Raw genomic sequence first — 576,716 nt, 5'->3', positions numbered from 1 at the left:
GTCCCACCACCTTGCAAGCACACATCAGAGGGAAGGGAAATAAGCACCAGTCCCATAACCATGGAAAACAGAACCACAATGCCAAAAGGTCGACTGCGAAACATGTCGTCGTCCAAACGCTCTAGTGAGCACTAACTGTTCGTAAGTTCAAGGGGGGTTCACTGAGTTTTTGTATTAATTGCACAAAGGGTTCATGCAGGTAGGGTGGGAGTGTACTCCCCCCACCACAGGCAGCCATTGTTGTACAGCCCATCATCAGCGAGACTTCCCGGTGTCTGGGGCAGTGAATTTGAGTAGGCCAAGAGTCAGGTGACCGGCAATTGTGCTGGGCGGGTCGGGGGCAGGGACCCACCTCTGGGGGGGTACGTCCGCTCCCCCCATAGAAACCCGGAACTCACCAGTAGTGGGACCGTCCATAACAGGGCACCAATGTTAGGTTGGGCGCCCAGACCCACAGCATCCGGGTCCAGACCTCGCTTCAGCACCGGCGAAACACCACCAGCAGCCCCCTTGTCATCTATTAGTGCAGGAGCTCACAGGCCGCAGATGGGTCTTTGTGTCTCTACGGCTGGCCATTGATACTGAAGCAAAGTCAATGAAGCAAATCAGCTGTCTGCGGCGTAACATCCGGGAGATCCGCCGATACCTGGGAATCCGTCAATCCGTAGAGGTACTCATCATCACTCACCAGACCTTCAGGGCTGGCTCCCGGGGCAGGGACTTCTGTCAACGAGCCACTGATCTCCGCCACCCTGCGGAGAGCCTCCTGTTCTTTAGGTCGGTGCTCAGGGGTAGGGCCCACATTCGCCTCTGCACGTGTTGAATTCGCCGTCGAGGGTCTCCTGCACCGGCGCCGTCGAGTTCCCCTGTCGCGGCACGCCCTCGGGGGCATCCCACCAGGCTCCGTGTCAATGCCCGAGTCGAGACAAGCCTCGGCGGCCTCCGGGGTATTGAAAAAGTGTGTCATGTCTTGGGCCACGACTCGAAGGCGAGCAGGGATCTGCAATGAATATTTGAGAGCTAGGCGGCGGAGCTGTTGCTTCACTTCCAAAAATGAGTGTCGCTGACGCTGCACCTGTATCGTGTAGTCCGGAAAGAACATAATTTTTGCATTGTCAACCCTGACTTCCGATAGTTTTCTAACCTCACGCAGAATGGTGTCTCGATCGAGATAGTTCAATACGCGGATGAGCATGGGCCTCGGGTTTGAGCCCTCAGGTGGGGGGGGGGGGGGGATGGGCCGGCACGCGGTGGGTGCGCTCCATGACTAAGTGCTGCGAGAGGGTACCTTCCGGAAGAATGTCTCTGAGCCACCGCTCCATATGTTCCGGTGCTTCTCTGGGCTCCCATCTCTCCGGCAGGCCCACTATGCGGATGTTGTTCCTTCTCGCCCGCCCCTCCGCATCCTCTGCACGATCTTCCAGAAACACCACCCTGTTAAGAAGGTCTTTACCATGTTTGTCCATCTGGGTGATCTTGGGAGACAGTCTGTCACTGCAGTCTCCAGGGTTGTCGTTCGCTCAGAGAGTTTTTTGTGGTCAGCTCGGAGGTGCGTAAGGTCTAAGGCCACACTGTCAATTTTAGTCTCTACGGAGGCGCGGGTCAGCTGCATTGATTCCTCCAGTCTTTCCATTGCCGCCAACATCGTGTCCAGCTTGGAGGCGGTTTGGTCCATTTCAGCCTGCTTCGTCATTTTCCCCTTCACCTGTGCGCTGCCGGTTACAGCTCTCGTTTTAGGTCCCACAGACATGGGAGGCTTCGAAGTGATTAGTCAAGGGTGTGTTCCAGAGAATCTCCCTATGCCGCCCTCAAAGAAAGGCCCGCTGATGGGGCACCGCAGGTCAACTTCAAAGGAGCCCAAATCTACTGTGTTCCGCGGGAACGCCTCAGTTACGCCTACGGTGGGGTCAGCCGTTGCAGGAAGGTGCATCAATCTCAAGTCAATCGCGCCAGTTCCCAGGCTCAAGGAGGGGCCAGCGGTGCAGCCAGTCTGCGAGCAAATGTCTGGTCCAGGGATTTAGCGCAGCGAGGGGTGCAGTCCAGGCAGGGCGAACTTATCCGCAAGATGCACACCTTGGCGCCGCTGTAGGAAGCACTTGTGGCGCACTAGTGAGATTAGCTAGTGAGTTTCACCGACTCTCCTCCCTTGTCTTAGCTCATGTGGTAGCCCCTCTGTGTAGCCCGCAGCTCCGTTCGTATGCGGGTGTGTGTGCACCTCAGTCGTAAGGGGATCACAGCATGCATGGGCTAGCACCACAGCAGCGCCACAGCAACATCAGGGTCCGTCTCTGCCACCACGGGACTACATTGCAGCAGGTGCGGCACTCAGATCGTGTCCACGTCCCACTGATAGGGCGGGTCTCCAATGTGCGTCTGGGCCCAGGGCCGGGTCCGTAGAATGTAGCGCCCCAAAAGTGCGTCAGCAGCAGAGATGGGCAAGCGACAGGGCGAGGCCCAGAGAGAATTCCAACTTCTTCCCCCCAATTGCGTCGCCGTCTATGACACCGGTGCAGGCGGAGGCCCAGGCTCAAATCCACTCGCCCATCTGTCAGAGGGGGGAGCCAGGCGCGACACCCCCTTCGCAGCACCTCTCCCAGCCCAAAACACTGGCGGCTCGGGTCTCTGCCGCGGCAGGGAGGACAGCGCGGGCACTCACCGCTGGGCGCCGGAATTAGCAGGGCTCTGGTCACATCACCGTGGCGGCAGCGATCCCCACCGCGCTCCACCTCCGCAGAGCCCAGCAGCTAGGCCGCGTCCCCGGCCTCAGTTGGTCATCCTCGCTTACCGGAAGTAGCCCCCCCCCCCAGGCGAGGGCGTCACACCCACGGCTCAGCGGAGCCGTCCAGGGCAAGCAGTCGATTACAGCTCCCGCCAGGCAAGAGCGGTGCGCCCCAGATCCTCCGGCCGCAGACGATAGGCAAAATCAAATGGCCAACACGCCATAGTAAGCTGCAGCTGGGGGTCTCCGGTCGCGATCTTTTCCGCGCAGCAGTAAGTGTGGGGGGGGGGGGGTGTCGATGTCACTTCGCCTCTATCGGCTACACCGCCATCCCCCGATGCCCGCACAGGGGGCGGCCTGGGCCCGATGATATCCCTGGGTCACTGTTTGTCGCCGCGGGGCCCTGTAGGCCAGCAGAGTCCCCGACCTCAGGTGCCTCTTCACGCCGGCCGGAAGCGTCCGATGGCGGGTCGCCCGGGACTTCTCACCGCCGGGGCGGTCCGGTTGGAGAAAACAACTGCAGATTTCGGCAGCCGAGAGTCGGGTGCTTCGGACTCTCCCGCTGACGATTCCGAGCTAAAACGGATACGTTTAGCGGAGAAATGGCCTGTGGTAGGGGAGCTTCTTACGGAGCTCTACCCTGGCACGTCCGCCACCATTGCTTGCTCAGCCACGCCTTTTCCATCCTGGTGCGGAGCCTTTTGGTGTGTGGCTGAATCTTCGATCCCCGCATCATTGCATAACTAGAAAGTTTAAAAGATGGCTGCACGCCGCCTTTCCAGAACAAGGTTTTGAAGCGGCTTTATTCACGCCACACTTATTCCGAATCACCTAGATACTATAGGAATGTCCTCTTAAATAAGCCTACGCATCGGTGTGTTATATAAAGGAATTGAAGCAGCTTCCTGCATGCGACACCCTTAATTGAAATCCGGGAAACTATAGGATATCGCTGCATATGTTTTTACCTTCTCAGAATCTGATCTACCAGGACCGAGACCGCTGGTTTTTCCCGCCTTCCCACATTACTGTCCATACATTTGCAGAGATCCTCTGCTTTGTGCCAATTACCTTTTCCACTGTGACCACCTGGCTGGACTCCACTGAGTCCTTCGGTATCGATATGCTGTACTAGGATGCTGTTTGCCCAGAAAGTTTTGAAATTGGGATACTTCTATCCACTCTATAATTCCTTAAGGACCTCGATGGCCACTATATACTAAATGACTGGCGCCCTGATGAAGGAGTTCCCCACTGTGGCATTTCCGAAACGCGCGTCGGCGCTTCTTTCTGCCCGACTGATGAGAGTGTGTGTGTTTTTTGCTTAGTGGTTTGTAATTAGATGCATGTTTTGTTGGATGAGTAGGACTGTGATTGCCTGCTTGGATGAATGAATCTACAGAAATGTTTTAATGTCTTTTTGAGTTCTGGGCCAACTCCACAAAAATTATGTATGCTATGTGATTCTCTGAAATAATGTTGATATGGGGATTATTATTTTTTTTTTTTTTAAATGAAAATGTCAATAAAATAATTTAAAAGATTATCAGCTTCTCTGTGGGCAATTGTTAACATTGGAACCTATTGGTCCGATTGATTGTTGGGAACCTCCCTTTCATGTTACTCATTTTGCTCAGCCACGCCCCCCAGTCTATTTGATTCCATATCCCGAAGAGCGGAAGGGAACATGTCCTAGGACGTAGAGGCCTGCACCACCAAACTTTCTGGGGTGGGGTGTTGGCTGAGGAACTTTGGGTCGCCCAGTGCTGGGCAATGGCGGCGTGCAATCATTCTGTTCACAGAAGCCCCTGTGCTAGGCTTGTCCGTAAATGCCTCATTAAAGGGCAAAAGGGGTTCAGAGGTGGAAGCCCCAGGTTGAAGCACTTCGGTCAGTAGATTAGTCCTGACCTGCACTGAAGGCAGCTCCAAGTTCAAGGACCTCAGCTGCCCTCTTAACCACCATGGCATAGAACGCCTCCTCCTCTGTAGCCACTGTAGGCGGAGAGAGCATGCCAGTGTCTGGGAAAGTATCCAGACCACTGGCTTCCCCAAGGTCCCCATACCCGTCCATTGTCTCCTCAGAGACATCCTGGTTCTCTCGAGGGTCTACAGACTCCTCCCATTCCTCTCCTGAGCCTAGCACCTCCACAAAGTGCTCCAGCGACAACATAGAACCCCTGGGTTCTGTCGGAATTGGCGTCGCTCGACGCTGTTCCGGCTGTGTCGTTGGGGATGAGGATGGGGCTTGCGCCAACGACGGACGCGGGGGACGTTGCAGGCACCGACTTCGGGTTCGACACCGGGGAAAATCGCGTTGGCATGACTGGCATCGAACCGGATCAGGGATCGGATCCCTGAGGCTCCACCGGTGCCGTGGCCGAAGCTGATGGCGCCAAACCTGATGGGGCCCCAACTGACCCCGCGGGGCCAGAGGGCTCACTAACTGAGTCGTACTACTCAAATCCGCAGCGCATGGCCTCGAAAAAATCTTTATTTTGAGCGGGAGTCGCTCCGGCTCCCGGAAATGGAGGGAGGCGCGAAGTCGACACTGGTTCCGGCTCCGCAGAACCGTGCCTAGAGCGTTGGTGTTCCTTACCCCTTTTGACAACTGAAGCCAGTTGAGGTGAAGTCGAAGTCCGCATGGACTTCTTCTTGTGCCTCTTCCCCGAGTGTCTCGATGACCTCGAATGGGAGCAAGAGGACTTAGGGCTCCATAAGCGATCCCACGGCCTCCTCTTCCCCGAATGGAATTGTGACCTTCTCGGAGTCTCGCTAGACGGTGTCGACTGCCGGGCCACTAGCAACTTCATCGCCCGCTCCCTCAAGGTCTTCGGAGCCATCAACCGGCAGTCTGAACACAACTTCGAATCGTGGTCGCGTGCAAGACACCAAAGATATACGCGGTGGGGATCGGTAACCGGCATCATGCGGGTACAAGTCTAGCACGTTTTAAAACCTGTCTTCCTACCAGACATCCCTCGCACATGAAGTCATAAAAAATATTGACAACAGTCGATAAAAAGCCTGCCAAAAAGCGGCAGAGGAGTAGCTCTTCCCGGATCGGCACGTAACTGGCAAGGAAAGAAAAAAACGGACGTCCGCGCGCCTGGGTGGAGCCAATGTGGGCACCGCTATGTCATAACCGACGCCAATCGGAACTGAATGGAGCCACCCAACATCGCATGCAAGGGAATTGCTCAGCAAAAGTTTCCGGATCCAGCATGACGCCTGGGAAATTCAAAGGTAAGGAATCTGCAGCTAGAAGTCTCTATCAGATATGTTCTTTTAGATCTAAGTCGAGGCTAAAGTGGGATGAATGGCATGAATTAAAGAAATGTTATGCCAAATTGGCTGGATGCTCTATAGATATTTAGCAATGGAAAAGACAATAGTCGGAGACGTGCATGCGCTACAAATTCTTAGGGCTATCCTGCATTGGCCAACACTTAAAGAACGCTGCTTGAGTTAACTCGGGCAAAAAATAAAAAACAGCAAAAGATCTGTTTTTTCGCCACCTCTGCATGCTGGATAGGTTTTGCTACCTCCATGACTTGCATCCCATTCCATTTTGCTGTAAAGGTAGCACGAGGAAGTGTGCCCAACCTGAACCCAAGTTACAGGGCTTTTGTAAATTGGAGATCAATGTCATCCAGGTAATTCTAAAAATATGAGATTGGTTTGCACTCTAGAAAACGTTCAGTCATCTGTCCCAGACCTAACTGCTCGGAAACTTTTATCTCCTCAAGCTCCCAGTGTGTAAACTTCAACGTTCTTATTGCAGGTGATGTAATATCTGGGTTTAGCCAATGCTCATATAAATTCATGGAATATAAAGTCTGTTTAACATAACCCAACCATGGTAACAACTCTCCTTCCTGTGATCTATTTAAAACATCTCTTATGCTAAACATGCAACCAATATAAGATGGGTTTTAAGTGAGCTAAAAGGGAGTAGGAACCAAATACCTAGAGCTTGTTTTAAAACTAATGGAGAGTTTTGGGGAAGTTTAAGCGCTGCTCTAAATAATTTATTCTTGGCAACTTCCAGAGCTTTTAGGTCAATGTTGTTCCATACTTCTGCACCATAATGAATATGCTACTTACCAGTATGCATCTGTTCTTGGCATGTAGGGCTGCTAACATTCATATCTAGTGCATAGATCGCCGCCTAGTGTTGGGTCCGGATGATTGCACATTGTTGTCCTGGAAGAGTCTTCGAAGTATCACGAGATAGGTGGCTCCTCCCCTGGACTACAGTGCGCATGGGCATCGACTCCATCCCCAGATTGTTTTTAGCCATTGTGGCAGAGATGGAGTGAATTAGTGTAAAGGATGTCCATGCTAATGATGAATGCAAGAGAGTATCTGCAGCCGCTACGGGCACCGGGGAGGAGGGCGGGCGATATGAATGTTAGCAGCCCTACATGCCAAGAACAGATGCATACTGGTAAGTAGCATATTCAGTTCGAGGCATGTGGGCTGCTAAATTCATATCTAGTGCATAGAATACACAGCAGTCCCTCCATTAAGGACGGTTGCCCGTGCCAGCTGCAGAAGCTTGAAAAAGTGTCTTGAGAACAGCCTGTCCTACAGCTGCTTGCTGTTTGGAATGCACATCTACACAGTAATGTTTGGTAAATGTGTGTGGTGTAGACCATGTGGCTGCTCTACAAATGTCTTCCAAGGGAATGTTCCGCAGGAAAGCCATGGAGGCCCCCAATTTGCGTGTGGAGTGCGCCCTTGGGGGTATTGTTAAAGTACGTTTAGCCTTTTGATAACAGATTTGAATGCACTTAACAATCCATCTGGCTATTCCTGCTTTGGAAATGGGGTTGCCTTTGTGCTGTGCTGAGAAGGCAACAAAAAGTTGTTGTGTCTTTCTAAAGTGGTGTGTTCTGTCAATGTAGTACATTAACGCCCTCCTAACGTCTAATGTATGAAGCATTCTTTCTGCTACTGTTTGTGGGTTTTGGAAGAATGCAGGCAGGTCAATAGTTTGGTTGATATGAAACTGTGACACCACCTTAGGAAGGAATTTGGGGTTAGTGCGGAGCACTACCCTGTTGGAATGTATTTGGATGAACGGCTCTTGGATTGTGAGCGCTTGCAGCTCACTAACACGTCTGAGCGATGTGATAGCAATGAGAAAAGCCCCTTTCCATGTTAGAAACTGAATTTCGCAGGAGTGCAGTGGCTCAAAAGGTGGTCCCATCAGCCTAGTGAGGACCACATTGAGGTTCCACACTGGAGCTGGTGGTATTCTTGGAGGAATGACTCGCTTCAGTCCCTCTAGGAAGGCTTTAATGGCAGGCACCCTGAAAACAGAGAGGTGCTGCCTATTCTGGAGATAAGCCGCTATGGCGGACAAATGTATCCGAATGGAAGCGTACGCTAGATTGCATTTGTAAAGATGTAACAAATAGCAGATGATGTTAGGAATGGATGCATCTAGCGGGGTGATATTGTTGTCTGTACAGTAAATGACAAACCGCTTCCATTTTGCTGCATAGCAAGCTCTGGTCGTGGGCTTCCTTGCCTCCTGGATGATGTCCATGCATTCCGGAGGCAGGTTGAGGTAGCCAAATTCTAAGACTTCAGGAGCCAGATCGCCAGATCGCCAGATGGAGCTGTTGCGGATCTGGATGCTGAATGTCGCCATGGTTCTGCGTTAAGTGCCTGGATGTGAGATGCAGCCTTTGATGCGGTACCACGGAAAGTTCCAGAAACGTGGTGTACCATGGTTGGCGTGCCCATGTTGGAGCAACCAGGATGAGAATCATCGAGTGTTGCTTTAGCTTTCTTGCCACCAGCGGAATGAGAGGCGCTGGGGGAAAAGCGTACGCAAATTTGCCTGACCAGTTCATCCATATCGTATTCCCTTGCGATTCCGGGTGAGGGAACCTGGCGGCAAAGCTTTGGCATTTTGCGTTTTCGCTCGTGGCAAGCAGGTCTATCTCTGGATGACCCCACTGCTGGAAGTACGGGTGGAGTACTGATGGATGTATCTCCCACTCGTGCATTTGATGGCTGTACCTGCTGAGCAGATCCGCCATCTGATTGCCCTTGCCTGGGAGGTGTTCCGCCATGAGGAAAATGTTCCTCTGAATGGCCCACTTCCACATGTCCTGAGCCAGATGAGACAGCTGTGGTGAGTGAGTACCTCCCTGCTTTTGGATGTAGTACATGGCTGTCATGTTGTTCGTCCGGATCAACACGACTTTGTTGCACAAATGTACTTTGAAGGACTTTATCGCCATGAATATTGCCAGCAATTCCAGGTAGTTGATGTGCAACTTCTGCTGCTGGGTGGACCACAGTCCCTGCACAGTGTAGTTGAGCACATGCGCTCCCCCACCCTTGGAGAGATGCGTCCGTTGTTAGGATTATCTGTGGCACTGGCTCTTGGAACGGTCGTCCCTTGCAAAGGTTGTGTGGATTCCACCAATGCAGAGAGTTGTATGCCCGACCGGTCACCAACACTAGGTCTGTCAGTTGTCCCCGAGCCTGTGTCCACTGATTTGCCAAGCATTCTTGGAGCGGACGCATGTGCAACCTCGCGTGCGGGACTATGAAGATGCAGGAGGCCATCATGCCTATCAACTGCATGAACACTCTCGCTGGTAGGGAGTGTTGCGGTCTGAACTTTTGGATCAGCGACTCAATGCTGTTGATTCTGACTGGGTTTGGCTGAGCCATAGCAGTCAGGGTGTTTATTGTCGCACCCAGATACTGCCGCACATGTGCTGGTTGAAGGTGCGACTTTGGGTAGTTTAGCGAGAACCCCAGACTGTGAAGGAGTTGAATAGTGTGGGACATGTCTGCGGCGCACTGTTGTTCCGACTTTGCTTGAACAAGCCAGTCATCTAGGTACGGGTAGACATGTATGTTCTGTCTCCTGAGGTGCTCCGCCACTGTCGCCAGACACTTTGTAAACACTCTGGGGGCAGTAGTCACCCCGAAGGGTAGGACTTTGAACTGATAGTGCCTGTTTTGAATGGTGAACCTGAGGTATTTTCTGTGGGATGGGTGGAGTGGGATGTGGAAATAAGCATCCTTGAGGTCCAAGGTTGCTAGGAAGTCCCCTTGATTGAGCAGGGGAAGAATTTGTTGCAGTGTCAGCATGTGAAAGTGTTCTGACAGTATGTACATGTTGAGGGGGCGTAGATCCAGAATTGGTCTGAGGGATCCGTCCTTCTTTGGGATGAGGAAGTACAGGGAATAGACCCCTGTGCCTTCCTCTTCCACTGGTACGAGCTCGATTGCGCCTTTTTGCAGCATCACCAGGACTTCCTGCTGCAATAAGTGCAAGTGCTCTGCCGACATAGGACGGTGTCTTGGGGGAATGTTGGGAGGAGTGGATGTTAACTCCAAACAGTAACCGTACTGGATAAGTTTTCTCACCCACCTGTCTGTGGTGATGGACGTCCAGACTGGCAGGAACTGCTGGAGTCTCCCCCCGACAGGTGTTGTATGGTCGGGGGGCAGTGACAGAGAGTCACTGTTTGTTGGCGGCAGAGGAACGGGAGTTGTTGTTCCCTCTGCCTCTGCCCTTGGCACTGTTACCTCTGTAACCCCCTCTACCCTGCTTGGGGTACGAGGATTGTGCACCACCCTTGGTGAATTGTGTTTGTTGACGCAAGTGTCCTCTGGTAACACCACGTGCTCCTGAGCGACGAAAAGTGCTTCCCCTGAATTGTTGTGACTGAAGCGCCCCCATGGACTTAGCAGTTTCGTTGTCCTTTTTAATCTTTTCAAGGGTGGTGTCTACATCTGGACCAAACAGTCTGTCAGGATTGACGGGCTGGTTGAGTATTGTAGTTTGAATGTCAGGCTTAAATCCAGATATACGAAGCCAAGCTTGTCGCCTTAACATGACGCTAGTGTTAATTCCCCTAGCCGCTGTATCTGCCACATCAAGTGCACACTTTATTGCAGCGTTTGAGATAAGCTTTCCCTCTTGTATGAGCATTTCGGCTGCTTCCTTAAACTCATCAGGTAGGTGTTGAAGGAGCTGTTCTAGGGTGTCGTAATGCGCCCTATCGTATCGTGCCAATAGTGCCTGTGTGTTTGCTATACGCCAGACATTGGCAGCCTGCGCAGCCACCCTTTTGCCGGATGCCTCAAGCACTTTCGACTCCTTGTCTGGGGGAGGAGCTTCACCCGTTGTTTGGGAGTTTGCCCTCTTGCGGGCATTGGCGACCACCAACGAGTCCAGAGGCAACTGTCCACGAATATATGCAGGATCTCCAGGTGCTGGCCTGTATTTTTTCTCGCTACGTGGGTTCACCACTCTTGCCCTGGTAGGTTCCTTAAAGATCTCTGGGGCATGTTTAAGGACACCTTTGAGCATAGGAAGTATTTTAACCGTTCTTTCTGAGACAGAGAAAGTGTCAAACAAAAAATCTTCCTCCACCGGGTCAGCATGCATGTCCACATCATGATTTGCTGCTGCCCGTTCTATTAAAGCATTAAATGCTGCAGAATCCTCTGTTGGAGATGTACGTTGCCCAAAAGCCTGTGGATCTTGTACCACCTGATGTCCACCTTGGTCCCCAGTGTCGTCATATGAGTCTTGCTGAACATCAGGGTCATTGTCAACTGGGAAATTGTATTGGTCATCTTGTTCATCATCCTCTCCTCCTGATTGGTTGGGTGAAGGAGATGGACTCCTTCTTGGTGGTGGCAGAATAGGTTCAACAAGGGTGTAGGAATGTCCTGTGCCGGCCTCTTCTTCTTTAGTGGAATAACATAGGATTCCAGTGGTTGGGAAGTGATTTTCCTCTTGTAGAGGGTCAATTTCCCTGTGTGGGCATCGATGTAATGCTCAGATTGTTCTTCTGAGGCTTGATGCTGATCCGAGCGGGCCTTTTGCGTCGAAGGATCCGACGTGTTAGCGATTTTTGGCACCGATCTCGGTGCAAATGCTTTCGGCGCCACCTTAGGTGGCAGAGTGTAGAGAAGCTTGGTTGAGGTCTTTGGAGGTGTGTCCACCGATTTTGGAGCCGATGTCGTGGAAGCCGTTGACGACAAAGTCTTCTCCCGAATACGTTTGAGGGAGTCGGTCACCTGCTTTGTGAAGGAGGCAGAGGGTTTGGTAACCGACGGCCGATGTTCGGTGGCGTCGGAGTCCCCCGGTGTGGATGAGATTCGCGTCGATGAATCCTCGGCTGCAACGTGTCGCGGCTGCGTTGGAGTCTTTGGCGCCAACGCCGTTGCTGCAGATCCGGCATCCATGTGCCGATGCGTAGTGCCTGCGGCCTTCGGGTCGTGGCTTTTAGTCGCTTTCGATTCGATTGCGCGTTTACTTGTTGGCGCCGGAGGAGCGTCCGAAGGCGTGTCAACAGTCTTAGATGTCCGTGCCGGAGCAACTGTGCTCGACACTTGATGGACGGCCTTCTTAGAGGATGGCTCCTTGCGCACCTTTTGCGACGCTGTCGACTCGACAGCCTTCTTCGACTTTGGTGGGCCTGAGGGCGACGGAGTCGATGAAGGAGCAGGCTTCGATACTTTTTGTTGGACGTCGGCCATTTTAGGTGTTGTCGAATCCGATGGTTTCGGTTTCGATTTGGGCTGGACGTCGGCCATCCTTGGTGCCGTCGAATCCGAAGGTTTTGGTTTCGGTTTCGATATGTGAAATGGCGGCTCCGCTTGAGTGTCCGTGGCCGGGCCAGAAGGCGGGGCCGGAGATAGCGGTGCAGGGTCGTGGGTAAGGCCGAGTGGCGATCCCGTGACCTGAGCCTGAGTAATGTAGACTTCGGGGCATAGCTCTTCCTCTGAGCTATCTTCCGCGGCCCCATAAACTTCTTCGTCGTCCCCTACCTCCTCGACGTATTCAAGGTCTTGGGCCTGTCCTTCGACGTGTTCTTCGGGATCGGCCTGGACCTCCGTCGACGGTGGTGAAATCTGGAGATGATGGCTACCGCCTTCTTCCGCGGGGTCGTCGAATATATCGTCGGGTGCCGGAGCCGCTCGCTGGGCCTCAAGGCGCACCGCGCGCCGAAGCTTGAGCGTCTTTTTGGACCTGAACTTAGAGCAGGCCATGCAGTTTTCTTCGTTGTGGTCCGGTGATAGGCATTTATTACAGACCGGATGCACATCGATATGTGGATATTTGGATCCACAGACGGGGCAGAACTTGAACGGGCTCCGCTCCATGTTAAGTTCGTCGGGTCTTGCTGCGACGAGAGGGCCTTGATGTCCGAAGAGTTACTTGACTCCGTAGATTTCCGGCTCAGAGAGTCGGACGACGCTCGAGACCGTTCGCAAACAATACCGACGCAGGTAACGAAGGCCTTTTGGCCTTAAGATCAAAGTTTTCGGTTCCGACACGGAGACGTCAAAACCACATCCGAACCCAATGGCGGAAAAAAACAATCTGGGGATGGAGTTGATGCCCATGCGCACTGTAGTCCAGGGGAGGAGCCACCTATCTCGTGATACTTCGAAGACTCTTCCAGGACAACAATGTGCAATCATCCGGACCCAACACTAGGCGGCGATCTATGCACTAGATATGAATTTAGCAGCCCACATGCCTCGAACACTGTGATCCCTACAGCTTTAGCCTTCCAAACCTCAAGAAGGGGAGAGATTGGATGAAGATAAATCTTCTTCGCAAATTTTGGGATAGCGGCCGCCCTGTGCTTTAATATGAGGGTACTCTTTGTTACTTCGCTAATCCTTAAATTAGTGCTAGATAAGCGAATGCCAAGATAATCAAAATCTAGCACTTTCTGAAGCACCTCCCCATTTAGTGTTAGTTACCCCTCTAAAACCTCTATGTGGGTGAATAGCCATTAACTTTGTTTTATTGGGATCTACCGAATAAGAGTCTGAGCCAGGACAGGGACTGGCACCATGGGCCAGGGAAGAAAATAACTTTTGGCTAGGACTATTAAACCTAAGGGCAGTCTCTGGACTATCCAGTAAATCCGCTCGGGCAAGAGGAGACAGAATTAAGGATGACTCCTCTCTCTCTACAGGAGGAATTCTAATTTTTTAATCTGTGACTTTCTGAAGATTAAATATCTCGCCTGTAGGGACTATAAATCATTCACTACTGAATGATGGGAAAGCTCCAACTTAATACAATCCGACATAATTAGGGATATTCGATTGCCCCTTATTGCCAAGTCGGAATGTATCACACTATAACACTTCCTCACATCCCTAATCCAGTGGGTCACCTTATTAATCAAGGCAGCCTCATCTTCCTTGACAGATGGATGTAACTTATTCATGTCAGTCATACAGATCGTCCTAACGCTAGAATAAACACTAAGATTATCATTTTTCGATGGATCAATAGGTGGATATGCCTCAGTAGGAGGAACAGGTTTCTGTGCCATACTGGAGATCATAGAAGGATGTGGGCATAAGTAAGCAGGATTGAGTAAGGGAACACTCGGTTTTCCCTCACAAACATTCTTTCCATGATTAATATGTTTACCTGCACCAAAACAACTAGGTCCTTGCCCCTTACCCACTGATAGCAATGATGGAAATTTCTGAGCAGGTACCTTGGTCATAAGGCAAGGACCATCTTTAGCCACAGTACAGCCTCTAAGGGGCAACGAGTTAGAAGGACGGTCCGAGTATGACGTAGCCCTCCAATTATCAGTATACTAGCAACCTTTGTCCTAACTTAACAGCGAAGGCCCAGAATACTGAACTCTAGGTAAGGCTCGAATCTCACCACTCAGGGCCATTACTTCTGCCCTTAGAGTTTTAATAACTGCCCAGAGTTCTCTAATCTGGGCACTAGAGCCCTCCATTTCTGGAGGCTCACCTTGAGCTTTGGTAGGTGAATCACAAGGGGCCAAAGGGGAAAAGCGATTGGAACATACAACCACTGGTTCTAACGGCATTGGGGGTTTGGGTAAAATGCACAGTTGAGAACTAACTTCAGTATGAACTCTTCTCTCCCCATTACTTTAGAGTTAATAGCTGAGGATATCTAGGACTTCGATTTACCAGCCCTCTTCTTAAATAATGGAGTAACTTGTGGCTTTTTTGGTTGGGCTCCAGAGTCACAGAGTACATCAGGTTGTAAAATATGCTCTACCTTGATGAGATTTTCAAGATCTTGCAGGTTACTGGTATGTGAAGGACAATCTAGAACTCTTTTCCCCATAAGTTCATCAGCTAGTTTACCAGAACACTTCTTTTATCCCATGACGAAGACAGCTAGTATATATCAGATACAACAGCCAGGAATTAGTAGCTCAGCAGGAGATGCCACAACATTTGTTAACTCTCACAGGAAAGGGAATAAGGGAATCAAACCAGCACACATCACTGTAACTAGAGTCAAATAATAGACAGATCATGTCCAAGGAGGTAACCATTCAGGTGGCCACTAATTTAAAAGTTTGTAGTTAGTCAATACAGGTGGGTTGAAGTTTGGCCATAGAGCTAAGGGGGGGGGAGGGGCGGGGGGGTGTCCGGCCCCAGCTCTTTCAGGCACTCCATGTTCTTTTTTTGTTTGTAAAATAGACCTATATGATGTTAAGAACTATTTTAAGGGTTGACCTGTATGCAGGTGGAAAATGTTTGGTATGCTGTTGTCCAGAGGGGGGTTGAATGTTAGTTTTTCCCAATGGATAATGGGAAACGCACTTGCTATTTTCCTGGGTACTAGTGATGTCTTTTAATATGTGTAGATTTGTGAGTGATGTCAGAGGTATTCATAAACATTTTTCGTAATTGTGTTTTTCTTCTGCGTATGGGCATCTGCTATGTTAACTTCTCACACTATGATTTGTATGGGTGTCTACAATGTGTAATGTTAATTGACAATGTTTTATAATTTGATTTGGTTTTGATTTTTTCTTTCATGCTAGTTGTGTTATGTACTTCAAGGCTTGGCTAGAGTAGTGCAAATTTGACTGTTTGGGCTCTAGTACTACTTGATTGGATGCGAGTCTGAATATTGTGAATTACAACCGACGTACCCTTTTGTAGGGGTTTCTGTACTTACATGTCCTTTTGTAGTGTAGTTCCTATTATCCAAATAGGCTCTGCGCATTGGAATAATATCTTCAATAGTATAGACCTAGGGCAGAGGTTAACTAGGTCTTCTACCGACGATATTAGACTTAAAGTTTAGTGTTTGCCAGCTAGCTCAGAGTTCACTAGAAACTTTCTCGAATAGGCAAGGAGGATTTTAACCTCCCTGGATAGACAAGAAGGGATTTAGTTTCTGACAACCATAGAACATGACAACTTTGCTCTCCCCTAATCAAGAGTGTATCTCTAGAGTCGTGTGAAAACAAAAGACAACTTATTTTACTCAGTCAGTACGTGCATTCTTAGTTTCACCAGTTTGTAGAGAAATAAGAGATGGGCGTGGTTCAATAAAAGATGTTATTTATTGATCAGTCTCTTTTCTCATACAAGAGAAATAAATCGCTATTATTGCAATACTTGTAGTTAAGTAAAGTGCATACAGTAGAGACAGAATTATAAAATAATACTGTAAAAGCATTGATATGGTTTCTGAGCCATATGATACTTTAAAATGGATAAAATAGATACATACATATATACATTGGTCTAATCATACTCAACTGGTGCTTCTAATCACGCCTACCCCAATGTACCTGACCTAAGCCTAATACGTGGGCGGGAGTAGATAAGTAGCAGTTTAAGTTAAGTTTGTTTTGCCAAGGGACTGATTCGAGAATTCTCTGCGAGGGGTTATTCAGTTCTGTACCTGAGATCTAGAATGATGGAGGGCTGGTATCTCTTATCCCAGGTCTTGATATTCCAGCTGCCTGCGAGGGCTGCTTGGAAGCGCCGGAGCTGGATTTCTCTGCAGGAGAAAGGCAGCGTCTCGTTCTCAGCGCGTCAGGAAGGCGGGGCAGCGCCTGTGGGCTTCGCTCTCTGCTGGGCTCCTCGGCACGTCTCGCTGCTCCGATCTCGTCACCACCGCATGTGTTTGCTTAAGGCAATGTCGGTAATATTTATACCTGAAAGGTGCCGAGATTGACGTAAGGATGGACATATATACGTCAATAAGGATGTCATATGAACGGGCTCGTTCGCACATTCTTTTGCTGAAGTTCTCGGTGAAATCAAAACAATGGCTATGGGAATTTCCCAGGTCGCTGTAGGTTTGATTTATTTTGAGAACTCCGTATGCCTTATCAGGGGCTGGAGGAATATCGCTTGTCTAATTAGATGGCATGCGTTATGACCTAATCAGATAACGCGCTTCTGTGCCTTGGTGTGGCTTAATCAGATAACGGTTTTTGCACCGTTGGATGGCTGCTAGTTAATTATTAACCAAACCAGGGTCAAGAATAGGGGAATCGATACAGTACCTATAGGAATACATCACACCCACTCCACGTAGACTATGTCCATATTTACAAATCTAGGCATAGTGAATACCAGTAGCGTTTGTGTATACCATACCACCCCAAAATACATTTATATGCATTCCGAAAATTGGATTTTATAAAATATACGAAACACAATCACATGTACTGTCACGTATACTATATGCACAAGCAGTCTAATAATGCTACTCATATGTTAAAAATTCAGCATAATCTAAATGCGAAAACCACACATGAAATGGCTCTTAATACAGAAAAAAAAGTGCGAGACCATTTCATCACAATCATAAATTTATGTATAACAGTGCTAGCATAGCGAATGTTTTGTGACTACCTAAAAATAGAAATTTAGTTCTCTAAGAATAATGTCTACTTTAAGCAGAAGATAAGTGTCCCAAAAATCGTAAATATTTTGGAATTGGGGAAAAAGGTTCTTGCAGTCTGAACAAACTGATGAGAACATTTTTCATATCGTTTTTCTTTAAAAAGTTGAAGGCCAAATTCAGGATGTGGGGAACTCCGAGTGCTAATTTGCTCAAAGTTATTCCTGCTGTTCTGGTGAAAACATCATATCATTTAGACTGTTGAAAAAAACTGTCAACAGCTTCTTGCGTAAGTTCCACTAACTCGGAAAAAGTTGTTACCATGCATTCATGAGCCTGAGCATGATTGCCTCCATTGATGTTTTGATCAACATAGCTGACTGAAGGTCGTACCTGATTGATGCTGCTTTCATCTTGTACTTCACTACCCCTCAATCGTAGTGGTGAAGACTCCACGAATGCCGTCATCAGGATTGGTAGCCGCTGGGGACAGCACAATGCATGAGCCGTTACCGGACCCAACAAGGTATCTGCGTCCATTGGCACATCCGATTGTAGTGCCAGACAGGTGTCCAACACGCATTCTTCGCCGCATAGCAAGCACCTTAATACAGGCATAATACAGCTTTGCCACATTGGTCTAAATGAAAGAAACCAAGTCATATTCAGGTCCCGTGCTAGTCCAAGGACTTTAGATACGCAGTCCCGGTAGCCAATGGCTAGGATCATTTCTTCCCTTGTCGCAGGGGTTTTGTCTGTGACATGGTTTGCCATAGCGAAATAACAGGATCAAAAATAGAATACCCGCTACTAGTCCTAAAAGGAGAGGAAGTCCGCCAAAAATGGAATGGACAAAGTCTGGAAAAATACCCAGGATGGCTTTGAATGGAGTTAAAGCACTCGAAAACACTGCTTTAAATACACTGGAGATACCAGTGGTATCAGAAATATTTAAGATTTCGTTCAGTATTTCTGCGAAATGTATGGGGGAATTAGTTGATAATAATGAATGAATCTCTTCTGTTGTCCTTGCAACTTGGAGATCATACGTTTCTTTTGATGACGTGAGCCTGGTCGGCGTCTGTAGGAGCACAGTCTTCATTCTGCTTAAAGTATCTATTCGAATAGAAGCAATTTTCAAATCGGGCCATAACCTTGCCTCCCTGTCTGGAGAATCGCTGGGGAACAATACATGTTCACAGGACATGACCTTCCTAGTCACAGTTATGAGATAAGGTTTTCCAGGCAGCAAACTACAACATCTGCGATCTACTATTAGAATGTAACTCCCGTTCGAGAGTCTCCTAAAGAATGGTTCTATTCGTGTTGCAGGTGTGCCTAGCTGGTAACATGAAAGGGTATTTGAAGTCCCTTCACAGGCTCCGTGCAAACTAATACCCTGACACAGAAGTGTACCACTTAGTGATCTTGCACAATTATCGCCACTGAGAAACACTTTCTGGCCTTTATTACTTACACATTCGTGTGTATAGGGCAAGTTCCATATTGACTTAATGTACCCTTTACCCAACCTTTCATACTGGCCTACCTGTATATATTTTTGGCAGAATTGAAACTGGAAAGTAGTTATCGGAATAGTTATTATTCCATGTATTATCCATTCAATGACAGGTCGTTCTGACATTGTCAATGGTAATCTCTCAAGTTTTTCAATGCTCAGAATTGTATAGTCAGCACCCTTCTGTGCCAAACTGATTTGTTTATCAGTGAGGTTAAAGATATTAAATAATGACGTTGTGTTGATTAAACGCCAAGGCACATAGCCAGAACGCAGATTTTGTAACGTCCAGCCAAGCTGTACAATAGAACGCAATTGGGACTGACAGTGTTGTAACATCAGTAAGTCTTGCGATATTATATCGATTGCTGAAGACACAATGCTGTCCAGAGAATATATTCTGGAGGACAGAGTCATTAACCCATTGTCCACCACAGAAAGTGATTTTTCCAAATTAATACGGTCAATTTCCCGTATTTTTTCTGCTGTCTCAATTTGAGTTACTTTCCAAACTTCGTTATAAGCTGCATATATAGAGGCCGCTATGAAACGTTTTTGACGCTGTTTGCGTGGTCCCAATATGAAATCATGCAAGTCAGCACCTTCTGTAAGTAAAGTTAGGTGTTGCTTAATTTCAGCCAGTGTGGACGTTTGTAGCCATTGAAGGCAGAGCTTGCCCACGCTGTAGGTGGTTACTATCCCTGGATGTTGTCTTTGGGAATATCTAGGGTCTGGCCTAGTCAATGTGAACCCCTGTATTTTGTTCAGGAATCTGTCTTGACAGTTATTTGTATCTGTGGGCCAGATCAACCATTTTTTGCATTCAGGATGTGTTCTGTTTTGGTTTAATATATGGTTTACGTCTATCTCAACATCTATAGAGCTATTACTGTTCATTGTTGGCTTTGGAATAGACGGTTTGTTCAAATCTTTGATTTTGGCTAAGCCAAGACAGGTAGTTTGTTGAATAGTGTCATTCAAGAATATAATTTGTTCTGGGATCATGCAGGCTCTAAACAATGATTCTATACCTTGTACTTGCCAATCTCTTGTACCCCAAACAGTTTTTGCTTCAATATTATTGTTCCAGAAATCAAACCCAAATGTATTCATTTGTTCAAAGAATGAATCGGAATATATCAATTTTGTGTTTGTAAGCATGGTCTTCATACCTGTCTTATTTGACAATTTGAAATAAAATGTTTCTGCATTACTTGTGTTAAACCCTGAAAAGTATGAATATTTATCATAAAATGTTTTTGAGCTGTCTTTTGGAGGAGTAGCACAATGTTCCCATTGGTTATAATTTAAAACATTTCTAGGTTGAGCAGATTTATGTAGATAATGGTTACCATAATGGTTGTAGCAGAACATCTGATCATAATTAGACGAACCCTGCAAATAATCATGTTCTGTAAATTTAGCAGACATCACAAGATCAGACATCATATCATTAATACTTTCAAAGTCCCAATCATCAGCAAATGTGCTTGGTTTTACAAAGTCACTCAATGAGATCTTGAATTGGTGTGGATACTTCAGGATTTCAACCGGACCATAGATTTCATAATCAGTTTTGTCCCATGCTACACCGCCTGGTATAGGATTGGCTGTGAAGTTTACTGAAGAAAGTTCTCTTTTCTCGATGTGTGAAGATGTGTGTGGTTTAAGGACCAAGTTGATCTTCTGGCTTGCTGTGTCCATTTTAGCATATTTTCCTTCAATGAAATGTCCCAAGCATAGTACTAAGATGAGCCAAAGAATGAGGATAAATGCACCGAAGGCCACCCAAAATTCAATCCATGGAGAGATCAGATGGGTTTCTTTCAGCTGTTGAAAAAGTTCCTTAGCTTTGTCTTTAAAAGTTTTTGTTGATGGTTGTTTCTTTGCTTCACTCAGGTCTTCAGATGAATCATCGAAGTTGATGAAGTAGCCGGATGCTGTTCTGTCAATTGTTCCAATTGCTTTTGGATTTTGCTTTGTTTCATTAGCAAAGTCTGCAGTTACATCATCATAGGTTGTTGTTTTTTGATGAAAAGTTTTAATTTGGGTTTTAAGAGGTTCAAGTTCCATTGCTTTGTTGCATAGTCCTTGTTGATTTACTGTAGATTTTCCAAATGTGATCAGTCTTCCAGTTTGAGCCTCTGTATTTGTAGCAAACATTGGTGTTCTGCTACTTCTCGGGAGTCCACTTGGCCTACTGTTTGTTATCGGCCACATGATTGTGGTTTTACCAGGTCGATGGATATGACTCGGTTCTCCTTTTTACCAGCAAGGGGTGGTAGTACTACTGATCTTGTCCCGTTGATAGACAAGACAGGAACTGCTTTTCTGTAAGAAGGCCCAAATTCCTTCTTTACCGCGATCTTTTCTCTGACTAGATCCCCGACTTTTGGAATCCAGACAGGCCTTGCTGGGACAGGTGGTTTCTCTTCAGTGGTTGTTGGCTGTTGTTTCAACTTTATGTTGCTCAGGTCTTTCCTTGTTTCATTTAAGTCCTGTAAAATAGCCAAACGATCTTTGATATCAAAGCTTTTGTCTTTAACCACTGAAGTCTGACTATCAAGATCTTGGATCATCATTCTAGTCCCGAACAATAGTTCGTACGGACTGAACCCTTTCAGAGAATTCCTTGGCAGGTTATTTAGACTACGTTGGACACTTATTAGATGTTTGACCCACCCAGCTCCCGAACCCAATACCTTTTATGTTATAGATTGCTTTATGTCTTGGTTTTTTCTTTACACCATCCCGTATCCCTCAGGAAGGAAGTGAGAAGAGTCCCGCTATGCAATGCTCATTAGGCCATGCTTCCCCATAAGCTTGAAGGCTAAAAGGAATACATTAGTCAAAACGTAGCATGCTCCTAGCGTATATGCCATTATAGACTCGCAAATCTTTTTATAACAGTCCAGACGTCAGCCGAGCACTGGGGTCTACATTATAAGTGTAAATTAGTCTTTTTATGTTAATACGATGCATTTTCATGATGGGTACTTTCATGTTCTTGTTGTTTATCTGGAGCGAAATGCCATGGCAATAGTCCTCCTCGCTCGCACTGCGATCTCTGTTGCAGTCTGGGCAGTTTTTTACAAAAATGTGATGATGCAGGCTCATGCCTGGCCACCAGTACACTGCTTGTAATTCATCCAGAGAATCTTTTTGCTTAAGGTGTCTGAGACCCTCACCCATATGTGCGTCTGCTATTAACAAGCCTCTCCTGTCCGTGTTTGGAATTACTCTATCCCCCACTCCAGGGATTCGAGCAAAAGGGACTGAGTTTGCATCGATTATGTATGTATAATTGAGTGGGTAATTGATCGGTAGTGCCGAGCAGTCGCCTTTTGATGACGTTTTTACTGCCAGCACTGTTTCACCGTCAATGTGTTTTACTGCACGCTTTTTTGTAGCTACGGAAGCCGATTTAGTTGCTACCGCTGTGGCTGTCTCAGCCAATGAATTCCCTGCAACGTGAACGCCATCACGCTGATGACACAGTGAGTGTATCACGTGAGTTTTTGGTAGTTCTTTCTGTAAAAGAGCTACTTGTTCCCAATGCAATTTTTGCTTGATTGTTGCACCTGTTTCATCTTTGTAACCGTTTTGAATCCATGTCTGCAAATCGTTATTGTATGATTTGACGCAGTAATACGAATCGCACACTATGAGTGTCGGGAATTCGCGATCGGCATTTTCTAGCGCCATCTTTAACGCTATTATTTCAGTTTGTTGTTCTGAATTATTTTCCACTGAGTGTGTTTTTGTGAGTAGAGGTCTTAATTTACCTCCGCGCCACACTTCTTTCACAATTTCGCATGTGGCTTTGTAAGCCAGCTCTCCCCAAACTGAGGGCTGAGCATGACCGTCTGTATATATTACACAGGCGTACTGTCGTAAAGGCAGAATGTCGATTGGCAGAGGGTATTCTCTCTCATATTCTAGATATTTTAATTCTTTCATTTCCGGGTCAAAATAGTATTTTACTTTGTCTGTAGCAACAGAATTTACCCATTGTATACATTCTGGATTCAGTGCAGTTGTTGGTAAATTACATGGTGTTAATGCCTCAAAAGCTGATTCTGCTGTTCTGACTGTAACCTGTCTACCGTCTGCTTGGTATTTTTCTTTTCCTACAGCTGTTTGAACCGCACGAACAATGCTTTCCTTAATGCTAAAAAAAATTTCAGCTTTTGTGTACAAGTGTGATTTGTATGCTATTGGTACCTTCTCTCCCTCATTAGAGGTCAGGTATGTGAATCCGCATCTTCCTGGGCTGACTCGAATCACAAGGTTGCGTGTATTCTCACGTGTTTGTAATTTTGTTTTAACTAACATATCTGTTAGTAAAGATCTCAAAATTTCTGTGTGTTTTTGAGTCCAATTGATTCTTTTAAAATCTGGTTTTATTAGATCATAGAGAGGTTTAATTCTCTCTGCATAATTTATAATGTAAGTTCTTCCGAAATGTAGGAAGCCTAGAATTGATTGTAAGTTTTTTAGTGTTCTTGGTGCTTGGATTACAGCACATTTCTCTAGGAAATTGTCAGCCAGGCTTTTGCCTTCACTTGATAGTTCATATCCTAAAAACAGGACTGTTAGATGGGCAATTCTTGACTTTTTAAAGTTAAATTTGTAACCCTCTGCTGCAAACCCAAGTATTATGGTGTTCACTCTTTTCAAGTGAGTATCCAAGTCATCATCTGTTAGATAGATGTCGTCGACATAAGATAATGCCTCATCATCATATGTTTGTAGTAATTCGGTTACTCTCGCTGAGAATAATCCTGGGCTGTTCTTGAACCCCTGGGGCAAACAACAGAAATTTTTTTTGCGTGCCATTTATTGAGAACGCCGTCAAATATCTGCTCTCTGGTGCTATATATTGACAAAAGAATCCATTAGAAATGTCTAATGTGGTTTTGTATTTTTTGCGCACTATGTTATTCATTAGTGCAGCACTATGCGAGTTTTGTACTGCAAATATTTTGCAACATGAGTTAAGGTGTCTGTAGTCCAAAACAAGACGATATGAATTGTCTGGCTTGGAGACAGGAAACAAAGGGTTGTTCATTTGTGAGGTGCAAGTTTCAATCACCCCCTGGTATTCCAATTGGTCTAGGATCTCTTGTACCTGTTTTTTTAGCTTCTTGCTTAATCGGGTACTGCCTCTGTGCAGTAGGTTGTGTTTTTAACTGGATTTTGTGAGGAGGAGAGTCCTCATCCCATCCCACATGATTTGTATAATAAGGCAGGGGCTTGAGCTACTGCCCACTTTCTTGCAAGTGTATATTTTTTATGAATTGGAATATGGTTTGAGAAGGCAGTCTCGTTCAGCTAGAAGGATGTCATAGCCCTTGGACAGATTATCCCAAAATAGTCCCCTTATTTTTCTAGTCTTATCCCCCTCTATACGCAATGTTATTTCATATATTTTATGAGGTTTGCTAACTCTGGTATCTGCAGTTTCCACCTGAATGTATTCATTCGTGTCCACTGTCTCCAGATGATTCATAAGGACTTTGCGATCTATGCTCACTTCTGCTGCGCTGTCTAGCATTGTCTGAGCCCATTCTCCGTTTTTCAGCTGTGTCCTCAGTATTCTCGGCATTGTTGATTACTTTAATACTGGCTACCTTCTTTTTTGGAAATTGTAATTTTTTATTCAGATGAGCAGGTTCTTTGTCTTTTGACTTGACGTGCTCTTCCCTTTGTTCTGATCGTCCTCTTCTTTCCGATTTCTGCGAGGAAGTCTGAAAAGATTGAGAGGGACGTGTATCAATATCTTGATATCTATCAGTTTTTTTTATATTATCCCTATTTCTAAGGTTGTATTTTTTCACAGAGGGCTCCCTTTGGGGAGACTTGCGTCCTTGGTCAGGAGATCTTTCTCTCCGCCGAGGAGACCTTCCTCTGGACTGGAATCTTTTTTCTTTAGGATTGGATTGCTTATTTCCATCCCAGCTCTTTTTTTGAGTGTTTAAATTATGTTTTATAAATACCTTTTCAGGACTTTCAACTAGTTGGGGTTTCACTGGTATTCCACCCAAACTATCTCTTCCTAGGATTTTTCTATGATTCTGGCAATTTCAGATGGTTGGTCTGCTATATTTGTCTCTTTTAACCTCTGGCGAATCGCCACATTTGCTGCTTCTCCCTTTATGTTGGCTAATAATATTGCAGAGACCTGCTTGAAGTCTTTCAGTAATTTCATACCGAGAGTTAAAGCGGGTTCTGGACCGTATTCATCTTGAATCTGTTTTAGCACATCTGGTATTACTGACATGGATGGTACACCATGTGTTTTTGTGTAAATGGAAGCAAAGACTGTTCCCCAAGTGTCACAGTCCTCCACATGTGGTGCGATTCCCATTGGAAGACAGATAGTCAGAATCCTATGTTTCTCAACAGGGGTGGTATCTGGAAACACCGCCTCTATTTGAGTTATTTTTTGTGCTAGCCAGAAAGGAATTTGTTCCCGTTTTGCGGGTACCTTACCTAGACAGGACTGTATGTTCTGTGGTGTAATTTTATTTGTGTTCCCCTGATGACTGGTCAGCTGTGGAATTTTAATAGCTGGTTGGATTGTTGAAGTCCGCATTACATATTGGACTAATTGTCTATGTATTTTTATTAATTGTTTTAGCTGTGCTAAAAGTTCTGGTGCAGGCATTTCTTCAATGTCTGGATGTGGTGTGTATCCGGCTAGGACCGGCCACGTTGCTCCTGGTCTACCTAGTGGACCGAGCCTGGTGATGTGATTATTATGTTTTAGGGCGCCATTAAACAAGAGCAGGTGCTCTTGGAATTTGAGTGGTATTTCCACCTCCTCGAAAGGAGTGTACTCATTAGGAGGTTCCTCTATTTTGTAATAGTGGAAGTCCTTTGTTACAGCGTTTGCTGCTGGAAAGTTTATCCATGAATAGAATACCTCTGTCTGCCGATATTCATGTGCCTCAATTACGAATATGACTGTACCACCTCTTGGTGTTAGTCCATTTTCTATAAGTTTTAAGGTTATAGATTTTCTTATGTTGACCGGGATGAGTATTATATCCGGGTCATTTTGCTGCAGAGTATTATCTGCTTCTAGGAGTTCAGCTGCTAGTCTAACTGTCTCCCTTTCTTCTTCACTTTCTGTCATTTTACTGACAGAAAGGTTATTCTGTTTGTTTGCAGATCAGGTTTCTATGGAAACAAAGATTAGATGCACAATATTTTGGAACAGTGTATCCTTCAACGTTGAATATACCAAGAACCATACATAGGAGTCTCCTCCTGCGAGGTTTGGCGGATATGACCTTTCACCCACTCCAGACGTCTTTGGAGTATTATGGGAAAAAAGGGGTCTGTGTGAAAAAGCACGACTGAGTTACTCTAATGTCTTGCGTTAGTTTTATCGCCTATCCAAACGGTTGGGCGCCATGTAGTGTAGTTCCTATTATCCCAATAGGCTCTGCGCATTGGAATAATATCTTCAATAGTATAGACCTAGGGCAGAGGTTAACTAGGTCTTCTACCGACGATATTAGACTTAAAGTTTAGTGTTTGCCAGCTAGCTCAGAGTTCACTAGAAACTTTCTCGAATAGGCAAGGAGGATTTTAACCTCCCTGGATAGACAAGAAGGGATTTAGTTTCTGACAACCATAGAACATGACAACTTTGCTCTCCCCTAATCAAGAGTGTATCTCTAGAGTCGTGTGAAAACAAAAGACAACTTATTTTACTCAGTCAGTACGTGCATTCTTAGTTTCACCAGTTTGTAGAGAAATAAGAGATGGGCGTGGTTCAATAAAAGATGTTATTTATTGATCAGTCTCTTTTCTCATACAAGAGAAATGAATCGCTATTATTGCAATACTTGTAGTTAAGTAAAGTGCATACAGTAGAGACAGAATTATAAAATAATACTGTAAAAGCATTGATATGGTTTCTGAGCCATATGATACTTTAAAATGGATAAAATAGATACATACATATATACATTGGTCTAATCATACTCAACTGGTGCTTCTACTCACGCCTACCCCAATGTACCTGACCTAAGCCTAATACATGGGCGGGAGTAGATAAGTAGCAGTTTAAGTTAAGTTTGTTTTGCCAAGAGACTGATTCGAGAATTCTCTGCGAGGGGTTATTCAGTTCTGTACCTGAGATCTAGAATGATGGAGGGCTGGTATCTCTTATCCCAGGTCTTGATATTCCAGCTGCCTGCGAGGGCTGCTTGGAAGCGCCGGAGCTGGATTTCTCTGCAGGAGAAAGGCAGCGTCTCGTTCTCAGTGCGTCAGGAAGGCGGGGCATCGCCTGTGGGCTTCGCTCTCTGCTGGGCTCCTCGGCACGTCTCGCTGCTCCGATCTCGTCACCACCGCATGTGTTTGCTTAAGGCAATGTCGGTAATATTTATACCTGAAAGGTGCCGAGATTGACGTAAGGATGGACATATATACGTCAATAAGGATGTCATATGAACGGGCTCGTTCGCACATTCTTTTGCTGAAGTTCTCGGTGAAATCAAAACAATGGCTATGGGAATTTCCCAGGTCGCTGTAGGTTTGATTTGTTTTGAGAACTCCGTATGCCTTATCAGGGGCTGGAGGAATATCGCTTGTCTAATTAGCTGGCATGCGTTATGACCTAAACGCGCTTCTGTGCCGTGGTGTGGCTTAATCAGATAACGGTTTTTGCACCGTTGGATGGCTGCTAGTTAATTATTAACCAAACCAGGGTCAGGAATAGGGGAATCGATACAGTACCTATAGGAATACATCACACTTTACCCGGCCCATCCGTAATTGTACTTTTCCTCCTACCACTTTTGAGGCTTTTCCCCATTTTGCAGTCACTCCCACACTTACATCCAAAACATAGGATTACAAATACGCAGGTCTACACACCCTATGCAGGGAACTCCCCACACCAGAGACAGCACCAGGATATGGTATAGATCTTTTCCTGTAGCTCTGTGAACTGCAATTTTGAGTATGTAAGAGTATGTGTAGTACTGCTTCTGTAATAGTGCCTCAAATGCCTTTGTGACTCGCCCCACAGTTCATTACAAAAATATACCGGTCATGATGACTGCTCTCGCTTTAAGAATTTACAGTGTTTTACTACTCCTGGCCGGATTGAAAGGAAATGTTGCCTAACGGAAAGTTTAGCAAACAGAAACTTCCAAATGTCAGTGCAGCTACATTGAAGCAGAGCACTATGCGAGTGATACACAAATACCACTGGTAACTGGGTACAGCAGTAGGAAGGTTGCAATTTGTTATGGATGTTGTCTTCACCGGATCCCAGAAGAGAGAAAAGGAGGACCCATGAAATGGTAAGTACTCGAGAACATCAGGGACAGGTTATGGAATACAGCAACGAGGTCAGGTGCTGGATTATCCTATGGGTGCAAAGTGGTGCATCACAGAATTAAAGCACCTTCTGGCAATGTAAACAGGTGCACTATGTGCCCATGGAACTGCAATGAGAACTGTAAATGCCCACTATCATGAGAATGAAACCATATGCAGAGTGCTTGTGAAGCAAGCAACTCCATGTTGGGTAGGCTGGTAAAGAATATCGGGGAATGCATTCTATACAACATTGTGGCTTGTAGTTTTCAGTTTATGGCCTAAAACGAATCTAGAATTTTAGAGTCACCCAATTATGGAGCAGTGACATTCTCAAAGTTTCAGCTGCCTTCTGAACCTTGTAAAATATATAGCATACATTATAGATCTTGTATGTCTTTGAGAACATCATTTCTGTTCTGTACCTAAAGTCTTCCCCACGCCAAGCGCCAGACGAACATGAGGCAGTCCCAGGTGCTGTTTGAGCCGTTCGACAACAACTTTCAGAGAGACAGCATCAACCAGTTTACACAATCGTCCCATCCCAGTGTTCGGCAGCAGTGGCTGTGGGGATAAAGGTATGTGTGAAATGTGTTTCCTCAGAATACAAGCAAGCTCATCCAACCATGAAATGCATGACATAAATCTGGCATTAGTACCAAAAAGCGAAAAAGAAGTCAGAAAACTAAATTTTAAAGACGTTAAAAATGACTGTGAGAAATAGTAATGTTGCAATTAAACTAGAAGGATTACAAACCATTACATCTTGAGGGAAATTGTGGAAACAATCAAACTGATTATTATAACACAAGACGACCTCACTTTTTATGGCCTCCAAAATGTAACAGACAAATATCTACTAAAGTAGCTCAAAAAACAGATAACATTAAGAAAATATTACAACCAAAAATGTTAACTGTTTGAAATAAGGACAAGAGAGTTTTTAAAGCATATCTAAAAAGATCGCAAACGAGTGTGCACAGCAAAGCAGAACCTACAAGAACAGGACTGGAATTTAAGTTGCTCAGCAAGATGTTTTTATACCATGCTCACTTCGGACTGCGCAAGCTTGAACCTCTCTGCTAGGTGTGGAAGTGGATTCTGCTCCGAAGAATGTTGTAATGGGACCAAGCAAAGGGCTTCATATAACAATTTATCAAATTCACTGGACAAAAATTCCTAAAATGTATACATAATTATGCAGAGAAACTCTCGAAATGCTCCAGCATCTCACACAATAACCAGGGTCATGAATTCCCGACTTCTGGATGTTTACATTAATTAAACCCATCAACAAATCGTCTCAAGCCTGTAAAAAATATGGACCACTCTATCTCGACTGGCGTTGCCTCAGGAAGGAAGGAGACCTCATGCCACCATGGCAGGTTAGGTATGCTGATTAAGAGCTCCTGCTGTCTGGCAGGTCCACCAGGGAGCATCAAAGACTTGTTCATGATGCCTACTGCTGCAAGTCTATGACGCGACTGCCTCTCATTGTGTAGGCACACATAAGTGCACCTACAAAATGATGTGGACATTTTATTTTTAATTTACCGATCAGAGTTCGGGGGGGGGAAATGAAAGCAGGTGGGGAGGGGGAGCAGCACGGAGTTTATAGAAGCAACTGATCAAGGATTGGAAGGGCCCCCCCAAAGAGGGCGTGGGTGAGGGGAAGCACCAACGTGGGCATGGGTAGGGGGAAGTAACAAGGAGGGCACGTGTGTGGGGGTATCAAAGAGGGTATCGATGGGGGAAGCACCTAGGAGGATATGGATGGGGAGGGGAAAACAAAAGGGTGAGAGAGAAAACATTTTGGAGAACGGGGGTAGAACACCAGCATGAGAGAGAGTTGTGTTGTGCTGGGAAGAGAAGTACACTGGTGAGAAAGCATCATGGGCAGGGGAGAAGCACAGAAGCGTGGGGGCAACACAGAGGGTGGTGAAGGAGAATCACACTAAGGAGACAGCTGGAAAACAAATGTACTCTTGTTTAGTGCTTAATTTTTTTTTAAGTAGTTCCTAAAAGTGTGCAGTGGAAGCACACAAGTAAATTGGCTATGCTCTATCGGCGGGACATACACAAGATTGACAAGGCAAGCCACTGAATAAGAAGCTGGCAAATGAGAGTGACAGTAAGGTCAACCAGTAGTAAGCAATAAGCAGGATGCAAGCCAGTATGTTTTTGGTAAGCTCACAGCATGTCTTTTACAACCAGACACGTTGCGCTGTCTCGTAGACTTAATCTAAAAAGAAAGCTTTTAAATCCTTCATAAACTTAAGACTAATATTCAAGATAGAGATTGGCATGGCATGAGCATCATTTGCCAAAAGAATACATTTGATTTTTTTTGTTGCTTTAGGGTATTGTGCCGAGTACTGTATCTAAGGCCTTGTATACATAGTTACCCCAGAGCACAATATGCAGAAGCATCAGCAGGCGCACAGACTGTGTGTCACATGGGAGGTGGCACGCAGTGTAGGCCCCTCCTTCCCCCAAGAGCCCAGATTCGAAGGGCGGTCGCACAGATCATCCCAGGGACCATACAGGAATCCAACAGTATATGAGTGCAGTCACACAGTGTATTCGCTTGCGAGGTAATGCCTGGTCGCCACTTACAGGTGGGCCAACGACTTTGAACACCAGGTTTGCCCATCACTAATGTGCTGCTCAAGGTGCTGATGCAAATTTGCATCTTGTAATCAGAATCACTGTCCGGAACTGTATCCAATGCACCCAGTTATGTGTGTGACGTGAAGTAAAGAGGATAACAAAAAAAAGGATGGGTGGAATACATTAATTAATCTCAACTACAGACAATTACTTGGGCGGCACCCAAGCCCATCATTTCTTTTCCCACTATGTAATCTTAGCTAGATACGGTCTATGTGCAAATCAGCCTTGATCCTGCTCCAATAGGAACAATTCAACCCAAACTGGCAGGTCTGGCCTGGCCCCCTTAGAACCGAACAAATGGAACCCCTGACCAGTGGCAGCCTATTAGGGCCTCTTCAGTAGGGGGGAGGACCAAGACGGATTTACATAGGGCTGGTTCCTAGTTGAGGTTACCACCTTTTCTATGAACAAAAATGTCCTTCTGCCATTCTTGAACATCTCAATTACAAGTATCTTATCATGACTCTTCCTCTGTTTGAAACAACATGCGAAAATTACATCCTCCACGTTACGGAGGTTAAGAAAATTGCTGTGCATGCTTTTCAGCATTGAATTTGTTTTCGACATATATATTAGTTATGTTTTCGGCTCAGCTTAGATCCTTTTAGGGAGAGTGAACGGGATAGGTCTAGTGTCCCACAGGACAAGACCATTGCAAAATCAGAACACATCTTGTTGCTGATACCTCACAGTGTTGCGCACTCCCTTCTAGGCACTACAACACTTTTCTACTCCTAATACCTTTATTGCGTCATCAGTGCAATGATTTCCACTCACAGGTTCTGCTTGGTGTAACTCCTTAAAAAACTATTTTACATGAAAATCTAACAATAAATAGGAAAATGTGTCTTGTTAGTCATTCCCAGTTTGAGCTTCTCCTCTTTGAGACGTAATGCTATGTGCTTGCAAGATGAAAGACTAAGAAGGTGAGGATCTTGTTGCCAGTACCTTCTGAAGAGATGAAATCTCAATGTTCTCGTGGAGGCGGCTGTCTTTCGAGAGAAACCCCATAACCGGAAGCAATGCAGTCTGAGAACAGCTTAAAATGATGCGCGTCTGCTCTGTACCTTGACTCCTGGAAAATAAAAAGAAAGCATGTCAAGTGCATAAGGAATCCATGACAATCTCTACAGACTCTAGGACCATGAAACCCTGCAAGCTATACCACCTACGAAAAGATTATCGGAGAACATGACTGCATTAGGACATTGGACCATATTAATACAAAGTATGTGCTGCGCAAGCACAAGAAGCATGAATTTCAGGCACAAGATAAATTAAAAAGCTGTGATCTGTTAGGAAGAGGCAATCCACAAATGAATATTACAAAATGAGATATTGAGAACAAACAGCAACATGTAGACTCATTGTAATGATTATGTGAAATACGTGCAACAAGTGTGGGATGGAACATGACCAATGAACACTGTGTATGTATTGACTAAGTCTTGGAAAACCAATTAGATCTGGTTGGGAAAACAAAACATGTAGACTCATTGACATGTACGAAATCTAGGTCACAGCTCTGTCCTTAATGCGACAGGGAGAAGTATGAAAAACATGTCGCCAAAAGCACAACACAAAGTCGTTGCCTACTCCCCCCGCTTCATGCAGTCAGGAGAATTACATGGTGTATTTCCATAGTACAAACCAAGGATGAGCAAACCGGAGCAGAGGGTCCAGGATCACTCCCCAGAGGTCCATATGGGATAATGAGAGCTTTGTTGAAACTGCAAAATATCTCTATATGCAAATGAATGTCCTTTTAATAATATATGTGTGGGAAACAACAGTACTAAAATTACCTCAATAAATAACATTCATATAATTCGGTTCCATTCGAATAGATATTGTACTCATCAAAAAGCATCGGAGATTAAAAACGAAACCATGAAGTAAAATAAATAAAGCAGGGCCAACCTTTTCACAGAACATCGCGTTCTAATCTAGTCAGTCATCAGAATACACCTCTTCCTCAGTCTAACCTCTTAGAAGGCAACAATATGACACCAGTAAATAACCAGAGTTCCTTAAACCTCTTATTCCATAACTGCTTCATTCCCCAACGCGAACATATATACGACCTTTGCCTGTCCGCAGTAGGACTAGCATGAATCCTAATCGCACCCCCAGGCACGTAGCTTCTCGGGGATGTAATACAAATCATGCAGTGCTTTGAATTCAGCAGTATTTGCGAATCTAGGACCCTGAATTACAGCATCTTGTAGATCTTCTATGCTTGTGGCGCACTAAGGTACACTGGCCAGCTATCTCCAAAACATGCAAAACTTAACTTGATACCAAACAATCATGTAGAGACTTACTATCTTCCTTCCATCAATAACTATCATAAGCACTGGTGTGGTGTCTTGGTAGTGGCCAAAGGTGTTGGGTCTAATGAAGTTGTGTATTTGGAAATATTTATAGAAACCACTCGTCTGGATGCTATATTTGGCTTGTAGTTCATTGAAAGAATATAATTCATCTAAGTTAAATAGCTTGCCCATGACATATCATTGCTCTAGCCCAAAGGTGGCACCCAGAACCATGAAAAAATCTCCCCGGCAGGAAAGGATGATCCAACAAGGGCGAGTAGTGCTTTATATAAAGAGCTGCCAAGTAACGTGCACCAAGATTTTCAAATATACAAGAAGACTCCAGGTGTCACACATTGTAGCAAAAGGGCTTTAAAAACTGGCGCTCTACAAAGTCAAACTTCTTAAGTCAAAAAAGTGGTTCATCAGTACTAGCACCTTTACTAAATCAGTTATTCAAGTGTCTATTGTGGCCGAACAATAACCTTACAAGTCCAATAGTGCCAGCCCCCACAGTCAAATTACTATTTTAACAAAGGCATAGCATGCCTAGGCATTCAGTCCAAAGTGGGAGTCTATACCATCTATGTATTAAACTGGACGTTTTTCTGGCAAGTCGCCCATAATTCAGCCAATTATCTCTTCCACCTTCTGGAATATAACTCCCAAATAGGGCGTGAATCCTACAGTCTTCAAATCAAGCAACTCCTGAGTTCAATTTGTTAGAAGTTTCATGGATTCGATTAAGATTACACACCACACCACAACTCGTAAAGAGTGCTGTGTTTATGCACAGAAAGGTGGTCAGTTGGCACTGACAGAAAGGTAATCAATTGTAGTACTGACAACAGGTAGAAGTTTGCTTAGGGATTTGCTCTGCTTAACATCATGACCGCCAACAAGTAAAAAGAAATTAAAAAAGAAATGATTAAATGCGTGTTAAAATGCTCCTCCTTTATGGTTATTTATAAACAGACTTAAAAAATAAAATGGTAGTCCCTTGCTCTGTGCAAGGAACCCTCCTTGGGTGGCTGTGGAGGCATCTAAAGAATCAAGGAGCCCGTTGGACATAACTACTATTCAATTCAATTTGTCTTTATTCGGTTTCTTTTCTTGTTAAAAATCCATAAAAGCAATTTTCACGATTACAAAACATCATATCAATTAGAAATTCATTAAAAAAAATATACATTTAAAAACAAAATTATATTATCCTCACTAACCGCTACCCTGCACCCCCAGATTAAAAATCTGTACAGTTTGACATAGCTCATAATTTCGGATAACAGGTACATAGTTTCAATAAAATAAACCTTTACAAGCTCCATGCATAATTATATATTCGGTCGGTGTCTGAAAATACATTTAAGAAATTTCACGATATGCCTTGCTATCCCCTCCTGTTCCAAGAGCTGCAAATATAACAGCGCCGGGCGACATCTTATGACGCCCATATAACGCAGTATGGGAATCAACCATAACTTTCTATGTTCTGTATAGAATTTGCAGAATAGAATGGTGTGCATTGTTGTCTGGACCGATATGTCGTCGCAAGGGCACGGGGGTAGGTCTAGTGTCCATTTTTTGTTTTGAGGAAAAGCAACCAATCGATGAAAGATGTTAAACCTAAATCTAACCAGCAAAAATCTTTCAAAAGTGGTAAAGTTGTGGGTCAGGTAAGGCTGAATAGAAAATGTCGATTGGATGGCTATGGAGTGTTGCACTGATGGTTTAATTACCTCCTTAGCCAGCCTTAGTTCATTTAAATGCGCTAGACACATAACCTTCAGTGACTTTCTTGGAATGGAGCGAATGGAGGATGGATTAAGGTAATGTCTTTCCAGACCCAGATCGGTTAAGAAGCGCTTTACATACAGTAACCATCCGATCTTGTGGGAATGGTCAAGGGACATACAATCTAAAATAATCCCCTGCGTAAAATGATTTTTGTCAGTTGACCAGATACGGTGCCACAGAAGGAGTGGTTCTGTTTTTGCGAGGTCCCTCAGATAAGGAATACCTAGCTCAGAATGGCATGCGTAGGTGGATGTAGTCTTAGGGGCAACCAAAAGGAACCTCAAGAATGCATTTTCCACTGTTTGTAAAGTGGGGTTGTTAAGATACCCCCATACACCTGACCCATACAGTGCAACTGATTGGCATTTTGCCTTGTATATTTGGAGGAGTTCTAATGGGGGTCTTTTGCCTAATTTTTTGGAGAAATTTACCAGGGCCATTGTCGCTCTCATTAAGAGAAGCTTTCTGGACTCAAACGCAGGTTTCCAGTTGAGTCTATTATCCATTATGATGCCCAGATATGGATATTGCTCTGTGGTGTTTAGTTTCTCCTTTCCCAGGTATATGTTATTTAGCCTTTTTTCCCTGGACCTACCGTCATAACGAAGGTTTTTTTAATATTTATGCGCAGGTCTAGCTTGCCCATGAATTTTGAATACCTGTTGAGTGCCTTCTGTAGTTCAAGGGGGGTTCTGGCCAGTATCACTGCATCGTCGGCGTAGAGAAGGGCGGGAATTAGATGATGTTTTACTGCCGGAAGGTCCCAGCTCCCATTGATCATATCCCTCTCCAACCCGTTGGTATATAGCGTGAAGAGGAATGGGGCCACGACACATCCTTGTCTCACTCCCCTCTCTATTCCGATCGACGCGGTTAGCTCGCCATGGGTCCCAAACCTCACCCTTGCTGATGCATTCGAGTATAATTCACGAAGGAAGTTCACCAGTGGCAATTCGACACCCATTTCCTCTAAGATGGACCAGAGTTTATTATGGGATACACAGTCAAAGGCTGCTGAGAGGTCTACATACACCAAATAAATCTGGCCTCCCTTAGCATTAACATATTTCCCCAAAAGCAGTGACAAGTTCAGGGCCTGTTCTATCGTTCCTAGACCCTCCCGAAACCCATACTGTAGGTCCAAGAGGATCTCCCCTTCATCCGCCCACTGTTGTAGGCGTTCTAGTATTACTCTACCGGCCATCTTGCCCAGGGAGTCCAACAGTGATATCTTTTCTGAATCATTTTGTCCACCATAAGCGTGGAAGGGTATACTCAGATGTGAGTCCCTTGCTCATTGCACCATCAGGATTCAAGCAAGCCGGGCCGACGACGCCTGAAATGGCAGAAACTGGTCCCCGGAAAGCTTGTTTCCTTCCCAGTACAAGAATTGGCTTGGTAGTTTGGTTTGCCCTGTTCCCATCATGCACTGGGACAGGACCAGACTCATTTGCATATAGCCAAGTTCTGAGCTGGGATGGTGCAGTGAGCTAAAAAATGGTGATGGATCAAGCCCTGATCTTTGGACTGGGTAAGAGTGGTCTGCTTAATTCAGGCACTCTGTTCATCACCACCCCCTTTTCTGAATCATTTTGTCCACCATAAGCGTGGAAGGGTATACTCAGATGTGAGTCCCTTGCTCATTGCACCATCAGGATTCAAGCAAGCCGGGCCGACGACGCCTGAAATGGCAGAAACCGGTCCCCGGAAGCTTGTTTCCTTCCCAGTACAAGAATTGGCTTGGTAGTTTGGTTTGCCCTGTTCCCATCATGCACTGGGACAGGACCAGACTAATTTGCATATAGCCAAGTTCTGAGCTGGGATGGTGCAGTGAGCTAAAAAACGGTGATGGATCAAGCCCTGATCTTTGGACTGGGTAAGAGTGGTCTGCTTAATTCAGGCACTCTGTTCATCACCACCCCCTTTTCTGAATCATTTTGTCCACCATAAGCGTGGAAGGGTATACTCAGATGTGAGTCCCTTACTCATTGCACCATCAGGATTCAAGCAAGCCGGGCCGACGACGCCTGAAATGGCAGAAACCGGTCCCCGGAAGCTTGTTTCCTTCCCAGTACAAGAATTGGCTTGGTAGTTTGGTTTGCCCTGTTCCCATCATGCACTGGGACAGGACCAGACTAATTTGCATATAGCCAAGTTCTGAGCTGGGATGGTGCAGTGAGCTAAAAAACGGTGATGGATCAAGCCCTGATCTTTGGACTGGGTAAGAGTGGTCTGCTTAATTCAGGCACTCTGTTCATCACCACCCCCTTTTCTGAATCATTTTGTCCACCATAAGCGTGGAAGGGTATACTCAGATGTGAGTCCCTTGCTCATTGCACCATCAGGATTCAAGCAAGCCGGGCCGACGACGCCTGAAATGGCAGAAACCGGTCCCCGGAAAGCTTGTTTCCTTCCCAGTACAAGAATTGGCTTGGTAGTTTGGTTTGCCCTGTTCCCATCATGCACTGGGACAGGACCAGACTCATTTGCATATAGCCAAGTTCTGAGCTGGGATGGTGCAGTGAGCTAAAAAACGGTGATGGATCAAGCCCTGATCTTTGGACTGGGTAAGAGTGGTCTGCTTAATTCAGGCACTCTGTTCATCACCACCCCCTTTTCTGAATCATTTTGTCCACCATAAGCGTGGAAGGGTATACTCAGATGTGAGTCCCTTACTCATTGCACCATCAGGATTCAAGCAAGCCGGGCCGACGACGCCTGAAATGGCAGAAACCGGTCCCCGGAAGCTTGTTTCCTTCCCAGTGCAAGAATTGGCTTGGTAGTTTGGTTTGCCCTGTTCCCATCATGCACTGGGACAGGACCAGACTAATTTGCATATAGCCAAGTTCTGAGCTGGGATGGTGCAGTGAGCTAAAAAACGGTGATGGATCAAGCCCTGATCTTTGGACTGGGTAAGAGTGGTCTGCTTAATTCAGGCACTCTGTTCATCACCACCCCCTTTTCTGAATCATTTTGTCCACCATAAGCGTGGAAGGGTATACTCAGATGTGAGTCCCTTGCTCATTGCACCATCAGGATTCAAGCAAGCCGGGCCTACGATGCCTGAAATGGCAGAAACTGGTCCCCGGAAGCTTGTTTCCTTCCCAGTACAAGAATTGGCTTGGTAGTTTGGTTTGCCCTGTTCCTATCATGCACTGGGACAGGACCAGACTAATTTGCATATAGCCAAGTTCTGAGCTGGGATGGTGCAGTGAGCTAAAAAACGGTGATGGATCAAGCCCTGATCTTTGGACTGGGTAAGAGTGGTCTGCTTAATTCAGGCACTCTGTTCATCACCACCCCCTTTTCTGAATCATTTTGTCCACCATAAGCGTGGAAGGGTATACTCAGATGTGAGTCCCTTGCTCATTGCACCATCAGGATTCAAGCAAGCCGGGCCGACGACGCCTGAAATGGCAGAAACCGGTCCCCGGAAGCTTGTTTCCTTCCCAGTACAAGAATTGGCTTGGTAGTTTGGTTTGCCCTGTTCCCATCATGCACTGGGACAGGACCAGACTAATTTGCATATAGCCAAGTTCTGAGCTGGGATGGTGCAGTGAGCTAAAAAACGGTGATGGATCAAGCCCTGATCTTTGGACTGGGTAAGAGTGGTCTGCTTAATTCAGGCACTCTGTTCATCACCACCCCCTTTTCTGAATTCCTCTCTTTTAGGGCAGCACTGGACTCCCTTCTGAGCTTTACAATTTCTTCAGGGTTCTTGTGTGTTCTATTAAGGGCCTTCTTCAGTGTGGAATGGGCCCTAGTACATCTATGGTTAAACCACCCTAGTTTTTTCTGCCCCGATTTTTTAGAATGTACAGACAGCTCAGATTTTATGGTCTCCAATATCACCCTGAAATTAGTTAAAACTTCCTCATCGGGGGTTGTCGAATCTAGGCATTTAAGGACTTCTGCAGACGCAGAACTAATAACTTTCCTCGGGATCTCCTGCGGGTCCATTTTCTCCCATTTTAGCGAAAACCCATTTATTTTATCCAGGGTTAACGAATTCTGCTTCAGAGCACTCATTATACTTTGCGTCCTAAATACCGGAGACAAACGAAAATGGATACTAAGGGCAGCATGGTCGTTCAGTGCCGTTATGTGTACTTTGAACTTAGTTACCCTCTCTTCAAGGACACTAGATATAACAATAAAATCAATCGTAGTTTGCCTACCACCTTCCAGAAACGTTGGATCATAATGAGGGGCGAAGGGCTTCCTTGGGTTTGCAATGACAAGTCCCAGGTCAAATAGTATGGTGTTTAGGAAACTACCGATTCTAGTGTGGGAGAAATGTGCAATCAGCTCTTCCCCTTCATCTGATAGACCACACAAAATGGGGCTATTCGAGTGACATAGGTGGTGATTGAAATCTCCCCCCCCCAAATGATTGTAGCCAGTCTTACAGAACCCCTCGTCAAAGAAGACAATTCCTCATATAGATGTGATAGTGTCATCAGCAATTCTCCCACTGGGAGATTATTATAAAAGTTAACCAGTATGACTGTTTCCACCTTATTGAAACAGAGGGACAGTATCTGAAAGTTTACTTCCAATTTTATAGGAGATACTTCAAGGGCCCCTATTCTATTAGATATATAGACGATTAGCCCCCCTTTGGCTCTATCAGCCGATACTGCAAGTGCTTGGGAGAAGTATGTCTTATAACCCACGAGGTGAATGGGAGTGGTAGACCATGTCTCCTGAAGGCAAATTATGCCCTTATTTTGGACAAAGTCCAACCAGATGTTATTTTCGGTCTTGTTTCTGAGTCCTGCAACATTCCAGGACAGTAACTCTATCACCAAACTATCTATAGATTGGTTACTGCCGATTATTGAGGTTTCATGTTTCCTACAGGTAACCTCTATTGGGGCCATTATCATGTTTTTTCCCTTCCAGATAGGGGGGCTTTCAGTTTCTATTAACCTAGTTTGCCTATGCCCGGAACCTAACTTAACTCCATCGTAATCTATACTTTTTGGTCCCTCCATTAATTCAGGCTCGACCTACAAAATGTAACGTTATACAGAAGAAAAACAAAATCTGAGGTTCTGGGCACTCACATATTCCCTTGGAAAGATATAATGGCATTCAGCTGGTGGCAGAAGGGCAATTTCTATGATGACAATAACTCTCGTTCCCGTATAGGATTAACAATCATAGCAGGTGTTATGCTGGTACCCTTGCCAGTATCTCAGTGGTATTTAGTTAGGCAGCCTTTATTGGAACATTGGTTTACTTAATGAGGGGCAGTTACAGGTCCCAGGGCTATTTTTTATTAGAGTGTATAACAATGCCTGTGTGCAGAATATTCCATTGTCAGCCTGAACTGAAGAGCGCCTTGTGTTATCTTTGGAATGCCCGGAGTAGATACTGAGGTGAAGGGAACTAAACAGATGGTGCAGAAATAGAAGTTAGGAGTGGATCAGAGAAGGTGAGCATAGCTAGAACCAACATTTTTAGGTCGAGCCTAGCGGCAGCGCGCATGCACGGTTTGCTCTGCGAGACTGCCGTAGTAGAATATGGGAGAAGCCGTGCCCACTGTCCTCCGATATTTTTCATTGGCTTGTGTCATTGTCTTTCGTAACTGATGCCTTCGGATTCTTTAATAGACTTGCTAGTCCCTCATTAGTACGTCCTTGTTTTCATTTGCAACCTCCCAAGGATACTGGCTCCTTTACTCCGTTGTTACACAGAACCTGTTATTTAGTAAGTCTGTAAGCACTATTTACTTTATTGAGTTTCTCTTGCTGCAGGCCGGACTTGCTCTGCTTCATCTGAAACCGCATGTGTTTTTTAAGCAGCATGGCTGCCCCTGTAACATGGGCGCCTGTTTTCAATCACTTTAACCTGGCATTATCTTGTGTCGGTTTCAATCCCCCAAGTAAAATGGATTTAGAAATGATTAGCGAATTAAGTCATTCCAGGTAGCACATAATCGTGTGCTAATGGGCTAAAGCTGACAACAGCACATCTGTGTTACATGTCATCTGCACTAAAACCACCTGTTGGGTTGTTTTCAAAAGGCTATTTTATTAACACCAATAGCACCACCACTACCACCCCCACCAACACCACCACCACCACCACCACCACCAACACCACCAATAGCACCACAACCAATACCACCACCACCAGCAAGAACACCACCAATACCACCACCACCAATACCACTACCACCACCAATACAATACCACCACCACAATGCCAAAACCACCCCCCCAATACCACCACCGATACCAATACCACCACCATCACCAATACCATCACCAATACCACCACCACCACCACCAATACCCCCACCACCAATACCACCAGTACACCACCACCAATATCACCACCACCACCACCAAGATCGACCTCTGGATGAAACACCTCACTACTTTCAATTGCTCCCCTCTTATCATCGACTCAGCTAAGTCTCTTGGAATCACCTTAGACTCGCACTTGAACATGAAGAAAAACATTAGTAAGAGGTGTAAGGGCGCTAACTACCAAATGAGGCTTCTTAGAAACCTAAAACCATTCCTCCCTCAAGAGGACTTCAAGCAGGTGGTTCAAGCGCTTGTCCTACCAAGACTAGACTATGGTAGCAAGACGCTTTGTGGCCTCCCCAAACATACCTTGGCCCCGCTCAGGGCTTTGCTGAATGCAGCTGGCAGACTTATCACTGATACAAAAAGAACTGATCACATCTCTCCAGCCCTAAGATCTCTATAGTGGTTACCCTACGAAGCAAGAATACAACTATAGCTATGCCGGGGCCTGGCTCCGTCCTGACATCGTCCACGGAAGTGACATCAATGGAGCCATATAAACCCCCCCCCCCCCCCCCCGGCGTGCTGATGTCAGTTTTCTACAGTGAAACGTTTCCGCGACACAACACTGAGCCACGACAAAAAATGCGAGAGTATAAGAACAGTGAGCCAAAAAAGAGCAAGAACCCTTGAAACAACAATGATAAGAAATCATAGTTATAATAAACACCACCATGTTGAAAGAATACTCAACACTTGAAGGGACTGAAAGGAGCGAACAGAGCACCAGCCCCAGAAAAAGGCCCATTCAAGCAACGAGCCGAGCCCCCCTAAGAGGTAACGTCAGTGGATAAGAATGGCATGACAAACGAAAGACAGTTTGCAACCACAGGATGGGAGAGTATGAAAAACAGTCTGTAACCTCAGGATGTAACTTTAAAGGACCACAAGACTGGAACAACATGACTCATGGCAAGTGACCAGAAGTGAAAAACAGAAACACAGCATGTTCACCCCACCCCCCCACAGTCACCTAAGAACTGTAGCATTGTCAAACAGAACCTCAACCCAATCGACTGCAGCATAGACATGGAGACCCCAAAGAAATAGGGAGAAACAGACAAGGGCGGAGGAAGAGTTGGAAAAACATGAGAATCTCCACGCTGGAAGAACCCAGGTGGAGAAGCATTGAAAAGCACAGAACCTCGCCACCCAAAAACGGAATGGGTGGAGAGCCAATGTGCCCAAAACAGAATTACACACCCTACCCCAGAGGTAGGTGAAGTAGAGTAATCTTCAGGAAGACCAAGGCCACCTGCAAGGAGGCGAGGTAATAGAACGCCATCTTGAAAGGTCCTTGCAGAGCAGGGAGGATGGGTGGGCGTTAAGGAATTGTGGCAAGACTGCGTCCCTACCAGATACCTTGTTACCGAAGGTAAGTAACTCATTCATCTGATAGAGACATCTAGCAGCAGATTCCTTAACTTAGAATAGATACCAAAGCCATACCCATAGAGGAGGCAGGTCTGTGACTGAACCCCACCAAGTCCCAGAGAGAACTTAGCCGTCAACAAGGTGATGAAACACAGTGGGGACAGCAATGCCATCACAGCTAACACCAGACCACGAAGCTCTGAAAAGAGCGGAAAACAATTGGAGGCAAAGGCACCACAAGCCGTCAAAGGACAGCACGAAAACCCATGTGTGTATACCGGGGTGAGAGAAAGAAAGCGCCAGGTAGAGAGTGTGACCCCAAAATGGCCAGTAAGGCCCGAGTATAGGCCTCCATCTGGGTCCTAGTCACCCCAACCCCAGGAAATGGTGGGGGGTCGAGTCCGTAGGGCCCATGCCCGGTGGAGACTGGGAGCAAAGTGAAGTCATGTTTATGTGAGGACGACGACCTCTGTGACATCTTCCTGTGCTTACCGGCACCAGGTGAGTGACATCCGCGGGAACGACTCCGTGACCTGTCCCGACCAGACACCCCAGCATGAGAGGGAGACCTGTGGCGTGAGGACTCCGAACGGGACATCCGGTCAGACAACTTCATACGACGTTCCCGTAGGGACTTTGGCTTCAGCTGCCGGCAGGCGTCACACTCCTCGGAGTCGTGGTGCTCTCCTAAGCACCACATACAGTTTGTGTGTGGATCCGTCACTGACATCTGCAGTGTACAGGTCGCACACGCCTTAAAGCACGAAGGCATCGGACACTGTTACCGAATGCCATAAAGGCATCGAGAAGGCCGGAAAACAAAAACAAGCCAGAGGTAACCGCTTCGCCGGATCAGCGTTGAGACGCGGAAAAGAAGAAAACGGACGTCAGCACGCCAGGGAGGTCTTATATGGCTCCATTGATATCACTTCCGTGGACGACAACAGGATGGAGCCGGGCGACGCCGCCCCATGGCGTGCAGAGGTACTGCTGGGGAAAAGATTATTCCAGATCCAGTCTGACGCCTGGGGATATTTTAAGTTAAGGAATCTGTGGCTAGCTATCTCTATCAGATAATATGATACTACAGGATGCTTTAGATCTATTAAAGAAAAAAAAATCGCCTACCTCATGTCCAATAAACCTAGGTGGGTTGCTTAAGTTTTTCGTTCTGAAAATTGGGTTGTGGTTCTAAAACATTTGGGAAGCATAGCCCTAGATCACACCCTGCTTGAGGAGGAGTGAGATGCTATCTGGGCTAGGCCTGCAAGAATCTCAATTTGTACCCTATAGCGAGAAAAACCATACAAAATCTTAAACCGTTGGTATCTGACCCAGGTCGGGTTGAGGGGAATTTTAAGGGGCTTGGCATTGTGCTGGTAGTGGTGCCAGAAGAAAGGAACGTTGCTCCATGTCTGATGGATAAGCCTGTGAGTAAAACCTTACTGGGCAGGACTAGTTACACCAATAAAGGTTATAAAGAAGGGATCTCTAAATTTTTGTTGGATATTGTAGGCAAGCAACAGGAGGCTATTTATTGACTTTTGGAGTCTGTTCGAGGGCGCAGATGAGTGGCGCGTACTCCCCTGTGCCCCATATAAGCCATCTGTGGCCATAGACTGGATCGTCTTGTTATTTTGCTTCTCTGGCTCAGGGCTCCCCAGGCAAAGCTGTATTCTATCTAACTGGCTATGGAGCACATCATAGCCAGACTCCACCACATACACATTTGGTTTAGTCTGCCCTTTTTTTGTTATTCCTCATTTTCTGTTCTGATCTAAATACTCTTGCTGCCAAACTATGTTATATCACATCAAAACCAATACTGCTTCAGCTGGCCATCAATACAAACATATGGCTAGCAGGGTGGGGATTTAGGTTTACAGCTGTATTACTTGGTAGGAAGGATACACATTAGGTCTCACCTTGAAGGGAGGGTAGAAACAGAAATCCCTGGAATCACTTGCAGAGCAGCTAAGAAAGACTCTACTGCCTGAGAGCTGTCCATGCTGAACTCTACTCGATGAGAATGGCCACTAGGGTAGCTTGGGCTCGTTGACGGTTGTAATGGAGATGTGGCGCAGGCACCTAAAACACAACACATAGGAGGAAAGCAAACCAATAACTACATTACTGTTCATTTACTTTAACAAAAATGGCTCAGTATTTCAACAGAATCTTGCGTGACACCTCATATTACTTGAAAACTCAAACACATGATGATGCTTTTATCCAGGTGGGTATCTGACGCCATTTTTTAATAAACCATTGCCTTGTTCCTTGTGCTCGGATTCTAAACTAGAGCCATAAGAAAAACAGAAAGTTATACCGAAAGAAAAGATAGTACTACATTTTCCTTCCTTACCCACTGAAAACAATCATTCAAGGCACTTGTCCGACAGCCTGAGAAAAGCAATTACACTGCCTCAGATGCCAGGGGGAGTAAATACTTAGACTATCATTTTTAGTTACTCTCAAAGTTTTTTTTATTTAAAATATGTTTTTGTAAAAACTTTTTTTTTAAAAGAAAAACATGTATATTCACAAACTTTATATCACACTTTAAATCATTTAAAAAGGGTGCTCTGTTACACTTATAGCTGCTATCTAACAATTCCGAATTACGGTTTCTAGTTCAGAGTCACACCTGGTTCAAACAATGTTTGTATATTCACATTAAGTAAATCAAAACAATACAATTCATTAACAATTAATAAGTCCTATTTGTCGACGCGTTTCGGTGCGTAGGTTACATTTGTGGCACCTTCCTCAGGACAGACGAAATATTTAAAACCAACGTGATAGCTTCTTTCTAAAAAAAGGAAAAATAAGTATAATCAATATATTTTCCTAAGGAGAGTTTTTATTCTAGTTGTGGACTAATTTACTAGTGGTTACTATTTAATATATTGGGTCCCCTTACTTGAGATTTTAGGGATTTCAGTCCTTGTATTAATCTTTCTGGACTTGTTTATTCCTATTTGGCGTTACGCTTCTCGTCGGTAGCACCAAAGCCTTATTCACTCATTGACTTTCTACAAGGGAAAAGCAAGGAATTATACACCGTGCTGGAGATAATATTGGCTAGTACATCCAAATCTCATGATTTACTTACTTATGGCGATTTTATATATCCCTTTAAAATATGGGTATCTGTCAAAGCTGGTACTGTTTTCCAGTCTGGCCCACAAGCATTTGGTGGTGTTACTTTGCCACATACATTTAATAATGTTGCTGCGCCTGTAGACAACACATTAATTGATTAAGAGTTTTTGGCCTTCTTGTTTAAGTAGGTTAAGCCTATAAGAGTAATTTTGCTGATACCCACCTATCAAATTATTACTCAATGCTGACACTCTGGCTCTTTCTTTCTTGCACCCTCTCCAGTGGTATCTGTCAACCTATATTTGGGGTGACATAGTGATGTGTTTAAGTATCTTCACCTCCATTATTTTCACCGTGTTCTAATAACCCTATCTTCTATGCTTCTGGGGCAGTTGGTATGTCATACATACCTTGTTTAGATGAAGGGTTTAGCATTGGTCCAGAGTGCAGTACTTGTATTTCTTGTACCAGCGCCTTGACTTTTTGATTGGAGCGGTAATCTTACTTTGATCTGTTCTCTACCTGAAAGGTTAATGGGTCATCTTAAGATGTAGACAAGAACAAAGACGTGTTGACATTACGTCTACGCATTACATTTCTTGCTAGTTTCTGCCGCCTTGACATGGGCATCTACTGTTTAATTATCGCCCAATATCTCGCTCTTTTCACATAAAGCCCCGTGATAATTCGTTATTATTACTGGGATCAGGTCCCTCACCCTTCGCCTGCTCTTTCATAACATACAGCCCCATGTGCGTTCATTATTCTCACTGGCGGTAAAGTTCCCCACCATTCGCCTACTCTTTCATTCTTTCGTTGGGGCATGGACTATTACCATCCCCCTACCCGAGTAGCACAGCCCCCGTCAGCTTGTGCATTACCAGAACGCTTACCTTCTCATTGCCGGCACAGAGAAAAATGCTTGCGACCGCTTCCTGCTTTGGCTGCTTCCGATCGAGCTGGTCACATTGCATGCACCTTAAATACCCATGCGCATCCTAAATTGGTTAGCAATTGTCTCGTTAATTGAAGTCAATTGCTTGATTTCGCGGCAAAATTTAGCGCCATTTTTGTAGTTTTATTCTCCCTGTTTGACTACCGGGCCACGAGTTCGAGTCCTCCATATTCCCGAATCTGACATTTGTCATTTAATTAGTTTAATTTTGCAAGAACATCATGTCCTTGCATTTACTTTATGTCTGTGCCACATTCTCGCCACAGTATTGTTTTACCAATAATTTTGTGTCTATAGTGCTCGGCGCCCATCTGTTAGCGCCATTTTAGTAGTTCATGGTGATTGTTGTGAACTACAGGGTCTCAAGTTCGAGACCGCTGTGGACGCCCAAACTTACTCTGTGTCACATACTGGATTCTATATTTTGGGTAATCTGGGGCCTCACCTCTAATCTTGTTTTCTCTACCTAGCCCTTGCACGAGTATATTTTTCCTTTATTTTTTAAAAGAACGAAGTTACACGTTTTTGTCCATGCATCATTTTCTAGACAGAACATTAAAGCTACACGTTCGATGCCAGCGCTTGCCTCGTTTCTCAAATGGATACTACTTCTTGCATTTTGTGTGATTTAACAAATACCACTAGTGATGTTAAAACAATGCACATTCCATATTCACTCAGCAATACACTTAATTTGCAATAGCACAAAAAGAGTACAAGGGACAGACGTGAACCCCTTTTACAAGTGTTAATTGTATGCTTTTTATCACAACCTTGGATGCATCTAATCCTGATTAATACCATTTTTCTTTTTTTCTACTTTCTACCCTCGGGGTGATATTTCACAAATTCCCTGTGCGGGAACTCAAGTGCATGATTCGTTTTGGTCCAATTAGAGTAGATACCTAGTCATATCATAGTATGTGTTTCATTTTATACAGACTTCAGTAAAGATGTACCAGGGTGAAAGGTGTACTGTCCTGTGGGGTGATTACCGAATCATTCTATCCCACTCCTCCCGTCCATTTAATCCATGATAGTATGACTTGAATTTGGACATATAGAATTGTTCCCTCTGTTTGCGTTTTTTGTTTAAATCTCCCCCTCTTACTGATATCTTGATCTTTTCCAGTATAAACCACTTGATATCATCTATACTGTGATTTTGCGCTGTCCAATGATCAACTAGGGGGGCATTCTTTTTGTGATTTCTAACTGCAGAACGATGTTCCGTGAGTCGTAGACGCATTTCGCGCCCCGTCTCACCAATGTAACATTTGTTACAAGGGCACAACACCAGGTACACTACATTAGCAGTGCGACAATTTACGTGTTCGTTCATCCAATGGGTAATGCCCTGCACTTCTAATTTGTCAGTTTTGATAAGATTTTTGCAGTGCGAGCAAGAACCACACGGTAAATTGCCCCTGATGGGGTTGTTACTTACAACATCTCGTTGCCCTCCTCTTTTTGGTTCTTTAAAGGTGTGTACTAAGTGATTTCTTATGGTCTTGTTTCTTCTGTATGCGTATATGGGTTTACTCATGGGTGTTATTCCTACTTTATTTAGTATAGTCCAATTTTTGTTTATCAGATTCTTCACTTTATTACTAAAGCCATTATAGTCATTTACCATAACGATCTGATCATTACAATTTTTAGGTTTGGATGATGCCTCGAATAAACTGTCACGATTGTAATACTTTGCACGCTTATATGCCTGTTTTATTAAGCGATTTGGGTATCCTCTTTGGGCGAGCTTTGTTTTTAGGATGGCTGCATGTTTTTCATAACTCGCTCTATCACTACAATTCCGCCTTATTCTTAGGAATTGACTAAAAGGTATCCCATCTTTTTGGCACCTCGGGTGATAGCTTTTGTGATGAAGGAGCGTGTTTCGGTCAGTTGGCTTAACGAATAAGTCCACATTAAGGACCCCTTCTTTTTCGTGGATCTGAATATCCAAGAAATCTACTGACACTTGGCTTTTGTTAGAGGTAAACTTCAGGTTTGGATCCCCACAGTTTATCCAGTCTAGGAAGGTGTCTAGCTCGTTTTCCTCCCCCTCCCAAATGAAAAAAATGTCATCTATGAAGCGTGACCAGCACTTCACGTTTTCAAAAAAAGGACACATCTCATTGTAAATGTGCTTTGTCTCAAAATTACCGACATACAAGCATGCCAGGCTGGGAGCACATGTGGCTCCCATACTGGTGCCCTTGATCTGACAATGGTAATCCTGTTTAAATAAAAAGATGTTATTTTTTAGGATTATCTCTATACATTCTATAATGAAAGTGTCATGCGTGGTTAAATCGCCATTCTCATTACCTAAAATATCCCTCATCATTTTTACAGTATCTTCTTGTGGGATATTTGTATATAGCGCTTCAATATCGAGGCACACCAACCATTGAGTATCCTTATTAAATTCTCTCCCTTCAATTTTTGAGATCATATGGGTGGTGTCCTTGATATACGAGGGCAATTTCGTAACCAGGGGCTGAATAAAATGATCCACATATTTACTGAGGGGCTCAGTTAAGGAATCGATCCCAGACACTATAGGGCGCATTGGAGGATCCTCCAAACTTTTGTGCACCTTAGGCAGCCCATATAGTGCTGGGACCTTAGGATTCTCATTTATTAAAAACCTATACTCCTCCTCACATATGAGGTTGTCCTCTTTGGCAAAGTTTACAACATCAAGGACCTTTTTCTTTAAGTTGTCCCATTCTCTCACGCTGCTGGGTCTATAGTGTAACTCATTGTTTAAAAGTTTCATCATTCTATTCTCATAGTCTGTGGTGGTTAAAACCACTATACTCCCACCCTTGTCTCCAGGTTTTATCGTGATTTCCTCACAAGATGACAGGGACTTTAATGCCATCCTTTCTTCTTTTGATAGGTTGTTTTCTGTCCAAGCCTGTGTGTCTAATAATTTTTCTAGGCCACTAGTTACTGCTTTTTCAAAAGTATCTACCTCTGATCCGACCATCCCAATATTGGGTGTCCATGTAGATGGTGGTTTTAGGCCAGATTTGTTTGTGACTTCTTCACTGAAGTCTGTATAAAATGAAACACATACTATGATATGACTAGGTATCTAGGTATCTACTCTAATTGGACCAAAACGAATCATGCACTTGAGTTCCCGCACAGGGAATTTGTGAAATATCACCCAGAGGGTAGAAAGTAGAAAAAAAGAAAAATGGTATTAATCAGGATTAGATGCATCCAAGGTTGTGATAAAAAGCATACAATTAACACTTGTAAAAGGGGTTCACGTCTGTCCCTTGTACTCTTTTTGTGCTATTGCAAATTAAGTGTATTGCTGAGTGAATATGGAATGTGCATTGTTTTAACATCACTAGTGGTATTTGTTAAATCACACAAAATGCAAGAAGTAGTATCCATTTGAGAAACGAGGCAAGCGCTGGCATCGAACGTGTAGCTTTAATGTTCTGTCTAGAAAATGATGCATGGACAAAAACGTGTAACTTCGTTCTTTTAAAAAATAAAGGAAAAATATACTCGTGCAAGGGCTAGGTAGAGAAAACAAGATTAGAGGTGAGGCCCCAGATTACCCAAAATATAGAATCCAGTATGTGACACAGAGTAAGTTTGGGCGTCCACAGCGGTCTCGAACTTGAGACCCTGTAGTTCACAACAATCACCATGAACTACTAAAATGGCGCTAACAGATGGGCGCCGAGCACTATAGACACAAAATTATTGGTAAAACAATACTGTGGCGAGAATGTGGCACAGACAAAGTAAATGCAAGGACATGATGTTCTTGCAAAATTAAACTAATTAAATGACAAATGTCAGATTCGGGAATATGGAGGACTCGAACTCGTGGCCCGGTAGTCAAACAGGGAGAATAAAACTACAAAAATGGCGCTAAATTTTGCCGCGAAATCAAGCAATTGACTTCAATTAACGAGACAATTGCTAACCAATTTAGGATGCGCATGGGTATTTAAGGTGCATGCAATGTGACCAGCTCGATCGGAAGCAGCCAAAGCAGGAAGCGGTCGCAAGCATTTTTCTCTGTGCCGGCAATGAGAAGGTAAGCGTTCTGGTAATGCACAAGCTGACGGGGGCTGTGCTACTCGGGTAGGGGGACGGTAATAGTCCATGCCCCAACGAAAGAATGAAAGAGTAGGCGAATGGTGGGGAACTTTACCGCCAGTGAGAATAATGAACGCACATGGGGCTGTATGTTATGAAAGAGCAGGCGAAGGGTGAGGGACCTGATCCCAGTAATAATAACGAATTATCACGGGGCTTTATGTGAAAAGAGCGAGATATTGGGCGATAATTAAACAGTAGATGCCCATGTCAAGGCGGCAGAAACTAGCAAGAAATGTAATGCGTAGACGTAATGTCAACACGTCTTTGTTCTTGTCTACATCTTAAGATGACCCATTAACCTTTCAGGTAGAGAACAGATCAAAGTAAGATTACCGCTCCAATCAAAAAGTCAAGGCGCTGGTACAAGAAATACAAGTACTGCACTCTGGACCAATGCTAAACCCTTCATCTAAACAAGGTATGTATGACATACCAACTGCCCCAGAAGCATAGAAGATAGGGTTATTAGAACACGGTGAAAATAATGGAGGTGAAGATACTTAAACACATCACTATGTCACCCCAAATATAGGTTGACAGATACCACTGGAGAGGGTGCAAGAAAGAAAGAGCCAGAGTGTCAGCATTGAGTAATAATTTGATAGGTGGGTATCAGCAAAATTACTCTTATAGGCTTAACCTACTTAAACAAGAAGGCCAAAAACTCTTAATCAATTAATGTGTTGTCTACAGGCGCAGCAACATTATTAAATGTATGTGGCAAAGTAACACCACCAAATGCTTGTGGGCCAGACTGGAAAACAGTACCAGCTTTGACAGATACCCATATTTTAAAGGGATATATAAAATCGCCATAAGTAAGTAAATCATGAGATTTGGATGTACTAGCCAATATTATCTCCAGCACGGTGTATAATTCCTTGCTTTTCCCTTGTAGAAAGTCAATGAGTGAATAAGGCTTTGGTGCTACCGACGAGAAGCGTAACGCCAAATAGGAATAAACAAGTCCAGAAAGATTAATACAAGGACTGAAATCCCTAAAATCTCAAGTAAGGGGACCCAATATATTAAATAGTAACCACTAGTAAATTAGTCCACAACTAGAATAAAAACTCTCCTTAGGAAAATATATTGATTATACTTATTTTTCCTTTTTTTAGAAAGAAGCTATCACGTTGGTTTTAAATATTTCGTCTGTCCTGAGGAAGGTGCCACAAATGTAACCTACGCACCGAAACGCGTCGACAAATAGGACTTATTAATTGTTAATGAATTGTATTGTTTTGATTTACTTAATGTGAATATACAAACATTGTTTGAACCAGGTGTGACTCTGAACTAGAAACCGTAATTCGGAATTGTTAGATAGCAGCTATAAGTGTAACAGAGCACCCTTTTTAAATGATTTAAAGTGTGATATAAAGTTTGTGAATATACATGTTTTTCTTTTTTAAAAAAAGTTTTTACAAAAAAATATTTTAAATAAAAAAACTTTGAGAGTAACTAAAAATGATATTCTAGTGTGGCGTACTAATGTTGAAAAACTGCTTAAACCAAAAGTAACACCAAATGAGTCATATGTGTAGGCCTGTTGGTCACTTATTGAAAGACTAATACACAGAAAGGATTTCTTTTTTGTTAAAACTGTTGATACCCGGTCCTTTCTGGTCCCTGGGAAACTCTCTACCTTTTGAGATTGTTCTACAGCTTTTTGAGCTGGAGAGTGGGTGCTGAAATAATTTTAAATATATAAAAAAATGGATACCCTACGTACGTTTGGTTTCTCTGAAGACCAATTCAAACAACTGATTGGTGATTCTTCAAAGACCATAAATTCCATGACACTCACGAAAAATGACGATGAGAGGTGGAATAAACTTTGGAATTTAAAGAAAAAGATGATAAGAACAGAATTACATTCCGAGTTTATAATTCAGTATTGTAGGAAGGGAATTATACCGGTTGGTCTTCAAATCAGAAACGAACCAGGTCTATTTGTCAATAATGAGAAGTTCAAGGAAAGTTGGACATTAATCGCGAACAGATGCAGTCGCGACTGGATGTTGCTTATAATAGAGACCGCACAAGCCATTATCATAATAGAGAGGGAAGAAATTGAGACCCTAGAGAAACAGCTGAATGACAGCACAGCGCTGGAAGATGCGAAGAAAAAACTAGATGAGATCAAGGATGATATTAGTGGATACCAGGAGTACATGATAAATAAAAAAACAAATAAATTGCGGAAAGATATAGCCAATTACAAAATAGAAACTGTGTACCCCTATATCCAAAAAGACTATTATGAGCAACCAGCACCAACACAATACAATGGCAAACACTTCAACTACAATCGAAACAGGTATCACAAAAAGAATGTAACATTCTCCGATACCTCTTACAATAGCTCCGAGTCAGAAGGGGATAATCACCAGGATCAGAGAAACAGATCTGATGAGAGACAGGGAGGCCAGACAACTAGAGAATACCAACCAGTTTTTTTAGGACAAACACAGAGGAGACAACAACGAGGCTTCAGAGCTCGGGGGAGGGGACGTCAGGGCAACCAACAGGCAGGGGGAATGACACGGAGACCGTATATGCGGACCCGCAGCCAGAAGGAATGGGATTAATAGGAGGTAATCCCACACCCCCAGAGTGTAGACAGATAGCAGAGGGAATAGCCCTTAAAGCCCCAATAATCAATCTCTCGAACAAAATACTTAACAAACATGAAACCAGTGTCCTCGAAAAGGGTCTCGGTTTTGATCCCAGCACAACAGGCTGCAGATTTAATATTGAAAGGGACGTAAGGGACCTTTTTAGAAAGATTAGAATTAAGAAGTTCTTTATGGGAAAAGATGGTAGAGAAGTCACAAACAAATCTGGCCTAAAACCACCATCTACATGGACACCCAATATTGGGATGGTCGGATCAGAGGTAGATACTTTTGAAAAAGCAGTAACTAGTGGCCTAGAAAAATTATTAGACACACAGGCTTGGACAGAAAACAACCTATCAAAAGAAGAAAGGATGGCATTAAAGTCCCTGTCATCTTGTGAGGAAATCACGATAAAACCTGGAGACAAGGGTGGGAGTATAGTGGTTTTAACCACCACAGACTATGAGAATAGAATGATGAAACTTTTAAACAATGAGTTACACTATAGACCCAGCAGCGTGAGAGAATGGGACAACTTAAAGAAAAAGGTCCTTGATGTTGTAAACTTTGCCAAAGAGGACAACCTCATATGTGAGGAGGAGTATAGGTTTTTAATAAATGAGAATCCTAAGGTCCCAGCACTATATGGGCTGCCTAAGGTGCACAAAAGTTTGGAGGATCCTCCAATGCGCCCTATAGTGTCTGGGATCGATTCCTTAACTGAGCCCCTCAGTAAATATGTGGATCATTTTATTCAGCCCCTGGTTACGAAATTGCCCTCGTATATCAAGGACACCACCCATATGATCTCAAAAATTGAAGGGAGAGAATTTAATAAGGATGCTCAATGGTTGGTGTGCCTCGATATTGAAGCGCTATATACAAATATCCCACAAGAAGATACTGTAAAAATGATGAGGGATATTTTAGGTAATGAGAATGGCGATTTAACCACGCATGACACTTTTATTATAGAATGTATAGAGATAATCCTAAAAAATAACATCTTTTTATTTAAACAGGATTACCATTGTCAGATCAAGGGCACCAGTATGGGAGCCACATGTGCTCCCAGCCTGGCATGCTTGTATGTCGGTAATTTTGAGACAAAGCACATTTACAATGAGATGTGTCCTTTTTTTGAAAACGTGAAGTGCTGGTCACGCTTCATAGATGACATTTTTTTCATTTGGGAGGGGGAGGAAAACGAGCTAGACACCTTCCTAGACTGGATAAACTGTGGGGATCCAAACCTGAAGTTTACCTCTAACAAAAGCCAAGTGTCAGTAGATTTCTTGGATATTCAGATCCACGAAAAAGAAGGGGTCCTTAATGTGGACTTATTCGTTAAGCCAACTGACCGAAACACGCTCCTTCATCACAAAAGCTATCACCCGAGGTGCCAAAAAGATGGGATACCTTTTAGTCAATTCCTAAGAATAAGGCGGAATTGTAGTGATAGAGCGAGTTATGAAAAACATGCAGCCATCCTAAAAACAAAGCTCGCCCAAAGAGGATACCCAAATCGCTTAATAAAACAGGCATATAAGCGTGCAAAGTATTACAATCGTGACAGTTTATTCGAGGCATCATCCAAACCTAAAAATTGTAATGATCAGATCGTTATGGTAAATGACTATAATGGCTTTAGTAATAAAGTGAAGAATCTGATAAACAAAAATTGGACTATACTAAATAAAGTAGGAATAACACCCATGAGTAAACCCATATACGCATACAGAAGAAACAAGACCATAAGAAATCACTTAGTACACACCTTTAAAGAACCAAAAAGAGGAGGGCAACGAGATGTTGCAAGTAACAACCCCATCAGGGGCAATTTACCGTGTGGTTCTTGCTCGCACTGCAAAAATCTTATCAAAACTGACAAATTAGAAGTGCAGGGCATTACCCATTGGATGAACGAACACGTAAATTGTCGCACTGCTAATGTAGTGTACCTGGTGTTGTGCCCTTGTAACAAATGTTACATTGGTGAGACGGGGCGCGAAATGCGTCTACGACTCACGGAACATCGTTCTGCAGTTAGAAATCACAAAAAGAATGCCCCCCTAGTTGATCATTGGACAGCGCAAAATCACAGTATAGATGATATCAAGTGGTTTATACTGGAAAAGATCAAGATATCAGTAAGAGGGGGAGATTTAAACAAAAAACGCAAACAGAGGGAACAATTCTATATGTCCAAATTCAAGTCATACTATCATGGATTAAATGGACGGGAGGAGTGGGATAGAATGATTCGGTAATCACCCCACAGGACAGTACACCTTTCACCCTGGTACATCTTTACTGAAGTCTGTATAAAATGAAACACATACTATGATATGACTAGGTATCTACTCTAATTGGACCAAAACGAATCATGCACTTGAGTTCCCGCACAGGGAATTTGTGAAATATCACCCCGAGGGTAGAAAGTAGAAAAAAAGAAAAATGGTATTAATCAGGATTAGATGCATCCAAGGTTGTGATAAAAAGCATACAATTAACACTTGTAAAAGGTATTCACGTCTGTCCCTTGTACTCTTTTTGTGCTATTGCAAATTAAGTGTATTGCTGAGTGAATATGGAATGTGCATTGTTTTAACATCACTAGTGGTATTTGTTAAATCACACAAAATGCAAGAAGTAGTATCCATTTGAGAAACGAGGCAAGCGCTGGCATCGAACGTGTAGCTTTAATGTTCTGTCTAGAAAATGATGCATGGACAAAAACGTGTAACTTCGTTCTTTTAAAAAATAAAGGAAAAATATACTCGTGCAAGGGCTAGGTAGAGAAAACAAGATTAGAGGTGAGGCCCCAGATTACCCAAAATATAGAATCCAGTATGTGACACAGAGTAAGTTTGGGCGTCCACAGCGGTCTCGAACTTGAGACCCTGTAGTTCACAACAATCACCATGAACTACTAAAATGGCGCTAACAGATGGGCGCCGAGCACTATAGACACAAAATTATTGGTAAAACAATACTGTGGCGAGAATGTGGCACAGACATAAAGTAAATGCAAGGACATGATGTTCTTGCAAAATTAAACTAATTAAATGACAAATGTCAGATTCGGGAATATGGAGGACTCGAACTCGTGGCCCGGTAGTCAAACAGGGAGAATAAAACTACAAAAATGGCGCTAAATTTTGCCGCGAAATCAAGCAATTGACTTCAATTAACGAGACAATTGCTAACCAATTTAGGATGCGCATGGGTATTTAAGGTGCATGCAATGTGACCAGCTCGATCGGAAGCAGCCAAAGCAGGAAGCGGTCGCAAGCATTTTTCTCTGTGCCGGCAATGAGAAGGTAAGCGTTCTGGTAATGCACAAGCTGACGGGGGCTGTGCTACTCGGGTAGGGGGACGGTAATAGTCCATGCCCCAAAAAAGAATGAAAGAGTAGGCGAATGGTGGGGAACTTTACCGCCAGTGAGAATAATGAACGCACATGGGGCTGTATGTTATGAAAGAGCAGGCGAAGGGTGAGGGACCTGATCCCAGTAATAATAACGAATTATCACGGGGCTTTATGTGAAAAGAGCGAGATATTGGGCGATAATTAAACAGTAGATGCCCATGTCAAGGCGGCAGAAACTAGCAAGAAATGTAATGCGTAGACGTAATGTCAACACGTCTTTGTTCTTGTCTACATCTTAAGATGACCCATTAACCTTTCAGGTAGAGAACAGATCAAAGTAAGATTACCGCTCCAATCAAAAAGTCAAGGCGCTGGTAAAAGAAATACAAGTACTGCACTCTGGACCAATGCTAAACCCTTCATCTAAACAAGGTATGTATGACATACCAACTGCCCCAGAAGCATAGAAGATAGGGTTATTAGAACACGGTGAAAATAATGGAGGTGAAGATACTTAAACACATCACTATGTCACCCCAAATATAGGTTGACAGATACCACTGGAGAGGGTGCAAGAAAGAAAGAGCCAGAGTGTCAGCATTGAGTAATAATTTGATAGGTGGGTATCAGCAAAATTACTCTTATAGGCTTAACCTACTTAAACAAGAAGGCCAAAAACTCTTAATCAATTAATGTGTTGTCTACAGGCGCAGCAACATTATTAAATGTATGTGGCAAAGTAACACCACCAAATGCTTGTGGGCCAGACTGGAAAACAGTACCAGCTTTGACAGATACCCATATTTTAAAGGGATATATAAAATCGCCATAAGTAAGTAAATCATGAGATTTGGATGTACTAGCCAATATTATCTCCAGCACGGTGTATAATTCCTTGCTTTTCCCTTGTAGAAAGTCAATGAGTGAATAAGGCTTTGGTGCTACCGACGAGAAGCGTAACGCCAAATAGGAATAAACAAGTCCAGAAAGATTAATACAAGGACTGAAATCCCTAAAATCTCAAGTAAGGGGACCCAATATATTAAATAGTAACCACTAGTAAATTAGTCCACAACTAGAATAAAAACTCTCCTTAGGAAAATATATTGATTATACTTATTTTTCCTTTTTTTAGAAAGAAGCTATCACGTTGGTTTTAAATATTTCGTCTGTCCTGAGGAAGGTGCCACAAATGTAACCTACGCACCGAAACGCGTCGACAAATAGGACTTATTAATTGTTAATGAATTGTATTGTTTTGATTTACTTAATGTGAATATACAAACATTGTTTGAACCAGGTGTGACTCTGAACTAGAAACCGTAATTCGGAATTGTTAGATAGCAGCTATAAGTGTAACAGAGCACCCTTTTTAAATGATTTAAAGTGTGATATAAAGTTTGTGAATATACATGTTTTTCTTTTTAAAAAAAAGTTTTTACAAAAAAATATTTTAAATAAAAAAACTTTGAGAGTAACTAAAAATGATATTCTAGTGTGGCGTACTAATGTTGAAAAACTGCTTAAACCAAAAGTAACACCAAATGAGTCATATGTGTAGGCCTGTTGGTCACTTATTGAAAGACTAATACACAGAAAGGATTTCTTTTTTGTTAAAACTGTCGATACCCAGTCCTTTCTGGTCCCTGGGAAACTCTCTACCTTTTGAGATTGTAAATACTTAGACTACAGCATTATCAAAGCACAAGTACATTTAACAGATTTACAATTGCATTGTACTTCACACGTATTTGCTATTTTAGTCACGGCAAGATCAAGTGATTTACTCATGGCCACGTAATTTTCAAAGACATGCCAGAGCCCGTTTCAGAGCTAGGTTCTTAAGTTGGGACCTTTGCCACTGGACCGCATGTCCTTTATCTGTGTGCAGATCGGCACTGTTAGGAAAACATAATGGACACAGCCCAAAAGAAGGAAAAAGTAATAGGGGAGATGGAGGTTTCCGTCTTTTTGAAAGACTGAAGGTTAAAACAGGTAATGTAAAAAAATAAACAAAAAATTAAATTAATGAAAACCCATTTTAAATGTATTTTGCTTTAGTATAATCAAAACTAATGATAATGCTAAAAAAAACTTTTTGGAACAGTTGCAATGTTATGCAATAAAAAAACAATGAAACCCTTCGTAGACAGCCAAGTAAATAGTGATTGCATATGAAGCTGTAACAAACCCGACCCCTGTACACCTTGTTGCTGGAACGGAGGCCTCCTAAGTCAAGAAGAAGAGTGACTTATCCCTCAGGTGGTAACAAATCATGGTCTGCTCTCCCACCTGCCAACAAACTGCGTTCCTTCAATACTTTCCGGACCTGCAGATTTAGTATAAATGACTCAGAGGGGCAAGAGTGCGATTACGTGCACATGATCACTACTTTACCCTTTGTGTCTGTATCTTTACTGACTGAACACATTTTGGGCTGTGATGGGGGCCTTTCTTACTAGACATTTCACAAGTTGGAGGCTCCTGACTGGCTGACTCCTCCGTGGCCCAGGGTCCAAGTACAAAGTCCTCTGACAGGAGGTCACAGAGGCCTCCATCGTGTTGTCTCTGGATGTCTTGGTGTCTCTCTCAAGCCTTGACCCGGTTTCTCTGCAGACTGACGGACCTCTATTGATTCTGGTTGCTATAGCCCAGGGTCATGAGTGGTGACATCACACACGTGATGACATCACAATGCCTGTCCTCCCAGAGTCCAGCCCACTGTGTACATCTCAAGCATCGCATTCACAAACTGAAGGAAGATCGAGTTAGGTCAGGATGTTGAAGAGTAAAATATTGCTAGTTATTATGTTAACTGATAATGTTATTAGAAATATTATCTTCAGTATAGTGTAGAATATAATCCCTCCATCAAACCTGTGCAGAATTATTATTTGCTTTGGTATTCCAGCTACAGGAATGCAAACAAGCTGTGTCCCGTTTATAAGTTTGCATTTATTTTGATGAAAAAACTACCAATTCCAATTTTATTTTTTACAGTTCTAAAAATTCGACATTATTTCCAAATGTAGAAAAATATAGTATTTTTTTCCAAGCACAACAAGGGAAAGGCTACCTATGACTTATTTAGTTTATTACACCAATAGTGCGTAGACAAAATACAAATTCGAACTTTATTTACATTTAATTCAAGTTAATTGTACTTTTTACCAAAAGCACTAGCATATTTTTGGAGAATTACACGTGTAAAAGTGGCTTCCTACTCTGGTAATCCCTTAAATCCACACGTTCACTGTACTTTGGAGCAAAACCTGACCTGTAACTTCATTAACAAGCATTTGCAATGCTGTAGGTCTCGCATTTGGTTGAGTTTAAACTATTGGCATTGTAAAGCACAATGCCTTTTATTTATCTGGTTAGATAATTAACACATAAATAAACAGCATTGTCGTTTACAATGCCAATAGCTTAAACTCTTGTAAATGCGAGACCGTTTGCATTTCAAAGAAGCAGCCGCCATTGTCCCGGGCTGCTTAGAAAGTGAAAGCCCGCATGGCGCACTGAATGTTGTAGGAAAGCATGCTGTGCCTGCAGTAGGAGAAACGCATTAAAGAAAATAGTGCTTACAGATTAAATAAGACCTAGGTGCTAGCACAGGTGTCATCGGTGATCGATGTCCAGCTGCCACCTGACCCACTCCTTTGCCTTCTAGGGATTACGCAATGCACTAAACGTAACAAACACTACCTAAAGCTCATTGATCTGGCCTTGGTCCTCTTCAAGCGCTTGATTGCAATGGAACTGGAAAGCCGCCCACCCACCCACGATTAGGAACTCGCTACAGGTGACTCATAAATGAGCTCTAGCAGAGGCAGATGCCATGACACATTATCATAGGGCACAGGTGGAGTAGCCACAATGTTGGGCACTTACGTTCGTATTGAATACGCCAACCCTCCCACCCATTCGGGCAGTGGAACCCGCCACTGGGAGCCAGTTGGATACCTGGACTGGCCCACTGGGACACCCACACATACATGGTTTACGGACACTTAACCGCATGCGTGCTAGCGGTTTTCCCGCTGTGCGCTGCATTTTTCTAAAAGCCGCGTTACATGACGAGCTGAGCTCGTCATCAGCGTACGACAGGCGTACCTCATGACGAGCTGAGCTCGTCTTCAGCGTCGAAGGGGTTAAGGCGGCCGAGTGGACCCTTAAGCGGGAATACATCGGGGTTCTTTCTGCTCCCTTGTTTCCCCTGGAGCACCTGTTAGTTTCCACCCCTCTTGTTGTCACATAATCCTGCCACTCATGTCTCCACGTTTCACGTTAGCTGCTTTCGGAGGCGCCAGCCAGGCTGTTTTTGATGTTATGGACTTCCTGCTCTAAGTTACAATTGATATATTGGCTGCTCTTCTACGAGACACAGTGATTATGGTCCTGTCCTTCCCATTTTTCCTTTCAATTGTTACCATGCTGTGACCCCTACTGCATTATGTGATCTGCTTCCAAACTTTAACTCATGTCAATATACTAGGATGTGTTTGTTGACCTATTACAGGACTATGTTTAGTACTGTATCCTGTACTATATGTGAAGATTCTCGATTAAAAATGCAAACAAAGATATTAAAAAAATGAAAGGAATGAAATTGAATAAATGGACCTTCAGCGGGAACTTGTGTGCTTCCACCTGGGAACCTTGATATTTTAGGAGGAATTATTTAAGAGAAACATAACCAAGCTAACTAAGGAAACTTCCCATTACAATAATGGTGGGAATTCTGCACATTAGCAATAGATACCAATAGATTCAAAGTACCTGATTCAAAACGGCATTGTGTACCTAAGCTGAAATTAGGTAGGCAAACATGTCCATTTGCAAATGTTGGCTCATGTTTAGCATTAACAAAACTTTAATTTACATCAAATGGCATTTACTCACACACAATTTTATATAGTACGCAATCATTTTACATACAAGTGGATCTGCTTCTGTGGTGGTCTGTTGGTAACCCAGTATGGGGATGCCTTCCTAAATAGATGAACACCGAAACATTTGTAAGTTTCTGAGTATTGGTAAACATTTTACAGCTACACTTTCACCTTGGATATAGCGGAGATTTACTCCTGTGAAGGAGTAAGTCCCTATTCTTATTGGGAATTGGGAGGAACATCTGTAAATCGATGGGAGTGTACGAGATGGAGAAAAGACAAAAAGTACAAATGCAGCCTTGGTTTACATTTAACCATGAATAAATGTGTATGCTACATTTACACATGCACATACTCCTGGAAAACTATGATAGTCCTAGCATCCTTGGAGTACTTCTGGCATTTTCAGTAAAATCTAAAAAAAAGTACAAAAGAAATGACTACAAGCACAGACATTAGACAACTTAAGTAAATTGTTGTCTGTAGAGTTCACTATTTATTTTGGCTACTCATACTTAGGTAGTCTCATTCCTCAGACCTTGACAGCCATACTCTGTTGTGCCGTTGCTGTGCGAAAACGCCGCCCGCCCATCTATCGTCACCCCCAGCAGTAGCCCTGCCCATACGTCAAGCGTCCGCACCAGTCGAGTGCCGCGCCAACGCGGACGAAGTGGAAGGAGAGAAGCAAAAGTGGAGAGCTGAGCCGGCTGGTAGCGGCTGTAAAGAGCTGTAAGCGCCAAATGTAATAGCCCACCTTGATTTGGAGCAACGGGGGCACGGGCCTGGGCGCAGAAGCGGCTTTCTCGCACGCACAACAGAGGTAAGTGGTGAGGCGGAGAGGGTCTGTGAAAGCCTCAATGAGATTGTGAGATTGACCACCTGGGACCATTAAGTAAATGGTGGCCGATCTCCCTAAATCCTCATAAGTTATAAGCTTAACTCAGCGTTTGTGGAGCCGGCGTCCCCAGAGGGAGCCCCAAAGAGATTGGGTGATTGTCCGCCTGGGCCCATTGTTTTAACAGTAGCAGATCGCCCTAAACCCTTAACAGGGTAACAGTTTAATCCAGCATTTGTGGAGCCGGTAACCCCTGAGTAAAACACCAGAGATGGCCCCCAAGAAAGCCAAAAACACCCCGGAACATAATTTGAGGTCAAAATTAAACCCAGCAAAATCGGGCATAATGGAAGAAAGCAGAGGGAGCCCAGAGCTGACACCTGTGAAAGGAAGGAAGAAAGGGGCAAAACGGAACACAGCTGTAAATAAAAACCAGAGTAGCTCTGCTTCAAATACAATAAAGGAATTTGTGGGGAAACATTTCAAAAAAGTCTTCCCACCTGCAAAAGATCAAGACATTGAGATAATTGAGTCAACACCGCAAAATGTGAGTCTCGGTAGGGAAGAGAACGGGTAAATCTCCCTACCCTTGGAAGTACATACAACTGAATCCCTAATCCTGGCTAATCAGTCTCTGCAGCTGTTACTGGACCATAGCAGACTAGCGTCACCACGGTTCTCATCTTCACCACGAGGTCTTTTCTCCTATGACCCGGAGATAGGACTCCGGGATAGTCCGATCTCAATAGAGGATACAGGGCGAGAAGAGGAAAGTACATCGAGTAGTAAGTTAAACCAGAGAAGAAGTGAAAAGAAAAGTCCGCCTGAAATTTGGAACGCCAGTCTAGAACAAAGCGCGGAACTGAACTTAACCCCTGAGACAAACCGGGAAATCTTGGCAATGTCCACATCATCAACGTTGGATCTAATGTTAATGCTACAAAGAACCCTTCAAGGACTTCTAGAAGTGACATTGTCAAAAAATTATATCTTAAAAACTCAAAAAATGTATCTAGCTAAAATGGAGGGGGAGTTGCAGGGGATTAGATGCCACGTGCCATCTATGGTAAGACAAATCCCAGACCCCGACCCTCAGCCCCGGGTAGAGGTACAGGTGGAAACTGCCGAACCACCCAAAGAAAGCCATGAGGTGTATATCTCAAAGTGGCCAATGAGGGTAATAAGAAGAGGAGAGACAACCAGAAGTGGGCAAACAAATAGAGCGAGGTGTGTAGGAAGGAAATCACAAAAAAAGGGAGTGAAACGATAGAGAAAGGCCCAGGGGTGGAGCCCTATGAATCAAAGTTACCCAACCCCTCTATGAGTACAATAAAGAAGAAAACCTCAAAAAAGTAGGAAAAAAATGCATACTTACATAACATCTCAGGCCCACAGAAGAATCACACTATGAATAAAATAAAATCACAGCCCATGGAGCCTGGGAGACAGCCAGTTTGTGTCTATGGAGGAAGTTTCCAACAATGGATCACCCGGGAGGTGCGAGGTAGCAGACCTAACACTCAGATAAATAAGGCCTATACGACACAACTCCCGACACTAAACGGGGTAACGAAAGAGGGGAGAGAGAATATGTGGCTATACTTTGAACCAATCCCATTAAGGAAAGAGGTTAAGAAGTTAGGAAAGAGATTGCCCCTAAATAGGTCACAACTTCTGCAAGGGTTTGCCAAATGCCATAATCTGAAAGATATAGGATCAAATGACCTAAAACAAGTGGGTTTTAGGCAAAATAAAGAAGGGAAGGATGTGACCAGAGTAATGATGTACTCGAATCTGGTAAAGAGTATGATTGAGAAAGCAGCAAGTGAGCTACAGAAAGAGGGAATACGGCTATTAGCCAAAGAGGATGTACTATTAGAAGTAGAAGGGAAGGAGTGGCAAGGAAAACATTTCCTAAGGTGTCATGCAGGATTAAGAAAGAGACAGGTAAGGATAAGTGACCCAAAAGAAGATGAAGGAGCCCCCCTGGGAAATATTAAAATAGTAGCAAATAATTCAAATGCGGAAAATTGGTGGGGAAACTGGAGCAAGGATATAGGCCACGAAGGTCCCTCAAATAGAGTCTCTGAGGGGCATGGGGAGGAAGGCTGGCTAGATGACGTTGAATAGGTAAAGGGTAGGTCACATAGCATAAGAATAGCCTCCTGGAATATAAATGGCCTTGGAGATATAGCTAAACAAAGAAACATAAGGGAATTAGGAGAAAATACTGAGATTATGTGTATCCAGGAGACTTGGCTATGTGGCAAGACCCCGACATTCGACGGCTTCTGCCAGCTAAACCGATTAGCAAAGAAACATAGATTTGGCCGCCCAGCGGGGGGAATAATGACTCTGGTGTCAACTAAAATAGTGAAGAAGGTGATTGAAATAACTGTAAAGCGTAAATGGCTGCTAGCTTGTAGGATAATGCTATCTGATTTTGAAAAAATGAATATGGTAATGCTTATAAATGTATATATGCAATGGGGTACCACAGAGGAATATGCAGCAGAAATGGGGTATTTTAAAGAAGATATGGATACAATTTGCGAAATGTATGGCATGGATTTGATTATGTTAAAGGGTGATTTTAATCATAAATTACACCCCAAGAAAGTAGACTGCTGGTTTCAAGAAGTATTAGAGGCCTACGATATAACACAAGCAACTTTCCCAGAATGTATAACAACTGTTGAGGACATCCAGTTGGGAAACTTTTTGGGGACTAAAAACTTATTTTGCCTAAATGGATCCTCCTTAGATTGCCCAGCAAAGAAAACGTTTAAGTTAGGTTCCCAAAACTGCCCAATCGATTATGTTTTCACGACCCCCTGGATCTTCCAACTAATTAAAGGGTTTATGATTTCAAATAGAGAAGGGAGTGACCATAACATTCTAGATCTGGAGCTCCCTGATGCACATTTGAACCCCCGTACCCAAGTTATTGAACAACATGCGGAATACATCAGGCGGTGCACAACTAGGTTAACAGAAGAATATGTGACCAGGAAAGTAAAGTTACAACAGAACTTAGAACTGGGCACAGTAAGTGACCAGGGTTTAGATTGGTACGTGGGAAAAATTGAGGAAGTGGTCCAAACCCCTAGTGATGGATTGAGAAAAGGTAAAATAAATGACAAATTGAACCATTCAAAGCCGGAGTTACAAGGACGGTGGTTCACAAAGGAATGTCTGGAAAAGAGAGAAGTGAGGAGAATGGCACGTCGCCAATTCATAAAGGGTGTGCAGGGTAGTGGAAATGCCCTTGTGATTCTAAAAAGAGAATATAATATGTTAATTAGGAGGGCAAAAACAGAATATAAAGAAGGCTGTTGGTTAAAATTACTTGAGACAATTGAGTCAAGGAACCTACGCCAGTTCTGGAAACTAGTTCATTCGGCAGGGGATCGCCAGATGGCCGCAATGAACTGTGTAGTGGAAGAAGCAGCCTGGGAGGAATATTTGCAGGACTTGTATAGTCCCGGGAAAAACCGAGAAGAGAATCAGCATCCAGATTGGACCGGTCTGGTAGAAGATATAAAACACGACTTTTCGGTCTCTGAAGTGAAAAGCACAATAAAGTGCCTGAATTTAACAAGAGCAGCGGGCCCAGATAACCTCCCTGCCCTGATAATTAAAACTCAGACGGACTGGTGGGCTGAATTTTTTGCCAACATCTTCTGAGTTATTTTAGATACTGGGAGGTTCCCTAACAACTGGAAAGGGGCAATAATAAGGCCCATACATAAGAAAGGTGATATGCATACCCCAAAAAACTATAGATGAATCAATTTGTTAGATATCGGGGAGAAATAATTTGCAAAAATAGTGTTAGGCAAACTAAAAAATTGGGTAGAACAGAATTTAATTGTCCCAGTAGAACAGGCGGGATTTAAAGAAGGGCACTCCACTGTAGACCATTGCTATGCCCTCTGGGCACTTGCCCGGAAGTCGATAGAACAAAAGGGGAAAATGTACTGTTGCTTCGTCGACTTCCGGGCGGCCTTTGATTTGGTGGACCGCAGGAGCTTATGGGAGTGCTTGATTAAATATGATATCCCAGTAGGCCTACTGGCCATTCAAAAAGAATTACACAGAGGAAACTGGGCACAAGTAATTAAGGACACTCAAGGGGCACTGACAAAGAGAATAGCCATAGGAAATGGGCTAAGACAAGGGCTGCATCCTGGGCCCCCTCCTCTTTTTAATTTTTTTAGCAGACCTACCAGCAGCACTGGAAGTAGAAAGAAGCGCAAGCCCCAGAATGAGATGTAGGAAAGTAGCAAGCCTGCTATATGCGGACTACCTAGTGATAATTGATCAGACGAAGCTAGGGCTACAGAGAAAATTAAATGCTTTTAGAGACTACTGTGAGGCCAAACTTTTATTGATAAATATGGACAAAACGAAGATTCTATGTTTTGGTAAAAGGTCCAAAAGTTTTAGCTGGTATCTAGGTCAAACAAAATTGGAAATTGTAAAGGAATATAAATACCTAGGCCTATCGTTTGAAAGCTCCTTAAAATGGGGTACACACTTGGAAGCCCAAAAAGCAAAAGCGTCGTCCTCCATCTGTGGACTGAAAAAATTTAATAAAGATTATGGGGACATGTCACATAAACCAATGTTAAATGCTCATGAAGCTATGATCCCGCCCCAAGTATTGTATGGGGTAGAAGTTCTCCATTTAAGTGGCAAAGGAGGGTGGGATCGGGAGGAAGGTAAGGCCCTAAAAATGCTAGTGTCCCTACCTAATTCAGCCATGATACAGGCAATTAGATTAGAGACAGGAACAATAGCATGGAATAGTCAGGCCCAAATGGCCCTGGCAAGATTTTGGAAACGTCAAACCCAAGGGGGCGCGCAGAAGGTTTCACATTGGTGCATTGAGGAAATCCGGCATAGCAGCCTAAAATGGGCAAAGGAAGCGAGAAGGAAAATAAATGCGATAACTGAGAGTCTAAAGTTGAGAGCAAACTAGAATCCCTTAGATGTAGCTTTTACCAAGAGTTTACTTAGGGCCCAATGTATGGAGCAATCAAGGAATCAGGACCTAGAATACTTGAGAAAGCAAAAAAATCGGTCCAATGCATGATAAAAGCGTGGGAAAATGATGCTTGGTACCCGTATCTAGAAACTCTGCCAAACCACAGACTTAGATGCGAAATCTTGAAGATATGAATTGGCACTAACCCATGGCTAATGGAGGGGAAACTAAAGGCAGAAATGCTATATCCCGACGGATTACGCAAATGCGGCTGGGGGCAAAGTCTGAAATATTGCACATATTGTTAGATTGCCTTATGGTTTTAGAGGTGAGAAAACAGTTTTTACAGCCACTATTTGTAAAATACGGAATAAGGTCACGATCTCAAGCCATTGCGTTACTGATAGAAATGAAAAATCTGGATATCTCAATTGCACTAGGAAATTATATGAGAGGTGTAAACTGTTTTGCTAGGGAAAAACTTAAGCAAGGACAGTGATTCATTTATCTCAAACCCACTCATTCAGTAGATAAAGGCTTAAGACCAAAGAGAACTATAGACCAAATGGTTTTAATGTATTGCTGCTAAGGAGAAATGATGTGGGTAAAGTACCTTTTAATCTTAGGATCTATGTTATCATTGTTTATTATGTTTTTATGAGGTTTTAAACTTTTTAACTGAGTCTATAAAATTGGAAATATAGAGGCTGCTAGGGGCGATGGTAGATACGGTTTTATTACAGATGTATTAAGCAAAGCTGTCCGCAAAGTAATTGTGTCATTATAAATATTAATGTGTTTCTTCTTCTTGTTGTCTGGTATTGTATAGTTTTATGTATTTATAAGATCTTTGGAGTTTAAAGACTATGGTCTAAATAAACAGAGTTCTCTCTCTCTCTCTCTCTAGGTAGTCATACTGTACACATGTATTATCCACAAAGGCATTACATACTTGCATATATGCAAAACGCTTGGGTAATTCATCCTTACATTGTAGACGTGATCTGTTACTAGACTTTCTCAGTGTTGCCCAAAGTCAGTAGTGGCAATGAAAATGATATGCAAATTAGATCACCACACATGAAGCAGTAACTTTTTGGGTGTCCATGAACATGCCATCCATGAACTTCCTACATGTATCTCAGCATCCATCTTGAAGCCAGCTGGGATCTGGTGTAAGTAATGAAGAAAGTCTGCAAAAGAATACACGTGAGCCTAGTTTTGCAGAAGGTTTCTAAGGGTATGATTAAAAAAATGTAATAAAGAAACCAATACTGTTCGAAAATATAAATTATACCACCCTATTCATAATCATATGCACATGGAATGAATGCACTGCTTACATTAAACACCTGTAAAACTATATAATAAAATATACTACATAAAATGTAAAATTAGCAAATTAGACAGAAGCTATGGATATGTACATAAAAAATGCCCATTTATGCAAATAAATTATGAAAAATGTAGGCAACGTCACTCTGATTTTTCTAAAGAGAGGCCTGACCATTAAAGCTCATTTTGAAAAACTCATACAGGCCTGCCCTCCAAAGGTGTTTGTCCTCAAAAAAGAAGTTTATATTTAGATGCACAACCCGCTTCTTGTCCAGAATAGTCACTGCATTGCCGAAAGACAAGCAGGTTTCCGGCTCCATGTTAATAATGAGGACTGCATCATCTAGTAGAGTTTCAGTATCCGGAAGCTGTGGTTTGCTAACTCTATGCTCAAATTTCTGACTTGTTGAAATCAATACTTATATTCCAGACTAACACAAGGAAATCAAATCACAGCATTAAATGTGTTAAGATATCTTCTAGCTACATGTAGACTTCACCTAGGAATCTGGCCATTTATTTGCTAGAGCGAACATTTGCTTGTGTCATTTCAAATCACATTACAAATCTGGGATTTCTGTGCTTTAAAACTGTGGCCAAATGGGATTTCCAAGGTATAGCCTTTGATGATGAATAATATCAATACCCCTCCTGGGGTTCACCAGATGTGTAGGTGGCTCCAATATGGCTGCTTCCCTTCAAGACAGTGTCAAGCTTGCATCTGAGTGTCTGCCTTGTCCCTACTCATACCTCCTGCCTCCCTGCACAAACCAGTGTAGCAGAACTTGTTGCACGATTGGTTTGGATCAGCAAATTGCACAATAGAGCAGAGAGAAGCTCTTGTGTTTACCCCACCAGTTTGAGGAAAATCACGCAGGTTAGCCAGAGACCTCCGCGAATTAAAAAGTCTACCAAGGAACAGGCCAAGCTATCGCCTAAAACAAAAGGATGCTCTCTGAGCCTATGCCGCCCCCATAAAGAGTGGGGGGTTGCCCTCATGCAAGTGGACACCCATAAACATGGGGTGTAGAAGCACTCCCAAAACTTCTATCAAATATTTGATAAGAGTGGGATACAGGAACAACCCCTGGAAAGCTCAGCAGTGGATTGGGTATAGACGGGAATTGACTTTGCCCAAATTTCACAAATAGAAATCTACTGGCCACAAGCGATTATATGCAAATTGATATGAAAGTAAACCAACTCACCCAGTCCTTTTGCTAGCCAGTCATTTACTCCATTTGGGGTGGCATCATAAGCAGTGTGTGGAGAGTAAATGGCCACTCTGTTCTCCAGGGCCTGAATCACCAACCGCTCCTTCCAAGACTTCCAGGTGATCCGTTTAAGAGGTCGAAAGATTGGTGGGTGGTAAGACAGGATCAGATTTGCCTTGCAGTGCAGTGCTTCTTCCATCACTTCCTCAGTCAAATCATTGGTTAGAAATAGTGTGCCTACGGAATGGGGAGGACTTGGTTCAACTAAAAGACCCACATTATCCCAGCTCTCGGCCAATGACAGAGAGGCAAAATCATTCAATGAGGAGACCAGGGCCTTCAGATCCATTAAGGCACGTGAAGAGGTACTCAACAGGGACCGGGTGTGCAGGAAAACCTGAGGACCTCTGCTCAAACACAACCGCAGCATGCAGTAAGTACGTAAGGACTCCTAGAAAAAAAGGGGGAAAAACAACTGCATAAGGTAATGCAAAGAAAGCAATGTTGCTTCTTGCTCAAAGGATGAATAGTTCTTTTTTTAAATGTACACTGCATTTAACAAGAAACATCTACTAAAATAGTATGTGAAGATTAACAAGTTTGATTAGGTGTTGAAAGGAAATTTGGACAAAACAAGTATGCTGTAATGTGAAGATTAACAAATAAGATTACACAATAAAAGAAAATTGGCCAAAACACATATGAAGCAAATAAAAGTAAATATGATTTTTATTGGTACAAAGAAAGGTACTGGCTATGAATTACTTTACACTAAAAAATCAACTTAAAAAAACAAGGATAACCATAAACAAACCATAAACAAGCATTAGCAAAACGAATTGGTCTTGCTTTTCCTATGCATGCAATTGCAAAGCTGATAGGCCTAGATTCTTGTAATAGAATGAAAATACCATAAGGAAACAAACTCCTGGGTTGCAGCAGTTGGGAGCAGGAAACCTTTGTTGAATAAAGTGCATTAACAGAGTCATTCTGTATCTGCACAACAGTTTGTGTTGAAAGTAGTACACTTAAAAGGAATAAATGCAAAATATTGCATAGAAGATACTTTTGATAATCTGGCAGCATTTTCGGTGTAAATCTAACAAAAGATTCTTGGTGTACACATCTTTATGAAAAATAAAGTTGAAAGTCAAACAACGTTATCAAGACAGCTAAGTTAAAAGCATTAACCCAAAATGGTGAATAATTAATTAATAGCCTTAGCTTGCCATAAAGACGAACAGGGTGCACTTCCTAAACAAAAAAGCCTTACCTCAGCAATTATTGTCATCATATTAGTAAAATAAATACAACAGAGAGCATGCACTCACTCTGAATTACAAGCTTCAAGTCATGGCGCTTGTGCAGTCTAATAAAAAAGACCTCTTGGGCGCCATCAATAATGGTAGCACAAATGCAACCGAGTAAGAGTCCGCAAAATGCCATGGCCTTGATTTGCAGCACGTCCAAGCATTAACAAACCATGAAAACTCATGAAACCAAAGACTGAAGTTGGCTTGCCCACCGTCCTCCTCTCAGTACTACTGCGTGCTGATATTGGTAGCATGAGATCCCAAAACATAGTGAGATCTAAAAAACAATGATAAACAGAAAGGAAAGAGCACAGACCAAGTGAAGGGCACTTTGTTTTTAGGCATAAGTGCAATAGGGCACCACCAATATTCCCATGAGAACCTGCATATAAACAAGATTGTGAAAACAGTGGTTTAAGATATATGGTAATATATATATATATATATATATACACACACACACATATATACACACATATACATGTTTACATAGGATAGTCCCAAAACAAGTGCTAAAAAAGGCAACCAATGTAATTGAAAATCTTGTTTTTAAAAGATAAATCACAAGGATCAAGCATAGCGCATCACAGTCTGCAAAATGAATTGCTTGTATTCAAGTGTACACACAACATTAATGCGTATGAAAGGGCCAGGCCCATTAGTTATATCCCTGTTCTAGAGACACAAACCGATGGTTCTTTTTCGTGGCATGAAAGTGTAAAGGGGATAAAATCGTTTGTCCACAACCAATTAGCCAGTTACTTTCTTTGATACATAACTCACACACCACTAGGTAAGGTTAGTTTATTACAAAGTCAAAAATAACTGGACATAGGGGTAGGCCTGGTGTTGCCATCAGAAGACTGCCAACATGGCAAGACGTTGCGTCTTGGGACGGGTCTGCGGGAGCTCCGTTCTGACGGCTGTCTAGGAGGAACATGGCGGCGGGCTGACAACGGCTGCGGGAGCTCCGTTCTGACCAGGAGATGCCTCGTTATGTCTGTGCCCCTTAGAAGCTGGATTATATCTCAAGAAGCGGTGAGAGTGCGGAAAATATGCACTTTTTGCAGCTATAGCCCTATTCTTATACATTTTTGCAATTGTTTTTGTTCTTGCCAAGATATCTCAGAGATAACTAAAATAAATCTAACAAGAGTATATAAGGATGTCTCCGGTCTCTTGCAACGATGGTCAGGCCTCCCGTTAAATATATTTGGGAGGGTGAACCTAATAAAAATGATCATCTTACCTAAAATCACCTTCCTCTTCAATTCAATCCCATTAATTTTCAACCCATCTGATATAGCCAAAGTACAGGGGAAAATTGGTTCCTTTATTTGGAACACCAAGACATCAAGAATCTCATGGAAAAAACTAAGGAGAAACCTAAAAACAGGAGGGTTGGCTCTCCCGGACCTACTTATTTATTGTCACTCTTTCCATTTCACAAAATTCAGACTCTTGGCTGACAAGGCGGATGCATCCTCCTTAGGACTCTTGTTTCAGGCACTACTACACTACATGGTATCCCACAAGGGCAAGAATCCTTCCTTTTTAAATATGGCGATCCAAGGTTCTATAAAAAGGTGAGGCTAAAGATCTTGGGTGCGGCCCTAAAAAATTGGCTATTTATTTGGAAAAGGATGGGAATTCCATTCTATGCACCCCAGGCCCCCATATGGGACTCTCCAGGGACGCCAGATTGCCTCAATGATCAGCTGTCACGGCCCCTTAAATCAGCAGGATTAACATGCTGGCGTGATTTGCAAAAGAATTCACAGCTTATGGACTGGGAATCTCTGTCTAGTCTGACTGACGGGACTCTTACCAGGTTCAAGTATTATCAGCTGTCAGGATGGTGGGCAACTATACCTTGGGATTTTGATACATCCAATCCAAAGTTTGACTCAATATCTAGGAAGGGTGGGTGGAAAAAAGAGCTATCCTTTTGGTACTGGGCCATGATTGAGGCAGAGGGAGTGACAGAACCTGAACTCCAAAGATTGTGGGGTAACTTTCGGGGTCTAAATTTTAACAACATAAGGGACCTCTGGGGGTACTCCTTTAGTATGTTGAAGGCAGTTGTTAAACCAGCTCCCCTTAAAAGAAATCATCTATTTACTATGTATAGAGCATATATATCACCAAAAAAACTAGTAAAAATTACGGGCCTAGAACATCACTGCCCAAGGTGTAAACAATTGGCCGCTGATGACTTTCACATGTTTGTAGATTGCCCGATGATAACAAGCTATTGGTCTAAAATACGGGTTTTTCTGGTTGAGGTACTACATATACAACTGGTGGTCACCCTGGGGATGATTCTGTTCGGGGTAGGCACAGATTATCATCCCAATGATATGGTGTCCAAATTAATTTTTTACGTTATCATCCTGGCAAGACGAGAAATATGTAGGGCCTGGAAAGATGCGAATGCCCCCACTTATACAGAGTGCTTGAAACATATCATTTTCACAAGTCAGTCTGATATAGCTTGTGATAGTACAAGCTATGGTAAGGTTTGGGCGGCCCTTGTGGCGTGGCGGAACAGATGAAGGTATTCCAATGATTTCACCTGGGCACTGTTGGTTCTTTGCCTCCAAATCATCACAGGGTCATCAGGATAGTGTGAAATGGAGTGGATTAAGAAAACAGTTGCTGCTAGAGGGGCTCATCCCTTCTCTCTCTCCACTGGTCTCAAACAACGGAGCCGGAACACCCTGAGTAGAGGAGAGGGGTCGGGATTCTCCATCTAGAACGCCCATATTGGTATATGAGGAATACAAAAAAAATACTAATAACTGGACATAGAGACACCTCAGCACAAGGGTGTAGAAATACAAAGTAATTAGCATGAAGCCAAATCTATGCATCTAAGTTAGATGGTGCAGCATGAACAGAACTATTAATTCAAGAAGTAGGATACAGAAAATCAGAAAGCATGATTCAAAGTTCCCCTGCATCGAAGGTTGATGAGTAAAAAGCATTAATTCTATCTCTATGCTAAGAGTACACACCTACATATGCATTTTCAATAGAAGGGAAAAAAGGCGTCAGTGCGTCAAGTTTTTCTAAGAAGTCTCTGCAGCATCCATGGGGCAAGTAGAATAAAGCCACTATCCTTACAAAGAGCTCATCTCTCTGAAGGCAAGAAAGAAGTGGGGGTCTTTCCCTAATTCCAAAAATCAGTTATCCACAGGTGACCTTCCAATGATGCACCTCGCATTACGCCATCCACTCAGGGTCCAGTTCCAGATGTACCTTTCCATGGTGTTGTCCATGTACCTTCTTCGCAACAGTTTGCCTTTGGCTCCCATGCCTTTTCCCGTGTGAAAACGTTTCTGTCTTTATCACCTCTAAACCCATGTAATTGTAACTTTTTCTCTCCTCGCCTAGCTACTAAAACAAAGACATTACTATTCTAAAAGAATGCTTCTCCACATGTAATGGAAACCAGAGAAAGTACAGATTCTGCAGTGCACATGAAATTTAACTATTAATTCTAAAGCAAGAGCTTTCAGGGACTTGTATTACAGGCCTACGGCTTTAGCTAACAAAAGAATGTGTCACTTTCAGCAAAACATGTCTGCATAATCATTATAGCATTTCAATTAATACATTTGCCTACTTATAGGAAATATCAATCGTTAAAAACTATTTAATATGCTTGTAATATCGACAGCACGAGTTTACTTGTTAACATTTTCTGCTAGTTACATCTATCTCCTACGTTAAGTCTCCAAGATACTTATCCATAAACTAAAGCACGTCACAATATTGTGTTAATACGTTTCACACTTCTAACACCTTGTGTTAGTAGAATTTGCAAGGATATATGCGGATACGTTATACACATGGTTAAAAAGAACCCCTACAAGTAAAATACAATTTCCGCTCATTCATGTACAAAGCAGAGTGGCTGCTTCTTCGCGGCACCAGGGCTCCGCCCTTTATATTTTCTGCATTATTGTACCAGGCGTTGTACTGACACCTTTAACACTAATTTTAAAAGTGCCACTTTTAAAATGAGTGGCAAGTTGAAAATACAATGTCGAATTGACATTGCATTGTTGGAAGGGGCCTGTCCAACTAAAATGGCCAATTGGACGCCGTTCTAAGGAGCTCCGGCTCCCCGCAACGACATCCTGTGAGATCTTGTCTTCATACATGAAGAACTGCACCACCGTGGGACACCCTGGTCACTCCGCACCACTCTTGCCTTGGGGGGGGGGGCACCAGACGTGACCCAGAGGTGTTTGCAGAAGCTGCGACGGAGCAGCCTAGCGCACACTGATGCAGGCCGTGCTGCCCAAAGCTGCGTCTTTTGGAGGGCTACGCAGCTTAGCCTGAATGCTAACCCTCCCTGGTGTCCAGGGACTATCTGAGGCCTGCACTTTTTTCCGTGATCCTAGGGGCAACGAGAAGACTGCTGTTCTCATCCCCGGAGCTGGTCCGCGACCCTCACCGGTGAAGGGGCACACATAGGACATCGGCAGTGAGCTTCACGGCAGCATTGGCGCCTCTTTCAGCGCTTCCCCCTGCCCCACAACTGTATGTGTGGGAGCGAGTGGTGGTTGCGGGGACCCGCTGTAGTAAGTAGAAGTGTGGCATGGGTCTCGTTGGTGACCGAACCGAGCGGAAAGCCCCCTCTGCATGGGGTTGGGAGCGAGTTGTGCTCGAAGCTTCCATTTTCTGGTGCCCCCTAGGATTGGCTAGGCTCCCTCCATTAAAGGGCAGGGAGCGTTGGACGCTTGCCCCGAGAGGCACATCTTCGAGGGGTGCAGGTCTGCAGCGGGCTTCCCAAATCTGGGGATTGCAGGTTGGGGGTCCTGCGGGCGGCTACCCTCACGCTACTGGGCATCTGGAGGTCAACACCTGCATTATATCTCCTTGAACTTGGTGCTGATGCCCACGACTTTGGCACATAGTGGGCCTGGTGAGTGTTTCCTTGGGTGTCAGGAGTAGGGGGACCTAGGGGTGTACTACCGGCTGCACTATCAGTGTCTTGACTTGTGGAAAGGGGCCTAAACATCGCTTGGGGCTTGTGTTATTACTTACCGACCCCCCCCCCCCCCCCAGCCCCCCGCAGCACCAACCCCCCCCCCCCCCTGTCGCCTGGATCCTGCCCTGGGCCCTCGCTGTACAGGATTTCACACGTTTTTCCCTTCCTTGGCATGTCTGCCCTTGGGAGAACTGCCTGTGCCACTTGGTCTGTTGGAGGTGGCAGTAGGCACAACTTTATCGTACTACAATCAAGGGGAGATACAGGTCTCAGAGACAGCAGCAGGGGAACCATTACCCAATATCCTACAAATAAACAGGACCACACAAGCCTGCTTCTCAAGGGCCCTCGCACATACCGGAGCGTTCTCCGATGCGGCAGGGGGAGGCTTCATGGGCTGCACTATTGGAGGCAATTCAGGCCTCGTGGATTGCCCTTGACGGACAGATCGCAACGAATATCGATCAAGGTGAACCTCCTGCGGGCAGACCTCTGTATAGTAGCTGACAGGTGGAGATGACGGCGTCTGCTATTTCTACCTACAATCCGAGGTACAACAGCTCATGCAACAGGTCTCTCAGCTGCGAGTCGTATCCAGTACCCTAAAGGATCAGGTTGAGGATGTGGAGAGTAGGTCCCGAGTGTCCAACGTGCGCCTGCTGAGATTTCATGAGGGGCCCGAGGGGCAGTCACTGAAACGCTTCTTGGAGCATTGGGTGCTTCATTCTCTTTCTCCCAGATTTTTCCGACTTCTTTGTCATTGAAAGGGCTCATAGGGCTTTCATGAATGCTCCTCCGCTGGGGGCTCCTCCTTGTGCCCTCATTGCCAGGGTATTGAATTACAGGGACAGAAATGCCATCCTGAGGGCAGCTAGGGAGGTGCCTGTCCCGAAGTTTGACAATTCTTCTACTGTAACATACCCTGACAACACAAGGAGAGTTCAGGAAAGGTGGAAGTCATTTTTAGAGATGAAGAAGAATCTGCACGCCCTGGGTCTCCGATATATGCTTTTGTACCTGGCTGAACTACGTCATCTCAGCAGGTAAATATATTTTTGGGGAACGACCCGAGGATGTTTGGTCCTGGTTAGACATGTTGGATGACCATCCAGTGACCCCACTGAGCGAGGTTGACCCATTTCAAACTTGGTGGAGGGTGAGGTGGATGCAGGTGCCAACGTTTCGGAGGTGGTTACAGATTGACAGAGGGGGCCACTGGTTGCATCGTGGAACAGAATTATGTCACTATGGATACTCTTAACCCCGAAACATAATTGGTTGCCTCAACACTGCAGACTGAAACTGTGCCAGATGAGGGACTGTCCGAGATTCCCTTCCAGCTTTGTGGAGTTATCCTAGACACTACACCCCCATGAGGAACGCTGCACTACCAGCATCCGCAACGCAGGTCACTGGCCTGACTTTAACATATCCAGGGTGGGAGGGGTATTTCAGTTTTTTTTTTTTTCCTGTGTTCTCTTCTTTCCTTCTTAAGATTGTAACTGCCATCATGTTGTGGGGAGAAGATGGGTACTGGCTGTTATGCGCTTTGAGAATTATGATGGATAAACCCAACATTTACAGGGTCCTTACCTGGAATGTGCGGGATTAAGTTTGTATCAAATATGGAATAGGGTCCTTTCCCTTCTAAAACAGCGCAAATTGGATATCGCCTGTTTACAGGAGACCTACCTGCCGAAGGGGGAGCCATGGAACTAGCTAGAAAATAGAGTGGCCAGACTTACACTGCTATTTATTCAACTTATTCTCGCGGCATACTCATTTGGGTAGCCCGGGGTCCATTTTGTCCTCTCGTACTTGGAGGCAGATTTGGAAGGCCGCTACTTCATTGCACATAGGAAACTTGATGGGGTAGAGATTGTTATTGTCAACACATATGGATCTTAACCTAATGAAGAGACAATTTATCTGAAAGTATGTGACTTCATCTCACTGGTTTTGGACTCTGGGGTCATGTGAGTCGGGGACTTCAATTGTATAATGGGGGGCACTTAGGATAGGCACTCTCTTGGCTGAACACCAAACCAAATATGAATGCATCGCTCTGGCAAACCACTGATCAGTTGGGCCTGTATGACATGTTGAGGGCCTTACACCCGATGACAGGGGAATTTATAAGTTATTCTCAGACTCAGGGTAATCCACAGTAGAATGGACCGTATATTCATGACTGCTTCACTAGGGCTAGCATTCGTGCAATCTCCCACTTATCCATCTATTTATCAGATCACGCCCCGGATAACTGTGAGATTGAGTTGGGCGGTGCTCCCTGCTCCTTGTTAACTTGGAGGCTGTCCCCGCAGCCTCTTCAGGATCCTGGAGGCTGGGAGATATTGAACAAAGCTTTAACATATTTGTGCGAAGCTGGCTCTTTACATGATAGATCAAAAATCTGATATACCATGTAAAGAGTCCAGGTGTTCCCTACCAGTGGACAGGGGCTTGCTATGCAATCCCAAAGTGCTCTATTAGGGGGTAGTGTGGTTGAGCAGCCTTAGGCTGAACACAAAGAGTGCACGCCACTTGCAAATACACATAATGATTACTAAATGACACACGACCCAAGCAAGGGTTCCACACCAATTTATAAAATAACAAGTATCTTTATATAGGTTTAGTCATCAGCAAAAAATTGTTCAGGTAAGTAAGTTTCTTTCACTTTATAAAGTGGACACTTAGTGCAGTTTCTGAGTTCTGCAATGTTATCCTATGGAAGGAAGAACAAGTTCTGTAAACAGGTATAGTACAGCGACTTACAAGATCTATCTAAAGGAGTGAAGGTGAGTGGTGGGCATGGTCCAAGGCAGCATCAACAGTACACCACCAGCAGCATAAGGGTGGTCGGGTGCAAGGTGCAAAACAGCGTCAGGAGCCCAATGTATTTCAATGTAGACCGGCCGCTGCGGAAAGAGGCTGCAGGCTCTGGTCAGGAGGCGAGTTGGGCTCGGACCTTGCAATGCCAAAGGGGTGGGGGGTATGGAACCTTTGGTCCTCCTCTCCAAGGCCCAGGGTCAATGGGTGCAGGTGTCCTTAGACGTCGGGTTTTTCCTTACCGGCAGAGTCACGGTTGAGGAAGCCAGCGTGCAGAGACTGCAGGTGACGCCGGGGAGTCCAGGAGGGGTGAAACCGTGAGGGACTCAGGCTCTGGAGGGCTGGGGGACATTGTGAACACTGGTGGCCCACTTAAACTTGGGCCAGAGACGACTGGTGCAGTGGTTTCTTTGGGTCTTGGCAGTTTCGGAGTCCTCAGAGTCTTCTCTTTTGGAATTTTTTCAGAACAGGTCCATTGTTTGTAGGAGGTCTTGAGTCTTTTTCAAAGGCAGGCAGTCCTCCCAAGTTTTCTGGAGTCAACAGCTGCAGGACGAGTTGACTTTGACACAGTTTTTGACGAGGGATGCAGACAGGCCGGCAGGGGTGGCACTGGGTCAGCTTGGGCTTCTCTCTGCTTTTGCGGCTCTTTGTTGCCCTTTCTCTTCTTAGGGCATCAGGATCTGCTTCTCTGGTGCCAGAGGCTCCCCTAAATACGGAATTTAGGGGAATTAGGCAAGTGGAGGGTAGTAGTCAATGGGTTACTAACCATTGGGGTCACTACGCCCCAAAATGACAACTTTATGTAGGAAGTAGGCATAATCCTGCACCAGAATTACGGATTATGCCATCACAAAGATGGCTCCCTCTGAAAAATCGTGGCCACTTCACAGTATCACACCTTAAGGGTGGCACTAGCTTGGAGGTGGTTTGCCTACCTGACTAGCTAATTTTCCTGCCTGTCCAGGTGCCAAGGGGGCTCTGGACAGGGGGGTGGCTTCCTCTCCTGTGAGAGGAGCCAGACTCCCATTCCAAAGGCGGCAGCTTCTTTGAAGCTCACCGGCCCAAGGAGGCTAATCAGCAGGTCATCCTGTGGGAGGGAGTGTTACACCCTCTTCCCGGACAGGCTTTTGTTGTGGGTATCCTGAGAGCAAAGGCTCTCATCCTAGAAGGTCAGGACAGCGTCTCGGTAGCAGGCTGGTAGAAACCAATCAGCAAGTACACCAGAGGCTGGGAGGTTTTGAGGGGGCATCTCTAAGGTGTTCTCTGGGTGCATGTATTGGTAAATCCAACACTGGCATCAGTGTGGGTTTACCAATATGAGATGTTTGATTTGATTTGGGATTTATATAGCCTTCGAATGCCTGAGGGCGTCTTGGCACTGTTTGATACCAAACATCCAGATTTTCAGTGAAGCCATCATGTAGCTGGGGAACTCGTTTTCACCAGTGTTCGGCACATGGTTTAAAATGGCTTCCCTGGTCACTAGTACTGGCAGTAATAGACTGATCTGCACAGGGGCATATCTGCTCACATGTAAAATTCAGCACCCACCCTTAGGGCTGTCAGGCCTGCTGTAGGGGTGACTTACAAATATTACATGCAGTATTAGGGACAATGCACACAGGGATGTGCGACATGTTGTGTTTTCCTAGTCACCCTGGCACTTCCTGGCTTGAGGGAGGAGGAGTCGCAAGACTTAGATGCCAACCTCACCCTGGAAGAGATTTTCATGGTGCTGGGGCAGTTGCCTGGTGTCAAGACACCGGGTGGTGACGGCCTACCGGTAGACATTTTTCAGGCATTTGCCCCTGCCAGTGTTTCTTCCATTCATGCATGAATGTTGCATTTCCGTAATGCTAAAGCCCAGATCTGACCCTTCGGAAACAGTGGCTTAACGACCGCTCACCATGATAACTAGAGAAACAAAGGTCCTATGCAAAACTATTGCTCTCTGCCTGGTGATCACACAGTTCACACATGATGACCAAGAGGTTTTATACCTGGGTCCAGTACCACTCTGAATCTGCGGCGACTCATGCATGAAGTGGAGGACTGGGAGGAGCTGATAGAGGTCTCCATTGATACTGGGAAAGCATCAACACTTAACTGGCACTATCTTATGAGGATGCTGGAGGCCGTGGGACTAGGGTCAATTTCGTGCTTGGGTGTGTCTGCTATACACTAGCCCTACCGCCAGGGCACAGTTGGGTCGGCTTTGCTCTGGATCATGGGAGGTGAACAGGGGTACATGTCAGGGGTGCTTCCCCCTCCTTGTGTTTGACAATGTGCTGGAGCCCCTGGCTGTCCAGATTCAGCAGGTTATGTCGGAGTGGGGTATCTGGGTCGGAGAGTTTACTCATCTGGTGTCCCTTTAAGCTGATGATACGCTATTCACCTCTCAGCGTCGCTGCAGTCTATTCCTCTTTTATTATCCTGTCTTACCACATTTGGTGAACGGTCAGGAATGCGAATCAACAACAGGAAATCCCTATGTTCCCCTTGGGGGCTTTGGCTACATATGAGGTGACTACTTTACCATTGGTTACCCTCCATTGGGAAGCAGATAAATTCCGGTACCTGGGGATGATGGTGGCCCACACCCCGCAGAAGCGTCGGCAATTTAATATCAGACGGTTCATGAAGGGCCTCCATTCATCCGTACGGCTTTGTTATTCCCTTCCTCTCATTTATGGGCTGGGTAGCCAAATTACAAAAATTGTGTTTTTACCAAGATGCTTATACTCTATACAAAATGGTTCCAATATTTTACCTCAGGTGGTCTTTTGACAGTTACACTCCTTTCTTACCAGACTGATTTGGACCAGGGGATGGAGCATAGTAGCCAGGGACTTTCTGTTTCGACAGAGGAGGGGGGCTTGGTGGTTTCTAATTTGGAGCAGTATTACATGGCCACTCAGCTTCAGTATGCGGCTCACTGGTGTGCAACTGAGAGAAATCCCTTTTGATGGATGAGGCAAGAATTGCATTGTTTCCACAACTTTTGATGTCGGGGGCATGAGTGTTGATTCTGTTCCCTACATTATATATCATACTGCATCCATGTGGGAACCTGCAGTCCGGGAAGACTTAGGGAAAGCCCCCTTCACCAGGACTTTGTATTTTGAGACATGCTGGGTGTGAGAAGTTGGCCTGGTATATGATGTCCACTATTCTAGTGGGCACCTTGCACCAGTCCAATCGACCCTTATTGATGGTAGGTAATAAAGTCAACCTTATAGAAAGCTATCCTAGTGGCAGCTGTGGAGAGCAGCCTTCAGGCTAAGACTTGGAGACGAGTTAAGCAAGTTGTTTTACCATTTATATTCTCTTGAGTACCAAATGAAAGCACACCACACAAGGTATATATCAAATATATATGTATTTATTCTAAACACAACTCCTCTGGACTCTTTATGAGGTCAGACGTAAAAGTGCAATACAAGGAACTTAATTAGCATACGATAAGTTGCACAGTATACATGTTGCCCTAGGGGCCTCACAAACCATATACTAAAATAGTGGTATAAGAACCATGTGAGGAATAGAAAGCAGGCCTAGGGCATCGCTGGGGCTCCTAGGAACAACCAAAGGTTTGGATGTAGGAGGCCCACGGGAGACGCGTGCAGTGTCTAAACACAGCTGCGGGTTACCATTGACTTTCTATGGAGAAAGAACAAGTTACAATTTTAAAGATTAAGGGCAGAAGGAGGTGAACTGCGATGGAACCCTTTTAGACTAGGTCACTTTGAGAGTCAATACCCACGGGAGCACCGGAGTATTTGTGTTACCTCACCCAGGGAAGCCGGGTGCATAGGTGTCTTTTCGTGTCGGGTTTCGTCGTCGATTCCAATGGAGAGCTGCGAAGAAGTGCTGCAGGCGACCAGAGGAAAAGTGTCCGGGTGAATCCAAGGGTGGATCGGAGATGTGAAGAACCTGAAAGCCAAGGAGACAGAGTATGGGCCACTAGCCAGTGACCAGTGCGGCGATAGGAAGATGCCACCGGATGTCGGGTGATTATAGGTGAAAAGGTGAAGATTGTCTCTTCAGCCACGAGGGCCAGGAGGCGTTGACGATGACCAGGAGCTGGATTCGAGCTGTCCCACAAAGGATCTAGTTGACTGCGGTGTCGGTATCCGGATTGGACCCAACAAGCCTTGGCAAACGCAATCCATGCAAGATGTCGAGATTGGCTTCAGTGCAGACCAGCAAGGTCTGAGGAACTTCTCCTTTGCAGGGAAGTTGGAGCAAGCCTGTAGCAACCAGTAAAGCAAAGTAAATTCAAGATTGGTCTTCTTGAGGGCTCACTAGCCAACGGACTAGGAACAGCGAAGACGCGTCGAGCAGAAATGCACAAAGCGGGCCCACGGGACACTCGTGGAGTGCGGGCCTCTGAGCTTCAGTTCATAAGGTGCTCGGGGCTGGGGCTTCAAGCACCCCAATGCACAACTTCGGGATTCTAGCACCTCCCTGGACAGGAAACCTGTTGTCCAGGCCTTCCCTGCCGGAGTTTCGTACAGCAGCAGGAGGGCAGACTCGTGTGTGGCAGCAGCATCCCTTTTGTGATGCTGGGGCTCTGTTTAACTTTAACCGGGTTTAACAGTAACTACATGTCTTCTCCCTCTAGAAGGGTGGAATGCGCGGGGGGGGGGGGGAGTTGTATTCCAAAGTGTTTGACACCTTACACGACATGTTTTGATAAAGCCGAACCAAAGTTAGCATCTAACCGCGAGGATTATAATGCACTTAAGAGTATATGGTATGCTATATCATAGAACAGCTATAAGGAGATGGTTCCGAAAGCTGCAGAGGGGCTCAGCTCATGCTAGGGCACCCTCTCACACAAAACCAAGCACTCTGCCTCCAGGATTGTCAAGGCCTGCCATAGGAGTGACTTATAGGTTACTATGTGTCTATACATAGGGTAGATATAGATATACTATATCTAAGTAAGGGGTGATTACACCACCTTACCCAGGCTGTAAGCACAGACCTGTGGTGTCAGTTTGGAAGGCTAGCCAGGGGTGGCACAATACATGCTGCAGCCCCTGGTAGGCCTAGGGTGCACCTGTGCCCTGGGTACCTAGGGTACACTATACAGGGGTGCACAAGGGTGACCCAGTAACCAATCTGGTATGTACCTAAAGTACATGGTATCAATTTTAGAGAGAGAACAGCTAGGCTGTGGGCCTGATTAGCAGGACCACAGCAATACTAAAGTCGAAAAACCAGAGAATCACAGCAAAAAGTGGGGGTAACCATAGGAAGCAGATCCTACTCTCCTTCACTGGGTTTCCGGGTACTAATTGACTAAGTGGGAGTCTCGGGCTGGAGGTTAGGAGGATGTAAAACATTGGGGAACCTTCTCCCCAATAAATAATGTATTATATTTGAGGCTGTGCTGGACAATTTTCAAGTGGGGCCAGGACAGATGCTACATTATGTCAGTATTTTTACCACTGGGTGGGAATTGTGGCATGCATTCCTGGCGGGCCCAGCCTGCAGATCAACGGTCTGCCCCTTTTCTAGCCAAGGAAGCTTGGAATGGTGACCGTGGGGGTATAGCGCGTTGATTTTTAGTGCTCAAGGCTGTGTTCCTTGGTGAAAGTGGTATCTAGTAACTCTAGTTCAAACATATCCACTTAATTTTTTTACACCGCACCTACATTACGCCTGTGATGCTTCATAGAATGGATCTCAGTAGGCTTCTAGACTGCCGCACGTACTCCGCACCTATGGCTACGTTTCTACACTTAGCGCGGGATTGCCCGGAGGTGCGCACATTCTGGTTGGAAGTGACAACACGGGTGAGCAGGGTGATGTGTGCAATCGTGAACATGGACCCTGTTGGGGAAATCCCCGTAAGGTGGCTTATAAATTCCAACACCTTTTGCTGCTTTTGGCCAAGAGGCGGTTTGCAATCAGTTGGATGAGTCTTGGGGGTCAAGTGTGGAGCGCTGGGTGGTGGATGTGGCTGAATAGGCACTGGCTGAGGAAATTCTCTTGAGTGGCTGTAGGTGCGCTGATAAAGCTGAAGAGGATCTGGGGGTATGAGCAGGTCTCCTCACCACATTTGTGGATTCTGGGAGCTCTCACTTGGCCTCCTTTTCTGAAGGGGAGGAACTGGGCGCAGATGGAAATGAATAACTCATTATTACCACTGTTTACACACGCGAAAATGTATCTGGGGCATTTTTATAATGTGTTATTGGTTTCCAATGTATGCACATGCCTCAACAACCTGCAACATTGTTCCGATGGCTGTTTTCTTTTGTTTTCTTTGTCCCTACTGTACATTCATTTTACTGTCACATTGTTGATGTGCTCTTTTATTATAAATATAAAAATAAAGTTCCTAAAAAAGAAAAAAAAGGCAATGTCATATTGGCTGGCTGTCGTTCTCTGACCCCTGCTTTAGAGAGGTTCAGGCAGCCAGGCACTTTTAACAAGAACACGTGCAGGTGCACATGTCTGGCTTTGGGTACTGTATTTAGAGAAGACTAAAGGCTCACCCTTTTCTAGCCCAGGCCTCCTTTTTAGGTCTCGCCTAGGCAGCGCTTGCGCGGTCTTGTTGAGACATGCAGTATATATTTTAGTGAGTAGAAGACCGCCTCTTTTTAAATAGTTGTTTTCATTTGTTATCCAGTGTGCCTTTCAAACCTTCTGTAGTTGGTATTGGTTAATAGTGTTTTATGTCCCTCCTTTTGGGCTCTTAGCCACGCCTATGGCTATTGGCCCTTTTACTTGTATTAGGGGAGGGGTTTTGGTTGTTGGACTTTTTTATTTGGAGCACGTGATGTTGATGGAGTGCCTCCCAGGCACAGACGCATTGCATTCCCGTCTCGCCCCTCCTCCTGCGCTCTCTTGTGCTCTCCCGTGCGCACCTTCTGCTGCTGATGTAAGGCGCCGCCCCCCTCCCGCGCTCTCCCGTTCGCGCCTTCTGCTGCTGATGTAAGGCGCCGCCCCCATCCCGTGCTCTCCCGTTCATGCCTTCTGCTGCTGATGTAAAGTGCCGCCCCCCTCCCGCGCTCTCCAATTCCTGCCTTCCGCTGCTGATGTAAGATGCCGCCCCCTCCCGCGCTCTCCCGTTCATGCATTCTGCTGCTGATGTAAATTGCCGCCTCCTCCTGCGCTCTCCCGTTTGTGCCTTCTGCTGCTGATGTAAGGCACCGCCATCCCCTCCCGCGCTCTCCCGTTCCTGCCTTCTGCTGCTGATGTAAAGCGCCACCCCCCTCGCGTGCTCTCCCTTTCGTGAAGCACTGCAGTGCCCGCTTGGGGTCGAGTTCGCGCTACATAAAACTGAGGGAGCGGGAGAGTGCGCCTTGACAGCTAGGACAGGCAGCAGGTTTCAGAGCCACCGCAGTGTAAAGCGCAGCCCCCCTCACGCGCTCTCCGGTTTGTGAAGCGATGTACTGCCCGCTTGGGTCGAGTTCGCGCTACATAAAACTGAGGGAAGGGCAGCATGTTCAACAGTATGTACCCTATATCATCCTGCTTCCCTCGCTAATATTACAACAGTCTTTGAATTCCTGCACCATGTCGAGGCCCTTGCTGCCTGACTCCATGATGGCGGCCCCCGTGGGGACGGACAAAGGGCTGGCAGGCAGAAGTCCGTCTTCCCTGTCCGCACCTTAGGGTCACGTGATCATTAGAATGGCTCCTGCTCCTACTGCGCGTAGTCTGGACAAGCTGAAGTTGGCCGGCGACAGGTGGGTGCGAGGGAAGTCCCGGGTGGGGAGAGGGCAGTGAGAGCGGGGAGAGCGGGAGGGGTGACGGAGCCAGGCAGGATTCACCGAGTGAGTGAAGGGTCGCGGTGACAGGCATAGAGTGGGACAAGGGCTCACAGTGATGGAAACGCGGGGTGCCAGGTCACCTGTCTATCAGGGTGAGGGACACAGTGGGGCTGTGAGGGGACAGACGGCGTCTCATTTCTCCGAGGGCACTGTGTGAGGGTGTCGGGGTCACCTGTCACCAGTGTTCGCTGTCACCTGTCACGGGCACAGAGGGTTGTGTGGGGTTCTGGGGCATCATGTCATTAACTAGGCGTGGGGTCACCTGGTGATTGTATTACAGACCGCGCTAAGAGACGCACATGGGGTGTTAAGGGGTCACCTGTCACCAGTGCATGGCATGCGGTCTCTGTCACAGAGTGGTGTCAAGGGGTTACCTGTCGCAGGCGGTTGATTGGGGTCATGGAGTGAAGGGTGGCGATAGTGAGAGGGATGGGGCCATTTATCACTAACTGGGCTCCCATGGGGTGTAAGGTAGGCGTTGGGTTACTGGGTCAGACACTGAGTGGTAAGGTAGACCTTGGCTTCTGTACAGACTCTGCTTGTAGGTGTGTCCGCCTGTAACAGGACTTTTAAAGCATGCCTAACCCCCGTGTGTGTATCCATGTGCTGAGAACCTGCGCTTGTTAGTCTGGGGCTGGATAGCTTCAAGCTGGAGCAATATTAAGGTGTAGAACTGCATCACACACTGGGCTGAGGGGCTTATCCACTGGCAGGACTCGGCAGGGTCTCTGCAGTTAGATGTGGGGAGGGGGTCACTGAGGCCCTTTGGCACAGCAGCCAGGGATAGATTAATGTCTTGCTGCGCCGACCGCCGAGGGGTAACGCGGAGAACTGCGGAGCTGTCAGTGTGGACAATGAGGCCACATGCATGCTCCTGACGGTTTGGCCGAGGCATTCGAATCAGCATGGTCTGGGGATGTGTTAAGTTTGGGTAGTAGAGGCTGATGTTGAGCTGAACTGATGGTGCAGTGAGCAAGGGACTCACATCTGAGCATACCCTTCCACACTTGTGGTGGCCAAAACGAGCTGAACTGATGGGCATTGGGTATGACCAGACAGATTTAAATCTGGCCGGATTTTGTGTTTCATTGTGTTTCACTGTTTTATATTCTGAGGGAGTGCATTGGTCTCTCTGAACTTTTTATCACTTGCTACAACGATGCAGGAGTTTACCAACTTAGCAAAAATGTCTTCCTGTGTGGGAAGAAATGATTAATATATACTGAGCATCTGGAATGCAATTTTCCCAGCACCTTAGTTATCGCTTTTCCTTTGCATTGCACATCAGCCAAGACCGGCTTTAGGGCTGTGTCACCAGTGCACTGGGCGCTGAGCTCCTGGGCAGTGTGTTTTGAAATATTTTATGGTTTTAAATTAGACTGCTTGAGTTCCTTGTGTCTTGTGTGTCAGGCAATTTCCAGACAACAATCAGAGTGGGAAAATAATTCTGGTGTTTAATATTTTTGCTGGAGAGTGAGAGTGTTTTTTAGTGATAGTTTTGACTCATCATAAAGTAGCGCAAAGGCTTATTATGCCTTCTGGAAAGAAAGTGTACCATATAAATCCCACTTAGCTAGCTCAGTAAGTAACTGCCCTAGTCACACAGATCCGTCTGTTATTTGCACTTCATTAGTTACATTCCTAATGTACAGCATTGCTATTTATTGTCATCAAAGAGTTGCATGCAAACAACAAGATATAAGTTAGAACATTGTGTTTTCCCCACTCTTTCATTTTCCTAAACTTCCTAAAAAGGGTTCATTTTGTTAAAAATAAATTCTTATTAGAAATGCCACTCCAACCACAGTGTTACATTTTAAATCTTGAGTCTGTGTTTGGAAAAAGAAAGCACTCTTAATATATACTGCGTACCAGTATGGCTGTCTTGGGACTCCTACACTTTGTAGTCCTCCTTGTCTTGCGTTACATTTCACGCACACTCATTTGTGCATGCGTGATACATTGTTTCTATATAATGTGGGTGGGAAGTAAAGTGCTCTAATACACTACACTGCTTTGATTAGTGCTACAAAACAAATTAAATAGGTGTGAGAGAGGTTGCCCTTTCTCTGCCTGGTAAGGGTGCCTTCCTTACCCCCTCCAGATACTGCGAGTGCTTGGGTCCTGCTTCTTCCACTGCAGGTGAATTCAGGGGCAGTGAGTGGCGCTGGGCCCAATTTTATCATCATGTGGGAAGGGTATGCCCGGACGTGGGTCCCGTGCTCACTACGCCACTGGAGTCAAGCTATCCTGGCTGAAGACGTCTGGTAGCCAGAAACCGGTCCTAGGATGCTTGATTCCAGTCCAGGGAAGACATGGCTTGGCAGTTCAGGCTGGACTGTTCCCATGAGGCACAGGGTCAAGAGTGATTTGCATATCGCCATGTCTGAACTGGGGTGGCGTGGTGAGCAAAATAACGATGGATTAAACCCAGATCTGTGACTGGGGGCGAATGTTTTGCCAATGTACAACATTCCGTCCATCATCTTGTGTGTTTTGCTACACACACTCTCATCAGCAGCAGACTTGAGTACGGCAATGCACTCTACACCGGCGTCACACAGAAACTCCTTAGAAAATTAAAAAACGTTCAAGATGCCACAGCCAGACTGGTCCTCAACCTACCCCGCCACAGTCACATCACCGAACACCCTTGAGAACTCCACTGGCTCTCAGTCAACAAAACAATCACTTTCAAGCTCCTTACACACACCTACAAAGCCCTCCAGGACGCAGGACCAGCATATCTGAACCACCGCCTTTCATTTCACGTGCCCACCAGATAACTCCCCTCTGCCCAACTGGCACTTGCCACCGTCCCATGGATCCACTAGACCAGAACAGGAGGAAGATCCTTCTCCTAGCTTGCGGCCAAGACCTGGAACACCCTGCCTCTCCACCTCAGACAATCCCCGCCGCTGACCCAATTCAGGAAGGATCTCAAGACCTGGCTCTTCGACTGAACCCCAGTGCCCAGACGGATCAGCAGCCCACTCTCCCCAGCGCCTTGAGACCATCACAGGTGCGTAGCCACACTTTATAAACCCCTGATTACTTGATTGTATTTATTTTGGCACAGGGAAGCTTGCATTTGAATCCATTCCATATGACCACGGATCTTTTTAGGTCTCCGATCTTATGTTTTACAGAGTGGGGCTTGAACCCGCCCCTCTTCTCCATTGGCTGGCTTCCTAAACGGAGGCCAGCCATTGGAGGAGAGGGGCATCACTCCGTTCAAGACCGGATTCGGGGGGGGGGGGGGGGGGTTAGGTTCTTTCTCTCCTCTTCCCATTGGATGGAATTTTACATTCCAGCCAATGGGAAGAGGAGAGAAAGAAAACATGCCCCCCGAATCCAAAAATGACGCTGCATTTCTCCGAGGCATTTCTGCCTCGCCTCGGAGAAACGTGGTTGTGTGGAGCGCTCCTCTCTCGAATTAATTACTTGTTTTAATATATAGAGCTTCGCACTACATTTCCCCTGGTTCCAAGCTGTGTTAATTATCAAGTATTGTTACTATAACCCAGTTTAATCGACTCGAAGAGAGTGGGCAACCTTTACTCAGTCTGTTGTTGTTCTTCGCGCATAGAACTTCTAAGGCTGCCCTCTGGACAGAGTGGCTGTGAACGGTAGAGAAAGCGAAGGATTGTTTTGTATTGTTATTGTTAATTCGCACCTGCACCGCGCACAATCTGGTGTGAGCAGGCCATCACGGCGCCTTTTTAAGCCGGATTAAGACTTGCCAAAGCATTTCGTGGATTCTGTGGCCAGTTTCGCGATTATTCCAGAATAATTAGTAAATTCTTTCGTGAGTGAAACCTGAAGGCTAGTTTAGATACTTCGGTAGTAAAGAGCGCTTAGTGCCCGACAGTTTACTTAGCTGGGGGGCCAACTCCTTGTTGCTAGGGCCGGAGTTAATTTTTTGGCTCGAAACACAACGACGCTTTCTTTGACTTGACTTCAGTTTAACACGCAGCTGCATGGAAGCTTGCCTTGTCAAAAGACCGTCTCGCACATTGGAGTTCCGCTTGACACGTACCAGGTTGCCTACGCCATAGCACCACGCCGAAGTGCACGCGCAGTGCCCGAATTAGCAGGGTCCACGGTCGCAAGCAGACAGACAGCCTGTTATGTAACAGCCAGGCCGAGAGTTCACAAACCTGAGCAAAGGCTGGGAAGGAGTCAGCCGCTGTACCAGGGCTAATTTTGGTAACCAGACAACTGTATCGTGAACAGGTTTTTTTAAAGTTTAACCTGCTGCTGTATCAATACCCAAATCGATTGTTTTCTTACTGTGCATGGAGCGCTTCGGTAAAGCGGCGTGCTTGCTTTCTCTCATGAAATGCATTCTGAGTGCCCAGATACCACCAACAGGGCACTAGAAAAAATACTTTAGACGTAGTAGCCGCCAAATCCCAATGTGACATGAACAGGCGAGTACAGTGGTGAAGAATCCCCTCCAGGGCAGCCGAGGAAGTGTATGGCCAGCCCCAGGGCACGGCACGGGAGCTGCTGTCCTGGGGGGGACCGACAAGTGGAGAGGCCTCCCCAAGCATCTCTTTTATTTTTAATTCACACTTAACGATGAATGGTCATCTAGATCCAAGAGCCACCTGACACCTTCTGAACGCGTTCAATTGAGTGAGATTGCAGAGGTTGGGGGTCACCGTTTATGACAGAAGGCCTTTGATCCATGGCTGTTATTCCATTGAAGACACTGGGTCCATTCACACTGCTCAGACTGTCCCCCAAGGTGGGATGGGGAGTCCAGATGAGGACAGAATGGGACTCAGTCGAGGCGCGGTGACACCATTGATTTTCAGAGGCCAAGAGATGGCCTGGACAAGAATGATTCATTCTTCTGGACAATCTCGAGTACAATTTCCCACGTATGGTAGATGCCTCTTCTAAGATAAGCAAGTCAAAAATCGGAAAGTGAAGGAGGACGGACATTTCAGCACTCTCTTGAAATGTCGTAGTATGAGGTGTTTGACAGGACAAATGCATAAAATGCATACATACCATTGATGAACAATATTTGATTCTCCTGTCTCCTCCTATTTCTCATCTTACTTTCAAGTTATTTTCAGACCATTGTCTCGTCCAGTTTCCCTCCCGACTTTACCTGTCGTTTGTCACTACCTTATTTGCTGCTTTCCCTCTTACCTCCAAACTCTACTCTGTATTCTCTGGCTGTTGCCTTTAATCCGCTTCGCTCACCCACCTATCTCTTGCCTCCCATTTACCACTGCTTCTTTAGGGCTCGTGGCGTTAGCCGCGCGAAGCGCGGTCTCGCCAGAGACCCTATTGACAGCGAGTCTGGTTTCCAGGAGAGGGGACAGGAGCTGGCCGCGCGCTCGGAATGGAGCGGGCCACGCGCACGTGAACGCGCTCGCTGTGCCCAGCTCCTGTCTCCTCTCCTGGAAAGCTGTGCCACACCTCCCCCTGCACGCATGCGCACACACACACGGGCGCACCTACACACAAGCACACGCACCACCGCATACAGACACCCCCGCCGTCGCACACATACCCACACACACACACCAGCGCACCATACACACACGCACCATACACACACGCGCACCCCCCTCCCCCCAAGCCCCACTCCGGACTAATGCATCCTCCGCGGGGCTCTCCCTCGGGCATGAGAGCCCCGCGTCACCAGCACTGCTTTTCCAGCCACTCCGTGGGCGCAGGCTTCCGAAGACGGAAGTCCCGCCCCACGGCAAGTTTCGTTTTTGGCCACGGTTTCGTTTTTGCTTACGTCTTACGCCGCACTGCTGATATGGCTTGAAATATTTGGTGCATTTATAGGTATTTAATTATTATTTTTAAAAATACAAACTGGCATAGTTTAGCCTTTCTTTTCATTCCCTGCTTCCCAGCAACATAGCTGTCAAGTTTTCAGATTGCCATGTGTGACATTTGTATAACTTCAGTGAAATTATGAGTGAAATTTCAGCGACCATGAGTGACACTTTTTCGCGAGCAAAAATCATGCAATGAGGACAGGAGAAACCTTCTAAATATCTGAAATTACAGCCATTTGAGCAACAAATAACTCCAAGAACTTATTAAAACTGCTGCAGAGCACCAGAAATGGAACTAAGGGCACTAACCCTAGTGCTACCTCCTCATGCATGTGCTCTGTGGCGCTGTGTCTCTGACAAGTTACAACATAAACAACAGAACTGCACTACACAGTACCAGTCACGGCGCTGCAGTGCGTGCAGCGTTGGCCAAAGTACACTTACTTTATATGCATTTCAGACTGCTGTGCTTCTCTGCATCACAGTCGGTCCGGCGGCCGCACATCAGACTGCATGATGCATCCAGTTCTCCAAGATGAGTGATTCGTCCCTTGCCTACTACTAGTTTGCGCCCGTGGCGATTCATCACTACAATGTTGATGGCGATGCCTCTCATGTTGCGCGGCGGCCATGAGTCTGGTGACAGTAGTCATGTCACTCCAGCCAGTCAAACGCGGGTTTTTGTTGCGCAGACAGCAGCGCACCAGGATTTCTCAACTCTTGAGTCCGCTTCTCTGACCTGCCTACCACCTAACCTCACTTACTCTTCCTCCAGGACAAGGCACAAGGTCACATCCGGATAAAATCCCGGGGCCCCCCACGGTGTGCCACAGCCAGTAGCAACCAATTGTATGCACTTCAGTCAATCATGCAGACATCAAAACAAACACATCCCTTATGATGCAGTTTCATTTTCAGCACAAACAGGAGAGAAGAAAGAGAAAATAATGGTCGCCCTGGAGGAAAAATTAAAAGACTGCATAAAAGTCCTGGCAGCTCCTTTTAATAAGCCGAGTCTGAGAGCAAACAGAGTGGGAAGGATGGAAGAGGCTGACAGTCTGTGATGAAAGGAGTGACATGGGGGCCGGGGGACAAGAGAGGGATTTTATACTGTGAATAAAATGACACTGTATGAAAGAGAACGCTGCCTAGGGGGCTGGGGAGAAGAAGGGCAGTGTGTGATAAAAGGAGGGCGGGGTAAGGAGCAGAAGAGGCCAAGTGCTGTGGGTTTCACAACATCTTCTAACCCTATGATGTGCTTCAGGGAGCTAGCTGATTAGAGGAAAGCAGGAGTGGAAAGTAAAAATGCAGGGTATCACAAAAGGCAAGAGCAAGATTGTCAGTTTGCTTTACAAAATCCTCTATCTTTACATTCCGAGAAAGAAAAGTAAACACGACACTCCACGTTAAAACAACAAGTACCAACTTTCCAAAAAAGCCTGACATTTGACCATCTTTTAAAGCGCAGCAAATGTGACAAGATAAAAAAAAATGTAAAAACATTTTATTGCTCATTTATTTTCTGAATTCCAGCATGTTTATTTTGGGGGTACTGCATCACCCTTACTATGTGCACGCTGCACAATGCTTCACTTTTCACCCTCACACCTCCTCACCCTCAAACACCCTCACCCTCAAACCCCCTCACCCCCTCTCAAACTTACACACCCTCACACGCCCTCACCCTCACCCTCACACCCCCTCACCTTCGCACCCCCTCAACCCCCCTACACCCTCACACCCTCACACCCTCACACCCCCTCACTCACCCTCACACACCCTCACACGCATAGCATAACAAAACATAGCATAACAACACACAGCATAGCATAACAAAACACAGCACAGCATAATAAAAAAGCACAGGATAGCAAAAGATAGCATAGCATAATTATTATTGAGCAACATATAACAGTTTGCAAATCATCTTTATACACCAATTCAGAGTTTTCGGAAAATTTATGCAACTCATTGTCATACACAATGCCAATAACTCAAACTTTAATGCTGCGAGCCCTATTGCATTGTAAATGCTTATTTTTTATTCTTTGACTTCTAACAGCACTAGATCAAATTTTGTGTCTCTCAATTTTCCTCTGAACTACACATTTATGTCCAAGTTTCAATTTCTGCTTTGTCCATACCTCTCTTTTTCCCAGCTCCATCATTCCAGGTTTCTCTTCTCACCACAAATTTTTTTTTTGCTCTCCTCTCTTGGTTTCGTTCTGACTTTAACAATTTCTATTTTTCCTCCACCACTCTCATTCTGTTTGCATCTTGCCTATTTTCTCGTTCATCCCCATCTTATTCTTTCACCTCTATCTTCCCCAGTTTCCTCTCACAGTCTTTCACCACTGTCTCCATCCAGTTTCTCTCCTCTATACCTCTCATGTTCTCACCCCTATCTGGATATGTCGCATTCTTATTTATTTTTTGTAGGTCTCCGCCTAGCGAAGCCTGCGCTTGCGCAGTCTCGCTGGGGAGATCTTATGTTTTACAGAGTGGGGCTTGAACCCGCCCCTCTTCTCCATTGGCTGGCTACCAACGGAGGCCAGCCATTGGAGGAGATGGGCATCACTCCGTTCAAGACCGGATTCGGGGGGGGGTTTAGGTACTTTCTCTTTTCTTTCTCTCCTCTTCCCATTGGCTGGAATTTTACATTCCAGCCAATGGGAAGAGGAGAGAAAGAAAACACGCCCCCGAATCCAAAAATGACGCTGTGTTTCTCCGAGGCATTTCTGCCTCGCCTCGAAGAAACGTGGTCGTGTGGAGCGCTCCTCTCTCGTCACAGTTTCTCAGCTGATACGAAAAGCTGCCGCTTGCTCTGCTCTCCTCCAGCTGGTGCCGCCTGCCGAGAAAAATGAACTGTGCCACGCGCTTCCGACTCACAAGCACCTTCTCTATTGTTTGCTAGGGGAGGGGGTTAATGGTCAATGCTGGAATGTGAATCGCCGCTCCCCCTTACACAGGTGAAGGATACAAACTTTGGTGAAAGATACACGAAAGATACACACGTGCAAAGTCTCGGTGACTCGCAGTCGCTCGATCCAACTGCAGGTTGCGTCCTCTTTCTGCCAACAACAGGGGAACTTTTTGGAGGGAACATCAAGCGAGAGGCCAAGTGACGTATGCTATAGGCACCGGGCTTCTATAGGGAAATAAGTAGTGCCTAACAGACCAATGTTAGTGTTGCGAATCCAGAGGTGTGTATCTCAGCAGAAGCAGCAAGCAGGCAGGGCGTGGGAGGAATTTGCATCGGAGACGTGAGAACCCCGAGAGCGCAGTGGTGACGTGTTGAGGAGGGTGAGAGACGAGCAGGGGGAGGGCTGGTCTTAATAGTGCGATCTCGATAGATTTTAAGACAAATTCAGCTACGGTATTCTACTTTGGCTGCAATCTTTGTGTACTTTTTATTTTAATTCACTGCAAAGCGATCCACATATATTTGTAATGGGATTTGTTTTTGTGTTTTTTATCAAACGTCTATACGTTAAGCTGAGATGTCTGTTTACTTTGATGGAAATCCAGCAATGTTACATCGGATACTCCACTTTACTAACTCTTGACTTTGTTGTGTGGGCTTTGTCCGGTGTAACGCTTTGTGGTATTTTAGACGCCAATTGCCTAACAGACAAATGTTAGGGTTGCGAAGCCAGAGGTGTGTATCTCAGCAGAAACAGCAAGCAGGCAGGGCGTGGGAGGAATTTGCATCGGAGACGTGAGAGCCCTGAGAGCGCAGTGGTGACGTGTTGAGGAGGGTGGGAGACAGGCAGGGGGAGGGCTGATCTTAATAGTAACAATGAAAATAGACGGTTTAATTTATTTTCAGGGCATTTCAGACAGTAACCTCTTCAGTGTGCCCTGCATGCAGAAACCACACCTCAAGATAAATAAATAGTGAATGATGTGCTACGGTATGTGAGCAATGTCACTTCATGCCCAACACATCCACATCCACCACCACCTCATCCACCACATCCACCACCAACACCACCACCACATCCTCCACCACCACATCCCACACCCACCACATCCCACACCCACCACATCCACCACCACCACATCCCACACTCACCACATTCACCACCACCACATCCACCACCACCACATTCACCACCACCACCACCACCACATCCACCACATCCACCACACCACATCCACCACACCACATCCACCACCACCACCACATTCACCACCACCACCACATTCACCACCACCACCACATCCACCACATCTACCACCACCACCACCTCCACCACCGCCTCATCCACCACCACCACAACATCCACAACCACCACATCCGCATCCAAAACATCCACATCCACCACATCCTCCACCACCACATCCACAACCACATCCACCTCATCCACCACCACAACCACATCCACCTCATCCACCACCACCACATCCACCACCACCACATCCACCACCACCACCACACCCAACCCAACACCACCACATACACCACCACCACATCCACCACCACCGCATCCACCACCGCATCCACCACCACATCCACCACCACCGCATCCAGCACATCCACCACCACATCCACATCCACCACATCCTCCACCACCACCACATCCACATCCACCACCTCCACCTCATCCACCACCACCACAACCACCACCACCACCACACCCAACACCACATCCAACACCACCACCACCACATCCACCACCACCGCATTCAGCACATCCACCACCACCACATCCACCGCCACATCCACCACCACATCCACCACCACCACCACCACATCCACCACCACATCCACCACCACATCCACCAACTCCACATCCACCACATCCATGTGTGTGTTTGTGGCTCTGTGTGTGTCTCTGTGTGTGTGTGTGTGTGTGTGTGTGTGGGTGCAAATGCAATAGATCTTGCATTTGCGAGAGATTAAGCTATTGGCATTGTAAATGACAATGCCATTTATTTATCTGTTTTCAAAACCAACACATAAATAAAAAAATTGTCATTTACAATGCCAATAGCTCTAACTTTTGCAAAGGCGAGACCGTTGCATTGTAAATGCTTGTTCTTCTTTCCCCACACACCACCTGTCGCTGGCCACTCCACATAATTACACTCCATGCCGCTACACATCATTCAACCGCAATCCATACCACCTTACATTTCACATCATTTCACACAACGCTGCGCATTTCCACATCACACAATTCTACACAACACAATCACACTCCACATAATACCACTTCCCACCACATAATTAAACTCCAGTTATACTCCACACCACACCACATAAATCCACTCCACGCCACATAGCAATACTCCACATAAATACGCTCCACAACATGCCACATAATTCTACGCAGCGCCACATAATACCACATCACAAAATTCAACTTCACACAATTCGACCCCACATAATTCCACACCAAACTACATAATTCAACACATAATTCCACTACATACCACATAGATCCAATCCACACCACAGAATTCGATACCATGCCACATAATTCACATTGCCACATAATTTCACTACACATCACTCCATGTTACACAATACCACTCCATATAAGTCCATCACACATAATACCACATCATTACTATCAACATAATTCCACTGCACACAACTCCATTCAACGCTACATAATTCAACGCTACATAATTCAAAGCCACATAATTCCACACCACATACTTTCACATCAATTCCACTCCAACACATATAATTTCATTTCACATGACATAATTGTAATCCACACAAAATAATTCAACATCATGCCAAAATATTCCACTCCATGTCACTCCACGCCACTCCACATAAATCCACACAAGACAACATAATTCCACTCTGCACCATACCACATATTTATACTCCACACCACATACATCTGCTCCACTCCATAACAAATGGCTAAAAGACAATGACAACACCAATAGCTCTCGGATTGCCGAGACCTATTGGGTTTGCCAGTGCTTGTTTAAATGTGGTGTGCTAGAAATTGCACCATTTCACACCAAGGTTAAAAAAAAAAAACCTCAGGAATAGAATGCTCAAAAAAACCAGTGGAAAAGCCCAGCTCGCTAACTATGCTCGGTCAACACGTTGGATTCCTTGATCTTACTTACGCCTCACCACTTCCAAACTCGACAAACTGCCGATGGTACAAAAGGTAATGTGAACTAAAATAGTGCTGATGGCGCAGGGCACATTGAAAGGAGGTGCTGAGGTCGGGGGGGTGTAGGAAGTGCAGCAAAGTAGATTGCTGGCTGGATGCAGAGTCTGTTAAAGGAGGCAAATGGTTTAGGCTGTTAGGTATTTGGAAACAGTCAGTCCTGCCAGTGGCTGTCAAAGTCAACATTTCGAGCTCAAGTGGCAAAAGTCCATGGGCCTCCACAGAATAGTTACCAAAAAGCCAAACAGTGAAAGTTATAACAGCCAGGTCAGGTTTACGTCCGGTCTCTGGCACCCATCAGTCACCACTCGGAACCGCCCTTCATCATATGGGGCTCCGAGGACAGACAACGCACCTGTTATTTTCTCCAACAGAGAAGGACTAACCCTCCTGTTGGTCAGGGCATGGTTGTTGAAAGTTAAAGAGATATGTACTCACAACGTGGCTGACGGGGTAAAAAAAAAAAAAGGAGAGTGCAGTGCTAGGAAAAAGTAATACCAAGAGTAATAAGGAAAGTGAGTAAAATTGGTTTGAGGAGCAAAAATGTTTTATTAAAGTGTAACTCCCGACACCAAGGTTAAAAAATAGCCAAGACAGAGGAAATTTATAAACTGTCTAGCGGTGGAACGTGGTCGACATGTTTCAGCAATAAGTGGCCCTCTGGCCTTGCTTTCTTCAGGACCCAGAAATGACGCTACTGCAAACAAAAAAAAACCCTATAGTGAGAAGATTTGTGTTCTATAAAAAGAAGAGTACATGGAACGATTTAGTTATTGTTTTAAATGTCACCTGAACCTTCTAGGTGTACTTGTTCCGATACCTCTTACGAATTCAGTATTCAACTGAAAAAGAAATGCATGGCATAAGTACATCACCCACCACCTGTCCAACAGTAAACTACCTTGTCCACCATCGATCATTCTCAACATTGGTGAGGTCTATATCCAGGACATACAACCACTACACACTGTATTCTACTAGTGTCATCCCATTTTATTAGAATTTGAAACTTTTACAAATTTCACAGACTACTTCTTACCTGATTTGTAAGAAGTAAAGACCTCACCCCACCTGGCTGCGGCTCAGGACATAGGTGAAGCACCGCTCTGAAAATTCGTAAGAGGTATCGGAACAAGTACACCTAGAAGGTTCAGGTGACATTTAAAACAATAACTAAATCGTTCCATGTACTCTTCTTTTTATAGAACACAAATCTTCTCACTATAGGGGTTTTTTTTGTTTGCAGTAGCGTCATTTCTGGGTCCTGAAGAAAGCAAGGCCAGAGGGCCACTTATTGCTGAAACATGTCGACCACGTTCCACCGCTAGACAGTTTATAAATTTCCTCTGTCTTGGCTATTTTTTAACCTTGGTGTCGGGAGCTACACTTTAATAAAACATTTTTGCTCCTCAAACCAATTTTACTCACTTTCCTTATTACTCTTGGTATTACTTTTTCCTAGCACTGCACTCTCCTTTTTTTACCCCGTCAGCCACGTTGTGAGTACATCTCTTTAACTTTCAACAACCATGCCCTGAACAACAGGAGGGTTAGTCCTTCTCTGTTGGAGAAAATAACAGGTGCGTTGTCTGTCCTCGGAGCCCCATATGATGAAGGGCGGTTCCGAGTGGTGACTGATGGGTGCCAGAGACCGGACGTAAACCTGACCTGGCTGTTATAACTTTCACTGTTTGGCTTTTTGGTAACCACCCCTGTTCATAGTAATCACCTGTAGGAATCTGACCCTCTGATACTCTTTTGTGATAAATGTAATTAGGGCTTGTATTCAGAGCTGGTCGTTAAATTGCCCTTGGGTCCCCCTTAATTATATGTGTTGTTGATACCTCCACAGAATAGGACACGTCAGACTGTTACAGGTCAGGTACGTGAGTAATCTCCATGCAAAATTCCAAGTCTGTCGCAATAATACGTTCAAGATGTAAATAGTCGAGTAGAACCCACCAGGAAAGGTGGGTAATCTCAAGGAAAACACTGCAGGATATATGACCCTGCAGGTAGCTCTATGTGCCCTGCCGTTTACCAGTACCCCTTGCTGCGGGACGCGGAAGCAACATTTGAATAACAGCTGAAGAGACAAATGGAAGAAGAGATAACTTTTTTATAACTTTTTTTTTATTACCAGAGTTTGGCAAGACAGCTTAAACAGTATCTAGTCCAGACCTTAAAAAATATACCTCAGATGGAAGAACGAAGATAGCAACAAAAAAAGCAAGATTGGTTAAAGTTGTCACAAGACATTGGACGACTTGTCATGATCTTTTACGACAGACTGCAGACCTGGACTGTCTACCACATGTCAGTATTACATCTGGGAGACTAGCAGGAATAAGCACCACTCAGTTACTTGTCAGGATTACCTGTGCAAGGACGGTAGGTCTAGGTCAGAGTCAGTCACATGAAAGATTTGCCTCAAAGCCTGGTACAGGAAGGGTTCAGATGAAGGCATAAGACCTAAGAAAAACAGTGGGGAAATAATTAGCATTTGTAAATTACGATGATGTCACAGGAAGTTACATCAAAACAAATAAACTGCATGCCCTCATAATATTCCTCACCTAAAAAGAGGAACCGGAAATTTTATAAAAACAAGTTAATGAAATCATGCGAAAATGTGAAAAGAACATGTTCTGCTTTACTTTTTATAAATAAATGTATGCTTCCCACATTTCAGTGTGTAATTGAGATCACTACGGGCTGAAAGGGGCCTTATTTTTTAAACAAAACTTAGGGAATAAACAAAATATGTCTAGTGTATTTTTTAAACAGTCAGCCAGGCTTGCAGTTCATGTATGTTTGCATTCTGGTGGTTTTCTTTGTCCAGCTTCAAAGCACTGCACATTAGAAGGTCTTTAGGTAATGAAAGGGTTAATGTTGTGAACTTCCGGGGGCATGGCCAAGCAGCATGGCCGACAGGACGTGAGCTCCGCCGGCCAACGGACCCTGAAATCCTGCTAATTCATCCTGTCTGGGCTCCTATGGTGCGGAATCGTGGGTCACATGAACCCCTTATGCCTGGGGCTAACTTATCTGGCGAATTAAGGCGGGCCGCCGCAAGTGAAGCCGAGGAAACCGCCTGACTGTGGCGCCCCGGACCTCTGACTACGCGAGGCCGGGGTCTGCAGCCTGCTCTCAGAGGGCGGCGGAGCCTGGAGTTCGGGAGCCGGCGGCAGTCCGGAGACACTGCGCCCGCAGCGGCGCCAATCGGACGACGGAGCCTGCTGCCAGCTGGGGCTCCGACGTGTGGAGGACTGTGGGGGTGCCTGCTTGGGCTGGCCGAGGCCCGTGCTGTCGGTGCCGCCGCTGTGGCTGGTGTGGTGGGCGCGGCGGCTGGCCCTTCCTGCCTGTACCTTGCGAGCGGAGCATCGCCGCTGGAGACGCTGCCCGGCTGGGAGGGCACCCGACGGGCCCTGGTGAGGAGGATCGGGAGCGGACTGCGGCCTACGCGACCGAGGAGGCGGCGCCCCAGGCCCTGGAGGGAACGGCCCTCGGGCCGGCGGAGAGTGTCGGTTGGGCCCGGCGGGGGGGCCGCTGTCTCCTGTAAACCTGAAACAGCACACTACTGCCGCCCATAGGCCTCCAGCCAGGGAGGCGATCGGGTGATCGCGCGCGCCGGCCGGCGCTAGTAGGGGGAAACGGCCTGTGCTGGCCAAATTCGACAGGCCCGAGTGGTCCGGGGGCCAGCAACGCCTGGGCCCGGCCGCCCGCAGGGCCGATTATTCGGTGCCGGCCCTGCCAACAGAACTGGTGGCCCACGTCCCTTGTGGTGTGGCCTTCGGTGGTAGAGAGCCGGCTCTCCGCTTCTTAAGAGACAGAAACACTGCAGAGGTCCTGGGGGCCATTGGTTGACACGGCACCCCCGAGGATTTGGCGACGCTGGGGAGCTGGCCTCCTCTCCCATGGTCTCCCTGCAGCACTCGCCCCGAATATTGGACATTGAAGGAAGAGACCCAGGGTGCTGCGCCTGACAGGTACGCTTGCGGCCCTCTTGGTGAGCCAGACACGTCCCCGGGAGTCGGGCCGCCCTTGTGGTGGGCCGGAGGTATGGGGGGGCCTTGCGAACTTTACTGCCAGCCGCAGCGACCTAGTGAACGGAAGCGGACTGTCGGCGCCTAGGGGTGCTGCCCTTGGGGAGCCTAGACTGACAGGGCAGTCCCACTGTGGGGCGGATCCACCATCACTGAGGCACCGAGTGAGACCCGGGAACTTTGTGGCCCACCTGCGTCCCTACGCCGCATCCTCCCCCTGACTTTGAGGTGTTTGGAGTTTCGAGTGACGGCCGCAGTAGGTCTTGATCCTTTGGTGCAGACGCAGATAGCGGAGACAGGCACTACTACGATATTGGGCGCCCCCTGCCGGCTGCAGATACCTGGCGGAGGTGTAGGGATCGGTTGCCGAGTGGAGCTACGGAGTGCATTAAGGGCTTGTGGTCGTGAACTGTACTGAATGAGAGCAGGCGATACAGGGTGGAGTCCCTGCTACCCCTCGGAGAACCGATAAGGACACGTGGAGCGCTGGCAATGCGCAAGGACAGGATGTCTCGCTCCACGCAGCCCAACACGATAACGCAGTACACCACCCAGCGGCTGCCATCCCAGCGGATCACGCGACAGTTGGGCCAGGACGAGGGGGTGGAGGCCCCCGAGGAGCCCTCCCGGGCGGAGTTGCTAAAGGCGATCCAGGGCTCCCACTCTGCACTGGAACGCCAAATAGAAACGGTGTCAATAGATGTTAACCTGTTGAGAACTGACCTGCAGAAGGTCGCAGATAAAGTCTCCGATGCAGAGGGAAATATAGAACAGTTGCAAGGCGAGGTGGCCTCCCTCAAGAAGACGGTCTCACAACTTGCGGCCACGACGGGAGCCCTGGAGCGGAGAAAGCGGAGGGGAGGGCGCGCCGCAGTAACATCAGGGTCCTTGGTGTGCCAGAGCGAGCGGAGGCGGGTAACGCAGAGCACTTCCTCGAGAACTGGATTCGTACACAGCTGTGCCCGAGAGGTCTGTCAGAGGTCTTTGTGATTGAAAGGGCCCACCGAGCACTGGTCCCGCCACCGCGGCGGGGGGCTCCGCCGCGGGCGCTCATTGCCAAAATTCTAAATTATCGTGACAGAGACTGTATTCTGCGGGTGGCAAGGGAGACAGCGAACCTCACCTTTGAAAACAGCAGGATCTCCATTTATCCGGACTATACCCAGCAAGTCCAAGAGCAACGGAAGTCCTTCCTGGGAGTCAAGCAGAAACTTCGGGAGATGCACCTACAATACATGCTGCTATACCTGGCCAAACTCAAGGTGCTGTCTCAGGGGAAGGCTCACTTCTTCGATTCTCCGAGAGAGGTCTGGGAATGGCTGGAGATCAGGGGAGACGACCTCCCGCCAGGCGAACGTGGAGGACCCCGCGAGAAGTGGGGAACTCGACCGCCACGGAGACGCACCAACAGGTGACGACGCCGCGGAGAGTCAGGAGCGCCGCAGAGTCACAGTGGGGGGTCGATGGGGCCCTACATCTGGCATCGTCTGAAGCTGGAGACGGGTTGGGGCCTTTGAAGCCTCATGAGCCCGAAGACATAATGGTCCCAGATACACTGCAGGTCACGGCGGAGGACATGCCACTTACCGCTCCGGTGATCCCAGAGACTGCGGGGATCCTGACACCCGAGGCGGCGGGTCCTTCTTGAAGGGACCTATGGGTTGAGTGTGATGCATGTTTGGCATATGGCGGGTCCTCGGACCATGTTGGGTCCACTCCAGTGTCCGTGTGACATACCATTTATAGGGGGTTTCTTCTTTACGAGTAGTGTACGAATGAAGAGGGGAGAGTGAGTGTGGACAAGGGGATGAGTGAGCATGGACTTGGGCTGCCTAGTCGAGCCTGGTATTCTTGCATTGCTAACGGGTCTGGTGGGGAGTCGGGGGGGGGGGGGGAGTTTTTCATTGTTTCTTGAGTGACTTTGCATCGTTGGGTGAATAGGGTGGCGGTGCACGTCCTGGTACCAGAAGGGTATGGGCATATTGGCATGTATGGTTGTTGCTGATATCTTTCTCGCGGGAGGGGGGTGGGGGGGGACTGTTTGAAGGGGACATTAAGGGGGAATGTTTTAGGCATCATTTGTATTACAAGTCGGGGACTGGAGGGGACCTACTCTGTGAACAGACAGATGCGGCAGGGTGGATTCTATTGGAAATCATGGGGTATAAGTTTCTGAGCTGGAACGTGAGGGGGCTAGGCACATGCACTAAACGATACAGAGTCCTCTCCTTCCTTCGAAGACACAAAGGATCCATCGCTTGCTTACAGGAGACCCACCTGGTGGATGACGGGGCACAGAAGTTGGGGGAAAAATGGCGTGGACAGCTGTTTCATGCGTCCTTCTCTACATATGCCAGGGGGGGTCTGGTTTGGGTGGCACCTGGGGTCCCGTTTGCTATCCAGTATATGGAAGCGGACATTCATGGTCGATACCTGCTCCTTAGGGCCAAGCTCGATGGCAGGGAAATAGTCATCTTAAATTCTTATGCACCCAACACTGATGACCCGACATTCTTCGGGACTTTGCAGAACGCCTTGATTCACGACCTGGGGACCCTGATACTTTGGTTTGGAGACTTTAACTGTATACTTGACCCAATGCTAGATAGATCCCCACCCCGGGCGGGCACAAAACCCCGTATGACTGCACAGCTTAAGGAGGTCATGGAAAACATGGGGGCGGTGGACGTTTGGCGCCTCAGGCACCCGGCACAGAAGGTCTACACCTGCTTCTCACTCACACACAATACATACAGTCACCTAGATAGAGTCTTAGTGGCAAATGCCGAGCTTAGCATGACAGTGGATGTAACGCGCCAGGCCCGTTTTTTATCAGACCATTCTCCAGTAGCTTTCGTGGTTCAGTGGGGGTCCCCGGTTGTCCGCCCCGTACTTGGAGGCTCCCAGTGGATAACCTCCGAGACCAAGTAGGAAAAGCGCACGTGGAGAAAGCCATCGGGGACTATGTAGACCTCAATTGGGGGGAGGGTAGCGTGTCCTTGGCCACCAAGTGGGAGGCCCTGAAGGCGGTAGTCAGAGGCGCTTGCATGGGGCTCACCTATGGCGTCCGGAAACAGCTCCTCCAAGATCTCCAGAAGGCGGAGGATACCCTCCTGCAGGCCCAACATGTAGTGGACTCTAGCAAACTCCAGAGGTTAGAGGAACAGGGCGCCCGGGCGCGGCTACATGACATCCTAGATAGGCTCGACAAGTACACCCTGGGCCAATATAGGCAGCGCCTCCACAGGGAGGGCGATAAGTCAGGGCGGCTACTGGCTTGGATTCTGAGAAGGGAGAAGACCCCCGAGCGTATTGTCTCCCTCTGGAACCGGAACAGGCAGGTGGTCGACTCCGAGCAGGCCCTTCTTGGGGTTCTCCACTCCCATTTACGGCAAGTATACGCGGCAGACTCGGATATTTCCGAGGCCTCTTATCTCCCCTATTTGCAGGGGTTGCCTATGTCGACCCTTTTGGATTCGGACCGGAAGGAGCTGGACGCAGGCCTGACATTGATTGAGGTTCATGGGGCACTGGCCCGCTTGCCGTGTGCAAAATTGCCGGGGAGCGACGGGTTCCCTCCGGAGTTTTACCATGAATTCTGGGATAATTTAGCTCCGCTCCTTTTGTAGGTCTACCTTGAGGCGTTCGAAAGAGGAGATCTCCCACAGAGCATGGCTCAGGGGGAAATCTGCATGATCCTTAAACCTGGGGGGGGACAGGCATGACCCCTCCTCCTATCGGCCGATTAACATGATCAACACGGATGTCAAAATTCTCACTAAACTGTTGGCCACCCGGCTTGCACCCCATATGGAGCGCTTAGTGCACCAAGACCAATGCGGTTTTATCCCCGGGCGAAACACGGCTATGAATCTGACACGGTTGAATCACATTCAACACGAGGTGCATGGCAAGGAAGAGCAGACGGTCTTGGTCTCAATTGATCTCGCCAAGGCGTTCGATACTGTCGACTGGGGCTACCTACAGGAGGTCCTTCGGACAATGGGCATGGGGCCAACTACGCTCGTTGGGTTCGGATCTTATACAGCTCCCCTCGTGCTCCGGTGCGTTTGGGAGGTGCGAGATCGGAGGAGTGGTCGCTGGGTCGGGGCACGAGACAGGGGTGCCCCCTCTCGCCGCTACTCTTTGCCCTAGCTATAGAGCCGTTTGCTGTCAAGATTCGTACTGAGCTGCGGCAATGGGGCATCCAGGTGGGGGACACGTGCAATGTCCTGTCGTTATATGCGGATGGCGCCTTGTTTTATTTGACAACCCCAAGAGAGGCGCTCCCGAGGTTGCTACACCTCCTGGATCGTTTTGGTGAGCTGTCGGGCTTGCGGCTTAATCGTAGTAAGCCCCTAATTTTCCGCTCTCCGGCTTTGACATGGTGCCTCTAGAGTACTTACCAGAGCTTGGGTTACGGTGGGAACCGGCCCGTTTCCGATACCTAGGCATTCATGTGACCTCGACAGAGGAACAGTCCCTCGCCCGTAAACGCGGATAGGGTGCTTACGTCTCTCCGGCAATCCATATCATTCTGGAACACCCTACCACTATCCTTAATGGGGCGACTGGCCTTCGCTAAAATGGTGATGCTGCCAAGGACACTGTATGTCCTTCAGAACTCGTTGTGCCCTCGTCCGTCTAGGATTTTCCGAACCCTTAACTCGCTGCTCACATCCCTGCTTTGGGCGGGGCGACGCAGCAGAGTGCTTTTCTGCTGATTTTGCCTTTTTTCGTGAATCGTAAAATCGCGAAAAGCTGGAGGGTCTGTTTAATGCACAGAAATATGCAGGATACGGTAAATACTGTATGTTTCCCCTTGTTGAATTTCGGCAGGTCAAACCTGCCGAAATTTAATGAAGGTTCAGTTATTTAAAGGCATATGATAAATATGAAGAGGTAAATACCTTCAAACTCGTAAATCCGGCCCATGCATAAACATGGGTTCACGAATGGGGCGTAATATTATGAGCAACTCATAATCAGGCCATCATTGTCCTTGTTCGTCATTGAGTGATGGAACGGAGTCCCCTCACTAATAACTGCGGTGGTGTGAGGGGGCGGGACTCAATACATTTCAGTCCTAAAGAAGGTACAGCGAAGGGTTGTTCAGTCAAGAGGGCAAAAGAACCGATAATTAAAATAAAAATAAAAACAGCAATAGAACCTACCTTTCATTCTCGCAGCTCCCCACTACCCTTCCCCCCCTTCTCCTCTGATGTTTGTGGGCCCCATGCAGGCGCCCAACACCCATTGGACTCAAAGGGCTTCATGCCCCCCCTCCCCCCCGTCGTGTGTGGCAGCCCAGGGCGCCACACACAGACAGAGACAGCGTCCCGGGAACATACACAACCGCACCCGAGCACTTCACAGGTCTTTAAAAGACCATTTGCATGTTAATCAGGCCTTGCTGCTGTTTCACCCCTTCTAAGAGCCCCTGCAGCTCCACTATGCATGTTGCTTAAAAATTCAGCCCCCCCCCCGAAATTTTTTCTTAGCCCCCCCCCCCCCCCCCCCCCGAAATTTGGCTCTAGTTGCACCTCTGTCCATGCCCATGGGAGGCTGTAAGTCCACCGGGACTTGTGACTTAGTTCAGATTTAGTCAAATGTCAGACCAGTGACATGTAGTAGTAGAGCTCCGCACAGTCAGTCACATGTCAGGATCTTGTCTGAAAGGATGGCCAATTTCATTCAGAGTCACTTGCAGGGCTTTAAGTGGGCCGGGTCTCACGGGTGCTGAGCTCCAGCAGTTGTTTAAAGAGGGCCTCGAAACGGGTCTCTATCGGGCTCTGTTTTGTGCCCTTGCACAGGGGGTTTGTTTTTTCCCCGACGGGGGTGACAGCAAGCACATTGATGTGCGCATACTCACACTGCTCACTTCTCAATAGTGGAGAAGTTAGGGCATGACGTCATGCCATGTGAGTGCTGTAGGGGTAGGGAAGTCCTTTAAAAAGAGCATTTTCTCTCTGGATTTCCCTTTTCGTTTTGAAACTCAGGAGCAGCAACATTGGCGTGGTGTCACCAGGGCAGTAAGTGGAAGCTTTTTCAATATTATATACAAGCTATAGCTGCTGCTTATTTATCTTATGCAAATAACAACCATTGACAAAGCCAATAGTCCCGACTTGTAGGTATGATGTTACTTGTTGTATCATATATATGGATGCAATGACAGAAACAGCAAAATACTAGTCGGGCGGCACACTATGCTAAGCACAGATTTTTAGCTTACAGGGTTTAAAGCCAGGCCCTTAATTACAGTGGCTACGCCGGTTTGCAAGACCCACCCCCAGTTTTTTCATCCCACTTTAAGCCCTGGTCACTTGTATAACAGTCTTGCATCTAAAAATGCGCTAGAGTGAAGGCAGTGAGCCATACCCCAAACACCTTCGTACATTTGACTATCTCCACTGCAGCAAGACTGTATTTGCACTAAAAACAAAGAAATTTGGGGGAGGTTAGGGGGTTTGACTTACATGGACAGTTTTGCACCCCAGCTGTCTAGACCTCCCCAAACTCAACAGCTTAACTGTGGCCATGGCCCCTCGAAAGTATGTACTGGTAGCCAAGGGGAGCATTCAGGTGGTCTTCCAATCCCAGAACTGTATAGTCTCCGGACCTAGTTTCTTGCCTCCCCCACTGCACAGGCGCACCCGTACTGCCGCTACCCCTATTGGGAGCACATATGCAGTTTGGATTTTATGTCAGTTGGTTATAGTACTATAGTTTTATGCAGTTGAATTCAAGGTTCCCTTGCAGTAAAACAGCAGTACCCATGTTCTTGCAATCCACTCCTTGAGCTAGATACATACACCAGTGAAAAACAAGTGTTAAAGTTTACACCAAAATATTCTGAGTTAGTTTGTCCAGTGTCAAATCAGAACTATTTATCTTGGTCTCGTCTAAATGTCCATGCAGCACATTCACAGAGTTATAGCATGCCAGCCGGTCAGTGGTAACCACTTTGATTTGAAGCTTTGTAAGCCAGAAAGGATACATCATGATACCTGCAAGCACAGTTTACAAATTCAGGACATCCAAATAAGTGCCTAAACAGCTCTCCACCTATCAATCTGTAACTAAACGTGTTTATACGTTGAAATACTTCTTTAACTGGACCCTTCCATTTAAATTAAAATGTGTGTTACATACCCAACACTGAAATGTAATATCACACAGTTTATCATGTTAGTCAATAGAGTTACATTTATCACTTGTACAGAATACAGCACAATTCCACTACAAGAGCTACCGACGTGACTCTATCCTTGATGCCACCTGCATTAACATTAGGTCACAAATCTAAGTTGAGACATTGTAGGCTGCGTAAACATGCAAAGTCAGCACAAAAGAACAGCTGATGTCTGCACTGTGGGTTTCGTATGTATTTTAAACAATAGTAAAGCCTTAGATAAAGTTTGTTCCGATAAACCTATCTTGTTATGCAGACTCAAGATGCGACAGTTACACAAGGCACCAAGGTGTTGATTCTTACCAATTGTCTCATTGTGTGTTCTTCCCAGAGCCTTATTTACCTCTGGGCATTACTTGTCTGTGGTTTTCACTATATAAACCCATGTAACCATAGTTCAGTGTGTTCTATCCTCGGTATCTTGATCGTACTGGTCGGATGGAGACCCATTCATGAATGATTGAATTAACTACCCATGGTTTGTACTTCGATCCACTGTTGATTTCTCCTTACTTGATAACCTGTGGTGAAGTGGTGATCACTGCACCAGCAGGTTATAGATCAATCTGCTCCGCACTGCATGTAAGAAAAGGGACCTACTTGCCAGGTCAACAAGGATGTCACAACTGCACTCAGACACTGCAGTGAAAGGTCTGAGAACCCTTTGGAGGGCTGCTGGTGTGTGTAGCACAAACAGTGCTGCAGGCCAACTAGCAACATTTGATGAACATGCCCTGGGTTCACACAATACACTTGGTAAATTAAATAGCCAATCATAGAAAGACAAATCCATAACACAATTTACCTTAGAACCATTTGCACTTTAACAATGATCGACAGTGAGAATGTCCGCAGAGAGACTAATCCAACAAAAACAAAGTCTAAACCAAGAGGTAAGAAAGCAAAAAGACAGGGGAAACATGCCAAAAGATGCCAGGTCTAACACCAACATAAAGAGTTTCTGTCAGGCTGAGGACAGGTCAGCCTGACAGACACTCTTCATGTTCAAGTGAGGCAGCCAGGAGCTATTAATGTGCTAAATACATAGGCACCTGGCTGTCTGAGCAGAACTTTGTCAGGCTGAAGATGTCATAGCTTCTGTAGGCATGGCCTTTTCAGCCTGGCAAAGTGCTGGGAGGAACTCTCCCTCATTAAGAGGGGAGCATCAATAATACCTTTTAACCTGGGTGTTAGAAATAGGATTTTCTGGTTGGCTAGGGTATGCACCTAAGCAAGGCAGAACCCACCATTCTATTCAGGGTAAGGGAGTTTAGTTAACAACCCAAAATAACCCCTGCTCACCCCCTTGGTAGCTTGGCAGGGCAGTCAGGCTTATCTCAGAGGCAATGTGTAAAGCGTTTACGCAACACATACACACACACCCCGTAAGCACACCACAAACGAAACTCCACAAAGTAGTATTTAAAAATATCCTTTGTATTGCATACCAAAACACATAGACCACAATACCATAAATGAATACTTGTTTGGTCAATCACTTTCTAAAATACACGCATCTGTCAATTAGGCAAACATAACATCACTTTTAGTAGCCAATAAGCAATTAACAAAAGCGTAACTGTTAGACCATTGCAATACACACTTGAAGGTTGTTTATATCTCTTTTGCACATACAGGCTGCTCCTCTAATGAGGAAACATGGTATACTAGTTTCAGAGGAAGCAAGCAGCAAACATAGATCACAATGGGTTAACACGAATGGCAGTGGAGGAAAATGCCAGGATCATCTGGTTTGTGTTTAGCACCTCTGTGCTAAGGACCCGCACACCGTACCAGTGCGCAGGCGCTGAGAGGGGTGAATGGGACATCAGCCCGCAGTTTACTTTAAATGCGGCTAAAGCAAAATAAACCCCCCTCTCCCCCAGGGATATGTCTGTGTCACAAGGAGAGCTCCTCTCGGCGTCACAGGTGGGAAGCGCAATGCTCTGCTTTGGCCAGGGGTACGCCGGTCCTGGGTGGCTGGCTCGATGAAGGCGGGCCTCCTTTTCTGGTGAGCGGGGAGCGTCCGGCACCGCCTCGCAGGTGCTCCTTTCGGCATTGCCGGCTGCTTTGTTGGGTGGCTGCTGATGGTGCCAGGCCTATGTCGGCTCTCCCTGGTGGTTGCTGGACAACAGCCAGGAGTCCAGCTCCAGGCAGCCGTGTTAGTTGCCTGGCAATGCCGGTGGGCTTCCTTTGCAACGGTGCTGCTGCAAGCAGGCGGGCAGCAAACCCGGAATCTTCTCTGCCCTCAGGCTCCTTTCTCCAGGTGGAGGTGGCTCTGCCCAGCCTTCGGCACACTGTTTCACAAGAGGCAACTATTCTAGTCACTTCCCGGGGGTGATGCGCTGCAGGTTTTCAGCAACAGAAACGCCAGGAAAGCTCTCAAACAAGTAAAGCACAGTTGAGCTTCCACGGAAAGTAAAGCACTGGGGTTATGTTTCAAACAGGTACCCAGATATAGGTTCAGGTAGTGACCAGACCTTTCACCTATATTTCCCCTGCCATTACACTACATAAAGGTTCTTGGTATTGACCGGTTACCTAGCTACGGTACTGCTTCAATGAAGTGGGGCTTTTTCTGAAAACTAGCCTCATTCATTATGCATGAGGGTGCTTGGAATCTCAGCAGGACTACCATCTCCTGCATAATAACTATGTATAAAGGTCATTCCTTCCGTCATCCTAATCCGACATGACACAGGTAGATCCCCTGAGGGTTCCACTTTGGCTATATAAACACCATATCTTTGCTGAGGCCGAGAAAAAAGAGAAAGGACTTCCATGCTGACACACTGACGCGAGACTGAGGTTCCTGCACGTAGACACTTCAGCTCGCAGTCGTCTGACATCCAGGGTCCACAGTCTCCCGCTTCAGGTAATAGGGTTGGCTTTATTCTGGAGGAATTCTTGGCTCTACACCTACATACATGCTAGGTACACTTAGGTACATCTAGTTAGGGTTGCATCGTAGGAGTACGCATTATTACTGTCATGTATTTATATACCTGCATATATTCATTGTTTTAACACTATGGTAGGTATCTACTATCCTTTTAGTCTGTTGATGCTTACAATCATTTATGTTTCTGTCTTATGGTTGTTTCAGCTCCAATTTGAAGTAAAGCACAGGGAGGGCTCCAATTAGAAGTAAAGCACAGGGGAGCTCCACATAAATGCAAAGCCCAAGGAGGGAAGACTTTGATGTGCCTGAGACTTCCAAAAACATCAGCCCAGCACAACCAGACCCTTGGAGATTCTCTTCACAAGCAGGATAACACAGCTGGGCAAAAAGAGTCAGTCAGTCCTTTTTCTTCACCACAGACCGAAGCAGCAACTGCAGGCCAACCCACCCTTCACACAGAAAAGGCAGACCTCCTCACACAGTCCTTCCGCTCTTCTTCTTGGCATGGTCCTCTTGTTTCTTGAAGTGATCTAAAAACTTGAGGTTTTAGGTCCAGTACGTATACCCCATTTTGTCATTGTTCTCTTTGTGGCAAGGGTCCCTTAACCCAATCCAAATAAGTCCTGGCCTCCTTGGTCTAGCATGACCGCAGAGGGTGGAGACAACATTGGGAAAAGGAGTCCCAGCCTATTCAGGTGCAAGTGAAACTCCTCCCACCACTATAAAAGCAGACCAGCTCTATTCAGCCAGGCGATGAGTCACCGAGGCAAGGCAGAGAACACCTCTAGACCCGTCCCCACCCCCCTCCGTGACTGTCTCGATTTAATGCACATCCTCAGCTCCTGTCACACCAAACCCAGACAGGGAATACACAAAATGCAGAGGCACACAGGATAGTTAACCAAGAAAGTGCACACTTTCTGCAAGAGGCACTTTCAAAACACACGGGTTAAAATACACCTTTACTAAAAGGTGCATAATTAAATTCTGAGTTCAGAGAGACTATACTTCCTTTTTCTATCTTGTGCCAATGTAAAGTTATAATTGTAAGATTTTGCAAAGCAACTCCCATGTTAGCCTATGGGACAGATAGTCTTTCAATAGTGAAAAACGAAATTGGCAGTATTTCACTATCAGGACACATAACACACAGCAGCACACATCCTACCTTTCACATACACTGCACACTGACCATGGGGGTATCTTGGGTCTACCTGAGGGGTGCTTTATATGCATGGGAAGGGAAGCTTTAGGCCCAGCAAGTGGGTGCACTTGTCAGGGCAACATGACCGTTTCGAACTGTGCAAACATACACTGCAGTGGCAGGTCTGAGGTATATTTACAGGGCTACTCTTGTGGAGGGCACAATCAGTGCTGCAGCCCCACTAGAAGCATTTCATCTACAGGTCTTGGGCATACACAGCACACTGTACTAGGGACTTATCAGTAAATCAAATATGCTAATCATGGATAACCAATCAGATTCATAATTTATCCAGGAAGCACTTGCACTTTGACACTGGTCAGCAGAGGCAAAATGCCCAAAGCATCTAAACCAGCAAAAGAAAAATCCAGTGCACAGTCAAAAATTACAGGCGGTAGAGGAAAAAAGTCAGAGGAAATCATTCCAAAGATGCTAGGTCTGGGCATTTCAGTTTTCTGTTTTCAGCCCTAAAGTGCTCAGGGCCGAGTGTCTATAACTGACACATTGTTACAGGGTGGGTTGGGGTCAGCAACCCTCACTGACCCCCATCCCACTCTGTGACATATTCCACTCTGTGTGGCCTCCTCAGCCAGTCAATGAGAGAAGTTGGCAGTCTCTACCCTCCTGGAACCTCCGACACTTATGTTTTAATTTCATGATTGGTGCGTGTGTATATATATATATATATATATATGAATGTATACGTGAGTGTGTGATGTGAATTGGTGTGTGTGTGAATGTATGTATGTGAGTGTCCATGTGTCCCCCCCCTTCTAATTACCGGCCGCCACAGATAAATGCACAAGTCTATATTCCCCACTGCACCAACAAGGATTCGGTGACTCTAGTGATACAAACACATATGCAGTGATCATTAACTAACTGAGCTTTCATAAGGTTAGATTGAATTTCCCCATATTCAGTAATATTGTCTTTGTCATTTGAAGTATGCGCAATATTGTATCTGCAGTTACCTTAAGGTAAACGACCAACTAAACAGGTGCTGAATATTTTGTTCTTTTAACCACGCATTGGACCCCGCTCACATGGAACGCAGGACCCGTTACCATACTTTTTATATGCTTCCTCCACTGTTTGAGTGAAGCAAAGCACGCAAAAGAAACTTCTGAAACTGAAACGCCCTAGTTCTGAAAACGAAGAAGTAAACGTTCCCAATGCATTACATCGGGCTGTGTTTCAGGACCTGGGCGGCTCATGCACGATTCTCGACCTTGCTGAACGTGGATCTTTGAACCACGAGCAATGAAACCAAAAGAAGAGACAGCAGGAGAAAGCACTCCACGGAACAATAGAAGAAACACCTGAGACAGACAATCTCACGTAACCGCGAGTGCGGAATACAACGGTCAGCACTCACCGTGCTCTCGCTGGGACCTGCGAGACACTTTCAGAGGCTGGCTCGCAGGTGGTAAGTTAACTGCACTGGAGTAGCGGTGCACAGGAGGCGAGGTTTCATTGGTTCTCGGCCATGCTGCGGGGTGATTGGCACCGTAAGTAACTGCCCACCAACGTCACGTGTGTGTCCCGCCCTTTCCCCCCGCCGACCACTCACAGGAGACGACGCGACGCAAACGCAGCGTACAGACCGAGTGGCTCTCAAGGTACACAGTGCTCCCAGCTTCCCTACGCATGGTGTTCTGCTGCTGCCTGCAAACCGAACGCCGGTACATGGACAGAGCCCCCTGTGAACGTTCTTAACGCACGGAGGTTGCAGGCAAGTTCTGTGTTGGGTGTGAAGTACCTCTGGCAGCAAGGGAGTAAACGCAGTGCAAAGACATTCTACACTGGATGCACCTAATACAGGAGCTTTCTTGGGTAAATATGGTTACTATTAATGCATAACGAAAGAAGATCAAACACCACAAAGTTCACGAGGCTAATACACATTTCATTCTTAATACATAATTTAAAGCCCTTAAGTTTCCCATTTCCAAGCTTAAGTAGATGCTGCAGTCCAGATTTTCGACTTTTCTTTCTGATACCGAATTAGTAATGGGATATATATTGCTAGGTGTTGCATAATGGAAATATTTTTTTTACCTCAACTGGGTGAGCTACTCTGGCATAGAGCTTCTAAACTTGAGAGCTGTGATACCTTCTTTCCCAAAGAAAACTCATAATGTTCGTTTTAGTTTTCTGGCTTACATTTTATTGTTGGTTTGCTAATTACATTCTGAAAGCTTACTTGGTAATGTATTCCATCCATTTCTTACCGATGGCTTTTTGTTTTGTAACTCAAATTTGCTTACTTTCTATTTTCTGGCTTCATTTGTTTAGACTGTCGTGCTAGAGTTCATCCCTTCTGTGAAGTATAGCTCGTTTACTGTATTCTTCCTCAACTGCTCACTTTATGTAAACAGGCCTCTAAATCTTGTTCTTATCCTGTTACATTTGCTGTGCATTCATAGACGGAGAGAGGTCAAATGTCAAGCTTTGTCTTCCGAGGGACCTTGGTGTTTACATTCTTTCCCCTGACTTCAAAATGATAGAATGTATGTGACATGCTTGCATGTGAAAGCATGGGCTTTATTTTCTGCACACAACACAATTTAAATGTCTGTATATGAATTGTGGAGATATTTAAGAATATATGAGAGTTAGGAAGCACAAATAAAGCACATTTTCCTGTAATTCTTAAGTGTGGTGGAACCAAAATATTATATTCCGATCAGGACACTAGGTGATGACATTTCCACACATTATCGTTTGTGCACAGTACACTGTTATCAGTAAAACTGTATGTCTCTGCAAATGTCATTTCAATTGAAAATGTGTTGTCTCTCTAGGTAGTGCTCTACCACACCATACATACTCCACACTATGCCACTCCACTCCACTCTGTGCCCTTCTAGAGTAGTGCCTCTCCACTCTACGCCAGTCTGTTCTGCGACATGCCACTCCATTCTACACCCCTATACTCTAAGCACCTCCACTCTAAGCAACTCTACTAGATGCCACTTCATTTACTCTGTGACACTCCACACCATGCCACTCTGCGCCCCTCCACTCTTCGCACCGCCACTTGCTCTACAGCACTCCACTGGCTCTGCAACACTCCACTTGTTCTACGGCACTTTACTCTATGCCATTCCACTCCCCCCACAACACTCCTTTACATTCCACTCTACACCACTCCATTTTAAGCCACTCCACTCTCCTCTTCTCCACTAACTTTTAGTCATCTTGAACAGCAGCCGCGCTGATTTACAACTTGACTAAAACACATTGGCAAAGCCAGTAGCTCTTGCTTAGGCGAGACCTAGGCTAGTGCTTGTTGTGGCAGAAGTTATGATGTGATTGCCACCGGAATTGATATTCTTTTTATCTTCCTTGTAATCGCTGGTCCATTTCAAACTTTGTTTTGTCCCACAAACTAAAAGTATCTCCATCTCCTTAGTTTAATGTCTTCATCTACAAAAATTGGAGCATAATGATTAAATCCGCTGATGCCAATCAGACTCTATTGGCTCTTTATTTCCCAACTCCTCTCCAGTCCGTAAACGATATGAACACCTCTTCCCCCTATTTCTCCTCCTCTAACATCTCACCAAAATCTCTCTACCCCCAGACCTTCCATTTTCCCCCTAGCAGCCAGTAAACGTGCAGCACCTCTAACTCTCATGGAATATCCTTCAGGATATTTTCCAGATAACTATTTTTTTCCATTACAGTGCACTCTCCTTCCTCCCTCTCTTGGAGAAGTGGATACTGGTCTCAATATTTCATGCCCTCAGTGGGTCACATATTGTGATTCTTAATCCTTTGAAAAAGGCACTGCTATAGGAACGCCTCACAAGGTTCCTGCACTGCATGAACTCGAAATCCATGCTGTGCTGGAACTGTTGTGCATGCAAACAGGGGGGCATATGTTATGCCTCCCTGTGTGCATCCACTAGCGTAGGGGGCACAGGGTGCCCCGTAGGGCCCCTTTTGTTTCCTCTCCTTCACGATGTACATGAAGGAGGAACCTCCATGACACCACTGGCGGACAGGAAACTTGCAATATGCTTGACGGACCGGGGCATCCTGACGCTACCTCCAGGGAACGGCGTTTCCCTAGCGGCATTGGCGGTCCCAGGACGGTCCGACTCTCTCTCCCCCCCCCCCCAACTCGTAATGGGGTGGTCGGACCGTAATTTGGGCCTTAGTGATGTTTGCAGAGTGGTGGAGAAAGGGGACGTGGCCTCTGATCACCTCTCAGGAATCCCCCTGTGTGGGACTTACTGGAGGTAACAGGAGGTCTTGTTGGCCCCTAAGGACCATCAGCAGCCAAGGGGACTTAATCCCTTAACCAGCAGTGCGCCAGGAGGCACAATTGCAGAGTGCTGCAGAAAGGGGACGGGACCCCACACCCCCAAACACAGCTCCCCTTTCAGCAAGTGAGAGCAGAAATAAATGCTCTCTATTGCTGAAAGCGGAGCAGAATTGCTTTTGGATGAAAGGAGCTGCATGTTCAGCAGCTCCCTCTGTCTAAAAGCAATGCTGGTTCTGTGGGAAAAGGCCTCTGTCATTTTACAGCTCGGCATGGATGGCATTGTGCTAATCCTATTCTTAAAACTAAAGATTTAAAAACGTATCCTCTTTAGGAGGCAGACAATAACTGTTGAAGTTTGCATGCTTCTGCTGGGGAACTCTATACGTGCTTTCGCCATACATGATGACACTCTGTAGTGCCCTGTTTTCAGGTCAGCTAAGTAATCTTCCACTTGATGTTTTAGATTTCTCGGAATGTTATAGTGCCATTACTATCTCCACAAATTTGCAAATATGTATTGGGTGTTACATCATGCGTGCTGACTGCGCTTCCACAAAGGAGAGACATATAAAGGGACAATGACGAGAATTGAAACACATGCTAATTTAAAGCTTTTTCTCCACCACAAAGGCCACCTGATGAATCAGCCTAATATAACATCCTTTGAAAATAGTCACAAAATCAATTAGTGGCTGTTAAATTTTCTCAAGTCTAGCTGATGCCTCAGATGCTTTTTAAGCCATCGCTCTTCCCCAGCTGAATGTCTTGAAATGCTTATTGTGACATTACCTGCATGTTGCTTTGTCTGTTTGACCCATCGTACCAGAGTGTGGAAAGAAACTGGGCTCAGAGGTTACCTAATTAAAACCAGAGACCCATTCTAGAGAGGATAGTCTAGCAGGAATGTACCATGCCCCATTAATTGTCCTCTTTGCCATATCCGATGGGAACTTACAACATGCACTTCATAAGTTAAAGTGAGATGCTAATATTGAATTGAAGATGCACTTGTAAAGTGCTTACTACCCCTAATGATGCTTTGAAGTGTTTTTCGGCATGTAGCATGCTACGCTGGAAACCAAAGTTAGTGTAGTTGTTATTGGTGGTTATTGGGATTAGTCTTGCGCTCTCAAGGAAACCATCCCCTGCATTTACTCCAGTTTCTTTTAGTAAATTAATACATTAAGTGTATCATTAGTGGGGGCTATATGAGAAGGACATGATTAGGAAAGATAGATATATTGTAAGGTCACAGGGATAAGGTTTCAAAAAGAGATCAAGGCAGATAGTCGTGCAACTAAGAAGCGATGTACTCTGGAGATGAAGAAGGTGGAAAGAGAGGCTCATTCAAAAGACATAAAGGAGGGAAAAATCAAAGTTAAGTCAGTCAATTTTTCAGGCAGGAGTTCAGGAATATAATGGGTGAGAGTTTTTGGCTTAGCATGCAATATGTGGATGTAAAACTGTAGACAGAAACAACAGACCATCAGCTGTGAGAGATATTACAGTTTCAAATTTTGCTCTGAAGGATTTTGGCTATTAGCAGCCTTTTAAAGAGATGGCAGACACCTGTCTTGCCTCAAAAAAGCGACCCCAGTGCTTGTTGAGACATCTCTTTAATAGCAACCAACAGGGAGTGGGATATTTAAGCCCATCCCAGGACCTGTAATGATCATCCCAGTCATCACCCACCAAATCCATGAAACAAGTCATTCTCTGTTGCAATGAAAATGTTTAGATAACTCTGGCTTAAGTAGCTTGTTCTGGCAATGAAAACCTATTCCTCCCCTCTTGGAGGTGGTGCAGAGTAATCCCATGCCGACATTGCAGGGCTGTTGAAGGCCATAGTGCGCAGAATCTGTGATGATGATAGTGAAATGAATCCTGTCCCATAGGTTACCATTCAGAGTACCCTGCCCGAATAAGACTCTGATTGCTACAGCTGTGATGTGCTCACCACTGGGCTTGCATCGCTCACAGACTGTATTAGGGACCTGCCTGACCCATGAGAAGGAATTGCTCCTGTCGGTTTCATTCCTCTGACAGAAGTCTGATCTCTCATATGATGGGAAGGTTCTGAGTGTCTTCTGGACAGCAGCTACCAACCTGGGTCTTAAGGAGAGAGCAGCAAGGTGGTGGTTAGTCACTAGCGCCCACCTAGTGCAGGTAAAAATGGTCGAGAGGTGCCACACATTACACAGCCTTTAGGAACTGCTAACATTAAGTCTTTCAAATCTGTCCCGGAAGTTTAAATAAACTGCATGTTATTCATACAATATACACATTAACAGGGCAAAGTGCAATTTCCTTAAGTGCATTACTCTATAAAAAGAATTTAAACTCCAAATATAAGAATAAAAAACAAGCATGAAAAATATGCAAGAGGTGTGAGCAGACAGAGCAGCAAAGAGAGGTTGAACGTAAACAGGATGTGGGTATTGAAGCATGGACTTACAAGAACCTGATCAAGAGAGACCAGATGTTTTACTGTTTTCTCCCCAAAGTTCATGGAAGTTTTAAACTTCTGTTAATGTTAATATTTTTGTAGGATTTTGAAGTAAAGAAGAATTCTCCGACTTTTGTTATGTTATGTTATGTTAATGTGAGTTCTCCTGTGCTTCCCGACAAGACAGGGTGTTTTCTGTTGAAAGCTACATCAAGCTTTTAAGTAGTTAGTACAAGAACAGGTTTGCATTTCCAGGTTTTGAGCAGGTTATGACTGCTCCAGATTATTAATGGACATTGACCTAATTTTCAATGGTACAAAAACTACTTTATATGAATTGTTAATGTTAGGAGTGATTACTAAGGTTACATATAACATTTCAGTGCAAATAGCCTTACTCCTATTAATTGTTAGTGTATGTCTTTTGTTGAATAGAAGCTGTTCATTTACAACACCTTTAAAGGCAAAGTGATTACAATCTAAATGTATGTATTTTTCTTGCAGGTAAAAGTGCTGGTGAATGGTGTGCATACAATATGGTACGTTTTTCTGTTTGGTTTGAATGTTGTATCTGTCTGTAGTAAATTTGGAATACTTGTAATTTAGAGAACGACTGAATTCTCCAATATAACTATATTGAGAAATTTGTCCCAGAATTTGGCATTTCTTTTCTGTGGAGAGCAATATTACTGTGCATGTGCTGCCAGAGCACTGTCAATAGGTTTACAGTTGGGGTACAGGGCAGTCAGACCCCCAGGATATTGCGGCATGGTTTAGGAAATTTAGCTTCACAAATATGGAAATTTAGCAGCACAAATATGGATATTTAGCGGCATTTGTGCAGCACTTTATTTTACTCTTAATCCTTCCTGAAATCAATGGCAACTGTTTTAGCAGAGTATTCCACTTTGAAATAGGCATGTTTAAAGTGTCTAGCTCCAGTCCTAACCTCGTATGAGGGAGCTGTATTTCTAAATGTAATTTTTTAAGTAGACCTCTCTGAGTGAAGTCTAGTTTCTGTGAGTTCATCCAAAGCAATCTAGGAAAGTGTTTAAGTAACACTTGGGTGTGGCATATGCTTCACTGAAAAATTAGAAGCGATATCAGACCTATTAAGCGAAGCCTCCATGACATCATGCAGGCTGGAATTTTCTGATAAAACTTAGATGTCGATGCAATTGAAGCCAAAATAGTGCTAACCTTAGGAGTTAGAGGAAAATCTTTGTCAAAATCTCTGACCTATTATCACTTGTTCAAGAATGGCAGATTTATCTGGACCTTTCCACTGTTTATATAAAATTTCCTTTGACATCGTGGGGAATCAGGTCACCCACATCATAACGCATATATTGTGAATAAAACCCCTCTTCTTGTCGGCCTTTGCCTTTAAACCCCAGGGTTTCTCTGATGTGAAACAATAATTCTTGCAATTGAGAGCCTCACATATATTTTCCCTTTTGATCCTTTTCAAAATCATCATCATCGTCTTGATCTTTAGAGCTCTTTGCTCTGGGTTCTGCCATTGCAGAATCAATCGCCTTTTTAGGCCAAGTCTAGAGTCAGCGTGCATGCACTGCTCTGCGAGACCTGGAGTATGTAATAGAAGCCCCGCCCACTCTCCGCTCATATTTGTCATTGGCTTGTGTCATTGTCCTTCGGGAATGATTGCTTCGGATTCGTAAATAGGCTTGTTAGTCCCTCCTTAGTACTGCCTTACGGTTAGCAGAGCAGAAAGGGAACTACATTGAAATATAAGCTTTGCAGAATCTCATGGTAACCACTCTTTGCAGGGAGCTGAGTGTACTGTGACACCTCTAGGTAAGCGTGAGCAGGAACTACTCTGCCTCAGTCTACACATGGAAATTGGGTGACCAAAAGTTGACCTGGAATCTAAAGGTACGATAGTGAGCTTAAGCCTCAGAATTTGACTCAGGCAGGGGACCGAAGAGTGGAAATGGGAATATTGGCAAGTGGCTAGTTTAGGGACCAGTTGATGGTGAGTAAGAACCTCAAGGCCTTAGGATGTGCAGCACCCATGGGTCCTTCTGGGCGAACAGAAGCTTGCATACTAGAAGATGAGTGTGAACCTCTGAGGTCATGTTGGTCAGTGGGAAGTAAGATCCCTAAGGAGGTCCAGGAGTTTTAGGGCCTGACAGAAAATGCAGAGATCTAAGAGAGACCTAGGGCGTGAGGATCCAAGAGTGAGCAACAGATTCACAGACCGGAGTGTGAGAAGATTTATTAACCTAAAATTTACATTTGTGGTGATAAAAGTCGACTTTGTGAGATAAAAAAGAATAAGTTAAACACCATACAACTTAAAAATTCATAGGGATCACTTTGTGTGACTTAATATGCACAGGGATCACTTTGACAGACTACTTGAGTATGGTTAATTCACTGCCTTGTTATGTTGTACAGTTTTATATGTAGTACATTAGTACTGTTTACAAGGTCTCTATGTGCCTTCCACTGTCTCAGCGTATACAGAGCCAACTCCTAGTTTTCGTTTTCCCTTGGAGGTACAATATTGGACTGTAATGGGCCCCTTTCAACCTCAGTTGTGTGCATCTGTATTCCCAGTTGCCACCTTCAAACCCCTGCTGAGTATCTGGACTCCTGGTTGCCACTTTCCAACCCCTGTTGTGTGAACCTGTACTCCCAGTTGCCATCTTCCAGCTCTTGTTGTTTGTATCTGTACTCCCAATATTCACTCTCCAATCCCTCTTGTGTGTGTTTGTGCTCCCAGTTGCTACCTTACAACCCCTGTTGTGTGTGTCTGTCCTACCAGTTACCACTCTTGTGGGTATCTGTACTCCCAGTTGCCACTTTTCAACTCCTGTTGTGTGTATCTGTACTCCTAGGTTCCACCTTCCTACCCGTTGTGTGTATCTGTAATTCTAATTGCCACCTTCCAACCCCTCTTGCTTGTGCATGTTCTCTCGGTTACCACCTTCCAACCACTGTTGTGTGTATCTGACCCCCACCCCCCCAAGTCTACCTGCCTGGGGAAGGAGTAGTGAGTGACTGCATCTTGTTGAGATCCAGGCCCCCCAGGCTATATGTAGTTGGTACTCAGTCCCCACGTGGTGAGTCTGTAGCTCTCTCTCTTCATGAGGGAGTCAGCATCTCCCTCTCCCAGAGTCCCTCTCTCTGTTTGTGTCTGTGTTTCTCGGTCTCCATGTTGGTGTTTTCTGCCCAGCATGCGTCCATGTCTCCCACTTCTGATGTTAGCGTGCTAACCTTCCTGTTTCCGTATTGGCTTGTCTAGAGCTTGTACTACTGAGGTGTCATCAGGTACTACCAGAGAGTTTGGCTCTGTCCCTGTGTCCATGGTTCACTGGCCAGTGCCATTGGACGTGTCCTTCTCTCGTTGTCCCACTCTCCTCCTGTCCCAATTACATTTCCCCATCTCTCTGTTTCTGAGTGCGTGTCTTCCTGCCTCAGTGCCATTCTCCCTGCCCCATGAAAGTGACTTCCCAGTCCTAGATGCTGTGTCTTCCTATCCCAGGTTCGGAGGCTCTGTTTTCCTACCCCAAGGTCTGTCTTCGAGTTCTAGGCCTGAGTGTCGCTCTGCCCTATTCCACCGTGTCTATCTCCTAGTCCTAGTGTCAGCATCCCTGTACACCCTGGATATTGTGGCATGGATCACATTTTCCAAATTTCGCTGGCAGTTTTGTAAAAATCGCAGCATTTTTACAAAACTGCCAATTTCGCGATTATATTTGCAAACCTCGAAATCGTGAAATCCTGGAGGGTCTGGGCAGTGATATATTTATTTACAAAAGAGGGCCAGCGTTTTTTTTGTGTTTTTATTTTTTATATATTTATTATTATTTCTGAGCTCATTCATCGTTATACCAAGTTTCATGTCAAATTAGCATTTATTGGCTGGGCTGGAAGTCAACAAGACCAAGTCAGTTGGGGCAGTTATCTAAATTATGTTGACTGTGGTATGCACCTGATCTGCTATGGGGTGAGCTACAGAGGCGAGGGCCGGTTACCCTGGAAGAGCAGTTTCCAAAAACTGTAATTTTGTGTGTAGAGAGCTATTAACATGGTTATGCTGGCAACTGCAGTGCTCTAAGACAATTACGTACGCTTATAGAAAGAATCTATGATTTTTTGTTTTTGATAATGCCCATAACCTGAAACATTGTAGCAGCACCTTCGCGGTGACATCTTAGCCAGCTTGTATGGACATTGCCAATGTTGGCTATTGGTTGGGAAATAAAGTGACAGCGAGCTGAAAACTATCACTTTCCTCAAAGTGCTATGTGAGCAGTAAACCCCACTTCGTAGGTCGAGGTAAGTAATGATCTATTTATCTTGTCGTCATAGCTGTGGGTAGCATTGCAAGATTTCCTTCTGCTCCTCAGCTTTCTCCTGATTTCCACATTTTCTTTCCCTCTTCAGGCAGTAACTCTACACACTGACCTTGGTGATATTAAAATAGAGGTTTTCTGTGAGCGTGCGCCCAAGGCATGTGAGGTAAGGAATTGACAGAAAGGTAAAAATGACAGAAAACTGTTAATTGCACTGCTATACCCTGGCGACACTTTAGTCACAATTGATTATAGGTTAAATTTCTACATTCGGCTACGTAAAATTTGGAGTCCCATTCATTTTTACATCACAGCTACTAAACTTTTAAGACCCAAAGCTTCATATTTATAAATGCAAACCTTTTACCCTTTTTTACCCCCTCCCCAACCCTTCTCAATCCAAATAAGTGACTAACAGATCCACCACTCAATCTACTTCATATTTCACTATACTAATTTTCAACACTAATCCTTTATGGGTTCCGGAGTAGCTGGCTACTCGCCAGAAAAGTGCTTCAACACCCCATCAGGGGTAACAGGCGCTATATGATAGCAAACCTTTCTTTCCCTTCTATCCCTCCACTATCCTTCTCACTCCGAATAACTGACTAATATCGACCACTCAAATTACTTTCATATTTCGCCATGCTAATTCACCACTAATCCTTTATGGGTTTCCGGAGTAGCGTGCTACTCACCAAAAAAAAAGAAGCGCTTCAACACCCCATCAGGGGTAAGAAGCGTATAAATACAAACCTTTTTTCTCTTCTATCCTTCTGAATCAAAATAACTGCCTAACATATCCTCCACTTAAATTGTACTTGCATGTTTCAGTATACTAATTCAACACTAATCCTCTATGGGTCCCGGAGTAGCGTGCTACTCGCCGAAAAGCGCTTCAATGCCTCGTCTGGGGAAGTAAGCGCTATACAAATGCCATTAAAATACAATACAATATTTACCTTCTTCTTTTACAACTTCTTTTGTCAGTTTACTGCCTTTGCCCTTAAAAGCCCCAGCAAACACATGTTGACATCCAATGCTTCCTCCACCTGGCCCTTCATTGGCAGAAATTCTTGATTTCACATTGTAGAGGCTATTTTAATGACCTCTACCAAAAGTTGACTGAAGTCTGATCTGCTTTCCCACTCTCTGTTACGAGTTGGAAGCTTGTGATAGATTGGCGGCTCTGACATCAATTGAAATGTCAGCCTGACACTAAATTTGTGTTTTCAGGCGACTAACAGTTTTAACAGCATCATATCTGTGCCAGACTGCCATGTAAACAATGGCACATTTGCTTAGATTACACAGAAAATTCTGAAAGAATCCCCAAAGTCCAGAAAGCCAACGTCCAAAATGCAGAATGTTTAAGTTTCCAGGACCCACATTTGTTCCCTAGCAACATCAAGGGGCGGAGTCATAGTGGCTGAAGGGGGGCAGAACTTGCACCGCATTGCCACATAACCAAAAGCTGTTCCTCCTGTGTGCTGTGCTCTACCTTCCAGCAGCTATATTCTGGTTAGTGACAGGTGGTACACTGGCCCTACCTTTGTTCATTTAACATTTGGAGTCCTGTCATTAAAATGTTGTTTTCGTTCAACATATTCCATTTGAGTCATGAAATAATAGCATTTGCAAAGCACTTAACAAAAGTATGGTATGCATCCTTGCAATACCATTCCACTTACATCCCAGGTACCTACACCAAGTGTGTGGGATGCTTGGCATGAATATTTTCATTTCTGTTTTGAAGAAGTCTGTGATAAACAATCACAAATGATACCGATTTTTAGCATTGCTCTGAAATAATGTGATAAGAAATGGTTACTGTATTTGGATAAACAAGATCCAGAACCTTCCGCTGCCAAACCGGCGTGTATTTGGCCATACTGAATTTTTACCAGTATATGTTTGTTCACATTTTGGATTATGGTTTTAAATAGTGCTACCCATTTCACGTACTCACTTGTCCTCAAATATTTTCCTAAATCTTTTTCATCACAGTCCACCAGCCATTTCAACCATGGCTGTGGCACATCCACAGCTCTGTCCTTAAAGGTATGATGGAAAAGGCATTTGGTAAAAATTGCTGTCCTGAAGGCAGCTATCCCTGCTCCCATGGACAATCCTGGAACCTCCCTTGTCACTTAGTCGTTTCCTGCACTACTGCCCAGCCACACCCACCTACTTACTACCATTACGCCCTTAATTAAACTTCTTCAGCTATAAATGTAAAATGTAAATGTAGTGGTACTTGTATAGCGTCTAATCACCCATGAGGCATCTCGGTGCATGTACGAATACCGCTGAGGAACCCTTCCTAGCCTTTCCCTGTGAAGTGCCCACTCCCGGGCACCCCCAAGGTGAAGCCAGGCATCCTAGCGTTGTTGGGGCCGTTGTGGAGATTAAGCAAGCTATTGCCCAGAGTTGCAGAGTGGGACCCATGATTAGAATAGGCAAAGAGGCAAGAATTATCAGGTCTGAGGAAGTTGAGCCCAGGACCCGCCGAGGCGGGAATTGAACCCTGGTCCCGGGCTAGACCTCTGCATCAGGGTCTGCCGCTCTAACCATTGAGCCACACTTCTCCATAATAATAGCCCCAATGAGCTTTCCCCCTCCATTCCCTTGTCCATCGGGTATTAACCTTATCATTGCATGTGGTGTATAATGAAGTGTTGAATAATATTTTGAGAATAGGCAGCTGTCTGTGCTGGTACCTTCCCTTTTATACAGGGCTGTTTCCAATTTAGTTATGAGTATGCCAAGAGCCAGGTTTTCAGTGGTAGTTGGAATTCAAGCTGGTTGAAAGTTACTCTTGTAGAACGTAAGTTCTATATCCAGGCCATCTTAGCTAAAAAGGAGTTCCCTTCAGTCCAAGATGTATTGAAGGAAGGGCCAGTTGGCAGTGGATCAGCCTAGATTGAAGCACTATAGCCTTTTTGCGGGTACAGTGCTTTTATTGGAAGAGAGGGCCTGAACCTTACAGAGCACAGTAAACTATCCACATAGTTTTTAAAGTCAAATGCTTAGACATGTGCAGCCATTCTAGAGGCTGAAGAGCAGATAACATGCGATATCTGATATTATGAAGGATTTCTCTCTCAGCAGGCAGCAGCTGTGTTCTGCATTCTCTTTAAATAGGCCAGAATCCATTCTTCTCAGTCACTACTGGGCTCTGACAAGGTGACCTCTCCGCTGCTCCCTTAAACTGTGCATTCAACTATTTGCTGCTGTGTCGGTCTTGCTTTTCTGGTAATCTCTATAGTTGAGTCAGTATTATCAAGACTGCCTCAAGAAGACCTGGAATGACACATGTTTACAAGCAGGAGAAGGAAAACCTCTCAAGGCCAACTCCATTCTGACAGTTGTTTGCATTTCTCATAGTTGGAGGATCCGCACCCATTCATTGATGATAGTTGGGTTTTCACAGCCACCCCCCACCCCCTTTCTTGTTTGAGTGGCTGTGAGCTGTGTCTTGCCTTATACAGATCATGGTTGGCCGAGTTCTCCTCTTGCTTAAAGTTTCTGGCTACTAGCCTTTTCTATTGCTATTGCTTACTTCCACTTGTTGCATATTAGGGTACTAGATCTAAGTTTTGTAAAGGTTTATATCTATTTACTTGTTAGTATTTTCGAAAAGCTGCCACCCTCTTTATTCTTACTTATGATCTATTATTAGGTCAAATCCTTTTACTGAAACTCATTTGTAAACGCCATCTTTCTCACCATTTATATGGCAAATGTGCTTTGTTACTGCTTATGTAACAATGTCTCAACCGGTAATCATTTCAAAAGACAAATTAAGGGAAGGATTAATCATGAAGAGAAATGCACAAAGGGAGACCACAAGAGATTTTGTAAGAACCAGGAGGTATCTTATTTGCAAGTAGTTATTTTCACTTGTATGGTGGACCTCAATTCCTTGTATTCCTTGCGGCGCTCACACAGTTTTTTTCACTTCATTGTGTCACTGCGCCGATCAGTATCACAAGCACGTACAGTGCACACCCACCTTTTGGGTTACTTCTGCATACATTGTACTGAAGTGCTGATATAACTACTTGCAAATAAGATACCTCCTGTTTCTTACAAAATCTCTTGTGGTCTCCCTTTGTGAATTTCTCTGCATTATTAATTCTTCCGTTTTCTTGTCTTCTGAACGGATTACTGGTTGAGACATTGTTTTTTGGTTACATACTCCACCTGCGTCTTGACTGGGTTAACGGGTAAACTCCTGTTGTTTTGATTCTTTGTAACTGCTTATGACCTATTCCTTCGACGATTCCCTCTTGATATGGCATCTCTTTCTCTGTCCAAGATAAAATGTGGGCTCTGAAAGCGAGTCTCAAACATAAGTTAAAACTTTGGTTCAGCAGCATCAAGAACAACTAAACATGCACACAAACACTGACATCTCTAGACCGGCGCTTTTACTTAAGAGTTCACAAAGAGGGTAGCCTCTTCAACCTAAACAAGAGATGTATGCAATCTTGAGTTTATTTTAATGAAAGTTAATTAAAGGTTTTATGTGCAAATGATCAAGCACAGATTTTACGTGTTCGGTATAATTAATCTTCAGTTGTACACTATTTAACATTCCAGTAAATATAGGTTGTCTAATGTACATATACTATAGGAACAGAAACTCCATGATTAGTTACCTTTCTTTACCAGATATAGGAGCTCTGAGCCATGTAGCAGATCAGAAATTAGTCTGCAAGGAGTTTGTAAATGAGGAGAGTACTTCTGCTGACTACTGGTACTGGTACTTTCATACTTCTCCTTATGAGAGCATTCTATGCACTCTTAAGCACATCTCTCAACAATCCTCTGCTGTTAGGCTGCTCACTTCTAGAGCAATGCGGTCGAACCCTAACTCACCCCACACCCATTTAATATGTTTGTCTGTTTGTCACTAGGCTTCATCAGCTGTCCTCCCTAAACCCAGTATTTTATGAAACCCTGGTTTCCTCTGTTGTAGTAAATTAAGGCATATGAAGCAATCCGGTACATGATTAGCTGTTTTAATTAACATTTTGCAAATTGCTGCTACTGCTTATATAATATTTCCCACCAATGGCATTGAAATGATACATTGGATATAATCCAATCTTTGCTGAGCCAAGAGGGCCATGGTCATGTACATTGGATCAAGTATGGGAAGAGGATATATTTCAAAGGGACCAAGATGAATCATGTCCAGGATGATGACATCAAGGAGCTAGAATGCCTTGATTGTAACCATAAGAGCCATACTATGTCCACTACATGTTAGACTTCTTTGCATTTGAAGATCGCCAAAAGGGTAAGACCTCTTATAGGGTAATGACTTTCGCACAATTAACTACAATGATATTTTTCAGATGGACCTCTCTTCCCAGCCATATGCAAGTTCATCTTTAAGAAACTGGTTGCCATGCCTACACCAGAAGGCCTGTTGCTGGCAGAAAATCATGCCAAAAATAATGCTGTACTTTTTAGTTTGCCTCAAGTTGCAGAAGTAGACCTCTCCTTTGATTTATATGTGAAGGATTCTGCTCTGAACCGCTTGTAGTATATAAACTTTTCACTTAACGTTTATTTTGCCGTGCCAAATCGTATTTCCTCCCAACCTTCATCAGATCTCTAGGAGATTGTAGTATAATTTACAAAACCATTATGACCAGCACCCCTGCTTATCTTGTGGACAAGCACACCATCCCTAGTGATTCCCGGCATACCCATAGCCAGGATACCATCAAACTGTAGACTAAGAAATGTAAGGAATTTAAGCAAGGCAGCAGGCGTTTTCCATCTATGACCCCAAGCACACTGGATCTGGAACAACCTCTCCATTTCAATCAGGGCCACTCCAGTGCCTCCCCAAAATAGAAAGGAGTTGAAGACTCGCCTCTTTAAAAAACACTGTATCACAATACATCAACTGCCTACAACCTAGCTTTTCTCTGCTATCACTCACTGACTTTATGCTTGTCTTTGATCATGTACAGCGCTCCACTGTCTTTTGGCTAGGTTTGCGCTATGGAAATACCATATACATATACATACATACATATATACAGCAGTCTGTGTAATAATTCAACAATATTTTCATCACCGCAAATTACTTTATATCTTCAGTCTTTTATGATTAAGAATACCAGGATGACCTCTCAGACTTCCTTACATGTCTTCCACTCCTGTCAACCCACGTTTCATCGAACATTTCTTCCAATATTTTGTCTTCCTACCTCAGGCTCTCCTCAATCAAATTTTGCCCAAGAGGATTTTCCCTCCATGGCTGTCATTTGACAGGATAATTAACCACTTACAGATTAATCTCTGGTGATTTTTAGAGAGAACAATGTTGAGTTTCTATTTTTCCATAGTTTTTTTCATAAACGCCCATTTATTTTAATAAATCAGATAATCCCGATTTCTCTTTATTTTTGAGTATTTTTTTAACATGGGTTACCACTATTTCCACCGCATTTTGTCTTTCATTTCTTTCTTTCTCACTCTTACTTTCTCTTACTCTTACTTAATTATGTAAAGATTTTTATATCCAGAGGTAATTAAACTGTGATAAACATGCCAACATCCTCCACATTTAAGAAACCATGGACACAAGGGCTCTGAGAAACTGGTGTATTCCGTATATTCACACGGACTTAAGTAAATAGTCACCAAGCTGCTCACTTATTCTTTGTAAATGGGTGAAGCACAAAGTTTCTCTTTGAGAGAAATAAAATATGGAACAACAAGCAGTTATTTTTTTTAAATGTGGAAAAAAGAAATGCTGGTGAAAATATGTTCTACTGCAGGGATGAGAGAAATATGGGCACAAATTGAATGCAGGTAGATGGCTAAAGACCAAAAAATTGTTTAATTCTTGAAGGAACACAATTGCTGATAAATCCAGGTTAGTTGTATTATAGTAAAGAAAACTGTGCACGGAGGCACTGCAATAAGAGTATTGGAGTAAGGAATCCCACTTGAATTGTATATGATTAACTATGGTTCCCTTCGGCAAAAGCTTCAAAAGAGCTAAAAAACACCTTGTAGCAATTTCCACATGTGATTGGTTTCCTGCCAGTGGAATGTGCATACTAAAGTATGCAAAACAAGTATGGATGGAATGCTTGAATTAATCTCAGCCTCTGAAAATTACTCCGGGCCGCATCCCAGTCCATCGTTATTTTGCACACCATGTCAATTTGGACCCAGCCATATGCAACTCAGTCTTGGCCCTACTTCAATGGGAATAGTCCAGCTTGCACTGCCAAGCTAGAGCCTCCCTGAACTGGATTACAAGCAACCCAGGACCGGTTTTGCCCTAGTTAGGGCTCATCAGCTAGGTTTAGCTTCGATCCACTGACAGTGTGCACCAGCCCCACATCTGGGTATACCCGTCCCATTTAAGGCAACACACTAAAGTATACTTCAAGTCAGAGATTCCAATTGCCGACTTTGGAGGATTCCATTACCGTGTGGAGTAGCTGGAGGTCCCCATTTCCTCTGGACCCTGTTGCTTTGTGGAGAGACTGTGCTGAGCGGTTCTGAGAGGAGAGAGAAGCGGAGACCGGGACTGCGAGGACCAGCATTCAGCTGAACACCCACAGCTGGTTCCTCTTCCCGGCCAAGCCGCGCCCCCTATTACGTATAAGATCGGCTGACCATCGCGGGACGTGCGCGGGACTAAGCCCGGGGCTAAGCCCGGGCAAAGGGCGGGCCGTTTGAGGCCGTTAGAGGTCGGTAGAGACCGTACCGGGCCACCTCCCTTTCAACCTTTCCTGGAATTTATTGCTTCTTATTGTGCCCGAGGATGACTACGATGGAAACAAGGAGCAAAAGTACGCAGGCGGCTACTGGAGCCAATAAAGGTACTTTGGACAATTATTTTGTCAAAGCGGGGTCACTATTGATCGACGAAATTACAATACTTGAGGCGCATTTCCCAAGAAATTGACTGGGTGAGAAGGTCTTCTTTGGGCCCCCTTGCACAAGCCATGACCCCAACTAACATACCCCCTTGCACTGAGCAAACTGGCACTACCAATGGGGCGACTGGAAATAGCGAGCATAATATGGCTCTAGACTTGACCATCTCCAGCTCCCACATCAGTTCAAAGGAAGCAAGTGATTTTGATGACCCGAGTCTGTTAAACCTCCCAATAGTCCAACTCCAGCCAGCCCAAACTTCCAACCTCGAACATGACTTAGTCGTGGTAAATACAAATGATAGAGCTACACTGCAGGGGTTAAGGGAAGGAGCAGTACCCAAAGTGATAAATAGGGCTCAGAAAAGTGGTGGGAGGAAGACAAAAACATCAAAGAAAAATCCCAACCCGTAGATAAATAGTCCTGGACCAAGCATAATGGGGATTACACCTACTGAGGGAGCTGAGGCAATCCTATCAGAGACTCAGACCGCTGTGTCTCTAGAACATACCACTATTACTCCCCATGACACCTCGGGCGAAGATATTACTTTGGCCGACATAGGATCACTTTTGAGAACCCTATTGTGTCCTTTAGAAGCACGGCTTATTAAAATGGAAGCCAGGCTAGTGAACATTGAGAAATTTACGGCCCTATTAGCCGATAATCCCAAAAACGACAGTAAAATAGAGGACAAAGGTGGCAGATCAGGGACAGTGACTAAGACTAATACTAAGAGCGGTGCCCCAGCCAACAGTAAGACGGAGAAAAGCACAGGTCCTTTAGTACACCAGGGTAAATCAACTGCCCCCTCAAATAAGATCATGCAACCTAGTACTAGCATAGCAACTCCCAACCACCCCAGGTCCCCCCTCCCAAAACCCCTTCTAATCAGCCTAAGGCTAACATTCCTGCCTCTAGCCTACCCCAAAAAGCAGCTACACTGGCAGACGAGGCTCTAGTGGAAAAAAAAAAAGCCAAGAGTAGTGCACTTGCCGCCAGAGGCCAGCTAGTACACAGTAATCTTAGCGGGGGTGCCAGAGTTAAAAACAGCGCTGATAGAATCCACCGCCTCTCTTAAGAACAAGGCGTTGGACTGGCTATCCAAGTACAGACCTCTACCGCAGGGTATAACTAGTGATGTCCTTATGGTAAGAAGGGTACCATGGGTGGGCACTACTAGAAAAACTATCAAAGGAGATTGTGTCCTGGTCAGCTTCAGAGACCCCATGACCGTTTCTCATATTTGTGGCTGGCATTATGAGGATCAGGGAACCAATATCCAGTCCCTACCTCTATCCTTTTTCTACCCCCGGCTGCCGTATACCTATGAGGGATGGGGGAGTCCCCCTGAGGCAGGCGGAAGAGGAGACTTTTACTATCCTAGTCGCCACCAACAGGTGTATTATCTTCCAAACACCGAAGAAGAGGGATGGGAAATTTGTCAAAGAGGGGGAGGCGGTTGGAAGAGAAGAGAGAGAGTTGATTTTCGCCACCCCAGATTACAACATCATACATATCCCCCCCTGTCTAATAGGTACAGCTACTTGGATATGATAGATTGACAGCCCAGGCAGATTGCCACCGGGGATAGCTCGTATCTCAGGGAGGGTGCGGAGGCAGATCTTATTCTCCCTGGACACACATCTGTCCCAATGTTAGATTTGGGCCAGTCTGTCGAGAAAAGTCGAACTAATGCAGACACCCCCCCTATAAACTCAGAGATAAGGGTTCCTAGGGATTCTCGGTCCCCTAGTGGTGATCGGACTCCCGTGGTAACATTTGTGGCTAACTCAAGTAACCACGTTATGTCCCCAAAACTGGTCCCGACTTCAAAACCACCACTCTTGAAGCTAATTTCATGGAATGTGGCTGGCCTAGGTAACAAGCTAGATCTACAGGAATGGACCGCTTTTGTGGATACCGGGGATGTATGTATGTTCCAGGAGACCTGGGCGAGGGAAGAATATTCCCGACGGGGTTACCTGGCATTTTCCATTCCCGCAAAATGGGCGGGAAGGGGCCGTCCCTCTGGCGGACTTACAACTTGGGTGGCGACCCATTTGGGCTGTCAGGCGGTACGTCTCCCACTGGCATCCGAGGACATACTAGTGGTTTTGTTGGTATGGCCTAGCTCAGCAAGACTTGCCGTAATAAATGTTTATTCAAGGCCGGTCAACATTACACGTGAATCACCTACCATTGAGGAATTATCGGTTTACCTCAGTGAAATTCCAAGGGGCACCCCATTTTTGGTTGGAGGGGACTTGAATTCACAGTTCGAGCCCCTAGCAGGCCTCTTGGAGGGTTTTTCCATGGAAGAGGATGGTAGGTGGGCAGTTCCCCCAGTAGTGGCACCTCCTCCCAGAGCTTGGACACCTCTAGCCTTACAGATTACTGCTCTGACCCTTAACCACGGAGTTAGAGCCTGCAATGGGCGTATCAAATCTGATATACCGAGCAGATACACCTACAACAGAGTGGGAAGGGAGTCCCGCTTGGACTATGTTCTTGTACAACTTTCCGAATGGTCGCATATCATTGACTTTAGGGTAACAGAAAGAGCTGACAGCGATCACAATGCTCTAGAACTAGATTTTGTCCACCCTGGTATGGAGGTCAGTGATCAAAGCATGGCGGTGACCAAACCTGAGCTTCTCCTTGAAAACAACAGAAGGAGAATTAGGTGGGAAAAACTAGTTGCTAGCCGAGAGAAGCTCCCAAAGCTCTATGCTGGAATAATTCCAATCTTGGGAAAAGTGGGCGTCTTAACTGACGAAATTTGTAATGAGGACACGCACAAATTAATATATCTGGCTCATGAGGATCTTATTAGGACCATGGCGGATGATCTCTTTACCAAAGCCCAATGTAAAAGGGGGGACCAAATTGCAAGTCCTCATGGTACAATGCCGCATGCCGTAAGGCAAAGGGAGAACTCCTCTTGTGTATTAAGGAGGGCAAAGGCAGAGGGGAGACTCAGGCTTGCAGACGGGCGTACAAGAAACTGGTCGCCCAGGCAAAGATTGAATGGGAGGAGGGCCAGTGGGAGGAACTCTCTAGCTCCCTAGCTACCAGGGACTATCGCAAGTTTTGGCGAATTGTCAATGGGGGCTCTGGGAACTTACTTTCAGCAATTGAACCAAATATTGCAGCAGGGGTGTGGCAGGCGCACTTTCAGTCGCTTTACACTTTGGATGTTGGGGACACTTGCAATCCACTCCCAAGTACGCCCACCCACTGTAGGGGCGATTTGTTTACACTTAAGGAGGTGCGAGCAGCCATTGTGGGACTGGCATCTGGTAAGGCCCCCGGATTGGATGGTCTCCCAGGTGACCTGTTCAAACAGGAACCTGATGTTTGGGCCCCCTATCTTGTCACAATATTCAATGCTGTCCTGTTGGGCATGGAGATTCCTAGTACTTGGCTGGGGGCAGAGGTGGTTCCTATATTTAAGAAGGGCTCGCCTCTGCTCCCAGCCAACTACAGGCCCATTAGCTTAATAGACTTGTCCCAGAAGCTTTTTGGTAGGATTGTGCTGGATCGCCTTCAGGCCTGGTTGGAAGAAACTGACACTCTTAGTCCCTACCAGGCAGGATTTAGAAAGGGGGTGTCCACAGTAGATCAGATTTTCCGCCTAAACCTCATCTATTGGAGGACGGCGCTATTCGAGGGGGGCAGCTTGTACACGGTTTTCGTGGACTTGCGAGCCGCCTTCGATTTGGTGCCCAGAATGAAACTGTGGAGTGTACTTGCTGAGTTGGGGGTTCCACCTGATATCCTTGAAATTTTACAGAGACTCCATCGGAACAACTTTGCACGTGTCAGGTGTGGAAGAAATGGCGAATTAACAGACAGATTCCCCATTGACAGAGGGGTGAGACAGGGCTGTGTGCTTGCACCGATCCTGTTCTGCCTCTTTGTCAATGGGGTAATCGCCCACCTGAATGGGATTGAACACACCGATGCCCCCAAATTGGATGGCAGCAGGGTGCCCGCAATCATGTTTGCGGACGACACCCTGCTGCTGTCCAAAACCCCAATGGGGATTCAGCGAATTCTTGACTCTTTCTTGGTATTCTGTACGGAGAGGGGCTTAGAGATCAATGCGCTAAAAACTAAATTCATGATCCTAAATCCCACCCCGAGGACACGTCCAAATCCATTGCTTGGCTCATCACGATTAGAGAGGGTTTCCACATTTGAATATCTAGGTGTAACCTTAAATGAGAACATGACATGGGGGGCACATCAGACCAAGGCCAACTTGAAATTGGTGCAGATCGCGGGAGGCATATCAAGGATGATGACTAAATCAACACATTGCCCACTGGGCCCAGTCATCCAGATCTACAAAGCCCAGGCCCGGGGTGCTGTAACCTACGGGGTCACACTTCGGGGTCACACTTCAGCCCTAAATCTGATGACAACCGAAAACAAATTCATCAGACAATTGGTTGCACTTCCATCAAGCACGCCGCTGCTACCTTTGAGGCTAGACCTAGGACTTAGACCAATTATAGAGGAACTGGGTCTTAAACCTTTAACATTTTGGCGAAAGATATGGAGTAGCGAGGAACTTATCAAGTACAGGCCTGAGCTTAAGGAGTTTCTAACCCAACCAAAAGCTATACAGATTCCTTGGCTTAAATACATAAAATCATCGTGTGAGAGTCTAGGGTTCCCAGAACTATGGACTGACCCAGCCAACGCATCTGCCAGGATACCACGCAAAGTTCTGTCGAAGGCTTATTATGACCTAAAACTTACTATTGCTTTAGACAGTAACCGTGAGGGCTCACTGACGTCTCTATTCATCCAGAGCAAAGACTCCTACGGCCTGGAGAAGGTTCTGGATGGGATGACCCCTGTGTTGACTAGGAAGCTATTTCTCCAGTGGAGATATGGCACATTGCCCCTTAGGTCTTTCACCAGCTCCTGGACAACGCCACCAACTACAAAGCAATGCCTCCAACCTCCAACTGTCTTTGCACTGGCGAAATACCTCACAGCCATGTGGTTTATCCGCACCCGCATCTTGAAAGCGGAGCTGGGCCCATAACAATTTCATTACATTTTATTTTATTTCATTCATCTTTCTCAAATATTGCTGATGGACTTTTTTATATTGTCAGGCCTAATTTTTAACCAATGTTTTAATGATTGTGTTTATTTGTATATCTTTGATGGTCTATTTGACCGAAATAAAGATTGAAACTTGAACTTGACTTCAAGTCAGAAACTTCATGCAGTCATTACGACCATCAAAGTGCTAAAAAATACAGTACAATGGATTCACCAACGCATGCAATGCACTATTTCTTTATACGGAAAAATGTAACTGACGGATCAAAGTATATCAATTTCATAAAAACAATTAAAGTTAAAACATAGGATGTGAGTATACCAGATGAAAAAAACTGCCACACATTGGAGCCCTAAAAGAATTACGTAAAAGTGCAAGTGCGTATAGTGCAAAAATACATTGTTGAATGCTTGATATTGTTACAATATGAATACAACATTCATGTTCCATTTAAATAGCTACATCAGTTAAAACAGAAAGCCTAACAAATAAAACAGTGATTTATAAAGACAATGCATTGATTAAAAATCATCGCACCAAGAACAAGCATTTGCAATGCAATAGGTCTCGCATTAGGAAAGTTTGAGCTATTGGTATTGTAAATGACAAATTTTTTATTTGTGTTGGTTTTGAAAATAGCTAAATTAATAGCTTTGTCATTTACAATGCCAATAGTTAAAACTTTTGCAAATGTGACACCTATAGCATTTATAATGCAATATGTGTAGTATTTACGTGACTTACAATTAACAATGGCTTTTCATTTTTTTTAATAATTAATACTTAAATAAAAGTTATTGTAATTTATAATGGCAATAGCTTAAACTTTTGTAAATAACTTTTGTGAAGATTATGTTCTGTGTATTTTTTTGCCACTACTTAACAGTTCAGCACGAAACTTGCCAAGAATAACCCAAAGTGAGGAACTTAAAAAAAAGTTTTAAAAAAACATTTTGGTGGAGTTTTGTTGAATGGCGCCAAACTTATTAAGAAAACTATAAATGACTTTACTAGAGGGTCTGTTGCTATGGGCGTGACAAACACGCCCAAAGGAGGGACATATGGCACCCTTCACCACACCAAAAAAAGCATTTGGAAAGGCATAGGAAGGAACCAATTAATAGTGGTGGGCGTGGCCAAACTTATACTGAATACAGTGTGATTCGCAGCGCATGTGCGACGACTGTATACTCGACCTGAAAGTATAAGAGTGAGAAAAGAATTGTGAAAAGAAACCGACAGTGGCATACCACGAGAGTGTGTCGGAAATAAAGATTTTTGAGGAGTGTGCCGGAAAAAGATTACGCTCGATGGAGACTAGAAGGCAATAATTACACAACCCGGAGTGGTAGAAAGCTCTATGAGACTCCATAATTAAATATATGCCTGAATAAAAAGAAAAAAGGAAGCGCCGTTTTTGTCAGGTGTAGTGGAAGCAGAAAGCCACGTAATGGAAAGAATAGGAAACGCTTGGCAGGGCTCGGATCAGTATTCATGCCAGGAACCTCCATGCGCACTCGAATGAAATGCACCCTACGTGAACTCAACTTGGCTCCTGCACACAGCGCTCGCGCTTCCTGCTAGGAACATGCACCACAGAGCGCTCGCGCCGTCCCAGTCATGAAATGCGTTGTACAAAGGTGCAGCTACGAGTGCTTACATCGGTTAAACGCCTTGGAAATGCTTTATGAATCCACACATGAGCCTACTCGCCCCCAGGGGTGGAATATCATATCTAGAGGGGGGGAGTTCGCAAAGAGAAATTCGCCCTCAACACGGTGCGTGGGACCGGCACCACATATAACAATGAACTCGATATGTGTGTGTATAAAAGGTTTCCGCATGGAGGGAGGGGTGTGACAGCTGGCACGAGCGCGCTGTGCATTCCGTTTCCGCTCCGTGCCGGGTGGAGCCCCCAGTGTAAACAGCGCCGCACGCGCCCCGTGTCATCGCTGCCGGGGCGCCGGTGGGCGGCAGGCCTTTGCGTGGAGCCGCGGCGAGCTGGGCCGGCTGCCATTGGTTAAGAGCCAAGCTCAACCTCTTCCTGGTACGCGCGGGTGCATGTTATTCATGAGGCAGTCCTCGGTGGGAGGGGCCTGCCGCCTCTCCGGGAAGGAGGCTCCGCCGGGCGATGGCCATGTCTGTCAGCGGCGATGACGAGAAGTACGATTAGGAGCAGGTGAGAGGCTGCCTCTTTGTCCCCGAGCTGTGCAGGAGGGTGAGAGACCGCGCTGCCGGCGGGTGTTACTAGAAAGCTCCCGGGACGTGCGCGGGGGGGGGGCGGGTGGTACTAGAAAGCTCCCGGGACGTGTGAGCGCGTGGGGGGGGGGTCGTAGGGACGCACAAGGGACCCTTGCAGGTCTCCATTACCTGTCCGTGCGGGATACTACCAGAGAACCGGCTGCCCGCATGGGCGAGGCGGCGTTCAACCAGCAGCTCTGGTAACCATGTGGGCGGAGCCTCGCTGGGCACGGCGCCGTGCGCGCCCACGAGGTACAATCTCGGCCAGAAAAAGCTCGTGACAGTCTGCTGTCCACATTCCCCCAAAAGTAACTACATAAGTTGTCTCGCATAGACAGCAAAAGCGTCTAGCGAGACCTAAGAAGGAGCCTAGAAAAGAACGTGCTGGGGAGGAGACTCCCACAGGTTAGAGCTCCTGGGGAAATGGGAGGAAGTGCAAGTATGATCGGATGCATGTATACAATGTAGCATAAAATATACAAAAAATTGAGGGATTGAATGCTTGAACTAATCTCAGCCCCTGGTAATTAATTAGGGCCACATCCCAGTCCATCATCATTTTTCAAACCGTGCCCCCTCAGTTTGGACCCAGCTATATGCAAATCAGTCTTGACCCTGCTCCAATGGGAACAGTCTATCCTGCATTGTTAAGCCATTACCAGTGGCTGAGATTAATTCAAGCGTTCCCTCCATCACTTTTGTATACTTGAATTTGCATATGCAGGCTTTTATAATAGCAATTGTGTGGTTTAAAGAATAAGAAAAATCAGAAAGATGGTGCCTCCTCACTACACAGACAAGACAGGAAACCTACAGTGCAAACCTGCAAGATTGCCGGTTGATGCCCTTTTCAAATAGTACCTACTTTTATGGTTCTAGTCATGGCACAGAACTGAGGACGGGTATCATAGCTCAACCAAGGTGGGTCCTCCTCTAGTCTACACCATGTTGGTTGGGTGAAGCACAGAATCTGACCGAGAAGAACAGTCTTCGATTGCAGCAGTGGCATTTGGTGCTTCGGTGACAACAAGAAGCCTCTGGTGCCATTCTCCGAAGCCTCTAGATGCAACAACATTGGTAACTCAAATGATTTGAGGCCCTGTGACCTATTGTTTCATGCCTTTAGAAATCGCTTGAAAACGACCCTATTCCACTGTAGCAAATCTGAACCTTGTTCCTCTACAGCCACCCTAAAACCCGTATAATGGATCATTGGCTGGGAGTTTGTGTGTCCTTCCATGGTGAATCATGCCCCATGATAACTCCATCAGAAGGAAATTCCAGAGAACTTCATGCACTTGCATCACTACCTGCCTTCGTTGACACACTGATAAAGTATCTGCATTTCCTCTAGATCAGGCATTTGCCCTCTATTTATTAGAGCTCTTGCTATAACCTGTTTGCATCTTTATTGCAAATATGTCCATGCCTAGCCTTTAAGGCAGTTAGGCTATCTGGTGTGCTTGTTGTTACATAGTTCTGGGCTGACCTGAATTTCAATACTGCTTGATTCTGGGATATCAGAAAAAGTGTGCTTTAACAACAGGGTGCCTGGTACAGTGTGGTTCAGTTGTTACTTTAATGGTATCGATATGTATAAAGTATGGGCTTAACATGTGCAGGCGTGTATAATGGGTTTGTCAGCACTATATAGTTAATATGCTATGTAGAAAGCATTGTTGGCATTGAGGATTGCATATATGTGGAGTATAGTGCCATAAGATATTGCTTGGTTGTTAATGCTATCTATGGCTGTTGATTGTTTTCATGCTACTGACTTAAGTGCATGCATTGGGGTTTTCTGTAGATTTGCCTAATGGTACATAGACATGTAGGATGGAATAAGCTCGGTGGAGGGGAGAAAGGTGAGCGTTGTGTGGAGAGTAAGCATGGGCGGATTTTGCGGATTGGCAATCCGCGAACTTGCGTATTTACGGATTCGCAATCCGCGAAGATCCGCGAACTCTAGCGGACTTGCGGATTTTTCCGTTTTTTGTGTTGGCGCGTGTTCGCGCCGATTTTGGGACAAGTTCGCAATTGCGAACTTACTTTTCGGCTTGCAACGGCCGCGACTATGTTGTTTCTACGTCTGGTTTATCATCACAGGTTCACAGCACCCTCTGTTTCACCACTGCCACCCTCTGGGACACCCATGCCACCCTCTAGTACATCCTCACAGGCACCTATTAGGTTTATTTATTACTGTAGATTATGGTGGTTGAAAAAAGCTAGCACACCTGCCCTTCTTCAACTGCCATCAATTAATTTGTGTTTCATTAATGTGTCAGTAATTTTGAAAGTTCCAGTCTGGCTGGCACCTGCTTCCTTCCTTATCTGTAATTTGCTTTTTGTTGCAGTGAAATTTTTTTTTTACAGGACCTTTATGGTGCTATTCTATGAGCCTGCTGTTTGGGTCATAGCAGGGTCATAGAATTGTTGCAAACTCTGGAGGGGCCCATCAGGAAGCACTACCTTGAATGTTACTAATGTTAAGTTTGAACTTTTGCACCTGCTCATTGCTTTCATTTTAGCTAAAATTGTTTTTTTTGCAATTTCGCGCGTTATTTGGGGCGCGAATCCGTGCGAGATCGATTTCGGAAGCCGCGAATACGTGCGAATACAAAATTGTTTTTGTTGCGACGTGTATATTCGCGTGATCTTGCGCGTGTTCGCGAGGCGCTTCTAGCTATTCGTTTGCCAAGTTACCCTATCGGTCGTACACGGGCGCGGCCATCTTGTTGGCGTGACGTAATTCCGTTTCCGCCCGCTATGTGTAATCTCGCAAAGTGTGCTGCTCGCGAGTACAAGTTCGCGCGTACTCGCAAGGAAAATCTCGCGCGAACTTACCCACGCGGTCGTGAACGGGCGCGGCCATCTTGTTTCTCATTCATTGCTATGGTTCTGGGCATGCTTTCTCTATCCTCTCTCAATCTCTGCCATCCTTTGCTTGTTTGAAGTTTTTTTGATCTAATTTTACTTATTATCTAACCCTCTATTTTTCTAGCTCTATATTTTTGTGTTTTCTGCAGCTTTTAGTTACTTTTAAACTACTTTTTTAAACTCTTTTATTTTCTTCTTCACTATTCTATTTCTTCTTTATCATTTAAGTTTATTTCTGCCCAGACCATGGTAAAGGGAGCTGGGAAGCACCCTGAGAAGGGGAAGGGTCCCGCACCCCGTGCCCGGCTCCCGTGCGGGCGTTTAAGGGGGGAGCAAGTGGTCCCGAGGGAGATCTTTAGCGCGGAGGAAGTGGCGGCACTGATCTTCCATGTCCAGCGCCGCCTCCCCAAGACGATCCTGGGAGGCGGCAAGATCGCGACCGGCTATGGCATCCGGGAGCGCCGCCAGCGGTGGGAGAAGGTGTGCCGGGCCATGTACAAGATCTCTGGGGTCCGGCGCACATATAACCAGGCCACCCACCGCTGGACCGATGTCATGGACCGGGAGCGGGACTTGCTGGACGCGCTCGGCGTAGAGGTCCCCGGGCTTGGTGAGTAGTAGTAGTAGTACATTTACTACTCTGTTTTATCCTGCTCTGTTATTTGCAAATCTTTGTTCTTTACCAAGAGCAATAATGCTGCCGATTACATTGAGGTAAATTATATTTCAAAATCTTCTATGCATTTCATTTTCAGGTGCACTGCTCTCCTTCTCAGTAGCCTTGCTTGCTACTATGCTTCTTTGTTTTGTATGTTGTGTTCAGAAGCATTTCATTGGCCTGAGAAATTATGTATCAGTGTACTGTAAAGAAAAGAACTGCGTAATGCTAGACAGTAAGGGTCATATTTTCAATTACCGGCGCATCCCTGCAAAGTAGCAGGGATGCGGCAGTAATTGTGTGCCATGCCACCACCACCCATTGGCCCAAAACGTCACAGAAGCCTTACGCATCTGTGCCGTAAAGGCAGCGCATTGCTGGAGTTGCGTGCCAACGATGGCGCAGCTCCAGCAATGCTCTGGGGTACCCTATCTCCCCAATGCTGCATCAAGCCGTACGCCGGCTTCAAGCGCGCAGGGTTTGAGTCATGCATCATTGTCATAAAAATGACTGATTGACATCTTGTAGATTTCCCTCAGCCACTTTTAGGATTCGTTCCTGCGCAGGTACGCCCTCCCTTGCGCCGGAACGCCCCCTGATGGCGCAGGGCTTTACAACGTGATGCATCGCCCATATGCCCATATGTGTTTTTTTTTTTAATATATACGCCGCACCAACACCATGGCGAGTCTTTTGTTCTGCCGCTGCGTCAGAAAAGGCACGCAACAATGGAGGAAAATCAGCCGCAACTTCCGCAAGGGACTTATAAATCAGCCCCAACAGACTGAAGTCCAGTGTCCTTCCTTTAGACAGTCACATGGCTATCAGAAGAAATAGTGGCGGTGGTGGCGGGTGGATTGATAGTTTGAGTATTCACTGATCTGCAAGCAGGATGGACTTTGTCTGTCACGTGTTGTGCACTACTGCCTGCAGTGCCAGGCCTAGGCAAACCTCTTTAGTAGTCTGTTTATTGAGTTACATAGGAACTTTCTAAGTCAACGTTCCGCAAATCAGGCAATACGAATAACGTAGTATACCACATGAGATAGATCCCGTGGAATAGTTGTCTATCTATTTGCTATTTTTCCAAAATATGTTGTTATTGTTCTTTTGAAATGTTTGATTTGGTTGAAAAATCTCATCCATGTTTTATGGTTTTTCTTTCTTTCATGTTGTACATCAGCTCCCCCCAAGGGCAAGAGGACACAGGAGGAGGGTGCTGAGGATGCAGGCCAGGATCGGGCAGGCGAGGGCTCCTTTGCTGGCCCCAGTAAGTTTACATTTTACTAAACAGTACCTATTTTTTCCTAGCGTTCCTCATTCGATTTTTTCTAAATCGTCTTTGATCTTCTTGTAGACTGGATATAAATTCTTATCCTGCCTCGAATATGACTCCCTGTGGTATTACTAGACTATTCTTATTAGTCTGTCTGTGTAGCTAACTAAGATTGGACATTTGGCAATTCCATTGGACTCCCATTATATTCAGCAATACCTCTATGCACTGTCTCCTTACTGACTAGATAGTGTGGCAGAGTCATTCAGCTCCCGAAGTCACCGATTATAGATCCCCAATGATCTCTAGATTATCGTACGCAGGACAAGAGAGTAGTACGGAGTCACAGCACAGTCAAGAAGTGTCAGAGGCACTCATGCTTGCAAAAATTCCAAAACCTTTAGCTCATCCACTCTAGTCTAGAGGAACAAAAACCACAGAGTCTATTTAAGTGTAAAAGCTTTATTAAAAGTAAACACATTTATTGAAATCTACTTTGTCATAAAACTATTTAACTGTAAACGGAAAAGTGGTTAGTGCTGACGATTAATTGGACACATTTCTTGTGGTCGAGCCGAACTCTCACCTACTTTGAACTTGATCCTGGTCGTGTTCTTAGGACTCAGGAGTCAAGCTTCTGTCTGTTAGGAGAAAAAGTGGTGCGTGTTAAAAATCAAAAGCAAGCATTCATCAGTTGTGCATAAAAGTGCAGCAAGACAACAGCCTTCCCTGGAAAATGGGACATTTTTACTATGGAGTAGACAGTCACAAATTATTACATTGTATTCTGTTTTTTTAACATTTCTCCTAGACCAAATATTATATAGTAGTGAGTGGTGTATTCTAACTTTCTTAAATGTACTTTGTAGGTGTAACATCTGGTGACGGGGCCAGCGCGGAGGTGGCTGATGTGTTGGACTTGGACTCGGAGGCCTCTGGGGAGGATGCGGCGGTAGAAGAGCTGGTGGCCGTTCCTGTGGGGGATCAAACGGTGGTGGCGGAAACAGGTAAGCTATATATTCCTTACTTATTGAGATTGAAGACTGCATAGTGTGCTTTCTGCACGGGTGTATTACAATTACAAATCAACCAGGTAGTAGCCTCCTCGAAATGTACTTCGACTTAGCTGTGAAGTTTTTGGTGAGAAGAATCCCAATAAGTTCTTAGACGAACGTGATGGATGGGATGAACGAAAAGCGAAAGAAGGGTGTAAGTAAGTGGGACGCGAACTTGTATGATGGCTGGCAAAGAAGAACGATATGTGTTTGCTTGGACCCAGAGGTGGCTGGGAAGGAAAGAATATGGTATGGTGCATGGCTGGGTCAATGATGAAGCAAGGATGGGTGGAAGGACAGCAGCCTGGGTGGGTGAAACAGAAACTGTATGTGTGCGTATACTTTGAATGAATGGATGCCTGGAGCATGGTATTCTCTGACTCTTACATAGCAAATGTGTATCTAGAGAGAGTAGATGGTCGCCAGGTGAAGTAAGTGTTACCTTGAAGAGCATGTACCACCGCACCCGCACGTCCGTCCCAGTGCAGGGAAGGCAAGGAAAAGAAATTGTAAATGTGTCCAATACTACCATGAATAGTAGCAGTACTTTGTATTGCGTTTGCATTCACAGCATATATCTGGTTATTACGGTGGACACTCCGTACCTCTCTTAATAACTTTAGTTTACTTGTAGTACGTCATTCATGTGTGGGTGTATCACTGTGTTCACTCAATATTAAGCAAAGCACCTAAAGTCATCTCATCTGTCATTAAATACGTCCCATGTGAAGTGATAGATAATCAAATTAGTTAGCTTCTTCAGTTTCCTTTTCTAGTACTCATTTGCACTGTAGGGTGAAAGGTAAATTAATTAAGCAGTAGCCCTTGTAACAGAGTATTCTCAGTGCCACCCGTAATAGAAAAGTAATAGCTTCACCACCTGCATGTACTGGACCGGTACAGTAACGCAAGTCTGTCTCCATCATCATGGTGTGCAACTTTTTTTCTCGGGTGCAACTTCACTGTGCTGTGTCCATGTCATTCTGCCGGCTTGCATAAGATAACGTACCCATTTCCCTAAACAAGAGAGAAGAAGAAGAATAAGACTGGTGTACTGTCATAGTCGACTGTAATGGAAGTCCATAGTGGTCGTAGAATTAGTTCATTAAACTACCACTACTGTTAGAGCAAGGATGCAGAAGTGGGAGGGTTACATAGATACTGTCCTCAATAGTTATGTACTGTGCTTTCAATTTGCTACTTGTACTCTGTGACCCAACTTTCGGCTCAATCACTTTGTGTTATTAATAAGGAGCATTGGTTACAGACTATGTCTTTCTTTCTTCATATAGTTGCTCCTTCCAAATCAACAACAAGGAGGGAGCAGGCTAGATTGGCCCGGCAACGGAGGCTGGAGGCCACAGTCGCCGAGTATCGGCGGCTGGTGGCCCTGGAGGAGGAGGAGGACACGCAGTCGAGCGGGGCAACATCTTCGACTGTGACCACTGCATCCTCCTCCGTGACTAAACCAGCGGGACCGAGCCGGGCTAAGAAAGCCGACCGCCACCGCCAAGCACCCGAAACACCAGCTGCCCCCCACAGGAGCTGCAAGGAACGCCAACACCGCCTACGAGTCCGCATGTCCAACCTGGAGCAGGAGGTCCTGAGGTATAAGACCTTGGTTAAGGGCCTCCGCTCCGAGCTTGCCACCCTCCGCAAGGAGTATGATGCCCATGCCGCATCATGCACCAGCACCAGCACCCTCCAGTAGTGGAGTGTCCCTTGCCCTTTTTTTATAGACTTTTGGGGGGTGGGATTTGGGAGTTGGGATCGTTTTGGGACGTTTCAGAGACAATCGTTGGGGTTAGGGTGGGTGAGGGAGATTATTTTGTTAGGGATAAATAAATATATTTTTCAACTACTTTATCTGACCATACCTGTTTTTTACTGCTTTTCAGTCTGGTGGGTGGGGGGCGGGGGTGTAACAGTAACTTTGTTTTCCTGAACAGTCGTAGGACTTTAGTAGTACAACCGTCAAACTCTTGTCTACTCCGAAATAATACTCCATTATACTACCTCCCACCAAACGCTTATCTTACCTGTAATTTGTGTTAGAAATTAGGGCTAGGCCCAGGGCTGGCTCCAGGTGAAATGGGGATTAACGTTGTCATTCCTGGGCGGGTGACATTTCCTCATTGCGGTGTTACTAGTGGTGTGACACAGTGGCAGTTGCATGCCTATGGAAAAAAAGAAAACGAAACCTTGTTTGTACTCCTTACTGTAGCATTACAACGGTTACGGTACGATCGAGAAAATAGCAGGTGACAGTACACTAGAACAGTGCCATAATGTAGCCTAACAAATGGTAAAGTATTGCAAGTATAACTAGTACTTGCGTTGAATTTATTTGACATTGGCTACTACTACTAGAAGATATAGTACTGAAGCTGAGTAAGTCTAGAAGATATCCTCGTATTCCTTCACCAGCCTGTTGCTGCTATCACCTTATCCTCCCCAGCAAGTGTGTGGAATTATTGATGTCATTTTAGTCAGACATCAAGCAAAACAACACAGCCCGGGGGAAGAGGGTTAGGGTTTGTAAAATGGATGGGAATGGGGGTTTCTTTTTGGGTAGGTTTTGTTGAGAGAAGAAAAAAAAAGCAGAGCATGGACAAACAATAATTGAAGATACAGAGTTTACAGACAATCTTTGGTTACAAAGTAAAGGTAAGCACATGCAGTCACACTCATAGAATAAAAGACAACAATGGATACTGTATCTGTATTGCGTATGTTGTTGGAGTTGTCCTGTTGAAATTGGTAAGTAAGTTGCATGCAGCAAACAATTCCTCTTATTGGCGGCACTCCTCCATTCCAGCTGACGCTTCGTCCATCAATGTGGTGGTGACCACTGACAGAAGAGACACCCTGTCCACTGCCTGCCTGGCGGATGTTGACTGAAACCCGGCCTGTAATTATTGAACGGAAAACAGGAAGTGCTATTACAATACCACTGATAAATAAATAAAAGGTATGTACGCTGTGTGGTTCAAAAAGTCACACTTTGATTTCCCTAATAGACAGTACAATATTTTTGAAATTGCGTGCTCTGTCTGAGTCACCTTTTTAAGGATCAATAAGTATGGCCAAAATATTATAGCGGATCTTTCCCCTCAAGGTGGGTGTACTACTGTGTTTTAGAACAAAATTTGACCTTCCCAGCAATGCTCCCACCAAGACCCTTACTAAAGCCAGTCGCAAAAATGTAGAAGAACCCAATCATATCTCCAAAAACGATGCCTAGCAGAAAAATGGTTACAAAACGTACTTTGAAAGTAACAGTACACCCAAATACAGACCGTGGATTGTATTCAAACCACTTGCCTGCAAGCAAAAGTATCCATAGCCAGCATCGCTCCAACAGTGCTCTACAACAACAGAACCGCGTTGCAATAGAACCCCCCTAAACACATGCAATCCTGCTGCTAGGGCTAACCCTAACGAACCCTAACTTACAAAAAGTGCCAAAACTGGTGTTTCCTTATGGATTTTGTCCAACTAACTTCTAGCCGGTATTAGACCTTCCCAGGAATGCCCCAGGCAAGACCCGCCAACCCACCCGCAAAAAAACACCCGACACAACACCACCAAACAGCGAAAAAGCTAAATCTCATACTTACAATGTCTCTCGGCCTTCGGTCCAAACGCGGCGCTGTGCAGCTAGGTCGTCATCATCATCATCAATCATCATAACTCCTGTTTTCCACCACGGATTTCCTGAAAAGCAAATGCAATCAAGATTAGACTGTCGCAGCAGTGCTTCGACAGAGACCCCGGCCGCAACCCACCCACGAACAGCAGGAAGCCCCCCAAAACGCTACATTGAGCAAGATGTCTGAAGAAATGGCAAAAAAAAGGCTGTTCCTTATGGATTTTGTCCAAAACACTTGTATCCGGTATTAGACCTTCCCAGGAATGCCCCAGGCAAGACCCGCCGGCGCCAACCCACCCGCAAAAAAACACGCGACACAACACCACCAAACAGCGAAAAAGCTAAATCTCATACTTACAATGTCTCTCGGCCTTCGGTCCAAACGCGGCGCTGTGCAGCTAGGTCGTCATCATCATCAATCATCATAACTCCTGTTTTCCACCACGGATTTCCTGAAAAGCAAATGCAATCAAGATTAGACTGTCGCAGCAGTGCTTCGACAGAGACCCCGGCCGCAACCCACCCACGAACAGCAGGAAGCCCCCCAAAAGGCTACATTGAGCAAGATGTCTGAAGAAATGGCAAAAAAAAGGCTGTTCCTTATGGATTTTGTCCAAAACACTTGTATCCGGTATTAGACCTTCCCAGGAATGCCCCAGGCAAGACCCGCCGGCGCCAACCCACCCGCAAAAAAACACCCGACAACACCCCCAAACAGCGAAAAAGCTAAATCTCATACTTACAATATCTCTCGGCCTTCGGTCCAAAGTAACGCGCTGTGCAGCTAGGTCATCATCAATCATCATAACTCCTGTTTTCCACCACGGATTTCCTGAAAAGCAAATGCAATCAAGATTAGACTGTCGCAGCAGTGCTTCGACAGACACCAAAAATTACACACAAACCCCCGGAACCCCGCCAAAGAGCACCTCAAAGGCAAGCAAGTCAGCAAAAACGGCAAGAAATTTCCACCTCATATTTGGTCCAAAACACTTTTGTCCATTATTAGAGCTTCACAGCAATGGGCCCAAAACCGTCAACTCACCCGCAAAGAAGTACAACACCCCCACAAGTGCTGAGTCTTTCTTCATTGTGCGTAATCCAGCACTCTGCTTGGAGGGAAATCGCAGTCTGGAGGAGGAGGATAGAGGAGCATGTTCTTCAGAACTTGTGAACCTGAGGAATGTAGACTGCGGCACCTTCAAATCAATAAGCAAACAAGTGAAGACAGTTCTGATGATGGTCTTGTTTTTGGGATTAGGTGATTAAAGTTTGAATTAAATTAACTGTGCAAAACAAAGAAAGAGAGACACAAAGCACACAGGAATAAAAGTGAATAAGGACGAAAAAGAAAGTTCTTGATTGATTGTCTCATTTTCAGGGCTCGGTGTCAGGGAATAAGAACAAGATTTCGTCATCATACTCTGCGAATTCAGGCTGGATGAGGTCAGTGGCACCGAACAGAGAAAAAATCCCCTCATCTACGTTGCTGTCCTCATCGTCTTCATGTGGCGTGCTTTCTCGCACTTTGTAATCTGGTGGTATGAGGTGCTGATTCATCTTGATCATTGTCAGCCGCTCCACATTTTTGGGCGATAGGCGGCTCCGTTTGGCAGTTACAATGCCACCAGCAGCACTGAAAACACGTTCAGAAGACACACTTGCGAGTGGGCAAGACAAATAGTTTATAGCCAGGTTGTAGAGCTGTGGCCACAATTGTTTTTTGCCATGCCAATACTGCAATGGCTCCTCATTAAGAAAGACCACTGTTGAGTCATTCAGATAGTCCTGCACCATCGACTCAAGGTCATCAACTGTTCCTCCACTTTGCTTACTTTTTGCTGTGCCTGTGACATTTTTTAGAGAACCATACCCCATCAAACTTAGCCAATCCTCCTCCCCAGCCACTGTTAGTGTTGTCATTGTGTGTGGTGCAGATGATCCAGTTGCCGGTGTCTTTAACGGCTGAGAGGTCACTTGTGCCCCAGCCACAGGTGCAGAAGTGGATTCTTGTGACTGCGGATGGCCTGCTGATGCTGATGCTGATGTACTGGCTTCTCCTTCAATAACCTGCCGTTCTTTTTCAAACCTCTTGGCTGACCAGGCTAACCAATGTTTGTACTTTTGAACATCTGCATCAGCGAAAGGAAAGAATGCGTTGTCTGCCAGCGCCTTTTTGTAGCGTGGATCCAGAATAGTAGCACAAATGTAATGCTGATCTGAGTTGATGTTTTTAAGACGTTCATCACCACGTAGGCGATGTAATAATTTCTCAGACAAAATGAAATGGTTTTTTTTTTTTTCATCTTTTTCAAACTCAGAAGAAACCGCCATCAGTTGGTGCTCCAGTATGCACAACAATGGGATAGCTTTTCCCAAATTACAGTCCTCCTGGCTGACTGCACGCGTGAAGAACTCAAAAGGACGAAGCATGTCTGTCAGGCTTTTAACTATGGCCCATTGCGCCTTACTCATCCGCAGGTCCTCCTTCTGAGATGTAGCCTCTGTCAAGAAATAGTGATCGAGTACCGTATACTGCTCATGCAGACGCTCAAGCATGTAGAAGGTTGAGTTCCAACGTGTTGCCACCTCCTGGATGAGTGCTTTCACTGGCATTCCACGTTGAAGTAGCAGTCTCCGCAGATGCTTCCGGGCCTTAAAAGAATGGCTGAAATGGTTGCACATTTTGCGGCAGGTGGCCATTACCTCGAACGCTGGACTCTCTTTATCACTCAAGAATTTTTGAACTACCAGGTTGATACAGTGCGCCAAACACGGCACTCTAACATGGTGACCCTGTGACATGGCCTTAACTACATTGGCGCCATTATCCGTGGAAACATAACCAATCTTGCGTTTTAGGGGGGATAGCATTGACAACACCTTTTTGTCAAACTCTTCCAAAAGGTTTTCTGCTGTGTGACTTTTCTCCAAGGCAAACATGGCTAGTGTTGCATGTTTCCGAGCAGCTTTGAAAACTTGGTCCGGGTCAACACCTGCGTTTAGCTTTGCTATAACACCTGAAAAAGAGACCCAGTGTGCAGTGATGCACATGTAATCATCGCCTGGGCCACTGGTCCACATGTCTGTTGTCAGATGTATTGTGTGAACAGCACTCTTCTGCAAAGCTGCCCCAATCGCCTGCAGCACATCTTCATGTAGTGCTGGAACCGCAACTCTGGCAAAATAGAACCGGCTCGGAACCTTCCATTTAGGGCAGAGCGTTGCAACTAATTCAAGAAAACCTACCGCTTCTACAAAAGAAAAAGGTAGAAGGTCCACAGCTAGCATTTTAGCCAGCTTAGTGTTATACAGACGCGTCAGTGGGTGGTTGCGTTCATATGGCACGTCTGAAGTAAGCATTGTTCTAATGTTGGCCTGGACCAAGCATTTACGGGCTGATAATGACTTCGTTGACCCAATTTTGCTCGCTGGTGAACTTTTGTGCGTTGGTGTCTCACTCGCTCCAACACTCTTAGTGTGCCTCACATTGGGTGTGCTGCTGAGAGGGGTACTGGGTGTAAGGGAAGTGTTTGACACGTCTTCTTCCTGCTCGTCAACATCAGATGAAACATCAACGTTTCCTTGATTTTGGCCTTTCTTGATCGCAGCTAGGTGCGCAAACCATTGGACACCGTGCTTTCTGTCAAGATGACCACTCTGGCCGCCGGTACCATAGTTGCTACCTGGCTTACCACGACTAACTGCAAGCTTACAAAGGGTACAAATGGCAAACCTTGGATTTTTGGGACAAACAGTAAAGAAGTCCCAAACTGGGGACTTGAAGTGTCTGTGGGACCTGGAGGAGGCGGCGATACTGGTGGTGGTGGTGGTCATGAAGCTAATGCCAGATGAAGTGGAGGATCTGGATTGGCCAACTTTTGTACGTTTTCCACTTTCACCGCCACTAATTAAGGTCGAGGTTGACGCAGGTCTCTTCTTGCCAGAAAGAAATATGGAAGCGGGACGAGTTGGTGTACTACTTAACTCCAATGATTGTGGTGTTTCCACTGCCTCCTCATCGACAACATCATCATCATCATCATCACGCGCAGCAGCTCTTCGGGCTAGGGTCAAAATGTCTGTTTGCTGCATGCCCGCTGGGGCTGCAGTGACCTTTATGATGACTGGGTCGTCGTTGGCAGAGTCTTCATCAGCAGCAGTATCCGCCACTTCTTGTTGAGCCTCATCACACTCCATAAGTCTGAGACTTTGGACGAGCTTCCTTTTACGCTTAAGTACCTTTGTTGGATCATGGTGTGCCTCACTCTCAGACGGCTGTGGTGCTGGTTCCCAAGTTTGATCCGTATCATCAGAAGGAGGTGTGCTTGAAGAGGATGTAGACACCACCCTTGATCTCTTCCTTGCTAGGGTTGTGGAAGACAATGAAGGATCATCAGGAGGAGTGGCTTCCTCAAATGATACCTCGCCTTGATTGTCGATTTCCTGATGTGCCCCTACTTCGGGAGGAACAACTATTGTGGGCACTTGTTGTGACCCTCCATGCACCTCTGCATGCGCATCTCCTTGCGCTGCCTCTCCTTCCACATGTACTTGGGCTTGTACTTGCACATGTGATTGTTGTTGCCGCTGTGGTTGTTCAACACTCGTCAGATGAGCTACAACAACCTGTGTTGATTGAGGGACATTGCTGCTGCTTTCTTGCGATGAGCCAACATCACTGGTCGATGGTGATTGAAGAAGTATACTGGCTGCCTCTGCAGCACTCAAGGGCTTGGACTTAAGTTGGCGTGGTGGTGGTGGTGGCACTGAGCCCAATGGAGCGGGGGTGCTGCTGCCAGCTTGGTCCCCAGCAGATCCCGCTGCAGCTGCTGCAGGCATACTTTTTTTTTTACTCACAAAAAAAGGGGCGGGCGGCACACCAGTGTCCTTGGTAACTTGCTTCTTCTGCTCCTTACTGGCACCTTTCTTGCTAGAGGAGCTACGGGTTACTTTTTTTGGGGCCATCTTCTTCAGAGCAGGTCAGCAGGCAGCAGTTGCACGAGTTGCAGAGGGTTCTGTGTCCAGACGTGACGTCGCGTGACGTTATGCTGCACACACCGCTGCAGGACTTCTTCCTGGCACTGGTGGTTCTATTGAGTCTTCTTGTGCACCTAAAAGCAATGGAAGACAGAGGAACATCAGTTCAGTTATACACCCCAAAAAATCGACAAAACACAGAAAAATGAGCACAATCCCATGCCATCCATGATGTTTACATTGAAGACACCCCACAGAAAGACTAGGGACATGCAAGTATGCAACACTCACTACCCCTGGGCATAAGGGATGAAAAGTAGGCAAAATAAGTGCAGGCCTCAGACACTGCCTCTCCTCAAAATGGCCCCCTTACACCCCAAGCACATGTTGCCTGTACCAGCCAGCACTCAAGATGGCCACCACCACCACCCACATGGCCAGTCCACATCAACAGTACACCCCCAAAAAACAGAAAAACAGCCAGAAATCACCACAATCCAATGCCATCCATGATGTTTACATCAAAGAGAGTGAGACAACACCACAGGCACACTCAGTCCATGCACCACCACCACCCCTGGGCAAGCAAAAGGCCACACCAGCAGCCCCCCAAAAACGACAAAAAACAATAAAATAAGCACAATCCCAGCCCATCCATGGCCTCAATTATGTTTAAATTCAAGAAGACACCCCACAGAAAGACTAGGCCCATGCAACACTCACCACCCCTGGGCAAAGGGCCACACCAGCAGGCCCAAAAAAACGACAAAAAACAATAAAATAAGCACAATCCCAGCCCATCCATGGCCTCAATTGTGTTTAAATTCAAGAAGACACCCCACAGAAAGACTAGGCCCATGCAACACTCACCACCCCTGGGCAAAGGGCCACACCAGCAGGCCCAAAAAAACGACAAAAAACAATAAAATCTGCACAATCCCAGCCCATCCATGGCCTCAATGGTGTTTAAATTCAAGAAGACACCCCTCAGAAACACTAGGCCCATGCAACACTCACTACCCCTGGGCATAAGGGATGAAAAGTAGGCAAAATAAGTGCAGGCCTCAGACACTGCCTCTCCTCAAAATGGCCCCCTTACACCCCAAGCACATGTTGCCTGTACCAGCCAGCACTCAAGATGGCCACCACCACCACCCACATGGCCAGACCACATCAACAGTACACCCCCAAAAAACAGAAAAACAGCCAGAAATCACCACAATCCAATGCCATCCATGATGTTTACATCAAAGAGAGTGAGACAACACCACAGGCACACTCAGTCCATGCACCACCACCACCCCTGGGCAAGCAAAAGGCCACACCAGCAGCCCCCCAAAAACGACAAAAAACAATAAAATAAGCACAATCCCAGCCCATCCATGGCCTCAATTATGTTTAAATTCAAGAAGACACCCCACAGAAAGACTAGGCCCATGCAACACTCACCACCCCTGGGCAAAGGGCCACACCAGCAGGCCCAAAAAAACGACAAAAAACAATAAAATCTGCACAATCCCAGCCCATCCATGGCCTCAATGGTGTTTAAATTCAAGAAGACACCCCACAGAAAAACTAGGCCCATGCAACACTCACCACCCCTGGGCAAAGGGCCACACCAGCAGGCCCAAAAAAACGACAAAAACCAATAAAATCTGCACATTCCCAGTCCATCCATGACCTCAATGGTGTTTAAATTCAAGAAGACACCCCTCAGAAACACTAGGCCCATGCAACACTCACTACCCCTGGGCATAAGGGATGAAAAGTAGGCAAAATAAGTGCAGGCCTCAGACACTGCCTCTCCTCAAAATGGCCCCCTTACACCCCAAGCACATGTTGCCTGTACCAGCCAGCACTCAAGATGGCCACCACCACCACCCACATGGCCAGTCCACATCAACAGTACACCCCCAAAAAACAGAAAAACTGCCAGAAATCACCACAATCCAATGCCATCCATGATGTTTACATCAAAAAGAGTGAGACAACACCACAGGCACACTCAGTCCATGCACCACCACCACCCCTGGGCAAGCAAAAGGCCACACCAGCAGCCCCCCAAAAACGACAAAAAACAATAAAATAAGCACAATCCCAGCCCATCCATGGCCTCAATTATGTTTAAATTCAAGAAGACACCCCACAGAAAGACTAGGCCCATGCAACACTCACCACCCCTGGGCAAAGGGCCACACCAGCAGGCCCAAAAAAACGACAAAAAACAATAAAATCTGCACAATCCCAGCCCATCCATGGCCTCAATGGTGTTTAAATTCAAGAAGACACCCCACAGAAAGACTAGGCCCATGCAACACTCACCACCCCTGGGCAAAGGGCCACACCAGCAGGCCCAAAAAAACGACAAAAAACAATAAAATCTGCACAATCCCAGCCCATCCATGGCCTCAATGGTGTTTAAATTCAAGAAGACACCCCACAGAAAGACTAGGCCCATGCAACACTCACCACCCCTGGGCAAAGGGCCACACCAGCAGGCCCAAAAAAACGACAAAAAACAACAAAAATCTGCACAATCCCAGCCCATCCATGGCCTCAATGGTGTTTAAATTCAAGAAGACACCCCTCAGAAACACTAGGCCCATGCAACACTCACTACCCCTGGGCATAAGGGATGAAAAGTAGGCAAAATAAGTGCAGGCCTCAGACACTGCCTCTCCTCAAAATGGCCCCCTTACACCCCAAGCACATGTTGCCTGTACCAGCCAGCACTCAAGATGGCCACCACCACCACCCACATGGCCAGTCCACATCAACAGTACACCCCCAAAAAACAGAAAAACAGCCAGAAATCACCACAATCCAATGCCATCCATGATGTTTACATCAAAGAGAGTGAGACAACACCACAGGCACACTCAGTCCATGCACCACCACCACCCCTGGGCAAGCAAAAGGCCACACCAGCAGCCCCCCAAAAACGACAAAAAACAATAAAATAAGCACAATCCCAGCCCATCCATGGCCTCAATTATGTTTAAATTCAAGAAGACACCCCACAGAAAGACTAGGCCCATGCAACACTCACCACCCCTGGGCAAAGGGCCACACCAGCAGGCCCAAAAAAACGACAAAAAACAATAAAATCTGCACAATCCCAGCCCATCCATGGCCTCAATGGTGTTTAAATTCAAGAAGACACCCCACAGAAAGACTAGGCCCATGCAACACTCACCACCCCTGGGCAAAGGGCCACACCAGCAGGCCCAAAAAAACGACAAAAAACAATAAAATCTGCACAATCCCAGCCCATCCATGGCCTCAATGGTGTTTAAATTCAAGAAGACACCCCTCAGAAACACTAGGCCCATGCAACACTCACTACCCCTGGGCATAAGGGATGAAAAGTAGGCAAAATAAGTGCAGGCCTCAGACACTGCCTCTCCTCAAAATGGCCCCCTTACACCCCAAGCACATGTTGCCTGTACCAGCCAGCACTCAAGATGGCCACCACCACCACCCACATGGCCAGACCACATCAACAGTACACCCCCAAAAAACAGAAAAACAGCCAGAAATCACCACAATCCAATGCCATCCATGATGTTTACATCAAAGAGAGTGAGACAACACCACAGGCACACTCAGTCCATGCACCACCACCACCCCTGGGCAAGCAAAAGGCCACACCAGCAGCCCCCCAAAAACGACAAAAAACAATAAAATAAGCACAATCCCAGCCCATCCATGGCCTCAATTATGTTTAAATTCAAGAAGACACCCCACAGAAAGACTAGGCCCATGCAACACTCACCACCCCTGGGCAAAGGGCCACACCAGCAGGCCCAAAAAAACGACAAAAAACAATAAAATCTGCACAATCCCAGCCCATCCATGGCCTCAATGGTGTTTAAATTCAACAAAACAGTTGTATCATGCACCCATAACCAACCCTGGTCCTACTGGATACTGTGGCTACCCACAATATAATTTATTTAATTTTCTGAAAAAGTTCCAAAATTGTACTTGCAGCAACTGTAATGCCCCAAACAAACTTACTTGTGAAAGTTGATTTCTAATCCAAAAGTGATCCAAAGACAGTCAAAAAGGCCTCAAATCCAAATATCCAGCAGCACCCACAAAAAGTAATCCTTCCAGCTCCAGATCCAAATGAAAGTGACCAGGAGATGGACAAAGCACTGGGAGGAGCCTGCTGGACAGGAACAGGAAGTTGGAGACTGTGGGGCACTTCCTTCCTCCCCCCCCCCCCAAAATGGACTCCTTGCAAAAAAAAAGGCCATGCAAATGTCAACCTGAGGAGTGATTCTGATAAAAATCATAATTTTCTGAAGGTTTATCCTGTTTGCTGGTGATTTTCTTGTGCGAAATTGCAAAATCTCTATTTCGCAAGTGCGAGATTGTTCCTTTCCGCCGCAACTACATGTTCGCAATTGCGAACTCTCGCGAGGTGTGCTGTGCAAGGTGGCAAGCCGCGAGTACGTATTCGCGGGCGACAAACTCCCGCGGGAACACGCAGCAAGATCTAAAATGGCGCGTCACTCGCAAAGAAAAACAACTCGGCAAACGCTAAAATGACGGAAAGTGAACGCCGTGCACCACGCCGCGCGCCGCAACCAAGCAAAAAATCCGCCGCGAGCGGATTCACGGATTTTCGACAAATTCGCGAGCGTTCGCGGATTGCGGATTTGCCGAAAATCCGAAAAATCCGCGAGCGGAGCGGATTTTACGCCCATGCTTAGTGGAGAGCAACGCAGTGCCATTGGGCAGCAGGTTAGCAATCTAAAAATATATTAATATGGTAGTTACATAGAAATAATGTGTCCATACAGGAGAGAGTGAGCACGTTTTGTTAGTTGATCATGCAGGCGCATGGACTGAATTGGTAACTACTTTCGGGTCACATTAGGGGAAAGAGAAAGGGCGGAAGGATTAGGACGGGAATGGGTAGCAAGGCAACTAGGGTGCAAGAGTGCATCAGAAGGATTTGTAGATGATTGTTAACGCTGTCTTGTGCTTTTGTGGCATCTTTTACAAGTGTTATTTTGCTGGAAAAGGGAGGGATGCAGGATTGGGGAGATATCTGGCACGGTTTAGAAGAGATGCGAGCCATGAATTTAAGCTGCAGGTAAAAGAAATGCGAGCATTTTTGATTAGCAGGCTTTCTACTATAGGTGCCCAGCTTAAAGCTGGCATTCCCAGCCTGAGAAAACAAGAGGACACATTGTTTTAATGCAATTGGACTTTGCTGCTTGTTCGTTCGTTGGTGGATTTATTCGCCGTGTGGATAGAAATGTTTTCTTTGTTGCAGGAGAATTCCTTACCGGATGATGTAGGCAGCTCAAATGTTCGTTATTGCGCTACTTTGTTGCCTAGACAAGTTGCTTAATTTGTGTTAGGTGGGGTTGTTTGTGGTAGGATGCCGGTGTCTGATGGCTTGAGTGAATGTCATTAGGGTATGAGAGTTCTTTGGGCTCATTGAAGGAGTTAGTATTTGAGTGGTAAGCAGTATTTGTGTGAGCTCTAGAGAGCAGTGTTTTATATGGGTGGTAAATGCATCTGTGTAACACATGTATACATACCCCTCATGTGACTTATTAGTGTTAGGTTGCATAGTGTGTGTTGCCTGCATGATTTTGTTCTATGTATGTGTAGCTACAAGGCGTTCTGCCTTGTGTGGAACACATTGCTGGTCAGCTTGAGTTGGCATTCCAACCTGTTTCTGGTGGTGCAAGTTTTCTTTTTTTGGGGAAGGGGGAGGTTAGTTTTGAGAAATGTGTTGGTCAAATAATGTTTTGCTTTTGTCTTGCATATGTACATTTTTGTGTGAGTAAAACTTGTGTCAAATACATGTTTGTTTATAATGGTTAGTCCAGGGGGAAGCAGGCTACCCATGTAAGGTGGTTCGGTTTTTGTATGTTTCGGAAAGGTTATTGTGGTCTTTCTGCTTGTTAGGTTCTGCTTTGCAGTTGTTTTCATTGTGCTTTAGTTGATAACGGATGACCAGTCTCGAGTTACCCTGCTCATGAAAAACCACATTGGGATCTTGAGAATTTGGTTTCTAATTAGCTGTTTCTTTGTAGTTGATGACTAGATGGCCTTAAACTCAAAATGAATGCGAGAAGAACTAACTATTGTAGCTGGCGCTCATGTATCCAGGTAGCTGGTTCAAGTCTGCCCTTTAGCTCTATATATTATACCTGTTGTTAAGAATAAATGACTAGAAACTGATTTGATACCAAGCTCCTAGATCAAATTCAGTGACAAATCTGCATTGTTCTAACACGTGCTTTATTATATTTTACCACTACTCAGTAACCCCCTTTAGGTGGTTGTTCCTCTTGACGTCTGTCAGATAGTCCATGCAAATAAAATGTTTGTGTGCCTGAAGAATATTTAGTACATACCTTCAGTGCGTCCAAAAACTGCGGTCTTTTTGAGTGTTCATCGGGGGCTACATCACTCCGGTATTAACTACCCATCAATTAGTGTCCGTTTCTAAAAAGCTTCCAAACAAAATCATCTTTAAGTCTCTTCATGTCTCAAAGAAGCAGACGTCTTACTTCTGGTAAACAAATCCTGACACTAAAAAGTTTGCTATTACTTTGTCTTCATATCTCATTTTGTTAGCACACTTGGATTAAATAAGAAAACCAGAAAAGGGTACTCTTGCGCTTAAGCCTAAAGAGAACTGGGGGTTTTTTGGAGGTAGGGAAATACTAGGCGCACAGCACACGGTAGTGTGGGATACTGATAGGTCAGGGTGCAAGAAGGTGAGGGGATAAATGCCCTAAACCCCTCCAATTGTGTGCAAAGCACACCAATACAAGGACAAAAAACAATGACCTGATGCACACCAATAGTTGACAGTATAGTTAAGATGTCACAATGGACATTAATATGTACAAGTATCAACAATTGCAGAAAAGGGAAACGATGGTGACAGTGTTCCTCTTTTATTGAAAGGATGGCCAGCCGACACGTGTTTCGTCGTCAAGCGGTAACAGTGCTTGCACGACTCATCAGGGCTGGGGAGGATACAAAATACATAATGTAATGTAATGTCCACACGATATTATAAGCATAATCATTAAGTGCTTATTCGTGTGTCTAAATTACTAGTGCACGTGCAAGTGCAGGTGGAGATCAAAAACGTGATGGTGGACTTATTAGTGGAAGCACACTGAGCCAAAAAGTGAGAAAAAAAATATATATATATCTATATATATATACATGGAATGCCGGCCCCAGGGATTGACCATATGGTACTACGCGGAGGAGAGTGGATCTTGTTGGTCCCGTCTGTGATGTGGTCTATATGGCTGGGGAACGGAAGTGAGAGTGAAAGACCAGTGACTGTGTAGTGAGAGGTGACTATATTGTGAGCGGTGGATGATGCGGAGGTGCATGAACGCAAGATTAATGTGACAGGAGAATATGTAAGGTGGGTTTGTGCCTAAAGAAAAGGTTATGACGATTACAATAAAGAGTTGAATAGGAAGGTAAAGGAAAAGGCGTGCTTCCTACCTGTAGCGCGAAGGTATAAAACCACAGGTCTGTAGCAGAACCCAGGAGAAAGAGAGAAAGGGGCAGGGAAACGTGTCATGGCAAAGGTAAACATATTAAGGCGACATAAAGCACTAAGTACAAATAATGAAAGGGTTCGGGGATAATAACATTGGCAAAGAGGAGGAGTTGAAAACCTCAAGGAACTCACCGCTTAGCCGGTGATAATTCCGACCCGCCCTCTGCTCGAGACCAGGTAAAATCGAATCTTGAAGCTAGGCGTGGCTCCGAATTCATAAAAGGTTCGTGCAGCAATAGTGCTATATAAAAAGCAATAGTGCTATATAAAAGCAAAAAATAAAGAAACTCTTGCGCTTAAGAACATCAGAAGAGGGTACTCTTGTGCCTCCCTAGTATGAACTTCAGGGGCATTCAGGTCAACAGAGATGAAACCTAATCTGATGCCACTGCTGCATGTTGTTTTATTTTCTGCAGTTATATTGTTGTGGTACTTTCTGTTAATATCCTCAGCAACATCAACTTTCCATGTTATGATCATTCTACAGGCTTGGCAGAATGTAGCTCCGCATGATCGACCATCTGTTTTTGCCCTTCATGTGGAACTCCTTTCCGATATCCAGCCCTACATCTAGGGTGCTATGGTCTAGAGGGGCACACTATACACAAGTTTTTTAGCAAGTGTGGCTACCACCCACTCGCCCAGCTGTAGAGAACTCACATTGGTGGCAGCAATACCGTTTATAGTGGCATGGCAGGACTTCTTTTCCTGTCCATGCTGAGGAGAGTCACCTGCTGGCTTCTTCCAATTTTCTCAAATTAGTCTGCCAGCCCCCTGTAACCAGAACCTTTGCTCACCCAAATTGGACATTATCCCACATGTGTAGACGGTGTGTCGATGGAATGTGTATGACACAGGTGGCCCTAGCAAGCTTTGATCCATTTTGTGTGTGCTACATTCAAGTTGTACCCAAGGTGGTGCGAGGGAGAAACATTCCAGACAGCGGACATGAATAGAAGGGCTCCTCCAGGACATTCTAGGGATCTTTTATAAAGGGTCGGACTGATGGTTAAGGAGAGGAGATGGATAAACCCTTTGAGGTTAAATAATCCATCCTGCCCTTTCCATCCTCTTTCTGCCCCATTGGTCTCTGGAACTGCTAACATCTACAGGCTAGCGGGTAGTTAAGAGAGGGCCACCTTGTTGCCTTTATCCATATTTTTGAAATCTCCTGACTGGAGGCTACCAGTTCCAGATAGTACAGCAAATAGAGGAAGTGACTGCTTTGCTTCCAATCAGGAGGGAATCTTGAGACCTGCAAGCCATCACATTGGACAGTATTCCCCCAGAGTGACTCTGGCCATCAAACCCCTTGGTTGATCAAGGACTGTTTCATACAAATACCATAGGAGAATATCTGCTGAGAGTAGCATAGGTTGCCTCCCACACAGTCACTGAAAAATAGTAACATTAATCAGTATAATTTGCTACCATTTAGCCCTAATGTGTGTGTGTGTGTGTGTGTGTTTTTAGGTGGAGAATTCTATGTTTTGTACCTTGAATTAATGACTTGTATTAATTAAACCTTTTGAGTGCTGTCTCTATAACCTTGCACTAGCTTCTTGAGTAAGCCTTGGACTGCTCGACCTTGTTACTCTGAGGGTCAGGTGCTACAAGGATGTACTTGCCATTCAAGTTTGGGTCCAGTAATAGGTTTAAACTAGATGACAAAAGTGGTAAACAACTCTGTTTGACACAATACGGACCCAGTAATACCTATGTTTCATGGGGCGCATGACAAAGTTACCCTCCTAATGTGTAGGCCCCTCTGCTGCATGCTTTTTAGAAATATGTAATATCGTATTGAAAGGATTCCTCAAAGAATGTCATGTCAAAAAACCTGCTTTTCAAGAAATCAATTTCCATAGTAAGTATTCTTGTGACAGAACTACCAGCCAGTGTGTTGTCACTGTAGTCTTTTTTTAATAATAGGTTAATAATGAGGCACAGTCTACCATCAAAGAAACCTTTGCTGACAGATGTTCAATTTATTTCTCTCCTGCTTAGAACTTCTTGGCCCTCTGTGCCAGTAACTACTACAATGGCTGTCTATTTCATAGGAATATCAAGGGCTTCATGGTGCAGACCGGAGATCCTACTGGTAAGTAAAAGCGCTAAAGCCGTTGCTATTGAGAACCTTCTTGTTTGTAAGTAGCAAGTGGGCTAATCCAGTGTAATTTGTAGCTGGACAGACAGTTGCATATGTGTTTGTATGTGCTGCCCATCACCTGCCCAGAAGCAACAAAGAGGATGATCTACAGGGACACTGCATCTCTGTAATATGTAGGCTAATCATAAACAGCCATAATGAGACCTATGCACCCTGTCATTATTAATATGTTCATGGATGAACACAGTTGAGACCGGCCTGTTTGTAGTACGTCTATTGGAGGTGGATTTTAGAGTAGTTGTGAATAGAGGCAAATTATGCTCAATGCTGGCTTTCAGCTTTCCAGACAGTTTTTTGCTGACACACTACCTGCTCTCTAACCATCTTTGCCGCAGTCGGTTGTTCAGTTGTGTAGCAGTTGACTGCTCAAATCCTTTGGGTGCATGAATTCTATATAAAAGCACCAACGAACCAAACCTCAATATAGGTTTGTATGCACATTCCATTAAAGTGGCTGCCTTTAAAGCCTAGTTTGCCTCAACACATGCCCAGTGCATTATGTGATGGGCTTCAAAAAGGCAAAAGTGACCCGTGACGGTTTAACTTCCTTCAGAGGTGTCTGTTTTTGGCTAAAAAGATGATTCGGTCTTGTGTTCTGGGTAGATTTGTGATTTGTTTCTTCCAGGCTGCTACCTGGTGTCCAGAAAAAATGCCTGGCCAAGTTGAACCGGAATGGTAGGTATCTATGCATCCATATAAGTTTCACCAAACAAGTGGTGTGTTCTCGCTCCCTTCTCCAGTTACTCGCACCTAAATTGCGGTAGAAACCACTGAATCATATTGAACTGAGATTATTATACGTGCTAGGAAAAAACACATATCCAGGAATCAACCTTGAAACAAATAAAGACACTCTATATCTGTGGGTCTTTATTTTTTTCTCACTTCTCTATTCCCTGTGTCAAGAGAGACTTATGTCTGTGTGGGACTCTTGCAGCTTTTTATCAAGACGTCTCTCATGCATGTTGGGGCTTGTGGTTGCACCATTTGGTCACTCAAACGAGACTTGTTTAACAGTCAAGGAGTCGGTGTATGCTTTGAGTTATAGCTGTCGTTTTGAACTTCGCTTGTCTCGATGGGTGAGTGCAGGGCTGTTGGTGGCTATGACCCTTGTAACAGTGGTGATCTGTAATCATGGCATAATTATTCTGAATTTGGAACTGACATCACTCATATCACAGCCTATGGTGGCACTGCCGAAGATGCCTTTGAAAGGATACTGTATAATCAAGGCAGACGGAGTCAGCATAAGAGCTGACTTTTAGATTGTTCATCTGGCTCCATTTCAAACGTCATGGGCTTTAGTCTCTGGATTGCTTTTTTAAATAGTATTTTTTATGAAGGAATTCTAGTGTACTAAGTCTGCATCTTCGCGTCTTTTAGAAAAACAGATGGGATGGATGAATTACAATAACCACTCCTTAAAAAAAATTATTTGCCTTGACATTCCTCTTTTGGCTTTTAATTGTTGATCATATCCTAATTAAGACTGCACCACCCACAGTATACCCTCAAATGAAATCTGTCTATTCTAGTCAGCCAATCTTCTTTTAATGGAACCCTTTTCTGGCAGCAACAACCTTATGGAGTATCACTTGACCTTGTGGTGGAAGCTGAAGATCCACCTTTTCAACCGTATCTCCATGCTGATATTGCAATTTCACTGACACTAACGCCCTAATGCACTGTTCACCTTATCTTCTCTCCCCTTTTCCTTATCAAACCAAAAATAGCAGTGCACAATGCATCACAAAACAGGGATGGATTGCAGCACATGAACCTCCACCTACTTCTCAGATGCCACATTAGAAAATCAGTGGCAATATTCACGCAGTTGACCTGGCCCAGCACAACAGTAAATGTCAAAAGCTGAGGCCAGATTTTCAGGTCTTGGCTCACAGAGGTTTCTGGGCCGTTCAACAGACCGTCTCAGGTTCCTATGAGTTAACTAGTCAATGCCCCAGAGGACAATTGGGCAGGCAGAGGTAAAAGCTGAAGTCCAAAACAGTTTGGAATAATTGTGCTCTTCGGCATCACCTTTTTCAGCCAGTGATTGATGTGAAAAATGAAATATCACATAGATTCATTTCTGACTCTTGCTAGCTTCACTGGGTCACAGGGCTGACTCACAGATACTGCCCATAACCGAGACCTTCCTGGAGTATTTTAATGCTGCTCACTTCATCTCCTTTGTCTGCCTTACCAAGTGAACCTGATCAGTTTCTTGACTCTACTGGTCCTCGATAGGTTGGTTATTGCTGTCCTGTGGAATGCTTTCAGTTCACCTGCCTGTATTGGGGCATGATAAACTCCCCAACTATTTTCTAGTATTGGATCAATACTTTTCTGGCATGTAGTAAATCATACTGTGTAGCGTACTCTGGTACTCTGGTAAAGACAGTTATCATTTACAACTGCTCCTCCTACATCAAGACCTGGCTGAGTTGCTAGAAATGAACAGTGAAGCTAGACTTAAAAGTAGTTTAACTCCTTCTACGCTCATGACTAGCTCAGCTAGTCATGAGTTACGTCTGTCGTATGCTCATGACGAGCTGAGCTCGTCATGTAACGCGGGTTTCCGCAAACTGCCGCGCACAGCGGGAAAACCGCTGGCGCGCAAGGGGTTAAGAATTGGTTTGCTGCGAGGGAAGTAGAGTTTTTAGGCCATCTGTTAGTCTGATTTTAACCCAAACCCAGCTATTTCAAATGACCTACACCCTTATCCCAAATGCAAGTGTGGGCTTTTCTGGAGATGTTAGGGTAACACTTAAAGCTAGTTCAGACCTACAGCATCTTCATTGTAATAGCTGTAAAGAGTAAGGCATTCAATTGTTCCTCCGTAGATCTATTAAAAAATGCCTTCAGGATTTGATCTCTGCATGTGTTACATACATGTTCATAGGAGGTGATAGACCACAACCATATGATTTCCCAGTCTGAAACCTTTGCAGAGGGAATACAAGTATGTCAGCATTATCAATGAACAATTGACTATTGTCTGGAACCTACAGAAACTGCAAATGTACCTTTACTGGAAAAACTCTACTGTCCAGGTTTGTCACAATCTTCTCAAGTTCCGGCAGTGAATTGACAATTAAAATCCACTGGTCCTCTAAGCAAACAAAATGGTGGTTTAACAAAGCGAAGATACAGAGCCCTTCAATACTGCTGGCCACTTCAGAGACCAGGTGCAAGGAGCATCTGGTCATTTGTAATTCTTTGGTAAAGACAGACTCGTACAAGGCATTCCCAAGGAAAAGTGAAAAGCTTCATATGACCTGTACTGTTTTTATTGAATTGTAATACTGGGGTCCTCTGAAAAGTAACTAGTACTGCAGAATGTCTTACAAATGTCTTTACCATGTTTTGTCCACATTTTCAGATTCAGACAGAGAGGCTAGATCTAAACCTCTGACGAAGACAATAGCAGGAAAAATGGGAAAAAAGAAAGAGGAAAGCACAGGAGCTCGGCAGTGTCTTGACTCATTGAGTCTCTTGAAGGATAATCCTAAAGGAAGCTATATACGATGAATGCAGCTAACATTCAGTTCTCAAACTTGTAGAAGGATCACTTTCAGGTCGCAAACTCACTAACTAAATGGGTTTTTTACCATAACGTACTTATTTTATGGAATCCACACTTTCCTCAGATGCCCACTGACCACTGTGCTAGTCCTAGTCCTGGTACTCTCTTGTCAGGATTATTGCAAAGGCCTTCTGATCTCCTAAATAGCTGAACAGTCAATCTACAGAGATGAAAATCATGCTGCACTTCTTATTTATGGATTTGAGCTTAAAGACCACATCACTCCAGTCCCCAAATCCATTACATTGCCTTCCCAACAAAGAGCGATCACATTTGAAAACACTGCTTCATTGTTATGCACCACATTATCTGACTAGGCTTTTCCAGCGCTATTATCCACCCGGGTATTTAAGATCATCATCTGTTAACCACCTGATAGCTCAGCCACTTGCATTTAAAAGATTTAGAGGTGGATCAGGGCACCTTCCTCTGAAACTTCGTCACTTAGGCTCCTAGAATGGAAAGAAAACTTCCTGAAGATTAGAGGGAATTTAAAGGCACGCCTCTTCCGATCTGCATAGGGGCTGTTCCCCGCAGACTTGAGCCAACCCTCTGTTAGACTTTCCTTATGTACATTCTGTAGTAATGAGGTCCACGCAGGTAGGATGTAATCCAAGATGATTTAATGAAGTAAGTTACATGTAGATAAGATCTTGTAAAGCAGCACCACCAGGAGCAGCCTGCCTGCTGCTCAGCCGATTCTCAACTGTCCACTTCACCTCTCAGGCACCCAACATTCCATACACCATCATTCCAACATTCCATGCAGCACACAGCACATACACACTGTCTGAGCAGGTGGTGAAAATGGCAGAACAATAACATGAGCAGGATACTACATATCCCCCTTTCTTATACAACAGACGCATAAGTTCTATACCATTAATAAGATATAACAATAAGAACCCAAAAAAAGAATAAATGAGAGGAACACTAATGCAACAGAATAAATGTAGTAGAAATGAGCAGAAAGGAAAGAGCATAGAGGTAGGTGGAAGAAAACGAAGAGGAAGCAATGGGTAAATATACACAAATAGAAAGGAACCATCCTCTCCAACAAAGAATTACAAAAGAGAAGAAAATAATGATAAGGAGTAAGAAACAACAAGTTAGCAGGTAGACAAAGATGCACCAATGTCTACTCCCAACACACCCTCTGGCCAGGCAAGTATGCAAGAAAGGAAGGACATGGCACGACACACACAAAACACCAGCCTTACACTCAGACAAACTGAGAAGTGAAGGGAGGATCTCCCCCTAAACCAGGAAGGAATAGGAAGAAACTACAATGAGGGAAATACCGGGGACAAAAGAAAACGAACAACCAAATTAGTCCAGATACCAAGGATGAAAAGAATGTGTAGCATCACGAGAAAAACTGAACAGGAGAGAAAACAGAGGAGAGAAGAAAATACATATAGTATCACTCATCCTCTCTCGTTTCAAATTAACAAAGTAATGTCAAATAAGCATTACGTTGCGTTTAAAATTACAATGTAATATAATATAAGCATAACATTGCGAGAAAATAACAGAAAATAGGAATGAGACACACCCTAAATAAGAGTAAAAATGTACCACTCGTATGTGAGGATGGGACTAAAACCCATGACCTACCCCAGACATAAGGGTGGAAGCTAAAGTAAATGGGACTGAAACCCACTAAGCACAGCCTGTAAAAGGATATAATTGTAATGCTAGTACATGTGGATGTAACTGACACCCAAAACCTACCCCGAGACGTAGGGATAAAGAGCTACTGTAAATGGGACTAACACCCAGTTAGACACACCTTGTGTAAAGGTAAACAACGTAAACGTGTAATGGGAAGACACCCATTATGACAACCCCATAAAAAAGTCACGAAATGTACTACGTAGCAATAGGACTGGTACCCATACCATTCCCTCATGCAAGGGAGTCTAATGCGTAAATATGAAAACAAAAATCCATACCCGCCCCTCATGCAAAGCAGAATTAGACCACATACCAATAAGCTCAAGGACCTCCCTTAAGTAAAGGTACCTATGCATCCACATAAATGGGCAAAATGTACCCATAGAACAATCCCATGAGAAAAGGATATAACATTAAATGTGGAAGGGAATCCTATAATGTAAGCAAGACGAAATAGTGTATATGTCATACAAATAAAGTCAGCAGTTGTAAATGTAAATGTAGTATACTTGTAAAGCGCACAGCTGCCCCAGCAACGGGGCGTCCCGGCGCTGTATAACTCTGGGGAACCCGTCCTGGCTTTCCCTGTGGGATGGTCCCTTGCTGGGAGTCCCCAAGGTGGAGCCAGGCATCCCCGTAATTGGTGGGGCCGTTGTGGAGATTAGGCAAGCTAAATGCCCAGAGTTGCCGAGTGGAACCCCTGATTAGAGTAAGCACCGAAGCGAGAATTATCGAGTCCGCTGACCAAGGTCCACGACCCTGCCGCGTCGGGAATTGAACCCTGGTCCCAGGCTGACTTCTGCTCTCAGGCTTGCCGCCTCTAACCAGTGAGCCACACTACTCCATTGTTCCAAAAACAGCAGGGCTCCATTCCTGCATTGACGGGGAAGATAAAGCGCAATGTCCCTGCAATTCACCCGCTCCAGTCCTGTTGTTGCTGGTAAGAAGGACAATTGACTCATGGCGGATGTTAAATGTTAATGCTTCTCCCGTCAAGCACTTCGTGAAAGCCACAAAGAACAACAACGGTAACTTTGAGCAACTGTGATTAAACACTCTGGAGAGTGCCACCTCTCTGGAAGAACCGCATAGGTAATGCTGAGCTCAACCCAGTTTCAACTGAAGTGTTGGTGCGACGTCACATGAAAGTTACTTATCTCAGAAGGACAAGAAATGGGAAGAGCACATAGCTTAAAGCTATGCTTAGGGACAGTAATGGTATTGGAACATCTATCTGACATGTTTCTTCCGAGACTATCTTCAATGTGCCGATGAAGCTCCTTTTTTGAAAACATTCTGCACAACTTGAGATGGATGAAAATCCATTTGAAACTCATCAACCATCACAGAGGCGTTTGATCTTTTCCGTCGTAGCATTGGACACCTTTACAAAGATGGCGACACGCACTAGATGTTGTGCCGAGTGGTTCACAGCACGCTCGGGTGCCAAACAGTGTCACTAAGAGATTGCCTTCGCAGTGGAAGGTCATGTCGTCATAGAGGATTCTCAAGGAGAAATGTGCGGCATCAAGGATGAGGTAGGATGCGCCAGCTCAGTTTAAACAACAAAATGACAGTTTAAACGGCCACTATATCGGCACAACGTAACGAATGATGAGGAGAAAATGAACTCACCACAGTTTGAAACATAGCATAGAAAATATCCTCGTACGTTTGCCGGTGGCGATGTAAAGTTGTAAACTGGACTTGAGAGAAACCCAGAAGTTGAAAACGGCGCAAAATAGGCATAAATTAAAGCACCATAACTTCCATGCAAAGCCAGACGAGCCAGCAACAGTTTTTACCTCAATGAGAGATACCGACAAATTCAGCACGAAGGCATAATGTCGAGAAGGTACACCCTTTAGAAAAGGACATGAAGTTTGACCATACTGTTAAATACCTCGTATAGGAGACTTCTTTTAGTATGAAACAACTGGGTGTCTCCCAAACACCAGAACACTGTAGTTGAAGGTTGTAGCCAGCAGCAAACACTTTATTGAGGACAGAATGCGTTGGCACTGTGACACTAGCCATTGTTCCCATCCTAGATGTTTGCCCTTCCTCCGTGACGAATTTGTATGTCCTCAGGGTCATGGAATATGTGGCTGAAATTGGACATACATGACCCAGATGAATTTACTGCTGTAAATTGATGGGCTTGAAAACATAAGCAGTACTGGTTACTTCAAAGTCCAAATTAAGTAGTGTAGATGAGCACAGCATGCCTGGGCTAGGGCTGTCAGATGGTGATGACACTGGTGGGGCTGAGAGGCATAGTGCTTCATCTTCTTAGGTTTCATGTTGACTTCTTTGCATTTCTGTGAGGAAATTCTTTCTTTCTTGTAGATGTCTTTGTTGTTCTGTAAAGAACTACTTTGGATTTTTCCTTTCCTGTGGATACCTCCTCCTGTACTTTGTGTTGGCAGCATCTGTAGGCTCTGTAGTTTGCTCCATCTTCAGGTCCTCTTTTGTTCGCCGGGTCCCCGAAATCCGGATTTAGCACGTAGGTAGGTACCAACTCGTCGCCAAAATAATGTAGTAACGAGGTCCAACCAGGTAGGATGTAATTCAAGATGATTTAATTAAGTAAGTTACATGTAGATAAGATCTTGTGAAGTAGCACCACCAGGAGCAGCCTGCCTGCTGCTCAGCTGATTCTCAGCTGTCCACTTCACCTCTCAGGCACCCAACATTCCAATACGCATCATCACTCCAACATTCACTGCAGCACACAGCACATACTGAGCAGGTGGTCAAAATGGTAGAACAATAACATGAGCAGGATACAACACATTCTTCCCTCGCTTGCCAGTCAGATACTGAACGTTCCACCACTCGGAGACTTCTGTTTCCTTTCCCTAATGATAACATTCTTATTTGGCCTATGCCTTTTCTGTTCCCACTGGTGTAATGATATGATATCTGCCTTTCCCACAGCATTCTGAGACGGAAACTTGTTGCGTGTACGCTCTATGAAAGCATAAAATAAAACACATAAGTGCGCTTGCATTTGTACATGAACGCAAGTCATGCGTGCCTCTAGTGAATTGATTATCATGGGAAACCAAGCAATATAGTTGTTGACCAGTCTCACTAAATCGCTAGAATCGGACTCCTTGACCATAATTGCAGTCTTAAGTAATTGGTGGACAAGTAACAAAAGGATTTTCGCAGTGCAGGCTATAAAGTCAGAGTCCGGAGATGTGAGAAGGAAGTCACACACAAAACATGTTCATTTAAAAGAGAGCAACAAAACAAACCTAAGAGAGCAAAGGTTAGGTTGCAAACTACAGGGAACAGAAAGCCTATGCGCTTCACATTGTTGTCGGCAAAATAATAAATCCCTCGACTGGCTCGTGTGTTGACTGTAACCTGGAAGTAGATGGGTAGTTGTGAGTCTCTTGCCTCTTTTGCAGTGCCACATATATTGTCCCAGTGCGAGTATAAATATGCCTTGGATTTACAGATCACTACCATTGTAGTGGCCATCTTACCAACCAGCCACCTCCCCCAGCGCTGTCAAATGAGTTTGAGGCACCTGAAAACAAAGTACAGGCTGACTTGATGGTTGTTGAACAGGTCCTGACTGAGAAAATGATAGGCGAAACTGCTGATTCCTGACAAGTTTGTGCAATGTGCCTCTTATCTGTGTAGGAGAGGGAGATCTCTGTAGAATGCAGGAAGTTGAGGAACGTTGCATCACTGGTGTGTTCCTTAGAGGTCTATGGCAGGAGGTTGGATCATAAAAGAGGGCAGTCTGGGTTAAGGACGCATCACGTGTAGCACCCATATCAGATGTATATACTACGTTTTTATTATATATACGTATATGAGTACTGTATGTTCTGTGCATCTGTGATTTGCAGATACCTACCATAGGCCCATTCCAGTTCACCTAGAACTGAATGTTCCCTAACATAGTATACTCTGTGGGGGAGGACACCAAAGGTGGTTTCTGTGGTGGCATCACTCGGCACCCAATCTTCTCCATAACCAGTAGCAGAGGACCAAAAACAGTTTAAGGCATTTCAGTATGTTTTCTGTTAGACACCCACTTCCAAGTCCGATTTCCGATACAGGTCTAGAGGATGTCAGCATAAAAAGGAATACTAAAGTGCTACGTTCTCTTCTGCTAACCTACCTGCTTTTTATCTTCCTGTTCTATTTGTGTTGTGGAACCTCACTGGTTAGCAGTATAAGAGTGAACATTTACTTTTTTAACTGTTCAATATTAACTTTTCATTTTAAGGTAAACTAACCGCGCAATTCATCTTTGGAAAAACCTCACAGTCTTTTATCTCTGTTGATCACACAGGGTCTGGAAAAGATGGTAACAGCATCTGGGGGAAGAAGTTTGAGGATGAATATAGTGAATATCTCAAGGTATTTAAATTATGTTCTTTTATTCTTCTCCCAGTTTATATTCAGAAAAAGTTTATACATTTGTGATCAATTGAACTGTGATCTGAGACAGTGGGCCAACAGTGTTTTTAGTCGGTCTATGCAGACGAAATCTCCTCACAATTGTTTCCCTCTGGAATTTTTTTTTTCTTCTGGATCTTTACATTGGTATATGGAGTGTAATGAACTGCTAAATAGAAAATTCCAGTTTCTTCCATACGTGCTTCGAAACTAGTAATTTTGGTCTTGTGGTGTCTATTGGATTTAAATTATATTATTTAACTGATATAGTTTTCCTTGTCTGTCCCAGTGGTCATATAAAGTCCACTGTGGAAAGTGACCTTAGTGATAACTATACTTGTAATGCAGCTATTTTTAAGTGTTCCATTTGTTTAATTGTAGTGCCCAACTCTGTGGATACAGCAGAAGTAACTTTTAAACGTATGGCCCATTGTGTAGGTGAATTTTGTGATTACACTTGGGGATATTCCATCACCCAGTTTCTTGTTTATATTTGTCATTCATTTATACAAAGAATAGTTTGTGTTAGAACTCATTTATTATAAAGGTCAAAAATAATTGCTGATAGTAATTTTTAATGTAAGACCAGTACTTGGTCTGAGCCGGTGGTTGCATGTTGAGCACACTGGCGCTCATGTTTAAGGAACAGCACTTAATTTCATCATCAGATTTCCACCCAAGGCAAGAGAGAGAAAAACACAAACGAGTGAAAGAAGAAGGAAGATAAAGACTAAACAAGCATTGAAAATGCAATAGGTCTCGCAATAGAAGAGTTTGACATTTTTCGTTTTGCATATAGATGAGTGGCGTTGCGTGGATGAGTGGCGTTGCGTGGATGAGTGGCGTTGCGTGGGTGAGTGGCGTTGCGTGGGTGAGTGGCGTTGCGTGGGTGAGTGGCGTTGCGTGGGTGAGTGGCGTTGCGTGGGTGAGCGGCGTTGCGTGGATGAGCGGCGTTGCGTGGCTGAGCGGCGTTGCGTGGCTGAGCGGCGTTGCGTGGCTGAGCGGCGTTGCGTGGCTGAGCGGCGTTGCGTGGGTGAGCGGCGTTGCGTGGGTGAGTGGCGTTGCGTGGGTGAGTGGCGTTGCGTGGGTGAGTGGCGTTGCGTGGGTGAGTGGCGTTGCGTGGGTGTGTGGCGTTGCGTGGGTGAGTGGCGTTGCGTGGGTGAGTGGCGTTGCGTGGGTGAGTGGCGTTGCGTGGGTGAGTGGCGTTGCGTGGGTGAGTGGCGTTGCGTGGGTGAGTGGCGTTGCGTGGGTGAGTGGCGTTGCGTGGGTGAGTGGCGTTGCGTGGGTGAGTGGCGTTGCGTGGTTGAGTGTCGTTGCGTGTGTGAGTGGCGTTGCATGTGTGAGTGGCGTTGCATGTGTGAGTGGCGTTGCATGTGTGAGTGGCGTTGCATGTGTGTGTGGCGTTGCGTGTGTGTGTGGCGTTGCGTGTGTGTGTGGCGTTGCGTGTGTGTGTGGCGTTGCGTGTGTGAGTGGCGTTGCGTGTGTGAGTGGCGTTGCGTGTGTGAGTGGCGTTGCGTGTGTGAGTGGCGTTGCGTGGCTGAGTGGCGTTGCGTGGCTGAGTGGCGTTGCGTGGCTGAGTGGCGTTGCGTGGTTGAGTGGCGTTGCGTGTGTGAGTGGCGTTGCGTGGTTGAGTGGCGTTGCATGTGTGAGTGGCGTTGCATGTGTGAGTGGCGTTGCATGTGTGAGTGGCGTTGCATGTGTGAGTGGCGTTGCGTGTGTGTGTGGCGTTGCGTGTGTGTGTGGCGTTGCGTGTGTGTGTGGCGTTGCGTGTGTGTGTGGCGTTGCGTGTGTGGCGTTGCGTGTGTGGCGTTGCGTGTGTGAGTGGCGTTGCGTGTGTGGCGTTGCGTGTGTGAGTGGCGTTGCGTGTGTGAGTGGCGTTGCGTGTGTGAGTGGCGTTGCGTGGGTGAGTGGCGTTGCGTGGGTGAGTGGCGTTGCGTGGGTGAGTGGCGTTGCGTGGGTGAGTGGCGTTGCATGGGTGAGTGGCGTTGCGTGGGTGAGTGAATGGTTAGCTGTTGCTTATGCGACGTATAGCACTTAATACTAAAGTAGGCAGACCTTCTTAGCCTTTGTGAGAATAATAGCAAAATAAAAATAAAAACCAGATCAAGTCAAGGACGCAAACGGCACCATGCTATTGTTTATTTACTCAGATGATTTGCATAAAAATGTAACTTGTGAGCACGTTTCTCTAACTCTCCAATAATCCCATTACAACACTTTGTACAAATGAGATTGGGACTCATCCTTCCGAAGTCGAGAAAAATGTGCAACGCTGTGTTGAAGTTAATTTTTTTAATTAACAAAATGCAAATAATGTGGAGAGATTTCAAGTGATTCAGGAATGGGCGCCCTTGTAAAGAGAAAGTACGGCCGGCCTGGGCAGTGATAGGGGAGGAGGGAGGAGAAATGCGAGTCACGGCAGCAGCAGCCTTTGATGTGCCTGCCGGCCGGCCGTGAATAATTAGGGGGTGAGAAATGCGCTCGGAGGGCTGCCTTTGATGTGGTAATGCGAGGCAGGCAGGCAGGCGGCTGGTGGCATTGTGCACGCGCTTTTTAGGGCTTGCGCAAGCGCAATGACCTAAAAAGCACATGCACTTGAAGGAATCGCCAGTGGAATCGCCAGTGGATAAACACTGGATAAGCCCCTATAGAGCTTCGCCAGCTATGCGCTGAAGCGCATCAGCAGGCGAGCCCTAAAAACAGTGACAGAAGTGACAATGCAGAGTTGGAAAGCGGGCCTGCAAGAGAGAGTTAAAGGACAGGGATTGTCTGGAGTTGGACTAAAGAGGTGAAATCAAGACTACCCAGGCTAGATATTCTGCACCCCCAATATTCATAGCACTGGCAGTGGGTTTCTGAGCAAAACTTTGGACCCCAGCACTTATTGATATATAAATTAAGCTTTTTCAATATATGAATGACCTTTTGAGTCTTAATGCCCTTTCTACTACTGTGTAAACCATCCTATTGTTTTGATACCCACCCTAAAGGGTAAATTAGTTATTGTTAAAACACCCCTTAAAGTGGTGTGGATTCACAAGTCACATTGCACATCAGAACTCAGTGTAACAAGGTGGGAAACCGCCTTAACAACGCGGGCTAAGCCACGTGTGCCGTTTCCCCGCAAGGCAACTGCGCTTGCCTTAACCAAGTGGTCAGGCATTTGCACGGCTAGATGCTGGAATAGGCGAGCCCAGGAACAGGGAGGATCGGGAAAGGACGCAGTGAGGTAAGTAGAGCTGGGGCCGGCTTTTGGTGGAAGGGTTGTTTTTAAGGGAAGTTTTTAAGTCTCGGGGGGGGGGGTGAGTTGGGGTAATTTTTAGGGCTTGGGGGATCGGATTCGTTTTTAGAGTTTGGGGGGATAGGGGTAGTTTTTAGGGCTTGGGGGATCAAAATAGTTTTTATGGCTCACGGGGTGGGGTAGATTTAAGGCTTAGGGGGTCAGGGTAGTTATTAGGGCTCAAGGGGGTTGGGGTACTTTTTAGGGCTCAAAGGAGTCAGGGTCGTTATTAGGGCTATGAGAAGGTTTGGGTGTGAACTATAACACACATATCCCTTTACCAGTCATGCCTTTACCATGAAATTACATGGTAAAGGAATGTGTTGTTCAGACGCCTTCGTGGTTAGGGCGGTGTAGGGGCATGCATGGTCTAGCCATTTGTTCCTCTATCATGCAACCTAACAAAGCCCTTTGTTAATAGAAACATTCCCTAGACCTATAACACCAGATAGTTTTTAAAACTTCAGTGTAGAAGTCTGTATTTTAGCCAGTTTCCTTTTACTGAAGTGCAAGGCAGCAAATAATTGAGGTTCTGTGAAAACGTCTGGTCCATTTATCCTCTATATTGTAGGCGGTTTTCCTGCCTCCACATACATTTTGAATGCCCAAACTCTCTCACAAGCTGTATATTTTGTCCAACTACCTAGCCAGCATATGACCATTCTAGGCACCCAGCTGAATCCCACAAACAGGTCAACCTCTAGGTATGCAAATGTTTTCCTCCATTTAACTAACTGTATGTATATGTTTCATTCCATGAGTTTCCTCTTGTTGTGTTCCTGTGATTCCTCTTTTGCACATTGGTTTTCACCTCCATATTTTTTCCATTTGCAGGTTTCTATCCCATTACTCAAAGGGTGTAGGTGTTACTTATTGTACTTGGCCTCACATGCCTGATTTTATCCTAAAACTCTTCACTATTTCCCTTACACATTCTCTCAGAGTAACAAAAGGGTGGTCTGTCTGTCTCACTGAATAGTGAAGGAACAAAAGAAATCAATAACCAAACGGGTCATCCCAGCTCTTAAGATCTATGATACTAAAATAAATTCGGCAATCTTATATGGTGCCGATCTTTGGGGCTATATGGATCTTTCTAATCTTTTTAAAATTCAGTGTAAGTTTCTTCGAAACCTGATTGGATTACCGCAATCGACCCCTTCTATTCCCCTTTGCCTGGATTTGGGGTGCCTTCCCATCGATGAGATGGCCAGATTTAGGCTGGTGGCCTTTTGGAGGCGCATATGGACCTCTCAGGATCTTGCTCTTTTCGCGAAGGAACTGGCGGAAGTAAGGTCAATTGGGGGTTCTGGGAGAATTCCCTGGCTCCGAATGGTAAAAAAGATCCTAGTTGACATGGGGTTGGAGGAGTTATGGACATCTCCCAGTGTCAGTGCCTTCCCTTCCAAACAGGAATTTAAGGTACTTTACTGGGCCTCACTCCGTAGAACACGTGTCCTTGCCTCCGGCTCCACTAGTCTTACCGGACGGTTTCTGACCTTCAAGTTGGATCCCCTTCGGGAGTTATACTGGGATATAATTACCAAACCATTAGATAAGAAACTCTACCATCAGTTTCGGGTGGGAGCCCTGCCATTAAACAACTTTACGAACAAGTGGACTAACGGTGTTACTGAATTTTGTAGATGGTGTCCATCCTACAAGGAAACCGAGGGCCATTTCTTGTTCGCCTGTCCTGTCTACTCTGCACCGCGAACTAAATGGCTAAAACCCCTGTTCCAGCGCCTTTCATTCAGAAAATCAGCAGAGGCTGTTATGGCTCTTAGATCTAACACCTCAGAGGTGTTCGTGGTGAGCCTAGCTAAATTCCTAGGGTGGGCTTGGATCATTAGGTTAAAATGAAGTTAAATTGTTAAGTAGTTCCTCCGATATTCTCACTCTGTGGTTACCTGCTTGCACCCCCTTTTTCCATTGGACATTACATAATATATGTTGTTTCCTGAATGGTTTCGCTAAATCCATAATCCTATTCTTATAAATTTATGGTATGTGAAAGGTTTTTAAGTGTTTTTGACAGGTTTGTCTTTATACCCTCAATTGTTTAATAACATCTTAACTTTAATCTGTTTTGCTTATTTCTTTGCCCAGTTTCTTCTTCTTCATTATCCTTGAATTTAGGTTGATACTCCTATGTTTTAAACTTATAAATTTTATAAATGTATATTGTTAATATAACTATATGGCATGAAAGTTTTTCGTTAATATGTTATAATGTGTCTTTTATGATTTGTTATAAATCGAAATAAAGACTTTAAAAACCTGAACCTGAATAGTGAAATCCTGTCTGGTTTTCAGAAAATTGACAATGAGTATGTAAATGAACAATTTCAGTTAAGACAGAATATTTGTTTATAATTGTAAAAACCCAGCTGAAGTTTTCCTTTATTTACCAGCTGGATCCATCTATTACTAATGTAATCATGAACCTCGCTCTATGGAGAAGAAGCCAGTGTTTGCTCATTTCTGTAGGGATACTTAAACCAGAGCGAAAACTAAAAAGCTGTCTCGAATTGCCTTGATCATTTTCCTAATCACACACTATGTTTGATTCATCTGAGGAATTTGTTTACAATGCTCTAGGATGAGGAGCATCTGTCAAAAGAAGGTTCCAATAAATTGTTTGCAATATGTGACTATTGATGGGTAAGTGTTTTTAGGAACGTATGCAGCCTTGCAAAAAGCAGTGCTGCCTACCAATGAGAAAAACAAAGATGTACAATGTAAAGACAAAGTACAAGGTGGATAGCAAAGTATGGTCTAACATATTGATGTATTTAAACCAAGGGGACGTGAATACTTTGCATTGCATATTCTACATATCTCTAATTCAATACAGTCTGTCCTGCACTGATTGCTTGTATTTTATTTGAGTGCTCCGGCCATGTGCACTCTTCCCTTTGTATTTTGACAGTGTTGTCTACTACAACAATTTCTGTAGGTCTCTTTGGTAATATAGAGAGCCTTTACATTCAAGATGTATTTTTTTATTTTTAAGGGATGGAGCAAGCTGCTATATAGTGCTGCATAAAGACTATTTAGCATGTAGCATCTTCTTTCTTTGGTAGAGCAATTGCAGAAGTTGTTTATAGATCACATACATTCAAAAAAAGCTCTAGTGAGTACATTTAGTTAAATACAAAAACTGATGAAGTGGAACTTTTTTTTAATCTGTAATTGTTTAAGTGACTCCGGGTTCCACCTGCCATATGGTACACGAAAATCCTTGTTTCCTCTGTCTGAACTGTATTTGACCGGAGCTGAGAGCTTGGACCTTGTCCAGACCCATATCTGTTCAATAGCATGTTTACAAAATATTAAATTACAGTGAGCAATATAAATTACATGGATATGCCTAAACTAGGCTCTATGGCTACTAGATCTATTAGCCAGCCATACGTTACATCTGTGATCTCTAGAAATCTGAAGGTGGCCAATGCTCTTATATATTTTTAGAAGATATCCAGCAAAAGACCTGTCCATTAGCCATTCGGGGATCTGTGTCAATGGAGTTAGAGTGCAATTACTGAAGTCGTAGCTACTAATCTCCCCAACGTGACGTCTAGTACAGAGATCAAGGAATACAAACGTGGGGCTGTTATTGTAGATATGGAAAAAGTTGGTACTCGCCCTTCGAGCTTGAGTACAACAATGGAAGAAAGCTGCTATGCGATAAATCTCTCTGTATTTACTGCCAACATCTCTCTTAAGCATGTACTGTAAGCAAAGAAAAGCTGGGGAGGCAAGGTAGCTTGATGAGTTAAAACGAAGACATCTATGTCTTCAGTGCCCTGCTGTCAATAATTAACTAAATCAGCCTTCCATCCTACTAATGAGAATAATTGTGTAGGAGCAGAATCTGCTATTTGCAGTGCTCAGAAATGTGTAATGAAACAATATGTAAAAAAACAATTATTTTCATTTTTTAATTGTAGCAGGAGAGCTTTTTTACTTTCGATGAATGGGCAGCAAGACTACACCCTTAGTTTAAGAAAATGAGAAGGAAGTGTTTCTTCCTTTTCCAATTCATTATTTTCAGAGACTGCTTGGGGTGGCTTGTTGGGAGTAGTGCTTCATGTAGGCAGCTGTCTGACACCTATGCCTGTTGGTGTTTTTAAGTATATGTGCACTTAAATAAAGTATGTTTTGATGTTTACCTCCTACCTTTTCCTGTTCTTAGTCAGCCAATTAGCTGCACGCACCGTTGTTATTTTCACTATTTATTTTACAGAATTCAGACAGAAAGAATTGCCCAGCAGGCAACAACAAAAATCATGACATGAATGCATTTCTAATGCCAGGTTGAGGGTATTTGGCTGCCCAACCATCTTCTCAAATGTGTCTTTTTTTTCAGCACAGTGTTCGAGGTGTTGTTTCCATGGCAAACAATGGCCCAAACACCAACCTGTCCCAGTTCTTCATCACTTACGGCAAGCAGCCTCACCTGGACATGAAGTACACCATCTTTGGAAAGTATGTCAACATTTGTTTACCGTCTCGGTTATGGAGAGGATGAGTATCTGAGATTGCCCTTCTGCTTGTTCCTAAACAGCATAGGCCTAGTATTGTTTTGGGTTTATGGTATAATGGAGTTCAAAAATCTCTCCAGCTTTATAACATTGAAAATTTACTTTAACATTCAAAGCCCAAAATAGTGAGTTTGAAACCAGAGTTCAGCAGCCGAACAATGATGCTTAAACCATATCTACCTTTATTGTATAGTTGAAATTATACCTTAATCTTACCACCGTGTACTCTTCTAGTCTACAACTATGTCTAATAATGAGAGGAGGGGATAGCGGAAACATCATTCCCATCCCAAAAAGTAGCCTTTAAAGATTATTTCGAAACTATTTGAATCAGTCGTTGTTCTTGCTCATTTTGTTCATTATTTTTTCATTTGATATTTACCCCAGAACTGTGTTTATACCTTCTCAACCAGCAGAAAGAGCACTCCAAATACAAATCAATAGAGATTTTTTGTCATAAGATCAAATTATTTGTTTCTCCATATCTGTACGAAGAAGAAATGCATAGATTATAAAATATGAATGCTCCAATTTATTTTGAGCTTGAATTGATTTAATTGAATTGGAATAATACACATTAGACTACGTAACTGCAAGTGCTGCAAATAAACAAATTTCAGATTGAATACTTCACTCTAGTTACAGTCCATGATGGTCCATGACAGGGCAATTTCAATTTCGTAATCAATGGAAATAAGAGATGAATTTTATTTAATCATGACCACCAGATTGGTGAGATCTAGCAGAGCAAAGCTATTGACCGATCTTTGCTCACCCTCAGTCTTATACAATAGAGCATAGCTCATACACCCAACACTAAATAGATATGCCATTTAGTTCTATAGCAATACGCCGAAAATGCACAAACCTTTCAGGAACACCTCAATTGCAAAATGCACATTAGACAAAATATTATATACACATCTAATACAGCGCACATATGCCAGTTGGGTGGGTATAAATTTGTTTGCAACAGCATGCATTTGTGACAAAATGCAGACAAGCAGACTAGCATAACGTGCTAGAGCACTGCAAAAACAGAAAACTAAATTAACGCCCAACCCAGCAGAATAGATACTTAGCATAATCTAGCACGACTATCCACACAACATTATGCACTTATGCACTAAAATACAACATACACCTCTCCTGCAACAGCACACAGATCAGTGATCACAGCTAAGACTAGCTACCTCTGTTGCGGAGGTCAAAGGTTGTCAAGAGCAGAGAAGAGAATGCTCGAGTTGATCGGTGCTGGATGTGATGAATGAAGAAGAGTCAGGCGATCCTGGATCTAAGTTGGAGACAGCCTGATCTTGTTTTTAGAATGAAACCAGTGATTGAATAAAGATATTTCCAGATCTAGATATCACTCCAGTTGTATTGTCCACTGCAGAATCTGATTCTGGAGCCAAAAAAAAGATGATTTCACACACTGCCCATTACTTGAAAAGCACTCTTGTTTCTTTGATATTATAAGGCCCAAACCGTGCTGCAAGAGATTATCAGTACAAAACTCCAGTTTAATCCCAGGGCGCTGTTCTCATGATGAACTCATGCATGTCCACCTCTTCTTTCTTCTCAGAGTGATTGATGGCCTGGATACCCTGGATGAGCTAGAGAAGCTACCTGTGAACGAGAAGTCATTCCGTCCAACCACAGATGTGCGCATTAAAAACCTAACCATTCATGCTAACCCATTTGCACTATAGCCATGACGGCAGCAAAGACTAGTGCTTTTGTGAAGGTCTTTCTCATTGGAGGCAACCGTGGCGTAACCTTGGGGAATATGTAGTGACTGAAACCTGAAACATCAGTGAGCAAAATTGTGTTTTATTTTTTAATTGCCGTTTTGGTAATTCGCCCAAGAAAGTAATGCTGAATAGCAAATCCAGATTTTAACAGACATTTTTTTACACCGCTATTAATAATTATTTTTGTATATAAAACTTTTGTGAAAGTGGAAAAAACTGTATTTAGATAACTGGCAAAGTTCCACAAAATAAACAAAGTTGTTTCCTAATAATTGATTTCATTGTAAATATCTCTGTATATTTCCATCATATTGCATATTTACTGTGCCTATACATTAATAATTATGCATTAACACTGTTTGCATATGTTTGGAATTGGCGTCATATGATGCAATGATTTACGTGGCACATTTATTGGACACCAAAAACATTTTTTGAAAACACTGATCACAGAGCATAGGAATTCTGACATGAAAAGGCATGCCGAAGACTGAAGCATTCTTGGATAAGAGAGTCAAACAATATTATACTTGAGGTAAGAGGTTGAATAAAAAATTAAGCTGCAGGAGCCAGAGAGGCTGGAGAAAGAAACATAACACCAGGCCAGAGAGACAACTTTTGTTACATATATTGATCTTTGCTTCCTGCTCCTACAGAGGGCTGAGTAGGAGCATGTGAATAAAGAAGCTTGATGTTCTGTCCTGCAAGCAAAGCACAGCATGTGTGCTATTGACCCAGAAAGAAAATAAGTGTTTTCAAACGATCCCAGTAAAGACATATATTTGGTTGCCCGTTCAGGTTACCATATATGAACTTCCACAGCTGTGCTGCACACTCTCTTTGGCTGAGTCTCTAGGTTTGTGCTTTCTTGAACATATGCACTAAAATCTACTGAACAATAAGTGGCACACTCCTTGAACCCTTTTCATATACCGCAGATGTGTATCCATAAAAACGTGGACCATTGCCATTATTTTGATATTTGCCATAAACCTCAACCAGTGTAGTGCCCAATTTCACATAGATGATCGTAGAACATCCTGCATGCCAAGTACACAGGATTCTTCCAAATGGTCTGATAGACCCCAGCGCCTTGCATCTGGAATACATACCTAGCATCAGGGACATCTTAAGGATTTTGGGGACCCCGAGCCAAACAAAATTTGGAGGGCCATTTTCAGTTTAACTTTGAATTTGGTATACATTTTCAGCACCTCAGCAAATATGGTGGGATTACTGGCAACCCTCTTCCTTAGACAACCTCCACCTGGGCTCAACCCTGCAACCAACAGTTTATCTCTTGTTACCCAGCACCAAAGAAGCTAAAAGATTGGTGACATGAACAAGCCAAAGGAAGGGTGCAGGAGGAGTAGGGCACTTGCAGAGAGGTGGCCTCTGAACATTATTGAACAGTGTATTTTGTCAGAACCCTTTTCAGAGGTCTATTGGGTGAGCAGGTGTTGCCCACTTATTCACCTATACAGCCACTCACTTACTTATAGAGCCACTAAACAGCCATACACTCACCCATACAGGCACTCTCACTCTCTCACATGTATTGCCAGTTACACAGTCACTCACTCATCCATACAGCCAGTCATACCACCTTTCACACACCCATACACACACTAACACTCCCACTTATTCACGCATACTGCCAGAAATCCACCCTATCACTCCGTTTTACAGGCACTTATACAATCTCTCACTCACTGATATACTAGCTTACACACCCACTTACTGATTCATACAGGCACTTATAACCCCACTAACTCACCAACACAGCCACTAAACCCCCATACACTCCCCAATAGAGCCACTCTACACCCTCTCATGTATGCATACATGCACTCAAAACACCTACTCAGTTCCCTATACAGCCAGTTACACACCACATGCTCACCCATGCAACAACACACACACACACCCACTCACTGATGCAAAAAGTTGTCCATGCACTCACTCACCCTTACAGTTATTTATGCAACCTCTCACTCGGTCCTATAAGCAGTGACACACTTACTCATTCACTTAGAACCAATTGGTGTGTGGGTCGGCACTCTTTGTGTTTCTCACTACTCAAATCATTACTCTGAGTTTCTCATTGTGGGCGGTGCATAGTGTGGCAATCCAACTGAGCAATAGGATTGTGTTAAGACGTGATTGATATGTGTCCTGAGTCCCAAGATACACTCCAAACTTGCACTCGTAAATCAGTATTCATTCGAATTCAAAATAACTTATGCAGAAGTAGAGCGGAGATGAGGGAATTACCAGTGCAGAACATTATGAAGTCGCCGAGTACGCTGGATTAAAAACTCACAGAGTTTACAAAGTCCCCTGACGAAGGGCGGCATGCTCGAAATGCATTGGGCGCAAAATTGTACTTATGACATGAAAATGGAATGTCGCAAACAATGAAAATATCTTCGCTATTTGAAAAATAAATCAATGGAATGAAATTAACATTTCTGCATAAGTTAGTTTGAATTCAAATGAATATTGATTTACGAGTGCAAGTTTGGAGTGTATCTTGGGACTCAGGACACACATATCAAACACTTACTCATCCAGCTGCTCACACAACTACTCAGTCACTCATATAGTCATTCATACATTCAGTCATTCACTTACACATTCATTACAATTGTACTCCTTCAGTCATACAGCCTCTGGTCCATGCACTCATTCACATATTGAGTTACTTGGACAAACATATACTCATTTAAACACTCACTAACACGCTAATAACCATTCCAACATAGACTCACACTCATACAAACTTACATTTAACATATACATTTTCTTTCTTAAACTAAAGTGATTTTAACAAAAAAAATAATGTTATGATTTGTTTGGTTTTTCTAAACATTTTGAGTCCCCCCCTCTCCCCCCCCAAAAAAAGAAAATGAAACACAAGCACAGACAAAGAGAAAAAGTGCTTTAAGAGACAAAAAAATGTCCATTGATAGTTTGGCGCAGTCTAGCAACTACTTGCTCTCCAACACTGAGGATTGTGCTACATTTCGGACAGAAGATGGCAACTTTGGCAAAGTCAGGAAGAGTGGTGGGTATATCGGAAACATGTCCTGCAGCAGACGTTCCAGCTACGTTGTCTCCAGCACCATATCCTCCTTGCTTCTCCTTCAACCTTCTCAGGTCCGCTCTCGCCAGCTGAGTGCTTTGAATTGTTCGAAGGTGCTTTTACATGCTAGATGTACCACACAAGTATTTTGTATCACTCCCACGTGAGAGGACCTTCTGGCAAATGATGCATGTCACTTTTTGAGCATTAATTTTCTTCTGCCCCTCTGGTATGGAAAAAAACTGCCATACAATGCTCTTTTCTTTTCATGAGCAGCTCTTCCTCTTGGAGATTCTGTTCTTCCTCCTCCAGAAACTCTGCTGCGGATGCCATGACGAATTGGAAGGAATTTCCACACAAAAAAACAAGACACATTCAAAATGGTAGCTGCCTGAAAAAACTATAAAAACTCACCGCCACTCTCAAAACAAGGAGGAAAGGGGTGGGACCTTTCTGTATTCATGATAGAAAAGAGTTTAACCTATCAAATCCCTGTGTTTCTCTGTCACATGGGATGTGCGACCCAGTACGGTTCCGTCGCGCCTGGGTTGCAACTCCGTAACATGTAACAAAACAGCATTCATAATACATTGTCTCTCAAATTATACTATTTTCCTTTTACTATTAGTGTCCCTCTTTACTTAAAGTAAACTGTAAAAGTGCCTATATATGTATTTTACTATTGCCAAAAAGAATGCTGGAGTCGCGACCAGAGCTCGACTCTGAAATATGAGCTGAGACAGTGCGCAACGGCATCACAACTCTCTGAAAGGTATCAAAAAGGCCATAAAAATGTTTTTGATTATTTGTTACTATACTACAATCTTTACAGTATTCCTAAACCTCTTACCTAAAAGTAAATCTTTGAAGTGTCGATGTATGTGTATTGCTATTATCGAAACTACCGCGGAGTCATGTACCCTGCATGACTGGTCGCGGCGGGTGCATGACATAAAACATAAATTTAACTACCATATCGCTATATACAGCTCACAATCGATTCTCTTTTGCACAGATGTTGAGCTGCATTCCAAAGCATCTCTTCACAAACCCACTCAGGCACCCACTCATACAACTAGTCTGAGACTCACAGACCCACTCAGAGACACACACACCCACTCACAGATCAACTCGGACACTGACGCACCAAATCACAGATCTACTCAGACACTCATGCACTCACTCATACACTGATTCCCAAACCTTCAGCCTTGTTCTTCTATATGGTTATGGAACTCCTCTGTGAATTGCAATAAGCAGCAAAGACACAAATCACTGCAAAACAGAGTCTAAAACCACCAACCTAGTTAAGAATCAATGGGGTTTGCCCAGATGCACTGAATGCACAACCGATAGGAAGACCACTTCTAAACCAACTTCTAAACTTCTACGGCATAGCTGCATGTACATGCCAGGACTTAAGAATTCCCATCATTGGTACCAGGGGAAGGTAGGTGAAACACTGGTAATACTGCAATAGGGTTGTAAATAGAAGGATTGATTTATTGATGTCCTTCAGAAGGTCTGTGAGGAAAGCTGTTTATTTATTTATTGTATCATCAGTTTGAGGTCCATTCAGGCTTGTTTTCAAACCTTAGCTCAACCCTGGGTAGATGTGGCTTTGAGTAGTCCGGCTTTCTCAAAGGAACAAGTGTAAAACATTTAGATGTGCCAAAACATTTCAATAAGAAAGAAACTCGACAAAAAGGAAATGCAACACCAATTAGTAAAAATAGCTACTATTGTTTGAATTTTTGAACACCAAAACTAACAGGATCATTTTGGAGATATGAATTATTAAGCAAATCGTAAATCACTGCTTTCCATCCGAACTGAAAACCAGCTTTGGCAGCTACCTCAGCGGTTACTTGGGAACCTTTTGTAAACTTGTGTTTGGTGTGCTTTGAGTGACCAAATCCAGCAAGTCACAGGTGCCAGTAAGGCTTGGCAGGTCAGTTACCTTGCAGTCTCCAATCAGGTTTCAGGTTCTATGGGCGAACTGTTAAACACTTCAAAGAAGGTGTCCTGATGCAAGGGATACTGGATGCTGTGGATGCTGATCTGGTGTTGGGTGTATTCTTGGGGCCACCCCTCTGTCCACAAACATGGTGGTGCGACTTTGACCACAGTAGTCTAGGTCCCCGGAGTCTGGTTGAAGTCCAACCAAAAACCTACTTGTCTCCAGTTACAGACAACCAGCGTTTCCATTTAAAGGAGACTAGTGTCTGTATTGGGTGACCAAACTGCACTCCAACAACTCTCCCGGGTCCAGAAGACTGGGGTGCAAATTTTGCTGGTGGGGCTCTGTCTCCTAGGCTGCACTTCGGCAGTTAGCGGCTGTCCATTGATTGTGGCTAGCAACTTACCAGAGCCAGCTTTTTCTGCTTTTTTTGTAGTTGTAACAAAGTCCACCATCTGACTCTTGGAGTCACTTGTACTGTCTGAGGCTCGGGGACAACTTTTTCTCAAGCATGGCACCACAGGCACCGTCCCCTCATTGCTAGCCCAAAGGTCAGCGGGTGCATTCCAGTCCTTGGTACAGCTACTCTTTTCCAGGTCCGGGGAACAGCAGGGCAATCCTCCTGCGGTCCTTTCTCCAGTGCAGACGTGATCTCTGGTCTGGGTGCCACTTTTATGCCAAAACTTTGCCCTCCGGGGATACAGTGACTACTAGCCTATGGCTACCAGGTCCCCTTCTTGCCTGATGACAACTTCCTGCTAAGTGTGGCATCTAGCTATCCCAGAAGACATTATTCTGCCAACCACCAAGAGGACAGAAGCCCTCTCTGTGTGTGGTGCTTGTTTTCTCACCTTAGAGGTGTGGCTACCTGAGGGTTAAACACCCACTGGAAAACTGGTGTGGAAACAATTTTCCCCTCTCTGCCCTGGATGCCAAGCTGTCTCCCAGAACAAAAATGCATCCCCTCTCATTAGCGTGCACCATTTGCCCTCCAAAGGTGGCCTCCCCTTTGAAGCTCACCATTTGAGCTCACACCCGATTTGGCCTTCCTGTGAGAGAGAGGTGGCACCTCTTCCAATATCAGACCCTTTCTGCGGGTTCCTGAGAGTAGTTCACACCTCCCCCGGGAGGGCAGAAGGCTGTCTTAAGGCCAGTAACCGTAAACAGTCACTAAATAACTTTGGGCAACAGAGTGGTAACTTTCTAAAGTTGGCATATACTCAAGAGTTACATTAAACTGAACCGTGGCATGAGGTTGGGTTTAATGCAACAATTCTTTTGATACCTTGAAGTACCAACTTTAGTAGTCCCCTTCAAAAGTTACAAATGACCTTAGAAACAGTGGATCTGCAGCCTGTATAAAAAATATGCATAAAAATGAGCGCAAAACCACCCTAATTTGTTCCATTTCCAAGTTAATCAGAATCAAGGAAGAGCGTGTTCTGTGGAGCTCTCGGAGGATTGCTTTCTAACATGGGCTGGTGATTGCCTGGATGCCAGTCTCCCAAGGGTGGGAGAACATCACTTGAAATCTGCACTTTATTCTGGGGGAGCTGCAGGACTGCCTAGTGTCTTGCGGTCTGCCTGCGTCGAGAGATGAAATACATTTGCCTAGCCATGTAGGAGGAGAGACTGTCCACAAAAGAACCCGAAGCATGTTCTTATTCGAAGGGCCACACGGAAAGAGCAGACAGTTGGAGAGTAAAGCCAGGAGCGACATTAGCAAGAAAGGGTCCTGTTCCCTCTGCAGGGTTGCAAATGCTGTGGTACTCTTATAACCCCAGTCGGGTCTCTTCCAGCTGCATCAACCAGAAAGAACCACCACTACAGGGCTAGCACCTGAATGAGTACCTAGTTCACTGTGGGGCAGTCAATCCATCCTGGTGGCCATGTGTTAGACAGACACATGCAACAACCACTCTCCTCAGCTGCCTCTCAGTAACTGCAACTGGACACTGCCAAGATTGCACTAGTTGAACTTGAAGGACTAAGAAAAGAAATCCTACCTGCTACACTACTATGGGTACAAACTCAAATGAGTGATCTGATTAATTGGTGAGTCTGGAACTCGTGCCCACCCCATTAAATGTCTGATAATCCTGTAATTGCTTGTCCTCTCTACGCTGAGAGTCGGGTGTGTAAAGGGATGTACTTGGCACAGTGTGCAGAGGTACAGTAGGAAGGCCCGCAAACCACCTGAGCCACCACAGTTAAGTGCCAGTAGCCTATCTGCCCTGTTTTCCCCCGACCAGGGATCTGACTACATACTGCAGAAAACTGTGTAACTTACTGGTTACCTGATCTAAGGTAAATAAGATAGTTGAGGATGTTGACCATTTGCTATTGTCTTCTGTGTGTAACCTACAGTTGACATGTTCCAAGCACAGATAGCTAGGTTTGTTAATCCACCTGCAGCTGGGGGTGTGTGTGTACTTGCTTGACCTGAAGATTGTAAGTTGGGAACCTTTTAAAATCGTATGAGATGCTAATGCACCTGCTGGTAGGTATATACTATGAATATTTATATATAACCTGCAGGTCCCACCACTTAAGCTTGTGATCGCCCTCCCATCTAATTTACTCCAATAACTCCTTGTGTGAGTACCAGAGTGGGGCACCCACAGATGTTTTGTCCCCAGGATCCAACGAAAGCTTACTGACAATGCCTGCCAGTTCCTGAAGTAAGCCGTAACTGTTTACCTTTGCTTCTTTTGTGACAATAAATAGTACAAAGGGTGCATCTTCGTTAGCCAATTAGAGTGCAGTAGTATCGTTGTTGTCCTGTACACGAAAGGTAAACAAGAGGGTTCACTTAGATGCAGCGCAGTAACCAAAGATATACCTCAGTCAACAATATTTTTATTTGATTTCATTAAAATCATAAAAGGGTGGAACAAACCACCAAATTACATAGCATCAAGCAAGGAGATAAAAACACGACAAAATTCATGACCGCAAGGGGTAATCTACGGATTAGATAAAAAATATATAAAAATGTGAACAATGCAATAGAAAAATGTGCAAGTAGTTCAGTTCAGTAAATGTCCAGATCTTTTTTTTCTTGTCCAATTCTTGTGCCTCAACGTTCCAGAGTTTTATGGCCCAGCAGGACAGTTGGATCGACAAGCCTCCATGGCATTTTATGACTGCCGCTCCGCAAGTCCATTTGTTCTCTCCCCAATATTTCCCGAAGGACAGTTTTTCGAATTTCTAATAATGATGGACAAATACATAAAAGATGTAATAGTGACTCGTCACCTTGACCACAGAGACGGCATTCCTTTGTCAACCACGTCTGTTTCCATCTTTTGTGGGGAATGGCCCCAGCCTCAATAGTGTAAAATTTTGCTTTTTTTGTTGTGAAAAGTGTTCTGACAGGTACGAGTGGGATTTCAGCGTTTTATAAGATTGTATCACCACCCATGCGTGTTGTTTTTTTTGCAAAGGCCGTTTTGTCCGTTGACAGTGAGATCCGTTTGATTGCATAATTCACTACGTTTTTAAATCCAGAGTAGGTAGGATTGTAAGCCAGGCCTTGTCTAGCTGGAGCAATTCTTTTAGGACTGTAAAGATCGATTTGTTTAGCCCGGCTTGGTTTTCGATCTCCTGCCAACAATAATGGGCTAAGGTGTTATCTTATGCTCCCCTCATCCTCCAGTAATATTTAGCCAATGCTTCTTGTCCTGCTGGGATCTGTTTTTTTAAACCATATTCTAATCGTATTTGTGCCTGTGAGATGTGTCAAGGGATTAGAAACACGTTTTTAAGAAGGCTAGATTGAGCTGTGTTTAGGGCTATTGCATCCTTGGTACTTTATTAAATGCTGCTTTGAGATCTACAAAGCACGCGTACTGAGTGCTAGATTTTGCGTAGGCTTGGGTGGCTAAAAGAATGACCGCGGAGATGTTCGTGAGGGTGCCCATCCCAGCCAGGAATCCAGTTTGAGTATTTGGTATCAGATTTGTCTGGCGGACCCAGTCCTCCAAGTCTGCCAACAGATTTGATGCATACATTTTCACCTCAACGTTGATGAGTGCTATCAGTCTGTAATTGGACGGGTCAGAGCGTGTACCTGATTTGTATATTGGGTGTAGGATGCTTCCTCGCCAGGAGTCAGGAATCGTGCTGGTCTCTAAAATTGTCGTGAAGAGAGGAGTGAGGCAGCCAGACCAAAATGATGGATCTTGTTGGAATAGAGCATTTGGCGAGCCGTTGGGCCCTGGTGCTCCCTCAGATCTTCATTTTTTAAAATAATTTTCAATACCTGCTCTTGAGAAATCCACGGGGAGAATTCCTGTGGTTCTAACCTGGTTGTATCTTGGACTGTTGGTTCACAGTTGTCCTCATTCCCTATTGGTTTTCCAGGATTTGTAATGTCTTGCTCACGTGGGAGTGGAATTTCGTTGTATGTGAGTTCAATATGGGCTCGCCATGTGTCCACCATTATATCCAAGAGTTTGGAATCTCTTTGTTTGCTGGCTTGGAGGAGTCTCGCCCAAAATTGTTATTTATCTTCTTTCTTGGCTGCCTTGATGTCCCTTTTTTGTTTTTTTTTTATATTTGTGCTGTTGACATGAGAATTTCCTCGGAAGGTACTGAGTCCTGAGTTTGCAGTAGTCTTAAGTGTTTGTTCAGTTGTTTTTTTATTTTTGTCCTTAGGTTGGTATACCAGACTGCCCCTGTTGGTCTGCCTACTTTGTGACCATTGCCTTGTCTGGGGAATTTTTTGTTTAGTTCGCAGATGAATGACTCCCAGGCCTTTATTCGCAGTGGTTCGGCTTTTAATCCCTCCAGTAGGCTGGTGCATGTCCCCGTGATGTCACCTGTACTATCCTTCTTCCAGGTGAGACGTTTTAAGTTGTAGCATTGAGTTGGTAGAGACATCGCGTTGTCTTGGCCTGATCTTTCAGTAATTGTGAGCACTGTAAAAGTTTGAGGATGATGGTCACTTTCTGCCCTTTGATTTGGAAATGCGGGATAAGAGGAAGTAGGTCGTAATCCGTGAATGTGTAGTCAATAATTGAACTTGTTTTGTGTGTTACTCTTGCGAATGCTGCAGGGCTGCCTGTCTGCCCTCGTCCATTGAGCGCGCACATTGGGAGGTCATCTAGACGCACGTCTCTAGCCGTATGTGTCACGTCGTTTTATGACCTGTGTGCAGCCTGGTGGGTTTTTTATCCTACCATATAGTAGGTTCATGTTGAAATGCCAGACAGTATTATGTTGCCCTGTGGATAAAGACGTTTTAATGTGGGAGAGGAGCTGGCCTAACGGCTAAGGCGCTCGACCTCGGACCTGGGGATCTGGGTTCGAGTCTCGGTAATGACGCCAAAATCTCCTGTGATTCTGGGCAAATCACTTAATCTCCCCGTGCCTAAAAAAAAAAAAAAAAAAAAATATGAAAGTGTGTCCTCATGTAAAAAACGTAACTTGTGCTATGTAAAGCGCTCTGATACCTGATTCGGTTCGGGTCTAGTTCGCGCTATATAAAACTCCACCCAAAAAAAAAAAATTCTTGGCCCCTTTTGTTTAAAAGCGAGGTGGATATAAATGTTCAATTTCAACTGGCTGTTGTAGGGCGAAACGTCTAGTTTAATGCATAGCATCCAAGAGGAGTCGTGATCTATAACAGAAACTTGCATAAGATGTCTGTCGAGATGAAAATGGAGAGACCGTCTTTTGCTCTTCCATGCTTTGTGTTTCTCTTGGCCAGGTTTGAAAATACCTTGTAGCCTACTATTGAAGAGGGATTTGTCTGCCATGTTTCTTGGAGGAGAAGTATGTCATACTGTAGAATGAGTTTCCACGAAGTCTGCTTCTTCTAATTTAGAGCTTAGGCCCTGACCCCTGGCCCAGCCCATTACTTTCGCCACTCCACCGCTACTCTCCTAGGGCCTTTAGCTGTAGCCACTGCCTTCTTTGCCGGCCCGACTGGCTTGAGCTGGCCTCGGGTCTCCGCTCAACCTATCATCTAACAGATTGTCTCTGACACCACTCCGCCACCGCCTTATGGCCGGTCCAAGCATGCCCGAGTTACCGTTCTGTCTCAACCCACCAATCACCGTCACCCCCACTGAACCACCGCACTGAGTCACCACACCATGCCACTGCGCTACAGCCGGCACCTCACCCGGGGGTCGCAGGGAAGTCCACAGCCCACGGCTGCCAAGAATTAGAGTATAAATAATGACCTCTTTGGAGGCGTGGTTAGCTTCTAGGCTCATTTGGCTTAGGCTCTGCTTCATTCATATGGGTTAGGTACGAGAAGGTCACTGGAGTAGATTGCTGAGGGTTGAGATTTGCGTCCGAGGAGAGGGGAGGTTTCTTGCTCATATTTTTTTCAGAGAGTCCTTGCACGTCATATTTTTGGCACCAGGCCACATTCCTTTAAGGTCTGGTGAAGGAGGGGCTGCTTGCTCTTTTTAGACACAGACAGGCAGAGAGTGCAGCTGATTAGGATAGAATTAGATGCTAAACTTAAGTTTATGCTTTGACTAATTAATTAGGTCGGAAAATATTTATTGGTCATATGCATTTATTTCTCTTTATGGGAGATTTGTGCTAACTATTTAATTATTGATTAGCCTTGCAAGACTCTTTTTCTTAGAAACTCTTTTAAGAGTTTTGACTGACATTTTGCGCCACAATTTCTTTTCTACATGTGATGCTTATATGCAGAATGTAATATGTTCTGTATTAATGGTATTTTTCCTGTTTTCCAAATTCCGTAACCTGATTGATATTTTACTAATGAATAAAGGGTTAGAGAAAACCTTAACTTTTGACTAGAAAAGAAAACCCTTTAAAATACTCAACAACTCTCTTCATTGACTTAAATAATAGCATTTTTGACTGTTCATTTAAAATCTCCTGAAGGTAATACATGGTGTCAAGAGCCCAACACCTTTTCAGCGGTAAATAGAGGTAGCATGAGGGTTTTGCATTTAGAAATTACCAGATGAAATTACTGCTGCATCAGGGGCAAAGGGGGAAAGTAAGAATTAAGTTTAAAAGGTAAATGGAGAGCTTCAGTTAAAATGAGAAGGGCTGTAGGAATCCTTCCAGGTAAAATGAAAACAAATACTTGCTCTGCATTTTAAATAACAAGCATTCCCAACACACGGACAATGGGGGAGAGGACGTGAGAGCATAGCAAATGGGCAGCCTGAGAAGATTTATGGCCTGATGAGGGAGATAATGAGGTATTCGTGGGATGGGGATGTTGTGACTGCTGGAAGGGAGGGGCCCCAGAAGAGAGACTCCGGATGCAAGGCTCTGTATGTTTTAAGTGAATGTGCTTGTCCTATGCTGGCTGGTCCTCAGGCAAACAAAAGAGAGGAGGGGGTTAAGGGTGGGTGCATGGTGGGAGGGTGACTGAGGGAAACGGAGATAACCCCCCCCCCCCCCCCCCCCGAGCCAAGCTGATGCATTTGGAGCGACGATGTGACACAACATGCAAAGCTGGGGACTCGGGACTCTGGACCTGGGGAACGTTGTTCGGGTCTCCACCTAAGCTCTCTGTGCCTTCCAAAAATCAAATGCAGACACGCTGAGTATTAAACGTTTAGTAAAACAATAGGGAAAGCCTGCTATTTATTGTTGCCTTTGTACGTTTCAAAGGGGATGGCAGGCAGATGCAGTTGCGCAAGAATACATGTGACAAACTAAAAAAACAATTCACATTGTGATGTAAACCGAGCAGTGCTTGGTTTGTTAACATAAATAAATACATTCCAAAAAGTACACAGCATGCTGCGATGTCGTGGGTCAAATAGGGGAAGTTCATTAAAGAAAATAGTGCTCACCGACTTATAAAGCAGACCATGTAATAACACCAGTAAAAGGTCCAGTCATTATGGGAGGTTACTAATGCAGACAAGGCGGTACCAAGGAGAGACTAACAAGCCTTCTATTGAATCGGAAGCCAGCGTTTAGAAGGACAATGACACAAACCAATTAAAAATATGGGCGGAACGTGGGCAGGGCTTCAAAGCCATACTCCACTAATGCATGCCTCGGCTCGACCTAAAAATGGAAGCTGTGTTTGCTGCAGAAATCAGCTTGAACACATCCCAGGACATCTTTCAGCTGAAACATAACCACTTTAGAGTATAAAGAGCTTTCTCTCTGAGGAAACCGGCATTTGTTTAGCCCTTGCAATGTGTGTCATTGGGCAGCTTGGTGCCTAGTTGGTTTGGCTCTGCTGTCTGCGTCTGTCAAGTCAGTGGGTTACTTGATATTTTATGTTCTGGCTGACCTATAATTTTTATGCTCTTGCTTTAGGAGTTAGAGGTTCCCAGCTTTTGTACCACTTTCTATAGATGGTCCTACCAAAGACATTGAATAGTGGTCTGCTAAGATTTTGCTTTTATTCCCTTCCAAAGATCATAGGATAGCCAATCGGAAGTGTTTTTAACAACGTTCCTATTAACATAATCCAAGTTTTTCATCTATCCTAGACATTCTTTCTCACTGTAGCAGTGAATTGTTTCGCCTTCGGTTTCTAAATTACTCTGTGTTATTTGTATGCAACTTTATTTAGCTGGTTCAAACTATTTGTGTACTATTGTTGACATGCCTTCCAATGTTTTTTTAGATTTGTGAGAATACTAGTAAAAGTATGCTTGAGCTGTTTAATTTTGTAGATTTCGATTTTTTGGAACAATTTTTGTTGTGTTTCTATGAATGTTACTGGTTTTCATATCACTTTACATGTCCATGTACACTACCACCCTTTTCTCTTCAACTGGTTTGCCCTAGCTGTCTCCGTGGCTGTAGTTTTTATGCCTGACCATCTATGAAAACATCTCAAATAAGTGGTGTAGGCTTTCATATAAGTAGTACAGGGTCCAGAAGCTAGGCGATCTTTATTGATGTGATTTGAGGTTGGTCTAGTTAGTATCTGGTTTACATTACTGAATACAGTATATTTATTCAGGAAACAATCTCATAAGTAACATTTACTTTAGTTTCAAAGGTCTCCATTATCTCCTGTTGAACTGACCCATATCTTTAGATTATACCTTTTCCAAGCAACAATTGCTCTACAAGGCCTTGAGTCCAACTCTTAGTAGACCTCAGACTATGGTGACCGATCTATCAATACACGCTGCTTTGAAAGGGAAAGTGAGCCAAAGCGTATACAAGACCCATTATTTCAAATAAAATAAAATTGGATAGGACCAGTGGTGTAACACAACATATTGCCCACCCCCTGCAGCATGTGAAGAGGGCCCCCTGAGCCTCTCATGTCTCAGAGATATTCATTGACTTTGCGCTGAATGGGTCCCCCTGCCCCCAGTAGGGCCAGGAGGCTCCTGAATAGCTGCGGGCCCACATACGCCACAGGAGCTGCAGGGGTTTGCGTTACGCCCCTGGATAGGACTGATTGCTTCCTCGGACTTATTGTTGTACAGCAGTTAGGGAACAAACGGTTCAGTTCATATTGAACTAACCATACATGGCATTGTGAGTGGGGACTCAGTATTTACTTAATAGACTACCTTGATCTTTCAAGAACTACCGCCCGTTCCCCTTTCGAAAATGTATGTATGTATGTATGATATATCTGTATAGTGCAAACAGAGAGACGTTTTAAGGCATGGACAAAGGGAGTGATTACCAATGGCCCCTAATTTCTAATGGGAGCCCATGCAATTTAAATCTTCCGCTATCCCACTTCTGTTTGTTTCTCTATCTCAACTCTTTTTGGGTATGAAAATATCTTTTGGCATCACGGGGTTTGAATAAGTAGAAAATCGGACATAAAACTCAAAGTGGCCCTAAAATAGTTCTTGTCTTGAGTCAGCGCCAGTTCAGCTGTTCGACAGATAAGTGCGTATGGAAGGCTTGCACCATCTTCTGTTGACTTATGGGGCCTGAACACAGCAATATTTCATGTTTAGGGACTTTTTTAATGGGGCAGGATTAGCAAGACAGCAGTAGTCATTCACTTTGTTTATTACTGCCCTGACCTGTTAACGGAGAAGAGCAAAAATGAGTCTGAACATGAGTCTCTTTTTTTATTTAGATATAATTAGCTCTGGCCCCCCCCCCAAATGTTAAGTAACTATTCGCGGTGTATATCACCGGGTTGGCCTGTTTAGGTGAGAACGGCCAGATCCAAGATAGATTTTAATGATAATCACATTAGATAACTTTGCATACAATAAATCTAAATTGAACTCATTTACATACCAAGAGGTTATCTTGAAAATCTGACAATGATCTGCCATTCTGGACCTACACTGGACACCCATGGTCTAGCCTAAAGGATGCTCTTCTGTTCACTTTTTAGGAAACAGTTCATCATATGGCATTCAAAACGTTTTAGAGAAATCTCTTTCTTGAATTTGGTACTACATTACAAACAATATTAAATAAATGGTTTTTTTTTTACGTGGAATGCGTCCACACATCCACAAGGGACATGAGGATGCATTTCACACTGAAATATAGTGCTAAATGGCATATTTGCATTTTGCGTAAGTATGCATAATTTCACATTTTTCCTGAAATGACGCGAATTTCAAGCTGCCATTCTGGAAGAATTATATTTTAAAGAGCTTGCATTTGAACACAAAAATCACTTGCTATTTGCTAAACTTCAGTTATCATTTTGTGAATTTCCAAGGATTACCACAGGTGCCCTTGCGTCAGTCTACTTTCCAGTGCATGCTGTCTTCCTCACAATGACCCGAAGAGCACCCAAATCTACATCCATGCCTTACTTTAAAATGCCATAGTTGAGAGTGAAATGAGGGGCACAATAACAAATAGACACACCTGAGTTCACTTACACTGGCCCAGACCCTTGCTGGCACATTATCAGAAAGGGGGCATTTCTGCAGTAGGAATTATTCTATGAAAGTTTGATCTTCACTCGCCCACTTACATACATGTAAAGTTCTATTTCTGTCCTTAGAGAGAAAGAGATAAGGGAAAGAGATGGAGATGGAAGAGGGGAGATACAACAAATGAAAGAAGAGGCAGATGATACAGAAGGAAGAAGAGAGATTAAGATAGAATAGAACAGAGTCACCAGTGCACACTCTCACATATCTGGTGCCTGATTTGCAAATATTTCACACACACAGAGAATTTAGACACCCAAGTTGACCTTTTAAATATCCCAGCAATCCATGTTCAGGAGTTTGAACAAAAGTTGCACAGTTTTAATGAGATGATTTTGAAGTTGCAGCGAGACCGTGAAACAACATATCAAATGTTTCACTGCCATTGCACTCAAATAATTGATAAATTAGCAACAGTTCCAAACCTTCTGACTGAACTATTGGGGACAACCAGGGAAGCTTTAACTAAGTCCACAACGCCAGCAGAGAAAGAAAAAGAAGTATTGAGGGAAGCGGGCATGGAATGCTCCAGTGCTATCAGGGAGAAAAGAATTGTGAAACGGGTCTTAACGCAGCCCCAACCCAGGCAAATACACCTACACCCGAATTCTCAAGTGCACCTGACAACCTAGGTGTCTTGGATTCTTCATTTGCTGACCAATGCAAGCAGTCACCAATAAGGCACCCAAAAGCAACCAAGTCACTAACCAAGCTGGCGGGAAAACCCATGACAAAGGCCAGAAAAAGCAAACCAACTAGCCAGGCATCCAACTCAATCTTGGCTATGTCCGCTCAAGACAGCAATCAATTTGAAGACAAAGTAACTCTAAACACCTTGGAAGCTGTAAACAATAAGGAGCAATCGATTCCTTCACCTAATTAGCTCAACATTTCTGGTAGTCCAAATTACAATACAAGGGAGGAATCCCCGCCTGAAAAAATATACAGTTTATTCAAATCTCCCGTAAGGAAAGCGAAACACAATTTAAAAATCCAGGTCTCACAAATTGCGAAACCTATATCTGGAGCACCTCGACAGAAACCAGGACAACCTGCCCGTGCAAGATTTATTTGGTCAAGGAAAATGTTAGAGAAAAAAGTTGCAATCCAGATCCAACTTACAGCCAAAGCCAGGGAGGCAACAAAGTTACCCATGTAAGGGATCACGTAATTCACTCACAAAATGCTATGTTATGTTAATTCTTTTATAAAGCGCAACTGTTACCCTTGGATGTCCTGGCGCTAACTGCTGTCCTGATGAGGGTAGAGACTGAGGAGGAGACTAGAACAGCCAGGTCTTAAGCATTTTCCTGCACAACAGCAAATCGGTGCTGTTCCTCAGAAAAAAGGAAAGCTGGTTCCACACTTTTGCAGCACCTACCACAAAACTTTTCCCACCCCAGCGAACTCTTTTTACAGGTGGGACTTTAACCAGTTTTTGAGCCAATGAACGTAGCCGTCTAGAAGGGGAGTACCATTGAAATTGTTCCTGCAGATAGCGTGGTTCTTGATTATGAAGTGATTTAAAAACTAGGCATTGAGATTTAAATTGCACTTGTTGCCTTACTGGCAACCAATGAAGTCCGCGGATTTAATTAGAAATCGGGGCAAATTTTGGTTTGCCAGATAGCAGCCTAGCAGCGGTGTTCTGCAGCATCTGGAGTCTATGCAGCAGACTCAATTGCATGTTTAGATAGAGGCTGTTGCAATAGTCCAGACGTGACATAATCAATGCCGTAACCACAGTCTGCCGACTCTCCTTAGGCAGAAAAGGAAGGATTTTCTTAGTAGTCCTGAGAGTAAACATGGTAGATGATACAATGGCGTTAACTTGCCTTTTCATGTCCAGTTTATCATCTAAGTACACTCCCAAGTTTTTCACTTGCTTAGAAGGTTCTGGGAGGTGCCCGAAAGAGTCAGGGCAGCATTCAGGGGTCCACAGGATGAGATCATTCCCAAATAGGATGACTTCAGTCTTGCCTGAATTTAATTTAAGGCAATTACTGGTCATCCAGCAACCGACTGCCTCCATACAGTCGCGTAGCCTCTGGCTTATATTCCTTTCTGATCCTGAGAGAAGTGATACCACTATCTGCCTATCGTCTGCGTAGGAGGTAAGATGGAAACCAAAAGATCTAATCAATGGAGCCAGTGACGATACGTAGACAATAAATAGGGTAGGACTTAACAATGACCCCTGTGGTACCCCACATGGCAGTTGGAAAGGAGGGGAGCAAAAATCGCCTAACTCCACTATTTGCTGACGGTCGGAGAGAAAGGATTTTAAAACCCTCCAGGCAGCCTTCTCTACTCCGCAGGCTGACAATCAGTCCATCAAAATATCATGGTGGACCGTGTCAAACGCTGCGGAGAGGTCCAGCATAATCATCGCCACTCTGCCCCCCGATCCAAAGTTTTCCTGATCTCATCAGTGGACTTCAGGAGGGCAGTTTCAGTGCTGTGGCCCTCGCGGAAGCCATATTGGGTACAGTCAAGTATTTCAGCATCTTGAAGGTACCTACTCAAATGACTGTTAATCCATTTTTCCAGCATTTTAGCGGGAAAGGGGAGGCGGGAAATCGGTCTAAAATTATGGACATCTTTAGGATCAAGGTTAGGTTTTTTAGGAGAGGAATCAAAGATGCTGTTTCCAGCTGATAGGGATCCTACCTCCTTCTATTATTGAATTAAAAAGAGGGGTAAGGGCTGCAGCAAAAGTCAACGGGCCAGTTTGGCTATTTTGATCGGACAGGGGTCGTAAGGGGATCCTGACTTCATTTTTTGCAGAAGTTTGACAGTATCAGTATTGGTTAACAAGGGTAATTCTATCAGGGTTCTGAGTTTGAGGGGCAATCTTCTTGTCAACACTGGGTTTTAGTGGATAGCTGCTATTGGCTCTATTAAAAGTTGAGAAGATTTCCTCAACTTTGTCCAGGAAAAAACTAGCTATCTTGTCGCATAGTTCCTGGCTCTCTGCCACTTGTGGTGCTTGTGGATTTGCCAATTTACAAACAATTTTAAATAATTCTTTAGCTGAATTTTCAGCTAGTTTGATTTGGTCAGCAAATCTTGTTTAGTTATAAACAATTGTTGCTTATAAACCTGAATGCTTTCTTTATACTTAATTTTGTCCTCCACCTTATACTCCTTCCTCCACTCCCGCTCAAAATGCTTACAGATGCCTTTCTGGGTTTTTAACTTAGGAGTATACCATGGGGCAGAGGGGTGGGCCCTTCTAGGGTATATGGATTTTTTGGAGCAAGCTTATCACAAGCCTTATTGACCCAGGCATTAAATCTAGTTGTGGCCTCTTCCACATCACCGATTAAAGAGGGCAAATTAGGCTCCAGGAGATCTGACAAGTCTTTACCTTCAATACTGTTCCACGCCCGCATGTATCTAGGCTTTGTTAAGAGCTTGTCATGCATCTGACTATCATGGTAGGCGATCTTGAATAGTATTGCTGCGTGGTCTGACCACGCTACTGGTTGCACCTCTAAGACCGACATATGTGCGTAGTTTGAGAAAATCCCATCCAACGTATGCCCCGCAGTATGGGTAGCCCCTGCAACTAACTGCATTAGGTCCAACCCATTCATAAGTTCTAACAGCTCCATGGTGTCCGAGCCTGAAGTAGCCTCCAGGTGGAAATTACACAAAAAATAACACAAGCCTTCCTGAACTCACCTTCGACCTCCTCGGAGCTCATGGTGGTCAAGAAAGTAATGAAAAGGTGCTCAGACAATGTGTCACAGTGTGATTACTCCAATAATAATTCATACCCCAATATGTCTCCAGGGAAACCCATGACATTCTTCATAGAAGCGTACTGCTGAAACTATTTAATGTCCTTCCTCCCCTGAGTCATATCAACACCAGTGACATGGAAAGCATAGCGTTCAAACAGAACTCGTACTCCATGGGTCAAGAAACCACGACAGCCACGTTTGCCGATAACTCCCTGATTAAGTAGATTTGGCAGCAGAGGGACTCATTTGCCAAATAGGGCATCAAGTTAAAAAAGATTGCTCCTCCCCGTTATCCTAGCCTGCTAAAACCACTATATCACACAGAGGACCTGTTAAAGGGAGCTAAAGGCCCGGACCACCACAGCCCACTAAAGAATATAGACTTCATGGTCGGGAAAATTACTATCACCTTCACCCATCCAGAAGCCACTAAGTCCTTTGGGTTTCCGTCACTTTAATACGGCAGGAACAACCCTTGGAACGGCATGAATAAATTCATTAATAGCTCCAAATTTACACCAGGGTTGCAACTTCTGTTCCTGGAATGTGTACGGGCTGAGCAAAAAATTAGAAGATCCTGACTTCATGGAATTCATTACACAGTACAACATTCTTCTCTTCCAAGAAACCTGGCAGAAAACCCCTCTCTAATATTTGGCTATAAGGAATTTGTGAATCCAGCCAAGAGAGAAACAAAACATGGGCAAGCAAAAGGTGGTCTTTCCACCTTTATCTCAACAGACATCCCATGGCATGCCTCTATAATAGATCTAGATTCCTCCTCGCTGCTATGTGTTAAACTTGATGCCCTGCCATCCAACAGTTTGTTAATACTCAACACCTACATTCACCCCGCGTTTAAACAAATGAGGCTAAGAATTGAACAACTAACAACATTATTGATAACATTAATACTTGCCTATCCTGATGCAAATAATATACTGTCGGGTGACTTCAATATGAACTTACTGTATGACAGTAAAAAAGGTATCATAGGGCCCACATCAGTCTCTAATCAAAATGATATATTCGGTAAGAGAATGGCGGCCTGCCTGGATGACCTTTCAATGTGTATACTCAACGGTCGAAGCCCGACAGATTGCCCAGCAGCACACACAAGGATTACTTAAAAAACGTGCTCAACGATTAACTACACCGTCATGGATCATGAATTTTTCCCATACATTGAGAATTTTCAAATTATAGATAGGGCGGAAAGCTACCATCAGCCACAATATTTCATGCTGCTAGGATACACCGCATATCCAGCTAAAGACAACACAATGTCTCTCCCAACGCAATGATACAACCTTAAACATCTCAGCTGCAAGAAGGACAGCATTGAGAATATCACTGGTACATATACCAATCTTTTGGAGATATTCACCATCAAACCATTGAGTATAAAAGCCTGGGAGTCCTTCATTCAGGAATTAAATAACAAATTCTCAAACTAGGCCAACGGCCATAAAGTAGGAAGTCCTAAAGGGACAGTTTGGTTCACTAAAAGTCTGAGGAAGCAAAAACAACAAATAAACACATACCTAAGACAGCTACGATCCCGGGGCCCAGAACCCCACACAGGAACTCCAGCTTTTAATATCAGAAACAAGAACGTGTTAAAAAGGGATACTAAGATGGCAAAGAAAGAGTTCCACACAAAACATCCGGTTGAAACTTCTCCATGCCTGTAAACAAAAAGACTCAAAGCTTTTATGGGAACATATCAACCAGCTATCATAAGGCAGGAACAGTCATCACAACTCAGACATAATGGAGGTTACAAGGAGAGCCCATAACCAATCTTTTATATAACGAAATTCCATCCTCAAATACACCAAATCATGGATCACCAGTAGGGAAAGGGGCCTTTGCTGCAGAATTAGTCAATGACACGTTGACTTATGAATTACCTGAATTCTCTTTGCAGATTTTGCAAGAACAAGTCTTAAACACCATAAGAAAAGTACGATCTGAGGGTGCTCCAGAGCCCAACGGTTTGCCAAATGCCCTGTTTTGGCATGATCCATCATTTTGGTCCAGCCTACTTACTCCTCTTTTTACTCATGCCATCGCCTCCAATTTGATTCCCGACTCCTGGAGAGGAAGTATTCTAAATCCAATCCACTAGTCGAACCCCCGCCTTGATCCATCCAATTATAGGTTGATTGCATTAGTCGACATGGAGGCAAAAATATATGCATCAAACTTTTTGGTGGATTTAGAGGACTGGGTCAGCCGAACCAACCTTATACCTTATTGGCAAACCGGATTACGGCGGGGATGGGTACCCTCACAAACATCTCTGCGGGCACTCTCCTAGCAAATCAAGCCTTTGCAAAATCTAGGCCCCTGTACGCGTGCTTTATCGATCTTAAAGCGGCCTTCGATAAAGTTTCGAGAGCAAAGTTATGGGCCAAAAAGCAAAGCTGGGGTGTACCAACCAAACTTCTGGAGGCCATAATTAATCTTTACTCACATACTTGGGTCCAATTTAGGAAAGGAGATGGGCGCAGCATATACAACAAGATTCCAACATGCAACAGGATAAAACAGGGGTGTGTGTTAGCCTCCTGCCTATTTAACATCTTCATCTCCGACCTGGACAAACATCTTCGGTTAATCCAAGCCGACCCCCAAAAGAGGGCAAAACACCAACACTGTGTCTCCAATATGCGGACAACATTATTTTGCTAGCACAATCGCCTGTAGGCGTGCAGTGACTGATTACTGAATTAGGAGCTTACACCACCTCAGCCCAACTTGCAATCAATTATCGAAAAACTAGGGTGATGTGCTTCTCTTAATATAATAAAATAAAGAAAAATTGCAAATTCACCTGGAAATTGGATGACCAATCACTGCCCCGTGCCGATTCGTACAAATACCTAGGGTTTCAACTGGACAGCAGTCTCAACTTTAAGCTACATTTGGACCAAGAACGCTCAAGTGCTAAACAACTGCTGTTTGCATTCAAAATTTTAACAAAAAAAGCTTATAGGCTATTCTGCTGGCCTCCTGTTAAAAGTGATTGCAGCAAAATTCCTACCTTCCATCTCTCATGGCACAGGAATTTTGAACATTAAAGACGCCACAACTTTGAACACAGCACAATCCACCTTTTTAAGAGATTGTTTTTACTTCCGTCACATATCTCCCAAGCACAAATCCGACTAGAGTATGAATTAAAAAATCAGATCCCGGCGAGACAAGGTGCACAAGTAAAATACTATTGGAGCATGAGGGAAGCAAAAGACAACACCCTAGCCAATCATTGCTGGGTAGAGATGGAAAATCAAGCAAGACTAAGCAACTCAGTTACTACAGTTTTGAAGGAATCTCTCTCAGCATTACAACTAGAGGAGGCCTACCTTATCCCTACAACGTATTCCAGTTTCAAATCTGTTGTGAATAAAGTCATCAAATGGATTTCTGTTATAACGGTTAAAACTGCCTTTTCGAAAAAAACACCACACTTGTGCAGTGATACATGCCTATCAGACGCTGAAACCCCAACCGTACCTGTCTGAACACTTCTCTATTCAGAAAAAGCACTATGTTACACTACTGCGAATGGGGTCATTTCCCACGAAGGACTTGACCCCAAAATGGAAATACACATGGCCATCCAGGGAATGCCGCCTCTGCGGACAAAGTGACGAGTCTTTATGACATCTACTATGTATCTGCCCTGCATTATCAGAAACTCGATAAAACCATCCTTTGGGAGGCCTTACGGAAGGAACAAGTACGAACATGTAGAGCAGCAGTGATAAAGTGTCTTGGAGGGTAATCGATTCATCTGTCTTGTAGAGCCATACATTTTTGGAAAATCGCGGCAAACGAACTGGACAAAAAAAGTAATTTAATTCAAGTTGCTTAAACATCATTCTTTATACATATTTTCCAATTGCACTGATAAACCTGTCAATACTTTCACTTTAACCAGTTGTTTACCACTCATGACCACGACTTAGATGCCTTTTTTAACATATGTTTTTAAAATGTATACTCAAAATATTGTTTTACGGTGGTTTTTCCACCTTTTTATGATTTTTAACGAAATCAAATAAAAGTACATTTGACTTGACATCATATTCATGGATATTAACAGCTGCAAAGTTTGACATCTAGGGACCTGGTTTCTAATTTTGACTTTGACGCTTGACTGTAAATTGTGTCAGTCTGGTAAAACAATAAGGGCCCTATTTCGATCTTGGCGGGTTGCACTCTGTTCTGCCAGGGCATCATAGGGATGTATTCTGCTGCCCTGGCTGACTACAGCCCACCATATTTAGATATGCCTTTGACTGCAGGGGAGATGCAGTCATAGTCATGATTATGTCAATGTAACAAAATAACTAACAGCACAAAACACAAAGTGGGTCATGTACTAAGATTTTGGATGGTTGTATTGCACAAAGTAGCAAAAAACATTGCTTCAATTTATGTACCATTAAAATAGGCCCGCAGATGCAGCACAAAGCTCCCCAGCAGCGACTGATGGTAAATATATGCAGAAGTATTTTCACTTTGTAATTGTTATTTTTATTGAACTTATATTGAAATTATTTAAATGAAAACAAAAAATATATATGCAAAATGAATTATAATGAATACAGAAGCATTAATTTTTGTTTAAATCTGTTTTATTGATTTTCCATGAACAGAGCAGACATTCACATTACAGGTCACATTTTATTTAGATTACATCAGCTCCTTACACCATACGTAACTGACTTTTGTACTAAGTTGGTTTATGTATAATAGCAACATTGAACACATAGTGGATTCAGCCATCATGTCTTACTGTATACATCCTGTTTGGCTCCCTACCCCTGGGATTGGTGTGGGTCGGCCGACACTATGGCATCCCATCTACACTATAGCGTGTGAGCTGTGAATTAGGCTGCCAACTTGGGAAGCAAGTGCTAATGTGTGGAACAACGTGAACAAAAATAGGGGCAGTGGTGTTTTTAACTAGAACTAAAACAGCCCTTGATGCTTGATCCCCCACCTCATTAGGCGTGCACATGCCTCGTCATCGTGGACAGTAAGCGTATTGTCCTAGGATTATGTTAGCTGATGTCCGATCGTGATTTCTACTGGCGATCCCTCTAGCATGCTCTTCTTGTGATCAGCGCAGCTCCCCTAACTCACATAGTGAATACAGAACCATTAATCATGAAGGTGTACAAACATACACTTAAATAAAGTTTCACGGACCTGGTTCTCAAAGACATTTTTAATCTTGAGGGTACTTTTACAAAAACGTTTGATCTACATCTGTACAGTATTTGCAAAATATGACCATGCATGCCTCAATTTTTTCACTCCCAGGGATAATCACATGGGAGTAAATACCATACAAAAGGTTGTCAGTGGGCACATAAAGATGTGGTTTAACTTGAAAATTTTAAAACACTCAAAATGTGTAGAATTGGGAGCATTCACAAACTTCTTTCTGACACCAGTCACAGACTGGAAGAAATCCTATTGCAGGGAAGGGATTTAAATATATAATGCCTAAAACTTAACAAAGGAGTTGGAAATACGTTTTTCCACGGGGAAAATGTTTCCCTCAGAGAGAAAAAGAAATAAAAGCCTTTCCACAATGTGAAATGTCACTCTTTTTTTACAACTTTGAACTAGTGAAATGGTTATGTAAAAAAAAAGTCACATGATTTTCCCAAAAACCTGAAAAGCTGCAACTGGGGCAGCTTTCCTGACAAACTACTGACAATGTTTTGTGAATAGCCTTACATTTTAAATATCCGTATGTGCATGATATAAAGGAAATAAAATGCAATAACCATCTCAAAATCCAGGAAAGGAGGTCTCAGCGGCTCCGAGGGTTAGCAAAGTGTCTGACAGCTACCAGAGTGAGGCTCATAGTCCAATAGACTGCCAATATTGGGGTCACCTACATATCTGGTGAGCCCCATGCAAGGTTATGACAATATTCCTCATCAATGACTATACCTATGTAGTAGTCGATCTCTACAATCCAGGGAAGAAGGTCTGAGAAGCTACGAGGGCTAGCAAATTGTCTGAGAGCTTCTAGAGTAAGACTCACGGTCCATTAGACTGGCCATATTGAGGCCACCTACACATTTGGGGAGCCCCACGGAAGGCTCTTGACAATATTCATCATCTATGACTATACCTTGGAAGTCCCAATTGCCCACAGTTGTAAAGCACAGAAGACCCAGATTTTCAATGTAATTTGAAATAACACAAGCCAATATTTGCTCCAGCATATAGATGCCCAAATTCCTAGATGGAGTTTACCTGTTACCGAAAGGATGTCTGTGCACATTTAATGTTGGGATTTGATTTCATTATGTTTGTCGGGAATTTGGGTTTGGAGTGCAACAAGCCACAGCTTTTGAATTCCTAAACCCTACTAGATCACTGGTTCTTAACCTTTTGACTTCGGTGGACCCTCACGTAATAATTACTGGAACCTTGGATTCCCACTGAGTCATTACTGGAATCCGGGTACCCCCACAGATTTTCAGATGTTCTCTCCCAATTACCGTACAGGATAGTTCATTACTCCTTTACAGGAATAAATCACCACCATATTCAAGGAGGGAATGCACCTGCAAAATGTTTACCAATACCGTAAAATGTACACTTTTTTGGGTGCTCATCTATTTAGGAAAATATCCCCAAGTTGGGTAATACACAAACCACATCAGTAGCAGATCCCCTCATATGTAAAATTATAACATACTATGTAATATTGTGTGTGAGCAAATACTATTTAATGTAAATAAAAGTGTTTTTAGGCCAGGAACTAATGCAGCTGTCTCCAAGAAAGTTTGTACCCTTTTGAAATTTGATGGGCTTTCTTTCAGGTGTATTCTCTCACATGTAAACCATGTGAAAATATATAAGTACAGGTACATTTGTAATGAAAATACATGTTGGGCTTTCTTCCAAAGTATAGTGAACATGTGGAAAATAACCGGTCTTTCGTTCCCAAAACTTGACATCTTATTTCTTAAAATTTAAGGGACTACCAAAATTGAAACCCACTTTTTATACATGTGCAATTAAAAAAATATATATGTAGTTTTAGTAAGAAATTATAAATCCAAACTGTGTTTAACTGAGATGATAAGTACATTTAACTTTTATAAATTGTAAATAAAAGTTGGAATTTCTATTTTGTCTCAGCAATGTAGGTGAAATCAACTAAATCAGTCATCTGGAGTGTTTCTCTTATAGCGTTCGTGAACAATTATACTATATTTTTCTACAGTTGTAAATCTCCCATTTATATAACTAAAAAAAGTTGGAAAGGGTAGTTTTCTCAGCAAAATAAATGTAAACTCATACACAGGTTACTGCTTGTTTCCCTATCTGTTATTGAAATATCAAAGGAATGTATACATTCTGCCCAGCTGTAATGTATAGGTAATATTTTAAACAATGCTCAACATAATATTTCAAAGAACATTATTAGTTAACATAATCCCTTGCAATATTTTATTGTTCAATTTTCAATCTCAATCGTCTATCAGCTTGTCTATGTGAAGATTCATATGTGCACAGTAGCCTGGACTCTGGGATGGCAGGCATTGTGATGTCATTATCTGCGTGATGTCACAGCTCATGACACTGGGCTATAGCAACCAAAGTAGCAGAAGTCCTTCAGTGTTCAAAGAAACTTGGTCACGACATGATGGCGGCTCCCTGTGACCTCCAATGAATAGAGCTTACATTGGTACTCCGCGCCACTGATGTCAGGAGCTTCCAGGTTTTAAAATGTCAGGTAAGAACAGCCCCCATCACAGCTCAAAATGTAATCAACCTGGAAAGATACAGGCTTAAAGAGTAAAGTAGTGCTCATATCTGTACATAATCGCACTGCTTTTCTCTTTGAGTCATTTATACTAAATGTTCCAGTCTTGAAATTATAGAAAGAAATCCGTTTGTTGGCAGGTGGCTCAAACGAGCTGTACAGGGTCATAAGCAAAGACACAACGACTCATTGGAGTGGCACCTGGTTTCTAAGTGTAAAAGTGCACATTAAAAAAAAAGATATTAGTAGGATACCGTTTCCCACCTCCATAAAAGGATCTTTCTACTTATCAGTTCTGATCAAAGTTACTGGGGCTATGGACTTTAAAATGTAGCATTTCCCACAGCAATCCTCATAAACGTCCTTGGTGGGAGATGCCTCCTACCCTGTGAAGAGGTCCAAGATACAAGCCAGCAACAGGACATCAGGACAAAGGGACCTAGTCTTGGATTTTTATTTGAGAAGTCAATGCATTCTGGTAGTCACAATCTTATTTTTATTAGACAAAAATGAACACAATTTAATAGCAGGCCTAATGTAGTAAGGTGTCCAGGACAGGATAGTATGTGCCACAGTGCATGTACCCACAATTTAAAAACAACTACTATTCCAAAATTTCCAGTACGGCATCTCTTCTAGGAGGTTTTTGCAGTCACACAAATATCATCCTCATTTCGGGCTTGCAACGTTGACAGCTATGTCGTGTGTGTCTCATGGCCCAGAGCAACAATGCAACATCAGTGAAGCAGATTAATATGCCAACTCCACGTTCTCATAGCCAGGGTCAAAGACTTACTCGTATACTTAAACACTTTGCCAGGCATCAGTCTTAAACACTATAGCACAACACGTCATATATCACTAGGGCACTTCACAAACACTTAAGCACAACACATCAGCACGTACACTACGTTTTTAGGTCTCGCCTGTCGATGCGCATGCGCATCGAGCAAGCGAGACTATAGGGGCTCATCCACTCTTTATCCACACTGCAAGGAATCGTGGCGATTCCTTGCAGTGCCCGTGACTTTTAAGGTCAATGCGCATGCGCATTAAGCTTATGCGCATGCGCATTGACCTTAAAAGTCACGGGCGCGTGCATGTCCGTCTTTGTTTACCCGCTCCGCCCCCTCCCGCCGTGTCGCCTTGCCTACTCTCTTCCACAGCCTCCCCCAGCTCCGCCCCCTCACTACTTGATTGCACGGCCGCTAGGCCGTGCCTCCCCTACTCTCCTCCCCCCTCCTCCTCTCCTCCCCTGCCTGCCTGCCGCTAGCCTTGCCTACTCTCTCTCGCACCCTCCCCCAGCTCCGCCCCCTCACTACTTGATTGCACGGCCGCTAGGCCGTGCCTCCCCTACTCTCCTCCCCCCTCCTCCTCTCCTCCCCTGCCTGCCTGCCGCTAGAAAGCAAACAAAATGTTAGCGGTAGCAAATAAAAGACAATATTACTGGGAAACACACAAAAAACCAGGCGCGCGTGATCGTGAGTTGTTGCTATTTTTCCTGATAGCACTCTGCAACTTGTATGAGGGATACAGTGCTCAAATTACTGTGCGGCTCGGATAGGATTACCGGGACTCTGCCATAAGCGCTTTCCTGCAAGCTGCAGCTCTCTGAAAGCTCGTCCAGGAAACCAGCACAGCAACCTTACATGACTTATTGCCAGGGGAGGGGGAAGGAAGGCAGTGCTTCCAACCGCGCTGCACTACTGCCACCTTCTGGTGCGCCGTCGCCCATCCCCCACCCCACGGCGGCAGACGCCAGCCCTCCCTGCCTCTTCACAGCCCTCCAGACAGCGGCGGCGACCGAACATGGAAATAAATCACTGATCTCTGAAAACCGGCGACAAGCGCGAAACCTTAGAAAGCGATAGGAAGGCAAGTAGCTACGCCACCCCCTAAAATTACATAAAGTGTAAAAGAGTAAATACAATCGTGTTATGTAATTAAAAATAAAAAAATAACGCTTTCTTTGTGTTGGATTCTGGACGGTAAATGAAACGGCGTAGGGCTCTCACATATGCATCACATGTTCGTTTCGCCACATAAAACGCCACTGAACTGACTGACTAAAAAAGAAGCGGGGGTTTTAGACGAGCACCGACCGTTCTCATTGGATGACAGGCATCTCTTCTGTAAATTATTAAAAAGAAAACAAAAAACCTCCCCAAAAAAAAAGGCTGCTCAGAAATTTTTTGACAGGTTCCTATTCCGTTCACGTCTTCACTGGACAGGCTCACCTTCAGATCTGCGGCTCCCAGAATATGTGTTCATTCGTTTAGGAGCCGTCATATTTCAATCAGAAATGTTGTCCTCACACACATCTTACCATATTGTGCCTCCTCATTCCAAATCTTTTTTTTGTGTGCAAAATATTTACTTTCTGTTCTGGTTTTATGTTTGTTAGCAATTTAAATATTGTTAACTAATGTTTGTCGCACGTGTACATCTGTACATTTGTAAGACTTTCTTCACAGGCTCATGATGGTAGCCTCTAGACTACCCGTGATTTCTCTATGCCCAGTGTCTTCTCTTTTTCGACTTTTTCCACAACTTTCCGTCTCACCCTCACTCACCCTCAACCCCTCACCCTCACACAGTGCAATAGGTCTCGGAGCATTTGAGTTAGAGCTTTTAGAAATGTTTATGGCTTTTTTTTTTAATTCTTTAGCATTGGCTACAGGAAACAAAAATGCTAAAGATTTACACAAAAACCCATAAACAATTCTAAAAGCACTAACTCTAATGCTGCGAGACCTATTGCATTTCCAATGCTTGTTTGAAGGTGGAGTTCTGAACGTACCCGAATGTGCGTAAAGTGAGATATATACGGGTGAGCGATGACGCATTTCAGCGTGAATGTACTCCTACTCATTCTTGTAAAGTGCCAAAAAAAGGTGTTCATTTCACTGTTCCAATAAGTTAGCTTGTATTGACAGATTAATTCAACTTATGGGGCGGGATGAGTTCGCGTGCCTAGAAGAAAGTCACAGTTTGGAAAAAACATAAATCGTCCATAAATCGTCCTACGGTATCTTGGAAAACATTGAGCAAGGTCCGGTATAAAAAAAAACTACTTCTGGCGTCGTGGTGCCATCACTTTCTGTTTTGGCTTATTTTTTAGAGGCTGCAGAGCTTACTCTTGAAAATTACCACGTATATTTGTGGTCACGTGATCTTTTGAATTCCGGAAACGAAACCCCGCAAAAGGTACGTCAAGCATCATACGATTGAAGCGTCTCCCCGTCGGGGAACCTGTTGTCTAGAATGGCATTTTAAAGCTCCACTCGTTTCCTTCACACCACCTGTGTGTTAGCGATATTTAAAAGAGGGCTGCGTTTCTAGGCCGCAAACCGTATACCACATTAAAAATATGATGAACCGTTGAGGAGATTGGGTGGGCGTTTTATGGACGGTTGGAGTGCTAATTGGGCACGTGATAGTTCAGTTGCAGAGTTCATATTTAAGAGTAGAAAGTATATGCATGAATAACCGAATGGTTTGCTAATGGAGGCAGCTTTGCAGCGCGAAACTTAACGCTTCTACTGAGAGCTCTATGGGGTTCTTTGCAGCAAGTTATTGGAGAGCTATCAGGCCTTAATGCGTGTGAACGGCTCTTGTTCTCCCTGTGGGAGCTTTGTGTGGGGGTGAAGAATGTCTACAACTGAGGTGGGATATGCAGTTTTGCAATCGCTGCTAGGGCTTAACTTGAAGCCTTCAAGCAGCACATAATCCAGAGGAGGTGTCATCGCTTCCCTAATCGCTTCTGCTGGTTCCTAACTGTTTTCTAGAACCTCGGGTTAATTGCCAGAAAACAAACCGCCTGCTGGTTCCAGAACTGTTTGCTCTTTATCAGGCCACTCATCACTTATTTTTTTGTTTGTTTGTTGAGGGGCCGTCTTAGGAATTCCCTTTACTTCGCTACAAGAGAAATCTCTCACATACTCAAGTAGCATCACCTACCTTGCACATCTGACAAGCTTTATTAAAGTCTGAAAATATAGACCTATCTCTACTGTCATACTATGATATAACCATCTGAACCCACTGGCGTCCCACTGACCTACTGAAGCCTGCTCGTTCTCATTGATCCGCCACCGTGCCGAACCTTCTCCATTCAGAAGCATGCTGGGCAGTGTTTGTCCTGTGGTACTTCCAGATGGGTGAGCTTGAAGGGTCAAGTTTTTGGTTCTGTTACGACCTACAGGACTAAAACAAATAGCCTACACACTGGTCCTTTCAAGGTGGCCCATCTGGCAGTGCCAGACTGCTCGGAAGTTCCAGTCCAACTCTGCTGTCCGGCTCTAGACCCTCCTGCTACTTCATAGATGCCAAAGCTCTATGTCTTGATGTACCTAATTTCACTGTTAGAAGCAAACTCATACCTCCCCATGTTCTTCAGCTTCTGGGAACCCTGCTATCAATGACAGCTAAAAACCTGACTTATGACCACCTGCCCCACTTCCAAGGCGCACCATCGCCCTGTGAACCCGTCCTACAGCCAGAAACCTGAATGACCACCAGAACTTCCTGCTTACTGGTTGGCAGCTGGATCACCATCTCCCAACTAGTGAACCCCCATACTTCGAATGACTTTTGAAATTCCCACCAACACCCTTGAACACCAGACCCACTGGCCTCGACCCTAGAACTGCAGAGACTGCTTGAACTGCCTGCTCTGTTACTGATGGCCTGAACCACCACACATTACCAACGCCCCACAGAATCCTGTTTGACCTTCAGAACCTACTGGGGTCCTTTGAGCTCCAAAGCATAGCACTTTGGCGGTCCAACAGATGCACCTACCCCCTCACCGACTGCATGTTGTGAGACATTTTCAGCTTACATTTGGCATAGAAGCCGCCCATTACTTGCCATTGGTTGGTTTAATTGTCACTTATTTCTAGTTTCTTATTGGGTTGTTTGGAGTTTACATCCTCTTACCATTTGTCCCACCACTGGATCTTGGACACATTACTTGTGGTCACCCCGTTGACTTTTCACACGCTACTTTTTGTTTAAGCACTCTACAAGAGTGCATTTGCTTTCCAGCTGTCTCCCTTACATACTACCCCCAACCATCCTCCTGCACTCTGGTTGCTCTTTTCCCTGCCTGTGTACATTTGTCCCAGCCCTCCTTGATGCGGTCACCCTTGTGTTCTTTTCTCCCACATTCTTTCTCACTTGTGTTCTCCCCCTCTACTCCAAACTAAGCTCTCTCGTCAGTTTGCTGTTTCTCTCTCCACATTTATCGCTCTCCTTTTTGTTCCACTTCACTCATGCCCCTGTGTTGTGCCCCCAAAACCTCTTGATTAAATCCCCGATTGTTGCTTTCCCCACCCATTTCCTTGGCTGAGTAAACAAAACTAAAATAAACATGTTTATTTGGAGAAGCACGTTTGTTGCACTTGCCTACAAAATGACACGGCCAGCCGTGTCATAAGGTTTTCCCCCTCATTTTTAGCTATGCTGCACAGCTTCTCAGCCTTTTCTCTGTGATCTTGGGAGGAATTTGGAATCAGTGCTCTAATAAATAGGAGTTCCTTTACATTGAGCATGATTGGGGAATAAATGGGTGTGCTTAGCCCTTCCTGTTATACGCCACTGATAGGCATAGTAGTAGTTGACCTAATCTTTGGTTATGTATACTGTCTATGAGAATTTGGGTTACTGGTTGAGGAGGGTGAAACCCTACTCAAGCACCAACCACAAACCTTGTCAGGGTGAAGTCCCAAGCAACCACTAAATTAACCTGTGCTCAACCCTCTGGTAAATTGGCAGAGAGAAGTCAGGCTTAACTTAGAGTCAACGTGTAAAGTATTTATGCAGCAATTATAGTGAAACACAACTCAAGAAAAATCCCTCATCAATTTAGAAAAATAGAGTAATTTATAAGTAATAATTTAACACCAAAATGACAAAAATCGAATCAGTAGAATCGGAGATATGCAATTTGAAAGAGTTAAGCGCCAACTGTGGTTATCTGGTCATGCCTAAATCAGGACAAAGTCACAAGTTCAGGCTTAAGTGCGATGGACCAGGCCGGCTGCTGGGGCCCAGTTAGGCCCAATAAAGAAAGTACCTCAAATCCTGGTTGTAGAGCGATGCAGAGTCCCACGTCTAGGATGTGTTACGCAGTGGAGGTGATGCAAGATTCTGGTGTGGAAATGCTTTGCGCAGCAGTGGTTCTGGGAAGCTATGAGTCTGCGATACGAGGCCCTGCATCATCTTTGAAGGTGCTGTTGACAAGGGGCTTGCCATACGAAGGCCTGCGTCAAGGAAGCATTGGCCAGCAGCCATTTGGATGAGTTAAGGGGCTGCAATGTGAAGTCCTGAGTCGGGGACGCATCGTGCATTGGTTCCGATATGGAGTTTTGAGATGTTCTGCGTATGTTCTGCTGGGACCACAGCTTGCCTGGCAGAGCACCTTCAGGTCCATTTCTAAGGGTCCAGGCCTCGGGTGGCACCATTTGGGAGGGCAGGACTCGCAGCTTGCAGGTGCTGGGTTCAAGGTTTTTGGAGCCTGTTCTGTCCCTTAGACTTTGCTCAGGAGGCCAGCTAACTTGCTCTTGAAGTCACTGTTATGGTCTTGGATTCAAGATGCAGGTTCATTCCTACTCACTCAGTCAGGAAGGCAGCAGAGTGGCAGTATTTGCAGTACATCAGTCCTTCATCTGAGTCTTCCACATATCCAAATGTGTACTGAAGAGTTGGGTCTGAGGGTACATTATTTATACCTGGTGCCCACTTTGAAATAGGAGAAGGTTCTGGAGGTTTCTACCCCCTTCCTCCTATGCCCTGGCCCAGCCTGGGGACACAAAAGACTAGTGACAAACCATTTGTGAGTGTGTTCAGCCAGGGCCTTTGTGATGTGTAGGTGAGAGCTCAGTCCCCTTGTTCAGACGAAGTAGCCCATCCTGCCAACACCTATCTTCTTTTTATCTTATTGTCTGAGAGCAATAGACAAGAATCAACTGCAAGCTGCACCTAGTCATGTGACCCAGGGACAGGCTGCAGGCACTAAATTGTTAGGACAAGAAAATGCCAACTTTCTAAAAGTAGTTAAACTACTGGGTTGGGTCCTTATATTCAAATGAGGTTGGACCACTTATGAACAGCAAAAACTAAACAAAGTACCGCTCCTTAACCACTTACAAAAGTAACTATATATTGATCAAGACACTTAATTTCATGATCACACTGGTTATTCTAATTTCATTCAGTACATTGTAAAACATTTAAAACAAAGAAACGTAAAGTTCATGCACATTATCCATTAATGACACTGTCTGTTCAAAGCATACCTGCTTAAGGTTAGTGAGCACAAACAAACAACTTACTGAGTTGTGCTATCCCAACACTTCTGTTTGTGCGAAATGTTTATTAAGAAAAAAAACATTCTTAATATCATGAAAGGCCACAAAGTCCAGTTCTGTTCATTACAGAAGCATAGTACAAGAACGCTATAGTTTTATTGAGGCAGTAGTATGTAGTATCCTAAATCACATATGTGGATTTGTCAGATCGCCCTCAACTCAGAAAAGCGGGCGGAAGTTTAGCGATACTCTTTGCCTAGAAGTTCACTCAGGATTTATTTTTGAAGGCCGTTGTCAATGTTACAGTTTGTCCCTGGTGTCTCTTTAGTTGGCCGGAAATACTCCTTCCGAGTTAGCAAAGTGACTTCATCGAAAGGGAAAGATGGGAGTTGTAATCCAGGCAGATAAAAAATAAATTCTAAGCAAAGTCGATTTTACCATAAAAAAAGGATTTGGTATTGTCGAATGTTTTGGGGAGGGAATTTTCAAAAAAGAAAGTTAGGTTTACAAAATGAAGTATTCAACAAATGTTTCATTTTTTTAAATTTAAAAACAGTGAGGGTGGATAAATACTCATAAATTATGAAGTTCTGACATCTCATTCAATCCAACAACAGTTCTATTGAAACATATAATACATTTGCCTCTCTTCTCAGCAAGCTTCACTCAGTCATTTTCTCCTGGATAAGGATGGATAACTGACAAGGCTGACCATTTGAAATCATTTTCAGTGTGGCCAGGTGACAGAAAGTGATTGACGAGGGGGGCTAATGGAATTTTTGTGTGAAATACATGATATATGTTGACTTATTCTCTGTCGCACTTTTTGGTTTCTTTCCCACATGCAATGTAAAATTTCCGAGTAATCATGAGGGAAAGTTTCAATTCTATTAAGGACGAGGAGGCAAGGATTATGCTCAACTTTCTTTATTCTTTTTCCAGCAGCATCTTCAGCTTTAAACAAAAAACGAATGTTCCCATCATGCACTCAGCAGGGGTCATGTCCAATCCACCAATAGGCAGTTCCCGAGGGATACAAGGGCGTACGCATCCTCGAGACAGGGTAGTCCGCTTTGGAACTTTCAGAACCCGAAAGAAATCAGAACAGACCGATGACTCCAATTCCTTGTAACTTTAGGTAAGTATCACAAAGCTACATTGCAAACTTATCCCAGTACATCCGACGAAGTAACATCCTTCATTATTAGAAAAGATACATTCTTCAAAAAAAGCATGCTCATACCCTACTGGTCCTCTCTTCTTCATGTTCGTAAGACTGAATGTTTCCGGGTTGGGAACAGGACTCCCCGAGCCTCGGGTGGGAATAAGCTTTGCCTGTGCGTCCTTAATAGGATTGAAACTTTCTGTCATGATTACTAGGGAATTTTTTCTTTCTATGTCAGGACCGGAGGCAAGGATTATGCTTGTTCAAAGCTTATCCACCACTAACGACGCCATGTCCACGACTGGTTTGAAATAAAATCTCTTTAACATTGAGTCCGATGACTAGTCTGCAACGTTTATGATATCTTCGAGTATCGCCCCCAGAGAAAAAGGCCTTCAAAGCCATTGCGCCCCTCACTGAATGGGTGCCAAACTGTGAGACGTTTATACCCGCCTCTTGCATAACCCATCTGATCCAACGGGCTATAGTTGGTGGCGAAACTCCTTTGAAAGGATTCCTTAGGGAAATTAGCAACTGGCATTGTCCTAGGGTACGGGTTTCCTCTGTCATATTCTCATATTGCTTGAGGCATCAGACAACGCACAGTTTAGGGAAATTGTCTAATGCTGGATATGACACCATTCTGGTGTCTGTCTTGGTTCTTCAACAATATGAAATGTGACTCCTTGCGGGGTGAATCCTCTTTCCGAGATGTCCAGAGCTCCAACATCCAACACCCGTCGGCATGACAATAGGCACAGGAGTATGACCAGCTTAGCCATCAGTTCCTTACGGGACAAATACTTGTTAGGCTGCCAAGATTGGAACAGGTATAGAACCTTATTGAAGTCCCATAGAGAGGAGTACCTAGGTTCTGGAGGCAACGTAAGATGAACTCCTTGCATTAACTTGCAAATCATCTGGTGCTCCCCGGCCGGGGCTCCCTGAATGGGCATATGACCCGCCGAGATCGCTGACCTGTAAGAGTTAATAGTACGGTACGCTAACTCTTGGGCTGCCAAGAAGGCCAAGAAATTCATGATAGCTACCACTTCGCACCCCATGGAATTGTGGTCATTCCGAATACACCAACCGACCCATCTGACCCATGCGGACTTGTAGCGCTTGCTTGTGCTGCCAGCCCACGCTGCTCCCAGTAACTTCTGAGCTTTGCTCGATAGGCCTGAGACTTTCCAACGATGCCTGAAGTCTGCCAGGCCACTAATGGCATTCGCCCTGCTGGACTAGAGGAAGGGGATTGTGCTGGGGATCCTTCAGAATAAACTGATCTCGGAGTAGAAGGATTGGAGAATCCCATGAAAGTTCCAGCAGAACTGGAAACCATACTTGAGACCTCCAATACGAAGTGATCAACACCACCTTTGCCTGCTGTCTGCGTATGAGAGTTGTGAGTCTCCTAATCATCGCAAATGGGAGAAAGGTGTAGCCCGTCTCCTCGGACCAATCCTGGAGAAATGCGTCCGTCGTTGTGACTAGAGGGTCTGGTTTCCAGTTGAAAAAACTCAGTAGTTGGTGATCCAGACGTGACGCGAACAGGTGGAGACTCTGAAATACTGGTGGATGAAGTTGCCACAGGCTAATATCTGACCATCTCCTGGAGCACCAGGCCAAAGGGGAGAGACACAAACTCATACAGCGGCTTTTTCCACTGGAACTGCAGAAACCACCGATGCAGGGGGAAAATAGGGACCGCCAGGTATGCATCCTTCAAATCAACCTGGCCATCCATTTGTTGGGTTGAAGGAGGTCCCGCAAAAGATGGATGCCTACCATCTTGAAATGGAGATAAACCAACCACTGGTTGCACTCTCTTAAATTTATCACTGGTTTCTGCCCGCCATCTGTTTCGTCCACCAGGAAAATATTGCTGAGGAAACCCCTCGGGTGGAGGCGTGCTGGTACTATCGCTCCTTTTTGCAGCAGATCCGCAACCTCCTGTTCTATGAGGGTAACCTAATCTTGTCCAAAAAAGAGCGAATGGGGAAAACTCCTGTACAGGGGACCCGTAAAACTCTATTTGTTAACCAATGGTCTGCAACACCCATGCGTCAGAGGAGATAGATCTTCAACTGTGTGCGAAAAGCGGCCAACCTGCCTCCAACCTTTAAGTGAGGAAAGGGGGACAGGCTCACCTGATGTGGCCAGGGGTTGAACTCTGGCAGCTCCTCTGCCTCAGTAACCTCTTCGTGACTGGAAGAATTCCTGCCTGCCTGGATCTTGGGCTTTATGCCGCCTCTTTGAGGGCCTTGGGTATAGAAGCGGCGCTCCGAGCGCCCTCTGCCACGGCCGGCCCTGACAAAAATTCTAGGATGAAATACCTTCTTAATGGAGGCCTGCGTCTTGTCTAGTGATGTGAAAGTGGTTACAAACTTAGTGACATCTTTAATAAATGGATCCCCGAAGAGCACCCCTTGTGCCACTGAACCTGCTTCTGAGGAAGCCAAAACTCTTAATTTGAGATCAACTTTAAGGAGGAATGAACTGCGTCTCTCTGTAGAGAGGGCACAATTGGCGTTGCCCAAAAACACTGTTGCGCCTTGTGCCCAGTTTGAAATCCTCTCCGGGGAAAGAGGGGTGCCCGCCAGTTTGGCCTCCTCTGCTAATTCCAGGATCTTAGTAATGGGTCCCAATATGTCTAATAATTTATCTTGACAGGATCGCCACGATCTATCGATCCCCTTTTTTGGATCCCTAATATACTTCTGTAGGAAGGTGGCCAATTTTTAGGATCCACCTCTGGTGTCAGTGCCACCTTGCCCGGTAGGGCGGGGCCATTCCGCTTTGAGACAAGCTCTCACCTTGGGGGAAGGTGCCCATTCCGAGGACCAGGGATGTACTAGGTATTCAGGGACCAACATGTCAGATAGCTCTTCTGAGCCTTTGGGCTTGTCTAAGGAGGCAGACCCAATAGTACGCCAAGGTCTAGAGGGACCTGCTTTGTCCGTAGACTACCCTAAAGATTCCTCCCCATCATACTGCAGGCTGGGAGCCTCTGGGGTCTCAAGGACTGGAGTCTGCGGGCCTGTGTCCGCGCTAGTTAGGAAAGCCCTCTTTAGGCGCTCAAAAGCCACCATATCTATACCTGGGGCTCTTTTGCGCTTCTGGGCGCGCTGGGACTGATCAGATTGACAGGCGTATGCAAATTGCATTATGTGGCGTCCGAAAGGGCCAATGGCTGCCGCCACTGCCTGGTGGATGGAGGCATCTACCGCATTCCAAAATTCATCATCAAGGGGGAGCACCTGCAGAGACTCCTCCTCTGTATAGTCCTCCTCCATAATGATGAAAGTGAACACTACCCCTGGGCAAGGACAAGCAACTAGTTGCTCAGGTGCATTGTAATGTAGCCAACAATATGCTTAGGCGCTCTGAGAAATGTAATGGGGTCCAACCTAGTGAAATCACTGAAATCCAGTCAACCAAAGGCTAGTCTTGTCGTGACAGAAGCCACTACTTTCGGCGCTCGCAAGGAGCTAAACTAGTTTTTCCCAATCCTCTAGGGGCGATACACCGTTAAAACTTTATCGGGTGCCTTTCACGCCTGGGTCCACCCCCTAAAGCCTCTTTCGCTCTGAAGGCGTTCGCGCGTACCACACGTCTAATTACAGACCCACTGGGCTGGTGTACCGACAGCAATCTTTATATCGACCCGCTGCGTCGCGGGTGTCAGGGCAAGATGAGGCAAATCTGATACAGACCTGCTGCTACGTGGGTGTCCGGGCTTCTAGGCAAGAATGCAGGCAGCCAGTGCAGGGCACAGCAAGATGTTGAGCACTCGTTGATCCCGCCGGGTAGTACGGCTGGAATCAACGAGACTGTAAATCTTTACGTGGCAATCAGTAAGAGCAAAGTAACGTGTACTTATCTGCTGGAAAGCAGGAAAGAAAGAGGAGGTCAAGCAGGAAGCGTGCACTCTTGTATCCCTCGGGGGCTGCCTATTGGTGGATTGGACATGACCCCTGCTGCATGCATAATGGGAACATTCGTTTTTTGTTTAAAATTGAAAATGCTGCTGGTAAAAGGAATAAAGAAAGTTGAGCATAATCCTAGCCTCCGGTCCTGACATTTGCCACACAAACATGTAATCCAATATACACATTTTTTTTGACTTTCTAAAAATTTTATTTTCGGAATCGTGACTTAAAATCTGATTTGACCATTAAAGAGCTCTTTACATTACAATTCTTTAGACAACAAACTTGATCTGTCTGCCTGCTCCCAATTGAAAATGATAACTTATGTAATGTAATAAGGAAACCCAATGATATCCTATTGAAGTACTAGGCCTTGCAGTAGTGAAAAACTAATGTAAGGGTTTTTCAGTACCAGGGCATGTAAAACTTAAAAGTGCATGTCCAACTTTTTAAATACTCTGCACCCTGCATACAGGGCTGTTCAAGGCCTACCTTTGAGTTGACTTTTATGAATTAAAAAGGAAGGTTTATTCCTGGCAATAGGTTTATTTAATTTGGTGAAGATAACGGACGATTGGAATATATGGAATAAAATATAAACATGGATTAATTACGGAGTACTTTGGCGAATATATTACGGTGTAAGCTGTGTGTCCGGACAGAGTGGAATGTTGCTCCAGTTTTCTTTATATGTTTACATACACAAGGCATTTGGGCAGGTGACGTTACCGAGGCTGCACGCTTCAAGGACGAAACATGATTAAACAAAGCATGACGAAATAATGATGAATTGAAGGAAACATTGTGTGCACATGGCAACCCCCTTTTGAATAGGTTTATATTCCAAGGTCGAAATGGCAGTTTAAAACTGCACACTGAGGCTGCAATGGCAGGCCTAGAACATGTTTTACCGAGCTGCTTAAGTGGGTGGCTTCAATCAGTGTGGCAGGCCTACTAGTAGCATTTATTTGACAGGCCCTGGGTACCAGTTTACTAGGGACTTATAAGTAAAGTAAATGTGCCAATTGGATATAAGCCAACTCTACCATTTTTAGGGGAGAGAGCGTAAGCACTTTAGCACTGGTTAACAGTAGTAAAGTGCACAGAGCCCAAGGCCAACAACAGGAGATGGGCAAAAATAGGAGCGGTGAAGGCAAAACATTTGGGGGAAGACCACTTTAAGGCTGTCATGTTCAACTCTTTTTCTAATGAAAACGTGGTTGGATGGGATTACAGGACTTGAGGTTGCTGTTTCTGTACAATCTCAAAAGCAGACAGAGTCCTTAAGAAATAGAGTTTTATAGCTAGTAGCCTTAAACACGCACCTAAATCACTGCATAATGTTAGCAATTTCTTAGAAGCTGACATTTTTGGTTTTAAATGAAAAATATTCACCTCATTCATGTAGACTGGATAACAACTTTACTGTATCCTGAGCCCAGCCATCAATTTCAGTAAATCTATCCAGATTCAATGCCCTTCAGAGTTTGTGATATTACATACTTAAGTGTTAAGTCACACCCTCAGACATGTTTTTTCTTCAGTGGAGAAAAGTTCCCTGCATTGCTCTGGGGAGGGCGCTCTCTTGCCTTTAAGTCTTGCACCTGTAGTGTTTTTGAACTCTACGTTGGCACAAAGGACAATTGTTTTTTCGTTTTTTTAAATTGTTTTTGTTGACAACACGAGACAGAAGAAAAGAGGAATACAATTTGATAAAGCAAAACCAACTGGGGGGAGAAAATACAAAATAGCAGAATGAAAAATTAAAACAGTTAAATTAAAAATCATAAAATTGAAAGAGGTAAAACGTGACGTTGCGGGTAATTTTCCCAAAATATGTACCAAAATTGAAAATTGGTGTTTAAATAATAAAGGTGCCCCAGACTTTATCAAATTTCAATAATGAGGGAATACCTCTTAGTTTAGCCAGATCGTGCTCCATGGAGTAAATTTCATTTACAAATGACCACCATTCCATGATATGTGGGGGTTTTGGGGAAATCCAGGCACGTGCCACGACTAATTTAGCACATGACAATACGATGGTTACTAAAGCTTGCTGCGGGATAATGGTAGTATGTATATCAAGTAATATAGAAGATGCCGTCAAAAGGGGCGAGCGGACCAATTTTAGTTTCATTATCTTGTCCAGAGCCGACCAAAACTCGGATAGCACTGGGCAGGAAAACAACATATGTTCCAAATCCGCTGCAATAAGACCGCACTTGGGGCATTTGGTTCGATCACTGAACGAAATATTCGTGGACCACTTAGATATCCTTTCAGGTGTGTGTTATAATATACAAGTGGTTTTAAATTGCTGGAGTCTTAGGCTTGAAGATTGAACAAGATTGTTGATGTTACAAAGAGAGGAGGCAATCTTATTGGGGGTTATATTAAGCCCCAGCTTGGTACTCCATTTTTCAGCTAATTTAGAACAGTCGCTGACTTTATAAGTATTGCGGCACATAAAACCGATACTCATTAAAGATTCATTTTTTGGTGAGTAAAAACAATCCCAGATATCAGAATCCGAGATTACGCGTACTTTCATCTTACGTATAAGAAAATCATGAATTTGAATATATTTGAATCTCATTGATTCTGTCACTTTGTACAAAATTTTAAGTGTCTCAAAGTTCAAAAAGCTGTGAGTGTCGTATAGGTCCCCCAATGTTTTTATACCATGTTCAGACCATGTATTAGCCATACCATCTTTAAAAATCCCAGGAAGTCCAGGGTTGCCCCATAGCAAAAGTTTAGGATGAAAAATCGAGGTTTTACAAAAAAACTAAATATTAAACCAGATCTTAACGGTATCCCTAGCGGTCTTGAATTTCACCCTTTTAAAGGGGTTGGGGTCATTAACTCTTAACAAAAACATATCCGAGTTCAACATAAAAATATGAAAATAAAGTTGAGTGTCGGTGTTAAGTAGACACCGTAGACGACCTAGAAAAGTTGCCCAAAAATATAATTTAAAATCAGGGAAATTGAGCCCACCACTGTCTAAAGACCCTTTGAGTAACGCCATGGACCTACGAGCTTTACGATATCCCCAGATAAAGCTACTGAATATTCCGTCCAGTTTTTTTTAAAAAAGGTTACTAAGTGATAAAGGGATGGACCGGAATAAATAAAGAAATTTAGGGAGTATTTTCATTTTGATCAGGTTGATCCTACCAATGATATTTAAAGACAGTTAATGCCACTTTTTTAATAACAAAGCGGTTGTTTTAACTAAAGCGTCATAGTTGATTGTAACTATCTGCATCATTTTGGATGAGATTTTAACCCCCAAGTAGGTAGCAGTCTGACACAGCCCTGATATTACGACTGTTGGTTTATAATTAGCAATTATTTGAGTTTTATTAAGATTTAATTTATATCTGGAAACATCTCCGAATCTGCTAGCCTCCGTAGTTATCCCCTGTAAAGCCTTTGCAACATCAGCGGAGAAGATGGCCATATCGTCGGCGTATGCTGTTATTTTCAATGAATGTGGGCCCGATCTAAAAGGAATAATGCATGATTGAAATTGCAGAGCATGAAGGAATGGTTCCATTGAAAGAGCAAAGAGAGGTGACAAGGGACACCCCTGACGGGTGCCCCGAGATATAGAAAAGGTAGCCGACATCAAACCCACATAGCTGATTCTTGCTTTAGGGTTATCGTATAGAGCTCGGGTCCATCTTAAAATTTGCCCCTGAAAACGATAGTAGACATTACCGACCAGAGAAAATCCCACCCCACTCGGTCGAAAGCCTTCTCAGCATCCAATAGGATCATACCGAGTGGGGTGGACTCTGTCTCCGCTATGTCAAAGGCCGTTCTAGCCATATTAATATGGGCTGTAGTATCCCTACCCATTACGAACCCGTGCTGCTGTGGATTAACTATTTTTGGTATAAATGGGGCCAATCGGATGGCCAGCACTTTAGCGAATACCTTGGCGTCTGTGATAATAAGCAAAATGGGTCAGTAAGACCCACATTCGCCGGCCGGCTTGCCCTTTTTCAAGAAGACCAGTTTAGCAGTATTCTAGGAAATCGGGGCTTTCCCATTATCACCGATAGAACTGACGACCTGATGAAGAAGGGTTGATAACTCATCAATACAGATTTTATAGACCTCTACAGGTAAAGTATCTTCCCCGGCTGCTTTTCCCGAAGGTAAGGAAAGAATAGCTTGCCGGATCTCTAGCAGACTAATATGTTCAGACAGTTGGTCAAGCCCAGGGATGTTTTGCTTTTCTACGATATTATGATCCAAATAATCCTGAATGCTAGCCAGGGTAGGGTGGTTTTCTGGTGTGTATAGTTTCCTATAGAAATCTACGAATTGATCTAATATCTGTGCAGGCTGATCGTATGTGATATTATTAGGGCCATTTAAACTTTTAATCAGAGTATTGGCTCTCTCATCCGCTGCTTTATAAGCTAAGATTTTTCCAATTTTATCTCCGCTCTCATATTGAGAAATTTGAAATTTGTGTGATTTTACACAGCTTTTTTCCCTAAGTATTGTTTTAAAGTAGCTTTTAAGTGTCCTAACTTTAGTCCCAATTCTACCACATTAGGAGAACTCAAACATAAAGCGTCAGCTAATAAAAGTTGTGTTAAAACAACCGTCGGAGGCGAGACGAGAGAGGAGAACTACAGGAACCCGGAAAACGCACGCCCGAACTACGATCCCCAGAAGGCCGTGCTGACAGGCGCGCTGAGAGGGCGTGCCCATTTAAGGACTCAGGACGCCAGCGGTAGGCGTCGAATATTTCGAACATTTACCGCGAGTCAGGAGAAGAGGTCGAGCGGAAGACGAGCTCCGTGATATTCGGCTGCTTGGGAGAGGAGTCGGCGTGAAACGGTGAGAAGCCTCTGAGTTCCGAGGCAGTGACAGCGGGGCTCCGCTTCACGCTCGGCGGAACATTTGTTGTCTACCGTTCTGCTCCGACGCTTTGGCAGTCCCCGCTCGAGGGTATCGAGCAATCCCTGAACTCCGGTTCGCTCAGACCCCTGCCAGTCCCCGCTCGAGGGTATCGAGCAATTCCTGAACTCCGGTTCGCTCAGCCCCTGCCAGTCCCCGCTCGAGGGTATCGAGCAATTCCTGAACTCCGGTTCGCTCTGACCCCTGACAGTCCCCACTCGAGGGTTCTCGAGCTGAAGTTCCTAGAACCTGGAACTTAAACCGTGTCCAATCCTCGCTCGAGGAAACAGCGTAACGGTCCCTGGCATTGAGCATAGACCAGTCCCCGCTCGAGGGTATCGAGTGAGGTCTATTGCTGAGACCCTTGGCCAGTCCCCGCTCGAGAGTATCGAGTGAGGAATAAGCCGCAGGCGTTTGCCCTCCGTTGGACGCGTGTTAGGACTAACACGCATGCGGAGGACGATTACAAATTATTCATTACACGGATAGAGACTCGAGTGGCATTGTCGGCCATTATTTAGCACGGGGTCCTCTGTTGGAAGGTGCTAGGACTAGCATCGTGCAGAGGACGGTAAATCCGATCCTTTGAACACTCTTGATTTGCTTATAATTTGGCATTTAAACAAGACTGAATAAAGAGCTTGTTAACTTCATATATCGGACTGGCACCTCATTTGTGGGCTAACAGGTGGGGTGTTTGGGTTCCGACTGAGTTACCCGATCCCGAGGAAACACAGGATTACACAATATTCGACCTTACAACACCAATCACCCTCCTGGTCGAGTAACTGGTAATGGCATCTATGGAAGACGTCTTGGCGGCGTTACTAGACGTCCAAAACGAATTGGCTGCTTCACGTCAAGAAACAGCGGATTTAAGGGCTAGAGTGGATCAACAACAGCGCAATCCTTTCAACGCAGGGACATCCACCACGGGTGTCCCGGCGGCAGTGGTGGTGGAGATGCCGTTGGCTATTCCGTTAGCCACACCCGAACGGTATAGTGGGGATCCTACCACAGTACAGGTGTTCATCACACAAGTAGCGCTGCATTTCTCCTGTAAACCGAAGTCGTTTCCAACCAATCACGCGAGAGTGGCATTCATGATCTCGTATTTGGCTGGTAATGCGGCACAGTGGGCGGTTCCTTTGGTAAGCCGGGACGATCCGCTACTATACGACTGGGAACAATTTCAGGAGGAGTTCATTAAAGTGTTCGATCGTAGAGCAGATTCCTATACGGCTGACAGGGAACTGTTGGAACTGAAACAGGGCACGACAGGGCTGGTCCATTATCTGAATGCGTTTAGACGCTTGGTTGCTGAATCCAAATGGCCCCCTGCTAAGCAAACCGCGCTCTTTCACCAAGGCTTGAGCGAAGAATTGAAGGACGTGATCGCTCAGATCGATCCCCAACCGGTACACTGTGAGGATCTGATCAGCCTGGCCCTTCGCCTCGACCATCGACTCAGTGAAAGACGAGGGGGGGTGCATAAGAAGGACAAGTTACATGCCACGTCAGGTCAAACGGCTCTCACCGAGGCGACATCCACACCCCGAGGGGACGCCATGGACATAGGAGCCGTTAGAGCTAGTCTCACAGCCACAGAGAAAGAGTCGCGAAGAAAGCAAGGACTATGCCTGTATTACGGCAAAAAAGGCCACTTTGTTCGTGAATGCCCTGCAAAACCCAAGACGGGACGACCTCGTCCCGGTCGATTGTCCACAGCATCCGTGGACAAACCGGCGGAAAACTAAGGAGCTCTCAGAACCACGAAGGGGATTCTCGGAGCCATGGTTATATCCCTTCTGCTCACCTGCACTCCTATGAGAGCAAAAAACACTTGTTCATTCCTTTACAGTTGTGGGTTAGTAACCGCTGGGTTTCGGTCTCGGCGATGGTCGACTCTGGTGCCACAGGGATGTTTATGGACAAGAGGGAAGCGCATCACGTAGGGGTAGCGCTGCAGGAGTGTGAGGTCCCGGAGGACGTATTCGCTGTAGACAGGCGAAGATTGCTCTCAGGGCCCATCAGCCACCACACTGGGAACGTCACAGTGGTATACGGAACTCAACACACAGAGACTCTGGATTTCAACATCATCTGTGCGCCGCAGTACGGGATCATATTAGGCTTGCCTTGGCTGAGAAAACACAACCCTGCCATCAACTGGGAAACCCAGGAACTCCGTATGGACTCCCCTTACTGCTCCAGGGTATGCACACAGAAGAAGAGCGCCCAGGAAGTCCAGGGGTGGACTGTGGCCACAGCCGCTGAAAAGGAGGTGGTACTCCCTGTAGCCTATCGGGGGTACATGGACGTATTCGATGATAACCAAGCGGAAACCCTCCCGCCTCATAGGGTATACGACTGTCAAATAGACCTGGTCCCAGGAGCAACGATACCAGGCGGCAGGTTGTATGCCTTATCCGAGGCCGAAAACATCCACCTCCGGGAATATCTGGATACAATGCTACGCTTGGGGTTCATCAGGCCTTCCAAATCCCCTGCGGCCTAGCCACTGTTCTTTATCCCTAAGGCTAACGGGGAACTGCGCGTGTGTGTGGATTTCAGGGCGCTTAACGCCATCACGATCAAGAACAGGTACCCTTTGCCTGTCATAAACGTGCTCCTAGAACAAGTAAAAAAGGCACATGTATACACCAAGCTCGACTTGAAAGGGGCATACCATCTGGTCCGCATGCGTCGCGGAGACGAGTGGAAGACGGCCTTCAAAACGAGGTTCGGCCTGTACGAGTACAGAGTCATGCCCTTTGGGCTATGTAACGCCCCGGCCGCGTTTCAATTCTTTTTGAACGAGGTGCTGAGAGACATCCTGGATGTATACGTGGTCGTGTACATCGACGATATTTTGATTTATTCAGACACCACAGCAGAACATGTGAAACATGTGGCCTCAGTACTTCAGATCCTCAGAGACAATTCGCTTTATTGCAAGCTCAGTAAATGCGACTTCCACGTGACGACTGTGGAATTCCTGGGGGTCATGTTGAGCCCTGAAGGCCAAACCATGGCGGAGAGGAAGGTGAAAGCGGTAATGGAATGGCCAACGCCACAGAACATCAAGGACGTACAAAGCTTTCTTGGCTTTGCCAACTTTTACCGCCGGTTCATTGAGGGATTCTCGGGGGTGGTAACGCCCATTACATGCCTGCTTAGGAAGTCAGTGAAGTTCCATTGGTCTGAAGAGGCGGAGGGGGCATTCAGAGCATTAAAACACTCCTTTGTCTCCGCACCTGTCCTGGCCCACCCAGACCCGGAACAACAATACACGGTGGAAGCGGACGCGTCTGATTTGGCGGTGGGAGCCATATTGTCGCAGAAGAACCCTGAGACGGGGGTGCTCCATCCTGTTGCGTTTATGTCCCGCAAACTGAACCCTGCGGAAAGAAATTACCACGTTGCCGAAAAGGAACTCCTGGCCATCAAGGACGCATTTGGTGAGTGGAGACACCTGTTGATGGGTGCTAAACATGTAGTGATGGTCTACACCGACCATAGGAACCTTCAGTTCATGACGGCCGCCAGGCAATTGTCTCCTCGTCAAATGAGGTGGATGTTGTTCTTTTCGGGGTTTCATTTCACCATTACGTACCGACCAGGATCAGAGAACAAGAAGGCCGACGCCTTGTCGAGGCAAAACACAGAGGCAAGGAGTCCGCGACCAACCGTTGAGTCCATCATCCACCCCAGCAAGGTGGTGTGTGCAGTCCAGTCCGGACACTTTCTACGAGACGTGCAGAAAGGGGTCATCACCTTTCGATGGACAGACTGGTTGCGTAGACACAAGGAATGGCAGGTACGCGACGGCGTTCCGGTGAAGGGAGGACGGATATTGGTGCCCACCACACGGTTACAGAAACAGGTGTTCATGTGGTGCCATGAGTCGGCCAGTGCTGGTCACTTCGGACTGGAGAAGACGGTGGACTACGCGTCACGTCAGTTCTGGTGGCCAACGTTGAGGGCGGATGTGAGGAAGTGGATCCTGGCATGTGTGACCTGCTCCGCCATGAAATCGGACCATCAACGCCCACAAGGGTTACTGATTCCGTTGCCATCTCCTACCAGGCCATGGGATTGCATATCCCTGGATTTCATCGTGGGGTTGCCCAGTGACAAAGGATGTACGGCTATACTGGTGGTCGTCGACTATCTAACCAAGATGGGTCGCTTCATCGCATGTAAGGGTCGGACAATTGGCGGTAATACTTCTGAAAGAGGTGGTAAGGGCTCATGGTCTTCCCAGTGTCATAGTGTCGGACAGGGGATCGCAGTTCACTGCGAGGTTCTGGAAGACCTGGTGTTCAGCACTCCATGTCACATCAGCGTTATCGACCAGCTACCATCCGCAAACAGACGGTCAGACGGAACGTCTTAATCAAACCCTGAAGCAGTACCTCCGCTGTTATATAGATCAAGGAAAGGAAGAGTGGGTGGACCTGTTGTGGCTTGCAGAAGTCGCGTACAACAACGCCACACACGCCTCAACCAGGGTGTCACCTTTCTACAGCAATTATGGACACCATCCTCGATTCATCCCGTTGTCTCACCCCTCGTCGACGTCGGGAGTACCTGAAACATCCAAGAGGGTGGCACATATCAAGGAGACCGTGGAAAAAGCACAGAAGTGCTTGGAGGAGGCCAAGAAGAAATACAAAACCACAGCGGATAAATGAAGGAGACCAGGCCCGCTTTATCGAGCCGGGGATTACGTCTGGGTATCGTCCAGGAACCTAAGGTTCCATAAACACAGCGTTTTCCATCCCCGCTTCATCGGGCCATACCGTATTAAGGAATGCCTAAGCCCAGTGAATGTACGGTTGGTTTTGCCTGACAACCTCCGGATCCACCCTGTGTTCCATGTGTCGTTGCTCAAGCCCGCCGTGAAGCCTAAACACTCAGCTCCTACTCCGGTGTTGGTGGACGGGGAGAAGGAGTACGAGGTTCTCTGCATTAGGGATTCCAGATGGAGAAGAGGCAAGCTGTGGTACCTGGTTGCTTGGAAAGGGTTCGGGCAGGAAGAGGACTCTTGGGAGCCCGTGGCTGGGTTATGTGCTCCCCGGTTGCTGGCGGCCTTTCATCGGAAGTACCCGGCCAAGCCCGGCCCTGCGAGAGGACCTGACGGGAGAGTGATGTATTGTTAAAACAACCGTCGGAGGCGAGAGGAGAACTACAGGAACCCGGAAAACGCACGCCCGAACTACGATCCCCAGAAGGCCGTGCTGACAGGCGCGCAGAGAGGGCGTGCCCATTTAAGGACTCAGGACGCCAGCGGTAGGCGTCGAATATTTCGAACATTTACCGCGAGTCAGGAGAAGAGGTCGAGCGGAAGACGAGCTCCGTGATATTCGGCTGCTTGGGAGAGGAGTCGGCGTGAAACGGTGAGAAGCCTCTGAGTTCCGAGGCAGTGACAGCGGGGCTCCGCTTCACGCTCGGCGGAACATTTGTTGTCTACCGTTCTGCTCCGACGCTTTGGCAGTCCCCGCTCGAGGGTATCGAGCAATCCCTGAACTCCGGTTCGCTCAGACCCCTGCCAGTCCCCGCTCGAGGGTATCGAGCAATTCCTGAACTCCGGTTCGCTCAGACCCCTGTCAGTCCCCGCTCGAGGGTATCGAGCAATTCCTGAACTCCGGTTCGCTCTGACCCCTGACAGTCCCCACTCAAGGGTTCTCGAGCTGAAGTTCCTAGAACCTGGAACTTAAACCGTGTCCAATCCTCGCTCGAGGAAACAGCGTAACGTTCCCTGGCATTGACCATAGACCAGTCCCCGCTCGAGGGTATCGAGTGAGGTCTATTGCTGAGACCCTTGGCCAGTCCCCGCTCGAGGGTATCGAGTGAGGAATAAGCCGCAGGCGTCTGCCCTCCGTTGGACGCGTGTTAGGACTAACACGCATGCGGAGGACGATTACAAATTATTCATTACACGGATAGAGACTCGAGTGGCATTGTCGGCCATTATTTAGCACGGGGTCCTCTGTTGGAAGGGGCTAGGACTAGCATCGTGCAGAGGACGGTAAATCCGATCCTTTGAACACTCTTGATTTGCTTATAATTTGGCATTTAAACAAGACTGAATAAAGAGCTTGTTAACTTCATATATCGGACTGGCACCTCATTTGTGGGCTAACAGGTGGGGTGTTTGGGTTCCGACTGAGTTACCCGATCCCGAGGAAACACAGGATTACAAGTTGATATGAAAGAATGTTAGTGGTCAACATTTTGTTTGTTTTACGGCGCTCGGAGTTCTGTCTAAAAAGAAATTGTTGAGTAAACCCCCGAATACTAGCTTTACAGGCATCCCAGACAATAGTGCATAGAGTGGAGTTAAGATTAATGTTAATGAAATCTGCAAGATGTAACTTAAGCTGGGAAATAAACCCTGTATTTGATAATAGATGCCTGGGAAAAGAAAACATCCTAGGGCTGGTTTGAATTTGTACTACATTAAACAGGAGCAGGATAGAGTTATGGTCTGAAGTGACCCGTGGTCATAACTCAATAGAACTTCTATTCACAAGTTTATCAGTTGCCCAAGCCATATCAATACGGGAGCAGAGTTTGTGGGGTGCAGAATAGTAAGTATAGCCGGCCACATTAGGATGGATACTACGCCAGATGTCCCTGACATTATGAATGCGTCCTATTTTTAGAATAGAAGCGCGTGATCTACGCATGCGTTGGAAAGCACCGTGTCTAGTAGTATCTTGCTGGTAATCCATAATGCAGTTAAAATCTCCCATAATGACAAGTTCTCCTTCCCACTCCAAAAGTTCCATATTAAGTTGATCAAAAACAGAGTTGTCATCAGAATTTGGGGCGTGAACCACACAAAAAACAAATTTACATTTTTCAATTAATAACTGAACAATGGCCCATCGTCCGTTTTTATCACAAGCAGTTTTACGGATTTCTGCTCTAAAGCGTCTATCTTTTAAAATGGTGACCCCCTCTGATTGAGGCATTTAAAGTTGAGCAAATAATAACCTCGTAACCTAGTTGTCCCAATAACTTTCTATCATTATAAGCAATATGGGTCTCTGATAAAAAAAACAAAATGTGGGTTATAGAGTCTTAATTCCTCTTTAACCAGTCGGTCTTTTATTCTTACTATTAAGACCCGCAACGTTCCAAGCCAAACATTTTAGCCGTAACATAAAAAAAATTATATAAATCTTATCATTCTGCAAATAAAAATCTCCCAATTAATTCCACCATATCTCCTTCTGGAGTTGCTTTTTTCAGAAACGAAACCCCCACACAAACCCACCTCCCAAGAAAGCCACCCCCCTCCCCCGCCCCCTCAACACCCGCGGGAGGGAACACCTCTTTGTGTTCTGCTGCCGCTGGATTGGCAGCAACAATGAGGAGCAGCGTGAGGCTCAACCTACTACCTTACCCAGGAGTAGAAAACCAAAAGAAAAAGCAGAAACAAGAGAAAAGACCAATGAGATACTGAAATAGAGAGAGAAAAAAAGAAAAAAAGTATCATAAGGTCAATAGAAAAATGTGCATTAAGATAAAGATAAGGATAAAAGTAAAAGAAAAAAGATTTCCTAAGCTTCTCTAATCTCTAGATTGAGCAAATGTGGAGAGTGCACTTTCGGCCTCCTTTTCGTCGGTGAAAAAATAAGTACGGCCGCCTTTAATGACTTTAAGACGGGCGGGTTCCTGTTGGAACACTTGCTCCCTCAAGAGATTTGAACGGATAAATAAACTTGCGTAGCTTCCACCGTCTATCAATAGTGGCCTTACTGAGATCAGAACGTACAAAGCAAGACAGGGTCTCATTTGTAACGGGGGAATTAGGCCTTGATTTTTGTGATACTGCCCGTCTCAATAGAAAATTCCCGAAATAAATAAGAAAGGGACGGGGAAATTTACTTTCCTTGTTCCTCTGAACAAGTGGTAACCTATGAACTCTCTGTAGTTGGGAATCCCAGTCCCAGTCGAATAGATCCGGGAATGCTTTCTGAAATAGTTTGACAACATAAGCCCTAGGATCAGCCCCTTCAGGAATACCAAAAAGTCTCAGATTTAATCGTCTTTGGCGGTTTTCTAAGTCTTTGACTTTCAGCTGTAGGGACGTGATCTGGGCATCATGCTGACTCACAACAGATTCTGTACGGACTGACCCTTCTTCTATGTTAACTACCCTGTGTTGTAAATCCTCCATTTCCTGTGAAATCCCCCCCAGCTTAAAAGTCATTTCTTGCAGGGAATTCTGTAGCTTGCTATTGTCATCTCGCAGCTGCAAAAAGTGTTCTTGCGCCTCCTGCCGGTGACTAGTTAAAGTTTGTAAAATGATGTCAAGAGATGAGCCAACAGACCCTTGTCCTCCCGAGGTGGCCGGCTCTGGAACCAAGGCCGAAGAATCAGATATCACAGGAGCTGATGAGGCAGGGGGGATTAATAAAGTAGAGCTGGAGGCAGGGTTAGTGTTATTTAAAATTGTCTTACCTGAAGATATTGACTCAGTAGGTGAGGTCGAAGCAGGACAAAAGGATACAGGAGCCAATTCAGGGGATAGCACTGGAGATATAATATTTATAGAAGGCAATGGCGGTATATTGTCGATAGAAGAAAGGGCCCTCTGGTGAAACGGAGCAGTGTCGAGAGGGATCAAGGTCTGTAGGCCTAGTGCCAGAAAGTCGTAGAGTCATATTTTTCACCAGCCCTTTGGCCTGTATCCATTTCCTAAGAGTGCTTTTTTCCACAAGGAGAATCTTCCAAGGGGGAGGGGCGGCGATTAAAGACGGTGATTTGCAAAACCAAGAACTTTCCCTCTCTTATTCTTGGCTTTTAGCTTTAACTTGGCTTTGTCTCTTCTATCAGCCAGAAATTTGGCAGTATCTGGCGGGGAGCCAGTATCCGCCAAATCCTTGTATTCCTCATTGGAACCGTCTTCGCCAGGTTCTTTTTCTCCCATAACTTGCGGACAATCGGTAGATGTATCAGCTCCTTCAGTAACCAAGCTCAGCGTTTCATCGGGCGTCCCCACCGAGGGGGGGGGGCACACATCTCGGAGGGTCCAGGGCTCACTGTGCCACTGGATTCAAGCTAGCTCGGCTGATGTGGGGTGAAAACTGGAAACTGGCCCCAGGATGCATGTTTCTGGTCCAGGGAGGACATGGCTTGGCATTTCGGGCTGGACTATTCCCATATGGAACAAGGTCAAGACTGATTTGCATATGGCTGGGTCCGAACTGGGATGGCGAAGTGAGCTAAAGAACGATGATGGATTCAACCCAGATCTCTGATTGGCGGTGAGTGTCTAAAAAGTTTCCAAGCTCCATCCATCAACTCCTTGTATTTACTTTGATAGCCCTAAGTTGGCAGGGAAATGCCCAGATGTGGGTCCCTTGCCCACTTTGCCACTGGATTCAAGCTAGCCTGGTGGATGAGGGAACCGTTCCCAGGATGGTTGTTTCCGGTCCAGGGTAGATGTGGCTAGACACTTCGGGCTGGACTGTTCCCATGATGAATTGGGTCAAGACTGATTTGCATATGGATTGGTCTGAACTGGGGTGGCAAAGTGAGCTAAAGAATGATGATAGATTCAACCCAGATCTGTGACTGGGGGTGAGAGTTTGTAAAGTTTCAGCGCTCCGTCTATCATCTCCTTGTGTTTGCAAATATTATTTGTAGCACAGTCATCAGGTAGCTTTGGACAGACCTCTTTGGACTTCAATTCAAGTGGGAGTGGCATTATAGACTAAAAAGACCGTTAGATTCCTCTTCCTCCTGAGATTAGTAGGTCCTAGTTCAGTGGAACTCTACAGGTGTATTTCTTCTTCCTTATTCCTTTGATGAATGCAATAGACCTATTTCTATAGACATACAAACATTAGTTTCCAGTATTCAGTGCGGGTTGAAATAATTGCTAATGTGATAGGGTGTCCCATTACAAGATTTCTGCTGAGAAACGCCTAGGAGTGGTTTTGCATCATGCCCTGTCTCTTATGGACTACACAATATCTCGGATGCTATTCAGATATAGAAATGTGTGAGCTAATTATCCAGGCTTAGAAGCTGTCAAGAACTCTAGGTCTAAACTCTAGTTTGTTTGGGAGTAGGAGATCGGATGTCAGGAGCATGGTAACTTTGTACTAGGAAGGAGAAAGGCAAGGACGGACAGCAGACTGATGTCAAAGGGGAGCAGTGAAGGATCGACTGAATGCAGGGGTGCGGAAACACATCCAAGCAACACTGGAGGACAATGGAAGCGAGAGGATGATGGCAGAACCCATAGAGGCAATGGGAACAACTGCAAAGGAAATTTAAGGCAGAGGAGCGAATGAGTAGCATGACTGGTGCCGTAAATCACCTTGCTCATAACCTAGGGACCACTTGCAGAGAGACACTAATTTCCAGTCAGTTGTGGTAAAGGGAAGGGACTGTGACCATAGGCAGGTAACTGGGTATGCTGGGGAAACCTTTAGTGCAAATTGCAGAATGACGTGGAATTCAAGAGGGGTTATTTGAGCTGCTGAACAAGGTCAGGAAAAGAGAAAGTTGCCGCTCTTCTTGTTGCCTGCTGACTCATTACGTAGGATTTAGTTTCTTTTTCACTGATGATGTTGACTGGGTGTAGCGTAGGAAGAATATCCCGGATTTCCTCTGCAACTCAACTCACATTAAACGTATTTTCTTCAGGCAGAAGACTACACTGGGACAGGTCCACTGGTTTGAAAGATAAGTCAATCATCCACCTCAGTCAGGCTTCTATTTTACTACAATGAATGTACATATCCTCAAATAAATATCTCATCTGGGGCAAGAGGTGGAGGGGTTTGAGAGGGAGTAGTATTGATTACTTATCCGCCACGATTGCAGCTCTCCAGTAAACTTGGTAGCATGATTGCTCCAACATTTCATTATCCTACGTATATACTGATGATACATGCTTATGAATGCAAATCAAAAGGGAGAGAGAGGACTAGGTAAGCTAGTCCGGGTCCCCTGGTTATATGTAGAAATATCAATATAGGACTAGCTAGGTTGTGTTAGTGAGACTCAGGAGGTACATCTGTGGGCAAACCATTAGGTTTGGTCATGAAGCCCTCACACACCAACCTAGTTGGTGTCATGCTTCATCATCGGGCCCACCACAGTGACACCGAATGTGTCCCGGTTGTGCTGCGACTCCATGTGGTCCACATAGGACGTAGGAGCTCTTAATACACTCCACATCGTCCACAAGCCTTTTTATCTTGCTAACAGGGGCCCAGATATTAAAATTTACCTTTCACCCTTGGGAACTGGGACCACCTGTATAGCTTTTAACTTTTCACGTTCATACTCACCAATCACTGCACACTCAGTAAGCATACCAGCTCCTCAGTAATCTGGAGTCGCAGCACACCCGGGACACATTCGGTGTCACTGTGGTGGGCCCGATGATGAAGCATGACACCAACTAGGTTGGTGTGTGAGGGCTTCATGACCAAACCTAATGGTTTGCCCACAGATGTACCTCCTGAGTCTCACTAACACAACCTAGCTAGTCCTATATTGATATTTCTACATGCTTATGAATGCCATTGAGATGGTGAAAAATTCTGTCTTGATATCTTTCATCAGGCCTGATAATGAAGGCTGCGCTGGGATGAGGTCTAGGCTTTAGCTATGATAACAGGCATGCCGCTGGCTGCAAGGTTAAAAATAAGCTTGCCTTGGACCTGACTGGCATTGTCTATTTGTTTGTAGAGCATTGACTGATTAGTGCTCATCTGAGGGGGTTTTGTCACAGGGATCCTCGGTGGGGGATTGTCAGCTATGGGTGGGGTAGCAGCACACCTAATATGGTGTTTAGGGTCCAGAGTGTGCTAATCGTGCCTTGGCAAGGCGGTGGTGCTAGCACTGTTTCCAGGGTCAGTTGGAGACTGCTGAGTGGGAGTGGAGCTGCTGGGGTAATTGTGGTGGTCGGAGACCTCAGCACAGAGGAGAAAGCGTACCTATTTGCTAGAGTTTTCTTTTGGGATCACTGGACTGTAGCTATCCTGGAACTGGAACTCTTGGCGAACACAGCAGGCTGTTGATTCTGAGGCTTCCTTCGCTGTCTAAATTTGGTGGCCACACTCAGCCTGTTGGAGGAGGTAGGGCCTGACTCAGTGTGGGCTGTTTTGAAGGAACAGACCCAGAACATATCAATTTCCTACACTGCATTGCTGACAGTTAACTGTTGATGTTCCAGGGTTATATGTTTTTAATGTTGCTGGTTTCAGGTGTGCTGGTGTGGACTGCAAAGTCCTGTCTGCTTACCTAATTGCCATATATAACAAAAGGGGAGTAGAGAGGGAACGTGTCAACACGGGGCGGATTCGATCACCCCGACTATAGTTAATAAACAAGTAGAATCCACCCATACAGGGTAGGTCTAGGATTGGATGTGTTTTCTACAATGGTAGGAAGCACATAGTGTTCTTTAAATACCCCTCACACACCAAAAGGGCCCTTGGTGTCATGCTTCAGCATAGGGGTCTTCGCGTCCCTCTACGGAACACGGCGTTCTGCTAACCAACGAATACGCGGGAGCACTGATGTAATCACTATATGTGGTGTGCGAGGGTAGTGAGTGGTAGGGTCAGATGTGAATGGATACGGGAGTATTAAAAAATACCTGGCATGTGTGGGCTAAAAAGAGTTTTAATATACCTCCGTGCTGGTATTGTTAAAAATGTTGTGGTGGAGGCTTTTGTATTTAATGTACATTACCTCGTGTGTGCGTCGACAGGTTTCAAAGCATAAAGCTTCTTCTTCAGGACGGGGTTCACAGATCCCTGCCCTACTCACATGTGACAGTATAGTACCGTCTCTACATAAATAATATGTGTAGAACATAGCCAAATGTGCCTATTATGGTAATTGGCCTTGAACAAGGTTGTGCCTTCAATGTGGAATTGCTAAAATGAAGCCAGTGGCATCATGAGCCTATGAAAACGAAGGGGACCCAGTGTATAATAGCACTATGAGTAGTGGTACTACCTGCTACATCGTCCGTTCTGCGGCTCCGTGGTATTTAAAGAACACTATGTGCTTCCCACCATTCTAGGAAACACATACAATCCTAGACCTACCCTGCATGGGTGGATTCTACTTGCTTACCTAATTGTTCACTGTACTTGGGTATTGTCCTGCTTTGAGAGAAGACAGTGATGACTGTTTGGAACCAATTACGTGAATTTTGTGGTTTGGCCTAGTTTCGGTTTTATTATAGTGTTTTTACAGACTTCGGGCAGAGGAAGGGGCACTAAGTATTTTAGTTGGCATCCCCATGGGGAAAGTGGACAACTAACTATTAAAACTTTAATTCCTGTGACAGAGCCGAACGCTCCGTTGAAGGACAGGAGGTGAATTTTAATCCTTGTCCGGGGCCTGTGGACATTAAAGATATGTTCTCAAATGATGATAGAAGAACTGAAGGTGTAATCACTAAACTTGATTCCCTGATTATAAGGCTGATTATATTCGGGCTCAACTGGACAAGCGGAGAGACAGAATTAGCAGTTTAAAGGATCGCCAACCTTGATGACACTGGAGCAGCCACAACTAATTCTACTGGCAAATTGTGAGACCCGATGCTATAGGCAAAGTTTAAGGATCTGGAGGGGCACCCCAGGAGGAACAACATTTGTATCATGGGTATAGAAGAATACGACAGTGAAAATGTAAAGGACTTTGTGGAGATTCGCCTGTTTGCTGATCCCTTTTTCGTGGCTCACTTTGCTGGTCAGAGAGCACACTGCTCATTGGCGACAAACCAGCTTTAGGCAAGCTTCGCTTGTTCATAATTGCTAGGCTTCTGAATTTTAGAAACAGAGACCACTTTCGTCATATTGCACAAGAAGATTCAATGCTGCTAACAAGGATCTATAGTGCTGATGTTCACAGATTCCCCGTCTGTATAGGCGGCTTGTGAAAATATCCCCTCCAGTAAATAAAGTAGTGCACGCCAAGATGATCGAGTACAGCATGTTATTGCAGTCTGAGCTTTGTGCCAAGGTTGGGGGGGGAAAGCTCAGTCCTGTAGCTTGGAGGAAGGCTTTGTGCAGTGCCACGTCTTGGACGGGATGCCTCCTCGGATGGTGAGGAGTTACTGAATCCATGGGTCTAGGGCTAGTTTGTGATTTTTCTTAGGCTGTGTGTGTACACGTCTGTAGAGCTACCAGAGTAGGGTGGTAAGTGGAGTTGGCTATTAAGGGGATAGGGAGAAGTGATGGTCTCCTAAATATATCACCTAGTATTAAGACCTGTCCACTTGTGATACTATTGAGGTGCAAGCCAGAGGCTGATCATCCATTTCACTCACAGAAAGAGAAAAATATTTCTTATATGTTGTTGCCAGCAAAGCAAGCGATTCATGCACAATAGGAGCTGGTGAGGGTGTCTGCCACAAAGGCCAGGTTACATAATCGGAGGTCGTTTTTGAGAACGAGGAAACTGATAAAGGCTGAACAGGAAAGAAAATAGGACTTCAGGAAATACATGAGTGTACATGTGACCCATTCCCAACAAATTTAGACAATTACATTGCCCAAAACAGGTAACCGTGCTAAATATCTTGTAGCCCATTGATACCCATGGCACAGCCTAGCCAAGAATAAGAGACATAACACCTTACAAAATCTTAGGTCAGAATGGATAACGCAAGTAGCTGAATTTCGATAGACGTTCCTGTTGCTCAATACAAATGATACGACCATTTTTTAAAAAAATTTTTTTGAAAACCTTTATTGTGCAGATATAGCTGACAAATACGGGCCTACAACCCATCGGGCCGGCCACCACACTGTATTAGCACATAGGCCAGGAAAGAAACTCCAGCAGGTCTCCGATATGATACGACCATTTTTAAGTGGCATAGTTTCGAACATCTGCTTTACAACATACCATGTAATGTGCTATACAAAACATTTGAAGTTATATCAGAGGTTGGAATATCATTAGCTTTGCACTTTTTAGAAACATTCAAGCTTGTAAAATAAAGTCGTTTTAACTATGCTAAAACATATAGCGAGAGCAATTTAAACTACATGTATTTTCAACGTACGGGTTAGTTTAATAAACTGAACCAGCATAGAACATAACGATCGTTTAGACACAAACCAGCAGTTAAGAACATTCTAAAATGGCCGCTAAATTCACAGCCCTCCAACGTGTGATTTTAAAACCAGAATGTTAAATCTTTTGTCCCCCATTAAGTAGCGAATAGTTTACTTTGATCAACATGTATTTGGTTACATGTATTGCAAACCAACATGTCCGCCAGTGTGGTAGCGTGACTTCCCCATAAACATAGAAGAAGTATTACGCTGTGTTGCTCCCTGTGTACTCTGTGAAACTCCACTACAAGCACACGTGAGCCAGCCAACACTTCCAGGATCTAGTGATGGCTCTGGAGGTGGACCGCCAACGTCCCAACTCTTCTCAATCAGAGGGTAAGTTGTGACATCTATGAGTAGATTAGGCTAAGCGAGAGCAATCCCTGGTCGGCCCATGTGCGTGATAGTGTGGTAGCCATACGGTCACTGGACAGTGGGAAGGGGTACTGTGCGACGACTCGTACACGCTGAGCCCAGTTCTGCAGTCATAGAGCCCAGGTTTTCAGATCATTCGTAGGCACCCACAGCAGGGTTTCTAAAGCTTAAGCTATAAACGAATTATATACCTGGCAGATAGACAGGATAATAGATTGTTTGTAAAACATGTTTATAATCTATTTCTCTAGCTCATAGCCTAATCGCATACGAATTTTAGGCTCTTAAGAAACGTACAATAGGAGGCATTTTAATTTGTAACAACAGTACCCAGCCTTAACCGTGCTAACTGGTCTCTTCCTAATCAAATAAATGACGAATGTTGTAAAAATGTGCTGGATAAATGGGGGTTATAGGTCTACTAACACAAAAAAACAGCTAGTGCTCACGTAGTCTGCTCTGGTGTTACTGAGGAATAAAGCATTCACTCCAGGAATATGTGTTTTAGTGGCATGGTCACAGGTTTGAATCCCTTTGACTCCACTCAGCCTTTCATCTTTCAGAAGTTGATATGGGAGTGCTATTTAGTTTGGAAACAATAAACACTTTTTACGTGTATCACAAACCAATATGTCCGCCAGTGTGGTAGCGTGACTTCCTCGTAAACATAGAAGAAGTACTATGCGGTGTTGCTCCCTGTTTACTCTGTAAAACACCACTATAAGCACATGTAAGCCAGCCAACTCTAAGGGCTTGCCCCCTGTCCTGAAGTCTCAGGACCGTCAAAGACTTCCTTCAAGCCTGCAACAGCACCTAGACTCTCATCCGTGAGTCCTGCCAAGTGGTGTCTTTCCAGTCAGGAGCCCTTGAAAGTTGATATCTGCTGTGCTGATCCATGAAAATGGACACATTGATGACTTTTCGCAGATCGGAAACCGACACATCTCCCTTCTATGCCGACACGGCTGGGGCTTGATGACATCACTTCGGACTGCGCTGTTTGACGATGGACTGTGCGGCTCAACGACAACGCACCGCATGCATTCTAAAGGGGTTTGTCGACAAAGCCTTCATCGACTGCGCGGATTGGAACTGATGCATTGCCTACATCCTCGGGATCGACAACGCCTCGCCTCAACTGCTCCTCTCATTGAGTCTTTGATGTCGACGCTTCATCAATCCAAGGTACTTTTTCAGCAGGACCTGCACAAGTCCTGTGGCCGGCCAGCCCTCGATGGCGGTCAATATTTCAAAATACAAGAACAGCCCATATGTCCCTGTGAACTGGGTATTAGCTATAAAGCTTGTTACAATGGTTCACAAGGAACTTATTCAAAGAATAATACGATTTGAGCAGGTAAATACTTTTGCTGTGATTCAATCATAAGACGGAAGAATACGAGTAGAGTATCCACGTAAATCAGATAAGAACGATAATAATTCCTAAATTCAGAAACATATATTAGCTTGCAAAATTAACTGATTTTGCTCACTTCAGTCGAAATGAGAAACATATTTATTTATTTACTTTACTCATGCCTCCTCTCCCACCACTCCTCTGAAAGGCCTGTGACTGTTTACCCTAGTAGGACGCATTCTGAGTTACCCTGGTTTTATTGGGGGAGGGGGGGATTAAGACACAAATCTCTGGTGAATTGCCTAACCAACTTTTAAGCTACAAAGAGTGGCTAAAGTACTCGTCCATTGTGAAGTTCATAGTGGACCAGCAAGAATAACTTTCCATACCACAGTACTTATAAGGGAAGCACAACATAGCAGCTGGTTCCCTCTATAGGATACAGACGGGGAATGAGCCCAATGACATCACCTCAAGGGAGGGAGACCTACATTTTATTGCTAGATGCAAACTACAGACTTCGAGACAACGGTTTGAATGCAATTAGGACGAGTGAAGGCCGATGCTGGAGTTCCTGGCCCAGGAGCGACTCTAGAAAGATACACCAAGGTGACGTTAGTCTGTCAAGAGGTGGATGATTGAATTAACCTCTTGTGCAACCAATGACAAAACAGAGCACTAGCAACACAACTGTTTTCCTCCGAGCGCCCACTTCAACCGCTAGGTAAAGCTGTACATTGACAAAACAAGCATTTACAATGCAACGGTTTCGCCTTTGGAAAAGTTAGAGCTATTGGCAATGTAAAGGACAATGCCATTTATTTATCTGTTTTCAAAACCAACACATAAATACAAATTTTTTCATTTACAATGCCAATAGCTCAAACATTTCCAAAGGCGAAACCGTTGCATTGTAAATGCTTGTTTGTTCTTGTAGTTACATCTTAGTACTATTACACAAAGTATATTTCCTGAACGGCTAACTTCCTATAATGGAATTTGGTCAAGCACGTTAAATGGGCAGGTGTACGGGAGGAGGGGGCATCTTCGCGGTCTTGTGCTCGGTTTGGAGTTCAGGGATCTCTGTCTTCCAAGAAGGGGGGGAAAAGGGGGGGGACAGATCAATTAACAACTCAAAAGTGAAAGTGAAAGGCGGCAGAAATCTCCAGCTGGAAAGCACTTATCTGAGAGACATTGGGACTCAGGGGAAAAGAGACACTCGGAGACAGGACGGAAAGAGAAGCCCAGGAAGGGGCGGGGCCACGGGGTGGAAGAGACCCCTGTTGTTGTACGAGACAGAGAAACAGACACCCGCCTTAAAGGAAATGCAGTTCAAGTGGGCATAAGACCTGAGAAACAGGAAGAGACAGCCATGCTGGGGATGAGTCGGCCACCAAGGGACTGAGAGATTCATTTTTATGTAGAGACACCGGGGTAGGCAAACAGACACCCCATGAGGCAAGGAGACATGCAGCCAGGGTACAGACAGCAAAGCGGCTTTGAAAACGACCATTAGGGAGAGATACTCACACCCAGAAATTAAGTCCCCCCCAGTGCAGAGACTCACCCGCAGCAGCACTCAGCAGCAGAGACAGTTTGTAGATCGTGGACAGCTGCGCCATCTCGAGAATGCTGAAGAAAGGACGCAGGAGACGTGTGATCCTCTGCTTCCAAGTCAAGCTGCCTCCGACGCTTGGCGTGTCAACACTGGCGATGCGTCCTGCGCTGGTGTCTGTCTTCCGTGTGCCCCGACTGTACTGTTGTCGCTGCTGCAGTGCCCGCCCACTCAGGTACGCAAGCACTGCCACGAGGCGTATCTTGTTGCTGTGCAAGTAATGCCAGAGAACTCAAGGCGGCGCATGGTGTGCTGCAGGCTCAGAAACTGCATCATCTAATCTCGATGGCTGATGTGCCTCGAAAGTGGGAAGGAGGCGTGGAAATACCTTGACAGCAACAATTTACTGTGATTGTATTGAAGAGGGTGTGACACTGACTCCGCCCTCCAGCGAAACCTAAAAAAGTGTCACAAAGGCGTACTGTGGAGACCGCTAGCGTCTACGTCTCAGAAAGGTGTACAAAGTCACTCAGTGGCCTTTACCCACGCGGACGTTGTGTCCCATATCTATATTTTGAGGTTCAGAAAAAAAAAACTTCTATGCACAATACATAGTAGCGTCTGCGTAATTCTATAGGCTCTGGAGAGGATATGGGTATAGCTAAATCTGCAGAATGTAAAACCTGGGGTCCTGAATTTCAATCCCAGCTTCAGCAATTGACCAACAGAAATTAAGTGATTCTAAGTGAATCGCTATCTCACAGGGCCTCAAATTGCAAAACAGTATAATGTGAATAAGCAAAGCCCAAATGCTCATTTTGTTGTTTATTACTTGCCGAGGCACTGTATTGGCTCAGTGGTAACTGGATTTCCGAGACCCAGTCGAGTCTCAGTAGGAACCCATAGACAATTCTATCTGTGGACAGAATTTTATTTCGAGTTTATTTTAGAACAAACATGTTCAGTGTGACAGTAGGTGTCTGGTAAAGATCTACAGACTAGCACTGCCAGTTAGCGTTAAAAAGTACCCCGAGGGGTACAACTGGGAGCTGCTCATCACTGTAAAGTGAAACTGTGAATTATTTTCTTTCAGCTATCTAAGGAAAGCACTGCCACGAGGCGTATCTTGTTGCTGTGCTAGTAATGCCAGAGAACTCAAGGCGGCGCATGGTGTGCTGCAGGCTCAGAAACTGCATCATCTAATCTCGATGGCTGATGTGCCTCGAAAGTGGGAAGGAGGCGTGGAAATACCTTGACAGCAACAATTTACTGTGATTGTATTGAAGAGGGTGTGACACTGACTCCGCCCTCCAGCGAAACCTAAAAAAGTGTCACAAAGGCGTACTGTGGAGACCGCTAGCGTCTACGTCTCAGAAAGGTGTACAAAGTCACTCAGTGGCCTTTACCCACGCGGACGTTGTGTCCCATATCTATATTTTGAGGTTCAGAAAAAAAAAACTTCTATGCACAATACATAGTAGCGTCTGCGTAATTCTATAGGCTCTGGAGAGGATATGGGTATAGCTAAATCTGCAGAATGTAAAACCTGGGGTCCTGAATTTCAATCCCAGCTTCAGCAATTGACCAACAGAAATTAAGTGATTCTAAGTGAATCGCTATCTCACAGGGCCTCAAATTGCAAAACAGTATAATGTGAATAAGCAAAGCCCAAATGCTCATTTTGTTGTTTATTACTTGCCGAGGCACTGTATTGGCTCAGTGGTAACTGGATTTCCGAGACCCAGTCGAGTCTCAGTAGGAACCCATAGACAATTCTATCTGTGGACAGAATTTTATTTCGAGTTTATTTTAGAACAAACATGTTCAGTGTGACAGTAGGTGTCTGGTAAAGATCTACAGACTAGCACTGCCAGTTAGCGTTAAAAAGTACCCCGAGGGGTACAACTGGGAGCTGCTCATCACTGTAAAGTGAAACTGTGAATTATTTTCTTTCAGCTATCTAAGGAAAGCACTGCCACGAGGCGTATCTTGTTGCTGTGCTAGTAATGCCAGAGAACTCAAGGCGGCGCATGGTGTGCTGCAGGCTCAGAAACTGCATCATCTAATCTCGATGGCTGATGTGCCTCGAAAGTGGGAAGGAGGCGTGGAAATACCTTGACAGCAACAATTTACTGTGATTGTATTGAAGAGGGTGTGACACTGACTCCGCCCTCCAGCGAAACCTAAAAAAGTGTCACAAAGGCGTACTGTGGAGACCGCTAGCGTCTACGTCTCAGAAAGGTGTACAAAGTCACTCAGTGGCCTTTACCCACGCGGACGTTGTGTCCCATATCTATATTTTGAGGTTCAGAAAAAAAAAACTTCTATGCACAATACATAGTAGCGTCTGCGTAATTCTATAGGCTCTGGAGAGGATATGGGTATAGCTAAATCTGCAGAATGTAAAACCTGGGGTCCTGAATTTCAATCCCAGCTTCAGCAATTGACCAACAGAAATTAAGTGATTCTAAGTGAATCGCTATCTCACAGGGCCTCAAATTGCAAAACAGTATAATGTGAATAAGCAAAGCCCAAATGCTCATTTTGTTGTTTATTACTTGCCGAGGCACTGTATTGGCTCAGTGGTAACTGGATTTCCGAGACCCAGTCGAGTCTCAGTAGGAACCCATAGACAATTCTATCTGTGGACAGAATTTTATTTCGAGTTTATTTTAGAACAAACATGTTCAGTGTGACAGTAGGTGTCTGGTAAAGATCTACAGACTAGCACTGCCAGTTAGCGTTAAAAAGTACCCCGAGGGGTACAACTGGGAGCTGCTCATCACTGTAAAGTGAAACTGTGAATTATTTTCTTTCAGCTATCTAAGGCCTGCTACGTGCACCCGCAGAGCAAGTCTGAACACAGTGTGGTTCTTGTTCTTTATGCAATGTTTGTAATCTGAGAAAAAATATTCAATAAACCGATTTTGAAAAAAAAAAAGTACCCCGAGATGTTATCGAATAGCCTCACCAGCACGCGCAAACGCAAGCATCCGACAAAGTCATTCTTGCGGAATCCCGGTAATTAACATAGAAATGCAAATTAAAAAAAGACACGTCAGAAAAATATTTTATCGGGTCACTGGAAATAGATCACCAAGGGCCCACTGCCAGAAGTCGACTCATTAATTAACATGAAGTGCATGAAGGCCCTTCCTTTCTTATGACAGCATCCCTCCTCCAACAGAGATACAGCGCTTATGTAACAAAAAATCAACAATAATACAACGTCGCTGATCTCATCAAACTTAATCCCGGCCGCTTCTTGAATCCAGGTCACTCTGTGCGGACGGAGCTTCGCGTTGTGACTTCCATTCCCGAATTAAATAAACATAGATTTTCAAAGTAAGAGCACCCGATGCACTACTAAGGACACCGACGAAGGCAGATGACGCCATGTGCTCTTACTGCACAGTAGGATGCTTGCTGGGTGTAATTTCACAGCGCAGTGCTGCACGTCAATAACAAAGAATGCACAGTAATTCCAGAACACACAAACTCCGTCTAAATCACCGACGTGTTGTTTACCAAACAGAGAGAAACGTTAATTTTGCTAAGCAGGACGAATATTCTCCCATGTCTTCTACGTAAGCCCTCATTTACTGAAGTTAGTCTTCTGGCCAGCGCCATCTGAGAGGACACGGACGGCGGGAGGGGGCGGGAGAGGACACGGACGGCGGGAGGGGGCGGGAGAAGACACGGACGGCGGGAGGGGGCGGGAGAGGACACGGACGGCGGGAGAGGACACGGACGGCGGGAAACGTGCACAGGACAGCGAGGGGGGGGCGGAAAGGCACACGGAGGGGGCGGGAATGGACAGACTTTCAGTGAAAGGGGAGGGAACGGGAAAAAACGTAACTCCGCCCTGGGAAAAAATCTCGGGAACGCCCCCGAATCTGGTCCGGCCTTGACGGACAGATCTCTGTTCCAATGGCTAGCCTCCATTTATGGAGCTAGCCAATGGGACAGGGGGGCGTATTCCAGAGTCCTTACTGAAATGAAGAGATTTCTCTGGAGGCGGAGCTAAGAGCTCCGCCCTCCAGCGAAACCTAAAAAGAAACAAAGACTTTTGAAATAGCTTTGCTAAGTAGCTATTTAAAATGGTGAAAACTGCTTTTTGGCTCATTTTTCTATGCTCAAAAACAAGTTGCACAATACCTGCATCTATGCCTCTCCAAAATCGTTCCGATTAATGGACAATGGAGGAGTGAGGGATAGATGGCATACAAAACAACAAACGAATTTGTTCCTAATAAATATATCAGGATACCGTTGATGATAAAGTGTTCACATCTTAGTATGTAAGCAGGCTGCGCTTTTGGGAGTGAGTGATGAATCCAGCTCTGCAGGCAGCAGTGACACAGTCGTATTTGGTGGTGGTGCTGAGCATTAATGAGCAAGACAATGGCTTGAATGTTGGTCATTTTCAATGGGTGAAGTGCACAACAGTATCTGATTAGACATTGATCCTAAAAATCAGTAAGTCCATTAAGGCCCCCAACACGGGATGGAGTATATGGTAATCCATCACTTGAAAAAGGAATTTCTTCAATCATAAAGAAAGCACATTCAAAGCATAGCTACAACCGGATGCCAAATAAAAAGCTAGATGAAAAACTGCATGAAATCATGTCGGTTCACCCTATACCATACCTGAATTTCGGTTAAATTAAGACATAAATACTGAGTTAATATAATTTGATTGACCAAAAAAAGTAGATGTGCGTGATTTAATGACTGCTACTCCTTTGACCCTATGTGTTGAACGATTCCTGATTCTGGTGGCTGCCCCAATGTGTTGAAGTATTTCATTAAAACTGGAAAGTTTAACGAAATCTGCGAATGAGCACTGCATTTTCAGCGTTATTTAATTATTTGCTTTTATAATACCGCTGCTTTTGTCATATACTTAGTTCTGTTGCATTCTTGTAGCAATGGAAGAAGGCGAGGAAGCAAAGGAACCACAAAAGGCTCTTGCTGTGGGCTCTGTAGTCCACGTCGATGACCTCACCGAGGAGCTGACGTGCTCCGTCTGCCTGGAGCTCTTCCGGGACCCCGTCATCCTGCCGTGTGGACACAACTTCTGCCGCGTCTGCATCGATGGCTCCTGTGAAGGCGAGGGGAGCTGCTCCTGTCCAATCTGCAGAGCAGAGTTCGAATCCGGAAGGTACACTCCAATTGCGGCTCTTGCCAACCTGGTGGAAAGAGTGAGTGGGGCAATCGTAGACGGGAAAGAGTGTGGAGAGCGGTGCAGCAAGGAGCAGTGTAAGGTCCACCAGGAGAAACTGAAGCTTTTTTGTAAGGACGATGGAGTCCTGGCTTGTGTCATCTGCCGGTATGCGCTCAAGCACGCCAACCACAGCTTCCTGCCCATCCAAGACGCAGGGAGTATGTATAGGGTAAGTGTACAGTTGTGGGTCAGAGACCTCGTCTCAAGGTACAAGGCTGGCATTTACAAAAAGATAGTTTGCTTACAGGTTTAGTTTGTTAGGCATAAGATGCTGCACCAGGAGCAGATGTTGTCAGTTGTGTCTTCTGTGGTTCGGCAACCACCAGGACCTCCTTTAACGTGACACATTTGTGTTGAGCTGAATTTAATGACAGATATATACTGAGGAAAGCAAATAATCTACACATCATCCTTCTCCACCACAATACACACTGAGGGAAGGGAAAATCACCTCTCATTAATAGACCGAGAAACTGAGAAGTCGAGGAGCAACACTCAACTAAATCATAAAAATACCAAGACACATCCCTAAAACGGCAATCTGCACATTTCATCTCCTTATCTGATTCCACATCGCCATTCCTCGAGATAAGGGTGTATTAGACATATGCAGAAGAAAGCTCCAAGCTCATACCTAATTTCATTGCACACACCCTGGACTGGCAAGCACTTTCCTTGGTACTTATGCGCGTTTGCGCGGAGGGACTTATGGCCTCATTTTTCAACTTCCGGTTGGCCGGCTAGGTCTGCGATCTAGTGGTTCCACACTTCCTCCCCTCCTGCCTATTTAAAGCAGGAAGGGGCGCGGATGCGCAGCAGACTCACGCAGCGGCGTGCCAAAGGTAAGCCAATCTGCGCCAGTCAGCCGACAGGACCCCTGCCCGTTTTATTAAAGCTTTTGATAGGTAAGGAAACTAAGCCTGGTCTACTCTAACTATGGCCACATGGCATTACTCCAGTCAAGAGCTAAAATTAGTAAATGAACCTATCACTTTTAAACCTAAAACACTATCAGATATTGAGGCGCTACTTGCACCTACATCATTTTCAATGAACCCATGACCTCCTCCACTCCTCAGGTAAACATAACAGGGGAAACTCTCTGATACCTCCAAACAATGAAAAGGGCTCTATCTCAATGCCCAGTCAATCCCCAAACATGCACTGGAATTATGGTGTCTTTTGGATTCTGAAAAACCGGACATTTGTTTTATAACAGAAACATGGCTCCATGAGCAGGCTTCCCCCGATGTTGCTACTGCATTTCCTTCTCAATACCACTTAATTAGGCTAGATAGAGCTGTTAGCAGAGTTGGGGGGATAGCCGTGGCCTACAATGACAAATTGGAAATTATTACGTTAGACTCTTGTATCACTGATAAAGCAGAGGTACTCCTTTTTAAAATTGCGACTCAATCAACCGGAACATGGAGAGGGGCCCTAGTCTATAGACCCCCATGTCAAAAAACGAACGTTGTAAATCATCTACTTGAACTAATCGCCCCTCATGTATTAACTGCAGATAATTTTATCCTAATTGGCGATTTTAATTACCATGCCGAGTTAGTATCGGACCGCGACACGAATGAATTGGTAACGACTTTGGAGACGTTAGGTCTGGTCCAGATGGTGGTGGGTCCCACTCATCAGGCTGGCCACACCCTGGATATGTTATTTACTAATACAACTAAACTTAAAGTAAAGCAATCTTCACCCCTACTCTGGTCCGACCACAATCTATTAAAATGTTGTTTACCCTTAGGTACCTTAAACAACCGTCCTAATAATGAATTTACCTGGATCAGGCCATGGCGTAAAGTTACTCAAGCAACATTCTCAGCTCACTTTAACTGCCAGTCTGTTTCCCATACAGAGAATATAGACCAGGTAGCAACAGCCTTTAAAGATGCAATCACACTGACCCTGAACAAAGTGGCACCTTTGTTAAGGTTAAGGCCAAAGCGTCGCCCTGGTTTACTTCAGCATTAAAAATTGACAAACTATCTACCAGGACTGCTGAACGTCAATGGGGGAAAGCAAAGACAAATGAGGATCGTATAACATGTAACCAGACTCATCACATCTATTTAAATAACATCAAACAGGCCAAAAAGCTGTATTTGACTAATAAGATCAACAAAGCCCTAAACTCCAATAAAGAGCTCTATAAAATACTGAAGGAGTTTACCAGCCTTCACACTTACCAGCACATTTACCTCCCCACGCAAGAATGGGTAGATACACTGTCCTCCTTCTTTGCTGAAAAGGTTAAAGATATATATAGGTTTTTCCCTCATCACAACATTAATAATGTAGACTCTCATCTAGCCATTAATAGGCATTCTACCTTGCCTCTACTATTGGAATTTAAAGCAGTCACTTAATAAGAAGTCTCCATTGCCCTAGCCAATATTAAATCAGGTTTCCCAGCAGACCCTCTCCCACCCTGTTCCTGCACAAACATAGCCCCTCTTCTCATAATTAAACTTACAGAGATATTCAACATGTCACTAGATCACGCCACGGTCCCTAATGGATGGAAAGCAGCACAAGTTAAGCCAATTCTAAAAAAGCCCGCCTCAGACCCACAGGTACCAACCAACTACCGTCCTATTTCGCTGCTGCCATACTTTGAAAGGTACTTGAGTCCTTGGTTAATAAACAGTTTACTGCCCATTTGAAAAACCACAGACTTCTAGACCCATCACAATCAGGGTTTAGGGCGGCACATAGTACAGAAACAGCAGTGGTAGAGGTAGTTGATAATATCAGACTGGCCCTGGACAACAGAGAATCAGCCATGCTTGTCCTTTTGGATCTGTCAGCCGCTTTCGACACCATCTCCCACTACATTCTAGAACAACAGCTTTGAGGGGTGGGAGTCAAGGGAAAGGCCCTGGACTGGTTCAAGAACTATCTAATGAACCATACAACCACAGTACAAATAGGTACCCTGGCCTCTTGTCGTAGGTCTGTAAGCATAGGAGTTCCCCAGGGCCCTATCCTGAGCCCAATGCTTTTCAACCTCTATGTAACACCTTTGGCCAGGGTAATCCGGTCCTATGGCTTTGAGACCGTGTCATATGCTGATGACACTCAGCTGTTACTCACATTTGGCCCTAACCCTATAGACACAATGACTTGTTTAAAAAAATTGCATGATTCATATTAACAACTGGATGGGCAATAATAATTTACAGGTCAACGGCAACCAGACAGAGACTATCCTGTTTGGTGAGTCTGAAGAGTACTGGTCCAACGATTGGTGGCCCCAAGCGTTGGGCTCATGCCCATCCCCTAAACAAGCAGTGCGCAATCTCTGAATAATGATTGACAATAAGTTGTCAATGAAAAATCATGTAAATGTTGTAATAGGCACTTACTATGGGATTTTGCAGAAGTTACGCAAAATCTTTAAATGGATTCTCATTGAATCCAGAATACCATTGGTACAGGGCCTTATTGTATGCCGTATGGACTATGGGGGTGCCTTATTAGCCTCCATAAATGAAAATCTACCCTCAAAACTTCAGATCTTGCAGAACATGGTTGCAGACTCATTTTAAATCTTCCATCAAGAGGCCCATCAGCCCCCAGTCTGAGTATTCTTCACTGGCTTCCGGTAAAAAAGAGAGGCCTTTTTAAAATTCTATGTCTCACCCACAAGAGCATACACGGAACCGGACCTAGTTATTTAGCTAAAAAACGAAACTGGTATCAGCCAGGTAGACTCCTAAGATATAGCACAAAATATATCTCCACCCCGTAACGAATTCGCACTGTAAAACAGTGGTTGATCTTTTTCTTTTCTTGCCCCCAACTTTTGGAATAAGCTTCCGTCTCATCGTCTTTCCTTCTCTGATCACAAGCATTTTCAGAGTGAACTAAAAACTTGGCTATTCGACCATCAATAATGTTGTTCAGATCTGATTTCTAGCCTATATGGAGTCTTCACAAGTGCCATAAGACCTTCAGGTGATTTGTGTGCTTAATAAGTTCCTTTGACTTATGTCTGTTTCCAAGAAAACAAGCCGTGCATGTATGCCACACTAGCAGTCACATCATCTCACTGCCAGTAGCCTGACTATCACTGTGATGTCACACTTTGTGACTTCATCACACCTGCTGAACTGAATGACCACACAAGCTCTCATTCCCTTGCACTCTCTAAGTCACCCACAAACATGGTCTCACACATACTCTCTTCAGACACCTCCGTCCTTTACAATATCACTGGCATTGATGAAAAAACCCAATACACTGCTGTGGTATCCTGGAGGCTATAGTAAAAGTCCTTAATGCTTTATCAATCAATCAATCATGGAATTTTAAGCGCGCTACTCATCCGTGAGGGTCTCAAGGCGCTGGGGGGCGGGGGTCCCCAGATCTGTCTGCACATCTGTTTAGCCAAAGAGGCAGGTCTTGAGGGTCTTCCTGAAGCTGTTCAGGGAGGGGACGCGTCTGATGTCTGCCAGTAGCTCTTTATCAGCTTCGGTTGAAATCTGGAATGGTCTGGCTCCATAAACTGCCTCCTTGACAATGGAGGCATTGTGGAAACACCTTTTTTTGAGGAAGAACTTAACTTTGGCATCAGCCATGACGGGCAGATCAAGATGCCGCATTTAGGCAATCGACCGGTGGGACATGTGCAAAACATTTACAAGATGTATTCTGACAGAAGACTGAAAAAGAAGCATATTGTCAAACTTCTCGTGTGTCTCTTGTAGTTTCCTTCTGGTCTTCCAGATAGATGGAGTGCGTTCCTGATGGTGGTGAAATTAACATACATGTTTCTATCATGGAAGCTTTTGTACCTAGGCTGGTGAATTGCAACTAAACTCAATGACCGGGATTCAATTCTGGAAAGCTTTGTGAAATGTTCACAGACTCTTGAACTCAGATTGCTGATGGAAACTTCTAATCACAGATTCCTCACATTATGAATATTGCACTGCCGTCACAGTGGATCGGAAACTTTTAAGCAGTACCCCTGCGAACAGGTAGGTGTAGTCGTGTTGCTCCTTCCAAATGTCATTCTACTCCAGAAGGATGAGTGGAGCCGCATATAAGCACTACTCACGCACACTGACGTCAGTTCCTTTCTTTCCATGCCTTCAGATGCGAATCCAGAACTACGCCGTAGTCTTTTTTGAGACTTCTAAAAAAAAAAAAGAGATTTGTCCGAATTTTTCCACTGTGTTAGGGAAATATGTCCCTTTCCTATACAAAAGGGTTCAATCCATGTAGGGATGTTGTAAAGAGATGTCTGTGACAGACCCTGACAAGACATACTTGTGGTGCTTGGGGTCAGAAAAAATCTCCAGGGCTTGAAATGACTGCGGCCAAATTAAACCGAAGGCCATATGGGACCATGAAACAAAACTCTTATTCACCAAACAACGGAAGACTGCATGCCGTGACTGGTTGAAATTGAAAGGAAGGTCACGTTCCTGCTTCTGAAGTCGTTCTGTGGCAGACCTTTGTTGTGGTCAAAGTCTTCAGGTATATGAAAAAGATGCAAAAGAAATCAAAGCGGAATTGTCCTTTTCCCGGTACCACCCAGTCTTGCTCCCGATCACTTGAGGAGCCATTTCCAAGCCTGGTCCTAATGCACCCCAAATATCCAGGTCCGTTGGCGATGCTGCTGCAAGTAGAGGCCTTTAGGAAGCCCTTTCAGCATATCTTTGACATTTTACCAGTTGTCTCTGGCACGCCTTTGTGTCGCAAGGACCTGCAGAGCTCTATTGGTGGGTCCTTGTCTTGTTTCTGGTCCTAGCCCTGCAACAGAGGAAAGTGCTCGCTGAGCTGTTCTTATGCAGAGTCTGGCATAAGTACTTGATTTACAACTTCCTACTATGGAGATAAACACTAATGTCCTTTCAGAGGTTCTCTATTCTACCTAGGCATCTACCGAACTTCTCTAGTCATTTAATGAGGGCATCAAAAATATCCTCTGCTGCAAAACCATGCTGTTAATTTCCAGGTAGCAAGCAGGTCGCTTGTTACTTTAAACCAGCTCCACGCAACCCTGATTTTCTCACACAGCATCCCACGTTGAAGAGTTTGGCGGTTCAGTTATATTCCAGCAAAGTGAATGCTAACACCTTTCCTTCCACTCCACCAGACCATGAGTCCAAAAGAATAGAAACTTCTGGCTAGCGTATGTTCTCTTCTGCAAGACTTGCTTTGCGTTCTGCCGACACCAGTTGTCTCCTCGATTGCGACACCTGTGTGTTGAGGGACAAAGTTCCTTTGCCAGTAATTCCAGATTATCTCCATGCACCTCAAAACAAAAACTCCAGGATGGGCGTGATGCAGTTTGTGATCCACTCTGGCTTTGACATGACTCATTGCTTAGGTCCGGTGATCGGCACAAGTGTGGTGCTTCAGCACCATGCCTCAATAAGGTCTCCGGGAGTCTCTGGGGCTATCAACGCATCCCTAATTGATATGCTTTTCAGGCGAAAAAGCGGATTCTGCCCTGGAACCTTTTGAAGAGAGTAGGGCCATAACAAGTTTCTTGGGTTTCTCTGCACCCACCAAACAATTTCATCAGCAATTTCACCCCTGTGAGGATTTGCTAGGGGCCTTCATTCCTGCCAACGCCAGACTCTACAGCCTGCTCAGGAAGCTTCCCAGCCCTTTCATGGCAGAGGCCATGGTTTGCAAAGACAACACCCAGAGCATCAAGAACAATATGCAGCTCAGTCCCCTATCCCTTCAGCAACTGGAGCACAAAACCTCTTTAGTGTATACTATCTGACACATAGACACCCTGCCAGAGGCAGGATCCGTCATTTCATCCAGGGGTGGAAAACAGTACGCCTGAGAACCTTCAGGCTTAGCAAATAAGTCTAAATGTGTCCCCCTAATCATAGTATACCCAGGAAATTGTAGCCTATGAACAGGTAGTCCTCTCATCAATAAATCAATTGGAAGGGAAAAGGAACTATATTTGGACAAATGTAACATCACAACAACAAAAAGCTATTAGAGATTTGAAAAATGATGACTACAGTTATAACGCCGGCCAATAAGGGGGGTGTAGTAGTGGTGTGGCCCAAAGATATGTATTTGACGGAAGGGAGAAGTCAAGTCTGTAACCAGGAATGGTACAGAAAAATAAAGGAAGACCCCATACCTCAAATAGAAAGAACCATCGCTAAAATCTTAAAAGAAGGCCTAGATGAAGGAATCCTGGGAATCAAAGAATTCAGATTCTTGAATAAGAAGCACCCACAGATCCCCATCATCCTATTTTTTACCTAAGCTTCATAAATCATTGGTTGTGCCGCCTGGAAGACCGATTGTATCGAGTGTGACTCCGTGATGGAACCAATCTCTAAATAAAATCGAAGTTAATAGCTGACCATATAGTATGTTGTCTCTCATGCTCCCCGGGTGGGAGCTCTTATAATGAAGAATTGTATTCTTACCCGTAGCTTTTCTGTGTAGCATGGTCATTAGTACATTTCCTTGGGGGATAACCTCAACATCCCAAAAAGTTAACTCTGTCTTGCTCTTAGTGATGGTAAATTTGATTTCCTCATGTCTTGTGTTCAACCATCCATGAAACTTACAAAGATCTTCCTCTTATCCATTCCAGAGGCACCAGATATCATCTATATATCTGTACCACTGGAGCAAGTGCTCCTTAAAGGGGTTCCCATTGTCCACAAATCTATCTTCGAACCTGGCCATGTACAATATCGCCATTTCTGGTGCGAAGGGACAACCCTTTGCAGTCCTCTTTGTTTGGATGTAGAGTGAGTCCTCAAACTTGAAGTAATTTTTCTTTAATGCCACCTCTGCAAGTCGAAGTATGAATTTAGTAGGCACTCTATGTGGATGTGCTCGTGTCTCTAAATAAAATGCAATCACTTCTAAGGCCTCCTCTTGGGGAATCCAAGTATACATAGAAATTACATGAAATGAAACCAACCATTATTGTGTAGCATTAAATTCTTCATTGTAAGAGCTCCCACCCGAGGAACATGAGACAACTTACCATATGGTCAGCTATTAAGGATTAGGAGAAACTGTTCCCGTAAAGAAGATTTTCAAATTCATGCTACGGCCTTTTGTGACCAATTGAGAAGTAGGGGTTATCCAAAGAAATTACTCAAACATGTCATCAAAAGAGCTTGGTATACTCCACGTGAAGATCTATTGACGAGAAAAACCAAAACAGCAGTTAGACAAACTGGTTTGTGTCTTGACCTTTGGTCCACTCACGAACACATTTCATCAAATAGTGCTCAAGAATTGGCACCTTCTCCAAGATCTGGAATGTTCATTTGAACATCTCATATTTGCAATGAGGAAGAAGTGGAAGTGGCTACACCTAATTTGAAAAAGGACCTTAGGGCTCAATGTAATTTACAACCAATTGAGGGGCACCACAAATGTGGTAATTGTTCGGTTTGTGAATTTATGGTTGAAGTTACTGAATTCAGACATAACACCCAGAAGTGGCTACACAAACAATTCTTGAACTGTAAAACAAAGAACATAATCTACGCAGTCATCTGCACATGCCCCAAAATATACATTTGGTACAAAAGGGGGTGGTGATGGACGGAGCCTGAACCAATCAAACACTCACACCCAGTCAAAAGATCTGGGTTTATTCCATCACCGTTCTTTAGCCCACTCTGCCACCCCAGTTCAGACATGGCTTTGGCAGTTCGGGCTGGACTGTTCCCATGAGGCACAGGGTCAGACTGATTTGCATATGGCCATGTCTGAACTGGGGTAGCAGAGTGAGCTAAAGAATGGTGATGGATTAAAAGCAGATCAGTTGACTGGGGGTGAGTGTTTGATTTGCTCAAGCGCTCCGTCCATCATCCTATTTTGTATCGCTTTGTTCGCCCTAAGTTGGCAGGGTATGCTCAGATGTGAGTCCCTTGCTCACTTTGCCACTGGATTCAAGCTAGCCTGGCAGATGACGGCTGAAATGCCAGAAACCGGTCCCAGGATGCTTGTTTCCGGTCCAGGGAAGACATGGCTTTGGCAGTTCGGGCTGGACTGTTCCCATGAGGCACAGGGTCAGACTGATTTTCATATGGCCATGTCTGAAATGGGGTGGCAGAGTGAGCTAAAGAATGGTGATGGATTAAACCCAGATCAGTTGACTGGGGGTGAGTGTTTGATTTGCTCAAGCGCTCCGTCCATCATCCCCTTTTGTATCGCCAAAATATACATTGGCAAATACATCAACAGGTTAATCAACGTATTGTTCAGCACCGTTCCAGAATAAAAAAAAGGTGATGACAGCACCTGTAGTCACCCATTTCGTGGAGAAGAACCATAACGAAAAGGAACTTAAATGGACAGTGCTCGCTGTAATCGAACAAAATCCTTGAGGAGGAGACGCAGAAGCGCATTTACTTCAAAAAGAGACGTACCTCATACTGAAATTTAACAGCACGACTAATGGTTTAAATGAAATGTCGGAACTATCAAAGATATAATGAATTCCAATTCCCAGAACTCGAAATCCCTAATTGCACCATTACATGCTGTGGAATATGTGAAGTACAAACACGTTAAGTGCTTATTAATTAAATTAGAACACAGCAGTGTTGTTTACCTCTCAACATCCCAAAAGGATTATTTCACCTTCAAATTCACATTGTTTTAATAATTGAAACCGGAGCTGCCCAGTGCCCGGGTTTAATATAGACCCTGTGCAAAGCAGGAAGTAACTGCCATTGTCCGAAGTGGGAAAGACGAAGACGGAACGCCGCAAGTGAAAGATGTACTTCCACAACAAGATCGCAGACATACACAACAGCTTCAGCACACAGCCGACGCACCCTACGACCGCACCAGCACCCCCCGCCACCACCCTCCGCGCCTGGACCCCGATCAACACCGAAGAGACCTTACGCAGGATGAACTCCATCCACTCCGGATCTCCAACCGACCCCTGCCCTCATCACGTCTTCAACAAGGCCGCACCCCATCTCCGGGACATCATCAACGCCTCCTTCGACACCGCAACCTTCCCGGAGAGCTGGAAGCATGCCGAACTCAGCGCCCTCCTAAAGAAACCATCGGCCGACCCCACCGACCTCAAAAACTACCGACCCATCTCGCTCCTCCCGTTTCCTGCCAAAGTCATCGAGAAGACCGTCAACAGACAGCTGGCCGCCTTCCTCGAGACAAATGGATCCCTCGACCCCTCGCAGTCCAGCTTCCGGGCGAACCACAGTACCGAGACTGCCCTCATCGCAGCCACTGACGACATCCGAGCCCTGCTCGACAACGGTGAAACAGCGGCCCTCATCCTCCTGGACCTCTCCGCGGCGTTCGACACTGTCTGCCACCGCACCCTAATGCAACGCCTCAGCAACGTCGGAATCCAAGAGAAGGCACTGGAATGGATAGTCTCCTTCCTCGCCGGAAGAACACAGAGAGTCCGCCTCCCCGCGTTCAGATCAGAAGCCACCGAAGTCATCTGCGGCGTACCACAAGGATCATCACTCAGCCCCACGCTGTTCAACATCTACATTAGCCCCCTTGCGGCCATCGCACGCCAACATAACCTCAACATCATCTCCTACGCCGACGACACCCAGCTGATCCTCTCCCTCACCAACGACCCCGCCACCGCCAGAACCAACCTACATGAAGGGATGAAAGACGTAGCCGAGTGGATGAGGAACAGCCGCCTGAAACTGAACTCAGATAAGACGGAAGTCCTCATCCTGGGAACGTCCCCAGCCGCCTGGGACGACTCCTGGTGGCCCCCTGCCCTGGGCAGCGCACCCAAACCAACGGACCATGCACGCAACCTGGGCTTCATCCTGGACTCCTCCCTCTCCATGACCAGACAAATCAACGCCGTCTCCTCGTCATGCTTGAACATCCTACGCATGCTACGGAAGATCTTCCGGTGGATCCCCACCGAAACCAGGAAGACGGTCACCCAGGCCCTCGTCACCAGCCGACTGGACTACGGCAACTCCATCTACGCCGGAACCACTGCAAAACTCCAGAAAAGACTTCAGCGGATTCAGAACGCCTCAGCACGACTCATCCTCGACATCCCCCCACACAGCCACATCTCCGTACACCTAAGAAACCTGCACTGGCTCCCCGTCAACAAGAGAATCACGTTCCGACTCCTCACCCACGCACACAAAGCTCTCCACAACCAAGGACCAAGATACCTCAACGACCGCCTCATCTTCTACACTCCCACCCGCCAGCTTCGATCGACCAGCCACGCCCTCGCCGCCGTCCCCCGCATCCGAAGAGCCACAACGGGAGGAAGATCCTTCTCCTACCAGGCTGCCAAGACGTGGAACTCCCTCCCCACCCACCTCCGCCTGACCCAAGACCACCTCGCCTTCAGGAAGCAACTCAAGACCTGGCTGTTTGAGCAGTAGCGGGCCCCCCCTCCACAAGCGCCTTGAGACCCTCCGGGTGAGTAGCGCGCTATACAAATGCTTGATTTGATTTGATGTAAGCCTCTTTTGTTTCTGCTCAAATACATTGTTGCACTGCTGCCAGAAAAGGTGTCCCTAATTGTTCACCAAAGAACAGGTTCAGAGAAGCTTCACTGAGAGCAACAATCTCACTGCCCCACAAGTAAGCCTGAGCATTGTTACGAGCAATTGATTGAATAAATGGGATATGGTAGACGCATGTAACTGATCTAAATGGCACACCTCGATCCACAGGAGGGTCCACAATCCATTTGAATGCACAGTTCTCTTCCATCAAGATGTAGTGATCCCGCGGCGATGCCTCTTGAATACTGAAGTAAGACATCCACAAACTCTGAGTGTTAGGCAAATGCAGTGCCAACATTAAGTATTTATGACACTTTTCCAACTTTTTTATATATTACCTAACAGAATAGCCTGTGAATTTACATACTCCTCACATCTATGACAAAGAGATTTCCAACAAACAAAGTCAGAGTACCATTCAGGCATAAACACAGGAAGTTACCATCTATTTTATCTCATAGAATAATGGCAAGTGGGTGGTAGAGATAAAAAAAATAGCAACACCGTCCTTTTACTTTTTTAGATTACACCAAGTCTAACCGAGTCAAAAACCCTGAAGAGAGCCCCGAGATTATCACTGGGTCTTGAAACGCGTCGGCATCCCCTTTTTCTATTGGAGATTCTTTAAACCATGAAAATCAGAGCCCAGTGGGTTATTCTGTAACATTCTCCCCCAGTGGACTCGGTCTTTAAAATTCTTTTTCCAAATGGTCAGCACCCTAACAAAAAGACCATCATAAATTATATGTTTTAGTTCTGATGCATGCATTCGATTTTCACAAAATTGACTGGTGTTTAATTTAGTATGCGCAATTGTTTTCATGTGTTTAATGTATTGTTAATTTTGTTGTTCAATTTATGTAAAGTTTCATGTGAAATAGAAAATGTTTTCTCAGTTTCAGACGGTCATGACATTGACAAAATAGAATTAAATGAAATACATGGTTAAATAAATAACCAGGGCCAATGAATCAAGATTGGGTCCTTTTGTCGGTTTAAATAGTGAACAGCAGTGAATGTTGTGGCTAAGACTCTTGTTGTGTAACTTAAACTAGGCCCTGCCCAGCCACCTATCACTTGGGCCAAACCCCTTTCTTCCTTTACTGTCAGAGGAAGACACGGACAGTTGCTTACGGAGAACATCGCTACATGTGGTAATGCAACAGACCAGGCGGAGAAGGGTCTTATGGTTACCGGATCAACCCTCCCTGTTCAAGTAACCAGTTGTGACCTATTTCCTAAAAGGACTTCAACATATGTTTCCCCCCTTCACTATGCCCCAATAGGACCTTCATTTGGATCTAACATCTTTGATGTGCTCGCCCTTCGAGCCTATGCACAGTTGCCCTCAGCATCTCTTGACCATTAATATTGTCTTCTTAGTGGCCATTACATCGGTCAGGTGGATTAGTGAGCTTCAGGCACTCTCTGTGCTCCCTCCATACACCGACTTCTTCCCACATAAACTGGTTCTCCGCAATCTTGCTTTTTTCCTACAGAAGCTGACATCGGCTTTCTATGTTGGCTAGAGCATCACTCTGCTTACCTTCTTTGCTCGGCTCATCCTTCTAAAGAGATGGAAAGATTCCATCGCCTGGACCCAAAAAGTGCTTTGCAGTTCTACAGTGATCGCACCAAAGAGCACCTGTTTGATGATAATCTCTCTGTTGGGTTCGCCGAAGCAAAGAAAGGTAATGTTGTGCAGAAATGGACCATCTCCAGATGGATTGTGCTCTACATTAAGATCTGATATGCACTGGCCAAGAAGCAACACCTTGAGGGCTTACTGGCTTATTCCACCAGAGCCAAGACTGTGACTAGTGTGTTAGCTTGTGGAGGCCCAATCCTGGACATCTTTCAGGCTGCTACGTGGGTATCTCTGCACACGTTTACCAAACACTACTGCCTCAGCAGTCCGGTCTGTTGTGACAGACACTTGCTTATTTTGTCCTCTAGGACTTCTTGGTCTAATCTGTTTGCAGACACTCCCCTCGTGAGGGATTAATTAACTATTCATTCAAAGGTAAGCAATTTGCAGATAGAAGTCTATCAGATTGAGCAAATTACTCACCGTTGGCAATGCCTTGTCTGGTAGAGAATCTAGCTAGCTGCAGATTCCTTACTGATCCTACCATACACCTTGCTTCTGTGAACACATTTTTTAATGTTTAAAGCGTTCCTCTTGGTCTTAGGCTCTGTACAGTGGTTCATCAGTGTGCTTCTGTGGCTCTGTGCTTCGGATGGGAAAATCTCCCGAAAAGAAACTGATATCAGTATGCTAGGGTGGTGTCTATATAGGGAGTACGCACGTTACAACGGTGTAGCTGACGTGGAGCCAATCAACACCACCTACCGGTGCGCAGAGGTTCTTCTAAAAAATGTCTGCATTCAGTCTGATGCCCGGGAATATTGTAAGGTAAGGAATCTGTGGCGATATAGTGCCTGCCAGATAATGCATTACAAAAGGTAAGTAACTTGTTCTTTTCATTTCTCTTGAAGTTGGCTTGTGGTTTTTCAGAGAGATTATAGAGTCACTTGTGACTCTTCAGCACTTATTTTGGCAGGGCTAGCCAGTGTCTTTTTAATTTGTTTGAGCCAGCAAGGCTTTACTTGGTTGTGTATTTTTCCAGTTTGAAGAAGGTGAAGAAGGAGATTGAGGCTATATCTTCATTAGTCTGCCTATTTGGTCACTTATACCTGTATCACTGTTTCTTTTACTTGGAACAGTATATTTCCCAAGAATAAGCCAAAACTGAACAATATAGTTCACTAGTATATGCCAGCCACAGCTCATTGGTCAGTATTAAGTTGGGTTTCTTCACATTGTGATGATTATTGTACCTTGTATTTCAGGATCAGTTGATTGTAGCTTTAGAACCATTAAAGACCACTTTACACAAATTTCAGGATGTCAAGAAGGAACAAGAAGCTCTAATTCAACACCAAGAGGTGAGTGAGTTTCTTTCTCATTTGATCCAGTGAGTAACATAGTTTATGCTGCATTAATCTGTTATAAAGTCACTAACTCAAACTGGCTAGCGATGTGGTCCTGATTCGTATGTTGTTTTTGTCCAATTTACATATATGTTGTCCTTACCCTTTTGATTTATTCTTAACGGCCCATTAGAGGGCATGGTCTGAGGTATCCCTCTGTAGTCACAAGCTGAAAGTGGTCAGAGTATCCTATAGTATTAGGTTGCTTTAAGTGACCCTCACACGTTCAGGTGAAACCCATGACTTTCAGCGTGAGAACACAGAAGGAACCCTTTTACCCTCCCCTCTAAGAGGCCTATACGATTACCCCAGTAGGGTAAGGACAACACCATGACTATAACTCTATTATGGGTTCATATAATTTAGCATAGTTTTGCTGTGGGGTGTTTTTAATGGCCCATATTGTGATTTATCAGATTTTTAAATTTTATAGTTTATTATATAGCGTAAACTTGACCCGAAACAGGTATCAGAGCGCTTTACGTAGCACCAGCTGCATTACATTTTTGTTAGGCACAGGGAGATTAAGTGATTTGCCCAGATTCACAGGATGTTCAGCGTCATTGCCGAGACTCGGATCCAGTTCCCCAGATTCGAGGTCGACCGCCCTATCTGTTAGGCCAACTCCTCTCCCCTCAGATGATTTCACTTCAAAATAATTAAGTTTATACCTTGATGTTGCCAAAAAACATATTTTAAGTCCAAACCACATGCTTTGCCTGAAATATACTTTTACAGGTATCTACCTCTGAGGCCACTGAATAACCACACATGGCCACTGAAGCTCCAGTTTGTCAATGTCAAGCAGTAAGAGAGGGGTTTAATAAAAATAGATACTAACCCTTGCATCTCAAATGACGCAATGAGTGATTCCACTACAAAACAGGACAACATGTAGTTCACCCAAATAAGCAACCCACACAAGGGCATCCTGCTGAGGACCTATTAGCCAAAATGCAATAGCTCTCAAAGCTACTTCTGAAAACGTTCTCAATCGCCCAAGTTTCCCTGAGAAGGCAAATCCCATGATGGTCTAGAGTTGGGCCCACTCTAAATACTCTAACTTCGAATTCATCTGAGATTCCAGCTCATAACAGCTGCAGTGTTTGATGCCGAGATCAAAGAAGAAAAGGAATTAGAAGGAGTAGCAGGGTGCTGCTAGGCATAAAGGAAAGTGTGGGTCTGAACTACATTAGAAGGTGTGGAGTGACAGATGATGTTTGGGGAAAGCACCGGCTGCAACTGTTGACAGAAGTAGCCCAGCGGGTGACGGGTGATTAGTTGGGACACACAGAAAGACTGGCAATTAAACAGCAATTTCAGAACAGTGGCAGGATTCTTACAATTAACAATCAAACAATCACCTATCAAGCTCTTATCCAAAGGGCCCACCCTACAAACCGTCAAAATGTCAGATCACAGTGAATACAGAAAGTTAATAGTTGTATGAAACCACTGAAGTACCTTATTTTGAAATTGAACAAAGGATTCAACACTGTGCGGTGCCAATAGTGAGAAACTTTTGTTAATACTGCCACACATGGGCAATCCTTAGGAGAGAGGTTAACTGTGGGGAGATGCAATTCCTGACGCAGTGGAAATTCCAGTCCCCCATTTGCCCTTCCCCCCCCTATTTCTCTCCCTCTGGCACAGGAGCTATCCTGCTCAAAATCGGCAGAATTCTTTGGCCTGGGCCACATCCTTACAGAAGAATGTATAACAAGGAAAAGTAGTACGAGGGACCAATCAATTTTTTATTTTCGTACAAGGCACCATCAATTACCCTGACGCTTACAATGTTTTGTACATTTGAATATACATGAATCTATCAAATAAACGCATCATATGACTGGGCTTAGTACATAAATCAAATACTCATACATCAGACATAATATATATACATAAACCAATACATAAAGTCAGATATAAATCACAATCACATATATAATACAGTACATATACACAATATATACAACATTTACAAAAGACCCTAAATGAAACCTAAATAGATGCACACTCCTTATTTTGAGTAATACACTCTGAGGAAGTCCCCTGTGCGCCTGAGGTATCACACCTCTTTTCTCATTTGTATATAGGCGCCCTTAATCTAAAGCAAAATTCGAAATTATTAGACTCCTCCTATATTTGTCGACGCAGTCGCGGTCGTGTTTCAGTCAGTAATTTCTTTCAGCTTCATCAGGACAAGGATATAAACATATCTGCAGTTTTATTTTCACTCATAATATCACCACCATTCTTATATATCACGGGCACCCAAATACCCGCATCACCGGGATCCAAAGATACATTCGAATCCTGCGTATTAGTGCTTTAAATTCTGGTCCAAGCAGACACAAAAAGTCTCGCTGTCTGTCAAAGTGAATCCTCCACCTCACTGCCTGTATAGGCGGTTCCCGTCACCCAACTGAACACGTGGTCCTCAATCTCCCCCCCCCCCCCCCCCACGCTCTCGAGGTGATCCTTACAGAAGGGCAGTTTAACTAATGCCTACCCAGTGTTATAATCCTCATTTGCCAAACAATGGGAAGGAGGAGTTGCACTTACTCACAAAAGATTCAAGATCCCTGTAAAGGCTGTAGCAGACTCGGATCGCTGAGACAAACTTGGGCGGGGTTTTTTTTTTGTGGGTAGTGCGGAAAGTTATCAAAAACAATTTCTGACTGGATAAGAGCAACTAAAGTGCAAGTGACTGGCAGGTACGCAAAAATAGTAAAATTCAATGGTAAAATGTTATTTTGATCCTCCCAACTGGGTTACAATCTAAAACATAATAAAAACAAATAAAAATCACTCAAAATGGTGATGCAATAATTATAATATACAGTCAAAGTGACTTTTTTCACTTTGACTGTATATTATAATTATATCTGAGGGGGTGTGGCTAAGTTTAACTTTCAGAGTTCTGCCTCAGTGACCCCCAGACCTTTGAAAAATTGCTTTACTTCAGCCTCCAGGATGACAGATATTTTGTTACACAGAACCATTACTGCCTCAGCAGTAAATTATGCGCCATAGCCAACAGTGCCCCCTTTGAAGCTAGCGGGTGAAAAGCAGGTCATTTTTCATTTGGTGCATGTTTGAACCCTCTTCCTTTTTGCTGGCTGGCCATTAACTGTAGATGTGGATATGCTCAATAGTTGCTCCGACTGCACCGGGGCATAAGAAAAGAGCTCCAACCGTAGTGATGGAAGAGTCCCCAGATGCTGAAGCCTCTGCTGTTTGACAGTGAGGGTGCACTGGTAAAGTAGGAGTAAGAGACAGATGGCGCTCTGCGAGTTCAATTTCCTTACTTATGACACCTACTGCACGCAGCCTTGTGTTTTTTCATTTTGATAGAGCTAGACAAGTCCGTAAATGGGTACTTATAGGGTAGCAAGGACCAAACAAATAATTATTCAATACCTTAGAGGACCACACGTGATAGTGTAGGCAAAGGAGGGATGGCCTAACCCAGTCTCTTCTGGGCGTAGAAGGGCTCAGTCTTGGTGTGGGCACGCGACTTGGAGTGTCGTGTGCTGCGAGGAGAGTGCAGCGCAAGTTTGTAGAAGCCCATTCTCTTCCTACTTAAGCGCTCGGCTCAATTGCAGGCAATAAGTCCCACTCAGCCCTCACTGAAGCAACACAGGTGTCCCGCGCCACAAGGAGATTACAGTGCTTACAAAGTGCAAGTTCATAGAGGTCCCTCCTCCTCTTTAGGAGCTTTGCTTGATTTTTTTATTTTTTATTTATTTGACATTTGGTATACTGCACGACTCGACATTGCGCTGCTCAAAATGAGGATAACACATTCTAAAGCAACTAAGTCTTCAACCTCTTCTTAAAGTAAGTGATATCAGAGCAGGAGTGGAGAATAAAAGGAAGTTTTTTCCAATGGTAAGAGGCTGTATAAGAAAAAGATCTTTCCCCTTGACTTGAGGTGCATTTGCGTGGGATCACCAGCAGCGCCTTACCTGAAGACCTTAGACATCTGGGAGGCAGGTAAGGCAGACAATAGCAGACAAATATGCTGGGCGGGACTTGTGGAGGGCCTTGTGTGCCAGACAGCATAGTTTAAAAATGACATGCTTTTTAATCTGCAGCCAGTGAAGCTTCCTGAGAATTGGGGAAGAGGGCGAGTGAGAGGGAAGATTGCAGATTAGCCATGCTGCAGTGTTTACTGACCACCTGCAACTTGGACTGCAAGGTGTAGTTTACTGATGTCAATAGAGCATTCCCACAGTCCAGGCGGCTGGTGATGAGAGCCTGGACAAGAGTCTTCCTGGCGGTTCCTGGAAGCCTAGGGATTGTGGACAATGAAGTCCCACTCAGCCTCCAACTGAAACAACACAGGTGTCCCTTGCAGATTTAGGTTTTTCTACTTAATTTTCCCTGCCCCACTTTCTTTTTATACGTTGGGTTTCCTTTAAAAGTAGAATCCTCAACTTTTTCTGGAGTTCTTATTTTTCAGTCTTTCCTTCAAACTTTCTGTTCTGTACATACCCTGCAGGTGGCGAAACACTGCAGAAGCAAGTAGTCCAGGTCCCGAAGAAAGCCGGGGACCTCAGATGAGGCCTTTCAAGACTGCTGAAACATGCTAACCAGCTGGGTTGAGGATCACTGATCATCTTCCCTTATCCCCATTTCGATTGTAATATTACTATGGATGGCCACAATAAACATCTCCAAATCTATAGGTAATTTTATTGTTTTGTCTCACTGAATCCATTGCTAACTCATTATAAAAGATCTCGATGAAAGTGCTACAACAAACATAGAGCCCATCCATTCATTCTGGAATGGTGTCCAGATGAGGAGCAACCCAAAGATAAAACAATGCCCAGAGTTTGGTGTGGAGATAGTTTGCATCCTAATTTCAGATTAAGATTAAAAAAGCTTTATTCGGATTACTTGGTATCCATAAAAGCACAGCAGCATGACAAATTATTTAATAGTAAAATTAATTAATGATAAACAATTTATGGTTATCTAAGATACAATTTCATACATCAATTGCAGAAGACCAACTCTTTGTCGGCCAGAGTGAGTAACCACAAATAGGCATTGTCCAGGCTAATAGGCCTCTGCTTTTTAAAACATGGAGTTAAAAACCACTTGGCATATTTTAAATAGTATTTACAAAGAAACAAAAAATGTAAAATAGTTTGTCCGCTCACACCATCACATGGGCAGGTACATGATCTAGAATGGGGTGGGAGCCAAGGGGAATAAATAACACAAATGTAACAGTACATGCTCTTAGATGAAATAAAAGGCTCCTTTCCCAGTGGCTCATTGGTAAAGTGAGATGGATGGGTAGGGGATGCCTATGTTGTTCTATGGTCCTATAGCTTGAGGCATGCAATTATTTATTTATTTTTAGATTCCATAGCAATCCTTTCTGTATTATATAATTTATGCAGTGGTTCGGCTGTATTGGGGTTTAAGATAATACAGCCTTTATTAACACTACAAAACTTTGGTACACTCCAGGCAGCCAAGGGATATCCATTCCTTTCTCACATTTGTCCCCCTCACTGATAATCTCTCTAGTTAAAGAAATGGCCTGATTCTCCCAGAACGATAGCCAAAAAAGAGCAGGATGGGCATTTATAAAATCATCAATATGATTTAAATTAAGTTCCCTATGGCAAATGTATTGTGGGGTAGAGATTGGATCATTTCCTGACTCCCTTTTCGATCTCTATTCCGGGAGCTAAAGCTTTAGGAAAAGTGGCACTTCATCGTCCTGGACGGAGATGGGCCAATTTTTCACTTGCCAGGTTTAATGAAGCTCTTATGGTGGGGGATGAATTAAGGGGAACGGATGTGGAAACTGTTAACGATAATTTGGACCAACGCATCTTAGTCGCCCTAGACCACGTAGCCCCGCTTGCCCAGAATAAAACAGGGGGACGCGCACTGAAAAATGCACCTTGGTTTAGTGAAGAAGTCCGTATGGCCAAATCCAGGTGTAAACGGGCAGAAAGGCGCTGGAGAATTGATTTCGCCACACAAGCTAAATTGGACTATGTTTCTAGTAGGCGACATTACCATGGACTAATCAAAAAGGCCAAAAAAATCTACTATGGTACCAGGATTGGGGAAGCCGAAAATTCCTCGAAAGAATTGTTTTTAATATACAAATCCCTCTCAGTGGGAAAGCCTGCAGCAGTCCCAGAAGAGCTCTGTACAGTTGACCATTGCAACCGAGTAGCGGAATTTTTTTCCAACAAAGTCTCTACTATATACTCAACCTTCCCCAGTAGGGTTGACATGGACCTCGAGGTGGTAGAGGTATCTAAGGCATGTGATGAACGACGGGTGCTAGTAACATTCGTAACCCCACCCACTGAAAAACTCGTTCAGATCTGTGGGTCAATTAAATCAGGCTCCCCTCGTGACCCCACCACTCCTGGACGCCTGATGGGCAGTTTGCATGTCTTGGAGCCTCATATCCGCCGTCTTCTGGATCTCTCATTCGAGACTCACACTGTCCCGGATGCTTGGAAACGAGCGGTGGTTCTCCCCCTTCAAAAAAAGCCCAATGTTAGCTATGATAGGCTAGACAATCTTCGCCCCATCTCCCTCCTGCCATATATGGCGAAGATTGCCGAAAAAACTGTAAACCTCCAGCTGATGGGTTTTGTAGAAGAAGCTTCTCTACTCCATGACTCTCAATTTGGCTTCCGTCCCCGCCATTCGACGGAGTCAGCATTGCTCATGGCAGTAGAAGCTCTGCGACAGGGAGTGGATGAGGGCCAAACCATGGCCCTGATCCTCTTGGACCTAAGCGCAGCATTCGACACTGTAGCTCACTCCACCTTGCTACAGTGTCTGAATGATGGAGGGGTGGTAGGAGCTGCGCTTGGATGGATCCGGTCATTCTTGACAGGCAGGTGTTTCCAAGTTCGCCAGGGAGAGTGCTACTCTAGGGAGTTCGGGTTGGGCCAGGGCGTGCCGCAGGGCTCGTCCCTGAGCCCTACCCTGTTCAATCTTTATGTCTCTCCGCTGGCGACCATTGTTGAAGGCCACAGACTACGTCTTGTGTCCTATGCTGACGACACTCAGCTGGTGGTATCCCTCTCACGCGCACCTGGTCTAATGGCGGACAAGTTCAGAGTCTGCATGCAAGAACTGGCAGCCTGGATGTCCGCCAACTGCCTAAAACTTAATGGCAGCAAGACCGAGGTGCTCGTGGTGGGGGGGGGTCCACCTGTCTGGTCGTCGGCATGGTGGCCACCCTGCCTGGGAGAGGTACCTGCTCCATGTCATGAAGCAAAGAACCTGGGTGTATGGCTAGATGAGGATCTTACTTTTGACTCCCAGGTTAGTCGAGTGGTGGGGACATGCTTCGGCATTCTAAAAACCATGAGGAAGATCTTGGATTTCCTACCCATTGCTGCTCGCCGGACGCTGGTGCATGCGTTAGTCACATCTCGCATGGACTATAGCAATCTGCTGTATCTGGGGGCAACGGAAAAGGTTTTAAACCGCCTCCAGGTGTTGCAGAATGCTACCGCTCGCCTTGTTTTGAGGCTTCCTAGAAGATCTCCCTCCAGGGCAGCGCTCCAGGAGTTGCACTGGCTTCCGGTCAGGAGTAGGGTGGAATTCAGGGCTTTGGCCACATGCCACCGCATTCTGAGAGGAAAAGCCCCTGCCCCATTACAAAGTCTGGTCACCTGGTATGAGCCCACCAGGACGTCTTGCACAGGTCTTCTGAAAATCCCCAAAATAAAGAAAACACGCATGGGGGGTAGATCATTCAGATACCTGGCCGCTAAGCGGTGGAATGACCTGCCGATGGAACTTCGCATGGAGTTTTCGGAAACCCTGTTTAGGCGAAAACTTAAGACTCACCTCTTCAAACGCTAACTACTGTTGGGCTGCTACACGGTCACCCTACCCACCACAGCGCGGGGACACGCCTTGGGCGTAAACCAGGCGCTTTACAAAACTCCCTAATAATAATAATAATAATTGGGACACCAAACAGCTTCCTGTAAAACCTTATTTCTTGAGGTACCTCTGAATCATGAATATAGTCAGTCGCAGACCATAATAGCTTATGATTAATTAGGTAGGGATTTTTGGGACGATGCATTTTGGAATGCCCAAACTTTCATTGCCCATAGGAAAAGATTATAGGATATTTATAACTACACAGTTGAAAGTTATGAATGTAAATTCACTAGCAAATGGTTGTGAAGCACATATGCATTTAGAAGTCATAGACTCTCAAAAATCTCTTTAAGGGGAATTCTACTCCTTGTAGTTACAACACTCTGACATTTGACTTTATAGCTAATAACCTTTTTCAACATCAAGGATACTGAAAAAATACAATTGTTAAAAAAACACATGCCTCCATAAATATCCTTTTTGCATTTCCTCTCCCAGCTTCTTGTTTTGAATTCCACTAGATAGGTGGGTCTCCATAGTCGCTGACTTTTGTCATTGTCAAAAAATTAATTTCAGAAAAGCATATATAGGAATATATATATATATATATATAGAACAGGTGTCTCCAACGAGTAGCTTGTGAGCTACCAGTAACTCTCCAGCTACCTTTAAGAAGCTCTCCTGTCTGCAACCCAGCCTACGTTTATCAAAGCTTTTGCTTGGTGCATGAATTATTATGTATGTCAAAATTAAAAAGCATGTATTCTAGACATAAATGTTTGTATTTTCAAAACTCACCTGCTGATGTCTATAGAAAAATAATTGAATCTTCAAAATGAGTTTAAAGCTATTATTTGAGTTGAAGAGATTTAATACTCCTATTTATACCTTGGTGCCAGGGAGATTGCAGCTATGGTTTGTATTTACTACCCATGTAATATTTCCTTTCAAAGCCTTATTGACATTATGGCTGGAAACCCTGCCTAATGTACTTATGTGATACTGCTGACACTCTTGGATGGGTTGTTCAATTTTACATCACTAGTATTAGTAGCTCGGGATGATTTTTTACAAAAACGGTTGGAGACCCCGGATATAGAATATATTAGATATAGAATATATAATATTTGGATACATTTTATGATTATCAAAGCCTTGTATGTGCATTTCAAACTATAATTGCTTCAAAGGAACATGATTACTTGTAAAACCCTGCATGTTTCAAGTGATTCCATTAAAGAAAACATTGCATTTGCAATAAAAGTAGTCAAAGTTAGGCTTAATAAAAGATTTGTCGTAAGCCAACTAGGCATTATATTTTCATGAGCCAATTAGAAAAATAAAAACGGCTTAAAAATAGACAATAAAAGAACCAAAAGATGCAGAGGAAATAATGCTCCAACTGAATCTCCATGTCAGTGTACGTCAGGACACCAAAAAACGTTCCTTTACCTTTAGTTGTTGCAACCCCATAACCTTATTTTTTTTTTTAAAGTTCAGAGTTGTAGTGTTTTGGGAACTCACATGCTAGGCAAAAATGTTCAGATTGCATGTGAACTGCTGGTGGCGGCTGGTGACATTTGAAAGAGGTGGGGGCATAAACTTTCTGTCAGAGTGCACTGTGGCGAGCGAGCGCAGCAAGCAAGGCTGAACATCTTAAGGGAGGGTTCGGGGGGCTTTTGAAAAAAGAGTGGGTAAATGGTGCATTTTCAAGAAAATTTGAGAAGCACAGAGACTAGAGCTGCAAACACACATAGAGCCAGTGGCAGCACTGACTAGGACTTGTGCCACACACAGAGCTAGCTGCAGCACAGAGACTAGAGCAGTAGATAAGTGTAAGAACTAGAAACAAATAGAAGTGCCATACATACACTAAACAGAACACGCTTTCAAATAACAGACACCCCAAACAAAGGATGCTCCATACCCAGGTTATACATCGCTATTAGCTTTAAAAAGAAAGTCACAAAGCTAAAACCTAACACAGGAACTGGCAACACACAAGCACAGTAGCTGAGTGCCATTTTGCATGAAAATATGTTTAGAAACAAAGTGTTTCAGCATTAAAGTGATTTCTTTTCTGTAGCCCTGTTACTAAGTTTAAATAACTATAAGTAACTATATAAGGATGAGCTGAGATAGGCGAACAATGTTAACCTCTTTATACACCATGACTTAGCCTTTTTACACACCAAAATACAGTGCTTAAATTTACTCGATCTACAGAGCTGGATTCAAAGCACAGACAAAGCATAATATAGCATAAATAATGCACCCAGTACGGAGTAGGAGTGTAAACGTACAAGTTTAAAAAACACAAAACAAACTCTGGCCTAAAGATGAAAATGGTGGGTGCCAGGCAGGCAGTCACAAAGCAAACCTTCTGATTTACAGGACATGTTTACACCACACATCACCTGACTCGGAGAGTGGGACTGGGTGAGTCTGGGAGTAACAAAACATGAGTAGCATTTCCAGGGCATAGGCGCTGTTTTGTAAAAGCATGGCACTTCTCAAACGGCACAGCTGCTCTCCAGCCCCACGTATACCACTTTAATGAGGATAGTAAACACGCCTGTCTATGTACATTTCTGGTCACCAGCTAATAACTTTCAGAAGCACAAACCTTTCTGTGAAATAATTTTCAGAAGTTGTTGTAGTGTAGCACTGCATAAGTCACCCAGTCACCGGCCGGGGAGGTCCCAGAATCTGATCTCAGGGACCCTAATAGTGCAGGTTGTCTCGTAATTTACATTCATTACGTTCTCCTCCTGCTTCCTGCTCTCGGCTGGCAGGTGCACCCGCCGCGGGCCTCCTGGGGGTGTGTACATTAAGAGCCTCTGGCGGCGGCCTTTGAGGCTGTGGGATCCGTGGGGGCAAAGCACCTGTACTAACCCTAGGGACTCACTCAATGAACTTCTAAAACACTGGAATTGTGGCGCAGGTGCTTGGAAACATATCAAGAAGCATTACTGTGCCCTAGTCAGGCTGCGCAACCTGTGCACTCCTTCTGACCCTCTGCACCCTGTAGCGCAAGAGCTTTGCAACCTTTCCGCACCCATCGACCACTTTCTGCGGACACAGTCTACCAACTCGGCTGCTGGGTTTTCCTGTGGTCTATGTTCCTGTCTCTCGGGTGCAAACAGAGGCGAACCCACGGAGCCGCCTTGTGAGACCCCTCGTGCCCGCCCCTCAGCCACCTGCTGGCCCCCGGATTGAGTGCGGGTGTCTCCTTGTTCAATACTTTGAGCCCTGGGTGAAGTAATGTCTCGAGTCGAGAGGGACACGCAGCAGCTCCTGCTCCTCGCCCCTAGTGCCACGTAAGGAACCCCCATGCCTTCCTAAGTGTACAGTACTTAAATAAAATAAATAAAGTACTTACGTGCTGCCTTTCATCAGAACTACTGACTGTCTGACGACACAGACTCTCACACTTCGTCAGACGAGTCACGTCACGACGAGGTCTGACCTGACGAGGTCTGCGCGCTCACCTCACTTTCCTGAGACCACCATCCTTGTGCGCGGTAACTTAAGTCAGCCAATCCTGGCGCAGCATTAACATCGCCACTGCGCCAGGATTGGCTAAAGAGCAGGGCTAATACTGCCCATAATGAGACCCGGCTCCCCCGGGTCTCTGTCTCTTTGAGTGCTAGGGGAGGAGGAGGAGGGAAGGGGCTACTGCGTGTGTGTGCATGCGTGGGCAAGTCATAAAAATGACTTGTCCTAAATGCGCACACAGCTGTTGCCCTCCCTCCCACGCTGACGCTGCTGCTATCTGCCAGCCTGCCACTCACTGCCGCAGGCCCGCCCCCCACCAGTCCTTCCGCAATGACGTCCGTCCCGACCGACCTCAAATGCATTTAATTATTAATGACTGTACTGTCGTAGGCACGGCAGTGTCGGTAATGGGTATGCGCAGTGTCAGACAGTGACACAGTCAGTGACGGTCGTCCATGGATAGTGGGGCAACGCCCCAACGCCCCCAATGGACGACTGCCCTGGATCCGATGCATATCCACCTGGTGATTCAGCACTTGGCTCCAGTTAGTCTTTGGAAGAACCTGGATATGGGCCTTCTTTTCTCCAAATGCATAGAGGGCATAGATGGTGCTGGAGCTATCACCAATGGCAGTTCATGTTCAGCCAATAGTCAGGCAATGGCTGGCAAAGCAATAGCGGGCCATGATAGAGGGCCTTTTGTACAATTGGCGGCATGGTTGCTCAGAGAAACCTCCGTAAAGACCTCTGCAGTTGCACAAGACTTTCCAAGATGTCCATTTTTTAACCTTTACGTCACTCCTCTGGTTAGGCTCCTAAAAATTTTTGCTTCTTGGTAGTGTCCTACGTGGACAATATCCAGATTGTGGTCTCAGTGTCTGGTAATCTGGAGGACACTGCAGCCAGATTTCATAGCTGCATGCTGCGCATAGGCAAATGAGTGTCTAATAACTGTCTTAAATTGAACTCTGGAAAAAATCAAGGTTCTTTTTCTAGATAACCCCTCCATTTGGTTCCCAAGTTGGTGGCCGCAAGAACTGTGTACTGTGCCAGCGCCCATCACAAAAGTTAGACACCAAGGGATTCTTTTCAATGACAAATTGTCATTTGAAACTAAAATTAATGCTTTGGCCTCCTTGTCCTTTTTCACTTTGAAAATTGTGAGTAAAGTGCTTCATTTTATATCTCAGGGGTTGCCAAAGACGGTTGTCACTTCACGTGTGCTTTCCAAACTGGTTTATTGTAATGCCCTATATACCAGCATGCAGCAAAAACTGTTAAACTAACTGCAGGTTTTGCAGAATGCTGCAGCTCGCCTGCTGCTTGGGATCCCCAAGCATCAGTCTGCATCACAGACCCTAATCCAGCTACACTGGCTACCAGTAAGGAAGCACATTCGTTTTTAAGGCTCTGTGTATTGCCTTAAAGGCACTCCATGACTCAGCCCTGACTATCTCAAACTGAATTTTTCATGGGACACTCCAACCAGGTCTTTCTTTGTGCTCTTCTGCAGCCACCAATGTGGTCATTCCTATTTTTAGACGGTCAGATTGGGCCGGCAGAAGCTTTGTTGTCTGCACTGCCAAATTGTGGAATTTGCTTCCACTTCACCTAAAGAAAAGTGCCAGCCTTCATTCTTTTAGGAAAGCTTTAAAAGCCTGGAATTTAATCAATAGGTTCCTGACTCGATATTCTGGATTATTTGCTTCTCTAATTGCTCCCCTTCTGTTTCTGGCAGTGCCAAGACGCCTTCGGGCAATAGTGCACTTTATACAATACATTTCAATTTCATTTCAAATCTACACCATCCATTATTGATTGTGGTAGAAGAAGATGCAGCTCAAGACATACTTTAAAGGAACAGTATTTGCACCAAAATATTCGTTTGGCTCCACCACGGTCCTCTTTCCTAAGGGAGAACAGCCAATTCTCACTTATCTCAGCAAGGTACTCATCGCCCAAGTAGCTTGCTAGTCTACCAACAGCTGCTTAATCAAGTATGTTGTCTCCATTCCGGCATGGCATCCATTTAGAACGAATAGGATGATAATTCCACAGCCAATGATTTCCAGTAGTATTGTTAACCCTGCAACAATACTTGAGAACAACAAATGGAAAAAATGAGGGTACTGTTCCAAACACAGTTTTAAATCCAGTCAGAAATCAAGAGCCAATGCTCTAAAAAAATTAACAACTCCATTTGCAGTAGAGACATTACAAATTCTAGGCACAAGGTCAGCAAAGTGTGTTGGATATTGTGTCCGGAGCAAGATCTGTATCACTGAAGAGTTACGAACAGTTCCCAAATCTAAAAATCTCTGCACTGACATAAGCACCATGTCTCTTTGTAGGAGTACTGCAACTAATTTGCTGATCTTGACAAAATGTATGCTTTGAGTTTATATTCTAAGCCAAGGTATACCTTCGATGATATGGATAGGTGGTTGATAGGCTATTTCACAACATTTTATCACCTCTGATACAGTTAACACATATGGTAAACTCAGCCCCATGTGGCAATCGAAATATAGATAGAGCAGCTCCTATCCCACTTAACACGGCGGTATATCAGCAGTATAAGCGACCACATCAGGAAATAGACACTGTGGAAACTACACGTTGGGCATGGAGAAATATTGCAAAAGGAGCGCGTCAAATGGAATTATATGCTCCATCCATGCCAATAGGGGGAAATCTGCTTCTTGGGCCACTGACCGACAAGGCTACCACAATAAGGGCGAGGGCACATGACCTGGAGAAAGGCAGTGACTTATACCCAGATGACACTTTCATGACACTTCAACAGATGTGTAAAATGCGTATACCTACGGCATCTGATATGCTATTGTGCTATCAAATTAGTGCGGCATGTAGGGCTAGATATGTGGATTTTCCCCAAGCGCCTCCCACATTGCCAGCGCTAGAAAATATATTGTCTAACCCATCCCCCCGCAAATTGATAACGCGCATTTATAGTTTAACACAGGGGGACTCCCCTATTACTTCCAACAAATAGGGGAGTGATTCTGTTAAGGAGTTCAGGGAAAGGAATCAACATACATGAGTATACATAGAATACCCCTGAAACCATAAATCAAGCTATTACTGTTACCTCATTAATCCTTTTTAATAACTAAGGGGTTTTAAATCATTTAATATATTTTGGTTTTTTGGGTTCCTTAAACTGAATGTATTTTGAACATACCCATAGAATTATATTGCAAATGTAGCTGTCATTACAATACTCTCATATATGCAATACAAATAGTGGAAAAAACTACAATGTACAATCTTATTCACATCTGAAACATATACACGTATTTACTTATTCTCTTTTGCACAAGCTATATTGGTCCTACACATTCTTTTGTTGCTATAGGAACCTTTCCTTATTAGGTCCTCAACTACAACTTTACTAGAGGTCTTATGGAGGTCAGGGACAATCTTATACTCCATTTGAAAGACTCAAAGATTAAAGTATGAGTTCTCAACAAGGTTCTCTATTGAGTGTATGTTATGTCCATATGTCCTCTGAACCTCTCAATTAGAAGGTGCCTTTGTAAAATGCCAATGCCAGCGCGTTTCGACCTTCGATAAGGGACCTCAAATTGCTTATATGAAGGTCTTCATCAGGGCGGTAACATTTTCACGTAGGACATTTTGCCTGTATAGACAAAATTATAAGTATTCAAGATGCTATACTATCTTTTACTGTTGTATTCATTATCTATTACATTGCTGCAATTTTACGTACCATTTCCTTGTTCCTTTTGCTGCAGGGAATGTATAGTGGCTGTCTATCGTATCCTGTATTGATACAAAGCAGTATAATGTGACGTCACTAACTAAATTATATCTATTTTCACTTTCAGGCAGTCTGGTCTTTTTTAAGCAAACCTGTAATAGTTATGCTCCGACTGGTCTTTTAGTTTCAATTCAGCTTATGGCAGTGCGTCTCGGCCTGTGTTAACACAAAGCAGTATGGTATAACATCACTGACTATACTGAATCCATTTACAAATTCCAAAGTCTAATGATGTGCATACCTGTTCTTCCGGAATATATGTCGGTCTTTCTCACAATCCTCCTTTCTTATTTGTTTTTATCACTGGTCGACGGCTGGAAAACAGAGGGGCATTCACATATGTTTATGTTTTTCTATTTTTATATCGTGAGCTCCTTCACAAGCATGTGTTTTACTCTGGTGGATGGCACAACATATGTTTGAAACTATGTGCTCCCTATATGTACATTTCTTAAGAATTGCTATATTAATAGTGCTTATCTTGTTCCCACTTTTCTGTTAGTCGAGTCGTGTATTAGGTCATGTTGGTGTGTTCACTATATAGTTCTATCCGCATTAACCGGGTGCAGGTAATACGTATGTTCAAAATACATTCGGTTTAAGGAACCCAAAAAAAACAAAATATATGAAATGATTTAAAAGCCCTTAGTTAATAAAAAGGACTAATGAGGCAACAGTAATAGCTTGATTTATGGTTTCAGGGGTATTCTGTTTATACTCCCCTAATACTTCCATCACATCTAAAGCGGATTGGGGGAGGGATTCTGATCTATCACAGACAAACAATGGCAATTCTGTTTTTCGCAGCTGGAACACCTTTCACCAAATTATAGGTTGAGGCTTATCCACTTTAACTTCCTGCACAGAGTGTATCGTACACCACCTCCACTGCACCGCATGGGACTACACTCTGATATGCGATGTTGGAGATGTGGAGCACAGGACGTCACGTTTATCCACTTGGCGTGGGCTTGCAGGCCAGTGGCGCAATACTGGACGGAAGTGTTTCTACATATTAGCCATATCACTAACACTCAATTACCAATCACACCCCTAGTGGCACTGCTGGGCTTTGTATTGGAAGTCCTGAAGGGCCCCCGCAAACTTACAGCAATGTTGCTGTTATTAGTTAAGCGTCAGATGGCAATGCAGTGGAAGAAAGAGAATCCTCCCACGATAGCTGAATGGCTGAACACTGCCACATACTGCAAAGATCAACTATCTCATTATTGGGAACTGATGCCCAGTAGATCCAGACCTATAGATATATGGGGACCATTTGTGAACTGGCTGGAGTCGGGAGGGGACGATATCCGGGGCGATCACACCACATGAAGTGACATGAATACATGCGGTTTATTTGCCACTACCCTTAAAGCGGGGGACATAGATCACATGCACCGATGCGGTTAATAAGAGTTTTGTTGGGATTCTGCTGACTGGTCCTATCACGGAAACAAGCAAGTAGTCATTGTGTATGTAAGGTACTGGTCTGGTGGTTAGCAGGAGGGGAGTGGGAGTTTTACGTGTTCTTATTGTTGGTTTATAATATCAATTACATGCGGTCATGAAGGTAGTCCTTTGCAAACTAACACACTATAAGTGCTACATGTTATGAATCGCTGCTGGTCCCCTGGGATGTCGGCATAAAAGCTGTGTTCTTTTCCTACATTTGTTCAGCTACTTGCTGCCGGCATTAGGGTTGTAGGCATAAGGCTGTGTCAACTGTGAAATTTGCAATAAAATATATATAAAAAAAAACCACATATGGTAAGCAGTTGCTCATCCCACAGCATGTGGAAGTTAAAATCTGATAACTCCCATTCGTCAACAATGTTGTGTTTTGTTTCACATTTTTACAGTTTTAAAAACAGTTTATTTAAAGCATAATAAAAAATAGAAATAAGGAACTATAGGTTACAATAAAATATCCATAAGCTATAGAATACTAACTAGTACAATATTCAATATTTGGAAAAAACATAACATAAGGTCAAATGAAAGCAAGAGAGTTTGGTAATACAATCACGTGTAAACAAATATATCATATGTAGAATAAAAACAAAATTGAGTTATCATACAATATAATTAACTATGTTAAATGAATCTAGAAGGAAAGTCAGGGAAGTTTAATAACTTCCTTTTGGGCCGGTGTACGTGCCGAGGAGCGTTGTGCACTATCGTCTAAAAACGGTGTAACAGGAGTCCACAAGATCTGGTGTTTCAAAGTTAAAGACATGGGGGGGAGACGTAGTTAGTGTCCGGTCTGTGATTATAGCAAATCGCATTCCACCCAGCTTGAAATTTGGCTTAGTAAAGTCCTTCCACTTTTTTGTGATTTGTTGAAAAGCTGCAGCCAACAGTAAATCCAAAATAAGAGTGTCACAAGATATTGGGGTCCAAGCGTCCGATATACTGCCTAAAAAAAGTTTAGGAATAGAATAAGGAACTGCAGTGGGAAAAATTGCATTAATCTGAGCCCATATCTGTGACCAAAAGCGCATCACAGGGGGACTTGTAAAAAGTAAATATTTTAAATCTGCCTGTGATAAACAGCATATCCAACATGTATCCACTTTGGCTGGGTGCATTGCAAGCAGAAGAATAGGAGTTAATAATAATCTGTTATATATAAAAAAAAAAGGATTGCGTGGTGTTTGCTGCTCTAGAGGACTTTCTAAATTTAGTCCAAAGTTTTGCCCCGAAAGCAGTCAACTCCAAAGTCGGATTCCTAGGCCAACTCCACCTTTCTGTTGGTTCTGTTAGAGTTAAAGATAAACAAGTGGGAGTAAATAGTAGACCCTCTTGGGGAAGAGTGCAACAGAGTAGACTAGAGATTACAGGGAGATAAAGTGGAGGATACAGAAATGTGTCTCTGTTCATGAGCAGCACAGAGGGCTGCATACAATATTTTATATTTATTCTCAAATGTTTAGGGCAAACCAAATTGTCGAGAGGCTCTGCAAAATGGCAAGAAGGGATGATGATCAAAAAGTTGGTGCACCCAAATTAAAGACTTGTCTCGCCAGGTTTTCCTGTAAATGGGGTTTATTATTTACGAGTATACATTTGTTATGTCAAATGGTAGAGCTAAGGAATGGATCTATATTCAAGGTATTAATATAAAGAGTAGAGTCCAATAGCTTACTTGAGTGCTTAAGAATAGATGTAGATAATGATTGTGGTCTCCGAGTGAAAGATAAATATTCCTTAAAAGAGCAGGGAAGGAGAAGGGATTTCTCCACATCCATCCATAATGGACCTGGTATCGTGGGATCAGAGAGCCATCTAGATTACTGACGCAATAAGAAAGCCTCATGCTAATTTGGAAAATCTGGGAATGTAACCCCCCTTCTGACTTTGGCCGAGTTAATTTGAGTAAGGACATACAAGGTTTTTTATGATTCCAAAGAAATGAGATGAGGATAGAATGAAACTTCTTGAAGTGTTTAAGAGGTATGGATACCGGAAGATTGGAGATAATGAATAATACATTGGGACTCAGCATCATTTTGATGGTATCCAAACAACCGCACCAAGAAAGATGGAGTGGATGCCATCTAGTGGTTAGTGTAGTTAGCTTGTGTACACACTTCTCTAGATTGAAGAGGAGATGGATGGAGTGAACCATAAACCAAGATATTTAATGTGTTTAGGATTCCACGTAAAATTAGACATGGAAAAATCATCTTTAAACGTGAATTTAGTCAAGGGCATACTTTCACACTTCATTATTTAACTTATAGCCAGAAACTTTGCTACAAAAAGTAACCTCTTGCAGAAAGGCTGAAAGGGATGACGTATGTTGGGAGAGGAACAGAGGACATCATCCGCAAATGTAGCAAATGTAATCTGCAAACCATTAAAGGGGAAACCTTTAATATCCTGGTTCTGGTGTAAACGAGAAAGGAAATGTTTGAGTGCTAAATTAAAAAGGAAAGGTGAAAGTGGAGAACCTTGACACAAACCCCTTGCCAGAGAAAAATAAGAGGAGGTAAGACCATTAGCACAACTAGCAGCTCTTGGGGCAGAGTAATGAAGAGAAATAAGTGATACTTTTTGGACCAAAGCCAAATCATCGAAGAGTGTGGAAGAGATAAGGCCAATAGATATGGTCAAAAGCTTTTTCAGTATCAAACGCAATCGCTTTGACGGACTCAGTTTTAGTAGATGATTTGGAAAGAATGTTAAAATAAAGACGAGTGTTGTCAGAAATATATCTTCCTTTAACAAACCTAGATTGTTCCTTGCCAATTAAAACAGAGAGATAGGAGTCAAGTCTCAGGGCTAATGCCTTAGAGAATGTTTTATAACCAACATTAACCAGTGATATTGTCCTATAGCTTTTGCAGAAACGGGGATCTCTGCCTTCCTTGGGGATAAGACAAATTGGAGCGTCTAAAAAGGAACCAGAGGAAGAGCCAGAGGATAAAAAGGAAGATGCAAGAATTAACAATTTAGGAAGGAGTAATCTAGCAAAATATAAAATTCGACAGTAAAGCGGTCAAGGCCAAGGGCGTTATCTTTTTTTTTTGGAGTATTTAGTGCAGTATGTAATTCTGATGGCCAGACGTCATTTTCCAATGGCAAAAGGTCCACACAGCTGTCATCGGGTTTATAATTAGAGGAAAGAAATTGAGAAATATATCAATTGGAAATCACATTTTCAGGTGTATACAAGGATTTTTAATATTGAGCAAATTCATCTAAAATATCCGAGTCTAAATATCTCAGCGTCTGGTCAGCATCAATAATGGAATCAATATTACATTTGTTATTCTTAACCTTAAGGCAATTCGCCAATAATTTAGCCATCTTATTCTGACCACCATAACATTCTGCACTAGATTTTAACAAAAGCAGGGAGGCGTTTTCTGTAGATTGTTTGTTAAACTGACGTTTAGCACGAATAAGTTCAGATATATAATCTTTTGATTTGGAGGTGTTAAAGGAGTGTTCCAGTCTCTTTATCTGGGCTAAAAGGTCATTTCTATGAATACGAGATGCTTTTTGTTTCTTGGCAACAAATGAGATAATAAAATTGTGTGCTCCTGCTTTAAAAGTATCCCAAATTTTATGAAAGGGCATGTCATCTGGTTGACTAAGAAGAAAGTAGTTTAAAAGAACACTTCAAAGGAAGAGGTGAAATTAAGATCTAGGAGGAGCGAATTGTTAAAACGCTATCTACAGGGAGCAGGGGAGCATAGAGAGAAACCCAATTGAAGGGAGATAGGAGCATGGTCCGAAATTAAAATTGATCCAATGTCTGGAGAACATAGCGATTGTGAAATATTGTGTGATACAAAGAAATTATCAATTCGGGATTGAGTTTGATGGACAGGAGAGAAATAAGTATATTCTCTTGGGTAGGATTACAAAGACGCCTGGCGTTTACAAGCTTCCATTGCTTAATAGTTTGGACAAAAATCTTATGGGCACTGTTTGTAACAAAAGTAACCTTGGAATTACGATCTATAAAAGGGTCAAACATTGGTTACATTCACCAGCTAGGATTACATTTTCATTAGGATATTTAGCAAGAGTCTGATTCAAATCAGACCAAAAGTGAGACTCACTGATTGTGGGAGCATAAATCTTTAACAAAGAGACTGGAACTCCTCCAATTGACAATTTACTGTACAACCATCTTCCAACATAATCAGAAGTTTGAGAGACCAGCTTAGCACAAAATGATTTATGGCACAACATGATGACTCAATTTCTTTAACCATCTTCAGTAGAAAAGAAAACATCACCCACCCATCCTCATCTAAGTTTTAAAGACTCATATTCTGTAAGGTGGGATTCATGAATCTGAGCAATATTAGTACCTAGATGTGCTAAGTGGGATAAAACATGTTGTCTTTTAATAGGAGAGTTCAAACCCCTAACATTCCAAGAAACACTTTTCAAAAACATAAATAACTTTTGAAAAATGAAAGATATAATATTTTATACCAAACAAGGAAGAAAAACATTATAGACCTTATTGTGTTTTAATGCTTAATGTAGGAGTTCCTTTAAAAAAAATAATCTAAACATTGCATAGAGCCATCACAGGGGCCATAAAGTGATAACGAGTCACACAACAGCGAGTGTCTGAGTGGATATTTGCCGCTGTGCACACTTAAATAAACATCTTTGTCTTCATTCACCCATTTGTATTTAAAGGGGAGTTTCTATCTCTGGTGTAGAAATGTATTATATATATTTTTCATACCATCCCAAGAACCTATGCTTCCGACAGTTACAGAAATGGGATGTTGTAATGGGGAGTGGAATCAATCTGTGTAAAAACCATATTATTAATGGTGTGACTGCCACTGGAAATTGTATTTGCTATTATATCCCAATTTTTTATTAAAGTGTATGTCGACTTTTTTTGTCCTCATAATTTTCTGTGTAAAAGTTGAATTACTTGGCACAAAAATTTCCGAAATAGTTTGAAACTGCCTGCGAACATGTCCAGCATGTAGTGCCCAAATAAAATGGATTATTGCTCTTAATTGAGCCTGACCATGTTGCAACATACCCACGTCAGACTGTATTAGGTCAAATACAGATAACATTGTTTTATTCAGAGAATATACACATCTGGATAATGTATTTATACCATTGTCTACTATGTGTAAAGATTTTCTAAAATATCTTTATCAATTTGCCTAATTCTTACAGCTGTTTCTTGCTGTAACTCATTTTAAACAACATATCGAGCATTTCAAATCAGACTTTATTCGATTGCTTTTTGAGTCAATCATAAAAGTACATAAAAACAATTCATTCATTAAATACTATAACATTTTATATACAATACATAATCAGATTTCATATTGAAAGTTAATCATACAAACAATCATACTAGTCTCCTTAAATACAAAATAATAGATTTCCTGTGGCTAAGTACTTTTTTTAAGAACATGCCTATCCTCCAGGCTCTGTGTACATCATCCAGGAGCTGCAGCACAAGCAATGCAGGACAACATTGTCTCAGGCTCAGCTCCTTTAGGATTGGGATGATCCAAACTTTCGTCAAATCACTATAAAATCTACAAAATAGAAGGACATGTATTGTCAATTGTTCTGAGCTATTATCACATGGGCACAGCCTTAATATTCAAGCCCAATCATTCATACCAGGAAAGCTCACAAAATCTATGAAAAATACTACACCTAAAACGAGTTAATAAAAAACCTATCATAGCCACCCGGTAAATATAATAAATAAGGCTGATTGCTAAAAGAAGATAAAATGAGTTGATTATACTGGACAGTGGATTTTATACTCTCTGTGTTAATCTTATAGTGTCTAGAAGCAAAAGTCCCTGTGTTTTTAGTTCCTTTCTGCTAATCAATTGCATAGTACTCGGGTTGTTATAATATTCTTAGTGACCAAGATCAGACATAAAGTTTCTAATGGACCTCAGCCACGGAATCAATAAAGCTCCTTCAAGTTTTAAGCGGTCTGCTAGAATATCCTGATTTAGCTTTGTCTCGGGTTTAGTCCAAATCCTATGCCATAGGAGGATTGGCTCCATTTTTATTAGATCTGAAATATATGGCAGACCCAACTCCGATTGGCAGACATACGCAGATAAGCTACTAAGAGCAGCTAAAATGTATCTCAAAAAGATATATTCCCCCGTTTGCAGCGGCTGTGTATCCGCAAAGCCCCACACAACCGCTCCATACTTGGCTGCAGAGATGCATTTCGCTTTATATTCCGTATTAATTCCAAAGGCGGTCTTCTCCCAAGTTTCCTTGCAAAATTAACAAGGGCCATTGTTGATCTAGCAAATATACGTTTTTTCGTCATAATGGCTTGTTTCCAAGAATCGCTTTGGTCAAATAATATTCCCAAGTATGAAATACATTTAGGGCCTTATGTAGGTAGGCAAATAACGGTCGGTAACGGCCGAAATTCGGTAATTTCGGCCGTTACCGACCGGTATTTGGAAAATGAGATGTAGGTGGGCACTTTACTGATCGGTATTTTAAGGAATCGGTAAATTACCGATTCCTTAAAATACCGAATCGGTAAATTACCGATTTTGCTATGTAAGGAGCACTCAAATGAGAGCTTTTCCCCTTTTAGGATTCGTTATTTACCACCAACTACAAGTTGGTGGTAAATAATGAAAACCTTGAAAAAAAGCATTTTTTTTGCTTTTCCAACAGTGCCATGTTGCAGACATACATGCCCTTAGGGCATGTATGTCTGCAACATGTGCACCCACACACAATTGAGGGGTGCAACAGGGTGTCAAAGTGACACCCTCCCACCCTTCAATGTTTTCCCCTTTTACAGAATCGGTAAATACCGGCTCGGTAATTGGCATTCATTAGGAATGAATGGCAATTACCGAATCTGTATTTACCGAAACTTACTGATTCGGTAATTTTTTTGGTAAAATTACCTACATCCCATTTACCTGTTCTTAAATACCAAATCGGTATGATTCGGTATTTAAGAATCGGTAATCTGGGATTATCTACATCGGGCCCCTAGTGTGCTCTATTTTCTGACCCTCTAAAAACATATCCCTACACTTATGGCTCCCCGTTCCACACCTCATTATGTAGGTTTTTGAAGTATTCACCTTACGGTCCAGATGGCCCATAAACTTAGTAAAGCTACCTAAAACCCGTTGTAGGCCTATTTGGGTCCAGGATATTAAAACCGCATCATCTGGATAGAGAAGTGCAGGAATGGGACGTGCAGCTATTTGTGGGAAGTCTTGGTTATCCTTAAGGTAGTGCCTCACATAAACCGTTAATGTAAAGGTTCAAAAGAAAGAGGGCCAGGACTTATCCTTGCCTGACCCCCTTCGTAATAGGAAATGAGGCCATACGTTCTCCACCCAAGCCAAAACATACTCGCTACTTGGCATCACAATATAGGCATCTAAGAAAATGAATAATTTGTATATCTACCCCTATCTGCTCAAGGATAACCCACAACTCCTCATGTCTCACAGAGTCAAAGGCAGCAGTGAGATCAACAAACGCTAAAAACAGCCAGCCTTTCTTCACGAGTGTGTATTTACCAACTAAAATAGCTAAATTAAGGCTCTGTTCCACTGTCCCCAGTCCTGCATGAAACCATATTGTATGTGGGACAGAACATTGTTTTCCTCTGCCCATTCATTTAGACGTTCCAATATTATACGCCCAGCCACCTTAGTCAAGGCATCTAGTAAAGAAATGGGCCTATAACACTTTGGGTACTGACGGTTCCCCTTTTTAAAAATTGGAACTATAGTAGATTCCACCCAAGTTGTTGGAAAGGGGGCACGACAACTAGCCATTAAAACCTAAGTAACAATGGGCCCCCATAGTTCACTATTAAATTTAAAAAGATCTATGGGGACCCCATCTAGTCCCGGGGCCTACCCCCCCAGAACTCGCAGAAAGTGCATGTGTCACCTCCTCCAGTGTAAACTGGAGATCAGAATACTGGGCCTCTAGATTATTAATGGTTTCCCTGAGAGCACTCTCAGTGTAAATGACAGAATTTCAATCTATATTGTACACCCCCGAAAAGTACTTGATCCACTGCATCTCGGATATAGCAACTTCCACTAAAGGCCCTTCCCTGGAGTTCAGGTAAGGTGCTTTAACTACTCTCCAAAAGGCCAAACTATCTCCCCTTATAGATGCTTCATGAAGAGATTCCCAGGCTTAATTTCTTATTGTGGCTTTTCTTTCCTTAGGGCCACTCTATATTCACCTCTTACCTTTCTTATATTTTCAATATTTTTAGGAATCTTATGTAATTCCCTTTTTAAATTAGAATAGGCCCGGGAACACTTTGAATCAAACCAGCCACAAGGGTTTCTTTTATTCTTCCGTAAAACTAATAACGATTCTCTTACGGCCTCTGAAATTAACTGAAAGGAGGAAAGGATATTAACTGGAGTAGCCGCCTCACTCAGGCAGATGTAAATAGCTGGTTTGCATTTATATATCACTTTTCTGGTGATCACAGCAGGATCCACCATAGGCCAGCGTAAACTATAGCCATTTATCTTATTGATAGAGATGTCAGATAAAGCCTGGTCTGTTATGTCTAGACTATGCAACTTACTAGACGGTATTAAAACTGAGAGACATAATGGAAAATGATCGCTCAGTGGGTTATCGTCCACATGAAACAAATTCAGTCTATGAGCATGGCTATTCGACATGAGAATATAATCTATGGTGGAGTAACAGCCTCTACCATTAAAAGTATGTGGCATTTTTAACTCTGCACAAACACAGTGGGTCACATTAAGTTTTATGAAAGCAAAAAGGAATATAGTCCAGCAGTGGGGATCCGAACAGCCCCCCACCCTTGAGAGCTGGAAAAATGACTTAGACTGGAGTATGTTCCGGGAGAAGACTGTTTTCATGGCAAGAGGCCGCCCTCGCAAGTGGGCCTCTATATGGGGACCCTGGAATAAATATAGAGGTGAGATCTGTGTGCCACCTATGGATGCTATTTTTGATGTACCCCCATCCCCGTAAGATTTCTGACATGTCTGTATTTTGGTTTCCTATACCCCCGCAGGTGTTATATTTGCCATTACATGACTCTTCTGTACTGTGTCTTTTCTTGATGTCTTTTTTTAATAAAAAGAATTGTAAAAAAAAAATAGTATGTGGCATTGATATAGGTTTGTTAGTTAGCTTGTTAGAGAAACCCAAGTCCATACTAAAAATCAAGTTGTTAAGCAGCTCCCCCAATGGAGAATGACGGAAGTGGGTATTACTAGCTCTGCTATACTGACCCCCTTTGAATAAGGGAGAGTTTGTTAACACCCTATTAGAAACCTTGGCTCCCCACGTGCTGACCGCGGACAGGTTTTTGCTATTGGGCGATTTTAACTACCATGTAGATAAGCAGTCAGATGTGGAAACAGAAAGACTAATCTCCTCTATGAGAACCCTCAATCTGAGTCAAAAGATTATGGGTCCTACCCATCAAGCTGGTCATACACTCGACCTTCTATTCACTAACTCCCCCAATATTTGGACGGACCCTCCTATTCCACTATTGTGGACTGACCATTACTTGGTAAAATTTGCCATTAATGGCTGTACACTGGAACCGCCTAGTAAGACCAACCTAAAAGCATGGAGAACTACGAAAAAGATCACACTTGCCGCCTTCTCGGATAAGTTCCAGAAGGATTCAATAAATCTGACGGCAAATGTTAATCTAGCAGCAATACATCTGGAGTCAGCCATCGGCAGGGCCCTGGATAGGATTGCCCCTCTACGAATGGTCAAGTGCAGGGAGAAGCCTTCACCCTGGTTCACAGACCAGTTAAAAGATCTTAAGACCTTGACTAGAACGGTCGAGAAAAAATTGCGGAACAGTAAGAATGTAATCGACCGCAAAGCATATCAAACCCTGCACACCAAATATATGAGAGAAATACGAACAGTTAAGAGAACGCATTTAGCAGAGCGTATAATGAAAGCTGAAAACTCTTCTTCATCATATTTTAAAAGAATTTACTTCTTTCAAAAGTCCACAATTGACCCCTGACACTGAAGAATGGACAGAAGCGCTCTCTAAATTCTTGGAGGACAAAATTTCAACTATATGTAGCTCTTTTGGTCCAGACATTGTGTCCCCCCAGTATCAGGACCATGCTCCTACTATTGTTGAGTCTTCCCCGAGGTGGGCCACTTTCGAATTGCTTGACAAAGAAAAGACAATGTTAGTGGGGTTAAAGATTAAATCAGGTTCCCCGAATAATCAATTAACCCCTAAACTGTTTGCCACCCTTGCCCCAGCGCTAGTGGATTGTCTCACAAGCCTCCTAAATAAGTCTCTGACAGAAGCAGAGGTCCCAAGAATCTGGAAGGCGGCAAGAGTTAGGCCAATACTAAAGAAGCCAGGAGCAGACGCTAATACTTTTGTAAATTATCGACCTATTTCCTTATTACCATACTCCAGGAAAATGCTGGAAGCATTTGTTAACGAACAGTTGGTAAAATATTTGGAAAGTAACGATCTACTTGACCCCTTACAGTCGGGTTTCCGTGCTGCCCGTAGCACGGAAACAGCACTGGTCGAGGTCGCTGATAACATTAGGCTTGCTTTGGACAAACGTCAATCTTCCATTCTTGTCCTTTTAGACCTGTCGGCGGCCTTTGACACCATCTCCCATCAGATCTTGACGCAAAGGCTATGGGAGTTTGGTGTCAGAGGGCAGGTATTGGAATGGTTTAACAGCTACCTATCCAATCGGACGACCACAATACAAGTAGGCAAGACCGTGGCCAGTACTCGGCCGGTCAAAAGGGGTGTGCCACAGGGCTCTATTTTGAGCCCCACGCTTTTTAACATTTATATGGTCCCCTTGGCCAAAGTGATCAGAGCGTTCGGCTTTGATGTTCTATCTTATGCTGATGACACGCAAATTCTGGTCACGCTTGGCCCTGATGTTAATGAGACCAAAGGGCGTTTTAGAAACTGTCTGATAGAGGTAAGAAACTGGATGGGCCAAAATCACCTGCAGCTTAACGGTAGTAAGTCAGAGGTCATGCTATTTGGTAAAGCGAGTGAACATAGGACCCAGGACTGGTGGCCGTCAGAGCTGGGGGAGTGCCCTGCCCCTAAGGAATCAGTTCGCAATTTAGGTTTCTACAGGGATAACATGTTATCCATGAAAGAGCAAGTGAACCACACGGTTGGCACCTGTTTCGGAATTATGCGTAGTCTGCGCAGGGTCTTTAAATGGATACCAGCCGAGGCCCGTAAGACTTTGGTACAGGGCCTGATCATAAACCGACTAGACTATGGCAATTCGCTACTTCTTGCCATAAATGATTGCCATATCAGGAAACTGCAGGTTCTGCAGAGCACGGCGGCTCGTCTGGTCTTAGACCTTCCCCGAAGAACTCCTTCATTGCCGTGTTTAAAAACCTTACATTGGCTCCCTGTAAAAAAACGGATCACGTTTAATGCATTATGCTTGGTTCATAAACACTTGTATGGACGGGGCCCAAAATATTGGACCAAGAAACTTACACGGTATGTGCCTAGCAGGCAGTTGAGATCGAGCATCAAGCTACTGCTCACAACATTTAGAGCTCAAACCGCCAGAAATGGATTGCGTGCCTTCTCTTTTCTGGCGCCATCCCTCTGGAATGAACTGCCTTTGAGCCTCCGTACAATCTCTGAACACAGCAGTTTTCGAAAAAAATTGAAAACTTGGCTTTTTTGCAAAAATGTCACCGCTTACCCCTCTGTCAGAACCGTCTGCATGCGCCATGAGACTCTTTTGGATGTGATATGGGCGCAATACAAGTGTCCTGACTTGACTTGACTATCTTCTGTTACAACACCACCACCACATATTTTACCTTCTTCGCTTAAGCACAAGTCGCAATTAAAATCACCTACCATGATTAACATCATGTCTCTATAATTTTTACTATACAGGGTCTGCAGATTATTAAATAGTTGTGTTAAGACATCGCTCACTTTGGCAGAAGGTATATTATTATAAAAATGTATCAGTAATATACAATAATTACCATCAACATGAATTAAATGTAATTGATAGTAAGGCTCCTCTGCATAAAGCTCTAACTTTTTCACTTTCAGCCGATTTGATATATATGTTCGAAGTCCCCCTTTTGCTCATCCACTCAGGCCTTTGATTGCTGGAGTATGAAATGTCTTAAATCCATTAATATGGATTGTCTCCTTTGCCCACGTTTCTTGGAAGCATAGAATATTATGAGTCATAATAAATTTCCCGAAAAGAGGGTTTGACTGTATTGACAGCAAGCCCGCAACATTCCAGGATACTATTTCGCAATATATTCTCTCTACTTTATCAGGTGAAGCCTGCATACATAAAGGGCTCGTTAATCCGCCTTCCCTACTAGATGGCAACTGTTCTAGGATGGTAACGGACATAGTTATGATTGTCCTTAATGCTCAAGTTTGTAATAATCATATCCTGTGCCTCTTGAATATAGGGAGTTTGTCGTGCATTTTACTTTAGGATCACATGCTCCTAAAATAAAGTCTGGAATATCCATATTCTTTCTGATCTGTGACAAATGTTGTTTAACAGCCTGTAAACTGCAGTGTTGGAGCTACTGTTGACATAATTTGCCTACACTATAAATGGTGACATTTACAGGTGTTTCTCCCCTCTCACAGTGTGGCTCAGGATGGTTAGCTTTGAAACCAGGAGTGTTGGAGAGGAACCAATTCATGCATACATTTGTGTCTGTTAGCCATAAAGCTCAGTCTTCTGGATGGAACAAGGATGGATTATAAGTAAAAATTGTAATCATGTCATTTACTGTGTCTTCAGGCATGTTTATTTTCAGCTCCCAAACTGTGAGCCATGCAGACTTGGGAATGGAGGAGTTTCTAATATTCGCCATACTACCAAACCCTAAACAGGTAGTTTGCTGAAAAGTTTTATATGGGAACATTATTTCCCTGGGTATCATGCATGCTCTAAATAGGGATTCTTTGCCTTGTATTTGTCAACAATTGGTACCCCATACACTCTTTAAATCTACATTTTCTTTCCAATACTTAAAGCCTGTATGTTTAACTTTCTATTACATGTATCATAATAAATAATTTTGGAGCTTGTCAAAATATGCTTTCTCTCTGCCTCTGGCTTGTAATAAAAAGCAGAGGGATCTGCTCTGTTTTCACATAGGGACATTCTTACAAGTACACTTGGGGGTGGGGTCGCACACTACTCGCACACCAGCGGGATCACCCCTAAGGACAGTGGTAAGTGTAGTTCGTGTTCCGCGATGCATCTTATTTCGATTCTCTGCTATCTTCGCTTTCTTCGCCATCCCTGGACACGTGTTTCGGGGTATTTACCCCTCATCAGCAGGGATTAGGCCATGTTCTGGGGTTGCCGGGGCCGCCAAATATCTGCCAGGTTTAGTACCACTCAGGCGCGCAGGTGCGGGGTCCCAGGCTCGTCAGCCAACAGCTCGAGGGAGCTTTAACATTACACTTGGGGGTGGGGTCGCACACTACTCTCACACCAGCGGGATCGCCCCTAAGGACTGCGGTAAGTGTAGTTTGTGTTCCGCGATGCATCTTTTTCGATTCTCTGCTATCTTCGCTTTCTTCGCCATCCCTGGACACGTGTTTCGGGGTATTTACCCCTCATCAGCAGGGATTAGGCCATGTTCTGGGTTTGCCGGTGGCTGCCAAATATCTGCCAGGTTTAGTACCACTCAGGCATGCTGTTGCGGGGTCCCAGGCTCCTCAGCCAACAGCTCGAGGGAGGTTTAACATTACACTTGGGGGTGGGGTCGCACACTACTCACACACCAGCGGGATCGCCCCTAAGGACTGTGGTAAGTGTAGTTCGTGTTCCGCATTGCATCTTCTTTCGATTCTCTGCTATCTTCGCTTTCTTCGCCATCCCTGGACACGTGTTTCGGGGTATTTACCCCTCATCAGCAGGGATTAGGCCATGTTCTGGGGTTGCCGGTGGCTGCCAAATATCTGCCAGGTTTAGTACCACTCAGGCGCGCAGGTGCGGGGTCCCAGGCTCGTCATCCAACAGCTCGAGGGAGCTTTAACATTACACTTGGAGGTGGGTCGCACACTACCCACACACCAGCGGGATCGCCCCTAAGGACTGTGGTAAGTGTAGTTTGTGTTCCGCGATGCATCTTCTTTCGATTCTCTGCTATCTTCACTTTCTTCGCCATCCCTGGACACGTGTTTTGGGGTATTTACCCCTCATCAGCAGGGATTAGGCCATGTTCTGGAGTTGCCGGTGGCTGCCAAATATCTGCCAGGTTTAGTACCACTCAGGCGCGCAGGTGCGGGGTCCCAGGCCCATCAGCCAACAGCTCGAGGGAGCTTTAACATTACACTTGGGGGTAGGGTCGCACACTACTCTCACACCAGCAGGATCGCCCCTAAGGACTGTGGTAAGTGTAGTTTGTGTTCCGCGATGCATCTTCTTTCGATTCTCTGCTATCTTCGCTTTCTTCGCCATCCCTGGACACGTGTTTCGGGGTATTTACCCCTCATCAGCAGTCCTTAGGGGCGATCCCGCTGGTGTGTGAGTAGTGTGCGACCCCACCCCCAAGTGTAATGTTAAAGCTTTATTACGTAACATTCTTACAAGTAATTTGCTTAGCCCTCCACAGGAGGTGTTATGCAGTGTTCCTACTGTGTGTAATTGTATATTTTACAGGGAAGCTAGTTCTATGATGGGAACGATGTGCGTAGTGATAATGCATTTCCTTAAAATTATAAGCATTCAAATAAGTATATAAAGAGTAGTACATGTTTCTACTGGTTTTTACTGGTTCTATATTGCATTAATTTGAAATGGAACTATTCGGAATTGAACCTGAAGTTATATTATGTGTTTTATAATATACAGTAATTTCAGGATGTAATCAGTTGCTACTTGTCTGTTTTGTTCTTGAGCCAGGCAGGGAAGGTAAGACTAGCGTGTGTTTGCCCTTTACCCTCATCACTGGTACGGGTGGTCGATATGATGGTCCGAGCACTAGTTTGTCTGGAATCTTTTCTCGAACCTGATTACTTACTTCCACCCTTCTCTGATTTGCAAAACCTGCTCTTCATTGTTGGCAGAATCAGAACGCTTGACATTATTCAAAAGTGTGTCTCTGACCTCTTGTATTTTCTGCAGAAGAGTCAGAGGTTGGTCTAGGTCATAAGCATTTTCTCCTGCCACCTTCCCAGAGCTGTCCAGGTCAGAACATACATAGGTATTCTGAAAAGTACCACATATTGAGTGCTACCTCCCAACACTCCTCTTGGGCAAGTTATTTAATGCTCTCTGGACTCAATGCAGATGATGGACCCAACTAAGACCTGTACTCAACACCCAGTCCATTAGGGCTTGCTTAAACGTGAAATTAGAGCATTCTACTAAACCCTTTGTATCACTTTTGATTGGATTATTAAATTGGAGACAGACCTCCTACAAACTAATTGCAACCTAGTAAGTTTTTCAGGCGAACGCTGGACCATTGTTCAAATATAATGTGTGTTCCCGCATGCAGCAATCAGACACTGCAAATCCTTTACAATGTTCCTAGCATTGGGAGATCTTTCATTCCACAATCATAGGAACTGGGAACATGAATCTGCATCCGCTAAAATATATTTAAAGCGGTTATCAGTGTGTAAAGGACCACAATGATCCAGATACAAAATTCTGTAATGGTTTATTGGAAATCAACAATGGGGTTTGCTCTGGCCTCCTAAAGGTGTTATATTTGCTGGCAAATATCACAATCTTTAGTTTATTTGGGTAATCCCTGCCCCAAATAACGTTGTTGACGTAATTAAATTGTGGCCCCCATTCCAGCATGTGCAGATGTGAAGCCCTCATGTGCTGCCTTAATTAAATCTAATATAAACAGTTGTGTAGGCATCACTCTATCTCCCAATCCAGGTAGGCACACCATCAGAGTGTTTTCTGAACTAAGTGTGTAGGAGTATTTATGAGGACGTGCTTTACCCTTTGAGGCTGCCTCAATGGCAAGTAATATCTCTTTGTCGATTCATATTTGAGATCGGGTCACAGCACCTATTTGCACAGTCGTCACCACTGCCTTGGCTGTTGAATCAGCTGCAGAGTTCCCTAAAGTATGAATTCCATCCTATTGGTGTCCTAATGTGTGTCGCACATGAATAAGTGGGAGCGCATCTTTTAAAAAGACAACCTTTCTCCAGAGCTGTTTATATTTAATTAGTTTTCATTTTGAATCTTTGAATCAATTCATTCTCCAATGTGGTAAATCCACATTGCAGGCATGCATACAGAAGGAAGAGTGAGACACTATTAGTGTGGAAACTCCTGGCTCAGTCTTCTGAAGTGCGAGCGATAAAACATGTATTTCTGCATTCTGTGCGGTGCTGTGACCTAGAGTTTGAGTTTAGATGAGTTGCTGTTCGAATTTACCATCTTTAATTATTCCATGCACCTCTGCACAGGATGCTGGCTGTTTTAATATTTTTGTTTTGTTCCACCAGCTCATTGTGCTGCACCATCCATATAGATAAAATTCTTATACCTTTCGATAGGTAATATGGGAAGCATTTTAAGATATTACATAAGTACTCCTGTTAATAATTTTTATATGATCAGGGTTAAATAAAAGATTTTCTGTATTTTATTTTTTGAACGTTAGCACACTGCTTATTATTTATACAGTAATGGGCGAGAAGAGCCCATCCAGTTCCTCACTAGTGCACTGTCTCTGCCTGTAAGCTCATGTGCTTTGGACTCTGACAAGGAGAGACCAATTCTGGTGACCCTCGCCTTTCTTATGCGGTGTGCGCGTGCTCTCCAATGGCGTGGGTGCCTCCAGCTGTGAGTGGCACTGTTCTCTGGGAGACATGGCACACTGCACGACTGCTACATCAGGCAGAAGCTGAGGTATATGATTCCCACTCTTACAAACATCAAGCCCACTCTCTAGCAACACATGCCACGTGGGGGATGGCCCTCTGTCTATTGGAAGCATGGTGCGATGCGACCGAACTAGACTGTGAAAACATTGTACCCTGAGAGATCCCCTACTAAACACACAGCAAGATCATAGAGACTTTACCCCCTACTGATCTGCACCACCACCAGCTGTGCGCCCCTGAGAGGCCTTCGCAAAATGTTGACTACCTCACTTGCTATAGTTAGGGAAAAGACTGTTTCACTGCTGCAATGAGAGATGCATCCTTACTCAAAGATCCATCATTCACTCTGTTGATAACATTCATCAGCTTTGGGCTCGACTAGGTAACATCTGAATTCAGACCATCATTTGAACAAATGGCGTTATCCAAGGCAAAAGAGTGAAAACGACCTCCATTCCTGACATGCTGCATTTGCAGCGGGGATTCAACAGTGCTACGCCCGAGGACGCGGTCCTCTTCAGCACTCGGAATCTTGCAGCCACAGCAGACCACACAATGCAAGCCCTGGCCGCAAAAGGGGACATCCAGGCTCTCTTAAGAATTTCATATATACAGGCACATGCATCAACCATTTTTGCAAGTGCAAACGGTATGATTCGCAAAAATCGTCCGTTTACGCCCGCAAAAAGAGCTTCTGCGATGCATCAACCTGTCAGCCTCTCGTAATATAAGAAATCGCAAATTATTGAGATTTCTTCAATTGCAATTGCATTTAAGGAATTGCAAATTGCGATTCCTTAAATGCAATGCATGATGGAATCGCAAATTGCGATTTTGCTAATAGGGGGGCTCAAATTACCATCAATTTGTACTTGATGGTAATTTGCAAAAACTTTGAAAAATGCACTATAGTGCATTTTTCAAAGTTGTAGGTTACACACACACATGCCCTTGGGGCATGTGTGTGCGCAACATACGTGCACAGATCAATTTCAGGGGTGCAACAGGGTGTCCTTTTGACACTCTTGAAATTGCATGCGCAATTTGCGAGTACCTATTGATACTCGCAAATTGCTCCTGCAATCTCCCATTCATTCTTATGGGCCTGTAGTCCCATAGGAATGAATAGGAAGGCATTCCTTAATTGCGACTCGCAATTTGCGACTCGTAATTAAGGAATGTTTGGGAATCGCTAATTTTATGGCGATTCCTACATGCATAGGCTTTTGCAATTCCTTATTTGCGATTCCTTAATAATCGCAATTAAGGAATCGCAAAAGCCTACATTGATGCATGTGCCTGATAGGTCTCTCCCTGGAAGCAAGATATTAGTAAGGTCACACACAATGAAGAATTTAAATGCTTTTAGACCAGGTTGAAAATGATCTTACCGGCAACTCTACGAGCAAGATGGATTTGCACATGTGCTCTTTACCTTCGAAATACTACAACCTCAGGGTTTAAAAGGATCATTTTTTTATTCAAGTGGAAAGGGGGGTCATAGGCGATCATCAACGGGGCAAAATAACATAACTGGCTTTAGTGGATGCAGGGAACCATTTAAAACCTGGGCATTTATTTACCACTAAAAACATCACATCTCCCCTGGACTAATATTCCACCTTTGTTATAAACTCTCTTCAAAGAACTCAGTAGGTGGGGGGAATTACAAAAACGCTGAATGATCGCCCTGCGTAGTCATGACATGTTATCATCTAGTAACTCTGATATCAAGAGGCAGCTGGAAGTTATGTTGCCGGCGTGACACAAGTGGGTGGTCCTGAACCACGATTCTGACTGCCACAGTTGGCCTGTTTTGCTTGAGGTTCTCTGCTCCCGACTCTCAGCCCCCTGCTCCTCCTGTGAAAACATCAGTACCCTCAGATGTTGCGGGCCTAGTGGGGTATTGCAAGTTATGTGCCTGCTAGTGTGTTCCTATGTCCAGAATTCAGCCCCGGAGGTCAGAGGCTGGTATAACCCCAGGTGGTGCAGCAGAGGTAAGGAGCTACAATCCTTGAGGCAAGGATTAGGTGAACAATATCTCACAAAAAAGAGAGTTTCCCAAGGACCAGAAAGGACTGGGTCAATAGGTTATATCAAAGAAAAGATTCCTTTCTGGGTACTTATTTCACAAGGTGACCATGAGGCCTATCCGTAGCAATTGGCTGTATTTGACATTTACACTTGACAAATTCAAGAGGTCAAAATTTAAGTCTCCACACTAGGTTATTTGTACTTTTTACTCAAAGTTTATTTTATAGAAATTCATATTTAGGCATTCATTTTAAATACACTTTATAATATAACACTGTGGTCCTCTGGTACAAATATATATCTAATGGCTAACAATTCCGTATTACGGTTATCTAATGAAGAGTCACCACTTTATAGTATGCATTCAAAAATTAAAATACAATAATACAACAAATTAATAAAAAACATTTTATCACAGTTTAAAGTGGTCCAAAGAGTCGACGCGTTTCGGTGCGTTTATTATACTGAATGCACCTTCATCAGGACAGAATGAGTTAAAAACAGGTTTACATCTTCTTTCTGAAAAAATGAATAGAATGCATATTATTAGTGCGAAATTTCTAATTTGAGTTTTTGTCCTAGTTTGTGGGCTTAATATTTTGCATTTTGCGACACACTTTCCTTACTTTAAATTTAAGAAAAAGCTCGTCCTTCAAGTAATTTTCTGGGACGTATTGTTCTTTGGTTGGTCTGGTAGCACGTGTTTATTAATTCACGGCCGTCAGTGATCTGTAAACATAATTCCCTTATTAATAATGTTTTTACATTATTTGTATTTTCAATTTACGAGTCGGTTACGATTTGGTAGGCTGCACTTACTTATATATGATTATTAAGAACATGTGATCACTAAAACGGGATAAATGGTGTCTTCTCCAGGTGGCGTATTTTTCTTAAGGTATATACTCCCCTCTTATATAGTCTCCCGACAATGTTCTTAAATAGAGGAAATATAACATATCTTAAGGGCCTTAAACATATTTATAGAAACTAGATATCCGACATGCTAGTTTTCTACCTACCGGTTATATGAATCCTGTCAGTTTTAAAGGCTTTTTGCTCATTAATTTGGTGGTCTTGACGGTTCTAGAGATTGTTGTCGCTGCCCTCGCTTGCCAGCCTCGCTCCTTTTATTTGATTAAGAGCTGTTCGTGGGGCATAACAGAGGTATAGATGTTAATATAATGTGGACAGTTTGTATGCTGTCTTGACCACACATACAATCTTAAAATTATATCTAGACACAGGCCATTATTCCCTGATAGTCTACTGTAGTCTTACTTTACGTTTATTGCGACCCTTTAAGCAGGATAATGCGTGAACAACAACTTTTTCTCCTAAGTCCCCGTTTAGATTAAGAGTATCCTGGTATCTCATTTCAGTTATGCGGACACCCCTTAAGTTATTAACCATTAAAGTTACCCCCGCCATTCCGCTAAAACTGCGAGCTCTCTCCTCTCTATACTGAGCATGCTGTCAATGCTCTCACTCTACTCAGCTCCGTGTAGCGAGTTAACGGGAGCGTTCTTACCTTTAATCTGGCTAGTGCTTCCTTCGTGTGGCTGGCGTCCGCTTCACTGGAGATGACAACCACACGAAGGCTGCCGGGTACTATTTATACCGGTGGTAATTGAATTATTGTACCGTCGGCTGCATTTAATTGAGTGTTAAATGTACTTAATTTCATCCATTCCGGCCAATATTGTAGTTTTTTTGTCATTCTCGCTTCATCTGACCCGGGCAATATCTGACAAAGCACCGGAAGTACTAAGTGTTCACAGCGCAAGGCGGCCATATTTGTAGTTTGTCGACCGTGCGCAAACAACTACAGGGCCAGAATTACTAGAAACGCGGCCAATATAATTGCAGGCTCAGTCGTAACGGCGGCCATTATAGTATTTTATGGTTAATGCGCGACAAAATTGATAAAACTTTCGGAGGCACAGTCGGTGACTATGTAAGCCGCAACTTTATTTAATGGGAGCGGCTCGTTGAAGTATATCTATGTGCCTATGCAAGAAACTTTTTTGCGTGCTGTTCTTTTAAACTAAACTACTGTTGGAAACTCACCATTATTATCATTCATTATATTTCCTACATGTTCCTGCATCTAGTGCTCTCCATGAATAGCCGGGAATATTGTGCACAGTACCTAAAACCGGCAATTCTATGCGCACCATGTTGAAGGAGTAATTGTCTCTACGCATTAGCCTTCATTTGTTGAACTGCGCATGCCTTGACATATATAATCACATTCACATTGTTTATTCTGAGCATTCTACTGCAGTTCTATATTTATTACTCAAACAGTAAATCTCAATTTAACAAACAGGGCGTGCATGTGTTTCATAATATTGTAAATGCAAATATTAATACAATCCAATATTATTTCAAGATGTAAGTACAGTACAGTATTATACATCGTTCTCTGTTAAAAAGCAAGAGAAAAAGAAAAAGAAAAAGAAAAGGAAATACATCCTATGCATTATTACTGTCAAACTAATTATAGACATCTCTACCGTGTTCCATCTCTACCATGTTAATGGCTTTTTTACATAACTATTTATAGAACCTCATCAAGCAAATTCAATTTATTTGGCAGTTACACTCAAACTACATCTTGTAGCCACCTTTAGTCTCTCGGCTCTAAATATTGTTAGTTGTCATGGGATCCCAAGCAATATCAGTCAATCCTAAACATTATCTGATTATTTTATCCCACTCTTCACGGTTGTTGAGCCCTTGATAGTAAGATTTAAATTTTGACATATAGAACTGTTCCCTCAGTTTGCGCTTTTTGTTGGCATCTCCACCTCTCACAGAGACTTTGATTTTTTCGAGAATGAACCATTTTAAATCGTCTAGTTTATGGTTCTCTGCAGTCCAATGTTCAACTAATGGTGCATTTTGTCTTTTAAGTCTTATTGCTGATCGATGTTCTGTCAGCCTCAAGCGTATTTCTCTTCCTGTTTCTCCTATGTAACATTTGTTACAGGGGCAAAGGATTAGGTATACCACATTGGAGGTCCGGCAATTAACGTGCTCGTTCATCCAATGGGTAATACCATTCACTTCCACTTTGTCAGTTTTGATGATACTTTTACAGTGTGTGCAGGACCCACACGGCAAGTTTCCTCTAATGGGAGCACCATTAAGGACATTTCTCTGTCCATTTCTTTTAGGTTCTTGGTATGTATGCACTAGCTGGTTTCTTATAGTTCTATTTCTTCGAAAGGCATAAGTGGGTTTTGCTAACGGGGTGACTCCTGTTTTATTTAGTATTCCCCAGTTTTTATTTATCAAGTTCTTTACTTTGTTGCTAAAACTATTGTAATCGGATACCATGATTATATCGTTCTTCTGTTGTTTGGATTTCTCAGTTGGTTCAAAAAGGCTCTCTCGATTATAATACTTAGCACGCTTGTAGGCTTGTTTTATCAAGCGTTTGGGGTAGCCTCGCAGTGTAAGTTTTTCTTTTAAAATCTGTGCATGTTTCTCATAGCTGTTTCTATCACTGCAATTTCGTCTAATTCGTAAGAATTGGCTAAAAGGTATGCCATCTTTTTGGCATTTAGGATGATAGCTGGTGTGGTGCAACAAGGTATTTCTATCTGTGGGCTTCACAAATAGTTCCACGTTTAATGCTTGGTCTTTTTCATAAATTTTAATATCTAGAAAATCCACAGTTGATTGACTCTTATTAAAAGTGAATTTAAGGTTTGGGTCACCACAGTTTATCCATTCAAGGAAATGATCAAGATCATCCTCCGTGCCGTCCCATATAAAGAAAATGTCGTCTATAAATCTAGACCATACCTTGACATTTTCAAAATATGGACAGATCTCGTTATATACATGTTTGGACTCAAAACTCCCTACATAAAGGCAGGCGAGACTGGGAGCACAGGTGGCTCCCATGCTGGTGCCCTTGATTTGGCAATAGTAGTCTTGTTTAAACAGGAAAATGTTATTTTTAAGAATAATTTCGATACAGTCCAAGATGAAGGTATTTTGAGCATTCAAATCGCCCAAGTCATTTTTTAATATCTCCTCCATCATTTTCACTGTATCCTCCTGAGGGATATTAGTATACAACGCTTCAATATCCATGCATACTAGCCATTGGGTCTCTTTATTAAAACTTAATCCCTCTACCCTGGAAATCATGTGGGTTGTGTCCTTTATGTAGGACGGTAATTCTGCCACTAATGGCTGAATAAAGTGGTCCACATATTTACTGAGGGGCTCAGTTAAAGACTCTATACCGGAAACTATTGGCCGCATGGGTGGGTCTTCTAAGTTTTTGTGGACTTTGGGAAGTCCATACATCGCTGGGACTTTTGGATTTTCATTAATGAGGAAGCGGTATTCCTCCTCACAGATTACACTGTCCTCTTTGGCAAAATCTACCACTGTCTTGACCTTTTTCTTCAGGTTTTCCCATTCACTGATGTTGCTGGGTCTATAATGCATTTCGTTGTTAAGGAGTTTATACATTCTAGTTTCATAGTCTTCCGTGTTAAGGATGACTATGCTCCCTCCCTTGTCTCCTGATTTTATTGTTATATCGTCATAGGATGACAGTGATTTTAACGCTTCCCTTTCTAATTTAGATAGGTTATTCTGTGTCCACACTTTTGTGTCCAGTAGTTTCTCTAAGCCCGTGGTGACCACTTTTTCAAAAGTGTCAACCTCCGAACCTACCATGTTTACATTAGGTGTCCAGTTGGATAGTGGTTTGAGGCCCGATTTGTTGTTAATCACTCTATTTTCTTTCCCCTCAAAGAATTTTTTTAGACGGATTTTCCTAAAAAGGTCCCTGACATCCCTCTCTATGTTGAATCTGCTGCCTGTGGTGCTTGGTGCAAAGCCAAGGCCTTTCTCTAATACTTTTATTTCATTCACAGTGAGTGTTTTGTTTGAGAGATTTATAATTGGGGCTTTATGAGTCAGTGGATCAATTCTATCATTTCTTGGGTCTTTTTGGTCTAATCCCAATCCCAATCTTTTTGACTGCGGGTTCGCATGTAGGGTCTCCTCATGGTCCCCCCTGTCTGTCGATTTCCCTGACGTCCCCTCCCCCGGGTTCTGAAACCCCTCTGCTGGCGTCTCTGTTGCTGGCCTAAAAAAGCCGGTTGGTACTCTCTGTTTGAGCCCTGTGCTCCTTCTCTATCCTCTGTCCTATTTCTGGAGTCGGGGTTTCTCTCCCCCTCCGATTCTGAGCTATTATATGAGGTGTCTGAGAAGGTGACATTTTTCCTGAAGTACCTGTTTCTATTATAGTTGAAATGTTTACCATTATATTCTGTGGGGGCTGGTTGGTCGTAGTAATCTTTTTGAGTATATGGATATACTAGTTCATTTTTGTAATTGGCTACATCTTTACGTAGCTTGTTAGTTTTTTTGTTAATCATATACTCTTGGTAGCCACTGATATCTTCCTTAATTTCATCTAGTATTTTTTTCGCATCATCTAATGCGGTGCTCTCATTAAGTTGTTTCTCTAAGGTTTCTATCTCCTCTCTTTCTATAATGATAATGGCTTGAGCGGTCTCTATTATTAGCAACATCCAGTCGCGACTACACCTATTCGCGACTCGTAAATTGAAAATACAAATAATGTAAAAACATTATTAATAAGGGAATTATGTTTACAGATCACTGACGGCCGTGAATTAATAAACACGTGCTACCAGACCAACCAAAGAACAATACGTCCCAGAAAATTACTTGAAGGACGAGCTTTTTCTTAAATTTAAAGTAAGGAAAGTGTGTCGCAAAATGCAAAATATTAAGCCCACAAACTAGGACAAAAACTCAAATTAGAAATTTCGCACTAATAATATGCATTCTATTCATTTTTTCAGAAAGAAGATGTAAACCTGTTTTTAACTCATTCTGTCCTGATGAAGGTGCATTCAGTATAATAAACGCACCGAAACGCGTCAACTCTTTGGACCATTTTAAACTGTGATAAAATGTTTTTTATTAATTTGTTGTATTATTGTATTTTAATTTTTGAATGCATACTATAAAGTGGTGACTCTGTGTTAGATAACCGTAATACGGAATTGTTAGCCATTAGATATATATTTGTACCAGAGGACCACAGTGTTAAATTATAAAGTGTATTTAAAATGAATGCCTAAATATGAATTTCTATAAAATAAACTTTGAGTAAAAAGTACAAATAACCTAGTGTGGAGACTTAAATTTTGACCTCTTGAATTTGTCAAGTGTAAATGTCAAATACAGCCAATTGCTACGGATAGGCCTCATGGTCACCTTGTGAAATAAGTACCCAGAAAGGAATCTTTTCTTTGATATAAAGGATTAGGTGAACCACATCGCTTTATACCAGGCTCTGGGTAGAGCTGCGGCTCATGGAGGCGGCTGGCCAAAGTGTCGGGGTGGCTTGTTCCCCATATAGGGCCCTACCTCTCCCTTTTGTGCCACCCTGCTGCTTCAACAATCTCCGTTCCTTGCACATTGGATGCGATCCCAATTAAAGTAGAAGAGGCTGGTGTGCTTGTGCCCTCCCTTATTTGGTTCTCCATTAGTTGTGGGCTGCTAGGGTTTTGTTTGACATACGCCGGACGACTCTTTGAGTGTATTGGTCTCTGGGAGAAGGCAACTTTAGTGAGTGTGGTGCATGTTTAGAAGAAGCCGCTTGTGGCCACTTGACATTTTTGTATAGACTAGGGATTATTTTAAATCTAATTCACAAGCAGCAGTCTGGTTATCTGGGAAGAAATCCTTTAGTAGCTTACTCTGAAACAATTAAGATGACCTTTAGGAAGCTTCGCTCACAAAGAATATTCCCTCTAAAGGCATGTAATAAGACAAAATCCATATGAAAAAAACAAGGACCCCCTGAATAGGGAATATAATTCCTAGGACGGGACAGTATTTGAATACATTATCTTGCCACTTTTTAAATTGTGTACCATCTTTTTATTTTTTATTGATTGTAATTATTGTGATTTTGTGTTATGTTAAGGTTTTATTTTTAAAATTTTGTATATTTAATATGTTGAATATGAATATTATCTGTATAATTTTTCGCTGTTTTTAAAAAAAAATAATATATGACTTTATTATTATGTTTATCTTTTATGTCCTCCTATTTTAACTAGTTCCCTTTGTTATTACTGTAATTGCCTTGGAATTGAGGCACATACATAAGACAAAATCCAGTCCTATTTGGAATAAATCCACCCAAAAGCGGTAAAGGGCTCAAACTCCCCTTTCTAAATCTTCCCAATGGAAGGAGTGAGGTCCAGCGATATCGCCCTAAAATTGGCTCAATAGGTGGTCCCACTTGTCTGCTTGGATTCCTGCAAAACGTGTTTCCTCAACTCAGTTGTCTCCAATAGGACAGTCAATAGCTGGAGAAAATCTCAATTGGCATAACAAGGATTTCACTCTACCTGATGTGGATATTCAGCTAGGAAAGCAATTGTCAGAGATGATAGTCCCCCCTACAACTCTGTAATTTATTTAGCAGAAATACGTGTTAAAGCTTTTTAGCAGTACCCCTACGGCGCTATCTGTCTCGACCTCGACCACACCTGATTTTAAGCTACTTGGCATCCCTTCCTATAACCTTCCTGGTCATTATGTTCAAATTTCAGAAACTCTCAAATGCCTGTAAAGAATGTTGTTCTCTTTTCTGGCTTTACTGGAAAATAAGTTTAAAGAATCTGGTAATGTGAATATGGTAGCTGCCCTTGATCGTCCTCAGATTGGAGACAAGAGAAAAAATGCTTACTTCGAAAAAAGAAAAAAACAACAGAGAATCTCAAAGAATTGTCCAAGGAAACTCCTTTTTTAGGAAAAGGTAGACGTGTTTCCAGGGGAGAAGCAGGTGACTAGAATTTATGATGGAATTTTAAATGATTTGAAGCCCAAGAAAGCTCATTCTTTAAAGCAAGAGTTGATTACCACTTCCCCTCCAGAAACAGAAGTTGAGGTTCCAGATCCAGATAATCACCATCCTGCTTCTAGTCCGTTGTCATTCACACTCCGTGCCTCGGCTAAACCCTGTTTGCTGTGGATGCCAGGAGAAACTATATAATCTTCCCCGTTGACTAGCAACGTGAATGCTTGATCTTGTGGCAAGGTTTGGAGATATAATTTTGAATTGTTCGTTTTTTTATTATTCTATTTTGCTGACAATGAGAATCTTAAAATGGTTCAAAATAATGATAAGTCTCTTGTAAAGATATCTAATTTACCACTGTAAACCAAGCAAGAGTTTCTTTTCAACCCATGGCAGTAGCAAATTTAATTTGACAAAATAGAGATTTGTTTTCTAATGTAGAGGGATTGATGTCATACCAGTCAAAAAGTAAAAGCTATCCACCACAGTTTGAAAATCCATATTGCTCCCCTGATGAGTGTTACTCCCCGTTGTAGAATAAGATTGTAGATGGTATTCCAACGCTTCTATACGACTCTGTAGTGAATGGAGGGAGACATGTTACTAAGCGTAATACTACAGGCCCTCTCCGTCAATAGAGGATGATTTGTCCAAATGGAATTGGTTGTCGGTACTATAACCTGTACTAATCTTTGGGACCAATGTTTAAACCCTACAGTTATTAATAGTTTAAAAATGTTTCCTGGAATGCAGCCGGTTTACAGAATACTCCCGGTAAAATAGATTAAACTCACAGAAAGCTGATTAATCAAATCTGATTTTTAGAGCACAGCTGATGACCCACAAGGATATCCAGGCAGTGAGAACATGCAGCTAAGGGGCTCGGTTGATCTGATCTGATGTGATCTGTAGCCAGGAAACTTAGTGTACTTCTGTTTTATTTGTTTTTTTTAGATGGTTATGTTTTTAGTTGTAATGCTTCTCCCTCAAAAAGAGTACACGCTAGAGGTGGCATAGCTAGTTTATTAAATAATAGTCGCAATTGGAATTACTATAGAACACATTTTTTTCAGGCCATAAAAATGATCCCAACTCGGGGAGGAAGTGCAAGGGATTCTATTCTAATTGAAAATGCTTATATCCCCAGACTCCCTTTATAATAAAATTCTTGTTTAGGGTGTTCCTTCTTAATACTTATTCTCAGAGGTATGTGTGAATGTTTGCGACTGAAATGCAGTTGCATTTTACCTTCTACTTCAAGGTGGTAACCCATTCGCAAATGGGAAGGAGACCCCAAGGACCCTTTACCCTGTGTGAAATTTGCAAAAAATTTTTTAAGACCACTGCTTACTCTTAAAAAATGAAAAGAAAACGTCTCATTTTCCTTTTGGAAATGCATCCCATTTTCCTTTAAGGAAACCGTGATACATTAAAAAAAAGTGCTTTATTAAAAAGCAGTCACAGACATGGTGGTCTGCTGACCCCAGGAGGACACCATCCCTGTGATTTTTGTGATTCCCAGTGGGTCGTAAACCGAGACCTACTTCATGAATATTAACAAGATAGGTCTATTTGTGACCCACTGGGAATCACAAAATGTGTTAAACACACATTGGTACATGGGTGTTTGCGATTATGAAATAGTGAATTGCAAAAATTCTCCATTAGGTAATCGCCGACCATACACTACGTATATCTGGCCTTATAACTTGCCTGCTAGAGGCTGATCTTAAGTGCCTGGTCGCCTGTACAGAGGAAAGGATGGCCTGATGGCCAGTGATTCTTTGCAATGAAGGGCAAAGTACACTATGTTAAGCACCTTGAAGATCACTTGCTTCCTAAATTGGCAGCCAGTGCAGGTTTTGAGGGCCTACTTTCACAGAAATCAATCAAGCAGGATTTCTAAACCACAACTTATCACTAGTGGGGGTCTCCAGGCACGTGGGGAAATGGGTCCTTCGCTGCTCCAAGCTATTTGTTAAAGAGCTAGGTTTTAGCTCTCTTCCTGAACTCCAGTAGTTTGTATATTTCCAACATAGCCCTGCAGTTTCGTCACCTATAAACAGTTCATCAAGATCCGTGGTGATGGTCGTGTTTGACAAGTTTGTATGCTGTACGAATTTTCCCCTTAAGGAACTGAGGCAGAGCTTGGCTAGCTGGCGTCTGGCGGGTTGACTTCGATGAACTCTAGTCTCAATTAGAACATTGGAATGTTGGGAGCTCCATTGAAAACAATGGAGTGCTCCGGGCTTATAATGGCTGGTATAAGCCTGGAGCTCCATCATTCCAATGTTTCTTTGTTCACAGCTCTGGCTATGAACAAAGGCTTCAAGAAGCCTGAGGGGATTCCAATCCCCTCACACTCCCATAAGGCTTTGTTCTTTTTTGTTAGAACATTCTGCCCTCTATTGGCAGAATGTTCTAATAGCATTATAGCCCTTCGTAGCTGGGCTATACCGGCTATTAAAGTCCCTCTCCCTTGTTAAACGCTGGAGAGGGCCTTTAATAGCTGGTATAGCCCTCCACGGCGGGCTATAGTATATACCCTCATGAGCATAGTAATCATCAATGTATTTTTGCCTTCAGGCCTCTTTAATGCACCTTTCTGGAAACCCGGATGCCTTCTGCTTGTCTCAGAGAAATAAGTTCATATACTCAAAAAAGAGTTGGGCTGTAGCTCTCTGAGTGCCAAGTTTCATGTATTTTTCCAAGTCTGTATACGTTCTCTAGGGCCGCCTGTACCTCAGTGCTACACCAAGACCTAGTGAGCACCCTTTGCTCATCAGTGTGTCTGCACTCGCTAGCCTCCTTACTTTCAGTGCATGTTCGACATAGGGGGAACATTAACTTACCATTGACTCTGTACGGTAGTACAGGGAAGTAAAGCCTCCAGGATGGGTTGACTTGATATTTGACTGACCCAAATTATTCGTCTATGGCTTTAAAGTCTCTACATATGATGCTTGGATGACCTAAGAGGTATAACTTCATCTTGTTCACCAACGGATACAGACTCATTAAGTCATAGCAATACATTTTTCTCACCCTTTCCCACGGCCCTGTTCAATTTTATATTGTTTGTACAACCCCCAAATAAGGCGTCACCGGGCTCCAAAGGTTCGTGGGTAACTCTGCTCTTAATGAAGGAGCAGAATTCCAGATCTGATGATAACATATCTAGCCACTCATGCTTGCAGAGGGATCTCAGAACAAAACCACAGTTTTCAACATATTGCACCTTTAACAGAGTACGCCTGTGCAAGTGTCCACATTCGTTATCCAACACTCATGGGGTTTGTAGCAGTGGGGACAACTATTATAAAAGCAACCGCTGTATTCAAAGACCATTGGAACACTGTTAATTACTGCATACCCCTAGGAAATAAGGTCCCACATGGTATACACCACCCTGCAAGGCGTGTTGGATGAAGATGTTCTCCTTGTCAGAGACGTACATGAGCCATTGAATAAAGGGAGTAGAATAATGCTGCTGTTTACTATTATAGAGGTCGGGCGGCACTAGAGCTGTGCTTTCAGGGTGAAAAAACATGTGCTTGTAGATAGACATACACATAGAAGACAGTGTTACGAGTTGAAAAGGGTCGAAGTACTCTATGGATTTTGTCATCTTGGCGGTATTGAGTTTCAGAACTTTTTCTTGTTTTGTCATCTCTACAACGTCTCTGAAGAAATTGCAAGTTTTTCTCAAACTCATTACATCTACCTGACAGTAAATTTTAAACTTAGTTTGAAAATGAATATTCTTTTCGCTGTTTTCACCATACCACTGTAGAAAACTCTTTCTTCTCCGACATTGTATACTCAACTCCGTAGCTGTCGGATGGAGGCTCATAATTCTGACTCGCCCAGGTGTTAAAAAGTGGTGGAAATAACCTTTATAATCTGGAAAACCAAAGGCTTTTGGCAACTTGCTTAATTTCATGGGCAGAAAGTCCAAAGTATCTATGAACCTTATATGTCAGGGTACAGCTATTAGCAGCACCAGTTTGGAGCCCTGGGTGATGAGTTCTACAGGCATCTTTTCACAAATTCAATTTAGCAAAATAAAGAAAGAGTCCTACGCATTTGAGTTATGGCCATCACGGTATACCCTTTTGTCTGCATGACAGCGCTAAGGAATTCATTCATTTAAGAAGGACCTTCAGACTACCAGTTTTCATTGGAAGTTAGATGTTGCGTTAAAATATAGCTTGTCAGGATCACTCTCTTAGGTACACTATATCGAACACTATGCGGTCTTCTGTTTTGGTCTGGGTCTGTCTTTTAGTCATGTAATACATGTGTTCTGTTCTTAGAATAAAAGGCACCTTACACCGGGGAATTTCATATGTTTGCAGTTGTGATCGGAGGCTGTGTAACTCCTGCACCCTGCACAGTCTGTTTTAGGGATGCACTGAATAACCCTAGTGTGTATGCTCAAGGATTTTTGTGAGCAACAGAAATGATTACATCTAGGACATCTCGCCTTCTGATCGGCAACTACGATTTCCCTTAGACACATTTTACAATGCATTTTCACACTGATGAGCTGTCTGCGTGTTGCAGATGTGATCGTAATGGGTGCACACATACTTGACTCCTAGAAAACCCTTCAGGTTCAAGATACCGTCAAGGTGATTTTCAAGATGGAGAAAGTAAACAGTCTTACTTTTCACAGGCTGTCTGGATGTGAAGTATTTCTATCATCCGCTGTAGAAAAGAACTTTTACCTGGACTGAAAAATATTTCTTAACAAGTCTGTTATGAGGTATTTGAATCACAGCATGGATTTCAACCACCCTAGAAAGATTAGTATCCAGTGATGCTAGCCGTCAAACACGTGTTGGTCGTGCCGGTATTTAAACTGAGCAACCACCGCTGGTCTTTTTCAATGACTTTACTGTAAAAGATGCTTTTTAAAGGTCTGGAATCGCCCCTGGTGTGACCCTCAACAATAATGGCGACTCTTCTGAGGGTCCCAAATGCTGCTGTTTCTGTTTTGCTTAGTAACAGAGGCTTTCTAAAAATTCCACAATGTCAAACACATCTCGAGGCGTTCGTCTGGTGAACAAGGGACTGTTAATACTCTGCCCATGCAAGGGGAGCTGAAAGAAATCCTTTGGTCCCCGGTGTGTAATATCTTCTCTATGAGCATTTGTACGGCCTTGTAAATGGCTAAAAGCCCATGATCAGATGAGTTTATGCGTTCTAAGTTAACAAACCTGATTTCTTCATGATACTCTGTAACGTTAAATATCTGTACATTTTACCTGTACCTTCTGACACCCTCTAAAACACCATCACTGAAACCTCAGATTGAGGGGTTTTGTTGGAAGTTGAGCTCTCCAGCTAATCATTTTGGGGGGCTGACTCTGATTCTGAGGCAGCGTATTTTGAGCCTCCTTGTAGCACATATTCTGGCTTTCTTTAACTTACTGATTAAAAACCTACGTTGTTTGGTGCTATTTGCCCACTTTTGTGTCTTACCAGCCCACCTGTTTTTAGGCAGCCACCCGAGCCGGTTTAAACGGTTTGAGAAGTATTTGCTGTAGATGACCTTCCAGATTTCCCAGCTACAGCCTTTACTTCGAGACTGTCTTTGTGTTCGGTGTATCTGGGTCTTTCAGCTTTGTCCTGTGAACATTTGAAACGCCTGGAGCGTCTGTGGCACTCTTCCAAATTTTTGTTTGGAGGTCTAATACATGCCATTTTAGGATGCACTGTTATGATATTTGGAAGTTTCAGGCCCTGTCTGCAGGGTCTAACTTCTTTTTGGCCATGAAGACTCGTAAGAACCATTGTGCTTTAGTACGGATGTCTTGTACCTTCTATTTATATTTGAAAATGTATGCTGAGTTATTAATCAAGCTGGAACCCCCGCTCTTTAGGGAGTGCGCCAGACCTCGTCATGAAGAAATAACCTCTATGTCCGCAACAGGTGATTCGCAAGATTATAACACCCCTCTTCTACCCTGTTGTTTCCCCTGGATAATCTCCCTCTATACATCCTCAAGGGTCGGTTCTCGGATTCTGTCTTCCACAGATTGGATTTTAGGTTAGGTTTCTGACAACCTGTTGCATATATTTCATATAGACCCTGGAACAGCCTTTCTGGGCTGAAAACCCATATTCCGGGGCATTATCTGTGACAGTAGCGGTGGGGTGTTAATTACCCTGAATCGCCCCAAACACCGCTCTCTGGCTACCCCCAACTAACACTGTTCTAAGGGTCTGGAATTGGGGGATTAAAAAAGGCGTTCCCAGCGGAGTATCTGCTGGCTGCTCCTGAGGACGCCTCACCGCAATACTCTGTTTCAAAGCTCTGATTATGACATGCGTTCTATCCTGTACTGCTGTGGGTGTATGGTGAGGCAGGTGATGGAGGTTTTACACTTTAGGCGGGGCTCATGGGATTGTACTTGCCTGGGGGTGTAAACAGTGACCTGGATATGGTGAATTTAAATGTTGGTCATAATAGCTTTACATAGTAGAGGTGTGGGAAGCGCTGGGCCTGGGATCTGGTGGCTACTGCCCCTCAGTTCTACATTAGAAGGAACACTGTGAGTGGCTGCAGCTCTGGCTGGTGTTTCTGAACTTGCTGACACCCCTGTCAGGCCCTTGAGAAACCCTGCACCTACATAAGATGTGGCCGTTTGGGAATGGTTGTTTTCAAGCTCTTAACCAACTAGGGTTCATGAGTCTCTTGTATGTGGCTGTGGCTTACCGGTTAGCACCTTGAGAAGCCCTATACATACAGAATACAGGTCCAGATCTGGATGATCGTTTTGAAGCCCCTTGTCAAGTGTGTGTGATTTTTATAGGTGTGTCCGCTTTCAGATGATCATTTTCGATACCTTCTCCCCAAAGCCTATTTGAGATATTTATTGTCAGTTTTGGGGATCCTCTGGGGAGCACGTTGACATTCACCTTCTCAAACGGTGAACATTTACATCCATGAAGATAAAGGGGACATGGCTGTGCAGTAACAGTGTTTTTATGGTTTAAATCTCTTTATTGAAATTTCAGGGAAAACAAGAAAACAAGACCCCAAGCTCCCCTTCGGACATCGCGATACAGACTCCAATTCAGTAAAGACAATCTTACTAAGTACTTGCTAGGAGCTGGTCAGCAGTACAGGTCGCGTAGAACACCCAAAAACGAATAAAAACGCCCCCCACCCTACCCCCCCACCCCTCCCCCTCTGTCCACAAATCAAAAGGAAAACCCAACAAGAAGGGAAAAGGAGCAGATGGAAGAATCAGCAAGGTGTGGCCTTACGCGGGCGTGCAGAATCCCTCAGTTCCGGAATTGGGGTGTCGGCCAGACGCAGAAGGCGCAGATATCTTGGACAACTCAGTTCTCAGAACTCCCCTGTGAGTAGTGTCAGAAAGGGCCGCCATAATTCCGGGAATTCCTCCCCTCTGCCTGCCAGCGCAAGCGACAATTTCTCCATGCCGAGCACCATCCACAACCTATGCAACCAACCTGTATGTGGGGGGGCCTGCGGGGTCCTCCAGTGTGCTAAGATGTTTTGTGTGGCCGCCCCTAGTGCAATAGCGATGAGGCGACCTCTCCATGATTTCAGGGGATACATCAAGGCGTGGGCAGTCCTAGGAGGATATATGCTGGGAAGCGGGGGAGCTGGGTGTCTAAGTGTGAGTCTGTCATCCCGAATTGTGCTCCAGTACCCCTGCAATCGGTGGCAGCTCCAAAGCAGATGTTCTAATGTGCCTAGTTCCCCACACCCTCTCCAACAGCGGTCGCTAATGCGGGGGTCAAAGTGATGAAGGCGCTCAGGTGTATGGTACCAGTAGGTGGCCACCTTAGTCAGGGTTTCGGTGAGGCCTGCATGATACGTGGAGTGTCTAGCCCTGTAGTAAATGCCGCGCCATTCTTTGGGTGTGAGTGCCCTCCCTAGTTCCCGCTCCCACCGGCATCTGCCAGCATTGTAAGTGTAAAAGTTTGTAACAAGAAGGTGTTGGTACAGATCGGAGATTAATTTTTTGTCAGACGCGCGTGTGACTAGCCACTTCTCATACTGAGTGAGATGATGCTGTGCTCCTGGCCTAACCTGTGGGTGAAGAGCCCAATGACGAACCTGCATATAGGGTAACCTATCACCCTCTGGGATGCCGTATTCCTCTCATTTGCTGGAATGAAAGGATACCATCCAAGTTAAAAAGATGCCCTAAAGTCCTGCAAGGGGAGTGCTGCCACGCCTCAAATGCCTTGGGGTCTAGGCCCGGGGTGAAGTCGGGATTGGCAAATAGTGGTGTCAAGGGGGAGGGGAAGGATGTTAACTCGTGTTTGGTGGCGACCCGACCCCACGCTTCCATGACCGTGCCGGTAATATGGGACGCATATAGGTTAGGCGGCCGATGGTGCTTTGGGAGGAAGGGAATCCCTTTTAACGGCATGCCAGCCACTGCCTGGTCTTGAAAGTGCCAGTTTTTGCAAGACTCCAACTGGTGCCATTCCACTAGGCTACAGAGCTGTGTCGCATAGAAATAGAGTTGTAGATCAGGTACCCCCACCCCCCTTGCTCAGGCGGGAGAACCGCGATGGCCTGCTTAAAACGTGGACGACGGCCCTGCCATATGAAACGTGCCAATTCAGACTGCGTCTGCTGGATCCAGCCTGTCGGAGGACGCAGGGAAAGGTTCAGGAACAGGTATAGTATCTGCGGCAGGAGTGTCATCCTGGTGGCCGCAATCCTCTCCAGCCAGGAAAGGGAGTGGCGCTTCCATCTCCGGAGCTCTCCGGGGAGTTGTGTGCGGAGTCTAGTATAGTTGCTTCTATGGTGGCTGGGATGGTGGGGCCCAGGAGGACACCCAGGTATGGGACCGTGGTGCTAGACCACTGCACAGAGTGTTCCTCTTAAACCGAGGCCAGCGTCTCGGCTGACAGGGAGATATTGAGGACAATTGACTTATCGGTGTTGATCTTGAACCCGGAGGCCAGTGCGAAACTGTGCAGTTCAATAAAAAGAGCTCGAAGAGATTGGACGGGATCGGTGAGGGAAAGTAAAATATCATCTGCGTACAGGCTAATCTTGTGTGTGTGTGTGTCCCCAAATTTGATGCCCGTGATAAGTGCATGTTGCCGAATCCTTTGTGCTAACGGCTCCATATACAGAGCAAATAAGATAGGGGAGAGGACACCCTTGTCTGGTCCCTCTGCCAATCGGGAAGCGCGAGGATGTATGCCCATTAACGCGCACCACCGCATTAGGCAGCCTGTAGCAGTTCAGAATACGGGTACAGAGAACGTCCCCCAGTCCAAAGAGGTGCAAGACCTGTTCAAGATAGGGCCAGGGAACCCTATCGAAGGGCTTTTAGGCATCAATTGCCAGTAGCATGCAGTCTTGTCGCGTGCGTGACCCCGCTTCAATGAGGTGGAGGACCCGCCTAGTGTTGTCACTGGTTTGGCGCTGAGGGATGAAGGCTGCCTGGTCCGGTTCCACCAGCTGTGGCATGTAAGGTGCTAACCTTCCTGCCAGAATGCTCGTATACAGTTTGAAATCAATGTTCAAAAGCGAAATCAGTCTATACGAGCTACAGCGGGTTGTGTCCCTTCCGGGCTTCGGTATGACCGTAATCGACGCCTCCAAGAGTTCCGCAGGTATCGCACCCAGTTGGGCAAAAGAGTTAAAAAGATCGCGCAACAGAGGGGCCACCTGGTGACAGAACATTTTGTAAAAAAACGCCGGATACCCATCTGGGCCGGGGGATTTCCCAAGTTTAAGGCGCGAGATTGCCGACACCACCTCTTCCAGGCCGATGGCCCTGTCCAGGAATGTTGCCTGTGTTGGGTTCAGGGAGGGGAGGTGCGCACTCTCTAGGTATCCCTGGCCCGCCTGCGGGTCAAGGTAGTCGCCTGCATATAGGGTCTCATAAAACACCCGAAGGCCTCCACAATTTCCACCTCGTCTGAGACCAAGTCGCCTTGGGCGGTGTGTATGGCCTGCACCCCTTGCCTCTGACGCTGCTCATGCAGCTTATTCGCTAGCAGGCATCCACATCTATCCCCCCCAGCGTAGTAGGCATGGCGAAGGCGGAGGGCCGCATATTCTGCCTTGTCTCGGACCAGTGCTGCTAACATTTTCCTCTAGGGAGCACAGTTGGCACCAAGCCCGCGCGGCTCCAGTACGCTGGTGCATTTGTTCCAGCTCAGCTACTCTCTGCGCAATCTCCACCCGTTTCTGCGCTCGTTCTTTGTTATTGGCCGCTGCGATAGATATAAATTCGCCCCTCAAAACTGCCTTAAGGGCGGACCACTGTGTTGCCCGTGAAGTCTCAGAGTTGTCATTGTGGGATAAGAAATGTGTGATAGCGGATTTAATCCGGTCCACCGTCGATGGAAAATGCAGGAGGGACTCCCTGAGACGCCAGTGTCGCTGCGGTGGCGGTGCGGTTGGAAGTGAGAAGGTGGCCACCACTGGGGAGTGGTCTGACAGTGATGCTGGCAGGATGTCTACCTCCCGCGCCCGCGGTACCAGTGGGGAGGAGCAGAGAAAGTAATCTAGCCTGACATAGGTCTTATGGGCCCCTGAGTAATAGTTGTATGCTGTACTGCGTGGGTGTAAGTGTCTCCACAAGTCAATGAGGCCCAGATCCCGGAGGTGAGCAAGTCCAGACTTGGAAAGCGCCCCTACCTGATCCGACCTTTGGCAGGAGCGATCCGTCGTGTTATGGAAGACTAGATTAAGGTCGCCCCCCCAGCAGTAAGTGTCGTTCAGTGTTGGCCGTGACCGCTGCTAATGCTTTCTGGAGAAAGACCTCTTGCCCCTCGTTGGGTACGTATACAGAGCCCACCACCAGAATCTGGCCCGCCACCAGAAACCGTTACACCAGCCCCTTTATCTCTGCCTCTCGGTGGAGTGCCCTGCCCGGGAATGATCTGGACCACAGTATCACCACCCCTGCCGTTTTCTTGGAGGAGGACGAGAACAGTTGTGTGGGTAGGGCACAGGACTTAAGTCGGTGCTGGGCTTTAGGTACCAGGTGAGTCTCCTGGAGGAGGCAGAGATCTGCTGTGGAGTGCTATAAAAGCTACAAGACAGCACGTCGTTTTATGGGGTTGTTTAGCCCTCGCACATTAAGGGAGAGAATCTTAAGTCGTGAATGAGTCGTCTTCCCTCAACCATTGACTCGTAGCATGGTGTGCTGACGCCCGGGAGGATGGAGCCCGACAGCCACCCTGTGTAGCTTGTGGGAACTAAATCAAAAAAAAAGGTGGACAGAGGAGTGCCCTCCCCCAAAACAGACCCCCCCAACGAGAACACCCCGGCAGAAGTCCCCTACCCCCCAAACCTCAACAAGAACTCCCACCAGCCTCCCCCCCAGCCTCACCACCCCCTACCCACCTCCCTCCCTCCCTAACCCCAACCAAGAACTTCCAGGTGTGAGTCATTGTCCCAGGCCTATGGATACTCAGTCCAGGCCTGTGGAAGTGTTCACGTGGAGGAGTATGTGGCAGTGGCGACCTCGTTGGCCCCCTCGCCCGTCCCCCCTAGACCCACATGGGCTCAGTGCAAAGAAGAGCCCCCCCTTCCGTTGCTGCATCAGCTCGACGCCGCTGTGTCCTTAGACACTTCCTGGAACGCCATTGCCTGTGCTTGTGCCATTGTCGCCGGGTCTGGTTTGAGATTGGCCTTGGGCGACTGTCTGCCCCCCACTCATTGCCAGCCATCCTGCGAGGTTCGCAGAGCCTTCTCCTGTGGGGGCCGCAGAGTGGCCTCTTCCGGCCGGATGTCCTCATCGAGGTCAATGTCCAGCAGGGCACACGTGTCTCGTAGAGATCTGAGCTGATGTAGGGCACCTTTCCATTTAAAGATTAGCCTGAAGGGGTGGCCCCAGGAATAAGGAATCCCCTTGTCACGCAAGAACGTAGTGGGCACCCTGAATGCCTTCCTTTTTTGCAGGGTGGCGGTCGATAGGTCTTGGTATAGTGCCACTGGGTTGCCCTGAAATTGGAGAGGTTGTTTCTGTCGCGCCTCTCTTAGAATTCTTTCTTTCAAAGGAAAATCAGGTAGGAAGGCCAGGATATCAGGTGGGGGGGCAGGTGCTCAGCGCGCCAGGCCTACCCGGTGCGCCCTGACGATGCGTATTTCGAAGTCATCGGTTTCCCCCAGGATTTCCCGGAACAAACCCTGTAGAAAGGTAGTGACGCTGTTCCCCTCTGCTTTGGATGGAACGCCTCGGACCCGTATGTTGTTCCTCCAAGAGCGGTTCTCGAGGTCTTCCGCATGCGCTTGAAGATCGACCTGTTGTTCACGAAGGCGGATGACTTCTTGCTGCAGTTGTTCTACCTCCTCGCCCCAATTCTGTGCCGCTTCCTCCACCGCCGCCACTCGTTCCCCCAAGCCGTCTACATCTCGGTGCACTTCACGGTGTTCTCCCGCCATGTCCTGCTTTAGGGTCTGGAAGTCCTCTCGCAAGGAGTTAAATAGCGTCTCCAAGAATGATTTAGTGATGGGGGCCCTCCGTCCTCCTGCCCTGCAGAATCCTTCGCCGCCGCTGGGGTGCTCTTGACCATCATGACTGCTGTTGTGCGTCCGCTCCTGCGCCCCGCGTTGGCCAAACGATTTAGTGATGGGGGCCCCTCCGTCCCCTGTTCTATCTCCGGGGGGCCTCAGGGAGCGCGTCAGCTTGTGCGGGGTCCGCCCGATGTATGTGTGGAAACTTGCTTGGTGCCCACGCAGCTCCGGCCAAAGTCGGGGCCCCAATGTGTCCTCGGCGCCACCCCGTCCGGGCGCCCTGTCTGTTGCGCTCCGAGTATTATGGAGGGCAAGCACTACGGACATCAGCTCCAGGCCCCTCGCGCAGCAGGGCAGGGCTAATCAAACTTCACCCCCTTAGAGTCCACTCGGGCCGGGCTCGGCGCACACCCTGAATTGTCCCACCTAGCTCAGGCGTCCTTCTTGAGAAGCGCTGGCAACACTGGGCAGGCACCTCCGTTCCTTTTGTGTAGGTCCTCACTCCCGGGGCACCGTCCTCCGCCCCGCTCTCCAGGCCGTGCCCTGATGCACCTTCCCCGTCACGCTGGATGCTCCACTCCCCGCCTTACCGAAGCTAGCGCAGCAGGCCAACCAGTCGATGTAGGCCCTAAGGCCGGGCGCTAAAGTTTCGCGCTGCCCGGATGGGCGCCTTCTCTGCCGCCGGTTGGACCCACCTCACCTCGCCGTGCTGTCAGTACGTTGCCGCCGCTTGCCTCTCTGCCGGCTCCTGTCAGCTGCATACAATGTGGGCGACCCTCGGTGGCGTGCTGCACCAGTCCCTGCGCCGCTGGTCGTGGCTCCGGAGGGCCGATACACTGCCTCCGGTGATAGGCCTCAAGGCCTGGGGCTCGATTTTTACGGCGCGGCGGATGGGGCTGCCTCTGTGCTTGGCTACGTGCTCCGCCGCACACCTCACTCAACCAGCACTGCAGTCCCACGCTGCTCACCGGTTCTTGGCTGCTGCCCCAGCTGGTGCCCACGTGGTGGCTGTCGCCCCGGCGGGCTGTCTCAACCGAGTCTCTGCGCTGATCACTCCGCAGTCCTGGCCGCCATTACTCTCCGTCGCCAGGCGGGACCCCGCTCTAGAGGGGCAAGAGTGTTGCGTGGGTGTGACTCCGCCGCCCCTCTCCGCCCAAGAAAGACAGGCATCTGTCGCCCCTGCTCCGTCGGGTACAATTCGCTCCAACTTGGGGGGCTTAAGTGCTAATTAAGCGCCACAGTGGAGATTCGGGCCGGGTAACCTCACGACCCTGCGTCTTCTCAGGCCGCCATCTTAGCCACGCCTCCTAATAGTGTTTTTTAAGGATAGATTTAAAAGGGCGATTTGTAGGTCCGGGGCCATGGATTTCTTTTCCTTCTTGGTGTTTACATGACCATGGCTGTTGTGTGTCTGTGGCTGGAAGTGTGCAACCTTTGAGGTCTACACCCCTAGCCAGAAATGGTCTTCTGTATCCGTGTTCACTGTACTGGTTGTGGGTTTTACTGGTTAAGCCTTGTAGGGGTTAGAGTAATGAGTGACTCCAAGGCCTGCATTTGCATGAGTCCGTGCATGGTTTGTTATGAAGCACATGGCATTTCTCACCGGTTCCTGGTATTGGGTCGGTTGGACGGATCTGTGTAATGCCCTTTACCTGCATTTAAGTGCGCTTAACCTTTTATGGTACTCCGGCGCCTGTCTTTTGTGATGACTCTACGATGGAAACAAAACAAAATTACACATTAGAAAGAGAAAAAAGCCTGAACAACTCTTTACAACTTTATGATTGTAACCGTGTGTCTAACTATTGCTTTAAATTTGTTATAGCCCCTACTAGATGTTGGAGTAAGACAACGCTTGATACAAAAATGCACCAGGGTTCTTTAAGAGCAACATTTTGTAAAACACACCTGCTTTGCCCCTTCCTATGTCTGTGCAGGTTAATTAGGAAACATTTGACTCTTCCAGTTGAGGAAGTGTCACTTACTAGAGAATACCAGAAATGTTCTTGAATGGCTACATTTGGAGAAGTTATTTGTTTACATGAGCTACATGATTAGTGCGAGGCAACCACAAGAAGTGCCTTCCCGATATCAAAAAGTTTTTTATTTTTTCTTCGTGTGGACAAGTCTTACTCAAGCCTTGAAAAAGTCACTGTGTGATGAAACATGTGTCGGCTGTCATCAGTAGATGGAAAACTGGATAAAGTTGACCTGCAAATAAATTAAAGAAATCTTCTGACTTCAAGACTAATCCTTACTGTTTGGATTTTACCAACATATGGAATATTGTGTGCTGAAGTTATGTGTGTATCTGCAAATATATATATATATATATATATATAAAGCTAACACTCAAAAGGGGAAAGAAGCAGTGCTTGCAAATAGTTTGATCCACTGGTAATCGCTCTGGTTGCATTCTAACCCATCAATTCAATTCATTTCAAAGAGACTTTATTTGATTGCTTTTTGAGACAGTCATAAAAAGTATATATAAACAATTCATTCTATAAAACTATAAAATATTAAATATTATAAACAGTGCATAATTACATTAAAATCTCAACTTTACAAACAATCATAGTAGCCTCCATGATTATAAAATGATAGTTTTCCTGTGGCTAAGTAGTTTCTTTTTAAAACATGCCTATCCTCCAGACTCTGTGTACATTGTCCAGGAGCTGCAGCACAAGCAGTACAGGACAGCATTGTCTCAGGCCCAGCTCCTTTAGGATCGGGGCAATCCAAACTTTCCTCAGGTTACTGTAGAACTTACAGAATAAAAAGACATGTATTGTTGATTGATCCGAACAGTTGTCGCACGGGCACAATCCTAATGTTCGCGACCAATCATTCATAGCTGGGAAGCTCACTAACCTGTGGAAAATATTACATCTAAAACGGGTTAAACCAGGTACAAACAATAAATAAGACTGAATACTAAAAGAGGATAAAATCGATTGATTATGCTGGACGGTTGGCTTTAAACTCTCAGTTGCCAATCTAATAGAGTCCAGATGAAGTAGTCCCTGTTTTTTTATTTCCTTTCTACTGCTCGACTGCATGGAGCTCGGGTTATTGTAATATTCTAAGTGGCCTAGATCAGACATAAAATTTCTAATAAACCTCAGCCACGGGATCAATAACGCTCCTTCAAGTTTTAAGCTATCTGCTAAAACATCCTGATTTAGCTTGGTCTCAGGTTTAGTCCATATTATGTGCCATAGGAGAATTGGCTCCATTTTTAACAAGTCTGAAATAAAAGGCATACCCATCTCTGAGTGGCAGACCTATGCAGACGTGCTACTGGGAACTGCTAGAATATATCTCAAAAAGATATTTTCCACCGTTTGAAGTGACTGAGTCTCCACAAAACCCCAAATGCTGCTCTATACATAGCTGCAGAGACGCATTTTGCTTTGTAAATCTGCATAAGTTCCCGTGGGGTCTTCTCCCTAGTTTCCTTGCAAAGTTTACAAGGGCCATCGTTGATCTAGCCATTGTACATTTTTTTGACATGATGGCCTGTGTCCACGAATCATTACGATCAAACAATATTCCTAGGTATGCAAAGCTTATAGTATGCTCAATTTTCTGGCCCTCCAGGAATATGTCGCTACATATGTGACTCCCGGGCCCACATCTCATAATGTAGGTCTTAGAGATGTTCATCTTAAGATCCAATTGACCCATGAACTTAGTAAAACTGTTTAAACCCCGTTGTAAACCTACTTGCGTGTGGGACATGAAAACTGCATCATCTGCATAAAAGAAGTGCAGGAATGGGGCGTGCCGCTATTTGTGGGAAGTCTTTATTATCCTTAACTAATGCGTCACATAAACCATTAATATAAATGTTAAAAAGGAAGGGGCCTAGGACACAACCTTGCCTGACCCTCTTTCCATTGGGGATTGGGGCAGTGCGTTCTCCACCTATACCAAAACGTACTCGCGCCTTAGCATCACAGTAAAGGCGTCTGAGGAAGTGGATAATTTGTGTATCTACCCCAAGCTGTTCTAGGATAGCCCACAGGTCCTCATGTCTTACAGAGTCAAACGTGGCGGTAAGATCAACAAAGGCCAGGAACAATCTACCTTTTTTTACTCTCGTCTATTTGCCCACTAAAATAGATACATTTAAACTCTGCTCCACTGTCCCCCGTCCAGCTCGAAAACCATATTGTATATCGGCCAGGATGTTGTTTTCCTCAGCCCATTCACTTAGACGTTCCAGTATTATACGTCCAGCCACCTAGGTCAGAGCATCTAATAAAGTATGGGTCTATAACACTTCGGATCCTGACGATCCCCCTTTTCAAAAATTGGAACGATGGTTGATTCCACCCATGTAGTTGGAAAGGGAGCGAGGCAACTAGCATTTAGAACCTGGGTAATAATTGGTCCCCATAGTTCAGTGTTGGATTTAAAGAGGTCTATGGGGACCCCATCCGGACCTGGGGCCTTCCCCCCGAGCTCGCCGCAAGCGCGTAAATTACCTCCTCCAGTGTAAACCTTCGGTCGAAATACATGGTCTCAGGATTAGTAACAGTTTCCCTGTGTGTATTCTCGGGGGTGGTAACAATATTTCCATCAGTATTGTACACCCTCGAGAAGTGATCAATTCACTGATTCTTGGCTATGGCGACTTCTACAGACAGCGCCTCCCTGGAATTCAGAAAGGGTGTTTTTATCACCCTCCAAAAAGCCGAACTATCACCCCTTAGGGACGCTGCGTGGAGGGATTCCCACACCTCATTTCTCACTATGACTTTTCGTTCCCTGAGGGCTACTCTATAATCCCATCTTACCCTTCCTATGTTATCAACATTTTTGGGAATCCTATGTAGTTCCCTTTTCAAATTAGAGTAAGCCCGAGAACACCTTGAGTCAAACCAACCACAAGGATTATTTTTGTTTTTCATTGAAACAAATAGTGAATCTCTTATAGCCTCATATGTTAACTTAAAGGATGAGAGAATGCCAGCTGGAGTTACCGCCTCATCCAAACTTGTGTCAACGGCTGAGCTACACTTGCGTATCACTTTAACCACAGAGTCCACTTTCGACAATAGCAGGTTATAACAATTTATCTTATTAATAATGATGTCAGATAAAATCTGGTCTGTTACATCTTGCCTGTGTAGTTTATTAGATGGTGTTAAAACTGAGAGACAAAGTGGGTAATGGTCACTCAGAGAGTTATCATCCACATAAAATGAGTTCAATCTATGGGCGTGGCTATTCGATATAAGAATAAAATCTATGGTAGTATGGCAACCCCTTCCGTTAAAAGTGTGGGGCATGGGTGCAGGTCTATTAATTAAATCATTGGCAAAACCCAGATTCATACTAAAAATCAAGTTATTGTACAAATCCCCCAAAGGGGAGTGACGGAAATGGGCAATTAGGGTGTTACTTCAAACATGCAAAAGATGATAATAGGAATGCTTTCAAACCACTGGCGTAATTCTGGGTAGCATTTCAACCAACTGAAATCTAGGGCTTCATACATAGAACTGTCAACAATATAAAAATAAAGATAAAACTTTTCTGTATATTCTGTAGTTATGCATTTATTCGAATGGATGTTTTCTTCCAGTGGGACACACTGAATGTCAAAAGTGCTATCTCCTTAGCATATGATAAGTTACACAAGGCTCTGAAGGACCAGAAGGCAGAAATGCTAAACGAGATCCAGAGCCATTACGACGCCAACCAAAAGACGATGAAGAAACACCTGGCCATGATAGCTGAAGATTGCGAAAAAATCCAGAACACTTTGGATGAAGCTGAGAGCAGGCTAAAGGAGCAGGACTCATTAGAATTTCTCAAGGTGGGTGAAGCGCTACTTCTTTTCCAAATCACTCATGACTGCTAACAAAGTTAAAAATTGAATGTTAATGCACAGGGTGCGATGTATGTTGGTTAACTTTTTTTTCTATTATAACGAAACCTTTTTTCAGTACTAAATCAGTTGGGCCCACGTAAAGTAATTAGAAACATTTTATATTCACATGATTGCTGAATGGACCATTAGAGTGAATTTGTTTGGTGAGAGGTTCCCCTTTCAGGGCTGAATGAGTATTATCCATTGAATCAGAGATGAGTACCTATAGTTGCCGTGAATAAGAGCTGTCCTGAAATAATATCCACTGCAAGAAAGGGTAGCTTTTATAGATTTATTGTTGAGTCTCTTTTCAACTGGTCCTTCTTTAAAAATAAAATGAGAATCAATCAGTAAGTGCTGTGTGTTTGAAGAAAGCTGCAAGACAACCACTATTTTATGGTGGTTGTTAGCTCCATGTGGGGCTTTGAGAAAGAAGTCCTAAGAGATAGTATGAGGCTGGAAGAGTGATAAAGGGTGACCGTCGATGGCATTTCTGAAGGAGTTTAAGTAGAAACAGCAAAACATGTATTAGTCAAGGATGCAGAAGACTCTCTTTAAAAAGGCAATATTGGCTACTCTGATCATGGGAGAGACTGTTCCTCTCCCTACATTTCCTATTTGCATTTTCCACACAAAACCCCACCGAGCCTGGATCCCTGGTCTCCTGAATCCCCAGTCCCACCCACTACTTCCTCTGTAAACCCCAACAAACACATTTTCCTGTCCTTCAATCTCATGAAAACACAGTGCTTTGTGCGAGGCCAGAAATGGAAATTATAGAGGGTGCCACTAATTGTAAACTCAGATTTTTTTTTAACGTTTTAGGTTTTGTATTTCTGTGTGCAGTGAGAGATTGGGGTCTGAGTTATAACACTCCTCAAGATGGCAAAGTGCAGGTCTTGTCAACTGGAGTCGGAAGGCCTCTGTTTTGTTGGGGGCAGGCAGCATAAAGGCATGAAATTTGCATTACTTGGACTTTCACACATGAGGCATAGAAATGGGCGACCCTGAACTTCAGATAAATTCTACTCGGGCACAACATCAAACAACTCCAATAACCACTCCCACCTAAAAAAAAAAAAAAACGCACGCACGTGCATACACACGCCCACACTGATCCGTAGGTGTTCTGGTGTTTTGATTGGACAGAGAAAGGAGACAGATTGTTGAACTTGGCATGAAGGGTGCAGTGCCTCATTCTGATGAGAAATAGATGGATGCTGCAGAAATATATCAAGCAATGAACAGCAGAGCATGTTTGATACTGTGAGAAGTTGGCCGGGTATATGCTGTCCACTAATTAAAGTGGGCACCTTGCACCAGTACAAACGACCCTTATTGATGATTAGGTCAAAGACTGCCTGTTAGAATTGGTTGTCTCTAGTTGGCGCAGGTAGGTACTTGTGACAAATAGCGACCCTCTCCTCTTTAGTCGGAGTAAGGGGGATTACACTCCTAAAATAAATCCTGCTCACCCTCTAGGTGGCGTGGCGGAAGCAGTCAAGGCTGATTTTAGAAGCGGTGTAAGTTAAGCATTTATGACCACATACAGCAACCCAGTGACAACACTACAAATGGACACCACACAGGTTTTATATCAAAAATAAGTTATACTTTATATAGAGTTACCACAAGACCGTTAAACGCCAAAAAGAATCCAAAGTACTATAGCTTTCAAGAGTTCTGGTTAAAAAGGCTTAAATCAAGGTTCTATGCGAGTCGGTAGCCCGGACGGGCTACGGCGTTGTTAAAAATAACAGAGTCTAGCAAATCCAGTGGACCGCGTCGGTATGGGCCCACTCAATGGTCAACAGACTCAGTCACAGTACCTTTTACTTGGGGCGGCCGGCACGGACGTGCGAGCCGGTTCCGGTGATCGTTGCGGTGCAGAAAGGAAGCGTTGCAGGACGAGTTGAACCTCGATGCTGTGCAGGCAGCCGCCCGTTGACAGAGTCGGTGGATCCAAGGCTTGCGTTGCAGGGCGAGACGGTGCTTCGGTGTGGTGCTTGCAGCTTGCAGTGCGGCGAACGAGCCGGAGTTCGGGAGCTGGCGTCGAGCAGTCCGGACAGCGGTGCGAATCAGGCGGTGTGTCACGAAGCGTGCGAGGAAGTGCCCAACTCCAGTGCGGTCATAGGACTCGAAATCAGCAGCAGTGACCTCGTCGGTCAGACCAGTTTGAGTCGGTGTAGCGAGGCGTTGCACGTCGCGACGTCCTTCCATTCGCCGTGCATGCTACGGCTCGGTGACGACATCAGGACGGAGTCGGTGAGCGCAGAGCTTGTGTTGTTCGACGCGGACGTTGCTTGATGCGGACGTTGCTTGATGCGGTGCCTACACACCGGGCCGGTCATGAGAGTCGGTCTCAGCTCCCTGCCTCTGTAGACACTTGTTTTCAGCACCAATTCACAAAGGCTAGTGAAGTCCACTGGTCGTGGGACTTCGGTCAGGGGGGCAAGCTCTCTTCCAAGCCCTTGGAGATCTTTGCACAAGTTGAAAGAAAAGTCCAAAGTTCTTTCTCCTCGCTTTGGCAGTCAGGCAACCACTACAGGCCAATCCCCCAAGCAGCACTTCAGCTTGGGAATAGTCTCTCCTCAGTTTCTTCAGGTTCCTTCTCCTCAGCAGAGGTTTTGTCTTGTAAGTCCAGAAGTGATCTAATTTCATGGGATCAGGGTCCCAATACTTATACCCCAAATTCCTTTGTTCTCTGAGGGGAGAGGGGCCTGTGCCCAGTTCAATCCAGTTCTGAAGCACTCTGTTTACCAGACTTCTCCTTCCCTTTCACAGTACAGGGCAGGCACATCAGACACTCCACAGGAGGTGGAGCCAGCATTGTGGAAAGCAAATACAGTCCTGGAGCACTTTGTTGACAGCCTTCCTCCTCCTTCTTTCAGTGTGCAGGGCAGAGACATCAGACGCACCACAGGAGGTGGAGCCAGCATTGTAGAGGAAAGGCCCAGCCTTATTCAGGTCCCAGGTGCAACTCCTCCCTCCCATCTAGATGCAGATCTCCCTATTCACCACGTGCAGCCCCAACCTGTCTCCTGGAATTCCCCAGCCCTGTCACACACAAACCCAGACAAGGAATACACAACCTCGCAGAGGCGGGCTCAAATGGTTAGGCAAGCAAACACCTACTTTCTAAAAGTGGTATTTTCAAACACAGAATATTAAAATAAACTTCACTAAAAGATGTATTTTATTATTTTGAGTCCAGGCATACTAAACTCGAATTTCTACCATGTTCAGAGTCTGCTAGGATTATAACCTGTAATAATTCTAACAGTCCATTCTGGCCTATGGAGAACAGGTAGCCTTGCAATAGAGAAACACAAAAATGGCTGTAATTCACTATTAGGACATGCCACACACATCAGGGCTTGTCCTACCTTATACTTACAATGCACCCTGCCCATTGGCCTACCATAGGGATGACTGATATGAAGAATAGGGAAGGTTTAGGGACTGGCAAGTGGGTGCACTTGTCCAGTCAGCATGACAGTACCAGACTGCACGCAGACTCTGCAATGGCAGACCTTAGACACGTTTTACAAGGCCGCTTCTGTGGGTGGCACAACCAGTGCTGCAAGCCCACTAGCAGCATTTGCATTTACACGCCCTGGGCACACTCAGTGCACTGTACTAGGGTCTGACAAGTAATCCAAATAGCCAATCATGGAGTCACTAATAATACGTTCATTTACAGTAGGGAGATCATATGCACTTTAGCACTGATCAGCAGTGGTAAAGTGCCCAGAGTCATAAAGTAGCCAACAACAGGTCAAAAAAAATATAGGAGGAAGGCAAAAAGCTCAGGGATGACCCTGCAAAAAGGGCCAAGTCCAACACAACCTTTAAGGAAAGCTATCCTAGTGGTAGCTGTGAAGCGCAGCCTTCAGGCTAAGTCTCGAACGAATGCAAAGCAGCTTGTTTTACCAGATTAGAACCTCCTGAATAACCAAATGAAAGGAGAGCCAAAAAAGAGATATGTAAAATATATGTTTTTATTACTAAACACTCTCTACTATCCTCTTTATGAGATTAGAGCACCAAGCACACAATATTAAATCACTAGAACAGTAAATAGCACAATACACAGTGGGCCCAGGGGGAGACCAATCCATATACTAAGAAAGTCATATAACAACCACGACTTAACTAGACACAATGCCTAGAACACGTAAAATTACTGGGACCCCAATGAACCACCCAAAGTAGTGACACAGTGGACCCACAGAGGATGGGTGCAGTGTGAGAACACAGACGTGAGCTCGGTACAACTCTATGGGAAAGTCGCGGTAGGAAAATTAAAGATTAAGGACACTTCGGAGAGGACTTCAAGCAAACCCATTGGAACATAGAAGGTTCTATGGCCAGCACCCTTGTGAGTACCGAAGTACCCGTGTTACCTATCCCTGGGGAGCCGGGTGCATAGGTGTCAAGTGATGTTGGAAATCTTCGTCGTTTTCAATGGCGTGACTCAAAGAAGTGCTGCTGCCGGGAAGATGAAAAGTGTCCGGTGGAATCCAAGCCTGGATCCGAGGTGAGAAGAACCTGAAAGCAGAGGGGACAGAGTCTGGGTCACTTCAGGGTGACTAGGGGGTTGGTAGACGAATGCCCTCCGATGTCGAACTGTGGGAACTGTGGTCGATAGAAAAGATCACATGACCACTTGGTCGTGTGAAATCCTCCTATCGATGACACAATCGGTGTTCCTGGTGGTCTAGCAGCACCTTTGTGTACTTTGGGTAGGTGGTAGAAAGTTGGGATCTTGGGATGTCTATTCTGTAAGAATACCAATTCTTCTCTTGATAGGATTCCTCTCTCATACCATTTGCTGATGAGATACGCATAGTCCTGAATACTCTTTTTGTACTCTTCTTCCGTGGTAGGGGCATAGTTGTCTTTATCTTGAAGTTGTCGTAGAGCTTCTTTGCAGTAGTTGTCTCAGGTTTGTAAGACAATGTTACCACCTTTGTCAGATGGTTTTATTATGATTGATACATCTTGTTCCAGATTCTGTATGGCTTTCCTATGGTTGAAGGACATGTTCCATTTCATTTTTCCTTTTAGGTCCTCCTCCCTTCTTCTCAAGGTTTGGAGTTCTTAGATCACAGTATCTGAGAAAATGTCGATAGCATCGGTGGGCAGTTGGGGGCAGAATCGAGACAATGGTTTAAATGGGCTTTTTCCCCCTATTTGTGTAATTCTCATCTCAACTGCTCTTTGCATTATCCCTTTGTGGCACCTGCTGGGTACTATTTTCATTGCTCAATTCTTCAAGAATCGCTAGAGTGTCCAAGTCCCAGATAGTTACTGTTTCTGATTCTTGCGTTCTTGTTGAACCCCTTGTTGCACCCCATAGTGGTTGTCCTCCAGGGGTTCTTAGTTTAAAGAACTTCAGTAACTTGATTTTCGGAATACATTTAAAAAAATCAATTTGTGTTTGTGTGTATTCATAGCTGCTTGTGGGACAAAAAGTTAGGCCCAGCTTGAGCACGGTCTCTTCATCTGGTGTCAATATATATATATTTTTTTATATATTTCCAAGACCTTTATTAAAGCAAAGAAGAATAAGGTCACCGCCAGGAGCCTACATCCCTGAGGCCGGCTATAAACATGAGTATGACGTGACATTAAATTGTTATTACACAGCCCATCAGCCGACAACATGCGGTCCGGCGGCGTAAAACATACACTTGAGTCTTGATTTTAAACTTTGAAGGTGTACATAGTGTGACCTGAAAACAAACATTTAAAACCCTTAACTGAGACCAGTAGAGTTTGACGGATGGTACACAAAGAATGTGAATAGTAACAATCATAGTATTGTGTCTGGAGCACTGAGGACTGCACCCAACAATACAACCACCTGTGTGTTGTTCGCCGGCTCTTCCTCTGAAACATCCACCAAAGTGTCCAGGTAATCTGTCAGATAACACCAAAAGTCTTTGGGTCTAGATTGTGCGGGAAGATCCTCCTCATATGTAAGTAGTCTGTCTCTACAGCCAGCCATATCCTTTAACCATCTCGGTATGGTCGGTTTCAGGGAACCGTTCCAGCATTGTGCTTTTGGCTAGCAGTAAGGAGATCATACAGAACTTTCGTTTGGTGGATTTAAATTGTGAGGTTATGCCCAGTAAGCCAACCCTTATAATGCATTCAATTTCCGAATCCAGCATTATGGAAATCTTGCGGAATACCTCTACCCAATATAACTGGATGTCGAAACAAAACCAAGCCAAATGCAAGAAATCTGCTCCCTCTCTACCACATCTTTTGCATCTATCATCGTCCTGCAGACCAAACCTCAACATGCGTGCAGGTGTATAGTATGCCTGGTGAATACATTTATAATGTATTATTCTAAGGTTACCATTAGGAGTGAGGATACTGATCAGGGAACATGTCTGTTGCCATTCTTGCACTGTCAGCGGGAAATCTAACCCTACGTTCCATCTCTCCATGGCTTTCTCAGTTGTGTGTGGTAGTTCTGCCTGTACTGCTGTGTATAGTCTTGAGACTAGATGTGACGTGTCTTGGGATGTGATGATCAGCTGTAAGGCAGCCAAACTCTCTGGTTCATCGGGGAAGGAAAGATAGTGTTCTCTCATAGCCCGTTTCAGCCTATACTAGGTAAAGTGAAACAACTGAGATTTGTTTTGTATATAAGTTAGGTCAGGGATATCAAGGAATTTGTGGTCATGAAAGAGATCACCCAGATGCACCATTCCCACCCGTTGTAATAAAGACATCCCTACCTTTTCATTGGTGACCGATAGTGCCTGATGGTGTGATAGTGGCAGTGCTGAAGCATATAGAGGCGTTGTGTGTGTGATCTGGCACAACCTGTGCCATGCATTGATAGTAGTGTCCACTGGATTTATATCTTGTGCGTGCAATGGCGGCCGTTTGTGTGTAAGAATAGAGGTGAGGAGAACTGGGGCTGCGTCGTCCTCCTCTATTGCCGTATGGGTGAGGTATGGTACTTCGTGGTACCAGTAAGCGGCATATTGCGCTTGTGCACATAGATAGTATAAGAGAAAATCTGGTACACCAAATCCTCCTTTCAGGTATGGGAGGGTCAAGGTCTGGAGTTCTATGCGTGCTTGTTTGCCCGCCCAAATTAGTTGTAATATTAGTGATTTAATCCTACGAAACACTTCCGCCGGGGGGGGTAATAGGAATGTTATTAAACAGGTAGAGTAGTTTAGGTAAAATATTCATTTTAACTATCGCGATGCGATCAGCTAAGGACAGGGGTAGTTGTATCCATTGACGCACCTTATCCTCCAGCTTGGAAATTGTCGTCCCATAATTCATTCTAATCACGACCTCAGGATCTCTGTGGAACATGACCCCCAGATAACGTATCGGGTCTTCCTGCCACTGCAGTGGGTATTCCGAGGTCACGAGGGTGGCCAGATCAGTGAGTGGGATTATGTAGGATTTAGACCAGTTTATGGGCAGACCCGAGTGCCCCTCAAATTTTACATACTCTCTCATGAGTGGGTTGAGGTGTATTTCGGGTGCACGCACGTAGACTAGCATATCATCAGCGAATAATGAAATGTGCAGTGGTCTAGATGAGAAACGCAGTGCTGATGTCTTGTATTTCTGCCTGATCCTGCATGCTAGTGGTTCGAGGGCCAGAGCGAACAATAGGGGTGATAGTGGGCATCCCTGTCTGGTCCCACGTTCTATCTCAAAGCTGTTGGAGACATAACCATTTACACGGACTCTAGCACAAGGTTTGGTATAAGTCAGCGTTACCCACTGAATGAACCTTCTAGGGAATCCCATTCGATGGAGAATAGTTATTAAGTAACTCCACTCTATGGAATCTAATGCCTTAGCGGCATTGAGCATTATCGCAACTGCCTTTGTGGATGGTTGTAAATAATGAGAGAGGGCGAAAAGCGTTCTTGTGTTGTGTGCAGTGGAACGTGTAGGTACGAAGCCTGCCTAATCCGGGAGTACCAAATTATTCATCAGAGGTGTGAGTCTGACGGCAAGAATCTTGGCTAATATCTTGGAGTCAACGTTAATTAGGGATAGCGATCTGTAGGAATCGCAAAGATCCGGGTCTTTGTGGGGTTTGAGCAATGCAATGATGATCGCTTCCCTAAGTGTGAGGGGGAGGATTTCTTGATCAAAGGCTGTGCCGTACATTGCTGCCAGGTGTGGGGCTAGAATATCAACGTATTGTTTATAAAATTCATTTGTGTACCCGTCTGGGCCAGGAGCTTTATTATTGGGTAGTGATTTAATCACCTCAGTGATCTCCTCTACCGAAATTTGAGCCGCAAGGTACTCCCTCTGACCATCAGATAACCACGCGATTGTAACGTCATCCAAATACTGTAAAATCTCTTCTGCAGGAGCAATGGGACGAGATTTGTATAATGACCCGTACGTGTCTACAAAACAGTCTAGAATAGAATATCGGACGATTGTGTTTTAACCTCGTTCTCACCCGATTTGATCTTTAAAATGGGTGTTGAACCTTTGCCCTCACATATTTTAGCCGCTAGAACCGTGCCCGGTCTCCCTCCCTCCCTAAATGCTTTGGCTTTGTGTTTTTTGTCCATGTACTTTATCTCATCTTCCACAAAGTTCTGGTGTTCTGTTTGTAATAAGCGTAATTCTGCTAGCAGAGTAACGTTCTGTGTGGTTTCGTAGGCCGTTTCTATCTCTCTCATCCGCGTTTCACAGCGTCGTATTTGTTGCCTGATGTCACGCAGGATGCCCACCGTAGTGCCCATACACACCCCTCGAATAGTCGCTTTGAAAGCTTCCCAGAGTAGACATGGGTCCTCCACCACTGGTTCGTTTATCTGGAAGTACTCCTTGATCGCCTTGAGTATGGTGTGTGCATAAATTGTGTCTGTGAGGGCACGAGAATTGAATCTCCATTTAAAGGGAGGAGGAGTGTAGTGTGGTAGAGTGAGTTTAAGGAGAACTGGATTGTGGTCCGATAATGATCTAGGAAGTATCTGGACATCTTGAGCCCACAACGCCATGTTATCAGAGCCAAGCCAGAAGTCTAAACGCGACCCGCTATTATGGGCAGCAGCTATGTGTGTTGCCCCCGAGGTCCCGGGGTATTTGTGTCTCCAAAGATCCGTTAGGGCTAAGTCAGTTTGCATGTTATGGAGCTTTGAATTTGCTTGCTTGTGAGGTTCTGTGGAGTTAGGGGATCTGTCCAAGGTATCATCCAATACCACATTCCAGTCACCCCCGCATAATATGTGTGAGTCTCTGTGAGATGGGAGGATTCCCCATATTTCCTGGATAAATTCGGGCGCGTCGGTGTTTGGACCATATACAATTACTATCGTGAGTCTCTGCCCTCTCAACATGCCAGTCACTACGACGTATCTACCGTTCGGGTCTTGTATAACCTGTTGTTGCGTGAAGTTGGTACCCTTGCGAATCAGTTATCACCCCTCTAGAGTAGGAAGAGTAGTGTGCTGAGTAGGATGATTCCGCCCATCTCTTGCCCAGTGATTGATGAGAGTTAGGTGCAATGTGCGTTTCCTGTATTAGTGCTACATCCACATCCCATCTAGTCAAATATGCGAATATTTGTCGTATTTTCTGTGGTTTCGTGAAGCCTCTGACATTCCATGTGAGAAGGTTAATGTGCTGTTTGTCTGACTTGGTGGTTATCTGAGACATCGGAAAGGTGAGCATATAAGTGCCAACATTCTTCTACAAACATGAGCACGAGTGCATTGACAAAAAGCGTGTATGGGTGCGCACAACCCAGTAGCCAACAGTCCTTGTTCATATAATCCGCTTGTGAAGTTCAAGTAAGTTGGTCTCATAACAGTAACAAACTTTCCCCCCAGCCTCCCCCCACCCACTTCAGCAACCCAACCATGCCGAATCCCTTTACCCTTGAAATAACCAATGATAACCCTGGAAAGAGTAGATGCTCCTCCCATTTGAACAAAACTTTTGTGGGGAACTCCCTTTCGGAGGTCCGCTCGGGGCACAACTCTGCATCCAACTTAATGGATGTGGACGACTCTAATGCAATCTAGTATTACATAAGTGTTGTGACTGTGTATTACCCGGCCCCTCTTGATTGAGTGCCAGGCTGCGTTATGGTGTAATGATCTTACAACCTATCGGTAAACCCATGATGTCAAACACAAAATATGTGAATCAATTGAGGAGCAAGCAATAAAGAGACAAATTCCCTCGACCAACAGGCGCAGCTACACAGAGATGTAGATCGGCAATATCAACAGTAATACACACATGAATTTGAGCTATGTGGAACCCGTTGGCATGTAATACTGCCCCAACTATACCAGAGTTTGAATGGTAGCAAGTTATCTGTCCTCCCCAACAACACTCGAACTGGGCTTAAAAGCACCATCTCACGTCTGTTGGACGGTCTCTAGCATTAATACGGTTAATCAAAATGTAGCATAGGATGTAATTTGATCAATAGCAATAAGGCACATTTTTCATCATGATAACATCCAAAAATGAAACAGTAGACTTCGGTATATTTCATATGTACCCAGTCAGATGTAATGATACGCCAATAATTTGTGATCTGCATATGTAAAAGAACAGATGTTGAACCCGCTAACTACGAAATAACGTGCATGGGACAGGAAACAGATATGATAAAGAAACAACGTCTCTGTACATGTAAAGTAAAGTCCACATTTGTAAAGCGCACAATCACCCGTAAGGGTCTCTAGGCGCTGGGGGGCCGTTGGAAAGATTAAGCGAGCTATTGCCCAGAGTCACATGGTGCTGGGCTAACCTGCCGCCGGAGCCGGGGATCGAACCGTGGTCCCCAGATTCCAGCGTCAGTCGCCCTGGCCGCGGCGCCACACCTCTCCCGCCTGTACTGACTGTTCATCATATATATCAACCCAAAACTTGGTCTTGTGCATCATAGGCATTATGAATAAAGCAGAGTGCCGTTGTGTACTGTACAGTCCCTTATAGTACTAATAATCCAAAACTTACAGTAAGGCATTATGCATTTGTCTTTGGGACCGTGCAGTGTCATTTAGTGTCTTGGGTCAGTGACGGACCCACCTGTATGGTCGCGCCCCATAGTGTGAGACATAGTCCGACACATCCCAGAAGTTCGCACAAAGTCCGTTACCTCTCATATAAATGCAAGTAGTTCAACCTTACCGTTGGATAGGCAGTCATCTATATGCTGGAACGGTGAAACTTAATCCGAGTTTGCTTGTTGGTCATCTCGTGCTCTGGCTTTTGCCTGTTTTTCTGCCTTTTTAACAAACTCCTGCGCGGTTTTCGGCGTGGACAGGATAACTGCTTTACCTTCCCAAGTTACGCGCAGTCGCGCCGGGTACAACATCGAGTATTCAACATGTAGTTCTCGTAGCTTGGCTTTCACCGATGCAAATTCTCTCCTAGCCTGTTGGACTGCGACAGTGTGATCAGGATAGAACTCCAATTTGTTCCCTTGATGTGTGATGGGACCCTTCTCGCGTGCCAATCTGAGGATGGTATCTCTGTCACGGTAGTTTAATATCCGAGCCACTATGGGCCTTGGAGTGGCCCCTGGGGGAGGACGTGGCGCTAGGGATCTGTGAGCCCTCTCCACAATGAAGACGTTAGAAAGGGCCTCGGGGGCCGAATAATTCGGAGCATAGTTGTTCTACTAACAGTTCCATTCGGCCCGTGTTTGTCGATTCTGGTATTCCTGTGGTGCGTACGTTGTTGCGTCTAGAACGCGCTTCCAATTCCTCCTCCTTTACTCGGATTACTTCAAGTACTCGTTCCATACCCGCACATTTGGTTGAGGTGGCTCTCAAGTCATCTTCAACTTCCGATATTCTAGATTCGGCCGCGTCCAGGCGTTCGCCATGTTTTTCAATTTTGTCCGCCATGCCATCCATTCTGCATGTTAAGTGATCCAGCTTCCCATTAATATCTTGTAGGTTGGATTGGATCGCCTGGAGTATCTTCTCCATGTTAGAGTTGGGCGTTGACTCAGACTGTTCTCCACCCTCAGCCATCTGTTCCGATTTCTTAGGGTTTTTTCTGGCCTCGAAATTGATTTTCTGTTGTTGCTTCTCCGGTCTAACCATCATCCCTGTCCGAGTCGGCAGAGGTTTTGCTGGCTTCGAGGAGGATCTTGTGGATCTGGTGGACGCCGTCGTGCTTAAGCCCCCTGCCCTGAGTGGACGCGATCTCTGAAACCAGTGCACAGGGTGATGTAAAGGTATCAGCTATATCTGCTTCACAATTTTGCGTGCGGTATGATGCTGGGGTTACCATGCATATGTGAGATATTGTGGATGAGCGATTTGATGCGCCAGGTCGTCAGGGCCTCACCATTGGCATAATTACTTGATCAACAGCCCGCTTGTTGAGTGGTAGTAGGCGCCAATAGCAGCAGAAGGAGCAGGGCGAGACTACAGTATGGTGTCGGAAACAGCGCGTTAGCCACAGGTGCACCAATATATGCGATGGTGCTAGGAGTCTATAACACCACGAGGACTCCACGTTATTGCGCAGTTGCCACCGCACGTGTACGATAAGTATCAGTGCACTGGTTGCAGCGGTGCCTGTCGCACTTGTTAGCAAGATACACAGCGCTTCTTGAAAGAATATGAGATAGAGGTGTGGGGTCACATGCCAAACTCCAGTGCGCGCTAGAAACTCTGCTCACCCACACTCACAGTTTGTTTGTTGGCGCCATTTCCGACATGCCGAGTGCCATTGTTCTGCGGTCTCATCTGCCGATTATTTGGACTCAGGAATGGTTGCTGATCGGACCGATGCAGAGATCCGTGTTGTAAAGCTCGATCCTCTACGGTTGTCACTCGGGATTACAGTTATGTAGTGTAATGGGCGCCGCCATCTTGCCTTGGGGTGATGTCTGTAAGTAGACTTGACTCACGGTATATACTTTGTTTTTTGGGTATTTCGCCCGCTGCTCTATGGGCATCATCAGACAACAGCGAGATGTATTTGGCTTAATGCGACTTGCGCAGGGTATGCCTCACACTTACTTCGTGACCCGAATAGTGAGACCGATCGGGATCGCGCCGGCCGCCATCTTAGGACTCGGGGATGTGATCGCCGCCGAGAAATGTTTGATTATTCATGCTGTAATCTCGTTTGTTGTCTGTCTCTTAGCCCACCAGATGCCCGATGTGTTCCGACATCTTTACCAATGTTTTTCGTGTAGAACAACGAGGACTAAGCCAGTAGACAGTCCGATTGTTATCGGTCGTCCGGCGGAGCCGTGGTTCTATCCGGCCATCCCGCTGTGCGCCCCCTAGCGCCTCCTGGTGTCAATATTTTAGGAGAAAGATTGACAATTGTTAGGTTGTCTCCTAGTCCTTGTTGGTTCGGCCCCTCCGATTTCTGGTTGGCCTTGTTCCACTTCCAGTGTTTCCTGCCGCCCCTCATCTTGCGTCGTTTGTTTTTTGTTGTTGTCCCTTCCCCCCTCTCAACCATGTCTGTCTGATGAGGTTGAATTCCTCGTGAAAAGAAGTCTGTTGTCTTTGCTCTTGTCCCGCGCTGGATCCCTCTTCCTCTGATTACTCTGCACTAGTGATTTCAGACTCTGAGGTATCTCTAACCTCAATTGCGTTTTGCTTGGATGTCTTCAGATCTCTGCGGGGTGCGTCATATCTTCTTGTGAAGGTCAATATCCTTCCTTGCTCATAATCACGAGCGTCTCTCAAATTTTTGTTGCTTTCTTGCTTGAATCTTTTTTTCATATGTGATCAGCTGTTTCTTTATAATTTCCTTCTCCTCATCATGTTTGTTTTGTTCCACTGTCTCAAGGATACTGCTTTTAAGGATTCAATGTCTTTTAAAGCTTTCTCACGATCTCTCCAGGTAAATTTAATTAGAATTTTTAACATTCCTTGAGAAGAATCTGCTGTGTATTCTGCCCACTCACTTAGAAGATCAGGGTCCGGGTTCTCATAAGCCGGAACCGGGTATATGTGAACACAACGTGGCCTCCTACCACTTCCTTTATCTCCCTTTCATGGAGCCTCTCTAGTTGCTGATTCTTGCTCTTTATACTTGTTTGAGCAGCACTCTGTGTCTGGCTCGCGCCCTGCGTGTCCCCCCCAGGGTGGGTTTTCAGATTCCTGGAGCAACTTCACGACGTGCCATTTCACTAAACAGTTGTGAAGAGCTTGGTTATTCCTTCTCCGCTTCCCCCGGTGGTGGTGATGTCAGCTCGTTCCAGCCGTGCGGGTTTTTTTCAATTTTCTACTGCTCCTTCGTTCACTGTCTAAAACCGGCACTCTTTCAGAGCGGGTGCCCAGTCCTGCGGTGGCGAGCCGCTGAAAATATGATGCTCCGCTGCTGTTGAAAGCAGAAAGGACCAGCACTCCCGTTGTTTTTAAATCCAATTAAGATTTATTCGTGCAAACAAAATAAACAAACAGACGCGTTTCACCCATAGCTTTCGTCAGTGTCTATGAATGTCTCAGAAGCGGAAGTTAATGTATATTTTTTTATTTATATATAAATATATATAAATATATATTTACAAAGTGCATCAAAATAAATGCAGGACTATGCGTAAATAATCTATCAGCGCCATATTGGAGTCTGCAGATTAACGTAAATACAATTCATTTGTTTCAAATCATTATATACATTTCATTTTTGTTTTATTTTATGATTTAAATACTTTATATATAAAATAAATATTTTGTCTTAATCGAAGGAGACTGTTATTATGCTCTACCTCTCATGATATTATGTAGAAGTTGCACATCGTTCAACACTTGTCATTGTAAGTTATGACTCTGAGTTATATATATTCACTGAAAAAACATAGGTTTCAAGGGCGTTATAGTTACTTGGACATTTCACTCATACAAAACCATAGAAATTCCCCCGTTATAGTTAGTTCGGCTAACTAAAACTCGCGTCCCGGCAATGCATATTACATCACTCATGACATGGTCAGTGACATCACTCATGACATCACTGATGACATCTCAAATTACATAACTGATGACATCACTGATGACATCATCCAGTGAATGTGTGTTTTTGTGAAATTTAAATATGTTTTATATATGTATATGTCGAGGTCGATGCAAGAATAGCTGAACTAACTATAACAGGGGAATTTCAATGGTTTTGTACGAGTGAAATGTCCAACTAACTATAACGCCCCTGAAACCTATGGTTTTTTCAGGGAGTGAATATATATATATATATATATATATATATATATATATATATATATATATATATATATATATATATACATAAGCGCTCACAGATTGCCTTATTATTAAAGAAAGAGAAATCACTCACGGGGGCGAGTCCAGATCTTTTATTCATGGACTCACAGTGACCAGACGCGTTTCGGCAGTCGCTTTTATCGATGGTAAATCGGTATGCCGGAAACAGCCTTCATTTATTGTATTTAATTTCCGATATAACACAGACATGGAAAGCGGACTTCTAATTTCCAAAATCATGCGCCATCTTAGAACTTGCAAATACATCTTTCCCTCACATTATTGCAAATATTCAAACTGATCTGTTTTAAAGAGACGCTATTTTTACAGTTTACTCATTTAGCCCACGGATGGGCTTATCAAACACATGTTCAATAATCACGCATTTGTTGTGTGCGTACTCAATCACAATATCAATGACTGGCGCATGAAAAGATAAACCTCTGGCTTTACATTCACGTTAAATCACGATAAAATACATTATGTGCACCAATGCATCCCATGTCTGTAACAATCTCCACTTTGAGCCCTGTATGGGCACTCAGTTGTACTCTAATTACTTTTTTGAGTGAGTTAAAGCACCCTATTTCATGTCAAAAACCAATTCATGTAATCCACTATCAAATGCTGATTCAAAATATATTCATATTAGACTGTTAAAACCAGAAGCATAGTTTCATTCAAAGCATCATTATTCCACTATAATACTTTCCCTGATTATTTAAAGTCTGCAGGTTGTATTTAAATCATTTCCCTAAATGAACTGTCAATACTTCATTCGTATTTAATCCCTCTGGGGTTTTAGTTTGAAAATCGATTATGTATCGAGACTCCAGTCCCCTCAAACTCATTACCCTGTCACCTCCTCCTGGATGCAGAGGAACATGGTCCAAGGCAAAGAAGGTCAAGTGATCCCTATTGCTGTTGTGCTTACTCTGGAAGTGTCGGGCTACTGGATACGACGTGTCGCAATTCTTAATCACCCTAGTATGTTCAAGAATTCTCATCTTGGTTTGATGAATGGTACTTCTAATATAATCGAGTCCACAAGGGCAACTAAGACAATATACAGTATATGGTGTGCTACATGTCAAAAATGTCTTGATTTTAATCAATTTCTTCAGCCCCGGAACCTTATACGGCAAAACACTTTAACTCCCTGCACACACTTTGCATTTCTCGCAGGGGTAAAATCCCTGTAACCTGTTAGCCAACAGGTTAGGTAACTCCCTACTCATGTAACTACTTGTAAGGGAATCCCTCAACGATCTTGTCTTCCTGAAAGTGAGTAAAGGATGAGTAGGAATGTACATTCCTATGACAGGGTCTAATTTCAAAAGATTCCAATTTTTTCTTAGGATAGTTCTTAACTCTCCTGCCTCTTCTGAAAAAGTGGTGACCATTCGAAATTTACTCTCAGCTGTCACTTTTCTGATCGTCTCTTCCAGCTGTTGTTTTCTAGGAATAAACTTTACTTTTATCAATGCACTCTGGAGTGCTTGTTCACCATAGCCACGTGCCCTAAATCTTTCAATACAGTCAACTGCATTTGTCTTAAAATCAATGTCCCTGGTGGTGTTACGTTTTAGAAGCTCACTATAGGGGATGCACCTTATCAACCTCGGAGGATGACTGCTCTATATTGATTTGCCTACGGTAGGCTTACGGTACAATTTAGTGTTCAATTTGCCATCCAACACACATACTTCAAGATCCAGAAAATTTACTGATGAATAGCTTATGTCTGCACTGAACTTCAAATTCACATCATTGTTGTTTAATGTTTGGATGTACTCCATTGCAGTCTCTATCGACCCTCTCCAAATAAGGAAGAGGTTGTCGATATATCTGTACCAGGTTGTCCCCTGATTCAGCCCCCCCCCTTCCGTCTTGCGTGCAGTCACCAACCGGCCATTGCCTGGTGGGGTTTGCATAGGAGGGAGGGGATGAGGCTCCTTGGTGGGGACCCACGGGGGGCATGTGTCGCAGTCATGGGGGGCACAAATGGCGAGGGTGCGGTGGCTGCCGGATCAGTCTTATACCCGCTGCAGGGAAGCGGCATATTCGGGCCCATGGCCGGGCTGCGCCCGGCCCCAATGGTTTGCGACATGTGTGGCCACGGTCTCTCCCCCAGACTGGCGGGGAGTTTGGCCCTCCATGGGGAGGCTGGGCCGCTGCGGTGGGCACCCCTCCTTCGGCATAGTTGGAGCTTCCCACCCCCTGGGCCTTTGGGGGACGGGCACTCAGTCAGTGACCGGGGTGGAGCGCGTGGGGCGGGCTGTGTGGCCCTGGTTTTAATTACCGGGTGCCTTGCCCCTGCCGATCGTCTCTTAGTGGACTGGCTCCCATTGGTGGTGGAGGGGGCAACCACCTTGCACGTCTGGGCCCAGTACCTCACTCTATTACCCCGCAAGGGCAGCAAAGTGTCTTAACCCTTGTTTTTATTTGCAGCAAATATTGGCCCCTTGGCTCCAAGCAAGGACACCCGTCCCCACAATGTCAAAAAATAACAAAGAGATGATGGGTAAGCAAGGCTGCGAGTAAAGAAAGGGGGGGCGAGTTCGGGGAACAGGGGCCCATGCCCAGGGTCTGATCAGTGCACGCCATCCAGGCATACCCGTAACAAGTGCTTATCTTTCTGTAGAATCGCCGAAACCGCTGCATCAGGATAGGTTGAGCCGGGAATCAAGGGCAGAAGTAAGTACTGGCAAATGCAGGGGGGGTGGACTCTAGCAAGGGAGAACAGGGGAAGGGGAGTCCGCGGCCCAGCAGCATTGGCCGTAGCGGCACACCTATTTACGATTCTTTATCCCTGCAGGACTTGCGGTTTCTGCACTACAGTCCGGAGGCATGGATAGCCAAGGATCCCCCCCTCCTGTTCTCCCAAATCACCACAGTGGACGAGTCCCAACCCGGCACGTCGCAAGAGGCAATATGGGCAGACTTTATAGAGACGGCGAAAGCTAGGGGAGTGTCCTGGACAAATGGAATGCTTAACTTCCGGGAACAATCAGAATCTGGAGTAGTAGTGGACATGCCGGTTGCGGCCATAGCAGGGCCGGTTGAGGCAGGACCGGGAAGGCCTAATCAGTCTCGCCGGCCGACAAACAGAGTTCCCGGCTGAGCCCTCTGCACCGAAGGTCAGGGTGACTTCCCCGCCACAAGAAGCAGTGCCTGCGGTCATTTCGAAAACAACAGTTGATGGGCAGAATGCAGAACAATGTCATACATTCACCCACGTACAGAGAACTGGGCCTAAATCCATTGTTTTTTTGTTCACTATGCCATTCTAGTTTGAACCCAGCCATATGCAAATCAGTGTTGACGCTGTGCCCCGTGGGAACAGTCCAGCCCGAACTGCCAAGCTAGGTCCTCCCTGGACTGGAAACAAGCATCCTAGGACCGGTTTCAGGCTTTCAGCCCTCATCAGCCAGGATAGCTTGATTCCAGTGGCATGGAGAGCACGGGACTCACGTCTGAGGATACCCGTCCCACTCAGGGTGACAAATGCAAAAACAACAGTTGATGGACAGAATGCAGAACAATGTCATACATTCACCTCAGTACAGAGATCTGGGCATAAATCCATTGTTTTTTGCTCGCCATGCCATTCCATTTTGAACGCAGCCATATGCAAATCAGTCTTGACCCTGTGCCCCATGGGAACAGTCCAGCCCGAACTGCCAAGCCAGGTCCTCCCTGGACTGAAAACAAGCATCCTAGGACCGGTTTCGGGCTTTCAGCCCTCATCAGCCAGGATAGCTTGATTCCAGTGGCATGGAGAGCACGGGGCTCACGTCTAAGCATACCTGTCCCACTCAGGGTGACAAATGCAAAAACAACAGTTGATGGACAGAATGCAGAAAAATGTCCTACATTCATCCCAGCACAGAGATCTGGGCCTAAATCCATGTTTTTTTGCTCACCATGCCATTCTAGTTTGAACCCAGCCATATGCAAATCAGTCCTGACCCTGTGCCCCATGGGAACAGTCCAGCCCGAACTGCCAAGCCCTTTAAATCCCATCACAGTTAGCGACACAAACACTGATAAAATGGGTAAGATGATGTACTTACTCTATGTTGAGCATCTTGGATGACCTAAAATCACGTTTTTGTAATACGGTACAAACACCTACGCTGGTGGCCTCTGCGCTTAGGGAGGAGGGGCCACCATCCATCTGCAAGTTCTGGGGGAACAGGCTGGCAGCGCTAGTTCACAAAAACCTCCGGGGTCAGCTGCCATCGGAGTATCGCCAGGGGCACAGGGTCAGCACCTGCCACAACCTACATTAGGACTTAACACCAGGAGCGCCTCGCCCGCAGCGGCCACCAAACAGCAGCAAGTGGGCATCTGCCGGCTGCACCCATCACACAGGTAATAGCAACAGGCCCCCCTCCCCCCCGTTCTAGTACGGCAGACAAGGCGGCGCCCACCGGGTGCAGCTCCCTAGATGTCAGCAATCCCGCAAATCCACCAGTAGCAGCTAAGGCAGGAGCAACGGCAGCGACACCGCTGCCGCTCGTCACAGTTGCACCGCTAGCAACAGGACGCTGCTCGCTGGCTTGGGAGATACCGCTTGCTGCTAAGGAAGGGATTTGAAGAAGGGAATTTGTGGACATTTTTCCTTGTTAATGCATGGGGCTGATGGACAAGACACTAGAAAGATGGGGGGAAAGGATGATGAGAAGAAGGTATAATTCCAGTCCTGCCCAGAGAAGACTATTCAGAACTGGAGAGAGGCTTTTGCCATCTTAGCGGCGGTTGTGATGGAGAAATTCCCTGAACAGGGTCCCGCGATGTGGCAGTACTCACGATTAATCCATAATGAGGTAGAGAAGACTGGGGTATTGGGTGGTATAATTACGACCAAGACTTCCGCAAGAAAATGTTAATGTGTCCAGACCTGGGGTGGGACCAAAAGGAAATCCAACTCTGGGTAGAACACATGGGGAAGTTTACTGCAGACACCAAGGGTACCACGAAGAGTCAGAAAGGGCAGGCCAATTCCAAAGGACAGAAGCAAGTAGGGAAACGTCCTTTCAAGCAGCCCTTTCGGGGAAGCCAAGGAGGCAGCGGTCAGGGAAGAGGGGGCAAACAATTTAACTCTGGCACTTGCAGATTATACAATGCAGGATCCTGCTCATGGGGAAAGGCTTGCAGGTTTGGACACAATTACAGTACGTGTGGGGCCGGTCACCCAGCAGTGTCATGCAGTGTCAAGCGGGATGGCCCTGCCGCAGCTGCCAGCAGGCATGACAGCTAACCGAAGTCAGGCGACAGAACCTCCCCTCCTGCCTGACCCCTGTCTCCCCGCATCGGGCCCCAGTTCCCTCCTTCTCATCTACCACTACACAGGTTAAGGTTGCTTTTACTAAGGACCCCTCACCAATCATTATTAGTAACCTCCGACCCCTGCTCAGGCCGAATCCCAACACAGCAAGATTCTGGCAGATGGTTTTATAGATAGCTTCAAGATCCCATAGCAAGGCTCACTAGCTTGCAGGGACACAGACAACTTAAGGTCAGCTAGAGAACTCCCAAAGGTGGTTCAGGACGAAGTTATGAAGGAGGCTGCACTGGGGATGGTGGCAGGGCCATTTGTCCACCCGCCCCTTGAAAACTATTTGGTATCCCCCCTGGGAATGGTCCTCAAAAATTAACCTGGGGCCTTTCGCCTGATACACCACTTGCCTTACCCGAAGGGCATTTCAGTCAACCACTGGCTGGAGGATGGAACGTGTTCCGTTGCATACTGTTCATTTGACATAGCAGTGGACATGGTCAGTAAAGCAGGAAAAGAGGCCTGGCTGGCCTGGCCTTTCGCCTGCTGCAGGTACACCCTGAGAGTCACCACCCGCTAGGCTTCAAGTGGCAGAACACATTTTTCTTCGACAAATGCATGCCGATGGATTGCGCGGTATCCTGCGCTTCTTTTGAGGCATTCAGCAGCTTCTTACAGTGGGCTCTTACCTGGGCATACAGCATAGGAGGAGTAACTCACTATCTGGACGATTTCCTCTTCATAGCGGAAGCGGGGACACAGGACCGTAGCAAAGCACTGCATCACTTCCAGGAACTCGCAGGGCACTTGGGGGTTCCTTTGGTGCCTTGGAATGCTGAGGGTCCGGCGCAGGTTCTCACTTTTCTAGGCATTGAGATGGACTATCAAGGGCATGTCCAGGCTCCTGGCTGAGAAGGTGCAGGCACTGCATCAGGAGATTCAGGCTATCCTGGGCAAGGACAAGGCCTCCCTGGGTGTCATTCAGAGCCTCTTAGGGAAGCTGAATTACGCAGCCAGTGTGTTTCCGGTGGGCAGAGTCTTCGCGAGGAGACTAGCAAGGGGCACAGCCAAGGTGCACAAAAAGTATCACATGGTCAGAATAGGGTCCGGTTTGAAGGAGGACCTCCTGAGGTGGCACAAGTTTCTGCTGAGTTTTAATAGGACAGTCATTTGGAGATCCCCTTGAGCTGGACGACCAGCTGGCTGTATATAAATTATCCGATCTGCTGATCAAATAAAAGGAGAGACACACGAACCTCCAATGAAAACGACGCTGGACAAGACTTTCCTTTTGTGTTAATTTGAATTTACTTACACATTGATGTTGTGATTCCCTTTGAGTGCACAGGATTTTGTACTTAAGATTAGCAAGGATGTATGCATCTTTGTAAGTGATAAAATGTTGTTTTCTGGGATAATTTTGCATGCTGGGTTGTACTCCCTTCAAACCATCATGTTATCTAGTGAGGTTACAGCAGCTTCAAGCAGTGGGGCTGCACATGCACTACATTTAAGTTCACCCAAGGAGTTTTTGGCAACTCCTGGGGAACCGACTGTCCAGTGGAATGAGGGGAAGAAGTACTTCCTGAATTATATAGCTATCATGGTTGATAATAGTGGTCCTTTGACAGCGGAAAGACAAAAAGAGTTCCGATGTACTGCCTAGGGCCAGAATGGCTACGCATTTATAACCAGCCCCAAAAACCAGAAAGAAACAGGTGATATAAATCTGTTCAAAAGTGCAATCCTGGATATTGCTGAACATTGTTCGCCCACAGTATGTATAGCAGTAACACAACACTCTTTCAAAGGAAACAAGAGAAACATGAAAGTTTTGAAGATTGTTTCAGTTTTGTAAAAATTGGCGGTCACGTGCAGAATTCTGCATGATGAACCCATACGTGATCAGATTGCGTGATATGCTAATAACAAGTCCATTACTGAGAGGTTATGGGTAGAAGGCAAGGCTAATCTCAAAGACACTGTGGCACCCCCCCCCTTGAAGACAGAATACTTGACGGTCATCTTCCCGAGAAGGCGATCTCTCTGATCTACGAAACATTTATAAATAACATGGAAGACCCGCTCCAGTCCCTTAGAGACAAATGGGTTACAGACGGCCTAGAACTGGACGACGAAGACTGACGAGAGGCGGTCTCCTCCCCTAGAGAAGTGGCTTTCCAAGCAAGGTTGCGTTTGGGGCAATTAGAAATCCTGCTTAGAACTTACATCACCTGGCCGGGCTTTGTCCGTATGGGTGGAACTGATTGTGGAGAGTGTAAACGTGGTTGTGGGGCGATGGTTACATTTATTCACATCATATGGGAATGCGAACGCATACAAACTTACTGGCGTGCTCTACACTGCACTCTCCGGGAAGTGCTTGCTGTCGATTTGCAACCCGAGACATGTAGGGGCCTCCTAAACATTTGGGAGCCTACAGACCTTACCTCTTCTACGAAGCAATGGGCAACTCTGGCTGTTATGATGGCTAAAAGGAACATAGCACAGACTTGGGGGCTCATAAACCCCCAGAACTGGTTAAATGGTAGGAGGATTTAGACTGGTGTATTTTCTGGAGAAAATCTGTCTGTGTTTCCAGGGGGTGCCCTGGGAAATGGAGCAAAGTCTGGGGGCCCTGGAACACCTATAGATGAGATATTTGTACCCTGCCAATTTCCCTAACTGATGATGAGACTCTTGAAACCCCTTAATGATCATGTATTGCTTACAGTGATTTGCACCTCTGTAACCCAGGTCTGTACTTTGAAAGATGTATGGTCTCCTGCTCATGTTGAAAAACGATCTGTAATGTTGATTGTTTAACAATAAAAAATAAGACACTGTGGCAATTGTAAAGAAGGCTGAGCTGTCTTAGCATTGCGCCAAAGCTACGTCTGCACCAGAAAAGAAGTTTGTAGCATATGTGAATAAAGTGTCAGGTAGTAAACTGAGGAGTATGCAGACCAGTGGGAGACACACCGACCAAAGGAAGTATAGAAGAAAAGGGAACAATGTGGAACAAGCAAGGAACATTAATATAGTTTGTTTCAGATGTGGCAGTACATCCCACTCAGCTAGGTTTGAGAAGTTTCCCACGAAATCGGTGAAGTGTTAGGAGTGTGGCATAATAGGACATTATGCTAGAATATGTAAAAGAAAGCAAATAAAAAAGGCTCCTAAAGTTGTGTGTGAGAGAGAGTTAGAGGAGGTTTCCTCAGATGACAGTGAGGGAGATAAGGAGGTAGTTAGCCACAAAGGACATAAAAAGGTAGTGCTGAACATTGCAGGTGGAGGGACCAGTAGAATGTTGTGTCGGGTGTTTTTATTGAGCTGGTTCTGGGTCCCCATACACTATTATGGCAGAAATTAAGTGGGAGAAGTATTTTGTCAGGTATTTCTTCAGAGAGCTACACAGGAGAAAGAATTGAAATTGTGGTGTTCATACAAAAATAATCATGCATTATGTAAACTGTATGTTGCCAAAGAGAGACCCTCAGTGTTGGGCTGGAAGTATAATTTTAGATCCCAATAGGGCTGAACAGGTCTTAGTAGCTTGTGATAGAGAAGACACTAAAAGGTGGGTGCTAGAGGAGTTTCCTACAGTTTTTCAAGAGAAAATGGGCAATCTGACATGACTAAAATAGGGAGCTACACCTAAAATTCATCAAGCACAACATATCCCTTTCATTGTCAAGGAAGAAGTAAAGAAAGAATTTGAGAAATTGTTGGAGTTGCAAATGATTTAACCAATGGCGGCGTCTGAGTGGTTTTCTCTATTGGTCGTAGCCAGGAAGGCCAACTGCAAGGTGCGTCTGTGTGTGGACTTGAGGAGACTGGATAATAACATAGTGGCAGATCAGTTCCCATTGCCTAGGATAGATGAAATTATGTAATTGACTAGACAAACAAAATGGTTTTCAACGTTTGACTTATCTGCAGCTCATCAATAGGTGATTTTAGATCCTAGCAGCAGATGTCTCATCACATTTTGTACAGCGCTTGACTGTTACCAATTCAGATGCAAGCCATTTGGTTTGGTACCAGCCACAGCAGTATTTCAGAGGTTAATGGCACAGTTGTTTGGGCATATTCTAGAAGTTACTTTCTTCCAGGTTGATAATTTTGGTTATGGGAAAAACTGAACAAATCACAATGAGTACTGAGGGAAGTATTATGGGTCCTGAAGGAAAGGGGATTGTCAGCAGAGGCTAATAAATGCAGACTTGCACAGAATGGAGTTACATATTTAAAGCCTAAAAAGAAGTTGGTGAAGGCTTTAATGAGTGCTCCATCTCCGAAGTCCAAGGATGAGCTTCGATCTTTTCTGGACCTAGCTGAATTTTATTCAAAATTCGTGGACAATTTCTCACGGAAGACTCATGATATGAGAGTTATATTGAACAACAAGCCCAAGTATGTGTGGGATGAGGGTTGGTAGAGATCATTTGAAGAAATCAAACTAGCAATGCTACTGTGTTGCAGTGTTTTGATCTTAATGCAGATACATTTGTAACCACTGATGTCAGTGGGAAAGGGTTAGGCTGTGTGTTGACCCAGAAGAATGAACGGTATAAAGAGGTTGTGATTGTGTTTGCATCCCATTCTTTGTCTCCCAAGCAGGAGAAATACTCAGTGAGAGAGAGAGAGAGACACATCGGTGTGCTTGTGGGTATTACAGCATTTTCAAAAGTTCATATGGGGAAGAAAGTTCACGTTGAAGTCAGATCATAAATCCTTAACCAAATTGTTAACTACTGAAGGGCTGTCTAGCATCGGCGAGAATCGCAAGATTACCCATGAGGCTACAAGACTTTTTGTATGATGTGAAATATGTGCCAGGAATTAAAAATGTTACAGCTGATTTCTTAAGTAGAATGTCATTACCTCTTGGGGAAATCGACCAGGATCTCTAGAATGAAAGTTGTGTGGCTGGTATCTTTACAGATGAGAGTGCCACTAGTATATAAAGGGAGGAGTAGATGGAAGCATACAGTATGGATGCGGTATTGAAGAAGGTGAAGGACAAGACAGTGAACGGTTGGGGTACTTCTAGTAAAAGAGTAGTAACTGAAGAAATTAAAGACTTTCTGGGAGGTACAAGGTGAATTAAGTATGGATGGCATGTTTGAGGTGAGAGAATTATTCCTCCCAGTGGAATTTGACAGACGTCTCAATGGGTCATGAAGGACATTCGGGCATTACAGTATAAAAATGTTTTATTGGTGGCCTAAAGTGGATTAAGAAACCAAGAGATTTGTGGGAGAATGTATTGAGTGTGAGAGTGCAGATAAATCTCATAAGACTTTAAATCCTCCTATGTTCTCGTTGGGGTGTCCCAATATGCCGTGGGATAAGATTGCGTTGGACATTATGGGTCCTGTTGCATGGTGTGATGGCACATATTGGGACATTATGGTTCTTGTGGATATATTCTCAAGATGGATTGAATTGGAGGTGGTTGAGCAGGTGAATACAGCTACAGTGATTACATTTCTTGACGATGTGTTTCTTAGGGAAGGATTTCCGGTTTCAATATTGATGACAGTTCACATCGGAAGCAATGAAGACATTTGTCAAGGTAGCGGTCATAGAACAGAAATTCACAGCGTTATATCATCCTAGGGGAAATTCTGTGGTGGAAAGAGCAAATAGAGTAGTGAAAGGAATAATACAAGCAAGAGAAAGAAAAAATTGGGAGTATGAATTAAAGAAAAGGGTGTGGTCATATAGAATGACGCCACACAACATAGTAGGTGAAAGTCTGTTTGGATTGATGAAAGGCTGGCTACCATATTTCAAGATGAATCCTGGGTGGATGAAAAGAGGTAAGCAATTGAATTGGAATGCTAAGGTTGTAAGAAAGTGAATTTTGACCTCTCAAGAGAAGAGCAAAACTTACTTTGATGCTAAACATGGTGTAAGAGAAGTATATATAAAAAAGGCCAATGAGTTCGTGTGAAGTTAGTCAAGAAAGCAAGGAAAGGAAAGGAAGAAAGCAAATTCAGTAGTCCTAAAAAGGTGATAAGAGTTATAAAGAATACAGTTGAACTGGAAGTTGGCAGTATTTGCCACAGGAGTCGCATTGCCATAGCCAAAAATGGCAATGACAGAGAGAGAATTGTGGAATTTGGGTTTGATTCTATGGATGTGAACAGGTATTGGTGGTTGGAATTGTCACGGGCAATAGATTGGAGGAGAACAGCAGAGTTGAGGATGAAAGCAGTGTGCAAGAGACTGCTGAAGAGAATGGAAAGGTGCATCAGGAAGTCAGGAGAGAGGATCAGAGTGTTCATGTGGCAGTGCACAGGTCCCAGTAGTTTACCCTGGCTGTGACTGACATTTTGTTAATTTCTATGTTAAATACTGCCTAGGCCAGTCAATTTTATCAAGTCCTTCTGCCACAGATACAAAATACAGAAACGTTGAGAAATGTTGCAGCACCATGGTTAGTTACTATTCTATCTTTTTGTTTTCTCAACAGGGCATAAAATCCTGTTCATCAAAGTAAGTATATGCAGCACCTTTGCATAAGTAGTCCTTCTGGAATCCTGATCAGTAAATCAAGTTTTTTCTTCCTTTTCTAGTTGTTCTTCCGAAGAAAAACGCAGTGTCCCAGGTGTATCGAAATACAGGAGTCTGTACCAGGAGCCCGAGATTGGTCTAATTGAGTATATAATATGGAAGAAACTTCGGTCAACTATAAGTCCAGGTATAGAATGGCGGAGTCTGCTATCAATTTTGTCTAGTTAGAAAAGTTGTTCAGGCCGGTTCTTGGCTAAGTCTGAAAGATCTCAAATGGGTTGCTTTCGCAAAGAATATTTTCCTTTTCTTATAGTGATGATGCGTTTCAGAGTCGTATGGGTTTGGTGGTAGAAGACGGTGTCTCTAGTTCTATTCCAGCAATCTTCTTAACACATACCAAGTCTTATTGAACAATAGAGCCGATGGTTTAATGTCAAGTTTGTCAATGGTACACAGCAGGGCCATTAATAAAAGAGAAAGTTCATAATTGAAAAAGTCAGTTGCACCAGTGCCCCCACTGCTGCTAACAGCGTTCTCCACCCAGCCATCTCCAGTTCCCTCTGACCTCACAACTATCCCCATCATTCTAGAATTGTTGGCAGCAGCGTTAAGATAGCTGAGACAGAACATAACGTTTAGGTGTTTTCTTTTTGCTCTTGAAGTGGACTTAGCTCATTGAGCAGATCCGAGAGACCGTCAAAATATTGGACACTGATTGATATCTCTACCGGGAAGGATATGCAGTAGTAAATTCTGTGCAGTGATTCTGAACTTATTGAAGTCAATATTCTTGGTTCATTAAAGCAGGTTATCTCCCTTTTCGGTTCACCCAGTGTCAGGGAATGTGTGTACAGCAGACAGAAAGAAAAGGATAGGAGAATGGTCAGACAAATCTACCACTGTGGGCTCTTCCCTTGAGAGATGGTCTCCTTTGTATGTTATTAAGTTCAGTACAGATTGTTAGAGATAACATATTCTCATTATTGGGTTACCACCACAGTCTGATACAGGAGCTCTAAAAACAGATAAGACTCCACCACAGAGAAAGGAATCACAACAGCATTTATTGTAAACACACTCGAGTAGAAACACACTTGACGGGAGAGAACACAACAGCATGGCTACGCTCAGAGTTCTCTGCCTGGCACAGGGTCACACAGGTATTTATACATCTGTTATCAGGTACAAAGGGCAAGACACCTATTCAAAGTTACATGTAAGCATGGAACATTACTATGAGCATACCGTAAGTCACATTCATCTGTTGTCACAAGGCACATATTGGATACTGCAGGAGGAGAGCTGAGTAGATAATCATGAGAAAATGACTAATTGTCTGGTTTACTTATAGACTTGTACAAGGCCATTTGTAGCTGGAAAAACAGCATGTATGGTTAAAGACCTTGAACACAGTGATCAGCCAAGGAAAAGGGGTGTGAGCAAACAGCACATAGGAGCAAGAAATGACAAAATGGCTATAGAATGTGAGGTAAAGGCCAATGTTTTACTGATGTTCACGATGTAGGTTACAGGTTAACAGTATATTTTCGCGTGGCTTGGTCTCAGGTGGTGTTGGATCAGATAATTTCTAGAAAGGATCAAAGTAAAGAGATTGACTGCTGAGTCATCTATAATGCCCCATTGATGACTAAGTTAGGCCATGCTTGAACAGTAATAAAACACACAGACACACTTGCTCTCTCTATCCATCAATCCATTCATCCATCCATACATTATCACTTACACTACTTTTCGCTTCAATTCATGCTATGTCGCAGTAACAAAACACAATACGATCACACCGCGGGTCCTCACAAACAACATCAAAGTACTACTCTTCTAGGCAACATAACTCTGAGACCGTATCATCAATAGAACTCTCAATGTGTACTGTGCTACCGGTGGTTCGGTGATTCGCCAAGAGTATGAAGTAATTTATTTATTTGTTATTATTTATTTATTTCAACACTAGTAAAGCGCACTGTCACCTGGCAGGCATCCTGGCGCTAACATATGTGTGCCCAGCTGGGCTCATGCTAAGGGGTCTCGTCAGAACGATAGAGTTATGCACTAGGGAAGAGTCTTCAATCTCTTCCTGAACGGAAGAAGATCCTCCAGCTGTCTCAATTTAAATGGAAGATTATTCCATAGTCGGGCAGCAGAGGTACTAAAGGCTCTACCTCCTGATTTTATTTTTTTAAATCTTGGCACCTTCACCATTCTAGCTGAGGAGGAGCGAAGGTTCCTACCAGGGACATACAAGGCGAATTTCTTCTGCATTAGTTTAGGTACGGACCCATGCAGGGCCTTAAAAACTATGCAGAGAGAATTAAATTGGACCCTTTGCAGTATGGGGAGCCAGTGTAGCTCCGACAAGGCCATAGAGGCAGATGAGAATCTTGGCCTCCTCAGGGCTAGCTTAGCTGCTATTGTTTGAAACCTCTGGATTCTCTCTATCAAATATCTCGGGGGCTCCAGCAGCAAGGCTTTGCAGTAGTCCAGTCTGCTTAGGATGGTGCTTCGTACTACCAATGCTCAAGCTTGAACTAGCAGGACCGGAAGGATCATCCGAAGGGCTCTGATAATTGCAAAGCAGCTCCCCACTGCTTTATTAACCTGCGATTCGAGGGTCAATTTGTTATTTTTTATGATAATCAACTTTATTTGGTATTTAAAACAACAGACAGAGTTCATTGGGTGTAGCTCAATCAGATCACACAACAGATTATTACAAAGAAAGCGTGTAAAGCGGGTCTTCACATGCCAGTCCATATCCGGGTCACAGGGCAAAGAGAAAGGCAGCGATCATACATTATTGCTTCGATCATGGTGGTAGTAGATTAAACCATTTCCCCCAAATCTTGTGGGACAGGTCCGTTGCCCCCCGGTCAATTTGTTATTAAACATGGTTCCCAGATTTCGTACCTTCTCCATGGGGGTCAGTGGACTGGCTGTGACTAGTGGCCAGTAATTAGTGAGAAGTAGCGGTGGGAGACTTCCCTGCCGCACAGTAAAGAATCTCGGTTTTATCAATGTAATTACAAAACACCAACTCTTCTGCAGTCATAAACAATGGATATCACATCACATAATAAAGCATTTTCTTTTCTCTTCTGTTTTCATCCAGTATCTCAGACTCACTTTCATTTAGACTGATTTACCTGCCAGGCCCACAGAATAAATAAATAAAAACTTCCACTCCCATCTATTAAAATCACCATGTCCCTCTTCCTTGCGGGCCTCCGTCTGTGCCACACAACCACATTGCCTCGAACCCATAGTTGAGTTTTTTCAGCCAAGATCATTAACTCCCCTTCATGGGCTTGCTTTTCCCTGGTGATGGCAGATTTGACTACATACAAAAGGATTTAAAGTAGCCCTTAAGAAGCACCTCCTGCTAAGTGAAGATTCATAACAGCAGCCCACCCGAAATCAAAAGGACAGAGGGAGTCACGATTAGAGTGTATCGATATATTTTACTGTCCCGTTGTTAGTTCTCAATATACAAATAAACCATCTGCGTAAAATTAGGTGCAGATATCTACTCCTTTTTAATTAGATTGTCAGAACACATAGTTTTGTATTGGGCACCTAGGCTATCATAACATGGTAGTAAAGAACTATATAAAACACAGGACAGATGGCCAAGACAGGAAAGAAAGATCTACACGCAGGTCTGAATAAACTATTCACACTAATATAAATATCCAGTATGTCATTTATTGTGAACATCCATGCAGGCGAAAATCAATTTAGTGAGGTGGGTAGAAAAATATGTGTTTTCCCAGTTTATCCCCGCTAGGGACTCTTGCTCATGCTTGCAGCCCGATCCACTGAACACCACGTTTGGCATGAAATTAGAAGCTTATGCTTTTGCTGCTTTGGTCTAAGTCCTTTCAGTAGTAGTTTTAGAGTGATAAGTGTGTAAAAAAATTTGCTGAGCAGGCTTTAAAGGATTAATACTTTTGAATAACTGTCCTGTTTAGACTTTGGGGGTCTTCCACAAGCCCAGAAATTTAATTCATGAAGAAATCCAATTGGATGAGAGAGCCTCTTTGCTAGTCCGATTCAGAACCACAGTTACCGATATGGCAGCACGGATTTCAGACCTCTCATTGACAGCCCCAAGAGAAATGTTTTTCATGGGGCAGCCATTTCAGTATGAGGGCAAAGTCCTTAGGTCCGGCAGAAAATAAGGCCAGATAAGGTGTCAGGATGATCAGACCCAAATCCCCAAGCCAGGTAAGGGGGAATTTAAAAGCTTCCAATCTAGGGTAAATTAGAAACACAAAAATAGTTACTGGATCTGCTGTACCTTTTCCGGGACCACTGCTCCAAAACATCTAAACGACTGGCCTGGGTCAGTGCTACCAACAAAGGTACTGCAGACCCCGGTCAACAATGGAGAAATTGGGGAACCAAAGATGCCCTTCGGTTTCAGGCAAAGCCTCATGGCTTAATAACACGAATGGTAAATTTCACCAATTTGGACTGTTGAAACTCCCTGGGGTACCTGGTCATAAGGCTCATCTTAGATCTGCGAGAAAAAAAACTGACTAGCCAAAGGCCAAGTTGTCTGTTTCAAGCCTCATGCACAACAGGTGTTAACAATTCATGGCAATTTGGGTGCAAGAATTGGCCAAAGGACATGTGCAGGGGACTTGACTTCCTCCCTCGAGGCTATGCACATTGGGAGTCGGCCTGCCACAGCAGCTGGAGCACTGAGTCTGTGGTGAGGCTCTGCTGTTATTCCTCTCTGCTTAAGGCCCAAGACAGCGCATGGTGGGATGACAATAAATAGCAGGAGTTTTCTGTCTGTGGAGGGTTGGCGACAAGGCCTGACAAGAATCCAGGCCCTCTGGCCAACCCCCACTGCACATCAGAAGGCCGGTTGCATTGCTAGTTGGCTTTCCACAGTAGTATGAGTGCAGGACCAGGTTAGTAATGATGCGCTGCGGTGGGATGACCACAGGGCCTGACCTCTGGCCAGGCCCTGTGATTAACTTCTGCTGCACAATCCATCTCACTTACTTTTACCCACTGACACTCACTCTCAGTCACTGTTTCACTCACACATTTCTCTTCCCATCCATGACATTGACTGTCACTCGCTCTCAATGACCTACAAAACAGAGAACATGTATTTTTCTCTTTCTTCCAACCACAAAAAGTCGGTGATGAAAATATCCTTTTTTGTTTTGTTGGTTTTTATTTACCTTTGTTTTTACACACCCCAGAGAAGAAAATAAATGCATGAAAGGTGACTTGCAATTTGTGCTCTAAGGTCCTGCAGCATGGTGATACTGGGATGTACTCTTTTGGCCCAAGTGGAATGGTCTGGCACAGGGGTCTCCAGCCTCTTCTATACTGAGAGCTACTTTTTATCACTGAAAGTCATGTAGAGCTACCTGTAATAAAGTGATCTCCCAGAGCGTTAGAGGGAAACAAAAGGGGCGTATAAACACCTCCTTATTTTATTTAAGAAATGAAACGAGCATTCTTTAACATAGGGACACAGTTCTCAAGTACGGTGATATCCTAGAACATAAATGCTCCAAATAGTAGTCCATTAGCCAATTCCACAGGTCTCCTTCTTCTCCAGGTAGCTTCCTTCAGCTCATTTTTTGGATTCCTACGTGGCTTGGTGTCCCCAGAAGTCCCCAGAAGAAAGCAAAGAAACAGAAAATCTCTGGTCAGTCTTAATGTTTTAGTGCTATCCTGTTAACATGCTGACCCTTCACCTGAGCATGCCAATCACCAAGGTCCGTAAGGGAATAGGGGTTATGAGGGTATAGCGGTCTTGACTTTGTGCCCAACTTAAAAAAGGCCGCCCCTCCCGCCAACCTCCTCCAGAAGTTCAAGAAAGGCACTTGCCTGAGGCTACGGTCCTCCGTGACCATAGCGTGGAGTATCTCGGCGTCCTGCTCCTCCTGGGGACGTCTGGATACAAGAGCAGTGGGTGTTGGGGAAACCTCCCTTTTTAGCTCCTCTCCTCCCGGGCTCCAGCGGGTCCTTTCCTCCAGCCGCTCTCCCGACGAGCGATGGTCCTGTACCTCCGCCGCCGCTCATTGAGAAAACGCCGTCTCCGCTCTGCTCTCTCCTGTGTCAATCGCGCCTTCCTCTTCACGCGACGTCCCGCGTTTCTTTTCCTCCATGCCTACCGTCAGACCTGCGACGGCCGTAGTGTCTGCACTGCCGACCTCTTCTTCCGGCTGGGCGCTGAGGCCACATCCAAATGAATCTTGTGCAAGAATCCACTGCGACCATGATGTATATATAGTTACCATCCCTCTGAAGGGGACCGCAGTGGTCCAGGTAAACACATGCTAATGGTTTATCTGAAATTAGAAGGGGCGTCTGCGCCGGGCATTTCACTGTTGAAACTTTCATTTTCTGGCAGATTTCACATTCCATAACATAGTTTCTGGTTTGTTTCCTCATGCGTGGCCACCAGTATAGCTGTTTTAATAATGAAACTGTGGCGGAAACACCTGCGTGTGCAGAGGCAAGCCCTTCATGTGCTGCTAAAATGAGTCCTAATCTATGTTCCATGTTTGGGATTACTCTATCCCCCACTCCAGGGATTCGAGCAAATGGAACATTATTTGCATCAGTTATATATGAGTACTTGAGCCGAAAGCCTTTTGGTAATGTTTTACCACTGTCTTTTATTGAAGCAGTGACAGCTTGCATTATTTTGCTGTCTATTTTTGGTTTTGAACGTGTGATTACAGCTACGGAAGCCGTTTGCACAGCTGCCTTCGCGGCTTCATCAGCCAATGAATTTCCTTCAACGTGAACGTCATCACGCTGATGACTCAGTGTATGGATCACGTGAGTCTTTTGTAGCTCTTTCTGTAAAAGAACTACTTGTTCCCAATGCATTTTATGCTTGATTGTGCCGCCTTTTGCGTCTTTAAAACCATTTTGAACCCAGTTCTGCAGATATTCATTGTAAGACTGGACGCAGTAAAACTAATCGCACACTATGAGTGTGGAGAATTCGCGATCGGTATTTTCCAGCGCCATCTTGAAAGCTTGGAGTTCAGCTCGCTGAGCTGTACAGTCTCCGAGAGATTGAGTTTTTGTGACCATAGGTCTGAATTTACCATCGCACCAACGACCTTTAACAATCGCGCATGCAGCACTATAAGCTTGTTTACCCCCAATTGCGGCCTGTGCCGATCCGTCTGTATATATTATACATCCGTAATGTTCTAGAGGCAGAATTTTAGTTGGCAGAGGACATTCTTGTTCGTATTGGAGAAATTCTTGTGTCTTCAAGTAAGGGTCAAAAACGTATTCAACGTCTGTCGCAGCAAGAGAATTAACCCATTGTATCCATCTTGGATGTAGAGCTTTTGCATTTGGAATGCTTGCCTTTGTCACTGCCTCTAAGGCAGGTACAGGAGTAACCACTTTAATGCGTTCCCCTGCACGAGGGCTCCTACTTTTGCTACAGCAGTCTGAACCGCTGTCAGAATTTTTTCTGTTGAAGTGAATTTCATTTCAGCTTGTGTGTACAAGTGTGATTTGTAAGCTATTGGTACCTTTTCACCTTCATTAAAGGTTAGGTATGTGAATCCGCATCTCCCTGGGATGATTCTGATTACAAGGCTGTGTACATTGTCGCGTGTCTGTAAATGTGTTGTTGCCAACATGTCTGTTTGAATTGAACGCAAAATTTCTGTATGTTTTTGAGTCCAAATAGTAGGTTTGAAATCAGGTTTGATTAAATCGTATAGAGGTTTAACCCTTTCTAGTTTAGAATGTAAGTTCTTCTGAAATTCAGGGATCCTAAAACTGACTCAAAATTTTTCAGCGTTTTTGGAGGTTGGAGCAGCACACATTTTTCTATAAAGTTTGCTGCCAGGCTTTTGCCTTCACTTGATAGTTTGTATCCCAAGAATAGGACGCTGAGGTGGGCAATTCTTGATTTTTTAAAGTTGAACTTATACCCTTCAGAGGCGAATCCAAGCATTATGGTGTTCACCCTGGTCAATTGCCTGTCCAAATCATCATCTGTAAGATAAGGAGTAGTTTCTGTCCTGTAACTCCAGTTCTGTAGTAGGGGTATCTCTGTTATAGTCATAAACTAGTGAATAATCCCGCCCATGTGCGTGGACCCCGGAGCAATCAAAAATAATCTCTTACAGTGTCGAAAAATGCAGAACTGCACAGACACTTAAGAGAGAATTTAAAGACAGATAATGCAGCCTAAAAAGGCTACACTGTCCAGTACTTCAACTAGAAATTCCACCACAAAATCCACAAAACAGCAAAGCCTGTACAGATTTCCCTTGCTTTAACAGCAAAAAAACTCTCTGGAATGATAGAGAGAAGAACCTGGACAGACAAGCCCCATAGGCTGCCATTATGTGGCTCAGAACAGGATACTGTGCCTTTAAGAGAACTTTCCAGAACTTCACAGTATCCCAGAATGCACTGCAGGTCCCACTTACTTTCAGTTCTTTTTGAAGGCGTAACACGCCAGACCTGTAGCATTCTGTACATGAATAACTCTCTCCACCGGGGAGGAGGGCGGGCGCTTATGACTATAACAGAGATACCCCTACTACAGAACTGGAGTTACAGGACAGAAACTACTCCTTCTGTAGTAGGGGATCTCTGTTTATAGTCATAATCTAGTGAATAGAATGGCAAGCCCATCCCCACACCAAGCGGCGGTGGAGAAAACAGAAATAACACCACTATTGTGCGAACAAATTTCGCAGCGAAGCCTGCCCAACCTGAGCGTCTGCCCTGGCATCAGTGTCCAGGCAGTAATGCTTAGCAAAGGTATGGACTGACTTCCAAGTGGCCGCCTTGCAGATCTCTGCAATGGGAACATTACGAAGCAAAGCTGTCGTGGCAGCTTTGCCCCTGGTGGAATGAGCCTTAGGTTTTCCCCCTAAGGTCTTATTAGCTTTGTAGTAACACAATTGTATGCAGGACACAATCCACCTCGAGATGGACTGTTTAGAGGTAGCAAGACCCGTCCTGACTGATCCATAATTAACAAACAATTGGTCTGACCTACGAATATCCTTGGTTTTATCCAGATAAAATTTCAACACCCTCCTAACATCCAGGGAATGTAAAGACCTTTCCGCTGGAGATGAAGGATTCTGAAAAAACGTAGGCAAAGTTATAGTCTGGTTGACATGAAAATCAGAAATAACCTTGGGAAGAAATTTAGGGTGAGTACGCATAACAACCTTAGCAGCATGAAATACAGTATAAGGTTCTTGGCAACACAACGCCTGAATTTCACTCACCCTGCGGGCCGATGTAATGGCCACGAGGAACGCCGCCTTCCAGGACAGGTGCTGCAACGAAGCCTTATGAATAGGTTCAAAAGGCTCCTTCATCAATCTGGACAGCACCACGTTCAATTCCCATGAAGGCGAAGGAAGCCTGACAGGAGGGAATACTTTCTTCAAGCCTTCCAAAAAATCTTTGATCACAGGGATCTGGAAGAAGGAAGTCTGTGAAGGGCATTTCCTGTAGGCAGTCAAAGCAGCCAGATGAACCTTAATGGAATGGACATTAAGGCCAGACTGCGCCAGATGTAGTAGATATGGAAGGATGACATCCTCCTTGCATGTCGTAGGGTCATAGTTCTTGGACTTGCACCAGATGCAAAACCTCTTCCACTTGTAAGCATAAGAAGTCCTAGTGGAAGGTCGCTTAGCCTCCTTCAGTATGTCCATGCAATCCTCTGGGAGATTCAGATGGCCATATTGCACTATCTCAGGAGCCATGCCGCCAAACTCAAAGACGAGAGGTTGGGGTGCAACATCCGCCCCCCGAACTTCGTGAGAAGGTCCGGCCTGCACGGCAGCTTCATGTGAGGAAGGAGAGACCGGTGAAGCAGGTCCGTGAACCACCACTGTCTGGGCCATTCCGGGGCAATCAGAATCATCCGCGCCCTGGACTGGGACAGCTTGATGAGAACCGTCGGAATCAGGGGAATGGGTGGAAAAGCGTACAGAAAGCTGTTCGACCAGTTGATCCATAACGCGTTCCCCAGCGTCCCCGGCTGGTAGTACCTGGAGGCGAAGTCTCGGCATTTGCTGTTTTCGGCGGTGGCGAACAGATCTACGTCTGGAGTTCCCCACCTTGCGAAGACTTCTCCTAGTACTTCGTCGTTTATGACCCATTCGTGGTTTTCCTCAACCAGTCTGCTCAGTGCGTCTGCCTGAACATTCTGCACACCTGGCAGATGGGTGGCCGTTATCGTCAGTCCTCGAGCCAGAAGCCAGTGCCAGATCGCCTGCGCCTCCTGTGACAAGGTGCGTGATCTCGAGCCCCCCTGCTTGTTGAGGTAATACATCGTGGTCGTATTGTCCGTCTGTACAAGCAGAGAGTTGGTCTGAAAGGACGGATGAAAGGCCTTTAGTGCCAAATGAACAGCCCTGAGTTCCAGGAAATTGATGTGGTACGTGGACTCCGTCGGTGACCACGTCCCTTGAATCTGTAACTCTCCGGAGTGCGCTCCCCATCCCTGGAGAGAAGCATCCGTCACGATAGTCTGTGTGGGAATGTCCTTGTGGAAGGGAACCCCTCTCAGGAGATTCTCTGCCGAACACCACCACTTCAGAGACTGAAGAGCATGCAGAGACAGTCGTACCTTGTCGTCCCAAGATCCTCTCCTCTGGTCCCACTGATCCTCCAAGCACTCCTGCAGCGGTCTCATGTGCAGCCGCGCATGTGGCGTCAGGAAGATGCAAGATGCCATCGAACCCAGCAGAGAAGACACCTTCCGCACTGTCGTAGACGGAGTGGTCAAGAGAGCCTGAGCCTTCCGAAGGAGTGATAATCGTCGCTCCTCCGAAGGAGACACGCTTGCTGACAGCGTATTGATGGAGGCTCCCAAGTACTGAATGCACTGGACCGGAATCGGGACAGACTTGGACATGTTGATGTGCAACCCCAGCTTGTTCAAGAGAACGCACGTCTTCTGGAAATGCGCTTGAGCTTCCGAGAAGGAGGAGGCCTTGATCAACCAATCGTCCAGTTACGGGTAGACAAACACCTTGTTCTTCCGCAGGTGTGCTGCTACCACTGCCATGCACTTCGAGAAAGTCCTGGGTGCAGACTTCAGCCCGAACGGAAGTACCGTGTACTGATAGTGATTGGTGCCGACTTGAAATCGCAGGAACTTCCTGTGTTTGTGTGCAATGGGCACATGGAAGTACGCATCCTGTAGGTCTATAGCACATAGCCAATCTCCTTGTTGCAACTGAGGATAAATCTGATGCAACGACAGCATGCAAAACTTTTCTCTGCGAATCCACTTGTTTGCCTGTTGCAAGTCCAGAATGGGCCTGAACTCGTTCTTGCCCTTCTTGCGGACCAGAAAAAACCGGGAGTACAGACCTCTTCCTCTCTGAGACAGAGGTACATCTTCTATCGCCCTTTTCCTTAACAGGATATCGGCCTCCGCCTGGAGCTCGCGCAGTTGATACCGCGAGCTGACCGGCGGAATCGATGGAGGAGGGCTGGTGAATCGAAGACTGTATCCATTGCAAACAATATTCAGCACCCACTTGTCCTGAGTAATTTGTCTCCACTCTGCCAGAAAAAATTGAACGCTTCCCCCCACCGGAGCGGGTAACGGATGAAGGGGAAGTAACCGCTCAGGGTCGAGACCCTGCCAGGCCTTTGTTTGCGGTAGAGGACTGCTGTCCACCTCTACCCCTCTGGCGTTTCTGGAAGGGTCTCCGGAACTGCAGCTGTTGTTGCTGCTGCTGTTGTCCCGAAGACTGTCCTCTTCCTTTCCCTTGCGAGCCGAACCGCCGTTGGAACTGGCGGTAGGGTTTCTTGTCTTTGGGCTTCTCCAAGCCCACAGCCGTCAGGGTTTCAGCCTCGGCCTTCATCCGGGCCATTTCATCGTTGGCATGTTTCCCGAATAGCGTCCCACCGGAAAACTGCAGATTGGCCGCCCTCTGTTGCGCCTCAGGCTTGAGTGACGTAAGCCTGAGCCAAGCATGGCGGCGCTGATTGATACCGTGGCAATAACCATGTACGGCCAACAGTGCGATGTCCGCAGCGGCGCTGATGGCCTGGTTCGAGACCAGCATCCCTTCCTTGACAATTTCCAGGAAGTCCTCCCTCCTGTCGCGGGGGACAAGGTCCGCGAACTGCTCCAGGGAGTCCCACAGCGCACGGTCGTACCGTCCCAGCAACGCCGAATTGCTGGAAGCCTTCATAGTAGTGGAAGAAGTCCCACACGCCTTCCTGCCAGCCGAATCAATCCAGCGGCTCTCTTTATCCGGAGGCACGGTGGAGTACGGGGAGGTAGAATGCAACTTCCTGGCCGCCGTCACTATCACTGAATCGGGCACTGGGTCCATCCGTAGGAAGGCCGGGTCTGAGTCAGGCGCTCTGTACTTCTTCAGAAGTCTGGAGGGAGCGGCCTTCACCACCGCTGGTGTAAGAAACAGCTCCTCCGCAGGTTCGACCAGCCCTGGCACCAACGGCAGCAGAGGGCGAGACGGGTGCTTCTTGTGCAAAGTCTCGAATATCACGGACGTCGTAGGAGTAGGAGCCGTCACCGGGATCCCCAACTTCGCAGCCCCCCTCAGGAGAACCTCCTGGAACGTACCAATGTCGTCGATCGGAGAAACCTTAGTCTCCGGGGAGTCCGACAAGGTAGGCGAATAGGAACGAGTCCTAGAGGATGCCGTACGGGACCTGGATCTACGCCTCCTATGGCGATGCCGAGACCTAGTGGAGGACCTGTGTCTACTCCTCGATCTTCCTCTCCGTCCTGAGCGCGATCGCGATCTCCTAGGTCTGGGACGTTCTTCCTTAGACTTAGGCGTCTTCTTGGGAGGGTTCGGAAGCCTGGGCAACGAGACCGACCTCGGTGGAACCGCTGGCGGCTTGTCTGGCACAGGAGGCCGTGGACCCGCTGGAGGCGGGGGCAGAGGAGGCAACGGAGAAGGGGTTGGAGCCCTCGGAGCCGGAACCCTCGGCAACGGAGGCGAAGGTGTAACAGTCTTCTTCTGGGTATACACCTCGGAATACACCGACCCCGGCGACCCGCCATCCTTTGCGGGCTGAGGGGAGCCCCCCACAGTCTTAGGCCTGGTATCACGATCCCTCGACGTCGAAGAACAGTGACCAGACGGCGAGCGTAGGTCCCTCGACGTCGAGCGCCCCTTTGGCGTCGACCGTCCATGCTTCGGCGTCGACTGTTTTCCACGCCTCGACGTCGATCCCGACCATCTCGACGACGACCCTTTGTGTCTCGATGGCGATCTCTTGCGCCTCGACGTCGACCTCGACCGCCTCAACGGCGACCTCTTCCGCCTCGACGGCGACCTCTTCCGCCTCGACGGCGACCTCTTCCGCCTCGACGGCGACCTCTTCCGCCTCGACGGCGATCTCTTTCGCCTCGACAGCGGTCTCTTCCTCGACGGCGGCCTCGACGACGAGGATCCCCTCGACGATGACAGTGTCCTCGCCGTCGACGGCGAACGGCGGTGTCGCCGCGAGGGCGAGCGCCGACGCCGGGCCCGTCGACGCCGATCACTCGACGCCGAAGACGACGACGATGAAATCGTCAAAGGATTCGACGACGGCCTGTGTAACTCCCTCGACGTCGACGGACGCCGTTTCTTCGACCCAGAGCCCTGGGGAGACGAGGAGCCGGCCGTGGACCTTCCTCTCGACGTCGTGGTCAGTGCCACTGACCCTGGCGGAGAATGGGGACGTTTGCTGGTCTTCCTGCCCCTGGGGAGCCCCCCAGAGGCCTCAGCATGGGCAGATGAAGCCCCTCCAGACCCACCTCGCGCCTTCAGCCTTCTTTCATCGAGGCCCTGAAGCCTGCTCTTCATTCTGTTCTTCAGGGTCCTGCCAGAGAAGCCCTGACAAATCACACACTCCTCTGGGATGTGGGAAGATGGAAGGCAGAGGATACACACCTCATGTGGGTCTGATTTTGCCTTCTTCCTGGAGCACTCCGGGCATTTGTCAAATAATGCAGGCATCTTTGACATCCAAAGGGAGCAAAAACCAAGAAGAACAGCACCAAAGTACTTTGAAAGCACTCAAAACTAATTTAAATTGAAAAAACACCAATAAACCCTTGAAAAGGGAGAGCTCAATGCTTCCAGGGTCCTGCTTGCAGGAGACGGAAAAAAGAACTGAAAGTAACTGGGACCTGCAGTGCATTCTGGGATACTGTGAAGTTCTGGAAAGTTCTCTTAAAGGCACAGTATCCTGTTCTGAGCCACATAATGGCAGCCTATGGTGCTTGTCTGTTCAGGTTCTTCTATCTATCATTCCAGAGAGTTGTTTTTGCTGTTAAAGTAAGGGAAATCTGTACAGGCTTTGCTGTTTTGTGGATTTTGTGGTGGAATTTCTAGTTGAAGTACTGGACAGTGTAGCCTTTTTAGGCTGCATTATCTGTCTTTAAATTCTCTCTTAAGTGTCTGTGCAGTTCTGCATTTTTCGACACTGTAAGAGATTATTTTTTATTGCTCCGGGGTCCACGCACATGGGCGGGACTATTCACTAGATTATGACTATACACAGAGATCCCCTACTACAGAAATGTCATTGACATAAGATAATGCCTCATCATCATACGTTTGTAGTAACTCTGTTACTCTGGCTGAAAATAATCCAGGACTGTTCTTTAATCCCTGGGGGAGACGACAAAAGTGTTGTTGTGTCCCCATTATTGAGAAAGCGGTCAAGTACCTGCTTTCAGGTGTAATGTTTTTTTTTTTTAATATATTTATTAGGTTTACAGGATAAATGAAAGCATGAATTTCACATTATACAGTATCTCGTAGCTCGAAAGCATGTACGTCGGTCGTGAAGCAAAGCATGTAATACACTGTTAAATCACAATGGAGACAATGGTGGAATTGTAGCTCAATCATGTCAGCCTCATTAGTATCAAGTAAAGAAAAGACAGTAATAGAAAAAACGGGGTGTGTGTGGGGGTGTCAAACTTGGAGGTGCGTGGTGCGGTGGATGTATATCGATGCGATTGGAGGTTCAGAGGCGACATCGTAGCTGGCCCATGGGTGTTCTGCTAGCTCGGGGAGGGTGGCCTGTCATCAGTGGTGGATGTGTGCCGCGGGCGGGGGAGGGGGGAGGGAGGGGGGGCTGGGCCTATCCCACCGGTCAGGAGGGGTTGTCCGCAGCGGGGCCACCCATGTCGGTGTCTGGTGGTGCAAGCCCGTCTCTGTGTTCTCTGTTTGGGGGGGTGTCTCTCGTGGGGGCATCCGGCGGTTGCCATTCTCTATGGAAGGAGTTGAGCATCTCATCCCATTGTGTCGCAATGGGGAACTGTCGTAGTCCTGCCGTCTCCTCATTATGAAGGGAAACGCTCTCCGCCTTTGCCCAGTTGTCCAGGGAGGTGCGCCAGTGTTCTGTCATGGGTGGTTCTGCACGTTTCCAGTGTTTGGTGATTAGTCTTTTGGCCGTAATAAGGCCGAGGTCCCAAAAGCGGGAGGGCACTTTGTTCTGTTTGTTCCTACGGTAGAGGCCTAATAGGCACGCGTCCCATGTGTGAGGAATCGGCATAGTCGTGCTCCGCTCTAGTATCGGCAACACTGACCGCCAGTATGTTCGGATCTGTGGACATTGCCACAGCACGTGTAGGAGGTCCGCCCCCTCCAGTGCGCATCTTGGGCAGCCTGCCGCAGTTCCCGGGAAGTATTGGTTGATCCTGTCTGGGGAGAGGTATGCTCTGTGCAGTATATAGAATTGAATTTGCTTGAAGCGCGCGTTGCGGGGGATGTTCTTGGGGCTTGCCAATACCACCGCCCACTCTTTGTCCGTCCAGTCTTTCCCTCTATCCTCTGCCCATTTATCCCGCAATGGTTGTAGGGAGCGTTGTGTGTGTGTTAACAGCGCTTGAGTCAACCAGTGCACCACATGTGTGCCATCCCCCATGACGTGAAGGTATTGTATTAATTGGTGTGTGGGGGGTTCTTCAATGATGCTTCCCCATTTTTGTGTGAATGCTCTGAGTATGGGAGCGTGTTGTAAGAACTGGCCTGCTGGTAAACCCGTGTCGGCGGCTAGCGTCTCGAAGGGGAGCAGGGCGCCGTCAGCGTATAGATCTGCCATAGTGTCTATTCCCGAGCGCGTCCAATGCTCCAGAGCTGTTTCCGTGACCAGTCGCAGTCTTGGGGGTGCCTAGGAAGTGGGAGTGCAGGGGCGTATGGTTTAGTGTCTTTGGTGAGCCGCAGGCATCGAGAGTAGCATTTTACGGCCACTGCTACATGCAGTTGGGTGTGTTTCCTAGTGCTCGTCAGTGGGTGGAATAGTGAGTGTATCTGCAGTGAGGATAATGCATCCACAGCCGTGGCTGTGTCTTCCTGATGTCTGCCTGATAGCCAAGCCACCACCCACTGCAGCTGTGCCGCTAGGTAATAAAGTTCCAGATTCGGGACCGCAAGGCCTCCATCGCTAACTGGGTTGTACATCTTTGTCAGTGCTACTCTGGGCCTTCCCGTGTTCCAGATCAGTTCTCTAATCATGGTTTCTAGTTCCTTGAAGGTGCGGGTCGGGACGTATAGTGGGATGTTTGCAAAGTAATAGAGGAGCCTGGGTAAGACAATCATTTTCTCCAAAGTCACTCTGCCCGGCTTATTCAATGGGAGAGTCTTCCAAAAGGCGATTTGGGACCTAATAGACGTGATGGCTCGTGTCAGGTTCCCGTCTAGGATATCTGGGGGATTCCTATAAATATGTATCCCCAGGTATTTGAACGAGGTGTTTTGCCACGGCAGCCTCTCGCCGTTTATTCGAAGTTCAAGGTCTGGGGCGTTGGGGGCAAACGGGTACACCCCCGACCTGGCCCAGTTGACCTTAAGGCCCGACATGGTCTCGAATGTTCGGAAGATGTCCGTTAGTTCCAGTGGTAGGTGGTTGAGGTCTCTGATGTACAGGAGCAGATCGTCAGCGTATAGGGATATTATGTGTGTGCCATCCGCTAGTGGGATGCCCCATTGTGTGCCCCTGCTGCGCAACAGCTCAGCAAGAGGTTCCATCGCCAGCGAGAAGAGCAATGGGGACAGCAGGCAGCCTTGTCTGGTGCCCCTTCTGACCCTGATGGTATCGGACAACAGCCCGCCCGTACGTTCTCTCACCTCAGGTCTCTGGTACAGTAGTCCGACCAGCTCGATGTATTCGTCGCCTAGGTCGAACTTACGCAGCACTGCCAGTAGATAGGGCCATTCCACTGAATCAAATGCTTTTTCAAGGTCTAAAATTAAGCAGCCCGATCTCGGCCATTTACCTATCGCGTATTCCTGCACTCGGAACAGCCTCCTTATGTTTTGGGAGGTGCACCGTGTTGGGACAAAACCGTTCTGGTCTTTGTGCACCAGGGTAGGTACCAAGGTTGCCAGTCTCCGGGCTAGGGTGGACGCTAGGATCTTGTAGTCCGTATTCAACAGTGCCAGAGGCCTGTACGATCCTAGGAGTGTGCCGTCCCTGCCCGGCTTCAGGAGAGATACCAACGTTGCCTCATTCATCGACTTAGGCAAGGATGAGTCCTCTAGCGCTGCCGAGTATGTTCTGAGTAGTTCAGGGATTAGGATATCCGAGTAGGCCTTGTAATACTCAGCCGGCAGCCCATCCGGGCCCGGGGCCTTGCCGTTGGAAAGGGCGAAGATGGCGTCGCGCAGTTCGTCTGCCGCTAGCGGCGACCCAAGGTCGTCCCGTTGGTCATCAGTCAGGGTGGGGAGCGTTACCCCAGCCAGGTATGCAGTGATATCCGGTTGTGGATTCTGCAGTTGTGACCGGTATAGCGTAGTGTAATGCGTCACAAAGGCGTCATGGATTCTCGCCTGTGCGTATATCACTGGGCCGGTGGCCGGGCGTATCGCCGTTACCGGTGAAGTGCGGTCTTCACGCTGTATTAACCAGGCCAACAGTTTGCCGGGTTTGTCACCGTAGCGCTGTGTGCGGGCCGAGTGGGCGGCAAAATTAACATGTTTTAACCGTGCCATTAATCTGTCATGTTCCGCCCGTGCTTCCAGCAGTCTGGCGTTAGCCCCCTCAGTCGCTTCAGTCGTTTCTTGTTCTGCGTGCATCAGGTCCATTTCCAGACGCCTGAGGTCTGTCTCTCTGCCTTCTAGAATGAGCCTGTGTGCCTAGACACTGTCCCCTGAGGACCACCTTGAATGCGTCCCATTCTAGTTGGGGCGTGGATGCCGTTCCATTATTGTCTATAAAATATTGTGTCGTTTGGGCACCTATGGAGCTCCTAAACGTACCATCTAATAATAGATCAGGTTGCAGCCTCCAAGTGGGTATCGGCGGCCGTGGTTGTTCCCATGCTAGTTCTATAAGGTGTGGATTGTGGTCTGAGTGCGTGCGGCCCATGTAATGTGTATCTCTGATTAATGGTAGAATCTCACTAGTGACCATGTATCTGTCGAGGCGCACGTGTAGGGCGTGTGCCCCCGAGTAGTATGAGTAGACTCTGGCGTTGGGGTTACGGCTGCGCCACGCATCCCGCAAGTCCCATTGTGTTGACCAAGCCTGAAGAGCGTGCGCGGCATTCAGTGCCTGTGAGTTAGGGGGCGGGGGGTGGGAACGGTCCAGGACAGGATCCAGAGTGCAGTTGTAATCTCCTCCCAGCGCCCACGGGGTGCCATGCCATGGTGCCAGTGTGTTCGACAGTTGCGCTGGGAAGTCTGTCAGTCCCGCGTTAGGTGCATAAACTGAGGCTAGTACCAGCGGGTTCCCGTCCAACCTGCCCCTGACCACCACATACCTCCGTCCGGGGTCTACATAAGATTCCAGCGCTGTCCATGGGGTGCCCGGTTTGACCCATACCAGCGCCCCCCCTGGCGTAAGATGAGTAGTGTGTGGCATATAATTGTCCCCGCCATCTGCGCCGCAAGGTATTGGTTTCCGATTCGCAGAGGTGTGTCTCCTGTAGGAGAGCTATCTGTATGTGATGGCGTTTGAGGTATGAATAGATCTGATATCGCCTAGAAGGTGTGTGCATACCCCTCACATTCCATGTACATATTTTAAACGTAGACATTACAGTTCTTCAGCAGCTCCCCCTTCCCATCCTCCCCGCCATGTCCCCACGAGCCCCACAGTCCCCACCGTGCCAGTAGTCCGTACAATGTACATCAAGAGTGCATCCAGTCCAGCATACCACAGCATCAGAATGAAGGGGGAGTAAAGAAACACAGCTAATGGAACGGTTAGCCATTGAAGGTGATGAACATTTAGAATACCAAAAGGTCGGAGGCCGAACGTGCTTCCGTCCATGCTCTCAAGGAGAGCAACAGAGTCTAACTCTAAGGGGGGCCGCTATATAGTGCGCACTATAGTGATAGTTCTTAAGTTAACAAAATCATTCTATGAGGGCCTCCCGCCTTCCCGGGGGGTATATGACAGTTCAGGCCTTACTTGCATCACAGGGGGTCGCGCATACATGTATTAAACACCATACATTACGTGTCCTGGCTGGGTGGCTGCTTGTCATGTGGTCCCAGGAACCGTGCGCCAGCTGCACACCAGTCTCTGCTTTGTCCCCAGGTCGCTTATCCACTGAAAAGGAGCCAGGTGTGGCCCTGGCTTCCAGTCCTCAGCCAGGGTCCGGTGTGTCACCCATGGGCACGAGACTTCCAGTTGGTCGCTGCATCGCAGTGTGATTCGGTGTTCTCCACGTGGTCAGCATCACAGTTCTCAGTGAGCGTCTCCAGGGCGTCGCAACCTACTACTCGATCAGCTGATGTAGTACGCCGTCTGCGGTGTGACGTCCGGTCCGGCGCCCGAAGCCTGAGAATCCGGCACTCCATAGATGGCCTCGTCGTCGCTGGGAAGTTCTCTCGTACTGCCTCCAGTCGGTTCGCTCTGTGCAGGGGAGCGGCTGAGCTCCATCACCAGGCGGAGGGCGTCCTGCTTCTCCCTCTGCGTATCGTCCGCCAGGGGAGGCGTCCTCGCCGCTCCCCTTGTGCCTGACCGTGCTCTCTGGCGTGGTCGGCGTCTCCTCCGGTTTCCGCCAGTGTGGTGTCTGCCAGCGGAGTCCACAGCCGTCCTAGGGGCCGTGTCCGTGCCACTGTCCAGCCATGCCTCCACTTCGGATGGGTCAGGGAAGAAGTGCGTCTGCTCGCCGGCTACCACTCTCAGTTTGGCGGGAAACAACAGAGAATACTGTAGGCCTAGTTGTCGCAGACGCCGTTTCACTGCCAGGAAGGAGTGCCTTTGTCGCTGCACCTGTATTGGATAGTCCGGAAAGAACATTACCGACATGTTCTCAATCCGTACCTCCTGGAGTTTGCGTGCCTCTCGCAGGACTGTGTCTCTGTCTCTATAGTTCAATATGCGTAGTAGCATGGGTCTCGGGTTAGCGCCTGTCGTCGAGGGCCTGGTAGGAACCCTGTGGGCACGTTCCACCACGAAGTGTGGCGAGAGTGATACCTCCGGCAGTATACTCGTCAGCCATCGTTCCATTCGTTCATCCGGGTTCCTCCCCTCCCATTTCTCCGGAATACCGTCCAGTCGCACATTGTTTCTTCGTGCCCTGCCTTCCGCGTCTTCGGCCCTGTCTTCTAGGAACTCCACGCTGTTCAGTAGGTCCTGTATGTGCTTGTTCGATTGTCCGACTTGGGGCTGTAGCTCCTCGATATTGCTTTCCAAGGACGTGGTGCGGTCCGCTAGTTTTTTGTGATCCGCCCGGAGGTGCGTGAGGTCTATGGCCACGCTATCAATTTTGGTGGCTAGGGAAGTGCGTGTGAGTTGGATGGACTCCTCCAGTCTTTCCATGGCCGCTAGCATGATGTCAAGTTTGGCCGCTGTCTGGTCTTGATCGACATTTTTACCGGACTTGTCCATCTTGCCTTTGGAGTTTGTGCCTCCGGTACCGGTCCGCGCCCTGGTCCCGTTAGACATCACTGCCCAGACCCACGTTCAGCCTCTGCAGCGAGATCTGCAGCGATGTGGCCTCCAGAGGGTGGGTCGGGGACGTGGGGCTGTGGAGGAGGGGGGGCCGGGTTGGTGGTCGGGCAGTTGTGGCCAGTGAGCGGTCAGTGGTCAGTGCGTCCGCTCGTGTTGTGGTAGGCGGCAGCGTTCAGTGACAGGCGGCCACTCGCTCTGGTCCGTGTGCGCGGGCTGGCCCCAGGGCTTGCTCTCCAGGCTGGGAGTGTTGTGCGTAGTCCGGACGTGGCGGGTGTCGATCGCCGCTCTGGGGGCACCTCGGCCCGCGGTGCTGGTGTGATGTGGGCTGCGCTCACCTCGTGGCCTCGTTGTCACCCCCTGCCGTCGGTGTTCGTGTGGAGCGCCGCACGCAGGCAGTGGTCGGAGGGCTTGCCTGCGTCTGCGTTTGTTGGTAGCGGTCCTCGGGTTGCACAGCAGGACTCAGCCGTAGCCGCCACTCAGGTTGCTGTCTCTCACTAGCGCCGATTCCGCGTGGCGAGCGCCATGTTGTGGTTCATTGGGGATCCGGTGTCTGATGCCCGTGTATGCACGGTATTGCCCCAGGGGGTTCGTCCCAGTTAGAGAGCGCCCGATCTCGGGGCGCGTCGCTCGATCTTCAGGGGCTCCGTGGCCCTTGCTAGCGTTGATGGCGCAGGTTTCGCGCGCTCCGCGCCGCCTCCTTCGCCTAGGCGCTTGGCCCTCAGTTGCGGTCGGCTATGCCCTTGTGCGGTCCTCTCTCCGTGGTGACCCAGGCTGCTGCCACTTACCTCCGTCCTCCTTGCTGCGTGCGCTCCACGCTGCTTGTAGACGCGGGTCCAGCTTTGGATGTCTCCACGTGTCTGGGCCGAGTCTCCGGTCCCAGCGGGTTCCTCCCTCTCTCTCTGCCCGTAGGGTTGGTTCCGGGCCTCACCGTGCTCCGAATGTAGCGCCTACCCGTGTTCGGGGGGAAGCTCCGGGTGTCCCACCCGTGGGCGCTCTCGTTCCGCTAATGTCCGCTGCGGGCCGCACTGTCGGGCCTTCCGCCCCCGCCAGGGCCTCGGAGTGACGCAGGGGTCCGCCGGGTCAGGAGGAGACATGGGCGGCCGCGTTGCCTCAGTGTGCCGCGCTGCGGTTCAGCAGCTCCGATTGCTGCCAAACTCGGACAGGTGCTGGGTCTAGGTGTGCTGTCACCGCGCCTGTGGTTTTCGGCCGGTGGAACTGGGTGATTCTGCGGAGAACTGCTCCGGGAAGGGGAGCTCAGCGCGGAGCTCTACCCGCAGGCGTCCATTCCAGTCGTGCGCGTAGCCACGCCCCCCTTCAGGTGTAATGTTTTGACAGAAGAAACCGTTTGAAATATCTAATGTAGTTTTATTTTTTTTTGCGAACGATGTTATTCATCAGTGCTGCACTTCGTGCATTTTGTACTGCAAACGTTTTGCAGCAGGAGTTTAAATGTCTGTAATCCAAGACTAGATATGTATTGTCTGGTTTGGAGACAGGAAACAAAAGATTTTTCATGCACAAGGTGCATGTTTCAATCACCCCTTGGTATTCAAGTTGATCTAAGATCTCCCTGACTTGTTTTTTGGCTTCCTGCTTTACTGGATACTGCCTCTGCGCAGTAGGTTGATTTTTTAACTGGATTTTATGGTGAGGAGAGTCCTCATCCCATCCCACATGATTTTTATATAATGCTGGAGCCTGGGCCACAGCCCATTTTCTGGCATAGGTGTATTTTTTATGAATAGGAATTAACCCTGGGCAGAGCACTTCGCTCCACCCACAGAGTGCACGTAGTGTTGCCTACTACGCGATTCGCAAAGTAGGCGTAGTAGGCAACACTACGCACACCCGTGGACGGAGCGAAGTTGCCCGCCGCCCGCCTCTCTCCCGCCCTCTTCTACTCCCCTAATTTGGATTTTTAATAGGTTAAAAAGTAAAGAAAAGCACTTACCTTTTATGCGGCGTCCCGGAGCTTCATCTTCTTCTTTGCGCCGACTTCATCCAACCAAATGCGCATGCACGGGCGGCCGCGCATGCGCATTTCTTTCACTGAACCAATCTTCATTATAGGTTGGTTAACAGTGATACTCACCCCACTTTTAATATACCTGCCTAGGAGCATAATAAATCTGTTGAGGCCCACTAAGCACAGTATTTTTAACTCACCCACACCCACTCCACCACTTGCCTGCACTACACATAGTCTTTCACATAAAAGTGCTCCTGCGTAGTTCGTGAGTCGTAACACGCCTCTTTTTGTAGAGAACTGGGATGGCCCCAATGATGAAGCATGTCACCGTGGGGCAACCCCGGTGAGTGAGGGGACACTAGAAAGAAAATTTTCTTTCCTGTAAGGTTTCACTGATCATTGAGTTCAGTTACCATAACATGAGCTAGGTCCCGGGACCCAGTAATCTGGATTCCTACTTGTGCAACGATAGTCTTTAGACTTCACGCGTTCTTCTTTGTGTTCTGATCGTCCTCTTCTTTCGGATTTCTGCGAGGAAGTCTGAAAGGTACGAGAGGAGCGTGTATCAATATCTTGATATCAGGTTTTTAAATTATCCCTATTTCTGAGGTTATACCTCTTTTCAGAGTGCTCCTTTTGAGGAGATCTACCTCTGGACTGAGAGCGCTTCTCTTTAGGAAGTGACTGTCTACTATTTTACCATTACTTTTTAGGAGTAGTTAGATTATTTTTGATAAAAACTTTTTCAGGATTTTCTGTCAGTTCGGGCTTTACAGGTTTCCCTCGCAAACTATCTCTTCCTAGTTCTTCATATGATTTTTCAATAATTCTGGCAAGTTCATATGGTTGCTCAGTAATATCGAGTTCTTTTAATTTTTGGCGGATTGCCATGGATGCTGCTTCCCCTTTAATGTTAGCTAATAATATATCCGAGACCTGTTTGTAATCTTTTAGTAATTTCATACCAAGATTCAAGATAGGTTCTGGTCCGTATTCATTTTGAATCTGTTTCAGGACGTCTGGTATTACCGCCATAGACTGGTCACCATGTCGTTTTTGTGTAGATTGAAGCAAAGACTCTGCCCCAAGTGTCACAGTCCTCCACGTGTGGAGCTATCCCCATTGGTAAACAGATTGTTAGAATCCTGTGTTTCTAATGAGGTGTACTATCCGGAAATACTGCCTCTATTTGAGTAATTTTTTGGGTTAACCAAAATGGAATTTGTTCCCTTTTTGCGGGCAACTTACCAATGACTGATTGTATAGTCTGTGGTGTAATTTTGTTTGTGTTCCCCTGATGAGGGGTGTGCTGTGGAATTCTTATAGCAGGTTGGACTGTTAGAGTCCACATGACATATTGTACCAATTGTCTATGTATTTTAATTAATTGTTTTAGCTGAGCTAACAGTTCTACATCTGACATTCTTTCAATGTCAGGATGTGGTGTATAGCTGGCTAGTACCAGCCATGTTGCTCCTGGTCTACCTAATGGACCAAGCCTGGTAATGTGATTTTGATGTTGTAGGGCGCCTTTCAACCAGAGCTGATGCTCTTGGTAAGTTAGTGGAATTTCAATGTCCTCTAAAGGAACGTATTCCGCTGGGTGTTCCTCTATCTTGTAGAAGTGGAACACATGTGTTGTTGGATTTGCTTGTGGAAAGATAATCCATGAATAGAATACCTCTGTCTGTCGATATTTATGTGCCTCTATGACAAAATTTACCCTACTACCTCTTGCTGATAGGCCATTTTCTATAAGCTTTATAGCTATGGTTTTCCTTACATTTTCCGGGAGGATTATAGCATCCACGTCGTCTTCATTAAACCCTGTGGTGTCAAGACCTGATTGATGAGTTCCTGATCCACCGGCTTCGGTGTTGTCGTTATTCGACATTGTTTAATGAAAGTTTGCAGAGCAAGTTTCAAGGAAACCAAGATAATGTGCACAAAAATTTGGAACACTGTATCCTTACAACGTTGAACAAACCAAAAACTAATAAATAGGATTTTTCGGCATACTCAGTTTAAGGCGGATATTTTATCCTTTAACCCACTCCAGACGTCTATAGGAGTTTTTTTCACCAGATAAAGGGGTCTCTGTGAAAAGCAAGACTGAGTTACTCTAGTATATAGCGTTAAATGAGTGCCTTACCAAACGTTGGGCGCCATGTAGTGTAGTTCCTATATTCCCAATAGGCCCTGCGCATTGGAATAATATATCCTATAGATGTGACGTAGGACTTATGTCTACTAGGTCTCTATCGAATATATTGGACTTAATTGTGAGTGCCAGCTAGCTCAGAGGTCACTAGAAACTTTCTCGAGTTCACAAGAAGGGATTAGTTTCTGACAACCGCATAAACATGACAACTTTGTTTCCCTAAGATAAAACTGATCATCAGAGTCGTGGAAACAATAGATAGATATTTCACTCAGTCAATCGTCCATGCTTCGTTTCACCAGAGGTGCATAGAAAATAGAAAGACGGGCGTTTTCAATAAAAGGATTTATTGAACAGTCTTCTTTCTCAAGCATAAGAAATGAACTGCTACAATCGTAAAACTGGTTGCAAAATTTAATGCATACAGTAAAAAGAGTAGAATAAAATAATACTGTAAGAGCATTGTATGGTTCCTAAACCATAAAGAAATACATACATAAATAACATAGGCTAAAAGTACTCAACTGGTGCTTCTAAAATATGCCTACCCCGATGTACCTAACCTAAGCTTAGTACGAGGGAAGAAGTAAGTGAGGTGTAGAATAAATATATTATTCTTTTGCCAAGAATCTGTCCAAGACTTCTCGTAGGGTCTAATCAGCTCCGTACCTTAATTTGGAATGAAGAAGGTCAGGCTCAGGACTCGATTTCCCAACAACCCGCAAGGGCAGCTTGGAAACACTGGAGCTGGATTTCTCGGTAGGAGAAAAGACAGCGTCTCTCTCAGTGCGTCTGCTGAAGGTCGGGTTCCTTCAGCACTTGCAGTAGCAGGATGCGTCGGGCAATTAGATAATCGAACTGCTCCAAACCACTGTGTGTTTGCTAAGGCAAGTGTGGGCATATTTATACCTTGAAGTTGCAGAGTTTGACGTAAAGGTGGACATAATAACGTCATTAGACTCTCAGTTCTTTGAAAACTCCAGGAGTTCTTGAACAAGTCAGTATTCGAGCAAGGGGAAGTCCCTAGCCGCTGAAGCTGATTTTTCCAAGAAATCGTTGTAGATTTTCGGAACTAGTGGAAGTAGCCCTGCCGTATTTGGACTGCATGAGCTATGTCTAAATATGGTTATGATTCTTATGCCTATGTAAGAATATAGTGATTTATAACTATATCAGGGCACAAATCGGGAAAATTACAATAGGGTCCTCAAATGTTCCACAACACTAGAGTCCCAGACCATATGGAAGTGGCTCTGGCGAGGAGTCCCACGATCGTGGCCGTCCACCTTCCAGGGTCCCTGAACATGCAAGTAGATGTTCTCAGCAGAGTCTTTGTAGAAACGCACGATTGGGTGCTAAACGACAAAGTCGCTCAGGAAATTTTTCGGCAATGGAGAGTGCCGGACATCGACCTGTTCGCAGACGCAGAAAATACAAAATGCCCCGTCTGCGCGTCCAGATTCCCAAAACAAGGATCACGGGGAATGCACTTTTGATCAGATGGTCGCAGACATTGCTGTACGCTTTTCCGCTACTCCCTCTGATCCCAGCGGTCATACAGAAATTTTACAGTTTTACGTTTGTGTGGAAGGAGGTTAAAGCCTCACATGCGGTTTGGGAGGTTAGCGTTTTAGCGGCCTGACCCCCCATAAAACCAGATGTGTAACAGACCGTGCAGCGGACGTGCGTTTGGAAATACTAGAATTTTAAGGCTCAGGGTGTGAGCGTGAACCTGCTGCACTTACTCTTTTTATTTTGCTCCTGCTGGCACCTGATTACCATAGTAGCTATGATCGTGACTGTTGGTAATTTTAATGGGTGTACATTGTGGGGTATTTCTTTTAAATTTTGCTCAGTCTTGCACACTGTTTTAACTTACCTGCACCGCCTATCCTCCCCGGTCCACCGCGACACCGTCGTTTGTGCGGAGGGAGGATACGCCTCACATCCTGTTTGGGAGGTTAGCGTTTTAGCGGCCTGACCCATAAAACCGGATGTGTAACAGACCGCGCAGCAGACGCGCCAGCGGCGTGCCAAAGGCAAGCCCGTCTGCACCCGTCAGCATCCCGGAGGCAGACAGGGCGTTAATCGCTGCCAGTGTTACCCCAAATTATGATAATGTGATCAGGTTTGTGGAGCGGAACTTAAGAGGCATATGCCTCTTTATAATTGTCATAACTGCATGGAGCTTGATGGGGATAGCAGAACTCTATGGGCGTGGGTATTGCAATGATCACTAATAATGACATCTCAGCCAAATTCTTCCCTATGGATTAAATTGAAGGGGCGGAATGTTTTGGATTTCATTGCACCATATCCGCCCATCAATCATTGGCGGGTGCTCTCATCTATAGACCCCCGGGACATGCAGGACCATTTCTAAGTGGGATAATTAATGCGATGGCACTGCTTGCCCTAAGATTTCATCACTGTTTGGCCTTAGGAGATTTTAACGTCCATATGGACAAATCTCGAGAGCTCGGAAGGCATGGCACTATGCGAGGCTTTAGAGTCCTTGAACCTGCTACCCCTCATAACTAGTCCCATGCACGAGAAGGGTCACACATTGGACCAAGTCTTTTTGAACACACCTGCTCAAACGGAGGAGCCAATTCCTTTTGTTTGGATCGATCATTTTCTGATAGAATTTAGGATTGCCAATACCAGGAAGGAAGCACACATTTTAAAAAAACACCCCCCTCTCAAATCAAGACCTTTCCACAAAATAACCCCCAGCGCATCCCCTCTCGAGAAGCAACAAGTTAGAGGTGGATGCTGCCAATCTGGAAAACTGGATAAAGCAAGGCGCAGAGTCCTTGGCGCCTGAGACCTCACGTCCTCAATGGACGACAAATCGCTCTGCTCCTTGGTTCAATGAAACCCTGCGCAAATGTAAAAGTGCCTGTAAACAGTTGGAAAGGGTGTGGAGGAGAAACTTTAGTAGCGATAGCAAAATACTATATAAAAAAGAACTAAAACTGTATCACCACAAAATTCTGGAGGAAAAGAAACTGTTCTTTGTAGCAAAGATTAAGGAATCGGTCAATAGGAGTAAGGAAAACTTTAAAATGGTAAAGTATTTTACGTCACCCACAGTAATCACCTCCAAATGCGACGCATCGGAGGACTGGACACACCAGTTAGCTACTTTTTTTCCACAAGAAAATAGCTGACATTCAAACATCTTTAGACTCTTCCCCCAGCGCATTGATTGGCCAATCCTCAACTCTCCGGTGTCAGTCCATTATGTAATGCCTCCTTTCTTCAGTTCCCCTGATCACTTTAGAGCAATCTCTCACGATTATGAAGAATTTAAAATCTGGCTCCCCGGCAGACCCCTGCCCTGCCAAAACACTGGCGAAGGTGGCCGATATCATCAATACAGAGGTCAATATAGTGGGGAATCTGTCTCTGAGCAGCGGCCAGGTCCCATCTATCTGAAAACGGGCTAAAATCCTACAGCTGCTGAAGAAGCCTACGGCGGATCCTCTATCGGCATCTATCTACAGACCCATTTTGCTCCTGCCTTTTTTGCCAAAACAATTGAAAAATATCGACCACCTCCACTACTAAATTAATTGAATCGAACAACCTCCTCCACACAAGCCAATCAGGATACCATGCTAATTTTAGCACGGAAACGGCCCTCCTTGAGATCTTGGAATCCATCAAAGAGACTCTTGATTCAGGCGGGAGAGCGGCTCTAATATTGTTAGATCTATCAGCCACTTTTGACACCGTGCCCCATGACAGACTCCTACAGAGACTGCAGAGTGGGGGCACGGTGTTGAAATGGTTCTCCTCCATCCTAGGGGATAGAAGGCAGGAAGTCTGGAATCCGCCTTTTTCCTCCCTTATGCCTCCTATGAATGTCGGTGTACAACAAGGATCTATTTTAAGTCCATTACTGTTTAATCTATACATGGCTCCCCTCGCCCCTTTGGTTGAAGAGGCATGAGCCACAATTATATCTTACGCTGATGACACCCAGCTATTGTTCACCTGTAAAAAGGGAGAGTTTTTGACGGTGAGAAAATTGATAACTGTCTGAGAAAGGTATTTTCCTGGTTCAGCTTCAACCAGCTACAGTGTAATTCCGGAAAGTCAGAAGTGATTCTCTTTGAGCTTTTGATTCGGATGTTTGGAGGCAGCGGTGGCCGACTGATATGTCCCCTCCACAGACCTCCCTGGGAGTAGCCAGAAATCTAGGGGTAAAAATGGACGACTCCCTGGACATGAAGGAGCAAGTTCAATCAGTGGCAGTAACCTGCTACGGAACTTTGAAAACGCTCCGTAAATTGTTACCTCTTCTGTCACTCTCCCATAGAAGGACAGTACTCCAAGCTCTTATTACCTCACGGCTGGATTACGCCAATGTCCTCTATTTGGGTCTCCTGGAATGTCTACTAAGCAAACTCCAGGTGGTGCAGAATGCTGCAGCTAGAGCCATTCTTATGTTGGGCCCCAGAGCCCACATTTCCCCTCACCTTAAGAGCTTACACTGGCTTCCCATCTGCTGTAGAATTCAATTCAAGGCCTTGACATTGGCCTTCAAAGCTTTGCACGGCTCCGGTGCACATTACATTAGGAGAAGAGTTAGCTTCTACTCGCCCGGTAGAGTTTTAAGATCATCCCATCTATATATGATGAGTGTGCCTAAATTTGCACGCTGTAGAGGTGGTCGTTCTTTTCAAGTTCAGTTAGCACACCTTTAGAACAAATCTCGAGAGCTCGGAAGGCATGGCACTATGCGAGGCTTTAGAGTCCTTGAACCTGCTACCCCTCATAACTAGTCCCATGCACGAGAAGGGTCACACATTGGACCAAGTCTTTTTGAACACACCTGCTCAAACGGAGGAGCCAATTCCTTTTGTTTGGATCGATCATTTTCTGATAGAATTTAGGATTGCCAATACCAGGAAGGAAGCACACATTTTAAAAAAACACCCCCCTCTCAAATCAAGACCTTTCCACAAAATAACCCCCAGCGCATCCCCTCTCGAGAAGCAACAAGTTAGAGGTGGATGCTGCCAATCTGGAAAACTGGATAAAGCAAGGCGCAGAGTCCTTGGCGCCTGAGACCTCACGTCCTCAATGGACGACAAATCGCTCTGCTCCTTGGTTCAATGAAACCCTGCGCAAATGTAAAAGTGCCTGTAAACAGTTGGAAAGGGTGTGGAGGAGAAACTTTAGTAGCGATAGCAAAATACTATATAAAAAAGAACTAAAACTGTATCACCACAAAATTCTGGAGGAAAAGAAACTGTTCTTTGTAGCAAAGATTAAGGAATCGGTCAATAGGAGTAAGGAAAACTTTAAAATGGTAAAGTATTTTACGTCACCCACAGTAATCACCTCCAAATGCGACGCATCGGAGGACTGGACACACCAGTTAGCTACTTTTTTTCCACAAGAAAATAGCTGACATTCAAACATCTTTAGACTCTTCCCCCAGCGCATTGATTGGCCAATCCTCAACTCTCCGGTGTCAGTCCATTATGTAATGCCTCCTTTCTTCAGTTCCCCTGATCACTTTAGAGCAATCTCTCACGATTATGAAGAATTTAAAATCTGGCTCCCCGTCAGACCCCTGCCCTGCCAAAACACTGGCGAAGGTGGCCGATATCATCAATACAGAGGTCAATATAGTGGGGAATCTGTCTCTGAGCAGCGGCCAGGTCCCATCTATCTGAAAACGGGCTAAAATCCTACAGCTGCTGAAGAAGCCTACGGCGGATCCTCTATCGGCATCTATCTACAGACCCATTTTGCTCCTGCCTTTTTTGCCAAAACAATTGAAAAATATCGACCACCTCCACTACTAAATTAATTGAATCGAACAACCTCCTCCACACAAGCCAATCAGGATACCATGCTAATTTTAGCACGGAAACGGCCCTCCTTGAGATCTTGGAATCCATCAAAGAGACTCTTGATTCAGGCGGGAGAGCGGCTCTAATATTGTTAGATCTATCAGCCACTTTTGACACCGTGCCCCATGACAGACTCCTACAGAGACTGCAGAGTGGGGGCACGGTGTTGAAATGGTTCTCCTCCATCCTAGGGGATAGAAGGCAGGAAGTCTGGAATCCGCCTTTTTCCTCCCTTATGCCTCCTATGAATGTCGGTGTACAACAAGGATCTATTTTAAGTCCATTACTGTTTAATCTATACATGGCTCCCCTCGCCCCTTTGGTTGAAGAGGCATGAGCCACAATTATATCTTACGCTGATGACACCCAGCTATTGTTCACCTGTAAAAAGGGAGAGGTTTTTGACGGTGAGAAAATTGATAACTGTCTGAGAAAGGTATTTTCCTGGTTCAGCTTCAACCAGCTACAGTGTAATTCCGGAAAGTCAGAAGTGATTCTCTTTGAGCTTTTGATTCGGATGTTTGGAGGCAGTGGTGGCCGACTGATATGTCCCCTCCACAGACCTCCCTGGGAGTAGCCAGAAATCTAGGGGTAAAAATGGACGACTCCCTGGACATGAAGGAGCAAGTTCAATCAGTGGCAGTAACCTGCTACGGAACTTTGAAAACGCTCCGTAAATTGTTACCTCTTCTGTCACTCTCCCATAGAAGGACAGTACTCCAAGCTCTTATTACCTCACGGCTGGATTACGCCAATGTCCTCTATTTGGGTCTCCTGGAATGTCTACTAAGCAAACTCCAGGTGGTGCAGAATGCTGCAGCTAGAGCCATTCTTATGTTGGGCCCCAGAGCCCACATTTCCCCTCACCTTAAGAGCTTACACTGGCTTCCCATCTGCTGTAGAATTCAATTCAAGGCCTTGACATTGGCCTTCAAAGCTTTGCACGGCTCCGGTGCACATTACATTAGGAGAAGAGTTAGCTTCTACTCGCCCGGTAGAGTTTTAAGATCATCCCATCTATATATGATGAGTGTGCCTAAATTTGCACGCTGTAGAGGTGGTCGTTCTTTTCAAGTTCAGTTAGCACACCTTTGGAACAAACTCCCTACCACAATGGGGGAACTGTCTGACATCTGGCTTTTTAGGAAACAACTCAAAACTTGAAAACTTGGCTGTTTCAGCAGTAACTTTTCTCTCCCCTAGTGAGCCGGTTTCTTTCTTTTCCATTAAAACGTCTTGCTTCCGCCAGCGCCGGGACACACTATTTGAGTAGCTGTGCGCTTTACAAATACGCTATAACATAACACCAGAATGATCCTGATAGCTCCGGAGTGGCCACGCCAGTGGTGGTACGCGGACCTTCTGCAGCTGTCCGAGGCCCCACACCGGAGGCTACCCTGCCGCCCGGACCTGCTGACCAAGAACGAAGGGAAAGTATTTCATCCCAACCTCTCGTCCCTACGATTAACAGCATGGCTCCTGAGGTCATTCAGTACTGACACTTATACCTCTCAGCGGGCTGTATGAGTATTCTCAAGGAAGCATAGAGGCCCTCCACCAGGAGATCTGATACGTTCAAATGGAAAACATTTTTCCTCTGGTGTAAGGACAATGCTTATGATCCGATCAATGGTCAGGAGCAAGTGATCCTTCCTTACTTGTTATACTTGCCTGAAATCCGGCCTGCAGTATTCCTCCATCAGGGTTCACCTGGCCACAATTACGGCATACAGCAAGTCTCCGAACCAGGGATCATTCTTTCAAACGCCAGTGGTCAAGGACTTTCTGGAGGGACTCAGGAAGGTTTATCCACCAGTGAGATCCCCTTCTCCACCTTGGGAACTTAACATTGCTCTTACTAAACTGATGAGTGCACGTTTCGAGCCGATTCATATGGCGCCTTTGCAGCATTTGACCTGGAAGGCTGCTTTTTTAGTAGCCATCACATCAGTCCGCAGGGTGAGCGAGATTCAGGCGCTGTGCTGTAAGGAGCATTATACTGTGTTTCATGCCAATAGGGTGGTGTTACGTACACATCCGAGCTTCCTTCCTAAGGTGGTCTCGGATTTTCACATCAATCAGGTTAATACTCTGCCCACCTTCTTTCCTAATCCTTCGACTCCCCCTGAGAGATCTTTACACTCTTTAGATCTCCGGAGAGTATTGAAGTTTTACCTTGCCAAAACTCACACACTTAGGTAATCTGACCGGCTCTTTATCAACTACGGTTCCACTAACACCGGTCTATCTGCGTCTAAAAGATCCATTTCTCGATGGATCGTTTCTTGTATAGCTTTATCCTACTAGTTAGCTAACAAGACTTTACAAGGCAAACCTAAAGCACACTCTACCAGAGGGAAAGCTTCTACCACAGCTCTCCTTCGCAATGTCCCATTATGTGAAATCTGTAAAGCGGCTACATGGCGAGCGGTGTACACCTTCACACGCCATTACTGTCTAGATTCTGATGCACAGGCTGAAGCCCAGGTTGGGCAGGCTTCTTTGAGGAATTTGTTTCCATGCTTGCAATTTGAATGTAATGTTTTCTTGTTATGTATACTCTGTCGCTTGGCCGCGAGGTAGTGGGTATGGGCTTGCTACTCTATTCACAGATTATGGCTATTGATGAGTAGCCCCTGGATGAGACGAATTAGTTACTTACCTGTAATCCTACTTCTCATCCAGGGGTATACTCATCAAAGTCATAGGTGACCCTCCCCCCTCCCCTGGTGAGCATTGCTAGAGCTGTTCTTTATTAATTGCATCCTCTACTCTACATAATGCACCATCAAAAAGAACTGGCCTAACTGTCATCTGTGGTGCCTCATGGGAGCAGAGGGTCTCCTTGCAGGTCTTAAAGGAAGGGTACCCTAACCCTTGGAAGCCTTAAAGGCAAGGTGTCCGTTTTTTGTTTCATTATTGTTCTGCTATGCAGCCTACAGGCAACTGCCTGCAATTACAAGTTTTTCCTGGTGAAAATAAAGGATTGTTGTATGACAGCTTGTCAGTGCATGTCCTCTTTTCCTTATGGTTAGGAGGGTATGTTCTTACAATGCAAACCTATGTAATTTCTGAATTTTTGCCATGTTGGAAACATTTTAGACTGCATGTATATGTTTTCACATATGTGTATGTATATATATATATATATATATTCACTGAAAAAACCATAGGTTATAGACCATATATAGTTAGGAATTAGCATTTAAAAAACCTTATTTTACTCACACAAAACCATTGAAATTCCATATATAGTTAGTTGCACTAACTATATATCGCGCACCCGCAATCCACTGCTGATCATGTCACATATTACATCATTCATGACATGGTCAGTGACATCACTGATGACATCACTGATGACATCTCAAATGACATCACTGATGACATCACTGATGACATCACTGATGACATCACTGATGACAACATCCAGTGACTGTATTTTTCTGTAAAGTTAAAATATGTCTTGAGTGGATGTATAAGTGTCTGGATGAAGGATTTAGTAGGTGCATGACTGACTGTATGAGTGAGTGATTAAATGTGTCTCACTGAATGCATGGGTTAGTGACTAAACTGTCTTAATTTATGCATCATTATGTCTGTTGTTCTGTAAACTGCTGCATGTGTTGATCATTAGCTATACGAGAGGCTATATGTGTTATTAATTGGTTGCCCAAGTATTTCTATGGGAGATTGAGTTTGTGTGGGGGTGGCTGGAAGGTGTGAGACTCTATGCATAGATGTGTGAGCAGTTTATTCACTAGGTGTATGAGTTCAAGAGTGCATGTGGAAACAGCTACATGGGCAGTTGACTGTGTGCATGAGTGTATTGATGAGTGAATGGATATCTCAATGCTACATGTCATAGTAAGTACATATGTAAAACACAGTACATGTGAGAGTTGGCATATATAAATAACTGTGCATGAGAGCCACTGAATGAGTGAGTGGTTGTATCGATCATTGTGAACTTGTATCAGGGATTGTATAAGAGAGTAAATATGTGTTAGTATATGTTTCAATAAGTAAGGTGTGTTTAACTGTATAGTTGAAGAAATGGAGGTGAGATTGTTTCTTTGCATGACTGACTGGGTGTGTGAGTAACTCCATGGATGAGTGGCAGTGTGTGAGTGTCTGTATACACTGAGTGTATCTAAGGTTATATTAGAGTCTGAAGAGGTTTATCGTATTAGCACAAGAATGATGTCAAATGAGATGTCATCAGTGATGTCATCAGTGATGTCATTTGAGATGTCATCAGTGATGTCATCAGTGATGTCACTGACCATGTCATGAATGATGTAATATGTGACATGATCAGCAGTGGATTGCGGGTGCGCGATATATAGTTAGTGCAACTAACTATATATGGAATTTCAATGGTTTTGTGTGAGTAAAATAAGGTTTTTTAAATGCTAATTCCTAACTATATATGGTCTATAACCTATGGTTTTTTCAGTGAATTTTCAAGGTTTTGTAAATGCTAATTCCTAACTATATATGGTCTATAACCTATGGTTTTTTCAGTGAATTTTCAAGGTTTTGTAAATGCTAATTCCTAACTATATATGGTCCATAACCTATGGTTTTTTCTGTGAATTTCATTGGTTTTTTAACAGCTAATATCTGTAGCTGTAAAATGTATTCTTCTTTAAATCCAAAAATATATTTTATATGTTTATGAATAATTTTTTTTTAAAATATTTTTTTTTCTTCGTTCCCGCTTCGCAAATCGGGAAGCTTCCCGTTAGCTGACCTTGATGCCGCGAAATAGACCGCGAGCCGGTAAACGTTTCTTTACCGCAAGTGCCGCGTTACAAAACAACATCGTGACGCCTCCCGTCCGCATGACGTTTCACGTTGTCGCGTGATACGTCATATGACGTACTACGTTAGCGAACTGGTACGCGAAGCGAGTCGCAAAGCGCAGGTTTCTGGAAGCAAACCGGGAGGCCCTGCAAAGCGCTTAACGTAAACACAGCAAGTCATGTGACTTGGTAATAACACTTTTCATTGGTTCATTTCACTTTTGGTTTCCTAATGATGTAAGACTAGGTCATATAATCTAAAATGAACACTTTTGATTGGTTGAGAACTCTTGTTTTTCCCAAATGATGAAAATCCCTCCTTCTTTCCTCACTCTGACTTTCATCATTGTGAGAGAAAGACCCTTTGTGATCACTGAGCAATGGCTTCTTTAGTAGCTTCAGCTGGTGCTTCCCCACCACCTCCACCACATCCAAGGAAGAGTGGACCACCTGCTCAAGTTATAATTCAACAAGAAGAAGAAGAAGAGGAACAGGAGGACGAGCACGAAGAGAGGCAGTTTTTGCCTGAGCAGCCCAGGACGTCTCACCGGAAAGAAAACTTCATTTGGCAATTTTTTAAAATTCCCAAAGGTCAGAAAAAAGTAAATGCAAGATACGTAACTTGCCTTATATGTCAAGATAGACTGTCCAGAGGGACCGACAAAAAATACAGTTTCGGAAACTACACAATGCATCGCCATATGACTAGGTGGCATCCTAACAACTACAGTGCTGCACAGTTTCGGAACGACCTAGATAATCTCCCTATTATGGCCAGAAGATCTGTTGTACCGGAAGTAACGGGACCAGAGGGCAGGGAGATGGTGCCAAATATACAAATGAGATTTGGTGAAGTAAAACACACCTGCGTATTTTGCGATGGATTCATTTCCTACGGAGAAAGAAGCATCACTCTGATCAACAGAGCTATTGACTATCATATGCAAGTTTGTCCGAAACGCCCAAAATAATAAATACTTCTTTTTTTTGTTTTGTTGCTCCTGTTGAGCCCTTTACAATGAATCGTTTTCATTGCCCCCTCCAAGAAAAACCCCAAAAAATATAAAACTGTTCCGAAAAATTCAAAAACAGTAAAAAAATGTTCAGAAAAATAAAAAAAAAAGTTCTTTTCAGAACTACCTCCCCGTTATTAAAAAATTGGTACAATATTTGGAACTGTGCCAACCTCTATTTCTCTTAGTTCGCTTCCTAGTTCGCTCGCCGGTACGCGAACTGGAAGCGAACCAAAAACAGTAAGTATAAGGGAGGGAAACACACACTTATGTTAAAATAAAGACAGCTATAGGGGAGTAAACTAGAGATACTATTACCCGTAATCCACTGCTGATGATGTCACATATTACATCATTCATGACATGCTCAGTGACATCATCAGCAGAGGATTGCGGGTTTTTTGGCAACGTGCCTTATCCACGGTTTAATAACGCTGCCTTTTGCTTTATATAAGTTTTCAAATTGTATGAAATATATACCAATAGGTCGTTATGAACCTTTAGGTAGTGCTTTTCTTCATGAGGTCTGGTCGCTTCCATACACATACAGATGTTTCAAAGATGATCAAGAAGTTTATCTGAATGGAGAGGAATGCACTGAGACGCCAGATCATTCACTAATGTGTAGGCACATACAGTTACACGGTTCATGCAACAAACACCGACCAAATATGGCTTGCGTGTTGCAAGGCACGCCAGTTCCTGCTATCATCCCCACGTTCAAGTTGTTGGAAAATGGTAGTTATTTGATGCTCAATAATGAAGATTGTTCTGAGTTAATTAAAAGTATTCCTTTTATCGTAACAGTAAGTGAACGGGTTATTTGCTGCAGAAATGTTCTATTTCCTCCCACACATGAACATAGGGAGTTTTCAATCTGGCCACAAATACCAACCTTGGGACACGTTTCAACGGCATGGCAAGAATAAGAGCTCTTTTGTCTCAGAGAGAGGTGGCCTTGAGTTCGGCCCGTGAAACTTTCGTACTTCACATAGCGAACACCCGTACAGAGGTGCACACCCTTTTCAATTAAGATTTGCCTTTCAATTTCAGCAACATGTTTCCGACTATCTTTAACGCATCCTCCACAAAGTCCCTGACACACTTTTTTAAAGTTGTTACCAGTGGTCTCGTGACTTCATTTGAGAAAATCTTTGGAGTCATCCCTGCTTCCTTTCATTGTATTTTCTGCACTCTGGTTCGTGGATTGGCATTTTTACTTGCATTACCAGCGGACGCTCTTGTGCTTTTTTACATTTTTAAATATGGATGTCCCTCCTATGCAACCTCCGACCCTGCAGCTGCTGACACTGTTCCGCAATCGCATGCTAGAATATTATGGCACAATGCCGTTGGCGATATTAAGCACGGCATATGGATTATCTTTTCGGTTCTCCTACTTCACCTGTGTCCAGCCTGTATTTCACTGCCTGACCTGTGATTTCGATTGGGCCATTGATTTGTGTCTCTGCGGACCGGTTTCTCCTGACGTCGACTTTAATCAGCTGATGACTCCTATCATTACTCACGAGTTGGTTTGTCCTGGCGAAAGGATTATGGCTGTGGCATTGATGCATGGACTACTTGGTCCCTGGAATTTACTGGCGGCAGCACAGTCTTTCTTGGAAGAGAGCTTTCTTGAAAACCCACCGAGCTGTCCTCTGATGGTGATAGAGGATCCGGTGCTGGGAGAGCACGTATGTTCTTTTCCGCTTTTAAATTGGATGGCTGAACTGTTTTCGGATGAAGACGGTGACTTCCTATTGGAGGCTGTTGCAGCTTATTTTGCATACACAGTTATGTCATAGACATTTTTCATGTTTGATATGCTGAGTACTAGCATTTCATTGACAATTCATTGACTTATTTGTCAAGTTTTTATTATTTACCTTGCCTATTGGCTTAAGACTCGATAAAGTACTTGGCTGTTTTATTTTTCTTTAGCATTAAATTTTCCTAGTTTTTAATGCTTTACCTTGCGGACCGTCCACATATAAACTTGCAATCTGCTCTCATGAGATGGCACTTCTATTATCTTATTCAGTTCGTTTCCGGATCATGAGGAGGTGTCATCTAGGTCCTGGATATCTTTACACCGTGTTAAGTTAGCATGGGCTCATTACCGGTTTAAACGCCATTTTTCCTTTTTTGCAACTTCTGCACACGACACTTAGTTGTTGCTTTAGCTTTCCACCTAGTAGTTCATCGTGGTTTACATGAGAATAATATGTTATTGGTCTACTATCTGCTTTACTTGTTAAACTATATCTGTACAGCGAGTGCTAAAGTTTCAAGAACAACACGATACAGAATTGTTATGAGGTCTGATCTCCACGACTTCATACTCATAACATAAGTGCAACTTCTGCCAATTCTGGGCATGAGGCGGGTTTTATATTGCTTTGCCGAACACACATACACAACAGTTGATGCGGTTCACATGAAGAGAGAGCTGGTGTATGGTGATGTGATTCCTTCAAATCTAAGACACTGAAGTATGGGCACGCCCTAAACCAACACAAAGAGACCTTCTTAGCAAATAATATAATATGTGTATTAGGGAGGGTGAGATATAAGCAGCCGCGGGCCGTGGAGGGAGTTACGATGGGGCAGGGAGGCGGGGAGGGGGAGAAGCAGGGTGGAGCCCTCTCTACCTTGCCCCTCCCCCTCCCCGCCTCCCTGCCCCACCGTAACTCCCTCCACGGCCCGCGGCTGCTTATAAGTGTTGCTAACTCTTATTCATTTACAGCATGTTAACATACTGTCACCATTCGCTTTTTATGTACTAGTAACTATGCTGGTAATTTTGCTACTGATAATATGTGTACTTGTATTCTCCACCCTGCTTCTCCCCCTCCCCGCCTCCCTGCCTCACCGTAACTCCCTCCACGGCCCGCGGCTGCTTATAAGTGTTGCTAACTCTTATTCATTTACAGCATGTTAACATACTATCACCATTCACTTTTTATGTACTAGTAACTATGCTGGTAATTTTGCTACTGATAATATGTGTACTTTTATTATCTAAGGTACTACGCCTGAGAAGACGGCATTAGTAAATAAACATTTCAAATACACATCTGTTCTTCTTAACTCCATGTTCTGGTTTCTAAGAAATCTATAACGACCGACTGTTCATGAGTTCCACGTATCCTGAGGTACTATAAGTTCATATTCTGGATTGTCTAAACATTGAGAGTTTGTTATATCCAATGTGACACTGTACCTAGCTTGCTAAGGAGTTTTTGATTACTAACGTGAGTTTTGGGACACCCTAATTCGCCGAGGTTCCAATCCTCTGTCCACAGTTCTGTGTGACAACAGAAACCCTGCGACAGGGGCACCCCCGACCCTTGCTGGAACTTCATCACACTTGCGATACAACTCCAGCAATGCATTCGCCGAGGTTCCAATCCTCTGTCCACAGTTCTGTGTGAGAACAGAAACCCTGCGACAGGGGCACCCCCGACCCTTGCTGGAGCTTCATCACACTTGCGATACAACTCCAGCAATGCGCCACCTTTACGGCACAGATACATCACGCATCTGTGCTGTTTTTGCCCCATGATGCGCCGCATTGTAAATGCAGCACACCATAGGTGACGGAACAGCGGCACAGAATGACTAACACATCCCTGGTGATGCGCCAGTCATCATAAATGTATCCCTATGCTTCTTATCTTGTTAGAGATGAACCGCCATATATATCATCAAAGTTTTTTGCATTTCCTAAATAGCGAACTTTAAGGAATAAATAGCGATTCTTTACCATTCCTAGTTTGCGATGAGCTATTTGCTAATTAGCCGAATGTAGCCCAATGAAGCCCAATGTAGCCCAATGTAGCCCAAAGATGGCCGCCAGACACACAAAAAAACAAATGTAGCCCAAATATCAGCCAGATGTAGCCCAACTATAGCCCAGTGACAGAATGACCAATCAGCTTCGCAAACCTCCGTTACGCGAAGCGGAGCGCTGTTACAGATATATATCTTTTTTTGAACGTTAATTTCTCAAAATCCACTGGAGCACATATATTGAGACCTAGCAAAGGCACATCGGGCTACCAGTCCCTAATATTTTGCCAAGTTTCGTGCAAATCCATTCAGCCGTTCAATTATTATTACTATTATTTTTTTTTGCCCCGCGGGGCCCTTTTAAAACCTCCACATCAAACCTAGGGGGTCAGCGAGGATCTACTATGCCCCCTTATAGTTATTTCCCCCTTTGTTTTGACCTCCTCTTGTCTCTCGATCCTACCGAGAGACAAGATGGCGGCCGCTACGGACTGTTTGGAATGTTGACAGACGCCGGAGAACCAATCAGCTTCGCTTCACAAAGCTCCGTTGCGCGAAAAGTCCGCGAACCAGAGCGCTGCCCGGTCCGCTGTTACAGATATATATCTTTTTTTAAACGTTAATTTCTCAAAATCCACTGGAGCACATATATTGAGACCTACAAAAGGCACATCGGGCTACCAGTCCCTACAATTTTGCCAAGTTTCGTGCAAATCCATTCAGCCGTTCGGGCTAAAAGTGAGGCCAACCGCCCTATGGAAAACTCAATGTTAAAAACACGTTTTGGGACCCCCCTTTTTTCTCGGCCCCCACTGGACGAACCCCCCCCAAATTTTCAAGGGCTGCTCAGAAACAAAATGTGCCATTTTCCTGAAAATTTCAGCCAATTCCGTCCACAAACGCCAAAGTTATTAGACATAGAATTTTCAAAAAACCCATAGAGAAAAAATCCTAACTATATATACCTACTGGCGACCGCCAGTAGGTAATATATATATATATATATATATATATATATATATATATATATATATATATATATATATATATTCACTGAAAAAACCATAGGTTATAGACCATATATAGTTAGGAATTAGCATTTAAAAAACCTTATTTTACTCACACAAAACCATTGAAATTCCATATATAGTTAGTTGCACTAACTATATATCGCGCACCTGCAATCCACTGCTGATGATGTCACATATTACATCATTCATGACATGGTCAGTGACATCACTGATGACATCACTGATGACATCTCAAATGACATCACTGATGACATCACTGATGACATCTCATTTGACATCAATGACCACATCACTGATGATATCATTCATGTGACAATACAATGCATCTCCTCACATTTTAATATAACCTCTGTTTCACCCAGTGTTAAATACAGAATATAATTTTTGAAACCATTGACACACCAATACTAGTTACTACATACGCACTCACTGATTCCTACGTCTACACACACCTTCACTCATTCACCCATACTATCATTCATACATACAATCACTCATCTTTACAACACTATCATATGCACTCATACACCTATACAGACACTCACAGTCTGCCACTCATCCATGGAGTTACTCACACACCTAGTCAGTCCTGTAAAGAATCAATGACACTTCCATTTTCTTGTCTATACAGTTAAACATAGAGCACCTTACATTTTCAAACATATACTAACACATACTTACCTTGTTATACAATCATTGATACAAGTACACATTGATCTGCACAGAGTCACACACCTCCCAGCCAGCCACACACACACTCAGTCTCCCATACAAATACTTGGACAATCAATCAGTAACCCATATAGTTAATCATATAGCTACTGATCAAAACATGCAGCAGTTTACAGAACAACAGACATAATGATGCACAAATTAAGACACTTTAGTCACTAACCCATGCACTCAGTGAGACACATTTAATCACTCACTCATGCATTCAGTCATGCACCTACTAAATCCTTTGTCCAGACACTTATACTTCCACTCATTCTTCAATATGTAAGACACATTTTAACTTTACAGAAACATACAGTCACTGGATGTTGTCATCAGTGATGTCATCAGTGATGTCATTTGAGATGTCATCAGTGATGTCATCAGTGATGTCACTGACCATGTCATGAATGATGTAATATGTGACATCATCAGCAGTGGATTGCAGGTGCGCGATATATAGTTAGTGCAACTAACTATATATGGAATTTCAATGGTTTTGTGTGAGTAAAATAAGGTTTTTTAAATGCTAATTCCTAACTATATATGGTCTATAACCTATGGTTTTTTCAGTGAATTTTCAAGGTTTTGTAAATGCTAATTCCTAACTATATATGGTCTATAACCTATGGTTTTTTCAGTGAATTTCAATGGTTTTTTAATAGCAAATATCATAAGCTGTCGAATGTCAAGTACGTGGTAAGTGAAAACATTTTCGTGTTTATGCACACTGATCTGCTTTGAATGGTGCCCCCCCCCCCCTCATTTCTATTAGGAGTACTCTCTCTTTGCAGATAGTGAAAGGTAGTTAACGCAGGTCTTTGCCCCCATTGTAATCCGTCGTGCCTGCTTCTCTCTCCATTTGATTCATTGTTATCCAAGTATTTACTGTTTTAGAATTAGTTCTCTTTGGTTCATTCTCTATTTACAAACAAACACAGAGTCGCAATACTCTGTTTAGTCTTTGCAGATAACGAAAAATCGTGTAAAAAAAAAGAAAAGGAATCGAGCAAAATCAGTAGGCCACTAATGGGATCTCTTTTTGACCTCGCTAAAATAGAAACATTAGGAACAACCCCTCATGACAAATACAAAACTAGTGAGATGAACTGAACTCCACACAATGATGGCTGCAAAACAGCTCGGCTCCGCCACCCACCCCGCCCAAAATAACGATAAAGAACGGCTGCCATGATTGGTTGCGGAATGACCACGACGGAGCTACGAAATGGTGCTGCTCTCATGCTAACCCCAGCTTCAGTCTGAAACATCCAGAAACACTGTAGACTACCAATTCGATCAGTTCCGGTAGCGCCCCAATGTAACCCGGTAGAGAAGAACTAGCCCTCCCCTCTTTGACTGATGGTTCTTGTTGCCTGTCCCTTCTGTTGTCATTTAACAGAACTATTTAGCCTGCTGAAAGGGGTTGTGTTCCGACCGCTGGTTGGTGGAGACATTTTGACTATATTCTGTACCTGCGTTGTCGCGTAATGCGTCATATGACGCGCCGCGTTAGCGCATCCGGAAGTCATCCGGGGCGCGCAGCGCGTAACGTAAGCATAACAAGTCATGTGACTTGTTAATAAAACTTTTCATTGGTTCATTTTACTTTTCTTATTGTAATGATGAAAGGCTTGGTCATATGACCTAAAAATTACGCTTTTCATTACTTCCGAACATTATTTTTTCTTAAATATATGTTATAATGTTCCAGGCTAATGTACTTTCCCGGAAATTTTACAACTGTCCTGCAAGTAAAATATATTCTTTTTTCGAGAAAAAGAGCGTTTCTTCGTCCCATGACGGAGCCGTTGAGCAAAAGAGGGTCGACCTGCTGTCTTAGTCGTCGATACGCCTGAATATGAGATTCTTATCGATCACTTTATGTTGCAGGAATAGAAAACACAACAGCCCTTGACCATTTATCTTTACTGCGTTCCTTCGTATTATACCTTTTACCCTTCATGTAATTGGTCTGCTTTATTTCACTTGCCTTTTAATGATTCTAAAACAGTGACTATTATTAAAAACTTTACCAATGTATATACTACTACCATGTTTTCTTTTAAAAACCTTTATTGTGAAAATTTCATTATACAAATACGAGCCTATAACCACGTGGGCCGGCCACGGAGCAAACTGTAATCGTATATGATGAATAGACATTTACACTGTAGAGGAACGTAACGGGCGGGCCATTACGTTGCAAGAACTAAGGTGTCTAACAGTTACGGAATCGGTGGACGTACATTTTATAATTAAAATACGACAGGGCCAGTTACAATAAAATTATCTAGATATACATTTGCGGGCAAGTACCATGGGTGACGTTAATTCGAACTTTCAACAGTACAGTAATCAATAACACATCAGAACTTAATATCAATAGGGATGTCGAAATATTCAATCAATTCTCGTCCCCGCCCGCCATTTGCTTCAAAACTGCATACGTATCTCGTGATTTCAAGGTTCTGCAACCAGTACACAACAAGGAGTTACGAGTCCCATTTATTCTGGCGCCATTTTGGGCGAGGACGGGCAGGTCCAGGATATAGTCAAAATGTCTCTACCAACCATCGACTATGATGATGTTCATATGCTGTATTTATTAGAGTAACACTCATCTGTCCACATGAAATTAATTTGCCACAATCTAAACATGTCATTTTAATCTTTCCAAAGTTCTTCTAAATATTTGGGACCGTTTCCCTTGCCTCTGAAGCTCTCAGTGCCACTTCTTTGATGAATGTACTAGCAGGTCAGGGGTTCTCCTCCAAATCTCTCTTTTATGCAGCACTATAATTAATTGGTGCCACCTCTCCATATGACGATGCATGGTATAGTTACCACAACTATATTTTTTTTCGGTTCCTCTGGAGAGTTCATCGTGGCAGATGAAGCGTGTAACGTACCGGGCATTTACCTTTTTTTGCATGTACAGGAAAGGAAAAAAAAATCGAGCGTCCGAGTTCTAAGGTGTCCCAGGGCCATTTTAGTGGACCAGGCCCAAATCCAAAGAACAGGCCGCCATTTTGAGAGTCCTGTTGCAGCCGCCTGTCGCTGTAGCATCAAGAGCAGCCGAAACTCAGCTGAATGGCAACTGAAACGGTAAAGGGGCGCCCCACTACAGCAGACGAGCCAGGCCCAAATCCAAAGAACAGCTATCTCACAGGCTAATGGGGCGACCCACGCCGAGTTTCAGCATTGTAGGATGACCACACAAGTACAGCAACTTGCTAGACATCACCTCGGTGCCATCCGGATCTCGGCGCCCCACTGCAGATGAAGTGCCTCTCAACTATGAAACCACCACGGTGACATCCGGATCTTGGCGCGTTGTGCTGCCTTCGGCCTATTCGCACATCGGTCCGCTACTGACGCCATCTCACAGGCTAATGGGGCGACCCACGCCGAGTTTCAGCATTGTAGGATGACCACACAAGTACAGCAACTTGCTAGACATCACCTCGGTGCCATCCGGATCTCGGCGCCCCACTGCAGATGAAGTGCCTCTCAACTATGAAACCACCACGGTGACATCCGGATCTTGGCGCGTTGTGCTGCCTTCGGCCTATTCGCACATCGGTCCGCTACTGACGCCATCTCACAGGCTAATGGGGCGACCCACCCCGAGTTTCAGCATTGTAGGATGACCACACAAGTACAGCAACTTGCTAGACATCACCTCGGTGCCATCCGGATCTCGGCGCCCCACTGCAGATGAAGTGCCTCTCAACTATGAAACCACCACGGTGACATCCGGATCTTGGCGCGTTGTGCTGCCTTCGGCCTATTCGCACATCGGTCCGCTACTGACGCCATCTCACAGGCTAATGGGGCGACCCACGCCGAGTTTCAGCATTGTAGGATGACCACACCAGTACAGCAACTTGCTAGACATCACCTCGGTGCCATCCGGATCTCGGCGCCCCACTGCAGATGAAGTGCCTCTCAACTATGAAACCACCACGGTGACATCCGGATCTTGGCGCGTTGTGCTGCCTTCGGCCTATTCGCACATCGGTCCGCTACTGACGCCATCTCACAGGCTAATGGGGTGACCCACGCCGAGTTTCAGCATTGTAGGATGACCACACCAACTTGCTAGACATCACCTCAGTGCCATCCGAATCTTGGCATCTCAACGCCTAGTGGTATCTTCCATACAAAAAATATTTTACGCTGCCTTTGGCCCCATTCGCACATCAGTCCGCAACTTAGACATCACCTCGGTGCCATCCGGATCTTGGCATCTCAGCGCCTTGTGGTGTCAGTCAGAAAATATTGTTGTGCTGCCTTCGGCCTATTCGCACATCGGTCCGCTACTGACGCCATCTCACAGGCCAACGGGGCGCCCCACGCCGACTTTCAGCATTGTAGGATGGCCACACCAGTGCGGCAACTTGCTACACACCACCTCGGTGCCATCCGGATCTTGGCATCTCAGCGCCTTGTGGTCTCTTCTACACCGGAAATATAGTAGAAAATATTGTTGCGCTGCCTTTGGCCCCATTCACACATCAGTCCGCTACTGACACCATCTCACAGGCCAACGGGGCGCCCCACGCCGACTTTCAACATTGTAGGATGGCCACAGAAGTGCGACAACTTACTAGACACCACCTCGGTGCCATCCGGATCTTGGCGCGTTGTGCTGCCTTCGGCCTATTCGCACATCGGTCCGCTACTGACGCAAACTCACAGGCCAACGGGGCGCCCCACGCCGACTTTCAGCATTGTAGGATGGCCACACCAGTGCGGCAACTTCCTACACACCACCTCGGTGCCATCCGGATCTTGGCGCGTAGTGAAGCTGCAGCAGCTGCAAATAAGCTTCAGACAGTGTTACAACCGCTGCTCAGAACTCTCAACTATAACACCACCTCGATGCCATCCGGATCTTGGCGCGTTGTGTTGCCTTCGGCCTATTCGCACATCGGTCCGCTACTGACGCCGCCTCACGTGCCAACGTATTTTCTCCGCATTTTATACCCTATGCCGCATAACAGGTCATGTGACTTGTTTATAAAACTTTTCATTGGTTCATTTTACTTTTGGTTTCCTAATGATGGAAGGCTTGATCATATGACCTAAAAACAACACTTTTCATTGGATGAAAACTTTTTTTTTCCCCCAAACGATGAAAGCCCCACCTTGTTTCTGGATGTTTCAGACTGAAGCTGGCGTCACCATGAGAGCACCACCATCTCGTAGCTCCGTCGTGGTCATTCCGCGAGCAATCATGGCAGCCGCTCCCCACCAGAAGCCTGCAGGAGTCGGGGCCCCCAAAACTTTTGATGAATTCTCAAGGCGGAGGGGACGCTTTCGAGAATGGGGTCCAAGACCTAGCAGACAAGCGTCCGATTTCCAAGGTGTCCCAGGGCCATTTCAGTGGACCAGGCCCAAAAAGGAAACAGCCTGCCGCCATTTTGAGAGTCCTGTGACAGCCGCCTATCGCTGCACCGCAAGAGTGGGCGCAACTCAGCTGAATGGCGGATTTTGACACAGTGGACCAAAAGCGGACGCAATGGCAACTGAAACGGTAAAGGGGCGCCCCACTACAACAGACGAGACTCCACCTGGAGAGGCCCGTTCACGCCGCCTCCCCCGGGGCGCTCCACGCCGTTATTCGGAGCAGCATTGTAGGATACCAAAACCAGTGCGGCAACTTACTGGACATCACCTTGGTGCCATCGTTCTGCTGCCTTGGAACTATTCGCACAACAGTTTGCTACTGATGACCCACCCCCCGCGACGCCCCACGCCGTTATTTGCTGGGTGGCAACTTACTAGACATCACTTTTGTGTCATCTAGATTTCGGCGCGTTCTGCTGCCTTGGAACTATTCGCACAACAGTTTGCTACTGATCACCCACCCCCCGCGACGCCCCACGCCGGAAATCTGGACGTTGTGCTGCGTTGGGACTATTCGCACAGCCGACCGCTACTTCGTTGTTTTTCTCTAAAAATGTTTATATGTTATTACTATTTTTGTTTTCTTGTATATATTTATAAATTATTAAAGTTTTATAATCTTACTACTTTGTCGGAGTGCTATATATTTTTAATGTGACACATAATTGTAAAAACTTTGATGTACAAAGAGTCATCCCTGGAATCTTCCGCTTCACGCTCGGTCCCCTCCCCAATCACAATACAGGATGGTTTTCAGATAATAGCAACGCTTCTGCTGTGACGGATCTCATCGAGTGTGGGCCTTGATCTACTATAACTCCTTTGAAGACGGGTGATTCTTTACAGCTGTGGCCATAAACTACATCTGCAGGGCTAGCTGATAGCCTAGGACCGGCCTGGACAATCGGACACAGAGGAAAAGGAGTGTCAGAGGGTGCGGTAGTGAATAGGGCGAAAGGGAGGTGTCGGGCGGGCACAGGGTGTGATTCTCAGGGAAGAACAGCGCAGATAGGGGGAGGTTTATTACCCATGCATAAAACAGAGAGCGGGGGTGACCACTGCCTGGGGGAGATGCTTGCGAGGGTGGGGAGCCATGCTAAGGATCGACAGCGTGCACAGAGTGGATCTGGTCAAGGCATCTAAAATGGCTGCCGTGCACGACAAAAGTGTGGCATTTGAAAAAAGACAAGATGGCGCACACAATGTTTTTCAACAATTCCTGATTTCCTTCGAATCGAACGTTAACAGACGTTGGGGCATATTACCAAAGTTAAGCGATATTTATCCCTAACGATGCATTGCAAAGATTTTTTTACCGTCAGAAATTATCGCAGATAAACCTTGCTATTATCAAGGTTTATCGCAAATACGATAAAAAACGAGCGCAATGCATTAATATCGCTGAAAACTCCGCGATATTCATGCATTACCGAGCTAATGCTCTTAGCCATGTTATCCACCTCCCATTGGATAACATGGCTAAGAACTGCTCAGGGCAGCTGTTACTTTTTGGAGATATTCGCGCTTATCTCGAATATTTCCAAAAGTTGATAATAGGAGATAGCGATGTTAGCGACTGTTTCCAGTCGCTAACATCTTGGCATGCCCACTTTGCATGTCATTAGTGATAAATATCACTCACATGCAAAGTGGGGCCCAAGATGGTCGCTATCTCCTACTAGCCGTCGCTAGCTGGTGTTAGCAACAGCTACGTAATACAGATATAATTTTATCTCCGCGAAGCGGAGCGCTGTTACAGATATATATCTTGTTTTTGAACGTTAATTTCTCAAAATGCACTGAAGCACATATATTGAGACCTAGCAAAGGCACATCGGGCTACCAGTCCCTAATATTTTACCAAGTTTCGTGCAAATCCATTCAGCCGTTCGATTATTATTATTATTTATTTTTTTTGCCCCGCGGGGCCCTTTTAAAACCTCCACATCAAACCTAGGGGATCAGCGAGGATCTACTATGCCCCCTTATGGTCATTTGCCCCTTCGCTTTGGCCTCCTCTTGTCTCTCGATCCTACCGAGAGACAAGATGGCGGCCGCTACGGACTGTTTGGAATGTTTACAGACACCGGAGAGCCAATCAGCTTCGCTTCGCAAAGCTCCGTAACGCGAAAAGTACGCGAAGCGGTCCGCTGTTACAGATATATATCTTTTTTTGAACGTTAATTTCTCAAAATCCACTGAAGCACATATATTGAGACCTAGCAAAGGCACATCGGGCTACCAGTCCCTACAATTTTGCCAAGTTTCGTGCAAATCCATTCAGCCGTAAGATTATTATTATAATTTTTTTTTTTTGCCCCGCGGGGCCCTTTTAAAACCTCCACATCAAACCTAGGGGGTCAGCGAGGATCTACTATTCCCCCTTATGGTCATTTGCCCCTTCGCTTTGGCCTCCTCTTGTCTCTCGATCCTACCGAGAGACAAGATGGCGGCCGCTACGGACTTTTTGGAATGTTGACAGACGCCAGAGAACCAATCAGCTTCGCTTCACAAAGCTCCGTTGCGCGAAAAGTCCGCGAACCAGTGCGCTAACTGGTCCGCTGTTACAGATATATATCTTTTTTTAAACGTTAATTTCTCAAAATCCACTGGAGCACATATATTGAGACCTACAAAAGGCACATCGGGCTACCAGTCCCTACAATTTTGCCAAGTTTCGTGCAAATCCATTCAGCCGTTCGGGCTAAAAGTGAGGCCAACCGCCCTATGGAAAACTCAATGTTAAAAACACGTTTTGGGACCCCCCTTTTTTCTCGGCCCCCACTGGACGAACCCCCCCCAAATTTTCAAGGGCTGCTCAGAAACCAAATGTGCCATTTTCCTGAAAATTTCAGCCAATTCCGTCCACAAACGCCAAAGTTATTAGACATAGAATTTTCAAAAAACCCATAGAGAAAAAATCCTAACTATATATACCTACTGGCGACCGCCAGTAGGTAATATATATATATATATATATGATCCATCACCAAACAGCCGCGCCCCACCTGATTAGACCAGCTTAGCTCCACCCCCAAAGGCCCAAATGCCAATCGCAAATGTCTTTTGGTAAGTCACATTAGGTGACTACCTTTCCCAGAGTGCATTGCTTTGTCACTGGAAAACGTTGCGTGGGGATGAGAAAGCGTCACCTTGTTCCCCAATTTGTTGCAGACGAATATGCTGTCCCCTCCGGTCTCCAACCGTCTCAACCTGCCTTTTCTGGTGTTCAATAGGCGGGGACGAGGCAGACATGCATGCCCAGCCCAGCGTGGAGCTGAATGACTCCAACACCGCCGTAATTTGCACCAAAACAGCAGGTGGACTCTGACGTGTCCCGGTACCCCGGGTAATTTCCAAAACACTGCCGAAGCAGCAGCCAGCAAAGTCAGAGCCAACTTAGCGAGACGGGGACCTCTGTGCGCGGTACTGGATTCCGCGCTGTAATATATGATCCATCACCAAACAGCCGCCGCCGAAAGTGAAGAGGCCACAGCAGTAGAACCAGTGGGAACAACCTTTATTCAGTCCACAGCAGGTAAGGAAGTAGTACACACCCGCTAACAGGCGAATGCATTTCGGCTATAGATTTAGCCTTCCTCAGCGCCACGGGTGTCGGTGTGTCAGATGGCGGCAAAATTTAACTGACAAAATGTCACGCCCCACCTGATTAGACCAGCTTAGCTCCACCCCCAAAGGCCCAAATGCCAATCGCAAATGTCTTTTGGTAAGTCACATTAGGTGACTACCTTTCCCAGAGTGCATTGCTTTGTCACTGGAAAACGTTGCGTGGGGATGAGAAAGCGTCACCTTGTTCCCCAATTTGTATATATATATATATATATATATATATATATACTCCCAAAATGCCTAAGCTTGCGAGAGGCACACAACTTTTGGGACCTAAAGAAGCACAGGAATCTGCTTATGACACAGCGTAACAGGTTTGCAACACAGCCTACTCAAGGCAGGATAAAGACATGCACTATCTTACAAAAGGACACATGAACTTACTTAAGGACTTAAAAACAGAATTGCATCAACGGACCGCAAGTCCCACAATACGCTGTAAGCAAAATGCACTTAGCATACGCCCACAGAGGGGCTTGTCATGAATAAAATTAAGTCCAGATGAAATTGATGCAAATCTCGTGTGCCTTTTGTTGCAGCCCATGAGGAAGGGGGTGGTTCCCCGAAACGCGTCGGGCACACTGACGAAAAGTGAGGCAACGAGTCACGCAAAGCCCATCAGCCCGGAGGGAAGAATCCTGTTGTGTGCCTCTCGCAAGCTTAGGCATTTTGGGAGTATATGATTTCACGGCAGCCTAGCCGTGGAGAGAGCACCAGCGCTGGCTGCTTGAGAAACGACCATAGCGGCAAGGCGCGGCCTGGAGTCCTGAACTTTTGGGACCTAAAGAAGCACAGGAATCTGCTTATGACACAGCGTGACAGGTTTGCAACACAGCCTACTCAAGGCAGGATAAAGACATGCACTATCTTACAAAAGGACACATGAACTTACTTAACCCCTTCCACGCTGATGACGAGCTGGGCTCGTCATGAGGTAGCCTCCTCGCACGCTGATGACGAGCCCAGCTCGTCACGTAAAGTGCGCTTTTAAAAATCTCAGCGTACGAGCGGAATTCCGCCCGCACGCATGCGGTTAAAGACTTAAAAACAGAATTGCATCAACGGACCGCAAGTCCCACAATACGCTGTAAGCAAAATGCACTTAGCATACGCCCACAGAGGGGCTTGTCATGAATAAAATTAAGTCCAGATGAAATTGATGCAAATCTCGTGTGCCTTTTGTTGCAGCCCATGAGGAAGGGGGTGGTTCCCCGAAACGCGTCGGGCACACTGACGAAAAGTGAGGCAACGAGTCACGCAAAGCCTATCAGCCCGGAGGGAAGAATCCTGTTGTGTGCCTCTCGCAAGCTTAGGCATTTTGGGAGTATATGATTTCACGGCAGCCTAGCCGTGGAGAGAGCACCAGCGCTGGCTGCTTGAGAAACGACCATAGCGGCAAGGCGCGGCCTGGAGTCCTGAACTTTTGGGACCTAAAGAAGCACAGGAATCTGCTTATGACACAGCGTGACAGGTTTGCAACACAGCCTACTCAAGGCAGGATAAAGACATGCACTATCTTACAAAAGGACACATGAACTTACTTAACCCCTTCCACGCTGATGACGAGCTGGGTTCGTCATGAGGTAGCCTCCTCGCACGCTGATGACGAGCCCAGCTCGTCACGTAAAGTGCGCTTTTAAAAATCTCCGCGTACGAGCGGAATTCCGCCCGCACGCATGCGGTTAAAGACTTAAAAACAGAATTGCATCAACGGACCGCAAGTCCCACAATACGCTGTAAGCAAAATGCACTTAGCATACGCCCACAGAGGGGCTTGTCATGAATAAAATTAAGTCCAGATGAAATTGATGCAAATCTCGTGTGCCTTTTGTTGCAGCCCATGAGGAAGGGGGTGGTTCCCCGAAACGCGTCGTGCACACTGACGAAAAGTGAGGCAACGAGTCACGCAAAGCCTATCAGCCCGGAGGGAAGAATCCTGTTGTGTGCCTCTCGCAAGCTTCTGCATTTTGGGAGTATATATATATATATATATATATATATATATATATATATATATATATATATATATATATATATATATATATATATATATTTAACACAGCTCCCACACACAGGAAACAATTGGGTCGCACTCCACGGGTTATATTTTGCAATTTTTTTTTTTATTTTTCCATTATATTCCACAGGCAGTTATTACGATCTACGCGTTTCGGTATTTCAAATACCTTGCTCACGATCAACCGTTCACTTGACTCCCCCTCCATCATATAGTCACATTTCCTTATATGCATTACGTCACTTCCTGCTAGGGGTTTGTCAATGCCTCTAAGCTTTATGGGATATGTAGTTTTATAATGAGATGTTCACTTTACTCCATATTTGCCCACTATTCTACATGATTCGTCTATTTCATCTCACAATAATTATGATTTAAGATTTAATGACATACTAGTGATGAGAAAGTCCCTTTAGTGGCACTAGTTGGATCGAAATTTCATTTCATTTCATGATAATCATTTTGACCTTCGTTGGTACCTAGGCAGTTACATTTATTGACTACTGATATTTTCCCTCCAGTGGGATGACATTACGTGATTCATGTGATAATCTTAATTTAAACATATTGACTCAATAATCTTGTATTGCTAAAAATTCAGTACTTCTTACTCCTTATAGGAATCAATTCTTATCACAATTATATCACTGTGTTACTTTCTTATAACGTAGCATTGAAGTCCCGCCTCTGAAATTCAGACATAAATGACATTTCCATTCTACTCATCATACATTATGTGTGTCATCACCAGTCATGATATTGTGACTGCATAGTGGGCAGCTAAACAATTTATCGAAGCGAAACTGCTACAAATGTGTATATAGTTCTTCAGACTGGTTCAACCCAATTGCGACCCAATTGTTTCCTGTGTGTGGGAGCTGTGTTAAATGGATTAGCAGCGTGGTTCAGCTGCAGGGCGCCGCACCCGTTTTGAGCGCTGCTAGAGTGGTAAAAGGAACCAGCAATGGAAAATATATATATATATATATATATATATGGCAGAATTTCATAATTTCCATGGCGAGTTGTATAAATATGATCTGGTTTGAATTGAATTGTAGATTTTGAAGAGGGATTATCAAATGTAAAGTGTTTAAAGGGAAGGAATCCGTAATTTACGTTTGTAAATCAATTCAACTACATGTACCACAATTCCATCTGTGAGGAAACAGGAAGTCATGTGACAAGTTATTTTTAAAATTGAATATATGTCATAGAAACGGTGATTGTCTCTAACCGTGATCAAGGTGTCAGTGGACACCGAAACGCGTTGGTTGTGCGAAGGATTCTGAAATCTTGAAAATGAATAGAACACTTGGAAAGTGCCCGTGAGTGCGACTCCGTTTTCTTCTTGTGAGAGAAGGGTGGAAGAGTATGTAACGGCATGGCTCCGCCGTGGAGTTCGCACTGCAAAAAGAAGCGCCAAAGCCCTGACGAAAATTGAGCCGCCAAAGGAAAGATTTATGCATAGTCGGAGTGGCGAACACCGGTGAAACCACCTTTTCAGCGAAGAAAACAACCCAAATGGAGAGCGGTTTCCCATAACCGGCTGGGAGAAGGAGACTGCTGAGGTAAGAAGAGGCATCAAAGCAGCACTAAGCGTACCGGTTTTGTTTGTTTCAAGTTATACAATCACCCGTAAATCAGGCCACCGTTAACAGCATTGACTGAAGGGCGAAAAAATATACGGGATTCTGGGGTATAACAAATATACAAACGGGCACTTCGAAAAAGTCTGATTTAAAAGACTCAAGTTTAATTAATGAAATTATATAAATCGCACAAATGGAGAAACGTGAAGCTGTGGTTCTCAAAATCCGGACCCCGTTGTTCTCCCGATATCGAGGTCCAATACCCGTGTCACGAAACCTCAACGTACCGAGACGATTTTTGTGTCTACAAACCGATAATGATTAGGACATCATTCCTATGTATTTGCGTTACAATCGAGGGTTGCCAACACCCCTAAATCACAGTTTCCGTCCCATCCCTTAAACTCCATTTTGTGAACGGCATCCATCTTGCATCTTGCCCTCATGATAAGTCAATTAAAGGTCGAGCTTGATCCAAATAGACACGTCCACCTTTCGTGACTTTCCCCTGACCTGTCCCAACTGACTCCACTGTCTTCGGCCAAACCTGTTTAGGCAGCTCCTCGCCCAGTGGCCGAATGCGATAGCATCTACGCATAACATTCCACAAACCATTCACTACATACAGACCATGCTTTCTGCAAACATGCACCTGTCCACGCTCCTTGTTTATGGCCAGGTTTATGACTGGGTTACACCTTTCTTTATTGAGGTTTCATCGATATCTGATGGGAGTTCCAGGCCTAACTGGGTAATCTATCAACGAACTGGACATCTAAAATATGGGCTTGCTTACATGACTTCGCTCTTTGTATTATTGTAGAAATATGTATATTGCCATACCATAAACTCAAGAATTCTTGCTTGAAGCCATATATCTTGTATATAAGGAGAAGGCTGGTTCTGTAAAAACGAACAGTCTCCCAAAACCTACTCTCCGTGTGGTGTACTTCTGGGACACGTGTTACTTGGTAGCTACCAATAAAACTTGATCTTTGACTGCGATAGAAGACTCATTGTTTCTGTGGTCCGGAACAAGGGAGAACTCAGAGGTCTTCGGGTGTTATCCCCTGACACCAGCGGGTTCCTAAAAACCCGTTACCTCAGTTGGCGCCCAACTCGGGGCGATATCAAGCGGTGACGGTCCAAGCCAGATGTTCGTGAGGAGCTTCGTGTGAAAATTCCGGAGGACGGCCAGCCACTTCAGCGACCCCTGTATGTCGACGTGGTTCCGAAGGTCTTTGCTGCGAGGTTCCCCGCGTCCCGACGGCTACGAAGGACTGCTGCCCTGACTATCGCCTTGTTTTGGACCCAGTGATCCTTGGTAGAGCGAAACGATAGACGAGTCTTCTAGCGACGTCACAGATCTTCAAATACTTCAGTTAAGTATAAGTGGAGCGTCTCCCAGTCCTTAGTTTGTCCTTAGTTTTTGGTATCCTTGAGATACGACTTGATTTGGTACTTGCAAGCCCCAAAGCCGAAGGACTCGTGTATTCACGAGAAATATCGTAACAGATAATCCTTTGAAGTTTGAAGCTAGACTAGTGAGCGAAGATGCCTGGTTTTAGCAGACTTGGAAACTTGTTTTGTCTTGGTTGTAGTAAGGACTCCCAATTGGAAGATTCTTGTCCGGTTCCTCCAATTGGAACTCCAACGTATGAACTCTATGTGAAGCACGGCGTAGGTCCTATAACATATAACGAGGTATGGATAAAATACACCCGCAAGGATGGTGTTTTAAAATGGCCCCAATATGGTAGTTTCGACCAAGAAATATTAGATAACTTAGAGGTCAAATTGTTCAAGAAGAAAGCCCGGCCGGCGATGTTTGACTCTTTCCGCTTATGGCGCAAAGAAGCCAAACAGAAAGAAATAAGATTAGCAAAAAAGAATAAAAGAGGTATGTCAATGGTGCAAGCTGCCGTTGCATACAGAGATAAGGAGGAAGAGCAGGAGAGCGAACAGATGCTTAGGAGCAAGAAACTAGCGATAGATAAATGTTACCCGATGCTGCCAAATAGAGGAAAAGGTCAAAAGGAAGGATCCGAGAAAGATCTATTAATGTCCCACCTATTAAATTCTCCGCCACCCTATGCACAAAATGCCACAGCACCTCCGCAACCTTTAGTTGCACCTTTGGTAGCTGTAATACAGGCTCCTTTACCGCACCCACCGGCTACTCTTCAGCTGGCTCCTGTTTCTTTGGCACAGCCTCCTCAAGGCTCACCGATCACGTCTACTTCTCCTACCGTTCCTTCTAAAATTTCGCCTAGCGCACCTTCTAGTCTCTCTGATACTCGTTCTACGAACATTTCTGTTTCTGCTTTGCATGACTCTGTTCTACTACCAGTTATTCCTCCACTTTCACCTTCCGTCTGGCATAAAATGGCCAGCATTGTTACTAACTTTCCTTCACCACTTTTTCGGTCGCCTAAAACGACCCCTAACACGGAACGAAGACAATTACGAAGCCAAATGCCTGATTATCAGGAAAGGGAGTCATTGAATAAGTTAGCACGAAATTGGGCTATGGATACAGCGAGATATGATGTAGAGTCTGTCATGAACGTCTTCCGTCAATGGGATGAACCAACGCAAAGATACGTCTTTGAGCAGATGTGTGTTTTCCTGTGTGAGGATTTGGAAGATAACGGTCAGAAGAGCAACCAGCAAGAGTTGTGTAGTGTGCGATTTAAATTTGGGGAGGGTATGATAGTTGGTCCCGACGTTGAAAAAGCAGTTGAGATATTATTATCACATCGAAGTACGGGTGGTAATTCTGGGTCATCCTCTGACAGTGGTACGTCTAGTAGGAAAAGAGCGAGACAGTACCCCATGAGAGAGGTTCCTCCGGTTTGGAGGGAAGGTGATGCAAACGCAGTTCCACCGGTTCTGCCTCATTTCCAGCGTGTATGGGTACATGTCCCCTGGAAAAGATCCGAAGTTTTAGCACTCAAACAGACACTACCCGATCCCCGTAAAAACCCGACTGGGTATTATAAGGAGTTGTCCCAAACTGCAAGCTCATGTATAATGAATTTAGCGGATATAGACATGTTGTTTGGGAACGTTGTTCCACAACCTTTATGGAGTAAGATACGTCATACGGATCATGACCAAGAATTAGGTGACTCATGGGCGAACATTGCGACTACAGATGCTAGACAAATCGGTGGTTTCAAGCCTGAGCCGTTAATAGCTGAACTTCCTGGTAGAATTATTGCGTACATGAAGACAATTATGCCTGATGTACGTGTAAACTGGGACAAGCTATCCGCGTGGAAGCAGAAGAAAGACGAGAATGTGTCTGACTTCTTCACGAGATTTGAGGAAACTTTCACTGACCATAGTGGTCAGGATATGGCTACCGAAGGTGGCCAAAGACTGTTTGTAGACAAGTTTGTACACAATTTGCTTCCTGAATTGTGTGCTAAACTAAAAGACTCAGAAAGTGCTTGGGCTGTCTCTACGTCCGCGCAGATTCTAGCACCAGCCCAGTACTATGAAAATAGGCGTAAAGACGAGTTAGACAAGGCAGACAAAAAGACGAAAGATTTAAAAACTAAAGTTCTTCTCCAACAGGCCTATCCGCCTCGTATGGCTAGCCAGCCCAATTATCAACAGAATAAGCAGTATTCTAGAGACGCGCAAGGAAACGAGTCTTTCCACCAGCGTGTTCCGTATGGCCCGAATCAATGTGCGTATTGCAAAGAAGAGGGTCATTTTAAAGGTAATTGTCCGGCTCTTGCACGACGTTTAAACGGTGCCCAAGGTGTAAGGGGAAGAGGTGTTCAGCATGCCTCTAGAGGTAGAGGCCGTGGAAATTTCACTCAGAATATAACTTCTTTTCCGCCTCAGAAATCCATGAATAGCTTTGATCAACAGAGTAATTCATCGTCCAAGTCAGCTCAATACTATGCTGACGACTATTACACCGAACACGACAATGAGGGTAACGATCGCTAGGACAGCCATGGACAAAGAGAGGGAGTTGTTTCAGTTCCAGTAGATCAGGATGGACCTTATGTCGAGGTAATTACCTCAGGAGTGTCAGAGCCATTTCTGCTGGATACTGGTGCTACAAAAAGTTCTATTATGCACTCAAAACTTCCTGGCGCACCTTTGTCTGGCGAAATGAATGTCTCAGTAGGCTTCTCTGGCGCCCCTGTTAGAAACCCGATCTCTAGTCCTGTTTCCCTTTCTGTTGGCCCCTGTGAATTAGAAGCACCCCTCATTCTTACAACAGGTTGCGGTGAAAATTTGTTAGGATTGGATTTGCTAAAGAGGTTGTACGCGACTTTGTACTGTTCTCCCTCGGGAGTACAGCTTACTTTAGGGAAAAAAGTCATTTCTCCAATGTACTTGTCAAAAGAAGGTATCCCAACCGAATTGTCATCACTTCCGGATATACTGTGGGCTAATGGTTCCAACGATGTAGGTCGTTTAGAGATAGCACCGTATGTCATAACTTTGAAAGCCAACGTCAGATTGCCACGTATTCCCCAATACAAAATATCTAACGAATGCGAGAAGGCATTATTAACGATCATTTATGATTTGATCGATTAAAGATGTTATCGAAGAAACAACAGGAAACGTTTGTAACAGTCCAGTTTTACCGGTCTTAAAACGTACTGATCCTTCACAGCCCCCTGTGTATAGGTTTGTGATTGACCTCCGAGAAGTAAATAAGGTAGTTATACCGCAGTTTCCAGTCGTCCCCGACATTACTGCTTTATTGACAATGGTTCCAGCTTCAGCAGCTTGGTTCTCGGTGATTGACCTGAAGAACGCTTTCTTCAGCGTCCCGATCGCCGAAGAGAGTAGAGACCTTTTCGGCTTCAATTTAGGAGGACGAAGCTTCCGCTTCAAATGCGCTCCTCAAGGCTACTGCGAAAGCCCATCAATATTCAGTCAGGCTCTGAAAACACAACTAGACACAATTGTACTGCCAGATGGGTCAACATTGATTCAGTACGTAGACGATCTACTGATCGCTGCAGACACTGAAGAGATTTGCAAGGAAGCTACGTTGTCGCTATTACGTCACCTATGTGACATGAAGCACAAAGTCTCCCTTTCAAAACTGCAATTTTGTCGACAATAAGTAACCTACCTAGGTCACATCTTATCGAAGGAGGGAAGGAGACTGACACCAGAAAGAATACAGGCAATCACAGAACTAAGTGCCCCAAGGACACAGAGAGGTGTTCGAGCTTTTTTGGGCATTACATCGTACTGTAGACAATGGATACCGAATTTCTCACTACTAGCCAAACCCTTACTGTCACTACTCCGCAAAGACACGCCTAATCCTATGCCTTGGTCTGAAGATTGTCAGACGAGTTTCCACGAGTTGCGCGATGCATTGTGTTCGGCTCCTGTGTTGGGAAACCCCAACTACAGTAAGCCTTTTACATTGTATGTCCACGAAAAAGAAGGTTGTGCATTATCAGTCTTAATGCAACTCTTTGGGGACAAACAGCGCCCATGCGCGTATTTTTCGGCAACTCTGGATCCAGTGGCTAAGGCACTGCCAAGTTGTCTAAGAGCAACAGCCGCAGCAGCTGTCTGCATTCGACAGTCTGCTGGATTAATCATGAATACCACTTTGATCGTTATGGTTCCGCATGCAGTAGACATTTTGCTAAATAGGACAAAGACACAACACCTTACTAGCGCTCGACTATCCAGTTACGAACTTACCCTGCTAGCAAGTCACATCCATATAAAGAGGTGTGATACACTCAACCCCGCTACGTTATTACCCATCCCGACAGAGACAGACAAGATTGACAAACATGACTGCTGTTTCAGGACCGAGGAAGAGACAAAAGGGAGAGTAGACTTACAAGACACTCCCCTTCCCGAATGCAATGATACTTTATGGGTTGATGGTTCATGTTTCAAGTTGCCGAATGGTGATACGACCACAGCATATGCCGTAACGACGTTACACACCATTGTAGAGACTGCACGCATTTCCCACAGTTCTGCACAAGCTGCAGAGTTGATAGCGCTTACTAGAGCATGTGTGCTGGCGAAAGGAAAGCGAGTGAATGTGTACACTGACAGCCAAAATGCCTTTGGTGTGGCTCACAGTTTTGGGAGATTATGGCGTGAACGTGGGTTCCTTACGTCCCATGGTGCAAAGATACAACATGGCCAGCTAGTCAATGAGCTCCTTGAGTCACTCACCTTGCCCCTACAAGTCGCCATTATAAAATGCAGTGCACACAAAAAGATTCAGGATGATGTTGGCCGGGGGAATGCATTGGCAGATGAGGTTGCGAAAGAAACTGCAAGGAACACAATGAGTCGGATGTATGTCATGGGTCCCGCTAGATGGATTGCTGATGTGGGAATGTGTGAGGACACCATTGAAAGCGTAAAATCGATACAAGCCGAGGCCACTGAGAACGAGATGAATGAATGGAGAGGAAGCACAGGTAGATTGGATGCGAATGATTGTTGGGTCGAATTATCGGAACACCAGCGATGGTTATTACCTAATGCATACGTACTTGCAGTAGTAACGATGGCTCACGGAATGGCACACATCAGTTCGAGAGGAATATGTAAACTATTGGCCCCAGTATGGCAGAATAGCAATATCCCAAAATGTGCAAAGAATGTGGTCGAAAAGTGTATGGTATGTTTGAAGTACAATCCCGGTAGGGGAACCCCAACTCCAGCTGGTCATTTTGCGCCTCCAACGTACCCGTTCGAGGTTTTGCAGCTCGATTTCATCCACATGGAGAGGTGCAACAATCTGAAATACGTTCTCGTTGTTGTTTGCGCCTTTTCAAGGTGGGTGGAAGCTTACCCCCTTAAGGACAACACCGCCTTATCAACTGCCAAACCCTTGTCAAAGAGTTCTTCCCTAGGTTCGGTATGCCTAGAATCGTCTGGAGTGATAACGGAAGTGAATTCGTAGGATGCGTGATGAAGAGAGTGTGTGAGTGTTTAGGCATCCACCAGAAATTCCACTCTGCAAATCACCCCCAATCAGCTGGATTAGTAGAGTGCTACAATGGCACTCTAAAACTCAAACTAGCCAAGATCCAAGCCAGTACAGGTCTTAAATGGCCTGACGCCCTGCCTCTAGCACTTTTGTCAACCAGGACGACTGTCCACTCCAGGTTAGGACTTAGCCCCCATGAGATTGTGTTTGGCCGCCCAGCCAACGTCTGGGGCGTGCCAAGACCCAAGAAACTAAGCGAGATAGAACACCCCGTACTGCTTGACTATTTGTGCGAATTGACAACTAAATTGCGTGTTTTACACCAACAGGTTCACAGTTCTTCTCCACCAGCCTCTGACGATCCAGGTCACCTCATCGAACCCGGTTCGTGGGTTTTGTTGCGGAATTTTCAGCGCACCAACAACGGACAACCGAGGTGGACCGGACCGCACCTAGTACTACTTTCAACAAGATCTGCTGTGCGAGTGGAAGGCAAGAAGAACTGGGTACATGGGACCCACTGCAAACGGGTCCCTCTACCCCTTCCATACGACCGGTGGGTCAACAAAGGACTTGCCGACTCTGAGACAGAATCCGTACCTCGCTTCATCCCTTTCAGCGATGCCCGTTTGAAAGAAACTAGTACCGAAAAGGAGAGTGATCATATTTTGCAAGGACTTGTGTCACCATCTATGCAATTGGACACTACTGAACCTGAAACGCTGTTTGAAGATCACACCGTACCTGGGAAACGACGATACAACCTGCGGTCTAGACAAAAGAACTAATAAAAGTTTGATCTAATGTAATTTCCTTTTTCCCCTAAGAACTATTTTTGGATTTTCAGCTCTCTCGTCCCAAGGGAACTAGCTCATTTTTGATTTTTCGAACCGCCATCCGGTTCTGCTGCTAGGGTCGCGGTTGAAGTCTGGGGAGTGCAACTGGGAAGTTCTAGGTCCACGTTCTGATTGGTCCACGGGAGTTACCCCGGACTGAGCAGAGCGCGCTCCCTGGGAGAATCAATCAACCACCGCGGGCAGCAACTAGAGGATGGAGTTTCCAAGGGTAGAGAGACCTGTCAGGCTCACGAACTTCAGAAAACAGTTATGCACGATACTGTCCAGAAGAAGATTCCTGATACTATGTGTTTTAATGTTATGTAGCATCCTTGTGTTTTTTACTAGTTATACACTATTCGTTTTTAAAGTTACCTTTTCGAATGACACCCAGCCACCACCTCCTCCCACTATTTCTCCACACTACTTTCACCCTTTACCTGAACACGAGTCTGCCCGAAGACTCGAATTTGTAAACAACTCTTTCATCCAGCTTCTACACCAACACCAGTCCATAATGAACACGTCAAACTGTTGGATATGCGGACTTATGCCACACACAACCGATAAGGGGATCCCATACTTCATTTTGCCATTCAGCTACTATGGTTCTCTGTGGGCTTTCCAGACCATGTTCTTATTCGCCCTAGAACCATACCCGACCCGTTCCGCTGCGAGCGATTCCAGTAACAAGGCACTAATCGCAGGGATAAGGAACATGAGTAGGGATATCGACACATATCTGACAATGCCCAAAGATGAACTGAGTCCCTACACCCGTTGGAATGTGACTAAACATGGGGTTTACCTGGTCAAGAGCCAGGCAGCACAGAAATCCCGCCCAGTTTGGATAGTGCCCCACCGAGGTCACTTATGCTTACAGGGTATTGGTAGGAACCCCACAGCACAGTTGGGAAAGAGCGTTTGCACGGAAACATATGTATTTGCTTCCCGAACTTCCCCTATACTTTTGGCAGCCAAAGGCACGTATTTCGTTTGCCACGACCAAGCCTACACGTGGTTACCCCCTGATTTCTCAGGTACATGTTTTATTTCATTTCTGCTGCCTCCCACCTATACGGCCCGAGCAGATTACCACCGGACAAGGACAGCTAGAGGTGTCGTGAGTAAAGACGACACCGCGGGTCAGGAATTCGCTGACTTCGCAAAGGGTTTTCTGCCATTTTGGGGGCCCATGGCGAACAGCAGAAATATTCGACAGTTAGCGAGGATAGTTGAATCCGCCGTGACTACGACGGCCGGAGCACTTGGCAATTTGACAACAGAACTTCAGTCGGATCGACTTATGACCCTTCAGAACCGAATTGCCTTAGACATCATACTCGCCGATCGTGGTGGTGTGTGTAGAGTCATCCAATCCAGTTGTTGCATTTTCATCCCTGATAACGCACCGACAGTATACCAGGCCATCTCCAAATTACACGAAATATCTGGTTCCCTTCACGTTGAGAAAGGGGATTGATCTTCATTGGGATGATCTTGGCACTTCTGTTCATGTTTTGCTTGTGTATACAGTGTGCTCCTGCACTATGTGGCCTCTGTGCTACCTCGTGTGTACGGAAGCCTGTGTCGCAGGACGAGCTGAGTAACAGAATGATGCTACAGCAACATCTCCACGAATTTCTTCATACCGATTTGGACTCAGATTAGCATGAGTTATTGCCTTATATGAGGGCAAAAGGAGGGTCTGTGGTTCTCAAAATCCGGACCCCGTTGTTCTCCCGATATCGAGGTCCAATACCCGTGTCACGAAACCTCAACGTACCGAGACGGTTTTTGTGTCTACGAACCGATAATGATTAGGACATCATTCCTATGTATTTGCGTTACAATCGAGGGTTGCCAACACCCCTAAATCACAGTTTCCGTCCCATCCCTTAAACTCCATTTTGTGAACGGCATCCATCTTGCATCTTGCCCTCATGATAAGTCAATTAAAGGTCGAGCTTGATCCAAATAGACACGTCCACCTTTCGTGACTTTCCCCTGACCTGTCCCAACTGACTCCACTGTCTTCGGCCAAACCTGTTTAGGCAGCTCCTCGCCCAGTGGCCGAATGCGATAGCATCTACGCATAACATTCCACGAACCATTCACTACATACAGACCATGCTTTCTGCAAACATGCACCTGTCCACGTTCCTTGTTTATGGCCAGGTTTATGACTGGGTTACACCTTTCTTTATTGAGGTTTCATCGATATCTGATGGGAGTTCCAGGCCTAACTGGGTAATCTATCAACGAACTGGACATCTAAAATATGGGCTTGCTTACATGACTTCGCTCTTTGTATTATTGTAGAAATATGTATATTGCCATACCATAAACTCAAGAATTCTTGCTTGAAGCCATATATCTTGTATATAAGGAGAAGGCTGGTTCTGTAAAAACGAACTGTCTCCCAAAACCTACTCTCCGTGTGGTGTACTTCTGGGACACGTGTTACTTGGTAGCTACCAATAAAACTTGATCTTTGACTGCGATAGAAGACTCATTGTTTCTGTGGTCCGGAACAAGGGAGAACTCAGAGGTCTTCGGGTGTTATCCCCTGACACCAGCGGGTTCCTAAAAACCCGTTACCTCAAAGCTAGGAGAAATGAAGTTGCGGAAACCTTTTTTGATCAGCAGGCAATTGAAAGCAGTCGAACGGAAGGAAGCACACAAGGCTCTAAAAAAACGGACATAAAGACAAAACTGAGAAACTGGGAAAAACTATCGAAAAAAGAAATAAACAAATGGTGGGAGATTTTAGCTTTGAAAAAATATTTAGAGGTGAACCGAGTACCTAGGGGCCTAAGAATAATATTGATGCCGAGTCATCAGGACACGAGCAATGATTTATTAAATGAATGGGGTGAGTTTACCCTGAACACGTCGAGAGGCCTGATGGAAATACTCGTAAAACACCTAGAAATAGCTCAAAATCAAAGACCAACTGAAAACTCTGGAAACGGAAATTGACTCATTGGTATTGAACAATGAAATGCTCAAATTAACCCCTTCGCTGCGGGGATTATTCCCCCGCTGTGCTGGGGGGGGAGGGGGTGCGCACAGCGCCCCCATGCTCATGACGAGCTGAGCTCGTCATGAGCTACGGCGCTCCTGTGCTCATGACGAGCTCAGCTCGTCACAGGTGTATTGCCTCCCGTGGAACGCTCAGCACAGCAGGGGAATTCTCCCCGCACCTGAGCGTTCCACGGGACATGACGAGCTGAGCTCGTCATGAGCTCCGGAGCGCCGTGGCTATGAGCGTCCAAGGGGTTAAAAGAGGACATGGAAAAACAAATAGAGAAGCATGAAGAAAATGTACAAGAGCGTAAACAAATAAAATTCCTGAGAGATCAGAGAGATTATTCAGAAGGACGCATTTTTACATTTTCAAAGAAGTATGATAACTTGAAACAACGTGACCAGCTGGAAAGTGAATCTAATGCCTCGACGAGCGCATCGTCCTTGGCATCGGAAGAAAGAGGAGAAAAAGATCCTGAAACAGAAGGCGGCAGACTGAAGCGGTCTTTTTTGGGGGATATGCGGTTGGTGCTCCAACAGCGTCAGTGGGAGCAAAACAGGAGCATCCAACCGCAACAATACAGAGGAAGAGGCAGAAACAGGGGCAGAGGTCGCGGAGGAAACAGACAAGAAGAGGGAGAAGAAAAAGGAATACAAAAAAAAGTTGGAACGCAAACGCGGAGCATGAGGAAAAAAACTTAGCAGAATGCACAGATGGAAATGAATTGGAAGATCTGAATGTAATAAACCTCTCCAAAAGGGAAATATCAGCGACGGAAAAATCACTCCTACAACGTGGTTTAAATTTTTGCCCAAAAAACAGCATTGATATAGTCCAAACCAGAATAGACCTGTACAAATATATAAGAAAAATAAAGCTGGCTAAAGTCTTTAAAGAAAATGAACGTATGCGCCAACATGCGAAAACAACAAAAAAATCAACTGAAGTGACAACGGGGCTCACAGCAGGGGAAACATCAGCATATTTAACTCTATTGAACCTAGATACACTGGAAGAAGAGGAGCACATTGAATTGGAAACCGCACATAATCAATTAAGGTCAGGCCTGAGTGGTCTAAAGTCAAAATTCCGTTTTTATCCACATCTCCCACCTGGAAACAAGATTGATATTTTCAGTGACACAGTCATTCATGAACTATACAAAATTAAACCAAAAAAATCTCGAGATAATCTACAAGACAATGAAAGACAGGCATTGAAGGACCTAACACAAGATGATCAAATAATTTTGAAAATAGCAGACAAGGGAGGAAACGTAGTTGTTTGGGAAAGAACTGAATACGAAAAAGAAGCTCACAGACAACTAAATAACGTTGAATATTACAACAAACTAAAAACGAATCCAACAGCAGACTATAAAAGAGAATTGGATATCCAACTAGAGGAATGGAAAGATGCAAATCTATTAAATGATGATGAAGTCAAATATTTGAAAACTGAACACCCGGTCATGGCAACAATTTACTTTCTGCCGAAAGTTCACAAACATCAAACAAAACCACCGGGGAGGCCAATAGTTTCGGCAAAGAGATCTTTGTATGAGCCAATGGCAAATTATGTAGACCATTTTTTAATGCCATTCGTTCTCAATTTGACTTCGTATATAAAGAACACAAGCGACCTACTACGACATCTGGAAGATATACCTTGGCAAGACACTTACAGTTTGATCACAATGGATATCATTGCATTGTACACAAACATTAAAAACAACATAGGGATCACAGCTTGTGAATATTTCCTCAAGAAACGAAATATACAATACACAAAACATAATGAAATTATTCTAAAAATGATTGAGCTATGCTTGACACATAACGTGTTCTTATTTGGAGAAGAAATATATAACCAAACAAGTGGAACAGCAATGGGTTTTTCCTCAAGTCCAAGCTACGCGTGCCTTGCAAATGGCTGGTGGGAGCAGCATTTTGCCTGGCACCCGGACAATGACGCACACACAGAAAAGACCATTGCGTGGTTGCGGTTCATTGACGATCTGCTGATCATATGGGATGGGAGTGAAAAGGACTTCAAAGATTATTTCACAATACTGAATACTACAGAGGCTGGTTTTAAATTCACCTACACAATAAGTAGAGAACGTGTAACCTTTCTGGACACAGAAATATACATCAACAATGGAAAAATCCAAACCACCTTACATCGAAAAATAACATCCACTAACTCGGTACTACATGCAAATAGCTTCCATCAAAACTCCCTAATCCAAAGTATCCCATATGGGGAATTTTTAAGGATTCGCAGAATTTGTTCAGAGGAGAGCGAATGGTTGAACACAGTAAAAGAACAGCAAAAACCTTTGAGCGAAGAGGCTATCAGACAAGAGTGATTGGAAAAGGACTGAAAAAATCCAAAGAAAAAACAAGGGATGAAATAATAAAGATAAAAACACCAACACCAGAGACACCGAAAATAAGATTCATAACTACCTTTTCACAAGAATCAAGTGAAGTAACAAAAATTTTGAAAAAAAATTGGAAAATCTTGAAAAATGATCAAACTGTGTCAGAAATTGTAGGTGAACATCCCAATGTAACATACAAACGAGCAGGAAACCTGAAAGATAAATTGGTTCACAGTCACTATTGGAAAAATCAAAGCAAGAAAAAACATTGGCTCAAAGCAACTGGTTTCGTGAAATGCTCAAGTTGCAAAGTATGTCAGATTGCAAAAAATACAAAAACAATAATAGGTTTCAATCAAAGAAAGTGGCACATTCGACAGTTAATAAACTGCAAGACTCAATATGTTGTATACATTATCGAGTGCCCCTGCCCTCTAAAATATGTGAGCAGTACTATCTGCGAAACAAAAAAACGAATCTTGGAACATGTGAGGGCCACTGTGAACAATGACAGAAGCAACGCGGTGGCCAAACATATGGAAGAAAAAAACAATAGTAATTGGAAAGCTTTGAAGTTTTATGGCATCGAAAGTGTGGAGAAACATGTAAGAGGAGGCAATCGCGAGAAACGATTGCTACAATGTGAATCTCGCTGGATTTTAGCACTGTGAACATTTGCCCCTTATGGTTTGAATCAGGACGAAGAGATGCATGTGCATCTAGAATAGGCAAGTTCATGTAAATAGTCTTCAAAAAACGTCCCCCCATCCCCCCTCCCCGGAAAATGGAACTGGTAATATCATTGACTTTCTTAGTTTAAAATAAACTTTGAAATGAATACACTATATGATTTTACTTTAGGAATTTTCTTCCCTTCTTCCCCCCATTTTTTAGTTTGAACTTTGTTTTCCCCTTTTCTTAAATCTGTCCTTCACCTTTATTTTCTTTAATTTAAAAATGTACACAAACAAGGTATAGGGTTTACCTTCAGAAATGGATTTTAGAAAAAAACTAAGTGAAGCTAGAAGGAAAGAGGATGAATTTCTACTAGACTAACCAAAAGATAGATTTGATATAATGAATAATGATTGTGAAAGCCCACTGGAGGGCATAATGGAAGAATTTCATAATTTTCAAGGCGATTTTGTATAAATATGATCTGGTTTAAATTGAATTGTAGAATTTTGAAGAGGGATTATCAAATGTAAAGTGTTTAAAGGGAAAGAATCCGTAATTTACGTTTGTAAATTAATTCAACTACATGTACCACAATTCCATCTGTGAGGAAACAGGAAGTCATGTGACAAGTTATTTTTGAAATTGAATATATGTCATAGAAACGGTGATTGTCTCTAACCGTGATCAAGGTGTCAGTGGACACCAAAACGCGTTGGTTGTGCGAAGGATTCTGAAATCTTGAAAATAAATAGAACACTTGGAAAGTGCCCGTGAGTGTGACTCCGTTTTCTTCTTGTGAAAGAAGGGTGGAAGAATATATATGGATATATATATATTTTCTATATGCTCTGGGATCCCGCAGATAGGCGGGGATAATTCACAGATTATGACTTTGATGAGTATACCCCTGGATGAGAACTAGGATCACAGGTATGTAACAAATCCTTACGTCCCCATCCTTGCCCCACCTAACTTGAGCATAGTTCATTTCATGGAGTCTCATTCTAATTCCTATGAGGGCTGATTGAGCCTCCATCGACCTGAGAGTCCCAGAGACGAACCCTGGGAACCAGATCGAATGCTGCTCTCAGGTCGACGAAGACTATATAAAGATGTTTCTTCTGGATCTTGATGTATTTCCAAAGGATCAGCATGAGCCTAAAGACTTGATCTATTCCAACTTTGGTTCTGAACCCAGTCTGAAAAGTGGAATAATATATGTTTCTTTCTAGGGCCTACTGCTGCAATTTGGCTAGGATTGGCCAACGGAACACATTTTGGAGAATGTTAATTAGACTAATAGGCCTGTAGTTACTAGGAGTGGATATTGTCCCCTTTTTATAAATCTGAATTATTACAGCCCCTCTCCAAGAATCAGGACAAGGAGCTCCTGACATAATAGCAATTGACACAATATTAATATACGGGACCCAGATCTCGATCTCCGATCCATGCAAATCACAACAATAAGATCCAGGCCTAGTGCTGTGCCTGGCTTCAGGGACTCTTACGCTGCTCTGGGATCAGTTAGGGAGAAGAACTCCAAGCCAGGCACTACAGAACCGCTGCTGGCTGAAGTGTGCTGGTCTCTGTTACATAGCATCTGGCCAGTGAGAGGTGTGGAATAGAGATCGGTGAAGCGCCCATACCTGCTGTTGGATGTGATGTATAGTCAGATTACGAGCTTTCAGACTGCCATGGGTAATTATCTGCCAAAATGAGGATGTCTTTTCTCTTGGAAACTTCTAAAAAAATCTTGTCAGTTTTTGCTGACCCAGCTCTTTTTGCTCAATGCTAGTATCCCTTTATAGTAATGTTTTGTATCCCGAATCCGTGGGGGACTCTGGGATCTTATAGCGGTCAACAGGTATGCTTTGGCTTGTATACATTCCTTAGTGATCCAGGTAGTTGGTTTAGGGGCATCTTTTTGCATCTCACTTACTTCTGCCTCAAAAAGATGTTTTAATGAGCCAAATATATGGCCATGAAGGTTTCCAATGGGAATTGTACACATGTCTGCAACCTCAAATGGAGAAAGGGCTGAGGCAAAAAGATCATAAATTGAAGCTAACCGCCTAGGACAAGATTGTCTTTTTGGCCACCTAAAGACCCTCCTAGTATTCCCAATAATAACATTGCCATATACACAGAACAATGCAATAGGATGAAATAAACCCTCTTTCAACATTAAGTGTAGGGAATTGTGATCACTTTCGGTTCTGATAATTACTTGAAAATCCACCAGGCAGTTCCATAAGTATAAGGTCAGCGTTATATAATAGATTCTACTTATAAAGGATCCTTCAGAGAATGTATATGCCTTTTCCATATCAGAACCTGACCTGCCATTTCACGCATGCCGCCAGTGAGCGATGGTAAATAAGGCTAGTTATGTGGCAATGTCTGTACAAGATGTTAGAGGGGGCACATTTCATTGTGGAATAGCCAGAGCTTCATCTTCTGATTCAGTGGCTAAAGTACTGTAGTCCCCCTTGAGCATAATCTTGGGATTGTTGGACAAGGACTCTAAGTAATTGTCTAAGGCGATAAGTGATTTGTAGACCTTGTTCTTGGCTACACTGCGATTGTAGATGCTTTAGATATTGATTGTGGACACACTACTGGCCCTTATGGCTATCCCAATAACATCAGACCACTCAATAGATAGCTGCTTAATAACCCAATTAAGTGAGATTTTTACCCAAATTAGAAGGCCACTGGATGAGCGACCAGACAGGAAGGGAAGCGCTTCAACTGAGTAAGTAGCAAAACCCGACCTGTGTAGTGGCTCCAGTGCCCATGTCTCTTGGAAAAGACAGATGGAAGGAGTAAATATAGTCACCCCGTAGTGGATCAGCCAACTTACTACTTATCGCAGCAAGATTCCAGGAAAGAATCTGCAGCTGACCCCGAGGTACAGTTTGCTCTATAACATGGGCAGTCAAGGGATATTTACCCCCTAGTGGGACATCTACCTGGCCTATGTGCACACCAGTTCTGCCTTCGCTTGGATCGAAGGAGAATGGAACAGAGTCCTCAATAAGCACAAGACCACACCGTCAGTTTATGCTGCTCAGATTCGGCTCCTTCCCAAGGCCACCCATCTCTAGTCTTTGGCCACGAGCACTTCCTTTGGTGTTACAAAAGGCCAGTTGAATCCCTGTAGTGGTAGTTCAAATATCACTGGCTTCTATTGCCAGTAAGCCATCTATGATTCCTCTGGAAACTAACTCAACTTCAATGGTGTCGCCCATCCCTGACGCAGAGGATCTTCCATGAATATTTGTGATGTCTTGCATTATGATTGATTTGCATTTATAATTGCCTCTCAGCTAACGCAAAAGATTTTGTTTATTAGATACTCCCTACCCTCGTAGCCCTCATTCGACTATTTTGGAACGTTGGGCAGTTTGAAGCTGAAGTACCCCTCACCAGGACCAACCTGAATGAATCTCCCTTTATGTATGTGGCTGTGGGCTACCCCTGTCAGGAAGCCACCCCCTGCCCTTCCTAGGGTAAGAAAAACCAAAGAAGCCAGAGACACAGTACCACAATGGCGTTCAGCACGTTTAAGACTTCTTCTGTGGTCCAACCCTGCGCCAAATCTTATATCCCCACCCTGAGACGGACGAGCAGATCGTGCCCTACGGGTACCCAGATTTCCCCCCTGTCCTCTCAATTGAGGGGGGCTGGGTCTGGTAGGAGGAAGGGGCAAAGAGCTAGTAAAGTGTGCCTTCGGACCACAGGACTCTTTAGCCTGATGTATCACTTGTGTTACTGCAGTGAGTTTTTGTCCTAAAGATTCCACCACTCGTTTTAATCCCACCACTTCATTAAGCAAGTCTTAAAATAATGTCATATTAGTTAGTTGTTGCATCATGGGAACATAAAGTGGCGCAACGACCCCTCCCATAAAAAAGAGTTTGTTGAACCCCTCTGTAGTTACAGCCAGCAGGACAAACTTATTAGAACAAACCACTTTGGGTTTGAGTGGGGAGGGTGCTGCAGCGTAAAATGACTAGACTTTTCCCTTCCCATAACTGCATGTTGCAGACTCACTGAACTTGCCAAAGATTGCGTCTTGCCTGCTTGTACCCCATCTGGCTTCTTCCTCAAAATATCAGATATTTAGTTTTTTTCTGTTCTCTGGGAACTGAATGTGGGTGAGGACATGCAGGTTCAAAATACTCTCAATCTCCTCAATCACATTGTCAATTTGACTGAGGCTGCATACGTTGCTTGTTTTTTTTTTGCGCATGTATTAGGTTTATTAAGTATTTGATTGCTACCAGTTGCCTTCTGTTTAACCATAATGGAAGGGTTGGTGAATTTCTAATGCCTTGTTAGCACACTACAATTCCATAACTGCTCCCTCACATTACACACCTAAGTGCTGCTAAAGCAACATTTTCCACCACACAGCACCTAGCCAATCAAGCAGAGACTTAAAAATGGACAGGAGTTAGCTAGAAGGTATACAACACAGACTCACTGCGACCCCCAAACCTAAATAAGGCAACATGAGCAGGACAATAACAAGTTACCTCAATGAATTGCGTCCTGCACCTAAATCAATAATGCATGGAAAAATGAATAATCAGACACCCGGCAATACCCCATTGTATGTGCAATGATACAGCAGCACGGTATGAGGTTTGGTGTAATTTAATGACCCATATAAATGCTTCCAGAGGCCACGGACAAATGATCACAAAAAATAAACAAAATATATAATAAGTCCAGTTAAACACCGCTCCCAATGGGAAGATATAGCACCTTCACCGATGTTAGTTAAGTCATAGTGTCCATGAACAAGAGTTCCCTTACTGCCTCGGTACACTATGCCTCGGAAGCACAGTCCCACCTTGAATATATTCGGAGTTAAGGTATTGGGCCCACTGCAGACTCTCGTCACACGCTTTGCAAATTGAAGCTCCAGCAGCAAGCAGCAAGCACACAAGACACAGATTAAATTTGCTTTAGTAGTAGCTCATTTAGACTTTTGAAATATCAGAAGGGGGCCCAGCCCAGCCTCATCCGGTCTCTGACGGGCGCAGACGAACCTGCTTTTGGCGCGGTCTTTGTCCAGGCACACGCATGCCCCGCAAGAAAGGCAAGTGCATATAAGTGTGATGGAGTGACCCTCCTTAAGACCACGGGGCTGCTGAGGTACAAAGTTCCACCCCAGCTAAAGCAATAGAAACAATGTGGGCTGTGAGCATATCCCGCGCAATGGGAAAGTCAAGAGCTTATAAGTGTCCCCCCTCAAGAGAAGCCGACAGGACTGCTGGGGGACAAAGGCCCACTCTAGCGAAAGCAGCAGAAACAATGCAGGCTATGAGCGCATCTCTTACAGTAAATACCAGATCAGATGTGTTCATCAGATATATTCATTTAGCTCACACAGTTCCACTTCAACCGCTGCAGTCCACTGGAGCTAATCTGCAGATTAGATTTTAAGTATACAGGGTGAATGGCAGCGCCGGAGCCTACTTCAACAACCTACTTTGCTGCATAGTGATTGGCTTCACGCTGTCCACAGCGTTGTGAGTTGGGTTAGCATGGGACTTTGTGATTGGTTTCTCTGGCTGATACTTCTAGGTTCTACAACTCAGCTGTGCTGACTCCTGCACAATGTACAAGGCAGCGGTGCTAAGCTCCAGATCATCAGTATCTTGTACAAGGCTGGGTTCTATGTCCAAGAGATACCTACTGGCGAGCTACTGGTAGCGCCTAACCTAAACATTGGGGACCCCAAGTCTAGGACCTATGAGCAGTGCCCCTGACTGAGAACTCCCAAGTAGAAATGGAAAAGCAGCGCCTGGATGAAGGGGAAGGGAAAACAGTTTTAGCGGAGGGGGCTTCAAGCAGAGGAGGTGGCAGACCCAAGGATGCAGATATTCTCAACATACTACAATTAATGTGAAAAACGTATTTGCTCCAGTGAAATGAGCAATAGTGTCATCTCTCAGGCAATGAAACAGCACCTGAAAAAAATACCTCCAAACTGCCTTAGCAAATTTGAGGAAGCGAAGAGGAGTGCAAGTTAATCAAAAGTTGGAAAAAGTTTAACAACATTTTCATAAACATAAAAAAACCGAAAACTTTAATATTTTTTCTTAATGGTTCCACTATAGGGCCTTATAAAAAATAATAATACAGTTGAGTGGTTTGCCTGTGGTGGGTTGGGCACAGGCCTAGTCTCTGCGTAGCTAGGTTTGGTTGGCCTCTCCTCCTCCCTCCTTAGACTTCTCCCCCTTCCCTCATTCCACCCCTCTCATTTTCTTTTTTTTTTTTTTTTTGAAAACCTTTATTGTACAGAAAGAGCTCACAAATACGGGCCTACAACCCACCGGGCTGGCCACCACAGAGCTGAATGTCAGGAGCAATGCACAGAGTATCACAACATACAAAGGCAAAGAAACAGGAGAAATAACAAGCATCTTAGAGCAATCACAGGAGATAAGAATTAGAAAGGTAGTTTTCTCATTTTTAAAGGACGGGTTAGGGAGTACAGGAGCACGACGGGCCGGGAGACAAACCAAAGGGGCGGGGCCGCGGCGGGCAGCAATACAATGATCATAAAAAACACAGGAGAAACAAATACGAAATAGGCAGAACAATAAGCACCGGTCAAAACAACAGACATGAGGAACAGCCATCGCACACATCGTCCAATGCCCGCCCACCGCAGCCACCACCTGTACCACCGAACAACACAGAAAAGGACCCAAATACAAAAACAATACGAAACGGACCCCCAATAAAAGAAAAGAACCCCGCATAAGGGGGGGGGGGGGGAAAGGAAGGGGGAAGAAGGAAAGGAAGGGACTCTTATTCAAACACCCGCCCCCGGGCGACGAAACAGGAAAACAATAACCCGGTACAAATAGACATTGAAAATACAGAAAACACACCCAACAAATCAGAATCAACGCGGTACCGGAAAAACACCCCAGAAAGACACCAGGGGGACAGACGACGAGACAGAGCCCCGAAAGAAGGGATACACAAGGGCCATAGAACCAAAAAGGGAGAAGAAAGGAGGAAAAAGATCCCCCAAAAACAGCAACAGACCCCCCCACCCACCCCACAAGCCCACCCTACACCCCTGCAGAAGGCTACGGCCAACCCCCCAGCAGCGTGCCTGTCGCCCTAAATAGAACCCGAAATATAGGAGAAAGAAACAAGGTAGAAACAAAGGCAAAAAAGAGGGCCAGGGAAAGGAAGGAACATTACACACGGGAGAGGGCAAAAAACAGGATAATCCGCAACCATCCCACCACCTGTGAAAAGAGGAGAGGCAGAGCCCACGGGAAGTTAAACGACATCAGGATAAGTTTCAGGAGTCCCACGAAGTTACGCAACATCACAACAGCACATGTCGGTTATAGATCAAAAACAAGACTACCGCATAAAATAAGTCATTTCAGCCCTGTCCGCTTTTGTCCAAGGTTGTAATCATCCAAACAAACAAAGTCCAAACGACGAGGGACACAGGGTTCAGGAGGAAATCCAGCGGCAATCCTGAGGAGAAACGTGAAAGGAAATACGGAGAATATAAAAAAGTTACGGTACAATCTTCGCACCGCAGGCACAATTCTATGGACAAGTCCAACGAGGCAAGCCCAGCTGGGTCGGCACAGGCGCCCCGGCCGGGGAGCCGACGCGATGAGAAACAGAAAGGATCATCGAGGCCTGGACAGGATGCAGACGGACCGCAGACCAGCGGCCGAGGCAACAGAGCAGGACGACGAAGGGCGTCGGAGAGTCTCCAATTCAAGGATGCGGTCTCCGCCGGAGGCATAGAGATCAGGAGCACACCAGCCGTATCCTGCAACAAGGAAGCAAAATCCAACGATGGGGGCCCGCCTAAATCAAAAAGTGGGTCCGCCTCCACAGGGGAAACAGGCACAGCCACGGAAGTCCGCCAGGAGTATAGTGCATCAAGGACAACTTGAAGTGCAGGAAACCCTTCACAAGATCCGACATCCGGGCCGTGTGGCGGGCCCCCAGTGCTCGCCCAGGCCCGGCAGAGACTCCCAGGGTCGGCCGCCATCTTAGGAGCCCAGCAAGCCCTCGGTCGTCGGGGGCCCCGGCCGGAGCAACACCAAAGCAAAAGGAGGTCAGCCGAACTGCGGCGGGGCGCCCCAAGGCAGGAAGGAGACCCACCAGAAGAAGGATGTTCGGCGGCCCCCTCGTGCCGCCGGCCCCGTTCTCCGAGCCCGGGCGGAAAATCCAAAATGGCCGGGCCGGGGAACAAAGGGGGGACCAAGCCGGATAAATGAGGAGGCTCTCCCGCAGGAGGCAGTGTCCGCACCCCTAGGCTCAGGTCAGTCGGGTCCGCCAACGGGCACAGCCGGCTTATTCGCACATCAGCCCCCGCAACCAGATCCACAGCGCCAGCAAGGGCCGACCATCGCGCTCCGTCACGTCCCGTCGCTGCCAGGAGGTCCAGGCCAGTCTGCCCCGAAGGCTCCGAGCGGGACCACCGCACAGGATCGACAGCACCCAGGATCACCGGAGCAATGGGTAAGTGTCCGCAAAGTGCCCGCGGTACCGAAACACCGCAAGGAGGGCTTCCCGGGGCAGGAGAAGTACAGGATAATCGAAGAAATCAGGTGGTTGAACGGAGCCGAGCTAAAACGCGGCCATCTCGGTCGCGAGCTAGGCTCCTCCCCCACCCCTCTCATTTTCCTTTTGTCACCTCCCTTCCCCCTCCCTTTACCTCTCACTATGAAATGAAATGAAATGAAATGAGTCTTATAATGCGCTACTAAGCCCGGGGGCATCAAGGCGCCTAAAAAGAAATCAAAATGACCAGGTAACCAGCACTACGGATACGCCTTAGAAAATAACCACGTCTTTAGGGCTTTCCGAAAGTTCTGGACCGACGATTGGGATTTGATTTCGAGAGGAAGGCTGTTCCACAATTTGGGGGCTACTGTTGAAAACGCCTTCCCACCCCATTTAGTTCTACGAGCGCGAGGGACCACCAACAGACTCTTAGTTGAGGAACGGAGAGCTCTCTCCGGTACATATGGGTGCAGTAGTTTCCTCACGCCCTCAGCCCCATTACCGGTAAGCGCCCCATAGGTCACACAGAGAGTCTTGAAGGCAATCCTGGACTCAATAGGGAGCCAGAGTAGGGTTTTCCTGGCAGCCGTGGCAGAGGATAGTCTAGGAGCATCGAGTACAAATTTGGCCGCCGCATTCTGGACTGTCTGTAGGCGCTGCATAAGACCTTTATTAGCGCCAGCATAAAGAGCATTACAATAGTCAAGTCGCGAAGCAACCAATGCAACGACGACCTGCTTGCGATCCTGCGGGGACAAATAGTGCTTAATTTTTCGAAGAATTTTAATAATGCCCCAACAGGTAGCGACTGTTCTATTGACCTGCTGTGCCATTGAGAGATCGGGGTCGATAATTACTCCCAGATTCTTTGCAGAATCTGTAGGTGTGGGGCAGACTCCCAACGAAGGAGGCCACCATTCGGCCGTCCAGATGTTAGTGTTTCCACCAAAAGACCAAAACTTCGGTCTTCTCCCCATTCAATTTGAGTGAATTGTTAATCATCCACTCAGCAACTGCCTCCATACAAATTCTAAAATTATGAATGGGAGCGTGCCCTGAGCGAGAGAGGGACACCAGAATCTATGTATCATCAGCATAGGAGACTACCTCCATCCCATAAGATCTCACCAACATGGCAAGTGGGGCCACATAGATGTTGAACAGGGTCGGACTTAATGCCGACCCTTGAGGGACCCCACATTGCACAGGTGTGGGAGGAGATAAAAAGTCTCCCAGCTTAACCCTCTGCTCCCTCTGATCCAGGAAAGAGGCCAGCAAGCTCAAAGCCACACATCTACCCCTATCTCCCTCAAACGAGATGTAAGAACCGAGGGAGACAGGGTATCGAAGGCGGCTGTCAAATCTAATAGGATCAGCAGGGAGATATGGCCCTGATCGACCTCAGTACGGATGTTATCAAGCACTATCGTCAGGGCCGTCTCCGTGCTTTGTGCTCTCCTGAAGCCATGTTGGGACTGATCTAGCAGACCCGAGGTGTCCAAGAACGCCGCCAGATGCTTGTTTAGATGGGTCTCCAGCATCTTGGCAGGGGCTGGGAGCAAGGAAATCGGTCGGAAGTTCTTGAGTACTTCAGGGTCTAATGTGGGCTTCTTAAGAAGGGGCTTGACTACAGCACTCTTCCACTGGTCGGGAAAGATACCATCCTTCATTGCTCTGTTCATGATGTCCAAAAGCGGAGGCAGCAGGGTATCTCTAGGTTCCAGTTTACTAGGACCAGTCCCCTTAAGATTGCTGGGAAAAGCCTGAAGTTCCAATGGGACGGCCAGATGGTCGGACCAGCTCAGTGGAATAGGTAGACCTATCTTTAACCTAGGATCGTTCGAGAAAACCCCATCCAGGGTGTGACCCGCCTGGTGAGTAGGGAATTTAACCAGCTGCTGAAGACCATAGGCGGACAAGGAGTCCACGAGAGTAAGAGAATCTCTGGAGGCAACATTGTCCAGGTGAAAATTTAAATCGCCCAAGACCGTCAATTGGGCACAGCCAAAATAAGGTTCCAGGATGTTGAGCATGGACTGGCTAAAGTCAGTTCTAGGACCCGGGGGTCTATAGATCAGTATGCCCACAAAAGGGGCGGCGCTGGGAAGACCAATTGAAAAGTGAAGAGCTTGGAAGAGATCAGAGGGACCAGACAGTTCCGAGGTACGACAGGTATGGGAAATCTTATAAAGAATCCCTAGTCCACCTCCTCTGCGCCCAACTCAATCCAGCCTGGCCAGCACATATCCCTCTGGAATCGCGGCCACCAGATCAGGGCCAAAAGAGTCTGAGGCCCAGGTTTCAGTTATAAACACCCAAGTAGACCTTCTTACCAGAACAAAGTCATTAAAAGCGATATTATTTTTCACCAAAGATCTTGCTTTGATGAGGAAACCACTTTCCTTCGTGGGACTGGTGGTACGGGGTAGGAGAGCGGGAACGGGAGACCTAGAGGGGTCACCTATCAGCAACTTGCACCGGCTGGCAAAGCAGCCACAGCAAGGAGAGTTTCGCAAAGCCTCCGGAGAGCAAGGAAAGTGACATGGTAGCCGAGATGGTTTATAAGCACGCATATCCTGGATGGAATATTTAAAGGTTACGTGAATATCTACATCAGGGCTGCGTATCTCCCCATGGATCCCGTCCATTATCCCGTCCTTAGCGCGGACGGGCGCAGACAGGCGTGACTCCGGCGTTACTACGGCACAAACGCTGCGCGCAAACGCTGCGCGCTTGAAGGGCCGCTTTAAATGCAGGTCTAGCCTGTCCTGGTGACAGCTAGCCCGCCAACAAAAATGGCGCCGCCAGGCGTTCACTTCTACCCCCAAGAAGGCCGCTACACAAGGGGCGTGAGGCCAGGGACCTGCCAAAGGCGGTGGGTACACCGATTATAGTGCAAGAATGAGGGCGATATAGTTAAATATAGGGAAAAGTGCCAAAATAATTAAATAAAACAAAGACAAAAAAAGGGGTTGTTTAAAAAGCGCTATCTCGTTTTGCAAGAGAGCCTGAAAGCGCCTGCCTGCACGCAAGCGTCGCGCGAGTTATCTGGTCAAGGGAGCCCGCCTATACTGCCCACCTTAAATGCAGGTCTAGCCTGTCCTGGTGACAGCTAGCCCGCCAACAAAAATGGCGCCGCCTGGCGTCCACTTCTACCCCCAAGATGGCCACTACACAAGGGGCGTGAGGCCAGGGACCCGCCAAAGGCAGTGGGTACATCGATTATAGTGCAAGAATGAGGGCGATATAGTTAAAAACAGGGAAAAGTGCCAAAATAATTAAATAAAACAAAGACAAAAAAGGGGTTGTTTAAAAAGCGCTATCGCGTTTTGCAAGAGAGAGCCTGAAAGCGCCTGCCTGCACGCAAGTGTCGCGCGAGTTATATTACTATTGTCCTTTGAATCCTCCCTGACATTCTATAAATGTTCCTATCTACAATTACATTCAGGTTCCTGCAACTTGCTATTCTATCCCTACCTATTTGTGCCTTTAATCATTATTGTTTTGCCTATATTATTACCTGTATTTTGTATTGGTTCTAACACCTGTATAACTCGTATGTGGTCAATTACTATAATTGTTTGTTATTATGTAATGCCATTGCTGATGTCAAGTGCTCTGATACCCTCGGGTGGAGCTAGCGCTATATAAAACCTTCAAAATAAAAATAAATAAAATAATTCTGCCCAACCCCCACTGTGCATCGCCATAAAGCTGGGTACAGCGTGGTTGTCCACAGGATCAGGCCCTCTGGTCAAACCCCACTGTACATAGGCAAAGGCTCAGCACTGTGGGGAGTTGCCCATTCGTCATGTGTTGGGCACGCTGTCTGTTTAAAGGTGAGAGCTGTTACAAACTGAGTTATGGCTCTGTCTCAAATGCAACAAACCACAGAAACTTGCTATTTGTGGTGCAATGTTCAAACCATAATTTGGGACATCCCTTTGCTCTGCGTACAGCATCATTGATGAAATCCCCTACACCATTACCACTGATATCACTGAGTACATCACTACAGCTAACAGAGAACACAAACATGGACACTCCTGGGTTAGAGGCAGGGCCTGGCAGCAGCCCAGGCTATGCAGCAAACCCCTGCAGTGCACAGATGAAAGCTGGGAACACCAGGTTTCGGCTACAGTTGAACACTTGATTGAACCAAGGGCACAGGCAAGGTCTTGTATGCAACTACCACTGTGTATGGTGAAAAGTTATGCAAAACGGAAGTTGGATAATGTGGCAGCATGGCTGCAGGGTCAAGCCGAAGACCTACCCTGCTGTGCACAGCTGAATGCTGCTTGCAGTGGTGGTTAGTCACATGCTGCAGGTTGGATGCAGGTCTGGCTGTAAGATTAATACAATTATTCCAGAAAGGCAAAAACCCAAGAATCAGAGATATTCATTTTTAAAGTTTTAGGTAACTATAGCGCCTAAAAGCACCACTCACAGCCTTCTGGTTGTCCTAGACCGGGGTAAAGTAACAGATTCATGCTGACCGTAATGGAGCGCGGGCTGGATACAAGGACCTCGTTAGTCTAGTTGAAAAAGCTACCTTCTTAAAGTCTGGTGCAAAGAGTTTTATTTGTATTGGAGGAGGCTGCAACTAGCAGGGAGTGCGTCATGGATGGTCACCACTGTCCAGCTCAAAGAGAAGGCTAGGTGTTTCTCGTACTGTTGTCTTTGTAGAACGAATAGCCGGTCGAGCAACACAGACATTTGTTGCTGGAGCATCGCGTTGGTGGTTCACCATGGGCTGTTGTTGCTGTAACTTGAAGTGCAGATATCGCATTGCCAGTCGTCGCTTACAATTCCTATAGCGCCAGGAATCTGGTTCACCAGATATTCATGTTGGCTTTTGTTGCAGGTGGCCGAGTCTCGGTGTGAACTGATCTGTTTGCAGTCACAATGAGCCCAAATCCTAAGGATTTTTCCTTCTTCGACAGGAGGACCTCAACTGAAGCTAGCCAAGGGGACAGGACCCTAGGGTAGGACCTCTTGGGGTCTTTATTATCTCTATCTGCCCCTAATCAAAAGTTATCACTTATTAAATGTAATAACGTAACCCCAATGGGAGATATAGACCCTTACAGTAGTGAAAAACAACTATAGGAATTTTTCATGACCAGGACATGTAAAACTTAAAACTTACAAGTCCTACTTTTTAAATATAAGGCACTGTGCCCTATGACTCTTTAAGGCTTAGCTTAGAGGTAGCTCCTATGTATTAATAAGGAAGGCTTAGGTCTGGCAAAAGGTCTATTTTTGTGAATATGTTACAGTGCACTCAAACTTTTTCAAGCATAAACAATCAATCAACAAAGGTTAACAATGCTCACAATACTAATCCAAACATAAATAAAAATTGCAGTGTGTAGCTTTTGTACGAGCTCTGCCCAATGCTCGTGAGATAATTCATGAATAGCTGGTCAACAAAAGTAGGCCAGACCCAAAGCCCCCTATTATATTAGCCCTGCAGCTTCAACTGTAATCAGTCGCCGATACTTTTCCTCGATGAGCAAGTTCTTTTCAAAACAAGCCAATCGTTTTTTCACTGTTATAGTTTAAAAAAAAATATTCTCAGTTCTGTGATGCATATACAAATATTGCTCCATACTTGTAGAAACAAGGTAACAGAATATATCACTGAAACAATCTTCTTATGGAAAGGATTGACAACACTGCATTTCGGGTAAAATCCTTCATCAGGGGTAACTATGAATGAAATAAGAAATAAGAAATAAGAAACCTTAAAAGTCAAATTGGGATAGTATGTAGGGGAACAGAAGAGGTTAGAAGATGAGTACGTATAGATTATAAATAAGACTCCCTGTTTTCCGTTTTTACTGATTTTTACAGATAAAAACAGACAGAAAACATTAATTTTCTTGTCTGTATATATTATTTTAGATACAGAAATTAGGTTGCTTTTTGAATAATTCTAAATACTGTCTTCCATGACTGCCAGGCCAATAGAGGTGTGGGTTGATAGAAAAGGGTGTTAAAAAAAGAAAGGACATTTAGCAAAGAGGCTTTAAAAGCAGTAGCTATGCATGAGGTTGATACTGAAAATTGCATATTTTCATGTAAGTGCACTGATGTATCTTCTGCTGGTGTTCACAGCGCTGAAACCTGGCAGACATTTAAGTATGAGTGCAGATTTATCAGTTAAATACCCCAAAAGAAATATGTATAAATACAGATAAAATTTGCATAAAATAAATATGGATAAATACAGACGGAAATGGCAAAAAAATAAATACCATAAAACCAGGAGCCCTAATTATAAAGCATTAGAGTGAAAATTCCACTGAATGAGGAAAAGGGAGAATTTCATGTATTTTAGAAAATACTGATGTGTGCCTTGCATGCATCCGAGATGACAAGAGCCATTTTCAATGATAATGTGTCAAAACAATCGCCTTAAAGTCCAAAAAGTGATAACAATGAATCCAGAACATATCATACCATGTGACTATAGTGAAAACCCATCAACTCCTGAGATATGAGAAGCTGTTGAAAATAATTGAAATCTGTAATGTGCCCAAGAGTTCACTATAACTGGAAGACACCACATAGACCAGCATGCCTCATGCTATGAAAAAGCAAGAATTAACACTCCTGACCATATCATTAATATATGGCTTTAACCCTGTTAATGAGTACATAATGTCCTTCGTGTGCCGTTAGACAGTTACATATTAGACACGAGTAAGCACAGCCTGAAGAGAAAAAGCATCTGCAATGCAATAGGTCTCGCATGTATGCGTGTTTAAGCTATTCGCATTGTAAATGACTAAGTTTTATCCGGGTTGCATTGCGGCTAAGGAACACTAGAGAAATAAATGATTTTAATGCTCATTAATCACGTAAAGTAAATCCCTCTTTTCCCTATCTTTATGAAATGTGTTTTTTAGCCAAATTTTAACCTTTTTTAAAAATGTTTAATTTAAATATATGTGTGTATATCGTGTATATGCTTTTATGGTGTCTTTCTAAGTGCCGAATAAAGATTTATAAATTGAAAATTGAAATTGACTATGTCTTTTATTTATAGGTTTTCAAAACCAACACATAGATAAAAGGTTTGTCATTTACAATCCCAGTAGCTCAAATGCGAGACCTATTGCATGGCAAATGCTTGTTTATATGAGTCCTCATCCTGAATACACTCAACTCACTAGCCTAATCAACCATATTTATGTGAAAACTCAATGGTCTCTCCTAGTTATTTGTGTGTCAAATGACAGGCAGCATACGCGAAAACATATTACCATAGATGTGACTGTTGCTAGGGTAGCATTACAGCTATTGTGCCTCAGATCGACGACTAAGGATATCAATGCGCTTTGTAATGGAGTAGCGCTTTGATTACCACAAGTATGTTTCAATGCAATGTTTATGCACAAAGTAAGAGATTCAGGCACAGCGTTCATTATTGGTGTATTGTGAAGTTTTCAACCCCGTACACAAGAAAGCACGCCAGCCACCCTGCGGGTGTTTGGAAGAACAGGTCATATTGTTCTAAACTCTGCTGGGATGTTCCACGCCCCAAACCTAGCTTTCTGAGAAGGAAGCATACTGGAAGAGTAGAGAGGATTTGATGGTAATTTCCAGTTTGGTAATTATATGAAATCATGTACGATTGTTCCATTACGTTGAACAGTACTTTACAAGAGGCGGTATCATTACCAAAAATAAATTCACTAAAGCAATGCAATAGCTATTTGTACAATACACTTTGCTACAGCGAATGTTGGCTCAAGATGCAATATTTCATTTTACATTCTATAAATAAAACATAAAAAGTATACTTTGGAATATGTGATTATTTTGGATAAAGGGCCGAAAACAAGTTTTTTAAATTGCATTTGCTCTTATATAGCGCTACAAAGTCCATTATGGGTGGACATGTAGCACTCTGTTTAAAATCCTAACCGGGCATTGTAATTTCAAGAATTGGTTCGATTGACGCATTTGGAAAACATATGGGAAGTCCCCAAAGTGCTGTTAACCTATGTGTACCTCAAAATGACACAGATTGTCACCCCTAGTTCCATCTTTCAGAACACATTATAAACGTCTACAAAGGCCTTCAGAGCGCCAAGCTGAAATTAGTTATGTTCATGCGTAGCTATTTATGATGAGACACGCATGGTCATGCTTCTTTTTAAACAGCCCCGTGCGCCCATAGCACATCTTTCATAAGCTGTGGGCAGATTTTAAAAGGCGTGTCACCTTTTACTTTCTCCATCATTGTTATACAGTACGTCGTGTTCCTTTGCAGCACTCGCCTATAGACCCTTGGATTTATTGTACTGTGCCCCACTTCCCATCCTGTGGCTAGTTGGTTGGCAGCCCTCCATTAGTCATAGTTCTCAAAAACTTGTAAATTATCCAATACAGAGGAAGTGCATTGTATTTGGTAATTTACAGCAAAAGTGTTTTATAAAAACATAAAATATGCACGTTCACATGCACAGCATTGTTCAGTAAGCATTTGCAGGGGAAAACTTACTGAAAAGAAAAATAGGAGATTGTGAAAGCCTGGGTCTCCTTAAGCGCTAAACACAGAATGAATAAGCTGAAATGGACGCAGCAAGCTGAAAGATACGCCGTGCGCGTGCCCATGTGCTGTCCAGGCCCAAGCTGATGCACACGCCGTGAGCATGCACATCGGCTGTCCGGGTGTGCACATGTTTTTTCTCCCTTCCGCACCAAAGCGACAACAATAGAGTCTCGCCAAGGCGAAGCAGTGCATGCGCTGCGTTCCCTAGGCGAGACCTATAAATGAACCATAGTTAGCGGCAAGTGACAAAACCTGAGCTGTATCGCCCATACGAAAGCCAAAGCAAGTACTACCTGAAAAGAACCAGTTGATGGTACAAATGTGTTACGCACACTGAGTCTTATTTAAATAGTGTTGAGCGGTATCCGTGTCACTCAGAGAGCCATATCCAATGGTGCCTGTACTTAACAATGAACCATATCCAATTTAACCATGCTCTGTTAAGATGGGTAATCAAATTAAATGACACTGAGCACGCACTCGCGGTGATGCGAATGATTACCTGTAGTGAAAGCGCAACGCCCGACCGAAACCGACATGCCACTATTGATGCCGGTGAAAACCCCACCAGCCATTGATGACTTTAAAGTGTTTTGCATGGCCACATGTGTGAAGTGTGATAGATTTTGTAAAAAGACTCAAAACGGAGGTGATTCAAGCATATACGTGAAAAAAAAAAACTAATACCGACTTGCACTAAGACCTATTGGTACATACATTGCAAAAAATGCAGTTGAATAAAAAGAATGCATCCAAAAAAAAATCATAGACATACATAGTAGAAAGCGAGCATTTGCAAGAAACAACAAATATGTCAAGAAGAATGTGTTACTTTATAATATACTTTTAGTTTAATACAGAAGACAAGTCTGCCATCATTGATCCTAACAATCTACTGTTGCCCTACGTAACACTTTACCTTGATACTGTTACAGAAAGACATTTGTAGATATTTAATCACCAAAAAGAGCTACAATTTATGCCACGTTATACATGATGAATCCATGGCGACATTGTAACTAAAGGTATTCAATATGAGATCTCCTAATATACGCTTGTAATCTAAGTGTGCACAATTTATCTGATGTGTCTGTGTGTATTGACCTTTCCTACAGTGACAGGAAATGCTTCCTAAAGTTTGTAGAAAAGAAATAGGGAATCTGGAAAATGTCTAATTTTTTTATCCAGAGAAAGAGAAACGTTCTGGATAAAAAAAAATTGACACTGTTTTACCTCAACGTCCCAATATTTAACTGGAGATGTTTCTTGTGAGATCTATTAAAAGGGTATTAGACACATATTCTAATCATGGGAAGCAATTAACATCATCTTCCAGATTCTCAGTATTTCCTTTTTTGGATTCTCTTTTCGGTATTTTCACTAACAATATAACTAAGTTGTTTCACCAGAGTGAGATAGAACCTTGTAGGGATCCTTCTCTTTTTTTTTTTTTTTAAACTCTTTTTATTAACAGTGCTCAGTCTGATTGACATATCCATCCATAGGTCACATTGCATCGGATAAACAGCCAGTGTAAGGCATACAGAATAATCGCAGTTCGCCAGCATCAAGACAATCTGAGTGGAACTTATTACCCTAGGCCTCCCCCATCCCCTTGTATCTTCTCCAAGGCCCCCATATCTTCTTCCACTTTTTAGGGCAGCCCCTACTCTTATAAATGATCTCTTCTGCCCTCTGTCACCAGTCTAGGTCCCGCTCCCACTGGTCCCACTGTGGGACGCCAACGCCCCCCAAGCCCCGGCGATATTCCTTTTGGCCATGCCAGCCGCCATGGCCAGCCAGAGTTCCCCATACCTGGTCCAATCAGTGGGTCCCTTTATCATTAAAAGCAGACATTTAGGTTTCCTCGGGACCGGAGACCTCACCACCTCTGTCATGATGTCCGTGACCTTGGTCCAGAAGGTAACAATTTCCGGACAGTCCCAAAGAATGTGGTAAAAAGACCCTTCCCCCCCCCCCCCCCCACATCCCCGAGCACACAGAGAGGACTGGCACCCCCCCAGGTATAAGACAGAGTGCGGGGGTAGTACACCTGGTGCAAAATTTAAAGTTGCACCAAACGGAACCGGACTGATCGCAATTTCCCGTTGGCTTTGTAGTGCGTCCTGCCAATCGTCATCGTCTAAGGGGCACAGATCCCTCTCCCAGGTCGCCCTTAATGACACCAACGGGTCCGGCATATTGTTGATTAACTTGCGATAGATCGTGGACATTGGCCTATCCAGAATGGTGTCCAATAATAGCCGATCCTCCATGGGGGAGTATTCCGGGACAGACACGCCCCCTCAAATATGGGATCGCAGTGCGTGGACAAGACGCATGTAGTGATAGCGCTGCGAGTCCCGCAACTCATACTCCTTCTGCAAGTATGCGAACGAGCGCGGGGCGTCGCCCTTCCACACGTCCCCCAAGTATTCATTGCAAATAAGTAGCCAGCCCTGCAGCCTGGTCACTTCACTCAGCTGCTCCCCAATCCTTAAGGGAGTCCGACCCGTCAGGGACCCTGACCACCCCAGAAACCGATTCTCTTCTTTTCAGCATTGGACCACTACTCCGGTGTGCGAGGGCAAATCAGTGCGCGCCATCCTGGTGTACAGTAGTGACTCGCAGTTTCCGCCCGGCATCTCTGAGCGATCTACTCTATAGGCCTATCCGTGTACACCCAGTCGTTTACCACCTGTAGTTGGGACGCCCAGTAGTATAACTGCACGTCTGGCAGGGCCAGCCCACCGTCGTACACCCCCTGTGTCAGCTTGCGAAGCGCAATCCGCGGGGCACCCCCAGGATCCTTCTCTTTTTTGAAAACTTTAGGCAGTATTTCTTATCACTGTATTGATGAACAATACACACAGGCACATCAGATAATTTGTGCACACTTAGATTACAAGCATATATTATGAGATCTCACGTTGAATATCTTTACCTACATTGTATTTAAAGAAGTTTGCAACTCTGCCCTACAGTCCCCCATTTTTTTTCAAAAAGCCCAAAAAGGGACAGGGTTGCCACACCCTGACTCCCAGGGCCTTGTACGGGTATCCCAGAGGACCCCTCTTCAAGTTTAACTAAAAAAATATTTTTGAAAGTCATTATCAGCGCCAGGCACTGCTGGCCTCTGTGGTAAAAATCAGACCCCCACATCCAACTGTCACTGTGCAGGCCATAGGCCATGCTCTGTGGGGCTTGGCCGCCTTCAGTGGGTTGGGTGCAGGGCCAATCCACCGCTGCACACTGCTGAAGGTTGTGCACAGTGGGGGTTGGCTGGCCAAGGGGAGTTGAGCTGGAGGCCAGGCCCTGCAACCCACCCCTGAGGCTGCCCAAACACTCTTATATGTGCAAGGCATAGACCTGTGCTCAACCTATGCTAAACCTCTCCAGCTAGGATGGTGGCAACTCATGGGTGAGTGGGTGCCTGCCGGCGTCCAGCCAACTGATGCGCACAACTAAAGGCTGTGAACAGCATGGGAATTGTCCACCTGGCCCTACAGCCAACCCCCCAATACATACGACTTTTAAGCAGGGTGTTAGAAGAGGAGCTGGCACTCAAGTTTGAATATGATAAAAACTGAAATTCACTGCATAAATCAAAGGTTAAAGTGGTGTTCTAGTTAGGTATAGTCATAGGATCATAGCTAATGATTAACATTTGTTCTTATCTCACTTTGCTAATAACTCCGGCTCCATTTGGTGATTCTTCACGTAACATTTCCCCAAAATAATTGTCCACGTCACCTCCTTCCTGGAAAGTTTTGGGGTGATTCTTAAAGCAGGGGCACAGAAAAGGCAGGGGGATGTCCCTAAACGTATTCACCCTAAATTTTTCCACATTTTAAACAGCGATACTCCATAAATTGCTGAATGGAAATACACTATATTTGGCAGAAAGCTAGGTCTTGATACAGAAAGAGTGCTTTTTTGATTTGGTATAAATTCGTTCAGTGTTTTTTGTGAAATTAAAATTCAAACTTTACATATATTTCACGCCGCAGAAGATCTGTGAAGCATACAGATCTCAAGGTAAGATCTGATTGTCTATCACCATGTCAACAAAGATGTGGTGACAGCCATTTTAGGACTCCGGAGTGTAGTCGCCTGTCCTTACAAAAAGTTTTTAAAAACACATGAGAGTCAGGGCAGGGATACCTAGTGGGTGTAAGGTACTTGCACAGAAGACCTAACCTTTTGAAAAGGACCCCAAATCTGGGGTACAGTTCAAGAAAAAACAAAGAACCCAGGGTGGGTCAGGCCTCGTGGGTAGGCGCAGTATTGATTTTAGGGAAGGTGGATGTTAACTCACCCCATGCTGCGCAGAGTGAAGGACATCTGTTTTTTGCGATAAAACTAAAACTCATAGAAATTCACAGAAAAACAAAACAAAGTTTAGGGTGATATTATAGTTTGGTGAAAATTTCAGTTTAAATATACCATTTTAAACAAATACAACCACTGAAATTCACCATTTATGGTTATCTAAAATAACTCTAACTTGTGCATCAAAGTAACTATAACACGCACCCCCCCCATGCTCTGCGAATTACCTAACATGTTCTATGACATCATTGACAACATCACTGCAACAGGTGAAATTACATCATTGATAACAACACTGTGCAGGGCGGGGACAAGACTAATTGTTAGTTTAAAATGGTCTCTTTAAACAGACATTTTATCATAAATATAACTTCCCTTTAACCTTTGCTTTTTTCTGTGTGTGTGTGTGTGTCAAAACATTACCTACTGGCGGCCGCCAGTAGGTAGTTATAGTTAGGATTGATTTCCATAGGGAAATCGCAACATTCTATTTGGAATAACTTTGGCGCCGGTTGAGGAATCAGCCTGAATTTTTCAGCAACTTTGCCTCGCGGCGCTCCGCTCCTTCCCTGAAAGTTTGGGGGGGATTCGTCAAGCGGGGGCCGAGATAAAAGGGGGGTCCCAAAACGTGTTTTCCCCATGTTCATTTCCATAGGGCGGTCTGTCGCACTTTTAGCTCGAACGGCTGAATGGATTTTCACCAAACTTGGCAAAATTGTAGGGACTGGTAGCTCCATATGCCTTTGCTATGTCTCAAGATATGTGGTCCAGAGGATTTTGAGTAATTTAGGTTAAAAAAAATGTATATATCTGTAAGCGCGCCCGCGGTGCGCGTACCGGGGAGCGCTCCGGGCGCGCACGCGACCTGCGCACGGGAAGCTGATTGGCTCTCGGGTGTCTGTAAACATTCGAAACAGTTCGCAGCGGCCGCCATCTTGTGTCTCGGTAGGATCGAGACACAAGAGGTGGTAAAAACAAAAGGGAAAATAATGAAAAGGGGGCAGGGTACACCCCCCCCTGACCCTCTAGGTTTGATGTGGGGGCCATAAAAGGGTCCCTCGGGTAAAAAATAAATTGAGGTTTTTTTCAATTTTCGCGGGGGGAGCGCCCGGTAAGCGCACCGGGGAGCGTACCGGGGAGCGAATCAAAAAAAAAAGAGATTGCCAGAGTGTTAAACATTTTAGCAATTTTTTATAAATGGGAGGTAGTTCTGAAAAGAACTTTTTTTTATTGTTTTTGTTGTTTTATATATTTTTGTATTTTTCTGGAAAAAATTTTTTTGTTTGTATTTTTTGAACAATTTTATATTTTTTGGGTTTTTTTTTGGGCGGAACAACGAAAAACAGGCATTAGAAAGGGCTCAACAGGAGCAAAAAAAAAAAAAATACTTCTTGGGGTGTTTTGAGCACTTGTGGTTTTCAAATGCTCTATTAATTAAAATGATACTCCTCTCCCCATAAGAAATTAGTGCACCGCAATAAATGCACACTAGCTTCAGGTGCAAAAAATACTTTTGAATACTTGGGACCGTCATATGACGCATCACGCGACTACGCGAAACGTCATGATGTTGTTTTCGTTCGCGGGATAGCGCTATCGGGACGCTCCCCGGTACGCGCCCCGGGGCGCGCCGTAACATTGCGCTTACCCGTGCGTTCACCGGTAAGCGCCCCGGGAGCGCTCCGGGGCACGTACCAGGGCAAACAATAAAAAAATATATATATTTACACAATTTAAAATTCGTTATAAAAAATATTACTTTTTATACCCATAGAGATTTGCTATTAAAAAACCTATGAAATTCACTGAAAAAACCATAGGTTTTACACACGTTATAGTTAGGAATTAGCATTTAAAAAACCTATTAAATTCACAGAAAAAAACATAGGTTTCACACCAGTTATACTAATACTAAGAAAAACATCTAATAACCCATATACATACACATGTAGCTACTCACCAACCCATGCAGCCACTTATACACAAAGTGAAACAATAACACATATATTTAAATATTTAAACATTACTCACTATTATTTATTTTTCAGAAAGACACACATTCACTGGATGGTGTCATCAGTGATGTCATGAGTGATGTCACTGACCATGTCATGAGTGATGTAATATATGACGTCATCAGCAGTGCATTGCACGCGCAAGGTATAGTGAGTCCAACTAACTATAACGTGGGAAATTCAATGGTTTTATGCGAGTAAAATTTCCAGCCAACTATAACTGGTGTGAAACCTATGGTTCTTTCTGTGAATATATATATATATATATATATATATATATATATATATATTTACTTGAACTCCGTTCGACGCAGCCGCGCCTCAGTCACCTCATTCGAACTGGAAAAACGGAAAAGACAGACCCAAGTTGTGTGCAGAACTCAGTGGTTTATTTCATCCAGAATAGCACCCAGCAAGACCGCATGACGCGTTTCGCCTCTAGCCAGAGGCTTGATCACATGATACGTTGCATAAAAAGTAACGAGGGTACTTATAGAGTCAAATTGTTTAGAGGCGGCACTAGGTGGTTCTGGCCACACCTCCATTGACCCTTTGATGGCTGGTGTCTTAATCTACCTATATTTGTATACAGAGCAAGTGCCCGGTGTTGTATTTGTGGAAAACAAACCATTGGTCAAAGAATGTATATAAATGCATAATACACAACAAGAAGACATGGCATGAAAATTGGGTAATGATGTAAAAAAGAAGAATTAAATCTAAAAAGCTGTAAATGAAAGCCTAGAATAGACAATTCCATCGATACACCACATGTAAATATTGTCTGGTTACATAAATACTGATAGTGAATGACATAGTGTCATGGTTTGTAATGTTATGGTTGGACCCTAAAAAGAGAATAATACCAACATAAATCATCGGAAATATTTACAAAATGTGACCCTTTCACATCTGCTCCCTATTTATCTGTACCAAAAAAACCTCAATAAATAATATCATTGAAATCCCTTTGATCTATAACAGATACAACAACAAGACCAATCTATCTACACCAATTTAACCTTAAAGTGGCCAAAGTACCATATTGTATCCATCAGAGGTCCTGACTACAGTTAAGTACACATCCTTATAGAAAATCCTGGCAATGAAAAAACTAAAATAGTGCAAAATTGTGAAAAAATCAATTTTTTAAAAACAATTATTTTCAATGCAAGAGAGAATTTGGAGGGTGGAAACCTAATACTTGATCATTTCCTCCTCACCCTTACCCCTAATTTTATAAAAGACAGTTCATACAAAAATATGTAATTCATATAATACAGTGCAAAGTGCAAGCAGTTAACTAGAAAACTAGAGAAACATATAGAAGATTTAGGCATGTTAGATAACTACCAATGCTAGTTTATAAACAAGTATTAAGGTCCTCACTCGCGTTAAGACCTCGTGGTGTCTTGCAGTCTAATTCTATAATGTACCTAGTTTCTAATAGGCGGAGTTTAGCATCCCTGTCACCTCCTCTTTTGAGTGGCATAACGCAGTCGATGGCAAAGTATAACAGCATAGAAGGATCACTGTTGTGTCGCGTCTCAAAGTGGCGGGCCACCGGATAGGCCTGGTCTTTGCCCACGATGGCCCGAATATGCTGCAATATCCGCCTGTGAACAGGCAGGCGGGTACTGCCCACGTACCTGAGCCCACAGGGACACTGCAGCACATAGACTGCGAATTCAGTCTTGCACGACATGCGTTTCTTAATTTTGACAGGAGTACTTTTAAAGGGTACAGTGTACTGCGTTTTATTGCAGCCATGTTTGCACGCTTTACAGACCGAACACTTCTTGAAGCCTCCGCTTAGAGCACCCCAAGTCGCAGAGATTGGTTTTTCCAGTACATTACTGACCAAATGGTTTGACATTGATGGAGATTTTCTATATGTGATATCTGGCTTGGTGGTGATGAATTTACCAATAACTGGGTCCCCAGTTATCAGATTCCAGTTTTTATAAAAAATCCGCCGGATTTCCTTATGCTGTTTATTGTATGTCATGATGACCCTAGGTTGCTTTATGGTGCCATCCACTGCAGAGTTTGTGATTTTCTTTTTAATAGCAATGCTATCTTCTCTAGTTACAGCGAGAGATTTATTTATTGCACGTTGGACAATTTTGTCAGAATATCCCCTGGACATAAATCGCTGTTTGCTCTCCTCTTGAGCCTTGTGGCAATCTGCGTTGTTACTGCAGATACGCCTGATCCGCAGCATCTCCCCGAAGGGGATGCTGTTGATGAGGTGTTGAGGATGTTGACTTGATGCGTGTAGGGACTGGTATGCAGTAGTGCCTTTTTTATATTTGGTGAAAATTGCTCCAGTAGTTGTTGAGAAAATTGAATTTTCCAAATTATATATCTATGGGTGGCACACCGTGAGTGCACTGTAAGCTTACTGTACTCTGTACCTTCCCGAGTATGAGCTCCATGCTATTGGCTGCCACTGTCCGTCAACACTCCAAAACACAAATTGTTGGCAGCCATCTTGTGCCTCGGTAGACTGAGGCACAGGAAAGCAGAAAAACAAACGTGTAGAACTCAAAAAGGGGACAGGGGAGGAGCACCCTGACCCCCTAGGCCTGCTCAGGGGGTCCCACAAGGCACAATTTTCGGAAAATCGCGTGGGTACTCTGTACAGTACAGTAAGCTTACAGAAAGCTTACTGTAAGCTTACTGTACTCTGTACGGTGCGCGTACCCCTGCGATTTTCCGAAAAAAAATATTTTTGGGAGGGGCCTTGTGGGACCCCCTGAGCAGGCCTAGGGGGTCAGGGTGCTTCTACCCTGCCCCCTTTGCGTGTTTTGCACCTTTGTTTCACTGCTTTCTAGTGCCTTGGTTCTACCGAGGCACAAGATGGCTGCCAACACTTCCTGGTTTGGAGTGTTGACAGACAGTGGCAGCCAATCAGCATGCCTTTCACAGGAAAGCAGCATGCTCATTGGCTGTCAACACTTATAACCAGGAAGTGTTGGCATTCATCTTGTGCTAGGTAGACCGAGGCACAAAAGAAGCAGAAAAACAAACGTGTAGAATGCAAAAAGGGGGCAGGGTAGAAACACCCTGACCCCCTAGGGCTGCTCAGGTGGTCCCACAAGGATATTAACATATTTAAACGTTATCCGCTAATAGAATTAGCATTTAAAAAACCTTTGAAATTCACTGAAAAAACCATAGGTTTCAGGCCTTATATAGGTAGGAATTAGCATTTAAAAGACCATTGAAATTGCTCCTATATAGTTAGTTCTACTAACTATATTTCGCGCACCCGTAATCCACTGCTGATGATGTCACATATTACATCATTCATTACATGGTCAGTGATATCACTGATGACATCACTGATGACTTCTCAAATGACATCACTGATGACATCACTGATGACATTATCGAGTGACTGTATGTTTCTGTAAAGTTTAAATATGTTTTACATATTGAAGAATGAGTGGATGTATAAGTGTCTGGATGAAGGATTTAGCAGGTGCGTGACTGACTGTATGAGTGAGTGATTAAACGTGTCTTACTGAATGCATGGGTTAGTGACTAAACTGTCTGAATGTGTGCATCAGAATGTCTGTTGTTGTGTAAGCTGCTGCATGTGTTTATCAGTAGCTATATGAGTGGCTATATGGGTTATTGATTGGTTGTCCAAGTATTTGTATGGGAGACTGTGTGTGTGGGTGGCTGGGAGGTGTGTGACTGTGCATAGATGTGTGAGCAGTTGATTCACTAGGTGTATGAGTTTAAAAGTGCATGTGGAAACAGCTGTATGGGCTGTTGACTGTGTGCATGGGTGTATTGGTGAGTGAATGGATATCTCAGTGCTACTTGTCCAAGTAAGTACATATGTAAAACACAGTGCATGTGAGAGTTGGCATATATAAATGACTATACATCAGTATAGTATACTAGGAATCAGAGAGTGCGTATGTAGTAACTGGTATTGGTGTGTCAAAGGTTTCAAGAATGGTAGTCTGTATTTAACACTGGGTGTATCAAAGGTTATATTAGAGTGTGAGGAGGTGCATCGTATTATCACATGAATTATGTCATCAGTGATTTGATCAGTGATGTCAAATGAGATGTCATCAGTGATGTCACTTACCATGTCATGAATGATGTAATATGTGACATCTTCAGCAGTGGATTGCGGGTGCGCGAAATATAGTTAGTACAACTAACTATATAGGAGCAATTTCAATGGTTTTTTAAATGCTAATTCCTAACTATATAAGGCCTGAAACCTATGGTTCTTTCAGTGAATATATATATATATATTCACTGAAAAAACCATAGGTTATAGACCATATATAGTTAGGGATTAGCATTTAAAAAACCTTATTTTACTCACACAAAACCATTGAAATTCCATATATAGTTAGTTGCACTAACTATATATCGCGCACCCGCAATCCACTGCTGATGATGTCACATATTACATCATTCATGACATGGTCAGTGACATCACTGATGACATCTCAAATGACATCACTGATGACAACATCCAGTGACTGTATGTTTCTGTAAAGTTAAAATATGTCTTACATATCGAAGAATGAGTAGATGTATAAGTGTCTGGACGAAGGATTTAGTAGGTGCATGACTGAATGTATGAGTGAGTGATTAAATGTGTCTCACTGAGTGCATGGGTTAGTGACTAAACTGTCTTAATTTGTGCATCATTAGGTCTGTTGTTCTGTAAACTGCTGCATGTGTTGATCAGTAGCTATATGAGTAACTATATGGGTTATTGATTGATTGCCCAAGTATTTGTATGGGAGACTGAGTGTGTGTGTGGCTGGCTGGGAGGTGTGTGACTCTGTGCAGATCAATGTGTACTTGTATCAATGATTGTATAAGAGAGTAAGTATGTGTTAGTATATGTTTCAAAATGTAAGGTGCTCTATGTTTAACTGTATAGATTAGAAAATGGAAGTGTGATTGATTCTTTACAGGACTGACTAGGTGTGTGAGTAACTCCATGGATGAGTGACTGAGTGTGAGAGTCTGTATAGGTGTATGAGTGCATATGATAGTGTTGTAAAGATGAGTGATTGTATGTATGAATGATTGTATGGGTGAATGAGTGAATGTGTGTGTAAACATAGGAATGTAGTAACTAGTATTGGTGTGTCAATGGTTTCAAAAATTATACTCTGTATTTAACACTGGGTGTAACAGAGGTTATATTAAAGTGTGAGGAGATGCATTGTATTGTCACATGAATGATATCATCAGTGATGTGGTCATTGATGTCAAATGAGATGTCATCAGTGATGTCATCAGTGATGTCATTTGAGATGTCATCAGTGATGTCATTTGAGATGTCATCAGTGATGTCATCAGTGATGTCACTGACCATGTCATGAATGATGTAATATGTGACATCATCAGCAGTGGATTGCGGGTGCGCGATATATAGTTAGTGCAACTAACTATATATGGAATTTCAATGGTTTTGTGTGAGTAAAATAAGGTTTTTTAAATGCTAATCCCTAACTATATATGGTCTATAACCTATGGTTTTTTCAGTGAATTTTTAAGGTTTTTTAAATGCTAATTCCTAACTATATATGGTCTCTAACCTATGGTTTTTTCAGTGAATTTCAATGGTTTTTTAATAGCAAATATCATAAGTTGTCGAATGTCAAGTACGTGGTAAGTAAAAACATTTTCGTGTTTATGCACACTGATCTGCTTTGAATGCACCCCCCCTCCCCCTCATTTCTATTAGGAGTACTCTCTCTTTGCAGATAGTGAAGGGTAGTTAACGCAGGCCTTTGCCCCGTTGTAATCCGTCGTGCCTGCTTCTCTCTCCATTTGATTGATTGTTATCCAAGCATTTACTGTTTTAGAATTGTTTCTCTTTGGTTCATTCTCTATTTACAAACAAGCACAGAGTCGCAATACTCTGTTTAGTCTTTGCAGATAGTGAAAAATCGTGTAAAAAAACAAAAGGAATCGAGCAAAATCAGTAGGCCACTAATGGGATCTCTTTTTGACCTCGCTAAAATAGAAACATTAGGAACAACCCCTCATGAGAAATACGAAACTAGTGAGATGAACTGAGCTCCACACCATGATGGCTTCAAGACAGCTCGGCTCCGCCACCCACCCCGCCCAAAATAACGATAAACTCTATGCACATATTACAAATATATACAACACACCAGCAAAGTAACAGGGTAAAACATTTTATTAAATAACTATTTACATAACTATTTTATACTTTTTGTTGCCCGATCCGGCTAGCTCAATCGATCGAGCATGAAACTCATGCACTCTGATAGTTCAAAGTTTTGAGGAGTGCTTGTAACACTGTCTGAAGCCTATTTGCACTTGCTACAGCTTCACTATTCTCAATGTAAGTGGGGGCTGTTTGAGGACATGACTGCAATTGAAAACAATGTGATGCGGTGCCACCCTGAACCGCTTGACGGAGGCCCCCGAGGGACGGTGTCATGGCGCGGACTCGGAGGGGGCACTTGGCTCCGGCCCCCTCCGCAAGTCGTGTTGCCCTGGTGTGGCCTGAGATCGCCCCCGACATAGGTGGCCGGCTCCCGGGGTCAAGCGGAACTTTTTCCCTTTTGGTGACTCTTCCATTCTTGACCTTGTCCCACAATCCGTTTCACCTAAAGACACGCTGTAGTGGGGCGCCCCTTTACCGTTTCAGTTGCCATTCCGCCCGCTTTTGCTACACTGTGCCTCTTCCGCTATTCAGCTCTTTACCGCCCGCTCTTTCGACTACAGCGTCTCGCTCACCATGTACTTGAGTTGCTCCCGCTCTTGCGGTGCAGCGATAGGCAGCTGCCACAGGACTCTCAAAATGGCGGCCGGCTCTTCAGATTTGGGCGTGGTCCACTAAAATGGGCCTGCGACACCTTGGAACTCGGACGCTTGTCTGCTAGAGCTTGGGCTCCATTCTCGAAAGCGTCCCCTCAGCCTTGAAGATTCTACAAAAGTCTTGGGGGCCCCCGACTCCCGCAGGCTTCTGGTGGGGAGCGGCTAGCATGATTGCTCGTGGAATGGCCACGACGGAGCTACGAAATGGTGGTGCTCTCATGCTAACGCCAGCTTCAGTCTGAAACATCCAGAAACACTGTAGACTACCAATTCGATCAGTTCCGGTAGCGCCCCAACGTGACCCGGTAGAGAAGAACTTGCCCTCCCCTCTTTGACTGATGGTTCTTGTTGCCTGTCCCTTCTGTTGTCATTTAACAGAACTATTTAGCCTGCTGAAAGGGGTTGTGTTCCGACCGCTGGTTGGTGGAGACATTTTGACTATATTCTGGACCTGCGTTGTCGCGTAATGCGTCATATGACGCGCCGCGTTAGCGCATCCGGAAGTGCTCCGGTGCGCGAAGCGCAGCTTCCCGGAAGCGATCCGGGGCGCGGCGCGCAGCGCGTAACGTAAGCATAACAGGTCATGTGACTTGTTAATAAAACTTTTCATTGGTTCATTTTACTTTTCTTATTCTAATGATGAAAGGCTTGGTCATATGACCTAAAAATTACGCTTTTTATTACTTTCGAACATTATTTTTTCTTAAACATATGTTATAATGTTCCAGGCTAATGTACTTTCCCGGAAAATTTACAACTGTCCTGCAAGTAAAATATATTCCTTTTTCGAGAAAAAGGGCGTTTCTTCGTCCCATGACGGAGCCGTTGAGCAAAAGAGGCTCGGCCTGCTGTCTTAGTCGCCGATACGCCTGAATATCAGATTCTTATCGATCACTTTATGTTGCAGAAGTAGAAACACAACAGCCCTTGACCATTTATCTTTACTGCGTTCCTACGTATTATACCTTTTACCCTTCATGTAATTGGACTGCTTTATTTCACTTGCCTTTTACTGATTCTAAAACAGTGACTATTATTAAAAACTTTACCAATGTAAATACTACTACCATGTTTTCTTTTAAAAACCTTTATTGTGAAAATGTCAGTATACAAATACGGGCCTATAACCACGTGGGCCGGCCACGGAGCAAACTGTAATTGTATATGATGAGTAGACATTTACACTGTAGAGGAACGTAACGGGCGGGCCATTAGGTTGCAAGAACTAAGGTGTCTAACAGTTGCGGAATCGGTGGACGTACATTTTATAATTAAAATACGACAGAGCCAGTTACAATAAAATTATCTAGATATACATTTGCGGGCAAGTACCATGGGTGACGTTAATTCGAACTTTCAATAGTACAGTAATCAATAACACATCAGAACTTAATATCAATAGGGATGTCGAAATATTCAATCAATTCTCGTCCCCGCCCGCCATGTGCTTCAAAACTGCATACGTATCTCGTGATTTCAAGGTTCTGCAACCAGTACACAACAAGGAGTTACGAGTCCCATTTATTCCGGCGCCATTTTGGGCGAGGACGGGCAGGTCCAGGATATAGTCAAAATGTCTCTACCAACCATCGACTATGATGATGTTCATATGCTGTATTTATTAGAGTAACACTCATCTGTCCACATGAAATTAATTTGCCACAATCTAAACATGTCATTTTAATCTTTCCAAAGTTCTTCCAAATATTTGGGACCGTTTCCCTTGCCTCTGATGCTGTCAGTGCCACTTCTTTGGTGAATGTACTGGCAGGTCGGGGGTTCTCCTCCAAATCTCTCTTTTGTGCAGCACTATAATTAATCGGTGCCACCTCTCCATATGACGATGCATGGTATAGTTACCATAACTATATTTTTTTTCGGTTCCTCTGGAGAGTACATCGTGGCAGATGAGGCAGGTAACGTACCGGGCATTTACCTTTTTTGCATGTAGAGGAAAGGAAAAAAAATTCGAGCGTCCGAGTTCTAAGGTGTCCCAGGGCCATTTTAGTGGACCAGGCCCAAATCCAAAGAACAGGCCGCCATTTTGAGAGTCCTGTTGCAGCCGCCTGTCGCTGTAGCATCAAGAGCGGCCGAAACTCAGCTGAATGGCAACTGAAACGGTAAAGGGGCGCCCCACTACAGCAGACGAGCCTCCACCTGGGAAGGCCCGTTCACGCCGCCTCCCCCCCCCTTCGGGCACCCCACGCCGTTATTCGGAGCAGGATTGTAGGATGGCCACACCAGTGCGGCAACTTGCTAGACACCACCTCGGTGCCAACCGAATCTCAGCGCCTTGTGGTGTCTTCTATTCAGAAAATATTGTTGTGCTGCCTTCGGCCTATTCACCGCAAGTGCGCACGCAACTCAGCTGCATAGCGAGTGAAACACCAAGGGGCGCCCCACTGCAGCCGAGGAACCTTCATCTTGGGGGCGACGCACAGCATCACATTGCTTTCCAATGCAGTCAGATCCTCAAACAACCCCCACTGACTGACGCGAACTCACAGGCCAACGGAGCGCCCCACGCCGACTTTCGGCGCAGCATTGTAGGATGGCCACACCAGTGCGGCAACTTGCTAGACACCACCTCGGTGCCATCCGGATCTTGGCGCGTTGCGCTGCCTTTGGCCCTATTCGCACATCGGTCCGCTACTGACGCCACCTCACAGGCCAACGGGGCGCCCCACGCCGACTTTCAGCATTGTAGGATGGCCACACCAGTGCGGCAACTTGCTAGACACCACTTCGATGCCATCCGGATCTTGGCGCGTTGTGCTGCCTTCGGCCTATTCGCACATCAGTCCGCTACTGACGCAAACTCACAGGCCAACGGGGCGCCCCACGCCGACTTTCAGCATTGTAGGATGGCCACACCAGTGCGGCAACTTGCTAGACACCACCTCGGTGCCATCCGGATCTTGGCGCGTTGTGCTGCCTTCGGCCTATTCGCACATCGGTCCGCTACTGACGCGAACTCACAGGCCAACGGGGCGCCCCACGCCGACTTTCAGCATTGTAGGATAGCCACACCAGTGCGGCAACTTGCTAGACACCACCTCGGTGCCATCCGGATCTTGGCGCGTTGTGCTGCCTTCGGCCTATTCGCACATCGGTCCGCTACTGACGCCGCCTCACGTGCCAACGGATTTTCTACGCTTTTTATACCCTATGCCGCATAACAGGTCATGTGACTTGTTTATAAAACTTTTCATTGGTTCATTTTACTTTTGGTTTCCTAATGATGGAAGGCTTGATCATATGACCTAAAAATAACACTTTTCATTGGATGAAAACTTTTTTTTTTCCCCAAACGATGAAAGCCCCACCTTGTTTCTGGATGTTTCAGACTGAAGCTGGCATCAGCATGAGAGCACCACCATCTCGTGGCTCCGTCGTGGTCATTCCGCGAGCAATCATGGCAGCCGCTCCCCACCGGAAGCCTGCAGGAGCCGGGGGCCCCCAAGACTTTTGTAGAATCCTCAAGGCTGAGGGGACGCTTTCGAGAATGGGGTGCAAGACCTAGCAGACAAGCGTCCGATTTCCAAGGTGTCCCAGGGCCATTTCAGTGGACCAGGCCCAAAAAGGAAAGAGCCTGCCGCCATTTTGAGAGTCCTGTGGCAGCCGCCTATCGCTGCACCGCAAGAGTGGGCGCAACTCAGCTGAATGGCGGATTTTGACACAGTGTACCAAAAGCGGGCGGAATGGAAACTGAAACGGTAAAGGGGCGCCCCACTACAGCAGACGAGCCTCCACCTGGGGAGGCCCGTTCATGCCGCCTCACCCCCCCCCCCCCCCGGAGCGCCCCACGCCGTTATTCGGAGCAGCATTGTAGGATACCAACACCAGTGCGGCAACTTACTTGACATCACCTGGGTGCCATCCACATCTCAGCGCGTTCTGCTGCCTTGGGACTATTCGCACAACAGACCGCTACTGACGAGCCACCCCCCGGGACGCCCCACGCCGTTATTCGGAGCAGCATTGTAGGATACCCAAAACCAGTGCGGCACCCAGGCAACATCACCTGGGTGCCATCCAGAACTCAGGACGTTGTGCTGCCTTGGGACTATTCGCACAACCGACCGCTACTGACCATTGTTCCTTCTTTTTTCCTAAAAATGTTTAAATGTTTTTACTGTTTTTGTTGCGTTGTATATATTTATAAGTTATTAAAGTTTTATAATCCTACTACTTTGTTGGAGTGCTATATATTTTTAATGTGACACATAATTGTAAAAACTTTGATGTACAAAGAGGCATCCCTGGAATCTTCCGCTTCAGGCTCGGTCCCCTCCCCAATCACAATACAGGATGGTTTTCAGATAGTAGGAACGCGTGTGGTGTGACGGATCTCATCGGGTGGGGGCCTTGATCTACTGTAACTCCTTTGAAGAGTGGTGATTCTTTACAGCTGGGGCCATAAACTACATCTGCAGGGCTACCTGATAGCCTGGGACCGGCCTGGACAATCGGACACAGAGGAAGAGGAGTGTCAGAGGGTGCGGTAGTGAATAGGGCGAAAGGGAGGTGTCGGGCGGGCACAGGGTGTGATTCTCAGGGAAGAGCAGCGCAGATGGGGGGAGGTTTATTGCCCATGCATAAGACAGAGAGCGGGGGTGACCAGTGCCTGGGGGAGATGCTTGCGAGGGTGGGGAGCCATGCTAAGGATCGACAGCGTGCAGAGAGTGGGTCTGGTCAAGGCATCTAAAATGGCTGCCGTGCACGACAAAAGTGTGGCATTTGAAAAAAGGAAAGATGGCGCAGACAATGTTTTTCAACACTTCCTGATTTCCTTCGAATCGAACGTTAACAGACGTTATCTCTCCCACACTACCGGTCCCCCTGGGCTTAAACGCCGAGATGGTAGGGACTGCATCCCGTGGAGATAGGCTGAGACGTCACTCAGCAGAAAAAAAAGAAAAAAAAAAGTCTATAAACATACAATAAGTTAAAAGTCAATCATTCTTGTTTCCTTGTAGTACGCTCCCCAGTCCGCTTCCCGTTACGCTAACCGGGCGCACCCCTTTTAAAGCCTCCACATCAAACCTATGGGGTCAGGGAGGATCTACTATGCCCCCTTATGGTCATTTGCCCCTTCGCTTTGGCCTCCTCTTGTCCCTCGATCCTACCGAGAGACAAGATGGCGGCCGCTCCGTACTGTTTGGAATGTTTACAGACACCGGAGAGCCAATCAGCTTCGCTTCGCAAAGCTCCGTAACGCGAAAAGTACGCGAAACGGAGCGCTACCCGGGACGCTGTCACAGATATATATATTTTTTGAACGTTAATTTCTCAAAATCCACTGGAGCACATATATTGAGACCTAGCAAAGGCACATCGGGCTACCAGTCCCTACAATTTTGCCAAGTTTCGTGGAAATCCATTCAGCCGTTCGAGCTAAAAGTGAGTCCAACCGCCCTATGGAAATTAACATGGGAAAAACGCGTTTTGGGACCCCCCCCTTTTTTCTCGGCCCCCCCTTGACGAACCCCCCCCCAAATTTTCAGGGGCTGCTCAGAAACAAAATGTTCCATTTTCCTGAAAATTTCAGCCAATTCCGTCCACAAACGCCAAAGTTATTAGACATAGAATTTTCAAAAATCCCATAGAGAAAAAATCCTAACTATATATACCTACTGGCGACCGCCAGTAGGTAATATATATATATATATATTACCTACTGGCGGTCGCCAGTAGGTATATATAGTTAGGATTTTTTCTCTATGGGATTTTTGAAAATTCTATGTCTAATAACTTTGGCGTTTGTGGACGGAATTGGCTGAAATTTTCAGGAAAATGGCACATTTTGTTTCTGAGCAGCCCCTGAAAATTGGGGGGGGGTTCGTCCAGGGGGGGTCGAGAAAAAAGGGGGGTCCCAAAACGTGTTTTTAACATTGAGTTTTCCATAGGGCGGTTGGCCTCACTTTTAGCCCGAACGGCTGAATGGATTTGCACGAAACTTGGCAAAATTGTAGGGACTGGTAGCCCGATGTGCCTTTTGTAGGTCTCAATATATGTGCTACAGTGGATTTTGAGAAATTAACGTTTAAAAAAAGATATATATCTGTAACAGCGGACCGGGCAGCGCTCCAGTTCGCGTACTTTTCGCGCAACGGAGCTTTGTGAAGCGAAGCTGATTGGTTCTCCGGCGTCTGTAAACATTCCAAACAGTCCGTAGCGGCCGCCATCTTGTCTCTCGGTAGGATCGAGAGACAAGAGGAGGCCAAAGCGAAGGGGCAAATGACCATAAGGGGGCATAGTAGATCCTCCCTGACCTCTTAGGTTTGATGTACCATTTTGCCAAGTTTGGTGTAATTCCGTTCAGCCATTCAGGCTGTAGACGTATCTAAATGTCAATAATCGAACGGCTGAATGGATTTGCACGAAACTTGGCAAAATATTAGGGACTGGTAGCCCGATGTGCCTTTGCTAGGTCTCAATATATGTGCTCCAGTGGATTTTGAGAAATTAACGTTCAAAAAAAGATATATATCTGTAACAGCGCTCCGCTTCGCGTACTTTTCGCGTTACGGAGCTTTGCGAAGCTGATTGGTTCTCCGGCGTCTGTCAACATTACAAACAGTCCGTAGCGGCCGCCATCTTGTCTCTCGGTAGGAGCGAGAGACAAGAGGAGGCCAAAGCGAAGGGGCAAATGACCATAAGGGGGCATAGTAGATCCTTCCTGACCTCTTAGGTTTGATGTACCATTTTGCCAAGTTTGGTGTAATTCCGTTCAGCCATTCAGGCTGTAGACGTATGTAAATGTCCTATGGAAAATTGCATGGGGAAAACACATTTGAAAGTGTTGAAATTTAGAACCAATTAAAATGTTACTTTGGTTTTGTATTTGTGTGTGATGAAAGTTAATTGGTTATGTATATATCTCAAATGAGAGGAAACCACAGCCATTTTGTGATACTACTGTCTGAGGTACATTTGTGAGGAATTTTTGGTGGTGAATTTCTGGTGTTTGATTTACACAGTACTAACACTTCTCCTACTTTTAAAAAGGTGAGTTGTTAATTTGTAAGGGGAACTATGTTGTACACTTGAAGATAATTTGAAAAATGTTTTCTGTTATTTATTTGCAGTCCTTCTGTTATACTAAATACTTGATAAAGTTAGTTTTATATTATGTATTACTAAAAACGATAAATGAAAGTGATTATTTTTTTCTGCAATTTACAGCAAGCAATTTCAAAATAAAATGGCTCACAATGAAGAGACCGTGGCAATTTCTTTTGCATTGTCCACTACATTGATTGAAATTGAGAGCACCAATAATGAAATATTGTCACAAGGAGGAGATGACTTGTATGATTTCATTAGATTGATTGAAATTGACAGCACCAATAATGAAATATTGTCACAAGGAGGAGATGACTTGAATGATTCCACTACATTGATTGAAATTGAGAGCACCAATAATGAAATATTGTCACGAGGAGATGACTTGAATGATTCCACTACATTGATTGAAATAGACAGCACCAATAATGAAATATTGTCACAAGGAGGAGATGACTTGAATGATTCCACTACATTGATTGAAATTGACAGCACCAATAATGAAATATTGTCACAAGGAGGAGATGACTTGAATGATTTTTTTGATCAATCTGTTGATGGCGAATTTATCGAATGTTTGGAGACCATAGAGTTACAAGAATCATCATTGCAGACTTTTAATGAGGAGATTCCAGATGAGATGATTGAAGAGGAAATTGCTGATGAGGACATGTTACTAGTTCTTTCAAATTTAGAAAATTCTGAAGAATAAATTTATATTTAGAAATCAAAAATTGTTTGAGACATTATTCATTTTTATTTTTAATTTATGAGGTTGTAGCGAAGTGATTGTAGTATAAAATGAGACTTATAGTATAGAGTGCAACATTTTTATGTTACATGGTAAGTTTACTCATATTTACTTCCCTTCTCCCACTATATTATCTCCAATGTGTATTTGACATCTCTTCTTCATCTCCGGCCTCCTTTCTCTCACTGTGTGTCTCTGATGCATCTTATCGCTGCTATTTTGTGTAATTACAGAAGAGAGTAAAATAAAATAGTTTGGAACGTGAAAAGGGGGCAAAGTAGAGTACCCCTCACCCCCTAGGGCTTCTCAGGCGGTCCCAAAAGGATCAGTTTCTGCTTTCCTGAGAGATTATGGTATGAGTTCCATATACCACAATAATTTGCATTACAACATGCAAGATATATATCTCCTATTACCAACTTTTGGAGATATTCGCGCTAAGCGCGAATATCTCCAAAAAGTAACACCTGCCCTGAGCAGTTCTTAGCCATGTTATCCAATGGGAGGTGGATAACATGGCTAAGAGCATTAGCTCGGTAATGCATGAATATCGCTGACTTTTTAGCGATATTCATGCATTGCGGCCGTTTTTTATCGCATTTGCGATAAACCTTGATAATAGCAAGGTTTATCTTCGATAATTTCTGACGATGCTTAGCGGTAAAAAATTTGTTGGTAAGCATCGTTAGCGATAAATATCGCTTAACTTTGGTAATATGCACCAACGTCTGTTAACGTTCGATTCGAAGGAAATGAGGAAGTGTTGAAAAACATTGTCTGCGTCATCTTGCCTTTTTTGAAATGCCACACTTTTGTCGTGCACGGCAGCCATTTTAGATGCCTTGACCAGACCCACTCTCTGCACGCTGTCGATTCGTAGCATGGCTCCCCACCCTCGCAAGCATCTTCCCCAGGCACTGGTCACCCCCGCTCTCTGTCTTATGCATGGGCAATAAACCTCCGCCCATCTGCGCTGCTCTTCCCTGAGAATCACACTCTGTGCCCGCCCGACACCTCCCTTTCGCCCTATTCACTACCGCACCCTCTGACACTCCTCTTCCTTTGTGTCCGATTGTCCAGGCTATCAGCTAGCCCTGCAGATGTAGTTTATGGCTCCAGCTGTAAAGAATCACCCCTCTTCAAAGGAGTTATAGTAGATCAAGGCCCACACCCGATGAGATCCGTCACACCACACGTGTTCCTACTATCTGAAAACCATCCTGTATTGTGATTGGGGAGGGGACCGAGCCTGAAGCGGAAGATTCTAGGAATGACTCTTTGTACATCAAAGTTTTTACAATTATGTGTCACATTAAAAATATATAGCACTCCAACAAAGTAGTAGGAATATAAAACTTTAATAACATATAAATATATACAACAAAACAAAAACAGTAAAAACATTTAAACATTTTTAGGAAAAAAGAAGGAACAATGGTCAGTAGCGGTCGGTGCCTTGGTTAATACAGTAGAGTTTACATATTTTAAGCATACTAGATTTAAAACCCTGGAGGCAGTATATAAAATTTGGAGGGTTATTATGAAAAGAGTAGGGCTAGGCAGATTTAACAGATATCTGAGGCTATACCTAAATGCTGATTTACCAACAGAAATTTTTTGGGATAACACAATGAAAACCTGGAATGACAAAGGGGTTAAGAAAATAGGCGATTTGATGGATGGGGAAGGGGATTTTTTGTTATTTCAAGATATCCAACATAGATTTGAAATACCTGGAAATAATTTCTTTAAATACCTACAAATAAGAAGCTACTTCCATCTAAAAAAGGGGGGACCAGCAGGTATGTCAAGTTGTAGGATTATGGAATACCTAGGGAGTGGTCTACGGGGTTCAATCAGACAATTGTACATAGAATTACAGGAATATAAAGCCGATGACAGGGAGAAATTTAGTAAGAAATGGATTGAGCAAGTTGGGGCTCACCCGGAAGCTTTGCAAGCCTCCTTAGACTTTGGAAGAACTATACTTTGTTCTGCTACACTGCAAACACAACATTATAAAACTATTTTTTCGTTATATCACACACCAGCCAGAATAGCACAATGGGGGGGCAACACTGGTATAACTTGTCCACGGTGTGACGCAACGAATGCTAATATTACGCATATGTTCTGCCAGTGCCCTCAGTTATGCACACTAAAAATTGCAATAGAGGAGTTCTTGGTGAAATCTTTAAGCTTGAAGGTAAAACTCACAGACGAGCTGATAATATTAGGAATTAGCATAGGCGATAATAACAACTATCCCGAATTCGTATTTTTGGCCACAGCAGTGTACAGATTAATTATTGCGAAAGCCTGGAAAGATAAATCTGCACCACTATTTCATATCTGGATGGCTAGGCTACTGCATATATACAATCTGGAGAAAGCCATTTATGATAGGAAAGGCAAAAGGGCAAGAATACTGGGGGGGAAGATATGGCGCCCCATAGAAGAGTGGAAGAATAGCAAGACGTGAATTGGGTTTCTGTGCTCATTTTTTCAGGAACACTCTTTGTTTGGAATTATTGTGTTGTACTTCTTTAGGTCTCGTTTTTTTTCTTTTTTCATGGCTTTGATTGTATGACTGTATAATTGTAAGAAAATTCTGTACTGTATATACTGTAATGTAATTTACGGAAAAAATGGGGGAGAAAATTTATAAAAAAATAAATAAAAAAAAACATTTAAACAACGAAGAGACCGTGGCAATTTCTTTTCAAATTATGAAAATTCAGAAGATGTTGCCTGGGGGTGGGTCGTCAGTAGCAGTCTGTTGTGCGAATAGTTCCAAGGCAGCAGAACGCGCTGAAATCTAGATGGCACGAAAGTGATGTCTAGTAAGTTGCCGCCCAGCAAATAACGGCGTGGGGCGCCGCGGGGGTGAGTGAGTCCAGTAGGCACCACAGCTATTCTTACCGGCATTGCAGAATTACTGCTGGGGACAATGCCTGTGCTGTAGCAGGGTCACAGCAGAAACAAAAAGGATTCTGTTGAAGATGTTGTTGGTTTTCAATTTGAAAACAGTTCTGGTGTCAACTGCTATGGTAATGTAGTGGTTAATGTTTTGTTTTCTCTAGAAAATGTAAAAGAGGGGGAGGCAGTCCAAAGTTCCGTTAAAAGGGCAAAGGAAAGGATCGGTGGTTTGAACTATCACTTCAAAAGGGGAGGGGGTGCAACAATTTTTCCTACCGGGTCACACTGTGCTTTCACCGGAACTGAGGTCTGCAGGATTCTAGTAATTCAAAGTGAGGCTGGCGCCAGCATGGGAGCGCCGACGTCCCGCGGATACAGTTACGTCACTCCACGGGCGATCATGGCAGTCATTCCCCATCGGGGGTCGGAGACTCCCGCGGCTCCTGTAGAATCTTCAAGGTCGTGGAGGACTACGGTGGTGGAGTCAACCAGTGACCGGGCCATTTCTTCATGCTGGGCCCGCTCTTGCCAGGTCGATCGCCATTTTGAGAGTTCGGCAGCTACCGGCGATCGCGGGGTCACATGAGCGGACGGGCTCCACCCTGCCGGGCGAGACGATGCAGCATCGCCACAGTGGACGAACCCTTTTCGGGGCGCCTGGAGCGCTGAGGGTGCAGCTGGGAAGCCTTCACCTGAGGAGGCGGGAGAGGCCTGTTCGCACCGTCTCTCCCTCCCAGTGCACCCCACGGCGCCCCGCTTGACATTTGTTATGGCCGGTGGCGATGAGGACGGGGGGGGGGTCGGAGGCATGTGCAAGACATCCCCCCCAGTGTTGTCAAAGCCATTTTTGAAGAAAGAAGTGGTGCCTGGCGTGTTGCCGCTGCTATTACGAAGGAGAAAAGAAAAAATGTCCCGTCCGTCTTTGGGCCGGGCTTCCGGTGGATGTCGGCCGGACGCCCCTGGCTCTGGCCCCATGAACGGGTTCCTTGGTTTATCGGCTGCAGCCGGATCCCGTCGGCCTCGGCCCCCCGACCGTTGGTGGCCGGACCGGAAGAGCATGTGGCGGGACTACCTGAAACTCTCAAGGGCCACCGCGGCCGGACTGGGAGAGAGAGGGGAGGGTCGAGGAGACATTCCCCCCCCTGCAACTCTTCAGCGTTGTAAAGGCAATCCCCTGGCCGGGTCCCGCTGGCCTCGTCCTCTCCCCCGGCTACACCCTACGTTAGGATCTCCTGGCCGAGGCGTGGCAGCAGGACCCGCCTTATATGGGCTGCTCCCGGCTGGGCGTAGCCGCAACCCTGCCCCACCTTGGAAGTTTCCAGAGTGGGGGCGGATGTTCTACTGACTTGCATTTTCCCTAGTCTATCGATTTTTTTGGCGTGGCAGGCGGTGGGACAGCGAGGGGTGATTTGGTTTCTCTTACTGTTTTTCTGGTCTCTCACCACTGGCATATTTCTAACGTTTTCTTGTTTCTAGGACATTAATAGGTTTTATCATTACGTTATGTTATCGTTTCTTTGTTCGTTGTTTAATAAAAGTTCATGTTCATCAGTGGCCTACTGATTTTCGTTTTCCTATTCTTTTCTTTCCAGGTTGTTTCATGCTAAAGTTTCTGTTAACAGGATACAGTGATCACTTCGTTATTATTGCATATGTCCTTTTCACTAGGGGTGCTCTCTGGTCGGGCCAGATGACGTATCTCTAGTAAATGGTCCGGGTGAAACAGGTGCTTCAATCAGTGGGGAGTAGATAGGCATGACAGATTACAACGGGGGAGAAAGGTCCACATTACGTACCCTTTCACTATTTGCAAAGATTTTCCTACGTATATTTGCAAACAGGGAATACCTCCAAAAAGAACCAATTCCAAAACAGTCAATGTTTGGGGAAACAATCAATCAATGAGGAACGAAATAGGCACGACGTGTTAAAGGTTTGCGTTACCTACCCTTCACTATCTGCAAAGGGAGAGAGAATATTCCTATTCTTCCTCGTTTGCAGGCAGAGAAGATTCTTAAGAGAACCAACTTCGAACAATTCAATAATCGATTCAAACAATCAACAAGGGGTACTGTGAACACAAATGAACGCCGCTTATGTACATACACATTGGTATTATCAACAGGTTGTTCCTAATGTTTCTATTTTAGGGAGGTCAAAAAGAGATCCCATTAGTGGCCTACTGATTTTGCTCGATTCCTTTTGTTTTTTTACACGATTTTTCGCTATCTGCAAAGACTAAACAGAGTATTGCGACTCTGTGCTTGTTTGTAAATAGAGAATGAACCAAAGAGAACAATCAATCAAATGGAGAGAGAAGCAGGCACGACGGATTACAACGGGGGCAAAGGCCTGCGTTAACTACCCTTCACTATCTGCAAAGAGAGAGTACTCCTAATAGAAATGAGGGGTGGGGGCAGCATTCAAAGCAGATCAGTGTGCATAAACACGAAAATGTTTTTACTTACCACGTACTTGACATTCGACAGCTTATGATATTTGCTATTAAAAAACCATTGAAATTCACTGAAAAAACCATAGGTTATAGACCATATATAGTTAGGAATTAGCATTTACAAAACCTTGAAAATTCACTGAAAAAACCATAGGTTATAGACCATATATAGTTAGGAATTAGCATTTAAAAAACCTTATTTTACTCACACAAAACCATTGAAATTCCATATATAGTTAGTTGCACTAACTATATATCGCGCACCCGCAATCCACTGCTGATCATGTCACATATTACATCATTCATGACATGGTCAGTGACATCACTGATGACATCTCAAATGACATCACTGATGACATCACTGATGACGTCTCATTTTACATCATTCTTGTGCTAATACGATAAACCTCTTCAGACTCTAATATAACCTTAGATACACTCAGTGTATACAGACACTCACACACTGCCACTCATCCATGGAGTTACTCACACACCCAGTCAGTCATGCAAAGAAACAATCTCACCTCCATTTCTTCAACTATACAGTTATACACACCTTACTTATTGAAACATATACTAACACATATTTACTCTCTTATACAATCCCTGATACAAGTTCACAATGATCGATACAACCACTCACTCATCCAGTGGCTCTCATGCACAGTTATTTATATATGCCAACTCTCACATGTACTGTGTTTTACATATGTACTTACTATGACATGTAGCATTGAGATATCCATTCACTCATCAATACACTCATGCACACAGTCAACTGCCCATGTAGCTGTTTCCACATGCACTCTTGAACTCATACACCTAGTGAATAAACTGCTCACACATCTATGCACAGAGTCACACACCTTCCAGCCACCCCCACACAAACTCAATCTCCCATAGAAATACTTGGGCAACCAATTAATAACACATATAGCCTCTCGTATAGCTAATGATCAACACATGCAGCAGTTTACATCACAACAGACATAATGATGCACAAATTAAGACAGTTTAGTCACTAACCCATGCATTCAGTGAGACACATTTAATCACTCACTCATACAGTCAGTCACGCACCTACTAAATCCTTCATCCAGACACTTATACATCCACTCATTCTTCAATATGTAAGACATATTTTAACTTTACAGAAACATACAGTCACTGGAGGTTGTCATCAGTGATGTCATCAGTGATGTCATTTGAGATGTCATCAGTGATGTCATCAGTGATGTCATTTGAGATGTCATCAGTGATGTCATCAGTGATGTCATTTGAGATGTCATCAGTGATGTCATCAGTGATGTCACTGACCATGTCATGAATGATGTAATATGTGACATGATCAGCAGTGGATTGCGGGTGCGCGATATATAGTTAGTGCAACTAACTATATATGGAATTTCAATGGTTTTGTGTGAGTAAAATAAGGTTTTTTAAATGCTAATTCCTAACTATATATGGTCTATAACCTATGGTTTTTTCAGTGAATTTTCAAGGTTTTGTAAATGCTAATTCCTAACTATATATGGTCTATAACCTATGGTTTTTTCAGTGAATATATATATATATATATATATATATATATATATATATATATATATATATATATATATATATATATATATATACATACATATATATATATATATATATATATATATACATACATATACATATACATAATGTATTGAAGAGCAACATTATTAGTTTTTTCAAAAAGATTTCGAACTTACTCAGCAAACAAGAAATCACCAATGAGCCCTCTGATCTATTATTCAGAAAACAAAAAAACACCAGTCAGCCCTTGCTTTTGGTGAAATTTTGTTGATCATTTTTTGAGGGGGTACAAAATTCCATACCGGTTATGTTATATTGCTTTGTATAGTGGACTAATCGCCCGAAAGAGTATCTAGTCGCTAGGGTAGGTGTGTAGGTTTGTGGTCCCTAAGGTGCTTATACAAAGAGCCAGGTCTTAAGCCTGTTGCAGAACTCAAGAATGTAGGAGGCTCTAATGTGTTAAGAGAGGTCATTCCATATCTTGGGTGTGCTGTAGGAGAATTAGTCGGAAAAGAAAGGATACACAGTTACTAGCAATGCAAAAAGGCATTTTTGCATGGAGTGCTATGTCGATGTTACCTGCAGAGATACAGCTCCCACCTCTAATACATAATATTTTAAAACAGAAAAACTCATAGACCAAGTAATTCTGTTTTCATGCATTCAAGTGAAAGTTACCATGATTGAGACACAACTTGCCCTGCCTCATTCACAGAAATATTTTACAAGCAACTTACCTTCAGTAGCACTTTTTATGGTAGAGACTATCTAACTGCAGATTCCTAACTTTAGGATATTATCCTGGGGTAGACTAGATCTGGAAAATCCTGATCAGTACCTCTGCGTGCCGATAGGTGGTGTTTGGCTTTGCCTCCGAAGAGACATTGTGATGCGTATATAGGCGCCACCCCGGCATGCTAACATAAGTTTCTTTTGTGACTAGTTCCACGCCAGCCCTGGTGGAGTGAGCCTGCAAACCCTCAGCAGGTTGCTTCCACAGTGCTTATCAGATTTTTATGCAGAGTACTAATCCATCTGGAGGTGGTTCCTTTCTGCTCAGCCTCGCCCATCTTCACTCTGGTGAACTCAATAAAAAGTTGATTTTCCATCCGACAATCTTTCTTTACATCAATGTAAGAAAAACAGCTTTTGTAGTGTCCATACAATAAATTCTCTCCTTCTGCATGGATGGATGAGGTGGAGCGTAGAAAGCACTTACAGGAAGAAAGAGGCATGTTTCTGAAGAACTAGTTTGTCATTGAAAACGTTGGGGTATGGAGGGTGGACCGACAGAGCACTGAAACTCACTAACTTTCTGGTTGATGTAATGGCCACCAGGAGCACTGTTTTGATGATCAAGAGCCGCATAGATGAGCTATGCATGGGCTCAAAGGGAGAACATATAAGAACAGTAAGGACCACATTAAGATTCCATTGGGGATTCACAAAGGGAGTGTTGGACCTGGGGTTACCAGTCTACATAGGGTAGCTTGGCACAAAGTAGGTAGGCTTATCCTAAAGGTACATGGGTTAATTTTGCGCCACACCCTCCAATGACATAACGTCCATCCATTCAAAAATAAGGACACCACACCAGTTTAGAAAAATACGGGCTGTTTTATAAAACTCTTTTGTTAAGTTTCCTCCTACAGTAGTTCAACAGTTTAATACACTAAGCATTTTGACCTTTCTCTTAATCGTACCCTGTAACACCACTGTGCTTTGTCTCTTATGTTTTACACATTCACTAGTACTTAGTTCAGCAACCCTTTAGCATTTCAAACTTCCAACAATGATTTTTACATTACGATGCACTGTCTTAATTCTCAGATTCTACACCTCTTACAACAACGGTTTGCACTTATAAGAGAAGGCTTTCCTGTACAATGTTTCCAAGAACCAAAGGGTTATCATCTACACTTGGATTCTCTTTTTAGGCGTTCACTGGTTGTATTATGTGAGGTTCACTTAGAAGACATTTCATTTTAACTCGAACCAGTACATCAAAGCATCAGTCGGATTGAAGACCCCCCCCCCCCATCTCATTTAGTTGAGCGCTAGTTGATTTAACCTATATCTGGCATCGAATTACAGGTTTTGTTACACCAAGGCTCTTCACAGTCTGGTCTGCCAAAACGCTCAGTTGTTAGGTACTCCGATCAAGTCTCTAGTGCCCTCCAAAGATTATCTCCTTAGCTCAGCCCCGCAGCTCCGATTTATTTCCTCCGGGCCATCCAGTCTCTAAGGCTGGGAATGTAGGTTTCTATTCTCGGACTCCCCCGCCTTTACCACAGAACCTGCTTACTTGTTTTAGCAGATCACCGCTTTCTCACTTCACTCAGCTTCACCAGGAGTCCACTAGCAAACCTCACCGCCAGCTTTGGGTGTTCCGTGTTGAGCCGTCGGGATCGCGTCTCTGCGTCTCCTCACACGAACGCCCCCTTCACAAGCCGCACACTGGGCCTGCGCAAAGGAACAGCATCTGAGGCGCAGGGCCGCCCTCCTTCTCACGGCGACGGCAATGCACTCTGTCAGTTCCGCCCTCAAGTGATTGGGTCTCTAAGGCCACTCCGCCCCCTGACAATCTTGGACGGTGCTCAGTGAGCCTGCGCAAGGGGAACAGCGTTTCCTCAATCCAGCTCTACCATCTATCGTTCGCCCCACAGTGCGAACAGGGATCTTGTTTATCGCCGGCTCCGGGTCCTCGGCCAGGCTATCTCCCCCTCACACAGCGGCTATGCCCTCAACCCAGGAGCGTGACAAGGAGGGGGGCGGAAACCACTTTCTCCACCACACGAAGGCAACCGATGGAGCCCAGACTACGTGGGCAGTGTCCAGAAAGGCCTGGGTAAGGTTTAGGCTGAATAATTCTCTCGGTCCAGGCCTTGTTTTCTCAAAGCTCCAAGGGCCTGCAATTGACTCCCTTGCCAGAGATAGTGGGTCGGAAGTCCCAATTCAGCTCGACCACTCTACCCCTTCCTTCTCCTCAGAGGTCCATTCTAAGACTAGAGGTCAATTCCTCCTAACACGTCGGGAGACCCCAATCAGGTACAAGAAGGAGGTCATACAGCAGGGCCAGATCTGTAGGGAAGGGGGCAGTGGCAGCAGTAAGGCAGCAACCCTCTAACAAGAAGTCAACCCTCTGAGCTTCCTAACCCTCTATCCCCACAGCCTGCACTCCGACTGGTTCTGTGTCCACACAAAATGGCCGCCCAGGTTCTGGCCTTTTATACCCCTAGCCTTAAGGGTCCAGAATAGGCCAGAAGGTTCTAGAGTCTCTCTGTGTTACCCTATGGGCCCCTGCTCCTGAAGTGACAGTTATGGCAGTTACTGACCACCATTTTGTGTGTCTTGTAAATTCAGTCAGGAAGGCACCTGAACCTCAGGAAAAAAAAAACTATGAGGGCAAAGAGCTCCTAACCCCAAAGTCAACACTTGAAAAATTCCTGTGGACATCAAAAATAAAAGGTTTGAGGGTCAAAAAGGGGACAAAAATAAATAATAAAAGGAGGGACCACCCAAAGGGCTGACAAGTCTAACAGGGAGTAGGCAGGAATAAATGTTATAAAACTTTAAAAAACCAAGTCACAATGGGTGACTTAAACAGGGATGGTTGATTTGGCAGCTGCAAGAGGCAGAAAGGGAGCCCACATGGCATGAGGAACACCAAGCCACAAACTTATCCCAACGGCCGGCTCAGACAGTTTTAGTAGAGAGACGCCTAGATGCCAAGATTACATCACAAACTTTGGGAGGGCAATCGAAAACCTTCAACTGTCACCACTCAATTTCTGTGCATGAAGGTGGAGTGTGCACAAGCTCTGGTTTAGGAATCTACCCTGCTGCTGTGATAGCAGATCCACCTGAAGGGGAAGCCTTGTAGGAGGAAGGTTGCTCGTGCTCAGACGTTCTGTATACCATACTGTCTGTGCCCAAAGCTCCTAGCCACCAGGATGACTTCGGCTCTCATTCATATACGCGTTCCTCCTGTAGTCGAACTTGGAGCTCCTCTACGCCAATACCTCTCATGCCAAAGTTATCACGAACTCTTGCAAGAGAGTATTGGCGTAAAGGCATACAGAAGCTCCAAGTCCTACTCTAGGAGTCTATGAGCGAGAACTGCTTCTGAAACTCTAGTGTGCAGAAGTGCTGACAATGTGCTTTTTTGTTGGAGGTGACTAGACCGAGCCAGGGTTCTCACCAATCTGGTACTAGACCTTGCACCACCTCCGGATGTAGACACCATTTGTGATCCGCAAAGCATCAACGGCTGAGATGTCTGCCACGGCGTTCATAGATCACTGCAGGTGTTTTACAGCCAGGAAAATATCCTGACTCTCTAGCTTTGTCCAAAGGCACAGAGCCTCCTGGCACAGGGTCCACAACCCCGCCCTGTTTGTTGCAATACTACATGGCGGTGTTGTTGTCGGTTGTTAGAAATGGGATCTCTGGTTGGCTAAGGCTTGCGCCAAAGCCAGGCAGAGACCACCACTCTAGTCAGGGCAAGGGAGTTACACGCCAAGATATCCCCTGCTCACCCCCTTGGTAGCTTGGCACGAGCAGTCAGGCTTATCCCCCAGGCAATGTGTAAAGCGTTTGCGCAACACACACACACAGCAGCAACACATTAGGCTCACCACAAAAGGAACTCCACACAAGATTATATATAAAAATAGCCTTTGTATTACAATAAACACATTAGATCATAATCACACAATGTTCACTGTGCCAACTGGCAGTGGCAATATTCACAGGGGATTATATACACATGACAGGGCCACATGGACCACTGTCAGAATCATCACTTAGTAGAAATTAGCAAATGTAAAGTTTATCATAGACGTAGAACACAACCAGTAATTGTAGCACCAATAGTAAATGTATCGCACAACCAGTAACTACTGGCTAACACTGTACTCACTATTATAGCCAGCAACAATAAGCATATTATGCAATCAGCATCACATCCGGCGCAAGCTACGTTCTCCAGTATTGGGGTGTCTTTCATAGATTCACATGCTTGAATATTCCCCGTCGTTGAAGTTGGAGCCCCACTGTAAATAAATTAGCAATAAAACCAAAAATATATGTATATAAAAACATAATTACATACATTCTAAAACCATAAATACTTATAAGTACCAAGGTTAGCGTTAACACATAGGCATACATTAGAAGAAAAAAGCACTTTCATAGCATATCTATGTCATTATGTTAGTCCAACTACAGCCAATCAGGCGCAAGCACCCCTCTAGAACCTTCTCCTCAGAGGCTCAGCCCTCAGATTTTCTACCGCATGTCGTGTGAAGGGAGTCTCCCTGAGCTCTGCTCAGTTTTCAACTTCCTTGTGGATTTCTACAGTTTTTGGGATGTCTTCAAGTAAGAAGTCTTTGTTTCGTCCCTGTGCTTCTTGTGGGAAATTGCGGCTCTTCTCAGAGGACCCTCACAAGAAGTGTATTTACTGCCTCTATCCAGAGCATGAGGTAGGCAAATGTAAAATTTGCAGGACTTTCTCAACCAAAACCCTTAAGGACAGGGAGAGGCGTCTCCTCCTGTGGTTGCAGAGGTTGAAGGATAAGGATTCACCTCTTTCTGATGCAGAAAGCCTTGCGTCAGGTGTGTTTATAGCCACTTCTAATCGTAGCAGTGTGCAGGATTTGACATCTCCATTCCTAAAGAAGAGGAAACTTCAACTCCAGAAGGCTCCTGCTGCGTCTCCACCTCTTCCTGCTACGTCTACGCCCTCGAGAACTGACTCTTAGGCTTCCACGGCTCCTTCTATGCATGTTTTCACTAAAAAACGTGCTAAATCGTCGACGGTCGTTCCGATGATGAAATCTGCCTTCTCTAGCTCTCTGACGACAGTGACGACGACTTGTGCCACGGGTCGTCGACGGCGGCTACGTCGTCAGTGTCGACGATGCTGTGTGTGAGCTTTAAATCTGTCTCATCGACGATTCCGATCTCCTCGTCGACATCAAGATCTTCGTCGACGCCTTCTGTGAAGAGAGCCTCTTCGTCGGCGGGTGCTCCGTCGACGACTGTTTCGTCGGTGGCGGCTCCGTCGACGGTGGTTCCGTCGACAGCGGCTTCATCGTCGACGGCTGTGGTCTCGCCGTCGTCGGCTTCGTCGACGGTCGTTGTCCCGTCGAGAGGTGTTACTGTCGTCGACGTCTACCTTCACATCATTGCCTCTGGTGCCAATTTCTTCATCCAGTTCTGGGGCTCCTGCTGTTGACCCTCTGCACCAACGTCGACATGTGCCTTTGGATCAGCTTCCGATTCCACGTCACTCTCAGCCTCCATCACCTCTTTTTGCCACAGGTTCGGAGCATGACTCTGGTTCTGATGAGGAGGAAGATGATAGATTCCGGGCAGCTCGAAGCCCTTCGGAACTGGTTATTAAGTGTCAGGACTATGAGGACGATCAGGAAGATCCTTACTTCCATGAGGAGGAACCCAGGTTCCCACAGCGCAAATACCGCTCTCCCTCATTTCTAATCTCCAATACATGTTGGAGGATTATAATAGACGATTTCCACCGTCTCACCAGGGGTCTCCTCAACCTAGGGTGCCTGCAACTACAGTGGCTCCTCTCCCTCTACTGCACTGCCAGAGCAATCTGTGCCATCTGCACCATCTACAACCTCTATTCAGGTCCATGCAACTGTTTATGAGGATGATGACGTTCGCCCAAATCGGGAAGACGGCGAAGTTGATGATGATGATGGGAACATGTCGGATTGGGACGATTATCAGATCCAGACACAGTCGCCGCCACCTTTGGGTCCAGGGGCTTCCCCTCCTGTGGATATAGCTGGATTTCACCAACTTATGGAACGAGCGGCGCTGCGCTTTAAATTCCCTGTGGTTCTGAAGAATGAGGACTGTTTTCTTTATGATTTCAAGAGTCAACCTTTTAAACAGGTCCGGACAGTGCCCATAATTGACTTCATTTGGAATGAGGGTGTCAAACTGATGCAGATGCCAACTTGTATTCCGGCGCTTCTTCCTCGTTTGGAGAAGAAATATAGGGCGCCCCAGGGTTCTCCAGCTTGCCTGGTATGCAGCCTAAACCCGATTCCGTGGTCACCCAGGCCGCACAGCGCCGTTCCAGGAATCCGTCTTCTCCTATTACCGCTCCTTCTGACTGTGAGGGACGTTGTCTTGATGCCATTGGACGAAAATTTTCCACTATGGCTCCTACCACCATGAGGGCTGCAAATTCTCTGGCCATTCTGGGGCGCTACGACCGCCAGATGTGGTCGGATATGTCCTCTTTTATCGACCTCATTCCTGAGCCCTCCAGAGCAGAGGCTCTCAAGATTCTTCAGGAGGGAGAGAGAGCGTCATCAGAGATTATCGAGTGCTCTGTGGACATTGCGTGCACTGGTTTTCGGCATCTTGCAGGGGAAGCCGTTTTACGTCATCAGGGCTGGCTTCGTTCCACCTCTTTTCACCAGGAGGTTCAGGCAAAAATCCTCAACATGCCCTATGACGGCAAATTGCTCTTTGGCCAGCATGTGGACGACGCACTTCAAACAATCAAAAAGGACACAGAGACGGCTCGTGCCCTAGGCACTTTGCAGTTTTGCAAGCAACCTTTCCGTGGTGCGCGCGGACGCAGCACCTCCTCTTCTTTTCGCGGCGGATCCAACCAGTACCGCTCCTACGGCCAAGGAAATCAGAGATATTCCTCCCAGTCACAGCAGTCCTATCGACAACAGTCTTCCAAGTCCTACAGAGGAAAGTCTTCCTACAGAGGCTCCGCTTCTAAGAAGCAATGACTTGCCTTCCCTGCTCAAAGTTGGAGGTCGAATCTCCCTTTTCTTTTCCAATTGGTCTTCAATCACCTCGGACCGTTGGGTGCTGGACATTGTATCAAAAGGCCATGCTTTAGAGTTTGTCAAGTTCCCCCCAAACACTCTTCCAACTGGTCCACCTCCGGCTCACCTCAAGGAGCTCTTTCAACAGATTCGACTCATGATTCAGAAAGGTGCCATCAAAGTGGTTTCCAAGTCTCAGAAGGGGATGGGATTCTTTTCCCGTTTTTTCCTCGTCCTCAAGAAGTCCGGCGAATGGTCTCCGATCCTCGACTTAAGAACCCTAAACAAGTACCTGAAGTGCCAATCCTTCCGCAAGCTCAAGCTCGTGTAATTTCTCCGCCTGCTCTCGAAGGACGATTTCATGACCACCATCGATCTCCAGGACGCTTATTTCCACGTGCCAATACTTCCAAGACACCGGAAGTACTTGCGCTCCCGGGTAGGGCGCTGAGACTTTCAATTCAAGGTTCTGCCTTTTGGCCTTCACTCCGCCCCTTGCGTCTTAATGAAAGTCCTGGCTTCCATGGTGGCATATCTACATTTGAAGGGCGTTCAAATCTTTCCCTACCTGGACGGGTATACACCCGTTACAACGCATCTTTTACTCCGCACTACCATTACAACGCGACTTTTACTCCGCATACCATTACAACGCATTGCGCTGGGGGGCGCTCTAGGATAGGGAATAAGTATAATTTACTATCCAACACCTTCCCTAGGGTCCACGGGGACTGGAGTTAGAATAGTAAATTATACTTACCACTATCCAGCACCCCAAAGCGCTATGCGTTGTAATGGTATGCGTTGTAAAAGTCGCGTTGTAACGGTATGCGGAGTAAAAGTATGCGGAGTAACATGGTACATCCACCTGGACGACTGTCTCATCAAGTCACAATCTCGTCATCAGGCGTCTCTGGACACTCGATTCTGTCAGACTCTATTCCACTCCCTCGGTCTGTCCGTCAACACCGAGAAGGAATACTTCGCTGGCGAAGGCATTCGTGTCTCACGAGCGTCGGCTGCGGATTCTACGCCTAGTGGCTCTCATCCGTTCAAAAGAGTCCGTTTCAGTTCGTGAATTGAAATCTTTTCTCAGGATGGCGTCCTCCTGCATCTCCCTGATCCCAAATTGCAGGCTCAAGAGTCACCCAATTCAAGAGGAATTGGACAAACAGTGGCGTCAGGTCACCGGCTCTTTCAACGATCTGGTACTGGTGACCGCTCGGATGAGGTCCGCTCTCCAATGGTGGGCTCAACCGTCAAACATCGCTGCCGGTACTTCTTTCCTAACCTTCGCTCTGGAGCTCTACCTTACCACAGATGCCTCCCTGGAAAGCTGGGGCGCACATTTTCAGGGGCTATTCATAAAGGGCAAGTGAACCCTGTCTCAACGTTCCTGGCACATCAACAGACTGGAACTAATGGCCATTTTCCAGGCGCTCGAGTCTTTCCATCTTCTGCTCCAGGGAGAATCAGTGCTCACTCAAACCGACAATACCACCAGTATGCACTATGTAAACAAACAGGGCGGCACCAAGTCACCGCTCCTTTCTCAGCTGGCACAGAGCATCTGGGACTGGGCACTCCATCACCAAATTACCCTGACAGCGGTTCACCTACCAGGCATCTCCAACATCCTAGCGGATTCCCTCAGCAGGTCCGCGTCCTCGACCCACGGGTGGGAGTTGCATCAGCCGACTCTGGACTTCATCTTTCGGCTGTGGGGTTGCCCAAACATGGATCTTTTTGCAAGCCCTGTGAACCGTCTTATGCAAGCTGGCTTCCCCATGAAGGGTCATGCGGGAATACCCTTTAGATGAACTGGTGCAATCTATTCGCCTACCCTTTTCCGCCGATTCCGCTGGTTCCTCGAGTGTTGTGAAAAATGTGGAGACAGCCGTGCCACATTCTCCTGATCGCTCCCAGATGGCTTCGACAAGCGTGGTTCTCGGAACTGCTGCTTCTCTCACAGTGCGAACCCATCCTCCTTCGTCCTCGAGCGGATCTCCTCACAATGGACAAGGGTCAGATCTGTCATCCGGACCCCTCCTCTCTCAAATTATCGGCCTGGAACCTGAGCACCTTGAATTTGCCCACATGAATATTTCACCAGCATGTAGAGACGTTCTTGCCAATGCGAAAGCTCCGTCCACAGTAAAGACTTACAAGCTAAAGTGGAAAAGGTTCTGTCACTGGTGTGCATCTGCCAACATCCATCCCGGGCACTCCTGTCCTGCTCAGCTTCTGCCGTTCTTTCTGCAATTGGCTCAATCAGGACTTTCCCACTCCACTTTGAAGGTCTTCCTAGCGGCAATATCTCGTTTTCGGCATGATGGGTCTTCCTCTCTCAACTCTTCAAGAGTCATTCGGCAGTTTTTCAAGGGGCTGTTCAGGATGTTCCCGGGCATTCGGCGTCCTCCTCCTACCTGGCATCTCAATGTTGTTTTGGCGCAATTGATGAATGCGCCTTTTGAGCCCTTCCACAAAGCGGATTTGAAGTTTTTGACCTGGAAGGTGGCCCTTCTTCTTGCCTTGACCTCCTCACGTCGCGTGAGTGGTATCCACGCCTTTACCATTCAGGCTCCTTTCCTTCAATTTAAATCCGACAGTGTTGTACTTCGCACCAACCCGGCATTCATGCCTAAGGTGCCAACTGATTTTCACCTCAATGAACCAGTGTTCTTAAAGACTTTCTTCGCTAATCCCCAATCTCCGGCGGAGCAACGTTTGCATTCATTGAACGTGAAAAAGATGCCTTAAATTCTACATCGACAGGACAGCGCCCTTTCATAGGTCTGATCAACTGTTTGTTGCTTATGGACGCATGTGCAAGGGGCGTTCTGTTACCAAGCCAACTATTGCACGTTGGATTTCCTCAGCAATCTCATTCTGTCATCAGAAGGCCGGCAAGCCTCTTCAATCTACAGTGAGAGCTCATTCCACCAGGGCGATGTCATCCTCTACTGCCCTGTTTGCTGTTTTGCCGGTTCACCAAATATGTCGAGCAGTCACGTGGTCCAGGAGGCACACTTTCACAAAGCACTACTGCCTTGAGACGATCAATGAAGCTGATACAGCAGTGGGCCAAGCGGTGCTTCGTAATCTTTTTAAATAAGGTGATCCTCTTTCCTTCCCTCCGCCTGTATGGGTACTATTATCTGTCTGGCAGCAGTATGTTATTTCTTTGCATTGTATTCTAATGCACTGCTATTTTTGCCTTGCGGCAAGCTATTACTGCTCACTATTCTATTCAAGCATGTGAATCTATGAAAGACACCCCAATACTGGAGAAGAACCATTGTTACTGTAAACGGTGGTTCTCCAGTATTGGTGTCTTTCATAGATTCACATGGGACCCACCCACCTCCCCTCAGAGGCTCGCGTCTCCTCCTAGACTCTTTTGTCACTCTTGTGCTTTGAAAATCTGAGGGGCTGAGCCTTTGAGGAGAAGGTTCTAGAGGGGTGCTTGCGCCTGATTGGCTGTAGTTTGGACTAACATAATGACACGGATATTCTATGAAAGGGCTTTTTTCTTCTAATGTATTCCGATGTGTTAATGCTAACCTTGGTACTTATAAGTATTTATGGTTTTAGAATGTAGGTATTTATGTTTTTATAAACATATATATTTGGTTTTATTGCTAATTTATTTACCCTGGGGCTCCCACTTCGACGACGGGGTATATTCAAGCATCTGAATATATGAAAGACACTAATACTGAAGAACCACCGTTTACAGGTAAGTAACAATTGTTCTTATGCCCCAACTAAGAGTTCTGCGCCCTATGTCCAGCAAAGTCAGGGCTGGCTGCAAAAGCAGCGAAAACAAAGTGTGCCGGTGCACAACCTAAACATTGCAGCTGCCCACTAAGTGCTGGGCCGCAGTTACAATGAGCACGGGCACCAGCATGCCCCCTGAGCCCCTGTCTGGGACTCTAAATGAAAAATGCCTCCAAGGAAATAGGGGGCTGGCACTGTGGTGCTCCTGAACCCCCACTGGGGCTTTGGAAACAATATGCCCCCAGAAGAAATCAGCGCTTGCTCCAAAAGTACCTTTTACAGGTCCCTCTCGCCGGAACTCCGCACGTTGCAGCAATCAGGCCCACATCCCTTGGGCGTCACCTAAAACATTTGGGGAGCCCCACTCACCGGGACTTTGTCTCCAGGGAGGCTGGTACAGAAATCAGGTGGGAATCCTCGCGCGCAGCTGCCTTTACATTAGGACAGCATCAGCACCGTAGACATCAAGTTACTGGCACAGAGGGGCGTGCACCTCCCTCTCATCCCCTTTAACACAGCACCTCAGCGCTTACTGTGAGTAGGCCGTGTGGAAACTACAGAACTGAACCTCCGTCGAGGTGCCACCATAGTCCTTCTACAAGAATGCCCCCTTTGAGCCCCACTCACCGGGGCTTCTCTGTTGCGGCTCTCAGTCTCCTTTTCTCAAGCGCGGCGGCGCGGGGCTGACATGCGGCGGGGGCAGACACTGACAATGTGCCTCAGGCCCCCTCCGCCTTACTCCCAGACGGCTGCGGCGATATCCTCCTTCACCCGGGCCCTCCTTTCAGGGACCGGGACTTCGCGGGGAGCCTGCAAGGCGCGGGTGGCCTCTCCGGCAGGCCGGCCTGCTGCTTCCGAGTTTGGACCCGCCCGGAGTCAGGCACGCTCTGCCTGGCTTCCGGGTTGGGTTTTAACAATCGGCCCGCGGCGGTGACTTTGTTGTGGCTTCTAGTGTACCAAAGCACGGGGTGGGCTCCCGCCTTCGGTCAAATCAAATACAATGGTGGCTCCTCTTTCTCAAGCACACAAAGCGGGGTAGGCACCCGCTATGAAGGCACCGATGCGGGGTGGGCTACCGCTCGTTTTTCAGCACAAGTCAGTAGCGCCACGCGCTCCTAGGATGAGAAAAGTCCAAGGCAAGAAATGGAGTGCTTTTCCCAGCAAATGAAGAGCAAAGCGCCCTTCCAAAAAAAAGGCAAAGTTCAGGGGGGGCACAAGGCTGGGCTCAGGCAGACCAGCACACAGGGCCCTCCAACAGGGTGGCAGTCCCTTGTGGCGGTTCCTCCTGGAGCCCAGCAGCAGCAGCCCCCAGCGTCAGGACCAGCACAGCAAAAGCACATTTTCATGGGGTCAGAGCCCCTTCATTCATTCCACTTTTCCCTTTCTCACAACACAGGGCTTGGGGAAAAACCAGATGCAACTGGATTGGGGGAGCTTTTAAGCACTTTGTTGTGCTCAGCTCCTCTCTCCTTTGTCAGGTGGGGGCTAGGTGCTCAGACGTACCACAGGGGGCGGAGCCAGCATTGTGGAGGGAAGGTACAGCCCTATTCAGGTCCCATCTAAAACTCCTCCCACTCATCTACATGCAGATCTCCCTATTCGCCACTGGGCAGAGTCATCCTGGCTCCTGGAGCCACCCACACCATCCAGCCCCTGTCAATCACAAGCCAGACATGCAATTCACATAAGGCAGGCAGACACACAGTACACAGAAATGCCAACTTCTAAAAGTAAAACACACAAGATGATGGACATAATGTTGCACAATGGCAAAACATTCACCCCCAGTCACAGATCTGGGTTTAATCCATCGTTATTTTGCTCACCAAGCCATCCCAGTTCAGACATGGCCATATGCAAATCAGTCTTGACCCTGTGCCTCATGGGAACAGTCCAGACCGAACTGCCAAGCCATGTCTTCCCTGGACCGGAATCAAGCATCCTAGGACCGGTTTCTGGCTATCAGCCTTCATCAGCCAGGATACATTGACTCTAGTGGCATAGTGAGCACAGGACCCACGTCTGGGCATACCCTTCCCACATAGGGTGAACAGCAAAACACACAAGATGATGGACGGAATGTTGCACAATGGCAAAACATTCACCCCCAGTCACAGATCTGGCTTTAATCTGTCGTTATTTTGCTCACCAAGCCACCCCAGTTCAGACATGGCTATATGCAAATCAGTCTTGAGCCTGTGCCTCATGGGAACAGTCCAGACCAAACTGCCAAGCCATATCTTCCCTGGACCGGAATCAAGCATCCTAGGACCGGTTTCTGGCTATCAGCCTTCATCAGCAAGATAGCTTGACTCCAGTGGCATAGTGAGCACGGGACCCACATCTGGGCATACACTTCCCACATAGGGTGAACAGCAAAACACACAAGATGATGGACGGAATGTTGTCATCAGAGTTGTTGTCATCAGAGTCATCAGAATGACTTGCTGTTGAGCGGCGCAGGGGATTGGGCTAGAAGGGATGGATGCATCCATTGTGCCATCGGTCTGGATCTGGGGGCAGATCCAGAGGGGCCAGTTGGCATCGAGGGCAAACCCGCTGACGGTAACCCAGCAGGGGAACCTCTCAGCTGTGGCCAAAAATGACATGTATGGCATTAAGTTCCTTCAGTTGGGCGGGCGTTACTCTGGTGCTGGCTCCGCAGGTGGAACGTGGAAGTGGGCCTGGAAGCATAATGTCAAAAAGGTTAATCCGAAGAGTGCTTCAACTTCTTCTTCTTGTGCTTTTTGGACTTACCAGACTTCGGCAAGGAGGTCTAGGAGTCTGAAGATGATCAACCGCAGACACTGCTCTGAGAGCTTCATCACCCACTCGAGAATCGCAGGTCTTGGAATTTGTGTCCCAACCCCAGGCACCAGAGAGAAACCGAGTGGGGAGCAGGCACACACATCTGGGTGTGGCAGTCCCCACAAGGCTTGAACCCTGAAGGTTTTGCAGGGAACATAGTGTCCTAGCACACTGGGAGGAAAGCTCAAAAATTTTGACAAAAGCTTAAAAAAAAGTTGTTTGAAAAATGACCCAGGTAGCTGTCCAGATTTGAACTGTTGGCACGGAATGAAAGGAACTGATCTCAGTGCACTGGGATGGTGTCTATAGAGGCACCACAACATCACTTCCCACGCAGCCGATGCAGGGTTGAACGATGCCACCTCCCGACGCACACAGGTACATCTCAAGATTTTCCAAATCCATTGTGACACCTGGGGAATATTGAGAGGTGAAGAATCTGCGGTTAGAATTCTCTATCAGAAAATGTGTTCACAGGACAGAGCTAACTACTAGAACTCAAATTGGGTGGCAATGAGTCTGGCACCCTTTTGGTGATTGGAAATTGCATTAAAGGGGTAACGATCTGTCTAGATTGTGACCTTTCACAAGCCCATGCCATCACCGCTGGAGGTAAGTCATTCTGAAAAATCAGAACCTACTGCACAACTCAACCAGAGGATATCCATGTTTTTATGCTTCAAATTAAAGTGTTAGAGCACAATAACCCTGCCATTACAAAGAGTAAGATAGTAATTTAGAAAAATGACACAATGTAACTGAAAATCTTTAGACTTGGATTGTAAAGCTGCTTTGTTTCACATGGTATTTTTATTTCCTCAGCTCCTTCACTGCTGACTCTGGACCATGAAACCGCCCATGATGATCTTGTCCTATCAGAAGATAGAACCAGTGTGCAATACAGAACCCGTGATCAACATCTGTCCACTATTGGCCAACTGCAGTCAAGTTGTTGCTCATTGAAGAGCTTTGCCAAAGAGGTAGCTGTACTGGGAACTGAAGGCTTCACCTCGGGGAAACACTACTGGGAGGTCGATGTGGGGAAGTCTTCTGCATGGATTCTGGGTGTGGTCCCAGAGCCCTTGCTAAGCGGTAAGGGCGCCCTACAGTTTGGCACCAATTACGCTTTGCAGCTCAAGGGAGGAAAGACCTATGAAACCTTAGAATATCCCCCCAGAGTGTTGCCTTTGACTTGCAGACCACAGAAGATTGGTATATTTGTTGACTTTGAAAACAGACATATCTCCTTCCTCAATGCCGACGACATGTCCCTTCTACATACCTTCTCATTCTTCCCTTTTACAAAACTATTTCCCTATTTCCAGCCCTCTGTAGATGCTAAAGTGAGAAAGCATGAGGCTCTCATCATATGCCATTAGTATGAGCAGGGAGCGCTAGGATGTCTACCCAGGAAGACAACACAGGTGTGAGGCAAAGGGGAAGCACCGGTAGTCCATTTCTGTCTTTCGCTGGATAACACCATTAACTGCATTACGTGCTTCACTGCTTTTAACTTTTTCCCCCTGCTTAGGTATGTATCCCAAAAACGTTTCTGCTGCAAAACAAAATTCTACTTCATTCATTTCTGTTTGCAGCACCAGTGCTTCCCATATTACTGCCTCCCTAACAGAACTAAAACTGAGGTAGACACAAAAGTCTACCCTTCTCAAGGCTAGCATTTGCTGTCCAAATTAAATCCCATACATTCATACAAGTCAGATATCACACACGATAGCCTGCCCCTACCATGTGACATCCGGGGAAGGTGCTACAAGAGTCAATCTGTGTTTTGTAATAAACTGGAGGCCTGCTTGCAAGTTTGAAGCCCCTCTCCCAGGCATGATACCTCGGTCAGCATAGGCAGCATCGGCTGATAGTTCAAACTGTTCTTTCTTTGTTGCCAGTGCAAGGCAGACCAGATCCTTTCAATATAGCTGCACTTTCTTTTAGATCCTGTTTCTTTATATTAAGGCCCCATCCATATTCAAGAGTCCTGCCAGCAATTCTGTGAAGATTGAGTAAAGTTGGGAGAATGCCAAATATGCGCCACATCCCTCTTCTATTTTCAATGAAACTGTTGTACAACTAAAGCCATGTGATTCCAAGTGCATATGTTTGAAAAGTAGTATGAGTTCTGCTGCTCAAAATGAGAAGGAATTCCAGAATTCACCAGTTAGTTTGTAGGTAAATTAATTGTTTGCATAAATATGCAGCAATTGAAATGTTTCTGCTTTGAATAAAGTTGTGTTTTGTGGTAGACTCTTGCGCAATAAAAGTTTGACCATTTGAAAGGTATTGAGGATCTCGGAGAGTTTTTTTATTTTTGGAATTCTTCTGACTTCTGCTGTAAATGTTACTTTATAACCACCTGGCTCATCAGATGCCACAAAATATTCATGCCCAAATGAGTGGAACACAAGGAAAAAAATAGTTTTACTTTGAATTTGCTGTTGATGAAACACCTAATTTTCAAGTAACAGTATTTTTGCTTCATCGTAAGCTCCATCACACTCCTCATGAGAAGGGCGAGACCATACAGGCTCTTTGGGGGTAGCACATTCTACTGTCTAGGACTTTCGCCAAAAAGATCAGACCTTAGAATTGCAACTGTCACATGCAAATAGTTGACACTCCAGCCAAGAGACAACACGCACACGTTTAAAGTGAACACTCAGCTTAGTCATAATTGTCTTTCCGATATCCTGCTTATGACCTTCCCATCATTGCCTATTCTTTAGGTTCTGTTGACTCAATCAACTTTTGAGAGCCATGCCTACATGGGATTAAATTTATAGTGTGTGTGCGCTAAGGACATCAATGTAACAGTGAAGTTCCTTGGAGTCCATGGCAGTCGAGTAGCTGAGAAATGCTTGTAACAAGTATTTCCTGTGGCCCTTACACTTGTGTTTGCTCACTGAATGCCAAGAACACTCCCGTTTAGGTTGTAACTGTCGGTGCTACATATGGTGACTCCAGGCTTACTTTTGAAGGTAAGGTCTGGGAGAGAAAATTCTGAAAAAGTTAGCACAGAACTACAATGTCATAACTTTTTAGCAAGCAATTAAAAAGGATTGCTCTATTCAATTCATGGTTGAGGTGAGATGAAGAATTAAATGTATGACATAGTGTACTTTCCAAATGTAAAATGGTCCCTTATGTATTCCAGTGGAGATCGATTCATACACCAAAACAACCAAGCAAAACAAGCATTGGCATAGCCAATAGGTCTCGCTTTTTGGACCGTATAAGTATTTAGTTATGCAGCATAATATCCTTGGTGCAACAACACCAACTGTTGCATGGCTAAACACTTATAAGGTCCAAAATGCGAGACCCATTGGCTATGCCAAGGCTTGTTTAAAATGCAGGCATAATGAAAGCAAGACTGGCCTGCAGTAGATGGCAGCGATTATCCAGTCCTAGAGCAGTGTCAGGCAGCAGTGCAAAGGAAATGAAGACCATACATAAAGTTCAGCTCCCGCACAGTTAGACGAATACTTGCAAACCTGTGTCGGAGCAATACATGAAGTGGTCAGCGTTGAGGCAGCAGTGCAAAATCCTTAGCCAGGTTCATGTAAAAAGTCCTCTCATAATTTTGCCAGTTACTATCCTTAACGTTGCTTGAAGATGTTTACCTTGAGTCGGTCAGTGGGTTTAATCTTTCTTTCTTTCTGCTGCCGCTCGTCACCATATGTTGAATACTCAGACAAATTGTCCTTAAAGGAAGAAAGACAATTTGTCACCACAACAGGTGGGGCAAGATGACAGAGTTGAGAGGGAGACGGGAGGGACAAGAAAGCAAAATGAGAGGTAGACAAAGAACAAAGTGAAAGAATAGAAGAAGGAAGAAACGGAAAGAGAGAAGACAACAGACTTGGGGTGGGGAGATGCGAGATTGAGAGGAGGCAGAGCTAGAGGAAGGAAGATGAAGGAAAGGTGAGTGAGGCAGAGCAAATACAGTAATTGGAGAAGAAAGGAAAATACAGCGCCCAGAAGCCAAAGAAAATAGGGGAGAAAAGGAGATGAGAGAGAAATAAGCGGGTAGGGCCAGCTAGGATGGACGAGACAATCAAAGAAGGAGGGAGAGGTGTGATGAAGTAAGAAGCAAAAGAAAAGTTGAATGAACAGGAGAACTGATGGAAGATAGAGGGCAGAAGGGAGGGGGTGGAAAAACTGATTGATTGAGAGGTAGAGAATGAGTGTCAATAGATGAGATCAGAGAGAATGAGGAACAGAGTGGAGAGAGAGAGAGCGCGCTGTCCGCAGCAGTGGCAGTTAATTCGGGTTTATCAAAATTAATAAGCATTGACAAACTCAAGTCAATACTGCTGGCTGAAATGGTCAGTAGGTAAATACTTGTGGATTACTGTGCTGTCTTAATGGTTACTGATAGCGCATGGCGTCTCTGAGGTCTGACGCCCTACTGAATCCTATGTAACTTGAGAGATAGCGAAGCTGTGTCATTACTGAGAGTTTGCAACGAAATCTCCTCAGCGGTGTCATCAATGAGGGGCGTCTGATCGATTGAATCCTGCTGCTGACTTCCGTAATGTTGTTACCATAGCGATAGCAATGCTGTCTCAGAAACTACTGAAAACTGTTTGATCGAAGAATAGCTCTTCTGTATAGAAGGGCTTCCTGCCCGCTGTTCTTCCTAAATAATAATTGTTCTTTCGGCTTTTATTTTGATATTTGCATTTCCGAAGGACTGCTGAGAATTTGAAGCAGCCTGCACCAAACAAGAACTAATATCTGTCCATCAGTCTCTGGGACAGGTTTCTTGTCAAATAAAGCTGGCTAAATCATGCAAAACCACCGGAGCCGCCAAGTACTTAAGAGGCCTGTGGAATTGAATGCTCTTGGCTGACAAGTTCGAAAGAGAATACCAAATCTGCTTTTCATCATTCTGAGGTCGATACATGGATTACTGATAATTAGGGAAATATTACCTCATTTCAATTAGAGCATTTAGCGGCAACAAGAATTGTGGGTTGAAGTGCATTATGAAACAAGGGAGAGTATAAAGGGAGTGGGGCGCGCGTGGCCGCGAAAGTGAAAGTGATCGCAATCAAGCACGGTGAGCAATGCGCCAAATGAACATGAAGAAAGACATATGGCACCTCTGCTCATAAGCGCAAGCCCGCGCACAAGCACGTAAGCTGTAGGCCGGCGGTAGTATTGTTTGAAGCCCTTACTAAAAGTCTCGCCAGACCAGCGCATGCCCTGGGTCAGGCGAGTCCTAAAAAGCACATGTCCGGCTGTCCATCGCAAGACGGCCGGCCAAACAGGCATAAACTGAAGTGCACAGCTCACTGCTGCCACTCAGCAGTAGTGAACCCTCCCACTCTCATCCTGACACTGTACCGGACAGGAAGATGAAAAATAAAATAGTAATAAATTAACTTTATTCCCATTTTATTTGTCATCTCTGGGGCATTCCTGGAGGGCAATTTTGCCAGTGGGGCGACGCTCACGGAGGAGCCGCCCCTGACTGTAGTCCCACAACACTCTACACATTGCTATTATCTGCATTAATTAAAAAGAAAGATAAAACATGACAGACTAAAACATGACAAAAAAGCATAACAGCCCTATTATGAATTGCCCAACTGGCAATGCAAAAATGATACCTTTTAAAAATTGATACCCCTGGGATAATAATTTAACAGGTGTAATCACAGTCCTCCATTACAAATTGCGCTCCTTACAATGGGGAATAATGTAGATTGTGGATCTTGCAGTACCATACTCTACCTGCACTCCTATTTACCAGGCATTTTCTCCCTTGCATGTTTGGCTGGTTTATCCTGTTGAAAATGTCAGTGATGCTGTAATCATCACAGTATGTGATTCCGATCCCTGTTTAACTATATTTTGTTCTTTGAAGGGCAAATTTAGTCTCAGATTCTTTCGCATAACTTTTTTGCTCTCAATAATATTTCGAGGAGTTTGTATCTTTAGCATTTGTTATTTCCAATAATAATAATAATATAGTGATTTATTAAGCGCGCCAGCTACCCCCAACACAGGGGTGTCCCGGCGCTAGGAACACTAGGTAAATAGGCTTCAGAAGCAAGAGTGTGTATTTTCAGGTCTAAAGTACTGCTGTCCTAAAAAGCCATGTCTTCAGGGATTTTTTAAAACAGGATTCTGTCTTGGCACTTCGCAAGGAGGCTGAGAGGGTGTTCCACAATACGGCTGTTTTGACCGTGAATGCTCTTCCACCCAGCCTTGATTTCTCAAAACGCGGAGTATGAAGTCAGTTGGAGGAGTTAGAACGCAACACCCAGTTTTGTTTATAGGGGCAAAGTCTTCATTCAGATACTTCGGGCAGTTTCCGTCCAAAGGCCCATAGGCCATTGTCATGGCCTTAAATATGATTCTTTTCGCTACTGGTAGCCAGTGGAGTTTGTGTAAATGCGGAGAGACATGTTGTCGGAATGGAATCCGGCAGACCAGTCTCGCAGCTGCATTTTGAATCATCTGAACGCAATGGTTTAGGGAGGCCAAGATACAGAGCATTGGCATAATCTAACCTGGATGTAACTGTAGCATGTACAACTGTTTTGCGGCAATCTTCCGGTAAAAGATGCAAGATTTTCCGGAGATTTTTTAACTTACTAAAACAAGTCGCAGAGACTTGTTGTATTTGGGCTGAAAAGGTCAGATTTGCTTCCCATTTCACTCCTAGGTTTCGGATAGAGTTGGTGGGTGATGGCGGAGTGCCCATTTCTGCTGGCCATTAAAGTTCTGACTCGAAAAATTACCTTGCTCAAAAAACAGAACCTCTGTTTTTTCCGCGTTTAGCTTTAGTTTATTAGAGTTCATCCACATAGCTATATCGCATAAGCATCCCTTACATTTGTTTAAACCATACACCGTCTGATCCTTGAAGGAGAGAACTAACTGGGTATCTTCAGCATAGGAAATGGCTTTCACCCCCAGTTGGCAATCAAGGAAAACAGAGGAGCTAGGTAGAGGTTAAACAGTAAAGGACTCAGTGCTGAGCCTTGGGGTACCCCACACCAGAGTTGTTTCGGTTGGGATTCATATGGCGTGAGGGCAACTTTCTGAGTGCGTCCGCTCAGATAAGAGGTCAGCCATGTGAAAACAGTTCCCTCCAATCCGACTTCTTTTAGGCGCTCACCGAGAATAGTGTGGTCAATCGTATCAAAAGCTGCTGACAGATCCAGGAGCACCAGCAGCGCCGGTGCTCCTGAATCCAATGACCACCTAATCGACTCTGCCACATCCAACAGTGCAGTCTCTGTGCTAAATCCTGCTCGGAAGCCTGATTGAGTACCATGCAAAATCCCATTCTGCTCAATGAAGCTCGTCATTTGGCGTTGAACCAGTTTTTCAAGCATTTTTCCTGGAGCGGGTAGAAGCGAAATAGGTCGCAGGTTTTTTAGATCGCCCGGGTCTCCATTTTGGTTTTTTTTCAGTGGGAGAAGTGTCACATGCTTCCATTTATCTGGACAGATGGCAGTTTTCAAAGAGGAGTTCCAAATATGTAACAACCCATCCACCAAAGAGGATGCTAACACCTTCCATAGTTTGGGAGGGCAAGGATCATCTGGGGCTCCTGAATGGCATCTCTGAATTTCAATTAGAGCATCCTGTGGCAGAATAGGAGAGAATTCGCTAAGCCTAGGTATCTCCCCCCGGAACCGAGATTTGTCCTCTTTCACAGTAGCCTCTGGGGCCCGGAATGACTCATAGAACTTTATGATTTTGTCGTTAAAATAGTTCGCAATCTTATCGCACAGGGCTGGGGATGAAGTTACTTCTGTCTCCAGTGCCCTGGGCCTAAAAAAGGATTGAACAACCTTAAAGATCTCGCTGCTCGACTGCTTAGCATTTTTTATGCTTGACCCAATATGATTTCGTCTAGCTGTTTTTAACACCTTATGAAACACTTTTAAGGCTTCTTTACAATTTGCCTTCATTTTCTCACAATAGCCCAGCCTCCATTTGCGTTCCAACTTTTTGCACCTACTCTTATGCTCCCTAAGGGCATTAGAGAACCATGGGGCAGTGGGGGATAATCTATTTGATTTCCCCACTCTGCCTGGTGCTACCAACTCCACTGCCGAAGCAATCCAATGGTGTAACGAGACTGCATCGGCATCTGGATTGGCTGAGAGGCGGGGAGGGTTGTCTAGCAAAATGGGGCTTAGTGTTGTTTCAGTTAAATTATTCCAATTTCTTTTAAGCATAAGGCGTGTTCCTTTAGCTTGCCCTGAGTTTGGTAAAGAAATAGAAAAAGGGACCAAATAATGATCTGACCATGTCAAGGGGACGGGCGTCTCCATGGCAATGGCGGTACAATTGGAGAAGACTAAGTCCAAGGTATTACCCGCTGCATGTGTGGGGTAGGAGACCCATTGTTTGAGGTTGGCCCCAGCTAGTAATGTAATTAACTGCATTGCCTGTGGACAACTTAGATAATGGGGCAGATTTACTTAGAAGTCATGCAACGCAGCTGTGCTGCATTGAGTGAAGGGAGGAAGCCGGACAGAGCAGTATCTAAAATAAGCCGGTGTTGCTCTCACCACCCAGCACTGGCACAATTTAAGTTGTCATGAGGTACAAACAAACACTTCTTTTTTTGGCCTTTTTATACCGCGCAAAACTTAGCCCCAAGGTGCATCAAGGCGCACAACGAACAGACATGGAAAGTCCAGACTCCAGATAACTAGACCAAGGCCATTGGGAGAGCAAGAATCTAATATGCTTGAGAAAAAAGCCAGGTTTTAAGAAGTTTTTTAAAAATTGCCAAGGAGGATTGACTGGTAAGCTCAAGGAGAAGGGAGTTCCACAATTTGGGAGCCAAGAAGAAAAAGGCTCTACCTCCCCATCTAACCTTAGCAAACCTAGGGACTGCCAGCCTATTCTTTGAAGATGAACGAAGTGTTCTAGTGGGGGTGTAGGCACACAGAAGAGATCTAATGCTTTCAGATCCTGAGCCATGGATAGCACCATGGGCCAGACAAAGAATTTTGAAGGAAATCCTAGATGGAATCGGAAGCCAGTGAAGGTCCCTTCTGGCCTTTGTTGCAGACGTCCTCCTAGGGAGGCTTAGAACCAATCTGGCTGCAGCATTTTGCACCATTTGAAGGCGATGGATAGAGCCCTTATTGATGCCACCATAAAGGGCATTACAGTAATCTAGCCTCGATAGTACTAGGCCAGCTGTTGCTTGTTTCCGGGCTGCCAAGGACAGGTAAGGGGCAATTTTCTTTAAGTTTCTGATGGTGCCACAGCATGTAGACACTGTCCTATTTACCTGGGGGTCGAAGGAAAGGGCGGGATCAATTTGTACTCCAAGGTTCTTAGCAATAGGAGTGGGAGTCAGGCAATCTCCCAGGGATGGAGGCCACCAGTCCTTTGACCAGAGATCTTGGCTCCCTCCGAAGACCATAACTTCGGTTTTTTCACCGTTCAGTTTTAAGAAATTACATGTCATCCAATTGGAGACTGCCTCCATGCAAGCTCTGAAATTGGAGGCGATCTCACAAATTGGCTGGGTGATGGATACCAAGATCTGTGTATCGTCAGCATATGACAGCACGTCCAGGCCAAAGGATCTTACCACCTGTGCAAGTGGGTAACATAGATGTTAAACAGTAAAGGGCTCAATGAAGAGCCCTGGGGAACCCCACATTGCACCTTTTGGGGATCGGAGAGGAAGTTGCCCATTTTTACTCTCTGCTCCCTGTGATGAAGAAAGGAGGAGAGCAAACTGAGGGCAGAGCCTCCTAATCCGATATCCTTGAGCCTGGAGATCAGTATTGACGGGGACAAGGTGTCAAACGCTGCTGTGAGATCTAATAACCCAAGCAGCGAAGGAGGTCCCTTGTCAACCTCAGATCGAATTTTGTTTGTCACAACAGTGAGGGCAGACTCAGTGCTGTGACCTGATTGAAAGCCGTGCTGGGAGCTAACCAGCATGTTGGAATTTTCAATATAAGTGGACAGATGTTGATTTATGTGAAATTCCAGAATCTTGGCTGGGGCCGGGAGTAAAGAAATAGGAAGGTAATTCTTCAAAATCCCTGGGTCTAAGGAGGGTTTTTTAAGCAAAGGCCTAACAATAGCGGTTTTCCAGGGAGAGGGAAAGATACCCTCTTGGATCGCCAAGTTCATAACTTCCAATAACGGAGGAAGCACTGACCCTCTGCAAGTTTTTAAGATTTTTAACGGGCAGGGGTCAAGAGGTGAGCATGACTTTGTGGCATCAAGTAACAAATTGAAGTCTTCTATAGATAAAGAGGGAAAACATGTAAGTGAAGGTTTCAACGAAACATCAGTCTTTCCATTTCTATCAGGGATTGAGAGGGAGGATTCTGGTGCCTTAGCGTTAAGCTCTTGATTTCTAATTTCGAGCACACTATAGATATCGGCAATCTTATCATGGAAAAAACTCGCTAAGCTGTTACAGAGGTCCTGAGTTTCGGTGGTAGGGTCAGCCGGTCTAGGTGCCGAGAGAGTGTCGATAATGTTAAAAAGGTCTCTAGGGGATTTTAGAGATGTAGTCAGGTTAGTGAAATAGTGCCTTTTTTCTTCCATTATCGCTTTCTTATAATCTCTAAGAAGAGATTTATGCAGGGCTTTCCCCTGTGGATCAGGATGAGCAATCCAGGACCTTTCTTGTTGCCGGCATTTCTGACGCATGGTTTTAAGCGGTCAGAAAACCAAGGTTGAGAGGGGCTCTTTCGGGCTGAGTAATGTCGTTTGGCCGGGGCAAGAGAGTCCATAGCAATAGTTAGGGCATTAAAAAGATCAGAGGCAGCCCTGTTTGGATCCTCCAGAGAAGGACACCTAAGATCGTTCATAAAAGGTGAAAGAGTATTATCATTTATAATTTTATAATTCCTTCTAGTGGACCAAACATCAGTCTTTGGTTTGTTGCCTGGGTTGGAATTTACTTTAAGAAGAAAGGGAACTGCCAGATGGTCGGACCAGGAGAGAGGAATAGGGGTGTCAGTCCTAAGTCTGGCATCATTAGAAAAAATGCCGTCAAGCGTATGAGAGGCCAGATGTGTAGGGCCATTGACCAGTTGGTGCAGTCCACATGCAGCTAGACCATCTATAAGTCCACGCGTGTCCTTTGAATCTGTGGCCTCTAGATGGAAGTTAAAATCACCCAGAATGGTAAAATGGGGCCTGTCAACATAGTGCTCAATGAGTTTGAGAATTTCGTAGGGAAAAGTCGTTTTAGGGCCTGGGGGTCTATAACCGAGAATTCCAGAGAAAGACTCAGAAGGGAGAAAGGCAATGGAAAAATACATTGCCTCAAAGGTGTCTGATGGTAAGGAGAGAGACTTGGTAAAGCAAGTAAAGATGTCTCTAAACAAGATTCCCAGCCCACCACCCCTACACCTTGTCATATCAAGTCTGGACAGGGAATAGCCCTCAGGAACTGCGTCCACGAGATCTGGGCCAACGGTTTCAGAGCCCCAGGTTTCAGTGATAAAAACCCAGGGTGGTTTGTTCTGGGAAACAAAGTCGTTGAAAGCGACGTTATTTCGCACCAGAGATCTAGCATTTAACAGCAGGCCTGCCTCATTTAGAGAGGTAAGAGCGGGCAGCTGATTTCCAATTGTGGCAGGATTTTCATGACGAGGATAACGAGGGCGCCTAGAACGTAAAATCCTCTTACAACAGTGAATAGTAGCCAAGTCATCTGGAGATAAACTAAAATGGCATGAACTTGGCACAGGTCTGAGAGCCAGAAGAGTAGAATAAGAGTACAACTCACAATTACCATGGAGGGGGAAGCGAGGTCCAGCCCGTCTGGCCCCTGGCACGTCCTCAGCGCGGACGGGCGCAGACGGGCTTAACTTCGGCGCACATTCGCTGGGCGCTTTCGCTGGGCGCAAAAAGAATTGCCCCTCTTAAACATGGCCGCTTCAGGAGCCTGGCGTCCCACCTGACCAGGATTCAACCAATCGGCTCGGGGAGCAGCTGTTCGCCTCCGCACCCTCCACGCAATCGGGAAACACCCGTGGTGGACCAGGGCACACGGCGATTAGATTATGCTTGGCAAGGTAAGAAGCCAAATGTGCTTTAAGAAGTGAAATTCGATCTAATTAAAATGCGGCGAAAATTTGTTTAAAGTGACAATTTTAAAAGCAATACAATCAGGTATTTAGTCATGAAGCACAAAACACATATTGCTCTGCAGCAGAAACTGGTGCTCAGAGGATTAACCCAAGAAGAACGGACGCTGAGGCTATGCTGGAATCGCATGCAGAAACGAGCTGGCCTGGGACATCCGTATGCGCCTGAAATCCCATTAGGGATGTTAACGGCCCTGCCGCACGGGGGAGACTGGTCGAACCTCCAAATTTGGGAGGGGGCTGGTCTACAGATGGTGGGTGACCTTTATACTGATGGAGCGATGACTCCGTACCAAACTCTGCAGGACCAATACGATCTCCCGAGAGGGGACTATTTACTGCACGCAGCAGTAGTGCGAGCTATACAAGCACATTGGGGGGAGGGTCTAGTTGAACCCAAGACTTCTTTGGCGTGCCAATATACGATGATGGCGGCGGGGACCTTCAAGGCAGTTACGTGCCTTCACTCCAGATTGCACACTGAAAATATACCACCCCTGTCTCGCCTCAAGACACAATGGGAGATAGATCTGCAGAAAGACATCCCGGACACAACGTGGTCACAGTTAGTTCAGAGAGCCAAGAAAAGCACCAGGAACGCCCGTTTCCAATTAATCCATCTTTACATACTACATAGGGCCTACCTCACCCCACAAAAAATTAGGCAATACTTTGGCGCTGAGGACGCAGCATGTCCCAGATGTGCACTACTAGGGGCGGATTTCTTACACATGCTACGGGGCTGTCCACAGTTGCAGGGCTATTGGAGGGAAGTGGGAGAAGTCCTGAACGAAGTGACGGATAGGGAGCTCCAATACGACAGTGCGGTTACACTCTTACACTGGTTCCCACACACTCGCAAAACCAAACTATCTAGTAAGTTTATAGATATGGGTCTACTCATCGCAAAGAGGGAGCTCACCAGGGGATGGAAAGCGAAGGTAGCGCCATCGCATCGGAAATGGCTACACGAGTTCTTGAAATGGGCTGCAGCAGAGAGCACACTTAGGTACCAAATGGCCAGACGCAAACCAGACGAAAAGGCCCAGGAAGCAGCACTAGCATGGGAAACGATGGTCCAGGCTCTTAGGGATTGTACAGTGGAGAGTGAGGAGGAGGAAGTGCCTACAGACCTCGGGACTCAAGGGGAGGGGATTCTAGTCCCAGCACCGGCACCAGACACACGCACCCTTTAATCGACACAGAGCTCCTGGAACTACCTACACGATAGCATGCACAATCACCAGACGCGGGCGCAGACACCGGGGGGGGGGGGGGGGAGGAGCAGCAGAGGCATTACCCAGCTAGGGCGGAGAGCCCCACACACATAAGCCGAATAGCGAAGTGGAAAAGATTGAAGGGGGGAAAAACTTAAAAGCAGACAGCGGACGATCGTTGATAAGGAGTGCACCATGAACCTAGGTATGCGTCCTTTAAATTAATTCGCCGCCCAGCCTCCGGGATGTGGGCCTTACGGCTGTGTATGCAAAACCTAATTGAGTACCGGAATCATTAGTCCCGCACAAACTATTTCCAAAATATGGTATACCTTGTATTGTGTTGAAATCTGCAATAAAAACTGTTTTACAAAAAAAAATGAAGCACAAAACACGTTATGCAAACAATCCCAAGCGCATATTAGTCATGCACTGGGAGTAAGGACCATCCGAACAATACTACTTGCCCCTCTTAAATATGGCCGCTTCAGGAGCCTGGCGTCCCACCTGACCAGGATTCAACCAATCGGCTCGGGGAGCAGCTGTTCGCCTCCGCGCCCTCCACACAATCGGGAAACACCCGTGGTGGACCGGGGCACACAGCGATTAGATTATGCTTGGCAAGGTAAGAAGCCAAATGTGCTTTAAGAAGTGAAATTCGATCTAATTAAAATGCGGCGAAAATTTGTTTAAAGTGACAATTTTAAAAGCAATACAATCAGATATTTAGTCATGAAGCACTGTAGTCGAGAGAGCCTGTGCGATGACTAATAAAAGGTTTTGTACTGGAAGGATACTATGTTTGGCCATAGTTTTAAAACCGTTTCCAACTTTGTGTGTGCTACATCACACATGCAATGTCTGAAAGGTTTGGAGAAGAAAAAAACTCTGCCTCACTTTGCATCATTTCTGGTGGCAGTGAACCAGCGCAGTTTTGACAAATCTGGCTGAAAGTGTGCCGGACACCACTGGGGTGATCCACCTCTTGCTGGTGCTTACCTTTCAAGGGGACCGATTAAGCCATGAGAGCGGACGGCATGGTGCAACCAAAGCTCTGAAACAACAAACGCAGCCTTATCAAGCTGTAGAAGGCCTTCCGACGCCCAGCAGACCCATTCACCGAGGGAGTGTGTAAAACCCTCTTAGCCAAATAGTCATTTTGCCCTGACAACGTTTATAAATCTCACAAGTTTATAGTAACACTCTGCTGTACGCTTAGTGTTACATTTCAAATGATGTTGACATTGCTGGTTTCTATGCCACTGGCTTTAAGAATTACAAAGAAGCCAGAGATGACACCATGTGGCAAATCTCAAACGTGTTGGTAAAGCCAAGAGATCTGGTGTGGCTGTCATCAATATAATTAAAAAGGAAAACACTGGCTAAAAGCAAAAATATGTATTTTCCCTCAAGATGCACACTTTGCCAAATCAGTCTGGCACTGAAGGGTACTACTTTTTGCGGAAGGGCACAATGGTATCACTCACAGTGGTTAGTTAGGCTATGGTTCAGGCGCCTCAAACCGCAGTGGGCGCAAGAAAAACTTAAATGACACAAAAGACCAGTGGTTCAAGAGGGCTGCCTCAAACCCCAATAAATACTAATGTGTATAATTTTAATAAAATGAGGCGGTCTTGATAATGCCAGACCTAAAAAAGCAATGTTTTGGGCTGTTCTAGAGCTTTACGTGAGCGGCTGTGTGGGTGGTGCTTTAGGAAGAGGTTTCCAGACATTAGTGCCTGCGACACATTCAGCTCTTCCTCCCGTGGGGTTAAAGGCTACCTCAGTGCGGACTCCAGCATACTTCAAACAGGCAACGAAAACCAAGAAGGTGTGCCATACAACCTGAACGTGCCGAAGCAGTGTGTGAAGCGATAAAAGATGCGAGTGGACAGATTCCAACGTGAAGTGATAGAACCCGGCCTACAAAAGGTTTGCTCCACGCCACTCTGCTGGCGCTTAACGCGGCCTTAAATTACATCTCACCGGATTGCATCGGGAAATGAATTCTTCGGATCAGCACAGTAGTGTGTTTCCAGTTACCTTTGGTGACTGGCCTGTCTGATTTTTAATTGACTGAATGCGCGCTTGGATACAGTCCCAACTGCCGGGTAAACGCAGAGCGCAGAAAGAAGCTACTGCATTTTCCTTACAGCTTCGTTCAAGAGCTTTGGTAATACTTTTTTGAAAGCCTGGAATATTTCTGCTTAACTACACAGAAACATGACTCTTCCGACTCACCAAAGGCCACAGTCTGCACTATCACTGCTGCGGTTCGATTCCAGCAGGTTGATAAGAACATAACAAGCATTGGCCGCGCGGCCGTGAAAGGGGACGCATTCTGTGGTGTGGGAGACGCGGAGCGAGGAAAGGCAGATGGCGGCGCCGCGAAAGTGAAAGTAATCGCGGCTGTAAGGGTGCCTGGGAGATGGCGCCTGTGCTTGTAAGCGTGTAACTGCTTACTGGTGGCCGGAGAAAGCCTTTGGTAGCACTTCAAAAAGCGAGTTACTAAATGTCTCACCAGACCCAGACCAGCGCATGCGCTGGCTCTAGCGAGACCTAAAAAGATTGAACTAAAATATTTCTGTGGGTTAATCTAGGATCAGATTGACTATGTCGTAAGCCAATGGCTTAAGGTTTCTTAGCTAAAGAAGCCAGTAGGTGAAGGAGGCATACCCAAAGCTGTTTTCTGTATGTGCAGAGGGGCATATTTATCAAGGTTTTGTGTTGCCCTTGTGCCACGCAAGGCAGTGTAAGGGTGACAAAAAACCTACGTGAGATTTATAAAGCCACCTTGCATGGCCCTGCATGGCTTGATAGATCTAGAGTAACACAAGGCAGTGTTAAGCTCCCTTGCATTACTCTGGGGCAAGAAGGTGTTCCGTAGGTGGAGCGTGGGTGTTTCCACGTACCCACCCATGGATTTTGGCACATTCCCAGATTTATCATTAATGGTAGACCTGTAAATGTATCAAAATGCTATGCCTGGCCAGATCAGGTGTAACAAAGAGTATTATCTTTTTTCCTCCCAATTTTTTATGTGTGCTGAATTCTGAACCACACATAGAAAGAGGAAAATGCCTCTCATAATTATTTGTGTGCAGGAAGGTGTCCAATCCGGCACAAAAATATTCCTGCCTGCAACACAGGCACCCGTGTCACATGACAAAAGGGTGCCTGCATTGGTGATAGGTTGCCAAAAGTGAGCCTGCGCTAGTAAAGACATGAATGCACTGTAGAATATTTAGAATATTATATACAGAGCATTCCTGCCCTTACCCTTTCAAGAAGTGCAGCAAGGTGGGTTGCTGCGTTCCGCTGCATGAAAGATTGAGAAGTATACCTCAGAGGGTGTACAGAATACATAGGTTCACCATGATTGGCGCAAACACCATTATATGTAAAACTTAAAAAAGTAAAAAAACGTTCTCAATAAATGCTTAGCAAAATAACGCACATAGCCATATAGTAACCTTGTCCAAAACATCAACTAGACAATCTGGTTCAAAGATGTATGCAAACAGCAGCACTTTAATTTTCCCATTAATACAAGTCTTACTAACAATAATGGACAAATATTTATGTATTTGGTGTTTAAGCCAAACCGTAAGCATTCATATTGACATGGCCGTCAGGGAAACGTCTGGGTTCATCCACATCCTCCATGGTCAGGGTACTTAAGAGCAGGGGTCATGCCACAACTCAATGCCATCATAAAACTTGGTGGTAAATGTGTGCCTTCCTCAGCCAAAAGAAACAACCTTTGCTGCCAACCTTAGCTGTAGGCATAAGAAACTTTGGAGAATAAAGCAATGGTCGAGACAGGCCCTCATTTTATAGGTGAGGAACAAACATCTCTTGCAAGAGTCACTGCACAAGTGGATAGATAACCCAGTATGTTTCTTTAACTTTTCACTTGCAGTCTTGGTGGCAAGGCCAGAAGACCTTTAACCTTGGTCCTTCAGATGAACCAATATCTGCTCTTGGCGCTGGTTCTATACAGGTCAGGGTTAGGTTGTCATGTTTTCCAGACTTCTTGGAATTATGGGCTCTAGATAATGGTCCTCACAACACAACGCCAGAAGCTGGGGCTGTGTTCTTCAAGATGGTAATGCAGTTCTCGGTACAAAAGATACTCTATTGCATTTCCTTCAGTTTTCAGCAGTCTAAGTTTCTCTGCATGCCAGTTTGGTTCTGACTAGTGGGAGAGCACATTTCAATCTTAATACAAAACTTGTTAGTCTGGGCTCAGAGTTTCTGCTAGCAATGAAGTGAATCATTTCCTGGGTCATGTAGAGGAAGCTAGCATTCTTAGATGGTGGCAGACCCAACCAGCCATTCTCAGTTAGTGCAGTACTTGCATGTTTGGAGGATCCAGGTGGATTCAAGTACATCTTTCACATACTGTAGTATGGCATTCCTGACCTAAACATTATATAAAGTTCTCGAGGTCCTGGTTCCTAGGTGATGGCAGACATCCCGTTATATCACTATGGGTATTGAATTCAACTCCGAAAACCTTTCTGAAAATCACCTACATGTAGCTGGAACATCGCGTTTGTTTAAGTTTTGAAGTGGGATTGCTCTGGGACATACTTTTGTGAAAATTATGCTTCCTTCTAGGTTATAACCAAACGTGCACAAAGTGTTCTGAGCCACTTGAAGTAAACACCAATAATATATCATGTTCCCCTAAGATTTTTGTTACCAGAAAAAGGGAGGAAATGGGTGAGAAGTACATAGACATGCATATGAGGCAGCAACCTGAATGCCTGTGCTGCCTAATGGCAGCCTACTTTCTGGGTGCAAAGTGTGTATATGTAGAATATAGCGTACAACCCAATGCGATCTCTAGACACCACTGACAGGTATCTGATGTTTTCTTATTGCCCAATTTAATGGTACTCATTTTATTGACCTCAGAAGGATGAAAGACTGAGCGGACCCTTTAGGATTTAAACCAATGACCATAAGGTCAAACAGATCCTTGCGCTGGATATATTAGCCCCTAACCCATCCTACTTGGTTCAATTCTGGGGGACCTTCTTTCTCCAAACAGTGTCCCATCATATACCGCAATCATTCTACACATTCAAACTCCTAGGTTACTATGCCCTCTTCCCAGGGAAGGTCTATAGACATCCTGCAGGTTAAAAGTCTTTACCGCGCAGCTAATCAACTGCTGTCAACAAATAGTTGTTCCGTGATATGGGATGGTAATCAACCATCTTCAAAGAGATACCATTTTGGGTCAACCCCAGCAGAGCTGAGTAGTCTGCTGGTAAGCAACACATTTACAAAATCATGTAGAGCACTTGCTAGGTGACTCAGGATGTGTGTCTCATGGGCAGGAAACAGAGTATGTCAGAAAGTTAAGACATCAAGCTCGGCGTGCCATAGTGCTGTTGCACAAGGGCTATTCAACCCTATAGTAACATACTCAATTGTATTTGTACATCAATGTCTGCAGTCTATAAAGAAACTTAAACAACTGGACAAGTCACCCCTCTCTTCAAATCACCCCTGAGGAAAATAAGATTGGCCAAGGGGCAGAAGACAATTTAAATTTTGTTCAAACTGATCTAACTCTAAGATATTGACTCTCTGAAATTTTAAATTCGAACTCTGAGGAAGACAGTAGTCACAAATCTGTGAAGTACTTGAGTTGCACTTTCAAATCGTACATCATCCTGTCCTTTGGAAGGGGACACTAAGATGAAATAGACAGCTATATGTCCTGTGAACTGCACCAGACCCTTGTGTGGAACGAAGCTGGGGGCTCCTAGGCCAGTAGCTGCAGCTGTGGTAGAGCTCTGAATCCCTCAAGGATCTAACTGACCCCCCTTCTGGCACTTCCAGGCTGGACCTCACAGCAGACCTTTTAAATGTGCACCGGGCACAAACAACCGCAATGCATAATACGGCCCCAGGTGTTTTTCGCTGAAATATTTATTTGGAAACTAATTTGGGTGCAAATACTAATAGAGGGATGCTTTTAAGTGTGTAGTGAGGTATGAATGCATTGGTAAAATAGTGGGAATACAGCAACAACTCAAAAAAGAACTATCTCAAAAGGAAAAAGTAGTGACCAGTTTACACACGTAAGGAGCGTTTAGATGCAGCTGCTAGAGCTGAATTGGCAAATGCTCAAAAAATACTGAACGATAATTGGGAGACATTAGATACATGGACACTGAGAGAATACAGGTAGAGCCTCTTCACGGGCAAATCAGGGAAACTCCTTTCTTGGTTGTTGCGTAGAGAGAGTGAACACCCTCCCCTGGTATTGACACTCATTAAGCTGGATGGTACACAGCTTTCCACGGAGGCTACTATTAAAGAAGCACTGCAGCAATATCTAGAAAAAATGTATAAACGGCAGCAGAGAGGAAATAAATCCACCCCTAAAGATTACTTAGCTGGGATTGCAATTCCAGACGCTCAGGGGCAGATTTCCAAGAAACCAACGCATCTGTAGAGATGCATCAGTTTCCCTGCGCCAGCCTGCGATACCCTTGGGCCACCATGGACGCGGCGCACCATGGCGCAAGGATTGACAGACGCATCAGAAATTCTGATGCATCTGTTGGCCCAAAAGTCACGCATTGCTGGAGTAGTGGCGCAAGCATGACGCAACTCCAGCAATGCTTGTTGAGGTCTATACTGTTTGTGCTGCGTCACTCTTTACGCCTGCTTCAAGCAGGCCTAAGGTTTTGACGCAGTGGCGTCCTAGAAGTGGTGCAGTGAAATCTTGTAGATTTAACTGTCACTTTTATGAGGCTTTTCTGGGTGGGAACGCCCACCCTGCAGACATTATACCTGACGCAGGTATAATGTCACATTGTAAATTGGCTGCATTCTTTACGCCGCCATTGCAATACAAAAGTGACACAACGGCACTAAAGTGTCGCAAGGGGCTTGTAAATCTGCCACTCAGAGTATAGTGATGGAGCTCACAAAAGAGGAGCTGCTGGCATTACTGAAGGAAATGACACATAAGACACCAAGCTTGGATGGGTTGCCCCCAGAATATTACCAGATGTTCGCAAATGTGATTTCTGACAAACTCCCAGAAGTATATCAAGAAGGTGTTACACTGGGAAGTTTTCTAAACTCCATGAGTGAGGGGATCATAGAGATGATTCACAAGCCTGACAAAGATCCTGACAAAATGGGGCTCTACAGACCCCTTTCCATGATAAATATAGATGCTAAATTAGTAGCTAAGGTCCTAGCTAACAGAATCTGAGGCAATTGTACAACTGTTTTTAGCAGTTGTAAACAGAGATTTGGCCCGTTTGAGACTACTAAAATGGATTTTGCTGTGTACCAACCCTATTTTTTGAGCTGGTAACCTGTTACTGACTCGCAAAATGGGGTATGTGAGTCGCTATTAGGAAGGGGTGTGCCAAGGGCGTACCTTTCTAATATCAAGTTGCAGGGGGATGTACAATTGTTTTGTGACTGTAATGAGGTTCAAAAACAATCTCAGTTCTCCGTCTACTTCAAGTAGGTGGTAAGCCAGTGCAAACAGGAAGGGGTAGCCAGGGGACCCCATCCCCTTTGTGCATGGTAGCAAATATGAATTTTAAGATCAGGCAGTGGTCCCATGGACTATTGCTTACCCTTAAACAAGCATTTGTAATGCAATAGGTCTAGCATTTTTTACAGTTGGAGCTATTGGCGTTGTAATGTAAATGTTTTTTACTTATGCGTTTTGGAGTGAAGGAGATGTATGTGATGGCAATTGTGTGTTTTACAATGCACCTAAAAGGAATATTTTTGTAGACACAAAATTACAGTACCAGAATCAAAATTGGGGTCTGTCGGAGCAGCAGCGACGTGCGGGAGGTGGTAGGGGACGGCACGGTGAGATAAGCTGATTAATGCCAAACATGAAGCGATTCGGAGGTCGCTGCTGATAAAAGGTGTGCAACCACACACCCGCAAACAGAAGTGCTCATTGTAAATATAAAAATTACAGTACCAGAAGCAAACTTGGGGGCAGTTGGAGCAGCAGCGACATGCGGGAGATGGTTGCGGACTGCACTGTGAGATAAGGCGATTAAGGCCAAACATGAAGCAAAAAGTAGTGCGCCCAAAATAAAACATATGGCAGATAGTAAAAAGATCGCAGTGGCAGTATGTAGGTTGGGAACAAAACAGCCAAAAGGGGGGACAAATGTAAGCAATCACCAACAAAACCAGAAGGATTTCAAAAGCACACAAAACAACCAATGAAAAGCAGTGGGCGTGGTCAAAGCCTGACGAGTGAATACAGCCTGTCTCGTAGACGGCGTATGTGCACTGCCTAGGCTCGACCTAAAAATGAAAAGGAAACTTAATTTTTTTATCTAGCGGGCTGCATTTAAAAAGAATTGCTGTATTTGAAAAGGAATCACAGATAAGGTGCTCTGCAGACCCTATTAGGCCACCATCCCTGTGATCAAAGGCCATTTCCAATAGGTCAAAAATTGCGACCTGCCTCATGAATATTAATGAGGTAGGTCATTTGGCTAACAGCCTTCTCGCTTTCAGGAAAGAACTGAAAACTTGGCTTTTTGTTTAATAGTAGTTTTGGGTTTTTTCTCAGTTTTTAGCTGTTGTGTTGTCACTCTGTACTCAGTTCTCTTCGCCAAAGCGCCGGGATGCTCTTTTGAGTAGCCGTGCGCTATAGAAGAAAATAAATAACATAACATAACATTTGCACCCCCCCATTGGGAAGCGCTAAATGTGTCAGAGACAGTACATTTCATTTTGTGACTCGCAAATTGCGAGTCGCTAAGAATAGCAATTGGCAAGTTGCAAAATGAAACAGTGGTACATGTTGCCCTCTGTCTTGTGATAGAGACACTGGTGCATAGTGACCAGTACAGTTTCCTTCCAAGAAAGAGCACATTTACTCAACATTTGAAGCTCACCCAAGTGTTACATTCCACTCAACACCGGGATATTGATGACACCCTTGTGATGTTAGACATTGAGTTGTTGTATGGCGTTTTAGGATCCGAGTGAATTTTCCCGATTCATGCCCTTATATAGGTACAATTCACATTGCCCTAATATAGGCATAGAAATCATTTCCTTATTTAAACATAGCCCATGCAGTCCAAATACAGGGATGGCTACTTCCACCCGTACCAAAACGTCACAACAATTTCATGGAAAATCGGCTTAAGCAGTCAGGGACCTCCCCTTGCTTGAATATTGATTTGTCCAAGAACTTGTGTACTTTAAAAAGAACTACTATTCCCTTGGGGTTCTTTACTGACGTTATTATGCCCGACTTTACGTCAAACTAGGCACCTTCAAGGTATAAATATGCCTTCACTTGCTCTAGCAAGACACGGTGGTTCGGAGCAGTTCGACTATCTACTTGCCCGACGCAGCTCGCTACAGCAAGTGCCGAAGGAAGCCGACCCTCCAGCTGACGCACTGATCGAGATGCTGCATTTCTCTCGGCGAGAATCCAGCTCCAGTGTTTCCAAGCTCCCCTTGCGGGGTGTTGGGAAATCGAGTCCCGAGACAAGAGATACCAGACCTCCTTCATTCTAAACTAAAGGTATGGAGCTGATTAGAACCTAAGAGAAATCTTGGATAGATTCTTGGCAAAGAAAACTAAACCTATGCTACACCACACTTACTTCTTCTCTCGTACTAGTGTGCGATTCCTATTACTGCGTCCAATCTTACAATGAATACTTGCAGAACTGGATTCAAAACGGTTTCAAAGATGGAAAAGGTGACCCAATCAAGCATAAAATGCTTTGGGAACAAGTAGTTCAGTTACAAAAAGAACTACAAAAGACTCATATGATCCATACACTGAGTCATCAACATGATGGCGTTCACGTTGCAGGGAATTCATTGGCTGATGAAGCCGCGAAGGCAGCTGTGCAAACGGCTTCGGTAGCTGCAATCACTCGTTCAAAAACAAAAATAGATGGCGAAATAATGCAAGCTGTCAATGTCACAAGCAAAGGCAGCGGTGCAGCGTTACCTCAAAATTATCCACTTGAATATTCATACATAATTGATGCCAACTCCGTTCCTTTTGCTCGAATTCCTGGAGTGGGGGATAGAGTAATTCCAAACAGGAGACGTAGAGTAGCTTTGATACCCGAAGCACATTTGTGAGAGGGTCTGATACATCAAGGGATCTCTAAATCTATACTAGAATTAAAGGAGACGTACTGGTGGCCAGGGATGAATGCCCACATTCAGGAATTTGCAATTAATTGCCATGACTGCAACAGAGATCGCAGCAGAGAACGCCGCCAGATACTTGACTACCGTCTAGCCAGCCCAGTACAGACTCCATTGTTAGACAGCATTAGACTATCTACACGCAGACGTCCCTATGGACAAATGCGGTCCCACAGATATTAAGACAAGATTTATTTGGATGTGGCCTCAGCGCTCGGCTGACGCTCGAACTGTTATAAAAAATGTGTGAGTCACATACGCAGTCGGAACGCTACATTCTGACCAGGGTCCTGCGTTTAGCTCAAAAGCTTACAAGGAGGCCAGGGCCAATCTGGGCGTTGCATTGCGGTATTCTAGTCCATTCCATCCTGAAGGAAATTCAGTAGTGGAGAGAAAAACCCGGGACATAAAGCAATCTATAACAGCTAGGGTATTAGGCTCGGGTAACGGGTGGGTCAAACATCTAATAAGTTTCCAATGTAGTCTTAATAATCTACCAAGAAGTTCTCTAGGGGGAATCACTCTACATGAAATCCTTTTTGGAACTAGAATGATTGTCCAGGACCTTAATCGTCACACTTCAGTGGTAGAACAAAAACCTTTTGATATCAAAGACCGTTTGGCTGTTTTGCAGGACTTAAATGAAACAAGGAAAAGTCAAAGACACACATTGCAGAAGCCAACAACCACTGAAGGGGAACCACCCACCCCAGAAAGGCCTGCCTGGATTCCAAAGATTGGGGATCTAGTCAGAGAAAAGATAGCAGACAAGAACGAATTTGGGCCTTCTTACAGACAACCAGTACCTGTACGAGCAATCCACGGATCAAGAACAGTGTTACTACCGTCCCTTGCTGGAAGAATGGAGAACAGGTTTGTATCCATCGACCTAGTCAAACCACATCATGTGGCCGGTCATAAGTAGTAGGCCAAGTGGTCTCCAAAGATGTAGCAGATTACCAAATCTGGCTACTATCCAAGAGGTTCAAACTGAGAGACTGATAACATTTGAAGACTCTACAGCTCAGAACAAGGAACTAACGGCCACATGCATCAATGTTGCCGTTTGCAAATCCTTAATTGCGAAAATTAAGGAATCGCAATTAAGGATTCGCAAACAGCAATGCATGAATAATTCGCATTTTTTTTAGCGATTCAGTAATTTTCCTTAATTGCGATTCACATTTTGCGAATCGCAATTAAGGAAAACCTTCCCATTGATTCCTATGGGCCAAAAGGCCCATAGGAATCAATGGGAAGGCATTAAAATTTTGCGAATTTCATTTTGCGAATCGCAATTTGTTAATGCATTTCAAGGGTGCTGAGGGGGGTCCAAAGGACCCCCCCCCTGCACCCTTGAAATGTTTTTGTACATGCAAGTTTCACACACACATGTCCAAAGGACATGTGTGTGTTTAACATGACACTTTCAAAAATGCATTTTTTAAAGAATTCGCAAATTAACACGAGGTTCAACCTCGTGTTAATTTGCTCCCCCTATTTGCGAATTATTAATTTTTAAAACATTCATGCATTGCATTTAAGGAATCGCAAAAATGCGATTCCTTAAATGCAATCGCATTTTTAGGAATCGCAAAAAATTTCGATTTTCACACATTTGTTTCATGCATCCCAAAAAGTGATTTGGGAATCGCAAACGGCCGAATTTTGCGATTCGCACCGTTTGCGACTCCAAAATCGATTGATGCATGTGGCCGTAAGTAACAAAGCCATGGAACTTGCGCCTCTTGAAACCCAAATAACAGTTTGTCACGAAACACCTGTCTACAATGATATAGCATCTGAGTATACTAATATGACAAGTGATCAAGTAGCTCCAGCGATTTCAAATAATCCAGATGCAATACCTACAATTGACAGAACTGCCTCTGGCTATTTCAATAACTTTGACACGTTTTCAGAGTATCCAAGTGAACCTGAAACACAGCCAGCTAAAAAAACTTTCAAAGAACAATTTACAGATCTTTTTCATCAACTAGAAATGACTGATCTGGTTTCACCATGGGTTGAAGTATGGATTGTCTTAGGTGTACATTTTCTTCTACTTTGGTTGACTATGGTATTTACCTTGGGAATGCTGATCAGTGGGAAATATAGTACAAGGGACACAGTGAGAAAGAACATCAACACTCCTCAAGCCACATAAATCATCCCAACGTGAACAAAGAGACTTGTCAGCAGTAAACATCACAGCCATTCCTATACCAGGGGGTATAGCTTGGGACAGAATTGAATATGACATTCATGGTCCGGCGGAGCTGTTGAAGATTCCACACCAATTCAAGGTTTCCTTGAGTGACTTTGTTTCACCCAGCATATTTTCTGATGATTGGGACTTTGAGACTGTTAATAATATGTCGTCAGAGTTAGAAATGTCTGCGAAATTTACAAATCATGAATACTTAGAAGGTTCATCAGATCATGAACAAATGTACTGTTATAATCACTATGGTCATCATTTTTTGCACAAATCTGCAAATCCTAGAAATGTTAACACTTATAATCAATGGGAACATTGTCCAATGCCACCAAAGGGTAGCTCAAAACATTTTATGAAAAATGTTCATACTATTCAGGTTTTAATGTCTCCAATCCAGAAGCATTTTACTTTAAAAATATTAATAAGACAGGAATGAAAAGTATGTTGGCTAATACTAAGCAAATTTATTCTGCGGCCTTTTATGCTCAGCTGTCCACATTAGGTTTTGACTTTTGGAAAGACAACATTGAGACAAAAACTGGGGCACAAAATACTGGCAGGTGCAGAGATTAGAAGCTTTATTTAGAGCCTGCATCGTCCCTGAACAAATAATGTTTTTAAATGACACTGTTCAACAGGCGTCTTGTCTTGGCTTAGCTAAGATAAAAGATTTAAACAAACCGTCCATACCTACACCTACACCTGATAGTAAGAACACTACAGAGGGGGTGGTCGACGTAAAAACTATTTTACTTAAAAACAGAACAGATCCTGATAGGAAAAAAATGGTTAATTTGGTCCACAGACACAAAGAACTGTCAATATAGATTCCTGAATAAAATACAAGGGTTCACATTCACTAGGCCAGATCCAGGATACGTCCAGAGACAACATCCAGGGATATTAACATCATACAGTGTAGGAAAACTATGTCTCGAATGGCTACAAATATCTACACTAAAAGAGGTAAAACAACACTTATCTTTACTTAAAAATGGCGTTGATTTAAGGGACTTCTTGCAAGGACCTGCAAAACCACGTCATAAACGTTTTATATACGCTGGTATCTATGCCATTTATAATGAAGCATGGAAAATGACTCAAGCAGAGACTGCAGAACGAATACGAGAAATTGATTGTATTAGTTTGAAGAAATCTCTCTCTGTAGTTGACAATGGGTTAACGACTCTGTCATCCAGAATTTATTCTTTGGACAGCATAGTATCCTCTGCCATTGACATAATGGAACAGGACTTGGTCATGTTACAGCATGGTCAGTCGTAAATGCATTCTATACTGCTGTTGGGCTGAACGTTGCAAAATCTTCGTTCTTGCTATGTGCCATGGCGTCTAATCAATACCACGTCATTGTTTCCTGAATTTAACCTAACGGATAAACAAATCACTTTGGCACAGAGGGGATCAGACTATACGGTGCTGAGCATTGAAAAACTGGAAAGATTACCATTAATTGTTTCTGAAAAACCAGCGACAGAATGGATAATACATGGGACAATCACTCTGCCTGTGACAGTTTTTCATTTTCAGTATTGTTTGAAACACATACCAGCAGGCGTATATGAAAGGTTGGGTAAAGAATAGATCAAGACATCCTGGGATGTACCATATACACACAGATGTTGGAGTGGGGGACAAGAAGTTGTAGTGTAGTTCCTATATTCCCAATAGGCTCTGCGCATTGGAATAATATAAACAGCAGTGTAGACGTAGGACTGAGGTCGACTAGGTCTCTACTGACTATATTAGACTTAATTAGTTTTGCCAGCTAGCTCAGAGGTCACTAGAAACTTTCTCGAATGTTCAAGAAGGAGTTAACTTTCCTGATTAGACAAGAAGGGATTAGTTTCTGACAACCATAAAACATGACAACTTTGCTCCCTCAGAATAAGAGTATATCTCTAGAGTCGTGTGAAAACAATAGACAGCTATTTTACTCAGTCAACCGTGCATACTTAGTTTCACCAGAGTGCAGAGAAAAGAGAGACGGGCGTTTTCAATAAAAGGTGTTATTTATTGAGCAGTCTTCTTTCTCATGCAAGAGAAATGAATTGCCACAATTGCAATATTTAGTATAAAGTAAAGTGCGTACAGTAAAAGGAGTATTATGAAATAATACTTTAAAAGCATTGATATGGTTTCTTAGCCATATGATACTTTAAAATATATACATACATATATACATTGACTAAAGTACTCAACTGGTGCTTCTAAATACGCCTACCCCGGTGTACCTGACCTAAGCCTAATACATGGGAAGGAGTAAGTAAGTAGCAGTTTAAGTTAAGTTGGTTTTGCCAAGAATCTGAACCAAGAATTCTATTTAAGGGTTTAGTCAGCTCCGTACCTGGGTAATAGAAAGCAGGAGGTCTGGTATCTCTCTCTCAGGACTCGATATCCCAGCAACCCGCGAGGGCGGCTGAGAACACCGGAGCTGGATTTCTCGGCAGGAGAAAAGACAGCGTCTCTCTCAGTGCGTCAAAAGGGAGGGGTGGCGTCCGTGGGCTCTCGCATCAGCTGGGCTCTCGGTCAAGTAGATAGCCGTTCTGCTCCAAACCACTGTGTGTTTGCTTAAGGCAACGTTGGTATATTTATACCTGAAAGGTGCCGGGTTTGACGTAAGGTTGGACATAAGACGTCAATAAAGATGTCACTAAGAACTGGCCGTTCTTACAGTGCTCACAGGAGTTCTAGGACAAATCAAAACAAAAGCCATGGGGATTTCCCAGGTTGCTGGAGGTTTGTTTTGTTTCGAAAACTCGTTGTACTTTCTAGGAGTCTAGGGAAGTAGCCTTTGCTTAATGTGGACTGCATGGGCTACGACTAAATATGGATATGATTCTTATGCCTTTATAAGGATATTATTTATTATAACCACATAAGAGCATAAATCAGGAATATCGAATTAGGGTCCTAGATAGAATTACAACACCCACTCCACGATCTGATGTCCCTCATTACTTAAAACTAAGCAATAGTAAAAATATAATGGTGCATGTGTTTTCCAACCCACCCCAAAATACATAATTCGCAGTTGAAATGGTATTTGGTAAATACATGAAAAATGAGTATTGCTACTGTACGCTTTTCAAGCAGTGGTATCATTCAGTTAAAAAAGTTGCATATATATATATATCAGGTGAATGAATTGTGAAAATTACACATGAAATGGCTCTTAATACAGAAGAGAAGGTCGAGACCATTCCATCACATAATAATACAAAATGCTGTACATGTGCTAGAGGCTGAGGTAAAATATTGTCTCTAGAGTCCCTAAAATAGAAGCTCTGTTCTCTAAGAATAGTTCTACTTTAAGCAGAGTACTCTGTGCCAAAAAAAGGTAAATATTTTGGAAGGGAGAAAAAAAATATTTTCGCTTTCAGGGGGAAAAATAGTTCCAAATGTTTTCAGTAGCTTTTGTTTATCAAAGCTGAAGGCCGAATTCAGAGTTCAGGGAACGCTGTGTGCATTTTGCTTAAAAAGTTATTCTTTCCGTTCAGGGGAGAACATCATTTCAGACAGACTCGCAAAAAATTGGTCTACCGCATCCGGTGAAAGTTCGACCAAGTTTGAAAAAGCCGCAACAGTGAAGTCGTGAGCATGATTGCTATCATCGATGTCAGGATCAGCAATGCTCACTGAAGGTTGTACCTGGGTGATGCTGCTCTCATCTCGTACTCCACTGCCACATAGTCGTAGTGGTGAAGTCTCAACGAATGCCGTCATCAGAATCGGTAACCGTTGGGGACAACACGATGCATGAGTCGTTACCGGACCTAGCAAGGTATCTGTATCCATTGGTACTGCTGATGGTAGTGTAAGACAGATGTCCAACACGCATTCTTCTCCGCATAGCATACATCGAAGCACAGGTAAGATGCAATGTTGCCAGATTGGTCTGAATGAAAAAAAACAGGTCATATTCAGATCTCTTCCGAGGACTTTAGTTATGCGGTCCCGGTAGCGTACTGCTAGGATCGTTTCTTCCATCGTTGCTGGAGTTTTGTCTGCGACTTGGCTTGCCATATCGGAGCAGAAGAATCAAAAATAAAATTCCTGCCACGAGTCCCAAAAGTAGAGGTAGGCCACCAAAGATCGAATGGACAAAATTGGGGAAGATGCCCAGAACTGTTTCAAAGGGTGATAAAAGGCTATGTATCTCTGCCGTTGTCCTTGCAACTTGCAGATCATAAGTTTCTCTGGACGAGGTCAAAGGCACAGTCGTCTGTAAAAGAATAGACTTCATTTTGCTTAAAGTATCAATTTGAATAGAAGAGATATTCAAACGAGGCAATAATGCCGCCTCCATATCTGGATTGCTGTTTGGATACAATACTTGCATACAGCAAGTGACCATGGAACTAATGCTGACGAGATAGGCTTTCCCTGGTACCATGCCACAACAGCTGTGGTCCACTATTAGAATATAGCTCCCGTTAGAAAGCCGTCTAAAGAATGGCTCTATCTGTTCAGCAGGTGTGCCGTGCAGGTGACATAAAAGGTTATTTGAAGACCCTTCGCAGGCCCCATGCAAGTTAATACCTTGACACAGAAGTGTACCGCTTAGTGATCGTTTACAATTTTTACCACTAAGAAATACATTCTTTTTCTTTTCACTGTAACGTGTGTGTGTATAAGGTAGTTTCCATGATGACTTGATGTACCCTTTACCCAACCTTTCATACTGGCCCGCTGGTATATACTCTTGGCAGTATTTAAATTGGAAAGTTGTTATCGGAATTGTGATTATTCCGTGTATTATCCATTCAATGACAGGTCTTTCTGACATTGTCAATGGTAATCTCTCAAGTTTTTCAATGCTCAGAATCGTATAGTCTGCTCCTTTTTGTGCCAAACTGATTTGTTTATCAGTAAGGTTAAAGATAGAGAATAATGACGTTGTGTTGATTAAACGCCACGGCACATAGCCTGAACGCAGATTTTGCAACGTCCAGCCAAGCTGTACAATAGAACGTAATTGGGACTGACCATGTTGTAACATTAGTAAGTCTTGCTCTATTATATCAATAGCAGATGATACAATACTGTCCAGTGAATATATTCTGGAGGACAGAGTCGTTAACCCAATGTCCACAACAGAAAGGGATTTTTCCAAATTAATACGATCAATTTCTCGTATTTTTTCTGCTGTTTCAATTTGCATTACTTTCCAAGCTTCGTTGTACGCAGCGTATATACCGGCCGCTATGAAACGTTTTTGACGCTGTTTGCGTGGTCCCAATATGAAATCACGCAAGTCAGCGCCGTCTTTAAGTAAAGTCAAGTGTTGCTTAATTTCAGCCAGTGTGGATTTCTGTAGCCATTCGAGGCAGAGTTTCCCTACACTGTATGTTGTAACTATCCCTGGATGTTGTCTCTGGGAGTATCTAGGGTCTGGCCTGGTCATTTTGAACCCCTGTATTTTGTTCAGGACTCTATCTCGACAGTTATTTGTGTCTGTGGGCCAGATCAACCATTTTTTCCAATCAGGATGTGTTCTGTTTTGGTTTAAAATATGGGATACGTCTATCTCCATGTCTGTAGTGCTATTACTATCAGGTATGGGCTTTGGAATAGACGGTTTGTTTAAGTCCTTAATTTTGGCTAGGCCAAGACAGGTAGTCTGTTGAATGGTGTCATTCAAGAATATAACAAATTCAAATTCAAAACAAGCTTTATTCGACAGTGTCATAAAAGCTTTAAAAGGATAAATTACATTTCATGATTTAAAAGGTTAAAATAATTGAGTTGAATTCATAAAATACATCGTAAGTACAAGTTACAAAAAGTGCATGAGTTCTCCTCCTAGTTTTAGCCAAACATTTAACAAGGTTTCAGTCCCGATTCCAGTTTACTTCTGATGACCCATGCCCAGCCTATGAATTTGGCCAGGGCTATACAGATGGTAAGATTATTGCTGGTACGGATTATTCTAGCTGCTACTATGCCACTTCTGGTTCCCAGTAACTTGGCAAGGGGACATAGCCACTTCCTACGTGGGTCTACATACACTGGACACTCAAATAGTATGTGGTTTATCGATTCCAAAGCAGCTGGACAACCCGGGCAGGCAGCCTTATTTCCCTGGGCCCATTTTGATGTAAATGCTCTGACTGGTAAGCTGCCTATCCTTAGTTGGAAAAACAATTTGCGATCCAAAGATTTGCTAATACTGTCCCAGAAAGCTTCGAACATGGGTGTGTCTTTAAAACCCAGGAAGGTCCCTGTGAGGGAAAGGGGGGCAGCCTTCATGTACACTTCAAGGGTCACAGCCTCCCAATACAAGCCCTTCAGGTCCTTTTTTTGAGGGGAACCTGGCATTCGCTGGATCTTCCCAGAGCACTCTCAGTCCCAGTTCGAGCAAGGTTTTACCAATCCTGGATAACCATATGATTTTGTGGTGGGTGTCACTTCTGATTAAATCCTTCAGTCCCTCAGCATAGGTTTTCAGTTCAGGTGTTGTCCATAAGCGCCTCCAATATAGAACTGGTCGAAGGGCAGCTATGTGGGCGATAGGTCTCATGGCCATATCGAGGTAAAGGGGGCACATTGGAGTACTCTGGGGTAGGCTTACAAGATTCCTTAGGAATCTATTCTCTGATGCTGTTAGTTTCCCCAGGTTTTCAAATCCCCATATCTCTACGCCGTATAAGGCTGAGCTAATCACTTTGCCATTATAGACAGAAAGGGCAGGAGCAATTGGTTTGGTGTGTGACCTAGCATGTTCCCTGTTTAATGCTCCTGCTAGCTGACGGTGCTTAAAAGTTCCCAATTCCACCTGATGTTTCCAGGATAGATCTTGCTGAATGCATACCCCGAGGTAAGTAAATGCTTGAACCTTCTCAAGGGTAAGATTGTTCATAAGTATTTTGCCCTTGAAAGATTTGTGCTGATTAAAGGCCATGTATTTTGATTTGGAAACATTTACTTCCAAACCACGAGTGGTACAGAAGCTTTCAAATATTCCTAGTGCCTTCTGGAATCCGCTCGGGGTTTTCGCTATGATTAAACAGTCATCAGCGAACATTAGTATGGGTACTTTGGCTCCCGCTAGTGTTGGGGCATCTACAGTAGCTGCGATCAATATGTTTGCCACATCATTTAAGTAGAGAGAAAAAAGGGTTGGCGCAAGGACACAGCCTTGCCGCACCCCTCTTTCCACAGGAAACTGGCTGGTGATACTTCCAGGGCTACCCCACCTTATCTGGGCAAAGTTGTTTTCATGTAGTCTAATGATTAGTGAGAGAAGGGCACTGGGCATTCCCATATGGTGGAGGACTTGCCACAAAATTTCCCGGGGAACAAGGTCGAAGGCTGCCCTGAGATCTATAAAGGCAGCATAAAGACTAAACCCTCCAAGTAGGACAGTCTTCCAGTATAGCATGGCAAAGTGGAGGACTTGATCAATCGTACTGATTGATGATCGAAATCCTGCTTGCAATCGGGATAAGATGTTCCCTTCTTGTTCCCAAACCTGTATCTTGTTTAAAATCAGCCTGCCGATGATTTTCTGAATGGTATCGATCAGGCTGATTGGGCAGTAGTTACTAGGTAAGGTCTTATCCCCTTTCTTATATACTGGTATTATTTCCGCCGCTTGCCAGGTGGTAGGGATGGGAGCTCCTTTAGCTATACTATTTGCTAGCAAGAGTATATAATCTCCCCAGGGGTCTCTGTCATGTAAAAATACATCTGTTGGTATTCCGTCAATACCTGGGGCCCTAGCAGGAACTACCATGTCCAGCGCCTGGTGTATATCCTCAAGATTAAAAACGTCATCAGTAGAAAACAACATATTGGGAGCCTCCAAGTGAGTGCATGGTTCCTTACTCTTGGCATATTGGGGCTTAAAGTATGATACCCATTCCTCTTTGGGCACCCAGTTTTGAGGCTTGTCCCGTTTTCTGTCACTTCCCCATTTTAGAGTGTCCTAAAACTTCCTGGAGTCCTTTTGTGTACCCGCTTCTTTTAGGTCCTGCCACCTTTGCTCGTCCCAAGCTCTCTTAGATTTATGAATTATACTCTTGTATGCTCCCCTTGCTGCGCGGACTCGTTCGCTCATTCCACTTTTAAGGGCGCTGCCCAAATCTGTCCTTGCTTTCCTGCACTCACATGTGTACCAACGTGGCACATTACTTTTAGTGTTATTGTTGGGCTTATTGGGCTTAACAAATAGGCTTTTTAGATCGATAAAAAGTGATTCATGTATATTGATGACTGATTTCAGAGCTGTGGCCTGGTCCCCCTTTATGGATTTGTCCTTCATTTCCTGCAGAGCTACCTTCGTTTTGCTTAATATAAAGTCCAGATGCTCTTGGTTCTCCAGTACCTTAGCCCCTTTAACGTGGCGCATTTCATTTGTAATATCTACGTTGTTAAATGACTCCACGTTTATTCCCCTTGCTTCTGCTGGTGGCAACCAATAGTGTAGGGACAATGACAGGGGGTTATGATCGCTCTCTATCCTGTCTATGACCGACATATCTTCCAGATATTGCCATAGGCTGAGACTCAATAGGATATAATCAATTCTGCTTGTTCGTAAGCCACTATTAATTGTGTTGGCACCTCTCTTGTCTTGCTGAGTCCTACCATTTGTAGCACGTAGCCCCTTATTCAGGCAAAGAGCATTAATCTGAATAGTTATTTCAGACCACCTTTTTACAGGCTCTATTTCAAGTTTGGGTACACCCCATTGGCTATCTTCCTCCTCAGAGATGTTCCACTCACCTCCCAGTAAGGGCTCAAAAGTAGAATTAAAATCGCCACTTAGGATAATATGGGATTGCTGGGTGTAGTGTTCAATATGTTCTTCTAATGCCATTATGACATCCGATTTTTTCCCTCCAGTGCTCCTCGGACACAAGTTGTAGATAGCAACCAGTTCGTTGTTACTATTCTTTAGGGTAAGAAGCTGTAAGTCCCTATGGTTTGTGTAGACAGATTTTACACAAACATCTAAATCCTGTTTAATCCAGATGGTTAATCCTCCCGATGGCCTCTCTCTAGCTCCCTTTACTGCTGGTATGCTATAATTCAGAAACCCGGGAAAGAAAAGTGGTCCTAATAACCATGTTTCCTGAAAGAGACAGATGTCGTACAAATTGATGAATGAAGCCCAATCAGGTGATTCAACCCTAGATTTCAGGCCAGCAATATTCCATGATAATATCAAGGTTGTTTGTGATGTAATATTTCGGGGAGTAGCCAGAATACTATGGGTTATGTCGTGAGTAGGCCCGGGAATGTCCGCTATATAAGGTTCGCCCAAGTTACCAACTAAGGGTGGACTTTGCTCTACCGTGATATGTCCCAATTCGACACCTACTTGTGATAGTCAGTTGTTTTGGTCAAGACTAGAGCTAACTGGTTTCTTCCTGCCTTCTTGTATGCCCAAAGGTTTGGTTAGGATGGTCTGGGGAGCAGGTTCTGAACTCTAACAAAATTAGATTTTCCGCCAAATAGCGATTGTTAAGGACTAGCTCAATATAGTCTGTTATTTGCCCTGCACTGGAAATCCTTTTAGCTAGGAGAATATCTTCTCTAATTAATGAACGGCAGTCCCTGATATGCCTGATCCAGTGGATTGCCTTGTTTATGAGAGATTTGCTGGATTCCCAGCCACTATTCTGACTTCGTTTGGGGACATTGACCATGTATACTTTTGGGGTGTTATTCATAGAGACATCCTTTGGCTGGGAGGCCTGCTCTGGCATTGTGACTAATGCTAAGCAGGGATTTACTGTAACTATTGGGTCAATCCCATATCCAGTGCCCTTAGTGCTTACTCCTGAGTGACCCTCCCCTGCTATGGTGTTAGCTTGTGTTTGCCCTAGAGGCCGAGTGTGGGCCTTGCTAACATATGAGTGTACACTCCCAGCTCTGCTTGCTCCGCTATGCTGGGTATCAGGATGTTTAGATAAATCGGCTCCTCTAACCTGAAGGGTTCTAGAATCTACCACCAATCTACTCTGGTCCCTACTTAAGGCATTATCATTTGATTTTGATGTAGAGATAGGACAGGGAGCCTGCCTCGCACTAAGATTTGTTATAGTGACTGTGAGACTCTCGATTTTATTATACAGGGCCTCCACTAGGTTGTGTAGCTGCTTCACCGCAAGGGTAAGGGGAGTGTTGTCTTCATGCGTGACTAAAGGGGGGTCACTGGCCGCTGTGTTCATCGACTCCCTTTCACCTGTTGGGGCTTCAGGCGCAGATCGATCACTGCCAGAGGGGGTGCTACATATTTCAACGGGAGCTAAAATATCAAACCTATTGCTACAGACAAGAACAGTTGGATTCAGCGCGGTGGGCGGCTTACTGGAGAGACCTTTAGATGCGGCAATGTCTACAACAGTATGCTCTAGAATCCTTTGTACAGTATCTGCCTTTGGATTGTCACCATCTCGATTTCTGGCTTTAAACATTTCCGGGATCAGGGGTCCCCCATTCCGAAGCTTATCCCCCGCAGTGGTCCTGTTATCCTCTGCTCTCTCTAGGCCCCTTACAGATGTAGGTGGATTATCTGTTAATAGATTTTGACAGTCCTCGATCAGTTCGTCAATACGATCCATTATACAATTTCCCCCAGCATGGGCATCTGGCTTCTTCTGCTTATTTTTCCTTGCCTCTTTCCCCACTACCTCGCTCCAATCCTCAGTATTTTTCCTTTTCCCCATTTTCTATGGTACTTAGTCCCGTTAACTTTTTATTCCCAGAGATAAGTTACCTTGGGGTAGCAGTAGTCAGAGGGGTGGCCCAGCCCTGCCATGGTCTGCCACAGACGGCCCGCCCTCTGCGCGGGCTCCGCTCGGTCTCCGCACGCGTCCCGCGACGCGGGAGGGACTGCTCGTCTTTAGCCCCCTCAGGGCGGAAGTGGCTGGCGTGAGGTGGCGTCCGGTGCTGGCAGAGGACGCTGGGGGATGTAGTCCAGTCCAGTAGTCCAGTCCCCTCACAGCGGCCGCAAAGCGATGCGACGGCGGGGGAGGAAGATTGTCACTGCAGACGCCCCTGTAGCACTCCCAGTGCACGCTACGGTCTACAAACAAGCAAGGAGCCCCGCTTCACCGGAGGGAGTGCTCGTCTTTAGCCCCCTCAGGGCGGAAGTGGCTGGCGTGAGGCGGCGTCCGGTGCTGGCAGAGGACGCTGGGGGATGTAGTCCAGTCCAGTAGTCCAGTCCCCTCACAGCGGCCGCAAAGCGATGCGACGGCGGAGAGGAAGATTGTCACTGCAGACCCCCCTGTAGCACTCCCAGTGCACGCTTCGGTCCACAAACAAGCAAGGAGCCCTAATTAACATTCAAATGGTCTTTTAAAGACCTGTGAAACGTTCCGGTGTGGCTGTGTGTGTGCCCGGGATCGGTCTCATCCCGGGCTGCCACACACGACGGGTGGGGGGCTGAAGCCCGGTAGGTCCAATGGGTGTTGCGCGCCTGGCCTGCATACACGTAAAAGAGTGACTAGCGATGCAGCCCTCCGAGGTAACATGCAGTGTCGTGTATTAATATTAATTGTTCTGGGATCATGCAGGCTCTAAACAATGCTTCTAGACCTTGGACCTGCCATTCTTTTGAACCCCAGATGGTTTTTGTTTCAATGTTATTTTTCCAGAATTCAAAACCAAATGTAATCATTTTTTCATAAAATGTTTCAGAATAAATCAATTTAGTATTTGTCAACATTGTTTTCATTCCTGTCTTATTTACCATTTTAAAATAAAACGTTTCTGCATCACTTGAGTTAAACCCTGAAAAGTATGGGAATTTCTCATAAAATGTTTTTGAGCTGCTTTTAGGCGGCGTTGCACAATGTTCCCATTGGTTATAATTAAAAACATTTCTAGGTTGAGCAGATTTATGCAAATAGTGATGTCCAAAGTGATTGTAACAATACAATTCTTCATAATTTGATGAACTCTGTAAGTAATCATGTTCTGTAAATTTTGCTGCAAATAAATCAGTAGATATTCCGATGTTGTTGGAATATATTCAGTGTGTTAAAATACCCCTCACACACCAAAAGGGCCCTTGGTGTCATGCTTCATCATCGGGGTCTTCCCGCCCCCGCTGCGGGACGGGGCAGTGCTGCGACAAGCGACTACGCCGGAGCACCTTTTTATTGTGAGTGCTATGTGAGTGAAAATGAGGTGAGTGTCAGTGGGGTCAGGAGTGATACGAGTGAGATTAAAAAACTATTTAATAGGCACTGGCTGGTATCGTTAAAAAGGGTGAGGCGGAGGGCAAGAGCGGGTTACTAGTCTTGCTCTCCTGTGTGGGTCAACATGTTTCGGGGCGACATGCCCCTTCGTCAGGACCGGGTATATAGATCCCCCTGTCACTCACTAATGTGCTCCCACAGATGGAGAGTGTAATGTATTATCAATGTGTATAGATAAACTTTATAGATACACGTGAAAAAGCTAGATCAGAAATACTGATGATATAAGCCTGAAAGGATAAGAACACAGGTTTTAGAAAGAGCGCGGATCCCAATGCGCTTGACTAATGAGTACCTGTAAGGAAAGAAAATGCAAAAAAGGAAAACACACTTATAGGCTTTTACATGGCACGCCAAAGGGTTCTTGGGAGGGCCAGGTTGCCAAATATAGTGATCGTGGGAAGGAATAGACACACATGTATACACACACAACATAGTAGAGCACCAGAAACTAGCAGCGAGATGTATATTCATCAAGATACATACTTTTGAAATGAGGAGGCAATGCCCCATGAGCCAAGCTGGGCGAAGGGTACAGAGGGTCCAACTGTGGGAAGGAATGAAGAAAGGGGAAAAAAAGGCAGAGATAGTATTGCTAGGACCTAGAGTGGCTACATACACTAAATTGATCAGAGTAGTGTATTCCAGGTCGGTTCCATCGGCTATGCCGTACTTACTCAACCCCCACACCTCAGTGCTTCCTCCTTCGTCAGTGGCTTCCGTGGTAATGGTAAGCCAGGGCGGGGCGGGTCTTTTTATAGTCTGGCAAAAGCTGGATGATTGAGCACTGATTGTTTAACTCGATTCCGATGTGAGCGTTCGGTCGAGTAGTTATGGCAGGTAACCAGGGTGGCCATTGTTAAATGTCCGAGGAAGGCTGGGCGGAGGCGCGTTTATTGGATCACTAATAGGATATGGATGTCCTGTTAGATCGTAGTAGGCAGGTGGTATTGATAGGTAGGTAAAGTATACCGTTGTCCGCGATGATGAGTGTTCCGGCGTCTGAGCCGACACAGGAGCGCATGCGCGGTGAAGCTCAGTCTAGAGTTTTCACTCGGCGCATGCGCGGTGAAGCTCAGCCTAGAGTTTTTACTCGGCGCATGCGCGGGGGAGAGGCGTTCCTTCGCGCTACTCGGTAATGAAGGTTGTGGCTACATGGGAGGTTCCCTGGTATTATTCAAAAAAGGGGGGGGGAGGAAAGACCAAATAAGCAGCTTTAGAAAAGACCAAATAAGCAGCTTTTGTTCTTACTGAATAGCTGCAGAACAAGGGGAATATATCTGATTTCTAGTCATTGCAAACGTTATACAAAGATATGCATATTCACAAATCCTGTTTCCCATAAACCAGCCTGCAGGTTATTGAGTTGGCTGGAAAGGAAAAGGATTATTGTACTTTCATTTGACACTGTATTCTTGTCCAGATTCTGCAAACAGGCGCTCACATGGTAACTGGGTGGATCATACCCTGAGTTGGGACCAGGGAATGTCATCGTTCAACCCTGTTAGGTGGGTGCCCAAGCAGTAAACCCAACGTTGTTCCTTAGCAAGAAGGTCCTTGTCATTTCTGTAGGCTTCTATGACTGTCCATTTTAGGTCATCCACACTGTGACCCATTGTGGCATAGTGGGTGGCCATTCTTGTGGTAGTCTTTTTGCAACGTACGTTGCTGCGATGTTCGCCCATCCGTATTTTGACAGGCCTTGTGGTCATGCCTACATATTCTTTCTTACACGGGCAGGTGATCAGATAGACCAAGTTCCGGCTGTTGCAGTTAGTAAAGGAACGTTGTTCCCATGTAGACTGGTTGGAAAAAGTAATATTCCGACTTTTTTGCGTGTACTGGCAAGATGTGCATGAGCCACAAGGGTGGTGCCCGCCAATAGTTGAAAGTTTTGAGGGTCCCTCGTTTGTGAGTTGTTTTGGTCTCGTGTGGACCAGCAAATCCTTAAGGTTCTTACCTCGCCTGTGTGCAAACATGGGTTTTGGGAAATCTAGTTTCCCGCAATTTAGTATTCTCCAGTGTCTATTCACAATCTTTGTGATTTGGTTCGAATTGGTGTTGTATGTTGTGACACAAATAGGGCGTTGGTCTTGTTCCTTTTCTGCTGTGGGTTCTAATAAGGCATCCCTGTTGTTATTTCGTGCTCTCTTAAAACCCTTATTGACCACCTTACTTGGATAGTTTCTGCTACTGAGCTTCGTTTTCAAGTCAGCTGCTTGGGTCTTAAAGTCTTGGATAGCGCTGCAATTACGCCTAAGGCGGAGGAATTGTCCGTAGGGTAAATTGTCGCGTAGATGTCGTGGGTGGAAACTGCTATATAGCAACAGACTGTTTTTAGCCGTAGGTTTGAAGTGAGTGCATGTTTCTAAATTGCCATTAGAGGGGTAGATATTAAGATCAAGGAAGACTAGGTTCTCCTTAGAGGCTGTGTGGGTGAACTTGAGGAACCGGTCTTGTTGGTTCAGCCAAGTCATAAATTGGACAACAGAGTCTTGATCACCCCTCCAGATGACTAAGACGTCATCTATGTATCTTTTCCATGCGACCACATGGTTCTTGTAAGGGTTCTGGTCGTTCAGGATTCTGGTGGTTTCGAGGTGGTGCACGTAGAGCCCTGCTAGGCTCGGCGCACAGGTGCTGCCCATGCTCGTGCCGTGTTTTTGTAGATAGTATGTATTTTCATACATGAAATTTTTTTTCTTCAGGGTCATGGAAATGCATTCAAGGACCACCTGTCTCGGGGTGTGGTAAACCCAAGGGGTAGAGAACAGAACTTCCTCAATTATTTCCAAAGTCTCTTGATGGGGGAGACTCGTGTAGAGACTCTCTACATCCAGACCTAAGAGGAGGTCTTGTTCAGGGTCAAAAGATATTTCTTTCACCAACTGTAGGACTGCTTTTGTGTCCTTTAGATAGGTACTCGTCCTTTGCACTATCGGTCTTAGGAAGGCATCGGCAAATTTTGATAAGGGTTCAAGAATTGACTGTATCCCAGATACTATAGGACGTCCAGGTGGATATGGGGCGTCCTTATGAATCTTGGGAATGGTATAGAAATAAGGAGTTTTTGGATTTTTTTGAATCAGAAAATCACTCTCTTGTTTTGTTAGCCAATCGTGTGCCATTGCTTCTTCAATCATAATGAGGATACAGATCCTAACTTCTTCAGTCGGGTCTTCCCTTAGTATTTGATAATTGCGTCTGTCTTCAAGTAATTTCCTGCACTCACTATCGTAATTGGTATATGTTTGTATCACCGTAGCCCCGCCTTTGTCGGCTGGCTTAATTACAATAGTTTCATTTATTTGCGAGTTCGTAAAGGGCTGTTCTCTCAGATCTGGAGGTGTTGTTAAAGATATCCCCAACGTCCGTGGATAGCTTTTCCAGATCTGCCATGACCGCCTTTTCGAAGGTTAACAGTTCAACTGGTAACATTGAGTCTAGAGGTGTGAAAGAGGATTTGTTTTTTAGGCCTGTATCTGATCGGACGTTTGTTTCATTGTTTGAGTCCTGAAAAAAAGCTTTTAGCTTAAGTTTTCGCATAAACTCTTTCATCTCTTGGCAGAGTTTGAATTTATCCATTTTGTGAGTAGGAACAAAACCCAAGCCCTTACTTAGGACATTCTCCTGGGCTTCCGTTAGTAAGTGGTCTGACAAATTTACCACTAAGTTCCTCGACTGGTCGACGCTGTTTGGCTCCGGGTTGATACACCTAGGGGTGTCACTGGCTGTTGATTCCAGTGGACCTGTGTACCTTTCCGATTGCGGCCCTTTCTTGTTCCTTGGCGCTGGCCTAAAAAAGGCGGTTGGCCATAGTGGTTGAAAGGGGGCATTTGATAGTCCCATGGTTGGAATTGATTCCCCATGAAAACAGGCCCTGGTGGGTATTGCATGAAACCTGGAGGTCCTTGCATGAAGGGAGGTGGTCCTTGATAGGGGCCCCAACCTCTCCCTCCCCGTGGGTAGCCTTTGCCAAAGAATTGTGTCCCTCCTCGTGTGCTCTGGTTGCTGTTCCTACTGGAGTTTGATCCGTTGGAACTTGTATCAGACAAGTCAGTGTCTTGGTCGTTGTTCTGATTTTTGGACACATGGTCTTTTCTGATGTAGGGGTATATGCGTTCATGCGTAAAGTTCTCTGTATCTTTTTTGTGTTTTTTATACTTGTTCTTTTTTAGGGTACACTCAAATTCTGCCATTTCTTGATTTAGTTCCTCCAGTCTTTTTTTCAGAACGGTTGGGGATAGGTAACTTTTTATCTTCACTTCTAACTGGGTTATCTCTATTTTAAGTTCTTGTGTTAGTTTTGTCGCAGTTTTTACTATGAGGACTAGCCAGTCCCTAGTACACCTCCAGCTTATTAGAGACCAATCCCTCTTGAATTCCAAATCATGCGTGAAGATAAACGGTTCGTTTTTCACTATTAGGCCAGGAGGGGCCGTTTTTGATTTCAAATACTCGGACATGAGAAGCCCATGCAGAGCTGTCTTTATTTGTGTTCTCCTAAGGGCAGCCAACTCGTCCCAGTCGCCTTCATTGATGCCTGGTTCTGTGTTGCTCAGCCCTTCGAATGGGCGTAGGGTTGCTAGGATCCTATCGACCTCCTCATCGTCAAATGCGAGGCCTCCAGCTTCCTCCATCGTGGCTAGTAAGATGTGTATATACTAGGTGTGTGTGTAGTTCGTTGTGACTATGTGTATAGGGAAGAAGTGGTAAGAAAAAGGTAAGAAATAGTAGAGAAAACCAAGTTGGATTTTCTACTGAAGTCCAGAAATTCCGGTCAACTCTAATTGGAGCAAAAAACACTCCCACAGCTGCACGCTGTCTCAAAACTAAGGGATATCAAAAAAGGGAGTGAAGAGGTGGTGCAACTCAGCACCGCGGTGGGCTAATCCTCCTCTTATGAAAGTATGAGTAATCAACAGAGACCACCTGAAAATAAATCAGTAGATATTCCGATGTTGTTGGAATATATTCAGTGTGTTAAAATACCCCTCACACACCAAAAGGGCCCTTGGTGTCATGCTTCATCATCGGGGTCTTCCCGCCCCCGCTGCGGGACGGGGCAGTGCTGTGACAAGCGACTACGCCGGAGCACCTTTTTATTGTGAGTGCTATGTGAGTGAAAATGAGGTGAGTGTCAGTGGGGTCAGGAGTGATACGAGTGAGATTAAAAAATACCTGGCCTAGTGTTAGAAAAAACTATTTAATAGGCACTGGCTGGTATCGTTAAAAAGGGTGAGGCGGAGGGCAAGAGCGGGTTACTAGTCTTGCTCTCCTGTGTGGGTCAACATGTTTCGGGGCGACATGCCCCTTCGTCAGGACCGGGTATATAGATCCCCCTGTCACTCACTAATGTGCTCCCACAGATGGAGAGTGTAATGTATTATCAATGTGTATAGATAAACTTTATAGATACACGTGAAAAAGCTAGATCAGAAATACTGATGATATAAGCCTGAAAGGATAAGAACACAGGTTTTAGAAAGAGCGCGGATCCCAATGCGCTTGACTAATGAGTACCTGTAAGGAAAGAAAATGCAAAAAAGGAAAACACACTTATAGGCTTTTACATGGCACGCCAAAGGGTTCTTGGGAGGGCCAGGTTGCCAAATATAGTGATCGTGGGAAGGAATAGACACACATGTATACACTCACAACATAGTAGAGCACCAGAAACTAGCAGCGAGATGTATATTCATCAAGATACATACTTTTGAAATGAGGAGGCAATGCCCCATGAGCCAAGCTGGGCGAAGGGTACAGAGGGTCCAACTGTGGGAAGGAATGAAGAAAGGGGAAAAAAAGGCAGAGATAGTATTGCTAGGACCTAGAGTGGCTACATACACTAAATTGATCAGAGTAGTGTATTCCAGGTCGGTTCCATCGGCTATGCCGTACTTACTCAACCCCCACACCTCAGTGCTTCCTCCTTCGTCAGTGGCTTCCGTGGTAATGGTAAGCCAGGGCGGGGCGGGTCTTTTTATAGTCTGGCAAAAGCTGGATGATTGAGCACTGATTGTTTAACTCGATTCCGATGTGAGCGTTCGGTCGAGTAGTTATGGCAGGTAACCAGGGTGGCCATTGTTAAATGTCCGAGGAAGGCTGGGCGGAGGCGCGTTTATTGGATCACTAATAGGATATGGATGTCCTGTTAGATCGTAGTAGGCAGGTAGTATTGATAGGTAGGTAAAGTATACCATTGTCCGCGATGATGAGTGTTCTGGCGTCTGAGCCGACACAGGAGCGCATGCGCGGTGAAGCTCAGTCTAGAGTTTTCACTCGGCGCATGCGCGGTGAAGCTCAGTCTAGAGTTTTTACTCGGCGCATGCGCGGGGGAGAGGCGTTCCTTCGCGCTACTCGGTAATGAAGGTTGTGGCTACATGGGAGGTTCCCTGGTATTATTCAAAAAAGGGGGGGGGAGGAAAGACCAAATAAGCAGCTTTAGAAAAGACCAAATAAGCAGCTTTTGTTCTTACTGAATAGCTGCAGAACAAGGGGAATATATCTGATTTCTAGTCATTGCAAACGTTATACAAAGATATGCATATTCACAAATCCTGTTTCCCATAAACCAGCCTGCAGGTTATTGAGTTGGCTGGAAAGGAAAAGGATTATTGTACTTTCATTTGACACTGTATTCATGTCCAGATTCTGCAAACAGGCGCTCACATGGTAACTGGGTGGATCATACCCTGAGTTGGGACCAGGGAATGTCGTCGTTCAACCCTGTTAGGTGGGTGCCCAAGCGGTAAACCCAACGTTGTTCCTTAGCAAGAAATACATACTATCTACAAAAACACGGCACGAGCATGGGCAGCACCTGTGCGTCGAGCCTAGCAGGGCTCTACGTGCACCACCTCGAAACCACCAGAATCCTGAACGACCAGAACCCTTACAAGAACCATGTGGTCGCATGGAAAAGATACATAGATGACGTCTTAGTCCTCTGGAGGGGTGATCAAGACTCTGTTGTCCAATTTATGACTTGGCTGAACCAACAAGACCGGTTCCTCAAGTTCACCCACACAGCCTCTAAGGAGAACCTAGTCTTCCTTGATCTTAATATCTACCCCTCTAATGGCAATTTAGAAACATGCACTCACTTCAAACCTATGGCTAAAAACAGTCTGTTGCTATGTAGCAGTTTCCACCCACGACATCTACGCGACAATTTACCCTACGGACAATTCCTCCGCCTTAGGCGTAATGCAGCGCTATCCAAGACTTTAAGACCCAAGCAGCTGACTTGAAAACGAAGCTCAGTAGCAGAACCTATCCAAGTAAGGTGGTCAATAAGGGTTTTAAGAGAGCACGAAATAACAACAGGGATGCCTTATTAGAACCCACAGCAGAAAAGGAACAAGACCAACGCCCTATTTGTGTCACAACATACAACACCAATTCGAACCAAATCACAAAGATTGTGAATAGACACTGGAGAATACTAAATTGCGGGAAACTAGATTTCCCAAAACCCATGTTTGCACACAGGCGAGGTAAGAACCTTAAGGATTTGCTGGTCCACACGAGACCAAAACAACTCACAAACGAGGGACCCTCAAAACTTTCAACTATTGGCGGGCACCACCCTTGTGGCTCATGCACATCTTGCCAGTACACACAAAAAAGTCGGAATATTACTTTTTCCAACCAGTCTACATGGGAACAACGTTCCTTTACTAACTGCAACAGCCGGAACTTGGTCTATCTGATCACCTGCCCGTGTAAGAAAGAATATGTAGGCATGACCACAAGGCCTGTCAAAATACGGATGGGCGAACATCGCAGCAACGTACGTTGCAAAAAGACTACCACAAGAATGGCCACCCACTATGCCACAATGGGTCACAGTGTGGATGACCTAAAATGGACAGTCATAGAAGCCTACAGAAATGACAAGGACCTTCTTGCTAAGGAACAACGTTGGGTTTACCGCTTGGGCACCCACCTAACAGGGTTGAACGACGACATTCCCTGGTCCCAACTCAGGGTATGATCCACCCAGTTACCATGTGAGCGCCTGTTTGCAGAATCTGGACATGAATACAGTGTCAAATGAAAGTACAATAATCCTTTTCCTTTCCAGCCAACTCAATAACCTGCAGGCTGGTTTATGGGAAACAGGATTTGTGAATATGCATATCTTTGTATAATGTTTGCAATGACTAGAAATCAGATATATTCCCCTTGTTCTGCAGCTATTCAGTAAGAACAAAAGCTGCTTATTTGGTCTTTTCTAAAGCTGCTTATTTGGTCTTGCCTCCCCCCCCTTTTTTGAATAATACCAGGGAACCTCCCATGTAGCCACAACCTTCATTACCGAGTAGCGCGAAGGAACGCCTCTCCCCCGCGCATGCGCCGAGTAAAAAACTCTAGACTGAGCTTCACCGCGCATGCGCCGAGTGAAAACTCTAGACTGAGCTTCACCGCGCATGCGCTCCTGTGTCGGCTCAGACGCCGGAACACTCATCATCGCGGACAACGGTATACTTTACCTACCTATCAATACCACCTGCCTACTACGATCTAACAGGACATCCATATCCTATTAGTGATCCAATAAACGCGCCTCCGCCCAGCCTTCCTCGGACATTTAACAATGGCCACCCTGGTTACCTGCCATAACTACTCGACCGAACGCTCACATCGGAATCGAGTTAAACAATCAGTGCTCAATCATCCAGCTTTTGCCAGACTATAAAAAGACCCGCCCCGCCCTGGCTTACCATTACCACGGAAGCCACTGACGAAGGAGGAAGCACTGAGGTGTGGGGGTTGAGTTTGTACGGCATAGCCGATGGAACCGACCTGGAATACACTACTCTGATCAATTTAGTGTATGTAGCCACTCTAGGTCCTAGCAATACTATCTCTGCCTTTTTTTCCCCTTTCTTCATTCCTTCCCACAGTTGGACCCTCTGTACCCTTCGCCCAGCTTGGCTCATGGGGCATTGCCTCCTCATTTCAAAAGTATGTATCTTGATGAATATACATCTCGCTGCTAGTTTCTGGTGCTCTACTATGTTGTGTGTGTATACATGTGTGTCTATTCCTTCCCACGATCACTATATTTGGCAACCTGGCCCTCCCAAGAACCCTTTGGCGTGCCATGTAAAAGCCTATAAGTGTGTTTTCCTTTTTTGCATTTTCTTTCCTTACAGGTACTCATTAGTCAAGCGCATTGGGATCCGCGCTCTTTCTAAAACCTGTGTTCTTATCCTTTCAGGCTTATATCATCAGTATTTCTGATCTAGCTTTTTCACGTGTATCTATAAAGTTTATCTATACACATTGATAATACATTACACTCTCCATCTGTGGGAGCACATTAGTGAGTGACAGGGGGATCTATATACCCGGTCCTGACGAAGGGGCATGTCGCCCCGAAACATGTTGACCCACACAGGAGAGCAAGACTAGTAACCCGCTCTTGCCCTCCGCCTCACCCTTTTTAACGATACCAGCCAGTGCCTATTAAATAGTTTTTTAATCTCACTCGTATCACTCCTGACCCCACTGACACTCACCTCATTTTCACTCACATAGCACTCACAATAAAAAGGTGCTCCGGCGTAGTCGCTTGTCGCAGCACTGCCCCGTCCCGCAGCGGGGGCGGGAAGACCCCGATGATGAAGCATGACACCAAGGGCCCTTTTGGTGTGTGAGGGGTATTTTAACACACTGAATATATTCCAACAACATCGGAATATCTACTGATTTATTTTCAGGTGGTCTCTGTTGATTACTCATACTTTCATAAGAGGAGGATTAGCCCACCGCGGTGCTGAGTTGCACCACCTCTTCACTCCCTTTTTTGATATCCCTCTGTAAATTTTGCTGACATTACTAAATCTGACATCATATTATTTATGTTTTCAAAGTCCCAATCATCAGAAAAAGTACTTGGTTTTACAAAGTCACTTAATGAAACCTTAAACTGGTGTGGATATTTCAAGAGCTCAATCGGGCCATAAATGTCAAAATCAGTTCTGTCCCATGCTACCCCACCGGGTATTGGATTGGCTGTGACATTCACTGATGATAGTTCTCTTTTCTCGATGTGAGATGACTTGTGAGGTTTTAGGACCAAGTTGATGTTCTGACTTGCTGTATCCATTGTACTGTATTTTCCTTCAATGAATTTTCCCAAACAAAGAACCATGATGAGCCAAAGCAGGAGGAAAAGTACACCTAACACAATCCAAAATTCAATCCATGGAGAAATCAGATAGGTTTCTTTGAGTTGACGAAAGAGTTCTGTTGCTTTGTCTTTTAAAGTTTTTGTTGCTGGCGATTCTTCAGGCTCGCTTGGATCTTCAGAAAAGTCATCGAAATTGATGAAGTAGCCAGATGCAATTCTGTCAATTGTTGGAATTGCTTCCGAATTTTCTTTTGCTTTTGGATTTTTCTTTGTTTCATTAGCATAGTCTGAGGCTACATCGTTGTAGACTGGTGTTTCTTGACGAACTGTTGCAATTTGGGTTTCAAGAGGCACAATTTCCATGGCTTTGTTGCATAGTCCTTTTTTATTCACTGCAGGTTTATCGAATGTGATTAGTCTCTCAGTTTGAACCTCTTGTATTGTAGCAATTTTTGGTACTCTGCTATTTCTTGGGAGTCCACTGGGCCTACTACTTATTATTGGCCACATGATTGTGGTTTTACCAGGTCGATGGATACAACTCGGTTCTCCTTTTTACCAGCAAGGGGCGGTAGTACAACTGATCTTGTTCCGTTGATAGCTAAGACAGGTACTGCTTTTCTGTAAGAAGGCCCAAATTCCTTCTTTACCGCGATCTTCTCTCTGACCAGATCCCCAATCTTTGGAATCCAGACAGGTCTTGCTGGGACAGGTGGTTTTTCTTCAGTGGCTGTTGGCTGCTGTTTTAACTTTATGTTGCTCAGGCTTTTTCTTGTTTCATTTAAGTCCTTTAAAGCAGCCAAGCGGTCATTGATATCAAAGCATTTTTCTTCTACCACTGAAGTCTGACTATCAAGGCCCTGAATATGCATTCTAGTACCGAACAATAGTTCGTACGGACTGAAACCTTTTAGAGAATTTCTTGGCAGATTATTAAGACTACGTTGGACACTTGTTAAATGTTGGAGCCACCCATCACCCGAACCTAATACCCTCGCCGTTATAGATTGCTTTATGTCCCGGTTTTTTCTTTCCACTACCGCATTTCCCTCAGGATGGAATGGACAAGAGTACCGCAATTCAATGCCCATGCTGGCCATGGCCTCCTTATAAGCTCAAGAGCTAAAAGCAGGACCCTGGTCAGAATGCAGCATGGCAATTGCGTATGTGCCGATATGGACTCGCAAATCTTTTATAACAGTTCTGGCGTCAGCCGAGCGCTGGTGTCTACATTTTAAGTGAATCTAGTCTTAAACATAAATGGGACGTATTTTTGCGTATAGATAGCCTTATGCTTTCTAAAAGAAGGGCCCTGGCAATACTCCGGTCGGTTCGCCACTGCGATCTCTGTTGCAGTTTGGACAGCCCATTGCAAATTTGTAATTTTGCAGGCTCATCCACGGTCACCAGTATTCTGATTGTAATTCTTTTAGAGATTTCAAGATCTCTTGGTGCTTTAGACCCAATCCCATATGTGCTTCTTGAATCAAGAAGACTCTCCGTTTCGTGTTTGGAATTACTCTATCCCCCACTCCAGGGATTCGAGCAAAAGGAACGGAGTTTGCATCAATTATGTATGTATAATTGAGTGGATAGTTCACAGGTAATGCTGCACAGTTGCTTTGTAAAGACGTTTTTACCGCCAGCATTGTCTCCCAGTCTTTGTGTTTTTCTGAACGCTTTTTTGTGGCTACGGAAGCCATTTGAGATGCTTCCGCTGTGGCTGTGTCAGCCAATGAATTCCCTGCAACGTGAACGCCATCACGTTGATGACTCAGTGTATGTATCACGTGAGTCTTTTGCAGTTCTTTCTGCAAAAGAACTACCTGTTCCCAAAGATTTTTATGCTTTATTGTGGCACCTGTGTCATCTTTGTAATCCTTTTGAACCCAGTTCTGCAAGTCATTATTGTAAGATTTGACGCAGTAATGCGAATCGCACACTATTAGTGTGGGGAATTCGCGATCGGCAATATCGAGCGCCATCTTTAAAGCTAGTAGTTCAGTGCGCTGAGCCGAACCATTTTTTACAGATTGAGTTATAGTGACCAGTGGTCTCAATTTTCCTTTGTGCCACCGGCATTTAACAACCGCGCACGCAGCACTGTAAGCTTGTTTACCCCCAACTGCGGGTTGTGCTGATCCGTCTGTATATATTGTACAGGCGTAATGTTTTAGAGGCAGGATTTCGATTGACAGAGGATATTCTAATTCATATTTTAGATGTTTTAATTTTTTCATTTCCGGGTCAAAATAGTTTTTCACGTCTTCTGCAGCAAGAGAATTTTCCCATTGTATCCATTTTGGATCTAATGCCACAGCAGTCGAATTGCGTGGGCTTGTTAATGCCTCGAAGGCTGATTCTGCTGTTAAAACAGTTATCCTTCTGCCTTGTGCTTGGGCTCTTTTGCTACAGCAGTTTGAATCGCATTTACAATATTTTTAGTAAGATTGAATTTCATTTCAGCTTGTGTGTACAAGTGTGATTTGTAAGCTATTGGTACCTTTTCTCCCTCATTAGAGGTCAGGTACGTGAATCCGCATCTTCCTGGGATGACTCGGATTGCAAGGTTGCGTACGTTTTCGTGAGTTTGTAATTTAGTTTTAGCTAACATGTCTGTTCGCAATGATCTTAAAATTTCTGTGTGTTTCTGAGTCCAATTGATTGGTTTGAAATCAGGTTTTATTAATTCATAGAGAGGTTTAACCCTCTCCGCATAATTTAGAATATATGTTCTTCCGAAATTCAGGAAACCTAGTATTGATTGTAAGTTCTTCAGCGTTTTAGGTGCTTGGAGTACAGCGCACGTCTCTAAGAAGTTGTCTGCTAGGCTTTTGCCTTCACTTGATAATTCATATCCTAAAAATAGGACAGTTAGATGGGCAATTCGTGACTTTTTAAAGTTGAATTTGTTACCCTCAGCTGCAAACCCAAGTATTATGGTGTTCACTCTTTTCAAGTGAGTATCCAGGTCATCATCTGTGAGATAGATGTCATCGACATAAGATAATGCCTCATCATCATATATTTGTAGTAACTCTGTTATTCTTGCTGAGAATAATCCTGGGCTATTCTTGAATCCCTGTGGGAGTCGACATAAGTTTTTTTGTGACCCCATGATTCAGAACGCGGTCAAATACCTGCTCTCAGGTGCTATGTTTTGACAAAAGAATCCATTAGAGATGTCTAATGTTGTTTTGTATTTTTTGCGCACGATGTTATTCATTAGTGCTGCACTGTGTGAGTTTTGTACTGCAAATGTTTTGCAACATGAGTTAAGGTTTCTGTAGTCCAATACTAGACGATATGAATCATCTGGTTTGGAGACAGAAAACAAAGGATTATTCATTTGTGAGGTGCATGTTTCAATCACTCCCTGGTATTCAAGTTGATCTAAGATCTCCCTGACTTGTTTTTTAGCTTCTTGTTTAATTGGGTACTGCCTTTGTGCAGTGGGTTGACATTTTAACTGGATTTTGTGAGGAGGAGAGTCCTCATCCCATCCTACATGATTTTTATATAATGCAGGAGCTTGAGCTACTGTCCATTTTCTTGCATATAAGGATTTTTTATGAATTGAAATATGATTTGAGAAGGCAGGCATAATCATTTCTTCGCCATTAGGGCACTCCCTGACAAACTCTGGTGCCCAGTCTTTCTCAGCTAAAAGGATGTCATAGCCTTTCGAAAGGTTATCCCAAAAGAGACCCCTTACTTTCCTAGTCTTGTCCCCCTCTATACGCAGTGTTATTTCATATATTTTATGAGGTTTGCTAACTCTGGTATCTGCAGTTTCCACTTGAATGTATTCATTCGTGTCCACTGTCTCCAGAAGATTCATCAGGATCTTGTGAGCTATGGTCACTTCTGCTGCGCTGTCTAGCATTGCCCGGGCCCACTCTCCGTTTTTCAGTTGTGTCCTCAGTATCCTCGGCATGTTTAATTATTTTATTACTGGCTACCTTCTTTCTTGGAAATTGTAATTTTTTACTTTGATGAGCAGGTTCCTTGTCTTTGGACTTGACGTGCTCTTCCTTGTGTTCTGACCGTCCTCTTCTTTCCAATTTCTGTGAGGAAGTCTGAAAAGATCGAGAGGGACGTGTATCAATATCTTGATATCTATCAGGTTTTCTTAATTTATCCCTATCTCTAAGGTTGTATCTTTTCTCAGAGGGCTCCCTCTCGGGAGACTTGTGTCCTTGGTCCGGAGATCTTTCTCTCCGTTGAGGAGACCTTCCTCTGGACTGGAATCGTTTTTCTTTGGGAGTGGATTGTTTATTTCCATCCCAACTCTTTTTTGGAGTGTTTAGATTATTTTTAATAAAAGTTTTTTCAGGATTTTCAGTTAGTTGGGGTTTTACTGGTTTCCCACCCAAACTATCTCTTCCTAGTTCTTCATAGGATTTTTCTATGATTCTGGCAAGTTCAAATGGTTGTTCTGCTATATCTGTTTCTTTCAGTTTCTGGAGGTAAGTTATATCCTCCATTGCCAATTGAACTAACTCTCTATATGCCTTTGTTAATTCTTTTATTTTAACTAAAAGTTCTTCGCTTGACATTTTTTCGATGTCTGGATGTGGTGTGTAGCTGGCTAGAACCGGCCACGTTGCTCCTGGTCTACCTAGTGGACCGAGCCTGGTGATGTGATTTTTATGTTTTAGGGCGCCTTTAAACCAGAGCAGGTGCTCTTGGTAATTTAATGGGATTTCAATCTCCTCAATAGGAGTGTATTCCTCTGGAGGTTCCTCTATTTTGTAATAGTGGAAGTCCTTTGTTACAGCGTTTGCTGCTGGAAAGTGTATCCAAGAATAGAATATCTCTGTCTGCCGATATTCATGGGCCTCTACCACGAATATGACTGTACCACCTTGTGATGTCAGTCCATTTTCTATAAGTTTAGTTGATCGGAATGAATATAGCATTCGGGTCATTATCTTGGAGACTTGTGTCATCCGCTACGAGTTGGGCTGCTATTCTAGCTGCCTCCCTTTCGTCTTCACTTTCCGTCATTTTTACTAACAGAAAGGTTTTTGTTGCAGATCAAGTTTCAAGGAAACAAAGATTAGGTGCACAATATTTTGGAACACTGTATCCTTCAACGTTGACTAAACCAAAAACTATACATAGGATTCTCATCCTACTAAGTTCCAGAGGATTTTAACCTTTTACCCACTCCAGACGTCTTTTGGAGTATTTACGGGAAAAAGGGGTTCTGTGTGAAAAAGCATGACTGAGTTACTCTAGTGTCTTGCATTAGATTATCGCCTTACCAAACGTTGGGTGCCATGTAGTGTAGTTCCTATATTCCCAATAGGCTCTGCGCATTGGAATAATATAAACAGCAGTGTAGACGTAGGACTGAGGTCGACTAGGTCTCTACTGACTATATTAGACTTAATTAGTTTTGCCAGCTAGCTCAGAGGTCACTAGAAACGTTCTCGAATGTTCAAGAAGGAGTTAACTTTCCTGATTAGACAAGAAGGGATTAGTTTCTAACAACCATAAACCATGACAACTTTGCTCCCTCAGAATAAGAGTATATCTCTAGAGTCGTGTGAAAACATTATACAGCTATTTTACTCAGTCAATCGTGCATACTTAAATTCACCAGAGTGCAGAGAAAAGAGAGACGGGCGTTTTCAATAAAAGGTGTTATTTATTGAGCAGTCTTCTTTCTCATGCAAGAGAAATGAATTGCCACAAGTGCAATATTTAGTGTAAAGTGCATACAGTAAAAGGAGTATTATGAAATAATACTGTAAAAGCATTGACATGGTTTCTTAGCCATATGATACTTTAAAATGGATAAAATATATACATACATATATACATTGACTAACGTACTCAACTGGTGCTTCTAAATACGCCTACCCCGGTGTACCTGACCTAAGCCTAATACGTGGGAAGGAGTAAGTAAGTAGCAGTTTAAGTTAAGTTGGTTTTGCCAAGAATCTGAATCAAGAATTCTCTTTAAGGGTTTAGTCAGCTCCGTACCTGGGTAATAGAAAGCAGGAGGTCTGGTATCTCTCTCTCAGGACTTGATATCCCAGCAACCCGCGAGGGTGGCTGAGAACACCCGTGCTGGATTTCTCGGCAGGAGAAAAGACAGCGTCTCTCTCAGTGCGTCAAAAGGGAGGGGCGGCGTCGGTGGGCTCTCGCATCAGCTGGGCTCTCGGGCAAGTAGATAGCCGCTCTGCTCCAAACCACTGTGTGTTTGCTTAAGGCAACGTTGGTATATTTATAACTGAAAGGTGCCGGGTTTGACGTAAGGTTGGACATAAGACGTCAATAAAGATGTCACTAAGAACTAGCCGTTCTTACAGTGCTCACAGGAGTTCTAGGACAAATCAAAACAAAAGCCATGGGGATTTCCCAGGTTGCTGGAGGTTTGTTTTGTTTAGAGAACTCGTTGTACTTTCTAGGAGTCTAGGGAAGTAGCCTTTGCTTAATGTGGACTGCATGGGCTACGACTAAATATGGATATGATTCTTATACCTTTATAAGGATATTATTTATTATAACCACATAAGGGCATAAATCAGGAATATCGAATTAGGGTCCTAGATAGAATTACAACAAAGTGTTTCTTAGTGGTACAAACTGCAAAAAACGCACTAAGCGGTACACTTTTATGTCAGGGTATTAACTTACACGGGGCCTGTGATGGTTCTTCGATCAACTTATCCTACCACCTGCAAGGTTCTCCAGCTGTAGTGATAGATCCAATTTTTAGGCAGATTTCTAATGGAAGTTATATTATGCTGAATGATCACAGCTGCTGTAGCATGTTGCCAGGAATAGCCTATCTCGTAACTGTGTCAGCCAGGGTCACTTGCTGTATGCAAGTATTGTTTCCTAAAACCAAGACAGACAGAGAGTCGCCGTTATGGCCTTCACTGAACATCTCTTCTAAACGAATTGATACTTTAAGCAGAATGAAAGCAATTCTTTTACAAAAAACGGTGCCACTGACCTCGTCCAAAGAGACGTATGATCTGCAAGTTGCAAGGACTTCTGCAGAGATACATGCCCTTTTATCCACAAACTGCCCTATACATTTCTCAGAAATGTTAGGTCGTATCTTAAACATGTCTGATATGAGTGGTATTGTACATGTATTTAAAAGAAGATATTTTCGGGACTGTTAGCACCCTTTGAAGCAGTCCTAGGCATATTTCCAAACTTTGTGCACTCAGTGTTTGGCGGCCTGCCTCTCGTTTTCGGTCTCGTAGCAGGAATACTATTTTTATTCATTCTGCTCCGATATGGCGAGTCAAATCACCAGCGACACCCAGATTACCTTAGAGAACACTCTCCTGGCAATGAAGTGTCGTGAGCGCATGATACAGATTCTGGGCTTGGCTCGTTTAAGGGATCTAAACACCACGTGGTTTCTATCATTCCGACCAATGTGGCAAGATTGCATCTTACCTGTTCTACAATGCCTGCTATGTGGAGAAGAATGTGGGCTAGACATCTGTCTAACACTCCCATCAGTCCTGCCAACGGATGTTGATACTTTGCTCGGACCAGTAACGGCTCATGCACTGTGTTGTCCCCAGCGGCTACCAATCCTGATGACGGCATTCATTGAGATCTCACAGACGCAAACTGCAGAAGGTGAGATACGTGGAGCGACAGGCACACAGGTACCATCTACTTCAAACATTACTAATGCGGCTGACGCGAACGCCGATGCTTCTCATCTATGTGCGGTTGATCTGCTTAACGAGGTAGTCCAACTTTCACCTACAGTAGTAGACAAATTCTTTACCAGCTTAGAAGATTTGATGTTTTCTCAAAACAATGACACTGACTTTTGAAGTTAGCACACAGTGTTCTGTGAGACTCTGTATTCGACCTTCACTTTCCAAAACAAACTTCTAACTTTGGAACTCTATTTTTCCATGATTTTACTTTTTCCCCAATTTTTATTTTGGGCACAAAGTAATCTGCTTAAAGTAGAACTATTCCTAGAGAACAAGAATTATTTGAATACTTCCAAGAGAAGGTATTTGACCTTGTCCACAACAAAACGAATTATAAATTATGTCATGGAATGGTCGACGTTTTTTCTGTATTTCAGAGCCATTTCATGAAAGTATTTTTCATGGTTCATTCAGATAGCGTTTTTTAAATATCATCTATATGCTTTGAATGAAACATTGCTTTTAAATGCGTACAGCACAAATGCTCTTTTTCGTGTACAGCCATTCCAAATGCATTTTTATGTATTTAGGATGTGGGTTTTAACACATCATAATGTAGATATGTTTTATGTGCTTAGAACTTAGTTAACACTTAGTAAATGTTGTACATAATAAAGTGGAGTGGGTGTTGTATGCGGTTTTAGGATCCAAGTGAATTTTCCCGATTCATGCCCTTATATAGGTACAATTCACATTGCCCTAATATAGGCATAGAAATCATTCCCTTATTTAGACATAGCCCATGCAGTCCAAATACAGGCATGGCTACTTCCACCCGTACCGAAACGTCACAATGATTTCTTGGAAAATCGGCGTAAGCAGTCAGGGACCTCCCCTTGCTTGAATATTGATTTGTCCAAGAACTCATGTACTTAACCAAGAACTACTATTCTCTTGGGGTTCTTTACTGATGTTATTATGCCAGACTTTACGTCAAACTAGGCACCTTCAAGGTATAAATATGGCTTCACTTGCTCTAGCAAGACACGGTGGTTCGGTGCAGTTCGACTATCTACTTGCCCGACGCAGCTCGCTACAGCAAGTGCCGAAGGAAACCGACCCTCCAGCTGACACACTGATCGAGAGGCTGCATTTCTCTCGGCGAGAATCCAGCTCCAGTGTTTCCAAGCTCCCCTTGCGGGGTGTTGGGAAATCGAGCCCCGAGACAAGAGATACCAGACCTCCTTCATTCTAAACTAAAGGTATGGAGCCAATTAGAACCTAAGAGAAATCTTGGGTAGATTCTTGGCAAAGAAAACTAAACCTATGCTACAACACACTTACTTCTTCCCTCATACTAGACTTAGGTTAGGTACATTGGGGTAGGTGTATTTTAGCACCACCAGTTGAGTACTTTTAGTCATTAATATTTATGTATGTATTTATATATGGTTTAGAAACCATACAATGCTCTTACAGTATTATTTTATAATACTGTTCTCGCTGTACGCATTATACTTTGCAGTCTGTATTACGATTGTAGCAGTTCACTTTACTTGCATGAGAACGAAGACTGTTCAATAAATCCTTTTATTGAAAACGCCCTTCTCTCTATTTCTCTGCACCTCTGTTGAAACGAAGCATGCACGATTGACTGAGTGAAATACTAATCTATTGTTTCCGCAACTCTAGAGATACAATTCTTATTCTTGGGAAACACATTTTTCATGTTTATGCAGTTGTCAGAAACAAATCCCTTCTTGTGAATTCGAGAAAGTTTCTGGTGACCTCTGAGCTAGCTGGCACTCACTATTAAGCTTAATATACTTGATAGAGACCTAGTCGACCTCAGTCCTATGTCTAAACTATAGGATATATTATTCCAATGCGCAGAGCCTATTGGGAATATAGGAACTTCACTACAGAGTAAGCATTTGACACTACGGGATGGAACCATATGTTTGAAGTGTTGAGGAGAATGGGCTTTGGCCCGTTATGTCGAGGTTGGGTACATCTCCTGAACATGAATCCTATGGCTAGAGCCTACAACAATAGCCTGCTGTGGAGGAGGGAGGTATGACCTCCTCACTGCACAAGCCTTTGTTCCGGACTCCTGTGAGTGATCACACTGCCTGACAGGAGGTCAGAATCCTGTCTTGGTGGCAGCAAACACGGGCTTGCCAGCAAGAGCACAGAGGAGCTGGGGCAACATCTAAGGCAGCCACCTGGGTTCATGCCACATTGCCCTTGACACAAGATTTGTGTCAGGGGTGAGAAGGCACGATGTTTGTTTATGTGGCACCATAATGGAGCTGCCAATCTCCGGTTTGCCCGGGTCCCAGCTCATGTTATCCTGTGGACCGTCCGTCACTTATACTATCCTTTAATGGTATAGGGCACTATGGGGCTACAACATCTTGCACTTACATGCCCACACTTCTTATATAAGGAACCCTGCCTCTTGGGCTTTAGGAGGCCTCCCTTATGGGTGACTGACATATATCAAAGATAGTGCAGTGACTTTGTTACACATGGTAAGGGCAAAGTCGAGTTCAAGTTTGCGCTGCTCCTGCAGTCTGAAATGGTAGGCCTGCTGTCAGTAGTTTATTTTGGTCACTTAGGGTGGCACAAACAGTATTACAAGTCCTGGGGACTCCTTTACCACCCATGCCCTGGGTACCACTGGTACCATATACTAGGAACCTAAAAGGGGGGGTTGTTAGAATTGGGGGTCTCTGGTTGGCACAGGTAGGTACTTGTGACAAGCAGGCACCCTCTCCTCTAGTCAGGACAAGGGAATTACTCTCTCAAAATAACCCCTGCTCACCCTCTAGGCGGCGTGGCGCGAGCAGACCAGGCTTATTTCAGAGGCGATGTAAGCAGTTGTGACCACATACAGTAACCCAGTGACAACACTACAAATGGACACCACACCGGTTTTATATAAAAAAATAAGTATACTTTATAAAGAGTTATCACAAGACCAATAAACGACAAAAATAATCCACAGTACTATTAAGTTTCAAGAGTTCAGGTTAAAAAGGCTTAATTCAAGGTTCTGTGCGAGTCGATAGCCTTGTCCGGCTATAGCGTTGCTGAAAAGAACACAGAGTCTAACAAATCCAGCGGACCGCGGAGGTCCGGGCCCACTCAAATGTCGACAGACTCAGTCACAGTACCTTTTCCTTGATGCGGCCGGAATGGATGTGCGAGCCGGTTCCGGGGTTCGTCGCGGTGTAGAAAAAGAAAGCATTGCAGGTCACGGTGTCCTTCCAGTCGCAGTGCAGGCTACGGCTCGTTGACGGCGTCGAGACGGAGTCGGTGAGCTCAGAGCTTGCGTTGTTCGAGGCGGACGTTGCTCGTTGCGGTGCTTTCAGCTTTACGGTGCGGCGACAAAGCCGGAGTTGGGGAGCTGGCGTCGATCAGCCCGGATAGCGGTGCGAGTCGGGCGGTGCGTCGCAAAGCGTGTGAGGCGGTGCCCAACTCCGGTGCGATCACAGGACTCGAAGTCAGCAGCAGTGACTGCGTCGGTCAGACCAGTTCGATTCGGTGTAGCGAGGCGATGCACGTCGCGGCGTCCTCCCAGTCGCGGTGCAGGCTACGGCTCATTGATGGAGGCGGTGAGCGCAGAGCTTGCGTTGTTCGAGGCGGACGTTGATTGGTGCGGTGCCTACAGGACACCGGGCCAGTCGCGAGAGTCGGTCAAAGCTCCCTGCCTCTGTAGCCACTTGTTTCCAGCAGCAATTCACAAAGGCTGTTGAAGTCCACTGGTCCTGGGACTTCGGTCAGGGGGCCTCTTCCAAGCCCTTGGAGATCTTTGCACAAGTTGAAAGAAACGTCCACAAAGTTCTTTCTTCTCTCTCGTTGACAGGCAGGCAACCACTGCAGGCCAATCCCCCAAGCAGCACTTCAGTTTGGGAATAGCCTCTCCTCAGTTTCTTCAGGTTCCTTCTCCTCAGCAGAGGTTTAGTCTTGTAAGTACAGAAGTGACCTAATTTCATGGGATCAGGGACCCAATACTTATACCCCTAAATCCTTTGTTCTCTGAGGGGAGAGGGGCCTGTGCCCAGTTCAAGCCAGTTCGGAAGCACTCTGTTTACCAGACTTCTCCTTTCCTTTCACCACGGAGGGCAGGCACATCAGACGACCCACAGGAGGTGGAGCCAGCATTGTGGAAGGCAAGTACAGTCCAGGAGCACTCTGTTGACAGTCTTCCTTCTCTTCTTTCAGTGTGCAGGGCAGAGACATCAGACACACCAGAGGTGGTGGAGCCAGCATTGTAGAGGGAAGGCCCAGCCCTATTCAGGTCCCAGGTGCAACTCCTCCCTCCCATCTAGATGCAGATCTCCCTATTCACCACTGGGCGGCCCCAGCCTGTCTCCTGGAATTCCCCAGTCCTGTCACACACAAACCCAGACAAGGAATACACATCCTCGCAGAGGCGGGCTCAAATGGTTAGGCAAGCAAATACCTACTTTCTATTAGTGGTATTTGCAAACACAGAATATTAAAATAAACGTTAGTAAAATTTATTTTATTATTCTGAGTCCAGGCATACTAAATTCGAATTTCTACCATGTTCTCTGAGTCTGCTCAGATTATAAACAGTAATAATTCTAACAGCCCATTCTGGCCTATGGAGAACAGGTAGCCTTGCAACAGTGAAAAACGAAAATGGCTGTAATTCACTATTAGGACATGCCACACACATCAGGGCTTGTCCTACCTTATACTTACAATGCACCCTGCCCGTGGGCCTACCATAGGGGTGAATAATATGAAGAAAAGGGAAGGTTTAGGGACTGGCAAGTGGGTGCACTTGCCCAGTCAGCATGACAGTACCAGACTGCATGCAGGCTCTGCAATGGCAGACCTTAGACACATTTTACAGGGCTGCTTCTGTGGGTGGCACAATCAGTGCTGCAAGCCCACTAGCAGCATTTGGATTTACACGCCCAGGGCACACTCAGTGCACTGTACTAGGGTCTGACAAGCAAACCAAACATCCAATCATGGAACCACTAATCAATTCATTAATTTACAGGAGGGAGCACTCGCACTGTGGCCCTGGACTGCAGTGGCACAGTGCCCAAAGCAACTAATACCAGCAAAAACACATGAGGCAACAGCAAAAATGGAAGGGAGACCCACGCCAATGGTGCCAGGTCTAACATGTGTCCCCTCCAGCTGAAATGTGGGGAGAACTACCCTACCTCCTGAGACTTCTCATCACTAAGGCGGAAAAATCTGGACAGACCATCAACGTTGGCGTGTTCTGTACCAGGGTGGTGTTCCACCGTAAAGTCCATACCCTGTAGGGAAATGGACCACCTCAACAGCTTTGGATTCCCACCGCTCATCTGCATCAACCATCTGAGGGGCCTGTGGTCTGTCTGAACCTGTAAGTGAGTCCCAAACAGGTATGGTCTCAGCTTATTCAGTGCCCAGACCACAGCAAATGCCTCACGATCAATAGCACTCCACCTCTGTTCCCGTGGAAGTAACCTCATACTGATGAAGGCTACAGGTTGATCTAGGCCCTCTTCATTCATCTGAGACAAAACAGCCCCCACACCATGCTGAGAAGTTGGGTGCCAGGAGCACGGGTGCCGTGCACATGGCAGCTTTCAGGGCCTCAAAAGCTTTCTGACAGGTGTCAGTCCAAATCACTTTCTTGGGCTGCTTCGTGGAAGTCAGCTCTGTCAAGGGTGCAACCATGTTGCCATATCCCTTGACAAACCTCCTGTAGTACCCGATGAGTCCTAAGAAGGCCCTCTCCTCTGTCTGAGTTTTGGGGGGTCCCAAGCCAGGATGGTTTCAATCTTGGGTTGTAGGGGCGGCACCTGGCCGCTCCAACTTGTTGTCCCAAGTACACCACAGAACCCTGCCCGATCTGGCACTTACTCGCCTTAATCGTGAGGCCTGCCTTCCACTGTGCCAACAACAATTCCCAGAGGTGGCGCAGATGTTCTTCACAAGTGACACTGAACACTGCAATGTCATCCAGATAGGCGGCACTGAACTCTTTCAGTCCAACCAACACCTGGTTGACCAATGTTGGACTTGGCCCTTCTGGCAGGTTCACCCCTAAACTTTTTGCTTTTAATGGTGACCTGGTGATGGTGATTTTTGGGTTCTGCGCACTTTCACTGTGTCCCAGTGGAAAGTGCGTGCGCACTCTGAGTGCGTGGAGTAAGGTTGGCCTGCCCTCCCATAGGAATGCATGGGGAATGTCTGTGTCCCTGGTAGTTCCTGATGCGTGGGGTGTGCAGGCTTGAGTCTGGTATGTGCGGACTCGTGTGATTGAATGCTGCGAAATGATGTATGCGGCGTGTATGTGTCTAGTGTGGAAGTGCCACTTCTAGACATGGCTGTGCGTGTGCTGCAGTGTGATTGGCTGGAGCTGGCTGGGATGCCAGGCTCCATGAGTCATGATGGGTCTGCCCGGTGGTGAGCGTGGAGATTAGCATGCTGATGGCTGGGGAGGAGTGTACCTGGGTCCTGAATAGGGTTGGGCTTTCCCCACACAATGCTGGCTCCGCCCCCTGTGGTGCGTCTAATGTCCCTAGCCCTGCCAGTGAATAAAGTGAGGGGCTGAGCACATCAAGAATGCTCACAAACCAGCTGCGACTGGTTTTTCCCCTCACCCTGAAGCCAGACAAAGGAATTCAATGTATAAAAAGGGGCTGTGTCCCCTTACAATGTGTTCTCTTCCAGGATCCTATCTGAGAGGGGGGCTGCTGCTGGGCGCCAGGAGGAACTGCCACTTGGGACTGCCTTCCTGCCTGGAGGGCCCAGTGAGCTGGCCCCTGGCCCAGCCTTGCCCCCCCTGCCTTGCTCTGCTAGGAGGACCTTTTTGCTGGACTGGTGCACCCCTCAAGCGCCTGGAAGCGCTGTATTTTGTACCATAGCGCTGGGAGCGCTTTTCCTTCACCTCTAGCGCTGGGAGCGCTGGGGATTGTCCTATAGCGCTTGGGAGCGCTTATTTCTGCTGCTAGCGCTCAGAGCACTTTATTTTGCCTGAGTGGCTGCCACGCCGCGTATTGCCGTGTCTTGGCCGCTTTTACTTGCCCAGGGGCCTTGCCGCTATATTTTTACTTTCCCGAGGGAGCCTACCCCTCCAGATCCCCGCCGCCGGCCCGGAGAGCGATTGGGAGGCGCTGTCCCACCTCCCTACCCCAGGGCCGGGCTGCGATTGGCCGCAGCCGCGACCCGGAAGTCAGGCAAGCTGCGGCGGGACCGAGGGACACCCGGAAGTGCTCTAGTCAAAACCAGAAGCGGACGGGAGCCCACCCCGCGCTCCGGTGAGAAGAGGAGCCGAGAGACTAGCGTGGCCGGGGCTCGAGTGAAGAGCCCTGTGTGCGGGCAGAACCCGGCCCGCTTGCAGAAGAGCCCGCCGCAGAGAGAAGACGTCCCTGTGAGGGCAGACCGGTGAGTGGGGGCCGGGTGTGCTAAAGAGAGGGGGGCGTCAGGGCACATTGACGGCGCCCACCCCCCCTCCCCTTCCGCAGAGTTAGTTGTTTCAGAGCCCGAGAAGGCTCCAGGCGCCCCAGTTGTTTCCCGGGCCCCAAGAGGCTCAGGCGGCACCTTCGTTGAAGAGCCCCGAGAGCCTTGAGGCGTCATATTTGTTGTGCGCGGCCCACGGGGGCCCCGGGGGCCTATCTTCATCCCAAGTCCACCGAGGGGACTCCGACGATTTCCTGGGGCACAGTTGTGTGACCCCGAGACCAAGAGGCTCACAGCCCACATTGCGTTTCGAGCCTGAAAGGCTCAGGGGGCATTAGTAGTACGAGCCCAGAGAGAGGCTCCAGGGCCCCACAGTTGGTTTAGAGCCCCGAGAGGCTCTGGAGTGCCGCAGTGTTTGTTCAGAGCCCACGAGGCGCTTGGGGCCATTTGTAATTTCGAGTCCACAGAGGAGGGACTCCAACGTCAGGTGGACATTGTAATTGTTTAGGGCTACGAGGCTCCAGCATTGGCCCCACTGTCTCCACAGCTGCCCAGCACTTAGTGGGCAGCTGCTCCGTTTAGTCCCTGACATTTGGGACAGTTTTGGTGTTAATGCCTAATGTGATTCCTGTGCAATTGTTCTTTTGCTGCACCTCTGAATGTATTGTTTATGATTCATGTGCCTTGTTCCTATACCTTTGAATGTGTTTTTTGATGCATCATGTGTTTTCCTTCCCTACACCTCTGAATGTTTATGCATCATGTGTAATGTTCCTATGCTTATACCCCTAAATGTATGGTGATACTTAGGTGGTTGTTTTTCTCCTAGTACAGGTGTTGCTAGTGAGGTCCTGGTTCCCTGCGTGACATTTTCCTAAGGTGGTTAGGGTTGCGTAGGTGGTACTTACCTGGTACCAGTAGTTACTGGTTGTGTGCTAAAGTGATTTATACTCTATGTTCCAAGTGCTAATTCTAACAGTATTTCTAGTTCTAAAAGTGCATATTCCTGACAGTGGTCCATGTGGCCCTGTCTTGTACATATACCCTGTAAATTCTGCCCATGCCTGTTGGCACATTGTAAAGTGTGTGTTTTTATCTAATGTGTTTTGGTGTAATACAAAGGCTATTTTTATACATAACCTTGTGTGGAGTTTCCTTTGTGGTGGGCCTTGGGTGTTGTTGCTGGGGGTGCGTGCGCAAACACGTAACTCACATTGCCTCCAAGTTTGGCCTTACTGCTCGTGCTACGTTATCAAGGGGGTGAGCAGGGGTTATCTTGGCGTGTAACTCCCTTGCCCTGACGTGGAAGTGGTGGTCTCTGACTGACTTTGACGCAAACCCTGGCCAGCCAGGGATCCCATTTCTAACAACCAACCTCTGAAAGGTGGCAGAGGCATTCTTCATCCCAAAGGGCATAACCCGGAACTGGAAATGCCCATCTGGTGTGGAGAATGCTGACCTCTCTTTTGCCCCATAAGTCAAGGCGATCTGCCAGTACCCAGACGTCAAGTCAAACGTGCTGAGGTACTGTGCAGCCCCTAGCCGATCAATGAGCTCATCAGCTCTGGGGATGGGGTGCACGTCGGTCTTTGAGATCGAATTGAGCCCTCGGTAGTCCACACAGAACGGGAGTTCAGGTGTGGCACCCGGCGCTGCAGCCTTTGGGACCAAGACAACTGGACTGACTCAAGGACTGCTGGAGGACTCAATCACCCCTAGTGCAAGCATCTTTGAGACGTCCTCTTTGATGCAAGCCCTTACCCTGTCAGTTACCCTGTAAGATTTGTGCATCACAGGTAAGCTGCCTTCTGTATCCACATCATGGACGCACAAATCTGTGATACTAGGAGCCAGGGAGGACAGATCAGAAAACTGTCCCAGCAACTGGCGGCAGTCATTCTGTTGCTCAGGGGTCAGGGTGGAAGAGAGGGTAACACCATCCACTGACCCATCTTGCTCTGTGGCTGCCAGGAGGTCAGGAAGAGGCTCAGTCTCCTCTTCCATTCCAGCATCTGTCGCCAAGAGCATACCCACTTCAGACCTCTCTAAGTGGGACTTAAGGCGGATGTCATGCAGGACCCTCAAGGGGTTCCTGGGAGACCGCAAGTCCACCAAGTAGGTAACTGGACTCTTGTGCTCCACAACCTCAAATGGTCCGGCCCACTTATCCTGGAGCACGCAGGGCTCCACTGGGGCTATGACCCACACTTTCTGACCAGGTTGAAGCTCCACCAGAGTGGCATTCTGGTCGTACCACCGCTTCATCTCCTCCTGGCTGGCTTCCAGATTCGCCTCAGCGAGTTGCCTGAAACGCCTAGTCTGGTTCCTGAAGTCCAGCATTTAGCTATATACATCCTGGGGAGGTTTCCTGGGAGATTGCTCCCAGCCTTCCTTGACCAGATTCAGAGGTCCTCTGACCGGGTGCCCATAGAGAAGCTAAAAGGGACTGAACCCAAAGATTTCTGTGGCACTTCCCGGTATGCAAGTACTGGAGAAGTTCCCTCAAGACCTATATACTTTTCATTATTAACATGATTTGCATATATTTACTTCATTCCTGCACAACAATAACATCAAAACTAATGAGTTTCATTTCTTTGATATTTTATTTCATCATTCTTTTGTTTATAAATTCATCATTGTTTATTTATTCATTTTCATTTCTTAAAAATATTTTTATCTTTGTTTAGGTATATACTATTTTGTGCAAAATACATATTCAACAAATACAAACAAGATTATTACAAAAAGAGAAAAAAAGGGAAACCCTGGACTGTAAAAATGCAATAAATACAATACCACTCATACATTCACAATCATTCTAATCCTATTACCATCCACACATTCCATACAAATGTAGTATCTTAACAAATCTTGATGTAATAAGGCAGAGGGAGAAGTTATACTGCCCAAATTTGCAACCATCAGATGTACAAATGGATTCCACGCAAGGACCTTGCGTGGAATCCATTTTTCCTGCCAATGGGTCAGCCCAGGTAGGTCCCCCAGTTCAGCTACTTGTTCCCCGGTAGGCTCCAGGGCATCCCCCTCAGGGTCTACCTCCTCCTGGGCCGTGAGAACTTCAGGGGCCGGTTTCCCGTGCCCCCTGCCACTTCTCTCTAAGGCAGGTCCCTGGGCCTCCCTCTCAGGCTCCAGGTCCTCTTGAGCACCCCTACTGGCTGCCATTGACCGGGTGGTCATGCACGCCCAGTCAGGCAGACCCACCATCCTCAGGTGAGTACTCTTCTCCACCTTCTCCCAAGGTGAGCTCTCCAAATCGTTCCCCAACAAACAGTCAACAGGCATGGCGGGCCTCACAGCTACCTGAAGAGTACCAGAGACCCCCCCCACTCAAAGGGAACCTGAGGCACTGGACAATGACTCTGTGTTGTCGGCGTTAACAACTCTGCAGAATGCATGTGGGACAACCTGCTCTTGAGACACCAGGTGACACCTGACAGCTGTCACACTAGCTTCTGTGTCTCTAAGAGCCTCCACCTTTTGGCCATTGATGGCCACCCACTGCCCATATTTCTTAGTGTTGTTGGGCAGTTGGTTCTCTGGGACTACCTCACAGTCTCCTAAAGAGACAAGAGACATTTCTGCGGAACGCTATCCACCTTGGACTTCCACCTCCTCCCCAAAGGCTACACTAGCCATCTGCCGGGGCGGAGCACCAGTGGGTGCTGGTTTACCAAATAGGCAGGCGGCACCTGGTATCCGTCGCCTTATATGTGGGGATCTGGGTCATCAGTCGCCTTATGACCCAGATCCCCACATCAGTAACATTTCAGGAGTCCCTGTGGAACAAGATTACCTGTCTGGACCACTTGCTTTTTCTCAGGGGGAGGCTGGGAACCTTTCCCTTGGTTCCCTTGGGAATTACTTTGGAGCCCTCTGGGAACTCCCTCTGTTTACCCCTGTCCCCCCCACTCTTATGCTGGGGACCCTGCTAACCTTTTGCTGAGTCTCCCATGTGACCCTTGCGGACCGTGGTACTGACCCACCGGTCCGCCTCCTCAGCAAGCTTCCTAGGGTTAGTCAGCTTGCTATCAATCACGTGCTGGCGCAGCTCTGGAAAACAGTTATCAGACAAGTGCTCCCATGCAATCAAATCCAACAGACCTTGAAAATCATTAACTTTGCTAACCTTTATCCAACCATCCAATGCTCGGCAAAAGAAAGTGACATACTCTACCCAGGTACTACTCTATCTTGTTGCACTTCCTGAACATCTGCCTATAGAGTTCAGGGGTCAAACCATACCTAGTCATGAGTGCCTCTTTCATGTGGCTATAGGAATTATGGACTGCAGAAGGCAAGTCCAACAGTGTGTCCCGCCCCTCACTAAGGAACCTTCCCCACAACCCCGCTCCCCAATCTCTCTCAGGGACCCGGTGGGAAGATTTGGCTACCTCATAGGCTCTGAACCACTGCCCAATATCATCATTCTTAAAATACTCCTTTACCACATTTTGGGGATGTACACTCTACCTTCCCCAGGTACTGACGGCGTGCTGCTTCCAGAGGGAGAAATCTCTAGGCTCCTGGCTTTCAGATCCAACTCCCTCAAAACTTTGTCATGCTCCAATTGCAATCTCTTTTCCTCTAGAGCCATTTTCTTGCTTTCTAGCTCCAGTTGCCCATTCAATTTGAGCTTGGCCATCTCCATTTCATGCATCCTGTTTTCTTTTCTGTCTGCCAACTCTTCTGGGGACAGACCTCGAGCAGAAACACTGCTACCCACTGGGGAGGGCGCACCCCTCCTCTCAGGACCCAGTGGCCCACCAAGCTGCTGCTCTGCATCCTCACAATTCACTAAATCACATGGGGCATTCCTTGCTTCCACCCAGGCCCTCAGCGCCTTGTGGTTTTGCTCCTTTTTGGTGATTCCGGCCGTCGAAATTTTAAACTTCCTGCAGAAGCTCTTCAGCTGATTGTTGGTGTAGCTTTCTATTCTCTCTTCCTCCCAATCACAGTCAACAAATGTGACTGAGGCTGTCTCCTCCATGATGTTTGAATCAGGCATGATTTAAAAAAAATGGAGATCTCTGGCAAAAACAAGTATCAGAATTACGTGGCTGCGTTATGGTCTGCACTCACTAAGTAGTGTTCACCAATCACTATGCATGAGTCACAAATGCAAATCCGGAATCCTTTCCGCTTGACTTCCAATGTTAGAATTGGGGGTCTCTGGTTGGCACAGGTAGGTACTTGTGACAAGCAGGGACCCTCTCCTCTAGTCAGGGCAAGGGAATTACTCTCTCAAAATTACCCCTGTGTTGTAATTTTGCAGTGATTGGGTAAGCATTAGCAGAAGCCATCCTGTATTTAGAAGTTATCTTGTCCATTTTGTGGAATCCATTTTGTATTTCTGTCAGCCATTTTGTATGCCATGTGCTACCACGTGCTCTTTCCTACCTTGCTGTCTGCTCTTGAAATCTGCCTAGAGACAGGTATATTTAGCCTCTTCTGCCTCGCACATGCTCAGTTGAGCTTGCAGCTGTCCTTGCAGCTGTCCCTAGTCTGTAAATGTCAGGATGTGCTCACCAGAATTAGCAACTGTTAGCTCCTCCCACTTGTTGACTGTGCATTTTCTGTATGACCTTATATGTACCTGAAACCTTCTTTTGTACTTGTACCGCCTTCTTTTGAGCCCCTGTGTGGGTATAAAAGGACCAAGCTCCTTCCATTCAGTGTGCTACTTCATACATTGCCGAAGGGTGTTGTGTGAATGTAGTTCCACCTCATGAGGTTTAACAAACTTTGTATTTTCTATTCCAGTTTCTGTGCCAACTTCTATCCTATTGGTCTGAGGACTTGTGCAGAGAAGGGCAAATCCCTAGCACTGGTAGTCCTTGCTGAGGGCCGCCACCACAAATTGGCGCCTGACACGTGGGGCACATCGGCGACTCGGATGCCCGAAGGAGTGGTCTAAACGGAGGATTGCAATCTCACTTTGGACAATCATTGCCCGTGGAGACCCGCGTCTTGGCAAACCACAGCGTTTTTCCTCTCTTTCTGATCTGACCATCCAGGTGGTGCCGGTCCTCGACTGAGATCTCTTCTGTTAATTCGACGTGCAGTGACCGTTTGGTCGATTTGAGAACTTGGCAGTTGGAACCTTGACACCAAGTGTTAGACCTGGTACCATTGGCGTGTGTCTCCCTTCCATTTTTGCTGTTGCCTCATGTGTTTTTGCCGGTATTAGATGCTTTGGGCACTGTGCCACTGCTATTCAGTGCTACAGTGCAAGTGCTCCCTACTGTAAATTGATGTATGGATTAGTGATTCCATGTTTGGCTATTTGGTTTACTTGTCAGACCCTAGTCTAGTGCACTAAGTGTGCCAGGGCGTGTAATCCAAATGCTGCTGGTGGGCCTGCAGCGCTGGTTGTGCCACCCACAGAAGCAGCCTTGTAAAAGGTCTGCCATTGCAGAGCCTGCATGCAGTCTGGTACTGTCATGCTGACTGGGCAAGTGCACCCACTTCCCAGTCCCTAAACCTTCCCTTTTCTTCATATCAGTCACCCCTATGGTAGGCCAAAGGGCAGGGTGCATTGTAAGTATAAGGTAGGACAAGCCCTGATGTGTGTGGCATGTCCTAATAGTGAATTACAGCCATTTTCGTTTTTTACTATTGCAAGGCTACCTGTTCTCCATAGGCCAGAATGGGCTGTTAGAATTGTTACACTTTATAATCCTAACTGTCTCAGAGAACATGGTAGAAATTCGAGTTTAGTATGCCTGTACTCAGAATAATAAAATACATATTTTAGTAAAGTTTATTTTAATATTCTCTGTTTGAAAATACCACTTTTAGAAAGTAGGTATTTGCTTGTCTAACCATTCGAACCTGCCTCTGCTAGGTGGTTTATTCCTATGTCTGGTTTTGAGAATGACATGGCTGGGGAATTCCAGGAGACAGGCTGAGTCACCCAGTGGTGAATAGAGAGATCTGCATCTAGATGGGAGGGAGGAGTCACACCTGAACCTTGAATAGGGCTGTGCCTGCCTTCCACAATGCTGGCTCCACCCCCTGGGGAGCGGCTGATGTCTCTGCCCTACACACTGAAAGAAGAGAAGGAGTCCTGTAAACAAAGTGCTCCAGGACTGTATTTGCCTTCCACAATGCTGGCTCCACCTCCTGTGGGGCGTCTGATGCTTCTGCCCTGCAAAAGGAAAGGAGAAGTCTGGTAAACAGGGTGCTTCAGAACTGGTTTGGACTGGGCAAAAGCCCCTCTCCCCTCAGAGAACAAAGGATTTCTGGGTATAAATATTGGGACTCTGATCCCATGAAATTAGATCACTTTGGACTACAAGAAGAAACCTTTACTGAGGAGAGACTATTCCCAAGCTGAAGTGCGCTTGGGGGATTGGCCTGCAGTGGTTACCTTACTGCCAAAGGAAGGAGAAAGGAACTTTGTGTACTTTGTTTTCCACTTGTGAAAGATCTCCAAGGGCTTGGAAAAGAGCTTGCCTCCTGCTGAAGTCTCAGGGACAACAGACTTCAACCCCCGTTCCCCAGGGTTCTTTGGAAGTGCCTGCTGCTGTTTTGGGCCTTCTGAGAAACTGCGTGTCGCAAGGAGCTGGAAGCGCGACTCAACGAGAAGAAGCGTGTCGCCGTCAATGTGCCTGCCGTCGCAACTTCGGAGAAAGGAGGGTGTCGCCGCTGGAACTGTCGCACTGCACTGCAACGGAGAGAAGCGTGCCGCAACGAAGAGGAAGCGTGTCACCGTCGCTGCTGCTGCCATCGCAACTCCGAAGAAGGAGGGTGTCGCCGCTGTGGTTGTCACACTGCACCGCATCAGGAGAAGAATCTCGCAATGAGGTCGGAGCGTGTCGCAGTCGTTGTGCCTGCCGTCGCAACTCCGGAGAAAGGAGGGTGTCGCCGCTGGAACTGTCACATTACACCGCATCGACCAAGAGCACCTCGCATCCCCGAGAAGCGCGCCGCCGTCGGAGCTGCTGTCGTCGCATCTTTGATGTCGCCGCTGTAGTTGTCGCATCGAGTGGAAGCTTTACGCATCGTGGGAGAAGAGCGTCGCCGCTGGAGCTGTTGCCGTCGCATCATAAGGGTGTCGCCACTGCAGTCCATGCATCAAACTGAGAGTTTCTTGCATCCCCGAGAAGCGTGCCGCATCTGGAAGATCTTCACGTCTTTAGTTCTTTGTATCTGAACCTTGCCACATTTCCCATCGCTGCGACATTGCTTGTCGTGGAAGCGCAACGCAACTTAAGGTACATTGACGCAGTGTCGCATCTAAGAACTGAACTGAACTAAGCTTAAAACTACCATCTTAAAGTAATCATAGTGTTTACTTTTGTCGTTTATGGTCTTGTGGTAACTCTATATAAAGTCTACTTATTTTTTATATAAAACCTGTGTGGTGTCCATTTGTAGTGTTGGTTTTGATGCCTGGGATTGGTAAGGTAGTTTAGTAACGCTTACTGTGGCTTTGGAATTTTGGAATTGTGTTGGCCAACTTGGATTTGTATGGGATTAATATATGAATTGCAATTTATATAGGCAGGTAATGAGGAGAATTTTCTCTATTTGAATTGATTTGAACGGCACTCGTACTAAGAAGTACCTTAAGTGCCACTTTGGTTATAATACTGCATATTCTGCACTATTTTTGGCATGCCTGTTTCTAGCACACTTCGTAGGATGTGTTGCTTTTGTAGTGGTACCAATTTGAGACTCGATGAAGCACAACCCCCCCCCCCCCCCCCGGAGGGGATGCCTAATAGGGATATGTATATTAAATATGGTATTACTTCCATAATGTACAGCACGTTATGGAATAAATATACTCGTAGGGATCCAGAATTGTGTTGGCCTATGCATGGGTCATTTGATTTGCAAAAGATTCAGAATGTGGAGCAACGAATGTTTAAGCGAAAGGCTATGCAAGACATGTTTGACTGTGAACGAATGTGGGAGAAAGAAGTGCGTGAACTAATGAAGCTTGAACAAGCCTTGATTGAAAAAGAACAGCGAAAGAACATCTATGCGAAAGCATTAGAAATGAAAAATAAAGAAATAAAGGAACTAAAAGAGAGGGAAGCTAGGGAGCGCCATTCACAGGTAACTGGCCAATACGCTGTTCGGCGACCATTCTATCCTATCCTTAACAAACCTCAAGATGATTTCTTGTTATTAGATCGTTCTCCACCTCCGTATACTCTTCCTTCTGCTCCTCATGATTCAGATGAGGACTCTCCTACAGACCAGGACAAAACATGAGAAGCTAGTTCTATGTTGTCTGCTGAACGTGCGTCTCAGCTTAGATCTGCTGCTCGCAAAGCCGCCCGTAATACTGCTTCTGCTTCTGAACTTTTAGATAGCATAACGGATTGGCAGGTACGGGAGCAAATATATTTTACAGAGGTGTTTGCCACGGAAGTTGTTGAACGGTTTAGGAATATTCTGAAGAATTGGAGCCTGTTGATATAGCAAATGATTGTAAGCAAACGTGTGATGGTCTTTTTGTCTTCTTCCAGGTGACTGATACAGTCAGATGTCTGGTTAAACTGCATGCTGATGCTGCCCGTTTACGAGTGGAGAAAAAGGCAGCAGAAGCAGCTGCACAAACACCCCGGATTAATATGGCACGAGCTTCTACTCCCGAAACGGATAAGAATGTTGAAGTTCATGCAAAACCTATGCGGGAAGCCGCGCCTTTGTATGTTCCCCCTAAAGGAGCGGGTACGAGTGATGTTAAGGCTTCCTCTGATGCAAAGGGTTATTTCATTTATAACTAGCTTACCCATCGCGCGTTGCTGCGATCTCCGAAGAAAGGAAATTCAAGGAAACTCGTTTTGATAACATTCAATTTACATTGTGTCATTTTTATTGAAACATTCATTTCAATATGGAAAACATTTCAAAGTGTCGTTTTAATTCTATTTATTCGAGTGCTTGTGGATACACGATTTTTTGTTTTTCCGTCTGGTGCGTACATTAGTATTCGAAAGATTATGAGGGCCCTGGGGGGCCGATATTTTAAAAAACATTATGCCAGAAACCTTTGCGGCAGTGTACTCAACAACTTCCCAAAGTTTCCTGGCGATCGGATGAATGCTGTTTTAATTCTATTTATTTATTCGAGTACTTATGGATACATGATTTTTTGTTTTTCAGTCTTGTGCGTACATCAGTATTCGAAAGATTATGAGGGCCCTGGGGGGCCGATATTTAATAAACATTTATGCCAGAAACCTTCGCGGGAGTGTACTCAACAACTTCCCAAAGTTTCATGGTGATCGGATGAATGGTGGGGTAATGCATAAAGGACAAACAGACATAAATTTGTTTTTATATATATAGATTGGGTTTACACTCCTTGGAATAGAGCGGATGTTATGGCTCTTAAAACTGCATTACCTGATCCACGGAAAAATCCAGCAGCTTTTTATGAGGAAGTTGAGGGTGCCATTAGTTCTTGTACTATGACTCTGCCTGATATTGACCTGTTTTTCGGATTGATATTACCCCCTGAAATGTGGAGAACTGTACGTAAGGTTGATGATCATGCGGCTTTTGGGGCATTATGGAAAGATTTAGAACGACTGGATGTAGAGAGGGAACCCGCACAGAAACCATGTCAGTTAATTTTAGATCTTCCCGCAGCCATATTAGTTAAGTTAAAAACGATTATTCCCCCTAAAAAGATAGATTGGACTGTATTAGCGTCTTGTAAGCAAAAGGAGAGAGGAGTTGGCCTAACGGCTAGGGCGCTCGACCTCGGAGATCTGGGTTCGAGTCTCGGTAACAACGCCAAAACCTCCTGTGATTCTGGGCAAATAACTTAATCTCCCCGTGCCTAAAATGAATGTGTGTCCGTCCTCATGTAACTTAACTGGTGCTATGTAAAGCGCTCTGATACCTGATTCGGTTCGGGTCTAGTCCGCGCTATATAAAACTCTGCAAAAAAAAAAAAAGGCACATGAATCGGTTTCTGACTTCTTTACGCGTTTTGAGGAGGCATTCCACGATTTTAGTGGCCAGTCATTGACAGATGACACAGGCAGGCATCTGTTCGTCGATAGATATGTCCCAAACCTGTTGCCAGGCATAGCTAGTCGCCTAAAGGCCAGTGAGAGCTCATGGACTACCTCTTCTCCGGTTTCTCTTTTGACTATGGCTCAATATTATGAACGACAGGAGTTAGAAGCAAAGGGTAATGAGGATAGGAAGACTAAGGAGTTACAAACGAAGGTTATGATGGCTCAGGCTTATGGTCCGCCTTCTAGAGGTAATGCTAGAGGTGGACATGGATCTTATGGTTCGTCTTTTCCTTCTTATACTCGTTCAAATTTGTCTGTTGATCGGTGGGCGTACTGCAGGAAATTTGGGCATTGGGCTTCTGATTGTCCAGCATTGCGTGCTCAGCAGTATCCACATGGACCTGGACAAATGAGAAATCGTTCAGGATATTTAGGGCCTAGAGGAAGCACGGACGATCATGCTAGGTTTGATGCTAATACACGTGGACAGGATGGATTTAACACTTTTGATAGACGAAATCAATATCAAATGTCTGATTATGTGCCGTCTGATTTGAAAGATTCTGCTTATGCATTGGATTGCCTAGGATGGGGTAAGGAATCAGTTGAAGTTCCAGTAGATCAGAAGGGTCCCTATGTTACAGCACATGTTTTGGGTTCTACTGATCAGTTTCTGGTTGATACAGGAGCTACTTGTAGCGCCTTATCTAAACACTTGGTTCCAAGGGCTCCCCTGTCTGGCTTAACCATTACATTGATAGGTTTCGATGGCACACCTTTCCCTTAGTCCGCTATCACAGCCACTTGCATTCCATGTTGATAAATGTACTGCTCCGTGTCCGTTGTTGCTCTCTACAAACACACCAGACAATATTGTGGGACTTGATATGCTCAAACTTTCAGGGTTTCGATACGATGTTCTCCTGAAGGTGTACGTGTTATTTTGAATGACAATTACCCCGTGAGTGAGAGATCTTGTCTTATTAAGGAGGATATTGCATTAGCTTCACTCCCTAGTACTTTGTGGGATACTTCAGACACAGATGTAAGGCGAATGGTTATCCCACCAGTCATATTAGTGTCAAGGAGGGCGCTTCATTGCCACGATTGCCGCAATATAACATTTCTCAAGAAGGGGAGAAGCACTTATACGCATTGTAAATGTAAATGTATGTAAATGTATTGCGATTTATATAGCGCACGTATCACCCGAAGGCATCAAGGCGCTTGCCTTGGGAACCCGTCCTGGTATTCCCCTGTGAGATAACCCCAGCAGGGTATCCACAAGGTGAAAGCCAGGCATCCCGCCGCGAGGGGCCGTAGTGGAGATTAAGCAAGCTATTGCCCAGAGTCACAGAGTGTGAACCCGTGAGTCGAGTAGGCACCGGAACGAGAATTATCAAGTCCGTGGAATTTTTTTGAGCCCAAGACCCACCGAGGCGGGGAATTGAACCCTGGTCCAGGACTGATCTCAGCTTCCGATTCTGCCGCCTCTAACCCCTGAGCCACACTTCTCCACTGCATTGTCCATGATTTGATTAAAGTGGGAGTTGTGGAAGAAGTTCCTTATAATGTTTGCGACAGTCCTATTCTTCCAATTTTGAAAAAAGATACAGATTCATCATTGATTTGAGAGAAGTTAATAAGATTGTAGTGCCCCAATACCCTGTGGTTTCTGACAGTATGACACTTCTTACTCTGGTTCCTCCAACAGCAACTACATTTTCTGTGATCGATTTGAAGAAAGCTTTCTTCTCGATTCCTATTAATTCTGATTGCTGATATTTGTTCGGCTTCGCTTTGAATAATCGATCGTGTAGATTTTCTAGAATTCCTCAAGGGTACACTGAGAGTCCTAGCATTTACAGTCAAGCATTGAAAAGACAACTTGATTCTTTCGTTTTGCCTAAAGGAGTGGCTCTCATACAAGATGTCAATGACATCTTGTTGGCAGCCGATACGCCAGAACAGTGTGAAAAATGTACTTTGTCTTTGCTTTCTTTTCTTGCTAAACACACCATCATAAAGTGTCACGGACGAAATTGCAATATTGTAGACCGGAGGTAACCCACTTAGGTCACCTTCTGTCTAAGGAGGGCCGTGCACTTACACCAGATCGCATTCAAGCAATTTTAGATACACCAGTGCCTTCCACTCAGAAAGATGCCCATGCATTCATTGGGTTGACTTTATTTTGCAGGCAATGGATATTAGGGTTTTCACACATTGTTAAACCCCTGCTAGCGCTTTTGACTAAAGATACTCCAATGGCCCTTCCTTGGACAGATGAATGTCAGAATGCTTTTCATCAGTTACGTCAAGCTCTCTGTTCTGCACCAGTGTTAGGCACTCCAGATTACACGAAGGCCTTTACACTCTAAGCACACGAGAAAGATGGGTGTGCATTGTCGGTTTTAGTACAGACACGCGGTGACAAGCAGCGTCCCTGTGCGTACTTTTCAGCAGTTCTTGATCCTGTTGCTCGTGCATAGCCTGGGTGCTTCCGTTCAGTTGCAGCTGTGTCCATACGTCAGAGTGAAGGGATAGTTTTGTCACATAAATTGGTGGTGCTAGTACCCCATGGAGTAGATGCCCTATTGAATCAGACTAAAACGCAGCACTTAACTAGTGCTCGCCTGACAGGATACGAATTGACACTTTTGGTCTCTCACATTACCCTAAAAAGGTATGTGCCTCTAAACCCAGCTACTTTGTTGCCATATCCTGTGACTCGGTCTCAATCAAAAGAGCCTCATGATTGTATATTCCTTACTGAGGAACAGACAAAGGGTCGCGTCGATTTGCAAGATACGCCCCTTTCAGATGTAGATGGGGAACTGTGGGTTGATGGGTCCTGTTTGAAGTTACCAGATGGAACGACCTCAGCTGCATATGCAATCACGACACTTGAGACAGTAGTGGAGACAGCTCGCATATCACAGAAGTCGGCTCAAGCAGCTGAGCTAATAGCTTTGACACGAGCGTGTGAACTTAGCACTGATTTGTGTGTGAACATCTATACAGATAGCAGCTATGCTTTTGGAGTGGCCCTTGATTTTGGCCTACTTTGGAAGGAAAGAGGCTTTCTTACATCCCACGGGATGCAGATAATGCACGGAGAATTAGTGCATAATCTCTTGACCGCACTAACATATCCAAAGAAAATAGCCATTGTGAAATGTAGCGCGCACAAGAAGGTAATTGGTAAGATAGGACAAGGCAATGCCTTTGCAGACTGCATACCTAGTGAGACTGCAATGCAACGAAGCATTACATCCATGTACGTAGTGAAATCACAAGCTGAGCGTTGGCATGATGCTAGAGAGGAAGTATTGGATATACAGAGATCTTCCTCTGTGAAGGAATTTGAGCAATGGGATAAATAAGGAATATTGGACGATGAGGGTTGTTGGCGCAACAAAGACATAGATAAATGGAAACTACCTGCAGCCTATTTACAGCCTATGGTTCAAATGGCAAATGGGCGGGGTCATGTTGGAGCTCTAGCGATAACAAAATTGCTCACACAAGTTTGGGAGCATCCAGAGATTGCCAGTACAGCAAAAAGAATTGTACAATCCTGTTTGATCCGTTGGCAGTATAATCCTGGTAAAGGGACACAAACTCCTACAGGAGGGTTTGCTACACCGACTGCACCTCTTGAAGTTTTACAGATGGGTTACATCCAACTTGAACGCTGCAATAACTTAAAGTATGTCCTAGTGGTGGTATGTGCCTTCAGTAAATGGATAGAGGCATACCCTACAAAGGATAATACAGCTCTCACTACAGCGAAGGTGCTTCTAAAAGAGTTTTTCCCTAGATATGGTGTTTGCAAACTTTTATGGAGTGACAACGGACCTCATTTTATTGGGCAAGTTGTTCAGCATGTTCTGAAAGGATTAGGGATTAAGCAGAAATTCCATGCAGTCTTCCACCCACAATCAGCAGGATTAGTGGAGAGGTACAACGCTACTTTGAAACTGAAATTAGCGGTAATACTGGCTTCCACGTCTCTGAAATGGCCAGATGCACTACCTCTGGCATTGTTGTCCATAAGATCAGTGCCACATTCATTCATGATTTGGACTTACACCATATGAAGTGGTGTTTGGGAGACCGATGAACATTTGGGGAGTTCCTAAGCCACGCCCCATACATGATGTACCTTGTGTTCTGATGAATGATTAACCGACAGTTTGATCTCTATTCATCAACAGGTTCGAGAAGCTCTTCCTGACAGATCTACAGGTGAGGCCCATGATCTCCGGCCTGGAGACCAGGTTATGGTCAGAATATTTGAGAGGTCGAATAGCTTGGAGCTGAGGTGGCGAGGACCAGAGCAAGTGCTTTTGGCTACGAGGACAGCAGTTCGAGTGATGAACAGAAAGAATTGGATCCATAGCTCACACTGCAAAAGTGTGTCACCTACCTTGGTGGAACCTGCTGTGCTGACCGTCCATCGAGAGATCCTGGATATGGAGAAAAACCAAGCCATCTCACCTGACGAATCTGAGGAAGTGAATGTATTTTGACATTAACTATTGAAGGAACTAATAATAGTAGTTTTACATAGTCACATAACACGTACTTTGTATGCCGTAATAAGGGATATTATCAACTCCCCATTGGATGGTCTGGGGTATGTTATGTATCATTCTTGTTACCCCCTGTGTTCTTGGTCCCTCCGTATCACCAGGACTTGAAACTATATAATGATATCTCCAAGAACAGATACAAAAGAACAATAAGTACAGATGAGGTTGATCAGACTGATACCACTTTGCAACAATATGTGGATTTTAATTTAGGTTTGTTTTTCTTTGTGGGTGCTGCATTGAACAGTAGGAAAATAAGGAGATTGGCTTGTGTTGTGGAAGCTGTTACCAATCAGACAGCAATGGCACTTGGGAACATTACAGAAGAGCTGCCAGTTGCGAGGATTGTAGCACTCCAGAATCGTATGGTGCTGGATGTGATTTTGGCTGATCGAGGTGGTGCATGTCGCATCATCGGTAGCAGTTGTTGTGTCTTTATACCGGATCACTCGCCTTCAGTATATGATGCGATCTCTAAACTGCATAAGTTTGCTGCAGAGATTCACCCAGAGACTGGTACATGGACTTTTTCGACCTGTTTCTGGACACTCTTCGCCACTTGGGGCTGGAAACTACTGACTATCTTATGTATACTGCTGACGATACTATTTACATGCTGTGCATGTATTCAGGTCCTATGCTTTGCTCCATGTACACCACTGCTTGTACACCTACTAAGAGAAATGTTGCAGAAATAAAAGCCCAACAAATGCTGAATAAAGAGATCACTGAGATGAATGTACAGGATGCATATCTAGATTACCCAAGATGAACGAATGTCTTCATCTAATGCTAAAAGGGTCGTCTGTTGTAATTTTGCAGCGATTGGGTTAGCATTAGCAGAAGCCATCCTGTATTTAGAAGTTATCTTGTCCATTTTGTGGAATCCATTTTGTATTTCTGTCAGCCACTTTGTATGCCATGTGCTACCACGTGCTCACCATGTGCTCTGTCCTACCTTGCTGTCGTCTGCTCTTGAAATCTGCCTAGAGACAGGTTATATTTAGCCTCTTCTGCTTCGCACATGCTCAGTTGAGCTTGCAGCTTTCCTTGCAGCTGTCCCTAGTCTGTAAATGTCAGGATGTGTTCACCAGAATTAGCAACTGTTCGCTCCTCCCACTTGTTGACTGTGCATTTTCTGTATGACCTTTTATGTACCTGAAACCTTCTTTTGTACTTGTATCGCCTTCTTTTGAGCCCCTGTGTGGGTATAAAAGGACCAAGCTCCTTCCATTCAGTGTGCTACTTCATACATTGCCGAAGGGTGTTGTGTGAATGTAGTTCCACCTCATGAGGTTTAATAAACTTTGTATTTTCTATTCCAGTTTCTGTGCCAACTTCTGTTCTATTGGTCGGAGGACTTGTGCAGAGAAGCATACTTTATATAGAGTTGTCACAAGACCAATAAACGACAAAAAGAATCCAAAGTACTATTAAGTTTCAAGAGTTCAGGTTAAAAAGGCTTAATTAAAGGTTTTGTGCAAGTCAGTAGCCTTGTCCGGCTATAGCGTTGCTGAAAAGAACACAGAGTCTAACAAATCCAGCAGACCGCGGCGGTCCGGGCCCACTCTAATGTCGACAGACTCAGTCACAGTACCTTTTCCTTGAGGCGGCCGGCACGGATGTGCGAGCCGGTTCCGGGGTTCGTCGCGGTGTAGAAAAAGAAAGCGTTGCAGGTCGCGGTGTCTTTCCAGTCGCGGTGCAGGCTACGGCTCGTTGGCGGCGTTGAGATGGAGTCGGTGAGCTCAGAGCTTGCGTTGTTCGAGGCGGACGTTGCTCGTTGCGGTGCTTCTAGCTTTACGTGCGGAGACAGAGCCGGAGTTCGGGAGCTGGCGTCGGTCAGTCCGGAATAGCGGTGCAAGTCGGGCGGTGCAACGCAAAGCTTGTGAGGCGGTGCCCAACTCCGGTGCGATCACAGGACTCGAAGTCAGCAGCAGTGACCGCGTCGGTCAGACCAGTTCGATTCGGTGTAGCGAGGCGTTGCACGTTGCGGTGTCCTTCCAGTCACCAGCAGAGGTTTCGTCTTGTAAGTACAGAAGTGATCTAATTTCATGGGACCAGGGTCCCAATACTTATACCCCTAAATCCTTTGTTCTCTGAGGGGAGAGGGGCCTGTGCCCAGTTCAAGCCAGTTCTGAAGCACTCTGTTTACCAGACTTCTCCTTTCCTTTCACCAGGCAGGGCAGGCTCATCAGACGCCCCACAGGAGGTCGAGTCAGCATTGTGGAAGGCAAGTACCGTCCAGGAGCACTTTGTTGACAGTCTTCCTTCTCTTCTTTCAGTGTGCAGGGCAGAGGCATCAGACACATCAGACACACCACAGGGGGTGGAGTCAGCATTGTAGAGGGAAGGCCCAGCCCTATTCAGGTCCCAGATTCAACTCCTCCCTCCCATCTCGATGCAGATCTCCCTATTCACCACCGGGCTGCCCAAGCCTGTTTTCTGGAATTGTCTCCCCAGTCCTGTCACACACCCACCCCAGACAAGGAATAGACAACTTCGCAGAGGCGGGCTCAAATGGTTAGGCAAGCAAATACCTACTTTCTAAAAGTGGTATTTGCAAACACAGAATATTAAAATAAACTTCTTATTCTGAGTCCAGGCATACTAAACTCGAATTTCTACCATGTTCTCTGAGTCTGCTAGGATTATAAACTGTAATAATTCTAACAGCCGATTCTGGCCTATGGAGAACAGGTAGACCTGCAATAGTGAAAAACGAAAATGGCTGTAATTCACTATTAGGACATGCCACATACATCAGGGCTTGTCCTACCTTATACTTACAATGCACCCTGCCTGTGGGCCTACCATAGGGGTGACTAATATGAAGAAAAGGGAATGTTTAGAGACTGGCAAGTGGGTGCACTTGCCCAGTCAGCATGACAGTACCAGACTGCACGCAGGCAATGGCAGATCTTAGACACATTTTACAAGGCCGCTTCTGTGGGTGGCTCAATTAGTGCTGCAAGCCCACTAGCAGCATTTGGATTTACATGCCCTGGGCACACTCAGTGCACTGAACTAGGGTCTGACAAGTAAACCAAACATCCAATCATGAAACCACTAATCAATACATCAATTTACAGTAGGAAGCACTCACACTGTGGCACTGGACAGCAGTGGCACAGTGCCCAAAGCATCTAATACCAGCAAAAACACATGAGGCAACAGCAAAAATGGAAGGGAGACTCACGCCAATGGTGCCAGGTCTAACAGGGGTAAAGTCCTTTTCAATTGGGATAAAAAATGTACACACAACAGTTTTAGGGAGATTGCACTAACAGAGTCACAACCATCAGTATTGGAGCGAAAAGTGTCTGTGTGTGTGTGGGGGGGTGACCAACAAAATAGGGCACTTCCCTACATGACTCAACCCCTCCACCCCCCTTCCTACCCGAGACGAAAGGTGAAAGGTGATGAGCAACTAACCTATTCCCTGGTAGTTCTCATCATCTAAGTGGAAACACCTGAGAGGGCTATCTGTATTAGCATGGTCAGTCCCTGGTCTGTGTTCCACTATAAAGTCCTTCCCCCTGTAGGGAAATGGACCCCCTCAACAGTTTGGGGTTTTCCCCTCTCATCTGCATCAGCCATGTGAGAGGCATGTGGTCGGTTTGAACCTTGAAGTGAGTCTCAAAAGTAGGGTCTCAGCTTGTCATGGACCAAACTACAACAAAGGCTTCCCTCTCAATGGCACTCCAACTCTGCTCTCTAGGGAGGTGTCTCCTGCTGATATAGGCAACTGGTTGATCCTGGCCCTCATCATTTGTTCGTGACAACGCTGCCTTAATCCCATATTCAGAAGCTTCTGTTTCGACAATGAACTCCATTCCATGCTTAGGTGCCTTCAGTACAGATGCTTAGCACATAGCCTCTTTCAGGGTGTCAAAAGCCCTTTGGCATCCTGTGGTTCAGATGACCTTCCTAATCTGTTTTTTGGAGGGGAGTTCAGTTAGTGGGGCCACAAAGGTCCATCACCCTTCACAAACCTCCGGTAGCACCCAGTCAAGCCAAGGAAGGACCTGACTTGAGTCTAGGTTTTTGGAGCCTCCCACTCCAGGATAATCTGGATCTTGGGTTGGAGAGGTTGGATTTGGCCTCCACCTATAGTTGACTCAAGTGCACAACAGAACTCTGCCCTATCTGGCATGTACTGGCTTTAATAGTTAGGCTTTCCTGAAACAGGGCGTGTAAAACCTCCTCCAGGTGGGTCAGGTGATCCTCCTAGGTGGAACTAAAGACACCTATATCATCTAGATAAGCTGCACTCAAATATTCCAGGCCTGAGGACTCTGTTCAACAACCTGTGGAAGGTGCATTTTCTAGCCAAAAGGGAATCACTTTGAATTGGAGGTGACCCTCTGGCGTCGAAAATGCTGTCACCTCCCTAGATCTAGGGTGAGTACAATTTGCCAGTACCCTGTGTTAAATCAAAGGTACTCAAGAATTTGGTTGTACCCAGTTTATCAATCAATTCGTCTGCTCATGGGATGTGCATTAGTTTTAGTAACTACTTTTAAACCCCTACAATCTACACAGAACCTCATTTCAGGTTTCCGGCACTTTTGGAATGAGGCTTGGGGGACAGTACCACTGGGCAGGCCCAGGGCCTGTCAGAGGGTTCAATCACCCATAGCTCTAGCATCTTGCTTACCTCCGTCTTAATGCTAGCTTTGACTTGGTCTGACAATCTATATATTTGACAGGAAGGCTGTCACCAGTGTCAACATCATGGGTACACCATGTTGTCTGAACAGGGATCAAAGAGAAGAGCTCAGCAAACTGATCTAGGAATTGCCTGCTATCAGACTGCTGTTGTGCGGTGAGTGTGTCAGACAAAACAACACCCTTAACTGACTCATCCTGTATGTTATTTCATAGTAAGTCAGGGAGGAGTTCACTTTCCTCTTCCTGACCTCCATCAGTGATCATCAGCATGGTCATGTCAGCTCTGTCCTGGTGGGGGTTTTAGGCAGTTGACATGGAGAACTCTGCGAGGACTCGTATGGGTGCCTAAGTGTACCAAATAAGTGACTTCCCCTTTCTTTTCCAAGATAGGATAGGGCCCAGTCCACTTGTAGTGGGAGCCACAGGCTCCAATACCCACACCGGCTGACCTGGTTGGTACTCAACCAGTACTGACATCTGGTCAAACCAGTGCTTTATAATCTCCTGGCTGGCCTGTAGTTACTTATTTGCCACCTTCATGTACTCAGCCAAGCATGAACGCAGGCCCAATACATAGCACACTGTATTGCTTGGGCCTTTTGAGAGTTTTTTTCCCATCCTTCCCTCAATAGACTCAGAGGGGAATTCAGAAGGAATGAATCCAACCCTCTTTTGTGGCACCTCTTTGTAGGCAAACAGCAGGCAAGGTGACAGGACATCCCATCTCCTTTTGAGTTTTTCAGGGAGGCCCATTATCGTGCTTTTCATGGTTTTGTTGACCTTTTTAACCAAACCATTTAAATGAGGGTGATGGGGTGGTGAACTTGTAGCTCACTCAACATTCATCCTACATAGCCTGAAAAGATGCAAACATGAAATAGGCCCCTCTATCAGACACCACCTCTTTACGAAACTGAACCCTGGTGAAGATGCCGTTGCCACTTCAAGGGCAGTGACAGTCCAGAGGGGAATTGCCTCTGGGTACCTAGTGGCATGATCCACTACCACTAGAACAAACCTGCTCCCAGATGCATGTTTAGGCTCAAGACAAACAATGTCAATCCGTGCCTTCTCTACGGGTGCCCCAACCACTGGAAGTGGAATTAAGGGAGCCTTTGGTAGTGAGGCTGTCTTGCCACTGGCTTGACAAGTCCGACAGGAGCAACAGAAGTTCTTCATTTTATCAGACATCTGGGGCCAATAAGAAAACGGGCATTCAGCCTGTCCCAGGTGTCCAGCTATGGGCCAAAGTCAGAATGAACTCTCAGTACTTTTGGGGGACCACCACTCTCCTGGCTGCCCCAACTTTGAGGTCTGTGGCCTCAGTGTACAGAAGCCCATCTTCCCAGTAGACCCTATGGGTATCACTGAGATCTCCCTCCTCTTGCATTACAGCTTGCTGGCTAAGGCGTCAAGAGTAGGACACTCCTTCTGTCCTTGGCACAGGTCCTCTTCGGAGGGTCCCCCTTCATTTAAGAATTCTGCCAGGTCAAGCCAGACTCCAACAGCTGCAGTTCCCTCCTCAGGCACCAGACATCTCCCTCAGGAGAACTCTCTCCCTGGTCCTGTGACCTCTTAGAAGACTTCTTGCCCTTTCTCTTGTCCTTTGAGCGTGGTCCATTATTCCAGAATCCAAGACTTCCAGATGTGCTGCTTGTGCTCTTCTGGTAACACACAACCGTAATATCACAGAGAGTAATTTACAAGAAACACAAACTGAAGGCCAGGTGATCGCAGCAGATGATATGCTGGAGTCTGTATGGTAATCTAGACAGTCAATGGAGTCTAAGAAGGGCTCAGCTGCATTGAGATCTTCCTGATCTGGCATAATATGCCAACGCTTTTTTTGCTGCAGATTTTCAGAGGAGACAGTTTTAGAACTCGAAGATACAGTACACACTCTATGACCATACATACCCATAAGGCAAAACTGATTTTCAAGATCAAGGTATTGCAAGATATGGGTAAGGATGCAGAATGAGAGTCATGCCAGAGTTACATTGGGATAGTGGACACTGTTGGGAGAAGGGAGGGGACACTGGTAAATATTCTAAAGAAATCAATTTCTAAAGCTGGGAGTGGAAAGCTCCTATTCACTATTAGTCAGACATTGTTGAATGGTTCAGTCTAGTCCTCTTCTGTCCCATCCAGTCAGCGTCCACAATGATCTATACGCTAGGTGCATACAGAGGCATAGGCTAAAATTAAATTATACTGTATCTAACAAGCCTTTGCAATGAAATATGTCTCGCATTTACGCTAGTTTAAGCTATTGGCACTAAAGAGAATGCCTTTTATTTAGGTTTTAAAAATGAATGGTGTACAAATAAAGAGGCGAGTATGGTCCTTCATTAAAAAAACAGAGCACTTACTGTCATCAGATTGAAGTCACAAACCCCTGAAGACAGTCTTAAAAAAATAAGTTCCCCTACTGAAAATGTTACAAAACTTGTAGACATTAACCACAGTGTAATGGGGCTGTCAAGATGGGAGGAGGTCTGCGTGGCTAGTGAAAAACTTTGTCTGTGAAGTAACATTAAACACATCAGCAGAGATTATCAAGGGCCAAGTACTGAATGGTGTACCATTAAAGAGGCGAGTACAGGACATTCTTGAAAAAAAACAGAGCACCGACAGTCACCAACCCCTGAAGACAGTCTTAAAAAAAGAAGTTCACTACAGAAAATGTTACAAAACTTGTAGACATTAACCATGGCATAAAATATTACTCGACCTGCAGGAATTATTCTCGAAAGACAAAAATACATATACTGAGTTTTGTAACTATAAAAATATAGTTAAGGACCCTTATTCCACACGCGTGTTGCTCACTAAGGAACCAGTAGCAACACTCACGTCCTCCTATCTCGCAGCAGGTTAACAACAGTCACAATCCCGCCACAGAGCACAGCCGTCAATCTAAAACATTTACACCACAGTCAGGCATTTTCAAGAAAAGCAGGATCTTCTGGGTTAAAATTAACTCCGGAAAAAGCGCTTGCAACAAATCTTTACCTCCTTTGACAGCTGCCAAAGCCGGGGACCGTAATTAACATTACTGTTTTAAAGGTCCTAATTCGTCATCCTGCTTCGGATTAAATGGTGACCAAACCTGACGGGATTGAAGCATCCAGATCAGAGATCACAGCAGCAGGAGCGTTCCACCGCAAAGACACCTAACCCAATTATTCAGCTGCTGATGGCGATCTGGGCTGAAACAGTGAAGGCCGGCAAACTTAAGCAGGGGCGTAGCTAGAGCTTGTGGCGCCCGGGGCTACCCCTCCGATTGCCGCCCCTTGGGGGGGTGCTGGGGAAAAAGGACGGTGAGCACTTGAAAGATGTCAGAGTTTATAAAGTTTTATATAGCGCAAACTTGATCCCGAAGGATATCAGAGCGCTTTACAATTTGAGGCAAAGGTAACAAATCAGAACATTAGTCGAACATGGGGAATCTAATGGGCATTGAGATGTTTACTCCTCTCAAAATCGGAATGGTTGTTTATTAGAAATGGGGGTCTCTAGTTAGCAATGGCTGGCCACTGTCCAAGTGGGGACCCTTCTTCCTAAGTCAGAGTAAGGGGGCTACACCCTTTGATAACCCCTGCTCAACCCTGTGGTAACGTAGCACGAGCAGCTAGGCTTATCTCAGAGGCAGTGTGTAAAGCATTTATGATCATACACAGTAACACAGTGAAGAACACTACAAAGGGACACGTTGACATGTTACTGCTGAATTCCCAATTTCCCCTTGGACAACCTGCAACTGCCAAAAACAGTCCACGCCTAATTATATCACCCCTGCATAACATGCCAGCTCAGTCGAGGAATAACTCTGTCTTAGCCCACCCACCCAGAATAGTACTTGCTCCCGACAATGCTAATTTTACTTCTCACATAAAATAGCTGAGGGCTATGAATTTAGGTTTCTATTAATTTCCACCACTACACAAAAGACTGCACCCTTGGCATTTACACATCACAGGTAACCTCTCAACTTTGAAACATCTCAACATCGTTTTGATCCAACAACAAGATTATGCCTGATGCTGCCCTTGAAATTACCAGGAGCCACCAACCAACCCTCACTACTCAAATGTAGATTAATGTTTGGGTGCCCACTGCCTTAACCGCATCGCTGCTAGAGCGGTTCCCCTACTGTGCTGGACAGCAATAAAAACGGGTGTGGTCATGACGAGCTCAGCTCGTCATGAGCCCAGGAGCACTGTACTGCATGACGAGCTGAGCTTGTCATGAGCATGGAAGGGGTTAACACGACACCACCCTAGAGTCGGCCCTGCTCACAGCCATGCGCTGTTCCCAGAACTCACCGCCATGCCCTCTTCCCAGTACTCAGAGCATGCCCAGTGCTCCTTCAATAGATTCACAGATTAAACTGAGCAAACAAAAGGGCAGTGGTCGTGTCTTATTGTTGCTGGGCACATCCACTGCGGTTATTTATTCCCCCTGACTGCAGAGCCCGCAGGACTTGCCCTTCAGCCATTCTCTGCACGTGCAGAAGAGAGGCTGCGCCTTTCATCGTACCCTACAGCCAGTACAATTGCCTCCTGTGCAATCGGATTACAGTGCTATAAACTCTCTTTAGTAATGTTGTTTCACTTATTTTCTTAAATTGTTTAATGGTGTCCTGCAGGCAAATCTGCGGGGTGCATGTTACATCTGAGAGCAGCTCAATGGTCATTAGGAGCAGGGCCCTTTCCTTTACACATTAAAGGCCACAAACCTATAAAAATGTGTACGAGACTAAGGCTATGTCCTATGCAATGTACCTATAAGTCATAGCTTGAGCAAGTCTATAATAATGAAATCTAAGAAATAAAGTAGTCATACTTTTTTTTATATAGCGCGAACTCGACCCGAGAACCAGTTACATTTTATATTCATTTTTAGACAAGGGGTGATTAAGTGATTTGTCCAGAATCGCAAGAGACTGTGCTGACTCAGAGACTCGAACCAGGTACTCCTCAGTTCCACAGGGTGAAACTTTGGCCGTTATACTACATCATCTACCGAGGTAGAGCACTCTGATTAGATCTTATACTAACTTATATTTTAAAATGCGCGCAAATTCCCTCGAAAGTACAATTTGGAAGAACAATACGTTTGCAAATGAAAAGCTAAAAAATCACAGAAATCCAACATTCATTGGTAGGTTGGCAGACATAGTGCTCACGCATAAATACGGAGTGCTCGCTCTTAACTCACATCTCTTATCACAAATTGAGCAAACTCATATCATGCAGAATGGGTATTAGAATTCAATGAAGTGCATACAAGGCCATAGATCCTAACTAACGGCAGAGTGCAAAACGAGTCTGGGCACTTAAAGAGTGTGGAAGTAGTGTAACACTTGTTGGTGCGTGCGGGTCGTGCAATGATTGCAGGTGTAATTGGACAAACGGTCGGTCATCTTTATTCTTTCCTTTCCTGAATTATTTTATAGTTGCGCTGCCGCTGGCCCTGGCCCGGCCGTATGCAGGGGGCTGCAGGCAAGATGAAAGAAGAAGAGAATGGTAGTGACGCACTCCTCCAACACCAGGCTCGACACGACGAGGGGCGAGCATAGGGGGCGTGTCACACTGCTTGCTAGGCGCTGCGAGGGCTGGCCAAAGTCCTTACAGGGCCGTCATTGGTTGCGCTAGCGCGCGCCGCGTACGCTACCACTGGATTGACGGCCCTGGAGGACTACTAGCGTGACTGAGCGAGGCTGGGAGGAGGGGCAGGCCAACAACGGTCATCACATGATGAATGTTGAATTTTTATTTAATTTCGAACCCGGACCGACCATGACAGCAACTAAGTCTGTGTTTACACTTACAGTCAGTATTTATTTATTATAATGCCCATAAGAACTCTGTGCAGTCAGTGCTTAGTGCTAACTTTACATATTGCCATATGTAAAATTAAAGAGCGCCGCCGGTGTGTGTCACAGAGGCCGCCGCGGCCGCAACGGGCCTCGGCCTATGACAGTCAGTGCCGGCCCGTGCGGCCGCCTCAGAAAAGGTGCCGCCTCAAAAAAGGTGCCGCCTGGGGCGGACCGCCCCCCACCCTCAGCTACGCGGCTGAATGTAAGAAAGGCACAGAGCCACGCGAGCTGGTTTGAAGAAACTTGGTTTGTCACTTGTCTGTTTGGATCCTAACGGGCAAGTTTTGGCACTGAAAAAATGAGAGTGGGTGTGTTTTTATGACCGCCAGCGCAGACGTGGGGTTCAATGGAGACACTTGCTCCATCATCTCTAAGAAAGGAAAACATAGCACAGCCATTAAATAAGTTTACATTCACGGCCAGCATCCGCTTACAGTACTTAACAACATCCCTCTCCACCACGTTCGACTCCACCTAGGACCATGTTCTGTGCAGGCTAACCTTTGCCACATTGCCGGCTGCCTGGCGTGCCTTCATTCTTGGCAGAGTCATGCCAAGTCTTCCACCCACAACCCAAGCCCTGCCACTTCGTTCGACTCTCCAGGGACTGCAGTGCACTTCATGTGATAGAAACCTCTTATGACGAAGAAGTAGGTTACTGGTTATTCGAGAGGGTTGAACTCAGTCAAAACTGTTCCCTGGAAACAGGCGGTGCGGCCCACAGACCCACCCTTAGTTCAAAGGAACCGTTTCAGGCTCCAGCCTTTCTGAAAGCAGGGTACAGCCACGAGCACAGAATGAATACGTCAGATGTGTTCAAAGTACGTCGCTGCTGCACTTCGCCAGTGGGAGTGTAAATAGGCATGAGTGATTAAGCAGGAGGGAAAGTGAAAGCGCGCCATGCGTGCTTTACTGCTGAAATGCTGCGAGCCGCTGTACCCATGCACGTACGCGTGCACATCTCCTGTCCTCCTTCCGAAAAGAATTCGACAACAATAGATCTCGCCAAGCGAGCAGTGCATGTGCAGCGTCGCTAGGCGAGACCTAAAAAGGACTTTTACCACTCATCCCTGCATTGGGAAGTCCTACTCTTCCTAATCTATAATGGAAAATTGTCCTAAAATGTTTGCTGTGGTTATTCCACCCCTGCACCTCCATGACGTATTGCATGAACCTCTGCACTGGCCTTACAAATCACTTAGAAAACTCTTCAGTCCAGAATCAGCCTTCTTACTTCATTGGTTGGCATAAAACCATGATCATATTATATTGGCTTTCAAATCACTTGATAGCCTACCCAGTTAAAGCAAGAACTTGTTTTGAAACCCTATACTTTGCCCCTAAAGCTTTGTAAATAAGGCATTCTAAAATACCTCGCCAAATTGTTTTGTATATTGTATATTAGTGTCCGTTAGGGTGACATGCTACAAGTAATTTTGTGGAAGGTTCTGCTATGTTCACGGCTCCTTTCTTAAAAAACTCCCTTGCCCGTCCACCTTGGACTAAAATGATTTTTAAAATTCAGAAAAACACATCTATTTTACTGGTCAAAGGCCTAAGATTGACTATCACCTTCAACACCCCACACCTACTAGACCTTGGTGAATTAATCAAACATTTGGAGAAGGCGTCTTGCTAGTGGTCACTATTGCTCAGATGTTTGACTATTCTTCCACCAATCAAACTGGTCTCAAGTTTTCTCTCCCTCGATCTCTTTTAAAAAGGCTACCACAAAGTGGAATGCAGCACTTTACAAAAAAGTAAAATCAAACCAGCATTGGCAGGGAAGTTAAAATGGGGTAAACACCCTGCTATCTTCAAACAGTGGGTGTGTACTTTCAAAAATAGAAAAAAAATAAACCATGCAGCACTTTGCTCACCAGCCCTGGTATCGAAGCATGTTATTTTCTAGGTGTATTTGCACGTGATCAGGAGAAATGCATTACTCAAAGTGCAGTACAGTCAATGGTTGGAGTAGGGAGACTAATTTGCACATACTATATTCTGTTGTGGGAAAACGTTGCATGTAAAAGATGCAAACAAACCAATGGCTGGAAAGTGCTGACTCAAAGACCTTTAAATATATTTATGTTTCTGAATTGTTTTCAATTACAGGAGGGTAGTGAAACAGCTAGAGTTATCTTTAGGGCAGACTTAAGAAATAAAAAATAAAACAAGTCAAGCACCGTTTGTAAAATCACATTCTAAATTGGTGCTACTGTGACCATCCTTTCTATCAAAAAGTCTCACACTGGTGGGAGGTCCTTCTCAGTCCAGGTGCCATATTATACAAGTACTCAGTGCGCGCTACAGGTGTTTGCACCAGCTTTGCGCACCCCTGGGTTTGAAATTAGTTTTACTCACTGAAACAAGAGGCTATGGTTCCACAAATATCTACATTCTTACATTCCCCTGGATCACCTGCAGCACCCCACTGATTCCATTAAATTGAAATAAAAGGTTACCAATGGATCTTGAGTTTTCAGTTGTATTAACTATGTAAGCATAGTGGTAGATAAAAAATGAGTTACTTACATGTAACTCCAGTTGTTTTTCAGAGTTGGTATTGTTCATAGATTCACATGCTTGAATTATTTCCTGTCGTCAGGCTTGGAAAGAGCCTTTTCCGTGGAAGGCTATTTTTGATACTTGGAAGAGGTGGCTGTGGTTGCTTCTTAAATAAAAACAAACTGCGGAAGCTCTAAATGCTTCGTCTTTGCGCTGCTTTTATTGAAGTGCTTGGTGGTGTATTTAGCATGCAATCCTCTCCAAAGAAGGAGTCACCCTTAGAAGGGTGAAATATCTTCTTTCCTAGCAAGTGAAGAACCAACCTCTTTTTGCTGTCTTTAACGGTCTGTCACAGCGAGGCGCCTTATG

The 576,716-nt window shown here is 45.1% G+C and overlaps 3 protein-coding genes across 7 annotated transcripts in view; 2 read left to right on the top strand and 1 right to left on the bottom strand.

Moving 5' to 3' along the window:
* Positions 1–115,968, bottom strand: part of NIF3L1 (NGG1 interacting factor 3 like 1) — a 138,947-nt gene extending 22,979 nt beyond the window's left edge. Inside the window, exons 1-6 of one of the 2 annotated variants that reach the window (XM_078652610.1) lie at positions 115,812–115,897; positions 101,465–101,558; positions 70,185–70,641; positions 44,650–44,812; positions 31,864–31,990; positions 28,668–28,806 (exon numbers count right to left, since the gene is read on the bottom strand). In XM_078652610.1, coding sequence (XP_078508736.1) covers positions 28,668–28,806; positions 31,864–31,990; positions 44,650–44,812; positions 70,185–70,620 — 865 coding nt within the window. In that variant the 5' untranslated portion in view covers positions 70,621–70,641; positions 101,465–101,558; positions 115,812–115,897. Of the gene's footprint in view, positions 1–28,667; positions 28,807–31,863; positions 31,991–44,649; positions 44,813–70,184; positions 70,642–101,464; positions 101,559–115,811 lie in introns of both variants that reach the window. The other variant, XM_078652611.1, reaches the window with a different exon arrangement.
* Positions 115,969–116,046: 78 nt separating this feature from the next.
* On the top strand, positions 116,047–184,600 carry PPIL3 (peptidylprolyl isomerase like 3). 4 transcript variants are annotated; one of them, XM_078652612.1, is made up of 7 exons: positions 116,047–116,269; positions 121,660–121,694; positions 125,572–125,646; positions 164,803–164,896; positions 174,547–174,614; positions 182,306–182,424; positions 184,066–184,600. In XM_078652612.1, the coding sequence occupies exons 2-7, from the start codon at positions 121,692–121,694 to the stop codon at positions 184,190–184,192; spliced, it is 486 nt and encodes a 161-aa protein (XP_078508738.1). In that variant the 5' UTR covers positions 116,047–116,269; positions 121,660–121,691; the 3' UTR covers positions 184,193–184,600. The 4 variants fall into 4 exon arrangements, with proteins under 4 accessions (XP_078508738.1, XP_078508740.1, XP_078508739.1 ...); XM_078652613.1 differs by having other exon boundaries at positions 116,058–116,168; XM_078652614.1 differs by lacking the exon at positions 125,572–125,646 and having other exon boundaries at positions 116,048–116,269.
* A 30,164-nt stretch (positions 184,601–214,764) lies between these two features.
* On the top strand, positions 214,765–486,735 carry LOC144768730 (zinc-binding protein A33-like). The gene is made up of 7 exons (XM_078652609.1): positions 214,765–214,901; positions 252,375–252,841; positions 267,048–267,143; positions 328,781–329,014; positions 356,070–356,092; positions 356,173–356,297; positions 485,256–486,735. Exons 2-7 carry the CDS (start codon positions 252,377–252,379, stop codon positions 485,810–485,812), a joined length of 1,500 nt encoding a protein of 499 aa, XP_078508735.1. The 5' UTR covers positions 214,765–214,901; positions 252,375–252,376; the 3' UTR covers positions 485,813–486,735.
* Positions 486,736–576,716: the final 89,981 nt, after the last annotated feature.

This window comes from Lissotriton helveticus, chromosome 7 (genome assembly GCF_964261635.1).
Source record: "Lissotriton helveticus chromosome 7, aLisHel1.1, whole genome shotgun sequence".
Taxonomy (NCBI): Eukaryota; Metazoa; Chordata; class Amphibia; order Caudata; family Salamandridae; genus Lissotriton; species Lissotriton helveticus.
This window is presented reverse-complemented; position numbering and strand designations above follow the sequence as displayed.

What these genes read in the sequence shown, in the direction of transcription:
- PPIL3 (XM_078652612.1), top strand. An exon ending in GCAGACCGGAGATCCTACTG is followed by an intron (nt 164,897 to 174,546) that starts GTAAGTAAAAGC and finishes TTGATCACACAG; the next exon opens with GGTCTGGAAAAGATGGTAAC. An exon ending in AATATAGTGAATATCTCAAG is followed by an intron (nt 174,615 to 182,305) that starts GTATTTAAATTA and finishes CTTTTTTTTCAG; the next exon opens with CACAGTGTTCGAGGTGTTGT.
- LOC144768730 (XM_078652609.1), top strand. Translation starts at nt 252,377, where the DNA reads ATGGAAGAAGGCGAGGAAGCAAAGGAACCACAAAAGGCTCTTGCTGTG. An exon ending in CTCTAATTCAACACCAAGAG is followed by an intron (nt 267,144 to 328,780) that starts GTGAGTGAGTTT and finishes GTTTTCTTCCAG; the next exon opens with TGGGACACACTGAATGTCAA. An exon ending in TCGGTCAACTATAAGTCCAG is followed by an intron (nt 356,298 to 485,255) that starts GTATAGAATGGC and finishes TTATTTCCTCAG; the next exon opens with CTCCTTCACTGCTGACTCTG.